Here is a 540,647-nt window from a genome sequence, read left to right as displayed (position 1 = left end):
TAATGCCTTTGAGTGTGATTAGTGACAATGTAGGAGACTCAACATATACTCCTCATCCTTCTCCTTCTCCTCCTCCTCTCTGTCTCTCTCACAACTTTCGCCTTCACGCCCCTCTGATAACAAGGTTATTCATGCCTAGGATAACAAACTAAAGTCGTACTTACACACACACATTTTTACATACGAAACTATAATTTAGCTTCTACAATTATTAATCAGTTGAATGTGGCAAGGAAATAGTCAACCCAAAAAAAATGAAAATAAACCTACAAACTGCAACAGGCAAGACAAAAAACATTCAACTGATTGAAACAGTTCATTAATTATAAGAAGTCTCTGGGTATATGTATTTATTCGGTCTATTCAATGGGACAATTAAGCACATAAGCTGCTTGTCTCTGCGCATTAAACCAGAATAAATCAGATTGACCAACGAAATGGGGTAAGTTTGTGGGGAAGTTTGGGAGAGACCCGACACTGAATGGATAGAACAAAGATCCACCAAGTCCTTTCAACTAAAGAGTGTTGCCTAAATTTGTTTCTGGCTTTTGGCCATTCATTCAAAGTTTGAAGGCTTCTTGGGCTAACCAAGATTTGATTGGATTCCATTTAACCAAGGCTAATGTGCCTCAAATTGGAAAACTAGCAAAACGAAATTCCACATCAGTTATATTCAATAATTTGGTTACTCATCCCCAACAGCTGATTAGAAATTTAAGCTCAAATTTCTCTAATAGTTAACAGTTAATTGAATTTCAACACGAAATAATAATTAAAATAATGAAAGAAAAGCGAGACAAAAAGAGACTAATTATACGACTATATTTAGATATAGAAGTATGAGTAAATAATTGTTAATCCCTTTGTTTTAATTAAAATTTTACCTTTGGTCGATTTCGCTATTTGAAACCCATGGCAAATTGATAGGTATTCACATTACATAGTTTGGTATGCTAATTTGAAATGCAATAAGTTAAATACTAATAAAGTAAATAATTTGCTCTTTTTAATTACAAATAGTTTAAGTGGGGGTGGGGGTGGGGTCACCTCCTGAATCTAAATACTTTACTTTACTTTCGTTTCGGCCTCAAGTTCAAGTAGATTTCAGTCGCACTGAAAGAGGCGTTAGACCAAGAAAACAAATTAACCCATAGAGTTGAAGGTAGACAGACAAATAAGTTAATTACATTTTCAAGTCTGGTTAATTAGTCTGGGTCGACAGCAGAAATAGCAACAAAAACTAACAAACAATCAAACAAACAAACGACTGGACACATCTGCAGTCTGTCTCGTATTTCTGTTTGTGGGTGCAACTAACTAAAGGAGTCGCCGTCTCCACCGTCTCCTTCGTCCTTGCCGTTGGGTGTGAACCACAAAAAGTCGAACATAAATCACCACCTCACTTCAATTGCCATGGACAACAGCAGCGCAGGCATTGAGATGGTTTTTTGCCCCATAATGACCTATGGAGGCCAACTGGCTGGCTGGCCAACTGGCTGACTGGCTGTTTGGCTATTTAGTTAGACATTGACTATCACATTTATTGTTGCCGTTATCACTTTATCCCGAAATTTATAAATGTTTTCTGACTTGACAAATACAAGAAAATGAGAGAAAAAGTATACAATTGATGGCATTGAAGTAATCGATATTTCTGTAAATAATTGAAAGCTTTTGTAGAAATTGTTATTCAATAACTTTGAAGGAGTTGAAGGTTTAATGCAACTGCTGGAAATTCAATTTCAAGCATTAAATCAACTCAAACGATGAGATTTACTTGATTTATCTTGCTAGACATTATTGTTACTAATTGTAAGTGCAACAATGTTCCTTCTCCTTCTCCTCCTCCTCTCTGTCTCTCTCACAACTTTCGCCTTTACGCCCCTCTGATAACAAGGTTATTCATGCCTAGGATAACAAACTAAAGTTGTACTTACACTAGAGCTCTGCATGAATGTATTCATTTCCAACATCATAGTACCGTACAGTAGTTAAGTGTTCTTAAAAATACTGTACTCATTCTCTGCTGTACAGTATATTCGAGTAGCTATACGAACCGAGTACAGTAAAAATGTACCCTTTGTAAGTGAGTACAGTATATGTCACTTTTTTTCATGTTTTTCACCACTGGAACAGTGAATACATTTTGTCATTCATCTGTACAGATGAGTATAATATTTTGAACAACGAAGACATGGTTGCCAAAGAAAATGACGCAAACGCAATAAATGCGAACGTAAGCGTAAGTTTTTTTTCCTGAATTGGAGAAGGAAAAGACTATCGAAGACCTTGAAGCAATTATGATAGATATTCAGCTTATAACTCAAACCGAAAAAAGTTATAACATTATTACATCCAGCCAAGAAATAGATGATATTTTCGCCGATTATGTACACACCCATCCATAATAATAATATTCAATCTATTATAAGTAATGAAATTCGAACATATCAAAATGTATATATTTCATATAACGCAGAGTTTGATGTTCTGAGTTGGTGGAAAAACAACAATCAGCAATTTCCCTTACTTTTTAACATTGCTTGCTCTTTAAAGAAGAGCTTTCTCTGTTGCCAAAAACCTAATTCATTACAAACGCTGTAAAATCGCAACCTCAGATGATAAGGTGAATAGGATTATGTTCTTGCACTCAAATATTTTCTGAAATAAATTTGTAATATTAAAAGTTATATTGGTCAACTTTTCTTGCATATGACATTCTGATTTTTTATTTATTTTCTTTATTTTTATATATTTTTTTTATTTTTTTAAGCAAATAATCTTAACTGACACTAATATAGTGTACAGTAAAAGTCCTGTACAGCAATTTTAATGTACTCATTAACTGCTGTACAACATGGAAGTGAGTGTGAAGTCTAGCTGTCAATCAAAAAAATTTGTACTTGCACCCACTAAAAATTGTACAGAAAAAAGGTGTACACACTTTTTTAGAATGAATGATTCATTTGCCCTTTTGAATGCATTCATGCAGATGTCTAATGCACACACACACACATACATATACAAAATACATGCACACAAACGAACAAAACCATCGAGCCCTCACTGTGTCCTGCATTTTCGTATAACTATTTATTCAATCGTTTTGAAATTTTGATTATATGATGTAATAGATGAAAAACTGTCATTTTACTTCATTTCATAAATATATTTGCACTTTTTCACCGATTTTTCACAAAGGTAAAAAAAAGCTTTACTTTCAATGGCTATCGATGGATTCTCATACTGATCCAAATCCAGATACCTTATCGGTTCCTATGCATCTGATCAATTTTATAAAACCCTCTGCAAGGGTATCTAAAATTGAATAGCAAAAAACTTGATATTCCAGCAAATTATATTCTTGGTCGTCGTCGTCAGAGAAGACAAAAAATAATCGATAAATCTATTTTATATGTAAATAAATACTTGATTATGTTTTGACAGTTCATCATCCTGCCAACGTCGAAGTAGTGCGTCATTGAAGCAATATTAACAACAACTAATTAAATAATAGCATGCAAGCGTGTCGTATACGTAATGTTAGTCACGTATACGACAAGTAATCCGTCGCTTAAGGGTTACCATAGACACAGGCTAGAAAAGAAGAGTTTGAGTTGACATTAACTTAACTGACACACTGTAAAATGACAACTAACTTTAGTTACACTAAAACCTTAAAAGAAACTAAACGATGAATAATATTGAAAATAAAAATCACCTAATGGCATCTCGAAAACCTTTTTTTTTTTTGGTTTTTAATGATATTTATTCTGATTGATGAACGAATCGAAATGCACTGCAATCCCATCATAATCTCTAGCACTTAAATATTTAAAAAACAAAAAAAGAAATTTTCTGGATTAAATTAAAATAATGTGGCATTTGGGCGTTTTATTTTTTTTTTTTTTATTCTTTTTATCTTACCTATGAAATTTGTATTTTTATTTATGTTTTTGTTTTTATCTTTTGTGCATTGTGTTTTGTATGCATTATTAAGAATATTTTTGCTCCGTTGACGTTTTTGCTGATTTTGCTGCAATTGTTTTTAATTGTCACAACAATATAATACGATTTAATTATTTATTTATTTGTGTGTGTGTTTTTTTTTTAAATTTTTTTGTAAATTTTGTTTTTGTCTCAACTTTTAATTTAATTTACAACGCCAAAGAAATTTTGTTTTATTTTAATGGTTGCCATTTAAATATCAATATCGATGATGACATTTTCTACAGGGTATCAGGCAAAAGAAGCCTTAGTTAGTCTGTGTGTTTAGGCTTAATACCCAACTACATACATGTATGTATGTATGTTGATATTTTGTATGTTTGCATAGACGGTTTTTGTCTTTTGTTTGTTTGCTTTACCGAATTAACGCCTGGCTTTGGTGCTCAATAATAATAATGTGGGCCAGAGAGGTGTGTGAGGGGGCGTTAGTTTTGGCCTCGGTGGGCGGTGGGCGGGTTTGTTTGATTGTATGCGTAACCTGGCGTCGCGTGTTTTATGATACAATTAAATGCCCCAGCAGCTCAACGTCTAGATTAATTGCTTGCTCTCTCAAATTACTCATACGACCCGTTGGTCACTACTCCTCTTCTTCACCAAAAACCCAAATCCCACCAAGTACGAGTGCTTAAGCTTGAGATGTTTTATACTCTCTTCTTGTCTTTCCATCTCTCCCTCCACCTCTCTTTCTCTTCATCTCCTTTATCCTTTTCTGTGTCCCAGCCGCTGTTCCATTGTTTCGTGAACTGGTTCCTGGCACTTGTGTCATTTACATTTTACAGTTTTTCTTTTGGGCCAGGTGCCTCTCAGTTTCGGCCAGAGTCTTAGCCGTTTCCATTCGCCTCCTGCTGCTCCTCCTCCAGCTCCAGCTCCAGCTCCCAGCTCCTGCTCTTGGTCGTACTTGTTCTCAGTGGCGTCGGAAGCGTGAGCTCGTAAATTACTTAAATAATGAAAATTACAATATTTACTCTTTTGTTTCGGCTACGATGGCGTGAATTGCCTGAATTTGTGTTCCGGCAAATGCTTCTGTCACCAGAATGAAAATGGTGAAAATTTTCATCGTTTACAGAATGAAAACGGCTATTACTAACGGAACGGAATTGGATAAATTGTTTGATCTAATCTTGATACAGTATGTCAAGGCTCAGGAGGTTGCTCTTTTACAATTTGTTGTCTTTATTTTAATGGGGGGTTTTCAAAGAGAAATTGTTTAAATCTCTTAATGGAACATCAGTTCATTTGCCATTTAAAGTTTACCTTACTGCAAATGTATAATCTATAATATACATATATATAAAACGCGGAGTATATAAGTATAAGTAGATAAATAATGAGTTACATTATGCGCGGCACGCTTTTTGAGATTTAATTAAAGCCCAATTGAAGATGAAATGATCGAGGGGAGAGAGTGGGGGTAGCCAAGGCCTGGCAAAAAGGCGAAGGTTAAGGCCCAATGCTGTGGCTGATGCTGATTGCTTCGCATGTTGGCCAGCGATTTTTCAGACATGAACATGAAACGTGCATGCAGTTGGAATGAGAGTAAGAGAGAGAAGGCATGAGTATTATCGTCATCATCGTCATCATCATTATCATCCTCATCATCGATGAATTGCCGTTTGCCGTTTAATAGGCTACCGATGCCGTACGATAACCTACCAACCACCCGGTAGACTATGGCCGAGAACCACTCGAGTTCCAATTCCATTTTGTTGCTTTTGTTGTTGATGTTTCTGTCTTCGTGCACGTAATTTCCGTTTCCGTTTGAGCGAACGGCAGCCGGTGACACGCGACAGATGTTTGCACATACTTCACACACACGCACTTAAACCCACACCCACACCCACACACACACACACACATACTCATACAAAATAGGTGGACCACATGTAATGGGTAAGCGCGTTACTATGTCATTGACTGGCAGCAAATCGAACCGTAAAGCCTATAACAAGTCTGATTAAACTATATTGAATCAAAGACCTAATATTTTTAAATTGCTTTACACACCTTTTTCTCTTTCCCAATTTCACTCAATTGCTCTTCGTCTTCCCCTCTTCCCCTCTCTGATGTTTATCCCCATGGAAGAATTTCTATAGCGGAAAACTTTCCCTCCCTGCAAGCTGAAGGGAAATTCAAACATCGTTCAGCAGCTACATGAAAGTGTATACAAAGTTCAATTCGATGCCGTTCATGAAATGAAATCATTTAAGAGGATTTAAAATGATATTTCATTTCTCTTTCGCATTAAGCAGTTTTTCCCATTTTTGGGCCAGAGCAAAAGCTTTCGCTTCATTCAAAATGTGGCTAGTCTTACTTAAATTTAGTTAAAATGATTTGAGTACAAATTGAGTTTATTTTTAAGAACTGAGTTTTAACTGACCTAAACTATTGGCATTTTTAAAATCGCTCACACTCTCAACTTTGAAAATATGTATATTTGCCGATTTTCGAAAGGGAACACAATTTTGGATTGAAGCATATATCTTATCTTATCTTATCTGTTATCGTTTTAAGCAAGTCAAAAAAAAGGTAAAAACAAAGGAGCAACAATTTCAAATAAACCTTAATTTCATAGTCAATTTTTGAAGTATTTGCAAAATGCATGTCTTTATTTTCAAGTTAGAATCATATCTTTCAATCGGCATAGAAATCCCGAAAAAAACCTTTATCTTCACGAATCATTTTTGATCAATTCATGTTTTAACTTTCACATTGGATAGTGATCTTTTGAATGTGACCCTAAAAATCTTATTTTGGATTGTACTGGGCATCGAAGAAGAAGGGCAGGGAAACGAAGTTATTTTATGAACCCTTTCAACTTAAGTAGATGCCAATTGCCAGAAGAAGAACATTTAATGGAGAGTAGGTACGAATTGAATCACATTTTCATACCCTTGAAGAGGGTATTATAAAATTGTTTAGATGTTTGGAGAAGTTTTCGAATCCCTGTCGGTTTGACCCTTGAAACAATTTATTGAAGAAATTAATGATTTTAAAATGCCCCACACTCAAAGGGTATATGAGCTTCGGTGCAACCAAAGCAAGCATCTTTCTCGTTTATTATTTTAACTGCTTGTCCAAACTAATTGCACTTTAAGAACAAGAACTAAATACTACAAGACAAGAAAAAAGGTTACAAATATAAACTCAAGCCAGTTGTTCGACTTGTTCGGTTGTTGTAGCAACACAAACTACTGCCACAAGAGCAACAACAACAACAAACAGTTCACAGAACCACATGAACACAGCAAAAAGAACAATAACAATCAAGCAGACACTTTGTCAACAATGTCTGACGAACTGTCAAAAAGCCAGAAAGAAATTGTTGCTTCTGCTCAACACGAGCGAATACAACGCGACTAACTGTTCGGTGTGTCTGCGTCAAGGGACAACAGTAACAACAACAATAACAACAACATATATATATGTAGTATAAGTAACAAACTTTGTTGTGTACTTTAATGTCCCTGGTACCCTGCTTACGCGAGGTCAACACAAGTTGATAAAATTAACCTAACTCAAATTTGTCACCAATTTCGCAATTCAATTTCGTTTTATAACCAAATCCATGTCCATCGTCAACAACAGTGATCCTTCATCTAGGGGAGTCTTGTTTTTTGTTGTTTTTTGTGTTGTGGCCAATTAAGCAAAACTGTCACCAACTGGGCTAAAGTGCATGTGAAGGCAGTCAGAAGTTGAGATAGATCAGAGATCAAATTCGCAAATTGATTTTGGCTACATCAATTACAAATCGAATTTACAAAGTCCAAAGGGATAAAACAAAAAAAGAAAAGAAATACCAAAAAACCCAAACGAAACATTGTACAAAATTTGAAGTTTATGCATTAAACAAAATCATGATAAATGGAAAATGCATAAAATCAAATTAAAAATTATGAATGAAAAATAAAGTGTATAGAAATTTTATGCGCAATATATATATATATACATATATATTTTTAGTGTGATTTATTAGTGTACATGTAAACACACACACACACACACGCACACACACATGCCTGTGAGTTGTTCGTTTTTATATTTTTCTATTTGGAAAAATTGCATACAATACAAAACGCAATTGTCATTCAATCAAACAGTCAGACGCACATGGCCCACATGTGGTTTTTAGCCCTAGGTTAAGGGTGTTTCAGCCACCCACAACCACCCCCCCCCCCCCATGCCACTTTTCTACCCCCTTACTGTTGATGCCTAGAGGCATTTTATTTGCGGCTGCTCAAGCGGCTTTTTACAGGCGTTGAAATTTTATGCAAAAATATTTTAATTGAATTGTCAACGCGATTTTTTTCTCCTTCTAGCACACACACAGAGAAAAAGAGGGTGAGAGGGTGAGGGGAGGGGAACCCATTGTAATTGTTGTTCCCTTTCATCAACCACTCAGTCAGTACTTTGCTCATTTTGTTCATTTTCATTATTTGTTAAGCTTTTAACTTTAATTTAATATTTAAACTCCTTTTGTTGTTTCACTTTTGATGTTGCCATTATATCCCAGGCAACATGAATGCCGTCACTGTGGCCATGCCACCTGTCTGCCATGATGTCACCTGATGAAATATGCATGACAGCATTGGCACCCGCAATCTTATGGCTCCCGGCTCCCACAATTCTCTCTCATCGCTCGCTGCGTTGCCAATAATGACGACCAGCCATGGTAATGACACCGACAATGGGCCAATTATGGACAACCTCAGACCAACACCTCCCCCACCCAAAAGCTCTTCACCTCCTCAACAGTTTGCCAAGGGCTTTCCTCATCTAATTGAAGTAACCACTGAAAGAGGTTTTTCGATTATCGAAAATCGAATCCAAATAATGTCCATATACACATTGGCGAATCTAAGGATATAAAATGGGGGGGGGGGGACTTTGCCATCTTAAAATGAGCAATTGTATTCATAAGTGAATTCTATAGGGGACAAGGTGTCCAACATTTCACAGCCCACTGTTTATTTATAAAAATGTTTGTTTAATTATATATTAAGCAGCTTAAAATTAACAATTAATTGTTAAAAATAATACAACGAAACAAATCTTTAACATTTTTCCCATAAAATTCGATCGACTTTGGCAATTTTGATTTTTCAATCATCGCCTGAAGGTATGCAATACCTACCAAATGAAGAGTTTCGCCTTTAAAATGTTTTTTTTTTCTTTGTGTTTTCTCATTCAATTGGCTTTGTTTATTGACTTGGGTTTCACATGCAACATTTTGTATTTCGTTTTGCTTTATTTTCGTTTGTCTTCTTTCAATCTGGCATGAGAAATATTTCATTTTTTTTGTCTCTGTTAACTCTTCTCATTTCTTTGTATCATCATTTTGATTTTCATTTCCTGCTTTATTTTATTTCCGCTATGCCTACACAATTCGATTTAGCTAAATTTCTTTTTACTCTTTTCCTTGTACACTGAGTGTGTCTGTTTTCTTGTTTGAGTAGTTGAAGAGTTTGTTAAAGATCTTTCGCATCTTTATTAGATTTGATGATTAGATAATTTACAGGTTGAGTGGTCGTTGGCCGTTTAAAGATTTAACAGGGGGAAAGGGTATACAACCTTGGCCAAGACTGTGCCCCTGTGACTCCTGATATTATCAGGCAACCCATAAGATACTAACCGAAGGAAAAACCAAAACAATTTCCTTAAATGCAAATGAATATTTCACACATTCACATTCGCAGGATTTTGCGCCATGCCAAAAAAGTACACCTGCACCTTACATCCATCCTTGTGTATCCTTTCAGCGAATTTCGATTACAGAGCGGATATGGCGGCATTTTGCCATGATAAGTAAACTCTGTAAATGTCGAAGGCGTACTTGCCTTTACTTTACCTTTGCTCCCTTCATCCCTTTCTTCATCGTTTCGTTTCGTTTCGTTTTCTTTTTATTTTTTCATGGCCATTTCAGAGTTCCCTTCCGAATCCGAGTCGAGGCGAGATGCCGACACTTTGTGTTAGCTCAGCGCTTTTCAATTACACAAAACTGCCAAAAAGGTTTATGAATACGCAAACTGAACGATTATACTGAAACCGCAAACTCTAGGGTAGCAGAGGGCATGATGAGTGATTCTAAGATACATAAGATATATATTTAGAAATCTCTATCTATTATCTGTCTGATATACCTGCCTCCTGTTTTATACCATATCTGAATCTCTTTACTTTCTTAGTCTTACCTTCCTATCCTTAATACCTACCCCACATCTATGTTCGGTATAGTTATCTACCCTTTGTTCATCTTCCATTTGCTAACTGTTGATCACTGTCAATTATCTAGGGCCACCCAAGTCGATCTTCTTGTTTCGAGTTTTGGGCGCGTCCCTTTTGATTGTTTGTTTCTCCTGGTTACTCGGTTAAACTGTTGAGCAAACAAACTTTGGCATGAGAAAAAGGGCTATAAGCATGAGAGTTGAAGTTGTTGCCGCTTCTTTTACTTACCACTTTAATTGCACTGAATAATTCTGACTGCTGCTCGAGAGGTGGGTTTAAGGTAGGGGGGGGGGGAGGGGCGGGATGAGGTTTGCCGGTTGTATTTTGTTTTGTTAACGCCACCCGACAAATCTAATATCATCAAATCTTCACGCTAATCTCGGGGCTGCCAGGCAGGTGTCCCAAATTTATATGCAAATAAACAATTACAACAGAATGGAGACAATCGACAGGAGACAGTTGTTGTAGTGGGCGTGGTCGGGACTCAGTTCACCTGGGCTTACCACACAAGCATTGTCATTGCCATTGTCATTTGCCTTGCCTCGCGTTGCGTTGCCTCGTGTTGCGTTGCGTTAAGGCATTTAAGTCGTCTTGTCTTTAATTTGAGGCATAGCAGAAGCCAAATGAGAGTTTAACCATGACGTGCAAATAAAAATAACACTTATAGCATGCGTTACACATACCTACAAAATTATGTAACAAGATGGCTTAGAGGATGAGGAATCAGCTTTGCGGCTCACAAGCTCAGCAACTAAGCGTTGGCGTGTTAAGCCTTCTCGACAATTCATCGGCTTATCCCAATTGCCCAAGTATTTTTAGAGGCAGCCCACTGAGACAGACTATCCCTCTCTCCATCCCTCCCTCTCTACCTCCTCCCCACCATCTACTCTCACCATTTGGAGCGTCTTTGTCTGCTGTTGTAATTAAATTTCATCAGCTTTTCCTTTGTGTTGGCGATTAAATGGCAATTGTTTTTGCTTAGAAGCCCATAGCAACAAACAATAAAAAACAAAACACAAAAAATAAAACAAAAACATAAGCAAAAAATAACCTAAAGATAACGCCGCTTTAATGATTATCCCTCGGATCGTTTATTCGCTGTCATTGCCAAAATGGGATAAATGTTACTAAACCGTGTTAACGCCTCCAGCAAGCAACAAAAGAACCGATTAAAGTCCTAATTGCAATGTTTTCAAAGGGTTACATATGAATTCGATTGGTTCCACTCAAATCCTTTAAAAATTCGACAAAAAATAGTCTGAGTAAATCAAGTCAATCTGTGATTCTGCCAATTTTTTACCGATTTCAAAGTCTTAAATGAGATTTCAAGGGGCAAACAAATCATAAACTGAAAACTGCCTTGTAGGCTAATTGTAAGTTATGAGTTTATCAAAACCAATAAATCGATTCTATTGCATACCTTAACGGGCAAAGCCAAAAACTTTGAGAAGCAACTTTGTACCGATTTAACACCGCCAATATAACTACTGATGTATGCAGAGTTAGGTACTTACATATAGTTTTTACAAATTTACATCTTGTCTTAGTTTAGTTGTTTGCCACAAAAGCTTTTGCTCGGGTGACAACTATAAGTCTGCACTAAATCGCTGTTTTTTTTGGTTTTTGTTTCTCTTTGCCTTTAACATTTCGTTCGCTCGAATGACGAGGTGTTTTGGCTACAAAGGGTATATTAGACTTCTTAACAGTGTTAGCTAATTTAAGATTAATGTTTGATTTGGTAAGATTAAGAGTGATAATGAAATGTAATTCAGTTAAGTATGAATCCCGTTATCAACTAACGTAGAGTATCTTTTTAGTCAGCATCCACTTTGCACTTTCAACGCAATTTTATTTAACAAAATTCAAGCATTCATTTGTGTAGCACCTGGTGTTTATATTCTGTCTGGTTTTTGGTTCTGGTTTTTGGCTTAAATTGTTGTTACATACATATGTATGTACGTACCTTTTCACTGCTTTCGTGTTATGAATTTTTCAATTCCCGGAAAAAAATAGAAAACGAGGAATACAAACATAACAAAACGATGCGAAACCAAAAAGTTCTATGTGACAGTCACATATAGAACAATCCACACATACATACATATGTATGTAGGTACAGTATGTGTGTGTACATGTGTTTTGTTTGTATGTGTATTGTGGCCAAGTTGATGGGCATTTAACAGTTTTTGGAGTACATTTGCAACATGTGTTTGTAGGTGTGTGTGTGTGTGTGTGTGTGTGTATGTAGGGTAACAAGGATAACAGCGTACCTAACATAATTAAACACATTTTGTGTGGATTTACTTGGCTTGGCCTCTTTTTATACATATTTGTACAGTTGGTCCAGCTTGGCCTCCTCTCACTCACTTTTTTGGTCTTTTATTTAAAAGAGTTCTCTTTTACTATTAATGACTTTGTTTAGGCTTTAAATTTGATTATGCATTCATTATTCTATTTCCATTCGAAATGTCATTTAATGTTACAAATTGTTGGATTTTTTTTGGATTTTGCGTTGTGGTCTTTAAATGTTTGAAAACTATTTGAGTGTCAAATTTTCGTATTTCCATATTTTCGATTATCCTTTGTTCACTTTCTCTCATTTGATTCTTGAAATTAGCCTTTGACTTTGGGCCAAAGAGTAAACAGTAACATTAAGCAGTGTTCAAATTGCTGCATACTTTGCGGCTGCACAGTTAAGACTTTTCACCTATTTTGCTTACCACATAAATTAGTTGGCATTGTTGGTTGAGGTTAAAAAGTCAGAAATCGATAAGTGCTTGATCTTTAAAGATTGTGCTAAACTTCCTAAATGAACAAATTAAAAAAATGAATATGAAAACCTGAATTAGAGTTAACCCAAATTGAGACATCTAAAGTATTTCTACTTCATGTCAGGAAATAGGTATTTTGTTTTTTTCTCCTGTTTTGCATTCAAACCCTATGACAAGACCCTTCAAAAGCATCATCAACATCAACCCCAAACTCTATACATTTATGACCTTTATATGATGGAGGTTCGCTTTTTGGTTACATTTTCTCTTCTTTTTTGTTTTGTTTTTGTGTTTTGGTGGGTCTAACTCAATCTCAATTTACATTAACCGTTTGTAATTATTACGGTAATGGAAGAAAAGCAAGGGATGGTTGGTTATGAATTGGATGGGCATATCTGGGGCTAACCTTCTTACTGCCTGCATTCATTTTCCATGCATCATTCATACGCTTACCGTGTTAATTATCCTGAAATGCGGTCTATTAAAATTTCAACAGCCACAGGGACGGTAAGCTGGTACTCTTACCCTCCACTTTCATTACCTTTTGTCCTCACACCCGCACACACACACACACACACACACACACTGAGAAAGAGCCTTGCCAACAGCTTTCAGCTTCCGCCATCTAAAACGTAATTAATGAAAGCACACTTAAATCATTTTTGTGCGTGGACCAACACGTGGACCAACAAAAAAATATATACAATTAGTTAACAAGCACGAGAGAAACAAAGACCAAACAGAGGACCAGAGGACTAACTTCATATCAACTTGACAATGTGTTTGTATACCCTTGCCAAGTTTATGCTAGCTTTTGGTAAACAGCATAGTAAAAAAATAATATTTACCAAGTCAAAGGTCCCCCTTTTAGAGGACCCAAAACAAGGTTATTTTTGGGTCTATTGTGATACTCTCACTGGAGGTTAAAAAAACAATCATTTCTCTTCAAGAAACTCAATCGAAAGACACTTAAAATTTATATTTAATATATAAGTATAGAGATCGATTTTCGACCTGATCTGTGCATATTAACTAACTCTTCGTTTTGGGTATATAACAAGGTTTCCTCTATAAACTCAAGCATGTTTTTACTTAAACATAAATCAAAAATACGTTAATTGTAGTTAATACAAATATAAACATTAGATTTACTCTAATACCTTTTCGTATTAAACTTATCCATTCAATCAGAGACTTTAAAGATATACATATATGTATATATACATGAACATACATATGTCCATCAAGCTTTCTCGAACTTCCCTTTTTGCACATGTCAAAATGTTGTAATATACCCATTCATCTAGGGTATAAATCGGGAAAATTAAATCCCGTTGAATGCGGGAAAAAGGTGACAGGCCACGCGCTAAAACGTTTCAATTTTTCATAAATATTCAAAAAGGTAACAAAACAACAACAGGGACAATCTAAATGTGGGCGGGGCAGGGGCACAAACAGCTGTTTTTTTTTCCTCTGCATTCTTATTTCTCTGTTCTGTTGTGTTCTCTTTTTTTTGGGAGGACTAACAAGGAGCAAGATTTCCCATTCAAATGGTCAGCATAACGAAAGAAAAAGAAAAACGAGAGCAATCTCGAGCTTCGTTATCTTCTTTATATATTTTGTAGGTGTTGTATTACCCTTCCCCTCTAGGCCACCACCACCCCACACCACTCCACCCCAGTCCATGGACTACAAGAAGAGAAGAGCAGCGAAAAAAAAAATGAAATATAAATAAATAAATAAAAAAAAAAAGAGGGAAACTTTTTCGATTTAAGCAATTTTTATACTTCCTAGCATTCATGTAAGCAAGAGAATATTAGCACCACTTTTACTTCCCATTTCGGAAAAAGAGCAAAAGCTAAAACTATTTATGAGAGTTCAACTTAAAGCTAAAAAAACAGATCTACTTTGAATGTCTTTGTTTCTGAAAACATTCAAAGATGGACTACAATCGATAACTAGTCTCTGATTTGAGTGTTCTCTCTACTTAAAATTAGAGGGAACTTTCACGACGTTTGGAATGACCCCCAAAATCAACTGATCTAGCAGTTTGCTAAGAAAACCAAACTTTGGTCTTACTCTATAGAATGGAGTATAAAAATATTCGACTACCTTTCCCTTAAATTTATCTAGAGATATTTGTGTGTGTGTGTACATACATACATACATATAGTATAGCTTTTCTTTTTGCCTTGTCGGAAGCCCAAAAGATGGGGGAAATATGGTGGAAAAGGCTGCTTTGGATTTCGAGGGAGCGACTACAAGAGCGCCCAAAAATTAATGCAAATTTATATCGTGGAAACTTTTCAATTTGTTTTTACTTTTTCTTTCATTTTTTGCTTTCTTTCTTTCAATTTTTTGTTCCTTTTTGGCAAATGTTGCAACGACATCCCTTAGCCGGACATGGCTAGTCTCTTCCCATCCCCTCAATCCTAAGCTAACTAACCAGGCAGTCAGGCAGGCAGGCAACCGACCCATACATACATACATTCTGAACTGGTAAGTATTTCGTATTTTGCTTGCACAATTTGGCCATTTTCGCGCCATAATTAACGTGCCGCCAAATGCCCCGCGGGGCGCCAAATGCCACAGTTGCCGGCTTCGACTTTGGCTGTTGGCTTCCCTCTTCGCATAAATATATAAACATGGTTGCTGCTCACACATACATACATACATACATACAAACACACACACACACATATAGGTATGTAAATAGTAAAGATTCTTTTGGGAAAGAGGAAGGGACCCAAGGACAAGCTACTAGACGGGCACGACAATGAGGTCTATGTTTATGTCTGCCAGACTTTAGCCTGCCAAGTCAAAGAAGTGAGTAGGCTTAGGCCATCATAAACTTGTTTGGAAATAACAAACAAAAGAAGACACCAGAAAAACACAGGAAACAGCACTGTGAAATATTCTTCTAAAGGCTATATACATATTATCCTTGTTTGGCCATATCATTTAGTTTTACAATAAAAAACTAAAATAAGTAAAATAGAGAAAGAAAGAAGAACCAGTTTCTTGTTGTAAACAATTGTTTAACTTAATACTTTAATCAGTGTTTGAGAATCAAACCTAATAATAAAATAAGCTTAATCAGCTTAATTAAAGGCTTAAATGCACCTGCCTATAAGTATGCTATACATATATTTTTCATTATCTGCTATAATTTGCATTTCTGAATTTTCCTGATATTTTCTTTACACAGGATTCAAGAGTTTAACAGTTTTTGGCGACTCCCTGAAATAGTTTTATTTACTCCAACTCTTTGTGTTTTGCAAATGTTTCTCTCAGTGCATTTAGTTAATAGAAAGTGCCACCGCTACTGCTGTATGTATCATTAAAAAAAAAAAAACTTAAGTTCAGACTGGGCCAAATGCCGCAATCAAGTTATTATTAAGTTTTTCTATTTATCCAACATAATTCATAATTTGTTTACAAAGCGTATAATAATATTAACGTCTTGTCCTGCCGCTTCGACTTCATTTTGCACGGCCTGATGGCTGAGGAGACAGCGAGAGGATCCGTTTTTGCCTTGGTTCGGTTTGGTCAGCTAGTTGTTGCCTGTCAACGTGGCCAAGATAATCAGTCCTGGTTGTTGTTGTTGTTGCTGTTGCTGTTGTTCCTGCCAAAGGCACAAAAGTGCGTAGAAGAAGGATGACACCAACAACGAGGAAAGCGATTCGTGGGAACGGAGGTCAGTAATTTTGCAACGGAAAGTTGAAACTTGCTTAAACTGTCTGACCAGACGCCAACTCTGCTGAGGCCTCCATAATCGCATTAGGCAGAAAACGAAAGACTGAGGGTATGCCATTTTTTATATATATGTATATTTCTTTTTTTTTTTTTTTCCTTTTACCCCTCCGCTCTGCTCCTTCTCTACTTCTATTTCTATTTTCTTAAACTTTTTTTGATTGGCCAACTTCCTTACGAAAACTTTTGGTGACCACAAGCGCTCAAGCAACTGATTATCCTTCAGTGTTTTTTTCCTTTTTTTTTCTTTCTTTCATTTTTTTATGCTTGACACTTTTTATACCCTGTTCGTTCTTTTTTTATGATTTTTGTTGTGGTTGTTGTTATTGTTGTTGCTGTTGTTGCCTTGTGCACTCGGTTGAGTTGGTTATGGAAGAGACGAGGCTGAAAATCGCTTTAAATCACAAATAAATAAAATATACATGACTGCCAGGCTCACGAATTGCTCATCAGGAGCAGACTGTCGACAGGAGGCAATGGCAAAGCAGTTACCTCTCCATATCTATCTCTCTCTCTCTCTCTCTCTCTGTCTTTCTCACTGTTTCTCTCTTTGTCTGTTGTTCGGTTTTTTTTTTCTCAGTTTTATGCAAAAGGGAATTAAGTTAATTGAGTAGCGTAAAAAGCGACATCAGCCATCTACGACAAAAGCAAAAACCCATCCCAGACCAAGAAAGTCAAAAGACACCGACTACAGTGGCGTCGGGCGGGATATATAGAGAATTTTCGGAAGGGATTTTGAAAAATCGTCAAACAGGTCAAGCATAGCCAGTGCCGGATTAGCCATTTAGCAGGACCAGCAAATGCTACAGGCCTGTAGCCCATTAAAGCCCACATTGCGTATGCGTAATTTCAAATAGGACTTTTTCCATGCTTGAAGGCATCCTAATGATTTTTTCGCTTAAAAACATAAGTTTAAAACCATTAAAAGCATTCCCCAAGGATCTAGCCAAAACTGATAATGGGATCACATTTATAATAACTGTTTCCCCACCCGCATCAAATTGACTACGCCCATGATTGAATTACATATTTCAGCTACTGTACTGCTTAGTAATTGTGCATAAAAATAAAGCGATTTATATGCGAATATACATATATATGTACATATATTTTTTAATGCTTCATAATTGGGGCATACCCCGAAAAAAGAAAGTTGATGGCAGCTGAAAATGGAATGGTAGATGAAGTACTTGTCTGTTACCAAGTGATATGTTAATGCTTATATCTTGAAAGGATATTCTCAACGTGTTCTTAGTGTGGTTTTCTTTTTAATTTATTGTTTGCATACACACACACACACACACACAAAACAACATTTGACAGTGTTAACAAAAAAATTATCATAAATTCCAGGAAGAAATCTATTCAATTATGAGATGGGGGTAGGTACATACATAGATACATATTTACACGAATAAGCAGTAGGTAATAGCAATCTGATCACAATCAGAGATGATTAATTGAATAGTAACAGTTACGTTACATTACCTTTTCATGAGATTAATGATTTACATTTGCATTTTAATGATGATAAGTTCATGCCAGGGCTGCAGGAATGTCCTTACACACAGCATTTCTCATTGAAATTTTTGTAAACTTTATTTAGTTTCAGTTTAGATGTTTCCTAGATCTGAATACACTGAAGTAGGGGCTTCCAAGTGATATGTCAATGCATTGCTTAGTTAATTGAATGGTTTATTATCTATTGAGGTATGCTTGAAGACTGCATTGGGTTTGAGGTTATGATACTGAAATTTGTAGCCCTGGTAAGAACAAATGAACCGTAATTCGTTTGTCAAATTTTTGAAATGAGGCGTGATGCCAGGGATTAGGGGCAAGAATATTATTTGTATTCATTTTAGGTGGACGAGGACGAGGAATTCATTAAGGTCTTGGGAATGGTGCGTGACCATTGTTCATTAAAATTGAAAAATGTCACTTTAATGAATTTATTTACGACACTTAACACAAGTGAAAACAAACAGAGAAAAATGATGTTCATTAACATAAACCATTTTGTTCTTTCACTTATTTTTTTTTTTTATTCCTCTCTTGCATCCCCGTTTTTCTTTTGGCCATTATTATGGTTGAGCAAACTTCCATCTCGCCTAACACACACACACACACAGAACCCACAGGGCCCACAGTTCAGTTCAGTCGAGGCTATTGTCATTAGCATTTCGACTGTTGGTTCTTGAGTTAGAGCCGCTCTGTGTAGTTGATGAGTCAATATGTCAAGAAGTCATTCGGTCCGGTCATCTTGCGAATGAATATTGATTCATTTGTTTAGCATTTGGTAAATGTTGGCATATTTTTACCAAACACGTAACGCTAAAGATGTTGAAATATGCAGTAAAGTAATATATGTAATTTATTAATAAACATTAAATTAAGTAAGTATCGTATATTTCTCACCTTTCGCTTTTGATTTATTTAACAGTTTAACATACTTAACGAGATAAAGAAATCACCAGGGAACACGAATTGATCCCTTTATGTTCTTCATTTAAAGTTTACTTTACATATAATACCACAGAATTAAGAAGGAATTAAGGAGGAATATAAACCTCGTTATAGATAGAAAATCTTTTAAAAATCTTTTCCATCTTTCATTTTGATCTCTCAACAGCCCGCTAACAGACCTTTCAAATGTTAAACCTACCTTACACTGTTAATCCACTGTTAATGCACTGTAAACTTTGTTTGAAATTGTTGGCAAACATTTTTACATTTTCTTGATAACCGATTAAATGTATTAACTTAAGTTAAATAAAAATGATTGTTATTATAATAATTACATCAGGGTTGTTGATATTTTTGATATATGTATATATAGTTGTTGATTTATTTCCTATCAAAACTATTAAAAGCTTTTGTCAGATGGAATGAAAATGGGAATGGGAAAATGAATTAGTCAATAGAAGGCAAGTGAAAATCAGATTTGAACAAAACATTGATTTGAGAAAACGTTCTTACAGTGATTTATTGTTCGTCAGTTAGCACAAGCAAAAGGATAAATTCTAGGTGGCAGCAGGTGTTTAAGTGAATTCCATGGGTCACCACAAACCGAATTGTAAATTTAGTTTATTCATTGACTCGAGGTGGAGGATGAGATTGGTAGAATTGAGTATCAGTATCGGTCTATTCAGATCCACAACCACAAGTAATTACATTTGACTAGTTGTTGCTTCTGTTGGCCCTTTTCAAACACACACACACACACACACACACTCCCACCAAAGCAGAGGTCATTGTGGCTTAGTTTGTCCATGTGCTATATGTAGGTAGGTGGTTTAGCAGTTAGGTAGTTCTTCCACCTCGTCTTTACCTCTGTTACCCACTATTTGACTTGGCTAATTCAATTGCTTAAGCACAAGTAATGAAGCACAATGAACTGTATTTGCGGCCAGGGAGTAGTTTACTTGCCGCGCTCTGTTCCGCACCAGTAACCGAATCGCCACTTTCATTCTTTGCTTAATGCTTCAAGTCACGTGTTTGATACGTTTGGACTCCTATGGTTAATTTTCACCCATCGAGTCTACAATCAACAATGGGACCGATGCCATGGCAGGAGGCAGAACGCAGAACGCAGAAGGAGAACCTATAGCCTCGACTTCTACCTTTGGACATTTGTTTGCGTAGCCATACAAGGTTTCTTCATTGTTGAATGCCTTAGGAATTAGGACTTTGATTCAGCCGCTCTCCCTTTCTCTCATTTTGGTCGCTCTCCCGCTCCCGCTCTGTCTATCGCCTTTGTTTGATAGCCATTGAAAGCAACATCATGCATTATGGGTTTCTGCTCTAATAGAGTCAATTTTGCAATTGCAAATGAAGATGAGCAGCATTTGAAGTAAAAATATCAAAGAAGCTAACATCGGCTATGCCGAAGTTGGCAATAATAATTTTACATTTTCAAAATTTGTTTTCTGCAACTCAATTCATCCATATACAAGGAAAACAATTTGACTCTTTATACTATTTGTTTTGTTCTTATTCTTTCCTCATTCCCAAAGCAAAGCAACGCACGCATACACATACAGTTTTTGTAGCGTTGCGTCTGTGTGTGTATGCATGTACTCGCTGCCGGCAGAGCTGGGAGCAGAGCCGATTACTATATTGACTGTAACTTGTGTTATATATTTCCGATCACATTCAAATTTTGGGATCTGGGGTTTTATATCCAATATTATCACATATGCAAATTTCATAGCGATACTCTAATTTTTATGAAAAATTTTCTTCTAGAGCTATATGATATAGTGGTCCGACTCTGATAAATTTCATACTTGATCTGCTCCAGATAATAAAAAGCACAGAAAAAAAATTTCACCTCGATAGCTCTTAAGATGGCTGAGTAAAACGCATACGGACAGACGGACATGGCTATATCAACTTAGCTTCTCATGCTGATCAAGAATATATATACTTTATGGGGTCGGAAACGTCTCCTTCTGTGCGTTACAAACATCTGACCAATTTTATAATACTCTCTGCAAGGGTATAAAAATGATTAGTTCTATTTAATTATTATTAGCAGGATAAAATAAGATCAACTCGAAAGCATTATGTTTTATAGCATCCAACATAGCGAGTTAGCAAACTATTTCTAACTATTGAAGTTTTATTTTATTAATTCGGATGTACAAATTTCCTATGTATACACCATATATATAATATATATATATATATACATATATATACCTAATATATAAATCTACAGATTTGTGTTTTTATACTTCATTCTTTTTTTTTTTTGGCAGTTTTCAATTATAATTTTTTGGTCCTTACAATGGAAATTTGATGTTCGCGAATTTCGAGTTCACGGAATTTGAATTTTAAAATTTTGTAAAAAAAAAAAAAGAAAAACTCAAAAAATCCTAAAAAAAAAAATCATATATAAGGAACACTTCTGGCGAGGTAGTTTTGGCGATTGCTGTTACATATCTGAGAGAAAGATATATATAATTTATTTTTATACGTCAAGGCTGGCACGATGTCGCTTTGCCGGTGGCTGCTGTGTATCCAGTTCATCATCTTGATATCGGTCCAAATATTCAAAGAGCCAGCGACCAAAATCATTCATATAGGCATCAACCTGTTGAATGCCATTTATATTGGTTACTGCTGGCGGGGGACACGAACTTACTCCACAAATGTGTTGAACAAAGTATTCAGAATGGAAAATGGCCACGATTATATCTTGGATAAGAACATCCAAACGTAAGGCCAATTTTGCAAATGATTCTGCAAATTGTTTCAACACAATGTATGTTTTACTGGTAAATACACCTATCAATTCGACAGAGATGGCAATTTAATGATTAAATGATTTAGAAAGAGAGAGGGATATGTAGCTGATTTACTCACTAGGCCGCTCTTTGCGTGATACAATAAAGTATTTCTTCAATATATACTGAGCCTGATCGCTAAAGTTAACCTGACGTTCATGTAGCAATAGGAACAGCAAACGCATATCATCGTCACTAACATCTAGGGCATCCTGAGTGGATTCATTAGCCTCATTTTCACTATACTGATGGATTATGAAATTGGTTATATCTTCGGCAGATAGTTCACCCATATAAATGGGAAGTCCGAATATTCTAAAAATGAATAAAATAAACATAATTGTAATAGTTGAAATGAGATTGATTGATCCGTGATTGATCTTACGGGCAAAAATTAGCAAATGTTGTTGTCTGATTTGCTGAATGTTCTGGCTGCCAGTACGTCCAGACAGCTGCCTCTAGCAACTGTTCACCACTTATTTGAGGCACAGGCACCACCCCATTCTCAATGCACTTCTGGAGCTCTTCGCTTTGGTCACGCGACAAGCATGTCCAATCGCCAGCATAGTAGACACCACGTTGAGCCATCAGTAGGGGGCTAGCGGTTATCCAATTATATCGCGTGGGCAGAGCATTAAAGGATGGCTGCTGTCCACCGCTATGGGGGCCGATAAACCGTGGTGCTAGCTGACCCACACATGTTAACAAAAGATTGGCCAAAGAGCTGTCCGTGGAAATAATGCACAGGGCAATTGGTTGTCGCATCTCATCCTTGTCGATGGAGGCCAGGCTGGCCAAAAGGGCCATCTTCAGGTACACAAAAGAATCCATGGGCACAATCTTCTGGCAAAGTTGCGCACTTAATGCATAGACAAAGGCATAATCCGAATTATTCGAGCATATTAAATTGTACAATTTTGAGATGCTTTCTGGCATTAATCTGAGGTCCGGACTGGATGATTTCGTTGATTTAGCGCCAAAGAGCTGATGACTTGTCTGCCGATGATGATTTGAATTTGGTGAATGTGATTGTGGTGCCCTGCTGGTGGTGGTACCGACGCCTTCTCTTCTATTAATAGTGCCTGCGTTTTGGGTGTTGGTCACGTCGATTATTATTTCGCCTTGGTCGATTGTTGTTATATTTGTCATGAACTCCATTTCCTCTGCCTCCGGTGCGTCTTGTGCCTCCTGTGCCTCTGGTGTTGCCGTCTCCCCCTCCAGAGTCATGGTTCGGTCCATGTCCAACAGTTGGCGTGTATATTGGAGGTCCCGGTGCTGGGTAGGTATGCTCTCCTCCCCCTCCTGCTGCTGATTCTCCTCCGCCGACCATTGGTGGTGGCTGATATTGAGGCTGTTGGTTATTGACGGCGACGGGCGTGTATATTGGAGGTCCCGGTGCTGGATAGGTATGCTCTCCTCCCCCTCCTGCTGCTGCTGCTTCTCCTCCGCCCACCATTGGTGGCGGCTGATATTGAGGCTGTTGGTTATTGACGACGACGGGCGTGTATATTGGAGGTCCCGGTGCTGGGTAGGTATGCTCTCCTCCCCCTCCTGCTGCTGCTGCTTCTCCTCCGCCGACCATTGGTGGTGGCTGATATTGAGGCTGTTGGTTATTGACGGCGACGGGCACGTAATACTTGAAGGTAGTGGGCTGATATTGGTCCATTGGTCCGGCGCCTCCGATGACTGCGCCGTTTGTGGGATAGTACACACCTCCCGGATTGAGGATTGCTCCGGGGGGCGGACTGTACCCACCCCAGTACTGGGGAGGCTGGCTAGCCGAAAAACCGACTGGGCAACATTGCTATTTTGCTGTTGCATCGGAATGGCCAAGTGCGGTGCATTCCATACGAGATTATTATTGTTGGATTGAAGTGACTGCTGATTGATCAAATCCTGGCTGCTCTGGTCAGGCAAATACGGACCCTGCACAGCCAGTGGAACTGGAACCACTGGTTCCATGTAATAGTTCATTGTGGGATCATTTGGCGTGGGCAGTAATCCAGGCGGCAAAACGAATTGAGTCGGTTGCGGTGGTTGATAGGGGACAACCTGCTGATCAGGCATAAAAGCACCCACTTCCGCCTGAGCAGACGTTGAAGGGGGAATCTCAATGAATGGGTCATTTGGTGTGGGCAATAATCCAGGTGCAACTAGTTCGAAAAGTGTGTCCGGCCTTAGGGAGCGCGTGAAACGTTGGCGACTACGTCGATCCTAAAGGGTACACAAAAAATGAAACGTTCCCAAGATTTTAAAATGTTTTACAATACTTACACCAATCCTGATCATTTGATCACTTGGCCCTGGCTGTTGCGGCATCATGGCTTCAACATGGGGTGGAACTGTAGCTAGCAAATCAGGCTCACGATAACCCAAAGTTGGACGGAATTCCATGGCATTTGAGTTAAGTCGACTACGTGAGACATCCACCGTAATGGGTGGTGCCCTCGGTGCCCTCGGTGCTGTGGCATTTCTGGCAGGCCGTTGATTTGTGTACTGACTATGCCCATGACCAGGTCTGGACGATTTGAGACCGGAGGACCGACCAGCCCTTCCATTAGGCTCGCTTTGAACTGGCGTCTGATTATTCCAATTACGCTGACTACGACGATTACGTCGTTTGTTTTGATCAAAATTAGCCCTTGTTGTTCTCGTCATTCCGCACTGTTTATTGCCCACCGGAGGACGAGCTGCAACATTTTGAGTTGGCAGCGATATTGGAATTACTTGACTGTTTGTGGAATGGCTAGTTGTCGGCTCATTTCCATCGCCACGAGCCTTTTCATTGGTCTTCTCCTCCTGATCTTGCTTCTTTTTTGCCTCCTTTTGCTGCTCTTTGGCATGACTCATTTCACGCACAGATTTTAACCATTCACCAACCTCCTGATGCTTCGCAGTGCTTGTCGGCGGAATAGCAGAAGGTAGAAAATTTCCCAGCACTGGTGCACTTACGTGCCGACCACGACCACCACGTGTACGGGACGAAGACCCCGGCATCGATGGTGAATTGGATGACTGAGCATTGCTGGTGCTTGCTCCCGGATCGTTTCTATAACCGCTGCCATCATTTACTTTATGCTTCTTGACCTTAGCACCACCAATGGTCGGAAACTCTTCCATATTTGGGGCATAGCTAGCATTGCTAGGTGCTGCCCTAGTCTCAATTTTGTCAGAATCCGAACGCCACACATTGCTTGTCCTAGCCATTGTCCTCATGGAGTTAACGGCAACTCCGGCACCAGCCTCAGGTGGCGCCGAGGCGGTTACAGCATCGACTGATTCCGCTTGGCTTAGGTAAGCATTGCTGGGCGTCATTACAGGTGTAACACTGCTCAGGTAAGAGATGGAAGTAGCGGCTACATAGGAAGTAGCTTCATTTTCATTGGTATTTTCCGAGGATTGCTGAGTTGTCCTGGGGGATGAAAGAAAAAGAATATCTTTATAATATCGGTTACACAGGAAAGGATAATTCTTCTCCTTGACAGTTGGGAATACATTTTGTTGACATATAAAGAATAAAGAGTTTTAGGGAAACTCTCTCTTTTAATATAAAACTCACTCGGTCTTTGGGTGCGAAGTGGATTGACTTGGGGATTCACGTTGCGAGCGATTCTTTTTCTTTGGCTTATGCTGGGACTGCGTTTGCTGTTGAGACGTCGATTGCGGCTGCTGTAGCGACAGATTTGGTTGTTCTCTTAGCTGCTGTTGCTGTTGTTGCTGCTGCTGCTGCTGTTGCTGCTGTTGCTGCTGCTGCTGATCTGTTCCCTCTTCACCACCATTAAGAAAGTCATTCAGTTGTATGGGATTGCGCCGCCGGGACCGACCTAGACTCTTCTTAGGTGGCATATTTCAAAATTAAATGCCGCTGATGATGCCGTAAAATAGCCACTAAGAAGATAATCTGCCCCCAATTTCAAGTCCAGATCGTACGTATGATCTAAGAAGGCAAAGGATAAGGAAAACTTTGCAATTATCTGTTATCCTGTGTATATGTACCTCTTGCACGAGCCAATATAGCACGATGAATGCAACCAGAAGTTCGCGGTGACTGCACGCTGGATATAGAGAGAACTGCTAGCAGGCGATAGGATTCAAGGACTCGCAATTTTTGATACTCGCTCATAGGCCGGCTACAGTTAGAACATAAAGGAGCTGCAAAATTCAGTTACAGAAAATTAACGAAAAAATTATGACAAGGATAATTCTCCTGTCAGGTTTAACCAAATAATTTTGTTAGCAATTTGTGTTGTTAGTTAGCCTTTATTACCTTTATTACCATGAATTCATTTATATCCTTGTTATATGTATATTCACTTATTATGCTTTTTATGTTTTTATGCAATTTGAATAAAACTCTTGACTACAACTGAACTCTGATTAATGATTATTTTGCCCTTTACTTGAACTTAAAGTAAATGACACAGCCAACTTGATCCCTGCACCAAAAAAGGAATTTCAATATTAAATTTAACTAAAAATTTTGTGAACTGCTCGATGTTGTTGATGAAATCGAAATGAAATGAAATGAGACGAAATTCCATGAGTATGACTTTTCCCCTATTTCAATTTCTATTGTCTAAATGTCATTAAGTAGGCCTTGGATTACAGTTTTTTAGTAGGCCGGTAAGCAAGTGTCAAAAAAGAAAGAAAAGTAAATTTAGTTAGTAGGCTAAAACGAAATGTCAGATTAGTATTTTGTATAGTATAGGTTATTAGCTTAGTTGCTGCGTGTGTGTGTGTTAACCTACCATCCGTGGAGCTGGTCTGTAGTGCATTGCGTAGGCAACCACTACCACAGAACCATATTGTTTGTAGGCTACAAGAAACAATAAAAACATTCAGGAAATTAACTTCGATTTGGCCAAAGTTGATATGTGCAGTTATGGATGACTTAAGACTTAATCGTATTAGGTATAAAACTCTCTTTTAACAATAATTAAATTGCCTTCAATAAATTATTTCATTTGGGTTAATATTAAACACTCTTCGTCTACTTATCTGTTTAATTCCATGAAATTATAGTACTTTTACTTGTTGTACATGGAAGCTGAAGAGGATTTGGCATAATGGTTCGATCAGGCACCAAAGATGGACGGATAGACAATAAGCAGACAAAACTCTATATTATACCCTCTCGGCAAGAGGATAAACTTGAAATTCCTGTTGGAACACACATCTCTCTCCTGATTTAGATGATACTTACACAAGCGTCTCCGGTGGCGTATAGGCCGAGAGTATGCCCTGAATAAAGGACAAACCCAAGGGGAAGGATTGCTGACCGGGATCAAAGAGCAAATTTGGATGGAATTGAAGTCCCACTAAACGCCATTGGGCATGCAATTGACCAATATCCACTGGCTTGTGGCCAAGCAGACGCAATTGTTGCCGCACCAGACCAAATGCGGCGTATTTCACAGCCTCTGCGAACTGAATGGGCTCCCGTATGACCAGTTTCAGCAGTTGCGGTGCACGCTTTGCCAAATCTCCTACGACAAAATCCAGACGAAGTTGCAGTGGTGCTAGCAAATCCTCCGGACGTTTAGTATCCTGATAATGAGCCACGAATTTTTGTACGCAACCCTCGATCAGTTTTAGCAAATGAGTGTTCCGGCAAAATTGTTCCACAATCTTGTGTACATGGAATCTAAAGCATATACATATATGCACACATATGTATGTGTGCGAGTGTGTGTCAGTGTGTGTGTGTTTGTGTGCATGTGTCTTCTGTCTCTCTAATTTCATTTAATTTAATTCTAGCTGCAACTACTACTACTTACTGACTATGGCCTTGATGCAAAGTCTCGTCTTCTTGAATGGCGCTCAAATTATTCACGTTGTTCCCTGTTGATTGCTGATTATCTGCATTCACATTGAACATCTTATGTGACGGATACCGCTCTGTGAATGAACTGGACTTATATATTCCACACCATTTACAGTAAATAAGAACAAAATTATTGAGAAAAGCTGACAACACACTGAAATGAAATTTCAAAAAAAAAAAAAAGCACTAGGACTTTGGCATTTTGAACGACTGGTCACACTGCGGCTCATCAAATGCACTGCACAGTGGGGTCAAGCAAGCTGCCTATCAAACTTTTAGAGAAAATGCAAAAATACCATATTCGACTCGAAAAAATTAACTTTGAAAAGGTTAACCAAGAAATGAAGATTTTAATTTAAGCTTACAAAGGCATCACAAGTTATTCAGAACCATATTGTTTGTAGGCTACAAGAAACAATAAAAACATCCAGGAAATTAACTTCGATTTGGTCAAAGTTGATATGTGCGCAGTTATGGATGACTTAAGACTTAATCGTATTAGGTATAAAACTTTCGTTTAACAACAATTAAATTGCCTTCAATAAATTATTTAATTTGGGGTAATATTAAACACTCTTCGTCTACTAATCTGTTTATTCCATTAAATTATAATACTTTTCAATCGATCACACATATTCAAAATGTTTGCGCGATTTAGTGCTGCGTTATCGAATTCAAAAATATTTCAGTAATCTCCCCAATGAGGTTAGGTTCAAGATTAAGTCGGCGTCTCGCAAAAACTTTCAAAATTATCAAATTAGATTATTACTCGACAAGAGCTCAGTGATTAAACTTATTATTTTTGTGAAAGTTTACACAAATTTCTTATGATGAACACTGAGCAACAATGTGGCGACCTTTTCGGCCCATTTTAGTTGATATTTAAATATATAACTTCAAATGAACCCGAAACACAAACACATTACAAATTATTTATTATCTCTATGAACAAACTAATTTGTTAATTTATATACACTTGGGGGTTGGATGAGTTGGATTTTTATCATGTTTTATTTATTTTTTTGTGTTACTTTACACATAAAGTACACACGTTTAGCATAGTAAAAAAAAAACCCACATAGAAAAATGTTTGCCTTTTCTCTTTGTTGTGTTTTGTTTAACGGTTGGATTTGGCCACACGCTCCAATTCGTCCTTCTTCTTGATGGCATAGGAGTTGGAAGAGCCCTACGAAATATAAAGAAAATGTAAATTGGTTAATATTATATGTTCCATAGAAATATACCTCAAATTCAAATAAGTTTAGTACTTTTGTTCATTTACGTTTCTCGTGTGCCTTGTCAGATAAAAGGACACAAAGCACAAGGATAATAAAAGAAGAAAATTTATCTAGTCCAAAAGCGAGTCTATCTTATTAGGCAATGATCATAAGATAGAATTAGATTGGACTCGAAAGAACTATCAAACGGAACTAAACCAAACTTTATTCAAATTATTTGTTCATTTACGTTTCTCGTGTGCCATGTCAGATGAAAGGACACAAAGCACAAGGATAATAAAAGAAGAAATTCGTATGGTCCAAAAGCGAGTCTATCTTATTAGGTTTAAATTCATAAGATAGAATTAGATTGGACTCGAAAGAACTATTTAACACTGAACTCCTAAACAAAACTATTTTCAAATTATTTGTTCATTTACGTTTCTCGTGTGCCATGTCAGAGAGAAGGACACAAAGCACAAGGATAATAAAAGAAAATTTGTCTAGTCCAAAAGCGAGTCTATCTTAATAGGCAATAATCATAAGATAGAATTAGATTGGACTTTCTATTCCATAATAATTACATAACGAACACGTTTTCTAATGTGGCTTTGCTGAATATCTCTGAATATTAAGAGATAAACTCATTTTAAAAAACAAAAAATTCTGGGCTTCAATCTGATCTACAAGCGAGGCGCAGTCATCAATGATTGGCATTAGAGTAGACCTTGGATTTCAATGACAAAATTATGGATCATCTCTCACCTTGGCAGCGTTAATCAACTCATCGGCCAAGCACTCGGCAATGGTCTTGATGTTCCTGAAGGCAGCCTCACGAGCTCCAGTGCACAACAGCCAGATAGCCTGGAAAAAACCATAGAAATGAGATAATTAGAATTATATTATTTAACTGCATCATGGAATATTAAACTTTTTTTGTGTTAGATTTGTCTCTTCAGTTCATACGCCAAATGTCGGTTATGTACACATTTAAAACGCTACGGATATACGATAGAATTTTATTCTAGCCAAGCTTTATAAGCAAGCAGTCTCTTTCAAGTTGAATTGGAACCACAAGCCATTGCTGCTGGCGCATAGGACACATGTAATGTAGGTGGTTGGTTTCAGTCATTATTTACCTGGTTAACGCGACGCAATGGCGACACATCCACAGCCTGACGACGGACAGTACCAGCACGACCAATACGTGTGGAGTCCTCACGTGGTCCCGAGTTGATGATGGCGCTCACAAGGATCTAGAATAGGACAATAGAGCATAATGAAAATAATTAGTTTATGCATTACATTAACAAGGTGTACGTACTACTGACAAACTATAGTAATAGTTTAAGTATCTAGAAAATGTTGCTTTAAGTTCCAAGAGAGCAAGAGGAGATATTATTTATTATAATCCTCAGGCACTAGGATAATTAAAGCATCTCTTTTATTTAAGTCCAATTTATAAATATGCCTAGTTGCGATATGGACATAAAAATCGACTGGCATTGAGGTGGACTGACTTGACGCTGATCATATGGTTCATATTTCTCTTTTTCTTTTTATAACTTTGTTGATTTTTGAACTTTATTAAGGTTATATCTTCGAGACGATATCCTTAAGAGGAGTAGTTTATCAGTTTGTTGTAGTCCATTTAGAATACTACAACAATTTATTGATTTATGAAAATCTCATTGCTATAGTTTTAGTGATGGACGTAATCAATTGAATTTACAATAGTTTTCATGTGGTTTTAAGTTCCAAGAGAGCAGGAAGAGGAGGCTTATAATCTTCAGGCACTAGGATAATATTAAAACCCTTTCAGAGGCTATTCTCAGTCCATTCTTTAAAAGATTATGCCCAGTTGGTTACAGATTGAACCCTAACTGGCATTGAGGTGGACTGACTACGACTATTTGGTGTTCTTCTCTCTTCTCATGATGATTTTGTTGATTTTTGAACTTTATTAAGGTTATATCTTCGAGACGATATCCTTAAGAGGAGTAGTTTATCAGTTTGTTGTAGTCCATTTAGAATACTACAACAATTTATTGATTTATGAAAATCTCATTGCTATAGTTTTAGTGATGGACGTAATCAATTGAATTTACAATAGTTTTCATGTGGTTTTAAGTTCCAAGAGAGCAGGAAGAGGAGGCTTATAATCTTCAGGCACTAGGATAATATTAAAACCCTTTCAGAGGCTATTCTCAGTCCATTCTTTAAAAGATTATGCCCAGTTGGTTACAGATTGCTACCCTAATGGCCCATGAGGTGGACTGATCCTACAGACTCATTGGTTTTTCATGCTATGATGACTGTTACCAAATTGATAGGTTAAAGAGTAGGAGATCTGGGGTCCATTAGACGATATCTTAACCCTGGCAGAGGATTTCTCGGCCAGTCAGCAAAATGTAATGATTTCAAACGAGGTGCTTGACAATGCGGCAGGCCATCAGCTTCTTGCCATTGTTGCGTCCCTTTCATACATCAGGGGAGCAGGTCCAGGCGCGCTCCCACAATGGGGGCACTGGGGCCTTGCGGAAACGCTTGGCAGCATACCGACCAGCCGAATGGGGCAAATAACGTGCGAATTTCTCTTTCACCGAAATGTAATCCTGCAGAGAAATGTCGTTGACGGTGACATCATCGCATGACCAGCGGCCGAACAATTTAATTTCGGGCAACTCAGTGGTGGCCACCACATTTGTTTCCAAAATGGTATCAGCACTCTCGGTTTCCAAGGGTGCGGCGGCTGCCGGCTCCTCGAAATTCTCCACAGCGGATTCAGCTACGTCGGTCATGCTGTAAGCAAAAAGTTGTTATTAAAAAGAGATTACAAGTGTAAAGAAATCCACACTATGGTGAGGAATTGAGCGCAACCATGCTTAACGTTTCACTACAATGTTTATACACATTTTGGCCAGACTTAATTCGTTGTGGACATAACAAAACACGGAACAAAAAAAAAATATTTTGGCGGGGAGGCAAAATAACTACGAGAGCGCAGTTTCCTTTTAACACGTGTAACACACAAGAAAAAAAAGATGGAAAAATATAAGAAAGTGTTTTCCCAATTATTTGGCGACCTATCATCTTCGTCTTTAACCTCAACTCGCGTGTATTTACACGCCAAACACATACATTTTTCTCAATTATTTGAACTGGCAATATGCTGTATTTCTTGAGATTTTCATTTAGCCATCACCCACTTGTATTATTGTATTCACTAAAAGTGTATTTCACTCGTATTTCTTTTTAAAATTCTTACATTTTTCACAGATGCAATTGGAGACACGATGTCAGCGCAAAGGCGAACGCCTGAAAAAGAACATGTTATCACATAGTGTTTGGCAACGTTGAAATATGACATTTCCTGTTGTAAGAAACAGGGTTGATTAACAAAGTAAAATAGTGACTCGAGGTGAAATTTAACACTTATCGAGCAAACTGTGATTGTGACTCTTGGGTAATCGATAACACTGTTATCGATATCGCCATATGCGCTTCAGAGAAGAAGAAACAAAAAGACAACAACAAGAAACATTTCACAACACAAAACACAAAACAATTATTTGTCATAGGTTGATAAGTTAGAAACGCGTCAAAACGCAATACAAATTCTTGGCCTTTCTTAGAAAATCAAAAATGTTCTCAATATTTGGTAAACGAAAACCAGCCGAAACACCAACAGAGGAGGCTATACAAGGACCAACAGAGCCACCAAAGGCAAATAGTGGCGATGAATTTGTATTTGTGGAACGCAAATCGGATACGGATCCTCAACCCAATACATCTGCAACAACTGGTGGCGGAATGATGTACCCGCCAATGCCGCCATCGGTCTATGGAGCCAGTGCCTTGCCATACCCACCAACAATAGGAGCAGCGGGATCAAAACAATCACCTACATCAATGGGTGGTGGTAGCAGTGGACCAGTTCATTATCTACAGGATGTACCCTTCGAATTGTCACCCCAATTAGCCAGCAAGGATAGTCTGAATGGCACACAAATGCAGGTGGATAGCATATTGGCTCTATTGACCCGTCAAATATCTGTGGATGAGCTCGCCGAGGAGTATACATTTGCCCTGGAACGATCCGTTCAAAATGATTGTTATTAAGCGAACAAATTAGATTTGACATTATAATTGTTATTAATAGAATTAAATAAAATTTAATTTATGATATGTTAACCAATATTGACTAACAGAAATGAACACAATAACAGCATTCTAGGCATTATTTCTAGTATATACAAAGTGCGTGTTTCAAGGTCATTTAGTTGGCCATGAAATTTTCATATAGAATTGACTCCCAACCTTAGATTCTCCACATTATTCGATATTCAGAAACTGTTCGACGTTCATAAGCTCAACATCCAAAAAATTTCAAGTGCCACAGTTCAGTTAATATACATTTAAAAATATTTAAAAAAAAAACATCTAGACGAAAATTGTTAAGTTATTTTTTTTTTCTTTTGGAACAAATTATAAAAATTCAAAAGCGACAAAAATGGCCAGTTCCAATGTATCCGACTGGGATGAGCCGTTGCCGACATCCACCACGGAGGAGGCCGAAGAGGAGGAAGATCCCGATTATTGCAGTCCAGAGAATCGTAAGCGGAGGAGGGAGGAGAACATGGCCAAGCTGCAATCATACGTAAACCGCATGGCCTATCAGCCGGCCATGCCGCCCAAGGCCAAGCCGTATGATGTGTCCCTGGCCAAGCCCAAGCTGCATACTCTCATGGACAACTACAAGCAATTCAAGAATGTCTACGATCCCAAGTTGCGGGCAAAGCGGATCAAGCGAATGTTGGGCAAATACAATGCCATTACCACCGAGTAAGTTCAAACCAAAGAAGGGGTCAGTGGACAGTCATGGTAAGAGAACTTGTATCCGTTTCCCCTTGTAGACAGCTCGAGCAGATCCTAAAGAGCAACAAGAACAAGGAGCGGCGCAAAGAGGATTTTCTTAAACGCAAACAGGAGCTCTACTACGATATGCTGACTAAACTGGAGCGTCAGTGCCGCACCCAGTACTTAAATGTGCTGATCAAGAAATTTGCAAAATTCATTGCCCATTTGGCAACCACAATGCGGATTCCCCCCCAACTGGTGGATCCCTATGCCCGCATGCAGCGTGGCATATTCTGTAATATACTGCTGGCCATTGGAGTCCAGCCGACATCGCAATCTGCCATCTATTATACCAGCCAGGATGCCATCGAGTATGATGTGTGCCATCGATTGGCTCACGCCTTGCTCAGTTTGATCATTAAGGCCTTGGATTCGGCTGCCACGCGTGATCCGAATGATTTGGTTAAGCCCGCCGACATGGACTTTGAGATGGATAACTATATCAAGGATCGCCTAATGTGCGCAGCCGAGAAGAAAATGATGAACGAGCGACGACGCAAAAGACAGTCAACCACATCGACCATCAATTTCGGGGCATTCGAGAAGTGTTCGCGCCAGGAATGCGATTAGTCTCCCCCTCATTTGGGCGCTTTAGTTAATGTTTAGTTTAATTTTGGTATACATGTGTATGAATGTGTTTGTCTTATCATTCCCCTCCCCCTCCACATTTGAGTGTTAGTCTTCCCAACGGAATAAAACTATTATCATAACTCTTTACTTTCCACAAATCGATTATTGAAGGAAAGCAAGGACACAGCTAGGATCTACCATTTCGGTCTTTATCACGGTTCAAGCTTTAGGCACAGCCATTGCTCTGGTATCTCAAAACTGTCTGGAGGCTTCGGCGTATATGTTTCACAATATGGCACATGCCAGGACATTTCATCCTCCCGCAAATGATGGGCGGTAAGGCGGAACCTAATTGGCTCTTTCACCACAATCTGACCCGTTTGGGTTTGTGCAACAAGCGAGTGTTGATGTTCCTGCTGCCAGCGACGAAAGATTGGCTTTAAATCAGGTCCCAGTAAATGAGCATGCGAGCGCATTAGATCGCGCGAGAAGAAATCCGTATCCTGGCCACTTTTCAATGTGGCATACAGCAGAAAGGGATCGTCATGCGAGCTGAGACACAAAGGGAGGTGGGCAATTAAACGGAAAAATTGGTAACACCATTTTGAGAACTTACAGATTTTGGGCTAAAAACAGACTGGCATTGGCCTGAATGTAGTGCATGGCCGATTTGGACCATTGACGCATATGCTGTCGCCCCAAGACCAGGACACGTTTGCGCCTCTCACGAAAATATCGCACCACATTGGCCACCAATTGGGCCAACTGGGCAGGTGACTTTTTGGTGCCCATCGAATAGGCCACATTGAGGCCATCGATAACACAATCATATGGCAATGTTCTCTCAACATAGGCCTTAAAGCGTTCCACCTCTTCGGGTGTGGATTTCTGAAAGACATCGTGCCGGATGAGAACCTTTTCGAGAAATGATTCTCTTAGCTGCTGAAACTGTTCATCGCTGATGGCCACCGGCTGCAAATGTTGATGGCAATGCAAACACTTGCCCAGCCTATTCACCTGACTGGATTTGCCCCTCGTAAGGCTCTTTAGACGTTCGGCCACTTGAGCACTGACAAGAATTTCATGTTGCTCCAGGAATCGCATCAGACGTAGGAGTTTCTTTTGGCTTGTTCTGTGTTGCAGCAATGACAAATAGACCTCACATTTGGGTAGTTTGTGGGCCAAGGCCATTTCCTCCATTAGCTGCCAACCCAGCTCCTCAGACTTGCGATCCGGAACAGAGAAAGCCTTTGCCGCCAGGGCACTATAAGCCGATGAAGTGGGAGTTTGGGTAGTCAGTTTCATTTGTTCTAGCAGGGGTATACCACGTTGCCAATCATTTGTAGTGGCCACCAGACCGCATATCACGTTCTCACAGGTTGTGGCATCTAAAATCTCATGTTCCTGCTGCAGCGTTTGACAAATATCCAAAATCTCCTTTTGCTCCTCATCACTGAGCGGCGGACGTGCATGATGTGCAGCATTGTAGACTCGCAACAGTCGTCCCAATGTGGCTCTGTTTGGCGTACAGCCCTCACTCTTCAGATGGGCTACGTAACTCTTGGCCAGAAGCAATTGATCTGGACCACTGCATACACCCATAATGACGGCGTCTACATTGTGAGTGGTTATGTGCCTGTAGCCTTCAATTAAAGAGCTTCGCACATTCTGCCACTCAGTGGAGCTTAGCTCGTCCCGCTGCTCAAAATACTTGGCCTTTATTTGCTCCAGCTGATCCGAAGGCGCGACTGCCACTTTGGTGTGTCGCTTGTGCTGGCTGGCCATCAGTCTGTGTGGCTGTGCAACTGTGATGTAGCAGCCAGATAGCTTTCCTAGGCATTGCAAAATACGCAAATTGTACATGGCTTAAAAATTAAATAACTAACAAACGACCGTTAACCAGTTGCTGCCGGCAAGCAGCAACATTAGTGTGACCAGATATCTATGACAAGTGCTGCAAAAACTATCGGCTAATCATATTTTTAGCTCTGTTCTTTTAGAAAAAGTTAGAAATTAGTCTTGCAAAATAAAGTTCGGTTTTATCTATATACATATATCAAAAACATCCAATTAATTCCGCTATTGTATCGATAACAGTAGCTATTATACCATTATAAGACCGTCTGGTTGTTGTCCCTGCTATTATTGTTGCCGCTACTGTTGCTGTTTTCATAGATGCCGCTGTTGGCACAGATGGCGCTGTTTTTTGTTGGCGATGTAGGCGCCATTGTTGCTGATGGCGCTGTTTTCTAAAATCTGCTCGCTCTCCTTATGGCCCTCAAACGCCAAGGTTGCATGTTCGACTCTATCGTCGGAGTTTGACTCTATTGCTCGATTCCGACCATTTCTCACGATTTTTACTCTCTTTTGCATAAACAGCGCTCTTTTGTTGGATGTTGCATCGAGCTGCGACATCGAGTTGCGAACCCCCCAATATTTTTACTAATTTGTTATAAATTAATTGTTCATACATTTCACAGTTAAAAACGTTTTCGCCTCCGCGTTTTTTTCATTATTTGCCGCTAGACATTCAATACAAACGGTCGCGAGAATCGCGATTTTATAGCCACCGCGTGTGAGTGAGAGAGAGAGCGAGCGAACGAGCGTGTTAGCGTGTGAGCAAGCGAGCGAGCGAAAACAGGAAAAATAAGAAAATAGCAAAAATAAAATAATAGTAGAAAACAAATTTAAATTTATAAAGCGAATCTAAAATTTGTATCGTGTTTGTGTTGCTTTTTTTTGTTTTTGTTGTTTCTTCTAGTCTCTCTCTCTCTCTCTCCGCCATTCATCATCATTATTATTATTTTGTAATTTTGATTGTTGTTGGCGGCATTTTTTGTGTTGTTTATTCTTGAATTTCTTTTTCTCCCCCCCCTTCACACACACAATTGTCGTGCAGGTATGTAGGTTTTTAGCATTTTATTTAAAAAAGAAACACAAAAAAGCAATTTTTTCATTTTTCTCTCTTTCTCTCTCTCTCTCTTCTGTCTCGCCATTGTCATTTTATGTGTGTTTGTGTGTGTGTTGTGTGTGGCTTGGTGTGTGTTTGGTGTGGTTGTGGCAGCTGCCATCAAAACTCAACTACAATTTCAAACTCAACTCGACTCGAATTTGAAACTCAAGTTTGTTTTTTTTTCTCTTCTTATTGTTCCGGTTTTGGTTGTTGTTGCGTTTTTTCTTCTTAGTTTTCTAAAAATCCATACGTTACATATGTAGGCTTTATACGATTTTTAAAAATTTTATTTATATATGTATACATATATAAAAAGAAGAAATTTTTTTTTGCCTCGCCGTTTTGTGTGCTGCCATGTGTATGTTTGTGTTGGTGGTGTGTGTGTGTGTCCGCTTGTGACTGTATGTGTATGTGTGTGTGTGTAGCATGCTGTTTCAGTATGTGTGTGCCTCTCTTTAATGTTTATGTGTGAGTGTGTTTGTGTGTAAGCGCTTGGTAGTTGTATTAGTGCGTGCGAAAGACCGACACGGACCAAAAAGAACCCGACTGTGTGTATGACTGTGAACTGGCTGAGAGTACAATTCAAAAAAAAAAAAAAAACGAAAAGAAAAAAAGCTGAAAAAAGAAGCGAAAAAATAGCATAAAATTGCAAAAATCAAATGCGAAATGCGATTATCGAATTGACTAACAGGAACTGACCAGTAGCAGCAGCAAGAACAACAACAACAACCGCAATTGTAGTAACCGTAATTAATCGAAGCCAATCGAAAAAGCAGTGTGTACGTGTGTGTGTGTGTGTTGGTGTGTGTTTGTGTGCATGCATATGTAATCGTAACTGTAAAGCTAATTGTGTGCTCTTCTTCTTATACTTCTTGTTCTTTCTTTTGCTCTTGTTTCCATTTTCAGGCCAAGAGAAATTCACCGGCACCCGCAGAAGCAGCAGGAGCAAAATCAGAAAAGGATTAGTTCGATTTCGATATAAAGTTATATAGCCAAGGCTAAGCAAAGGCCAGGGCAATTGCTGCCCGTCACTCCCATACCATACCAACATCAATACCAATACCAATAGCGTACTAATAATCGTCACCCAACCTCCACGAGATCTACCACTATCATCCCGATTTTGGCAATATGTCCAACGGCAAGGCAACTGTCTCGTTCTTCGAGAATGGCAGCACCACACAATTCGAATACTGTTACAAAATGTATCCTCAGGTCCTTAAACTTAAGGCCGAGAAACGCTGCAAGAAGCCCCAAGAGCTAATACGTTTAGATCATTGGTATCAAAATGATTTACCCGGCCTGATCAAGGCACGGGGGAAGGATGCCCATCTGTTATACGATGAATTGGTCCAGACCATGAAATGGAAACAGTCGCGTGGCAAATTTTATCCGCAACTTTCGTATTTGGTTAAAGTAAATACACCGCGCGCTGTTGTCCAAGAGACGAAAAAGGCCTTCCGCAAGTTGCCCAATCTGGAGCAGGCCATTACAGCTTTATCCAATCTCAAGGGTGTCGGCACCACAATGGCGTCTGCACTGTTGGCGGCAGCTGCCCCCCATTTGGCACCATTTATGGCCGACGAATGCCTAATGGCCATACCAGAGATCGAGGGCATCGATTATACCACCAAGGAGTACCTCAATTTTGTGCAGCACATCCAGGCCACTGTGGAACGGCTGAATGCCGAGGTTGGCGGCGATACGCCACATTGGTCATCACATCGCGTTGAGTTGGCCTTGTGGGCGCACTATGTGGCCAATGATCTAAGTCCAGAGCTATTGGATGACATGCCGCCGCCTGGCACCGGTGTCAATTCAAATGCCGGAGCAGCAATCAGCACAAATGGCAGCAACAATAAGATCAGCGATGGCGACGATACCAATGATGGTGTAGCCGTTGATCTAGACGACGAAAGTCTAGGAGCAGGTAAAACAAATTGTTGTCTCTGGCAATCTGGTCAGTTCTATATATGTAATTTCTTTCACTATCTCTATAGGTGGTCGCCACACTGCCGCAGAATCGGAAACAGACAACGAGAATACCAATCCGGCCCCCTTGTTGCCCAATATTAACAATTCGGGCGTGGCCAAAATGAATAACACATCAGCAACAACTGCCGTGGGAGCTGCTCTACAGGATGGTGACTCCAACTTTGTGTCGAATGATTCCACCTCACAGGAGCCAATCATTGATGATAATGATGGGACCACACAGACCACGGCCACTACCACATCAACGGAAGATGGCGAACCAACAGCCATTGGCATTGGTGGCAATGATGGCACGCCGCTGGCATCCGATTCGGAAAGCAATCTCGAGGCACCACTGAAGAGCAACAATCGCTTGCAGTCCCAGCAGACAGCCGCCGCAGCAGCGGCAGCAGTCGCCACACACAACAACAACAGCAGCAGCAAACAGCAACCGCAGGTCATCAACAATGGACAAGCAGCAGCAGCAGCACCGCCAGTATCGACACCAGCAGCAGCGGCGGCGGCTTCTTTAACTACTCCTGCTCAGGCACCAAAATCAGCAGCAGCTGCCAATGGTAATGGCAATGGTGTCCTTGGCAATGATGTGGACGATGACGATGATGACGAAGACGATGAGGAGGACGAAGACGATGAAGAAGAGTTGGACGAGGAGGACGAAGACAATGACGATGAGCTAGAGGCTGATGAGAGCAACAGCAGCAGTGGCATTTTGCGCGACAGCAGCAAGCTGCAGCAATTGCAGTCAACAGCGGCAGCAGCAGCTGCTGGTGGAGAAACGGCGCCCGCCATTGGACAGAAGCGAGCAGCCCTGCATTGCGATGGAGGAGCCATCGGTGGTAGTGATGGTAGTGTTGGTGGTGGTGGAGGCGGTGACACCAAGTCGCCGGATCTAAAGAAACTGCGCAGCGAATGAGTTGGAATTGGAATTAAAGATCAGGCAGAAGTATATATCTGGTGGAAAGACATATGTATGTAGTGCAGCAGTCGACAATGGCGTCGACGACGACGACGATGATGATGATGATGATGATGATGATGATGATGATGATGATGATGATGATGATGATGATGATGATGATGATGATGATGATTATAAAAGAGAACAAGAAGTAGATGCTGAAACAGAAGATTAAGCAAAAAGAGAATCAGAAGACGAAGACATAGAGCAAGCAACATTACCTACACTTTACCACAAACAACATTCAAGAAATTTTACTATTAAGCAACTAATTATACATACATATAATATATTATATATATATATATACAACAAAAAACATATAACACATCCCACAACACACACACACCCACACACAAACATACACGCATACACGCAGAACCCATGCAAATGATGAAAAGCTTGGAAAGAGCCCACTCAATCCAATAGATGACTATGTGGATATAATATATAAATACAGTATGCAAAAGGATAATGAAATTAGAATCGATAAACGATTGCAATTTGCAGGTATTTTTCCAATTTTCCCTGTGCATCCTACCCACCCACCACTCCTCATTACAGCAACCTCCTTCCTCCCACGCCCCTTTTCCACCACGTGCCGAGAGTTCAGAATGCAGCGTTAACATTTAAATATGAAACGAGACGCAAATACATAAAAATAGTAACTAAAAAGCAAATGCAAAAACAAAACAAACAAAAAAAAAAAGAAGAAAACAAAACGATATTTTTACACAAGTCAAAATGAACATTTAAATATAAAGAAAATGAAAATTTACAAATGCCGCAGTTGCCCCCACTCTACATACAAAATAATGAAGAAGAAAAACAATGGATGGAGACAAAACAAAAAAAAAAAAAAACAAACAAACAATAATTATAATAAACACAAAATAAAGAAGTAATTTATATAAGTATTTAAATTTAACAATAAATCAAAACTTGTCGCATATAACATATAAAACCGACGCGCGCTCTCTCTCTCTCTCTCTCCCCCCCTCCGCACAAAACCAAACACTCGCACACCCACACACTTACACATACACACACACACAGAACATTGAAAAATCCAAAACTCATTTCAAACACTTAAGCAAATTTTTTTGTGGTCGTAATTATAATAATATAATTTATAATTTATATATGTACAACTACATTTTTTTTTAATGCCTATACATATACTGAATTTTTTCTAATTTATACAATTAATCATTTTTCATTTCAAACGAAAAAAGAATCTTAATTTAAAAAATCACCTTGGCTTAGCTTTTAGATTGATTTTCGTCTGAAGTCAATCTAGTTTCTAGACAAAAAACAAAACCAACAACAAAACACCATCTCAAAATTATAATCATTTTTTATTAAAAAGAGAAAAAATATATAGCATAAGTCAAAAAAAAAAAAAAAAACGAAAAAATAAACAAAATGAAAAAATAAATTGTGAAATATTTGGAGTATGAAAGTCCGTTAGGCAGTGTGACCGTTTACCCCCCCCCCCCCCACTTGGATAAAACCTACTATAATACCGTTCGTTTGACTATAAGTTACAAAGTGGTGCGCATACGGAAATAAAGCGTAACTCTGTATTTCTTTTGTCAGTTTTGTCTGGCCTCAGAAGAATAATTGCCATATATGTAGGTCTAGTTTTTGATATGCCTGAATGGTAATTCGATTTACAGATGGAAAATTCGTATATCGCTTGCATTACTAATTCTCCTGGTGTCATACCAGCGCTAGTGATGGGACTACGAACGATAACAAATAATCGAATAGCTGCAATAATTGAAAAACAAAACAAGAACTAGAACCAGCCTATAAGCCCTTATCGCATAACGAAGGCCCAGTTCGCATTGAAGTAAATTAAAATTGCAATCACATACATATAGACACGCACACGCAATACAAACAAATACATACAGAAATTCGTAAGATATGGAAATGTCCACGTAGCGTAGGATATGTGTGGCATATGTTATTAGCTCCTCTCTAGCCAACAACAACAATAATAACAACATCAACAACAACCATATAGCAACAACAATAACAATTAATGTGGGAAGGCGAAACGAAGAGCCGCAATCTCGAGCCGTGTACCGTAAAATTTTACATTCAATTATATTATACAAATAAATTTACGCCCATTTGGCAATTTTTTTTTTTGTCATTCACAATTTAATTGCTAATTTAGTCGTGAAATGTTCCATTGCAGCCAGCTGCCCACCCGCTCCGCCCCGCACTACTACAACTAAGTGCGTGAGATGATGTGTAGCTGTAAGCCAGCAGCAGGAGCAAAGCCAAAGCTGTGACTATGCAACAACAGGATAACATCAACAACAACAACAACAACAAGAACAGTAGAGGCAAAACAAAAAAAAGATACATTCGTGGCACACTTCAAAATTTAACTTCTGGATAACTAACTAAGCTAAAAACGCAACAATTTTGACCAAAAGGCCGTGAATGAGCGTGTGGAGCGGCAGTGAGCAGTTATCCTTATTGAAATTGAATTGAAAGGGATTACAAATTCGGACTGGGTGGAAGGAGAGGCTGGGTCAGAGGCAGTGGCAGAGGCAGCACCAATTTTTGGGCAATGTTGCTGGTGCGTCAACTGTTTGGCTCATCGGCAAACTCATGGGCGCGAGCTCTTATCATCTTTGTGCTGGCCTGGGTGGTGCTCGTCTATGTGTTTGTTACCAAATTGACAAATTCTCAAAATCAATTGGCCACCAGTGAGAATGAGATAAATGCTCGTCGGATAAATCATGCTCTGCAATTGCTGGAGCATACCAAGCAACGGAATGAGGAACTCAAACAGTTGATAGACGAGTTAATGAGGTAAATAAAAGAACATTACCAACATATGTATATACATACATACATAATACCTCCCATAGAAGGGAAACTCTAGGGATTAGGCACACTCTGAAACACACACTCAAGTAACAAGCCACAATCAGAGGTCTCCCCTTGCCCATACATTCATTCCTTTATTTATATGTTGATTAGGTGTCGCCTCGACTCGGCTTATTGTGCTTATTTCTTTTCTTCTTCTCGTTTCGTTTCTTTCAGCGAACAGCTTGACAAACAAAGCGCCCTGAAATTGGTACAAAGACTGCAAGAGAATGATGCACAAAATCCAAAGCTTAATCCTGGTGAGGGGGAACCATTCGGCATAAATGCGGCCCCGGCGGTTAACCACAATTGGGATGACCTTCAATTAATGGAAGTTGGCGGCGGTGGTGGCGGATCACGAGGGATTGCCAGTGAAGCTAATGTGGGCTCAGCATCTGGTGGTGATGGTAATAGCATTCCCGGTGCCAATGCCGCTGCTGGCATTGAGCCCACATTGGAATACGAGTTCACTCGTCGTCGCATTCAAACGAATATTGCCGAAATTTGGAATTATTTTAGCAGCGAGTTGGGTAAAATACGTAAACAGGTGTCCCAAGGCAGCGGTGCTGCCAATGGTAATGCCGATTTAGAAGAGCAAATCAACCAGGTGCTGGTGCAGGGTGCCGAGCACAAACGCTCACTACTAAGTGATATGGATCGATTACGGCAAACGGATGGCTATGAGGCATGGCGCCACAAGGAGGCCAAAGAGCTAAGCGATCTGGTGCAACGTAGATTGAATTATCTGCAAAATCCCAGTGATTGCCAGAATGCTAGGAAATTGGTGTGCAAGCTAAACAAGGTAAGCAGCACACCACAAATTAATTACATATGATAAAAAACACTGAAATACTCTCTATCCATAGGGCTGTGGCTATGGCTGTCAGCTGCATCATGTGGTCTACTGCTTCATTGTGGCCTATGCTACCGAGAGGACTTTGATTTTGAAATCTCGCGGTTGGCGCTATCACAAAGGCGGCTGGGAGGAGGTTTTTCTACCAGTCTCGAATACCTGTCATGATGCCGGCTCCACCAATGCCTACAATTGGCCCGGCAAGCCGAATACCCAAGTCCTGGTATTGCCCATTATTGATTCGTTGATGCCACGTCCGCCTTATCTTCCACTGGCCGTGCCTGAAGATTTGGCACCGCGTCTAAAGCGTCTACATGGGGATCCCATTGTCTGGTGGGTTGGGCAATTTCTAAAATATTTATTGAGGCCGCAGACACCGACACGGGACTTTCTTACGACTGGTATGCGTAATCTTGGCTGGGAGCATCCGATAGTTGGGTAAGTCAATCGAAAATAATTGAATTCATTTGGAATATAGATGTATATTTCTTTTTTGGGCACTAGGGTACATGTGCGACGCACGGACAAGGTCGGTACCGAGGCCGCATTCCATAGCATCGAGGAGTATATGACGCATGTGGAGGACTATTATCGCACATTGGAGATCAATGGGACTGCTGTAGTGCGGCGCATCTTTCTGGCCTCGGATGACGCCCGTGTGATTGAGGAGGCACGCAAAAAGTATCCACAATATCAAATCGTTGGCGATGCCGAAGTAGCGCGCATGGCAGCCGTATCCACTCGATATACTGATACCGCTCTAAACGGTATCATTCTTGACATTCATTTGCTCTCGCTGTCGGACTATCTGGTCTGCACATTCTCATCGCAAGTATGCCGCGTTGCGTATGAGATTATGCAAACCATGTATCCGGATGCCTCGCATCGTTTTAAATCGCTCGATGACATCTACTATTATGGCGGCCAGAATGCGCACAATCGTCGCGTGGTTATTGCCCACAAGCCGCGCACCCATGAGGATCTTCAACTGAAGGTGGGCGATCTTGTCTCTGTGGCCGGCAATCATTGGGATGGCAATTCCAAGGGCAAGAACACCCGCACCAATCTGGGTGGCTTGTTCCCATCATTTAAGGTGGAAGAGAAGGTCGACACTGCCAAATTGCCGCTGTATAATGAAATCTAAAATCTACAAAATTTCGAATCACATTCGATACAAATTTTTCAATTGCATCTCTTTTATAATGTATGGCGCATGTCTATGTAGGTCCACATAATATGGCATACATTATCTTTTGTCACTTGTCGAACAAACAATAACGAATCTCCATATCTTTAAGCCAATCGATATTACAAATCTCTCGGAAACACACTGACTTCTTTCTCTCTCATCAACGTTCCTGTTGGATTCAATTGTTGCACTCCTAAGAATTCTAATTTTGATACTGATTCTGTTGTTTGCATTTTATACAACTCTTTTAATTTTAATATTTAAGTGGAAAGCCGAAGAAATTATGTTGTCAAAAGGAAAATATATAACTACATATATATATATATAAATTAAACATAGTAATGCAATTATGTAGTAGGTTCAATAAGCGCAATATAGTTTATCCTCTGTAAAATAGACACAAAGAAAAAGCCTACACATAAATCAAATTAATTTTGATCAATCAATAGAGAAAGTAATAATAATTAAATAGAAATGTTTTAAAAAAAATGCACATTGTTTTAATTATTTCAAAGTGACTTATTTATAAGCTCAAATCCATCGGAATCGCTCCCTACCTTATTCTTATTTTGCGTAGCTTCCTGACGGATCGACTTTTCTACGTAGCTCTGAACGACAATGAATCATCCAAACGACCTATACTTGCTGGCGTCCCTCAGGGCTCTGTTTTAGGGCCAATCCTCTTCATACCTAAACCTCCAAACTGTGAGCTATCCATGTTCGCAGATGATACAGCCATCTATTGTGCTAATGCCCAGTATGCTGACATTAAATTTTCTCTTCAAACAGCACTTAACATACTAGAATCTTACTACCACAAATGGAAAATAAAAGTCAATTCAATCAAAACCAACGCTATATTCTTCACCAAAAAAAGAAAACCCTGTTTTCTGCCCAATGACTCCTTAAATATTTGCAACTACCCGATTCAATGGGTAGATTCAGTACGCTACTTGGGAATTACGTTTGATAAAAAGCTCACATTCGAAATCCACATTGGACTTACAATTAACAAAATTAATAAATTAATTTGTCTTCTATACCCAATAATAAACCGAAAGTCTAAGCTATCAACCCACAACAAATTAATCATCTTTAAAAATATTTTCATGCCCATTTTACTGTTTGGTTCTTCCACTTGGGGCACCTGTGCTGCTACGCACATCGGTAAATTGCAGGTGTGCGAAAATAAGCTCCTAAAACTCTTGTTAGACCTACCAATACTTCACCAGAACAGCTAGACTCTACGAATCGACAGGTCTTAAAACTGGCAAACAATAAATAATACTGATTTAGGTGATTTAGTGTCACCTCTCTTAAATAATCTCCATGATTGTTTAAGGGCTTCACCAACATTTCACATTGCAATCGTTGTTAGTTGTAGAACTAAGCCGCTAAATTGAAGTTAGCTTCCTTTAGTATCTGGATCATAGAAATAAGATAGTCTAAGATATCATTAAAGGTTTTTCTTTCCATTTTCCTTTATACAAAACATATCAATTATTGTACAAGCCTTTAGTCGAACAGACATTTGAAAGTCACAGATGAAAAGCCTATGCCTAAAAACACTGTTATCCTTACTTAATCATTAGCTTTAATGAAACATTTATATTACTGGCAATAAAGCACACAATGAATGAATGACAAATTAAGCGATATACACAAAAACTAATTCTTTAAGGATTCCAGTCCCTAGGGATTTCTTGAAAACATTTTCATTTGATCACTGAAACGAATTCTCTGATATTTTCCTGGAAAACAAGAAGATCACTCCGAGGGGCAAATGTTTACCCGAATTGCTAATATTTAGCTTAACATTAATAGCGATCTTTTTTTCAGATCAGGAGGACTTTGAGGATTTAATCAGTGGTATTAATTGCACTGCTTAACTTGTCAATAAAAAACCCGCCCAAAACGAACCTTTTTTAGCTAAGAGTTTGTCATCTGTCCAATAAATTCGAATAGTTTTTCGACTTCCTGACTTATAGTCTCAAAATTCTTTGAAATTTTTGGCAAAAAACAAAAAGTTGTTCTTGAATTCATTAGAAATTCTATAAATAAAAGTTGTTTTTGTATCAGAATCAAAATATAGATAACAAAAAGTTTGTTAATTAGCTTTGTTTCCATCAAAACTATACAAATTTATATTGTTCATTATCGAAAACAGTTTTCAAGTCAAATGAAAACAGGAAATTATTTCAAATGGATGAACTATTCATTTATCAATTCAATAATTGAGGTTTTTTTACTTTACATTTACTTGGATTTCGTTATTTTCAAATTGAATTTTATAATAGAAGTCTATAATTCACCTAATTTCGAAATTGAAACATTATTTACACTTGACAAATGATGAAAGATATATACTGTAAGATATGTGTATATTGTTTGTTCAAATTTGAAATTAGCATTTGTGTGTGTTTTTCTGCTTCTTCTTCTTCTCCCTGAATTTGAGGGTCAAGAACCATATCGAATCGTTTTATGGCCGACGGTGAAAGTTCGATGCGTTTTGCACTGCGATGAGATGATGAGTCAACCAACAGTTTGGAGTAATAACAAATTCACACAAGTCCGTCCACAGGGCACAGGAATTCCAAGACAAACCAAAAAATAAAAAAAATAAAAAAATTCCCAAAAAAAAAACAGAAAATAAACCACAACAACGGGCGCCACCACCAAAAAGTTAAAAAAAAAAAAAACAAAAAATGAGGAACGTGATAAGCTGCCAACAACAATTAAACAGGCAGCAGCAACAACAACAACAACAACAATATTAATAATAATACCAATAATATGTATATATATGTATGTAAATAAATAAATTAAATCCACATACATATAATTAAGTACTCAATGAACCGCAGGGAAGTTGGAGCAACAATAATAAAATCACTGAACAAATTGTTGGGCCAGTTGCGAACTTTGAATACCCTTTAAATGTTGTGCAAATTCATTTGTGGGTAAATGTTACAATTCACAACAAGATGTTGCCAAATTTTATATGTACATAGGAAAATGTTGCCAATATTCATAATAATTTGTTGATATCAACTTCATTGTGGGGAAACTTCATAGAAACGTCTTGAAACTAAAAACGTTGCCAAACCACAAAGATGTATATCGATAGGAAACTTTTTAGAAAGATGTTGCTAAATTTGACATACAAATGTTGCCAAACTTTATAGGAAGATGTTCCAATAGGTTCATAGGAAAATGATATCAAACTTCATACAAATTTGTTGCTAATCTACACGTATGTACATACAGAAAGGTGATTCTAAACATTTGTGTTGACCGAAACGAATGTTGCATAAATTTCATACAAAATGTTGCCAAACAACTAAACATTTAATTGTTGCCAAAGTACATAGGAATATGTTGATATCCAACTTCATAAAATGATGAATGATGTTATAAAACCTAATGGAAATATGTTGTCAAAATTGTTGTTAAACTTTATAAGAAGTTTCACGATAAAGAAAGGTGTTGCTAACCCACGTATACAAAGAGATGATTCTACGTATCAAATGTTGGTAAAATATGTTGATACCAATGCTATTTAATTTAAATAAATAAATCAATTTTTTAAATACAAATGTTGCCAAACTAGAAGAGTTTAATACCAAATTGCTTAGAAAGATGTAGATAAACTTTAAAAAAAGATGTTGCTAAGATATATGTGACTGTAAATTTCAAATGTTGCGCCAATACATGGAAACAAGTTGATACCAACCTCTATAAATCGATGTAGCTAAATTTTTGTTGCCAAACTTCTTACGAAAATGTTGATAAACTTTTTAGAGAGTTGTTGTGAACTTCAATAAACAAAGATGTAGACAAGCTTCATAAAAAATTCTTGCAAACTCTTATATGTATATATAGAAGGATGATTGTAAATTTCAAATGTAAATGTTGCCAACGTATATGGAAATAAGTTGATACCGAAAAGAGGCTGCCAATCTATATAGAGGTAAGTTTCCAAACTAAATTCGCAAAGTGAATGGACCATTGTTGAAAGAGTATACTAAAAAGTGACCAAACAGGCAGCTGCTATGAGAACCAGAACCGGCGGAAATCTCTCTCTCCTTCTCTCTCTCTCTCTCTCTCTCTCTGTGGGAGTGTGAGTGCGTAATGGAAGGAAAGGAGCATATGTATGTATGTGTATGGACAAGGTCAAATCGCTGACAACTCATCTCGATAAGCCGTCCAGCGGGCTTTGGGGCTTTGTGATAAGACAAAAATTACTGTCACTGGTGGCGATCATATAAAACATTTGCATTCGAGCTGAAGCCACATCATTTACGGATCTACAGTCCAACAGTTGACACATTATCGAAAAACCACAAATCCAGCAAGATGTCGTCCACCATTAACATTTGCCTGATCCTTGCCTGCGCCGGTCTATTCATGCTTGGCTCGATTAGATCCACGGAGGCTGCCATCGCCCGTGCCGATTTCAGTAATCCCAGTGAGTAGTCCCATTCACACCGTATCCAGTTTCCATATTAATCATCTCCCCTCCCCCACCCTCTTAGCATATCCCGGCAAATGTGTATTGGACTTGAATACAGTTATGTCGCCGGGACAAACCGGCAAGGCGCCCAATCATCCATGTGCCGGGGTCTCCTGCATGGATGGCGGTCATGTGGAGTTCCGTACTTGTGCGGCTGTTGCCCCGCCAAAGGGTTGCAAGCTACGTGACTTTGTCAATACCAATCGCCCATATCCGGAATGCTGTGAGCGTTCCCACGATTGTAGCCAGCACATTTGAATCTTTGATTGATCTATAGTTGGATCATCTTGTTATTTCTTATCTTACATATGTGTGCGTTTTGTTTTTTTTTCGTTTTTTTTATATTTTTTATTTTATTTATTGTGTTTATACTACAACATAACAATTAAAATGTAAAACGCCTAGCAAATACAATTAAATAATTTAATAAAATCATTAACAGAAAATAAAAATACATATGTTGTTGTGTTTCTTTTTTTGTTGTTGTTGTTGTTGTTGTTTTTTGTATAGCTATGTTTGTATGTGGAGGTTGTGGGGGTGTATGTGTGTGTGTGTCTGTGTGTGTGTGTGTGGATGGATGGGATGTAGTTTACTATTTACTTTTGCTGCTATTGGTAATGATTTTGTTGTTGATTTTGTTTATTTCGTTTCGTTTTTTTAGCTTTTACCTATCTTTATTTTCTTCTCTTTTTATAATAATACTCTACACATAATAGCGAATTGGCCTTGTTTATAACCTTTATTGCAGGGACTCTCGAAAATGAATGGGAATCCGTTTAATTGCGTTTGATGTCGCCTTTTTGGAATAAGTCAAGGGCATGGGGGATACGGAAGAGATATGTGTGTGTGTGTGTTTATAGCTCTAGGAACAATGGGCAACATTTAGCCCTATTAGCATTTATTAGTTATAACCATAAACTTGACACAACAATCTACTGCACTTCGAAAGCCAATAAACTTATTTGTAAATGTATAGAAAATCCAACAAGGGCGTAGGCAAGATTCAAATTAGTTAGCAATTATTAAACTTAATTTAATACATTTTAATTTCAATTCCTAAGAAAGCAAGAAAAAAACCAAATAGAGCCTCATCTTTATATCAATTGAATGAAATAGATTATTAAAAACCTAAGATTAACAAAATTCAATGAATTTCTAAAGAAAAATATATAAATTTCAATGCTCAAAGCATGAAAATCCACTGACTACGCCGTTGGAATCGTAAGCGAAAACAATTCACATTTAGTTCTATATGTGGATATGTGGTAAGGACATTTTAGAATGGCAAATATTGAATGTGATCTGATTAGATTAGGTTTTCTTTCATTTTTTCCAAGTTTTTCATTGGTATAAAATGCAATTGAAATTAAATCTTGGTAAAGTATAAGGTTTAAGCCTTTTACTAGGTGACTTTTTTCAACATTATCTAACGCATTTAAACGGTGGTTTCCATATAGTAGTACAGTGAAACCTCGATATAACGAACTTCGTTATAACGAAAAACCCAATATAACGAATTTTTTGTTAAGTCCCTTGAAAGGACTAAGGTTTTACATTTCAGTACCTATAGCGAATCAATAGATATAACGAATAATTTTGCGATCCCCCTCAGATTCGTTATATCGAGGTTTCACTGTATATTAAAAAAACAACTCAAGCAATTTCAAAAAGTGTTTTACAAATATTGGGATAAAATATACATATACATATAAATATGTATAGATCTATGTATGTATGTAGATGTTTGTATGTATTTACATAATATATGTATGCATAGTTACCGTTAGCATTGCTTATGTTTTTCGTTTGTTTAAATTCAATTTTTTAAACTACATTCTACACTAAAATGGGATAGAATAATAAGAAAATCCAACAAAAATAAAATAAAAACTAAGCGAAAATCGAAAAAAGAAAGAAATTATGAATAGTTTAACACTATAAACAAAAGGCTAGTGATTCGAACTAAAACGATTTGACAATAGCAAAACACAAAAGGAAAGGAAAGGTTATAGAAATTATGAATTTGGTGTTTTGTCTTCAAGTGTGTGTGTGTGTGTGTATGGGTGTGTGTGTGTGTGTAGGTGTGTTGTTGTTTCACTATGCATAGCTAAATTTATAGTTTTGTTTCAATTTGCAATTTTGCTAATTTTAATCCATTCGTTTCATTGCATTTGCATTCCATAAGAAGAATTCTATCGACTGAGATTGTTAATATAGAGCGCATGAAGTTCAGTGCGCGGAGTATTCTCAAAGAGGGCGGCACGATTTTGGCCCTCGCCCTTCTTAACCCAATGCCCATAGACACGGAAGGCACAGCCATCGATCACCTGCGAAAGATCAAATCAGATATTAGACATTTTCAAAGTGTGTATTGTATTGTATTGGAGGAGGAGGAGGACAAAACTCACCTTGCGCAGCACTTTCACACGATATGGATCCCGTATGGCCTCCTCCACATGGAGCGGTTCGGCTGTAAAGCGCAGGCGTCGTATTCTAATCATTGCACGTATCACTAATATGGCAAATTGGAACTTTTTCCGCGCATTGAAGCGACTCTGTTTGCGCAGCTGTTGTAAAAATTGTAAAGACAAACAAACAAGAAAAATCCACAAACAAGAACGGAGAGAGACAGAGAGAGAGGGAGAGAGAAAAGAAAAACGTATTAATTTTAATATGATTGCACCTCTTAATACACATTTTGGGAGTGGGAGGACGTGTTGGGATAGACGACAATGCCAAATACAAATAAGATATATAGTGGGATTAATTATTATTTTGTTTGGATATTAGTGCACGACGCTTTCTATGTAGGACCGTAGCGGAGTGGTCGGTGCTTGATTTGTTATACAATTAAGTTAATGGTTAGTACTTTAATTTAAAAGAGTCACAAGTCATTTTAAGGCTATGGGTTACAAGATCTCTCTTTGTTATATATGTTTAGATGGATCGCTTAATGAGTTGTGAGTTGTGAGCTGATGAATAGCAAAGCAAAGCAACTAACTAGCAAAAATATCAAAAACAAAAAACATAACACAAAAAACAAAATAATAATGTGTTTGGATTAGGTAAGTGGGCGATGATCTAAAGGTAAGTTCTTTGTTTTGTTCAGTTTTTCTTTTGCTAAGCGCGGCTGCTAAATTTTGAAAAGAAATTTTCACTCGAAAAAGTTTTCGCCTTTTGTGTATGTGTGTGTGTGTGTGTTTTGGTTAGAAGGAATGCAAAAAAAATTGCATTTTGCAAATCGTTTGCAGCTAAACTATATAATAATACACGATCTATATACACCTGGCCCGAGTGACGGATTCATTTCTCCTGCCAATACCGTGATTTTACCTATGAATTTTGTTATCCAATAACGTTTTTTCTTCCTAAATGACCAATTTGCTCCCCAAAAAGGTCACATTTAGTCCTTGAAACTTTCTTTAATACTCATTTGATTGGTAAATTGGCTAACTTCTTTCATTTAGCACGTTCTCACTAAACCTCAAACTTACAAGTTTCAATTTATTAATTTTGCATTACATAATTCTCGTTTTTTATGACATCATGATATACAAGAATAGATTTAGTTTATATTTTGGGGGATTTCGATTAAAAATTAAGTTCAATGAGGCTCAGTTGTCAATGAACTAAGTATGAGGACTGCAGGACTCCCGCCGCTGGATCCGTCCATGATGATTCATAGTAACAACTGATCTGATCTGATCTTAAGATCTTAAAATCAATGCTATGTAAGATTTGCTGGAACAGCTGGAAATGGAAATTTTACTAATCAAAAATTAACTTTAGCCTCTTTGGAACTGTCTTGGGAGACATTTAAAACGGATAAGAGAGTTGAGAAAAAGTTTCCTAGATACCTAAATGAGGGCCAGGTGTATATCTATATATATATATATATTTATCGGTATTACAGCATGAACCGAGCCGAGCGTAAAGAATATATCAACTAGGCAATCAAAATGCAGGCACAGTTTTTGTTGTTGTTGTTGTTTTAGTACAAACCACACTTTTTTTGTTTAGTTCAAGTCCAGGTATACATTAGAATTTCGTTAGCCGACTTAATCGTTCGATAACTGCGCGCTCTGGGAATAATCGATCCGATCTGCAATTCTCCTGCATTCCGTTATTAAATTTTTCTTTTTTTTTTCGATGTGTAGATGGATAGATATAGTGACATATATCTGGGCCATTATTATAATGTGGTTGTTGTTGTAGTTGTTGTTACATTTAATTACACACAATACAAAAAAAAGATATACAAACAGAATGAGGAGCAGGAGGAGGAGGAGGAGTAAGAGGAGGAGGGTGTAGGTGAAGGAATTATGACGGCGTGTACATTTATATGTTTTTGTTTTTTTGTTTTTGTGTATTTTGTTGGTTTTTATATGCGTATACTTATGTGGCTAACTGTAGAATGAATATATCTCTACATACAATTAGCAATATGTTTTGAATTTATATGTATTTGCATTTTCTTTTGGTTTACTCACAATGGAGTCTCCACAACACAGACTCTGACAGAGAGAGAGAGAGATATATATATATAGAGAGAGAGAGAGAGAGAGAAAGAGAGAACAAGAACGAGAACGAGAGAACAATGACACACAAAACAAAATTATGTGTTTTTTTTTGTTGTTTTTCATATGTTTTTAAAGGATTTGAAGGGCATTTAGTAAACAAAACAATTATAATAAATAAATTCAAAAATAAAAAATTAAAAAGCAAATACAAATTACATGCAAATGATTAAAGTGAGGTAAGTGGGGGGGTGGTTTAAAGGGGAGATTTGTAGGGACCATTGATAAGCAAAGGACTAACTATGTGATTTGTTTAATACACAGATTCAACTACTTTATAAGCATACAGTTAACTCTTTGTGTGTGTGTGTGTGTGTGTGTGCGGAGGTGTGTGTGTGTGTTTTTCCATTTTACCCAAAGAAATTTGTAATATATATAAAATAATTATAAAGGTGCATATAAAATACAAAATACATTTGTGTTTTATTCTTAAAAAGATAGAAAATAAAAGAAAATAGTTTATAAAACTAAATAAAAATAATAATACAAAAAAAAAAAAAACCATAATCATCTAAGAATAATAATAATAATCAAGAACAAGAATTACAATGCATAAAATAAAACTATCAAATTAAAAGAAAAATACATATATGTATATAAAGCTAACTATATGAATATGGATATAATGGATCTTGATGATAATGATAGATCAATCCATTATCAAAGGACTTGAAGCAAAGAAACAATTCAAAAACTTCTCTTTTAATTTCAAAAAATAAATAAATGAATCTTTGCCTAAAGTCATTTGATATTTCAGTTGATTGATTGGCCAACAATATTAACCATCAACCATTACCAAGACTTCCACCAAAAAGAGATGAGCTAAAAGTATTTGTCCCATAGACAAGTGGGTCGCAAGGGCAGTGGGTGGTGGGGGGGTGCATGTATACAATGGAATGTAATGGCAAGAAAATTTGATATATATCTATATAGTTTTTTTGGTGTTTGGGTGCATCGCGCGCGCGTTCTACTACATATATAGAAAAAAGCATTAAAATTATTAATCGACAAAAAAAAAAAAAAAAACTAAGACAGAAAGGCAGTTGAAATAAATGTGTGTCGAAGAAATTATAATATTAATATAGTGGATAAAGCAAAATCAATGGAAAAACCTGCCTGCACGGATTCATATAATAAATGCTTGGCAGCAGCATTCTCAGAATTCAGATCTTGATCTTGATCATCATCCTCATCAATGCGAACATCATTGAGATGATGTCGATCACGCGAGATGTGGTGGTCATCGTCATCATCATTATTATCATCGTGATTATCATTTGCAGCTGGTTGTTGTTGCTGCTGATAATAGACCGTGGCGGTTAAGGTCTTAAAGGAGGCGGAACTATTGCCACCTGGACACTGGACACCACTGGTTGAGGCGGAGGCGTAGGCGGAGGCGGAGGCATCGTCATCACGTAATCGATTCGATGAATACGAACTCTGCGGTGCACTATAATATATATAGGATGAACTGCAGGGATTTGGGCCAATATTCTTATTGTGATTGCTGTTGTTGTTCGTGTTTATATTGTTGCTACTAATCTGATTATATCGAAAAGCTGACGAACTTTGTCCATATGCACCAGGACTCGTACAATTGAATTGATTGTGTTGTTGTTGATGTTGTTGTTGATGATGCTGGTGGTTCTGGTAGTTGTTTTGGTGGTGCTGTTGCTGATATCTGCTATAGGCAGATGTGGGCACATGACCCATTAGAACCTAATCGTGTTTTCCATTTTTTTTTGTGTGTGTTAGGCAAATTTTGTTTCGATTTTGTAGAGAGAAGGAGAGGCGCGCAGTTGAAAATTAAGAAATTTCAATAATTAACAATAAATAAATAATGAAAAAACTATAAGAAACAAATACATAAAAGCAAAGTCATTTTCTTAAACTAAATTTAAAAAAAAAAACCAAAATAAACCAGGAATTTAGATTTTGAATCTTACTTTCATTGGTTCAGTCCAAGGATGGAAACTTTTCTTCTCCATAAATAACAAGTTGAATGGACTTTCTTATATTAAAAATGACTCTTCTATATGCTCAAAAACTGATTTATATGAAATACAATTACAAAATGTTCAATCAGAAGGAGTAATCGAAAAATAATTCGTAATATGATCAAAAGTTTTATAATATACAGAAGAATCCTGACGTTTCTTCAGTTTATTCCAAGTTCTTCTTGACAAATCATGAAATGATCTTTAAATTTTGCCAACTTGCAAACAATATTGTATAAAGTTTAAAGATAATCTTATATTTTCTCTGTTTTAGCAACATAATGGATAAATATTTGACCAAAACATAATTGAATTTTGCGTACAAATTAGATCCTAGCTCAAAGTCTCTATTATAAATTTCAAAACTTGACAAAAGTTATCTTTATATTATAGATTTTTATATCTAGTCAAGTGGATACTTTATAGCGAAAGTTTCTGAAACCCTTAGAAGATTCACAATTTAAATTCTGGTTTTTGTGCTTTTGTTTGTCCAACATAATAAAATACTTAAGTAAAATAACTAATTGAACTGTGGTGTAAGGTTTAATCTAAAATAAACTACAAAACAATTTGTTTTTAAAAATAATTAAATTTAGTTGTTGTTTTATATCCTTTTTGGCATCTTATATGCACCTTTTTTTATGGTTTTGCTTTTTGGTTAGGTCTTAAACGGTTTCTATACAGTACTTGCTGAAAGTTTATGCACACACATGCATTTGAAATTCGACTTAAGAGGGGAGGAGAACGAGAACGAGAACGAGGCAGGCATGCACACTTTTGTAGGTGGTGGGCTGTGGTGGGTACGTGAATGGTGGGTTTCGTTTTGCAAGTAACAGGACCGCCAGAAGGACGAAAAGAAAACAGTAGAATGACAGAGACAGAGAGAGAGAGAGAGAGAAAGGAGACAGGGTATAAGGGCAGTTATTTATGAGTAGTTAATTCGTGGCACAGGACACAAAAGACAACAATAACAATTCAAAGGATCAGCGCATCAATCGGGCAACGAGCAAATTTTGTTTTTTTTTTCTTTGGTAAAACGACAAACAAAAATATAACAAAACAAAAAGTAAATAAAAAAAAATCAAGTTAAATAGCATTATTGTAAGTAAGAACGTAACAATTTTAGTGTTTTTTTTTTTTTTTTTGGCAAATGAAATGGACGCAGGTATCAATCACTTAGAAATATATATATAGAGAGAGAGAGAGAGAGGGAGAGGGACAGGTAGTGTGTGAGAGAGACAGAGGGGGAAAAGGACTAACAATGTTTGGTTTGGAGCTTGGAATTGGATTAGGAAACAAATGGCGGGAAAAGAGACGATGCGATATGCAAATAAACACAATTTTTTTTTGATATTTTGATTCGATTGGTTTGTTGATTTGGATTGTTAAATATTTAATTGATTGATTGATTTTTGGGTTAGTCCAGAAAAGTTTCGTTACCAGGGCGATTTCAGTGATGCGACTCATTCTTCTAGACTTGGTCGATAGGCTGCGCTTGAGGCCATCAATATTTTGCTCGAACAACTTTTGATCAGACAAGATCGAAGAAGAACATCGTTCAATATCGAGATGATATCGATTTTTCAATTAATCGGGGGTCAACAAAATTTTGGGTACAAATTTCGTGTTTTAATTTTTCGTGTGTGTGTGAGAATTTGTTTTTTGTTTGTCGTAAAATTAACATAGGTTTTTTTGGTTTTTGTTTTTATGTAAGAAAAGAAGAGAGAGGGAGAGAGAGAGAAAAGTAAGAGTATGTAAAAATAATCAAAATAAATAAATAATAATACTTATACGTAAATAACAATAATAAAATTAAGTACAAAAAGGAAACCAAACCAATTAAATAATAGTAAATAATTATTTCTAGCTTAAAACAAAAACCTGTCACATTTAATAACTAATTTAAAGAAATATCGTTTAACTGCTTGAACTGATTAATAAGGATATAATTTGCTTAAAACTATATACACATGGAGAAAAGTATATAGAAAGCACTGAAATTTGATCCTAGCAAAAATCATGCGGTGCGCATTTGATTTTAAATTTTGTCTTTGTATATAGTCTAGTTATATTAGATATATAGTTAAAATCGGTGCACTTTGATATGGTGTCTATAATACATAAGTGTGCTCTTTTTGAGGGCTTTTTTGTGTGTGTTGGAAGAAGTATAGAAAAAGTAGATAATACTACGAAATATTTATATATATGTAAATAATGTAAGCTGATATAACATTTTTTGTTTTGTTGTTCTTGTCACTATAACTAAACAGATAATCCATTTTATTTTTGTGGTTGTTGTGTGTGACAGCTGCTGCTTATAGTTTTCCTTTTTAACCCAATTGAAATGATTTGAATCACTTACCATTTGATTAAAGAATGGATGTCTTAATACTTCCTTAACGGTTATACGTTGCGCAGGATCAACGACTAGACATTTGCGTATCAGATCTTTGGGATCCTCTAAAGTTAATGAAATTCAAATGAAATCAATGAAAATTTCCTTCTTGATAATATGTAAAGTATTATCACCTGAAATATCAGCCCATTCTGGTGAAGTAAAACTATATTTGCCCTCCATGATATTGCGTAGCATAACCATTTGTTTTCGATGCCAAAATGGAGGACAGCCAACAAGTAATGTGAACATAATGACACCGCAGGCCCAGCTAAAAGACAAAAAGGAGATAAAAGTTGAGCCCCAGATATACAAGATATATACTTACATATCGACTTCCTGTGAATATCCTGGCGAACCTTCAAACATATTGCATTTAAGCGTTTCTGGAGCCAAGTAACCAGGCGTTCCGCACAAATCTAAAGAAATGACAAACAAATTTTGAATACAATCTTAACTTGCCCTGAACTTGTTTTACCTGTAAGTTTTTCGCCCTCTTGCAATTGTCTAGCAAAACCAAAATCGGTTATCTTTACATTATGATTCTCATCCAGCAATATATTTTCTGGCTTTAGATCACGATGCACAATATTTTTGGCGTGTATATATTCGACACCCTCGAATATCTGTCGCATTATGGTGCGTGTTTTCTTCTCGGATAGCGTTACCACCGATGTTAGATAATCAAAGAGTTCACCCTTGGGGCACAGCTCAAAGACGAGAAATACAAATGCATCTGATTCGAAGACATCTTGCAGATCGACTGAAAAAGCAAAACACACATTATCAATTATTAGCAGATTAAAGTTAATTGCAACCTACTTATATAGGGATGGCCCATCACTTGGCGTAATATTGAGATTTCTTGTCTAGTGGCTTCTAGCATATGATATGGATTCGTCTCACCGGCCTCTGTGGTGGCCCCCAAATCGATGATTTTGGCAGCAAACTCTTTGCCAGTTTCCTTTTCGATGCATCGTCGCACCGTTGAGCTGATGCCTCTACAAGATGGGAAAGCAATGGGTAAACAAGAGATAAATGGGAATTAGTTGAATAATCATCGTGATGAAATTTAGTTGCAAACTAACATGCATGCACTTTTGTGCAGTTTATCTTAATTAGGCCCTAAATACTGTCTTGTTTATTACATTTACAAAAGAGCAAATAAAACCAAAAACAAATCCAACCATCATTCTGTATACTCCGTGTTTGTGTGTGTGTGTGTGTGCTTAGTCACCCTATCTTCATCATCATGATCATCATCATTCTCATTCACGATCATTAGCAACAATCCCCTACCAACCATCAAGTTCAAGTCAAGGTGGAACTCTGTATCTCTCGCCCTCTGTGGGGTGCAAAATTTATGAAATTTCCCCTGGCGCCCCAAATTGTCAATGCCTGCATAAAGAACCCCAATATCCACAATATGAATATTATACCTCAAGTCTTAACTCACACGCTCTGCAGCTGCATGTGAGGAGGAGAAGAAGAGACCGCGGCCACAAAGCAAAGCCAAGTCAAGCCAAGCCAATCCAATTCAAGCCAACAACTTTGAGTCATAATCAAGCAATTTGCAAGCATTGAAAAACAAAGTTTAACACAAAAAACAAAACAAAAATAATAATAATTAAGTAAACGAAACGAGTATAGAACTGCCAAGTTTGCATTTAAAAAAATATCACACCATAAAATGAACAACAAAAAAATAAAAGGCTTCAATATCTATTTCGCAAAAAAAGTAAAAAGAAAAACAACTCGGGGACCCACACAAAAACTACAGAGCTCATTTATAGGGCCCTCTATATTGTGTTGAAAAACTTGAAAACTGGACTCATAGTTGTTTTGAAAAACATTTTTAGTTTTTAGAACTAAAACCTTTTGGTAGTAAACTATCTTTAAAACTAAAAAAGAAAACTTGATATAAATCAGACAATAGATTCGATATAGTACTATCAATGAGATGCCAATAACAAAATTATCAGTTTATAACGGAGGGGTTGGGTTTTTGCTCGTTTGGAAAAATTTCAAATGTAATTTTCTATTACTGAAAATCGTTTTTCCAAAAAAAAGACGTTCGCTCATTCGAAATATTGGAGTTTTAAATAATTTTCCACTTCTTTTTCAGACTTAACGTTGAATTGATGGGTGTTTGGAGTAATCGTAAGTTTCTATATATCCTCATACTGCATCGAATCCCCCCAAATGATGTCCTATATTCGTCGATAAATAAACTAAATTATATAATCAAACGAAAAAACCCTTTTAGAAGTTGAAAAGTTTTCGTATAAATGCAGGCGACATAATATATTGATAGATAAGTTAGTTTTTAAGAGCTATTCACAATTAAAGCTGAATTTGGTTCTTATACTTATTAATAGTTATCCTCATTTCATAGATAAAAAAAAAACTATTGATTAATGTTTGCCATTTTGAAGCTTATTCAATTTCATCATAGTCCAATGCTATTAAATCAGTTTTGTATTGAAGTTTGCTAGGAAGGAAATCATCCTCCAGTGATTTATCTCATATATGTTTAAGCTTATTATTATTATTATTGTTATTGTTGTCTCTTACCTGCCCAAAATCTCTTTGGGCTCATATTTAGCATAGAAGCCCTTGGCAGCATCCTTATCAGGGAGCAGATCATCTTCCTCATCCTTGGCCATTAGGTCTAGTGAAATTTTGACGGCGTTCTAACACTCAGCGCCACAGAGTGCGCTTTAAGGACGAGCGAGTTAGGGAGAGGGAGAGAGAGAAGGAAGATAAGGGATTAGGGCCACTTCTTCACTTTAGCTGCGGCTGCTGCTCTTTTAGTTGGTTGCTTGGTGGTCGCCCAATGCCTTGGCGAGTGTGCGCTATTTTTAACAATCCAAAAAAAAATAATAATAAAAAAAAAAAACACTGAAAATATCAAGCGACGAGACAGCAGCAGCAGTAGCGGCGGTAGCAGCACGACCAATTTGAATCTAAATCGAAATCGGAATCACAGAATCTCAGTGACTTGACTGTGTTCGCTGCGATGGTAAATTTCCTTTTAATTACCAAGTATTGCTGTTCGTTGTTGTTGTTGCTGTGTTGTCGGCGTTGGCGTTTGCCGGTGCTGTGCAGCCAAAGCTGGTGCTGGCGTTGGTATCGATTAACTTTAACTGCTCCTCTCTTGATCGTTCTCTCTCTCTCTTTTTTTGTTTTTCGCTATCTCGCTCTCACTCGGACTCTCTGTCTCAGCTGTTCGTTTCCAGAGCCTATGAGCCTATGATGCCTTCTGTGAGTGTGGCTGCGACTGTTGATTTAATTAATAACGAATGCCAACTACAACAAATCGATTGAAATAAGCAAAGAAATACATATATATAAAAAAAATGTACATATATATATATTTGATTTTTTTTCAGATTTTAATGAATGATTACACAACTACTATCTATGCACATTTACACTCTGTGGGCATTCGGTTTTTTTTTTTATTTAAACAGTTTTGTTTTGATCGTTTTTCTTTTTATTCATCCTCTACTGCTGCTGATACTGTTATAGACTATTGTTGTTGTTGTTGTTGTTGTTGCTGGTGCTGCTGCTTGCCCTGCCGATGAGCCGCGACATTTGCTTGCGTGTTATTATCGTTATTATCGTGCAGCTTTGTCGCTTTGCAATGCGTATTATTGTTGGGGAGTTTTGGGGCCAAAACACACGGCACACATGCAGACATTTGGTCTCCCATTTACACACACACATACAAAAATAATTCTCCTTTTGCTTCTTCTCCTTCACCTCCTTTTATAGAGCACTGGCACACTCTCACACACACACACACACACAATCAAACGTAGAGTCACACCGATACGAGCACACACCAACACAACGCGCGCCCCATTGAAGCGGGTACATTTCAATGTCAACTAAGGTTAAAAAGTAATACAGTTTTTGGCGGAGTTTTGTATTTAACAACAGGACATACTTTAGCACGACCACACGACAGGCTTGACGCATGCATTAGCGCCTGTGGCATTACTCCGAGTGTTTGTAATCTTGATATTAAATTGCTACAAAAAGAATCCACTGCATGTATTTTGGGGACACAATCACAAAACTAACCGAAATGCACACACAAATACACACAGATACCCGCACACGGACGAGAATAGACAACACAGAGGCAGGTCTGTTATCGATAGCGTGAATGCATGAAACGATTGATGTATCGATTGGTGGTTAAACTGCACAAAACAGTGCTGCCAACTTGTTTGAAGCGATTATTTTTAAGCGGAACAATAAAATTTGAAGCAATCGAAATTGAAATGTCTAAAAACTTTCCCAAATGTCTAAAAGTGCAAGACATTAACTTATTTCAATATTTATATTCTCTTGAATGCACCGATTGCTGCAAAATAAAGCTAGATTGTCAACATTGCATATAATTAATTTTTCTTTGGATAATTTTCCCCACAGAAAAACTTCTTATATTTTGTTTCATAACTAAATTTATTATTTTTTATTTTTTGTTTCCCACCAAAATATGGGTGGCAGTCAATCCATAAATGTTTATCCGTTTTGCCATGTATCCCTGGCATTTTATCGATTACAATACTGTTATAAATTGCGTTGCTTTCAAATGTTTAATTTAATTTGCAGCAGCAAACGAAAAATGCGCACAGAAATTGAATTTAAAACGTCAATTATGATCATTCAGAATCTGAGCATATATGTTTGTATGTATATATATGTATATTGGGCATATTTGTATAAAGTAATTATTTTGTTAACGGCATACAATTTGTAAATTTTCTTTTCATTTAATAATTGCTAAATCATGTAAAATATATATATATATGTATATAAATTCATATATATAATTATGAGGCAAATGTTTTAATATTTTACTTTCATTCCACAACTAATGGGCGGTGGGGGAGTGCCATTGCTGATTGGATTGGATGGGATGGTGTGAGGAGATTGGGGAGAGGCAATTGGTGTGTCCAAGTCGCATCAGGGCAGTTAGGGGGAAACATAAATTGTTGTATTCTTATTTTTTAGGATTTTTCACTTTATTTTGTTTAATATTTAATCCTCCGACCGAGTTAAATATGGTGGCTCAACCTCTCGATGTTTACAGTATTTAATTTTTCATTCCTTAACTACTAAATACTAATACACAATAAGAAGAAAAAAAATAATAATAATAATAATAAACGGGGAGAGAAAACAAAAATGGAATACATAGGTATAATGCTGAGCGAGAATTTTAAATGGATCTCGAAATGGATTTTACAGTGCCATATATCTCTATATATATATATATATATATGTATATTAATATTATGTAGATACATTAATACATAATACAATAAAATATTATAATATTATTTAATTGAAAAACAAAAAAAAAAAAAAATGCGATTGTATCTTTTATACCAAATATGTATACATATATATATATATGCATATATATGTAAATCGTTCTTACAAATACCACTTATGTTTAATATCTCTATATATATATATATACGTATGTATTTTTATGTATCTGCCAGATTTAAATTTTATATAACTGAAATTGATATTTCACCTAAGCGCACGGTTTTCATGGGGTTTCCACGGTTTTTCTCTGTGTGTGTGTGTGTGTGTGTGTGTGTGTGTGTATGGGAGTGGAAGTTGTGTTGCGGGGGGCAGCAAGTAGACGGGGCACGGCCCTTGTCCGTTGTCGTAATTTGTTTAATATAATAAATCTGTCTTTTTTGTGCCCTCACTGTACACAATCCCACCGCTGGCCGGTAGATAATCTTCATGAGCATCTTCCCCCTCATCCATTTCACCACCGTTGCCGCTGCCGCTGCCGCCCGATTCCCCATTTCCCCCCTGGCCGTTGCCACTACCATTGTCAGCATCCCTGATGAGACCAGCGCCAATTCCCAATATGCTGCCGTTTCCATTATAGGCTTTGCCGGCATTTCCATTGGTCGATGCCGCCGCCGCCGATGGCTTCCCTCCTCCTCCTCCTGCCGATGGACTGCCTCCGTTGCTGCTGTTGTTGCTGTTGCTGCTGGCACTGCTGTTGCTGTTGCTATTACTACTGCCACTGTCCGGTAGAGTATAACGCGTCACTCCCAACTGGAACAGGCTATCCATTGGCGATCCCTTCATTGGCGTATAGAAGCCCAGCGCTGTTGAGCCTGCAAAATGGTATCCAAGAGATTAGTATCAGCAAATTTTCCATTTAAAACTTTTCAAAAATAGTTTTATAAGTAGGACACGGAACAAAGTGTCCCAAAAAGTCTCAAATAATTTACGAGTGGTAAGTATTTGTAGTAATAGTAGTAGTATATTTAAATGTGGTTAAGTACAAGAATTTGTTAGTTGAACCAATTAGGCACATTTCTTGGCAATGATTTGGTTGATGATTCGATTGATTGGGGAATAAATTTATTGGCAATGGAATGAGTTTAGAAATGGAAATTAACAGGAACTGGTGCAGTTTTTTTTTTTTTTTATTGAAAAATTTGCAATTGTGTATTGTTAGTTCCTCCAAAAGGTGACATGTTGATAAACATATATAATACATGTCTATATAGAATCATATTTAGTTTTAGTTCTTAGAATATGTACTAAATATCGTTTTGTTGTCCTTTTATAGCTACAAATATATCCATGTCCTCAAACAAATTGATCTTTTGGCTATATAAACAAATTTGAACATTAAAAACATAAATCATCACTGAAAATTCTTATTAATCTCTTCAAAAATTGAGTTTCTTTTTTTGATTTCTTTTAACTAGTTAGTTTTGTCGTTAGATCAATGTTTTTGCATATGGGTTTTAATTAATTTCAAAATGTTTTCGACTTTTGCCGGCTTTAAACTTGAAAATTCTTCTCTTTCACACACTCCTCATACAATTTACAAATACAAATGCAATTGATTTCGTATCGATAAAGTAATAACTAGTTTTAACTACAACAATGCAGTTATTAACTTGTCTTTGTTGTGTCTAGAGAGAGAGAAAAGAGAACGAACGAGTTGGATTGGTTTGATTAAGTTGAAAACATCAGCCACTTGAAGTAGCTTCCGGTATATAGCCATTGCGCAAACCGGCAATAATCATGTTTGTATATAGACAAAGCCAATCAGTGTAATAGTTAATTGGAATGGACAGTTTCTTCTTCAATGTCAATGTTAGTATAATTGCTAATCTGGCCCTGAAATTCCCTGAAATACTTGAGAACGAAACGACAGTTTTCGAGACAATTTAAGATGGTAAGATCGATTCATGTATATATTTAGTATATCAACATGTCATTTGGGGGTATTAGTAGGTGAAAGATGTTGTTTGTTGTTGTTGTTGTTTTCATCTAATGTTATTAATTGATGTTTTTTTTTTTAGTTTTTGTTTTTGGGTTAGTTACCTTAAGAAGAAGTAATATAAATTGACGATTAGTTTTTGTTTGGTTGTTAGACTTCGTTGATTATGATTGGTTGGCAAATCTGAGTGCATTCTAAATTGGTTAGAGGTGTGGGCTGGTTTTTTTTTTTTATTTCTTTCTTGTTTTGTTATGATTTGTAATGGCTTTTAGTTTTGATTTATAGATTGTTATAATTCTTTTTTGTTTACTTTTCTCTCTATATATATTTTTCGATATCGTTTTAGTTTAATTGGGTTGTTCATGGTTCATCGGGGTGGTTGTTGCTGGCTGTCTTTGCCTTTCAGTTTTTATTTTACTCATTTATTGGTTTAGATTTTTGTATTATATATATATATATATAGGCTACATATATATATATATGTATATAGACATACACACATACATATACATATACACACACATATATATATGTATTGATATTTTGTTACATTTAAATAATATCTGCAAAAGAAATTAGTATAAAAAAAAGAGAACACAAAGAATACAAAAAAAGTTGAAATGAAAACCATTTTTTTGCGCTGTTTGTTTTTTAATACTGTTTTTTGTTTTTTTTTTCTTTTGTTTTTTAGAATTAGAATTAGACAAGGAAGAGTGAGTGAGTGAGAGAGAGAGAGAGAGCGAGTAAGAGCAAGAGTTGATGGTGGAGTGATGATGGGAGAGAGGCCGGGCGTGGGGGGAAATTGCACTACACATACAAACAAACAAACACACAACCAACAACAACAACAACAACAAAAGCAATTGGTTAACGTAACAGACAAACACAAATAATAATAATAATAAAAATAAAACTAAAACAAAAACAACACAAAAAGCCAACACAAAGAAAAAGCACAATTGGAATTCAATACATGGCACCAAATGCCATACACTTCCCCCCGTCCAGCCACCATCTCGTCTACAAACGAGCCGATTCTCCACCACTTTTAGATGGGTTAGCAAGTGATGGTTGAGTGGTGGGGGTGGGGATGGTGGTGGGTGGCTGCTGCATACCAAATACTTAATACTACTTAACAATGCATTCGGAATTCGTCATTTGTTTTGTAGAGAGAGACGTCATCCTCGTAATAATTGTGAATGGAATAGGGAATAGACAAGCCCCAGCTAGATGACTAGGTCGGGATTATTGGTTGTTTTATTGACTGACTGGCATACCGAAAAGACATTAAGAAAAGTGTTACAAAACCAGGCCACAGAGTGGGTCACACAGGGGAGACAGAGAGCGGTAAGAGGGGGGGTTGAAAGTTATGCCATAATAAACAAAAAAAAACCAATTACTTTCGCTTTAATCGGTTCATTCTCCTTTGCATTGTTATCGATAGGATCCTATAACAATTAATCGATTAAGTCGAGATCTAAATGAATTTACCATCGATTTTGAATGATCTTTTCTATGGATTAACGATCAATAAACTATTTAAAGCAACTAATCAACTTTCAATCATTTCTAATCAATATACAAGGCAAGGCATTTCCAATAAATGTTTTTCTGAGGGAGAGATACTGTTTCCCTGGGGTTTGACGGTGAGGGGTGATTTGTCAGTGTAATTTAATACCCATCAACTATTAGCTTAAACACAAAGACTGTGATCTAGAGCTGGGAATCCATCGATGGTTGCTCCACTCGATATTTTTTCCATCGATGGAAAAAACCATCGATACTATCGATGGTACCATCGAATATTTAAACGAGTTATTCAACATATATATTTTGGTGTCGTTTTTCAATATTACACAGTTTCAAATATTCATATGTCTATAATCATCTATACGAATTATCTAGCGTATAATTTAACTATAAGTTAGCCCTTTATAAATTAATTCAACCAAAAATATATTAAAAAGACTTAAGCTTGTAATTTCTGAAATATTCTTAAATAAAAAAACAAAATGTATAGTTTCAAGATAAAAACAAAAGAGTGACGTCCTAAGTCCAAAAAACGAAAACTAAAAACTCTTTAAGCACAACAAAACAATGGGCGATTTCCAAACTTACTGCTAATAAGAGGTTCTTATTTTAAAAAAAAAAAAAAAAAAAAAAACCTTACAAAAACTTGTCCATTTTACAAGAGGAACTGCCAGGGTTAAATAGGTACTTTGATAGAATTAAAGTACGTAGACCTGTATGTAAAGAAAGGCAGAAAAAACAATACATTGCAATTTACTTACACCCATGTTGGACCCAAAAAGAAATTCGATATATCGACATCGAAAAATTTCCATCGATTTATCGCACTCCATCGGTTCCATCGATAATATCGATGGTGCCATCGATGGTTTTCCCAGCTCTACTGTGATCACTAATCATTGAGCAGATTACAAGCAAAATACAAGTGTAGGGAGGTAGGTGAAGGGGGTTAAGATGGATTTGTCATTTCCCAAATGTTATTTGTATTATTAGAAAGCAAAAGCAGAAGCCCAATATAGAGTTTAAGCCAGGCCAGGGGTAGGGGTTCGGGGTTGGAGGGGACGACTCCCATATGGTGTTTAGGACTTTAGCCTTTAAATGGGTTTTTATCAATATATAGTGTATGTAAAATTAAGATATATCGCCATATGCCTACGTTTTCGTGTAGGAGGAGATTGACTTTTGGTGGATTTTGTTTGGTTTGATTTGGAGCTTGTCTCAGACATAGTAGAGCGTATTGCCTGGTATGCGGGCCTGAAGCAGGGCTGTGGAGGCGTTGGGTAGAGCTAGCGACGTTGAGGAACGCATTGTCGGTAGACTGGGACGTCGTCGATTGTTGCTGCTGCTGCTGCTGCTGGTGGTGCAGGTGGTGCTGCTTTTCTTGTTGCTGCTGTTGCTGTGGCTTCGAGCTGTAGCTGTAGATGTGGAGATGATGGTGTTGGTGGTGGTGATGGTTGTGGTATTGGTAGTGGTGGTGGTATTGGTAGTGGTGGTGGTGGTGTTGTTGTTGGGTGGATTATATTTACTCTGCGCATGATGTACTGCTGGCTGTCGTTGATTCAGTTGATGAGAATGATGAGAAGTCGGATGAAGATTATGCATGGAGCTAAATGAGGCTGCTTTTCGTGGCTGTGGCTTGGGTGGTGGCGGTGCCGGTGCCGGTGACGATGATAAAGTCTGTGGCTCATTTTGCAAAAAGCAAGCATATTGCGGCTTAAGTAAAACCGATGATCGCCTCACTCTACGTTGGAGCAGCAGCGGCTCTGGCTCTGGTGCATTTCCGATTTGGTCGCTTCGGGATATTGCTGATGGTTGCCGCCGACGTTGCGGCGATTGCTGTTGGATTATCTCTTCTATTGGCTCTGGCTGATGAGGATGAGAACGTTGTTGTTGTTGTTCCTGTGGCTGTTCCTCCTGTGACTGTTGCAAGATTAAACCCTTCTCTAAATTTGGGTAATCTGCAAATATGCGTTAGGCAGAATTGAAAGCCTTTGCCTTTTGGTACTTGGATTGATTGGTTGGGTGGGTGGTTTGTTGGTTGGTTGGTTGGTTGGGTGAAGGGGGGGGGGAGGTAAGTTTTGTGATGTGGTAGAACTGAGAAATTTGTTGCTTTTGTGGTTTGCTGTGCTAAAGCTGACCAGCTGCACCCACCTGATGAGCTGAGTTAATTTGCGAAATTGTTTGCCAAGGACTTTGAGCTTGGGTGACGGCCATTGGCAGCAGCCTTGGCCCAGGCCCAAGATCCTGGCCCTGATCATGGTTGGGACTGAGGCTGAGTTCGAGGAGTTCAAGACTGAGACAGAGGCGGAGACAGAGGCGAAGTCAGAGACGGAGACAGAGACGAAGCTAGTAGGGTCAGCTATTTGCTGTGCTGAGGCTGTTACCTTGACTCTATTATCTGCATCTGTAAAGTATATAAACTTTTCGAGTTATCATTGCTTTCGGTTTTTTTTTTTTGGTTTTGTTTGTGAGGGGATGGTTTTGGTTGATCCAGGGCAGGGTCGGAGGAGGGATTTTCATTTCTGGCTAAGGTTTCCCCCAATATACATCCTGCCGTCTAAGAACGTTTACTTCCTTTGGTTTAGTTCTCTGATCTAAGTCTATTTTATTGTAAATCTCTTGTATGTGAGTATGTGTGTGTGTGTGTGTGCGCATGGTAGTGCCATATGTGATATCAGTATGTGTGTGTGGTAGTGCCCCCCAGTCTATATAAAAGTGTTAAACTAAAACAACAACAAGATTATGAATATGAAATGAATAGTGAAAGAGATACAAACAAAACTTTAATAACAAAAAAAAAACACAGCAGAACTTTTTTTTTTTTAACTAATTAATTTAAAAACTAAGGACAGAGACAGACAAACGAATAGTAGTTGGATAAAGTTATATATATATGTATATATAGGATAGACAGACAGACACACAGATAGTGATTGATAGAAAGAAAGATCAAGAGAGACAGAGATAGAGAGAGAAAGAGAGAGAGAGAGTGACAGATAGGCGGCAGGCAATCAGGCAGGCAGGCAATCAGGCAAGAGAGAGCAAGCCACATTCCATTTTCTTTTTTTTGATTTACTATATCTTTTTTTTTTCATTGTTCATGCCACAAATAAATAGTTTGTTTTATATTAATCGGGGGACTTGGGCTTTCCCCGATTTGTTTGTTGGGTTATATAGATATATATATATAGTATATAAGTTTGTAGTATTTGGTATTGAAATACTTACCTAATGGTAAATTTCCCAACATATTGCTAGTTGCCACCGACGACGACGACAACGATGATGACGTTGTTGTTGATGATGATGATGATGATGTTGTCGTTGATGTTGGAAGCTCAATTATCTCATCGACAGTGACATGATGATGATGTTGTTGTTGTTGCTGCTGATGCTCCAACAATTGCATCTGTTCGGCCAATAGCAATTGATGATATTTATTGACATTGCCAAATGGATCGGCATACGGTGGGTCATCAATGGTTAACGATGCCTCGGAGGGATATTCAAATGTTGATGTTAATGTATCGTTAAATTGTACACGGAACTGGGGAATAAGAAAATATGAAAAGTTTAAAGTATTAGGTATATACAAACAGCATTCCTTTTTCCACTTTTATTTCCCGTCGACATTTTGCCTGACCTCAATAAAAATGACCTTATACAACAAATTCGACGTTTCGGTTTATAAAAAAGGATGTGATAAATTTCTTTCTCAAAATGATTCAGAACTTTCCGTTTCCGCAAAATGAACATCATAAACATAGAGGTCAGTCAGTCAGTCATATCTCCCCCCCTGCTGCTCCCTGTTTGCCTCACCCCCTTGTTACTTTCTTCTTTCTTATTAGTCATAATCATTTTTAACCCCCTTGAAACAAAGCAACAAAAAAAAACACATAAATTGACGAATAGAATGATTCATTTACAGATTGTGTTTATTGGGGGATGACTTTAGTAAATTTGTATGAATTTAAAAATTCATTGAACAATGAATACAACAACAATAATACAACACAATAAAATGTCTACCTACTAAAATGTGAAAAAAAATAAAACAAATACTATATCTATCTTTTCATATCTGTCACATTGATGAAACGCACCCAAAACAAAATCCCAAATAAACCAAATATAATGCATTTTGATTAATAGTTTCAGTTACCAAAAATAAATAAGCGATAAGCATTATACACACACACATACATATACATACTCTTTTTATATACTACCCAGAGGAGGAGTAAGGGACTACGAGGGGGTGGAGGAGGAGGTGGAGGAAAAGTTATCTTCCACTGGCATTTTGACTTTGATCTAACTAAATGTTTCGACAACAACGAGGAGAGCATCTAGATTTTCTTTTTTTTCCTTTCCCCATTCTTATTTGTTGTTGTTGTTGTTCTGTTTCAGTATCGAACATTTTCATTACAATTGCCGACCGCCTACATAGAGGCCGCCGATTGAATACATATACATACTATATCTGTATCTATATGTATGTATATGAAATTGTAATCTTATCTTATCCTTTTGAAACGAAACAGAACAAAAAAAAAAAAAAATAGAACTCTCGCTATCTGCATTTTGCCCCGAGAGCCGGGATAGTGAAATATTTTTATTGCGGCAACACGACTATGTGGTTAGTCATAGAATCCAATACCCTATATCAAGGATGGCCACGTAGTGGCTCTTTTGGCTCCCGTGGCTCTTTACCGGCAGAGGCTGGGCAGAGAAAAAGGTCACTTTTGCGAGTCGACGCACACAAAAATTTGTGTGCCTCGAGTTTTATGACGGGTCAAAATGACGGTCGGGACAAGTCCCGAATTTTGCGGGGAGGGGGAAAAAGGAACGCGATCTCGAGCACTCATCAAAAACAACCCTTATTTTTACTTGTCCCTCACTCCCTCTGCCAACAAGTTGCGAGCTCGAGATCGCGACCTTTTTCCCCCTCCCCGTAAAATTCGGGACTTGTCCGTCTCTCTGCCCACAAGTTCGACGACGATCGCTCGCTCGACCCAAAAAAGGTCGTTTTATGACCCGTCATAAAACTCGAGGCACACAAATTTTTGTGTGCGTCGACTCGCAAAAGTGACCTTTTTCTCTGCCCAGCCTCTGCCGGTAAAGAGCCGGCTCCCAAGTTAAATTTCCGTGGCCACCCTTGCCCTATATACTAGCTATACATACATATATATGTATATATGGTTGACCAATCTATAATGATCTTTGGCATAGTTTTTAGTTCACTTACCGATGCATCTTTGGTTTTTTGGCGTATGCTGGACTTGCCATCAATCACAATATTTGCATTCTCGAACTCCACATCACATGGCGATGGTGGACACATCGAGTAGTCATCGTAGTCGGTATCGGTGGATGTCTCCACTGATAAATCGCCCAGCAACACAAAGCCCGGTTCATTTGGCTGTAAAACGAAAGTGAATTATTATTAAAGAAAGGATTGCAATTTATGTTTAAAAGGGATGGGCTCAAGTATGGATGACATATGGGTCGAAACTGGACACTGAGTCACTTCATTAAGTGGCCCAATTTTTGAGCTCTCTTTCCCCTCCCCAACGGCATGTCCAACCATATGCCCAGAGTCAGATAATAAAGTTCAAACCCAGATAAAAAAACAAAAAAACGACCAGAATTCAACACGAAAGAAGAAAAAAATTGACAAAAATTGAGTTCACTGTCAGAGAGAGAGAAAGAGGTAGAGAGATAAAATATACATTCAGAGAGATAGGGAGAGAGATCGGCAAACGGGTTTTCCAACAACTGGTGGGATCTGTCTGTGGGAGAAATAGAGAGAGAGAGAGAGAGAGAGAGGAGCTTGGATTTTGCTTTGTCTTCTCAATTAACATTGCTGCAAAAAAAAGATTGAAACAGCTGTGCGCACCAGCCCAAAACTTAAAAAAAAAAAAAAATAAAGAACGATCCGGCCGGGCCGGTCCCGGCATGGTTTGGAATCTCTCTCTCTTTCTCTCTCAACGATAACCACATTGCCACCACAACAGTCCAGTTGAGCTCGCTCCTCCCAAGACACTCTCAGAAGTCTCATATCTCTGGCCTAGGCAGCAGCAGCAGCAGGAAGCAAAAAGAAAAAAAAAACCAAATGAAAAATATCTTCTCTCACCCTTTCTCCCTCGCCTCGCCTCGCTCTCTTTTTCTCTGATTCGTCTTTCTTTTGTGGCACAAAAAACTGGTTTCTTCTTCTTTTTGAACTTTTCTTTGCTATCAAACAGAAAAGAACGCAACAGACGGACAGAAGGACGGACAATGTGGAGGTAGGCGGCTATAGGAGGCGAGGGGCATGGGCATGGGCAGAGACTGCAGGGAATGGATGGCGGACAAAGGTTGCATCTTCAAGCTTTTAAACACAACAACAACAACAACAACAAATACAAAGAAAGAAGCATCTTGCGAGCAGATGCAGATACATTATATTGTACATATGTTGGTTGTTGGATATATGTATATGTACATATAGTATAAAAGTAAATATGTACATATATATAGTCGAGGCAAAGTTTGATCGAAATGTTATTTCAATGATAATTGAGAAGACGACGCCATCGTTTCAGTATTTACTTAGTTACTATATACATATTATTATTATTATTATTATTATTACTAAACCAACTATTGAGGTCGTTGAGAATCTGAATCAGAATCTGAATGAGAAAAAAAAAAAATACACACAAAGAGAATGAGAGATAAACTTGGCATGTGGTGGCGAACTAAGGAAACAAAGGAGCGAAAGAAAAAAAAATGCTTTGGAGTTGAAAACGGAACAACTTTTTCTTGGAGTTGGAGTTGGGTGGGTTCATCATTATTCCAATAATTCCAGAGCCAAGGTAGCAGCAGTCAGCCAGGGAGTCAGTCAGTCTTTTGTTTCATTGTTAAGATTGTTCAATGTAGTTATTTATCTCATTGTTTAACTCTCAACTCTCTTGCATTTCTTTGTTGAGTTTTTAAACACATTTACTAATTAAATCAATTGAAAATATGTGAGTGCATCTAAATTTAGTAGCATTTCAAAGAGTTCTCCAAATGTTTTTTTTCAATTGAATATGATTCTCTTCTAATTTTGACATCTAATCTAATGATAATCTAATCCTTAACTATGTAACAAATAACATTTGTTTGCTCGACTCTTTTGCACCTGATATTAGAATTGTTTATTATATATTTTTGAAACTATTTCACTGTTTATATAGTGGAATCCCAAGAATTTCGATAGTTGTTATTGAGCTGGATCAATGGATCTCATTTCAAAACGGCAGAGTAACTAAAAAGCGACTCTAATATTCTTTATAAATGCATATGTGTGTGTGTGTGTGTTTGTGTGTACTTTAAGTATGTTTATAGACAATCTTAGTAAACAATTTTGGCGTTCTTTATATGTATATACATATATAATTTTTTACTTTGCCTTGCCTTGTTGAACTTTCGAAATGCGCATGATCGCGCTGTTGTCATTCTTTCTCCCTCTCTCTTACTAACATTTTCAGTTTTGGCCCCCTCTCTCTGTCTCACACTCTCCACCAAATGTGTTGGAGCTTTGTTTCATATTTTGTTTATATATGGCAAACTGCTGCCGAATGACACCGAAAAAGTATTAACAAAAAGAAGAAGAAAACAAAAAAATAGAATGAAAGAAAAAGAAAATATGAACTATAATAACGAGCAAAACCAACAACAACAACAACAATAATAATAATAATAACAACAACTTTGATGATATTGAGGCTGCCGCTAGAGAGTTTTAGGTATTTTTTCTTTACATCGTTGTTGTTGTTGTTATTGTTTTATACTCTACAAATCGAGAATAATTCATCAGTAGACTAAAAAGGGTTTATAACAAACATTTCCAAATCAACCGCAAATCCTTTAGTCCTCTGACTAATACCTAGTGACTATGGTTTGAACTTGAATCGGAAACTGTTAATCTTTGGCTTTATGCAAAAAAGGGTATTACCTAGCCGGAGTAACCGTATTTTGTGTGGTCTTAACGTTTGGAATTTTTCGTTTTTTTTTTTTCTACAAATGCGACAATAACAACAATGCGAATTATATTATTATTATCAAGAAAATGTAATTATTCATGACGGGGGGATTTAATGGCAGCATGAATAATACGGCCATGGCCAGGGCCATACTCTACATATACATATACATAGATATATCCGAGGAGTTCTAGACATCTTATTCCCTTTGAAATTTATATAAATTTTCTAGTATTTTCACTCACCTTTGGCAGTTCCCGTTTACGGCGATAGATCACAACATCGCTTTCTATATAGTCCGGCACTTCTTTGGTGCTCTTGGAGAAATTGAATACCATTGAGGTGTTATTATCGCCGGAAATGGCGCCTCCATGATGGCTACCCGTATTTGAGTTTGAGGTCTGCGGCTGTCGTAGCTTGCGCAATGCCCAAATGGGTGAGGCATTGGTCGCATCCGTTTCGGAGGCATTATTATCCTTGGTATTTATCACGGTGTCAAGACTAGTTGTGGTTGTTGCACTTCTTGCGGAGGCAACTGCGCCGGCAGCGGCGGCGCCATCGGCAGCCAAAGCTCCCGATTTCTTCATCTCATTAATACGATTCTTTTCAATTTCACGACTGGTTAGCGGAATGTTGGACGTGGACGTGGATGATGTGGTATTGGTATTGTTAAACAGCGGTCTTATGACTCCAATTTGTTTGGTAGTGCTTGGGGTGCTGCTACTTAATGTTGGCTCGCCAATTGTTTTGCGTGTTGAGGCACTGCTTATGGATGATGAGCTGCTGCTGCTGTTGCTGCTGGTAACGTGCGCATTCTCGTTCACAGCTGCGGCAAATGAACGCTGAGATCCGCCGCCACCACCACCACCACCACCACCGCTGCCGCCGCCGACGACAATTCCTTCCGCAATTGCGATCGTTGGAGGCTTATGCTTATCGCCTGCCGCGCCCATATTATCGTCGCCGTTACCGCCGTCGCCTTCATCATTATGGTTGTTGTCGTTGTCGTTGCCGCCATCGTCGTCGTCGTCGGCGTCGTGGTCGTCGTAGTCATCGTTGTTGCCGTCGTTGTCCACGATGTTGTTGTCGTCTTTGCCCTCTTTGTTGTTGGCGACATTCTCATTCTCATTCCCGTCGTTGTCGTTGTTTGCCTCGCTCTTCTCAGTCTCTCGCTCTTCAGTCAGCTGGCAGCGTCCCAGCATTTTCGACAAAGCCGAAACAGGCGAATCGATTGCTCCATTATTGCCTCCTCCGATCATCATTTGTCGTGGTATAACATCCGGAGGATGCGACAATGTGTTACCACCCCCGGGCACTAGCTGTTGTTGTTTTGGTGTCGAACTGGCAAATCCAATTATTGTCGGATCCCTTTTGCCCAATATGTTTGGACTACCAATGGCTGTGGGGGTGACACTACCACTTCCACTGGTTGATGATTTCTGCTCCTTTATGATCGATTTGTAGGTGGCCACCTTACTGGCAACTCCACCCACTCCATTCGAACGGTGTGCAGCTCGCGGACGACGATTGGCACTGGCCTCAAACATTTTCAATGTCTGCTTAACCAAATCCGGTGGTGGACGCTCTGTGTCATCTATTATGGAGGTCAAACGTTTGGGTGGAGCGGTATCGGTGCCGCTGTGCAAACGCTCGCGGGCATTATGGATCTTATCTTCGATGGTAACGCAGGTAGAGTTGGTCGTTGATGTTGCTGATGGCGAGGTGGTGGGCGAAATGGGTGTCATCGCTGTTCGTTGAGTGTTCCATGGTGATTTCTCGCAGAGCAATGCCTCCACCGAACGGGCACGTTTCATTACCTCATTGCCACGTTTGATATGCCTTGATCGTGTGGCTCCTGCTCCCACCACATGATCTTCCGTTTTCATTGTGGTGATTTTATTGTTGGTGGCCCCACCAGTGGTTGCTCCCAGGCTAACTGGACGTTGAATACCCTTTATATAGCCGCTTGTGATGGTGGTGTTGCTGTTAGTGGTGGTGGTGGTCATGACCGGTTTAGCTCCCAGTATTGGTGGCGCTGTCGATTTGGTGGTTACTGTTGTCATCACTGTAACCGGCACAACCACCACTTCCTCCTCATCGTCATCGCGATCCAGTAATGTATTTAGACTGGTGGAACGCTGTAATCGTTGCTTTTGATTCTGCTGATGGGATTCACGTAGTGCCAAACTAAGATAACGACAACGCAATTTGGATACAATTCCCGGCCCATAGCTCAAATCCTCATCCAACTCGGAGGGGGGTGGCTTCTCCACATCCATGCCTATGTTGTTGTTGCTGTTGTTGTTGCTGTTGCTGCTGCAGCTGGTGCTTGTGGTGCTCTTTAGATGGTGACGATGTTGGCCATTTTGTTTTGTTGTCTTTTTCATTTCTTGCATGGCTACCATTGTCGTTTTTACCGTTACTTTGGTGGGCGACAATTGTTGCTGCTGCTTCTGCTGTTGTTGTTGTTTTATAAATTTATTACTCTGCAATTTATCGGATATGATTTTAGTTTTACAATTCTTATTATTATCAATTAACGCCAGCAATTCTTTTGTATTATTGCTGCCGCCTTCAGCATCGAAAATGATCTGATCTCTCGCCGTAAATTCGTGCCCTCTCGCCGTTAATTGTTCGCCCTCTCTCGCCGTAAATTGTTTGCTTCGGCTCGAATATTCATTTTGGCTCGGCGAATTCAGTTGGCTCGGCGAAGTTTCAGTGCCAGTTTCAACTTCACCACGCAAGCCGCTGTTGCCGCTGTTATTCACCACAACGTCATGCTCACGCTCTCTCTCTTCTCGCTCTCTTTCATGTTTTTGCTCTCTGAGATCCATATTTAGAATCTGCGGCTCTGTTGTTGTTGTTGTTGTTGTGTTAAACAAACTTGATCGCTGCTTTGGTATGGGCAATGGTATGGTTGTTGTTGCTGTTGTTTCAGCTGAATTTGAAAAGGCCATCATCGCTTGCTGCTGGGTATGATGACCTCCAATAAGAGATTTCTCAGACTTTTCCTCTGTAGTCGTTTGTGTTTGGCTTACATTTTTCTTTGCCAACAGATTTGACTGTTGTTGTTGTTGTTGTTGCTGCTCCGTTGCTATTAAGTCTGTGAAATGAAAATGCCAACCAACAATAACAATCAAATTCAAAAAGAAAACAAACAAGGAGAGTGGGTGGGTGGGTGCGAGTAATCCAACCCAACTTTAAAATTCGAATATTAATTATTTGATCGCCAAATATGTAACTGGATATGGCAGCGCCATTAATTTGAACTACGATTACATAGAAGCAGGTTGGTAATCGATATCAACTAAACAGCTGCCTGCCATGGAATGGGCTGTTCTGAAAAAGGCCACCAAAACTAAACAGAAATTAATTTCAACTAGTTGCCAATTAGTATCATTATGATTTCCACTTTAAATCTGTCAAATAGTTTTGAAAACTTATATTTAAACTTGCCAAACTTAACGGAAATCAGAACAGCCCTAAGGAAAACGTTGTGCCAGTTGTTGGCCAATTAACAGAATGAAAAACAAGCACAACAACAACAACAACAAAAACCAATTAAACAACACAGCTTTGCCAATGTGGCAGAAATAATTGATTATGTGTCATGGGCAAAGTTGTTGTTGTTGTTGTTCTTGTTGTTATGTAAGACTGTTTCTCTAATCAAGACTCAAGATTCAGCAAAACTCACCTGCAGCTGCTGATCCAGCTCCAGCTCCGGCAGTGGTTTCCATTAAAAAAGCCCCACAACTGCCAGCAGCCCCAGTTATTGTCGTATCAATATCAATAGCAGCGGCGGCGGCGGCAGCACCTGATGTCGTTGCCATTGTCGTCATGCAGGTGGTGTTGGCTGTGGGCGAGGCCTGCTGGGCTGCCTGAGTGCGAGCCACATTAGTTTTTCGTCGCTGTATTAAATCCTTTTTCCATTGCGGCATATCCGGCAGGAAACCAGTCGCCGCCGCCGCCGCCGATGTGGGCGATGTCATGTTGTTATCTAAACCAAATGCAGCATCAGCTGCTAAATGCAATGTGGGTCGCTTGACGGGCTCCATTCTTGTCAACTGCAATTGACATTATGCGGATTTTACAGGGCTTAATTATAAAATATTAAATCAATTTTATTTTATGCTGAGAGTAGAGGAAAAATTCCCGTTGTCTTGACCCATAGGGACTGACTGTTAGACTGGGAAAACCTGCAAGAATTTTTGACTGTGGAATGCTGACCAATGCAAAAGCGGCCCAAAGTTGGCGGAGCAGTCAAGAAAACTTGGTGAAAAAGGGCGGCCGGCCATAAGCCAAATTTTGAATCGTTTCGTTTCCAAAATATAAAACTTTTAATTTCGAAAAATTGTATTAATTTAATACAAGTATAACATTTAAAATAAAAACATTAAGTGTTAACTGCATAGAATTAGTCGCTTTTGGAAAATTTCATGAAATATGTTATTGTAGGGCATACAAAAGCCGACTTGCCGGCTTAATTGGCATTCCACCTTTTTTTTCTCTCTCTCTCTTAATTGGATTAACGGTTGTTGTTTCTGTTTAAAATGAAAAAGAAAGCAAAGAAACCCCATACATAGGCATCAATACACGCACACACACACATATATTATGCATAATTATGCTAAATACATGTATGTATATATATAAATGCCAATACATAGATAATCTGGTCAAACAAAATCGAAATTTCCTATATGCCCTATCAGTCTAAGCCTCTGTTTTGTTGTTGTTTTCATTCTATTTGCCAGTTGGAAGCACTACACACATGCATACATACATATATGCAAATTCTTAAAATTACATCTATGTATATGTATGTATATACATTATGTCTGTATTGTGTGTATGTGCCAAGGGGGTGCCTGCCGCCGCCACCGCTGCCAATGAACAACGGTACAAAAAAGGGGGCTGCAAAATGCAGACGAAGCATAAAATAAACACAACCCAACGCTTTATCGATTTTTTGATTGTATATGTATGAAAAGCTGACAAAACATTTCAAAATGAGTCTCTTAAGTGAAACACGTAGACACACACACACACACACACACACACACACACAGATAGATTAACAAAGACTAAAATGTATGCAGAATTCTTGTTGGCAAAACGTGAATATCAAAAATCAAATTTCCATGTCTGACATAGAAATGCCTGGAAGCGTAACATTTGACAACAAAAAAAAACACACACACAAGAACTAAACACCAAACTAGACGAAAATGCTGTACCGGATCGGGGGTGAGGGGAAGGGAGTAGTCGTTAGCTATCAGGCTGGACTTGGGTCTGTTTATTTACACAGGAAAACACATAAACATTTCACTCTTGTTCTTGTTGTTGTTGCTATTCGTTTTGATGTTTTCTTCTTACATTTTTCTTGGTTACTCGCTCTTTCTCTTGCTAAGTTAGGTTTTTATGTTTTTCTATGCATATATTTGGGGACTCGAAGGGTATTTATACAAATATTTAAACATACACGCACATTCACTTTACTAATTATTTGGTATATAAATCTAAATGGAAATGGTCCATCTGCAAGCCGAAAAAATAAATAAAAAACTAAGCCTAGAGATGGAAATAACATCGACGGTTTTGTATTTTCATAAACATCGATGTTTGGCCAGCTCTATGGAGCACAGTACCAACATCGAGCAAAGGAGTCGAACTCCGACAAAGGAGTCGAACATCGAACAAAAGCCGCTTTTACGCTGATTTTATCGAAGGCCAGCTCTGTGGGTTTATCGTTCATGGTTATGCAAATCGATTATTTTCTATACGCTTACTTTATCGATAATATATTAAGCTGACAATCGATATTTCTAAATTTAAAAAGAAACGACACTTTAATATTTGAAAATATAACGGAAAATATTTTACTCTAAATGTTTTGAAAAATATTCGAACTTTTTAAAAAAATTCATTTGCAGAAAAATTAACAAAGACTTTCCACCAATTTTTGATCTTTTAATTAAAAGTTCGGTTTTTATTAGTGTATAGTTATCAGTATTAGTATTTAGTGGTACATAAAACTATTTTTTTTTTATTTAAAATAATATTAATGACAGTATTTATAAATTTATTGATGTTCATTTTAGTTTTTTGGGTGTTATCAGGACATAAAGTTAATTTACAATTTAATGTATGTATATAGTTATATAATATGTGTATGAAATATATATGTAAAATGTTTGTTTCAGTCTTTGTTTTTTATTTATTTTTTTTGTTTTGTTTTTGTGGTTTTCTGTTTTCGTTTTCTTAAATATTAACGGAAAGGAAAAAAAAGAAAAAAAAATCAATTAAACTAAGTTGATTCTCTCATTTTCTTGTTTTTTTTTTTTTTTGTTTGCTTTTCAAGCACTTTTTTGTTGAGAAGGAAATGATTGTGTGTGTGTGTGGATGTGTGTGTATGTTGGGAATGTTAATTGGGATAATTCATTCGCCTAAAATGGTGCCTGCATCCTGTTCCAGCCGTTCTTCACGTTCCTGACGTTCCTCATGTGCCGCCTGCAGCTCGACAAATATGTCAATGAGATTATTGATCCCAATCAGATAGCCATCCTCATGATTCCCCACCTTCCAGGCTGAATAATGATCAATATTATGTTCCGGAGGCAGAGCCACTGTCTTGGCAAAATCAATTAGCCAGATACTAGCATGTGCATGATCATGGACAAAGAGCAGCGAACTGCCGATTACCTCATGGGTTTGAAAGAATTCGGATAGGGCCAATGTGGCGCGAATTGCCCGCAGGCGTTGAATATAGCGAGGCTATATAGAAGATAAAGTTGATTATTCATAATATGAAAGTTGAAAGTGTATTTTATTAACTACTTACCAGTATATGTGGCTGACCACTGAGAAATTCATTAAAGGCCAATTTAATTTGTTCACGTGACTTGGTAGTTTTGAAATCTTTGGAACTGGTGCCATCGCTTTTCTTAATGCCCTGCAGAGAAAGAGAAAGACAGATAAATCAGTAGAGATTCTTTATTGGTTTAAATATGAAGCGGATCTGCCCCTCCCTAAAAGTATGCAAAGGAATCGAATTTCCCTAATATCCATGTGAACAAACAACATTTATAGTCAAACTAAGTTATTTGCATACTTTAGGGGACAGTTCCCTCTCCATATATATGTATGTACCTCAATCCGAAATCCAAGTGTTGCAGTACTCGATATCGTTTCACGCCAGACCATATAACGCGGTTTGGTCACCGCCTTGGCTGCATGTTCTTCAGCATTTGGTGCTTGTGGATCAATTTGTATCATCTTATCGTACATATCTTTTCGTAACTTTGGCTTCTCCTTGGCCTTGGATAGTTCTTCCTCTAAATACGTACGCACACCGATTTTGCAGTCCATTACGCAAGGTTGAACATAATCGCTCAATAGATCCTGTAACTGCAAATAGACTAGACCAAAAAACCACACAGACCAGACAATATGATAATAATAATCTCGAGCTGTGTAGAGAAACTCACGTTCACCATCTTCACTTGTCACCTGACCTTTGTAGACAGGAACATAGGGTCGCAGGACATCCTGCATAAGCACCTGAAAGCATTCTTCCTCCTTGGGGCAGAGTTTCTTGAGAACAGTACCAGGTTCGGGTCCAGCTTTGAAATTGCCCTGATGACCGGCCAATTGGACCCAAGGATAACGTTGTTTCTTATACGTCTGAAAGAACGGTGTCCATTGCACAATATTACGTATTTTACGCCAACCGGAACTCTGCAAAAGAATAAATAATTTTAGAAACTTATCATTAAGCATTCAAAGGAATTCTGTTTAAAGTTTAATCTTATATTTATCATGTGTGAAATTTTGACATTGTGCCCCCTTCCCCCTCCCGATCTGTACCTTCTTTGTACCACTCGCAGATGTTGAGGCATTCGCTGCCGATGTTGAGGACGAATTAGTTGTTGAATTTGCTGCCGATGTGGACACATCTGAATCCCATTCAGAACTCAAATCATCACTGCTCGCATAACCATAATCCCTTGGCATGGGCACTTCGAGCAACGATTTCGAGTATTGTATATAACCGGGACATAAACTCTGTCCCAAAGGCGAATGCGATCGCCTCAGGAATATGGGTGATTGCGGCGATGCCAATGGTTGTGACAGTTTCCTATGACCCACCGCTGGGTGGCCAATATGTTCGCCCGAATTCGCTGTTATGCTTATCGTTGGCATTGACAGTTTCTTTTCGGCTCTTTGCCTGATGCCATGAGCCTGGGCAAAGGCCAGACTACATTTACGTGGCTGCATATTATTGCCGGAGAGTTTGCGACGAAAGATTTTCTTAACATTTGTGGCACTCGATGTACCGGAGGCAACTTCTGCTTCACTTCCAGCATCTTCGCTATCTTCATTGGAGGCTGTGGTTGGTTTTGTTCCTTTGTTTTTTATTCCACTGCCAGCATCACTATCCAAGCCATCGTCGTTATTGACATCATCATCATCCTCATCCTCATCATCATCGTCGTCGTCATCATCGAAATGTAGTTTGGCTATATCTTCGGGTGGTACATCCGGAAAATGTAACAATTTGACAGTAACTTTTTTACCCGCCTCATTATAATACACTTCTTTGGCGCTCATTCTATCGAAATCTTCGTAGATGCGAACTTGTGGCGATGGCGGCGGAGTTGGCGGTGTTTGTCCAGATGCCGATGCAAGAGCTGCAATTGCTGGTTGCACGTTCAAAGCAGCAGGCCGTCCTTGATTCTGACCTGAAGGCGTTGACTGCTTTTGCTGCTGCTGTTGTTGTTGCTGCTGCTGCTGCTGCTTAAAGGCACGCACGGACATTTTACACGACATGTGGCAATGGGCGTTCTAGTGCACATTAGAGAGAGAGATACACATAACAGCTAGAACTAGACCTAAAGGTATACACTGACTGCCGCTGCCGCCGCCGACGACCTGTGATTGTGTCTATTATAAACACACACACACACACACACACACACACACACACACCCACCGAGAGCGACAGAGAGACAGAGAGGTGAAAAGAAAAAAGGGAGAGGAGAGGAAGAGAGATAGATTGTAGAAAAAAGAAAATGTGTATAAACGAATTCAATATACCCGTTGCTCAGTATAAATATTGTTCTAGAATCATTTTGAGAAAATTTGGGAGTTGTGAGACACAATATTTTGCTCCTATATATCTCATATTTAATGTTTTCATGTTTATAATGCTTAATTACTGAATAAATTATACAAAATTTATACATTTTTCACAATTTGGAATACTTTTTTGTGTGGATTCCTCAAATTTTAAGTTTTTATGACGCCACAAAGTATGCTACAGAGAAAGTGCTGGCTGGGAATTTGATTGTTATAAAAATTTATCTCAAATAAAAATTAAACTCAATTTATGAATCTTGATGCAAGAACTGCCCAAATTTCCACATATAAATTATCTTTAACGAACAATAACTTTGGTGTAAGCCTAATATAACCTTTGAGGTTTCTAAGTAACGGGTATATATAGAAAAAGAGTCAGCTAGGGCCAACGGAGAGGTGGAGGAAAAGACAGAGAAGACATCTTGATGAAGCTGTTGCTGTTGCTGCTGCTGCTGCTGCTGCAGTGATTGGTGATTGTTGATTGCTGATTGATTTCTACGCATTTGCCAAAACCTGAACCTGTTCGCACCTAAATCGCTCGTTGGCAACGATGCCTGCTGCTAGCCATAAGGATATGGATATGGATACCCTTTAATCGTATTTGTAGTTGGCAATGATATATGTATGTATGGGTTTCAGTCCGGAAGTGAGAAGATAATCTCACTTAAAGAATAAAAAAATGAACTACAACGAATTACATGACGTATACGCCGTGTCAAACGAGCAATTGGTAATTCCACATAACGTATACGCCATGTTTGTTTGTCCATTGTCGATGATTAACAATAATCGCTAAGTATTGTGTATCCGAAATGGTCCATAACTAATGGGCTATACTAATACTATATATTAAATAATAACGTATACGCCATGTGTCTGTCTATCAGTTATCGAGATTTCGTTTTGTTTATGTCCAGGGTACGACTCGATTGATATATGTGAGTATATGAAAATCCAAGTCTTTGGCATTCTGTGCGCTATTCCTCGCGCCGATCGTCGATCAGACACATCAATCAAAATTGATTAAATTTATAATGCATACGATGTATCTCTTTATGTACATACATATGTACATCCATACATCTGTATGTACATATGTATCTGCCATGTAGCAACAAACTGAAAACTTAAAGTAGACATTTGTTTTTTTTTTGGTAGAAGTTGCGCGTGTTGGCATCTTGGCACCTCCATCTGAGGCTACTACTTACTACCACGTCTAGAAGCCAGTCCAGTCCGGACCAGACCAGGGCTGAACGAAGCGTTTTCAGACTCGGCGCAAGGCAAAAGCCATAAAAACAACAAGAACAACAACAAAACACATTATGATAATAATGGAAATGGCAACGGCTATCCAGTTACGAAAAGCAACAACAACAACAACAACAAATGAATTCGAATCTTTCTCTCTCTCTCACTCTCTCTCTCTCGCACGCTATATATACTGAAATTTCTTTCAAAACCATTTGACGTCATTAGCAAAAGCTGCTTCTGCCGACGTCGCGTCGTCGGCGACGTTGTCGATAACAAGTAACCGAATAACAACAAGAACAACTCAAACACCTCGAAACCTTGATACGCCAGCCGCGACGTTGACGCTGACGTTGACGTTGACGTTACAAGCATATTCCATGGTCCCATTTAGGGTAACCGTAACCGTAACCGCATGCTCAGTACACTAAATATTCGCCAGACCTTCGTTTTCATATCTTTTTCGAGTTATTTTTGGGTTTATGGTTTTTTTTTTGTTTTTTTGGTTCTTGTTTTCTGCGATCGATATCGTTGATGGAATGAAAACGATAAAAGTTGTGAACAAGCAAGATTGATCGTTTTTTGTTTGAAATGTTTGGCTAATTGGAAAGAAAGTTGCAAATGTGGTTCCTTTTCGTTCAAGTCCGATTAGAATTCAAAACAAAACATAAAATTATAAACAGTGTTGTAAAATATCTGAAGAGTCGCAGGATATGAGTGAAGGAAAGAGGAATTTAGAATATTTAGCATCTTTTTTTTCAATCTGTTTATTCATTAGAGCAGTCTTGGATTTTGAATTGTTGGAAGAATAGAATAGAAAGCAGTGTTGGAAAACGCTTAACAACTAGGATTTTGAAAGCGGTTTTTTGAGGTTTACAGTGTTGGAAAGCCGTCTAATGATCACCAAGAATTTCATTTTGAATTTCGAAAAGTGTTTTCTAGATTCACGCAAACTTAGCTTGATCTTTGTCAAATTTCTCGCCTAGACCGGTCGGTACTATAGCTTTTGGGCAAACATCGAAACGTCCTTGGAGCAAAGCTGATAGCTGATAGCATTATTCATTCAGAAAATTGGCGTTTTAGTTGAATAATCTTGAGCAATGTACTATATATACAAATATGTACATATAAGTAAGAGCATGATTTATCTCTGTCTGCTATAAATAACATTTAAGTGAGACAAGAAGAAGAGCACGATTTTATTTTCACAATTCGCGATTATCACCTAAATAATTGCAAAAATTGATGTTAAGTCTGACATTGGATCACCGGCACTGAGCAATTATTACAAACAGACAAAGAGGTTTGCGTATTTAGCTACTATTTTTTGTTTGTTTTTCTTTTCTTTGTGAAACTTTGCAAGATTTTGTTTTGTTCCCCCAAAAACAAAAGCAAAAATACTATACTAGCAGGCAGCAAAATGACTTTCAACTTGCAATTTTCACTGGGCATATTTATAGTAACGTTTAATGGGTAACTTACAAAATTTCTGGTTCATGTAAACACGAAATATTTGTTTCTGCCTGTGAGTAAATAATGCGACAACAAACAACAAATAGTTACATCGACTGCAACTTTTGTTGTTGCGTAAACTAAACAAAATACCTTAACATTTATCCTAAATATTTATACCCTTGCAAAAAGGGTATATTCATTTTGGTCAGAAAAAGGTCGCATAGAAGGAAGCATTTCCGACCATATAAAGTATATATATTCTTGATCAGCACGACGAGACGAGTTCAAATAGCCATGTCCCTCCGTCCGTTCGTCCGTCTGTCCGTCCGTCTGGATCAACGCAAACTCCTCCTAGACCGTAAGAGCTACAGTAGACTTGTATATACTGCAGGGGTTGTGTATCTCGGATTCAGCCGGATCGGACCACTATATCATATAGCTCCCATACAAACGCCAAAGTCACGAACAGTGACTTTTCTCAATAACTTCGTTATTTTCTTAGCTATTGTCGTGAAATTGGTGAGTTAATTACAGATATAAACGACTATGCCAAGTTTGATTAAGATCGGGTTACTATATCATATAGCTCCCATAGGAACGATCGTTCGAAAACAGTGACTTTTGTCAATAACTTCGTTACTTTTGACGCGATTGCTTTCAAATTAAAAAGTTTTTAGTTTAATATATCCGTTAATGACTGTGCCGAATTTGATAAAGATCGGGTGACTATATCATATAGCTCCCATAGGAACGATCTTTCAAAAACAGTGACTTTTGTCAATAACTCCGTTACTTTTGACGCGATTACTTTCAAATTAAACATTTGTTAGTTTAATCTATCTGTTAATGACTGTGCCAAATTTGATCAAGATCGGGTGACTATATCATATAGCTCCCATAGGAACGATCGGTGAAAAACAGTGACTTTGAACAAAGAATATCTTCGTTATGTCCTATGCTAAGATTGTAGGCCGTTCCTTCTCAAACATTAGCATTTTTAGCTTAAACGTTTTTCCAGTTTAATGGCTAGAGGTAAGGAAATAGTTACCAAAAAAGTTGCAACGGTATACAAACTTTGACGCGGTCGAAGTTAGCCCCGGCCCTTTGTTTTTTTTTCATTTTAATAAATTAAAATTATATTTTTCACTTCAATCAAGTATAAAATATGAATATGAGGTTTTACAACTCAACTACAATTATGTAAAGAAAACTCAAAAAACAATAAGATAAAGTACAACAAAAAAAAAAAACTAGAATATTTTATTGTTGACAAAATCTAACAATAATTTGAAAAACATTGAGTTGAAAAACACTTTTGAAAGGCATTATCGAACATAAAGTCTGAAATCTTTTACAATTTCAACTAAGTTTTAAGACTATAAAGCATTGTCAAGTTCAGAAAACTAAAATTAAAAACTCCCTGTTTACATAAATCTATTTAACAACAATAAAGTAATGTTGTTTAAAAGTTTATTCAAAGTTAAAAATCGTTTAAAAACTTGTCTTTTTTTTCAGGAATGAATTGAGAAAACATTCTTCTATGAATCCCTGACGATTTCATAGTATTCATAGGTCCATTTGGTGTGGATTTATGTCTAGAATATAGTGTTGGAAAACGGTTTCTAATGCAAATTTCTTGAAACTTTCTGCTAAACATATTCTATTATTGGCTAAATGTCAGGAGTTTAGTGCTGGCTAACGTTTTAATCTAAAAATCAAAAGTAAAAAGGTGCCAAAAAATAAAGTCGGAATACTTTTAAGGATATGCCAATTAAGGAAACTTTCTTCTACTGACTATTCTATATTGAATCGCATTTAATCTGTCATTATGTCTAGAAATTTTTGTTATCTAATGCAAAATCAAGGCAAAGTTTACAGAAACGACTTTCATGGCAAACAGAACTCTTTCTCTCTGTATCTAGTAGATCAAGATTATATATATACATACATATATGGGACTATGGGTGTATAGCCATGTCAAGATTTCGATAGGGTATAGCAATTCTATTGTATTATATGAAACGACGTCGACAATGGCGATAACACAACTCGATATAAGGTATAGGTACATATATAGTTATGGGGATATATGTATATATAAATGGTTTACTAGGTGCCGCAACGCATTACAATATTATTCACACACTCGCACACACACAGACACACACACACTCTGTCTCTTTTTAACAAAGGTTTTGTTGTTGCCATAATATATATGTGTATATATACATTTTTTTTAACTACCGAAAGCCTTAAATTAATAAAGTAAACATTTTTTTTTTCTATTTTGGTTGCTATTGACGCACAGAATGGTTTGGGTTCACTTGGTTTTGGATCGTTTTTGGGGGCGGTGGATACCAACTAATGAGAAAAAGAGACATTCTAAAGAGAGACAGGGAGAGAGAGGAGAGTGCTGAGGGATTTAGCTTATTGTACGGCGGATGTTATTGAACGATCGACGCCAATTACAGCAGAAACAGCAGCAACAGCAACAGCTGGATGAAGAGAGAAAGGGAGAACTTGTGGGAGGAGATGTTGCGGGGGAAGTGCCATTTTTGGCTGACTTAAATGAGCTTCAATTGCCGAAAATTGTTGTATAAAAAAAAAAACGTTTCTCTGTTCATTCCGATCGACCTGCCCGTTTGTCCATCTTCAATTATATAATTTAGATGCGTTGGTTGGAGAGTCATTTAGTGTGACTTGGGGGCGAGGGGGCGAAAAAAGTGGGGTGTGACCTCCCCTGCCATCCCCTCACCGCTCCACCCCACACACACACACGCACACACACATACACTGGGAGTCTGAGAGTTCTCGACCCATTGACGTCGTTGTCGTTCAGCAAAAATTTGTTGCTAGTGTTGTTGTTGTTGTTATTATTATTGTTATTGTTGTTGTTGTTGGATGTGTAAATGTTTACATAAACTTGAATAAATTTTGGGTGTAAAGTATGTATACATATATATAATGTTTATGTATATTTTGTGTTGTTGTTCTTGGCTTTCGGCTCTTTGGTTTTTTATTTTGTGTCTCTATGCGTTTTGCTTTTGGCGCGTGCTAAGACAGTTAACGCTTTTTACATTAGCCGCAGCAGCAGCAGCAGCAACAATAACAATTTGCCCCCTTACCCCTAACCATTTGCCACTTTCCACTTGCCACATGCAACAAGTTAAATGATAATAAAATACATACACAACTTTATGACAAGCGAAAAATGTCATTAAACAAAACGAAAAAAAAAAAAAAAATAATAATAATAATACAAAACGAAAACAAAAACACAAATTAAAATCAATTTTCGGTAATTTTGTATCGTCGTTTTGGAATTTTTTGGAATTTTGCTGGCTTGGTTAGTCGATTGGTTTGCTGCTTTGGTTTGGTTATTTGGTTGACGCGTTTCACAGTGATGGTTTCTCCGCCGTACCGCCGAGACAGACAAGACAGACAGACAGACGGACAGACAGACAGACAGACAGGCTAACTGACTGACTGACTAACAGACACAATTGGTGGGGCGCTCTCGTTTCTCTCCACGCAGCCAGACCGAAACCGCACGCGATCGCTGCAAAAGCTCAACTGGTTGAGAGACTGACTCTGCGCTGAAGCGATGAGCACCACCAGCAGCAGCAGCAACAGCAACAGCAACAGCAGCAGTAGCAACAACAGCAGCAGAAAAAAATTTCCGTACTTTTGATACCCAAAAGCAACGACTTTGCCGATATCCTCTAAATGACAAGCCCATAGACAGACTAAAGCGAGGAAACGACTAAAACCCCCTCCGAAATGTTGCTATAGACTTTGAAGTGCCTTCTAGAATCTAGATCCTTAAATGTGTAAGCTTTAGGGAAAACTTTGCCCTCTAAAGTATGCAATAAGCAGTCCAAATATCAGCTATTAGAAAAACATAAAGAAATTTTAGTTTGTAAAAATACCAAACGAAGCTATTAACTAAATTTGCTAGCTCTAGTTAATATATTCTCTGAGATCTAGAACGACATGGATCGTATGCTCTGTCTGAATGATGATCGAAAATATATAAACTTTATAAGGAGATGTTTTCTTATGTCTGTTCCCAAACATTTTGTTCTTAAAAGAAGTTTCCTCATTCAGATAGTTGAGTTTAATTTCTTATTTTCCTTTCTCATTCCTACCTCATTTATTGGATATACATATACCCTATTCAATGCCTTATATAGGGTATACAACAGCTGGAAGCAGCAACGGCGGCAAATGTAAAGTGTATAAAGTCCTAACTAATTACGAGGGTTTCCAATTGAGTTTCAAACCCTTAGAACAAGGGCATATATCATTTTTGAATAGATATAAAATCCATAAGTAAACTTGAATTTACTTTTTAAAAGCATAAACTTTTAATTCCATACTATTATTAAAACATGATTAAATCACATAAAATATATGTGTATATATCCAAAATTAACGAAAGAATTTTAAAGCTTGAAATATTGTTAAGTATTATATAAAAAGGCAATCGGGAATACAGAATGCCCCAAAAACTTTTAAATGGAAAATGTCATTCAATCAAAAGCATCATAAATTTTAGAAAAAAAAAAAAATCTAAGCAAAATAATTAACCAAAAATCATTACATCAGATTCATAAGATGGAAACAGAATATTGTTAACTATCCAAAACAAAGTTTTTGATCAATGAAAAGTTGAAAAATCGAAATTCTGTACAAACATGAAATTTTAGTTACTTAATGATGGAGATTTCGAAAAGCAGAAAGCCCTGAAAAATTGGTCAGTAATTTCATAAATATAAGTTAAGAACCAGCTTCAGCTTGGCCAAAATAAAAACCAGACTTTATTTAAGCTACATTTTACAGGGTTATCCTATAACTCAAGTAGCAACCCATTAATTAATGAGGGAATGACGCGAAAATAGCTAATATTGAGACTGATAACACAAACAGCAATGACAGCCATGGAGATACGCCACGGAATCGCACATACAAACACACACACACACACACACACACAGGCATAGACACAAAGACCAGGCATATGGACTTTATATATATGGAATAGTTAGACAACGCCAATAGAATTTCCAATGTGAGGGAGTGCCATGCCATGTGGTGTGTGTGTCTGTGTGTGTGAAAGTGTGGAGGAGTGGGTAGTGGGAGTGGGAGTGGGTAGCAAATAATGATGCTCATTAAAAATTGAAACGCCTAGCCCCTAAAATATATATCGTTATCACATTGATCCTTGAAGAAAATTCCATTAAAAGAATGATGAGTTCGACGAGAAAGTGCCATTACTTTCACTTACGATCAACGATCCAATCCGTGCCGCAACGAGTTGATCTTCTCTTCTCTTTCAAGCTACTCTCTAGCATTCGCTCTCTCTCTCTCTCTGGTGTAGTGACGTCAATGGCGATCGCGTAGCAGCAGCAGCATTAACAGCAGCAACAGCTTTTTGGACCGGTCCATAAGTCCAAAATACTCGTAATTCAATATGACTGACGCCAACGCTAAGCTGTAGCCTGTGCCTCAGTCGCACAACCTTAAGTCTCCCTTGAAATTTTAAAACGATCGGCGCAAAAGCAAGTGAACTTTTACGATTTTCTTATTTTGTTTTTTAAATTTTGTTGTCACTTTTTTTAAGTGGCAAAAGCTTTGTTTTGCTGATCGTTTAGCCAAGTTAACAACCCCAAAGAAGCTTTGTTAGACAACCGTTATTTATTTAAGCTTTGAACGATCACGGACGAAAATTTCTCTTTCTTCATTCGGGGACTTACAAGTTTGTTCTTTTTTTCAAGTTACTAGACATATCTAGAGATGATCCCTAACAATGATCACAATTATAGAGCAAAAAAGAATAGAACATGTTCAGTTTTTTGCTTTCTTACTCATGAGCCAGGAGGAGGAGGAGGAGGATGAGTCACCTTATTTGTCACTACCCAGGACTCAATCAAAACAGAATGAAATTCCCTGAAAGACACCAACTTAAGGGGTTACATCTAGTTAGAATTTTCAAAAAATCGAAATCGTAATGTACATGTATTTAAGTATACACTCTAAAAATTTCAATCCGACGATTATTTTTGAAGTTACACGCATAAATGTAACGACGCGTCAGTGCATTTTAAAATGCTTTTAAAACTTTAACCTTGTCTTTCTCAAAACTGTGTTTTGAAAGTCGGTGACCAAGATTTCTCAGAAACGGCTGAACCGATTCATCTTAAATTTTTACACAGGCTTCTAAACTATATTTTCTAGTACTTAATCGAAGCTTTTTTATTACCGATAAAAATTGTCTTTTTTATACACAATTTAACGCCAAAATTATGGCAAAAAATAGATTTTATTTTTGAGAATCCGCCATTTTGTCAAAAAATTTGTTTTTTCTTATTCCTTCGATTAATTACAAGATTATACATTACTTTAACGAAATCCGTTTGGTTTTTTTTATTTCAGATAGTCCACTTTCAGAGATTTAGTGGTCACCGTAAAATGCCTTCTCTAAAAGGGGTTCCAGGAGATCTGCTGTAGCAGCTTTAAAAACTGTTATTTTGACAAATAAAAAATTTTTAAATACTCTTCATAGTTACCATAATATATGTATAAATGCTTAAAATAATAAATTTAGAAGTTTTCTCTGGAAAAAATTTTGAAAAACCTCATTTTTGAGAGCTTCTAACTAGATGTAACCCCTTAAAGATCTGTCTCGAAACTAGTGTAGATTTAAATGCCTTTAGATTCGATTCTGGCGTTGGATGGATCAACAAACGATTAATATGAACAACTCCAATCTATCTATATAATTGAAATAATTATAATCATAAAGCTTAGAAATTTAGGCTTATCGTTAAACCTAAGTAGTTAAAAATAAGACATCACTCATACGCAGTGTTGACTATTAAATTTCATCATTTTCGTAGGCAATTTATTCGTATTGCAAGATTGCAATTTACGTCTTTAAGAATAACCAATTCTATTCTTTTTCTGCCAAGTGTCTTGATTAATTTCATAAATTAATTCGACAAATTACGTTGAATTGATTTAAATGACCATCTTACCTTCTTTTTGGCCGCCTCAGCCTCGGCCCCGCTGACCACATAAAGATCAACAATGCCCAAAAGGCAATCATCGCAGCGGCAAACATCCTCGCCAAAGGCCAGCGAACCGAGGCTACTTGTCGAATCCAGCGAATCAGTACGACGCAGGCGACTCGTGGCGCTATTAACACCCAGCCCACCACCCACTGGCGGTGGGGCACCAATTAAGCTTGAATTGTTTTGAATCGAGGTGCTTGGATCGTTTGAGGAGCCGGCTCCTGAGGCTGAGGCTGAGGCAGAAGCAGAAGCAGAGACAGAGCCCGTGCCGGCTGCTGCAGCTGCAGCAGCTGCCTCTATTTTTCTAGCCAATAGCTGTTCCATTAGCGTACGCGGACGCGATGAGGATGGAAACAATGCCATCGCTTCGTCTCTTTAACTTTCGTATTGTAATCAATTAAAGTTTTTTGCCTAAGTCTTTCGTATGAGTAGTAGGCTTAAGGCTTGAGTCATAGAATCAAACTGAATTCCATTATATTTACCTGGAAGCAGAAAGAAAAATTAAGTTCAATTAAGTTCAAAAGTTTAATTGTGTTGTTAAAACTAAGATCTCGTTTACTTAATATTAAATTTAACTAAAAAGTCTCAACGTTGTTAATAAAATTAAATAAGCAAAACTTGCTGAAAACCTGGAATCAACTATCAAACCAGTCGTTGTTGTTGTTGCACATTGTACGTCATCATATCAACACATTTATGGGCACATAAAAGTCAAATAATAGATCCAAAAGATACATTTTGCCATAGAGCTCTCCTAACTCCTAACTCCCAACTTCCACTCCAAGTAGGCCTGGAGTGTAGTTGTTGTTGTTGCTGTTGCTGTTGTTGTTGTCTCTTGTCGTTGGCCAAATGATTTATATGCTTTGTTAGCTGTTGTTGTTTCTCTATACACACACATGCACAACCTATACACACCTCTATACTCTAGCCAAATGGATATCCCAGTTATGGGTCATAGTCAAGATTATTCAAAATATCCAACATAAAATCCTAGAAATTTCAATTTCAGATGAAATATACACAGAGCAGAGAAACTAGCCAAAAATTTCATTTGAAAAACTTCTTTGAATTTTCGAAATCCAGCACAGAGAAACTAGAAAAACAATTTGAATTGCAAAGTTCTAGCCAACAATTAATTTAGAAAACTTTTCCCCAAAGAATCTTTAATTCTGGGAATAAATTCCTTCTTTAATTCAGATCTTTGTACTTTTGAAATGGTTTTTATCCATATTTCATCATAAATTTGTTCATAATGAAAGGAGTTACATAAGAAGATATATTTCAAAAGAAATTATATTTCGTATTTCTAAAGTTGTTTTGAAGTTATTAATTACTTTTTAGTAATCTCATAGTAATCTCATCTCTCTTATTTCTAAACATGTAAATAAAATATTTCAGCTGATCAGACATAAACTCTGTAAATAAATCAATAAGCTAGCTTTAAGCTAAATATAATAATATGGAAATAAAGCAATGAAAAAATCTAAATCTAATCTCATAGCACAAATATTATTATTATTATTATTTGGAGAGTTGGCTTTAATATAGCACAAATAATCCATTTATTTTTAATCAAAAATAGTGAATTTGAGAAAAAATAGTTGCCATTATTTGAAATGCAACAAGTTCATAGAAATTATCCCTCCGATTGATCCTCTAGATCTAATCAGTAAGAAGATCAGTTGTAATTGGCTATAATCGTGTGGAATCGCAAACACTTTTTTGCGTTAAGTATCAAACTATCGTAGAAACATCTTTTAGTTCTGAAAAACTAGATATAAATCAGACTAATACTTAGAATTTCTATAAAATCAAAAAACTAGGTCTTAATTCTGAGACGATTTCTGTTCCTAAATCGATAGACGATGTCGACAAAGGCTCCTTATATATAGTGACAAGAGTATAAGCAATTCGTTTTGGAGTTTGGGCAAAATATACATACATATATAAACTGATATATATGTATATATATATATATATATATTTGACTTCATTTGAACTCCTTGTTGTTGGAGTTTTTCCAACTGTTTTGTACTTTTATGGTCGCGCGTTCGTCTTATCAATAATTTATGTCAGATTATACCGTTATGTCACAATAAATTAAAGTTGGCAACTTATTTTCCAGGCTCAAACTCCAACTCCAACTCCAACTCCAACTTGGTTTTTAGTCTCTGTGTCTCAGGCTCACTCTCAACGTCTTTCGCATTTCGCATTGGCTTGTTTTTATTATGGCCAAATCTGTCAGTTTAGTGGCACATTTGTTGGAAAATGCTCATGCCTCGGGGTATGAGCTTGGGGGGGGGAGTGCTGTGCTGTAGACTTGGCTCAATTTCACTCTTAACAATTTTCAATTAACTTGTTGCCCAATTTGATTTATGAAGATCGCTTCATTCACAGCCTCCCACCATCCATGTCAAAGTTTATCATAAAGAGTCAGTCCGGTTGAATAGCGAATGAGATTCAGAGGAGTTATTACTTTCCACCTAGTTGGTGGCTAGCTGGCTAGCTTGGGCGTTGATTAATGGTGGCGGCACTTGGGCTTCCATTTAGCTTCCAAGCTCCTACCTCCACCTGGTTCACGTCTTGGCCGGCTAGCCTAGGACTGGACTGGACTGGGCCACTCCATAAATGTTTTTTACGTTTTTCATTTCCTTCTTTAACTTTAACTGCCAGTTGCAACTGCCACAACTGCCATATGCTATTTATGGCAGCTGTTTTGACCAGTGGCCATTGGCCAGTTCAGTGATCAGTGTCCAGTTTTGTGGTTTTTGTCTAGGGTCAAAATGAATCGTTTATGCGGCGGTACTTTTCTATGTAGTTAACATTTCCCATACTTTCAAATACAAACGGGAAATGAAAAATATCAAATCGATATTTATATGTACATATATTCAATTAAGTATTACTATTTATTAATATAATTTATTTGACTCGCCTTTCATTAAGATAGATATAAGACAAAAGATCTATAAGACAAAGAGCTTAGATCAGCACTTGGAATAGAAAATTGAAAAAAATCCGTCTCTTTTTTTAACCTATTCCTATTCAACTATCTCATTTGCTTACTTAAATAAGCCCATGATCACTTTATCGCCGCTAATGGCCAGCTAATCTTAGTGATAACTTGGCTAATTTTATTTAAATTTTTATAAAATTTGGTATGCCAATAGATATTGTTAACAAATATTAGTGTAAGAAATTTAATAACCATACTTTGAGATTTCTTGCTTTAATATACTACTTTAAAAGTCTGGGTTATGGTTTAAGCAAGTTATGACACAAAAAGCATTTAGATAACGAAGAAGTTGTCAGTTCACAATTATATTAATTAATAATTGGTAAAATTTCTTAAACAAATTTAATCAATTTATATATATATAAAGTTATTTGTAGAACTGGTTCAATTAACGCCTTAATGACAATGTTTAGGCACACTCTAAGGTACATAAATATGGATTTAATAACTTTTTAATTATCAAAATAATGATTTATACTATTCGCTATTCACAATTTATATGATATCTACATAGATCATGATACAATATGTAACATTAACTAACGATTGTCCAAGTATTAATACATAATTATATTATTGTTTTAATTTGTAGAAGATATACAAAGTCGTTTTACAGTTACTTCTACTCAAATACTATATCAAGTTTTATATAGAGCCTCATTTCGATGACGAAAAAAAGTTCTCCTTTGGGGATTTGCGCTATAAATCAGTCAACTTTTTTAAAGAGAATCAAATGAATAAGGCGAAAATTATAAGAAATCAAACAAATGTTCAATTCAAACACGTAAAATAAATAAAAATCTTAGGCACGAACATGTTTTTTGTATTGAATTTTGTCTGATTTTTCAGATACATAATGGGTCTCTCGCGTTCCTCTGTATATATAAGAGTAGAAAAATGTATTTTGCCCCCAAAGTTGGCTTAAAGCTTTTCTATTCTATATATTACAGTAGAAATAATTAGCTTTTCTTCTGCTATTCTATGGCAAAATAAACAAATATTTTCCAATCAAATAGATCAATTTAAGATGCCAACAATTTGATTATCTTTGCTGGTTTTGTTTATTTAAAGAGCTCAAATAACAACAAACAATTCAAAATGTTTATATACAAATGTGGCAAATATTTTTATCTAAAGTATTTGAGGTAGAAAAAAAAGCGACAACAACAAAAAAGGCAACCGCAAAAGTAACTTCAAAATACTTGTATTAATTAAAAGGCGGCAACAACAAAAACAAAATAACAACAACGACATTTTTACACTCACACTACTTTCCTGGGAAATTGTTTTTTTTTTTTGGAAAGTATTTCGATTTCAACATTGGTTTAAAAAATCATTGAGAAATGTATCTAAGCACACACACACACACACACATACGCATGCAGAGGAAAAGAGCAGAAAAAAACAGAAAAAAAAACAGAATCGCGACAACAAAACGACGTTCATTCGATACGTACGATATTTCTTGGCTAGTTGTTGACTTTGGAACGGCGCAAAAGCAACTGAAAAGCTTCAATTTTAAGATACGCCGCCGCTGCCACTAGAAACGCAACGCAACAGCAGCGGCGCAGCAGCGACGCGACGCCAGCGAACAAAGATGCGGAAACCGGGCCCAGTTGTGCGTCGTCGATAGTCGTCGATTTTTTGCTTATACCCTGCATCAATTGATGTGGGGGAGTATACAGATAGAAGGACATTAGAGCCAAGACAACTGAAATTTGTCTCTAGGAACCATTCAATGTTAGAGCCTAAGCTTGTCAGGTAAATTTTCTTTTATAACAATTGATGTAACGCTTTAAAAATTTGTGTATATAACTACCTACTAAATATATATTAGTCTATAAAATTTCACGAAATTTGAAATGAAAATGGCCAAGTTATACAAACAATTGAATTGAAAGTGCTCGTGTCACATTTACTAAGAAATTCAAAATTCATCTACAGGGTAAACCAAAGCCGGCGCAATAATTAAGTCCTTTTTTTTACGATCTGAACTTCTTTCAACGACGCTTCGCTGGGTTTTTGTAGGATTCACATTTGCGGATTGGGCCGCGAGAGCTTATCTCTACGACAACTGGCTGACTGATTGAAACAAATAACAAGAAATTGAGAAATGTCATGTTGCCTGAGATCCTAGCGTTGGGTCTCTTGGCCACTTGGCAACTTGGCTAATTGCACTAGCAAATTGCTGATTGATTTGCATATATGCAAATGCATCCTAATCTCCTTCTTGATGCCGTGCGACACAACCTCAACTTGAGGTTGACTCTCTTTATGACTCTGTGAGGCTGTCACAATATTTGCTTTTTCTCATATTAATTGACCACTTGAGTATCTGAGAAGAAGAAAAAAAAAAGAAAACAAACACATAACAAAAACCAAAACAAAAATCCCAACAAAAAGTTGAGTGTTTTATGTAGTCAGCCAGATGGTTATGTCTTGATAAGAGTAGCCACTTTTTGGGGCCTTTGCAGAGAAAAAGGCAACCCGCATTGGCTCATATGTATTATGGAGTACGAAATGGAAATACGAGTATATCTATCATAGATATCGCGCCGCATGCAAAAGACAGGCCCATACACACACACACACACACGGAGAGAGAGAGAAACATTGAACAACTTTACTTTAATTTCTGTAATCTCATATTTAGATTATCCTGCTACAAAAATCTATACATATGTGGGTATATTTTCACTGTAGTTCACAGTCATAGAAGGGCAAGCTTCACTGTCCTATGTTATATGAGAATGTTGCTAGCAACCCACTCTCAATTTTGTCGTTTTTAGTTTTAGTTGTCTTTATACCCTGTAATAGGAGTATTAAGTGAAGGCTATATACACTTCAATTTTCTTTTAACTAAACTAAAATACAAATTGCGATAAGAAGTTTAAGTTGAACATAGAAATTCTCACAAATGATAGTAATTAATTGTCTTCTTTAGCAGGATTAGAAGAATTAGTAAGTTTAGTTTAAATTGAAATGAATATTCTTCATTTCAAACTTCCACTTTAAGTAGAATTTAAAGAATTAGTAACTTTAGTTTAAGTTGAAATGGATGAACTGAACATTTAATATGTTTTTCTTGCGATTTTATGATCTAATCATGTCACATCTATTTCAAATCCAACCTTTTTTAGACATTCATTTGGAAAGATTTAGTAGAAACGAAAATCATTCAAATTAGTCTACAGGAACTTTAAATACAACACTTTGCCATTTTGTTTAGAGCCATTAAGTTTTACGTATAACCGATGCTTGAACAAGTTGAGAATTATAACTCAACGAAGCGAAGAAAGCTAAATAGAATCTTAATATATGTTATGGAAAGTTTTAACTCTAATGAGTATACTAAGCAAAGAGTTGGAAATTTTTGCAATAAAATTATTGCATATTTGATAAGTTTTGTTCTTCTTCTTGGTAGTTGTTTAGTGTTTTGGGTGTTGCATGTCGCATGTCGTTTCCTGTGCACCAGCGACGTGCAACATAACCTTTAAGGCAATCACCACAGGCCACAATCCTCTCGAGCAGCCAAGGAAATGCAAGAACAGAAGCAACAGTTGCCAATTGCCATTTGCCAGTTGCCAGTTGCCAGTTGCTTGGTTGGTTAAGGGGGCTTTTGGGCGGAGTTGTGTAGGTGAAGTAACATGGATGACAAATACGTTGGCACGCAATTCCCCCATTCCAATTCCCCATGCGACACGATTGCAAAAAGAAAGAAGAAAAACAGAAAAAAGCAGATTCAATTCGCGACAGCAACGAAAAAAAAAATAAAACGTGCAACATGGATAACGAGGCAAAAGCAACAACTTGTTTGGTTTTTTCTCTTCTTTTTTTTTTTTTTTGTTTGCTCTGTTTACTTAGTAGATCCCAAAATACATTTGAGTAGCAAATTAAAATGAGAGTTAGATTTGCAGAAATTTAAAGAAAGTATATTTTAAAATTAATTAATATAATTTGTGGTTGAGGCTGTTTGATATGAAAGCAAATGTGGAATTTATGAAGATTTACTCATTGATTAAATAAGAAAGATATGATGCAAATCAATCGAAGAAATTTGAAAGGTCAAAAAGGATGTTTAAAATATGTATACATTTAGGCAAAGAAATTTTTTGAAATTTATTTTGGATTCTAAACAATTTTGATCCTATTTTATTTGAAGAAAATTGTGAGAATTCGTTTTTGCAAAGATTGAACATTGAAAAGCAAAAGAAAATAGGAAAAGATTTGGCGTTTCTTTTTTCAACCGGAACAACTAAACACTAAACACCTCTTTTAATGCTTAAGAAACTTAAAGACAATTTGGTTAAATCTGTTTTTAAGGATTCTAAACGTCTCAAGGACAAACTAGACAAACTTTGAGATTTTTGTTTAACAAATATAAAATAAAAGACAAATGAGATCCACATTAGACAATTTTCGAAATTAGGCTTTCTTTCTTCTTCTATATTCGTTTTTCTTTCGAGAACTTCCCATAATTTTCAACTTTCTTGTTGGATTCTAAATTCGTATTCCCATTCTGTTCACAACATTTTGTCTATATAGAACATATCTGGCTTATATCTTCTTCTTCCTGAAGATTAATGTGTCGTGTTTTTTTGTATCTTTTACCATGAATTGCAATGTTACTCGAGATTAGCAAATCCCAAGAAATCCAATTAACCGAATGATATATGAATGTATCATTCAAAAAGTATGTGTATACATACGTATGTATGTGTGTGTGTGTGTGTGTATGTTTGCTAAGGCTGAAGACGTAGACAAACTTTCGACACGTAGAGACAACACCGTTTACAAATAGCGCAACACATTGGTTATTTATTCTGTAATTTCCACTGGCTTTTGCTGTGTGTGTTGTTGTTGCTGTTGTTGTTGACTGCAATGGCGCCGTCATGTAATTTACTTTGACGATCATACCGCTCAGCCCTGGTCTCGTTTGTTGCTGCTGCTGCTGCTGCCGCTTGATGGGCCCTGCTGACGTCAACGGAAGTTATCGTTCGTTAGTTCGCTCGAGGCCGGCGCGCCGCCGTCTCAACCAAAGTGGCAGACGGAACGGTATAGAACCCCCCCCAAGTCCGTACACCCCCCTATAAACATCCATCCCTCCCGCTCCCACTCCTCCCTCTCTAACACTCATTCATTCAGCTAAATTCGATTTCGCGCCCTCAATCCCCCTCATATAGACAAAATCTAGATCCCCAAAGCGGAATGAGAATGCTGGTTGTATGTGTGTGTGTGTGTGTGTGTGTGTGTGTGTGTGTGTATGTGTGTGTTGATTAGATATGACAAACGAGCAACAGATCGACCAACTGCCTGACAGACTGACTATTCTCCATGACTGACAATCACTGACGGCTATTGGGCGACTGACGGATGTGCACGACTATGTCATAAAAAACAACAACAACAACAACATCAGCAACAACAACAACCACATCAGCAACAACAACACAAAACAATAGCAGACACCATCCAATAATAATGTTAGGTGTTATATGTGGCTGATCATCAACATCCATCAGCGGTTTCTGCGGTTCTGCGGTTCTGCCCTCTGGCTACGTCAGTAATACAACAACAAAACAATAACAATAAACAAACAAAATTTGTTACGCTTAGCCGAAGGCGTTAAAGAATTAAATGCCATGACCGATCAATGGAAATATTATTAAACCAACTACATACATGACGAATTGAAAACAACATTCAAAATAATAAGAATAATAATTCCCCTCCCTTCTAAAGCAAAAAATTCAGCTTATTATTAGACTAAAAGATATTTTTTCTTCATTCCATTTGAAATATAACTTAACTAGATGCAGTTAAAGTTTAATTTTAATATCGAAGGGTATAGAAAAAGTTTTTTAGTTTTCATTTTAGAATAAAGCATCAGCACAATGAGACACACAAGTCTAGATTAACGTCATATCCTTCTAGAGCCTTAAAGTTATAGTCTTGAAATCGATTGTATAATTCTCCGAAATGCTGATTCAAGTGGATCAAACAAATATATAATGGAAAAGTATATGCAGATGAAAATATGTCAGGCATTTAAAAATTTCAAAACGACCAAAACACATCACCAAAAATTGTAAAGACTTGATTTAAAGTTCGAAAAATTTTAATGCCCCAAAAACTCAATACGATAAAAGCTAAAATTTGAGAAAACTATTATCCAGAAGAAGACTTAGATATTGGAAAATATAAAAAAAAAAAAAACAATTTATAAAAATTCTGAAATGCCTTTGAAATTTTTAACTCTGCGAATCTATAACTTTGCTAAATTTAAAAATGTTATCCCATTTGAATAGTTTTAGATTCTATTTTAATTTTAGTCACGCAAATGAGAAATTTATCATGTAAACGAGGACAAAAATTGTCAAGGAACAGCAAAATTTTCCAATAAACCATAAATTCAAGAAGCTTTAGTTTAGTCAATTTTTGGAGTATTTAAAAAATTCATGGCATTCAAATCTTGAGAACTAAATTTTTTGTCATTTTTGAAAAATCAGATCGAAATGAATTTTTCCAAATATCCAAGCTCTTAGTGCTATTTTAAAATATCCTAAATTGTGATTTCATTGAGGTATAACATTTTGAAAGTTGTTAAAAACTGGAGTTTGACCAAAAAAAAGTTGTTTGAAAAATTCGAAAAATTGTTCATATTCAATTCTGATCTGAATCTGCGATTTTTATGAGCAAGATTATAGAGTAAACCGGACTAGGGTATACAAAAGTTCAGGTTAGCCTTCTCTTGTGTGTGTGTGTTTGTTTTCTCAAAACATCAAATTGGGGTTTTTTCCCCACTGTACATTTCTAAGGTTAAGTAGGCTTATAAATTGTTTTGTTTTTTGTTGTTGTTTTGTTGTTGTTTCTCAAGCTCCTATAGCGATTTATCATTAAAAATATTTGCGGATCGGTTTCTTGGAGGAGTTGAGAGAAACAAAGAGCAAAGGCGTCCAGTGACGTCAACAAAGATTTCTGTTTTTTTTTTTTTTATCTTGGTTAAAACGAAAAAAATAAAAATAAAGCCCACACGAAACACAAAAAAAAAAAAAAAAACTGAAAATGCAAAAACTCACTCCAACTTAAGGCCCAAAAGGCCCCCGCCAACTACATCTGTGTGGAATGTGTGGAAAGAATCGAGCAAACAGCCAACTCAACGCGACTCGACTTGGTGACAAGTTGGATAAACAAAGTGACACAAGAGAGGCGATGACGATGGGGCGAGGATGCCAGATGATTAGGATGATGGCCCATAACAATTCCATGAAATGGTCAAACTGAGAAAACTCACTAAAAAATTCCAACAAATTCATTTAATTCTTAGTAATTCGAGTTTCCGTTTAATTGGGCACAAAAAAACAAAACAAAAAAAAATTAATAAAAAATTTCCCCTAGAAGCCTTTGTTAGGCTATAATACATTATGAAACTGCCATTAATGACGTGGGTAGAATCTTTACAAGCAATATATATATACATATATATAAACTTATCTGGCTTTAATGTAATTTACAAAGCAAAACAAATGCAGAGAGATACGAGTTAGGTTAGAGGTTTCATGACTAAATAGATATAGTGCCCGATCTCTGGAGTGGATAATTAAGAACTTTGTAATCAATTTACAGGAGCAGGAAAAAATCTGTTGATTTATTTGTTAGTATCTATTTTAATTCGGTCCTGAAAGGATTAAATCTTTTTATAATTAAAGTTCTTTTGTCAAGTGTTTTTTTTTTTTGTTTTTCAATTTCCCGCAAAACTTTTTAAGTATAAGCTAATTAAATTGACGATTTTTCTCATTAGTTAGTTACCAGATAATGATAACAAAAGAAGCAATTTTTGTTTTTGGAAAGTGGAGGGAGGCAGAAAATCTATATATTTATACGATTCCAGTTGGTTCTATCTCTTACTATGGGTTTCTGGCATAAAAATGCCATAGATAAACCCCTTTGCCAGATAAGCCTTTAACATTATAATACCTACATACATATACATATACATATATATATATATGTATATATGTACATACGTAGGAACTAAATAAAAGGTTGATAAATATTTGTATGACTTTATTGTTATTATTTTTGTTGCTTTTGTATTTCGTTCACTTTTCTTCTTCATAAAAATTTCTAGGGTCAACAGGTATATAAGTATATATACTAATGTGTGTAGGTATGTATAGGTTGTATATATGTATGTATGTATGTGTGTGTGTGTGTTTTTTTTTCTTATTTTCTTTTTGTTGGTTTTATCTATATATGTATGTATGTATATATGCTTGATATCTGTATATCTTGGAACTAGTCTAGGAAAAAAAAAAAACCATGCTATCAACAAGAAGTTGTTTTATATATGCTTTTTGTTTTTGTTTTTCTTTTTTTTTTCTACTTTTATCAGCACTTTAAGCGCACAATTTCAACATCCTAAAAAAAAAAAAACAACGGAACCCCATTTTATGTGTATGTGTGTGAGAGAGAGATAAGATAAAAGCCAAATTAATTAACAGCCTTCGAGGCAACACACACACACAAACAGACACAACTCTCGTACAGTGAAAACTCTGTTGGCTAGAACTAGGAGGGGCAAAGGATAGAGGTTTTCTTTGAAAAAAAAATACATACTAAACGAATAATAGTTAATAATTATAATAATAATAATAATAATACATTAACAATAGTGTGAAAAAAAGTCACGCTATGTTTTCGGTTTTGTGTTTTTTTTTTTTTTTTGGTTCTTGTTTTTTGTTTTTTATCTATACTATATACTATAAATTGAGATTTCCGTTAATTGTGACGCCATCAGAATTTCCCTCTCCATGGCTGGTGCTGCCTACCTTCTTCTTCTGCTGTTGTTGTTGTTGTTGCTGCTGCTGCTGTTGTTGTTGCTGCTGCTGCTGCTGCTGCTTTTGCTGGAAGCCTTCTTGATCGCATAGTTGAGTGGCTGCCAGCAATTCGCTTAGCTGCCTTTGATTCAGCTCCTGTTCCCCGTGCCTAATGCATTCCACCTCAACATCGGCATCGACATCATCATCATCATCGTCGTCATCCTCCTCTTCATCATCCTCCTCCTCCGCACTGCTGCTGCCGCTGCCACTTTGTGTTGTACTCGATGATTTGCGACCAGCTAATGCCACTCTCACACCATTCACAATACATTCGCCGCCATCTAAGGCCGATATGGTGGAGCCGCAATAATAAAGATTACTACAACTGCTGGCCGCACTGACATCCGATATTTGGCCTTCATCTTTGCCCATGCCACCGACGACAGCACTGCCAGTAGCACTGGCACCTGCCTCCAGGGAACAGCGACGTTGTCCCTTGGCTCTTTGCAGGCGAAAGTATTCCATTTCCTCCATGCTAATGCCACAGGCAGTAATGTCGTCTGAATAATCCGATACAACAACGGACGGAGTGCGTACATAACGTACCCCAGCCAGGCCACCCAAATCGCTGAGGCAGCTTTGTGTGGATTCGCGACGTGAGGACGATCCTCCGGTAACTGGTGCTGGGACCATGCGTTCCTCCAGCAACACTTTGGTGGGTATACCGGCCGCTGCTTGTGTGGTGCTGGTGGGTGATGTCAATGGTGAGTCTGGCAATGCGGTGGGTTCGGCCAATGGCAGTAGAGCTGGTCGTAATGGTAAGTCTGTCACTGTCAGTGTCATGCGACGCTGTGTGGGTGGTGGTGGAGTCACCTCCATGGCGGCATCATCGACTTCCAGGCCCAGGGCTGAATCGCTGCTGGAGCAGCGTGTTACTTTTGGTTTGTTGTTGTTGTTGTTACGTCTTTGCCCTGTGCCGGTTATGGCCTCCTCATTGTCGCTGCTATAGGGACTCAGGCCACTCAATGGCATTCCCTCATCCGCTGTCATAATGCGTTTCTCTTCCAATTTGGTTGTCTCAATTTTTTGCTCCTTCGCCGACATTTCCTGTTGTTGTTTCTCCTTAACAATCATGGCTTGAAATTTATTTATCAATTCTTTAATATTCTGTTCCGGTTTCGAGTGCTTTCTCTCTCTCTTCGGTTTGATTTTCTCTGTACGATGATTCTCTTCAGGTTGTGTCTCTTCTTCGTCTTCTTCGCGATAAATATCCTTAAAGAAGTCTTTGCGCAATTGCCGCCTTTGCCGTTGCAGTTGTTGTAGCTGCAGTTTTCTCTTCTCCTCGGCGTCTCCTCTTTGTCTGCTAGTCGTCGGGCTTGTCTGTTTCGCTGTTCTCTGATAACTAAAATCCATTTGCTCTGCCAGCTTGAATTTATTTTCATTGTCGTTGACTGCTGCTGCTGTTGCTGCTGCTGTTGACGTAGACTTTAGCGTCGCTGTTATCTTTGCCATGTTAGTAGTAGCAGCAGCCGCTAGAGCGGCAGAGGCAGAGGCAGAGGCAGCTGCGTTGGCAGAGTCGGCGGCGTCAGAGCGGACGGGGGCGGCATTTACGCGATCGCGGCACGCACTCATCGTTGTTGTAAACTCGGTTTTGGTTTTTTGCGATCGTCGCGCACACTCACTCACACACACACATACAGACACACAGCCACACGCATAGACACAGACACGCACACACATGCAGAGACGAGTAACGCGCACTTTCACATATTTTCCTTTTTTTTTTTGATTTTTTTCTCTTTTCTTTTTTCTTGTTAAAATTTTTGTATTACTTTGGTTTTATTTTATTTTATTTTCGATGGCGGCGGCTGCTGCTGCTGCTGCTAACGCCACCTGCCGCTGTCGTTGCTAAACTGTTTTGTTGTTGGCCTCTCGGTTTTGGGGATGGCTACTGGCTCCTATTGAATTTGGAATTGGAATTACTTTTTGTAGGTGCGGTGCGGTGCGGTGCGGTGGGGTAGGAGCAGCCGAGGGGATGTTGTGGGTGACACTCTCGCTCTCTCTTCCTCTCTCTCTCTGTTGTGTGTGTTTGTGTTTGTCGGAATTGTGATCTTGAAACGTTGACGCAATGTGCAATGATCCCTCATGTACATACATGCACAGACATGCACACACACACACACAGTATGCCAGTGTGATAGTGAGGTATGGGTAACGGTCTGTAACGGTTTTTTTTTTCTCATACATATATCGTTTGTTGTTGTTTGCTGCCGCTCCAATTGCTTTGCTAGTTGCTTTTATTTTCTTAACTTTAATTGCATTTAAGCACAAGCACATACACATATACACACACACACACACACTAACACGATCCTCAGAGACTAACTAACTAGCTGACTGACTGACTGACTGGCCGACTGAATGAATATTTCTATACTAAACTAACTTACAATGGGCTAAAAGCCAACGTCAATCCCCCTTTTTTTTATTGTTACAGCCCATTTTTTAGTTTATTATCCGTAGAATTTGTATACGTATACGTAATATGTGGCTACATATGTAAATATTGCTCATACGACGTGATGGCACTCACGTTCAAAGTAATTGGCCTAGGGTCTCGACAAAAACGGCAGAAAAAAACAACAACAAGAAAATCTGCCAGAGCGAAAATTAAAGTCACACGTTTGTCTTCTTTGATTTTGTCTTGAATTTAACAATTAATATTTCTCCAATTTTCTAAAAAAAAAAAAGGTGTCTAAAAATAACCATGACAATTCTTCTTCATTTTGGATCTTTATGACATGAGCATGACTTTTCTTTTAGATAGATTTTGATAATGGATTTATTTTAAATGATGAAATTGTACATATACGTAGTTTTAGAATGATATTTTCAATATTTAAACGAAACCTTTGTCTTGAGCTTGCTCATCTAGCTAAAGAATTCAGTGAATCATTTACACTTGTGTGGCCCATTGTGACCAAGAAACGGGGTATCGCGGGGGACGTCTCTCCCTCTCTCTTTCTGTGACGTCAGTGCATGAGCATGACGCGCAGTTTGTCAGAGAAAAACGACAACCATGACAACAAAACGACGCAGACGCAACAGCACCGAGTCCAGAGACCTGAGGGATCAACAAAGCAACAGAAACGATCACAAAGGGTGGAGTGGGGAGGTGGGCAAGGGTGCCGGCACACCTAGAGTGATCACTCATACAACCTGTGGGCGTCGTCGTCGTCGTCGTCAACGCACAAGTTGACAGCAAAATTGCCAACGGTATAAATAACAAGCAACAATTAAAAAATACAACAACAATAAATGAACAAAAATAAATGCAATTTTTTTTGTGAGAATGACGTATGGAAGCAGCTTACAATTTCCCCTCCCCCACCCCATACTATTGGCTAGCTGTAGAATCTATGTACATTTAGTTGCGAAATAAAAACCACTTTGGGCTAAACACACCTGCGATCGAAATCGATATATATGTATATACATATACATACATACATACCTTGTAAGTGTGTGTTGAGTACATGTGTGTGTGTGTGTGAGTTTATGGGCAATTACGTCAATACATTTTGATGAGAAGAAGTAAAAAAAAAAAAAACTAAAATAATAAGTACAATTTTAAAAGCAAGGTTTATAAACAATGAAACCTTCGAATACCCTGTAACTGAAGTGAAATGAATGAAACTTTGAAATACTCTTCAAATATATTGATCAACCACAACAAAATATTTACGTTTCTTTTCTATTTCAAAATATTTTTAAAGACAATAAAAGTTTATTTCTTTTTTTTTTAAAAAAAAGGTCAATTCTTGTCTAAGATAAGATAACTTTCAGATTTGTAAGAAGTAAACAAAATTTATTTATGATGAATTTATCTGTAATAGTCCATCGTTAAGATTTTGGTTGGGTTTGTTTCCATTTAATAGCTTCAGAACTCAAAAGTAAAGTGATTTTCCTTTTTATTTTTCTATCATTTCGAAATTGAACAAAAATCATCTAAAATATTGAAAATGCAAAATTTCCATTTGAAATGAACTACTTATGCTTAATACCCCATCAAGTGATAGTGTATATTGGAAGCAACAGCTTAAACTGAAGGATATCGCTACGATTGACAATAACGTTCTCATTCTCACACTCTTAAGGCTCTCTCCAGCTCTCCCGCTCCACCGCTCTCACACTCTCTTTAACCGCTTGCTGCGTGCGCTTTTGTCCCAGTGACCGAAATAGCCCAACCAGCAACTGGTTGAATAAACTTTCAAAGCTTTGGCTGGGGGACGTGGGGGTGTGTGACGCGGGGGGGTCTATAAAGCTCATAAGCGGCTATTTCAATGCCTGTTAAGGTCAAAATGGAGTGATATTATAGTCAAGGGGAGGAACAATTAATAAGAATAATAAATGACACCTCTGCGCCCCCCGCTCTCTCTCTCTCTCTGTATGAACTTTAACTTCAGAATGGTCAAAGTCAGCGTGAGCCTTCACGCATGCGCATGCCGCCATGCAAGTGTGTATGAGTGTGCGTATGTGTCTGTGTGGAATTAAAATAAATTATTGTAAATTACATTTGATTTTCCTTCTTTTTTTTCTAATTTATGTATTTATTTCTGCGTTTCTAGTGTTTTTTTTGTTTTTTTTTTTTCTTCTTTTATTATTATTCTTTTTTGTTGTCGTTTTTTGGTTTTTTAATTTTTAATTTTGAAAACTGGTAATCCGATCCGTTTTAGGTGAAAAATAAAAGGTTTTCGCCGCGTATCGCCACAAACGACTCAAGCAACTGAAACTGACTGAAACTGAAACTGAAGCTCTCCTCTCTGTCTCTCAGAAGGAGGCTTGGCCGTTGTCGGTTGTTTAGTTTTTCGTTGCATGTTTGTTGGTTTTGTTGTTGTTGTTGTTGTTGTTGTTGCTGTTTCTTAAAAGTCTACGCAGAACAGCACCTGTCACTGGCTGTTGCTTCTGTTCTGCTTGGCAAATAGCAAAAGCTTCTACACTGAGAGAAATGCAATTTCATAAAAAAACCAAGTCGATGCATATGACTTAAAGCTAAGAAAAATGTCGGAATCAAGGAACATTTCAAGCCCTTTTCAGCTCTCAATAAAGAAACAATAAATGATTCAAATTTGTTTCTAAAATGGTTTAGTTTTAACATTTAGTTTAATAGTCATTAACTTTTGATTCTTAAAGTGTTTTAATTTAATAACTTTAATATTTTGATAGTTTTTATAATAGATATTTGCTTAAGTATTAATGCATTGAGTTGAGTTATATACAAAATTTTACTCTTTCTCTCTCTTTCTTTTCACTTCTCCAAAGATAGATCGCCATTTTGATATTTTTTTAGAATTTTAGAATCTATTACGAAATAGTAAATCCGGTTGTGAAAGTGTCTTCTTTAGGTTCTTAACGCTGATGCGACGACGATCGGCTGTGCATCTATATAGATGAGGAGGAGTACATGGATAAGGTAATAGGACGGGTATATACATACATTTATATAGATACATATATATAGTTATGAATAAAGCAATATAAATTGTAAATATGACAGGTACAAAGATCGTTAAGGGATCAATAATTAATCGAGACGACGACGACGACGACGACGACGACGACGTAGACGACCATGTAGAAGCTTTGGGAAGGGATGTGGGAATTTGATGCTGGACTGTAGGGGGTTGGGCGGATTGCAGTGGCAGGAACCATCACCATCTTGGTTATCGTTTTGTTTTCGATCCAACTTACTCAAATATCCGACTCTTGTACTCGATCATGATCCTAACACAATCGGCAAGGGTTTCACCTTCTCTTAGGAGTTGTTGTAAATCCTGCATATGAGCACCTTGGGGAACAGTATGAAAAATTGATGGTGATATCGATATGGCTAATGTTTCCGAATTGATCTGTTGCAATGGAACCTTTGTGAGCCTAAGAAAAATGGAAAGAATATATATTAATGAAGAGTGATGGTGATAAATTAGATTACCAAGACTAGTCTAGCTTAATCATTTTAACTATTATATAAATTACCGATTAAAATGACCAAATATATATTCCATGGTATCCCGATTAGTTTCTGGTAAAGATCTTATCAGTCTTTTCAGTATATCCAATTTAAGAGAGAATTCCGTAAGCACTATAAAGAAACAAGAAAATCTTTAAAGATCCCTCAAGACAGACAGACAGAGAGAGAGAGAGAGAGAGAGAGAGAGAAATAGAGTGAGAAAGAGAGGCTCATACTTACACCATTGATTGGGATTACCTATAAAGGTTTTCGCCTCGTTCACACTAATCAAAGGACTCTTGATCTCACGTAGAAACAGCTTCAGGACACCAGTTAATGTGTGTATATCAACTTTGGAATGATGCAGCGACTCATAGTCATTGGCATCGATATTGAAGCGTAATGTTTGTATTTTATTATAGTCCCCACATTGGCGATAGATGCCAACGATCGGTTCTGTGGACTGGCGATATTGCTGTTCGATCAGGTCACAACATTCGACGACAATGCGTGGCACGGTTTTGTGTTGATCGTGCTTTAGTACCAATTCCAATTCGGTGTCGAAGCATGGCTCATCAAAGAATATATGCTGCTCTCTCAATGTCTCCACCGAGGGACGGGATTTCCACCAATTCGACAGATTCATCCAGGCAGGCAAGCGTGAAACTCCACCACCACCGCTGGCTCCACTCCCACTACCGCCGCCGCCACCACCACCACCGATTCGTTTACCACCACCTTGCTTGCCCTCCGCAGCAGCAGCCTTACGATCCCTGGTCTCCTGCAGTTGCAGAAGATCATTCACCTGACGCGTCAATTCCGTAACTTTCACTTCCAGATCATGGTTATAGCTGGTCTGGACCTGCAGATCCTGCTCCAATGTATGCATACGCTGTTTGAGATCATGCCAACGCTTGGAACATGCCGCACAACATTCACGCGTTCGCCCACTAAGACTGGCACGAGCTGCTGCCGGACTAGCCGTTCCGGCTGAACTGGAATTGGAATCCAAACTGGTATTCGACACTAATGCCATGGGTTCGTCGGCGAAGAGGCGTGTTAGATCCTTTGTACTGCTACTTTTCAGCAAGGCCAGTTTATTGGGCTTCCTTCGTAGCTCCCTGAGTAAGACCACCGCCTCCGGACGACCGGCATCAAGTGTGATGGCACCACCATTGAGGGAACTCTGCGATCTTGCGTACACATGGGCGGATGAGTTATTTGCCAACGATGCCGATGATGGGGTGCGATCTCGAAAGCAATTCATTAGCGATTTATTTGGCTGTCTTCGCTCATGGACCACAAAAGCGGCAGCGCCCAAGATCATGTGTGACGAGTCTGGAGTTCCAGGCGTTACTGGCATGGTTACAGCGTTTGATGAGCTTCTATCGCTTCTTCTCGATTGACTGACCTCGAGGTCTTATCTTTTTCAATACGTTTGCATTTAATTCTCCCCTCCAAGTTGCCCCTTTGTGGCAGTTGACCAGCTTCTTCTCTTGCCTCTTTCCCCACACACAGAAAATGACGTCAGCTCGTTGTTGTAGTTGTTGTTATTTCTCTTTCAGCTGCGCCACTTCCTTCTTATCGCCACCGTAACCCCATAGCACTATAAGGAAAAATATAAAAATAATTTTTTGATCATATAATAATTTAGTTTTTTTTTCTTTGCAAATAAACACTAAATACTCTAGAAAATTCATTTTTCGCCAACTCGTTTCCTTTTTCATTTTGTTTATTTCAATAAAATTGTATTAAAATTTAGAAAGCTTTTTTAAAAATTTAAACAAAAAAAAAAAATTAGTTAAAGAAAACCATAAAAAAAAAACAAAATAATTGAAATTAAGTGCCATAAAAAAAACATTTTTCAACATTTTGGACCAAAATATTTTTAACAATATCAAACTCAATCTAACAGATTTCCATCACAAAAAGTATATATTAAATTTCTAATATAAAAAATATTCGTAAAATAATCTACAAAAACTACAATAAATTAAATGACTTTTCAGTTACAATAGAAAATCAACTATTAATTTGGCACTTAACTACTTCATTTAGTTGAGAAAATTGCTCAATAATTTTAACAATGATTGTCCACAGAGACCCACTGTATCCACTGTACCCACCTAGGGCCCCATTTCCTCTTTATTCAGTGTGACAAGTGCCAATTTCCGTTTTGACTTATATGACTCTCGTTTCTTGGAATGTTCTTTTGCTCTCTATCCTTCTGGTTTTGCTGCTGGTTCTGCACCACCTTTGTTTCCTCTTCTTTGCTGCTTTGTGGCTTCTTTTCTCTTCTTTTATATTATATTATATATTGTGGTTTTTCATTTGTTATTGTTTTGTGTAAAATATTTCAAGTATTTTTGCATTTATGACGCAGTTTGCTGACTCTTCCCAGCCAGCTCCAATTTCAACTGACTAAACGAGACTGTGAGGGGGAAAATACAATACAGACACAGATATCGTACAATAATTCCACTTTAACTCTTTCAATTCTTCTTATCAAATTCGGTTTGGCCCAGCGTCGCTGGCGGCAGAGGCAGAGGCAGCGCCCATTGATAAGATAAGAAAACAAAAACAAAATGTTTTATAAATAAAACTATGTTAAAAAAAAAAAAAAAACTATAACTTAATTGCCGATAAAGGCAATTTCAATTCTGGATATTCAACAATAGATTCAAGTTAATTTAAAAGGGCTAAAAATATTAACAATAATAGTTGGAAGAACTATTTGACGAAAATATTTTCCAGGTTTTTTTATTTAATGAATTTGAAATTGTTTTATAAATGTTTTTCATATTGAAAAGAAACTTTGCCAAGATCAAAATAAATTCAAATAAAGGTCTATTTAGACTCAGCATCAGTCCTTTGCTTGCTCTTTGTATGTGGCGGAACCGGCCTCTTTCACTGTGGTACCATGCGATTTCATATGCCCACTAAGACCCGCATATTGGGCAAAACCTTTGCAGCATATTTTACATATATAGCGCTTCTTCTGAGCATGTATCTCCTTATGTTGTCGCAGATATTTGGAGCTGGTGAATGTCTTTTGGCATACATCACACACTTTGTCCCGTACATTCAAATGGGCCTTGATGTGATCATTAAGGACGGCCTGCTCGAAGAAGCTTTTGCCACAAATGTGACACTTGCCGCATGGCCTTTGCTCGTGCCGCCGCTTGTGGCGGGCAAAATAGGAGAGCGAACGAAAACGACTGCCACAGATGTGGCAACAATATGGCTTCTCGCCGGTATGTTGGCGACGATGGGTATGAAGATCCGAATTGCAGGCGAAATGCTTGCCACAATCCTGACAAATCACTTGCTGTTGCTCATCAGTCTGATCCAGATGCTGCCGTCTCATGTGTAAACTGCAGCTGCTCATGCGGGCAAATTGCCGGGTACAGAAAGGACAATCAAATGGCAATGTGCCATTATGATTGGCCAAATGGATTTTGTAGGCATCGACGCTATTAATAATTTGCTGGCATTGCCAACATTTGAAGGGGGCCAAGTGCTGGTCCAGGAATTTTAAATGATCGTAGTAGGCATAAGTGGAAATTTCCTGTTCATTATTTGGATAATCCTTGCAATTTTTAGGCATTAGGCGTTTCTTTTTTTCCCTCTGATAGTTTTTGCGTAGACGATAGATGAAACGTTCCAGTTGGCAGGGTTGAAAATTAATTTTCAATTCATTTGTGCATAGATTCAGGAGCTGCTCTTTGGCCTCCTGACGGACATGTCTCAAACGGCAGGACATATCCTGCATATCCCAAATGCCTTTACATCTCTCATACAATTCTATAAAAGTCAAATGTTCCTTGTGATTCAAAACCGGCACGGGTAAGCCTTTTGAAAGGAAACTCAGTCTTTCAAAGTACCAGGTGCTGGTACTTGATGTTGCTCCTGAAGAATTATCTTTATCCTTTTCCCGACGACATTTTTCCTTATTGTAAAGATGTCGTAACTTTTTGACATGTTGCACCATTTCCCGACTTTTGAGTTGCAAATCAAATTTTGCATTTAAATGATTACAGATCCTTTCACAGCTCTCAGTGCGACCTTTGTGATTGCGAAAGGAGAACTTTTGCAAGTCCCAGAGATGACGCTCCTGCTCCAATTGTTCAATAAGGGAAAGCATAATGGGATGACCATCAATTAGCCAGAATTGAGAGAAATCTGTTGATACCTGAAAACAAAAACTATCGTTACAAACATTGAATTTTGTGTCCACATAAAACCTACGGATGTGGAATCCCCTAGAGCATCTCTTGAAGAGCAGGAGGAGGCGGATGTAAAACTTTCATTATCGCTGATTATCGGCCAGGCCAATTCAGTTTCTTGCTCAATTTCTTCTCTTGGTGTTTGCCTGTCCTCTTTCGTCTCCTTCTCGTCCTCTGGCAATTGAGATACCAATACAAGCTCCTCTTCCGCTTTTACTTTTTTCATATCCACTTGCAACTCGGCCACTTTCTCTTTCTGTAGGTCTTGTTGTGATTCCATTTTAAGTCCACTTCTACTTGGATCAGGCACCTGAAGGACTTCTCTTTGTGTCTTTGTCTCATATTTTACTCGTTCTTCTGGTCTATCGTTGTCTAGCCAATTTGTAAATATCTCTCCGTGCTTCGTCTCCAAATGAAATTTGAAATCTTTAAATGTTGTTGAAGGTTTCTCCGGCTGATCCTTGCAGTAAATGCATTTAAACCCATAGAGACGATTGCGGGTTTTTGATTTATTTAGCCAGACAACTTCACCACATTGTTGATATATTAATGGCGGCATTAATTCAATTCAAATCTATAAGTAATTATACTAATTATAAACAATAACAAACTTTGCATTCCAATTCGCAAAAAATGGTGTGACCAGCTTTTCTACACATGTAGATAACAAATTACAACTGCTTAAGTAGAGAGCTACAATTTAATTAAATTATGGAAACGTTTTAAAATTTAAGCGAATTTAAACTTTGGTTTTAATAAAACACTGTGCCAATCCATTAATGAACACCTTTAAGTGTACATTAAAGAATAAACAAATAAATTTAAATTTTATGGCTAAATTTAGCAGTAAAAACTAGCTAGTTTGTTATCGGTTTGTGTTATCGATTTGATTTTGTTGTGACGCCGCCGCTTTAAATTTGTTTTTGTAAATTTAAAAAAACAAAACTGTATTGCCTTTGTTTCGTTTATGCCTTAGCTGTTAAACAAAATCAAAAGAGAACAACTATTAAACAAACAAAGAGAGATAGGGACAAGATGGCGGCAGATCCACGCTTTAAGTTATTCCGAGCTGTGGACCCGAGTCAGGTGAATGTGCCTATTGACGATAGATTCAGCAAATTGACATTGTCCTCGAATAAGAAAAAGAAACTGATACAGCAACAACAGGACCATCAGGATAAAGAGAAGGAGCCAAGGATGGTCCAGTCGCTCACACCCAGTGCTCAGCGCCAGCTGGATATGGAGGCAGATAATTCGCAAGTGGATCTCAATGGATCCGATTATATGGACGCACTTCATTTCAGTGGCGATGACATTGGATGCACTCCAAATCAAGTGGTGGACGCTCTTAGCGAAAATGTGACAAATTTGACGATGAAATCCACTGAGATGGTTTCCATATGTATATCCTCCACCACCGAAGAGAGGGATGAAGTGGACGACAACGACGACGACAGTGTCACTGTGGAAGATGATGAGGATGAACGGTCTTGCATAACAATCTCAGACTCAAGTGATGACGATCAGCCCAAAGAGGAAGTTATGGCTGTGAGTGAACAAGAGCCGGAACAGAGGCGGGAACAGGAACCGCAAGCCGCAATGCTCTCCGCTGACAAAGTTAAACGCATTGAAGCCTTCTTAAGAGACGTCTCCATGGAGCGCCATGAGAGGGCTGAAAGGGGCCATGAGACTTCCACGGCCTCTCCCTTGTCCTCAGGTAATAAACATAGTCGCTTGGCCAATGCCGAAACCGAATCAATGAGCCTAAGCCAAGCGGAGGAAGAAGCAAACTGGACGAATCCTTCCTCACCCCCAAATCTGGGTCCAGCTAATGATACTGTGATGGATACATTCTGCTCGGCAGATCTTCGTGAATTGGAAAAAAGCAAAAAATTGGCCGACAATGATACGGAAATAAATACCATCTGTTCCGAGGAGGACGAGGCGGCGGCGGAGGAGAAGGAGAAGTCGCAGCATCGTGAAAGTAGTCGACGCTTGGCCAGTAATGACACAATAGAGAATACTCTATGCTCTAATGAAGATGAGGAAAGAGACATAACCATACCAGAGACCGCCTCCTCGTCCAGCGAAGATGAAGTTGAATCGCCACGGAAGGAGCAATCTAGCGAGGATTTGGTTGCTCAACCATCCATTCAAGTCAGCAGTATTAATATATCCGCCAAGATTAATATAAAGATCCATATACCCCGAATGGGTAGCAGTTGCTCAAGTGATGAAGAAGAATCTGATGAGCTGGCCAAGCGCTCAACATCCTCCAGTGATGCGGAGATTCAGAAAGAAAACCAAGGCCAAATCGCACCGGCAACTGTTCAAACCCCATTGCTAGTGGACGATGCCTCCGAGGATGAGCGATTCCTCAGTCAGGCGGAGAAACTACTGAACGAGCTGTACGGCCAAGCGTGGCAGACACCGGACATTATACGTACCCTGAAACGTAGCAGCAACAGTGGAGGAAAAGCAACTCCTCCCAAGTCTCAAGCCACGAAACCCAATCGTCGACAACAACAACCTCTCACCGAGTGCAAGCCACGTCAGCCAAGGGCTAAAACGAAGCCTTCCAGCAGGCACATGGATGAAAGTGCCTTGGGTGACTTTAGTATATGTAAGTTGGAAAGATTTTTACAGAAAGGTATATTCAAATCATTTTGTACTCTATAGTTAAGCGAGCTTTGCGTCCGACTGACAACCAAAAGACGCCCCTCAACTCCACACGCTTGCCCAACAATGCGAGGGCTGTGCAAACGGAAAGACCCCAACGTCAACGTCCTCGGACAAAACATTTGGATGAGACACGCTGGCGGGCATTGGTTGACTCGGATACAAGTAGTGTAGATGCCTCCGATGATGACGACGCCGACGTCACGGGCAGCAGTTCACCTTCTGGTTCCTCGCGCTCCTCCTCGACAAGCTCCAAATCGAATGAGGTTACATATTTGGATCTGTCGCAGCGAGAAGTTCAAGTGGTGGGCACTGATAATAAGGATTTACCAGGTACCCCCTGGTCACATACATATATTAAATGCCAACTAATGTTAATCACACTCCTTTGGTTTTTTTTGTAGCTCCCCGACGCCTTGATGATATCTTACGTTCCTGCCGGCCCAGCATTAAGGCTAAATTACCTCCCACACCGAATCCAAATCCAAATCCTTCAACTGAAGCGAAAACTTTGCCACCAAGTCGACGACAGTTGTTCACACCGAATGTGGGCTATGAGGATGAGGCACAGGCCATTGAAATAGTCGACAGGGCCATAGAGTTGGATATGCTGGATGAGTTGGAGAATGACCATTTGCCAGGGACGCCAGTGCATAAGCGTTTGCAGCAGATTAAGAAACAATTGGCCAAGGACAATGCGACACCTAAAATACCGCCCAAGTCGACGCCAAAAGTGACACCCAAAGCCACAGCAAAAGCGACACCCAAAGCTACACCAAAAGAGGTAGCTAAAGTCATGCCGCCACCCACTTCGTCGGCGCGAAAGAAAATCATGGACTCCGCACACGGAGAAAGGAAATATAGTTTCCTGAAATCCCTTGAAGGGCAAATACCGCGACATTTAAGCGATAACGAAGCCTTCTTCTATAGAGAGAACTTCAACAAGAATAAGGAGCAATTGGCTGATTATCTATATAAACTGTTCAATGCCAACATATTCAATGGGGAACTAAATGTACCCATCACCTGGTCGAAACTGCTAAGGAACACTGCCGGCAGATGCAAGAACAAACGGAAATTGAATCAACGCTCTAGCACCATAGAGTTGAGTCAAAAGGTCTTAACCAGCGCCGATCGTTTGCGTTGCACTCTCATCCATGAGCTGTGCCATGCAGCCGCTTGGGTCTTCAATGGTGAGGGTGGCCACGGACGTGTTTGGAAAATGTGGGCAAAGCGAGCCACCGATAAGTTTCCAGAATTGCCAGCCATACAAGTTTGCCATAGCTATGCCATTGAATTCAAATACACATACAAATGCCAGAATTGTGATGCCGCGTAAGTAGAAATTTCCAACCATCCCCCCCCTCCCCCCCACCCCAACTATTTAACTCTCTGGCCCCTTTCGACCCTCTTACAGTTCCCATGCCCATTCTCGGTCGCGTAAAGTGGAGCATTTGCGTTGTCGCCTCTGTCATGGACCGATCACATTGTTGCTCAATAAAAAGGACAAATCGGGCAATATTGTATCCACGCCAGCGGGTGAGGCCAAAGGCTTCGCCAAATATGTCAAGGAGAATTTCCAGAAATTTAAACGTCCAGACTTGACAGCTGCCGAGGTAATGCGTCTATTGAGTGTGGAATATGGCAAGCAGAAGAACAAGGGCGGCCGACAGGACGATGGAGACATTGCCAAGCAGGTGGAGACTTTAAATTTAAGCGATAGTGACGAAGAAAACTAAATATCTCATCTATCTACATATATATTTTTATATATCTTTTGTTGGTTTTCTGAAAAATGTTGTATACTGAATTTCTTGTAGTTATGTTACAAAACGTTTATTTGAATAAGTAGGTATGCATATTAAATTTAAATGCCAAGAAACTAAGTTTCATAAATTTAATAAAAATAATGTTGCCTAGGACAATGCAAAAGTTCTCCACGAATTCTGTTTTAAGACCAAATCAAAGTATGTAACTAACAAATATTTGAATCCCAAAATGTCAATCTGATCAATCATCGGCAAGAGATTGGTGAAGAATTTCCAACCAATTCTCAAGATTTGAAGAAATTAGTGCAAAGAGTGTGATATAAAGTTTTGTTTTTTCATTCATTATTATTATTCATAGCTAAGTTGTATAATATTATAAATCAGATTTCATTCTTTAACCGTTAAACGTGGGAATTACTTGGCGAGACAAACGAATATAATCAAATGAAATAAAAGGGATTACTTTATCTTTTTTTTTTTTTTACGGCAGATACTAAGTATACATAGGATATACATACATAGACATATCATATATACATATGGGTGAACACACACACACACACAGCAGTATACTTGTGTGTGTGTGTGTTTGTATATATGAATATGCATTTAATAAGAGATATATATATATATAAGTAGATTTAATTCTAAACGATTTCATATTTCTCAACAATCAAAATCGATTCGCTGGAATACTTGACAGATGCCTCGCCATCCACTTGAACCACATCCAGAGCATTGATACCAGCATAAGTGGTTTTCGATACAAATGAAACTTGCAAGGGGAAAAAGTCGCCGGGTATGGAGGCATTGCAACTGAATTCCATTGAGCCAAGCTTGTTGGCTGCATCAATGATGGGAATTTGCCATTGGAGTACATGTTTGCGTGCATCGAAATTGAATGTGCCATCATATTCACCCACTGTCGGTTGCACATTCATACTGGAAAACGGGAGAGAAATATTTTTCACAAGTATCAATGAATTTTGATGACTCGTACTCACGGTAAGGGTATGAGAATGGTCACATCTTGCAATTCCAGATGTGATGCCTCCAATTCATATTCAATATTCACATCGCAACCGCCTTCACCATTATCCGATGGCCAGCAATTGACTAGGTAAATGAAATAGAAAGAGACAGTGATAGAGTTTAGATGCGAAATCGTTGTTTTGTTTTGTTTTAATCTTCAACTTACTGGTCAAAGGAATGGCCGCTTCATCCTGGGAAACAAACCTCCACTTTAATACACCGACATCGGTATTAAGTGGAAACGGTTTGGCCAAATTCTTCAAGCCAATTATGGAGCGTGTCTTGAAGAGCTCTTTGTCGACATTGGGATGTGTCTGCAGCTGCAATCCCTGAGTGTCGTTGTTGGACAATTTTAGAAGAATGCGTCCCAAACTCTCATCGGTAATGCGTAGGGTGAGCAAGCCAGAGTTTTCAAATTGCTGGACACCACCATCACGACCCAGACGTACCACCAGTTTATCCTCAATCTTCAAATGGACACTAAACCAAACAAATAAGCGTCATTAGCGTCAGAAACTGTGTGTGTGTGTCCTTACCTCTCTCTGTGGATATCAGCAGAAATAGCAGCAGCTTTGGCCACAGCGCTGGAACTGGCTGAACCGGCACCACCACCGGCACCGCTAGCTGCTGGCGTTAGATTGGCAATTTTCTCACCCTCACTCTTTAGTTGATCCACAAAGCTGTCCACATCCTTGGATTTACCACCCAATTTAAGGGCATTGCGAGAAGCGGGTTTCCTATATTAAATGAAAGTTTGTTTAGTCAAGCTAATGGATCGCAGCAAATTGAGATTACTTACTGGGCAGATGCCTTGCTAGCCACGGGCTTCATATCCAACTCAATTGAAGGAGCACCTCCACCACCTCCTATGCCGCCACCGCCGCTGCTTGAGCTGATGCCACTGCTGCCAAAACTATCGGAACTGAAGCCACCCGAACGTCCGCCCATTGAGGCAGAGGGTCCTCCCCTCTTGCTGGCCTCCATGCGTTGGCGTTGCAATTCTTTGGCCTTCTCGCGCATCTTTTGGCGTGCTTCACGCTCTTGCGTCTGTCGTACAGCCTGATAGACCTTCTCCTCATGCGAATCCATTTCCACGAAAGTCTTTATCTGAGCCAAATTCACACTTTCCCTGTAGCCCAAGGCGACAATTTCATCAAAGGCAAAAATTAAATTGAAAGCATTTTCCACAATTTCCTTTTCGTCCAGCGAATGGCTATATTCGGGTATCTAAAAGAACGAGAAAACCGGCAATTACAAAGAATCGTTGGCAAGTCTTTGTCGACTCACCACTTTCGAGAACAGACGCAGTGTCTCCAGATCCTCGAGAATATTACTGGCCTTTGTGGTTATCAGCAGCATATATAACTTCTCCATGGGCTGATAGACATAGCGGACAGAGTCCGTTTCCACATACGTATGCTGTTTTCCAGCTGTCATCAGTTTGGGGAATGCCGCCAAGAGACCCTCAATGCGTGCCTTCGTCATATCCACAAACTGACGTGACAATATAACTACAAGAATGCAATGTGTATACGTGTGTGTTTGGGTGGTGTGCCGGAGATTAGAAGAACTTGTCTCGTTGTTTTCAACTTACCTTTGCCATTTTTTGTGCAAACCGTCGCAGCAATGAGTACCTGTAATTTGTGATCGAAATCAAAAATTGTCCGTCTTTTAAAGTGTTTGTGCGTTCGCTTACCATTTTGCTGTTCTGGGTTTCTCAGCCGGTATCAAAATATACGAAATTAATTGAAAACAATTGTGTTTTTCCTTATTAATCAATTGTGGGGCCTAGCTGACGTGTCTTGCACTGCTGGAAACAAAATCGATAATATTTCGATGTTGCCAACCTATCGTAATCGACCTTATCGGAGCAAAGTTATCGTAATCGACATTATCAGAGCAAAGCTATCGGCTATCGGTGGAACTTACATTTTTGGTATTTTTTGGTTAGCTTTGGTCACACTAATTTTGGGGTTTGTTTTGATTTTGTGGACTTGCAATCTTTTGTCTTTGTTAAATAAATTAAAAGATTTGTTGAATTCAATTAATTGTGTTTTCTCATGGAGCAGCAGCTAGAAAAAGTTCTCACTGAAATGTAAGTATTGCCAGCATTACAAATGAAATGACTTGATTGAAACAACTTCCTTTTGGTTTTATGTTGCAGAGTCTCCCAGCCAGACACGGTGGGTGCTCTAGTGACGAATCGTCAGGGCTTGTGCTTAGCGGGTAAGTGTGACATGGAATACTCGTGTTGGATTCATACTAACTTGCTTGTTTGCCTTTTAGCCAAGGGTAAAATAAATCCAAATGTATCTGGCATTGGTATGGCCATTTCGGAGCAGGTGGCCCAATTGGAACCAAATAACCCAAAACCTGCAACCATTTGTCTATATAGTGGGAATAAGTAAGTCGCTTCTTCAAACCATTCAATTATTATCAATTTAATGGTTAATACTATTTTCATACAGACGCTGCATCATTCAAAAGAATCATGATCTGACGGGCGTAATCTTTAAACAAATACCAGGAGCCTCAATCTCTGCATCGGCAATGCAGTGATCCATGTCATCATTATCTTCGTTACATACATACATATATCTTCCAGCAGGCGAGAACACAGCTTTCGGGGGTATCTCCATTGAGCTGGAGATGCCCTCACATACATATATATATATATATTTAGATTTGCCATAGTTTTGTTTTACTTTTTTTGGTCTTTATATTGCTTTGTTTGTTAAATTGTGTACAGTTTATCCATTATTTCAATTTTTCTAGTGTTTAAGCTTATCTTAATTAGGTAACAGAGAAGTGGAGTAACAAAGTGATCAAAAAGCCTATATAAAGAAAAAAAGAAAAGAAAAAAGCAAAACAAAACGAAACACTATTATCAATTAAAGTAGAAAAAAGTAACCTAAAACCATTTTACGTTGAACTTGGTCTCCCTACGATCCATACTTTAATTACTCAACCAAAGCGCCGACTCTGAGTCTTGGTTGTAGCTTCGATCGTGCAGCAGGCGCAGGCGTCTTATTTATTTTCCGGGTTAACTTTGCGCGCACTCAGCCGTCTCCCAAAAACACTCCCAACTCAAGGAAATGCCAAGAGCCACCTACATACATTGGCTGAACGAAGAAACATGCAACATGCAACAAGCAACAAGGTAACAAATTGCTATAAATTCCACACCACAGACACAAGTCATTAAAAACGTGTGTGTGTGTGTGTGTGTTTTTTCTTCTCTCTTTTTTTATTTATTTGCCTTTGAAAGTTGTATGACAACAAATTGAATTTTTGGTTAAATATTTTTTTGGTAAAGAGAAAATCCTATCCTACCAGCCGTTTGGGGTTTGGGTTAAAAAAGGTCATTGTAATCACAACATTTTGAAATATTTGATTTAGTTTAGCGGGTTGTGTTCGAAATATTTTAGAACATGTCCTAAGATCAATTGGAATTTTATTTTGATCAGTGCCAAAATGTTTCAAGTGTTTCTTTTTGAGTATTTAAATTCATTTAATGAAGGTAAATTTATTTTTTAACAACAAGTTTCATTTGACAATATGGAATATGAAAGCCAAAGAGCTTAAATTTTTTTTCTTTGTAATGGATTTTCGTTTATTCTCGATGGGGAACAAAACTTCTAGATGACTCCCCTAGACAATTTTCCATACAAACCAAATATACATTTTTATCCCTAAACCAGCATTTTGACTATCGATCTGTGTGAATTGATGCAGTGTCCTTGCTGGAAAACGCTTTTCCCCTTAATGCGATGAGTTTCTGTTAAATCCCACAAAAGTCAACATCATAAATATGTATATTGATTAACAATTCGATTTTGAATTCGATACAGATTCAAACATGGCATTACGTAATCGGTGTAGGCTGGCACATTCAAGTCCAAAAATATACAAAATAAAAAAAAACAAAATTTATTACATGACTCAGAGAGGAAAAAGATTTCTCCAGAGTCTAGACAAAGAAGTTTATTGCCCTGAAAATGGCTCAAATTTAGCTCATATGCCAATTTCTTATCAAATGCGAGATATTTGTGCACGTTGCATATACTTATAGCCAGACCTATATATGTATGTATATGTAGGTAAACTGGTGAGCCAACAGCCTTGAACTTTCACCATAAGCCACCACCCACACATGCCATGGTAATGCCAGCCCACGTGGCTATCTCTCTGTCTGTCTCTGTGGATATTGTCCGTCGGCGTCGGCGTCGGCACATGCAAGTCAAATATGAAGTACAATAAACACACACAAAAAACAAAAATGATGACTTTAAAAAAACAACAAAGTTGATAAAACAAAACTGAAAATTGGCAGCCAAGGTGCGTTTGTTTAGCCGAACGATGAACGACGCATGGAAAGCCTTCAACTTGAATTAACGTTCAGTTGAAGTTCGCCATGGAGTAGGAGGTGGAGGAGGAGGAGAAGCATCAGGGGGAGTGACTAGACTCTTGCCATCGAAGAACTGGCCTAGAGGAAAAGCCATGAAAAAGCGGTGAAAACCAGTAGAACCAAACACACCAAATGACAACATGTTTAACACAGCTCGTGGCCACAACAAAATGACATGTAGTTGGTATGTACGAACAAATGAACGCTTAACGATGTTGTCCAAAGACGCCTTTCCCTTTTTTTCTTCTTTTTTTTTTTCTTTTTCTCTTTTTGGTCGATCAAAAAAGCGAAAGTGAGACCAAGACTTGGTGCCTGCTGCTGCTGCTGCTGCTGCTGTTGATGACGATAATGAATGCTGATAATTATGATGGTTTCCCATCCACCATACCCCCAAATTCACTCCCCACCCCACCCCACCCCACTCTCTTTCATCGAGCCATTGCCTTGCCAGTCAGACAGTCAGTCAGACAGACAGACAGCTGTAGCCCTGATAGTTTTGATCTTGGCTTTATCGAGGTTGGAACTGCATACATATGTTTCAAATTTTCAATTTTTCCCCTGTAACAGCTTTGCAAATGTTTAACCAACCAACCAAAAAAAAAGAAACCTAAGTAACCCGGAAGTGCTAAAGTGCTCGAAAGTTCTAATCGTGCGTAAGTGCCTACAAAAAGTAAACAACTAAATAACTGGAGGATAAAGTACCTACATATTTGAAATTTTTCACAATTTACCATAAATTGTCACTTTGATTTTCGACTCAAAGAAATTAAAGCTTGAAAATTTTGGTAATTTTTAAGAAAAATAGAAAAGAAATATCATGTTAATAATAGTTTATCTAAAGACCAAGAATCAACTACATAAGAAATGTATTAGTAAAAAAGTTTAGCGGCTGATTAATCTGTAAAGGATATTTTTAGGGTCGCCAAAAATTGATGTATATAATGTAATTACTTTTTGATAACCATGGAAAGACGTGTCGATATATCAATAGAATTTACTAAATGAGATAAAGTATGAAAATTGACTGAATCAGATTACCATAACATGAACTAAGATATATTTTATAATATTGAAATAAATTAGTAATAGTCTTTCTGCGTTTAATCAAGGAAACTTTATAAAAGATGCAAATATTTTCAGTATTTTTCTATTAACCAAAGTCCTCAATTCTATTCCATCAATCTCTTGATGGAATGAATTCAAAACATTAGCCTAAATAAGTATAGCTAAGAATTTGAATTAGTTTAATTTGATTTGAGTTGCTATCTACTTGAAATTTCGATTCTATGGTTATAAACGCTTGACCGGGAGTGTATTCATGGACAAAGAAAACAAAAATCTAAATATAGAAGTGTAAAGTTTTGAGCGCTCAATGTAAAAAACAAAAAAAGGCTCATCCAACTTCCTTCTACAATTAAAATGTAAAACTAAGGCAAGACTCGTAAATATAGCCAAACAGTTGAGTCGGACTTTAACCTTTTGTATATATGTATGTATATTCCACTTGGTATGAATGTACAGTGAAAGTAATTGAAATGGAAATGAAATCAAGAGACAACTTCAACCAATGCAATTTCATCTCTGTTCTCTGGATTAACGCTTTTGAGACAATCATCTTATATATTATATTATATATATATCGTATATAATAAACGAAATGTTCGTGTTTGTCACATTTGTGCGAGAAGTAACATCAATTGTTTTAATTGTGGCAGACATGGGTGGTTTCGTGGTTAAGTGGGTTGAGGTGGGTTGAGGTGGGTGCTGGTTTGGGGTAGGATGATCATGCTGAGATGAATTAGCCCGATTGTATTATGTACGTTGTGTATGTGTCTATATAATCAGCCAAACGTGGCTAAATTTATATCACGAAACTATATACAACATACATGTGAATATATATATATATAGGGATTACTATTAACTCAATCTACATTTAAACTACGTCGTCAAATTCAAGTTTCATGTTTAAATTTTTTTTTTTTGATGAACAATATATTTTAAATAATTACATGATTCATAAATTAACCGAAACTTTTGTGTTTATTAACCAAATATGGCTGAAAGCTGTCTGAATCATCATCATCATCATCATCGATTTATATATACAATGTATATGGCTAAAGAAAAGAAGTCGCCTGTCGTCATCATCACAATATACGAAACAGATGTACTACTCTACTCCTCGTACTACTAAGTATATACTATAACCTACTACATATATATATATAAATGTATGTGTACATTCATGTGCCACATGGCTTTGTTTGGCGTCATTCATGGCCAAAATCAGTGAAAGAAAAATGCACTGCAAATGCGCCAAGTTCTATGTGAGAACGTGTTTATTTTGTTCATTCAGAAAAACGTAAAACTCAAAAACTTGCATCAAAAATGCTTCAATCACATATATACTTACATATATACATATCTACATATATATGTAGTCACATTTGTGATGTCATTTGATTTCAAAGACAATAATCAACAAACAAATGACATAATCCATTTGGCCATAAAATTTGTAAGCCTTTTATAAATTTATTTATTTACTTTGACGTAACTCAGCATAACTCTATAATTTTTAAATAGTTTTTCATATAAACTTTTAAACCAAATAAAAGACTTTATGAATATTCAAAAAGTAATTCAGCAACCTTTTGTTAGAGTTCTGAGACTATTTGTTCCTTAGTTAATCCTAATTTATACCAAGGAAGCATTTCTTTTCAAACTCATCTAGAGTGGCGTCTCAGATCTAGAAAGGGGCGGGAGGGTATTATTTTCCGATTTATTTTACGGTTCTAGCAATACTTGAAACTTAAGCTTCATGATTCAAACTCCTTTTCCTTTTCCCATTCGAAAAATATCAATCATAACTAGAAAAATATATACAATTTGTTTGAAAATCAGAACAATTTGGGGGATGATTGTGACTTACATATTCTCATTTAGAAACTGACGAGATTCGTTGTAATGCCAGTTTTTAGTCAATGAGATATATATATATATATGGTAAGAAGTTCGTTTGGGCTAAGATTAAAAGACATTCGTATTGGAGATGCTTTCTAGGATTCCCGGGTTCATGTCCATAGATACAAGTTATCCAATATCCATAGCGTTTTCCTCGGCTGTTCTCAAGCACTCAATTTATGTTTTTATTTTAAAAGAAAACTAAATCTTAGACCTATTAAAAGAATAAAGAATACTTCGTAAGGACCTTCAGTTAAGTATTTGTTGTATGGGCAGGGACCACTTTAAGAATCCTTGTCAATATTTGAAATGAGCTTCATTTGGTTTTTATTTGACCATTGCGAGAATGTTGTTGTTTTATCTTCTTTTTTAGTAAGGAGATTCACAAAAAGTGAACTCTGTGGATTCTCTGTAAGGCCTTCACTCCATTTAGTTGTGATTCCCAAGTAGTTTTAGTACAGTCTAGGGATGATAGGAAGAGATTTAAAATAGGTTTTCCTGTATCATGAATGGATCCAGGAGGGACGCACCCCGAATTATCCATATTTCAAATCTTTAACTCATACATTGTCTTTAAGCCCAAATTCTTCAGAATATATGTATATTAGCTGCTTCTCCACCCAGAATGAAAAATACAATTTATGTTTTACTTTTTCGTTTTCAAATAATTCAATATTTCTGTTTTATTTTCTCATCATATCATTTGCAGGATCATTATTTTTCATTTCTTGTTTTCTCGTTGCCATTTCATCTATACATATGTCTGTTCAGATATGCATATAGAAGAGAATACATTATTCGTCATCTTAAAATTTGTGTTGTGTTTGTTTTGTGTGTGTGTGTGTGTGTGTAGGTGATCGATCTGGTTGATGTTTTAATGTTATTTTGCTGCTAGGAACATTGCAAACAAAAAAAATTAAAACATTATAAACATTCATGTACATTTCTTATAATCAAAGAATATTAGCTTAGTTTTACTAACTAAAAGAACTTCTTGTTATATGGAAATACGAGTGTGTGTGTGTGTGTGTGTGTGCGTGTGTTCCAATTGAAACAAAATGGATGTGAATAAATAAAATTAAACAAACAAACAGAAAAGAAATTAATAATAATAAAATAAAAATCAAAGAAAATTAAATTAAATTTCTATATACCTATGTATAAGTAGTGTATATAAAGTAGTTTAATATTGTTTTAAACTTTTAATTTCTCTTATTTTTATCAATCGTTTTTTTGTTTTTATCATTTTTCGTTCATGAGATGCTGCTACAATTCGTAAATATATATATATATATATCTTTTTTTCTTAAAAAAAACATTTAATGGAGTGATAAAATTGTATTTTCTTTGTATGTGTGTGGGTGTGTTTGGTGTGTTTGTGTGTGTGTGAGAAAGTGAACAAAAAACATCACAGCTAAAACTTCAGTACATTTCTTTTTGTGTGGGGATACAAAAAAAACCAAAAAAAAAAAAAAAAATTAAATTAATTAATTATACCTAGAAAAGGAAAGAAAAAAAAAACTTTATATAACTTAAAGTATAGATGGATATAATATTATATTATTTATATATGTAGGTATATATATATAAAAAAAAAATTATTTCTCAAAATTTTTTGTCATTTCTTATTTGGGTGTCGTATTTGGGTTTTCTTCCTTTTTTGGGATATACAATCGCGTTTTTGTTTCTAGTATATCTATTCATATATATATACATATATATAGATATTTATATATATATATATATCATCTGCTTTTCTCTACTAACAAAGAGCATTTATACCCAAAGAGATTTCATTTTGTTTATATATATATGTTATATATATGTATTTAATTGAAAGTGTGACAAAAAACAAAAAGTGGCTAGGGAAAGGGGGATGACCCTCTTGAGTGAGGGTGAGGGGAAGAGTTTTCAAATTTCTTTGCGTTTAAATGCTCTTTGGTCCTATTAAATACTATTTGCTGTGCTCCAGCCACTTTTCCCCATTTTTGAACGACCAACTTTTTGAAACTAGGTTAAAACATAGATAGAATTTCGAATTAGATTTAGCGAAAGGCAAAAGAAAAGTAGAGAGATTTTGGGGGGAGAAAGTGAGGGAGTGCTGGGAACACAGCTGAGATTTAAAAACATTATAAACTAAAAGTACTTTCGCTGGCGTCCATCCCTTTTCATTTCAATCGTTAGTTAACCCCCCGCGGTTCATTCAATGTCGTCATCCCGTCCCTAGTGTGTCCCTACGCACTGAGAAAAGAAAACTACCCCCGCCCACTACACCGAGAGAGAGAGAAAAAAAAAGTTAACGATGAATTAAAACAAGATGAAACTCTACTACTACTACTACTCCTACTACTACCTAGATCTAGCTAACTAACTAACTATTAACTAGTCCTCCCAACTCCAATTGGGATCGAGCAGTTCGCGCCGCACACGCCAGAGCATCAGCTCCATGCAGGCACGAGAGTCCTCGAAGCTGCTGTGTCCCGTCGTCCCGTCGCCGCACTGTATCTCACGTTTTAGATGCATTTTGGTTAAATGACGTAGAGCGCGACGGTACGGGAACCCACTGGCATGAGGAAATGTTATTGACGTATCGATTAACGTATTGTGAACTATACGCAATGCACGCAAATCATTGTCCAGGCCGTGTCCAATCAGTATGGTATCGGCCGAGATTATTTCGAGCAGATCACGTTGCACTTGAGCCAAACTCTTGGCCTCGAGCAGATCCTGTTCGGTGATGCCCGAGTAGCGTGTGTTGAAGTCAACAATCGGACAATCGGGCTGCACGAACTGCTCATAGATCAACTGACCGTTAAGGGCCACCAGCGAGACTTTGGTGACATCCAGACCACGGGCCGTATAGCTCATTTCACAGTCGAGGGCATAGACCGAGGGATTGTCGAGGGAATCGGACATGGCACTCCCGTGATGCGAACGATGTGTGGTGCGTACAAAATCGTGATAGGGTCCATTGACACCGACCACCGAGCCGGCCCACACGTGATAGTCATTCTGACAGCAACCCATTGCCAATTCAGTGGCCATTTGGCAGCAACTCCAACGTCCGGCATAGTGTTGATATTTGCCCTCGTGATAGCAGCATTCTTCCTGGGTTATATATTCGCCGGTTTGTTCGTCGACCAAAAAGTGATGGGCGCATCGGGTGCACTGTTTCGCCAGGGATGTGGTGCCTGCTTGCTGTTGGTCTTCCTCGGATACATCCTCTTCTTCTACTTCCTCGCCACCTGAAAATGATGATGATGATGATGAAGTGACGTCGGAAGTACAGAAATCAAGCTCTAGATCTCCCGTACATTCGCTTCCACTCCATTCGCCAGCCGATGAGTTCTCCGAGTCCAAATTGCGAGGCGAGCTATTACCCGAATCACTTGACAAAGACGTCGAGAACGAGGATGACGATGCTCCATTGTCCATGCTCATCATGCCAGGGCCTGTTGCTGCTGCTGTTGTTGTTGTTGTTGTTGTTAGACCATCGTGGCAATTGATAACCGTCACGGGCAACTGCTTAGTAGCAGCCAATTCCACATGATGATTCATACCCACATGAGGCGGCAGACACTTGAAAATCTCGATGGCACCTTCGTGGACAACACTCTCGACGGGAAACCCATAGACCCGGAGCAAGTGATGTCCGATAATATGACGACGCAACTGCTGCATGACCAGGGCATGGGCATCATTCATTTCCATTTCCATTTGCTCGAACTGTTGCAACGGCGGAACATGAAAGTTCAAGTTGCTTGCTGCAAACTCCGGCCAATCCAATAGAGATTGCTGTTGCTGCTGCTGATGCTGATGCAATTGCATTTGGTGATGGTGATGAAGATGTTGCAGCTGCTGCTGTTTGCCAGGCTTGCCAGGTGAGTTGGTTGGCGAACTCAAAGCAGAGGATGAGCAACTGCTGTTGCCACTGCTGCTGCTGCTGTTCATCTGATGAAGACTTTTGTTGGCCAAATTGTTGCCGTTTTTCTTCTTCTGTTGATGCGAACGCTGCTTATGTTGTTGCTGTTGTGGCTGCTGCTGCTGCGGCTGCTGCTGATTGTTCACCTGACGCCATTTGTTACCATTGCCATTACCAGATCCTGCACCTGTTGCTCCTGTGGCTTTCGATTTATTTACTTGCTGCGTTTGTTGCTGTTGCTGCTGCGGATTCTTACCAGGTTTTGCTGGCGGCTTCGATTGACGTTTTGCTCGTGACTTTTTATTATTATTGGCATTGTTGTTGGTGCTGTGATTGGCAGTGCCGCCATCAGCCTTTGATCTATTCAAATGTTCGCGACTAGAATCGAGATCCTCACTGCTTGTAGTCACCTCACTGCTGGTGCTATTACGATGTCCCGGATTGTGGGTCACAAGGAATTTCTCTGCAATAGAAGAAAAATGTTTAATATGCAAATTTAAGACAAAGTTAGAGGGATGGTTTAGTTTTAACGACAAAAAAAGTTTCAGCTGTTTGTTTACCATTATTCCTCTGTATGTTAGGGATGTGCAGACATCGATAAAATTACTACTGCTAATCGATACTTTCAAATGTTCATTTTAACCCTTTCAAGCTTGACAATTGAGAAATGAATAAATTAGATTTCATTTGGTTTTTGTATTTACTAAAATTGATTTGACGTCAGAATTTTTGCAAATAAACTGATAATTCATATTACCAGGTATAATATACACACACACACACACACACTCACAGATGTGTATGCATGTATGTTTGAGTGTGCGTGTGCGCGTTTTGTTATCAAAGCGATCACATCAGCATACGCCACGTGCTTTTTTCAAGTTGCTTTATTATTTGATCGTGTGTGCGTATTTAATTTAGGAACACAAAAAAGGCTACGCATGAGTGGAAATGTTGCGACGCAAAGTGATGACAAAGGCAGACCGTCAGCCCGCCAGATCGACTGATCGGCCAACAACAAACCGACCGACCGACTCTGACAACATGTGCTGCTAATTTTTGGTGTACGAGAACCCGATGACAACCTGTTGGCCACGCCTTAAGAGCATGTGTTATCAGCGGCATTACAATTATTTATTTTTGTTTCTTACTACTACTTATTATTTATATTCGTGTTGATGTTATTATTATTACTGTTGTTGTTGTTGTTGGTTATATTATTTTAAGCTCGTTTTGCGGCTTCCGCATTTAGCACTCATCTCGATGAGGTTTCCCGTTTGTGGAAAGAAAAAGAAAAAAGTGCTCGAGGTTGTAGATAATCCCTTTTATATATGCATATGATCCCACTAATACTTCCTTGCACTAGGCAGAGAGATAACAACGTCATTCCGGGACAAATTGGTGGTGCGGTGGTGCAATTTTCTAGTTGTATGCAAAATCAATCATATCGATTGACAGTTTTCTCGAGAGTTTGTTGACATGTTCGGGCAAACTGAAGGACATTACGTGATTTGACTAGATCATGATGATGTCTATATACAATACATACATTTGCCCCCCACCACATCCGTTGTTTTACCCCCTTCTTCGACATCATCATCATCATCGTCGTCAGCATTTGCTTCTCATTGATACATAAATCAGGTGAGTTTGGCAATTATTGTTTACATATATAATTATATGTTTAGCACGTACATACATATGTTTGTTTGTATATATATACAGTGTGAATATATGTATATGTATGCATATGAAACGTAACATTTGATTAGATAAGGCAACTTATTTCAAATAGAGAAATGAGAGTAAGCCAGAGAGAGAGACTGACTGAAGGCACTTCCTTCTACCGTTCTCTGTTGTACTTTAGCACGCGCCAAAATTGCCCAATAACCTTGAATAATCATCCAAAAGACTATCAAAAAATTTATGTTCAACTGATTAGGACATAAACATAACAATAAAAACTGGTCAAAACTAACTAACTGATCATCTAACTTTATACTAGAGTTGAACAAATTGTCTCCCTCCCCTCTCTCCCTTTGTTTAAGTGGGGGCGGGTCACTTATGGTTAAAGTAAATTAACTAATTTCACCTTACTGACATTAACTAACTAACTACTAGTTAAACATTGAACGAATGTGCTGATAAGCATTTTCCGACTACTGTTGGACCCAAAAAAACACAAAAAAAATACATAAAAACTTGTTCCCTACATTGTTAATGAAATTGAACCTAAAGTGTGCTCGCTCTCTATGATAAGTGCCGACTAAATATATAGTATACGACCTTGAATAAAAACACCACAAAAAAAAAAATAGATTAAAAATTCCCATAAATGTGAAAACTTTTCCATTTTATCACTCAATTATGATGGAAAAATCAAAGGATTCTATGGATGAATATGTGGAATACTATATACATATGGGCTGAAAATTTTCTAAATAACGTTAAACTGAACAACTATATGTATATTATATATCAGATTTTCATTTTGCATGCTATTTAGATGATTTAATTTGCTAAATTAGCTCGACGAGCACGCAATAGTCAATATTATATATATATAAAACAAAAAGCAAGTAAATAATGGAGGAAAAAAAAAAAACAGTTTTAACATTTTGATGATCGACTAACTGATTACTCCCATTAAATGTGTTGCTAATTGTCTAGACACTAGACGAAAAACAGAATCAAATACAAATACAAAAAAAAGTTAAGACTCTCTTTTTTTCTATGCCAACATTTTGGGTTACCAGGTGGAGGAGCTGGCGATAAGATGTGGCCAGAAAGCGTGGTATATATATATATATATATATGTACATATAGTATTTGAAATTGAATTTGTTTTTTTTTCATTTGCGGTTACCTACGGCAACAATGGACTGTGACTGGGGATGGGAAATGGACTGGGGACAGGCGACAGTGATTGCGCATTGCCCCAAAAACGAAAACGAAACTTTGTATGGTTGTTGTCAAGTGGAAAGTGATTCCTAATCAGCTATAAACTACAACTGAAACCAAAAAACTCGACTATCTACTATATTCAAAACGTGTGAAACACAACATTGAAAAGAGTTAAGAAAACTACTTGAAATCATGACATTGATGACCCATAAGAGAAGAAATTGTTTCTGAATGAAATTAAACGGATTTCAGGATTACGATTAAGTTGACATATTTGCTTAAGAGTGCCTCAATCGCACATATCGATACTTTATAAAATCATTGACACTGACCATTTTTTAAACCATTTCGAAGTTAATTTATGTTAAAAAGTTTCATTTCTTTATTCCCAACTTAAATGAAATTCATATTTTTCAACGGGCAATAATTTTATGACAATCGATTAAAAACTCAGGAGCATAGTTCTGAAAATGTATTCCGAATAGAAGATCTTCCTTTTGTCGTCTTGAAGTCACACACCTATCAATTTGATCCATCCATTTTGAACCATCTTCTTGATTACCAAATGACTAAAATGCTTAAGACAAGACTCGAAAATGACTTAAATACACAAAGTTTAAAGCCAACGCTGTGTTCGATTGAAAATATGATTTTAAAAGGACTCGAAATTGAGAAAAAAGGAAGACAATATTCTCATTAATGATCAAAAATTTCATAAAATTCTCTGTGAGTCTGATGTGAAGAGTTTATTGAGTACTTCTCTAACTATAAAAAGATTTTCTTTAAGTTTTGCCAGCTTTTAAACAAAATATTGATTCTGAACATGAGAGTTATTCTCTATATTTCAGACAAATAATGGAGATCAGAGGCTTATAGAAATTTGGGTGAGGATTATAATTTTCTATCTAGTCAAATTTATTGGAAATTCAAAACGAAATGAGACCTTGGTTTTTGATTTATTTTCATTCTCCTCTACCAAATTTTCGAAAACAATCTTTGTAAGTTGTAAGAATATGAGAGAAGAGAATACAATTTTTCTATAAGGTTTACGATTTCAACTCGAGTTTCCTCTACACGAAGACCACAAGCTCACGTACTACAAGGTACATAGATATTTTATGTATCTACGTGACTGAAACCAACAAAAAATACGACGAAAAAACAGTAGAAAAAAAAACATCAACCATTTGCCATAGATAGACCTGCTAACTACACTTATGGCCATAGAGACTTGCTTTTAATGTAAACTAATATTAGTTTTGGATTTCAGTTTCAGTAGTTTGTAGTTTCAAAATATGCAAAATATGGCCCATTGAGGTCAGGCTTAGAGATTTTTAATAAGCAACTCGCGCCAAAAAAAAAAAAACAGAAAAACAAAAAATTATTAAAAAAAAAAAATATGAGCCATAAAAAAAATAAAACAAAACGTTGGCAATACATTTATATTTTGTTTTTAAACCACAATAATACGTTTTTTTGTGTGTGTGTGTTTTTAGCTTTTTAAGGGTAGTTACATCATATGATATGCATATACATATATATATACACAACAAAGTAGATAGCTAATTCAGTTTAACTAAACTAAAATTAAGTACACACACGCTAACCAATTTATCTAATCATTGAAAGTGGGGGCACTAGATAATAGATATAGATGCATATACTATATAGACAACCGACTTGGATTCCATATACTACTATGCGACCTAATTTTGGCATTTCCATTCATAGAAATTTGAAATTGATATCAGATGATTGACCATCTAAGTATATACTAAAGCTAATCTGTTGGGAGAATGATTAGGCACTTCAAGGTTTGTTTTATAGATCTTCCCCCTTCTTCCCCGCCCCCTCCGCTCTTTGTTTTTTCAATTAACGTTTCTTATGGACACCTTGTAATTAAGTCTCGCCAGTTAGATAATTGTTTTAGCTCGATGGTATGGCGGCAGCAGCTGCGCCAAGTATTTATTTCACTCCATATCCAGAGATGGAAGCCGTTGGTGGAGTATTGAGGCATTTGGTTCATTATTCACGCCCCGCTTGGAATCTCGGTGGGGGGAAACTTGAACTCATTACGCTTTTTGCCCATTTATGATCTAACGGAGGCACTTGCCAATTTAAGATTCCCGCTGCTCTGAAGGCATTATTAACCCATTAAAAGTGAGGCAAGTGGAACAATCATCATCATCATCATCATGGCATAGAGCGGATGAATGATGATTATGATGAGAGACACAACTCATCATCATCATCTTATCGCGATATCAAGGTTAACTTGTTTGAGCCGAGCCAATGGCCACTTAGCCAATAGACAATCAACAGCGCAGCAGGTGATCCAACCTCGTAAAGAAATTAAGATCAATATTTTGCCGTACTGTAAAAAGATGTCAAAAACGTACTCAAAGATAGTCAAAAACTACTTGAGTAAGTAAAGTACTTTTGAATGACTTACAAATCAAGTAGCAATCAATTTATATAAACTGCTCTCGCTTGGTTTTTCCTCAAAAGAAGAAAACCACAACGTTTTGTTTCCCTGTGTTTCCCTTTTTGCAATCATGATTTTCAAGTGCTAATCAATAATGATACAAAACTTGTTATGTAATGATCATGTTAAGAGGGCAAAACGATTAAGGAAGACAACAACGGCTATCAGTATCAGTAATAATAGTTCATAGTGAGTGAAATGTGAAACAAAATACACACCTGATACCATCATAATCACACTGCCCCCCACCCCCTCACCCTTCCCTTACAACCACCAGCACCACCACCACCACCACCACCACCACAAGGTGGTTCGAAGCGCCACCTTTGAGAGAAATGAGAAATCTCGAAAGCTAATCAGTTTTTTTTGTTTTGTTTTGGCTTTTGCTATTGCGTCTTAGCTTATTTCGAGACTCTATAAATACGAGCATATATAATATACATATGTAGGGTGAAATGTACAGTGAAAACTCTCTAAATGAACACTTAAATCCAAAACAATTGTCTCCAAATTGTTGCCAATTATTGTCTCTTCAAGTGAGTTTTTACTGTACCCGAAAAACGCATAGTGCTGCTGCTGCTGCTGCTGCTGGAGTGACGGATTGATCATCTGTTTGGTGAATGTTGCCAAAAACTAAAAACTTGCATAAGGCGGGCATAAAAACTAAACCAAAAACAACAAACTATAAACAAAAACATCTCTCTCTATATATATACATATGTCTGTATACATATATGTATGTATGTATATATGTCTGGTTGTTCAGATTAACTTGTAAGAGTTTCAAATTTTGGCTAATGATATTCATTTCACTTTTAATCGACCCTTTTTTGTGTTTTTATATTATTCTCGTGAGAGCCTTATGAATGTTTAATGGTCAACGAAAGCGAAATCAAATCAACAAATGATGAAAGAGAAGAGAAGAGGGAGGAGGAGAAGGCAAAATACATAATTCTTGCATACATCTGTGAAACTATTTTTATATTCCCCCCTACAACTACAACAACAACTACTACTACTATATATATATATTATTCTCAGTACGTCGAGTGTGACTACTTTCATTAGGTTTAAGCGAAGATTTCCTGCAATTTTCTTATTTAGCACAAACTGAAAATAGTTTTGGTTTTAAGGTCGATCTTTCTTTCATCCCTCCCTTCCCCCCTCTCCACCCCCCTCCTCCTCTTTGGCTTGAATATAAGTACTATATAGATATATGGAACAAGTACATACACTTAAGGTATATAAATAAAAAAAAATCCAAAGCGAATAAAATGCACTTGAAAATTGATTTAAGCTTTTTTTTTTGGTTCTGTATTTTTAGTGCCCCCCACAACTACACACACACACACACACTCAAACACACACAGTATCTGATACTTAAATTGAATTGTTACTACTTAAAGATAAAAGTGTAAAGATAATTCTAATTACTTGGACATGAGAAGGGCAAAATGAAAAAAAACTGCGTCTTCCAGTTGACTATTTTCCTATTGCTCGTATCTATATCTCAATCATATCACACACACATTTTTATCTCCATTCCATTTGTTGTTGTTGTGGTTGTTGGGGAAATCAAAACTTTTAAGTATGTATGTGTGTGTGTGTGTGTGTGTGTAAATCTCCCCAAGTCGCTTCTTCTTCTGCCTTTATACTCAGTTGTTTTAAAAGGCCTTTTGTGGTGTGTATTTACGTATTGGTATAATATGAATGAATCATATTATTATTATATTTCGCACGCTGTTTCATCGAATTGCTTGGAATTTCATGAGAAAGCCAAGTCAAAGCAAAGTCGCGCAATCGCTTAAATGGGGCAATGAAAAGCAACAACGGGAAGAATGAATATCATGAATCACACCAAACACCAAAAATGAGTGTGATTTAAACTCATTAAATAAGCCTTCCAACCACACTAACTTTGGGCCCTAATTAAGTGAGCATTGAAGTTCTAGTTTTGGCTTCAAGGATCTAATTGGATCTCAAATTGATTTCTATTCTCTTGGACTTACCTTCGATGCATGAAGAAGATGTCACTGACGATGATGTGACGAAATGATGACCGAAATTGGTCTTCAACCAGGACGCCGGCTGTGATGTGGATTTCGTATCCGCGCTGCGTTTCTGTTGCTGATCCTGTTGTTGCTGACGCTTATTGTAGCGACTTTTGCGGCTCGATGGATTCTTGTATGCTCCATTTGTCCCATTTGTGGTCATGATATCCGCTGCTGTGGCGGCTCCTCCTGCTCCTGCTCCGGCTAGGTTACCATTTCCATTATTACACCCCAAATTATATTTTTGTGGGTAACGTTTGTTGTTGTTTTGATTGTTGCTGTTGCGTCGTTGCATATTGTCATCTGAAGCGAAGAAGAGTTAGAGAGATACATAATTAGATAAACAGTCATTTTAACTTCTCTTCCTCTCTCTCTCTCTCTCTGTCCTTACAAACTTACAAATTTTATATAAATAAAGTTGCATGAAATCTTCAAGATACAAATGCATTTCGTCAAAGACATAAAGACAATTGTTTGTTGTGTGTGTTCAAAAAACAAATACTAATTTACTATGTAAAAGTGTTCACTTGACTGTTTTCTTGTTGTTTGTTTTTGCTGTTGTGACTGACTGCACCTGCGGTTGAAAGCAAACTAAATGACGCCGCGATTAGTCCGCCCGCCATTATAAAAACGCAAGCAGAAAGACGCCCCAAGAAAGCAAGAAAGCAAGACAACAGAAAGAAAAAAAAAAAAAATTAAATAAAATAAAAATACAAAAACACCGAAGAAAAAAAAAAACCCAGTCATACACAATTCATATACAATTTCTGTGGCGGGGTGCTAGCTACTACGTTGATATTGATGACGACATAGTGAATCACCCCGCTGATAAGTGAGGTGGTGGGGAGACTTTGACTACATATGTGCACACACACACACACACACACACACACATACACACATTACGTATACGTAGTGGTATAGTCGTCGCTGCTATCGTATCGTCGGTCCGTCGTTCCATTCCATTTCAATTCGTTTTGTTCGTGTTTTCTGATGATCAAGCCTAGGCCAAAGCCCAAGATACTGGGCAAGTCCAAATACACACACACTCACAACACACACACACACACACTTACACTCACTCTTGTGTGCATGGTTCTCTCTTGTTTTACCCAGGCTCAAACCACGTGCTCCAACTACTCTCTTGCGCTCTCTCTCTCTCTGTTATTTCCCACTCTTTGTCTTCCTATTTAGATTAGATTTTCCATTTCAATGATAAAAACACGTAGGTATAACACACACACACACACACACACACCAAGGCATTGTGGGTTACTCATGTGACAAATGGTTAAACCAATTACGTTTCGAATTGCCAAGGGAAAGAGTTGATCCTTTATGTTATCGAAATGTTGATCCCCCCCCTGTTATCGAAAGGATAGATCCTTATTAAAATGTCATCAAAATGTCATCAACTTTCGTCCGAAAAACAAGAAAAAGACGAACAAATTAAAGTCAAAATAAATGTAAATCACATCAAAAAAAAAAATAAATAAATAAATAAATAAAAGGCAGTGAACGAAACGCACATACACTTACACACACACACACACGTCAATGATGACTACGATAAACAGGTACCTGCTCGTGCCTAGCGCCAAAAAAAAAGCGAATCCAACCCCATGTCTCCTCCTCCTTCTCCTTCTCCTTCTTACCGCCTGCCCAAAAAGTCACATGGAACGACAAGACGCGCGCGCGCGCACGTTAGAGGGAGACAGTGAATCGTATATCCATGCCACGCCTCATATATATTTGAGGCGTAAATGTGTTGTATTAGGCAGGCTATAAAGCCATATGATTTATGAGTAAAAAGCAAATGATCGAGCCAGGGAGAGGGTGAGAGAGAGAGAGAGAGAGAGAACCGCAGAGGGAGGGGGAGATCAGAAAGCCTGAATGGAATTGCGTAGCCAATAAACCAGTTCCCCAATCAATGTGTGCTTTGAAATGCAAAATAACTACACACACGAAAAATAATATCAACTGATTGACAATACCAAAACGAGATCGAAATCGTACATACACCTATACACACACACACACGCACACATATATAGTACATAGTTGAAAGGGCACACGAGTTCAAACAAAACGGCACGTGTGCAAAGTGTTTCCATCCCTCTGCCCCTCTCCTCCCTCTCCACTGCCGATGTCACAGTGCCAAAACGGAAATGCAATGACCGATCGACTAATTCTAATTGTGGCACCAACATCATCATGATCACACACACACACACACAGAGAGAGAGAGAGAGAGAGACACACAAATGTATAGCAAAAGAGCGCGCCCAAAAGTTGAATGAATTCCGACGAACCAACAGCGATCCACATGAGAAAGAAAAGATCACCAACATCATCATCATCATCACTAAGGAAGCGGGCAGAATGCAGAGCACGAACAACAACGCACACAACGACAACAAATGCCATAAAATGTATAGTGAACAAGAAGAAGAAGAAGAAGAAGCGCTCCCCCCTAAAGGCAAAATAAGAAGAGAAAAAAATGCGATCATTAAGCAAAATGGCACAGAAAAAACAAAACAAAAAAATACCCCAAGCGACAGCAAAACATTCCACACAACTTTACCGACCTGGCAATACCCTTCTTTGCGGCTCAGCAGAGAGATGAATGAATGAGGATTTCTACAGGATCAAGAAAAGCTATACTGAAAGTGGGGTCGCCCCATTATATTCGGATATAACGAATATACTGCCCCCCTCCACAAAATGTCGCCTAGGGGTAATACTGAACCTGAAATATTAATTACATTTCATACAAAATATAGTAATATTTCAATTATCCGCTTTAAAGCTCGTATACTCAATATCAATATGCGTATACTTAATATTAAAATGGGTTTTAAAAATCTGTTTTTTCGTCTGATTTTGAAAGTTTAAGCTTAAAACTTATATAAGAAATGTAATCAAATAACTGCAAACTTGAAGATAATAGTATATTCTGCTTCTAACTGAAGGACAAGATGATGTATTATTGGGAACTGAAAATAATTCTTTAGAAATTTGCAGTTACTTCTCACTAAAAAACAGAAGATATAATTAATTATTTACTAATTATAAGACCAAAAGTATAATGTATTCTTGGGAGTTGTAGCACCAATAGAGTATTGTAAGGGCATATATAAATTCCGAAGCTCAACTTGAGGCTTGCATGGCAACAACGAGAGAAAAATTGAGAACGCATGCGCAAAAGTTTTTGCCGGCTGGTCATACAATACAGATAAAGAGACAAAGGCAGAGGCAAAAAAGCAGAATGATGATGATTATACACCCTTTGAGAAGATATTTCCTTAACCCCTCCCTCCCAGAGAGAGAGAGAGAGAGACTGACAACATCTGTTATTTTCCTTTCTTACGTATAGAGAAATAAATCGAGGGGTTCAGTGCAAATTGAAGACAGTTCAGTTTAAAATATTTAAAATAAGTAAGACATTTTTGTTAGTATAGTTGAAACTGATTAGAACCGGAAATGTTAAAGTTCTCAGAGTTACTTACTTTACCTTAAATGTACCTTATGTTTGTGTGTGTGTGTGTGTGTGTCTGTGTGCGGTCATAAAAATAAATCCAGTAGAAAATTAAGCCATTCGCATTCAATTACGTGCTTCAGCGCACACACAGAAGCCAAAAAGCAAAGGCAAAAGCAAAGCCAAAGCACACTCAGAGGCTAAATTAGATTGATGTAAGACCCACTCTATATACACGTACTCTTACGGCTGGAGATGAGAAACAGGAAGACTACAATGTGATGACAACAATAAATACACACACACACACACACACACGAGCATACATATGTATGTATGTGGCCCGCCATGTGATTGAAAAACTTTGTTTAGGATCCAGTCAATCTCTGACGACATTTGGCAATTATTTGTTTTCCTGTTATGCTCAATTGACTGACGATCGAGAGACCCAGGCCCGTCCCGGTCCGTCCCGGCCCGATCCGATCCGACCCGGCCCCGTTTTCCGATTTCACAAAAAACGTTTATTTTTTTAGGTGCGTCGTTGTTACGTTAATCAAATCACTTCCGAGGTAGAAAGAGAAGTGCCCCTCTCCCCTCACTCTCTGTCTGTCTATCTCTCTCTCCCTCACAAGCGGAAGTATTTATATTTTGGTTAAGGTTTTCTTATCAATTCACAATTTATGAGATAAGAAAGAAAAACAGGAAAAAGGTTCTTCTACTTCTTCTACCCAATGAGACAAAAAGGCAAATCAGTGAAAAGAAAAGAAAAACGCAAACGCAATGTGCGTCATTGTGTGTGAAATATTAATAATATTATTCTCATTCCCATTCCCATTCTCAGACCCAAAAGACCCCAACAAAAACATTGGCAATTGTTATTAATTGGAAACATTATGGAACTTTGTGTTTACACCCACAGCGAAGCAAAACAAATATATAAAAATAAACTAATATGCATCTATTTTAACGCAAAACGCACACCCCCTCTTACCCCCTCTCCCCCTCTCCTCTCCTCATCCTTTAAACATTTTGTTTATTAAGTATTTTTCGTTTTGTGAACGATGCTAAGCAGGCAAAAAAAAACAGAAAAAACAAACAGAAAGAAAAGTCCGCGCCTTCTCCCATCCGCGTGCTAGCTGTCAGAATTCTATGATGCTGACATTATTCTGACAATGCGAAAATTAACAATAACAATAACCCACCACAATAACCAACAACAACAACAAATTGTCGTAATAATAATAATAAGAACTAAAAATAATAATAATAATCTTGTGAACCGAAAGGCTTGACACTTGTCAAAACAAATCATTTTCTTTTCTTTTTTGCCTCTCTCGAATTGTTCGACAAAAAAAAAATAAAAATTGCAACTAAATTTAATTGAAAAGAAGCTGTGAGAAATAAAATACAAAATCAAATACATATGTATGTGTGTATGTGTGTGTGTGTGTATATGAAAGATTCTTTCGTGGCAGATGAAAATCTAAAAGTGTAAACTTGCTAATTTGTTTAGATTTTTGATTTCAAATTTTTCCCCTAACTAGACTAGTTTTTTTTTAAATTTTTGGATTTATTTACAATGTTGACACAATTCACTTTTGAATAGAAACTAGAGATAATAGTTCCACCTGATGGCCTAGAGGAACATGTCCAGTAAAATGACTAATACGTTTCTTGTTTACGCCAAAAACTACAAAAAATACCAGTCCCAAGGTTACTCATCTTTCTTGGCATTAACTAACTAGAGAGAGAGAGAGAGAGATACTATCTATGGCATTTTTTTATTATTTGATTTATTTGCCCAAGCAATTAGGCAAGAAACCCTTTTTGAAGCAACGAGAAAAGTTTTTCACTTTCCAAAGAAAGAAAACTCTTGAAAGTGCATTTCAGAAATGAATTTTCATTGAATTGAATGAAATTTGTTTTAGATTTTGTTTGTTTTTTGGTGGTGGGGGGGATATATAGTTGGGCAGATCGCTTCTTAATATAGAATTGTTCTTGTTGATGATGTCATTTCCTCCTGTGTCTATCGTCATGATAATCAAAGTGTGGGCAGGATGAGGGGGGGATGATATGGTGCTCCTCCGGTCAAGTACTTGATTCTTCTCTTTCACTATCTCTACGCCTCATTGACCCACCACCACCACCACCACCCGCACCCAGACTCATGTTGGCCTCTTTCTCTTACAATTTGTTTGTCGCCCACTGTTGTTCATTTTGCGGTCGCTGATGGCATTCCAATTGCAAATATCAAAATCAAAATACAACTCTGTGCATATATATCTTTTGGGGTATATATATTCAGTGTGTGTGTGTGTGTGTGTGTGTGTATTTGATTGGGTGGGCGCGCTGACTTGTTGATTTGGTGTGAATGAGTAAATATTTCAATTATTCAGTCTTTACCCTTCTCTTTCTAGCGTTTTTTTTTTCTGGCTTGAATTCCTTTTGATTTGTCTTGTATAACACACAATAGAATTGCCTCTCTCTCTCTCTCTTTTTCTCGCCATCTCTCCCTCTCTCTTTCCCTCTTTATTAATAATTTACTTCCGCCCATGAAAAGAAAGCCAATCTTATATATTTGTATGATGTTGTTACCTTAGCTTTATTTTACCTTTGCCATGCCTTAACTTGCCACTGGCTCACCTCACTTACTTTCTCACTATGATCATCATCATCATTATTATCATGATCATGATCATCATCGTCGTCAACGTCATGTAATTTCTTCTCTTTGAGCTTCCTCTTCAGGTGTTTTTTTTTGTATTTTTTTTTGGTTGTTGCTTGTGGCGTGTTTTGCCTTTTTTTTTCTTTCTTCTATTTGGTTTGGTCTTCTATAAGGCCTTTCACTCAATCTGAGCTGATTTACTTGACTTCTTCTTCTTCTTCTCTATATCCCCTCACTCCTATCTCTTTCTCTCTCTCTCTCTCTCTCTCTCTTTCTCTAGCTCTTTCTCTTCTCTCTCTCTCTCTCTTTTGTTATTTTATTCCCAATGTTATTTACTTATATTTTTTACAAGTGCAATTGAGGTTACTTTCTATTTAAAAATTAAATCAAGAAAAAAAGCCAAAAAATACATATACAAATATATATATATATATATATAAAATGTATATATCCATGTGTGTGTGTGTATATGTTTGTAAGTGTCTGTGCAAGTTGCCAATGGTAGAAAAGCTACGTGCAAAATATCAAGTCAAGTTATATGTTCAGATATTTGGCTTACAAAAAAAAACGTTTCAAGATCAAAGGTTTTTACCAGATTAGCTTTTAGATTTAATAAGTTATTAAGCAGTTTTCGAAGATAGTTGCATATGCGTTTTCATCCGAGTTTTAGAGCCTTTGAAAATCATTTTAAACCGCTCGAATTTTCTATTACATTACATTAAACTTGATGGACAGAATAAACTATCACAAGGACATTTTGGTCCTAGCTTGTCATCTCAAACAAAACTAGAATAAAACTTAATATATGGAGATTTGTCAATTTTAGACCCTTAGAATTTGCTAAGTCTGACTGCTCAGACTGTATTTTAGCTATTTAGAAAATAAATCTCAATTTCATATCAACACAAAAATTTACAAAACTTCTAAATAAATAAAAAGAATTATGAACTATAGAAAGAATTAAAGGATGGCTTTGAATCTAGTAAGTCCTCTCTCAATCAATTTCATAACGATATAAATTTTACAATCGAAGAAAATTCCTCAAGCGTTTTCCCATCTTTGATTTGCTTGTGCGGGATTATGACAAAGTCATTTCTCATTATGACAAGTTAATGTGTCACGTTTCATAAAACCATTTGAATTATGTAAAATATATATATATATATAGAGCGGAATCCGACAAACATTCGACGTAGGCAGGCGGCAGCACGCTTAACCCGATATAATTCATCATCATCATTAGCAACAAGAAAAAAAAATGTATCGAATCAATCGCCGCTTATAGCGAAAAGAAATAGAAATTGATATGGATTGCCAATTTGATATATTATATAGAAAAGTGACAAGAAGTTTGCCTTCTGTCACAATTCTTCAGTTGCGTTTGTCTTTAGTTTAGTTTAGTTTAGTTTGGTTTTTCTTTTTGTGTCAGTGGCCAAAAGGCAAAGGCAGAGGCAGCTGCCGGCATGCATCAAAATTTGCCATCAATTTCTCTAGACTTGACTTGCCCTTGTTCTACTATATAGAGAAGGAGATCTTTGCTGGCCGAGAAAGAAAGCAACAACAAAAGATATATATTAGTTTTGTTCTGATTCTGATTTTGTTTACTGTTTTTCATTTAGCCGTGTGTGTGTGTGTGTGTGTGTGTTGTCTTGTTGTTTATTTTTATAAATTGTGCTCTCATTTGTATTACTTTGATTACTTTTTTGCTGCCGCCTGCCACAAGAGCCAAAGTCAGAGCAGATCAGAGAAAAAAGGCAAAGCAAAGGCAAAGGCAGAGGCAAAGCAAAAGCCAAAAGGCAAGGCAAATAAATCATTCGAGGTTTGCGGTTGTGTTGATATTATGTGTTAAAAATAATACATATAAATGACAACAATATACATATATATACCATCTCACTAGCATATATATAATTATATATATATTTAGTATTTATGTAGATATATTATTTACCCTCTACCCTCTATATCCATCCCACACACACATTATATATTATTATAATTATAATTATAATCATCATCATTTGAGAAAACATATGAATGAAAACATATGAAAATCTATGAAAGTGAGAGAGAGTGACACAAGGGGGAGGAGGGGGAGCGTTGACCGAGAAGAGAAGTCAACATATTGGCCAAGATCGTTTGAGAGCATTTTGTCAAAAGTAATTTTCACTAGGCCAAACACACAAAACGCGAAATTCAAACCAAATGGCCATGGGACGGATATATGTCTTAAGCAATTGCCAATTGAAATGCAGAAGCATTTGATTGTTCAAATGTCTCAAAAAAAAAAAAACTATCTCTATCTCTCTCCCTCTCTATCGCTTGATCTCTATTTTTATTCGCTTTCATTTGCTGCTCTCTACACCTGTGTAGGTAATGGTATTTACTATCAGCTAAATCTTTCTCTAATTTCTTTACTTTGGCTATGCAAATTTCGCCTGAGAATCTTGTGAGAACTGAAAATCGTTAACTTACGATTATCTAACCATTTAAAATTTCATTTCATTTTCTGTTGTGTCATTTGGCAAATAAGTTTTTTTTTTTTTTTTTTTTTTGTTGTTGTGTCTAATCTTTTCAAACAAAATCACATATGGTGAAATTTCAGACAGATGTTACTCGAACAACATAGAAAAAAAAAAAAAACAATTCCAAAATCAAAACTAAAAAAAATCAAATTATTCCATTTCATTTATCAGCTAAATGGTGTCTCTACTACCAATTCCGTCGCACTTTTTTTTTTTAGTTGACTTTGGGGTTAAGGTTCTTTGGGACATGGGAAATGTCGTCGTTTAGATGTCGATTAGATAAGCAGCAACATGAATCTCGCTTTGGTCAAAATGCTTATTGCAAAGGATTCTCATAAAAACAGTGGCGTATTCACAGGGGGCGCGCTCCTATCCTTAGATTTGTGACTTTCAATCTTTTCTTCTACCATTTTTCACCTTTTTATGCATCTTATAACCTTATAATACGGCCTCGGATAGAACCTTAGCCATTTTCAATATTGATCTATACTAAGAGACATTATTTTCAATAGAAACGATCGTCTTTACTTTGCTTTATTCCTCACAGTAATCAAGCACTGACCTTTTTATATAGCTTACAACTTGGCCCATTTCAATTTGATTCTTAAGAAATTTGTTGTAAAGTTAGATATTGATCTATATTTAAGAGATCCCACTTTTTGTAAGAATAACCAACAAATTGAACACATTTTGTAGTATGTAAACGATATAGCTCTTTCTTTTCTTCCTTCTAGACTTTCGTCCATGCTTTTGATCTGATTACATAATAATAAACTGTTATGCGGAGGGGAGGTGGGTTTGGCTATCATCATATGATTTTGATTATTAGTTGTGATTTTAAGTGATATCAGAGAAAAAACGACACAAAAAACAAACATGTTCTTATCGTTTTGTGTGTTGGTGCCATGCTTTGTTGTTGTTGTTGTTGTTTTTTTTATTTTATTCGTTTTTCTATTTACTTAATTTATTTGAACTCTTATGCTAATTTCTTGGCATTTAGTTTCGGTTTGCCGTATTAGATAGATAGAACCCAACAGCAGCAGGCCAGTGATACGAAGTGGTAGGTAATGAAAATTATCAGAAATAATTTAGAAATCACGCCCATGATCATGCGAACGGGGGGAGAAGGTCGTGTGTGTCGTGACATAATCGCAACCGCCGGGGCCAAGCCACAAAAGATTCATAAATAACATGCTTTTGTTGTTGTTGCTATTTCTTTTTTTCCAGTGTTTTGTGTGTGTGTGCCTCAAGTCAAAAAGTGAAAAGTCAAAGAAATTCAAAATCAGCGAAAAAAAAAAACAATATCCACGAAAAAGAAAAAAAATGTATAAACATACGTGACATAAGAAAGGTCGGTCGATCGGTCGCTCGATCGAGCGAACCCCGTCGAGTCACATTTCCAGTTTATATATTTTTTGTTGCTTCTTTCTGACTGCGATGATGATGGCGATGATGATGATGGCCAAGTCCAAAGCCAAAGCGAAAGTTTTTCTTTCTTTTCGGTTGGGTTTCGAACTTCTTATTTAACAACTTCGTTTTCACTTTGCTGTGGCTGTTGTTTTTGTTTTTTTCTTTCTGTTTTTTGTTGAAACGTGAGGCAATTCAAAATATCATATGTATATATATTTATAAACACACACATACACATAGATAGATAGACAAAAAAAAAAATACTTAAATGATGAATGGAAGCAACTTGAAAAAGTGATTAAAACTATTTTAGGCTATATGTCTAGCCAAAAATGTATGATAATTATGATTTTGAAATGAATGATGAATAATACGTTTAAATCTATATATATATATATATATATATATATATATATTCTATAGCACTGAGAGAAACATTTCTCGCTTATATGTCATATATAATAATAATAGCTATTAATTAAATGCAAGTGCAAACATTTCAAATAAAACGATAGCAATCTGTATTAACCACAGTAATTGATGTCCTTAGAAAGCATGTAGTATATATATATATATATATATATATATGTATATATATATATGTGATGCGATTAAATTTTAGATAGGGCCTTACCATGAGGTGATAATTGAAAATTTTTGAGTGAAATTGCTTAAGCAACTTTATTTACTTGTTTAACACTCGACTTGTGTATGTGTCTGTGTGTGTGTGTGTCTCACTTTCTTTGCCAAGTTAAAACCGAGAGTCAACCCGACACACGAAGAGGAAGCAGAAGAAGAAGAAGAAGAATAAGTGTCTAAGGTGCATGGAGATGAAGTAAAGTGACCTTAAAAACCAGCAAAACTTTCATTTCAATTTTGGGAAACACCTACACACTAAGAGAGAGAGAGAGAGAGAGAGAGAGAGAGAGACACCCACATTTGCCTCTATCTCTCTCACTCTCTATGGGATGGCTTTTGCTGTTATGTAAGTATTATTTCCTAATTAGGTGTGACCAATTTGCCAACAACAACAACAACTTGCAGTTGAAAATTGTATCTATCGTTGCTTTAGAAGCAGATTTTTTGTTTTTAGAGATTTGTCAAGGGCCCTCTTAAACACAATGAAAGAAGGGAGTGGGAGGGAGAGAGGTGGCGAGTAGGAGCAGAGAAAAGTTTCTACGTTTTACTTTTTTATATACCCTCTCTTCTCTCTCTCTCCCCTTTTGATTAGCTCCCATTTTGAATGAGGGTATACACTGTAATGAAAGTGCTTCGATTTCGATCTCCAGAAACGATTCGAACTATTCGAACTAGAACCAATTTCCGCTCTCAAAATGATCTGTAGATCTGCCCACATATTAAGGGAAAATTTAAAATGTTATTCTCTATTTTATTCTCACTCATTGTATACAAATGTATATGTAGGGTATCTCTCAAGTTGCATCATGAGATTTTACGAAATCGTTTTTTTTTTGAGTTTTTTTTCTATTTTGTTTTATTTTTCACACATTTTGAAAATTAAGGCTAATTGACAGTTTCAACAACTTCAACACTTTTACTCTTTGTCAACAACGAGAGCAAGTGAGGGGGGGGGCCAAGTAAAAGAGGAGGTAGAGAAGAGGGGAGGGGAGGGTAGGAGATTGCAAACATTTTATCCCCAAAATGTTTATGTATAAAATTAAATGCTCATAAATTGTCTTGGCTTAAATGATTAGAGAATTTATTTATTTCATTTAAAGATTTTGATGTAGAAGAACAACACTAACAACAACAACAACAACAACAACATTTTGATTAAATTGCTTCGTTTTTTTGGCGTTTTGTTTATGCTAACTAATTCATAGCATTTAAATGGAAGAATTTCCTATATGCGGAAAATCAAATGGAGAATTTTATAGTTATTTGCTTGCATAATCCACTGCAAATCCAATTAAAATCAATTCTTTTTTAGTGACTTTCAAGTCGAAAAGCCGGTTGAACAAACCCAAATTCAAGTGCAGGTTTTTTATTTTGTTTTCTTTGGTTTGTTATCAAAGTGAGCGCTGATTAAATGATTTTCACTTGGCGAATAGAAAGATTAATGGGTTTCGGTTACGATTATGAGGGGGCCCAGTCGACAGTAGACAGACCTTTCTCAATGAAAAAGAAAGTAAACCACACTAAGAAAATAAAACGAAACAACATCAACAAATATATAAAAAGAAGCAAAGTGACTTGACGTGCTAAATTTATGAACATTTATTTAGTTAATAGATAAAAACCACACACACACACACTAAAAGAAACTTGAATTTGGGGTTCCTCAAGTGGTGGAGAAAGAGGTGATGAGGGGATCTCACTGTACTTCATTCAATTCATTTTTCTGCCAAATTCAAATAGGCCATCAAACAACTTAAGAATCAGTCAAGCAGCAAAGCAATCTAAATCGAAATGTGAATCTTAATAACCTTAAGATAGGTCAGGTATATATAACACACACACACACACACACACACATACACGCACATTCCCAGTTGCCCATTTCCATTCCCATCTAATTCCCGCGGGCTTTAGTCAAACAAGTTTCTTAGCGTTTTTAAACGTTTTGTTGACATATAAATTTTTTAGTTTAGCTATTTTTAAATGAGCTAACGCCTCCTCCTCCATCTTCTTCTCCTTCTATTAGTATCAAAAATTCATTCAAATTCCAAAAAAGAAACGTCTACGTCAAATATGTATATAAGGGGAAGGGGGGGGCGAGGGGGTGGGAGGCGACAAGAGGCCTTGGGAAAGACCGACTCGATGACGAAGTTTAAACAGAACGGCCAAGTTAAATGCACCTGTTAAAACTCATTTTTGTCTATAGAAACAAAAGCCCAAAAAAAGAATTATTAAAAAACGTTTTATTTAAAATTTCTGCACGCGCTTTGTATTAAACAAAAAAAAAAATAATAATAAATATACACGGTTTAACCGCAATTTTCATAAATTTTTCTGTTTCTGGGTAATGCCCCTATTTGAGATGGTTAACAACAATCTTATTTAGACCAGGCCAAAAAGAAAAAATAGAAATGTGGATTAGGTTAAATTTTGACAAGTGTTGATAATAGATTGAAATTATTATTCCAAACTAGGACATGACATCAATCTTAAAAGAAGAATGTAACTAAATTTGATATACAAATTTTTTAGTTAACCACACACACACACACAAAATAAAAGGAAACTAAATAAGTCATTATTTGCCACAGGAATTTTAAAATTTCGCTTAAAAAATTCAATTTAAGCTTACAATTAGTCAGAGCTTCTTCCAATGTATGTGGTAAGAGTTTCTTAAAATAAAACATGCTTTAACAAAGTGATTTGCGTGGTTTCGTCTTAACTCAAGTCTGAGTCATGTGTCACTTACTTTTGCCTTTGGCCAGGCCACTGGCCACTTGTAGAAATCCGTATACGGCTATAACCACACAGGGTAAGGCTATAACACTGAAGGATATATAATCCATGTGCTCGAAATAATTTGAAATTTGCTCCATTTTTGGGAATTTATGTTTTAGGATTATTATTTGAAATTTTATTATTTTTTTTTGGGCACTTTTTTTAACACTTTTTTTTTTTCTTTTTTGACTTTCTTGGTTTTGGTATTTTGTATATTTATTGTATATTTTATTTTATATATTTTTTGTCGTTTTTCGTTGTGTGTACGTGTGTGTGTGTGTGTTTATTGTTTTTGTTTTTTGTTTTTCCTTCTCTGGCCTCAAATTTAATGGGACAATGTTGTGGGGAAACGTTGTCGGCTTAGTTTGAGAAATTTCTGTGGTCTTTGACTTAATGACGTTGTTGTTGTTGTTGTTGCTGTTGTTTCAATAATATCCTTTGGCTTGTAAAGCGTTTGGCTGATATAGCCTTGTTGCCTTTTGACTTCCTGATGCAGTTGCAGTTGCAGTTGTTGTAATTTTTGTTGTTGTTGTAGCACAATTAACGCCATTGTTTTGCCTTGCAAATCTGGCGTAACTGATTTGCATGGGATTTTACTAGCCGCCGACCACACACACACAACAGCCAAAGTAAAATATATGCTTTTCTTTTCTATTTCTCTTTTTTTTCAAGTTGGTTAATTTTGTACTTATTTTTTGGTTCACAAAGGTTTCACTAAAAAAATTTTGTGCAACAAAAAAAACAGAGAAAAACGAATTGAAACCGAAAAATAATAAACGATACGCGCGAAAGTCGAACACACGGCAGAGACACAAAAAAAAAAATTGTTTAATTAATAAAAGAAAATATAGCGCACAATTTTCTTATTGCCTGCGTTTGTAACGACGGCGGGATGTTGACTGAAATTTTGAACCAACTTGACAAGCTCAATATGAATGAAGGGGAGAAACGACAACGCCAACGACGACGACAACAACGACGCACAGTGGTTGGGTTTGTATGGAGCGCGCGGCCAAAAGTACTTCTAGAGGAGATAAAAATCTGAAACTTTTTCCGAAATTCAATAAAAATAACATAAATAAAAAACATAAAAAAAATTGATCAAATTCAACCTCCTTCAAAAGTTACACCCACTACAGTGGTCGCGCTTGTATAGAGCGAGTGACAAAAAATTGTTGTTATGGAGATATCATTTTGAAATGTTTTCCAAATTTGTATAAAAAAATAATAAGTAATAAAAGATGTCTCAAGTCATACATATTCCTTGCCACCCTCCTTCACCCCTATAACAATAGGGGCGTAGCAATTCTACGACGTTTTGTTCTATTAGAAGACTCCATAAAATCTATTTTCGGCCGACCAGTTTCTTTGGGTGTTGAATGGGACATCTTGTGGGCACAGCGCAAAGAAATCCTCTCCTTTTCATTCAGCCAAACACCTTGATATTTAATCACTGAACATTTCTTGCGATCGTACTTTCCCCAAAAAGTTGCTATTCTTTTACATATGTACGTAATTCGTTTCGAGACAACATCCAGGTCGGTAACGTAGCCTTTTATTTCAATTTCTTTGTTTACCATTTCAATGATTATCTTTAGTTTTGCAGCATTCGTTCCTTTTTCTTTGCACCAACGATCGAAGATAAACATGCGTACAAAAACACACTTATAAAAATTGTCTGCCAAATTCAAAATAAATATAGTTAATAAATAAATTCGCAAACTGAAACATAACCACAAACAACGAAGACAGAACGAAAAACAACAGCACAGTTCGACAAACAGATGTTTTGCAGCGCAAAACTGACCTTGAATAATGTAAGACGTCGTTGGTTTTTTTACGTTAGTTCAGACATCCGCCAATATCCGCAGCTAAACTAACGCATTTATTACCGTAAAGGTCAGACAAATACGATGACATATAACTCCGTTGTGGTATTTTATGTCATCACAACTAAAAGTCTAACTAAACATAAAAAAGACATTCACAAAACACTTAAAAAAGATTAAAACAAATAAATTAATTACACAACAACATTTTAATTAGTTGGCTAATTATTAATATCAGAATTTAAAGTAAATACCTTCAACTTCAAAATTCATGTTAGACAATTAAATTTGGTACACTCAATATGACGTGCGACCTGTTTGAAGTGCAACTTTAAATGCGTAAAAAGCTTACTGAGCGCTACAGCTGCGCGAAAACGAACACGTGTTCATGATTTCAATGCTATTTTTAGAATGTCCCGTTGCAAATCCAAATAAAATCGGGTTGCCATTCAGTAGTTTGGACATTTATTAGACAATATGATTACATTTTGTCAACATATTTTGTGATTTATTTTTTGACTTTTGGCCTATGGGCGCAACCACTGTGCGACGCCGATGCCGACGACGACGACGATGGGATCGTTTCCATAGTATAATGGGGCGAAAGCACTCTGAGAGAGCACTGAGAGTAATGGAGAGCATTAAAAATGCCGGCAAAGCTCTTAAGTTTACTTTGTTGTATGGTTGTGTGTGTGGGGGAGGGGGAGGGGGAGGGGGACACGATCGGCAAGCACGTGAGAATGCTTGCATTGGTCTCTCTCTCCTCCACCACCATGTGGTTCATTTGTGCTAACAACAACAAAAACTATCAAAATTCTAAGTTAATAAGTAGCAAAATTTTGCCTAAAAGAATGTATTTCCTGGTTGAGAATAAGATTGTAAATTTTGATGGATTAAAGTACATATAGTTTGAACTTTGAAGTTCAAACTGAAATTAAGATATTGCTTAAACTGGTCACACTAGCGAGAGAGAGAGAGAGAGCGAGAAAGAGAGAGTTCGCAAGAGACATCTATCTAAGAGTAAGTATAAGAGTAAAGAGCTTTTGACTTGGAACGATTAATATGTAGTTTTGATTTTTGCAAATCATGATCTCTTAGCAATGCTTATAAGCTAATTAACCAATAATTCGCTCCATCAAAGTGCTAAACATTGGCTTACTTTCAATTAACAAAAAAAAAAAAAAAGAAAAAAGAGATTAGAAAAGAAAAGCACAAACAATGACGTCAAATATAATGGTCAAAAAAACATCATACGCATATAGATTGAGATACATAAATAATGAATCCCAGAGTAATGAGAATTTCCCACAATTTGGTTTAACCTTTCAACTTCTAACGGACACGTCAGTGTTGAACAGAAAAAAAAAGGCTTCAACAACGAATTGATTTCTTATTCCTTTTTGGTTTATTGACCCATGTCAGAGATATACATACATATACATATATATGTAGATAAAAAAGCCATTAACCTTCTACACGTGTCCCTGTATGTCCTTGCTTAACCCGATAAAGAAACATAACATTTCATCAGGCCTAAAGGACGGGGCTTTTGGCCATGGTTGATTGTTGTTGTCTGTTGTCTGATGAAATAAACTCTATACACACACACACACACACACACACGCAGAGAAATATATCTCTCTGAGGTTCAATGAATCTAAGTGAGTGACTCCATTATAGCTCACTCCCCCCCATTCTACACCACCACCACACACTCACACTCATACACACACTTCCAGCCATGGCTCGTTTTTATTGATTTTGTATGTGTGTGTGTTTGTGTGTCTCATCATCATCTGACTGGGGACAAGTGATTCCTTGGCCAATGAACTCACTTAAATAAAAGGACATCTGTTGAGTAAATTTATGTACATATTGCCCATTTAATTGTTCAGATCAGAAAAGCAAAAACAACAACAACAACAAAATGTATTTGTATAACAAGTTTTATTTGTTTTCTTTTTGGTGGTGGGAGGCTTGGGGGTGGTGTTGGGTTGGTTGGCTTGGGAAAGGGGGGAAAGGGGGGTTTTATATCTAAATCGAGTTCATGCTGTTGCTCTTGTCTTAATGCGCAATTTCGTGATATTCTTAATGTATGGCCATAAAATATTGACAAATATTTTTTAACAACCATTTGTTGTTTTTTTTGCTGCTGTGTTTTTTTGTTGACAAAAGTCAAAAATCAAATCTTCAATATGAACCTTTTAGAATTCTCTTTAATTGCAAATTGTTTTTTCATAAATTTTAGCCAAAACAAGTCAACAAAAACAAAAACGAGACAAATAAGTAATATATTAGAGGCATATTTTAGATGCTATTTAACCACATTCAGTTCAGTTGTCCCAATATTAAATCCTAGTTATGGGTTTATCCCCCACCTCCCCCCCCCCCCACCCTACTTAGCCATCGAAGAAAAAGAGCTTTGATATATTGAAAAACTTTTAACGATTTATTATTGCACCCAAAGCAAAGCAAATGATATCGTCAAAATAAGTCAATATAGGAAGAACAAAATATAAAAAAAAAGCTTATCGGTGAAGCGAACCATTTTTTCTATTGAAAGCATTTTCATTAGAAAGCCATAGAGAGAGAGAGACAGAGAGAGAGAGATACCGAAAAAAGAGAGGGTGAAATTCGTGTGTTTGTTCGTTTCTTTTTGATAATTTAGAAACATTTTCATTTTTTTTTTGGCTTTTTTGCAGGTGCTTGAACTGCAATTTCTTTGAATGACAGCAAATTTCCTGCAAACAGCTGGCACGTGGCCAGAGACAGAGACGCAGACGCAATTGCAGACAAAGTCGTTGACAAGAGAGAGAGAGAGAGAGAGAGCGGGGGGAGGTGGAAAAGTCAGTACCCCAGGTGTTGTTCTAGGGGTCGTTTCGCATCGCATCGTATCGCATTTTAGAGTTCGCGCTCGTGTTTGCCTGCTGTTGGCTTTCGGTTGATTGAACCTTTCCCTTTTTTGAGGCTGGTCTGGTCTACTGCTGCTGCTTGGGACTGACCTTCGTTTTGCTCTCTCTCCCTCATCACCAATTGCACAATGCAAATTGTTGGGGTAGGGCAATGACAATGACAACAGGCAGCAGCAGCAGCAGCAGCAGCAGAGCAAATAACGCACCATAAATGCGCTTCACATAAAGAAAAAAAAAAAATAATAATTATGAACATGTTTATACATTTTTGCTCTTGTCATTCAATTTGCATCTAGAGATCTCTCATGGTCAGAAGAAGGAGGAAAAGGGGCAGCAACAGCAATAGCAACAACAACAAAAAGAAATTAACGTTTTATATTTACTTACTTCCTTCATTGTTATCGACGTTGTTGTTGTTGTTGCTGCTCTTCTTTGTTCATCAGGAAGTAATAAATAAAAGAATTACACATACACATGCATACATATATGTATATGTATGTGTGTAATTGAACAAATATATTTATCTGCCACCTGCTTCAACTCCTCGTTTTCGACAAGAAGGAAATGGAGGTACGGGGCTTGAGAAGGGTTAAACGAGACAACTGTCAGAAAGAGAGTTCCTTATGTCATATGATCGGAAGAGTTTGTTTATTTAATTAAATTGAAATCAAAAATAAATATAAATATATACATTATATCGATCGACATTTCCCTTTTCCTCCCCTCCTATCAACCTTTTGTGCAGTGCACATGTGGCGTATGAGTAATATTTTATTCTTATTGTCTTTAAAAGCTATAAAAAATTAACTGCTTAGACGTCTTTGAAATTGTCCATTAAAAAAGCCAATATTTAATCATTGTTAAGATTAAAAGACATTCAAATAACTTTGTCTATATAAAGACAAAATAGAGAACAGCAAATGAAAACTTTGACAACTTCTTTTAACATGTTTTTAGAATGAGAATGAATAATAATAAATAGAGGGTAATAAAACGAAAAGTATGTAGAGTTAATGTCAATACACGGCGGATAATGATGATGATGATAATAGGTGGCTCACGATGCGTATACGTAATCTAGAGAACAAATGCCCTCAAATGTCCCTTTTTTTTCAATAGATTCTACACATTTTCTGCCTATTATCAGTAACAAATGATCAAGGAAATTACAAATTACTTGACGCACAACGTATTTTCAATGCAATAGAATTTTCGCAATAGAATTTCCTAGTGCAATTTGTTTTTGAAGGCCACAGAAAGAAAACAAACAAACAGACACACAAATCGCATTGAAGCTTTACCAAAAGCTTTCTTTATATTTCTCAATAAACAATATGCACACACGCACACACACACATCAACACACACACACATATATGCATGTGTATATGTATGTGTTTTTAGTGCTTTCGCAAATTGAATTCTACTGCGTCTTTAAGTGCATTGAACCTATTGTTTATTTAATTTTTGCCGCACAGTTCATTTCGACATGGTTTTTTTTTTTTTTTGTTGATTGAGTATAGAATAGGGTGTGGGGTAGGGTAGGGTAGGGTAGGGTAGGGTAGGCGGTATTGAGGTAGGGTGCAGTAGGCAGGGAGGGGGGCAAATTGGTAAGGCGCTAAGCGAAAACTGCTGATACAGTTAAAGAAAAGAGCCAGAAAAGAGATGGTATATTATGGTACAGAGGTGGAGGGAGGGAGGAGGGGGGCGGACTAATGCCAATGCCATTGCCAAATTTCTCTTTCAACACACACACACACACAAGAACAAACAATATATAACCTCGAAAACAAACGTCAGGCCGCACGCTGGGGCTAACATGAAGTTCATTGCCGTGCCTTAACCTCAGAGCAGAAGCAGCAGCAACAACAACAACAACAACAACAACAACAACAACAACAACAACAACAACAACAACAACAACAACAACAACCGTGTTGAGTGCGTTCATTTGTTCATTCGCCTGTTTTTCAGTCTTTGTTGTTTTAAATATTGCCGGCGCATTTAATAATTGTTGTTGTTGATGTTGTTGCACTTTGGGGACCTACTTAAATACAAGAATATACATATATATATATACATCCTATATATATATACATATATCTTTTATCCTTGGCCAGTACACCACAGTGGTTGAGAATACAACAAAACCATTGAGAGTGAGAGTGAGCCAGAGAGAGAGAGAGAGAGAGAGAGAGAGTGAGAGTAAGAGTGAGAAACATTTACAAGTTAAGATAAGCGATTTCTTTAGAATACACTTTGTTCATTTTTTTTTATTTTGATTCTTTTTAGGGCCGCATAAAAAACAAAAAGTTTACTAACTTCCCCCCTCTCTCTCTCTCTTTCTTTGCTTATGATATGATCTCGTCTGTTCTCAAAATGTTTTTTCTTTAATTCTGCTATATAGAGATATGGTACTCAAATATTTTTATTCTATGAAAATGCCTAACAAAATTTCACTTGAAAACAATTTCAAATTTTTAGCTAGAATTTGCAAAATTTATGAAATTATCTTTTCGCCCAAATAATATTATGAGGCGGCAAATGTTTTGTTTGTTCAAGAAAACTAAAATGCAAAGTTAACAATAATCTGCAAAGTATATTATGAATGGATATACATACACACATATGTGTATATGTGTGTATGTATATGATTTACAACAATTTATGTGCCATAAAATCTGTTTGTCAAATTGGGAGCCTTTTTAACTGAAACATCTTGTCAAAAAAGGCCAAATAGAGCGAGATTAAAGAGCAGAAAAATGGTTTGTACTCTCATGTTTTGGCTTTCTGTATTGCCAATTACAAGGTATTCAAGTCTTTTGGTATGCAGATTATATAATAAGGATGCATTTCATGTAATACAGTGGAATGGAAGCTCAATTTATAAAGTAGGAGTCCATTTTTAAATCAATTATTGAAAAATATTAGTAGTCGCACTGGTAATTTATGAATTCATTAAACTAAGTCTATGTATTGAACTCAAAATGTGCATTACAAGACAGAAGAGACCATTTTCAGCAATTATTGAGCACATTGCAACCACTGTGCATGAATGTGTCAATCAGCTGATTTGCACTTAAAACGTGCAATGCGTTTAAGGGGTGATTAAAGCAAAACGACAAAACAAAACAGAAGAAACAAAAGTAAAACAAGAAGATGGAATATAAAAATAATTGAAAGAAAAAAAAGAAAACTCACATGATGTTGTTGCAATTGCATTTCCAGTTGTTGTTGTTGTTGTTGCTGATGTTGCATGGGATTTATTCTCATAATTGTTCGTTGTCGTCATGTTCGTTATTGATGGTAAATAATTGGGATCATTTGACCATGATCGACGTGAATTTGAATTGTAAAACATTTTGGAGTGTTGACGTCCTTGATTGTTGCCTTTATGCTGTTTGTATTGTTGTTCTTGGTCCTGCTCTGGCTTGCGTTTCTTGCGTCCCATGTTGTTGTTGTTGTTGTTGTTGTTAGTGGTGTCCTGCAACATTTTGGAACACAATCACTTTTTCAGTTTTCACTTTTAGTTTAGTTTTTGTTTTTCTTACACTAACAAAACGCACTAATTCTGTGACGTCACAAAATAATTTACGCAGCACTCGAGACTTTTTTAAGGTTTTTTTTTTTTCAGGACGAAACAAGAATTTAGAATTTCTCCACTTTTGAAGTTTGTTTTTATGATGTTTTTGGCTTTTGTTTACATCAGTCAAGTCAAAACAAAAACAAAAAAAAAAAAACACAAAAAATAAAATAAATATATTTCTATATTTATAGAAATGTATTCAGATGTACTGTTATGTAGAAACGAAATTTGTGTAATGAACAACAACTGCCCTTAAAGTGACATGTTGATTTTTGCCATCCAAAACTAGCTAACTTGATCGAACTAACTGATTTGACAGACTAAAGCCATAAAACACAAAGCACATTTCACATTTCGAAAACCGAAAACAAAAAAAAATTAAAATAAACAGAATATATCGTGTCTTTGTTTGTTATTTCGTTGTTTCGTTTTTGTTGTTATTTTTCTTCTTCTTTTCGTTTTTTGTCATTATTAATTGAAATTTTTGAATTTGTTTTTCTTCTGTTTTTGTTGGGCCCCCACACACCGTTAATGATTGAAGCTCAAAATGAACTAACAAATGCGCTGCTGCTGCAGCAGAATGCGGCGATGGCGGCAGAGACAGAAGCAGAGGCAGAGGCAGAGCGACGTCTGCGGCTGTTTACGGTCAACTGTTGCTGCTGCTGCTCTCTGTCTCTGTCTCTCTCTCTCTGTCTCTGCATCTGAGAATATTGCAAGTAGCCTTCTTTGTGCATAATTCCAAGATTATCAAGAAGCAAAAGAGTTCAGTTCTGCGCAGAGAAAGCGAAAGCGAGAGAGCCCATAGAATTCTCTCATAGCGAACAAAGAAAAAGTCAAACAAAGTGGACCATTCTCCCACCTTTCCTTTCGCTCTTTCCCTTTGTCATCCTCAGCGAATTGCGACTAAAACAGAACGAGTGTCGTCATGTGCTTGCTCATGGATATAACTAGAGATATCTTTTAGAAGCTTCGCAAGCTACAAGTGGTAGACAGAGAGAGAGAGAGAGAGAGAGAGCCGCATTGTGGGCGACAAAGAAAGAAGTACTACACTAGAGTTGAGGGCATATTTCATAAGCTTTGGCTTCCTTGCAGCACAGTGGTATCAAACTAGTTGGAAATTGTTTAACCAAAAGAAAATAATCTGTTGGAAATTCTTAAGCAGTTTTCACACTCACCCAATTCACACTTGGAAAATATTTACGTAAATTCCTTACCAAAAATTCAACTTCACTCGAAGGCTTCGAAAAGTCAACTGGCTTAAATCGTTGCTTAGCCTGAATAGGTAGGCAGGACGAGTAGGCAGGCAGGTCGGCAGGCAGGCAGGATGGGCCGACAGGCAAGAAACCAAACACTGAAACCGATTAAAAACACATTGCATTCTTTTTCAACGATAAGGCCAAATGACATTGCTGGCTACCTGGCCAAAAGCCGTCGCGACAAGCAACCGCATGTCATTCCCATCATAATAATCATAATGTAATAAAATTCTTGTTTTACCTGAACAATTTGTTTACATGTCTTCTTTTTTGCCTGCCCAAGGACCACTGTGTGTGTGTCTCTCTCTCTCTCTCTCTATCTCTCTGTCTCTGTTTGTGTGTGTGCGTGTGTGTTTTGAAAGAAGCAGAAGCTTTCTCTATTTGCCAAAGCTTTCGATTGAAACTTGGCTGACTTGAGAATAAGATGATTCTCTATGTCTCTGATAAGCCTGTTTTGCACTCTTTCTGTTTTGTGCTGGAAATTCTAAACAATATGAATAAGTATGTCCGTTGTCCGATGGCCAAGAGCACGTACGATCGACAAAAACAAAACAGAAGAAGGCCACGAGCAACGTCTTTGGCCAGATACTGAAACAAGAACACACAAAACCGCTAAAGGCAAAAAAAAAAAAAAGAGTCTAAAGAAATGAAAACATTTTGCAAAAGGTTAATGCGTTTCAGTCAAAGAAAGATATGATAATGTTCCTCCCACACACACACACACACACACACACTCGCACTCTGCTTCCCTCTTGTCAACAACAAAAAAGACAATTAGGACACACGCAAAGTGGAGTAAGACAAACACACACACACACACACACACACACACACACACACACACAATGCAAATAAATATCTTTCTTTATTTTTGCGCTGAGAGCAAAAAAAAATGTGTCATTGTGTCATGTTTGACTTGTTTTTTTTTTGTTTTTGTATATATGTATTTGTTTATATTTTGTTTCGCTATCAATTGGCAGTAAGAGAGAGGGAATAAGCTTAAATTATTGTCCCTCACCACATTTAGCAAAAACAGAGAAAGGTAAGCCCAGGCCATGAGAATAAATTATAAAAATAAGTTTAGAGATATTTTTTTTTTTACATCCCACCAATTGACATTTAATGACATTTCGATTTTCGATATTTGTAATCGAATTGTAGACATCTCTAATAGAGTTCTGCATGAAAGCATTTTGATCTTTATTCAATTGCCATGCGAAATTTTCAAATATAATGACTTAGATAAATTAGTATGAAAACAAAAGTTAAAAGTACAAGCCTATAATAAATATTTATTAAAATATTTTGTTCGTCTACGAAACACAATGGTAGAAACGAATCAAAATGTGTCCCCAAAATGTTGCCTATAAGCAACACTGAATAAAAATTCAACAAATTGTATCAATTTCGGGTAATTCAATATGTTTATATAATTGCCTTAAACTAGAAATATGCTGAATCCCTGGTCACTTCCAGGTTCTGGGAACTTTATAGCACCCTAGCGCCCCCACCAGCCAACGGTCAACTCTGGACTTATGGAAAAACGTTTATATGCATAACTCGACTGTTTTTTGTCCGATTTTGATCAAATTTGGCATTTTGCTGGATATTAGTATCAAATTTAAGTGTGCCAAATTTGATTGCACAGGGTAGAAAATTACGGGAGATAATCGAGTTTTTTCAAATTACGGGGGCGGAAAAGGGCGGGGCAAAATTTTAATACATACAAAATGTGTGCATTTACTAAGTGAATATACATCCCAAATATGATGTCTCTAGCTGGAATAGTTTTTGAGATAAACGCTTTTTTTTAAATCGCATGAGCGGAAAGGGGCGTGGCAAAAATTTGAAATAAACTTAATCACTCTACGTACTACACGAGTCTACATACCAAATTTGGTAGCTCTAGCTCTTACAGTCTCCGAGATTTAGGTGTTCATACGGACAGACGGACAGACGGACGGACGGACGGACGGACGGACGGACGGACGGACAGACGGAAATGGCTAGATCGACTCGGATGTTGATCCTGATCAAAAATATATATACTTTATGGGGTCGGAAAAGCTTCCTTCTGCCTGTTACATACATTTGGGCGACTTTAATGTACCATTTCACCCTATGGGTGTATGGTATAAAAACAATACAAGAAACAAGTAAAACCAAAGGAGAAAATCACAGCAAAAATAATAGTAACAACAATAGCACAAGTAAAAGTAACAACAATAGCACAAGCAACAATACCAACAGAAAACAGAAAATAACAAAGGCAATAGTAACAACAACAACAACAACAACAACATCAGTAAATCTACCAATAGTGGCAATGAAATTGGAACAACACCAACTCCAACTTTGTGGCAAGAATAGTAGCAGCAGAATCAAAACTCATTTTATCTTCTATATATCTTTATACTCAAAAACCGTGCTTCTTTTTTAAGGATCAAATTTATTTTATAATTGAGAGCATAATGTATGCATTCGAAGACTTTCTACCATTGATCAAAAGGGACACCTGGACTCGGCTGGAACATTAAATTCCAATTTGGCATTGCTTCATACGTAGGATTAAAGGAATATACTTCGAGAGGAGAGGAGAGGAGAAGAAACCATATTGAATTTCCTACTGATGTAAATTTAAAGTAAACAATTTGTCCCCCACCTGTCGTTCTATCTTTTACAAGTGGGCTTCAAGGGGTTGCAATTGATAGGGGTTTGTTTTTATTTTTAATTAATTGAATTTAGTTCAAGTTTAATGCATCTTTTGCGCATCGGATCTTTTGGCTACTACTGCCTTGCAGTCTTGGCTACTCGAAAAGACTTGACACATTGACATAAGTAGGCAATTGTTTTGTATGTATACCTAAAGTAAAGTAAACCACTTGAGTTTTGACACAATTCATAATGGGGATATCGATTATCAATATCTATATCTATCGTAAGAGAAAGCAATGTAGGGCAACGATTCAGTAATACGCTGTCTTCTTTGTAAAATTTTCTAGTATATGTACTTAAAGCTTAAGAGGAATAGACAAGAACAGATATAGATAGATTGTCTGAATGATGTGATTGAAATTATATATGAAAAATCAAAGTCGAAAATATTAAATTACAAACTATTTGAAATGAAACCTCTTCACAATTCGTTGTTAAGTTCAAGAAACTATTAAGAAATTCATTGCTTAGTGGGTTTATCCCTCTTACTATATACCCTATATTAAGTAAGTCGCATTGGAGAAGTTAATGTGAGACGTAGTCATGTTAGAAGGGTTCAGGGTATGAATTGTTTAAACAAAAATAAAGTAGTGCAAGTGTCTTATTGTTTACTAACTATACATATATGACTATATATACGTCTCGAAGATTAAGTTTAGTGGAAATATCTGTATTAAATTTTAAAAACCTTTCAATTGAAAATCAATTCATTAGCAATTATAATAAAAAAAAAACAGATTAGATCTACTTTGTAGCTAGTTGATTGGCAATCAATATAATCAATTTCATTAAGTTTAAGAGATTAACAGACTTTGGCCAAGTGAAGATCCAAAGATCATTGAACTTTTTTGTTTGATGAACTAATTTTGGGTACATTTAGGCAAATTTTTTGCTGTTCTCTCTCTCTCTCTCTCTTTTCTGTTATTGCTATCTTTCTCTATGCCATGAGACGTCTGTTTGTTTTGTTTGATTAAAAACGCGGTTTTTAATGTGGTCAAATGGCCAGTGGTCAGTTAAAGTCACATATATGTATATATATATATATATATATATAACAGGTAGCTCAATTATATCGTATTTTATCACGTTTGCATTGTCTCTATAGAAATGACCAATAATAAATATTATAAAATGTATTGTCCTCTTTTGGCATATCTGCACGAATTACCCGGTTACCCTCAACTATAATGATGATGCAATCGGCTAGAATAGCCAGATATATTCAATTTATGTTTATGATTTCTGCTTAGTTTATTTAGTTTTAAATTAAACTCGTTACTAAATTAACAAATTGTATGTTATGAAGATTGGTCTAATTTTGTTCCTACATCTAGTATATATGTATCTAGCCTATATATTAATGATATCGCCAGATGGTTGTAGTTCAAAATAAAATGAAGTAAGTAAGTCGTCTCGCCGACTTAGGTATACCATACACCAGGTATGTCTATTAAATTCGCACTCGCTCTCACAAAAACAAACGAGAACTCTAGCGCCGCCACTAGCTTACGGCCAACTCCGTCCCTAGTAAAACTCGTTTATACGTAGGGGAGAGTGGGGCTAATCGGCCCCATATATCCTGATCGTATCCTCTCATATGAGCACTTAAATGAAAGGTTAATTCATTGTCGAACTATTGTTCAAAGATACGTTTCGATATAATTTACCGTTACAAAGCTGTAGCGGTTTTTTCGTACATACCCCAAATTGGCGTTGTCAAAAATAGCGGGGCAATGTGGCGCATCGTTGTTTTTCCAAGTTTTTTATATAAAAAAAAGCGATTTAAAAAAAATGAAGTAAGTAAGTCGTCTCGCCGACTTAGGTATACCATACACCAGTAAAGCAAATATTTCAACTTTATTAAACAAATGCATTTTCACATGCTTCTTACAAGCATATCTTAGTATCTCGCTCACTCAATCATACGAGCACCCTAGCGCCCCCACCAGCCAACGGCCAACTCCGGCCTTATGGAAAAACGTTTATATGCATAACTCGACTGTTTTTTGTCCGATTTTGATCAAATTTAGTATTTTATAGATATTAGTATTAAATTTAAGTGTGCCAAATTTGATTGCATAAGGTAAAAAAATACGGGAGATAATCAAGTTTTTCAAATTACGGGGGCGGAAAAGAGCGTGGCAAAGTTTTTATGCATACAAAATGTGTGCATTTACTAAGCGAATATACATACCAAATATGGTGTCTCTAGCTGGAATAGTTTTTGAGATAAACGCTTTTTTTAAATTGCGGGGGCGGGAAGGGGCGTGGCAAAAATTTGAAATAAACTTGATCACTCTACATACTACACGAGTCTACATACCAAATTTGGTGGCTCTAGCTCTTACAGTCTCCGAGATCTAGGTGTTCATACGGACAGACGGACAGACGGACGGACGGACGGACGGACGGACGGACGGACAGACGGACATGGCTAGATCGACTCGGTTGTTGATCCTGATCAAGAATATATATACTTTGTGGGGTCGGAGATGCTTCCTTCTGCCTGTTACATACATTTTGGCGACTTTAATATACCATTTCACCCTATGGGTGTATGGTATAAAAACGAAGTGCACAGCATCCGTTAATACATGTCGGAACCTACGAATTGGATACGTCTAAGTTTATGATCCAAATATAGCCTACCAAAATGCGATCTTAGGACACTTATCACTTTTTGGATCGTGCTATTATATTTCAAGATAATTTGACTGCGCCGATTAGCCCCACTCTCCCCTATGTATATCTTCCATGTTTCGAGTCCGATTTTAATAAAATTTGGTAGGTTAGGTAATAGGTAGATATCAATAGGGCTATTTAGTGTGCTGAAATTGGGTTTGATAGTCCAAAAATTGAGGCAGGCAATCAAATTATGAAGGTGAAAGTAGGCGGGGCTATGGTGGCTCCATCTCTTATAGTCTTCGAGATCTTTATCCGTATTCATATGGACGGACAGACGGACATGGCTAGATCGATTCGGCTGTTGATGGGGTCGGAAAAGCTTCCTTCTGCCTGTTACATACATTTTGCCGACTTTAATATACCATTTCCCCAGTATGAGTGTATGGCATAAAAAAGTTAACTGGAACATTGTTGATTTAGTGCTTACAATTAGATGTGAGTGGAGGGTGTCGGGAATTGGTGTCAAATTTGCGTGACTTTTGAGTGGCGCACCTGTGATACAGAGTATCTCAAAGTCGAATGATGTAATCCAATGGAATTTCATTGAATGGCAACATTGTTTGCTTTTTTCTCTTATCTCTGTTCGTATATACTCTTTCTTTTTGCTTACCACACAGTTTTGAATGTTAGTCTATGAAAATTCTATGTACATATATGAAATTTTGCAAGGGTATATGAATTTCGGTAATAAGTCAATTAAATTCTTTGATTTAGAAGCTAATCTGCATATAGTTTACACATATTGATTGGGATACACTCAGAGAAATTGCTAGAAGAATGTATGTGCCATATCTCTACTTACTTTTACTCTCATCCCACAACTTATGCAAACAGCACAAGGGATAATCAGGCTTTACTATTATTAGTACCTAACTATATTATGCAGGATTATACAAAATGAACTAAAACAAAGTTTTTTTTTTTTTTAAATTAAACCAGTTGGGAATCACAATGGAACTTGAAACGGTGTGAAATGGTGATGTTTAAATGTTCTCCCCTTTTTTTTTTTTTTTGGTGAGTGCAATTCGCTTAGGGGTAAGTCGTTAAATGAGATGCGATCAACATATATTATCAATTAAATGAAGGCACCTGATAAGCGCCCCTCTAGTCAAGGAACCACGTGCAGCATCTGCAGCAGCACATTTTATAATCAATTTACGAATTCCAGACAAGTTGTGATATGAATAAGGTGCAGCAGTCTGTAACCCAGAATAACCAGGGATGCATTCAACTCGAAACAATAGAATTGAAGTGAGTGAAACTAACTTTTCAAGACTAAAGACTAAAGAGACTTGTGACTGGCACATAAGTGCAGAGAATATGGGTAGACACTTGAGGGCAGACAATAGACAAACGGGAGCAGTGTCTATGTGTGTTTTAGACTTAGCCATATCAATAATATATATAATGTATGTATGCGCATTAGATGTCTTGCCAGATAGGACCCAACCTAGAACTCATACCGATTTCTTTCCCTAATATATATTTAATAAAGTTGCTCGTCTTGCTGGCCACACAGTCTCGCTAGAGCAAACGCTGTTGCAACACAGCCATAATGAAACTAACGGAGGATCAGACGGAGACCAATGGCCAGACAAATGAGGGCCATAATTGTGATTTGCCACCAAAGTATCTCAACGAGGATTTCTTCAAGGCCGCCCTCGAGGATGGACTAAGGGATATGCGTGTGGATATTAAGAAAATCATATTTGCCGAATCGAGCGGCGGCGGCGGGGAAAACTATTGCAGTAAAATCTATCGGGCCAGGGCCCTATATCGTAGCAGTAAACGGCAATTGGATGAGGAATTGGCCTTGATTGTGAAGAGTATTGCCATCACGCCGGCCACACAATTTCTAGAAGAATTGGCTGTTTATTTGCGTGAGAAAATCTTCTATTTCGATGTGCTTGGCAAATTGCAAGTCCTGATTGGTGATGGCACGAAATTTGGTGCAAAATGTTTCTATACGACACGACAACCCATACAAACGATTGTATTCGATGATCTAACACAATATGGCTATAAATTGGCCAATCGTCAGAGTGGCCTGAATGAGGAACATTGTGTGATTATATTAAAGAAATTGGGTAAATTTCATGCCAGTTCCATGATACTGGCCGAAAAGGTAATTATACAATTCTCTCCCTCTCCCTCTCACTGATTTGATTCGATCTCTCTCTCTCGCTCTCTCTCTCTCTTTCTCTGTAGGAGCCCAGTGTGCGAGAACATTTCACTAGCGGCATGCTGGATGAGAACTATATAAGAACCAATGAAAGATTCATTAATTTCATGACACTGCAGTTGCGTACATTGGCCAATCTGGTGGCCAAATGGACAGATGATGATTATGAGCAGTTGGCCAAGAAATTGCATCGCCATTGTGACAATCTAAAAGAGAATTTGGTAATGACAGGACGTCCACAGGCCAATGAGCTGACTGTTCTGAATCATGGTGACCTTTGGGTTAATAATTTCATGTACAAATATGAGAATCAACAGCCGATTGATGCAATTTTTGTAAGTACAATCAAAACAACTGAAAATGAAACTGAACTGAAACTGAAACTGAATTCTGATTTTAGGTTGATTTTCAAAACAGTTTCTTTGGCAGTCCCGGCTGTGATATCAACTTCTTTCTCAATAGCAGCGTTCAATTGGATATATTGATCCATCGACGGGAGTTCCTTATCGAAACGTATTATCAATCATTGCGCGAGAGTTTAGAATCGATGCACTCGCGTTTGATACCCAGCTATAAGGATATACAAAATGAAATCCGGGCACGTGAGCTATATGGCTTCTTCTCATCATATGCCTTCTTGCCCATGGTCACAATGAGGAAGGAGGATTCGTATGACATTAGCATTGAGGCCCTAACCGATCAGGAATTTGCCATTAAAAAGGTTCAATTGATGTTCACATCGAATCCACGTACCACAGATACTTTGCGTTATGCCCTAAAACGATTCGATCAATTGGGTATTTTTGACTAAAATGAGTACTACTCTTACTTAGTTTTGCTTGGTTTTTGTTTGTTTTTTTTTTTTTTGATTTTTTTTTTTTGTTAGACTGTTAAGAATAATAAACGAAATATGCTTATCATGAAATGAATTTATTACTAGTCACAAATAAATAGCATCGAATTTCGATTAGAATTCGATTAAAATTCCCAAGTGGAAAGCCATTTAAGGCCATACATGGTAGAATTTTTCTCATTGGCCAATGGACCACTCATGCCATAGGCCAGAGGGGAGAATACTAGAAAACTGTAGCCAATTACTGAAAGCATTAGACCCATTAATATATGTTGCAGATATTTGGGTAGATTTTTGATAATATAATCAAACATAACACCTAAAAAGAAAAAAAAACAAATGTTTAAACACTCAACAAACAAGAGAGAGAGTGAGTTTGCTTACCCGTCAGCATGGAGTTGAAAATCAAGGCAGGAAAATAATGATGAAAATAAAGAACTCTACCCATTGCCCAGAATGGTAGATAATGCAGAATCCAGCCAATAAATAGCCAAGCAGCTGCCTGTAATGACATGACACTTGACTTTTCCTTTGATCCTGTTGAAGAATCCCTTGGATCTGTTGATGTTAACAAAGTTTGGCCAGCTCTACGTTGCTCTACAATGGCATTCCATAGGAAGACTATCATAAAGAGTACCAAGAAGATGAGATTACTCCACCATATAATGGGATTGCCCAATAAATAGATGCGATAACTATTGCCCGAAAAGAATTGACCCTGAGAAAAGAGAAAAACAATATAATAATCTCTCGTTGATATAAGTAAGTGTGAGTTTACCCTATAATTGATGGGCCATTGCCAGGGTCGACTGGTTATTTCGCCCTCTTTGGGTTTTAGTCCGGCGTTGCCTTGCAGCATTACGGCATGGGACTCAAAGAAACGTGCTATAAATCCCGGAGCATACATGCTAAAGTTCACATTGGGCACTTGAGAAAGGAAAGAAATATGATTATCAATTTTTATCAAAAATGATGATGATGTCAAGTGTCTTACATAGTTTATGCTGATTATCCTCGACATTCCATTGAGCCATTTTGTCGCGTATATTTGGATTACAGGACACTTCCTGCTGTTCGAAACCCCATTTTGGCAATTGTTTGCCACTCGAGGTTAGAGCACAGTTTTGTAAATAATGTATAAACATTAAACGTGAGGTAACCGTGTGTATGGAATCGTTGACTTTGCCACCAACCGTGACCACACGCCACACATCGTTGACATCGCCAATGCCCAGCTAGAAGATCAGGAGTACAAACTATAAATACCTATGAGCAAAGTGGATGGCATGGCAACTACATACCTCACCATAGCCGGTGACCTGAAGATGCTTCTTGGTCATGGGTGCCGATTCGCTGTGAGAATGAAGATTTCGTCGGGTAACCGCATGCTCGAGCCGTATTAGATCGCCATGACGCAACAATTGGAGCTTTCCGTTTGGTGTCTCTTGTTTGTTGTATGGCTTAATGAGCCATTTGTTGTTATCATCCTTGTGTGTATAGGTGGTAATCTGGAATATCAAAACAATATATATCATTGATTGGACACATTGTTAGTTATATTCCTCTCATTATTTACCTGTTGCTGCCTGGCTCCAGCTCCCTTGGGATAGAGATGAAAATGTGAGTGCAAATAACCGCCGCCAGTTTTGTGATTTTTAATTGTAACCACCGCTCCATAGGCCACATCTCGGGGCATGCTGGCATTATACAGCGAATTGCCAATTAAACGCGATTGAAATGCCGAACTGTAGAAACCATCACCATTTCCACTGCGATTCAGCACTTGCAGATGTATGTAGAAGAATATCACGTACAGGAGAATGGGCCACAGAATCAAAGTGAGAGCACGACAGGCAATCTGTTTGACAGTCTCGACAATCGGTTGACGTAGATCACCCAGAATTAGCCATAACTCTGTGGCTGTATGCAGACCCACCAATAGAACCACAAAGAGACCCACAAATTTCACACTAATCGTACAGGAGAGCATGGTGCCCGTAATAAACAACCAGAGCCACCATCTCAATGTATAAGATTGGCCCGATGCAGTGGTTTTTGATATCTTCACCATGCCCCAAACCGAACCCATCATAAAGAATAGAAGAATGGGATCCAAAAGTATATATTGATTCAAAGTCAAAATGCCAACATCTGATGGGATACAAAACGAGGGTTAGATGAAGTGAAAATGTTTTTCTTAGCTTACCAAAAATCAAATAGGCAGCCGATAATAAAGCAGCCTCATGAGATCTGGTCAAATCGTAGACAGTATCGAAGCCCATGGGCATTATCAAAGCACCCAGAGTGGTACAAAACTGCAAGAAGGATTCGGATTTTTAATCAACCATCATCGAATAATATATATGTACATATGTATATGGCTTACATATCGCATGCCCTGATAACGTGTCTCATTGTATTTATCGCCAGGTTTCTCAAAGGGAAATGTGCCATTATAGCCAGTTAAATAGCCAGACAGACCGATAAGCATCTAAGAAAAGATTAAAAAAGGTTTAAAAATCAAAGTATTTGGGTGTGTTTTTTGTTTTCTGTTTGTTTTAAAAAACCTATTCTCACCTTACCCAATGGTGGATGTACATCGAAAAAGAATGTACGATTTATATACCAACTGCCCATTTTGCCAAAGTGCGTCTCATCCCAACTGCAATGAGATGAGATTCCAGATTCCAGATTCCAGAGATAATAATAAATGGAATTTCCATATATGGAATGCATTTCCTTACCAAATGTGATCGGGTTCGGTTACCTTGTAGAAACGTGTGGCAAATGTAATTGTAAATACTAAAACCAAAAGACACCACCAGCGCCTGCATAAAGAGAGAGAGAGAGAGAGTTCTCAAGTTCGTTGCCTGAGTCTTTTGTTTTTGTTTTCAGTTTTCTTTACCAAGAGTTGTTCTCATCCTCCCCCGCCTTTGTTATTGTCGTCGTCGGTGCCTTGATATTGGCTTTGTCAGTTGTCTTAACTTTTTCCGACTTTGTTTGACTTTTTACCATACTAGCCGTCATTTTGTTTTATTGGGAAAATTAATTTAAAATCAAAAGAAAAATAAAAATCAAATACAAATAACAGAACTGCACATTTTCTTTTGCTGCCAACGTCAACAGAAAAACCAAAGCAAATGGAGAATGCTTTCTCTTTCGGCCTTTTGGCATTCTTAGATATCTTACAAACAATCCTAAACCGGTTCCATATTGGCTTTTGCTGGCAACAGCTGCTTATGGCCAAGCTTAAAAGACGATACATATATAAACCAGTTCAAAGTTATCGATAAGACTCTGAGAGTTCAGTTTCGTGGCATACTCTAAGGGGTCTTAGGGAAATTTATTCATATTGATTTATTCTATTCACCACGACGTTTTGCTTGAAAGCTAAATTACTTGCATACTTTTAGGCATTCTTTTTAATTGTTGTTTGGCAAACTGAAACTCAAGTTTTCACTCACTTTTGGGCTGAAAATTTACTAAGTCGAACATGTAAACTAAACAACTCTATAGCATACTTGCAGGCAATCAAAAAATATTCAAATTGAAAAAGAATTATAATGAATAAGGCAAAGAAATTGAATTACCCGAAAGAACAAAACTTTTTGCAACACTATAGAGTTAATAATTGAATGATTTGAGTTTTTATTAAACTATCAAAACTTATGAGTTTCTTTTTTAAAATAAATATACATTAAACAATTTCGATTTCTGTTATATATCATATCTTTATTAATGTTTTTTTTTTTTTCTTGTTTTTCTTGCTCGTTTTTGTCCAAATCATCGATCAAAACTCTTATGCATCTGCCATAAGCTTAAGTTTTAGTTTTTACCTTTTATATTTTCCAATACGAATGACAATACTGAAAAAGTTACAATCTCTGGAAATACTTTGCCCCTTAAAGTATGCAGTATTCAGTTTATTCACAAATGTATAACTTTGTAACTTAAAAAGTGATCGAGAAACAATATTTCCTTCGAGTTTTTTTTACTTTTGAACTTTATGGAATACTTAAGGGGGCAAAGTTCTTCACATTTCACGCCGACAAAAAGTAAAGCTATTTACTCGTTTGACAAATTTATTTTACAAACTCAATTTTAATTCACTCACATTGCAAATTGTCATAAAATTATTCAATCATCTGACTTTTTGCCTTAAAAATGTCGACAAAAATCATTTTTAATCCAACTTGAGTATAATTTTTAGAATGACAAACAGTCGATGATTGATGGACTTTATGTCAAAATATGATTGATTGGTCTTTTCGTTTGGATATAAATTGCTAGAGTCTCTCCCCAAATTATAAATCTGTGGATTAAAGCCCATTCCATATCTTCATCTGGCGGATTCTATGTATAATAAGTTGATTTATTTATATATATTTTTTAGATGTATATTCTGGCATTATTAGCTTGGCTTATATATTATCTATATGTAATAGTTAACGCTAAGATCAGTGTTTGTTAATTGGGATTGCTTGATCCTATGGTGGGCTCTCTCTCTCTCTCTCTCTCTCTCTACTTATGCATGTGTTCTCTTTCTTCTACTCGATTCTCTCCTCCCTCAAACTTAGTTGTAATATCATACTTATGGCTGTATATAGGCACCAAATTTTTTAATGTTTTCAATCTTTAACAAATTTCAATTGCATCCCTCCATATATAAACTGATCAACTGATCTATATATGTATATATAAACTTATGATCATTGTATATATATATTTAAGTAGTTATATCATGTATAAATGGTACATTTTAAAGCCAGCCATTTTGTATAGTTTGTCTTAATTGTCGGCTTATAAACTGCTTGTGATCGTCTTGAATATTATATGTAGGTAATATATAAGTATACAGTTATAGTTGGTTTTCAAGTAGGTAATTATGTAGTTAACTTTAATTTCTAGCTTATAAACTATCTTTGAACTATCACATACAAGTTCACTAGTAAACAAAATGGAGAGATGATAACTAAATAAAAGGACGACAAAAACAGAAAAGAAAAAAAAAAAACAAAAAAAGTTTGACAAAATAAACATAAAATAATTATCTGGTTTTGGTCCAGAATTTAAACGCACTTCGTTGGTGTTTTACAATTATTCAAAAAAAAAAAAAAAAGAAGGAAATTCAAACTTACTAACAATAAGACAAAATCTATTCATATGAATATAATATAAATTTAGCTATAAATTTTTTTCTTTTTTTTCGAAATGTCTATGAAACTTGGCTGAGTTCTAATACATTTTCTGGATTATAAACGAATTGTAAATGATATTGTAAACATTTGCCAGCAATTCGAGTTTTTCATAGGGCCGGAAAAACAAAAAAGGAAAACTCGATTTACAATTACAAGTTTAATCTATGTACTGCTTATATACATATACATATGCAATTATTTTGGTATATTTTGTTGTTGTGTTGTTGTTGTTGTTGTGATTGTGGTAGTTGAAAACAGAAACAAAAGTTATAAATATATAAAGCTTAGGCTTGAATTGATTCGTTTTGGCGATAATGAAATACTTTTTACAATAGACTGATCTTTGTTTGAAAATTTGTTTTCGAATTATTATACTTTATGTTGGCTTATCCAAAGAAAAAACTAAATGTTATAAGGCCATGTGAAAACAGATTTTTGACAGAATATCAAATAGTGAGTTATGATCTCGAGAATTTACTTCAATTTGATAATTTGTGGTTTGGCTTAGTTTTCTCTCTAGATATGGCACTATTAAATTGTGTGTTCTCTTTTTTTTTGTTTTTGTACAACAAAGAATCAGTCTTATATATATGTATGTAGGTACTATGAAAATCCTATAAAGAACAACTTGAGTTTTATGTTTTTGAATCTCTTGAAACTGTACAAACGACAAGTTGTTTAGTTTAGTTTAGTTTACTTTGTGTTGATTTTACTTGATGAAATGTCTAAAATATCACAATACCCCACATAACTTTTTGGAGGCTGTATTGTAAGAAGTATTATTTATATGGTTAGCAAGAGGATCGTCTGTCTACCTTCAATATATGTATGTATGTATGTATATACCTATAAAATACATGCATATATATAGTGTACATAAATCTACATTATAATCCTCTCACAATGCAGCTGCATTTCAATTTAAAGTTTGACATTCTGCTGAGTTGCTGTCGCTGTCGTCGATTCCTGAGTGGGAACTTGGGCGGCATCTGCGGTACGTCGACGAGATTGAATATATTCGACCAGATACTCAATGCCCCAGGCGAAGGCACACATCAAAATGCAGATGCTTTGCGTGTGTATGCAAATTGGATAACTGTCCGTCACATCACGTATAAGACCTGACAAGAAGAAGAATAACGATGACAAATTATAGAGTAAAGAAATAAAACTGCCTCACACTTACCAATTAGTGGGCCAAATGAGATCACAAATAAAGCCTTGCCCACCAGATGCCAGCCAAAGGCCGAGGGTAGCTTCTCCAATGAGCAATATTCGGATACGGTCAATGTGAAATTACTCAAAGCTGATCCACGGAAGAAACCGCAAATGGATAACCATATCATAAGTTGGGTCCAATCTGTTTGCTCGGCCATGACTAAAAAACGCAAATGGTAAATATTAGTTTATACTAGCTACACTCCAAGTCACTTCAATAGAACAACTATCTTCTCAATACTCAACAATACTCACTTGATCGTGTGATGGCCACAAAAATGATGGAGACAAGGAAAACGGTACGCTTCTTGATTGTGGTCCTGTCGAATATCGGTGGCAGGACAATACGTGCCGCAATATCCGTAATGGCCGTTATCGAGAGGCAAAAGGCAACATCGGATTTCTTATAGCCAAGGTTAGCGAAAAAGAATGGCGTGACCATTTTGAAGTTCATCTCAGCCACATAGAAAATGGACAGGCCGAAGAGTAGATTGAGAAACATTTTATCCTTCAGCATGGCAATGTCGAGAAGATCGGCAAAACGACGCCAGAATCCTGGCTTCTTGGCCTTCTTCTGCTTGGAGTTTTCCTCCTCCTGTTTGTCCAGTTCGGTGGTGGTGGGTTTCATTTTAATGAAGCTATCCCTATGCCCGCCCAGGACAATGCTTCCGGTGGCAGTGCCCACACGACGCAGCTCTCGATCATTCTGCTCGAACTCGTCGTCACCTGTATTGAGATGCACCTGCAGAATGGATCCAGTGAAATCCATGTACGATAGATTCGATGTAACCGAAGCCTTGCGGCAACGCAACTGTGTGGCATTGATCTCCGCCTGCGAGGGATATCCATCACTATTACCTCCAGCCCCATGGGCGGCACTCTGAACGCCGGCCAGCGACATGATGCGAGGGAAAGTGGGTCGCTTGGGTATGCCCAATCTGGAGCCGTTCATCGTATTCATGGCCATTTCCGAGTAGTTCTTACGCATCGAGTGTTTGTGAAAGAGCAATGTGTTCATCTCGGGCAATGCATCCTCCTCCACAGTAGCCGCCGTGGTGGTGCCATCCTCCTTGATCACCTTAAACTCGGGTGCAATCGAAGCTGGTGCCCCACCGACTGTCAGTTGCGGTTGCGGCGTGGGCAGGGCCGATATGCACATCAACTCCTCGTCGTCAAACTCCTCCTTCATGTGCCACTTGACCGGTTGCAGCAACACCGATCCAACAGTGGCATTCAATGCCACACCGGCCAGCAGTAGGACGGCACCGCTGAAATCGTACGCCTCAAGGAGCACTCGGACCAGCTGCGGCATTATCAGCATTCCCATGGCCGTGCCAGCCATGGACAAACCCACCGCCTGGCCACGTTTATGCTTGAAGTAATGATTGAGAGCCACAAAAGCTGCCGATGTCGACAATCCCACGCCAATGCCATTGATAACCGAATATGTGCTTAGAATATGGGCCATGCTGGTGGCCGGCGACGTAAGAGCCAGTCCCAGTCCGCAGAGCATTGATCCAGCAATGGCCACCTTACGGTACGAGAACTCCTTCAGCAGCGGACCCACAAATAGGCCCGAGAAATTCATGCACACGTCCAAAGCACTGATGATGATGGCTGCTCCAGTTGTGCCCACATTCAATTCCTTCAATGTGTCACCGAAAAGTAATCCAAACGATGGCTCAATAGATCGAGTGGCCAGCTGCAAAAAAAAAAAACACAAAAAAGGTTAACCCAAAAGAAAGAACTTTTTTTACAACAATCTAGATCGAAAGATGTTTGAAATGAGTTTTTCAATGGCAAATGCTTTGAATTAACTATAGATGGGAAAACTTTCAATATCAACTACATATGTATTTGGGAAACTCAACAATAAGATCCTTGAACTAAAATGTCGATCCTACAGAGGAAATCTTTATACATTTGGCTCCAAAAATTTTAATTTCAAATGATGAGGAAGAAAGATATAGTAAATTGTGTATTATGAACAAATGTAATTTCAGTTTTGTGTTTATATTATTTATGACGAATTTTTGTGTTTTGTTTTTTCGGGTGTTAAACGTTTTTGGCAGAGCTAATTCTATCATTTTCATATTGCCCTCATAAATTTTTTTTTGGTAATTTCTGTGCGGGCAAAAGAAATTAAAAACATTGTGTACCGGACATTCAAATGCATATATGTACAAATGTATATATGTAGTGGTTATATACTAAATATTGCAGATAAATCGCCAGTATATGTACGTCATTGTATTATGGGGAAATTCTTATCAAGTATTACGTAGTAATGCGGGTGCGATTACTACTCAATGTACTTGTATATATATATATGTATGTACTTTGGGTGTATCAATCCAATCAATGCACTTCAAATGATCAGTTTTGTCATGTGGAGAAGAGGGAAACTTCCATTATCATGCATTGGGCTTATGATTGATTATATGGCCAAGGTACATACATACATACATAGGTAGATTTTAAGACATTGAAGAATCGCACACACACACACACATTGAGGGGGAGGGGTGGGGGGCTGGAGTCGAGTGTGTTGTCGAACATGGTCAATGATATGTAGGTATTATTAATTTGTCATTGTTTGATTACCGCGTACAATACGCACTCAAGTGTAATACACGACGATCTTTGGAAAAGAGGGTACTCAAAGAATCGGTCAATTTCTAGTTACTTCGACTAACTATCTTTACTCAGCAATGATTATGTCATCCAAGGCAGACGCTTCGAGGAAATTTACAATATATTGAATCGAGGTTTTCTTTTGTTGATTTGATTTGCAGAGCCTTTGATTATGTTTAATATTGTTTGCAGATCCATTTGGTCTCTATACAATTCGTTTATGGGGCGTTTTATTTGAAAGCATTTATTGCTCTGATAATTGAATTATCGTCAATTGAAATTAAAAGAGTCAGTCAATCAATCAATCAGTCAATCAGTTCGCTAGTCACGTGGACATTTAATGCTGCAATTGAATGAATTGGCCATTCAGTGATTTTGTTTTTTGTTTTTGTCAAATGATCAATCTGTAATCCGTTGGTAATAAACCAAATTCGTTTACTCTTTTCTAGTTATTTATTTGTTTTTCCACTTTTCACATGTTTCCCCACTAACATTAAGTGTAATGTTTAAATAAATCTTCTTTATACATCGGTTTTTTTTTTTTAGCGAATAACAGCAAAAATTTTAAACAAAGTTGAAGATCGTGTGCCACCCAGCAACGCTCTAAATCAACTTTTGATTTATATGAAGGTATACATATACATATATATATGTAAATATATTTCAATTTCTATTTATTCGTCTCACACCCAAGTACATTTAAGCCACATTTTGGTTGTGTTGGCCAGGGTAATGGCAATTGGCTGCTGTTTTTTTTCACTCTATGCGAAATTTGTGCAAATTAGTGACTTTGATTATTTTTAAACCTTCTGTGCAATATTTTCAAATTCAATTCACATGTTGCCTGGTTTGCCGCATCTGACGTGACAACAAAATCGCCAAAGCGATCAGAATATATATACAAGTGTGTTGATACCTAAGTATATAATGTAAACGAGTTGTGGTTAAATAATTTACCTACTTTGAAATGAGTTGTCATACTGTTTACTTTTTTAAAGTATTAGATTCATGAAAAGATCTGGTTTGAGTCATAATTCTATATAGAAAATGCTAAAAAAATTTCCATAAATTGGGGAGAGGAAAAGCGAGGGAAGAATTAGTCAGTTAGTAGTAAACGTTGTGTAAAATTGGCTAAACAAATTTACAGATTGTTGTGAATTATTTAATTTTACATGAGAAACTTTTAGAGAACGAGGGCGGTTCGAAAAATATATGTTTATTTGTAAAGATCAAATGAAAATCAATAGACATACTTCCTACTGAACACTGGGATCATTATTTTGATCAGAAATCACCTTAGAAGTCACCTTAATGAGTTCATTTCAAACCCTTTGATTATTTTTTACACCTTATTAAAAGAAGACTTGAAAGTTACTTATTTATATGCCTAAACTCTTTGTTTCATTAAGTGGAAAACACAAAATGAAAGACTAATCTTGGAAAAGTATCCTCCATCCTCTATTTAAATCCAAGTAAAAATCACTTCAAATCACTTTAATATATATATATCTGGTATATAGTTTTTCGTGTTTTTTTGTTCTAGACCCAATTAATTTCTTTATTGTTTGTTTGTTTGCTTTATTTTTCGTTTTTGTGTTTTTGGCAAATCTTTTATATCATATCAATGATCAATTCATTATAATTGTAGCTGTAAATGCTTTTTGATAAGAATGGAGCACGCGTTGGGCTCGGGAACTTTTAATACACATATGTACATATATGTATGTACATATATATGTATGTATATGTATACCTAAGTATATCCGATAAGTATTTCTATGGGATTTTTATAGTTGTTGTTGTTGTTCTTTTGTTTGTTGCTTGTTTTGATCAAAATATTTAAGAACTAGTCTTAACCACATTAAATTTTTAAGTCATCAATACAGGTGTGTTCTCGTGTGTGTGTGTGTGTGTGTGTGTGCGGCCTAAATTATTTATCATGGAATTTCTAATGTAGTTAACTGATGGCCTTATCGATTTTAATACGATGACGCTTGGCCGTCAGCACGCAGAATATGATAATGAATGGAATTGATGACGTTGCCAGTGAATTGTCACGAAGCATTATAAGGAAGAAAAAAAGAAAGTAAAGAGTAAGGCCAAAGAATGAAATGAACGTCATGACGGTCAACGCCAACAATGATGGCCGTAAATCAAATAAAAAAAAAAAATGAAATGAAGTTCATTGTCAGAAGCGCATATTTTTAATTTTCTTATTCTCAAACGACTTTTGTTGCCTATTGATTTTCCATTAACTTTTGCGTGGCATTTTTAATGTCTTCAACATTGTATTTTATATCCTTCTTTAAGACTTTCTCATATGTAGGTTTCTCTATGTGTGTGTGTGTGTGTGTGTGTGTGTGCCACTGCGTGTTCATGTTATCGAAACTTCTCAGAGAGAAACTGTCAAATAGCTAAACGTAATTGCCCATGCAATTTCAAGGGGGAAAAACATTGAAGTCTTATCTTGGACAAAAGGCAGTTGCAGCTCTTCGTATGTAGTTTAATCCTTGATTTGTCTATGGCATTCTGTCAGTTCCAAAAGAAACTTACATAACATTTTGAAAATTCATCGAACCAATTAACTTTTTATCAGCGTTTTGGAAGAATTTTGACTCCACAAATGAAACCTTAAGACCACTGAAGAACATTTGTAGTCACTTTATTAGTTTAACTGTATTTTTTTCAATTAAACTTTTTGAATTCACAATTTACTCTTCATTTTTATGCATTTTACACTAATTCTCAATTTGATTGATAGAGTAATTTGATTACAGAAACTAAGCCTTTTTATTTGCGAAAAGTGGTCTAGGCTTCTGTTGAGTTTTTTACTTAGCTAATTTTGTTTTGATTTTTGATTTTTTCTTAAAAAAGAGAGATACATATATGATTTACAAACAAATTTTTTAAATGACTTTTTCATCTTTAATACTTGCTATTAGTAAAGACATCTTTTAATCCTTTTTAGAAACGAATTGAAATTGGGTCCAAGCAAAGTCAAATCTAATAATCAAATATATAAATTTGACACCAATTAAGTGTAAAATTCCTCAGACTTTTGATTTCGGATGGAAGATTCAAGAATAAATCAAAGAAGATTGCTCTATTTGCAAGAGACCAAAAGGAAAAAGTAAATGGTTTTTGGATTTTATTCATTAATCTTTATAACATTTGAAGTTTGTATATGATTATCAAGGACATAACCAGAAAAGGGCAGAAGAGGGCATTAAATTTTCTACATATTTAGGAGTTTATTTCATTTAAGATGAATTTTGGTTAAAGTTTTGTTTCGAATCCTTGATGTTTATTGAAATTTGTTGCATTTGTTTATGATTCAAATTTTGTATATATATTAAATTCAATGGCAGAAAACTGAAAGCTTTCCAAGTGAAGTTCGATGTGTTTTTTTTTCAATGTATATTGAGGGTTTAATTTACATATTTATTAGAATTATTATTTGTTTTTTTTGGGGTGATTGTGCCTTATAAATGTCTCCTTTTTTGGGTACATTGTCTCAATTCATTTAATTCGGTTTTTTCTTCATATTAATTTGCGTTAATTAAGCAATGCGTATTTATTTCATTTTAAATTTTTGTTTTATTTTGTTTTGCTCTCTTTTCATTGTCATTATTGTTGCTGTTTGCTGTTGTTCCTGTTGTTGTTGTTGTTGTTGTTGCTACTGAGCCCAATAATTGAAGCAATTAACTGTGAAGTACATTTCACTCTCCTGCCTGCCAAACAAATCAATTAAAAAAAACAAAATGTATCTACATACATTGCTATTAAACAGAAGCCAAAAGCAAAAAAACAAAACAAAAAAAGAAAACTGAAACTGAACGTAACTCGAACTCAATTGAACCAAAGTATGGTGGGAGTGGGGGGGGAATGGGTGTGGGTTCCATTTTGGGGGCAATCGGTTATCGGTGGACGGGATTGGGGATTGGGGAATGGGGATCGTCATCGGGATCGGAGGCACTCTCACTCGCATTCGCCTTGCGCATGATCACAATCATGTGATTTATCCAACAGATACCCATCCAGCTGTTTGTTGTTGTTATTGTTGTCGTTGTTGTTGTTGTTGCTGCTGTTGTTGTCAATACATAATTACGGGTTGCCAGCGAAAACAAGCAAACCAGTCCCATGAGATGCTCTGCATGTGGCCAGAGACAAAGACCAAAGACCAAACTGAGAGAGACCAAAGCCAATAACTTGCAACAAGAGTCACGTGATCTCCACACATCAGCTGATGCTCTTTAAGCATACAATTGTGTGTGTTTGTGTGTGTGTGTGTGTGTTTGATACATACATACATACAAAAAGCATGTGGTTACAAAAAACAAAACCTGATTTAGTTATACTTGCTGTTCCCCACTCCTCCTCCTCCAATCCCACCAGATGGAGGCCTTGTTGGTCATTGTCAATGTTGGTTGTCACACACACACACACACACATTTAAACTCTGTTTGTGTGTGTGCGAGTGTACATCGACTCTTGACATTGATTTAAACTTGCATTTACTGTGGCAGTTGCAAGAAAATTGAAAGACAATTCGATCTTTCGATACCCCCTAAGCCCAAAAGGCATAAAAACGAAATCAAATTTTTCTTGGCTTTATGTGTAAACTATTAAAAATTGACATATATTTTTTTGCATGATATAGATTTATTTGCTTACTTTCCATTTCTTCAATTAATATCAACAAATTATCTTTGATTTTTATAGAATAAACATTTCTGCATTTTGCTTTTCATAGTTCCTTTTCATTTCCACTTGACTTTTCTTTGACATTTTATGGAAATTAACTTCCGTGGTTTTGTCTTTGTATTTAAATTTGAAAAGGAAATCAGAATTGTTATACCCAATTCGAATAAACGAATAAAAAGGGCATACATTCATAATTGTTCATTCGATTTCATTTCATTCCCAGGCGGAACCTAAAATCTTTTGACGTGAATATCCTATATACTACATATACATACATACATATATCAACTATATAAAATAGCAGTAGCGGATCTTAGACAAGTTTATAGTTTATGGAAGAGAAATTCAAGCCGAGTTAAGAGGTAAAATTTTGTTCTGGGGTCAAGATTTTTCCCTCATTTTGTTTTACGTCATTTTTTATTTTGTTACCCCCAAATTCCAACGCTAAATACTCTATATACATGTATGTATGTAATCTGTATACTCTTCTTTAGTAGTAGTTCATTCCATTTATCTAAGCTTTTTATCTAATTGTTATAAAATTAAATCCCCCAAAAAGAATTTCCATTTATTATATGTAGTACAAATTTCAAAGATTATGCAATTATTATTACTTTACATATATATCATATATGTTTACATATGTGCATATAATTTCTTTTCCTATTTCACTCTGTAATTTTTCTCAATTATTTTGCTTTTGAATTTGTTTGGATATGTCAGACCTTATTGCTCGTTGGGACACGTGCTTGGATTTACATTTAACTGCAATGGATGGACTTACATATATATATATATATATACATATATAGTCGGGTATATATCTTTTTTGTTTTGTATGCTTGCCGATTGACTAGTTATAGTCGTGGTGTCTGGCGCGTGCGTTTTAGATTAGCGCCAATTTAAAATCAATATATCGAAAGAACGTTAAAAGCATTTCTATTTACGAGTATTATTGAGTATTGTTGTTGTTGTTGTTGTTGTTGCTACTGCTGTCATTATTATTGTTAGATTCTTGTTGCAAATCACACCATTTGCTACTGATCAGAATAGAAGGGGCTCTAAAAACCTTTTATTGTTAACTTTCAAAAAACAACAACAACAACAAACGAAACTCGTGTCATATAGCAACAAGCTCTTCTTCTCTTTTATCTTTTCCAACTAATATTAAAAGGCATTTTAATCTGATGGTTCAGTTTGTAGACGACATATGAAAAATGAGATGACTAAGCATATTGAGCTTATGGATCTTAATCTCAATTTTCTGAGTAACTCGAATTCATTTTCGATCATATTCAAAAAGTTTCCATTTTCATTTCAGCTAGAATTTCCATTACAGTGAAACTTCATATTGTCCCAAAGATCAATCAGTCAATAATGTCCAAAGAAAATCATTTCATTTTCTAGGAGAGTTGGCTAAAAAAAATCTCATTTTGTTATAGATCATTTAAAATATGGTTCATATGTATATAATACATTATCGATCGATCGTTTCTACTGGAGTGTTTAAGCAAAAGGTCTGATCAAGAAAATATATACCTACATACATATATAGTAAATAACTCACTCTAAACTCATGACCCTGATCAAGAATACATATGTATATATGTATGATGTATGTTTAATAATAATCTAAAATATCTTTCAGTTGTCTGACACTGTTTCGTTTAAAGTAGTTAATTTTTATTTCATTTTTTTTATACCCTTGCAAAAAGGGTATATTAATTTTGGTCAGAAGTGTGCAACGCATAGAAGGAAGCATTTCTGACCATATAAAGTATATATATTCTTGATCAGCATGACGAGACGAGTTCATATAGCCATGTCCGTCCGTCCGTCCGTCCGTCCGTCCGTCTGTCCGTCTGTCCGTCCGTCTGGATCAACGCAAACTCCTCCTAGACCGTTAGAGCTACAGAGTTGAAATTTTGCATGAAGGCTTGTATATACTGCAGGCGTTGTATATCTCGGATTCAGCCGGATCGGACCACTATATCATATAGCTCCCATACAAATGGCAAAGTCACGAACAGTGACTTTTCTCAATATCTTCGTTATTTTCTGAGCTATTGTCGTGAAATTTAATATTGGTGAGTTAATTACACATATAAACGACTATGCCAAATTTGATCAAGATCGGGTGACTATATCATATAGCTCCCATAGGAACGATCGGTCGAAAACAGTGACTTTTGTCAATAACTTCGTTATTTTTAAAGTGATTGCTTTCAAATTAAATATTTGTTAGTTTTATATATCTATTAATGTCTGTGCCGAATTTGATAAAGATCGGGTAACTATATCATATAGCTCCCATAGGAACGATCGGTGGAAAACAGTGACTTTGATCAATATCGTCGTTATTTGCTATGCTAAGATTGTAGGCCGTTCTTTCGGAAACAGCTTTTTTAGATAAAACGTTTTTCCACTTTAATGGCTATAGGTAAGGAAAGAGTTACCAAAAAAATTGCAAGGGTATACAAACTTTGACGCGGTCGAAGTTAGCCCCGGCCCTCTGGTTTTTTTTTTTTTTTGACACTTCATTTGCCAATTATCTGTGAAAACGGTGATAATATGAGTGGCAAATGACGTCATTAATTAAATGAAAACACACAGACGCAAAAAATATTGTTAAAAAGGTGTTACCAAGAGGCGCCAAGTAACAAATAACAAATTTATGACAGGAAGTGAAAATTGAGAATTTTTAGCTGGATTTTGACCACATTTCGATACAGACCTTATGCTCTCTATCATGTGGAAAACAGAAATGTTATTCTCTTAACTGTGGTCAACTCGACGTCACTTGAACCACTTGAAATGGCCATTGGCTCTGTGTGTGTGTGTGTGTGTGTGTGTGTGTGTAGGATGATTTCTATTTTATGGATTTGCTAAACAATTGTTTCATTTAATAACAGCAGCGGATAGCGTTGCCAGATATGTTTTTTGTGTGTGTGTTTTGTTTTTTTTGTCGTTTGTCGTTTGTCGCCCCGAGCATGCGATGTCTGAATGTCACCAATACACCGAGGCCCCCCCAACGCTCATGGTGCCCCCCTTAAACCAACCGTGTGCTCAAGTTCGTGACAGGGTACGGATTTTTCACGCCCGCCTTACATGGCAGAGATTCTGGACATCATCAGTGCCCGAGATGGTCGTCGGTCGTCTAATCAAAATCTTTTATGAAGAGACAATGTGCTAAATAATTATCTCCGTCTCTTAGTCACTCTCTCTCTCTCTCTCTCTCTCTCCCTCTCCCTCTCCCTCTTTGGGTCTAATTGTCTCTATTAATTGCTGATCTATGATTGAAAAAAAACATAGGTAAGTGGTTAAATGGGTGAGCAGGTGTTTATTATCTTATAAGCCCTGCCTTCCTAGCCATGACTGTTTTCTTTTTTTTTCATTTTTGACAATCTAAAGTCTTGACTCTAGACATTGCGGCAAAGTGTTAATCGCACCTCTACTGACCGGCAAATTGATAATGATAAGAACAATAAGTAAAATCAATGAAGGCGCATTTCATTTCATTTCATTTCCCCATATGTTTTTGTGTGTCTGTGTGTGTGTGTGTGCCTTGTCTAGCCATGCCAGGCCAAATTGGCACAACGTCAAGGAAGGTGAAATGACAATTCTTCAAATAGAAACTAATAAAACTCAAATATCAAACAACAGACAGACCACATCAGTTCACTGAGTTTCTATATTATATAGACACACACACACACACACACACACATAGAGATGTCTATGTAAATGCGAGGTGTGTTCAGTTGAAGTTCAGTAGTTTTCGATCACATCTCGCCATAGTCAACTCGGCCGACTCGACGACAGTTCCAACAAAATCAACAACCGAATGTGAACGAGAATCGAAACAGAAGCTGATCAAAGTCCAATCAAAGTGTTTAGACTATTCTCTGTTCCCCAACACAAACACACACACACACACAGACACTTACATATATATATATATATATATATATATATTGGAGACATCAAATGAAAAATTGCCGTTCATTAGATAAAAAAAAAACAAAACCAGAAGACAAGGCAAAAAAAAAATATAAATTTTTTTAGTCTTGTCTAGACCCAAAGTACCTATTCGAATCAATTGGAAAAACAAACAAACTAAAGCAAAGCGATGAGATGAAAAATGTTAAATGAAAATCAGGAAAGAGATTCATGAATTAGTTGGACAATCTTCAAGATTTTTGAGTAGATTTTTCCTGTTTCCTGTGTGTTCTTTTTACTGAAAACAGGAGGAAAGATCTTCGGAATGGTGATTTTTCATTCATAATGAATCTCTCAGTGACAGTGACAGATCCTCGGGAGGACTAATGAGGGAAATTGTCTTCACCAATTTTCTTTACCTACAAAACTGGTCAAATTTGGATATTTGGATCCAAGTACGAATGTTCGATTTCACTCCCAGTGAGCAAGATTCGCCACTGTCTCTGTCATGTCAGCCAAAGTGTTTCAAATTTGCAAGCACATAAACTGCTTATTTCGTAAATTCACTTCAAAGGACAAAGAAATGTGTGGGTTGCTTGTTTGCCATTATTTGTTCAGAAGAGTCATGAAGGTACTTTAAGGAGTTGAGTTACCTTACTCCGAAATTGAATTCTATGTTTTTCTCAGTGACCGATCTAACTCATCATCTTGGCGCAAGGAAATTGAACATTTTGAGGGAAAATCGTTAGCTGTATTTCAAAATTCAACCAGTTTTAGAGCTAGAATCATGGTTTTTGGGATTCACCCCTCGAGGATCCGCCACTAGTACTTAAAATTGGTTGGCTTATTTAGTTTGAGAGAAGAATGTGAACAAAATTGAAGAAAATCTAACACAATCTTATATAAAGACTGTCAATTTCTAATGAAAATTATGTCCCTCTAAGAAGGCCCGCGTTTAATATGGAATTTCTTTGTCAAGTTAAGAAAATTGGCCAACAAACAAATTGGGTAAAAATCTCTCAGGGTCATTATTTTTCAATCTTTTGAACCATACCAGATAATTGTCTAAATTCCCTTTCAAACTAAAGTTATGGACTTGTGTCAGAAATCTATCTAAACCTAAATCTATTTTGCCCTAAATTCATTGTTCTTATATGACTAAAATCTTGTTTATAATTAACTCTTTAGTTTGTGTTGTTTTTGGGTTCTCTTTAGGGCTTAGATTATCTATAGCCTTAACTCGTAATCACAAGTAGTTTGTATGTATTGGAGTTTGTTTTTCAACCTTATTTTCTATTGTTTAATAATGTGCAAAAATGCTTTTAATGTGTTAAGGTTCAAGTGCTAATTTGCCTCGTAAATGATTTAAAAGCGATTAGAAGTGTTTCAAAGATAACGAAACACACACACACACACACACACACACACACACGCACAACTAAAACTAAGAAAATGTATTGAGTTTCTCCCAAAACGATCATATAATCGACTGATTGGCATATCACCAACTAAACTATATACATATATATATATGTATATAGGTATATATAGTTGGAATTCATTTGGGTTTTAAACATTCATCATTATTTAATGATAATGCATGATTTTATTTTGCACATATGAAAAAATTATAAATCATACTTATTTGTCAGGCAACCTTAACATCAATTAAATTTTACAGCCATTCTAAATTTTCATTTCGGCCACATTAAAAGTGTCGATGAAATGCTTGAGATTTCAAAAGCTTTTTCATGTTGTTGTTGTTGTTGTTGTCGTTTAGTCGTTTCGTTAGTATGACTTTTGGTTAATTGTAACCGACAACCCAAAAAACAAAAAAACAAACAAAAAAAAAAAAAGAAGAAACTAAGGAAAACAAATCTTATCTTAGCCCCATACATAAATTCATTTGTATTTATGTTCTAACAATAATAATAATAATAATAATAATAATGCAGTTGTCAAATCAATTGATTAGACTTCATTCCTGTGTGTGTGTGTGTGTGTGTGCTATTTGGCTTCCTATTTCAAGTCAATAACTTGAAAGCGAAAACATCTTGCAATAAAAAAAAAACCAAAACCAGCTACAAAAGTTGTTAAATTTCTAGGTACCTAGATATATATTTATATATATACCTATTTGTTGTTTTTGGTTGAATCCACTTGAAAATTGGTTTCAATACCCACACAGAATTGCATTAGTCATATGGAAAAGTCTTAATGTTTCTGTGAAATATGTCCAACAGATGTTTGTGGTCAGTTGCCTTTCCTATTAGCCATATAAATGAATATATTAAGAATCTAGATATATATTTAGCCTACAAAGAAACTAACTTTAAGGCCTACTAAATAATTTAGTTGCATTTTTATTAGAACAATTTGTGTTCTACACGATCTCTCATAATGTGTCGCATTATCTATTTATATTTACATATACAGTGAAACCTCGATATAACGAATCTGAGGGGGATCGCAAAATTATTCGTTATATCTATTGATTCGCTATAGGTACTGAAATGTAAAACCTTAGTCCTTTCAAGGGACTTAACAAAAAATTCGTTATATTGGGTTTTTCGTTATAACGAAGTTCGTTATATCGAGGTTTCACTGTATTTGCATATTTAAGAGTAAGTAAAAATGATTTGCAAATTAAGTCCAAAGTAGGCCGTTGTTCCGCCTGCTTCTGATTTGCTTCTGCGTGTGCGTGCGTACGAACGACTAGGGAATACCCTTTGCAGTTTGGAGAACTAAAAAAAAAATCTACATGCCCCGGGTGAGGCTCGAACTCACGACCTTAAGATTATGAGACTTACGCGCTGCCAACTGCGCCACCGAGGCCTTGTGACGGTGCAATATATATATATTCCCATATCTTGTGATTATATATAGAACAAATTTTAGAATTGTTATCTCTGCAGGGCAGGTACAACCTCTGAATGAATTTAAGAGAAATCTCATCTTTATGCCTCTGGCAAGGATATACAGTGAAAACTCTGCTTGGCAAAAGCCCAAAGGGTCTGTTTGCACTGTACTTGGAATATATAGGGAAACTATAGATCTAGATCTCTAAGAATCTATCATTGAGTAATTGTAAGTAGACCGCTTCATATACATAGATGGCTTAAAAAGGTTGACATACCACAAGTTAATATGCTTACACGATACAATATATCTTTTTGTAGCTATATAGAAGTATACATATATATAGCCACCTACGAGTATGTGCAAACATCTGGCTGGAATGTGGCCAACAAGTGTCTGGCAAACCTTCTCGAAATATTGTATTCACAATTATTGATTGTAAGGATAGCCCTGAGAGAGTTTTCCCTTTATAAGAAAGATCAATTGATTGATATATATATATATATACATACATAGGTATACATAGGCACACACAATTAATCTGTCATGTGTTGCTGTTGTCGTCAGGTAAGATAAATTCACCAAAAACATTGTGTGTTTGTGTGTGTGTGTGTGTGTGTGTTCAATGAAATGTATCACAAAAACCCATCAAGAGAGTGAACACTGTGAAAACTCAGTTCAAGTGATCACGCATCATGTGCGTGACCAAAAAGAAAAATGGCCTCGAGATCACATCCAGATCAAATCATGAACGAGAACGATCCACTCTACTCCACTTTACTTAACAATTGAGTTTCCTTCTTTTGTGAATATAGTCTGCTATATATATATATGTATTGCCAAGTAAAGTAAAGTTCTCTCATTGCACTCATAAAAACACAGAGAGAGAGAAAGAGAGAGAGAGAGAGAGAAGAAGGTCAATGCATTTGCTGTCTATGTGTGGCAATTTGGCATTTGTCCAAAAAAAAAAAAAAATAGAAAAAAAATCTTGTAATTTGTATACTACTACTCCAAGTCTAACTACTAACTAAACCTAGCATGTTTATGTATATGGCTAAAAAAAAATCTCGAAATTCTTTATACAGTTCGCTGAACTTGACCAAAAACTGGCCATAGAATTATTTATTTTCATCTATTCTGAGCACACAAATTGTATATAAACAAAAAATTAGAGACATGTTCATATATTTACGATATTACTTATTTACTACTCACTCAACAAATCTAATATACAAATTCGTCAGCACATTTAACCTTATCGCAACTTTATGATGAGCTCCCCGGGCACAGTATAGCGAGCGAGCGAGGGGGGGGCAGGCAATGTGAGGAAGAGGCTCCAACTAAAAGCCCTGCCAACCTCTGGCCCCTCCTTTTACCTATCCTATATGTATATGTTTCCATGTGTGCGTGTGTGTGGCCATATAAACTAACTACTACTAGCTGAGAGAGGAACTAACCTATCCTAAGTAGAAATTCATTGAAATTTCGTATAGAAATACATAAACATACGAATTCAACATTCATTAGAGTGTAGGATCTCTCTCTCTCTCTCTCTCTCTCTCTGTCAATTTCTTTTGGAATGTACAAGAAATATTTCATTAATAATTGTGCTTGTATTAGGGGGATGTGGGGGTGGTGAGGGGGGTGGCTTTATGACACTTACATTGACCAGGCTTACACCGAAGCAGGCAACCCAACCCCAACCGCCATCGGGGGCAACTTTTCTGGGTTGTTTTGTAGTCATTTTGTAGTTTCCTTTTTGTTTTTTTTTTTTTGGTGTCTAGTTTGTGTTGTTGTTGTTGTTGTTGTTGTGGGTGTTCTTCTTATCCTCCTTCTCTCTCTCTCTCTCTCTCTGTCACTCTTTCGTTTACACTCTGTCTTTCTCTGTTTCACTTTTTACGTTTTCCTTAATTTTGTTTCTTTTATGTTTTTTTTCTTTCGGTTTTTGGTTGACTATATATACATATATAGATATACAAAAGTTTAGTAAGATATGGCAATATATATATATAGATACATATATATATCGCCTGCGTTTCCTTTGTTAAATTCTGAATTTGTTTTCTTGTTTTGTTTTTTTGCTGTTTTTACTTTGTCGTTCTTATTTCTGTTTTTTTTTTCTTTCGTTTTTTGCACAACAATAAAAAAAAAAAACTAAAACTTGAACATAAAAAAAAGTGAAATAACAAATTCTACACGTGGGACACCTTGTTTTTTGCCTTGTTTCTTTTCAAGTGCCAAGGTTTTGCGTTTTTTCTTTTTCTCTCTGCTTTAGTTATTTATTTATTTTTTTTGTTGGATTTGGTATATATATTTAATTTCACTTGTTATGTCAACTGGGAATTTTTTAAATATATTTTATTTTTTATTTTTATTTTTTTTTTTTTTTGCTATTATTGTTTGAGCAGTTTTCTCCGGTTATTTGGCTTTACTATATATATATATATATATTTAGATTATATTATTGCTTTTTGTTTTTATTATCGAATTGCTTTTTGTTTGTTTAAATTGCACTTGATTTTCGTTATATATTTGTTGTTGTTGTTGTTGTTGTCTTTGTCTTATCGCAGCTCTGCATTCATTTTTTTTTTGTTTTGTTTTTTCTTTAATATTTTCTAGTCGATTGGTAAATATGTAACTCTTGTTTTCTCTCTCATGCGGATCGACGACAAAAAAAAAAATAGATAAAAAAAATTTACTTCAGATCAATTTTTGTGCACCAAGACCAAGTTGATGGAAATTCGACTAGTCTAGTCTAGACTACCGAAATTTTTCATTTCGACCCGGCCCGATTCGTTCGCCTTGTTTCCGTTTGGTAGATTTATTTTCCAGCTGTTTTTCGCTGGGGCGGGGGGGACGATTTGTTTTCTGTTGTGTTGGCCTATTCTTCGCCGTTCTCCCCCAAGAATCAATCTTTCTTGCTCTCTCTCCCTCTCTTTCTGTCTCTGTCGCACACTCTCCTGTCTATCGGTTGCTCTTTCTCTGTCTGGCCAGTCTGTTGTTCTCAACGTTTTCTTGCCGTTTGCTAGCGTGGTCGCTTCGCGCACCGCTATTTATTACAAAGTGCTGAGGAGGGGGGCGTGTTGTTGGACGGGGGGTGTGGTGGCCGGTCTATGTTGGTTTTGGGGGGGGGCGGCAACAGCGGTTGTATTTTCTTTATTATTTTTTTTTTTTTTAGTATTTATTTCATCGCTTTTTTTCTTTTGGTTTATTTCGTTTGTTTGTTGCTTTCAGTTCGATGAGCTATGCGCGACTGTTCAATCGATACTAACTGGCCGGCCTGGCCTGGTCTGGCTGGCTGGCTGGCTGGCTGGCTGGCTGGCTGGCTGGCTGGCTGGCTGACTGGCTGGCTGGCTGGCTGGCTGGCTGTCTGGCTGGCTGGCTTTGGCTTGAATATGACTGCGATTGCGATAGCAGCGCTGCTAGCGTCCCTTAGCAGACCTTGTCTGTGTGTGTGGGAGAGAGAGACAACGTACTGCAGAGAGTTAGCGGGAGAGCGAAAGTTGTGAGCGTTAGAGAGCTCCAGTCTGGAGGCTCTTGAAGATCACATTCTAATATTGCTAACGTTGAGAGCTAGAGGGTGAGAGAGTAAGAGAGAGAGAGTGAGAGACAATATTCCTTTCTTCTCTCTCGCCTCTTGCCAAATGTCCAAGTCCCAGAAATACAATGTGTTTCGCTCCTTTGTTTTAGTTCATTCTTTGTCTGCATGTTGCAACTTGCAGTGTCATCTAGCCCCCTCATCTCCTCCCCCCATTTACTCCTCCCCCCATCAATGCGTTGGTCTTCTTTGCATTGTTCAATTTGGCCTTAGCCTTAGGTTCGGTTGCAGTTGCGCAAATGCAGCCCCTTTTTCTCTCTCTCTCAGTACTGTTCTCTTCTCTTTTGTGAGTATGTGTTAACTTGTTGCTCAATTGAGTAGAGAGAGACAGAGGGAGAGAACTACCAAAGCGGAGAGTTCTTTGTTTTCACATATACGAGCACAAATGTATATATGTACATATGTATGTATATATGTATGTATATAGGAGAGATTTGAACAGATGTTAAATGGCTAAGGAATACTTTTGGCTTGAATCTTTCAGATCCAATGACTATCTCTAGCTCAAGGTAAACAAACCCTTACACCATACTGACTCATAAGGTTGGTTGGGGGCTTAAAGTTGGAGGGTACCAACCAACCCCCCCCAAAAAAAGAAAACCCATTATCATCCCTATCACAGGGGCGTGTCGCATTCAAAAGAATTCAATAATGGGTAAACGCACGCAAAAGTCTAAATGATTCGATTTATGTACAAGTCCTTACGCATTTACAGGGCTGGATTTCTTGAGATCGCAGGTCCCTAAAACTTTAAAGAGCTGTAATTCTCAACTAGTTCACGTAATGGAGAAGGAGAGATGTTATGTGACCTTGAGTCTGTTCATGTGGAAATAATCTCCTTAAATGTTCGAAATCCACCCCTGTATACACATATGTCTACACACATTGGTTAAACATGTCGTTTTGCTCTGTTATGTCTCTGTTCCTGTTTGCTTGCCATTGTTTTTGTTGCTCTACTTGTTGCTGAGCTTGTGACGGCATATGGTTAACGAATACTACACTCCAGCCCCAACCCCCTCACCGCCCCAACCTACCTCACCACCTCCCAATCATTTGACATACATACATACTTACGTATTATAATACATACTCTTATGTGTATGTATATATATGTATGTAGATATTTGCTTTTGTTTTTTTGCCTTTTTGAGGAATTGACAATTTGAAGGAGGCGTTGAGAGTGGCGTCACTGTCATCAGGGTGGTGCTTGGTGGTTGGTGGTTACGTCCACCGAGTGTTTTGTCACTGTCTCTAACGTTTGAAATGAATTATGGGGCACTTTATGCCCTCATCAGTCTTTGGCTACGTAACACAAATTTTGTCATAACGATCATCATGTCGAATATATTTACTTGTACATACAAATTAGCAATATAACGGTTAACGCAGAATAACCAAATTTAGTGTTTTAGAATTGACTATAAATTATATATGTACACATAGAACCTTTGTTTAGTATAGTCAGTGATTGGGAACAGACATTCTTTTAGAATCGTACAAGTCCTTCTCTGCATTGGAATTGGCAATTGTGGAACTAGTTAATTAGAGGAACTAACTATTCTGGAACTAGTGTCGTTTTCTTAGGATTTCCTCAATGCATTTCCAAATTCTTGAGCTTATTGTAATGGGTCTTCCTTATAGGGAGATACTGAGAGATTATACCATATATATACATATATAACATGACATATCCTATTTGGCTTTTTGTTAAATTTCAAAGTTGACTTAGTCAATTAACTGACAAACTGAATGCCCATACATACACACATACTGTATATGTATGTATGTATGTGTATATTGTATCTGTCAATTTTCGTTTTTTGTTGTTAATCATAAATATTATGGTAGATAGTTATTATCGTTGTGTTTATATATGTACCTACTATATAAATGAGTCTGTCAATGGATGAATGAACTATGATTGAAAAAAAGGAAATTAAAATAACAAATAAAGCAACGTGTCTGTCATTTTGATAAGATGATGTCATTTTATGCATCAAAGTGAAGTTTCTTATTGTAATAACAAGGATTGGGGAATCAAAAGCTGGTTGAGGGAAAAGACCAGAGACCGGGGCTAACTTCGACCGCGTCAAAGTTTGTATACCCTTGCAACTTTTTTGGTAACTTTTTCCTTACCTCTAGCCATAGAAGTGGAAATAACGCAGATATTGATCAAAATCACTGTTTTCCACCGATCGTTCCTATGGGAGCTATATGATTTAGTTACCCGATCTTTATCAAATTCGGCACAGTCATTAACGGATATATTAAACTAACAAATGTTTAATTTGAAAGTAATCGCGTTAAAAGTAACGAAGTTATTGAGAAAAGTCACTGTTTTCGACCGATCCTTCCTATGGGAGCTATATGATACAGTTACCCGATCTCGATCAAATTTGGCAGAGTCACTTATTAGTATAATAAACTCATCAATATTAAATTTCACGACAATAGCTCAGAAAAAAACGAAGTTATTGAGAAAAGTCAATGTTCGTGACTTTGCGGTTTGTATGGGAGCTATATGATATAGTGGTCCGATCCGGCTGAATCCGAGATATACAACCCCTGCAGTATATACAAGTCTACTGTAGCTCTTACGGTCTAGGAGGAGTTTGCGTTGATCCAGACGGACGGACGGACGGACGGACGGACTTGGCTATTTGAACTCGTCTCGTCGTGCTGATCAAGAATATATATACTTTATATGGTCGGAGATGCTTCCTTCTATGCGTTGCACATTTGTGACCAAAATTAATATACCCTTTTTGCAAGGGTATAAAAAAGAGAGAGCGAAAGAGAGGACAACAGGATTGTCCACCTGCATTGATTTGAACCCTGAATATCCTTACTTATGTATGTATGTATCCTTTTCATAGCCATTAGCTGTTCAAATATACTTATTATTATAAATTTCGCTACAAAACCTAATCAAATTGCGTATATGTTTATTTTTAGAGCTGGACTTAAGAATGCAGCAACGTCAGAGGTCTTCTAAACAAAAAGTAATATCGGGTTTTATTACGTATTCGATATCTGGTTTTGAATTTTTGTGAAATTGTTTCTTATTTTTTGTCTTTTACCTAATGATTTGTGTCGTAAATATTCCTTAATAACAAAAGTTAAATTTTTTCATTTCAAGTACATTGAACTCAACTTAATTTGTTTGTTTGTATTGAAAATTTATTGACTTTTGGTTGACTTTAATTCAGGCGAAAAGTTTCAATATTATAATATTTAACATTTGACATTAAACAAATCTAAACTAAACCAATGAACGCGGTTTAATGTAAAAGGTAATACCGATCGATGCAAAATGCTTACTATCAGGTGTCTGATTCTGATTAGAATATTGGTAATCTTACGACCCTATATATAATGATATTCTATTTTTGTTTGATTTTTTAGATTGATAATCCATTCAGCTCGTGAAATGCACGTGCATTTGTTTCCATAATTCTTTTCTAGGGCATTAGATCAGTATTTTTTCGATGATATGATAAGAAAATACATATAAATTGAATTGAATTTGATTTGTTTAGATTTGACGCTAAGGAAGGTTAAGAGAAACTCTATGAGAATTAAAAAAAAAGTGTTGAAAATGAAACTTTTCTAAACTCTCTTTTTGGTCAAGTTTACTAATATTTTTGGAAGCTATTTGAAATAATTAATAGAAAATACTTTTTTATTTTGCTAATTTTTAGCAAATGGTCATGTGTCATTTATTGTTAAATGAACTGTCAATTGCAATTTAATGTACAAAAAAAAAAAAACAACCGCTTGGCGGCATTTCTTTATTAAGCCATTTGTGATATATTAAATAATTTTTTTTTTACACAAATATATTTTTTTTTCTGGTAAGAAAGTGTAGAACCGTTCTCCGTGTTCGATATAAATTTGTGAATTGAATTTGTTTGCTTGATGGATGTTGGCACAGAGCCTCGGTGGCGCAGTTGGCAGCGCGTAAGTCTCATAATCTTAAGGTCGTGAGTTCGAGCCTCACCCGGGGCATGTAGATTTTTTTGGTTCACTTTTCTACAGACTTTATTTTGCTTTTACGGAGAGAGCCATAAAGTGGTGAAAGGCTTTTAATGCATCGTTTGCTTTGCTGGTCGAGAACATGTTTGAAGTTAATGAAACCTTCATCCTGATACCTTCCTCTTGTGTATTCCTCTGGGAGAGTGTTTAATCTTATGGGAGGATTCCGTGAATCAATATGAAGGGAGTTTAACAGTGTTTTACCTTACATTACCTTTTGGAAACTTCTTTGAAATCGGTAATATAATTTTTAAAGTAATACGCTACGCTTAGGTAAAGGGGGTTAAGTCGTTAGAAGTGAAGAAGTCAAAAATCTTCTACAATTACGTGACGTAGTTCGAACGACCTCTCACTTTAGATTCAGCTTTTTCCCTTTGAACGTCCTTTTCAGCTTTTTCCCATTAAACGTCCTTTTCAGCTTTTTTTTAGGACCTTACACTTGCTGTCGAAGTTGTCTTATCTTAAAAATAGCCACAGTTTCAATTTTAAATGCCTTTTCAAATAATTTTAATTTTGTTCCACTCAAAACATTGTTAACATTTAACATTAAACTGCAACTAATCGCAAGAACTCAGAATGTTGCATTTATTTAAAGAAAAATCACACAAGCCTAAAAGTAGGCAACACTTTTTCAAATGTATTTCTTTAGTACGCCAAGCTTAAGGCAACGGCTAAGGCAAATGTTAAATGATTCATCCTTGCGGACTAGTAATACATATGTATATATAATCCTAAAGGAGACAGGATAATACAGTATTATGACTAATTTCTGTCGCAAGCATCAAGGAAGAGAGAAGAGGCTTTAGAAAGATCTCTTATAGAATACAATTGAGACCACAAAGTCAAAGAATTTATAAAACTTATAATCAAACCCCCAAAAGACATATAATTTAACATTTTGAAAACAATTTAGTGTGATGAATAAAACGATCTAATAAAATAAGCCACTTGCTAAGTAGATTGTAATTGCAATTTCTCTTATGAAAATCATTTTGTGATCACTTGAAACAAAGTACAAAACATTTTCGTATACTTCGGACTATTTGTTGATAATAATATTTATTACAATATTATCGTCATATCGTATTTGTTCTGCTCGATTGCTCGCTTGCTGGACACACCCACTTTCTTTTGCTCTTTGCACCGTTGCCCAAAATCCAATTAGCACATTAAATTGATTGCTTATCAACAAATTATTGTTCGCAAACAACAATTATAAGTACGTATATACACTACTTACGACCTAATCTAGGTTTAAGGCGACTAAAGGTCTTGCTAAATAAGAAAACATACAAGTATGTATGTACCTACCTATATATTTTTGAATATTTTTAAAACTAATACAAATACAAATTGAAATGACAAGAGAATTAAAATGAATTAGAATTTAATTGGATTTAAAAATTTCAACTGCGAATGACTAAACACAAAATTACTTAATCTCTGTTATTATGATATTCGTCATTATCATTATCGCAAAAAATTATTATATAAACTTAAATGGACAATGAACGCGAAAAATTTCCATTATATGTCAACTCCCCTTCCCTCCCTTACCACTCCCGCCCACACTCTATCGGTATCTTCTTGTTTCTTAAACGTTTGCGTACCAAGAAGTTTTAATGCGTCATAGTAATATTTTCCGGCATGACGATAGTTTAACTTGGTCTGACCCTTTTCGGACAGCTTGTCAATGTCTAAGGATTAGGCCAACTTTTTGGCCGATAAGGCAAAACAGGCGACATTGTGTCGCGGAAATGTCGACAAAACAAATCTTCCAATGTTTATAGTAGATTCTAGTCGAGTCTGGCCATACCCTGCTGAAAAACTATTGACTTATACATACATACATATGTACATACATATGTATATGAATTGTATTGTATGAACATATCATGAGCAAATCTTAGAAATCTCACGTTTGATTTCACAAGATTTCTCATATCTGACGAAATTTGTCAACTTGTTTTTCAATTCAAACTCACATTTTGGAGCAATAACTCTATACTAGATGAAATCTTCATAGATGAAGGTTACAGATAGAACTGTAACTACTTTCGATTACTTAATTTATTTCAAGCGTTTGCATATGATTACTTTTGGGGTCCCCCCGCCCCCCGCTCATTATTATGCGTACAAGGAAATGGAAGTGGGAAATGAATGCAGTTAATGCCACTGTGCCGCCATCATCAGCCAGATGACCAAATCAAATTCTAATCAACTTTCCGTATTCTAATGTATTTATGAGTATTTGTATTTTAGCTTTCCATTCTCATTTACTATGAAACACATGCAAACAATCTATATATATATATATATATATATATGCATATGTATGTATAGGTGTTATATATGTATGCTGATAATCAGATCAGCGATATACAACAAAACTCAAATATGAAGGTAACCAATTCTTATCAACAAATACCAAATATATGTATATAAATTACGTTAACATACACTTGGGGCCAAGTTAATAAGACTTTTGCCAAGCAAGTTTCATGATTAAGAGATTTATTCTTGAGGTAAATGAGTTTTAGCTTTAGAATATTTTAATAGGAAATAAGTTATTTTAATCCAAAATTTTACATGATTTGGGTGAAGAAACAAGAAGTGATGAATCCTTAAATCCTTCTTAAAGAAACAAATGAATAGAATATCTATTTACAATTTCAGATACAAAAGATTTCCGTATTCTTCTTTTGTATATTGTTTATGTCAAAGGAAAACAAACTATTATCCCAAAACGTTTAGCACAAATAATTTAGTCATGATGGAGACAAAAATTAAGGATGTTTGTTTCCCAATAAATGAAACCTTCTCTAAAGGGTTTAGATAAAGGCAACAATATTAATGACTATATAATTGTCCAAAGACCAAAATCCAAAGAAATTTACTTGAGATATAAGAAAACCGCACTTATTGTTAGACATCAAATTGGTGGCCTAATGACTTTAAATGTTTTTTCACTACAAAGCAGACGCCTTGAGGGATAGATTTCTAATTAGGGTTTATTAGACCAAAGGTTTTCAGATTGGATCCATAAGTTGAGAAGTTAATATCCGGAGAAACGTTGCCCCCTAAAGTATGCTATAGCTGTGCTAAAAAGTCGCTTTTCAATGAAAACAAAAAAAAAAAACACGAAGCAAAAATGGCTTATAGGTAATTAGAAGATTACAAGGCTTAAAAATTTATAAATTTGTTAAAAACAATTAATACTTTTCCAACCTATTGCATAGTTTAGGGGGCATAGCTTCCCCATTCACACCTCTAGGTCCCCATTTGCCAGTTTCAGAGATAAAATGTTTGTTTTGAGGATCCCTTGAGGATTCAAAATCTTTAAGAATCAGTTTTACAGAGACATATGTCTGTATGTATGTATGTATGTGTGTAGTCTTAAGGCTAACACCTATTAATTTGGCCACATGTGTTGTATGTGTAGTGGTTGGCGAGTTGGAGAGGGGGGAAAGTATGGACAATGCACATACATATGTGTGTTTCAAATAAATATCACACACATATACACACATATAAACATGAAGAGCGTTCATAGAATGTAAATGTATATGTATATGTATATGTATATGTATATGTGTGTGCCTTGTGTTTGGTGTTTAATACTATAATTCACAAAATTGTTCAGTTCAGTTCGCGCCAGTGAACGTTACGGAGAAGTCGAAGTCGCCGTCCTCCTCGCCGTCGTCGTCGTCGTCGCTGTTGTTGTTGTTGTCGCTGTCACTGCCGTCTCCGTTATTTGTTGTTATTATTTCCTTCATATACAAATATATATATATATATGTATATGCATATATCTGCCATATATATATGCATTTGAATATATGTATATTTCAATTTTCGTTTTGTTTTGGTTTATTTATTTTTATTTATATTTATTTTATTTTTGTATTTTTACTTGTGTTTTTTTTTGTTTAAACTTTGCCCAGACGCCGATACGATGCGGTCGCATTAGCAACATAAAATTTACAACAACAAATACAAAGAAAGAAGCAGAAACAAAAACAAAAACAACAAACTTATGTACGCCTCCAACACTAAATGTATTTACCTACTATATCTATGTATTTATCTATGTTCTATCTATATATATACATATACATATACATATGTATCTAAAAGTGTGTGCCAGTGTCTCAATATTTGCATATAAGTTTTACGTCCAATTAACACAAAAAATGAACTAGTTGTAGCTTTTATTTTAGATAACTAAACTAGCTCTTTGTATACATATGTATCTAGGTCTATGTAGAAAGAAAATTTGATGAATTTAATGGGGAAATATCAGGTGCAAACGTTACGCCATGCGACTTGTCTTTAAGCCATCAATCAAAGTCGTTTCAGTTAGATTACATATCCTCTATAAACATATAGACATATATATATATATACCCATATATGAATATTACATATGAATAGCCTAAAAGGGGTAGCACGCGCTTTAAGATCCCATGCGTTCTATTGTCTATACAGTGAGCAAGAGAATTATATATCCAAGTGAATGTAAATATTATAAAACACTTAACAGTGCGGGCAACTGGCAAACCCTCTCACCCTCTCTCTCTCTCTCTTCGTCTCTTTCTCTTTCCCACTCTTTCTATAATTATACAAATGTTTGTTTTGTAGCTTAAATGCCTTAAACTTAATAATATATGTACTTGGCGGTGGCTGTTGATCATGCAATTAAGTTTTTATTTTTTATCATGCCCACAATAAAACTTTAAGTGAATGGGAATGGGAATGGGAAATGTTGCCCCTTCTAGGAAACAGGTGTAGGATCATTCACGTGTTTGGCTTTATTTTTGGTTACCACATGAGTTTTTTTTTTTTTTTTTTTGATTGATGACCCACCTCCCTTCTCCGTGTCAATAGTTTTTTGCCAGACACTGTATATTTATGTATGAAGAGAGTTGAGGAAACATACGTCTGGCTAAACAATTAAACAACAACTTGTTAGAATTGATATTCGAGTAGCTAGTTAATTGTGCAGAACGACCTTTAGTACAAAACGATCAGTTTATATAGAGTACAATGTATCATAAAATTGTTATACCCAAGTATATATGTATCTCAAATAAAGCGAATTATACCGCCTCTGCCATGATGATGATGATGTTGATATTGATGACGGGGTGGGAAGTTGACGCGTTGGCCAAACTCTGTCGAGCTGTCGAGTTGTCGAACCTTATCATCCCATTTCCAATTCGCAGGCAATTCCAGTGTCACTTCAGTTTAGTTGTGTGTGATGTGCCATAAAATAATAACATACTGTTGGCTAAAGTCAATGATAAGACCCATGTCCACATGGTAAATTCTATAACGAACCGATTTACACCTACCGATTCGATGCCGCCTGCTGTGCCGCCTGAGACTTGACTTTTGGTTTTCGTAAGATATCGGTAACCGTATCCCCAGGGCGACAATATAATTGCCCGATATCAGCGTGGAATGAAGAGAATTTTGTTGGTTGTCGCCGGGCTGTGGTCTTTTGGTCTTATCACATGGCATGACATGCTGATGATTACTTTTATGCACATTAATAACAATTTGCCAATAACCCTGAACGATTCTATGCCCTGAGCTGCCCAGGGCCCTCAGTCTGATATCTTAGCCATTGATATCGTTCCTTCGTTAGTCATTATCGGCCCAATTTTGTGGTTGTTATACAAGTTCCTTTCATTGGGAAGCTTCTTGTTTTTGTTTTTGTTGCCCAGCCCAAAAACTCGATACAAAATGCCGCACATATTTAGCACCTAAATACTATACGATAGTCTCTCCCTCTCTCTCTCTCTCTCTCTTTCTCACTCGTTGTCTCTCTTTCTCTCTCTCGCTATACACACTTCGGACAACGGTGATAACAATGCAATCAACTGACGAACATTCAGACAGTCGGCGACTCAATGATCGCATTGACGTGTGCGTGGTGTATATTTTTATATAAGGGTGTTACTTTATTTTTCTTTCCATTTTTTGCAGTCACGTTTACAGGCTACCAAAAATATCTTTGAAACACAAAAAAAAAAAAAAAACAAAACACCAAAGAAACAACAAATTCGAAGCCAAAAACGTACATACACATATGTAGTATAAGAAAGTGTGTGGAGCGATTCATTTACGCGTATTCCGATCAGTCGAGATCGAAGCGTTCGCTATATTGTTTCGCGACTCACCGCCAAAAATATCTTTCCCATCGTTTTAAAGTGAATTCGTTGACAAAAAACAAAAGAGTTCAATTAACTTTAAGTTTACAACTACAAATGTCTATAAGAAATTGCAACACAGATTTTGTGAGTTTTTCCAAAAAAGAAAGAAAATCCAGCCAAGAATAAGTGAAATCTACTTAAAAACAAGAGTGAAAACTAGAAATTGTGAAAAAAAAGCATTTCCAGAAACTCAATTGTTTTCAATTCGCAATAATTTGTTTTAGTTTGAATTAGTTTGTTTTTGCGAATCGATTGTTTATTAAAGTTTATTGATTTTAAGCCCCATTATGGGTCTTTGCCCAGCTCTCTGAGGGGAGATCATTTGTAATATTTACATTTCGATACCTGCTTCATATGGGCATATCAGCTAAAATGTCAAGCAAGACCAAAAGTTATGTTATATAAAAACAGTCAAATTGAACTATTCTATGCAATGAATGTTTTCTTCTTGTTCTGTTCTTTCTTATCTGTAGGGGAGCTTTTGTATGGAATGAAAAGTTCTCTGAACGTCGCTCCCATCCATAATCAATGCAAAAGTCAGAGGGCCAGGCGTTACCAAACGTTGTATACCCTTACCAAAGTGCGTTTAAGACTTTCTACAAAGTCAAATTTCTATGTCAGAGGCAAAACAAGTTTTTCCTGACCAAAATCTTTTTACTGGCCATTAGGAAAAGTTGGTGAAACTTTATGATACAATTGCCTGATATTAATGAAATTTACTACAATTATTTATTAGTGTAATAAACTTAAAATTTAAAAATTTTATGAGAATCGCAGCGGAAATAACAAAGTTATTGAACTAAAAAAGACAAACGCACATGAAGTCACCTCGTTCTATATTTCAATAATATAATTATGTGATGGAATATGATTTCTTTTATGCGTTGCATATTTCATACCATATCTTATATACTCCTTTCAGCAAAGAGTATGATGCAAAGACGATTTGCTGTAAATTTTCTATTTGCTTTTGTCGAGCACTCAAAGTTCCGTTCGATATGAACGAAGATAATTAGTTATCATCAATGTGTTATAAATTATGCAAACATAGTTTTCGTTTGACTAATAGTTTGAATAAAAACAAACAGCATTAGTAAAAAAGTTTATCCATTCGAATTAATTTTCCACTTTTTTTTTGGTTTAAAGGTGACGAGAAAATTTGAATTTGAGTTGTTAGTGACAATTTAAGGCACGCCAAAATAAACATAAGCCAAAAATGGATTAAAAGAAAAACAAACAAATCGATTTTTAAATAGATGCGGCTATATATGTATGTATATAAATATATATAATAGAGATCTGCATCAATGACAAAATTGGCATAAACAATTTGTAAAATATCTTGAAAGTGAATAAAAAACTAGTTTGAATGAATGAATGAATTGAGCTTGACATTCATTCAATTCAAATCTTTTCTTTATTAAGTTTATGGTGAATGGATTCATGTCTATTACGAAAGTAATATAATTTATCAAATGGGTTACAATAAAACATTTTCAAAAAAACACTTTGCCAAATTTGACAAAAAATATTTTAAATATATGATTTAAGTTTTTAACCATTTGAAAAATCATCCAGGAACAAATTTCAAAGCACATTTAACTTTTTGACTTGACGGAAAAGCCCATAAAGTAGGCCGATTAGCTGCTAATCTAAGTGAATTACTTTAGCTTAAGTTCTTAACAATTCAGTTTATAATTAGCAAACAAAAATATTACTTTACCAGTTTCAATGATCAAATAATACAACCATTCAAAAATAGCTCCAAATTCAATTAGTAGCTTGGTTTTAAAAGGGGGGAAAGAAGAAGTTTCAATCAAATTTACAAATTTACATTAGGATAGTAAATTTTGAAATTCGTATAACGTTTTATAACTTTAATTTGAATTCTGAACTAAGCTAATTAAAATTTTTTTTTGATCAATTGCAGAATCTATATATATATACTTGCCATTCTAAGTACAATAATAATAATAATAATAACTAATCATTCGGTGACCAACTAATCCAGCCATATGCCAAAATGACTGATAACGGTAATAGTAACAATAACAATAATAACAATTACAACAATGAAGTATCCAGACGGTTGAAACAACAACCCGAGGAACAGCAAACAGAGAAGAGCCTTCACCTGAATCTGCAGAAACAACAACAACAACAACCACCACCCCAGCCAAAGAATGGCGAAAGCCATCCATATCCATATCCAGCCTCAGCCCAATCCGAGTCGCATCCTGTGAAGAAGAAACGGCGAGACAAAAGCGATTTGGGCGATGATTTTGTGCCTCCCGACGGTGGTTGGGGTTGGCTGGTGGCCGTTGCCAGTGGTATTAATATTGTAAGTGGACTTAAGGGGGGGCAGGGGCATCCTCTGACTGTTTTCCTTTCCCAACTATTGGCTTGTCATCCAAACTGGCATGTTTGATATGAGTTAATTATCAGCCATGTGTAAAATTTAACAAGTGAACACACGAAAGAAACCAAATTCAAAGGAAAAAAGTGTGATAATTCCCAAAAAAAAAGAGTATTCACGCTTTTGAAATAGTCAGGGGATCTCTTTGAACACTCATTGTCTAAATTGATTGGGTTTAATTCTGATGATTCTGCTTACAGCTCGTAACATTCGCCTTGGCTCAACAATTTGGCATTCTGTTCAGAGAAAGAATGGAAAATTTGGGCATTAGCAATCCACAGATGACCACAATTATCAATACACAGATTGCAGTGTCTGCCTTTACAGGTGAGGTACAGATTGATTGAGAGAGAGAGAGCTGATCGGTAAATATTTTGCAGGTTTACTCAATGGACCACTCTTTCGACGATACACATATCGTGCTGTGGCCCTTGTCGGATCATTGCTGACATTTTTGGGTCTATTCTGGATGGTGTTTGCCGAATCATTTGCCATTTACATACTGAGCTTTTCGCTCATGTATGGCTTTGGACGTGGCTTGACTGTTTCGGCCTCCTCGCTGGCCGTCAACACGTACTTCAAGGTGAAGAGACGCACAGCCACCGCCTATCAGTTTGGTGTGGCCGGTTTGGGCCCAATTGTCTGCCCCTTTTTGGCCACCTTTCTGATATTCGAGTTTGGAGTGGTGGGCACGACATTGCTCTTTGCTGGCGCTTCGCTCCATACAATTGCCTGTTCGCTGATCTATCAGCCTGTCAAGTGGCATGTGGCTAAGCGACCCAAGGATGTTGAGATGCTGCAGCAAAAAAGTGCATCCGATCTGCAATCCAAAGATGCTGCTGCTAATGGTGATTACGATGATGATGGGGATGATGATGACGATGATGATATTATTCCGCATGTTGTGGAGCCAGAGACACCAGTTCTCCCACGAGCCAATGATGGTTGGTTCGGGTCACGTGCCTCACTCAATAGCAGCGGTACACGCAATCGTTTGAACACGTGGGACAAGACCGAGAACGGTCATGTGGAGCTGAAGCGTCTGAATAGCCGAGATTCGGCAGGAGCCCGACAACAGCGCAGCATTTCCATTAGCCACAGCATCAAGGAGGAGCCTCATGATAGCGAATCGGAGGAGCCATTGAAACTGGCATCGGAACCAGTTTTGACCCTGAAGGAGCAAAAGGAATTGGAAGATGAAATCGAAAGGCAGCGACGCAAAAAATTACCCTTCTACATGAAAATTGTAATATTCTTCGATCTGGATCTATTGAAGGACTTCACCTATGTTAACTTGGCCTTTGGCATTACGCTGATCAATTTTGTTGAAATCAATTTCGCCATTCTGACACCCTTCATTCTGCACGATCTTGGCTTTGACAAGTCTCAGACTGCTTTGGCCATGGGGACGCTTGGCTTCTTCGATTTGGTCATACGGTTTTTGATCCCATTGATTAGCACCAAGATTATATTGAGCAATCGAACGTTCTTTGTGGTGGGCATCCTTGGTATGTGTGTGGGACGAGTTTTCCTCTCGATGACAACCAACTTTTATGCTCTGATGGCCATCTTCCTGTGGCTGGGACTGAACAAAGCCTTCCGCACGGTGTTTTGGTCCTTGATAATCCCGGGATATGTTCCGTTGAAGCGTTTACCGGCCGCAGCTGGACTCCAGTTGCTCATGTCTGGCATCTTTTCGATGGCCTTTGGACCTGTTATCGGTGAGTAGCATTGCTCGTAGCATTATTATTATTATTTCGTTCGAATGGATCTCGTTTTGTACTAACCACCACCTTCATTCCCTTCATACCTTCAACCTTATCCTGCTGCCCCCCGTATACACCTCTTCCCGCCCAACCATCCATTTAGGTCTGGTGAGGGACAACTCCAGCTATTCGGTGACCCTCAACTGTCTCAATGCCCTCTGCGTTCTGGCCATTGCCGGTTGGTATTTGGAGGATTGTATTCGTGGTCGTAATCGGAAAGCTCCGGCAATCACTGGCCCCACCACCACCACCACCACCACCACCAAGGAAGTGACTCCAACCCACAAGTGAAGTCCTTCATCACTTTCACTGGGCGGCTTGTCTAGTCGTACTCCTCAATGTCGTCTCTTTTCATCTGCTATATACATCCCCACACACCACACCCCACATCCCACACCCCTAGACCCAGTCCCATTTTCAGACCCACCAGCACCACCCTAACCCCCCCTTTACTCATCCAATTAAACGTCTAGTGTAGCAAAATACTTTTTGTTGTTCAATTTGTTATTACTATTATTATTCCCTCTTCTTTTTTTTTTGTAATTTTTTTTATCCAATTTTTTTTTTTTTTTCTTGCTTGTACGTCTAGTAAATTTAAATGCCTGTACAGTTTGTATATAATAATTAAATTTAGCAAATTGTTTGTTGTGAATTATTAATAAATGTTATTAATAATAGATAAGTTGACCAAAACTAAACCAAATACCAAAAAAATCTTCTTTTCAATTAATAAATTTAGTGGGAAAAATTTTTGATTTCTTAGCGGGTAAGTAAATTTTAGATCGTTTGACTTTAAATTTTATTTGTTAGTAAAAACAATAATTATTATATTATTAATTAAGTAAATAAACATCGCATTTTATCTTTATGAATTATTATATTAAGCAACAATTTTGATTTTGTGCTGTTAATCTGAAAATAAATATAAATTAAAAGAGATTTCATTTAAATAAAAAACACATAATTTAGAAAAGAAAAAAAATGTATTTAGTTTTCTAGAGGTCTGGACTTAACTTGGGCCATGACGAAATTTGTATACCCTTGCAAGTTTTTTTTGTTACTCTTTTCATACTTCCAAAAATTTAAAACGAACAAACATTTTATCTAACAAGTCAAAATCTTTGGCTAGAAGTTATCCGATTTTTATGAAATTTGTCGGAATTATATATTATTATGTGCGTAAGTTAATTACGAAGTTTGGAAATAATCGCATTATTTTTCGACCGATCGTTTCTAAGAAAACTATATGATATAGTCATGTAATCTTGATGAAACTTTGCACTTTCATTAGCATGTATATTAAACTGAGAAATATTAATTTGTATGATAATCCCATTGAAAATAACCAAGTTATTGTTTCAAGTCACTAGTTTAGTATTATATAGTAGGCCGATCTTAATGAAATTTAGCACAACTGTTGTTATGCATATCAGACCGACAAATATTAATTTTTATAAGAATATTTTAGAAAATAATGATAAAACTCACTATTAGTGATTAAATCGTTCCTATTTGAGCTGTAATATAGAGTCCGATCAATATCAATATATATTTGAAGATGCTCATATGCGGTCTAGGAGGACTTTGTGTTGATCCGTCGTCTCGTCGTGCTGATCAAGAATATATATAGATCATAAGGTCGGAAATGCTTGGCTCCCTGCCTTCCGAGGGTATACAATTAGGTAAATAAATTTGTTCTCATAGTTCCAAATAGTTTTTAAAGTTTTCAAAATGCATTTCAGAAGCTGAAAACATTAGAATTAAAGGTTTATAGAGTTGCTGATTGTGTTTTGTTGGGGCAAGTTAACGTCAAGCTTTTCAGTTAAAGATAGTCATTAGAAATTCTGACTAATTGAGTATACTCGTACGAGTATTTTTGCTTACTCTTCATTGTGTGTGCGCGCCTTCATTCATTTCTCGTTTGACTCAAATCAGAATCAGAAATGGCAAGTCATGCCGGCATGTCGGCCCATCAACTGGCCAATGTGTCATGCAATCCAATTGCTGGTAATTGGATAGCATGCGTCTTGCCAAAGGGATGGCCCGACTGGCGGTGGGGAGGGGAGGGTTATCCGAAGTTCTACGCAGAGTACCACAACTGGTAATGTTGTGAAATTTGCTTTGTATGGGCCCCTCCCCCTCCTCCCCTACCAGTCGACAAGCAATGAACCAACACGAGGCGTAAACCACACGGCACGCTGTCTGTATCTGCTGCTGCTGCTGCTGCTGCTGGGCTCAACTTTGACTGATTAATGAAATGTTTGCCAACTCCGCAATGTTTGGTTATCATTGCCAAGTGGGGAAGAGAGAGATTGGGCAAGAGATCAAGTAACCGGTTGCCCTCAACTCAGGCAACAGAATTTTTTGGTCCATAAACTAACCGCAAATATTCCACACACACACACACATGCCAAACGAAGATGTTGGCTAAAACACAAATCGGAAATTGTTTTTCGAAATTCTTTAAATTGCAAAAAAAAAGTTCAAGGTGCAAAAACACCGCAAAAACCCATTAAGTGCTGAATGTTGATAACAAGATTACAAAGTCCCAAATTCCTAACCAAAATTCAATTGAAAATTGCTTTCAATTAGAATATATTTTTTCATTTGGATAAACTTTGCCCTTTAGAGACAAGAGTCTCCTGTCAATCCTGATTAGAAATTTGATCGTCATGATATTGTGAGCAACCTCCACCCCCATTTTTTTCGTCAGTTTTTATTAGGTTTTATCATGACTTTGGTTTTTATGGCACACGCTAATAAATTGGTGTGAGTCAAGTGTACCGAGGCTTCTCCAAAAAACCAAAAATCACCGTGCACAAGAAACTAAAGCACGGTGAGTGACTTCTTGACTGGAGGTAAGAGGGTCTCTGGAATTGGATGACACATTTCACCGGAGGTTGTAAATATTTGTAGAACTAACCACGACTAAATCATCTTGCTTGATAACAGTTCCTTGTTAGTCGGTGAATTGTTAAATCCACATGGCACTATTTGCATATATGTATACATATATATACCCATATATATGTACATATGTACATATGCAATGCGGAACAGATGAGACCACATTTCAATTAAAAAAAAAAAGAAAAAGCAAAACAAAATGCCACGCAATTTGCCATTAAATAAAATGTATATACAAAATGCCAGAGTACACATACACGGAGAGAGATAGATAAAGACAAAAAAGAGGGAGAGAGAAATAGAAGTGTACATATAGCAAATTCCCTTATCAAATTATATTGATTTGAAGTGCTACAAATTGTTTGCGTTGTCGTACAAAAAACTAAAAAAACCAACTTGTATTCTGACTGTCGAAACATTGTTAAATGATTGACTTCATTCTCCGGGTATTCGACTAGTATAAAGTGATCTTTTTGTTTGAAACGTTGCTACAATGGTTATGCAATTCTCAACCAATTAGAGAGACGAAACAAAAGGTAACACAAAAACAAAAATAAGACATCGATTTACAAACAATTTGTCATTCGACAATTTTTTCTCTCATTCAAATCAAATCCCTTTGGAAAATCTATAGAAATGTTTTTTAGAGTTTCCCCATGAAGAATGTGAACTAAGTTAACTAAGAGGAAATCTTCAGAATTGCCAAGACCAATAAAAATAAACCGAAATAAGCTAAAATCAAAGACCAGAGTACACTAATCAAATAGATTTTGATTAACTGAATTTATATATGTTTACCAAATGCACAAATTTGATCTGATTTGGAATAGGACCTATTTTTGAAGCTACTTATATATATAGCATTAATATTTTACTCTTTAATCAATGAACATTATTTGAAAGTATGACATTTATTTTTTAAAAAACATTAAATTAAACAAAATATTTTTATTTGTCACTGAGAAAAATGATCTTATATCTTGCTTATTTATATGTTTTGTTTTACATTTTTTGAATTGACAGTTTTAATTGACAAATATTGTTGATTATTTGATGATTTTTTAGAGTTTCTCATAAAGAATTGGTCTAGTTCAGTATACAAATATGGTAAATACATTTATATTGTAACATTAATATTAATTTTCCTTTGATTTCCTTTGATTTGGTAGAAAGTAAAACAGATAAAAATAATCCAATTAACCCATTTTTGGCCTTCTTTTGACTGTTTTCAAACAGCAAATATAAACATTTTTCAAAAACTTTTACAATATTTGTAGTGAATATGCAAAAATGAAGCTGGTCCTACTAGATTTTAATAGGTAAGTTAGCTACAGTGACTTAAGTTTGAACTATATCAAAGTTCTGAGATATGGAAAATTTGTATAATGAAAAGACTTTAAGTTAATTTTTTAGCTTGTTGTAAACTCAATAAAATGAAAGATTTATAATTTAAATGCATTAAACGAAATCGTAAAAGAGGCACGTGGGAATACATAATTTTTTTTTTTTTTTTTTGAATTTAATTTCCATTGTATTCTAAGCCTACCTTTTTGAATACGATTAGCCATGCTTAACTAAATTAAGGCAAACTTTTCCTATAATTTGAATAGGAGACGCTTTAACATATTTTCTGATTCTAAAAAGTTCCATAATTATTATTTGATCCAACCAATCAATTCGCATGTTTAGTTTGCTTTATGTCTAGTTGAGTGATTCAAAAATGGATTCAAGAAATTTACTTCAAAATGATGAAATTAAAATACCAATGAACAGATTCTTGAGCATCAAGTAAACAAATGGCAAATAGGAACAAAGTTCGTTCACACACTTTGCATTTGGCTGATTTTTTCTTTCTATACTATGGCAATATTATCATACATTTGCGTATTAAGTGAGATGCATTCAAATGACGATTTCGAGTGATGTGATGTGATGATGAAAAGTGTTTCAAAAATATTGTTGATTTCTTTGCCCACCTCTGTGGAAGAGAGAGTGGGTGGAGTGGCGGGGGTCTCCCCCTCTCTCTAACCATTTAGTTCTTATGGGGTACTAAAAACATCAAAGACAAATTAAAGCAAATAGCACGCCAAAAGATATCAGAACAAGCCCCAAAGCATAAAGGCGAAAGAAAAAAAATTGCTTCTATCTCTATTGACACACACACACACACACACACACTCCTCTATATATGTGTATATATATATATATATATCTATATCTGAATACCAACCAAAATCCCCCCGCTAGTCAGTAAAATTTTTGCCATATCATTTAGTTGGAAAATGAATTTATTTTCTATTATTATTTAGTATCATGGTGAAATTTATGATTAAATATTTGATTTGTTTGTGTTTGTGTGTGTGAGTGTGAGTGTGTGTGTGAGTGTGGGTTCCTACCAATACACGCAACATATATAATTGTAGCGTATGATTATCATTAACTTTACGATTTTATTTATACATTTTTTTTTGTTGCTTTCCTTCTTTACTTTGCATTTATATTTGCTGTGAATATATTAATTATTTGTGGCAACAAGATAGAGAAGGCAATATATTGGCCTCTCTGGGCTTGGAAACCGTTGCCAACCGCAACCACCTGTTGAACGAGAGGTGAGTGTGGGGAGGTGGAGATGGTGTTGCTGCTTTGACAACGTCATAATGTTACTCTTTGAGTTGACACTGATCCGATGAAGTGAGAGGAGCAGAAGAGAGATAGAGAGAGAGAGAGAGCAACACCAGAGACTAAGAGCATGTGTTTGGTGGGAGGGGGGGCTGGTGGGGGGGTTTAAACCTGAACGATGCGCAGAGAGTAACTTGTCGGCACAGTGGGCTTGAGAGAAGCTTGGTTTAGACAAATGGAACTAACCATTCATTCGCTTATTTGCCCCAACTGAAACAGGTATAGAACATTTTCCTTTGAACAGATGGTTGGATTTAACAACAGCAACAACAACAACAACAGGAACAGCAACAAAATTACCTGCCAATCAACTAATCAATTCGTCAACTTGAGGTTTGAGGTTTGAGGTTTTTACTAACCAATTAGTTGTAATAGTCTCGCATATGTTTGTTTCGACCTTTGAACTTGACCGTGAACCAACAACAGTTGGTAGAAGTCTCTCTCGATCGATCGATCGTCACGATGATATGAGCATGTTGGCCTATACCACTGGGTCTCACTGTCCCACTGTGCACAGTGCGTTTGAACTGCGAATAGCCACTTCCGCCATGGAGTTGCTTGGTCATTTCTGTGCTAATTGGCATGTCTAAATGGCCAGACTCTTGATTTCGATTGCTCCCTGATTGTAAATAGTGCATTCTGGTCCTCCCTTCGAGTGTGGTCTGGTGTGGTCTTGCTCTGACTTGGCGTCTGGTCTGGTCTGTTTTGGCCTGGTCTGGGTTCTAAGTCTTACGCATCAGCATTAGGTTTTAGCAACAGGCGGCAGAATATGCCTTTTCTCCAACTCTTCTCCAACTGTCTCTGTCTGTCTCCCACACTTGCCACTTACTCACTCTCTTTCTCTCTCTCTCTCCGGCTGTCTCTCTAACCTGCTTGCTCTCTCTCTCTCTCTAGCTCTGTCTCTGTCATCCTCTCAGCGCTTCAACATAGAGATAACAAACATGCTATAAAGCAGACCCAATACGCCAGCTGGCAAGTAAGTCGACTGTTGAACGCGTAAGAGTCAACAACAGGTCACGGAAGGAAAAAAAAGCAAAAGCAAAAACAAACAACAACAAACGCGACGTACACGAATAAGAGAGCGAGTGTGAGAGAGAGCGAGTGAATTATTTTTTGTTTTTTGTTTCTGCCAATTGCATTAGAAAATACAATATTTTTGTGTGTGAAAACAAAAAAAAAGCGGCGAAAATAGCCAACAGCTGAGTGTCAACGTCATTTCACTTCATTCCGGCCGGGCCTTGGCATTGACATTGACATTGACAGTGTGTAGGAGGTGTCTGTCTGTCTCTGTGTGTGTGTAATAATTAATGTTAATATTAGTGTTTGATTTAGTGCATTTAATTGCCCCGTTTATTTATGAAATTCAATTCTGTGATTAAGTAAAAACTATTCTTTTACAAAACTCAAGTACTTACCCTGTGATACAAAAAAAGGAGCAAAAAGGCCAAAAGGACAGCAACAGTTAGCAGCAGTAAGTAATGAATGTGCGGCGACACGCCCACCCATCGAACAACCAAACGCCCACTCCACAATGAAGCATGCGCCCTGTTTCCTGGCATGATCCCAAAAATAAACCTTTTGGCGGGACATTCCATACGAATTTCATTTCTAGTCGTAATTACTATTTACTATCCCCCAGCATTCGTATTTTTTTTTAACTGAATCTTTGTTGGCATTTATGGGTGTACATATATATACATATATCGTCTAGAATATATATGTATATTGACTGGCGTTTATTCCATTCGGCAGATTTAAGTTGATTGCGTGCTGATTATTATTATCGTCACAATCGCAATGAACTATTCTAAAGTGCTCGATGGAGGGTGAGGGTGAGGATGAGGGTGAGGTTGAGGGTGGAGTTGTGTAATCATTGAAAATGCGGTACAAAGATTAGTTTTGTTTCCCCTTCTCCTCATCCTCCTTCACCTACAACTCTTTTTGAGCATACCATGCAATTAATTATCGTGAACTGAACTGAACTGAGCTATGTACCTGTCTTTAATTTTTTGTAAAAGTCCAACTCAATTTCGATTTCATTACTTTTGCCATAATTTAATTACTTCTATCTTTAATTCACAAGTGATCGTTTCCCTAATTTCTCATGGCATCATTATGAATCAGTCGAAAAATACCACAAAAAAATGAACTTGTCATGCTGATCAAAAAAAAAAAATATAATTCGATTCGAATCTTTACACGTCAGACGTGACTTGAAATTTAAATATTTCAAATTGAAGTGTATTAAGTCTTTCTAAACGAGTAAGAACATTTGATGAATTGTATCCTTGACGGGAATATATGTACCTTTAAGATAAAAAATTTCCCAAGGATCAATATTAAACAGTTCTATTTAAACAAATTTTTAAACATTAACTTTTTTGGGCTTCCAGGTGTATAATTAATTAATATCATACTACAAAAGTATTAAATTTAAGTATATATTTTTAATTTCCATTTTATATATATTTTCAAGATGATTTGAATGATGTCAAATGCTCAAATATTTATAATTAGGAGTATAAATACTCATTGAAATATAAACAGAAATATAGAAGACAAACGACAGTCAAAAACCAACTTGAAAAATGTATTGATTTATTTAACAAAGGACAAAAAGTCTTTGAGACAAACTTCAAATAAATATTTTGCCTGTTCTTGTTTCTGAATCGTTTTCCCAATTTGCCAAAGAATTTTTTCCCTGCACTTAAACTGGAGAGTTTCATTATTTATAAACTTTCTGCTAAGTAGAAAATACATGTATAGTATTAACTCCTTACTTATAATATTAATAATCACAGAATCAAATGTGTATAATAATAATCGTATTGAATCCTTTTTTGACTTACAACTGTTTTAGTTACGACTTTTTGTTTTGAAATAAGAAAATGAAAATGGCAATATTTTTGAGGTTTTTTAAACAACTGAGAGAACTAATTGATCTCGATTTCAAGAAATTCATTCAAAATCGATAAAGGAAATAGAATCCAAACAAAAGTATCTACTTATGGTAAAACTTCTTTCAATTTTTTGTTTATGATTATTTCTTTTGCTTTCTTTTCTTTCTTTTTTGAGCGTTGGCCATTCTCAGTTACAAGTGGCCAAGTAATGTAAATTTTGAAAACCATTTGAAAACAATTACCAAAAAAGAAAAATCTTGTTACTGCTAATTCAGTTGGACTTGAGATATAGTGTGAATGGATATGGGAGAGAGAAATGCATATATGTGGTTTACTTTGCTCGAGTATTTAATTTTTAGGTACCTACTCGATTCTTTTTGGTTTTTATTCATTTGCTTATTCATTTCACAGAAACACTTAAGACCTACAAACACACACACACACTCAGATTCACAACTCAGAAACTTGGGGTAAGAGTGAAATTTAAGTACGTGAGTTTATTCAAAATAAGAATTACTTAAAAACGCACAAAAAATGCAGGCAATGTACTTATACTTATACTTACAGCTTATGAGCTGTCATGGGCATCGGAATTAGGATTGGCTCTAATAGTGGAGGGATAGGGATAGGGAGAGGGAGAGGGAGGCGAGAGATTGACATTGCAGGCATACTTAGTTCCACACACATGTGAGAATGTGCCGACTGTTGGGATTATTTTGTGGCCAGGGTAATAACAATAATCGAAATGCATCTAAAAATAAAAAATAGGAGACGAAACATGTTTTCATTTTGTTCATTTTTGTTTTCTTTCTCTATGTTCTCTTACAATCTGCGGCGGCATAATGTTTCAAAAAAGGCATTGACTCTAATTTACATTCAAATAAATCTAGGTACAGAAACACAGACAACAAATAGATAACAATTCGTTGTAGTCTTCTTCTGTGTAGTTTAAGCCAAGCATGACGAGAACCTCAGTACCAATGACCCCAGCAATTTGTTTACAGAATAAAACCAAAAAAAAAAAATAAAAAACAGTGGTTAAAATGAAACCGTGTGGAACGCTAAAAATTACACAATCAACAATGAATTTTTTGTCTGGTTAAAGAATCCTCAAAACTAAAGGATAATATTTGAATAGACGTTTTTCGTATTTCTCGTAGTTCTCTTCCTTGTTTCCCTCTCTCTCTCTCTCTCTCTCTCTCTCTCTCTCTGTCTGTGTGTGTGTCTCTCTTTCTTCTTGTCAATTCATGTCTCCACACAAATATTTCCTATTGAACGCAAATCAATTACGTTCTATATCGTTAATTGTATCTATAGACTTTAATCAATTCTCATTGACACAATTAAATTGTCGCTACATATTGTTGCAGTATACGTTTATATGAAATAAAATGATCAGCGGCGCCGGCACTTCACACATATATATATATATATACATATATATATACATATATATATAGATGTATATAGTGTAACTATGTAACATGTGCTTCGTACACATTAATCTCCATTCAATTGGCCAGACCTTATACATTTTGAACTGATGACAACTGCTTTTGAGTTTTTTTTATAGTCCATTTATCCAATATCGATATATATGTATATATATAGTGTCTCGATATTGTTTTCTTCTATTCGAGCTCTGAATGAACTGACTTCCTGTTATTTGCTTTGCATTTTCTCTACTCTAACTATTCTTGATCAGCATGACATTCATTTATAAACCTTAATTTGATATTTTAAACATTGGAATTTTCCCCAAGTTCAATCAAGATGGAACAACTTTAACATTATCAATCTAAAGTAAAGACACTTATATCAGTTAATTTCAGTAAGAAATATTACCCTGCGGAATTCAAGGATCGTGGGGGGGAGGAAGGGAAATGAGGCAAAATCTAAGAAACTGTTAACACTTGGATTTCCAAGGCCAAATTTACCCTATCAATCAATCATAACAAACTAATATACATATGTAGGCAAAAGAAGGCGTGGCAAGGACAAGCAAATTTCGAGTAGAAACTTGATGGCTATAACTCTGAGAATCTCCATTATCCAAGTGTTTATACAGACGGACAAATCGATTGGTTGCCAATCAAAAGTCAAAAAGATAGAAACGATTTTAACTCAACTATTTGCAAACTTTCAAAAGCTTATGTCATAAGATTATTACTTTATTTCACTGCTAATTTAAATTTAGTAATTACAGTTAGTTTTTGAATATTAATACACTTAAGTTACACTTATGTAATATCGCTTAGTTAGAAAACAGAAAATCAGATACAGATCTGAAAAAAAAACAGTTAAAGTTCAAATAAAGATAAAGTATTCCTAACTATTAGATTATAAACATAATTATTTTTTAGGAGAGAGATTGACTAAGTGATGGACCCAAAACAAATCAAAAAGGAATGTTACTTCAATATTATCAAAATTTCAAAATAAAATAGGCAGACAAATAATTGTTAAAGAGATTAAGTGATTATTTTTTATCTGCTTAGATTTTTTTTTCATTTTTCTTCAACAAAAAGATTTGTGCAATTTCAATTGAGTTAAAAAGCTTTAAGCAAGGCCTTCTAAAGAACAACCTTTGGCTATTTATGTCAGTCGACGATGCCTTGAAATGTGAAGAAGAAGAGTCAATTGTATCTATGAGATACATTCTTGTCACACTTGTTCGATATTAGCTCTGTGGCACCTGTACTACACCTTGTTTGCCGCATTCATGTTATGTACGCGAGAACTTGAGTTACAAGTGTTTTTTCCATTTTCCATTTATTTGCCTTTTGGCTCCAACTGGCACACACCGCGGCAGTCGTGATGGTGGTGGCGTCGTCGGCGGCGGCATTGATAAGAGGCCCCAAAGATGATAGATAGTAGATAGATAGATAGGGAGTGAACTAACTAATCGATAGCACGCAATATACATTCAAACAAACATTTGTAGGCATTGTGTGAATGCGATTCTAACAGACTTAGTTATTCACCTGATAACACTTTTGCCCCCCTCCGGGAAAAGGGATAAACTAATCCCCCCATAGTAGATGTCGTCTCTTCTTCATCCTATGAATGAGTCATTCATTCTTGATTATTGTTACTTTAAATTTTCCATCCAATTGTAAAGTTCATTAACAAAACGAAATCAGTTGCTTTCCATTATCAATACAGTGTATTATGTATTTGAAGCACTTTGCCCGGGAATCAACTAAGCAAAAAAAAAAAAGCAACGATGACGCGTTCTGTTTGTTTTACTAAATTAAATGTCCACGCTGCATGATTTGCAAAAAACAAAAACTCAAATAGAAAAAAAAAAAGAAAAGACAAAAAATAAAAAAAAACACCCAACAATTACTAAGCCAACAAAGTGGCTTGAAAACCGGTATAATTTGCCACTGACAAAGACAACGAGGGAGAGGCAGAGAGAGAGAGAGAGGGAGAAGAACGATGAGAGTGTGTGTGCGTGTGTGTGTGTGTGTGGGGGGGGGGGGGAAAAAGGGGACTTATATTTAAAACATGTTGAACTATATTTAAACATTTTTAAGCGAAAGTTTTACGCCATGTTGATCGATGTGCTGGCTCTCTGGCTGAGTGGCTAAACTCCGGATGCAAAGTGCCTTCAATGTCAACTCCTTCGTCTCCGCCCCACCCACCTCCCTCTCATACTCACATCAGACTGAAATCTGGTGGGGGGAGGGGGGGGGACTGCAGAGACTAGGGTGTAAATTTATGGCACGCTTCGATTGAGTTCAATGGTAAAACCGACAGCAGACAACAAACAGCAAGAGACAAGAGACACACACACATACTCTGAATTTTTATGAAGACGTTCATAGGAATTGGTTTCTTCTTCTTCTTCTTCATCATATGGTATAGGGTTGTGGGGACTTGTCTACGCATTATCGCCGCATAAATAATGACTATTGAATGGAGGTCGATCTTTGCCTGCCGCCATTCCATTCACGGCATTCCATTTTTTGCATCATTTTCTACAATCTCTCTTTTCGGAGGGAGCTCCTTCACTTCTTTCATAGAGTGTCTCAAAGTACCCTCATCTGACTATTGAATCTGTGTGGGTTTTCTCTGATCGTTTTTGTCTTTTCAACTTTACAATTCGCTCACTTTACGACTTTTAATAATTTCTGCCTTATTATAGCTAAAAGGGTATACAAGACCTTTGAATGAAATTTCTTGCATATTTTATTTGTTGTTCTCTTTGGAAATCAAGTGAATTAAGTGAGAATATGCCAAAGATACTAATATTAGAGATAACTTTGATTGCCCTTGTAAAGGACATAGATAGATAGTCTACTTGGATTTCTCAGCGAATAGGCCCTGCTTGGGCTAGAGCCGCACCCGCCTAAGGCTAATTGTAAGTGATTTCATTTTGTTGCCGGTTTTCCTTGCATTCAACAACAATTTAACTATCAGCACACCTTGTTTTATATAGAAATCTCATCGACTTCGTGCCATGCATATTAAATTGCCTATAAAGATAAACACAAATCGCCAAAGAACAAGAAAAGGAAGAAAAAAAAAACGTCACAATCTATGTATAATAGACACAAGGGACATGCCCAGTAAAATGCCTATTTCACACATATCCGAAGTTGGGAATACCCTTTATCATACATACTCCATGTGTCTCTAACACTTTTCTTTCCATCTTCATTGCAGCACACAACACACAATGGAAAAGTCAAATTTAACAGAAAAAAATCAAGCCAGTGTCTATAAAGACACCACCAAACCAAAGAAGCCAAAACGTCGGGACAAAAGCGATTTGGGACCCGATTTTGTGGCTCCAGATGGCGGTTGGGGCTGGGTTGTTTGTGTGGCAGCAGGAATGAGTAATGTGAGTTAAGACAACCCCCACAAGCAAAAAGCAACAAGAAAAATGAAAAGTTATCATTGCCTTTTCCGGTTTAGTTCTGCCTGTTCCCGGCACTACAGCAATATGGTTTGATATACAGAGATCGGATGCAAGGACTTGGATTCAGTCCCAAAGAGACCACATCCATTGTCAATGTGGTGATGGCCGTATCCTCGCTAGTGGGTGAGTGTTAATAACAAAATTTGGAAGACTACAAATTTGCTAAACTTATGGACGGACACTTTTTGCAGGCATTGTAAATGGGGCAATGTTCCGGAGGTTCACCTTTCGTCAGGTGGCTCTGACTGGCACCTCTTTGGCTTGTGTCGGCATCTTTGCCTCGGCCTTTTGCACAACCTTTGTCCAGTATTGTATCTTTCTGTCATGCATCTATGGCATTGGCCTGGGTCTGTCCATGGCGGCCACATCTCTGGCCGTGAACACATACTTCAAGCAGAAACGTCGTCGTGCCACTGGCTTTACGTGGACAATAACCGGCCTGGGACCGATCATCTTCCCCCATGTGTCGACCCTGTTGATGAGCTACTATGGCTCATTCGTCAGCATTCTGGTGTATTCGGGCATTTGCATGAATGCAATACTCTGCGCCATGATGTTGCAGCCGGTGCTGTGGCATGTGGCCAAGAAGCCCAAGACTGCGATCCCGGCCACGAATGAGGAGAAGGAGCCTCAGTCAGAGCTTTTGGAGGCAAACGGCAATCTGCTGGCCCCAAACACCGATCCTCTGGCTGACTATGAGTGCAAATATTGTCAGTATCAGAAGCGAGGCAAACGCGGCATCTTCTCGTCCCAGTATCTGTTCAATGTCGACGATCCCGAGAGGCCGGGCTATGAGATCACAGAGCCGGGAACACCCATGCTGGCCCGGGCCAACGATGGTTGGTTTGGCTCCAAAATGTCCCTGACCTCAGAACATGCCAATGGAGCTCGCTATCGCAGTAGGCAGGCCTTGATGCGTCAACTCTCGACCACGGGGCGGAGTCGTGAGAATCTGGATAGATTGGAGGCCAACGGTCATCGCGGTGGCGATGATGTGGAAACGCCAGGCCAGACATCGTTGTATAAGCCAAATTACTTTAATCGCGAACGCGAAGACATGGAGCGTTATGCCAGCAAGATGAGTGTCTATTCGAAATCTGGACACGATCAGGAGCTGCTGCGTTGCACCTGCGCCGAGGATAAGGTCTTGCTGCAAAAATCCGCCGAAGCCCTGAAACAGGAGCGTCTCGAATTGGAGGCTGCCGAGCAGGCCGAAGAGGAGGCCAAGAGCCGCATGACCTTCTGCCAGAAGGTCAACAAATTCTTCGATCTCGATTTGGTGCAGGATCTAACATTTGTCAATCTCGCCGTTGGCATGAGTGTGATGATGTTTGGCGAAATGAACTTCTCGGTGCTAACGCCTTTCATTTTGAATAGCTTTGGCTATACCGATCCACAAATTTCGCTGGCCATGTCACTGCTAGCTGCTATGGACATCTCTGTGCGTTTCCTGGCCCCGCTGGCCCTCGAGAAGGTGAAACTGGACAATCGAGTGCTCTTCGCCTTTGGCATTATGTGCATTGCTGTGGGTCGTGTCATTGTCACCCTCACCAGTTCCTACAATGTCATTTTGGCTGTTTTTATCATGATTGGTTTTGGCAAAGGATTCCGCACCATATTCTCGCCCCTGATTATACCCAGCTATGTGCCATTGAAACGTTTGCCAGCCGCCTCGGGTCTCCAGTTGATCTTTAACACCATGTTTTCGCTAGTTATGGGTCCCGTCTTGGGTAAGTTCCACAGCCTTTTTGGTCATCACAAGAGCAGCGAATTAATCAAAGATCTTCGATTCGTTCTTTTTTTTTAGGTATTCTCACTAATGCCTACGGCTATACGGCAACCATCCATGCCATTAATACTTTGACTGCAGTGGCCCTGCTACTTTGGCTCCTCGAATCGGTTGTTCGCCGCATGCTGGGCAAACCCTCTACAGGATTGGGCGCGTAATCCCCTGTCAGGACTAACTGGTCCACCATGAATAATTGAGCTTCTTAAACATACTTATTTAGACAGTCTGAGATGAAACAGCAGGCTTTGCGAGATTAAAATCAGGCCATATCTGAGAAAGAAAGAAAGAAAGAGAGAGAGAGAGAGTTAAATATTCCTTGAGCATCAGCAACTTGGCTAAGCTCGTACTTAAAGGTACTCTGGATGTGTAATCTTAAATAAATTTCTATGTATATTAAATTAAGTTTTTTTTTTTGGTGAAATTTCATTTTACACCTTGTATGATAAATTAGTATTGTAATTAAATGTATTTAGGTATTAAACACAACTTAATAATGAGCTAAATTTGTTTACTTTGTTTGAATTTGGGTATTCAAAGATTTAAAGTTAAGTTTTCCAACTAATAACTGATGGAGGACTCTAAAGGACAGGCTAAAGAAGTTTCTAAAAACTCAGTTAGCAGCGAGCACGAGGGATAAAAGGATATCTGGAACAACTATCTGGTATATTCAGATTAACTGAAGTCAATAAATTGGCCAAAATCATACATGATTAACAACATCTAATCGTTTAGTCAAAATTATTACTCATCCGCCATGTAGGCTCGATTTCAGCAAGACATTTTAACGAGTATTTCACTTCTCTTTAAGAAATGTTTCCAATATCCAATCTCGAAACTAGAAAACGGTAAATGGCTAATCAGTCTCGATTAGCCTGAGAATTTGTAGATAATCGAAAAATGTTCTATTCTGTTTACAGAATTTGTGTAATTCAGCTAATCTTGTTGGGGGCGCACGCTGTTAGATTTCAACGACAACGTGGTTGTTGCTCTTGTTGCCATATTATTCACATACATATGTACATACATATGTAGGTATATAGAAAGTACATATACTTATACTATAGTTGACCAAAAGCAGTCGCAGTCGCAGTCGCAATCGCCAATCTCCCGGCCCATAAGTTTTTAGTTGGTCTTCGTTGAGAGAGCCGCATGGGCTGTAGGAGCTCGCTCTAACTAGTTGGTCATCGGTTTGGCATCGCGTTTAGTTTGTCTAACTATTGTTTTAGTCGTCTAAATTAGTTCACTCGTAAGTTACGTCTTGAACTTGAAATATTTGCATCATTTTTATCGTGGTTATCAATTGTGTTAAAAACAAAAAAAAAATATATATAAAAAATACATAAATAGCTGCTGCAATTAAAATGTCAAAGCCAAAGTACTACACTTGAAATTTTCTTTTTTTTTTCTGTTTTTGTTTTGTTTTCTATTTCAGAAATCTGTTGCCAAGTTTTGCATGCAGCGAAAGCAAACAGATTAAAACAGTGAACAAAAAAATAATGCAAATTTATCCGTTTCCTTTATGCTCTCGATCTCTGTTATGCATTTCATTCAAGTGATTTGTTATCGGAAAGATGTTGACTTTATATACCCCAAATATACACTCACAGTTACACACAAGCCACACACACACACACACACACACACACTTGTAAGTATGTATACCAATAACAACTTCTATATAGACAAGTTTGAATAATATTCATGATATTCTCCATTTAACCACTTGTATTAGCCAAATTGTGATCTTAATCAGTGGGAAACCTTTTATAAAGGGAATAACCAAGTCAATCGCTATCTTATCGATGCTATCGATGGATTAATTTCTCACTATCTTGATATATAGAGATATTTGTGCTACAATTATTATCGACTAATTGAAGTTAAGTGAGTGAGTTGATAGATGGTGAGCCACAATCAAACATAATCAATTTCGTGATTTGTGCATTCCATCCTCTTGGAAATCGCCTTTAGACCACAAATTGTGCTTGGCCCTTTAGAATGGTCTAGTTAGTAGAGTGCCTACTGTTGAGGCGAAGTGTTTGGCTTACAAATCGGAAGAAAGTGAGTAAGAAATAATGTTTTTCGTTATTGAAGTCAAAGTAATCCTTATACACGTGATCTTAAGAAGAGCCTGGTGATTTGAATATTCTGGAAAAGACTCTTTCCTCTCTTCTCATAGCAAATCAACTAAATTAGTGACTAAAAGTTTTCCAATCAAGCACAATCTTTGTATACATGCTAATAAATCTTATAAACAATTCAATTAAAGTTTTGGAGGATTTGTTGCCATGCTAAGGAATATATAGAAATTGACATAGAGCCGGGTTGGTTGGTTATCTTTTTTGCGACAACATGTCGTATGTGTAATATTTTGAAAAAACATTCAGTTTCTTTTGGTTTTGTTTATGCCGTTTTCTTTTTAGTATCATATATCAACAAAGCGGAATCTCTATTTGTCACATGTGTACGTACTGATAAGACGAATTAGCCAATATTTTTGTTTTATTGCCAAAATTGCCTAACAGTTAAACATGACACAAAAAATGGGCTTGCTCTCAAAAAGTAAACCAATAAACATTTATATTTAGTTACATACAAATAAATAGAATACTTGCATTCGATAAAAAAAAACAAATCATTTTTCAAGTTTTTGATTCAGTTCAATTTCATTTCAGTTAATTTCATTTTGAAATATAAATATTTAAGCGTAGTTTTAATATACAAATTTATAAATTCTTCAGTGGAAGTATATGGGAATTAGAGTCTTTCACTTTTTATAAAAATACCCAAGGCAATAAATCAATAGAAGTATAACAAAATCGAGATTCATTTATTAATTTTCGTTTAATTGTTTCTAATAAAGTTCATCACATTGTCGTTATGAACAAAAAAAACAAATCGTCATATATTGTGTGACTTCCATACTGATAAGCAAACTGGGCTAGACCAGAAATCACGTTTCTCTGAACAAAGGAAAACAGTCAACAATAATAGAAATAAGAAATTGCTAGCAGATTACCTAAATCATGCAAAAATGTTGTATCATTTAAATATACTAATAATAATAATCTGAAATGCGCGAGATATAAAAAGATTTCCCTAAACCATAACTTACTTAACTCATATAGATTTGAACTCCATTTCAGAAGCATTTTTGAATGAATTTAAATTCATTTTCTTTAAATTCATTTCTCTTAGAATTGAGTTATTAGCTTATAATTTTAATTTAAAGTGGTTTTAAAGTCAACTTTGCAAATTGAGGTTCACATGTGGAAAATATTAAATTTGTATGCCTAGAAGTATGCAGCAAAAAGATTTGTGTAACCTGCTTGTTGGTTGTTTGGGCAAAATTTATTAACATGCTAAATTTCAAAAGAAATCTATTAGAGAATGTAGGTTGATTTTTGGCGACCTTTTTGCCGAATTTTTCGATTGACTTTCGATAAGGAAAAATAAGTGTTTCATATTATATAATTATAAGCTACCAATCAAATGCCGTATATTTTCTGTGGACTAAATTTTGATTAGAAAACAAATATATTTTTAATGAAAAACCTGAAATCTGTCTTTACTATATAAGAAATTTGCTAATTTCAGTTTCGTAACGCGGCTACTTTGAATTTTTGAGTCAACATACGCAGATATCGACAAAAATTGTAAGTACTACAGTGAGTACTAAACTAGGAGACTGACAACTGAAAGCTTTTATTACAGAACTATGGATGAATCGAAGAAGAAGGTCTATCAGGATACAACTCGTCCTTTGACTAGCAAAGTCCGTTTGCGTTACTACAACAGGAAGAACAAAAGTGATTTGGGCTCGAATTTTGTGGCTCCTGATGGTGGCTGGGCGTGGGTCGTTTGTGTTGCGGCCGGCATTTCCAATGTAGGTAAAAATGATTAGAAATAAAATATTATTAATTATTTTTTTCAACTAATCGTTTTTCCTACGAACAGTTATCGATTTTTCCGTGTCTGCAGCAGTTTGGCTTTCTGTTCAAAGACCGACTGAGTGAGGTGAACTTGAGCAACTCACAGATTACGTCCATTGTGAATACACATTCGGCCATCTCGGCCTGTACGGGTCTCCTGAATGGTCCAATGTTCCGTAGATTCACGTTTCGTCAGGTGGGCATGACGGGGTCACTACTAATATCAAGTGGCATTGCCCTAACTGCCTTTTGTAACACCTTCTTGGGCTTTATGGTCACCTATGCTATGCTCTTTGGTAAGATCAGAGCATGAACTTAAGTGCATGATGTATTTAAATTCTCCTGTTTTCAGGCTTCGGCATGGGCATCAGTGTGTCATCTTCATCGCTAGCCATAAATACGTATTTTCAGAAGAAGCGACGTAAAGCAGCCGGCTTCTCGTGGACCATAACTGGACTGGGACCGATATTTCTGCCCCATTTGGTCACACATCTGCTTAGCATCTATGGTGTCCAGGCGACTGTCTTATTGTTTGCGGCCATCTCGTTGCATTCTTTTGTCTGCGCCTTAATCTATCAGCCCGTGCGGTATCATGTGAGTGCCCAAAGTGGGGAAGAACAACCAGAACAATTGCTTGAGGATCAGCCAGGGGCTTTGTGTGCCCACTGTGGCATGCAACGCAAACACGAACCTGGCGGCATCTTCTCCAGTCAGTATCTCTATCAGGATGACGATGCCCAACGTCCCGGCTTTGAGATTACCGAGCCGGGCACTCCAATGCTTTCGCGAGCCAATGATGGCTGGTTTGGTTCGCGTCAGTCTTTAGCCTCTAGTCGTCTGCGTTTTCGCACTGTTTCGAGTGGCAAGGATTTGGAGCATACTCCACTGGACGAGGAGCAACAGCATCCAACAGAAGAGTTTCTGCGACCAAACAACTTTCGAAGGGAACGTCAAGAGTCGCTGACCTGTTGCAAGTGCTCAGCACTCCATGAACTGACTAGGCCACAAATGGAAACGAATAATAATCAAGAAAAGTTCCAGCAGGAAGTGGAAAAAGAAAGGGAGATTAGTTTTCTCCAAAAGGTCATTACATTCTTCGATTTGGATCTCCTGAAAGATTTCACATATGTGAATCTTGTCGCCGGTCTGACAATTATCAATTTTGCTGAACTTAACTTCTCCATTCTAATGCCCTTCATACTGGCTGACTTTGGTTTCGATACATCGCAAATTACCCTATCCATATCCCTGCTGGCTGGCCTTGATATATGCATGAGATTCCTGGTGCCATTTTTCACCGAGAAGATACCATGGGACAATCGTGTCTTCTTTCTAATTGGCGTCATTGGCTTGGCTTTGGGACGCACAGTTGTTGCCTGCACAAGATCGTATAATGTGATCCTTGGTTGCTTTGCCTGGATTGGCATTTGCAAGGGAGTTCGCACAATATTTTGGCCTTTGATCATCCCAGGACATGTGCCACTGGTTCGATTACCAGGTGCGTCGGGTCTGCAATTACTCATCTCTGGTCTGTTTACCCTATTCTGTGGACCATTTGTAGGTGAGGGTCATCAAAATTACCATCTACCAAATAATATTTTCTCTATATATGTGTGCTTCGCCGATTTCTAGGTATGGTGCGTGATCGTTATGACTATTCGGTGACATTGCACTGTCTCGATGCTTTATCCTTTATAGCGGCCACATGCTGGATCCTGGAGGCTCTTATACGTAGAAGACGTCAGAGAAAAGATGTAGTAGAAGACTCAAATTCATGAATTCACTATGATCCATACTGTTTTTTTTCTTCTGTCTTCTCTCCCCTATAGATGTAAATAAATGTAGATATAAATATATAAAAATGTTCAAATGATTGTCTTATACATATATAGATATTCAGTGTTTTAGCTGCTCTTCACTTTGATCGAGTTAGGTTTTTGTAAAATTGTTGCATAATTTTAGGCAAATTACTTTTACACTATATTCAAATTTATCTACACTCGTTTCTACATATGTAATTATGCATATAATTTATTGTTTTTTTTTTTTATTTGTTGCTTGTTTATTTATGCACTCTTAGAAATTAGAATACATTAAAGTGACTTTGTTTATTTTTTCCTATTTAAGTATTTGTAATATTTGGACAAATCGAAAATTTACATTTTACGAACAGAAAAAAAAAACAAAAATAAAAAAAAAAAAATACAAATAAACATTAAAAATTGGCCAAATGGAATTGATTAATTTTACTTAGTTACTTCGCTCTTTGTATTTCGCTATCCTTCTTTCACTCTCATTACACACACATTTGTCTCATAAAGCTAAAAAATGCACAAATACTCTTAAACATATACATATACCAAATAGCGGTCAAAAGAGGGATGAGGTGGAGGGGGAAGGGAGGGTTCCTTATGAAATACGGGTTTCCATTAGATTCGCAGACTTAGTTTTTAATCATTGATTATGTTATGGTTTCATCTTGGATCCATAATCCGTAATCCATATTCATGCGTCCTTCTTCGACTTCTTTGTGGGAAAAGTGTGCCAGGGGCAGGGGCGGGGAGTGTTGGGGGAAGAGTGGGGGGAAATATATATTACAATAGGCAGTTGGTAGATGATCATCCAGTGTCGGCGCCAGTGATCGCTAAACGATGATCTTCTATCTAGGCGAAGGCGATATTGTTGGCTTTGCTGTCGGCTGCTTTAGGGCGGATACAAGAGGCGCCGGCGTCACTATATTTATCACCTAAATGTGCATATGTGTGGTTGTGGGTGTGGGTGTGGATGTAATTGGGTGTTCAATGTGATATAATGTGTCGTGTGGATGATGAATGAAGAAAACAAAATCTCGATTACATGTCAGAACGAGAAACATGTCGCATTAGCATTACTTTGGAATTGCCATCAATAATCTCCACTGGCTCAGCGGGAACATAGGACGATAGACCCATCAGTCCAAATATATCCGGTGTATAATTATGCAGCTGGGAGGATGTTGTCGGCATGGCAGCTGAGAATGAAAATTTCAAAACATATTTTAAACTCAAAGGCTACAAGTTGACCTCTCAAAGAGAAATTATGTAAAACAGTTTCAAAAATCATTCAAATTTACCCAGTGATAAGTTTTTCTTTAATTTGATACAGATTTAGTGTGTTTTGGAATTTTTGCCCCTAAAGTATGCAATAGACAATTAAACAGAACTTTTTGAGATGTCTTTCTCTTCTGCCTAGATCGGCCTTTGCTTAACTGAGAGGACAACTGCTTCCTTTATGCTTTAGTTTCTATTGAAATGACTTTTCGCCTTAAACTTAATTAGATATCAATCGATTTTACCTGCTCCTGGTGTAGGACGCATACGTGAGAATCTGGGCGCTGGCGTTTGATATACTGGCCGAGGTGCCGATGCCGAGGCGGATGCCTCGTGATGGTCCTCCGCCTCGGACACATGATGATAACGCGCCTGATGTCGTGCCGGAGGCTGCGGCGTCACTACATACACCTTCTCGTTGGTTTGCGGCAGGATGGCCACCTTAGCCTGCTTCCACAACTCCATGGGAGCAGGTGTGGTTCGATCATAGAGAGGGGTTACCCCATCCTGGCTGGTCAAACGCAATGAACTGGAGGTCGTGGGAGCGGATGTGGAGGGGGCGGACGTTGTAGTGCTTTTCGAACGATCCTGATGATGGGCAGCAGCATAATAGTCGAATTGCAGATGATTATCATCGACTGGATGAAACCGCTTCGGCAGCTTCTCGCCGAGAATATGCAAGTGCTCCAGATTGTTAATCGATGTGGACAGATCGCCTGCAACCGGTGAGGTGGCCGGCAAGCTGGAGGCCAATTCGAAGCCACCGCCCCGTGTTGTCTTCGATTGTCTTATCAGCTGGGATGTGACCGGCGGTGCTGGAGTCGTTGTCGTGGTGGTCAGATACTCACTGGGTATGTGCTTGGAACGACCCCGAATGGTGGGAGTGCTGGGACGATGAGACAGTGAATTGTATTCTTGCTCCGTCCAGCCGTCAATGTTGTGCTGCAATCGGGAGATGTCCACTCCGATATTCAGGCCATTCGGTCGTCGTTTGGTGCCATCTCGTTCTCGCTTGAGTAGTTCCCTCAGATTGGTGGCCAGAATCTTTGTTAGATATTTGGTGGTGCGACGTGTGGGCAGTGTCGGCGGTGTAACCGAAGCTGCTGTCAGTTTGGATTCCTGTTGCTCCTGCGGATCAACATCATTCACCTTGGTCCAGGGCTCAAAGGGTCGTGGTTTCTGTTTGGTCGTATACGGTATGATCACCTGTTGTGGACTGGAGTACGCATTGGGTGGCAAAGGTGGCGACATTCCTGCAAATTGTCCACTGGCATCAATGGCACCATAGGTGGAGGTGGGAGTGGGTACCTCCGTGGCCACCTCACTGGCCACTGTGGGAGCCACTTGACTCAGGCGAAAGTTAAGCTCGGCTGGATCGCGGGTAAAGGGTCGTGCCTCCCCTGCCAGGCGGGCATGTTTAATGGGCGAGTCCAGCAGACGTTTGGGTGTTTCTCTATCCCGATGATGATGATGATGATGAAGGTTGATGAATGGCGCTGGAGATGGCTCTGTGGTTGTGGTGTAAGGAAGTGAAGTCTCTGATTCTTGCTCTTGTTCCTGCTGCTCCTGCTCAATGTATTGCTCTGCATAGTAAAGTTGTTGCTCCTGCTCCTGCTGCAATTGCTGTTGGGATGAGGCAGCTGGATAATTATCCGCCGGTGGCATTACGGTCGTTGTCTGGCTATCGGCAAAGTGTCCCAGCTCTGTGAGCAGTCGCGATGCTGGCAAATGTTGATGAACAGATCCACTGGCCAAGTCCTCTAGCTGATAACGCACTGTGCTGATGGTTTCATCGTTCTCCCCACCAGCACCTCCATCATCCTCATTCGTTTCTTGTGGCCTGTGATTACTGGGCACCGAACTGGCTCCCAAATCTATGGCATGGGACTGGACAAAAGTGGCAGGATACTCTACAGAGGTGACAAAGTCAGTCAATTGATGACTCTTGATAATTTCAAAGCCATTGTCCACTTGAGTGGGATTGGCATAGGGCCGATGTGTAGATCCTGGCAGTGTCGTCGAGACAGCTGGCACGGGTCGCAGCTCTGACTGGGCAGCTAGATTCTCCAAGGGTTGCTGTTGACTATTGACATTGGGTTGGAAAATTGGTCTAAATGGTTGGGCACTATAAAGTGGTGGAATCGCCACATGGCTAAGTGCTGGATTAGGCCCTGCCATGGGCAGAAATACACTCTGTGAGGGTGGAGGACGAAACTGTACGGCACGCTGACGATACTGAGAAGAAGCCTGTGCCAGAGGACCCTTCCAGTTGGCCAAGTCATTGGTCGAATGCAGCTGCTGCTGCTGCTGTTGACCCACCATAGGCACCCAGGGATACTTGTTGCATAGGCCACATGGTTTGCCACCAGCATTGAAATTAGTCACTGGCTTGGGATAGGCATAACTCGTAGAGCTGGGACTCAACTGTTGATCTCGCAGCGACGGTGACTGCGCTTGTGCTGATGACTGACCCCCACCACCAGCCAGTCCAAACCAACGGGCCACTCGTGTCATGAATCCCGTCTCTGGAGGCAATACAGCAACAGCTGCCCCTCCTCCTCCCCCACTCTCAGCATTGGTTGTATAACCGGAGTGACGTAGTCGTTGAGCTGTAGGCAAGGGCGGCGGCACCAAATGCTCCGCTGGTTGCGATGGTAAGGAAGATGCGGATGCTGCTGTTGATGTGGTTAGTAGCAAAGCCAAGGCTAGGCTGGACAGGATCAGCCTCACGCTCAGGCCAGACGCCAAGCTGCTGCTGCTCCAAATTGCCTGGTAACAAAAAAAAAAAAACAAAAGGATGATTAACATTAAAATTCTTAATTGTTTTTATATATTTGTGAAAGATGTGAAATGGGGAAAATGTGCCCCCCAAAGTAGGCAACAGGCTGCGGAAATGACTTTAGAATTAGCTCATAAACTAAAAAAAAAATAAAGTGAGAAGTCAAGTGAAAGTTAATCTTATTTATTATTATTACGCTATTTTATTCATATAAAATGCATGTCATATTTTAACAATTTGTTGTTATTCAATTGTTTGGAAATTTCAAAAATTTAATTTTAATTGAGCATTCATCTAAAATGAATTTGAACGAAAAACCAAAACAATAATCATATCAGATTCTTTGGAATTTTGTTGTCTTATTTTGATAATGGCAATTTAATTGAAATCTAATCGAAAACTGTCCTCCTTGATTAGCTGGCACCAAAAAAAAAAAACAAAAGCAAAATACAAACAATTGGCCAGAGCGAGATGGCCTATACTATATGTATATAAGATGAGTTGTTAAATGTTCCATGTAGAAAATTCAGAGTTCCATTTGGCTGGCCAAATGGTATAACATATCAACATAGCACGATTTAGTCATTCATGTGGCCACTTGAAAACAAATTGAATTTTTCAACCAATTCTATGGCTACTTGAAGAAACTTCCTCAGATTAAAAGTAAATTAACGGCCAACCACCAATTGACGCTCATGAAAATGGTTAGATAATTTAAAACGTAATAGTGTCTGTGTGTGTGTGTGTGTGTGTGTGGCGCTAAATTTCATTAATAACTCTTTCGATTCTTGCAGGTCAACAACTTTTATTTGATACAACTAGAATACGTGGAAGGTCAAGCTATGACTTTGTTCTATATACATAGATAACTTACTCAATATAATTATATTATATATAATTGCATCATTTCATGGGTTCAATATATTCATTGACTTTTCATTTTGTGGAATTTAAACTCACAATCAGTCAAAAACCCAAATTAAAATTCTCATATGTATAAGTATATTTTTAAGTATTTGTTCAAATATTCCAAATATAGAACATTTCGATTAGAACTTATTGAAATTGACTTTAATTTATAAGTAAGACTTATTTCCAAGAAAGTTTAACAATAGTTTTTACTTACAAATTTGGTCACTTGCTTTTATAAATAGTGAAATAGTTCAAACCTTTTTGTTTGCCAGCTCAAGGTAATGAATAAAACAGAAGATATTATTGCTTCTTTGGCTTATTTCGATCTCTTTTGACTGTGTTTTGTCCGACGTGGAGTTCTCGAGCCGAGGCAAACAAAACGGTTGAAAACTATCAAACAACTATTGAAACAATTGATTTTGAACTTATAAATATAGTGCATATTTCATATATTTGATATGTTTAAATAATTTCTTTATTATATATGGTAAAGTTGTTGCCAACTTTCTCCCTTGTTGCTGCTGCCAGGGTGTTGGCAGGGTCAATATGTAAAAATTGTAAATTGTTAATTAACCAAACCGAATAAGTAGCCAGACATTAGCAGTAGCAATTGCCATGCCATGAATAATTTTGTTTTTTCATTCGCATTGCAACCGCAAAATGCAAAAATGCGAAAATGCATTGCGCCGGATGCATATTCTCATAATGGACTCTCTCAAATGCACAAATGCCCATGCACAATATGTGGACTCATCGAATGGCCATCGAATTTGCCATTATTCACGCTTAATTTATTGCCATAGATTTGGTTAGATATTGACCTATCAGCGAGCGAGCAAAACCAAAAACGATAAAGGAAATATTCAATAGGCTAAACCAGAAAGAAATTTATACACAAGTCGCTGAGTCTCTCAAATCAGGGATAAGTTAACATATATCAATTGTTCAATTATCCACAATATAAAACAAGGGCGAAAAACCATTAAATAGAAGATAAAACTGGAGAGTGAATTAGTTAGATGAATGGGCAAGTTGGACATAGCTTGATAATGGCTTTAATAAATTGTAAATTGATCTTAATTAAGTCAACTTATCTTAAACTATCTAAAAGCAAATGGCAGAAAGATATTCCAAATTCGCAAATTCTTTTTTTGAGTATGAGAAAAATGGATTTCAATAAGGATTACTTGCAAATTGAAAGAAATTGACAGAAACGAATAAGAAAGAAAGTATATGATATACAGTTCAAGTTGTCTCCCAACATATAGTCACCTTTTAGAGCTAATAGGATAAGCTTATAAATTTTTTAACAATACGAATAATCGTTATAATAAAGTTAGACATAATGTCATCAACTGAAGAGTTGACCGAAATATGATCATTTAAATGAAAGACCATGAGATTTTTTTTTTAAATATATAAATTTAAATTGGTATTCTTAGTTGTAAAAAATGTGTCTCATCAGTAGACAGAGGAGAACTTAGTTGCATGTTTGAAAACTATGTATATATAGAAATGAAAAACAATGAACTTGCTTTGGCTTTCCCATCATTTTGGAGTTGGTCGGATGGAAATGGGTAGCTGGAGGGCGGGGTGGGGTGGCGGGGGGGTGAGGGCAAACGTTATTCAATTAAGCCAGACCGACAACTGTTTGCTACTACTGAAACAAAAGCAGTTGAGCTCAGTCGATGCCATGACGACGGGAGTCGGATAGTCACTCTCCCACTCTTCCACCTAGGCCTCCAACCACATGGTATACATTGAAATTTTCAAAGGAAAGTGAAATTCTACAACTGTTGATGCTGTTGTTGTTGTTGTTGTCGGGCACAGCTGATGGATGAGCCTGCGACTGGATTGGCCACTCTGCTGGTCTATGCTGAGATCTAGCAAATTGCAATGCCAACATTTGACGTCAGAGTCTTTTCGGGGGGCAAACAAGTTTTGTGGATTCGTTTCGTGTCGATAATAAGCCAACAACTCGCTGTATCATACATGTGTGTGTGTGGGTGTACTGGAAAACCAACTTCAATTCTCCAGCCAACGCCTTGAAGGTGACAAGGGCAAGACCAAGAGCAAGGGAAGAGATGTTGACTAAAGCCCAAAAGTGCACGCGATCTAACAGTAGGCATGGGAACATTTTGAGAGTCATACTTTAACCGCAATTCGCAATTGTTGTTGTTGTTGCTGCTGTTGATGACAACCTCAAACTAGAGGGCTTCCACATGTGTAGGTATACCAACATATATTAGACTTTTATATACCAATATGAGAAGCTCTATTCACAAGCTCCGCATCATCTTCGTCGTCTCTTTCCTCTACAATTGCGGCTTCAAAAAGTGAAATTGTCGATAAAAATGAGAAAGAAAATGTGAAAAATTGCCGAGATGGGATATCAAAAAAAAAAAGACAACCCCATAACTGTCACATAGTGGCGGCACTAGGTCTTCAAAATGCAACAACATCGACGCCGACGACGACGACGAAGACGAAGACGACAACTTCATTTGAAATATTGTTTCACATTACGCGCCTGCATTTCGCTACCATCAAGAAATTAATTATGCAAATTTACTCATATTGCATGCGGTTATTACAAAAACGTTGAAAACAACTAAAAAAAGAAAAAATAATAACTCTCAAATAAAAGTATTTGCAGGTATATGTAGTCTCTCTCCTTGAGCAGCATCCAGAGACATTTTCAGTGTACTGAACGAGCTCGAACCAAGATTTCCATTAGATTATATCTTGGATCCAATGTTAGAAGTCAACTTAAGGTTGTACAAATAAGTCAACTAATTAAAGGTGTTGACTTTTATATTTTCATCTATCCATATACTTTCATCTTAAAGAAAAAGATAGCTCTCTCTGTTAAGTCTCATAAATACATTTACTCCTTAGTCTATCAGGTTTTGGGTCATCATATTGACTCTCTGAGGAATCCATTAACTATCAATCACAGGATATCAATTAGGATAGGTATTAAGCTGACTAAACGAACTGGAGACAACGAACATCAGGCAACATCTTCCACCAGAAGATAAACATTCTATACATAAAGGACTCACATTGGGGCCAAGGATTGCACACAATTCAATGCAACATTCATTTAATCAATTGCCTTACTGTGGCTCTACTTCGAACTCTGTTTGACTCGACTCTAATTCTATATATTTTCTAAAAAATGACCATTCTACTTGAACTTTTAAGTGCATAGGCCAATCTACAGCTGTGAATTCACGTAAATAATTTTTAAAATGTCAACAAATTCAAAGACTGATTCATAATTCTTTCATAAGTTGCCTTAAAAGTCAAGTTATTTGTGATTAAAGATCAAAGAAATCGAAGGAGTTGAAGATTTCATTTTATGGTCTTTTAAATTGCCTTCATCTAGTTATAATTTTCAACTAGTTTTGGCATTAAAGTAGCATTTACAATTCTAGAGTGATCTGACTGAAATTTGCCGTTTAAAAAAGAGCTAATGCCTATTTTAACAAAGTTTTTAGCAATTGAAAGATACTATAATTATTTAGAATGTTAACAAGGTTGAAATTTGTTAATCTGTTTATTAATAGAAGCTATAATATTAAAACCGAATGTAAGTTCAAAAATAATATTTAGTTATTGTTTCTACTCTATGTCATATATATATCTACTTATATACCGCTATGTATATAATTATATATATATATATTTGTCACTTTCGCTTCCTTTCACAGATCTGTTACTCATACTCATACGAAACGAAAATGAAAATGAAAAAAAAAGACCTTTTCTTCCGTAGTTTTGCTGCCCCAGAAACTGCAAATGGAAATGAGAAATGTTTGTTTAGTGTGTTGTTGAGGCCCCAATGCATTGGAAGGTGTGGACGGCAGCTTTTCCGAATAATGAGATGGCATAAAATTGGCAAAGGGCTTCACAAAGTAAATACTTAATGTCTGATAAACTAGAGTCTGTACTTATGTTATGTCTTTTGGATATATATAATTAAGAATGAGTTGCTGAATGAAAATTCCAATTTGTATATCAAGAATTTCAAGTGGAAGGTTGACCAAAGATTGATCAATGTTGTCTTTTTGTGTGTGTTTCCCATGTTGCATGGTACATCTAACAATGAGCAATTGTCCGTCCGGGGTTTGGGTTAAAAACTGCTGACCTGTCACGAAAATCCACTCGTATGTGGCAAATTTATGAAGCTGCTTAATTTGATTAGTTGTGCTCACTGGTTTGGCCTTATCCAAGAAGGCCTTCCCCAAAAACAGACAGACAGAAATGAAGAAGAAACCGAAAAAAAAAAAGATATTTGCGAAATTGTTGTCATGCAATTTGAGCGATGAGCAATGTGAATTTGGATAGACACTTATGTATGTTTTATTTGATGGTGGATGGAGGGGCTTCCCCTTGCACAATGCGGAATCAAGTCAGAGTCAGAGCACTGTGACAGCATGCGAATAGTTTGGGGAGCAATTAACAAGTTTTTCTATCATTTGTCGCGTAATCCGACATCATTATAAACAAATTAATGCATTGTTGCATTGCAATCAAGTCAATGGCACACTCGAATCGAATCGAGTCGAGTCGAGTCGGAGCCCAAAAACCACCAACTAGCAAAGTCCATCTTGAACGATCTATCATCGAATGAGCCATCTCATTATATTAACTCTATCCATATTACACACACACACACACAGACATATAGCCAATATAGTCAACATCATATTTGCATAATCGATGAGGCAATTGACGCGGTTTTCCATCCATCTATCCAGCATTCCATCCCATTCCCGGAAGACCAAAAAATATGAAAACCTTTATCACTTATTCGTTAGCTATTTGTGGGTTTTTCCACTACTTATGTATATGTGTGTGTGTGTAGGTTCATGCTGGGGATCAATTACTATGCCAGCTCTCATATCACTTTAACTTTACTTTAATCCCACATCAACAACAACTTTACTGAACAAAAGGGAAATTTTCAAAACTGTTTTCTTTAAAATCAGTTCTGTATGATCATTGAGAAGAATTTAGAAGAATTGAAAGTGTTTCAAAAACTTATGAAAAAAACTTAAACTTCATCTCTTCCTTAATGAGCCAAATGAAAAATCTTGGCACAATGTCATTTTGCCTACTGAAATTTATTATTTTGGATGGCCCAAAGTAATAATTAAAACTTCTCAAAGAAAGAAAAATCCAGAACAATTCAATTTTTTTTAGATTAGAGTCTTTTTTCTGTGGTATTGTAAGTTTTTCCAGTCGTGTGTTTAACCACAAAAACTCAAAGTAGCCAAAAGTAAAGTACAAATCAAATTCACTTTCGAAATATGAATACCAATTGAAGTTCATTTAGATTGTAGATATATAAAAACTCTCTTTCGGAATTTAAACAAAGCATCAAATATAATCAATTAATTACTTGGGGTCACAGTGTGACTTGATAATAATGATAATGAATGATAATAATTCTCGCGGAGCAACTCCCTCGCATTACATTACATTTCAATACAATAAACGCAAAATACACATAGAAAAAACGACAAAGTAGCAGAAGAAAGACAAAAAACGAGATAAAAAAAAAAAAATACAGATATTAAAATCTCACCATAATAATAGTTCCCAAGATTGGTAACATAATCGGCCACATTGTGGACTCTTATTGTTGTTGTTGTTGTTGTTGTTCCCTTTGCCCCTTCCCTGGTGCCTGGTGACTGGTGCCTGGTGACTTAGCGATCCAGTCACCTAAAGGCAATGGCAAGGCAAAATCCAACTTCAAGTTGAAACTTTAGCAATTGCTGGGACCCGTGTGGAACAATAAAAAGAAAAGCGAGCGAAAGAAATAGAAATTAAAATAACTACGCCGACGAACAGCAGAAGAAGAAGAAGAAGACGACAACGACCAAGTAGAAGACGACAAAGAGAAGACGCTCAGCCAGCAACAACAACTGCAAAAAGAAAAAACTTGAAAAAAAAGTGAAAATTTGTCCGTGTCCAAAAATTATGCGCTTTTCACACGCGCGCAACACCAGACCAGACCAGGCCAGACCAGATCTAAGCCAAGTTGAGCCAACTTGAGGGAGGCACTGGAGTGGCATCCATCCACATCCATTTCCATCGCCTCTGCTCTGCTCTGCTCTTGCCTTGCGTGTGATTGTCGCCCGAGTTTAAAGCCGCGGGAGTTTTTTCTTCATCAAGCCCCCAAAGAGATGATGAACGTGAGCTTGACTTTGTTTGGAAAACTTTTTTGCACATGGAACCGGTCGGACTGTCTCTCGGTCGGTCGGTGGGTCGATCGACCCTGGCTTTGAGTCTTCCAAAAAATGTGTGTGTGTGTGTGTGTGTGTGTGTGTGTGTGTGTTTACTTGCCTTACTTTCGCCCATTGCCATGAGGATTTGTGGCAGGATTTACTTAGTCAAGCATTCCATCTAATTTGCTCTAAATATTTCATTTTCCATCAGCCTTTAGCTATTCGTTTTAATTGAGTTCGAGCTTCTTCATCAATATTTCACAATCTAAGTCGTAGTGGTCATTGGCCAGGCTTAGATCACGTTCTTCGGACCCAGTTTACTCAACAAATTGATTTAGAAACAAAAATTCGAGTTATGAAATTTACCTTTAGTTTTTTCAGGTTTGTAGCTTAAAATCAATGAAGGAACAACGAGAATGAAGACTAAGTTGAAGAATCGCAAAAGTTAAGATTTTTTCTCTTTAATTTCAAAAAATTGTTTAGATATGTAATATTGCCGCTTTATTCAAATTTAAGTTGGCTGAGAGGCATGGCTCATAATCTTTTCCTAATTGTATGTAGGAGGGCTTAAAAATCTCTATTAGATATCAAAAGTTGAAGGTTGCCAATATCTTTTATTTTAATGGTATGGGGGTGAAGAGTGGAAATGGTAGGAAAGGAGTGAGAGGGATCTAGAGAGAAAAAGAGATCTAGAGGAAGAAGTAAAATATTGCTTTATATAGTAATTTTACCTTCTTGTCGGCAAGGGTTTTGAGGAAAATTTTCCACCTCAATAGCCGAATCCCCACACCAAAATTATTATAAGCTAAATTCGTTAATGTTAGTATAGTAAATAATAAACAAAAGATTAATTTAGTAGTGCTCAAATCTTTTGGTTATGGCTTTAAATTGGTTTTGTGGCTAATGATCTAAGTGTTAAGTGGATTCTTAGTGAACCTCCTATACCCTGTAATCCTTTAGAGTGTTCTTTTGCTCCACTTAAAGCATATAAACTTATGCACATTGCATCTATTTCAAAGTGCGCTCAATAAGGTTGATTTATTTCTAATTGATATGTCATATAATTCTCAATATTTTCCAATCACACCGAATATGGAAATACACTGGGCCAATTACCTCATTTTAAGGGCACATGTGGGTAGCGTGATGGCTTTTTGTTAGGAAAGTTCGGATCAAAAGTAAAAGTGGTTGCTGTTTTTCATTGCCATTGTTGTTGTTGTTGTAGTTGTTGGAGTTGTAGTTTTTCATGGGGTATTTTCTTTTGAGGGTCAAAGCGAAAATGGCAATAGAAAACAAAAACAACAAAAGCAAAAAGCGTCGCTTCTTTTAGTTAAGAGCGAGAAGTCACACACACTCTCTCTCTCTCTCTCTATCCCACTCTCTCGGCCGGCCAACACTTTTTAACCCGTCTTTCCCACTAACACCTAACTGAAGCAACCCCTCCCTCCCTTCAACCAACACGCATGCCCTCCTCTATGCGGTAATTAAGATTGTGCGCGTTGCTCTAAGTGAGGCCAATTAAGTTACGTTTTTGTTGTTGTTGTTGTTGTTTCTTTTGGGCCAGAAGCGCATGGGGCATGGAGCAACTACTACTAAGTGGTAGTAGGCTTAAACTGAAACTGAAACTAAAACATTTTTTTTTGTTTTTTTTTTTGGGACTTTTAACGGCAGTCGTTTATTTATTTATTTATGTATTATCTCTCTTTGCTGAATGCGTTTTTCCACTAGCTAAAGTTTAAGTTGAAACTGAAACTGAAACTGAAAGTTATGCAAGTTCTGCTTTAGACCAAACGAACAAATGAAAAGAAAAAGAAGAAAAACACAACGAAGGAAACAGTCGGAAACAGACGGACAGAAACAATCCGCATTTTATTTGCTTTTCTTTCTTCTTACTACCTTTGAGGTCGTCAGTGGTGGGAAAACTTTTGTCGGACAACTGAGACAACAACTGAGCCCTCAATTATGAAAGCCAAATCCAAATGTCTCTTCCAGTCCAACATCGAGAGTCACATATATATGTATATGCATATATAAATGCCTGACACTCTTCGCAAGTTGTTAAAATTTAAGTGAAATTGCAACTGATTATTCATTGTGTCTAAGTGTGTCTGTGTGTGTGTTCCTCTCAGTGTGCCTCAGTTTCATTTATTTCGTTGGTCCATAAAACAAGGCATAATAGGATGGGAAAGACAAAGACAGAGAGCCGCCAATCTGAGAGCTGGCGAGCTGCGTAATATTTTAATTAAATATAATTCAACGTGACTGAGAAGCGATTAGAGCCACATAAAGGCAGTTAGTGTATTATTTTTTTATGTTTGAATCTCTTTTTCATCTTTCTCTTTTGTCATTAATAATATCAAATATTCGCCTTAATTGGTCTTGCCACATGCCACCACACCGGGCGTATACGTAATCTCTCAAGGCATAAGTAAGACAAAGAATCACAAGAAATGTTGCAACTAAAAATTGCATTCAAATCAAGTTAAGTCAATAGAGATTCATTATCTTTAGTAGTTTTCAGCTAATTACCAACTAAGTTAGTAGGCATAATTTCCATACACTAACTAAAATGACCAAAAATGTTTTTCGCAAAAAGGTAGAGAGAGATATTTTTAGGTATTACTATGCCTATACCTTTACTATAGCCACCTGTAAATAGGATTCTTGGTTACAAATTAGTTTTACTTTATATCTTCTAAAAGTTATATCCAATCCAAACGACTCTGAAGACTCAGCTAAGTCAAATGTAACATGTAGGGCAACAAATTTTCAATAGAAGTCTGAACATAACTTTGCCTTTGGTCTGTTTGAAATTGTTTTCAGACTTTTTTGTAAATTTCCTCTTTTACATCCATTAAATATATTTCCAATGAAATCTATTTGAACCGAGCAAGTTTTTACATTCTTATTGAAAGTAAGTCATTCAAATGACGTCATCATATCTCTCTAATCGTTGAGTAGTTGAACCAAGTTGAGATTATAACTAACATTTGGAAAGACTAGAGAGAATCGATTTAGTTGAAATGGTTCTTAAATGGAGATTAACTTTTAAGTCGAATGGATTTTGTTTTGTTACTGGACAGAGTTGGCTGCTTTCCTTTTCGATGCACATAGTCTTTAGCAATTACATGAATTATCGCATCAACACCACGGTTATCCCACCACCGCACCCCCCTCTCACTCTCACTCTCTCTTTCTCTCTCTCTCTCTGTTTCTCTGTGTCTGTCTCTGTCTTTGCACCTGACTCGCTTTTTAGGCGTCAGTCAATTAAAGTGCCGTCATCAAAAGAGATTATATAATTGTGTGTGAGTATGCGTGTGTGTGTGAGTGTGTGTGTGTGTGTGCATCTGCCGGGATGAGCATTAAACAGTCGATGACACCTTGAGGTTAATGCCCACCTATGGCCTAGTAATTGGTCACTCTCACAATTAGATTCAAAGTTAGAAATGGATAGATTCAAAAAGGGGTTAAGCTAAATGCTTGGGTGGCTGGCCGAATGAATGAATGAATGAATAAAACCCAAGCAATTCGAAGGTGAATGAATATGAGTTTTCACAATTACACAATCATACAAAAATAATAATAATAATAATAACAATAATAATGCCTAGGCCATCGGATACTAAAGACAATACAATTTCTGCAAAATTTCCACTTTTGTATTTTGGTCATTTTTTGGGTTTTGGTTTTGGGGTTTGGTTTTTATGATACATTTACGAGTATGTGTGTGTGTGTGTGTGTGTATATTGGTATGCATAACCCATACAATTGAAATTGAAATTGAAATGCACTCAACGCACCTGTTACGCATGTTAAGCCGCCCAATTCGAAAACAAAAGGTAATAACAAATGCCATACAAAGAAACCGAAAAACCGAAACAAACCAACCAAAATACAAATGTAGTGCAATACATATTTAAACATAATTTTTATTTTTATTTTGGTATTTTCTGTTTTTTTTCCCCCTCAAACTTCATTTGCTGGCAAGTTATGTAACTCACAATGGCATCGATCTCCAAAAATGAATTCCAAACTGAATTCAATTGAATGGTGGATGGGAATGAGTCTTTTGGTAATTGTTAAACAAGTCGACAAACAAAACCTGTGATTAGCAGGCGTACAAAAGTTAATCAGCTGATTTATTGATTTATCGATTAACCATCCATTTAGACAATGAATTGCAATCCTTTCGAGTTGAGCGAGGCGAATCGGAAAAAGGTTTCAAGTTTTTGCCAAATCTGCTTACAATGCATCTTAAAAATTGTGAGAAACTTCAATTTAGATTATTTTCCATGGGAGTCTATGAATTATGGATTCTATATACATAAATGACATTAATTCTATTCAAATTTAAACGAATTCACAGGTAGAGAAACCTTTAAATGTCTCCTTTAATAGCCATTTTTATACTATTGCAGAGAGTATAATAATTTCAGTCAGAAGTTTGTAATGCCAAGAAGGAGATGTTTCCGACCTCAACAATTATATTCACATGTTCTTGATCATGTGGATAAGACGAGACCATATAGCCATGTCAGTCTGTGTATATTAACTTCCCACCCTCAATTAGATAGCTACTAAATTGAAATTTGGTATTTAAGTTGTTTATTGCCCAATTAGATCGAACCATTTTAATAATACTTAGTTGTCATAAAAATCACCAATCAAAAAGCTTACATTTTGAGCCATATCTCAGAAATAATATAGAACAATCTTATTAACATAGGCTTAGGCTTGAAATTTTACCATAATATAGAAAAATCGTATGTACAAAATATTTGGAAAGCGAAACTTATTGAGGGAACTTATTGAAGGTAATAAAGATTTTAAAGTGGGAAACGCTCGAAGGGTATATAAACTTCGACATAGCAATTAGCTTCTTTTTCGTTTCTTCTTATACAGTGGAGTCTCGGATAAAGAACACCGTGGAAAACAAACATTTAGCTTAACGAACCGCCTAAGAAATTTCAAATTCAAGTAAGTAACTTATTCTTTTTTGCAGTTCTAACAATTGATACTCATAAATAAACAACAAAAATAATTTTGCTTATAGATATCGTCAATCTGTTTCAGTTCACGATCCCAAATATATGTACATACTCAGAAGCCCTTTGCGTGAAAAAGTAAGAGACGGCAGATCATTGTGCCTTCTTTATAAAAAATACAAATTTTATCTTATCTTAAGTTGATTTTAATCAAACCAGAGGGCAGGAGTTAACTTCGACCGCGACAAAGTTTTTTATACCCTTGCAACTTTTTTGGTAACTCTTTCCTTACCTATAGCCATCAAAGTGGAAGAACGTTTTATCTAAAAAGTCTTATGTTTGCGAAAGAACGGTCTACAATCTTAGGATATTCAAAGTCACTGTTTTCCACCGATTATTCCTATGGGAGCTATATGATATAGTTACCCGATCTTGATCAAATTTGGCATAGTCGTTTATATGTATAATAGAGACTCACAAATATTAAATTTCACGCCAATAGCTCAGAAAATAACGAAGTTATTGAGAAAAGTCACTGTTCGTGACTTTGTCATTGGTATGGGAGCTATATGATATAGTGGTTCGATCCTGCTGAGTCCGATATATACCCCTGCAGTATATACAAGCCTATGTGCAAAATTTAAATTCTGTAGTTCTAACGGTCTAGGAGGAGTTTGCGTTGACCCAGACGGACGGACGGACGGACGGACGCACGGACGGACGGACGCACGGACGGACGGACAAAATGTCTAAAGCTATGTAGACAACATTAGGATGATCAACTCAAAACTATAAACTATCACACTTAAATAGGATGAGAAAAGGAAAAAAATTCTTGTCCAAAAAACTTTTTGGGAGGATTTCAAAGTGAACGATTTGAAAGAGAAGCAAGAGTAGAAATCAATTCCTTTGTTGGTAAACAGGATCATACGTATGTACATATGTATATAAATTTTATACTTCTTTATAGGTTTTTTCCTCTTTCGTCACTTACCATTTTCACTCTCTGTGCAATAAATGCATAAAAGAATTTCCTAGAACTGGAAAAAACTCAAATGCGTCGACAATACAGAAGATGATGACGAGGATGCTGAAGATGATGATGATGAGGTTTTAGTGCTGTCGACTCTTAATCCTGGAGTGCAGGTAAACAGGATGCACAGCTGTTGTGATTCCAATGAATTTCAGAAAACAAAACAAACACCAAATAAATAGAACTAAATGCAATGGAAAGACTAAAACTTGTTGCACTCGAACAAAAATGAAAATAAATTACACACAAAATCTGTTGAATGCTTCTTCACTTTGCATTTGCCAAGAAAATAAACGGAAAAAATTGGTTATTTTTATTTTTCAATCTTTATCTTTTCTTTTTTTATTTTTTGCGGCATTAGATGATGCACTTTATATCAACTCGATTCCGATCTCCGATAACTCGACTCTAACAACCGCTCGAAAAACAAACTGCACATGCGCAAAGGCGCACACAAACTGAGTTGCTGGGCAGGCGAAAATGCGGCAGGTAGGCAGCAGCGGCAAAAACCCACACAGACAGAGAGAGAGAGGGACAGCGAGAGAGAGAGAGAGCGAGTGAGAGACAGAGAGAAATTGAGAGTAGTTAGTAGTAGTTGCTGTTGTTGTTTTAGTCGTTTTAGTTAGACGATCGTGATCTCAACTTCGACTTTGGCTTGCTACGTGAATGCTTGCTGGCGGCATCTGCTCAAAAGGCAAACATGCAAATTTCTTGCAAATATCCCCGCCAAGAGAAACAACAACCCAATCAAACAAGCTGGGAATCGTCGGCACATTATCTAAAAACCATTTAGAAATAGGTAAAGATGTGGCGCAAAATTCAAATTCGGAAGTCAATATTTTCTAGAGTTACTCTTAGGGCAACTAATTAGCAGTCAAATGTTAAAATTTAAAGCATACTTCAGGGGGCAAATGCCAAAGTGACTCAATATATTGATTTAAGGCTTTCATCTTCAAATCAAAGCTTCCTGAAGAGCTGCTTCTTACTTAATTTATTTGGTTTTTTATTTCGAATTCCTAAGATATGGGGCATGGCCATTACAACTTTGGATTCTTTATTAAAGTCTGCTGATGATAGAACTTGGGGGTTCTTGAAATATATATACAGACAACCTGCTCACCAGACGCATGTTTTTCAATATTTTGAATAGTTCAAATATAGCTTAATAAGTGAGAAAGTTTTGTTTAAAAAATACTTCATAGAGTGTCCCGAAAATCATCGAAAATTTTAATACTTTTTCATTATTAAAGCAGCTTTGACAGGGTTCAATGCAATACAAGGATCCTTTTCTTTGTGATTCTCTACCTTGGCAGTTAATGTCCTTAAAAAGGACTCATGATCAATTGTAAGGTAAGGTTCCCTCATTTCTTCTGGGATTACAAGTCAATTTTCATAATTTTCATCTACTCCCAACTTTAAAAAAGATCCTGACTTTAAAATTAGTTCATACAAATCCCTTAAAACAATCTAACAATTCAAAAAAAAAAGGAAATTTGCTACTTTGACCCTAAAGTATGCAACAAACAGTTTTAAAATTCGCTTCTTGAAATATATAAAAACAATTTTAAATATGGTGTGGGTAAACTTAAACTTACAAGGAACACAGAGTCTTATATGTTCCAGCCTATTGCATACCTTAAAGGGCAAAGTTCCCCCATTCCATAGCCCAATCTGTTTGTATATTTGTGTCAACTTAAGATGTTACACAACGTTTTTAAATACAAACCTGGCAGATTTTTAATAGTTATTATTATATATATATATATGTATAATTAGTTATGCCCATTCCTATGTAATCTTAATGGCCACGATGGTCGCATCGTTTCGTTTCCTCTGTTTCCATTGCTTCATTCCTTCATCGTCTGTTATCCATATTATCTCATTAGCGGCGAGATATTCGCCCTTACTCTTTTCCCTTACCCTTAGCCTTACCCATTCCATCTCATTCATCTTGGCCATAATAATTGTACAACAAATGCTGATCTTGGTTGACATCTCCCCCAAACCCCGATCCCCTCCTAACCAGACAGCAGTTATTAAAAATACAAACGTGTTAACTTGCCAATTATATAAGAAGCATAAATCTGGTAACATTCAAATGGAGATACAATTGTATCTGGCCATTAATCTCATGGAAGATTTCTTGTCGAATTGTAATATCTTTGCATGGAGGGCACCCCAGAGAGTCAGAGAATGGTGTGGGGGAATGGCGGGGAAACGGAAACACAAACAGCGCAAACATAGACTAACTGTTGAAATGAGATGCAAATCGAGATAAATGATATTTATATACAAGTATTACGTAGGGTCACAGGTGGGGCGAGTTGGTGGGGGGGTGTGGGCAAAATAATGCTCGCACGTCCCAAAACATATGCCCGGAATGGAATGGATCCAGGGCAGAGGTTTTTTCATCGTCTGTCGAGGGTTTTTGGACGTGTCTGGACTGCCAGCTAGCTAAAATGAGTTTTACCCCGAGCACTATCTAGTCGTTGGCTCGTTGGCTGGTTGGGTTTAATTGTCGCAGCAGTTGAAACGATTTTAACGAGTTACGCGCATGCGCAATTGTCCAACCAAGCGATGTTCCCATTTCACTCCTCCAACTGCCCCAAACCAGAGCCACACTAGAGCCAACTGGAGGAGCATGCTCGCTCTCTCTCTCTCTCTCTCTCTCTATCTCCATCTCTATCGCTATCTCTACTCAACGTTTTTCAACTGTCGAGCATTTTACTTGGACTTTATTTTTTATGCAACTTATTTGCAAAAGTGACTTTCACTCATTTGAGAATTCATTGAATTGTGGCCACCGTGCCAATGTGATTTACTTGCATATTTATCCCCCAAATAGCACCACCATCCGTCCCACCTCATCCCACGAACAGTCGCACCACAATTGATCGCATAATTTTCGCTTAGTTAATGCTTTTTGCCGTAACCATGCGGAAGACCATTACCAGCATTTAGAGTGTAAAATGGAGGAGGCGAAGGAGGAGCTGCAGGTGACCAAAGTGCAGATAAGAGGGAAATTTAGTTATTTCGTATATTTATTAAAACATCATTAAAGAATTGTTGCGTTTCCAATCAATGGCCATAGATAAAGACGGCGTCAATCATAGGCCTTTCAGAATTGTCTCCTTCCAGATAAGATTTCCCCACTTTGATTAACCGATATCATCCAAATTGCTTTTTTGTAATTGACCAAATTTTCCCATTTATTGTTAAGCAACAAAAAATATAAGTATAAATATTAATATAAGTATATTTGTCTGTGTGTTTCTTTTCTTCTAGATGCATATCAATTAAATTAAGGTTTTAGTCACTTGAACAAAAACAAAAAAAAACAAAAAACAAAAAAAAAAACATCTTTAGGTGGTTATTGGCTGCTCCCCAATTGTTGGCCCACTTCAGGTCCTTATGCCTTGGTGCAATCATAGCCCTTGATACAATAGTTGCATGCGGGATTAAACTGCATGCCCTGGGGGCAATCGAAGTTATAGGGCTTCAAATAATCACCCTTGTCCTGGCAGTAGACATACTGAGAGCAGTTGCCACTCTTGGGCAGGAAGCCGTTGGTTGCGCATATATCATCATCTGATTGTTCAGTGGTTTTGGTCACCGCATCGGATGCAGTGGAGGATGAGTCAGGTGCATCGGTAACAACGGAGGAGGAGGAGCTATCGTCATCTTTGGTTACAGCAGAGGTGGAGCTACTCTCGCCATTCTTGGTGGAACTGGTGTCATCATCCTCGGTCACAGCAGAGGTGGAGCTACTCTCGCCATTCTTGGTGGAACTGGTGTCATCATCCTCGGTCACAGCAGAGGTGGAACTACTCTCGCCATCCTTGGTGGAACTGGTGCCATCATCTGTTACTGCCGTTGTGGAGCTACTTTCTGTATTCTCAGTTGTTGAGCTCTCAGCGGCTTTAGTGGTGGATGATTCAGTTGATTCCACTGTCGAAGTGCTTTCATCCAGATTGGTGGGCGGTATGGTGGGATTCTCAATGTTGCCATCGTCACGTTCCTCCGGAGAAATAATCTCCTCCGCTGGCAATGGCAATTGCTCCACACACTTGCCAAGCTGAGCACTGAAAACCAATCCCGTCTGGCATTGCAAATATCTTACGGAGTAGCCACCAGTGGGCATCTCATCGCAGGCATAAAACTCGGATGTATTGTCCACTAGAGCAAAGAATCCAGCGCCGGTGCAAGGATTATCCGTATTCGCATGAATCTTCTCAATATGGACGACAAGAAGGCATATGGCGATGCCAAGTGGTAATTTTAGGAAACTGATCATATTTAGTTTCGGTTTCGGTTCGATTCCGTTTCGATTCGTTGCGTTACGCTCCGGTTTCAGAAATTGTTGCGATAAACTAACTGATCGCACCCTTTGAGGGGTTCTTTTATAGCCAGTCAATTGATTGGGCTCTAACCAATCGCAGACTGATGATACGATGACAATGATGATGATCACGATGATGATAAAGAGACAATGTATGGTGTGACTAACTAGGAACTAAAATAACCCGAATCGCGTCTTGGTGTCGGTAGTATTCCATTCGTTTTAGAGCACTATTCTGTTAAGACCTCTTATCTTGTCTTTATTTATGCAAACCAACAAAAAAAAAAATAAGAAGGAAAAAACACATTTATAGCTTAATTAAAGTAGGCCAAAAACACCAACATAGATTGCAATTACTCTGAAAGATAACTCTGAGCGATATTTGATGACATTTCTATAGAGTTATCGCTCTGCTTAGGCTTCCTTGGATTCCTCGGCACTCTCCACAGATGGCTCTTTCTCGGCCTTGGCCTTCTTTTTGGCCTCTTCCTTGGCCGCCTTTTTGGCTGCCTTTTCCAGCAGCTTCTGTTGCTTGCGTGCCAGTTTCTCTTGATTCTTTAGGGCCTTCTTACGCAGTTTTTCCTCCGCTTTGTATAGCTTCAATTCCTGCTTAATGGCAGCCAAATCACTTGCCTCCAATGCCTCCTGTCCAGGTACAAGTTGGGTCCAATCATAGCGCCAGCAGCCGCCAATCAAAGGCTCGAAGCGTTGTCCCGTTGAGCAGCGAACAATGAACTTGTGGAAGCCGCCCAACAGACTAGGCAAACAATTGTAATAGAAGGTATCGTCGCTGCCAGCAAAACGTCCCACGGCCAGACACTCGAATGCTTCACTCTGGCAAGAGGATAAATCTCGCACGCAACGTCCATATACTGGCGAGAAGACGGTCAAGTCGGGGCAAGCTGATTCCACTAACTCCAATTGACCAAGCTGGGCATTCAATAGACAACTATGATAGCGGCTGCAATCTCCGCTGATGTGAACAAAGTGGCCAGCCGATTGGCATTCAAATGTTGGCGCCGGAATGGTTGTGGTTTCCACTTGCTCTGTTGTTGGGCTGTCGCTGGTGCTGCTGCTGCTGCTGCTACTGTCGACCGTTGTGGTAATATCCGTAGACTCTTCGGTTGCAGCTGGAGTGGTTTCCGAGTCAGCTGTTGTGGTGGTTGAGCTCTCGTCCGGAACTGAAGTCGAATCTTGCTCCTGGTTGTTGTCTGAGGTAGTGATTTCTGACTCTTCGGTTGTTGTTTGTTCCTCGGCGGGTGCATTGGTTCCTTCGGTGGAAATTTCCGTTGACAATGGTGCCTCAGTTGTTGTTGTTTCTGGCTCCACATCGGTTTGACCTTCAGTGGTTTGCTCTTGATCCGCAATAGTTGTCAATATGGTCGTATCCCAGCCGCTACCCTCAGCAACTGTTGTTGTTGTTGTATCGATCAAGGCATCTGCTTGGGCCACCTCTGCCTCGGGTCTTACAATAGCACTGAACGCCATTGCACCCCACGACTGGGTCAGCAACTGCAAATTATTAATCCGGTATCACAATGATGCACAATTTGCTCCATCTCGAATCTTGAGTACTTACCAATGCTGCACATAGCAGCAAGACCGATGTGGCCGTTGATACCTTTCCACGTCTGCTTGTTGTTGTTGTTGTTGCCATTGCTCCTGTTCTTCTAGCTGTTGTTCTTCTTGTTGTGGTTGTGGTTGTAATTGTGGTTGTCGTTGTCATCGTTGCCTGGGGCTAACGTTGTCGGTCGATCGTTGTATGAGCTGTTGACACCGCCAATGCTTGGTTATATAGCAAAAAACGAAATCTCATCGCCGGATGCTGCCTTCTTATCAGATTGCTACTGCTCTCCACTTCTATATCTCCGTTGATATCCCCCGTCACAGCTGTATATAGTGCAAATAAAAATGTGTTTTCTTCATGTCTTGGCCATATTGCAAAATAAAGTTGTAAACCAATAAAGTCACCTATGACTTACTATCCGCGGATGTGAAACGGAAGTCTGTAAAGATAACAAATTGAGAGAGTGAGAGAGAATATTCTATTCCTAACCGGAGATAACATGCTAAATTTGATGAGTTCAAGCAGACGGAATAGACAAGGACACAGTTTTTAGGTGGGAGGAGACACGGGACATATTTTTTAATTAGGTGTTAACTAAAAATCCGCTCATTTACTACCAAACTTATTTTATTTTTATCTTATTTTAGTTACTCCCCCCTCTAAAAAAAAAAAATAACTATGACGCATTAGGTGAGATAAAACGTTAGCTAGAGCACCTCAGAGCAGGTGCTTTATGATTACATATGTACATAGCACCCACATTTGAATATGGAAAAGAGTTAAATGGAATTCTAGAATTTAGACGAACATAAACAGACAATTCCAGTTAGGAATGTTCATTTTGAGCATCATTTATGACATTCATAAAAGAGTCAGCATAGTTTTCTAGAAGAAAGTATCTCTAAGATAGAAATATTATTCAATTACCATCAGAAATGAGTATAGATTATAGTTAAAGTTAATATAAAAACACATAAGTCTGTAGATCTCTACAAACTTGAAGGACAGGAGGATCTTTCATAAGATACAAACAAAAGTTTGTTGTTAATTTTTATTAATTATAAACAATTAAAAACCCCTTTGTATTTCATATAGAAACTCTTTGAAAAGTAGTTTAAAAACTAAGCTTAAGTGCCAGAGAGCTTTGATGGAAATAGGAAAAATACATACATTGGTAGGCGGAAATAATGTAGATCTTGATCTAAAAACAGATTTTGTTGGCTAGTGCATTCTAGAGTTCATGCAAAAGAGATAAACTAAGAATAATCCCCACAGATGATTGTCATATGTCTAATCATTTAGCTCTGGCACCTGGCTACAAGCTCCTCCTGCTCCAAAGTTACTATAAAAATAATCCTCTGTTGACGACTCTCATTCTGCTCCATCTTCGTCTGATTGTTGTGGTTGTGGTCTCTGCCCGCAACAAGCACACATATATAGGGATAGATTCAGATACAGATAAATGCAACTTGTGTGTGGGTGTCTGTGTGTGTGTGTGTGTGTGTGTGTGTGTTAGATATCAACAATGTGATAAGCGCTGATTATTATCAGAGTCAGAATGTGTTTTTCGCCATTATCTAAACAGGCTTTGGTTTGGTTTTGGGTTTGGCTGAATGATGAATGCCAGCCAGACCAGACGGACCGCATACAAAATCCAAACGTAAAGCAAGCTAATACGGATCATCAAGACAAGACAAAGACCCAGTGACGTAGCAAGCAACAGAGGAACAGAGCAGATTACGAGATAATGACAACAGCAACTCCGACTCTTGCTCCAGCTCCAGCTCTAGGTCCACCTCCTGGTCCTGTACGTCGAGCCACAGCCCGTGCCACAGCTGGCGTGCAACGACGGCGAGTGGTCAAGAAGCACATACAACAGAAGTACATGCTCTGCGGGTTTGCCATACACGTAATATGCATATATACATAGATTCTCTCGCAAATTCTCTCTTCTCTCTTAATCTCTGCTCTCTCTTTCACTCTCACTCTCTGTCTTTCTGTTTGTTGCACGATTTTTCTTCTTGCAGGCTTTCCTCGCCACTCCCGCTTATCTGTATGGCAACATTGTGGAATCCGATAAGGAGCTGGTGCTAAGAATTTGGCCAGCAATTGTCTATCAGGCCACAGGTGAACTATGCCGTTCCATAATGGAGCATCTGGATACAGAGTATAGAGGACGAGATAGAGAGACAACGCAGTATAGAAAAGTCTTTCTAATGGCCACACTGATCGCCTGCCTGTGCCTCATGATAAGCGGTATACTCTTCTCATCCGCCTGGGTGATAGTCACCACAACCACCCAAGTGGTGGCCATTGTCTTTTATGGATGCTTTGCGGGTAATGCGTCTACAGTCCTAATTGATAAAGAACAATTTTTTAAACTGATTTCTCGTTTGTCGTTTTGCTAGGCATCGGTTCCAGCCTGTATCTATGGAAAACTCACGTCATCCTCGAAGCTGTCCGTCCACGTGAAGACAAATACGTCCGCAAGACAATCCATTTGTGCGGCGAGGCATTTTGCCAATTATTTCTATCATTTGTATTTACCAGTTTGCGTACCCTATATGGCACGGCTCAATCCATTGTGTTGATGTCGGCATTGCTCGTGAATCTCATACCTCTAAGCTTGATCATAACAAAGCATCGCGAGGATGCATTCACCACCAAGCGAATATCGGTGATTAAAGCGGAGACGGGACTGGGCTTTGGTAATCTGCCGCTGCGGACAACCTTAGCTGCCAACTTTGTGGCCGATCAACTGGATGGGCTGGATAGCCTCACCTGGCGGAATCCATCAACGGAGGCCGCCAATAGTTCTGCTGCCGTTGCCGCTGCTGTCGTCGACACCCACAGCAATTACATGCTGGCCACGGATGAGGCCTATGTAACATATGTTAATCCCAATGGTGTGGAAATCATGGAGATTATTCCCGAAGAGGACGAAACGGTGTCCATGATGCGTTCCAGCAGTGCCACCATTGACAACTATGGCATTTCTATATCACAATCACAGATGTCACAGTCCCACAAATCTCTCTCCAATGGCCGATTGTATCCGCTCAATCCTCTCAACCCGACTGGCACGGGAAATTCGTCGCCATTGCCCGAAGATTATCCCAATTTGGTGAGCCATCGTCAACGTCATCGTCGCCATCGTCATCGAACTCTAACATGTTGCTAAAATGTTCCCCCCGTAGTTGCGCATACGTCGAATGTCACGTGCCGTGACATCTCATCTGTGGTGGAATATGCTGGACAAGATCGCTATGCCGCTGCAGCAGGCACTGTTTGTGCCACAACTGTATCCGACGACGCTTGTCCTCTCCGCCGACATTTTCAGCTATGTGATGTGCCTAACCGTGTTGCCCGGTCTCGCTGTAAGCCATCATGCTCTGAAGAATGCCGAAATTCCGTTTCTGTTCTCGCTGCTGGCCTTTCCCTGGATGTGTTTCTCCCTGATGACGCCACGCTTCGGGACGAGCCTCTACAAGCACAAGCTCCAGTGGCACACAATGGGGAGTCTATGCAAATGCCTAGCCCTGATCTGTAAGTTTGAAAGGCGATTAGTTGGATGCCAAAAGCAAAAAATTAATCATATTTCATTCCAGTCATAAGCTTCTCCACATCTAAATTGCTATTGAGTGTCTCAGCTGTTCTCCTGGGCTTCGGCCAGGTTGTCACTTTATTCCTGCAGGAACTTGTGCTTCAAATGGGAATGACACGAGCCAATTGGACAGCTATCCGGCGGCCCGTGCACTTTACCAACGGTCTTCTGGTATTGGTTTGGGGCGCTCTTGCCCATTGGGTGGTGGTGCGTTATTCCTTTCAGGCCACCGTGGGATTAGCTGGCGCTTTGTACGGTCTGACCACACTGTTCTGGAATTTTCTGTTTTTCTGTTGCCAAAGCAAAGAGTGAAATTTTAAATCGTTGGTGATATTAATTACTTTAGTCAGGTCTATATGTGTGAATTTTTTCTCTGTAAGACATAAATTAATCATTTCGAAAGGAATTTAAGCATGTTGTACAAGGTTAATAAATGTATTTGCCATCGCTTATTAGGTACATACTTATATACAAACATATCTATGTACATACATACATAATATTTTAAATTTTGAAAAACAAGCACAAAATATGCCCGCATATGTAACTGTAGGCGGAACGATGGAACTGAAATGCATCTCATCATTTCCCTTAGATATATCGCATTTTTCCAATAATTATACTAAATATGTAGCAAAACTACTAATTAAGATAGAAATTACTTTGGTTTTAGTTTTAAACCTTGCAAATATAAACAAATTAAGCATGTGTTTATTTGTTTTTGTTTCTTTTTCAAACAGCTCAAAAAAATAACTGCTTTTGGACTAGTGATGGGAATAATCGATACATTTTAAAACATGTGTACACACTCCACCACATGCATAGTTATCGATAACTGTTGTAAAGTTTATTGCAGTTCTTTTTAAACAGTCTTTTCAAGTTATTCCCTCGAAGAAGAAGCCATTTCAATTAATACTTCGGTAAGTGAATAAGTTTTTATTTATATAAATACTATAGCATTTTATACATATACTAGATGCATACAATAAAAAAGAAAACTTCGTTAGTCAGTTGCTTTATTTTGTTATTGTGAACATGCAACGTGCGTTCATGAGGCAGAGTTCTTGGAATAACTGTTTTCGTTTAGTTTTCACTGGAAATTGTTCCAATTTGTCAAGGTTTTTGGTTTTTTATAGTTTTTTACATTTTTCGCGCTTTTTTGGCAAAGCATTGCCAATTTATAAACAACAGTACACAAAATGATTACATTTGTGTATTGCTGTTTATTTATCGTACCGGATAGCAACGTTGAAATAATGAAATAATATTGTAAGTTCCAGTTAATTTTGTTGAAAAGTTATAAGTTATAAATATTCCTAATTGATAGTGTTGTTTTCCCAGCGGGAAGACGAATAACGTTCTCTTTACCTGTAGCATTGCATACAAATGTATCTACATTTTCACTTGTTGCATGAACGACCTATGTATGTATGTGTTCTATGTAATCTATTAGTAATGTTTTAAAAATAAGAAAGTGTAATTTGTTAATTGTGCATTTATAACTGTCGCCTCGATCGATTTTTGTTAAATATTTTGCAAAAACAATTTATCAAAGTATATCGTTATGTTGTCCCATCTCTAATGCGCGCATTGCAGGAAGACAAAAATTGTAGTTTTTGGTTTCAAAGAACTTCAGTATTTTCGCGTGCAAGATGAAACGGCCAAAGGAGGATGACAAGGATAGTGCCACAATGAATCTTAATTCCATAACCATGAGCATGAGTGGCAATGGAAACGACGTGGGCCTGGTCACATCGGCAGTTCGAACAACAGGACGCGTTAAGGTAAAGTCAAAAATGAAAACAAAGTAGGCTCAAGCTATTTAACTCAACAAATCGATTTCGAATTTTGCTGTTGACAGAAACCCAAGCAAGTGTACGATCCGTCTGACAATTATATATCACGTGTAGCACGTAATTCACTGCCGGCTCCAGTAACAAGTTCTATTGCTGGACAAGGAACAGGAACGGCAATTACTGGCCTTGGAGCGTTAATTGGCAGCGCATTAGCTTCGACTCCCACAACCCCAGTGGCTATTGGCCGTGGTCCAGGAGGCGGCAACAGTGGAAGTCGTGAAGCTCTCTCGTCCAGTGGCGGGGAAGTATCGCCAGCTCTGACAGAAGACCAGCAACAGCAACGTAATATGGATACCTGTGTGAAGTGCAGCAAAAGTGAACCCAAACGTGGCTCGGGTCACAAAAGCAATTTTATTACCTGCAAATCCTGCATGCAAAAATGTGAGTGCATACATTCTCTTGATGACCTGCTGGTCATTGTTCAAATTTATTTTTATATGATCTCATAAACGACAAATTAACCATTTTTATAGGTCATTTTGCCTGCCTGCCGCTCAATTTTGAGAATTTGACCATGGCACGCAAGAAATACAAGTGCGAGAAGTGCCGCTACTGTTCGTACTGCAACAGTAAAGGGAAGGAAATACTAATCATTCTATGTTCCAGCTGTGTCGATGGCTACCACTTTGAATGCCATAATCCGCCGCTTAATGCCTCTATTCTGGATGATCGCGAATGGAAATGCCATAAATGCGATACCAATGCATATGCCATGGTAGATCAGCAGCAGCCACAACAGCTGCCGCATCGCCCGGAAGTGCGCAAAGCCATTGCTGGTCGCAGGAAACGTATACAATCTCAATTGCCGCAAGAGAGGCAGCCATCGAAATTTGTACGGGCCAAGAGCGAAGAGCGCGTCCCGAGTCATAATTCCGATCCAATCAAGATTTTGTCACAGTCATCTGTTGTTGTGGCAGACGATGAAGAGATAATAAGTGAGCAACAGCAGCAGCAGCTGGCGGAGGACGTAAAGGAGGAACAACCCGTCGACTCCGCCGCCGCAGCCGCCGACGACGATGCTGCCATATGCACATCTCCTCAACTAACTCCGCCGCCTTCATGCTCATCGCCTGGGAAATTGACACTTATTTGCACACAGACAAACAATGTCCAGGAGATCACTACTTCCTCCTCTTCTGTGTCTCCTGTGGCTCACTTTCAATATCAACACATTTCCAAATGGTCTGTGGATCAGGTTGTTGAATTTGTGGCCAAACACTACCCCATCGAGGCGAAGGTGCTCCGCTATCAGGATATCGATGGTGCTTCGTTGCTGCTACTTACTCGCAAGGATGTCATCAAAAGTTTTGGCCTTAAATTGGGTCCATCGTTGCGTCTCTATGAGCTAATCGCTGGATTACAGAATAGCGCCGACGATGTGACTATTGGGTGGCTGGACTAGTCTATAAGCATTTTTTTAGATTTTAACTTTTATATATATATATATACATACATATAAATACTACATATATATGACTCCCCTAAGTTTTATTTGAAGTGTTGTAATCTTTACTTTCATGCAGAATTATCATTATTATTTTTTTTTTTCTTAATCTTAAATCTCGTTCTGTCTGTCGACTCTCATGGAATATAATAAATGTTTAAGTTTAGCTCTTTGCAACGTTAATTGGTTGTTTCTACGTAGTTTATGAGTTTTACTATAAACCCTTTATCGAAAGTTCATTGTGCTCATCTTTCAGATGGTTGATCTTTTAATTCTCTTTAAGATAAAAGAAGAGGAGTAAGAAAAGTTGGTGGGTTTAGCATCCTAATATCAACTTGATTTAGACATTTAAGATATCATATAGTTTCATTTTTGTTGTTGATAATTTCTTTTTATTCACAAACAATGACACAAAAAAGAAAGAGAAACAAAGGCCCACAGATTTGAGATTTCTTTTTTGTCGGGCAATTGGATTATATAGTTACAACATAATAACTAGGAATGCGGCCAAATTCCCGAAAAAAACCGATCAATATATAATTTCTATATATATATATAATTACAATTAATTATAAACATTTGTGTTTGTGTTGTTGTTGTTGTTGGGGTCGATGGAAGGAAGTTGGGGGGGCGGGAGGGTGCGAGTGAGGGGTGCAGCGACAATCGAATACTGTTGATAAATTGTTTTCGGCACTTGGGCGAGTTTTGGTTTTTGTTTGTTTCTTTTAGACGCGCGGCAGTAGCTTCTCCTCAGCCGAACTATTCGAAAGGGATGCAGACATTGGTTTCGATCCCGAACGGGCTGGATCATAGCCATACAGGAATATGGACGCAATGACTAAGGCTGCTCCGGCACTAAATTGGAGAGTGAGATTAAAATCGAATATGTAAATGGAGGCCACACACGAGATGATAATGGCCAGGGATGTGGCAAAGCCTTTAAGTATATTATCCGCATATTTGACCACAACGGCCACAATGAGTCCACCGCCAGCTTGGAGCAGGACGAGATATATCACAAATAGATCGTAGCCATGGAAAAATCCCTGGTCGTAGATGCGACTGCCGTCGTTCAGGAAACATGTGATTAAGCCAAATGGAATGCTAAGCAAACTCAATTGCACATTACGAATCCACACTGAGATCTCATCGGCCGATTTTAAAATCTTTTCGAAATAAATACCAGCAAATCCAGATAAGAAGCAAGCACCCAATGCGGCCCACAGACCAAGCATACGATTCTGTACAGGACCAGCTAAGGCTGCCGCATCCGGTGCTGCTAATCCACTTGCTGCTTTCGCCGCCGACGAGGCACTCGTTGTCGCCGCAGTTCCTGCCCCACTGCCATCGGTTTGAGCCAGTTGAACCAGCACAATGCCCATTACCAGCAGGACCAAAGCTCCCCATTGCGTTTGGAGTAGTCTGCGACGCAGGATAACCACCGCAAACATGGCCGTGGTTAGAATCTTCAATTGATATGTCACCTGGTACGTTGCCGCATCCAAATGCGAGGCCGACACATATAGCAAATTGTTCTGTACTATATAGACCAGCGATGGCACGCACACCTTCAGCGTGTCCATGGGATTCGCGATGATCGACTTGTGCAGTGATCTAACAAACTTTTGCGCATCTTTACCCTCCTCATTGAAGACCAGAATCAGGCAAGTGATTAGTTTGGCAAATTCGGCCATCAATACAGCTGCAATGAAATCGAAAGGAAACCAATCAATCAATTGGAAACTACATAGATAAGACAGCATAAGGCAAGATTAAGCAATTTAGGCCATCTGCATGATTCATTTTTAATCAAATTTGACCATAGCTTATCAGTGATAAGAAGTTCTTAGGATTGAATCGGACAAATCTCTAATCATGAGTTCTGTATGATCTCCCCTAGATTATATTAGAGATGTTTGTAGTAATTTTATACCTCTAATGGAGATTGACTTAAGATTAAACTTGTTTTGGCCATTAAAGAGATACGTAAACTTTATATAGTGGAACTAGAAAAACCCAAAATCTCGTGATTCACTTCTGAGAAATGCAATTATTGAAAATTGCAAAGAGTTAACATAAAAATAAATTTTGCTGCGCATACAAAACAGTCGGAGAATTCTAAATTTAAATTTTAGCGTTTCTCCATTCGAGTGTGCTGATATGGTTGGGTCTGTCGCTGATGATGATGGAATGAGGAGGGAAAATTTAGTGCCTAGGAAGTGGGTTTCTTATCAATTTCCTCAACCTCTTAAAGTCATACTGCTTGTGCGTTGTCGTAAATTGTGCCAACAATACACATGTATATATAGTATATAGAAAGATAGATATATGCATACATTGGTATGTACAGACATAAGTATAAGCACGTATTTTTGCCAAATGGGTATTTTACGGCCTTGGCATTTAACTTACCCGTCGAACTGAGAAAGATGTCACCCGGCCTGGTCCGGGCATAACGCATGCTAAGGCCCAAGATCGCATTCTGTAGTGTTAGTGTTAGGAGACTAATGTACTTAAGCGTATTGGCGTTCACTGGACGATTTCGAAACCGGTAACGATAATAAACGGGAGCAGGCAGTAGTGGCATGTCAATGCCAATTGAGAGTTAAAGATCATCTAAAGTTATGTTTTATACTCACTATGTATATTCATTGTACTTTTCTTATTTGTTGTGGCTCTTTGGGGGAGGGAGTTAGAGTTGTGTGCACCTGTGTGCGTGCGTGCGTGCGTGTGTGTGTGTGGTTTTGAGTGGGTAAACAAATAAGTTTTGTTGTCAAAGAAGTTGAGCAAAATGCTAGAAAAACACCTGTTATTAGATAAATAAATAAAAACCGAGTCAAAGTCGAGATGGATGAGGCTTACTACCAAGTTTACTTCAACCGTAACAGCTAGTTCTCAGCCGTCCGCCGTGTGATTTGGTTCTTGTTGGCAATTTATATGCGTTGGCGGCCGACTCAAGTTCTCTGAAGAAGACACGTAAACAACAATCTGAAGCTTCATGACTCTCTCTCCCAATGAGAGTGGGGTCGGAAAGTCTGCATACTATTGCTGTTGTTGTTGTTGTTGGTGGTGGTGGCATTGTTATCGATAGCCGGCAAAATTCGGCGATGAGGCAAATACAAAACAGCTGAATAAACTCATGCATACAAAATTTACAAAATAAATAACTACATACATATATATTATAAAATTTAGTTTTAGTTACTAAATATATATTTGCTTATTAAACAAATCTAAGCTCTCATTAGCAGAAAATATCCTTAATTATAGAAAACTTATTTACATACATGGGCCATGTAAAATACATACATAAAAAACGATAACCAAGAAATGTGTTACTAAACTATCGATAACGTCTACTCGAATAGCAGGCCTCGGCTAATATTATTAAGATTTTGTGAAAATTGTGAAAGCATAAAAGATGAAAGAACAGCCGCTTAAAGAAGTTACCCAATTAATCCATGCCATCAAAGTGGGGTAAGATCAGATTAGGCAAGCGAAAAGTAAATGCAATTATCATTTAACCCATTGTATACCAATCCTTTCCAGAATGGTGGAGGGCTCCTATAGCATAACCAACAAGACTTTGGACATATTCAAGTATATTATCATGAGCAAGAGTTGGGAGAATGCGGAGTGAGTTTATATTCAACTGTTGGGCCATCAACCAAGCCAACTTAATCCATAAATTCCCAATCCCAGTGCCCTTATGCAGATAGTACGTGCCCAATGCCGAATACTACAAGCTGCCCTGCCCCAAGAGACAGTCACCGCCAACATTGCCCGACGCATCTTGAAATTGATCCGCGAGGAATTCGACCTCCTACATGCAAAGGTCCAGCACTTTGCGGATGATTCGCAGGCTTCGCTTTCGCTGCACAAGCTCGTCACCCAGACTAGTGAGACCAATATATGCGTGGATTATTCTCTGCCACAGAAAGGACTGCGTGAAGCACTGCTAGATCATTTGCAGGAGGTGGAAACGGAGCTGGAAACGAGTTCGGAAAATGTCTGTGTCCAGGCCGAAGAGCATATACACTCCTCAGAGATAATACTCACATTGGGCCACTCACGAAGTGTGGAAAATTTTCTGAAAAGAGCCATCAAGAAGCGCCAGTTCCTAACCATTATTGTGGCTGAATGTGCTCCGGCATGCAGGGTAAGAAATCCGTCTACATATAGCCGATAAATCGTAACTATATTTCTCCCCATTTGTATCCCGTAGGGTCACAATCTTGCCGCCAGTTTAGCCAATGAAAAGAAAGTGGAACTCATTGTTATACCCGATGCGGCAATTTTCGCCATGATGTCCCGTGTTAACAAGGTGATAATCGGTACACACAGTGTCCTAGCCAATGGTGGTCTTCGGGCAGCCTGTGGAGCATATACAGTTGGTCTGGCAGCCAAACACTATTCCGTGCCCGTCATTGTCTTGGCCCCCATGTATAAACTGAGTCCACTCCATCTATGCGAACAGGATGCCTTCAATATGGTGGGCTGTGCCGAGGATGTGATAGATTACGATTCATTGGCTGCTCGTGAGGCAAAAGTCTACAGTCCCATGTTTGATTATGTGCCTCCCGAATTGGTCACCCTGTTCATATCAAATAAGTGAGTACAGATTAGATCAGATAGACAAAAACAATACAAAAAAATCAAAAAGATAATGGATATCATATAATAATTTCATTCAAATTTATTCTACCCTTTCAGCGGTGGTCATGCCCCATCTTATGTGTACCGCCTGCTCACCGAATTGTATCATCCAGAGGATTTGGAAATCTAGTGTAAAAATGCTTTTGTCTTTATTTTGGTTTGGTTTCTTCTGCTTTTGTTTGCAACAAATAAAAAGTTGAAATCAATTGGCTAATCAAAATTATTAAATGTGCCTTGTCTAGAATTTTAAATGGATTGTTATACTACTTCTCACTCGGACTAATATTTGTAGTAAATGCCAGTAATCAGCAAAAGGTTTTGCTTTATCATTTTATGTTTAGGATCATCTCAATTTGTATTTTATTTCATTTGTGAAAAAGGTACGGCGATTTATTGGTTATTGTACAATCCTTTTTTGTTCAAAAGTGCTGTGACTTGATTTGAATTGTTTGAATGCTCTCGCTTATTTTATATTCTCTAGGAGTTGAACGAAATCGGCCAAACTATCGGCATAATAGTCAGGCTGTGACTCTTTCGGAGCCTTCCACATGTCCTCTTTGGTTAGACAACCGCTAAGGACCAAAAGGGATTGGAAACCACACGATTTGCCAAACTGTATATCCTGCACCAACATGTCACCCACAAAGATGCAACGCTCGGGATTTTGGATGTTAAACATTTCCCGGAACATATCACCCAGAATGGGCGATGGTTTGCCCAGGAAAGTGGCCTCCCTTTGGGTATAACGTTTCACATGCTCGAGAAAATCAAAGAAACCGGCCACATTAAGATTCTCGGCGAGTGGCATTATCACGTCACTGCCTCCAGCAATTAATTGACAGTCATCGTTATTTTGCAAATGACGAATGGCCTTGGCTAGCTCCACATAGCTGAGATCCAGGTGAATGTCGAAGAGAACAGCGCCCACTGGCTTGTCGATGCTAAGATTATCCACCAGTGATGCAGCAGTCAAATGATCCTTTATTTGCTATAAACAACAAATAGAAATCAGTGACGGACAAAAAGGATTTATTTCGGAATTTTCCACCCACCAGCGATTCGTAGTCTATGCCACGCTTACGCAACGTTTCATTGGCCTCAAGCGACATTAGCGAGTAAACCCGCTCTCCCGGCTTATGCTTATTGAGATAACGTACCATCGTCTTAACCGGATGCACTACATCATCATCAATGTTTATGCCCTTAGCTCCTATATGCTCGAATTTCTCCATATACTGCTCATCGGTGCGAAAACTATTGTTCGATACAAACTTGATGCCTTTGCCGGCTTTCTTTAAAGCATTAATAGCCTCGCCAGTTCCGGGTATCCAACCAACTAGCAGCCAGACCACACCATCACAATCGCTGATTATCAAATCGAAGGAATCAATGAATTCACGTTGCTCCTTTCGGGACAACTCCAAGATGTGACGCGGTGGAGCCATGGCAGAAGCTATCAAGCAAATGACAAGCAAGTCGGAGCACGGATTTCGCTTTCCAAAACCCAACCGTATTGTGTGGTGCGAGTCGGGTGGATGCTGACTGCGCGCGCACTGAAATTTAATAGCAGACTGACCTTCAACGTCACATTGACAATGGATTGCTTCCCGGTTAGCCGTGGCCGCAGCCGTAGCCATAGCCGTACGCTTCCAGCTGTTGCTTTACGTTTATTACATGCATTTAACTATTTCTAAAGCCTAGACTAGATAACTAGATAAGATTTCATATGTAAATAGGTACATTGTCGAATGGCACATGCTGTTGCCATTCGATTATATGTTGTTTTTGTTGCTATTCGCATTAGCATTTTGTTTTTTATCTCAATTCTGGTTCTGGTTCCTAAAAAGGGAAAACTCGCTTAATAACAATTAGCGCCTTTTTTTGAACTTCAGTTAAAGTGCTGCCAACTGGTTGCAAAATAATTACTGCTAACGGTTATCGTGACGTGAATGAGCAACGTTTCAATCACAGAAGATAGCCCCCCAAAAAAGAATATTACGTATACGCATGGTATGCCTATGCGATTTCGAAAATTCGTATATTGCATTTCATTTTCAAACAAAAAATCTAGTCTATTAGTGAAATAAATTCACTCTTGAGACATTCGCTTTTGTGTCATCAATGACGTCACGCCGAGGCAATGCGCCATCTGTAAAGCTTTTGACCTATGACTGCGACTGTGACTGTGACTGTGACAGAGGCAGTGACATCTAATATATATATGTATATATATATATATGTATCCTGAGTATGTAGCATGTAGTCATTCGCTCGCGATTCGCGCTTGAGTACGGTCGTGTCTTTTGCGTGAAATCGGAGAAACAAAAAGGAACCAAAAGATAACATCTCACGCAGACATACAAAGAGAGCTTCAGGGAGCGAGAGAGAAAGAGAGTGTGTTTGTGTGTGTGTGACAGAGAGCGAGCGCCACATACAGCCCATAAAAGTATGCAACAACAAAGCACGAGAGCTGAGGCAACCTTTTGGCAATAATAAACAAAACCACAAGAATTCGCAGCGAAAATGTGAGGCCTACAACAATTAGGACGAACAAAATTGTTATTTTTTTACACATTAAACCAAAAAAAGAAAAAACCCACAAAAAAAAAAAACATAAAACCGATCCGAAAAACAAAGGAAAAAGCCCCCAAACAATACAACGAATATAACAAAAACAACAACAACAACAACCAAAAATACAACATTTTTGATACCAATAAAAATTTCTTACTATTTAATACGAGAGAAAAAGAAAGAGAGAGAGAGAGAGAAATAGAAGGAGAGGTGTGGATAGAAAAGGAAAGAGATAAGTAGAGGAAAGTTCGATAAAATGTCATAAATAAAAAGCAAGACGAAAGAAAGTCGAAAAAAGAAACGTAATTATTTTTACTAGAAAGAAAGAAGAAGAAGAAGGTAAAGAAAAGCCAATAACAGAAGCAAATCGTAAAGAAGAAACGCAAACGCAAAGAGCAACAACAAGCAGCAGCTGGCGGCCAGGCATTGGTTTGGGTGCGTAGTCACCCTCTCTCATCCCTCCCTCCCTCCGTCCGTCTAGGCTCTCCATCGCCATCCATCTTCACTCCCCCCACTACCAGCATCATCATCGCCACCACCATCAGCATTCGGCGCCCTCAACATGAACATGCTACACAGTTTCAGCGGTGGCGGAGGAGCTGGCAACGCAACGGGCCAAGATGCCAACAGTGGTAAGTGGGCAAAAGGGAAAAACTTTTGTTATAAACCCCCCAATCCCCCAGCCAACCCACCACCCCCTTAACCCTCACACCCTTACTCTTCGGGACCGCCAAATTCCAACATTTCCTTCAATCTCTTCTCTTTTTGGCAACAACAACAACAACAATTACACATATGTATGTTAGATATATTTCTGCGTGTGTGTGTGTGTGTGTGTGCAGTTATAACTGTCCATGTGTTGGTGTGCGTGTTGTTGTTGATGCGTAGAAGGTGCGAAAGTGAAATGATTTAGACTCGTTTCTTTGCAAATGAAGAGAGAGAGACGAAACAAAAACTTTACTTAATACAGTGAATACACAATAAACGAGATTTTGAAATATATTTAGACATAAACTATCCTAAAAGATATTCAAAACAAACTTTAACAAACATTTTTTGTTGTTCTTAGGTAACAATTAAAACATCGAATTAAATGCAAATGCCAAATTACAATTAGAAAGCCCTAAAAAGTATGCTATACCAATGTGTTTTGCTTATAGAAAATGAACAGTCCGAGTGCATTTCAACGACAATTATTTATACGAGATTTTCTTTTAATTGGCTCTTATTTGTGTGTTAGAGAGAGGTCAAAAAGCAATTAAAAACAGACATCCGGTTCATGGTTCATGAGGTTTATTCCATTTTCCTCCCTACTTCCTGCTGTCCATTGCAATGCCGCGCACATTATTAATAAGACCCTTGAACTTGACAGACTGTGAGACTAAGACAGCTCGGTCCCGGGATCCAGAACTTGTGTCTAAGTGCGCCAGCATTGGCAGGTGGGTCCCTCTTCAGTTCAATGGTCAAGGTTAGCTAGCTAAGTGAGCCATGGTAGCTGAGTGTCCACTAATTGCCATCGATTCTTTGTGCATACAAAGAACACTGGCCATCAGTTGGCCTTGCTTCCCCAACGGCACAAAATGATGCAGCCAATTAAATTACATATACGCGTACAAACAATATATATGAAATGCAAAAGTTCATGCAGCTTAAGCTGATTACCCGGTTGCCCCCCATCTAAGACATTTGAAGTGAGCTGGAGTAGGCGTCATAGCAGTTGTAAATGAACCCCATATCGGTTGGGCCCAATAAATTGCACCTTCCCTTAACATATATATTATTTAATGGGATTTTATGCGATTAGATGGCAATATAGATTTGTTTTACAGTTGATTTTGCAATTATTTCAAAATTTTATGTCGACTCTTTTGTCGTTTAAAATTAAAAAGTTAAGTTAAGTTCTTAAGCAAGTAAGTTTCACCAAGAAAGAGGTTTGCCCCAAACAGGAATAGTTGGTGCCAAGCTTGGACTACTTATGTGAGGTATGTCTAAGAATCCAATTCCAATTGAGTTCTCTTAACTGAGAATGGTATAGAGCGTTTGCTGCTTAAACTCTTATATGCAGTCCTCGCTAGATGAGTTGTCCAAGTGGCCCAGTCAACAGGCAACTGAACAATGAGGAGTCGGATGCGAATCCCAGATATAGTCGTCGTCTAAGCCAAAGGTTATATCCTATATCCTATACTGATAATAAGAATAATAATTATTATAATAAAATCCCTTTATTTGACAAAAAGAATTAAAGGGTTTATTTCTACAACATCTTAAATTTAGAGAATCGTTTTACTATCTAACTAAATTGTATGTGTTGGAATAAGAAATGTTGCATACGCTATAACTTTCCCTATAGCACACACATAGAGAGTGTGTGCGTATACCTATACATGTATATGTATGCTCCCATCGTTCTGTTGTATGTATACTATACATACATATATACATACATACTTATATAAATTGTATGTGTTCTTTTGTGTGTTGGGTAGCAAACATATGTTTGAGCCTCGCTTCCATTTACAATATGGTCGGCAATTGGGTTTGGGTTGGGTTGGGTTTACTTGGGTTTGGTTCGTTTGACTGGGTGGCAGAGAGTTAACTGACAGCAAATTAAAGGAACACGCAGCAACTTTTGTTGCTCTTCATGCTATCTCATTCCATCAGTTTGGTTTTGTGGGTAAGGGAAGAGAGCATTCATTATAGCTGTTTCTTGCTGCTTCCTTCTCCCTTGCACTCCCACTACTTTCGATTACTCGAACTCACTGGCTCGCCGGCTCTTGCTCTGTTGAGGCCCTGTCATCAGCTGTTTTATGTTATTCAGGGTCAAGAGTGTTAGAGCGCTTTGCCAAGGCAGTTGAGGGCATTTTCTACTCCTCCACTCCACTCGAATCCAATCCACACTGTTGGTCACTTTTTGTTGGTTGAACGAATGGATGGTTGGATGGTTGGATGGATGGTTGGATGGATGGATGGATGGATGGTTGGATACACATTGTTAAGACTTGCAAAACTTAAGTTTTTTCTTTCAGGTTTTCATTTTTTTGCGCGTCTGGGAATTAAAATTGATTTACGTATGTATTCTTTTTCTTTCTTTTGTTTCTCTCTTTTATTCTTTTCCCGATTATATTATTTTCGTTTTTACATTCCATACTAAAAAGTTATCGCTCCTGCAAATTGCTGTAATATCGACTTATTTGCACCGATTTCGGCTCTTGATGTCATTCGAATTGTTTTATTCCCCATGGTCCATAAACTAATGAGCTATATATACATTTATTTATTCATGTGTATTTTTCTGGTTTCTTGATGACTTTGATTTCGAAAATGAAACTTGTTGTCCGGAATAATAATTCGATAAGGTCAATTCGAAGTTTAGTTGCGAATGAGATATATCAGATGACATTTAAGGAATGAGGACCAATATATACATACATATATCCTGAAGCAACTTGAAAGTGCATTTTGTGACATTTTGTTGCATACTTCTGGGGGGTGACCTTTTCCTCAAATCGCTTTTTTGAATTTGGATTAAGGACAACATTTTTGGAGATAGAAACTATAGAGCGATCAATTCGAGAAGAACCAAATTTGACCGCAATTTCATGTTATTTCTTATTAATTTTGTGGGTTTCTCTGGCGGGCGGGGGTGGGGGGGAGAAAGCATTTTAAATGTCTGTGCCATCGATTCAAAAAACTAAGAGGCCAAATGGGAGGGCCAGAAGCATTGTTGGGTCATGTCACGTAGCGGCGTAAATCCTTTATTTCCATTCTAATTAGACGAGCGGATCCAGTTCCCTTCGCCTTGCTCCTCGTTGGCTCGGAGCCATGTCTCCATCCATCGATGTCATATCCCATTAACATATTTGTAAATGTATACACACACACACACACACACACAGACAGACATACACATACATTATGTATGTATAACAATGCCAAAGGCAGACACTTTTTGGTGGTGGGTAGAATGAGAAGGGGATGAGGGAAGGTCAGTGCAAAATTGACAGCGATGACAAAATGATTGACATCGGTCTGTAGAAACGCAATCCCAGCTAAGAGAAAAGAACAAGCAGAACAAACGAACACGAAAATAAAGGTACTGAAGGTTATTCTCTACTGGCATCCGCACCCGTATCCGCACCCGCATCCGACATTTAGCAATGCAATCAATCAAAGCTACCTATATAGGTCCTGGGGGGGGGGGGGGGGCAGCTTGTAGCCCTATTTTGTAGCTGGTTGTTATTATTAATCAAAATGATGCCCACATTTTCATTTGGCCCCCTTTTTGTCTTATTTCCATATCTCCTTCTTCTTGTTGCTTGTTGAGCAGAGACGGAGCTTAAGGAGCGGCTGATTGCGAGTGTAAAGAAGGAGGTCAAACAACTAATGGAGGAGGCGGTGACCAAGAAATATGTGCACGAGGAGAGCAGCTCCGTGACCTCGCTATGCGGCGCTGTCGAGGCTTGTCTTAGCCACGGCTTGCGGCGCCGTGCTCTTGGCCTGTTCAAGACCTCATCGACCACGGCCCTGATACAGAAGATAGCCAAGATTTGCCCCGAGGCCGACTATGTGAGTCGACGTCTCCTCGAACTGGAATTGGCCCAGGAGAGTCATGCGGTCAGTGGCAAGCGTTCATCGTCCAGCAGTGATAGCATCATAAAGCCCAAACTATTGAGCAAAGCTGGGAGCTGTAGCAGCAATTCGGTTAGCCACATCAACACGGCCAGTGGATTTGGCAGTGGTGCTGGTGGTGGAGTCGGTGGTGTTGGAGGTGGCGGTTCGCCAACAACGAATGCCGCCGCATTGGGTAAATACTTGTGGATACGCTTGGCCCTCTACGAGAAACGTTTGGCCAAAATAATCGAACATTTGGTTAACAATGCGAGCAATTATTATGATCGCGAGGCGCTGGTCGCCGATGCGGATTATGGTTCCATATTGAGCTCCTTGCTGGTGGGTCCATGTGCTCTGGAATTTACCCGTGCCAAAACTGCCGACCATTATTGGTCTGATCCGTGTGCCGATGAGCTGGTAAGTAGCATTGCTTGCCTCTACGTAGTTTTCTCTCTAATTTGTGTCCATTCCTTTTTTTATTCGCTGTGCAGGTTCAACGTCATCGCATTAGTTCCGGGAATCGAACACCGCCCACCTGCCATCGGCCCATTATTAATTTCAAGAGAAGCCTGCACACCAGCTCCGAGGATACGAGCAGCGGTGGCAGTTTCAAGGCCTGCTCGCCGGCGAGCGTGGCCAAGGATTATGTGGAATCGTTGCATCAGAATTCCCGAACAACTCTCCTATATGGCAAGAATAATGTTCTCGTTTTGCCCAAGGATGTGGCTGAGCCAATGCCGGGTTATTTGAGTCTACATCAGAGTATCCAATCGTTGACAATTAAATGGACACCGAATCAGCTAATGAATGGCTACAATGATGGACCAGCCACCAGTAATGGTGGTGGTGGTGGTGGTGGTGGTGGTGCCACAGGAGGAGCATCCACTGGAGTCGGAGCTGCCAGTGGTGATAGCAATGGATGCGGCAGTGGCAGCAACGGCAGCACCGATAAAAGTTTCTATTGGGGCTATGCCCTGAACATAAATGTCGATGAGATTGTCTATGTCCATTGCCATCAGAATCGTGGCGGGGATACGGGTGGCATTATAATTTTAGTGGGTCAAGATGGTGTCCAAAGGCCGCCCATACATTTTCCCGAGGGTGGTCATTTGCAGGCGTTTTTAAGTTGCCTGGAAACGGGTCTGTTGCCTCATGGCCAACTGGATCCACCGCTGTGGTCACAGCGTGGCATTGGCAAGATGTTTCCCTGGCCCAAGAGTGTGCGTCGACACATTCTGCCCTCGGTGATGGAATCGTCATCGATGATGAGCAACGAAACAACAGAGACGCCCATCGATTATGTCTTCCGTGTGGTCAGCAAGAGCCAACACGAGGAATTCTGTGAGTGAATCGAATGATTCCCCATCCCATCTCCTCCCCTACAATTATAAACTCTTTTGTTCTTTGCAGTGGCCACTCATCCCATCTTAGAGCTGGGCCGATCGAGCCCCAGACGTAAGCATTTGGGCAGTTGTTCCACAACTGGCAGCAGCGATTGCTCCAGCAAGAGTCTGTCCATCGATCAGAGCTCCAACAATGAGACGCCATTGATACAGGCCAGTCAAACGGCCAGCATTGAGCTTGTCTGCTCCACCATGCGGCGTCAAATAATCTCGAGAGCTTTCTATGGCTGGTTGGCCTATTGCCGTCATTTGTCGACAGTGAGGACTCATTTGTCTGGCTTGGTCCATGGACGGATCATGCCTGATTGTAAGTGCAATGAGAGAAAAGAAAAAGTTGATTCATTGACCAAACTATTCATTATGTTTCTGCAGTGGCCGCCGATGAGGAGGGTCTCACCCAAAAGAAATGGCTGGACATGCATCAGGATGGCGTTGTGTCTGGTGAAGTGGAGATCTATAGACTCGTTTACTTTGGCGGGGTTCAGGCTGAATTGCGTAAAGAGGTGTGGCCCTATCTGTTGGGCCACTATGCCTTCGGGTCCACACCGGAGGAGCGGCAGAAGCAGGATGAGACCTGCAAGCACTACTATGAGACAACCATGAGTGAATGGCTGGCGGTAGAGGCAATTGTACGGCAGAGGGAGAAAGAGAAGACAGCTCTAGCTGTTGCCAAATTGAGTGCTGAGCAATCTCGTTTGACTTTGGCCAATTCGAATGGCAAGACGGAAAAACCCATGGGCAATGGATGTAATGATGGAGGAGGAGGAAAAGGAGATTCTGCTGGCCAGGAGCAACGACTCGATCAAGAGCATATTGGAGGGGAGGCTGATATTAATGATGATGTATTCGATGACAACGATTTCTCTGATATATCCGATCCGGGGGATGAGGATTTTGACGAAGATAAAGTAATGGAAAAGGAGGAGGAAGAACAGAAGGGTCAGGAGGAGGAGGAACAGAAGCAATCACAATCGACTCATGAACTGTGCGAACAAGTGGTTCTTGAATTCCAAAATATTGATGATATGGAACCATTGCGTTTGCAGGAGAATTGTTTTGCCGATTCCGAGACTGAAGCTGAAGCTGAGACCGATCTTGGACTCACGCTGGACGGCAGCGGCAATATCCTAATGCTAAGTATCAAGAGTTCACCCTCAACTAGCAGCTATGAGACTGTGGGTAATGAATTTGTCGACATGGTGGAGGGCAAGGAGGTGGAATTGAATAAATTTCACAGTGCCGACGATATCAGAGCGCAGCAGACGGAGGAGGAGGAGGAAGAAGAGGATGAGGAGGAGGAGGAGGCAGAGGATGATGGTGAGGAGGAGGAGGAACTAGAAGAACATCTAGCATCCACATCTGTGATTATCACTGAGGCTGCCTCCCTGGATGCACTCGATATGCAGTGTAACAATGATGATGATCCCACCGAGGAGTTTACCTCGCGTAAGACTAGTCTAATGTCGCCCCTGAATGAGGACATAACGGTAGTTGCCGCCTCCCTCGATGCACTCCAAGAGCCGAAATCCTCGTGCGTCTCACCGGCCAGCTCCAATGGCGGTGTCTACAGTGTCGAATTGCTGGAACAATTTGGCCTCAATTTGCATCGCATCGAGAAGGATGTGCAGCGTTGTGATCGCAATTATTGGTATTTTGCCAACGAGAATCTCGACAAGCTGCGAAACGTCATCTCCACCTATGTGTGGGAGCATCTGGATGTGGGTTATATGCAGGGCATGTGTGATCTCGTTGCCCCCCTCCTAGTCATCTTCGATGATGAGGCAATGAGCTACAGTTGCTTCTGTAAGCTCATGGAGCGTATGATTGAGAATTTTCCCAGTGGTGGTGCCATGGATATGCATTTTGCCAATATGCGGTGAGTCCCACTCCCACTCCCACTCCCTCTGCTAACACGGGTCGTATGAGTAATAATTCCTTTTTCAGCTCTCTAATACAAATTCTCGACTCGGAAATGTATGATCTGATGGACTCGAATGGCGATTATACGCATTTCTATTTCTGCTATCGCTGGTTCCTATTGGACTTTAAGCGCGAATTGGTCTACGATGATGTCTTTGCCACCTGGGAGGTAATTTGGGCAGCCAAACACATAGCCTCGGCCAATTTTGTTCTATTCCTGGCATTGGCTCTATTGGAAACCTATCGCGATATAATTCTATCGAATAGCATGGACTTTACCGATGTCATTAAGTTTTTCAATGGTGAGTTTCGATTGACAAATCAACTAACTATATAATTTTTAATTTCCTTTTGATTCATTTCAGAAATGGCCGAACGTCATAATGCCCAATCGATTTTGCAATTGTCACGTAGTTTGGTTCTGCAATTGCAGACAATAATTGAAAATAAATAGAAGAACACAAAAATATTAGATTCCTGTCGTAGAGTTTTGTAGAAGATAAAGGACTTCCTTATCAGTATTTAAAACAGAAACCAAAAAAGTAGTTGAGCACTGCAGTTTGTTTTTTTACTTTTCCTTTTTGTTTGTGTTTGATGCAAAGACGAATGATGAAATTAGTTACTAAATATATAAATATATATACATATATACAAGACATATATCTATTTTGTTACCCCTAGGGTAGAAGGGTATATACAACATATTAGATCGGTCCATGTCGATATACACACTACAACAACAAAAGAAAAAAAAAACACATACATGCAAATATATGTAGTTATAGCCGAATTATATAGAGATATCTAAGAAGCAAAACAACAACAAAAAAATATATTAACAACAACAAATTGAGTTATGAATTGTATTGGATTAAACTATTTGGTAGGAACTAACTATGGTTGTTTTTTATGTTCGTTTTATTTGCTGTTTATTAATTGTCTTTCATTTCGTATAAATCGGCTGGGATAAAATTCTTTCGCATAATGAAATGTAGTGACCTGAAAAGTTAAGAAATGAACAAGAAACAATGAACACACAAAACAAAGAAAAAAAAACAATGTAAAAGTCATTAAAATATTTATACTTTTTGTATTAGATAAAGTATATACATATATACAAATATATATATATATATATATATATATATATTGATATTGATATGGCAATGCATGCTGTGCGGGTTTCATATATAAATTCAATTTGAATTTGAAACTCTAAAAACTGTTTTCACAAAAAAGAAAAACGAAACAAATGTTGTTAAATGTTACGTTATGGCGATAAACGATATTAAAAGTTGAATATATATACACACACACACACAACATAGACACACTCACACACACACACACACACACACACATATATATATATACATATATAAATATACATTGAATTCAGGTTCATCCTGATATTTATAACGAAATTTATACCCATATACATATATATACATATATATATATATAGATTTATAACAAATGAAATGTGTTATTTATGTATTGTTATAATCAAGAAGCAAAAAACCACAACAACAACAACTAAAAAAACGAAAACAACAAACAAACAATTATTTCCGCCGATATCCAAAATGGAGTAAATACACACACAAACGAACACACACACACACACACATATACATATATATAGATATATACATACATATATAGTATCAGGCAAAATATATTTTGCTTTCTTGTTTTGTTTGATTTTGGCATTTGGAAAATAACTCCCTCCAAAAAAAAAACGGAGATTGTAATCCTAAGTTATATGCAAGTAGCACGCTTTTTGTGTATAGAAACCTTAATGTGATTACTTGTTGCGTACACAAACGTATATATACATACACACATACACACATACATGCATACATACATACATACATACATACATATATATATACATATATACATATAGTTATATATCTACATGCATACATACATATTTATGGGAAAACTAAAAACAAAAAAACCAAAAACGAAAAAGCATTAAAAGAAGAAAACCAAAAATAAAAACAAAATATGTGAATTATGCAAAATGTTTACAAGAAAAATAACAACAACTCTCTCTTCTTTCTAATTTTTGTTGTGGGGCTTAAAACAAAATATCAAAAAATATATATATATAGACCTACTTATATTTAGTCTATTGGCTGGCTAAGAACATTTTTCAAGTCGTCAAAACTTTTTGAATTTTGTGCTTAAAACTCTTTCTAAGCACTTAATAAGAGAAGGTAATAAGAAGATTTACTTGTTATACAAAAATTATTTAGGATTAAATACTGTTTAAGTTTTATTCACATATAATCGAAAATCTTAAAAAAATTAATTCTAACCAAATTAATAGGTAGACGATAGGTAAACAACCCGATCCAAAATGGGTTAAAAATCTTTATCTTCTTTTGTTCGGGTTTCCAGGGCTGTAAAATGGGGAACTTTGGCGCTCAAAAGTATGCAATAGGCTGGGAAAAGTACATTTTTTGTGGGAAATTGCTTTGATGACTTTCTAAAAATTCTTTATTTTTGATTTTGGAGCTTAAGATATAGCTAATTAACAGATGAAGCGATGTAATTTTCAAGTGAAAACGTTTCAGAACATCAAAAAGAGAGTTTTAATGTATTATATTAGAGCTTCCAAAAGGATGATAAAACTCACATTAACCAACACTGTGGCATTACAACACAGGTACACTTACATATTGTGGGCACTGTAATGGGAGGAGGTGGGAGGAACTCCCAAAGATTACGAAGCAGAGCGAAAAACCTGAATCAGATATTTGGTATACACGAAAGCAAAGTGTGCAGGTTAGGCAACGAAAAAAGGAATTGGCGAGACGTTAAGCATGGCAGGGTGGCTTGTGAGGGAAGGGGGGGGGGGGGGGGGGGGGGGGGGGGGTGGGAGAGGAGGTTTTTGGCGTACCAAGTTCCGTGTCATTTGCCGTGCGCAAACTCCGATATGATACTGGAGCAACAACCATAACAACAACAACAAAAAAAAGAAGCATATTTACACACTACAAATGTGGCTACCAAATTGGGGCACTCTGTGGATAAGGCAAGGGCGGTAGGTGACAGAGCGGGGGTGGGCAGTCGGCAAGTTGCTTGTTGCTTGTGGCAACGACGTCAGCATAGATGATAACGGTTTATGCCAGAACGAGATGCCACTATCCAAAGGGCCAAACGCGAAAAGCTTCCGAAATGTGCTTCAGGATGGACGTATAAGGGACCGAATGCGAGGGAGGGTGGGCAACGGGGGAGGGGGCTGTGGGGGAAGCGTAACTTGCCTCGTGCAGAGTCTTTGTTGTGTCGTTGGTGTCGACACATCCATCGTATGCTTTCAGTTATATTTGGGAGCTTGTTGCGAGCAGATCGCCCGCTTTCCCGCATTTTTTTTTTCGGTTAATTCATTCATTTGCCCTTACTTGTGTTGTATAGTGTAGAAATCAAATTAAATCCACAGAAAGAGAAACAATAATGAAGTAAGACGAGTGTATTCGAGAGAAAAGTATTCAAAAACCCATTCAAAAATCAAAACATTTCTTGCATTTTGGAGTTTTTGGAACCAAAAACCGAGGCAACCGCCAATGATGCTTTGGTCCCTGCTCTCTGCTCCCCAATGATGCCAAATTATTCATAAAGAACGCCAAAAGCAACTAGTGAGAAGGAGCAGCAACGGGACACGCGAAAGTGAAAGCAAATAGCAAAGAGAACGAAACAAAACGCGCGCGCGTGTGTGATTGTGTGTGTGTGTGTGTGTGTGTGTGTGTGTGTGTGTAAGAAGAAGAAGTACCAAAACGAACAAAAAAACAAAAAGAAAGGAAAAGAACAAAAACGTGTAGGGAAAGAGAAAAGGCAGAAAAGTAAAAGTTGAAATGAAAATGGTGCAAACCACTGCAGGTAAGTTGGACACACAGCATCACCGCCTCCCCCCCCCTCCCACTCACTCACTCCTCCTACTCCCCCTCTCCCCCCCCCGCCATTCTTACTCTAACTTTCGGCACTAATGCCCGTACGTCAGCAATTCTGTAGAACGCATTCAGGCATGGCCAAAGGCTCGCAACTTTTCTGCGTATTTCGGGATTTTACACACACACACACACACACACACACACACACTTGGGGAATTTGCTTCAACAAAAGCTTTATGGAAATATTATTTATGTATGAGAGAGTGTGCCTATCTATGAGTGTGTCAGTGTGTGTGTGTGTGTGTGTGTGTAAGCGTGCTTGTTTTCGACAGCTAAAAACATTCATGTTGCACTTCACGTTCATCCTAGTCATAGACGTGCCTCGAAAAAAAAAGAGAATAGAAAACACTTTCCGGTTAATCTCTTAACGATTTCTGTCATCTCCATTCAAGGAGAATAGAAAAAAAAGAAAGCCATAGGAAAACTAAGGAAATCCTAGAGCTTAATCAGCTTTAAACTTTATCCTTTACTCTTCTGATTGTCCTTTATATGCATCACATATATGTATGTATAAGTACACTGACAGTCAAGGACAGCAATAATGAGCAGGACACTCTCCATGAGTATAAAAAGCATCATCGTCATTATCATTGAGATTTATTTTCCCCACCAAAATAACAACTTCATTCCTTTCGAGTTCTTGATTATGGCCAAAAGTTGATGGCCCAATCCTGATCAGTGAGCCAATGTCCCATGGCTATGGCTTCTAAAAAAGACCGGCTAAAAACGTAAGAAGTTTTATGAATGAAATTGACAGCATAAATCCTGGATACGATACGATTGTGGGCGTTTGTTTATATTTTTTCTTGCCTCCGTGGGCTTACATCAGACACCCACCACATACAAAATATATCATAATGAGTGTAATGAGAATGATGAAAAAGATGAGAGAGTCTCGTGACGGAGTTAGTTGCATTAACTTACTTACTAAAAGACAAATTAAACGTTGCAAGTTAGTAGACAAACACATATTCATACATATACATATATGTACATACATGTGTATCTATGCAATGACCCACCGACTTAACGACTTACCATCCCATGTTGACAGTTAAACTGAAAGCACAGAAAACAAAAGTACACACAGACACACACACACACACACAAGATTTTATGATAGCGCATAAAGCATTTCTTACGACTTGCAGGCACTTTAAAAGTCAAATGACAATGAAGAGATACCCTTTCAGACAGTCTCGTCAGCCTTTTAACATAGGCCTGAAAAATTTAGACCAAAAAAAACCTGAGTAGGCTTTTCTAATGGTTTATGATTCCGAAACTAAAGTCAAACTCTTCAGATTAAAGCTGGTTCAGGGTAGAAAAGAAGTTTTCTCGAAACCGCCGAACTGCCAAGGGCTACCCTCGAGTCAAGTCTTATGCTCAGTTAATGGGCGCGAGAGATAGAGAATGCTGACTAGCCGAGCACACTAAAGAGAGAGATCTTCTCTAGCTCTCTCTTCTTACTCAAAAGCCGGCCACGAAGAGCATCGGTCGTGCACACAGCTTAAGCCGAGGGATTGCCGAAATGACCAAGAATTTTGCTCTCTGATCTCATCGGCAATGCGAACGAATGCAAATAAGAGCCGAACCATTACCGAAGAGTTAACCAAGTGTTAAGTCTCATCAAAAATAAAATCGAACTCCCAATAATACGAGTTGAAAAATAATGAAAATCTTGCAATACAAAGTCAAAGAGTATATAACCCTACATCACATTTTTGCTCTCAAAATTCATAAGGATGTGTGCGTGTGTGTGTGCGTGTGTGTGTGCGTGTGCGTGTGCATTCTGGACATTTTGGACGTTGACGTATGACTTTGTTTCATTTTTTGTTTGACAATCATTTTTTGTGTTGCTTTTTAACACGTGTTTTGTTGTTGTTGCTGTTGTTTTTTGTTTCTCTGCAGCATTTCATAAAAATTGTGAGTGAAAATGTGGGCTTAGTGTCAGCAACATAGCCGTTATCCTGCCATATGTGTGCGTGTCCTGTCAACACCATTAACATCAACATTAACAGACACACACACACTAAGCAACCCAGGGAGTCAGTCGGCTAGTCAGTTAGTCAGTTAGTCAGAGAGATGCTTTCAAAATTAAAAATCCACTGTCTGGCCATCATTAATTTTACGTACCCTCGGTTCCTTTCCTATCTTTTGCCGTGTCAGTCTGTCTTAGGCTTTTGTTCTGTCAATGGCAATCTCTGGCCGGGACATGACGCCCACAAATTCTATCCCAACTGACCCTTAAATATATATATATATATGTATACTTTTTTACTTTCTTTTCAAAGTTTGTTCATCAAAGACACACAAAAAGAAGGGAAAGACAGCAAACAGTTTCCCAAACGTTAATGAGCCGGTTAAAGCAGTTGTAGGACAGAACATAATCACTAGCCAAAAAGCCAAAGTCTTTGATGAGGCTGATTTGATTATCCTTGAAGAAAACTTTATGTCTATGTATGTATGTATGTATGTATGTGTCTGGCCACAATTGAATACCGTCAAAAGAAATGGAGAACAAGCATTTGACACTGAAGTAACTACAAATCCTACTTTGGTTTCTTTAATCCTGAATCCTGTAGCTGTTGCAATTAAAATCCCTCTCTCCCCTCTGTTACAGTTCTTATGAACTTTCTTAATCACCATTGCTATGGTTCCCCATAGCTAAGCCCTGGCCACCATTTACCACTTACCATTCATCTAACATCTCTTCATATATTTTTATTGTGCAATTGCAATTGGAATCCTTGCAGAATCGCATAGCAAATGGCAAAGGAAACATTTGAACTTTTGCCAGAGAGTTGAGTTAAGTTGAGTTGAGTTGAGGATTAAAGGAATGCTGCAAATGTTTGCATAAAATATTTTGCCTTGCACTACTTGTGGGTAGTGGGTAGTGAGACTGAAGCCACAGTAGGACCTCGTAAGACACAAATTTAGCTAATTTAAGGCACAGAACTAGGAGTATTTGAATGCGTGCATTAGGAGGCTTCACTGTTAATACTCACACACACAATTGCATTTCCGTTGCACAACTGTGACTTTGATTTTTAGTTGGCAAAACGAACGAAACGAAGAGAATTTTTAATTAAGCTGAGCAAACACAAACAATTTAATTTGAATTGCATTAAAGGCAAAAATGTCAGAGTGCAGAGCTACAGACATACATACACTTATACATACAGCAAATGGTAAATAGTTTGGAGAAATGGTTGGGGGTGGGGGTGGGCATGGTGCGATGTGGGCGATTATACGAATTGGTAATCATTCCATCAGTCGTTGTTCATGCTGTCGCATATCGATTGCTATTTATTCATCTCTGACCTTTTCAAAATGATTTCTGGTTTCTGATTTCTCTGATTTATCACACTGATTTAAGACCTTGCTGAAATTGCCCGCTAAAAATAAAAATCAGTTTGCGAATTGGAGTTCGATATCATTTTGTAATTAATTTATAGTCTACTTATTGGAGCTACAACGTTTTTTTTCATGGCTGATTTTGGATATGTATAAACTGATTATCCTTAAAATGGTTTTATGGATGTTGGATTCTCCTTTTTTGAGCCTACTTATCTGGTCTTTCGAGGTCAAGCCTTGAAAAGACCATCTTGAGAGTTGCTTATCTATCTAAAGAGGAAGAATTATCATGACATTCGCAAAGGATTCTTCAAGGAATACAGTAAATTTAGTAATATTGTGTTCATCTAATGCCAACAGATCTTTAGTCCAGAGCTTACATCTCCTCACGTTCGAAATGTCTAGATATATGACTAACTTGCGGAGACTCAAAACATTCTCCTGGTTGCTACGGTCCTCAAAGCTGTCTTCGGCAATCAAACGTTTCATATATGTGGCAATGTTGGAGTGCGGTTAAACGGTTGCATCACTAGTGCCCCACAATTTGCCTAGAACTTTCCACTGACTTTGGCCACGATGCAGAAACATTATTAACATTTTCCAAATGCCAAAGCACTTTCATGTTAAGCCAATGCTTAGAAGTTTCTCTCAGTATGAGTTGGATTTAGTTGACATTTATCTGAGAGACCAAGAGAAACTTTAAAAGGAGAAACTCTCTGGTCTGAACAAGAAGCTTGACCAAAGAGTTTTTAAACACGATAGTCATTCAAATGGGCTCACGAACATTGCACATTTAGATCTTCGCAAGGGTGAGAATTTGCCCTGTCAAAGAATTGGCGTTTTGGATTGAAAACAGTGAATACTTTTGCAGCCCACTGCATACTTTAAGGGGTAAATTCCTTTCATTGTATGGTAAAACTTTCATAACATCGACAGCCGTTCGGCTCACACGCATTAATGGTGCTTAACTTGTTTGTCTCCGGGGTATATGATTGTAAATAGGGCAAGGGCCCTACATAATTTAAATTAGCATAGCCCAGATAAGTAGGCTACACAAATATGTTCAAGTCAGTTCTTTGACTAAAGCACAAAATGCTTTGAAATTTTGCAATCATAAGTTTATCTATACAGTAATATAGTTTGAAGTATTCAACAAAACTAAAATGATCATCACATTCATTCAGGGAAACATCAACGTCAAATGATCTACGGATATAAGCCCAAATAAGTAGGCTACGTAAACTTTCCTACAGATAAGCAAGCTTTTCGTCAAAATTTCTTTCTAAAATGCTTAAATGAATATGTGATAAATATATATTAATGAATATAGGACCAAGTAAGTCGACTTCAGTTATCAATTTTGAGTTGGATATCACTTGGAATTATGTACATACATATATAGCCAGCCATATCACATGACAATAATGTTTATAACATTTTGATAACATTTTCATGTAAATTATCAAAAGTTATTTTATACAAAGCTAATGAGATTCCAAGGACAGAAGAAAACAAATATATCTAATGTATACTTTATGTACGTGTATGAAGTTTGTTTTTGTTGAAACATTTTTCTTTTTCGGAGGGTTGTGTGGTGACTGGGAAAGAACCGGAGGGGGAGTCGAGTGGGTCGCAAACTTTGTCTGCGGCTAAGCACAGTGCACAATACATAAAACATTAGCGCTGTAATTAATGTAGGGGAAACCAAACAAACAGAAGAAAGAAAAAAAAAAACGATATAAACCTCGTATACATATGGTTGTTATCTCAATGCGGGTTTTTACCCTACTCGCTGATAGCAAAAACGCAAAAACGGAAAACCTAAAACAAAAGCCAATAACAAAATGGACCCAAAAAAAAAAAAAAAGAGAGAAAAAAGGGGACATTTTGTATCTATTCTATCATGAATAGCTTAATACATACCAAACACAAAATATCAGTGGCGGATTTTTCATTCTCGAGGGGGAGGGTGGGTGAAGGATCATTCGAAATTCTAAACTTGAGATTGCAATAAAGTTTCTGCCCTTGCATCTCCTCTCTCTCTCTCTCTTTCTCTGTAGTTGCTCCACTGGCATGTTTGATTAAAAATAATTCTTAGATTGCGGAAATCCAGCTGTTAGCTGCACGCCCAAACACACACACACACAAAGCCAATCGTCCTGACATTCAAGGGTCAGGACACAATTTCGAAAATGCCAAGCATTGTCCACACAGATTTTTGTGTATATTTTTTCCTTGTCTTTTTTTTTTTTTGCTTAAGCAAAAAATAGACATTTTTGTGGTATATTTTAAAACCTTCTTCTACATCTTTTACACTCCCCTCCTCCCCTTTACCGTGTGTGTGTGTGTGTGTGTGTGTCATTTCATACTCTTGCCATTAAGGATATATGACGCAAATAATGCCTTCTTATATAACTTGATATATCCATGAAATTGAATTATTTAATGAATTGATTTATTTATTTTCAATAGAATTTTGTCAGAGTTCTTCATTTTCTTCATCGTTTCCCATGGAAACGATCGCTGGCAAAAAAAAGGCTAATTTCAAAAAAGGGTATACAAACTTGGTCCATTTCGCGTCTTCTCTCCCTTTCTCTTTCTCTCTGTCTCTGTCTGGGTGTGTGTGTGTGTGTGTGTGTGTGGGTTTATTTTTAATTAAAGTCTCCGACGGGGCAATCATCAATTTTCCATTTGGGTTGCCTAATGAATTTACGGGTTCTTACCTCAACAGGGGAGCTCGCTTAAAACGTTAACTGAAATAGAATTGAAATTGATTTTGGTTAGGCGAGTTTAACTTCTTTTTCTTCCTCTTTATTTGTACCTGCTGCGCGGTGAAGGGCAAAAAGGGAATCGTATGGACGGGTATGGTTTAAATTCTTCAAAGATTTAATTTGATTTGATTTTAATGGCTCAAAGTCATTTGTGTCCCAAAGAGTTTTCCATAACTCTTGGCCAAATCCTGGGCTCTCATTTGGAGCTCAATCAGGGACAAAGCTAAGTGTTTAATTAATAAACTAATTCACTCGATCGGCGAAGGATTCCTCAAAGCCTTCTTCAGTCTTAAAACCCAAGTTGGACCCATCCAGGCGAGGTTTTATATACATATATGTACATAAATGTTGGATGAATTTTCTTATAAATTTCATTACATTCTCGTTGTAGTTAACCTTGAAAAAAGTAACTTATACCCTTTCACTCTTGGCGACTTTCGTTGACCTACGATCTCTCTCTCTCTCTCTCTCTCTCTCTCTCTCTCTTTATGACAATGCCCTTTTGGGATTGAACTAACGTTAGCCTTCAAGGTCGAAGGCATTGTTGAGCAACATTAAGAGCCAACATGCCTGGCTTTGAGCAACGAGCTTCTTACTCTGGTTCCCAATGGGCCAAGTTAATTTTCCAGTGCCAGTGCCAGTGCCAGTGCCAATGTCATTATAATGACAAAGTGATATACAGAGAATAAGTGGAAAGGACGAAAGTTTAAGAAGTGCGAGACAACAATTATCTCTCTCTCTGTGTGTGTGTAATGTTTACTTTCATTTGCAGCATCAACAAAGGGCAAAGAACAAACAAATAGACAAACAAGACAAACAAACAAACAGACAAACTTTGCCCTCTCTCTCTCTCTATCTCTCTCTCTGGCACCTGTATGAGTGAAATTAAAATATTAAAACTTTTTTCCTCATTTTCTTCAGGGGGAGTTGGGTGCTCGGGTGTTTTTTCTTTTTTTTTTGCTGTATTTTGCACTTTGGGGCTTCCTGTTGTAAGCAATTTCTCAGGCTTCTCCACATCCATTTATATGATAATTACTGCAATAGCAGCAATTAAATTCTTCACCCCACTCCAAAACCCTTCTCAACTAGCCAGCTGCCTGCAAGGACGAGAGTGTCTCTCTGTGTGTGTGTGTGTGTGTGTGTGTGGGGAATGCATGTGGCGACCATTAATGGTCGTCGTCATCGTTGTCGCCAACTATATCGCCGTCGTCGTCGTCGTCGTCGTCGTCGTCGTCAGTCAGCGTCCCAGACATCCGCACATTATTGTTTGCCATTGTTACATAGTTGAAAATGCCGTCCATTTGGCCACATGTGAAGACCCCAAGGGGTCTAGAGTAAACCACCAACAACTTCTCCTACAACATTCTAGTAGTTCCAAGTTCCAACATTGATACAAGGGACAAAAAATAACTTTAAGGATAAAAATGACCAACATTTCATCTTACTTGGTTGAGTCGGTGATCAATTTGTCAATGGTGAAAGCCCATTTCCATTTTTACTCTGTCTGGACTTGTGCATTGGCAAGGGTAAGACTCATATCTCACTATGCCAGGACATTTGTCACCATCTGATGTCCTTGTCCACGCGAACGTTATCGTTGCCATTGCCTCCAGGATCCTGAAGAAAATGGAAAACAATTAATGAAAATTAAATTATACTTGGCCGGAAGCCATCATGAATTTTGAGTGCAAATGCCATTAGCATTTGCCCACTCCAACCCTCCAACCCGCCTCCTGCGGAACTTGATGTGAAACTTTCCATGAGACAAGAAACTCTTAATCTCTTAAAGATTAAAGCGTCCCCAAGTTAACAATTTGCCAACCATTTCATATTCGTGCAGTGCATCTTCTTTGGGGTCTTTTTTGGGGTGACGACCCAAAGAAGGAAAACGTAATTTCATGGCGCATTGATGATGGCGAGGTGTGGTCAGCGTTGGATTTTGGGTCTATGTTTCTGGGGTGTGGCGGCGACTGTCAACACATGTTGGCCATATTGAATTTCCAGTATTAAGAAGGTGAAATGTACTGGGGAATGGGATTGTAGATTGTGAATTGTGGTTGTGTGTGTGTGGGGGGGGAGGACATTGTAAATTGTGTGATTTCATTTGCTTGGTGCCTTTTGGGGCCCCGCGGGTCATCTGACATTTATGGAGATTCACAGCTGTTGCTTGAAATGATGGCATTCTTTTGGCTATTACAGATGGCAGCATGGACTACAAGGAGCGACTGATAGCGAGCGTTAAGAAGGAGGTTAAACAGCTTATGGAGGAGGCGGTGACCAAGAAATATGTACACGAGGAGAGCAGCTCGGTGACCTCGCTGTGCGGTGCTGTTGAGGCATGTCTCAGTCAAGGATTACGACGCCGGGCATTGGGTCTATTTAAGACCTCATCGACTACGGCATTACTGCACAAGATAGCTAAAATGTGCCCTGAAGCGGAGCACATAAGCAAAATGGTACAACAAATCGAGGCAAATGATCCGAATAAGCGTTCCTCATCGAGCAGTGAAAGCTTCAATAGGCCACCCATGCTGAAGAAGAGCAGTAGCAATTCCATGTCTACTAGCTCCGCCACCACGGGAGTGGGAACGGGGGCGACAGTAACCACTACATCCACTACATCGGTCTCAATTAGTGCCAGCAATTCGAGTTTATCCTTGGCTGGCATGAAGTAAGTAAACCATTTTTCATATCTCCAACTCAATCTTAAATCTCAATTTTGTCCCATATAGATATCTGTGGATACGTCTGGCTCTTTATGAGAAGCGTCTGACCAAGATCATTGAGTATCTGGTGAGCAATGCCAGCAGCTATTATGATCGCGACTCATTGGTGGCCGATCCCGATTATGGTTCCATATTGAGCTCCCTGCTAGTGGGTCCTTGTGCTCTGGAATTCACACGTGCCAAGACGGCCGATCATTATTGGACAGATCCACATGCGGATGAGTTGGTGCAACGTCATCGCATTAGCTCCTGTCGCCGCTCCTCTTCGACCTGCTCCCGACCGCCGATAATCAATTTTAAGCGCAGTCTCAACACCAGCTCCGATGAGGCCAGCAGCTGTTCGTTCAAATCAATGGCCTCGGTATCGGTGGCCAAGGATTATGTCGAGTCACTGCATCAGAATGCCAAGGCCACTCTGCTCTATGGCAAGAATAATGTACATGTTCTGCCCAAAGATGTGGCCGAGCCAATGCCGGGTTATTTGAGTCTGCATCAGCACATACAAACCTTGACAATCAAATGGACTCCGAATCAATTGATGAACGGTTACAACGAATCCCAACAGCAGCAGCAGCAGCAGCAGCAGCACCAGCAGCAATCCCAGCAATCCCAGGAGGAGCTGGATGACATCGATAAGGATGCATTTTGGGCATATGCCCTCAATATCAATGTCGATGACATTGTCTATGTGCATTGCCATCAAAGTCGGGGCGAGGACAGCGGCGGAACGGTCATCTTGGTGGGTCAGGATGGTGTCCAAAGGCCACCCATACATTTTCCCGAAGGTGGCCACATGCAGCAGTTCTTGAGTTGCCTGGAGACGGGTCTGTTGCCACATGGCCAACTGGACCCACCGCTGTGGTCACAGCGTGGCATTGGCAAGATGTTCCTTTGGCCAAAGAGTATGCGGCGACGCATATTGCCATCGGTTATGGAATCCGTGGACGAGACACCCATCGATTATGTCTTTCGCATTGTGAGCAAGAGTCGTCACGAGGAATTTGGTGAGTTTAAACAACTGAGTAAGTGAACAAGTGAGTAAAGTGCGTGAAGTGCGTTAAGAGTGATAAGTATTTGGAGTCAGTGGAGTAGAGTGTGAAGTGAAAGTGAGTGTGTAACTGATCTAGCCTGTGAACAAGTGAGTGTTGAGTGAGCAAATGATTAAAAGTGAATGATTAAAAGTGAACAAATGAGTAAATGGTCAATTCAACTCCATTCTAATCACTGAGTTTCCACTTCCATTTGCAGCTGCCACCCATTCCATACTCGATTTCGTGCGCAGCACTCCGCGTCGCGCTCAACTGAGCAGCTGTTCGACAACTGGCAGCAGTGACTGTTCGAACAAGAGCCTCTCGATCGATCAATATCCCTTGGAGTCGCCGCATTTGCTGCAACAGCAGCATGCCCAGAACACTAGCATCGAGATGGTCTGCTCTACCATGCGTCGCCAGATAATATCGCGAGCCTTTTACGGCTGGTTGGCCTATTGTCGTCATCTATCCACAGTGCGTACCCACTTGTCGGGCCTGGTGCACGGCCGTATCACACCAGAAAGTGAGTAGACAGAGTCTCCTTCCGATAAAATCATAAAACCTCTTTTTCTCTCCGGTTTGCAGTGAAAGCCGATGAGGAGGGCCTGACCAAAGAGCGCTGGCTCCAATTGAATGCGAATGGGATTTTGGAAAATGCTACCGAATTCTATCGCCTGGTTTACTTTGGCGGTGTCCAGCCGGAGTTGCGTCAAGAGGTGTGGCCCTATCTGTTGGGCCACTATGCCTTCGGTTCGACCGCCGAGGAGCGCCAGAAGCAGGATGAGACCTGCAAGCACTACTACGAGACAACCATGAGTGAATGGCTGGCAGTGGATGCCATTGTCCAGCAGAGGGAAAAGGAGAAAACAGCCAGGGCAGTGGCCAAACTCAGTTCGGGCAGTAATAGTGGCAATGAGAGAACTGTACGAGCAGCGGATGTCGATGGCATTGGCAGTGGGCCAGGTGGGGAACTGGAGAATGAAGTATTTGAGGATATATCGGATATATCAGATCCCGGAGATCTTGAATTCGACGATGAGCAGCAACAGCAACAGCAACAACAGAAACAACAACAAAAGGAACTGCTAGCGCAGCAGCAACAACAGGAGAATCCAATTAGCTCAATGCATTTGAGTGTGAAGCCCATCCCCAGAGCCATGAAAACGAGCACAGATTCGGGTCATGTGGACGAGGGTGAAGGTTTGGATGATTTGGATCTGGATGAGGAGACGCAACCGCCTCCCCTACCCAGGCAGCAGGACAAGGAACAGCCACCCAGTTGCTCAACATCGTCATCCTATGAGACAGTGGGCGGAGGATTACCGGGTGCACCTCCAGTTGCCAGTATCTTGAGTCCCGAATATCTAAGTGCAGATGATTTGCCATCTCAGTTGGCCGAAGACGACAACGAGACCGAAACTGAGGCCAAAGTCGTCATCATAACCAATGCCTCTGTGGACTTGGCCACCAATTGGGTTGATCGTGGTCCTAAAGCGCCATCGACAAGTGACCAAATATTGCCTCCTCTCGCCGAACAACCTCCAGCCGAGGGAGGCAATCTGGATGCACCCAAATCAGCTTGCGCCTCACCAGCTAGCTCCAATGGTGGTGTCTATAGTGTAAGTACTTGGAGAACTCATTCACGTTCGTCATTTGACCTCTGTGTCTCTCTCTCTCTTTCTCTCTCTCTCTCTCTCTCTCTCTGTGTCGTAGAGCGAACTGTTGGAACAATTTGGCCTCAATTTGCATCGCATCGAGAAGGATGTGCAGCGTTGTGATCGCAATTATTGGTATTTTGCCAACGAGAATCTCGACAAGCTGCGAAACGTCATCTCCACCTATGTGTGGGAGCATCTGGATGTGGGTTATATGCAGGGCATGTGTGATCTCGTTGCCCCCCTCCTAGTCATCTTCGATGATGAGGCAATGAGCTACAGTTGCTTCTGTAAGCTCATGGAGCGTATGATTGAGAATTTTCCCAGTGGTGGTGCCATGGATATGCATTTTGCCAATATGCGGTGAGTCCCACTCCCACTCCCACTCCCTCTGCTAACACGGGTCGTATGAGTAATAATTCCTTTTTCAGCTCTCTAATACAAATTCTCGACTCGGAAATGTATGATCTGATGGACTCGAATGGCGATTATACGCATTTCTATTTCTGCTATCGCTGGTTCCTATTGGACTTTAAGCGCGAATTGGTCTACGATGATGTCTTTGCCACCTGGGAGGTAATTTGGGCAGCCAAACACATAGCCTCGGCCAATTTTGTTCTATTCCTGGCATTGGCTCTATTGGAAACCTATCGCGATATAATTCTATCGAATAGCATGGACTTTACCGATGTCATTAAGTTTTTCAATGGTGAGTTTCGATTGACAAATCTAACTAACTAACTATATAATTTGTAATTTCCTTTTGATTCATTTCAGAAATGGCCGAACGTCATAATGCCCAGGCCGTGTTACAATTGGCAAGGAGTTTGGTGCTGCAATTGCAAATGATCATAGAAAATAAATAGACAATGGACAATTTTGATTTGCCAAATGAAGCAGAATGAAATGATAAGGAGGAATAGTTAAAATAAAACACAAAGCATACAATAAATAGTAAAATAGTTACATTTATTCAATATCTTCGTTAAATATATATATATATACATATATCTATATCAATGTATGTATGTAAGTGTGTTCTATAAATGTTTCAACACATTTCCCCTTTTTTATTATTCTTTACTGAAATCAAAAATGTGAACCAGGCATATCCGCCATTTGAAACCGAAACAGGGCCCGACCATGCCAAAGACTCTACACGAAAAATGTATTTATCTATTAAATTCTATAATATCCCCCCTAAAACAAAAACTATTTTACTCTACTCTATAATAATAATAATATTAATAATAATAATAATGGTAATGTGTGCTAAGATTTTTTGTGCAATATTATATAGAAAATTTGTTTATCAAATGTCATGATATATATCTCTATACACATATATGTATATGTAAATATCTATACTTAAATATGAAAGCTCAAAAACCTAATCTTGCATTGAGTATACAATCAGCAAAATCAACAATAAGTCAAGTGTACCCGTACTATACATGAATATATATCTATATATTACAAGAGAAACAAAAGTAAATGTTCAATTTTCATTTAAATGTATTTTATTTTTATATGCATATATATTGTGATCTGATCTCTCTCTTCACACCGAGTATAAATGTTGTGGAAATCCACATATTATCTATTACTACTACTTACTATATATATATATACATACATACACCTATATACATATATATGACTTTGTAAATGTACCTAAAAATGATTAAGTTGAAACTAAACGAGGAAGAAGAAGAATGTCTGCTTTTAATTTTGAAAATCAAATTGTAATAACTAACTTAATACTAAGTGGTCAATCAATATCTGAATTATGTATAGTGAAACCCAATTACAAGAATTTTCGATCGATCACATTTTCGTTGAGAAGAGAAGCGAAGCGAGTACCGAAAATCAATCCAAAATAAATATGATTATACTATATATATAGTATATATGTATATATATATACATATATACAAAAATACATACCATATACAATAAAAAATCAAAATAAATGAAATAATTCCAATTGCTACCCTCGTTGGATCTGCTGATCCATACTTATCTTTCTACTATATGTATATACTATATGCATACGCATTATCGTACGATAAGCCTGACCTTCCTATTGATCTATATATAGTGCAAAAAATTATATATTTATTTGGTTGCTGGAGGTTGCCAAGCAATTGCTGCATTTGTTATCAATCGATTCAATATGAGTGTTACGAGGGAAGGACGAAAACAACGCCACAATTGAATGGAGAGAGAGAGCGAGAGAGAGAGAGAGTGAGATTAGGCCGCTTATCGCTGCGTTTTGTTTTCACTTTTTCAATGTCAGGTGAGATAAATCGGAATTCCCTACGACTTCTATATAAGACACTGTCAGCTGTTGCATCGCCCAAGTCATTTGCCAAGATGTCGCCATCACGTTTAGCCAGCATTTTGGGTCTTACCAACAGCGATGACAACGATGACAAGAATTGGCTAGAACAGGCCGTTGCCACAAATAGGCGGAGAGGATGTGAGTACAAGAAAACAGCAAAAGAAACTCCGCTTCTAAGGATCAAGCAACTTTGGAGTTATTTTTGTCATGTGTAACCAAGTGAAAAGTCTAGTGAAATTATCAAGTCATTGTGTTCATTTTGGCCATATACAAATAACGTCATATTTGTTTTTATTCCCATGTGAAATCAGGCCATATTTCCGTTGCGGAAGTGGGGCAAGAGATAATCGACGCATAGCCGTGTTTCCATCTCTCTCTCTTATCTATATAAAACTTATCAAACTAAAGTCAATATCTAGTTGGGTACCAAAAAATCATTTCTACTATTTACATTAGTTCAGGATCAGATGAAGGGCGTAGTCAGGTTTGATCTTGACGGGAAACGAGGGAAACTGATCCAATTTCCCTTCAAAATGTTGAGCTAGATCCGCTACTGCATTTTAGCACTCATATCAGTTGAAATATGTATAATAAATCAATTGAATTTCTTAACAGTAGTTAATAAATTCTTAAAAGATTACTTAAAAAGATAATTAGAAATAATGTTGCGATTGTCGAACGACTTTAATGGTTTAGTTAATACTAAAAGGGGAAACCAATTGCCCCCAAATTGAGAATTATAACTTTATAGCTTTTTCCTAAGCATTAATTCTTATATATACAGTAGATCCTTGCAGAGAAGAAAACGTTTCTGATTCCACAACCTATTTATATTATTGATCAGCGTAAGAAACCGAATTGATCTAAAGGGAAACAGCCATTAAAAAGCTTTCTTTATTGGGAAATATCTTAGTAGAATTATCGAAAAATCTTATTAAATTCAGAAACTTCGTATAAAAAATAGAAAAAAACTTCAAGAAATGCAAAAAGATTTAGAAAACGAAGCTTTTTCAAGGACATTTATTGCAAGAATTAACGTTTCTGAAGGGTATATGAACTTCGGTGCAGACAAAGTATCCTTTTTACTCATTTTTTTTCTTAATTAATTGAAGTTAGCATTAACTTGATGAGTGTTAAGAATTCGCGAGTGTCTACTGTATATACAATTAATATCAAACTGAAGCTTTTAAAAAGCTCTCTGATAAGCCAAAGCACGTTCTCTCTTTCTCTCTCTCTCTCTCTTGCTCCCTAACTCTCACGCTTGCTATTGAGAAAGAGAGAGAGAGAGAAGGAGAGAGCTTTAAAGTTTAACGTGATCTTTGGACTGAATCTGAACTTGTTGTTTATGTTCCAATTTTCGCCAGTTCCCCAGAGACAGAAGACAACCAGCACAACCAGCACAACCAGCACGTTAAGCATGTCGACAGCAGCTCCCGGTCCAGGACCAGCTCCGGCTCCAAGTCCTGTGCATTACTACTACGACTTGATGTCACAGCCCTCGAGGGCTTTGTTTATCATCTTCCGCTTAAGTGGCATGCCATTCCAGGATTGTGTGGTCGCTTTAAGAAACGGTATGAAACTTTATCCCTATAATCTGAAAGCATTATGCTAATCTTATCGATCGATCAATGTTGACTTTCGTACCAGGTGAACACTTGACCGATGAGTACAAAACGAACATAAATCGCTTCCAGCGTGTTCCCTGCATCAATGACAATGGCTACAAGCTGGCCGAGAGTGTGGCCATTCTAAGATATTTGAGTGCCAAGGGCAAGATACCCGAGCATCTGTATCCCAAATACTTTGTGGATCAGGCTCGGGTCGATGAGTTCCTCGAATGGCAGCACATGACCCTGAGAATAACCTGTGCCCTCTACTTTCGCACTGTTTGGCTGGAGCCCTTACTGACGGGTCGCACGCCGAAAGAGGATAAGATTGAGAAGCTGCGCATGCAAATGGAACTCAATCTGGATGTCATTGAGGATGTGTGGCTACAGAATAGTGACTTCGTGTCAGGATCCACCCTAACAGCGGCTGATATATTCGCTGCTTGTGAAATTGAACAGACACGTAAGTGGCCCTCCTCCAATAGCAAATTGATCCATGTGAAGTCATACGATTCCCCCACCCGCCCCCTTTTTCCAGGCATGGCCGACTATGATGTCCGCATCAAGTATCCCAAGATACGGGCCTGGCTGAAACGTGTCCGCCAAACGTGCAATCCGCATTATGATGTTGCCCACGAGTTTGTCTACAAGATCTCGGGAACGGGACCACAAGCCAAACTCTAATTGTTTAGTTATTAACAAACTTTCCTTTATATATATATATATATACATATATAATTTACTCTCTAGATATTTATATGCATATAGATTAACGCCAATAACTTTGATTGGGTTGAATGTTGATTGTTTTCTTTTTTTTTTGTACATTTCTATTTATGTTTTTATTTTTCATTTTTTGTTTTTGTTTTTATTGTATCGTCTCATAACATAATCATGTTGCATGTGTTCTTGTTGTTTGTTTAATTTTATTATCATTATTATTATTATTATTTTGTTGCGCCAAGAAAAGAAATACAAATTTATATAAAAAAAAAAAAACATAACTACCTAAAGTCTAACAAAATATATTTGATAATAATATTATAATTACACATATATGCATACATATATATGTATGTATGTATGTATATAGTAGCAACGTTACGCGCTTGGGTGTTATACTTTTCCATTCTCTTTCACATATTCCTTTTTGCAATAACAAAACATTCACAATTTAAAAAATATATATAGGCAGGGGGGAATAGTTAATAATAATAATAATAATAATAATAGTGTTAAGTGGAAAGGGCGGGTCTGAGCTGGGCTGATACAATAGTTTAAATAATAATAATAATAATAATAATCATGAAAAATAATTTGAAAAAATAATAATTATTATTAAATATATAGATATATATATATATACAAAGAAGATTTCTATACAATTAGGGGCGGGGAGGCGTGTGTGTCTGTGTGTGTTTTTAATTCTATATATGTACTTACAACTACAAGCTACAAGTTTTGCTTAATTATCGATTCTTCTGTTTTTTTTGCTCCTTTTTCTTTCTTTGTTTGTTTGTTAAACAAAAAGAAATCAAAAAAAAACAAAAAAAAGGAATACAAACACAATTGTACACAAAAATATACATATTACAACTGTATAGGGTACAAATGTTATTATATAATTTGTCAATGATTATATGTTTGAACGAAATGTCTAAGTTTTGTGTTATTATTCATCTGGTTTGTTTGTTTCTTTTTCTTGTTTGTCGCCTGCCACGCCCAAATTTACATCCTAAATGACAATTGGGAGGAGAGAAGCGCCCAACCCCTAGCACCGATTTTTGTTTGTTGATCAGTGTTTTTATAAACAGAACAGACACAAAATTATCAATATTAGACATAATTTAAATAAAAAAAAAAAAAGAAATATATATCAGTTTATCCTTTCCTTTTTTTTTTTTAAAGCAAGCAATTAAGGCACCAAAACTGTTGCATACAATTTATAATTTCGTTTCGTTTACAAAAATGCAGGTACATATATACATATACCTACAAAGATACAATAATATAATTGAATATATCGTGGAACAGAAAGAAAACAATCTATATAGACCCAATAACTAAACACTAAAAGGCGACAGACAAACAATCAGATCAGATTTTGGTTTACATATACATTGAGGGGTTGCATTTTGCATATTTTTATATATATATATATATATATCTGATGTATTTCATTTACAAATATATAAAGGGATATTATATCGTTCTTTGTATTAAGTGTATACGCTTCACAAAATAGTTACGCCTATTTCTTTGTTACTCTTTCTCTCTCTCTCTCTCTCCCTCTCTCTATCTCCCGCTCTCTCTCTCTATGTCTCTCTTTGATCCTTTTTTTGTTTCCCCTGGCATGTATAGATTTTCGTTTTTTCATTTTCTTTAGCTTTGCGTTGGAAGTTAATTAAAATAAATACTTTTTCCTGAATATAATTACTTTGTATATAAATAAATATATGTGTGTATATGTATATATATATATATATCGGTATATATATTATGTATGTATTGTATGTTTGCTCGCTATAAACTCATTTGAAAGTTGTGTCTTTAACAGATTTTGTGCTACTTTAGAACAAATTTTGGTTAAATTTGTTCAAATTTGTTGTTATACATATTGATTTCATCAATTTGGAGAAATTTTGAAATGAACATAGAATGAGAATGAATATATCCGAAAATTATTCACCTTGTTAGAACTTTCTCAATGTGAAGGAGATCTTTCTTTTGGGTTTTCTATACACTTTTCTCATCATGATGAAGAAATGTTAGGTAGGGGAGGGGAGGGGGCAGCTGGTGCCAATCTTAGTATCTAATTTGCAATACATTCGGATTCCAAAATTCATGGACAAACCAACAACAATATACATACATTAAATTCATCATTTATGAAATACTTTTTTGTTGTCTAATCATGTGATCCAATCACTTGAGTCGAAAAAACCTCAATTTAGTTTTTGGGGAATTACAAGGAAAGGGCACAAATAATGTAGATATACTCGATGCATGCTGATGATTGTTAGATATATCAATACAGTTTTTCCTCTCTCTCTCTCTCTCTGTCAATCTCTCTCCCTCTCTTTCTTTGTTTCTATCCTTCCCTCTTTCTCTTTAATACTATTCTAAGTATTCTAATTTTTTCTTTTCTAGTTTTCATATTTCTCTAGATTTGTTTTTTGTTTTTAATAGCGCCCTCGATTGATATTCTTAATACGTATGCCCACCTCCAAGACCTGGTCATTGGCTGTGGTAGTGGTTACTACATTGCTGCTGCTGCTGCTGCTACTGCTGGTGGTGCCGCCGCCGCTGCCAACACTGCCCACAGATGATGAGCCACCTGCCGATCCGTTGGAGGTGCCATTGCCATTGCTGCCATCGCTTTGGGGTGAATTATTGTTATTGCTGACATTGGAGGAACTGCAGGCGGAAGGTGAGCCCACATTCCCATCACTAGAGCCACCTGCTCCCGCCACACTGCCCGATCCATTGAGACGCCGCATTACGGTGGTTGTCGTTGTGGTGGTGGTCGTTGTTTCCGCCGCCGCCGGCCCATTGGCACCACCTTGCTTCAACAGTTGTTGCTGGTGGTGGCGATTGTGGTGATTGTAGTTAATGGCAGCGGCCAGGTGATGATCACGATCGTGTCCGGCCGCTAATCTCTGACAATTGTTGGCCGAATAATCATGGGGTCCGCCTACCGTATGCCTTCGCTTGATGGATCGATTCTGCTTGTTTTGAATCTGACGTTTCTTGGTCAGATTCATGTCAGTCTTTTCGTCCTTTGTCAGGCCGCTGGTAGGCAGGGAAGTGGAAGTGCAGGCGGAATTTGATGGCGAGCAGCAAGTTGTGGCTGCTGCTGCTGCTGCTGCTGTTGTTGGGGCCGCTGCTGATGTGGCGGACATGTGCCTATTGTGGCTGGATGAGGAGTAGTTGCGACAATTGAAGCTGGCACTTCGAAAGAGTCGATGATGATCCCGATCCCGACGCTTTTTATTGTAGCGCTCGAGAAAAAACGGCGACGGCGATGGACGATCGGCGACCAGCAAAAGTTTCTCTTTAGGATCGCTTGTCGTGGATCCTTCAGAATCATCATCAGAAGCGGCACCACCTCCACCTCCTCCTCCTCCTCCACCGCCGCCTCCTCCTCCTCCTCCTCCTCCATTGCCACCTCCACCACTTCCTCTGCTGGTAAATCTCAAATGTAGATTCTTGCTGCTGTACGAATTGGAAATGGTTACTGTGGAAGCTGAAATGGATGCAGATGCGGAGGCTGAACTACGTTGCTGATTGGAGGCGCTAGCGGTGGGTGTAGCCGCTCCACTTGCCGGCGCTGTGGAGCTGCCCTGGTGTATGGGCACAGTAGCCGAATGCTGAAGTTTGTGTGCCGCCTTAATGAGGCTAGCGGGTAATTGAAGTGGTGCCACAATTGGTTTCACCATACAGCCTTGGGCTCCTCCCACACCTCCTGCCAAGGCTCCTGCAGATGTCTTTTCATCCAGCATATTGGTGGCTGTGCAAGAGCGACTCAAGAGCATGGAGTGCGGTGCATCCAGGGGATGAAATTGATGGAATAGACGCTCGGGCGACTCATCCGCATAGGGAATGTTCTCAGAGTGCAAGTGTAGAGGTTGGCCAAGTGTATGCCGACGATTCTTTGGATATTCTGGTGAGCCATTCTCATCATTCGATTCGGAGCCGCTGCGTAAATTTCTCAGCTTACTGTCCAGGGTGTCAGTGATCGTGGTCAATGACATTGAGCCTGAAAAAACAAAACAAACAAAATCAATTAAAGTTGAACGAATGGTCCAATGGAATTTCTTTGGGATTTACCCGTATCACTTAGTCGACTGCTTGAGTCATCATCGGTTAGAAGGATCGAGATATCTACACTGGTTCTTTGCTGTGGCTGTTGTTCCACAGAATCTACACTGGCCGAATCCTTTTCATCCAGACTGGCCTTGCGCATGGGTTGTTTCTTGCTCGATCCTGCCACCCCCAGGCCACTGCGTGTGGTCGTCTTTAGGGTGGTCGACTTGCTTGTCGTATTATTGGTGGACGATGACGATGAGGCGGATGAGCTAAATTTGGTAGTGGTCTTGCTGGAGCTGCTGCTTGTTGTGCTGCTGGCCGAAACCTTGGTATAGTCCAAGGACTGAAGAGGGAAATTGCATTTATTGAGATGCCAAATGGAGGTCAAGAGAATCACTGTTCACTTACCAATACACTTTCGCCGGAATATGTGTCCGAGTTGACTGCACTACGTTTGCCATGTGTCCGTCTTCTCAACTGGGGTATGAAGCGCGAGGCGCGTGTCTCCCTTTCCGTTATCCTCTCGATCTTGGAGAGATTATGCAATAGCATATTTGTCTGATCCTCTTGCAATTGTGCTGGCTGTGCGGGACTGGCACTAGCCGCAGCACCAGCCACCTCAGACACATCTGGCAAGGAGCCGCCCTCAAAGAAGTATTCATACTAGAAAGCATTAGGAAAGCAAAATTATTGATATCTCCAATCCGAATCTGTTGGCATTGTACGTACCTGTGTTACCAGAAGCTCAACAATACGACACTGATGCTTCATATCCTTGACAGCCGTTTCCAAGGTATCGTTCGGTGTCCTTATGATCGATGGGCCAAAGATGATGGCCAAATTTTTAGGCTCCATGCGATTCACCTCACAATTGTCACTGACCCGACACAGATGTCGTATCAAATGTTTCATTGTCTCATACGGATGACGCGGCAACGACTCGACAATCTCACGCAACAGCACAATCCTCTCCAGACCGAACTTCTTGTCCGCCTCAATGAAATTGATGTAGAAACTGGCCGGCATCAGAGCATCCGGCAGGCTGCGTATGAAAAGTTTTAGCAAACTGCTAACCACATTCACATCCTCCCATCGCACATCGTTGGCACAGCTCTCAAATTGGAAATCTTTTGTGTTGACCAATTCCGAGAGTTCGGATATCGCTGCCTTATTCCCGGGAATGCGATAAATACCAACAACGCCCAGTCCCTTTGTCTCCACAATATTGGTGCACACCTCCACGAGATGGGGTAGATATGGATTCAATTTGGACATGGGACAACTACGCAACGGCTGTCCAATAGAACCACAACTACTGCCTGCCTTTACCGTGCACGGTGAGGTAAGTTCGCCGCCGCTGCTGCCATGAGCTACACCGCCGCCCCCGCCACCACGTCGAAAGAGTAAATCCTTCCAATTCTTCGATTTGGGGGAACCCAAATCCTTGTCGGGTAGATGCTTGTGGGATGAGGACTTGCGGGCCTTCATTATGGGTGATATGGAATCACTGGTGGCTGCCACCAAAGCTGCAGCAGCTGGCAGAACCTCCATGCCACCCGAATGTGAGCTCAAGGGAGAGCTATCTGCGCCAGCTCCACCAACTCCGGCTGCCGACTCGTCCAAATAGCTTGCGGTGGCTGCTGTCTTTTGCGGTTCGGCCAACTGTTTGCCAGCCGGCGGTGTCTCTTGCGTCTCAAAATTGAGGCTATCCTTCCACTGGAGTAAACCAAACAGACGTTTCATCTCGGTGCTGCTCTTTGTCTTGAACAGAATCTCTGTATAGGGACCACAAGTGGTTGTGTTGGTGGTGCTGCAGCTGCTACTACTTCCGGTGGTTGCCGTCGTATTGCTTGCAATTGACTCGGCCGGACCACCACTATAATTGGCCATTTTATCTGGCCCATCATCCAGATTGAGCTCATTGCCCAGGGTGGCCAAATGGGCATTGCCTGAACTGGGTTTGGATTGCATGCGAATAAGAAATTTCTTTTTATCCAATGACTCATCAAAGAATTTGAAATTTCTTATGTCAAGCTCGACGACCTAAACATAACAGAGAGATAATAATTAATCATTTCTCGCATCGCATCAATAATGGATCACTTACATTATGCTCCGATTTGGTGTGACGTCCAGAATAGATGCGTAACAAATCCCCCTTAATCTCGAGTTTGACCTGGCGCCACGAACGATATTCAGACATGCGCTGGAAAATGGAAAAGAAGTCAATAAGTTACTCCATATCTCAAGGTACAAGGCGATTTGTGCTTACCTTGCCATTGATACATGACGATTTGATCTCGATTTCCGTTTCAAAGGCCTCCAATTCATTTGGTATATACTTGCCGCCATTTAGTTCAGCATCAATATGAATGCTAGATAGAAAGAAGAACGTACATATTTATGAATTATCTGAAGGATTAAAAGAGACTTGATTTTACCTGCTGCGTAAGTCACTGCTCATGGAGGCACGTCGACTATTCCCATGGGCCGAGAGACGCACATCCTCCAGACCATTGGGCGTCTCAATGAATTCATGGCCACCGCCAGTGCTGCCACAACCAGGAATTACATCATAAATAGGTGGATCTGGATGCTCCTCAACCAATGCCTTTGTCTTTGCTGGCTCTATGACAGTCGCTGCGGTAGAAGGAACTGGAGCAGGAGCAATAACAGAGGGAACAGATGAAGATGATGCTGCTGCTGTTGATGCCTCTGGATTTGTTGTTGTTGTGCTCGAGACTGCTGTTGTTGTTGTTGTGTCAGCATTAAAGTCTGCTTCATTATTGGTGGCTCGTAGATACGAAATCCTACGCATAGGTTTACTCTCATCAAAGGAGCTGGATGTCAGAGGTTTATAGCGACGCACCACATTGCCAGTGGCCGTTGATGTTGTAATTGTTGTATCCACCACCGCAGCAGTTCGCGATTGCAGCAATTCACCTCCCAAATCTTCACTTTGTTCTGGCAAAGAGCTAAACTCTAAAAGAGAAAGAGCAAAGAAACGTTTAAGATGCATTTCGTTGTTGTTGTTGTGGTTGTTGGTAGCTTACTGCTTGCCAAGGATGCTGGTTCAATGGTGGCTTTAGCCAATGTCGCCTTATGCAATTCCATACGGCTGCTGGTTTGCCCATCTGTGACTGTATTGGATTGCTGTTGCATTTGATGCTGATGCTGATATCTTGAATGGACTTGATGCAATGGATGCTGTTGCAGTGATTCATAGAGAACACTTTGTTTCTTTACAGTCGATGACATTGTAGCTGCTGCTGTTCCCCCTCCTGTTGTTGTTGCTGTTGTTGTTGCATCTAATGCACTATTCGTATTGATGGACAATGGCTTAAAGGGATCAAAACCCTTGGACATATGTGAAACCAATTTACGTTCAAATCTAAAAGTAAAAGTTATTGAGCAAGTTCGAATGGGGGAGAGAGAGGAGAAACCCTTCTCTGTACTTACACTTTGTTGGTTACGCCCGTCTCCTGCAATGTGGTCTCAAAATAATCCAAATCTTTGGCATAATTTTGGCCAACTGTCTGACGATGTTGTGATGCTGATGCCAATGTGGATGAGCCCTGTACAGGAGCCGAGGATCTTTGAACAAGTTTACCTCCAGCATAGTACATATCGTAACCGGCAAGAACAACCTGTTGTTGTTGTTGTTGTTGTTGCTGATGCTTAAGAATTGCTGCTTGCTGCAGTTGCTGCTGTTGGCGTCCTCGTGGCGGTAGCGCCGGTTGTGCTGGAAATTGATTGTGTACTGTTGAAGTTGTAGGAAAGAAATGTTGTTGTTGTTGTTGCTGGTGTTGCTGCTGTTGCTGCTGTTGCTGCTGTTGCTGTTGATTGCCTGGTGATCCGTTACTGGGTACTGGCGATTTGAGGAATTCCTCTTTCTGTTTAATCGATTCGCGTAAACGAATCATTAGGTCACTATTTTCACCTCCACTCAATCCACCAGCATTTGCCACATACAAGGCCTGTTGATTCAACTGTTGTTGTTGTTGTTGTTGTTGTTGCTGTTGCTGTTGCTGCTGTTGCAACTTTGGTTGGCGTATTGTGGGCGTGGTAGTTGGCGTTGGCGTTGGCGTCGTTGTTCTCGGCGTTGTAGAACTAGCTAATACTGTTAAGTTCGGCGGCTGATTGGCACTGCAAACGGTAAGAAAGAAAAAAATTGTGAAAATGAATATCCAATTTGTCTCATCTGTGTGCAGTTAGTTAGCCAAGTTTATTAGTTTAGTTAGTAGGGGTTACCTCTGCCTAAAATCGGATATTTTGTAGCTTCCACTGTTCCCGAAGCAGTGTAGCAAAGCATTCAACAATTGTGCGGCCACTAAAAACACAAGCAACAATTTTTGTTTTTCGTTTTGTTTTTTGCCATTTCAATTTGGGAGTTTTTGATTAAGAGAAATGTGGTCTGAAGGCGAGGGAGGGGAAAGTGGGGGAAAGGCATGCCATGTGATGGAGGGGCAGGGGAGAGAGGTAAACCCCACCCATAACATAAATTCTTGCAAAAAAATTATGATCATTCTCTCTTTTCTCTGCCTCTGCCTGCTGCTTTGTATGTCCCTTTTTTTTCTTTCTTCATTTCCTTTTCATTTTCATTTTCCTTTTTTTTTTTTTTCTTTGTTTTCTTTCTATGTATTTCCTTTTCCTGCATTTTTCTTTGTTAGACATTTCCTTAATATATCATTTACACTTTTTGCTTTATTCTACTGTTTCCCTTGTGTTCCCCTCTAGAATTTTTGCCTTTTACTTTCTTTCTTGATGTACTTAATATGAAAACATATATATTAATCGGCAACATATATAAATATATGTATAGTAAATCGTGATTATTATTATCATTATCGTCATTATCATTGACAACGCCAACGACGACGACGACGACGATGACAAACATTAGCCATGATCACACAATTGGAATTCAACCAAATAAAGAAACTCAATGGCTGACCGGATTGGATTCGATTCGATTGGATTGGATTGGTTTGGTTTGGCTTGGATTGCGTTGACTTGACTTGACTTGGAGGTCTCGGTCCCAGTCCCAGCGATGTGAGTGTGACATTTTGGCGCGTGCCATCAGCAGCAGCAGCAACGGCAGCAAATCCAATCAACGTCATCCATCGGCGGGGCGGTGTCGGTGTCGGTGTGTCTGACATCTTGTTACGCATGCGCAATGTGTGCCCATATTTTGCAAATTTTTGTCACGATCACTCTTTCCCTCCCTCTGCCTCTCCCTCTTCCTGTTCCTCTCCCACTTCCATGTTATGGAGGGGCTACGTAATTTGATGAAATTTTTCAACTATAATTTGTATAATAATGATATCCATATCTATGGCTCCTCTTTCACCTCCTCCCCGCCCCACTCATTCACTCCTCCACCCACTTCTATCCTCCGTCACTCCTCCTCCTTCTTTTTTTTTTTGGCTTTCGTTGAAAAACTTTGCAATTTTTGACTTAAAGTCAAACGGATTATAAATTTGTGATTTTTGATTTTTCCTTCCGTGCGACTATCCAGACAAAATGCAACTAACTGGGCTTGTTTAAGCCTTTATGGACTTTAGCAGGAATGTTGACAAAAAAAAAAAAATATTCGTCGTCTAAAATGTGCCGAGTGGCGACGATGACGGGCCGCCCCGCCCGCCCCCAGTCAGTCTCGACGCAGCCCTACAGCTGGCTTTCAATTGAGGGGGAGGAGATTGAAGGGAGGATTATACACAGGTGTTTCTAGGCCAAGATACACACACACACATACACACACACGCACACACGACACGAACGCACAGATGGATTGCATTGGATTGGATTGATTCTATGCTATTCGGTTTGATTCTGTTCTGTTTTGTTCTACTGTGCTTTACTTTCTCCACATAGATATTTTTGTGTGTGTGTGTGTATGTGTGAGTGTGTGTGTAGGTGTTCCATAAATAGAAATCAAAGTTAAACTTTGTTTACACTTAATTTTTGTTTGTACTTACTGTAGAAGAACAGTTCCGTGCAAAATAAAATAAACCTTTTTGTCGCCATTCTGCCCGCTGCACGCACAGTGACACAAAATTCAAGTGAAAATTGCTCTCAAATGAATGCATTATTCATGTGTAAAGTAAACACACACACACACACACACACAGACACATGAATTGGTTAAAAACTTTTGCAAGTAATGCAATATGTCTTATAAACATGAAATAATTACAATTCAAAAGGCCTTCAGCAATCCTCTCATGAGGGAGCAAGAGAGAGAGAGACAGATTAGAGAGAGAACGACTATATTAAAGGGTTAGTTGAGGGTTAGTTGATTCTCATGAGAGATATAGCAATCCATCATAGACTTAATATTCTATAACTATCATCTCAAGAGAGCTTAAACAAGAAAATTCGCCTACAACGAGAAAATGAAATGATAATTTCTCATCATTTCGATAGCCGCTTTATCGATACAAATTTATCAAGTGTTAATCGCAGTTTTTGGACAAGACTAGGCACTAGATCTTCAATTTAAGTTTTACTTTAACTTCAATTTAATGTGCAAGGAACTAAATCCAATAAAATATGTTATCTTTATCATATAAAACATTCGAAAACTTAATCGCAAAATTCTCTCAAAGCTATTGGACTAGGTAGTTATTATGACCAGGTGCTAAATTTAGATTATGAATACGATAAATGCTTTAAAACTTATGAGGTTTACTTGATCGTCTTGGAGATTTCAAAACAAAAAACAAAAAGGGAACAAATACAGGTTGAATCATCGATTAAATATTCAAACCTACCTAGCGATATCATAGAATACTCTTAAGTTTCCCTTAAGTTTCTTCTTAGAAGTAAGTTGTACGAAATAATGTACCGGAAGTTACTTTGTAAATGAGTTTTATTACTTTTCAACCACTGTGCATTAGTGAATGACGTCCCTTCCGCTGTCTTTATAGTTAAATGTTGGCTCCTGCGATTGAAATTTACTTGCATATGAATAGAGTTTTCACACAACAACCGCAGCAAGACCAAAACCACTCACTACTAACCCAAAGCAGTGGCAGCCCTTCCACTTCCACTTGTCATACCTAATGACCATGACATGACCATACCCACTCAGACACACACACACACAGACACACATACATCTATGTATATGTATACTAAAGGTGGTGAGAGGTGGCCACATCTAGTCGGAGGGTTAGCACTCAACAATTTTCCATCAAAAAGCGAGCGAATGAGCGAGCAACAAATTAGATTTTGCACACAGCGAAAGGCAGACAAAGTAATTCAATTTGATGTAACACAAAGATGTCAAAGGATGCCTTTACACTCACATACACACACTCACACACACACACACATGAATATTAAGCAAATGGAGAAGGTAAAAGGCATTAACAGAAAGAGAGAGAGAGAGAGTGCGAACTGCGGTAAGGTCAAATCTACAGATAGTAAATTAATTTAGCTATGCGACAAAATTGAATGCATGTGGCAATGCTGCTAAAAAAAAAAGTTTTGCATTACGAAAAGGACACACATTTTGTATGTGCGCGTGTATGCGTGTGTGTAAGTAAGTAACCAATAAAATTGGTTTAAAACTATCGAAAGACAAAGGCTATAGTGTATGGACTATGTATAATCAAATAATGGCAACAAATGTAACAGCAAATACAAAAAGGCCAAAGTAAATTAGGTTATAATTCTCAAAAGGTTTAAGCTCGACAATGCTTTTCGCTTCAAATATTCAGAATTGGCAATGCAAAAAAATGTATTAATTTGCAACTTGTTTCTACATACATATGTTATATGTTTATTATTTACACGTTCTCTGCATTATTATTATATCCCTTGCCTAATTTTGGGGGCACAGTAGTGTAGTAAATAAATTATTCATGTTAACAACAACAGCAACAACAACAGCAACAAAGGCTTTTAGCTCTAATATTATCTAATAGATAATCGAACAATGCTTTAGCTTTTTGGTATGGTATAAAAGCGACAAATATCAAATATATATACTATATCTTGACGCTTCCATTGACGTGAGCACAAGTGACTAGATTGAACTCTGCAGGGGCTTCAATTCGTTTCGATTCGATTTGCGCTGATTTGTTGCTTATCGATAAAAGCGGCAACTGAATGAGCTCTATCTATCTATCTATCTATCTATCTATGGGTCCTATCACATATGTACATACATACCTATCTCTAGCTATCTATATAATGTGTGTGTGTGTGTGTGTGTGTGTGTGTATTGGCATGTATGTAAATGATTTCTCTGTTGGCTGGATTGTGTGGAATTTCGCGCTTTTATTGTCTGCCTATAATTGTTGTTACTGTATGTGAATCTATATCTCTTTTACCCCCCTCTCTCACTCTCTCTCTCTCTGTGCCTTTCATGCTCTATCTCTTTCTTTCTGGCACTTGTTGTTTTTTGTTAATGTTTATCATTGTCTATTTTGCGTTGTGCCAAAATCTTTCAACTCTTTTATGTATTATATAGAAATCCAAAACGGTTTGACACATTTTTTGTTCGGTTTTGTTTAATCACGGCCCCTCCCCCTTTTAACACTTGCCATTTCGAAATCAATGATGCATATACATACGTATTTCTATATATGTATATCGATTTTGTTTTCTATAGTATTACACTTTGATGAAAGCCAAATTAAATTTAAATTGCAATTCAATACAATAATTGAATTCGTATGGTTCAGGTTTTTTTTTTTTTTTGCTTCCCATTCTCTTCCTCCTCCAGGCTACTTTTTTTTTTATTTTAAGGGATGAGTGAATATGAGTGAGAGTGCATAATGCATCCTAGTTGGAAGTGGTGTATGAAAGGGTTAAGGTAAAAGTGTTCCTTCATTACGTATACGCAGTGTTAGTCTCGCAGGCAATGAACGAAAGTCCTTAGCATCAAAGATTATTATTATTTCTTCTCTTTTGAAGGACATGTAACTAATAAAGGACACGCAAAATTGGTGGAGGCTTTCGATCTTTGATACATTTGGCAAATAAAAAACCTGTTATACGTTAGGCTAATTGCTGTCTGTTAGAAATTCTTGTTGATCGATGGCGTTTGGGTGGTTGGGTGGTATTTTTTGGGTGGTGCCGTTCACTACTTTCATCTTTAGCGGCATTTCAACTTCTTTTTCTTATCAAACGTTTTTGTGTGCCAAGTGTTCAAGGTCTATCTCTCTCTCTCTCTCTCTCTCTTTCTCTGTCTGTGTTGTGTGTGTCTTAATTTTGGTAGCAAAAGTGTTTTTTGCCAATTTGTTTTTACGTTTTTATCTCACTCACCTAGTCTGTGGTGCTATTATCATTGAAATGTATGAAAATGGAAAACGAGATGTTCATATTCATAAATCATATTAGTTATCGATAACTGAAGGGGGTGTACAAGAGGGGGGAGGGGTGCGCGACACTTGATAATGTTGATTTTTTGGACCAACAACAAAAACAACAATAGGCCACAAAGGGAATAACAAGTTTCAACACTTATAACGGGTCACAACACCGAAAACCAAAATAACAAAAATTAAATAACAAAATATATGTACATATATATATATATATATATATTTATATAAACAACAACAAACAAACAATTTTGTTATTGTTGTTTTCTGGTTTCTTCGTTTTTTTCGGTTTTTGGTTTTTTACGAGCATATATTCCGCGAAATCTGCGCGCTTCGCTCGCCAATGGCAACTAAACTAAAGTACAACCCAAAGTCCGGGCGACTAAACTAAAATCCAGCAACAACAATAACAAAATAAATAAATAAATAAAAAAAAAGAAGCGGGTGGGGGTAGGGTAGGGCAGGCAAGAGAAGAGGTTAGGGGAGCACAACAGAAAAAAAGAAAAAAAAAAAAAATACGAAAAAAAGAGAAAAATTGGCTTTGTATGCCATGTATGAAATTCATATTAAGCTCGCGCAACTGAACTGACAACACAACCGACAGACAGACAGATAGACAGAGAGACAGACCGACAGACAGACAACCCAGAGCCCAGGCAATTGAAAGAGCCTCCATTGAAACAGGGTGAGAGAAGAAGAAGGTGGGAGATGATGATTGGGGGCAGTCAAGAGGGGGGAAGGGGAAAAGACCATGGCGAGGAGCAAATCATCGAACAATGTTCGCTCTTCCCTTTTTTTTTTATTTTTACAAAATAAAAGACACCAAGGAGGCAAAAGAAAGACACAAAGAGTGTGTGAGTGTGTGTGTGTGTGGCGGGGGGAGGGAACGAGGTGAAAAGGTTTGGAAAATGATATAATAAAATATATGTATACATAGCGAAATAGAAGAAGAAGCTTGAGTTTTGGCCCACACATACTTGAATATGGGCAGAAACACGATGTGGCAACGAATCACTATCAGTCACCAACGACTGACCAAATAATTACCCCCGCCTTCTTGTCAGCCCTCTTCTTTTTCCACCCAATCTAACCAACCAACCACCCCCACACACACACACACACGTACAGAGAGTGTCACCCCACGTCAATTGCCAATACCTCAGATATAAGTAAGTAGTTAAATATTTTGATATAAACTGGTTCTGGTTCAACTAGTTCTAAAGCAAAAACAATTGAGATAAAGGAAAACCAAAACAAAAAGTCCTTTAAGTCCTTTAAGGATGGAATTGAAGTGATCTGAAAGTGATAAATGGTCTGTCAAAGAGATTACTTAATCCGAAATTGGTTAACTTAAGCTGCTTCAAAAGATCAAAAAAGAACTATATTTATATCCATATTCTAGACTATTGAATTTCGAAAATACTTTTTGTAATTTATTTCAACTAGAAGACTTTCCAACAGAATATTCTTGTGCCACAACACAATGTTGAGGTGGATGGTACTTGGGGGTGTGGGCTGTTTTTCTCTTTGTTTTGCTTTATGAATTGGTTCAGGTTTCGCCACTCATCAATCAAATCAGTCAAAATTTCAGCTAGCAACAAGGATATTAATGTCACATATCTGCATTAGGATTACTATATATTTTATGAGATGGTAAACTTTGCATTTAGGCTCAAGTAGCCAATAAATTGAAAAGTAAGCGAGATGAATGACAAGAAGATGAAGATCATTTATGGTATAATTTTAGTTCAACAAATTCTCAACGTCATGGGGCGACGCCATGTCTGAGAGTTAATATATTTTATTCTATAGATATTTTCCTCTTCTATATGAGTGTGTGTGTGTGCGTGTGTGTGTGTGTATCTGTTGTTGGCATATTCCATCAGAGGGAATGAATTGCCATTCACTCATTCATTCACTTACTCATCCACCAAAAGTGAGTTCACTGTTCACATCAAGTGCTCTGTTATTTTTTCTGTTTTTTCTACTCTATCAAAAATTATAGTGGCAAATGGGTTTGAGTCATTTAAAATTTAATGTCTTTTAGTATATGCAAAACACCTTTCTCTAGGGTATTAAAATTTAGTTACTATTACTTAGTGAAGCGTATTTAAAAGTCGTTGCTAACTGTTAAAGTATTTTGCTTATTTCCTTTATGAAATTGTTGTTATTTTTTCGTTTTTATTTATTTATTTATTTTGATTATTTTAATTTTTTTCTTTTTCTTTTTTTTTTTTTTGCTATAGAAAAATTCAATTAAATCCGTCTTAATCATTCAACAATGGAACTCGAGCGTTAACAGTGTAAATGGAGACTCTATAGACATTGTGTGTATTCACCCAGTAGCTGAATATATATGTGTATATATAATGCTTTTTAAATAGTTCAACAATCAATTTGATTTTACATACAAATTGTATCTATTATATAGGATAGAATGTGTATATAGAAACTATAACAGAGATATGTATATGTATCTATATCGTTTTGTGTATTCGAATAGTCAGTTATAAAGCCCTAGCGAATTAAATTAATCAATTGATTGCGGTCAATGGTTCAATCGGTTGATCTAGGATTTCATAAGACCAATTGAAGTTAAGAATGAGTTGATTAAGTTTACAAGAAACTCTGATAAGAATAGTCCGAGTTTACTTTAGCACTTTAGATTGGGAATTTTTGAAAGCGAAAAATCTCCAACTTCCTCTGTCCCATGGTTGTGTAATAATTGTTCTTGTAAGTAGTTCTTCCACGTAATTTGAATTGATAACACGACGAACGTGACAAAAAACAAAAGAAATTATCGGCCCTGTCCAATTGTCCAATGTTTGTTTGTATATGAATCACAAATATTGAAATGTACACACAAGTTATTAAGAATAATAATACCTTTTGAATTAAATAGGAATTTTGCATTTTGATATTTTCTAGATAAACAAAAATTCCAATTTCCAATGAAAAATTTACATTAAAAGAATGTTTTTAAAGACAAGTATATAAAAATGATGAGGAATATAGAAATGAATTCAATTTATATAGAAGATTTATTAAATTTTATATACCCTCTATAAAAAGAATGACTGAATGGATATACTTAAAACTTTATTTCTGTGATCCTTTTTCTGTGAACTCTTTATTAATGGAAATGCAAATGCGTTTTTGTTATAGAGTATTTGATAGTCGTTGCCTTGCAATTTATTCTTTTGGTTTATAGGATGTACGACAAGTCATCATCATCATCATAAATAAATTAATGGCGGTAAGATAAATATGTCTGGCGAATCTAAAAACTTTTCGCACTAAACAATTATGATTTTTGTGGGAGAGCAAAGAGGGCCAGTAGAAATATGTTAATGTCTAATGTGTACAGGGTCACAAAATAGGAAACTGGGAAAGTTTAGTCGAACAGCTGAACTGCTCTGGAAAACATTTCTGAATCAAAATTTTGTTGGATTTCTGTTTTTCATACGAAATTTCTTTAGTCTTTTGGAGACATTGCTTAAGATGGATAAAAAACGAACCCTACGAATGATGAGAGCACTGTTTATGGTGATATATAATGATCGTTTTTGCTGGAACGTCGTCAAGAGTTATGGCATGTTCTTTGCGGCTGTGGGATTATCTAAATCGCTTCAAGGATTTGAGCTAATACCGACCACTGGATTTGAGCTATTACCTGGCACTGGATTCTAAACACAAAGCTGCATGAACCGGAAATAGATGATAGATTGGTAATCGACTGGCTGTATGGACTAATATTAACAAATGCAAGACAGACAATAAACATACTTTTCCAACACTACAATGTCTAATTTACTTTACAATGTGTTTCCCAACACTGGCAGTTTGTTTTAAATGGCATAAAATTTGATTTATTTTAGATAAAAAGTCAAGGAAAATGCATTTTGATTGCACACTGTTGACTGAGGCTATGTGAATGTAAGGAGGTGGACAGATAGATAGAGATTTAGAGAGAGAGCAAGACAGAGCTAGAGTGGGCAGCACAACCTGCTGCTTTGTCTGGCTAGACAGCCTGCCAGCCTGCCTGACTGCTATTCAGCTAATAAACTTAGCCCTGACTCTCGTCTCTGACGTCAATGGCCAGACCAGACCAGACCAGACCAGACCAGACCAGACCAGGTGATTGGACTTACCGCATAAAGCCGGTGGAGACGAGCTGCTGATGCTGCAAATGTTGCTGCTGCAAATGTTGCTGATGCAAATGATGGTGATGCTGCCGCAGACCAGCATGGGCCATGTCACCAAAATCAATGCTACTGCTGCCACCCGAACCGGCAAGGGATGGATGACGTTGCTGTTGACTGATTGATCCTCCACTGGCATTACTTGTTATGCTGCCAGACCGACTGCCTCCACCTCCACCTCCACCATGAACGATAGCAGTAGCAGTTGGGGCATGATCATGTGGCGAGGCAGCAACAACAGCAGTGGGATATGAGATCAACTGTTGCTGCTGTGGAAATGTTGAGGATATTATGTGACTGGCGGCTACCGAACCATTGACCATAAGGGATGGTGAATGTGAATGCCGATTCGATTCTGGTGTATGGGCAATGCTTGTATAGTGCTATTATAGAGCGAGCGAGAGAGAGAGAGAGAGAGAAACAATAAATGATTAGTTTTTGAATGCCTTTTGACCATTGTCCTGTCCTGTCTGTCTTACCATTTGAAGTACATCGCATTCCTTGGGCACAACGTGCAGCGTAAGCACCGCTGGCGTCTGTTTAATCATCGATACAATTGTGCTATAGGCAATGCCAGCTATGGGCGTACTATTCACCATCAGCACACGATCGCCCGTCTGGAGATTGGCATAGTGTGCCGGTCCGTTCGCTTGCACCTCTTTGATGAAAATGGTCTCCATCGCTTTCACTTGGTATGATGGCTGCTGTTGCTGTTGCTGCTGCTGCGGCGATGTTGGTGACGTTGGATCCATGCCTCCGCCGCTGACGCTGCCGTTGCTGTTGCCACCGCCTGATGCCGCTTCCTACACAACAACAGCAAAAAAAATATAAAAAAAAAAAAGACAACAACAAAACGTGTTAAAACGTGAAACAATCTTAAGCCAAGGAGAGACTACTTCAAGCTTCCAGAGACAGAGAGAGAGTGAGAGAGAGAGAGGGGGTTGGAGAGAGGGATACGTATACAAGAGACTTTCAGAGAAAGAGTGCAAGCGAGAGGGAGAGAGCTTTTAATAAAAGTGAAATGAATAAAACGCAAATGAGTGCAAAAAAAAAAAAAGAAGACAGAAGTGGTTGTTGTTATTGTTGTTGTTGTTGTTGTTGTTATTGGCATAAACCACAATTTGCATACTCTTCTCTCCACATTCATATTTGTGTGAGGCATAGGAGAAAAGTGATTTATCAAGATGTGAATATACTCATCAAAGTAACTTAAATATAAATAGGAAAATATCCTTAAAAAGGCAGACACAACACACCGAAATTTCAATACTCTTTAATTAGAGAGAAAGGTATTAGAGACGAAGGGCAAAGAATATTGCCATTAATATATTTGCGACTAATTTAAATTTCGAGTATTTTAGGTACTTTTGAATAATAAGTGTGTTTCAATGTCTGTGATTACTCTCTCGGGTAAAAAGGGTATAAAAAGAAAGCACATAATCCAACGACAATTTGAATAAACAGCGCGTGCCCCGCTCTGCTGCTGTTACGAAACAGCGCTGCCAAATGAGCCAGAGGCAGCGGCAGCGGCTGAGACAGAGACAGAGACAGAGCCGCCTGCTGTCTGATGACTAATTGTGGATTGACCGGTGCGCAGGCGCACGCTCTGCTTTTCCTTCATGCCATGCCATCCTCTCTTCAACTCCCTTTCACCTCCTCCCCCTACTGCTGCCCCCCTCCTTTCCCCACCTCTTTTATATACACTCACCTGTGTCCAAGCAGCAGCAGCAGCAGCATTAACAGCGACTGCGGCAGCAGCGGCTGCATCATCTTCCGGTGGATAGGCAATAAAATGACGTAGCGTAAAACCGAAACCCTGATTCGGACGCCTTCGTATTACAACCAACTTCGGTTGGATGGATGAGGCGGCAATTGCCGCATTATTGGCAGCCGCTGCTGCAGCAGCTGCTGTGCTTGGCGTCGCTGCTGTTGCCGTTGCCGTTGCTGTTGCTGTTGCCACTGCTGCTGCTGCTGTTGTTGCTGAATTTGAGTTTTGTAACATTTTGCTGTTTCTCCTTTTCGCTTCTTTTTCTGCTGTTGTTGTTGTTGTTGTTGTTTGGTTGTTGTTTCGGTTGGTGCCCAAGTAGTTCGTTTGGTCGGTCGATCGGTTTGGGGCTAACTTTTTCTGCTGTTGCACTTGCCAGTTACGTTGCAGTTGCAGTTGATGGTTTTTTTTGTTGTTGTTGTTGTTGTGTTTTTATCTTCTTTTTGTAGGGCGGGAAGCGGAGAGCCTGGCGCTGGTGGGTCGGGGGGTGGGTGGGTTTTTCTATGAATTGCTTTTGATGCTTAGGCGGTGAACCTGTTGGTAGTTGTTGTTGTTGTCGTTACTGTTGTTGTTGTTGTTGTTGTTGGCTATGTAATAGATTTTTTTCTTTCGTTTTGTTGGCACCCTCATTTGTAATCCTTAAAGGAATTGCGCGTTTCGATGCGGCATTACTATCTCCGTCTCTCTCTCTCTTTCTCGCTCTTGTTGTATTTTAGTTTTTAGTGGCAAATGTTATTTAATTAAAGTCTCCATCAATGTTGTTGATGTTGCCTGCCACAAGAATGGGGCGGCGCCAGGAGGCCCATCCCAAAGTACGTATCATCATGGTCGGAATGATGTATTAAATTGTGCGCCAATATCTGCAAAAAAAACAAACACAAAATTTGAATTATTTATAAAGATGTATTTGTAATCGCACGATCAACAGAAACATATAGAATACGAAAGTTTCCGATATCAATTATTCAAAAATTTTAATCATAAAGATTTCTCTTCTTTCTTTATTTCCAATAAAAGAGACTAAAGTGTATTTAGGTTCTTTATTGCTCAGAAATATGTATATGTATATAATAATTTTGATGACATTTTAATTATCCAACTCCAGTAAGCCAGTTAATCGGGATTTTCATTACCACAAACCTTTTTATTGGACTTTGGAATGTAATTTACGTTAGAGAGATAAAAAAAATGCTGAGAATTCTCCGACTTTTTTGGGCATTGAGCGAATTTTAACAAGTATATGGATGACCTTGATGATTCTTTGTTCTCATCTCTCATCATATTGGTTGACCTTCATTGTTTCCTGTCATTGACACTAGCCTGTTGCAAAAAAAAAAGAAAAAAAGTATATTAACCCTTCCCTCCTATTTCAACTTTTTCCCTCTTTTATATTATTTTTTATTACTAGACAATTTAATGTTTGTGTTGTCTCTCTCTCTCTCTCTCTGTTACTCTTTGTGTTTTTTTTTTTGGGTCATAAACGTTGAGAAGCCGTCACTGCCACATTATATAATCCATCCGTTTGGGATGTAACTTCAATTCCATGTACAGTTAAGTGCTTTTAACTAACCAAACTAACAAAAGACCACAAAAACCTACAAATTCGTTAACATTTGTGAGTTCAACGACTTGAAGTTACCCTAAAAATGACTTCCTTTTGACCAATTTGAAACAATGATCATCTATTAAATCATATTTTTTGTCTTCTATATCATCAAAGAGTGGGTGAGTATATGTATTTTTAATGGGTCTCTATTCAATGGGTCTTGGGTGTAACCTTTTTGCCACCCAAATCAAATGGCATACACGGTAAAGAAAGCTTAAAGACAAAAACCTTTTTTACAGCTTTAATTACAACAATGCACATGACCATAAAAGAGAAAGAAACTCACACTAAAAACAAAAAAAAAAAAAAAACAAAACAAAAAACCCAAAAATAACATAATGTGTGTAAGTGTGTGGGACTATGTATGTGTGGACATTGACCGTCAAAAATTATATATGAACATACATACATATGTATGTATGTATATGTTTGTTGGCCGAAACGTGTAATAAGCCTCGTCGTATTTAGTATATGGGAGGGTTACACCCCTCTATCCCACCTCCCAATAACAGTTAACCATAGTTGAAAACAGCTGTAAACTAAAAAAATCCCAAAAATTATGGTTTGCCCAATAAACTTCGGGCTTTGGGATTTATAACTGATAAGATATCTCTCAGGTGATGAGCTAACTTTCATCCTACCCCAAAAACGAAGTTTTACCCGAAGAGCTGTTTTAATAAAACTTAATGAAGGTATCGATCTGTTAATCAGCCCTCTTAGAGCCCACTTAGAGATAGACAAATTAAATCAGATGCAATGAATTTGAATTTAGAATAAGATTGAACTGAAACTATTGTTAACCCTAGCACTGGACACTGTGGCTGGACCTATTTTAATTCGGTCCCAAAAGGATTAACGATATAGAATCCTAGAACTGTAAAAAAGATTTGTATATTTTTAAAAGAAAGATCAATTTCTGCCAATGCAATCTCTCACACTCTCTCTCTCTCTCTCTTTCTCTCTCTTAATGAGTTGGCTGCTGTTTTCTGAATAATTAATTATCTAGTCCAAATGGGACTAAGTTTCAATTGGCCTTTTCTGTGGATTCTCTATAAAGTTCACTCAGTCTGCCAATTGAACTTATACCGTTAAGTTGTCTGTTTTTCCAGTTGTTTTGCACTTGCCTCCTCCTCCTCTTTTCCTCCCTTACTCCATTCCACTCATCTGCCCCCTTCCCCCTTTATAATAAATAAGTCAAAGGCCTCTTTTGCTATAATTGCAAGTTATGTAAATTCTATAAGAAGAGAAGACAACCAGAGTGAGAGAGCCTGAAATTAAGATTTTGTTTTCATATTATTATTATTTTGGTTGTATACCCTGCAGTGCTCTTTTTGTGCATAAACGTTTTATGTGGATAAAATATTGTTAAATTAATTTTGCATTTTTCTACCATCAATAAAATATGATCATAGATTTGATAAAGGGTATAAGCAAGTTGATGCTAAGATAATTTTCAATTTCAATTTTTTTTTCGTCTACTTTTGGGGCAGGTCAATCCTATCATCTACTCCCCCTTAACAACCCCCCATCCAACAGTTCTAGTATTTGCCTCGTTCCTTTCACACTCTCTCGCTCTCTCTCTATCACACTCTTCGCCCGCTGTGCTGTGATCAAGTGTACGGGAGAGGCCTTGGTTATGCTCACGTTCCACCTCCTCCCCATCACGCTCTTTCTCTCTCTCTCCCTCTCTCTAACCCTTGCCGCCCCCCTGCTCAATTCTGCTAAACCAATTTTTATATCAGCTACGCGCGCGTACAATATCATTTTCGTTTTTTCTTGTTCAGTTTTGTTTTGGTTTTGTTTACTTATAAAATTCAATGTTTATTCTCTTGGTTGTCATGCGTCTGTCTTTGTATTCACTTTTCCTGCCCCAGGCCCCCTTTTGATCAACATATGTATGTATGTACATGCATACATATCTATACCATTTAAATATGTTTGTATGTGTATCTACACCCTGTATCTGTACTGTACATGTTTCATTCTGCCTGTATCTGGCCATGGCTTTAAACAGTTACTTGATGGTCGCTTTGCGGGGCAGTGGGTGTGGGTTGGGGGTGAGGTAAACTTTCCAGGATAAGCATTTTAAAGGGGGAACATATATTTCTCTACTAACAAAATCTTCAATTGTTTATATAACAATAAGTACAAATTCAAAAGAAGATACAACTTGAATTTTTCTTTTCAATATCGATGAATTGCACTACTTTATCGAAAAATTTACGATTATAAGTTTATATTTAATAACCTGTATTTCTTGTAGGAATGACTGAATAGGCGAGGAAAGAGAAGGAAAAGGAATTGGTTTTAACCAGTGCAGGATTAAGATATCTCCGGGGTATTACTTACTTAATCAAGCTAAATGAAATTGATAACAAATTGGCAGAATTACAGGCTTAAAAGTTCGAAGTTTTTGATTTTAGCCAATTTTAAGATTTTTTTTCAGATTTGTAGATTTATTCTAAATGCTTTAGGCAAGTAATTTTCATTACTTAATTTCCTTTTGTAATTTCTTTAGCTAAAATATGCTTTAAAATGCGTAAATTGAAACTTCTGAGGGGATGATGCGGGTTTCATAATTTCCTACTCCTGTTTAAGTGGCTAATCCGGCACTGGTTTTGACCATTCCTTCAGGAGGTACCAAAAAAAAAAAAAAAGAGAAAATGAAAAAAGACACAAGAGAAGTGGGGAAAAAGGGGAGCAAGAGTAGCGTCAACACGCATGCCCCACCTCCAGAAAGAAAAGAAGAAAAAAAATTAAGAAAACGAAACAGCAAAACAGAAAAAAAGGTTCGCTAAATGAGGTCAAGGTAGTCTCTCTCTCTCGCTCTGGCTCTCTTGACTCATTGTGTTAACATATACACACACACACATGCAAATGTACGTACAATTTGTGTGTGTTTGTGTGTGCTTTAGTATTTATGTTTGTATTTAGTCAAAAAGAAGTTTTCTACTTCATTTATCGATTTGGCGTCAAAAACTAGATTAATTTGGCGAAAATATTTCCTTTTGTTTTTGTATAATCTTTGCTGCTGCTGCTGCATTTTGTGCCCCTTTCTTCTTCATCATCATTTTCTTCCCTCCAACATGGAATAAACAATTCCAAAATAAACGAAAATGGAGTACATTTGGCTGACTTTGCGTTGTCGTCACTTGGCAACAAGTTGAATGGCATCCAACACAGGCGGCAGGCTCCTTAAGAGAGACACGACACGATCTCTCTCCCTCAATCTTACTCTCTTGCCATCAAGAGAGTGAGAGTGACTGAGGGAGAGGGAGAGATTGTTTGAGTTGTCGATTGGTCGGCTAATTGGGGCCCAATTCTTTGATGTCCCTCCATTTGTTTGTTTGCACATCATTTTTTTATTGTACATATATGTTTTTAATGTTCTTTTTTCCGATTGGGTAAAGAAACCTTCTTGTCGATAACTAGAAATTCCTTACCCGCCTCTCAAATAGGTTAGTTGGGTTAGGTAGAACACGAATATTAGAAAGTGTTTCAATTAGAGGTTCTTTTTGAAAACATTAGGCCTTGTGGACAGGACATTTGGATTCTCAATCAAAACTTCCTGGCCCCGGCGCTCGTCTCTGCTCTTGAAAATTAATACATATGTACCTATACCTATATATATAGAATCTTTATCATTTGTATATGTAACATAGTGATATGTAATCCTTTATATCTTTTCACACACTCAAATGCAATGTTTTTTTTTTTTGCAAGTTCTTTTTCGTATGCATGAACTTATTTACTCATGAATATAATTACTTAATTCTGTCACTTTTTTTTATCTATCGATTCTCCAGAAAGTTAAAAGTCGATAAAAGATAACAATGACAAAACAATAAGTTATAAATGAAAGAAAAACAACAACAATTACCTCAGTTCGCTGTAACGACGTTTATAAAATTTTCGATCATGTCATTATTTAAATAACAAATGAAGGGTTTAGAACAATTTAGAATTAGAAGGTGGAAATATACATATGTACATAGGTGAAAAAGACGAGTTATAAAATGTTAAACTAATTCAAGGGATTTCTTATAACAATTATTTTTGATCCTTCAACTTGAAAAATCACATGATCAGCTATAGGAAATTGCAAACCAATTAAGATTCGCTTAAGAATCAGGAAACTGATGGAAAGGGTCATTCAGACATTTGAAACTTAATGTAGAGCAATATACGTGTGTGTGTGTGTGTGTGTGTTATCTTGGAGGGGGAGGAGAAACATTCCTGTGTTGGTGGTATTAAGATCCCTAATCTTATCTCTCTCATTCGAATACATATATACTATATAAAGACATCTATATGTTATTGCGGATGGTCAACAAAAATAGGTTCGTTAGTTTTTTTCCCACTTTGTGTAAGAAGTTTTGTTTTTTTATTTTTTTTTTAGATTTTTTGGTACCATCCGGCAAATGCTTTTTCATGTGATTTTATTTTGTTCATAAATTGACTTTGTTTCGTTCAACCAATTAAGTTGTTATCGTGCATTAAAAACACAAAGAAGAACAAAAAAAAAATTAAGTATACGCCAGTCAATAAACCTTGCCAACTGATTCGATTCGATTTCATATGATATGCGCCGATTCATGTCGTGTTTTTTTCGTTTCATTACCTTTTCAATTCATGTTGGACATTATCTGTTTTATTTACATTTCCCTCCCTCCTTCTCTCAGTTTACAATTACAACAAGAGGAGTTATAATCACTTTTGATCATTTAAAACTATGGAAATCTAAATGATCACATGGATCTATATATATCTGTTGTCAGAATTGTATTTGAGATATGTTTCGGAGAATCGTTTGCCTTTAAATGTCGATTGTGTCTTTTAATTCCTGATATTTTCTCACTAATGTAAGCCTACGACTTTGTTGAACGGTAACGATAATTAAGTGCAAAAAAAAAATGAAGTCGACATTCGCTCTTTTCCAATGAAAACACTTTTCCCATAAATTATATTTAAAAGTGATCTAAGAATAGGCAAACAAATTAGCCAGTCATTAAATTCAACTCTCTGGCAGAGCCTTTTAGTAAGAAATTTTGTTCGATTGGCCAACACTGGCTTTCAAATCTCGTTCATAGCGTCATCTAAGTGTTTATTTTATCTTAGATTTGCCCCCCACAAAATACAAATTTATAACCAAGTAAAGTTCCAGTCCTTTGACTTTTGCAACACTGGGGAAAAGAAAGTAATTCAAATGCCACGTCTACTAAGCCATTGTTCTCCAAAATAAACGGTAGTCCCAAGTCGTTGCGTCATTTAGCTTGGATAATTTTTACGACTATGTGATCCCTAGCGTAATTATAGAAGTTTTATTAGTATTTTGGACAATCTTATTTGTTTCTGTGTGTGTGTGTGTGTGTGTGTGTGTGTGTGTGTGTGTGTTTTGGTCTTGTTTTTTATATTTCTGCTTTCATATTTGCTCTCTTTTGCTCACTGTCGTTCTCTAGTTAAACACATGTGTTTGACTCTAAGTAGATATAGTTGGTTTTTGTTTTTATAATTATTAAGCAGATATTATTAATTTTATATACAATACAAATACATATACATCATACGAGGGCTACCCTGAACATTTCACGATCGAGAGACAGACAGCAACCACTTAGAGGTCGTTTTTTGCGCACATCAATATGTGGTTTTTTTCACGTACATCACTTTCTCTCTCTCTCTTTCTCTCTGTCTCTCTTTCTACCTAGAAGTAATCGCAAATATATATAAACAGATACGGTATATGTTCATTCCACCCAATGTCAGCGTAGACACAACGTATCATCGATTGATTTTCAATCCGAATTATGATCAAGATCAAGAGAAGTAAAAACTTGGTTGCCTAGTATAATGCTTTATCCTTTCCTTATCAGGAGTCTTGAGTTGTCCTTAATGGAAGTTTCTGTGTCTTCCTGTAATTAGATGCGTCACTTGACTCTTTATAATTTTTCCACCATATTTTAGCTACTTCCTTCATCTCCTCTCTCCCTTTTTGCCACTCTATCGCTTTTTCAATTCAATCAAACAATAAACAGGATTATCAATAACTTAAAACGGTTTTAGAATATCATTAACAGGATTTGCGCAGTCTTAGGACTCGGTGGTGTTCGGTCTGTCAAAGTGGGTGGTGGGTCGTTTATGCCCTTAGACAGAGGTACAGTTACTCCCATATGTATGTTCATAAGGGATGGGGGCGTGTTTGGAGCCAAGCACCAACCACCCCCCTCTCTTTCTGACCCTCTCTCTCTTTTTCCCTTCTTGCACTTTAAAATCCATTTATGAATGAACCTCAGCCGGGGGTATGGCGAGGGGTGGAGCGCATGTTGGGGGTAAATTTGCCTTCTTTTTGTTTCAGTTTCGTCACAGGGTTGCTAGACACATGTAAATATGCATATGGGGGTGCGCGACGTGGGGTGGGTGTTCATTTCTTGCCTCATTTTATGAAGGGAGGCAAGTTGAAGCTTTTTTTTTTAATATTGACTGTTAATATGCAACAGACTTTTCGGGTGGACAAGAGGGTGATGGAGAAGGGGTTGTTGTACACATAATGAGACGACCCTCCTCTCCTTTGCTTTGTTTTTAACCATATTACATTTAATCGGGGAGTACAGTCAGCAAGGAGCAATATGCTTTTCCTTTCTTTCGCTCTGCACTTAGCACGTTGCAATTCAATTTGGCCAAGCGAAGCTCAGGAAGGGCGCTGAAAGCACACACACACACGCATACTGAAAACGACTGAGACTGAGGCAGCTAGTTGAAAATTTCTACACCCTTCTTGCAGAGAAAGAATCGGCATATCGATTTTGTTCCCCTGCAAACCGGTTAAACCTGTAAACATATATATCTTCATGTCTTCCAATTGTTCAAATTAGGCCAAGAGAGTGTCCAGCACACTTTCAGCCTATTTCAAAGGATGTAAATATTTGTAATTTTGTATTAATTCAACCTAAGGGATCCCTGTCGACGGAATCGAAAGGAATATCCTAGCCGAGAACCAAATTTTATCACTTAAGCTTCTGAAATTGCTAAATGAATGCATTGCTGTTGACATTCAAGTCATTCAGTCGCATTATGACTAAACACACCCAATTCTATGAATAGTCAAAGCTCTTTAAACGACTCATACTCGAATGAAAAAGTTACCAATTTAGAATACTTTGAGTTTTGGAAATGATTCATTCATTCATTGGATTTCAATAGTTCAAAGTTACTCTAAATTGATTCAAATAAGTACTCATTCAAATAGTCCACGAAAAAGTAAATGTTTTATGCTCGAACATGAACTCAAAAGTAATCGTTCCATTCCATTCGTTTTATCAGAACTTGTTGTTATCTTTTTAGAGAACTTCCTCTGGCTTGGCCAGTTGCCATTTCCGATTCCTATTCCATCAGTAAAATAGGTCTTTATGTACGAGAAACTTGTTCCAAAAGAGATTTGCTTGAATTTCTTTTGGCTTTGCTGGAGCTTCAGGGTCCATCACAAGATGCTTATTCAGATACCCTGCACACACGATGGGCATGATGATGAGGCAGCTAAATGGAACTGTCCCATCAGAAAAATCATGCAATTTCACTTGGAAAGGGTATAGAAAGTGTGGCATGGTCGCCTCTTACAGAGAGGAGCACAGCAGGAGGAGAAGGAGGAAAAGCTAGCCAGATCTTGGTCCCCTGTTGTGTGTATGTGTGTGTGTGTGTGTGTGTCGGTTTTTTTTCCTCTTTCTTTTACTTTGCACATTCAAACAGTTCAAGGACCAGACCAGAGCCGACCAGAGAGCAGGCCTCGAAAACAGGCCACAAACCGGCTCCGGCTTTGACTTTGAGCAAAAAAAAAAGTAAGTAAAGTAAAGAATTGCATTCAACGAGGACGCAGGCGCACACACACACACACACGCACGCACACACAGGGAGAGAAGATGCATAAAGAGAAGCTGTAACTTTTGTTGTTGTCTCGCATCCTCCGCAGAAGTTAGGCCAAGTCGTTACATTGTGTCAGAGACGGAAATTGCGCCAAATCAGAGACTTGACTCCATTTCCATTTGGTGTTGGAGACACACGCAGAGAGAGAGAGAGAGAGAGAGAGAGAGAGAGAGAGAGCGAAAGAGTCTCAACGCCGACTCCAAGTGCAATTGGCAAAAGCTGTTTTTTTTTTGTTCCTTTTCTTATCTATTGATTCATTTTCAAACAATTTCCTGTACCCCTTCAGATGCAGCTGCAGCATCTAAAACTAACATTGATGAGGCCATAAGGACTGTCTTAAAGGGGAGGGGGAGGAGGAGGAGCAGGAGGAACTCTAGCTAATGCAATTTCAAACCAACATCCTGAAGAAGAAGAATAAATCTATTTCCGAGCCAAGACAAAGTTAAGTTTCCCTGTCCCCTTTTGCTTGGCTTGGTTAGTTACATCTGACACCTCACTGTACAGTGGGTGCAAATGCAACCTGCTGACCGGAAGAATAAAAACAGAAACAGAAACAGCAACAGGAAACTAAAACTAGAGATTCTACCTACATACCTTTCGCTTTGGGTTATCAACTTGACAGAATGTTGTGATTATCTAGGATGATTGTGAGAGAGAGCACACGTGTATGCCCCCGCCTCCGGCCGTCTCTCCAACCCTCCCCACAGAACAAGTCAGAATATCGATCGGCCAGATTGTCAAGTAGCTGTCAGTTGAATAGAGACGCGAGTTCAGTGTGAGGACGACGATTAGGAGGATGAGGGGACATGACGTGCAAGTGCATTCATTACAAAAGCTCCTAAAGGAGCTCAAGACATGCATCATCATCATCATCATCATCATTATCGTCACCGTCAAGAGGTGAGTGAGAATTTTCACCGCTTCGCCCACTAGTCAAAAGGCAACAGAAGCAGCAGATGCGATAAATGAAAGGGCGGAGTCAGAGCCAGGACTGGATTTACACGTAAATGCCAAGATAGCTGGCAAATTAACTCTAAATTTATCCAACCATTTGAAAAAGTAATTACCAGATTATCAATAATTATCGATATCAATAGTTAATTCGATCAATTGTGCCGTTCGAACAGTCAAAATGTAAATGTATTCGAGTGTTAAAGAGAGATAGCTTCAACTGGGAACTAAAATTAGCTTTTTTGATCTTGTTATTGGAATTAGTTAAGATTCGTATCAAATCGTTAAAGGTCTATCGATAATTGATATATTTACTCACTACTTTTGTCTCACTTTTAAGTTTTGAAGTACCCATTTTCATTTTTTGCTAATTACTTTTTCTACTTAATTTGATTCGCATTTCTTGAACATTTTTTTTTAGTTTTTTTGCGATAACTTGAGGTAGCGGGTAGAGGGTAGAGCTAGGGCAGGGTAGGGTAGGTAACATTGCGATTCTCGTGTATTTTCATTGTGTGTTTTGGCGGAACGAGTACACACACACACACACACACAAGTGTGTGCAAATGACAACAACTCAGAACTTTGCTTGAGGGCCGGAAATGTGGCAACAATAACAATCAAACACTTGCACTTGGCATACGTACCACACAGATAACACACACACACACACACACACACACACACACACACATAGAGACAGAGACAGATGCGGCAAAAATATGTAAAATATTTCTGTACTATTTCTATCTTGCGAGAGCCGTTGGAAAAGATTTCCCCTCTTGGTTCAAGAGCATCGACCGCGACGACCTAAAGGATACATAACTATCGAAGATTAGGACAAGGGAGAGGGAGCGAAAAGACAGTCTCACCTAAGGGGAGGACGAAATGTCCTACCAATTTGACAGGTTGATTTCTTCCCCATTGATAGGATTCTAGTTTCTATCATTTCTCATGTTTAAATTTAAAACGAAAAAAAAGTATTAGATGAGGTCAGATAATCAAAAGTCAGAATAATCAATCAGAGTGAGCACAAGAAGCAGGCGGCGGGTGGAGAGAGAGGCAGAGGTAAAACCAAATTGAAACCAATTAGTTTTCATCCTTTTCTTACAATTAGATAATTTCGCAGAGAATTACAATTGCTCAATTTAATTTGATATCGACAATTACCAACCACAATATATATATGTATATGTATGTATATATATATATACATATGTATATATGTATATTTATATGTACGGCAATGGAAGCTAATAACGGAGAGTCGTAATCGAAATCACGATTTTTCTTCTATTTTTTTTTTGGTTTTTTGTTTTGGTCAAACACGCAAGTAGCAGAGGGTAAAACAGAAATAGAGAGAAGGAGAGATAGAGAGAGACCCAGCAAACAAAAACAAAATTACATAAAACCTTGGGACAGCAAACACCTCGACCAATGGATTGTGGGTGGGTAGCGGGGAGAGATTGACTCCCCTTGTCATACCCTTTCCTGTGAATGGGCTATATGCATTTAGACCAAGAAGGAATCAACGCAATAAAATTAGGTCAAAAAAAGACTCTACAAATGAAAATATATAAAACTGACCACCAGAGATCGATGAAGACTTAAATTAGCATAAGAGTATCAAAAAACTACTCCACACAAGAAGAGAGAGAGAGAGAGAGAGACTCTGGTTTTGTTTTTTGGTAAGGCAACGAACTTTGCCTAGTTGCTGGATTAACCTTCTTTTTTATTACAATATTTTTTTTCTTGTTGTTGTTTTGGTTTTTGCTTTTGCTTGGAAATTAAATGAATTACAATTACTGCACCCAAAATGAAAAGAAGAAAAACGTGAAACGACTGCTAATGAAGAAGAAGTTAAGGAGAAGCACGACGAAGAGTAGAATATGCAGATGATGTTGATGATGACGATGGGAGGGGATGGTGTTGGGGGGAGGAGGGGGATAGCAACAAGAAGATCGGCGACTTCTTTTTTTTTCAAGATCACAAATTTTTGCAGCTGAATGAACAAAATAAATGGATATCAAACACAAGAAGAAGAGAATCAATATTTTCCATGATCAATCTTATCAATTGGCAAATTCCCATGAACACAGTCACCGACAAAAGTTTTCCAAGTAAACAAATTAACACAATTAATATTTATTGAGATAAAACTTAAAATCATAATGAAGGACACTATATAATCCTAGCATCTCGTTCTGTATTCTGTCTCTCTCTCTCTCTCTCTCTCTCTAGCATTTAGAAGGTCATTTAACTAAATTGTTGTGAAAATTTTATTTACTCTCATCTTTATGTTAGACAGTGTAAAGCCCAAGTCAGAAATACATTGATATTTTTTGCCTTCTTCCCCCCATTTCCCACTCCCTCCCATTCTACGTTTGCCGTAAAAGGTTTTGTCACCTGAGTTACCACAATTCAATTCATTAATATTCTCCCTATGAACAAAAAAAACAAAAACAGTTTTATGGAATTGTGTTTAAATGTCGTGATATTTCGTCATAGTAAATTCTATAGAATGGGATGGATGAATGAAATAACAAACAATCGTTTTCACTACTTAGCATTAATTACTTTAATTATAGTTTAATTAGTGTTAACGTCACCAAACACTATACAACAAATAATTAATCAGCACGACCTTGAACAAGAGGCCAGAGAGAGAATATTACACAACTCCTTGAGTCATCAAAGGGCTCTTTGAATACCCTTTCTTTTTATCTTTTAGGCGCACTTTAAGCAAACTTCTGCAGGAGAAAAAGTCAAATCTCTAAGCTTAGTAGGCAGTGCTTGTCAAACCCTGTGTTCATCTAAAACTGTTGCAAATGAATTGCCGCATGATTAATTACTGCACACACACACACCACCACCACCACCTGATCTGTGCACCACCTCCCACTCCTTCCATAATACCCGCACCCCCTCCTCTAAACTCCAGCAACGAAAACTTTCGCTGTTTATTGCACACACACACACACACACATAGGAGCTTGGAGAGCGAGAGTAAAATAAATTAGAGAGCACGCGACAGAGAGAGAGAGAGAACTTACCCAAAAGGAAACGGCAAGTGGCAAATTGTTGTAATTGATGAATTGAAGTCAGATTTCTTGATAAAATAAGTTAGAAAGGGACAGAACGGTACAGAAAGAGAGATAGAGAGAGAGAGAGAGCGAGCGAGTAAATTGTGTGCTCAAATTCCTTTTTGTTGAAAGTTGAGGAAACTAAAGATCCTTTTTACTACTTGGATGTCATCAAAACTTATAAAATCCGCTCCTGTTATTACAGTTATTATTTACTACAACTGTTTCGTTGTGTTTTGTTTCAAGTAATGTGTCATTGAAAAAAATTTCAAAAAAATTAAAATATTAACTATTATTTAACTTAATGTGTGTCAATTAAATTGTTGTTCTTGTTATTGATATTGTTGTTTGCTATTTGTGTTGTTGCTGTCTCTATTGTTGTTGTTGTCGGCATTTAATTGGCGGCGGCGGCGGCAGCAGCACCAGCAGCGTTGAGTAAAAAAATGCAAAAACCAACAGCAACAACAACATCACGTATAAGAAGTAAGAACAAACACACCACAATAGCAGCAACAATGAATGTCATTAAAGAAAAAAATAAACACAAAAAAAAAGAATTTGCTTTCGCTTTTTTATGGTTTTAATTCAATATTTCTTATAATTCTGAGTTACTTTTTTTTTTGTTGCTTTTCACTTTTTTTTCGTGTATGTTTTGGACGCACTTTATATCCACCATTCGCATTTAGTTTCCTCTATCCGTTCACTCTCCTTTCTCCTGCAGCACGATTTTTTCCTTTTTCTTTTCTTTTTTTTTTTGTGTGTTGTTTTTGTGTTTCACAGTAAAAAATCACGAATAAAAAATAAAACAATTACATATAGCGACACCGATCACGCACATGCTACACTTCGATTCAATTTCATTCGAAACGACTTTATCAATAGAATTGCAATTAATTGATAAATATTCTATTTCTATTTTATGTTTCACTTTTCGACTCTTTTTTTTTTCTCGTCGTCGTAGTCGTCGCTTAGTTATCGTTGAAGTCGTGTGCAGGGTATTTGCCTTATGCCGTTGCGGTCACACTACTGCATTTATAATATGGGGTTGGCCATCCATAAATAGGGGGCAGCTCGCAGCAAGCGCTACACATTTGTGTAGAAACAGTTATCTACATTGTAGATAACGATAAATAGCAGTCACAGTGAACAAAATGGCAAATATTTAAAAAACAAACTGAATATACGTTAATGCTAAATTCATTAAGCATCAAAGAATTATTATATAAAAATGGAGAAAGGGCTGCCGCTTCTTAGAGTTTATTTTGATTCTTATAAATAAATCAGCTTTGGTGTTTTGAAGTACAAATGTGCCTGACCTTATGACACGGCATATATTGGGTGCGAGATATCTCATAGAAGTAGATCTAATAGATTTACAATTAAAGCGCTTTCTTCGGAATTTGGAAAATGTTTTTAAGAAATAAAAACAAATTTTAAAATACATACATTGTGGCACATTAATGTGTTATATTTTGAAACTAGATTCGCAATGTGCCCAATAATTTTTAAATTTGCGCCTTTTTAAATAAGTTAAAATTGATTTCTTCATCGATTGATATAATACATAGATACATTAAACATTATCAGTTATTCGCTTAATGTAACCTAACTTTTATTATTTTAATGTCAATAATATGTGTCAATTAATGCGCCAAACAATGTGATCTCCGATATCGTATCATATGGCTGTCAACAGTTGTCGTGACGTGTGCAGGTCTCCCAAATAATTTCAATGTGTGTTTGCGCAAAGGAAAAGAAACTCACAAAAACGAAACACACATTAAAACAAATCAACAAAAAAAAAAAGACACGAAACGAAACGCAAGAAATACGAATCACAGATAGACAGATAGATAGAGAGGGAGAGACATAGAGAGAGAGAAAATCGAAAAGATTGTGGCAATTCCCCATTCCCAGCCAATAACAGATATCCAGGGCAAATAATAACAACAAAATAAAAGAGCACACACACACACACACAAACGCATACACAGACTGACAAACACATAAAAGTTTCTTTCACTAAATTAAAAGTAAAAAAAGAAGAAAAATCAAAAATTATCTATCAACCATTCTCCCATCCCTCACCCATCGACAACGACGAAGACGACGACGACAACTCTGCGCTTCCAGGCCCAAGTCATTTGCTATCAGTAATTGAATATATGTACATATATATAGAAAAAAATATATACACAAGATCTAGACGAGGCTTATCTGTATTGGGAGGGCTTCCCCGGACCTTGAGAGCATGCTGCATTGAGTAAGGTCGGAGAGTAGAGGATTGGATTGGACTGGATTTGATTGGATCATGATGTCTTCATCGTCATCATCGTCGACAGCAGCCACAACACAGACGCAAACCAATGCAGAGGAGGAGAACCTGTTGCGTGGCCTCAATAAGTTGAGGACAGAAGATAAGCTAACCGATGTCACTCTTCTCGTGGAGGATCATCGGTTTAAGGTGAGTTGTCATCCACGATTTCACCATTTGGTTTGCTATATCCTCCTACTCCTTCTCCTCCTCATCTTGTGTCAAGGCCCATCGCGTGGTATTGGCGGCCAGTAGTGATTACTTTTGCGCCATGTTTGCGGACAGTGCCATGATCGAATCACGTAAAGATGAGATTACCCTCTATGGGATTACGGCCCGTGCAATGTCTGCCATTATTGATTATATATACACATCGATGTTGGATCTAAATGTCGACAACATTGAAGAGATTCTGGCAGCAGCCACACATGTCCAGGTGAAGGAGGTCATCGAGCGTTGCACCTTCTTCCTGGAGCATAAGATTTGCATGGATAATTGCTTGGCCATTGCCGGCATGGCTGATATCTATGGCCAGATGGCATTAACGGAGCGTGCCTATCGTTTTATGTGCGCCCATTTCAAGGAGTTTGCAGCCACAACGGATTTCCGTGATCTCAAGGTGGAGCAATTGCGTTTTATACTATCGAGTAACTATCCCATCGATGTCACCGAGCAGGAGCTAATGCGTTTGGTCTGCAGCTATGGCATGGAACAGCAACTGGAGGAATCAGTGCTGCAGGAGCTCTTCCATTTGATACAATGGCCACATATAAGCTATAACACATGGCTGGATGAGCTGCAGCAAATGAATTTCGCCCTGGAGGAGGGCAAACAGTTGCCATTGCCAGCGGATTATTATCAGTTAATCAATGGTTTGCTCAAGCGTCAACAAATGCGTCAAAAGATGCGCCGTGAGCAGACGGAGAAGCCATTGCAAGGCCCATTGAATATGCGGGGCATGGAGTTGAGTCTCCTGAAGATCGGTGGTTTCGAATGGAAGGGTTTGACCAATGAAATAATGTGCTTCTCGCCAAGTAAAATGAAGTGGTATGAATTGACCTCCATACCTCATATAGATCAATGTAAGCTCTCATGTGATTGGATTTCTCTTGAAGATTGGTTTTCTAAGAATATTTCTTGTATTGATTATAGGTAACTTTGGCACTGCCGTCCTTAATAACGAGCTCTTCATTGTGGGCGGTGCCTATGATGTGTGTCTCAAGGAGTATATCCATCCATTTGGGTTTCGCTATTGCCCGTTGAGGGACTCCTGGGTAACCATAGCACCCATTCAATTGGATCGCTGTCGTTTCTCATTGAATGCCGTGGGCAATAAGCATCTTTATGCTGTCGGCGGCATTGTCGAGCACGATGACAATTCGGAGGAGGCACTGCGTCGTATCTCGAATGTGGAACGCTATGATATAGATACAAATGTCTGGACATATATGCCAAGTCTTCAGGAGAATCGTAGTCAGCATGCTGGAGTTGTTATTGGCGATAAATTGTATATATCAGGTGGGAGATCTTTATCTATGTATAATGAGTTTATTGTTTTTACTGATTTTCTGGCATGCTGCAGGCGGCATCTATATGGCAACCATTCTATCGAGCACCTGGTGCTTCGATACAAAAACGGAACTGTGGCAGGAGCTGGCTCCGATGCCAACGCCGTGCTGTGATCATGTATTGGTGGCCATTGATAATCGTATTTATGCCTGCGGTGGTTGGCATGAGAATCTCACCGAATCCCGTTGCCTTGTCCAGCATATCTATGCCTATGACGTGAAGGCCAATACATGGAGTGTGGAAACTAAAATACCAGCTCCTAAATTCTATTCCGGTGTCACTGTGATGCGTCGCACTATATTCTTTGTGGGTGGGCTCGATTCGACCGAATCGATTGATCGTGCCAGCTCCGAGACAATGGCCTATGACTTGGATAGCAAGAATTGGTGGCATCGCAAAGACTCATGGGATACGCCCAACGATGTATGGGAATCGACATGTGCTGCCATTTATGTGCCCACTGTTGACTCATGACTCGAGAGAGAGAGAGGCAACAACAAGTAGATTATGAATCTCCCACAACTGCTCCGTCTCACCGATCATCATGATCATGCTCGTCATCGTCGTCGTCGTCGTCGCAATCGTCCTCATCATTTGCTACTTGGTCCTCAACGAATTTAGTATCCGAATTTTAGTTTGTAAAACGTTTAGCTTAAATTTCATCCCAGACGCAAAACTATTTATATACTATATACATACATATATATACAAACATTCATTATGTACATACATAGAGAGATATTTGTTAAGATGAATGGAGTCTATTTTTTTTTTGATAATGATAAAAAATTTGTTGTAAACTGTCCTTGCAAATAATAAAAAGCCTTAGGCAGAGTCTCTTCTGCCCTTTGATTAAATCCTTTCTAGACTTTTTTACAATTTACATAAATTAAAGTTTTGTTTTCATAATTTTCATATATATTTTTTGGTAATGATTTTTCTTATGTTGCTACGTTTAGTTTTCTTTTGCTTTAATCGTCTAAGGTTTTAATATATAAACCTATTTAAAGTACGTCCACAATTGTTAAAACTTAAAATATATAATATTAATGTCTGCAACTTAAAACACACTATACAAAAAAAAAAAAATAGAGAGAGAAAATGAAGAGAAAACAATTTAAACAAACAAAAGGCAAACGTGGACAAGTAAATAGAATGAACGGAACAACAAAGTGACTTAAAAACTAAACTAAGCACAGTTTTCTTTTATAGATACAGTTTATATATATATATATACATATACGTATATATATATTTTAAAATTACACAAATACAGTTTATAGAGGAGCCAAAATCGTCGCTTCGAAACTACGTGTTGGTATGCGGGGCTATAAAGACCCAACCATCATTCTCCACAGAGTCCACAGCACCACCACCACTTGGTGGTGCTGCTGCTGCTCCTCCTCCCACTCCACCAACTCCGTCTACTGAGGGACGCATGGACGGCGGTTGATTTAATAGCTGACGTGAGGCTGGTGGCAGCTTTTCCCATTGCTGCTGAAGATTATTGTACAAACTTTGCAGGCCCTCCTATGGGATGATGGAAAGTATTGTGGATTAATATTAAGTTGTAATAACAATTCATAATGTTAAAAAGGCTTAAAATTGCATTTGAAACTTTATGTGTTTGAGTTTAAATCTTTAAATTTGAGTCAATGTGAAAATAAGCTATAATTTCTAATATAAAATAATTCTCTGAAATGGCAAAACAATCAAAATAAACCAACTACAACGATTTGCCCTTAATATAGAGACTTGTGTATAGGACAAGCTATAATCATAGCTAAAGACTTGGATTTCGACTAAAGTTAAATTTATACTAAAGTTAAACCAAATCACAAATTAATTAATTTATATATTATTTAATTCATTTACCTTATCTTTAATTTTACGTAAGAGATCCTGTTTCTGTTCCCTTTCCGTACGATCCATTTGCAAGATAAGTTTCTCTTTGAAGTCCTGAGCATAATACAGATTCGTATCGACACTTAAATACTCTTTGGCCATATGCCGATGCGCTCTATAGATGGCTTGTGATTCTGGATTATTTGGTATGGGCGGTTCGGGCTGCAATTCGGGATCTAAGATCTCGGCCAATGATTGCTCAGTGCCATCGTTCTCATCTGTATCGACGTCGGCACAGTCCATGTCAGCAGATCGACGACCGTTGCCGTCGTTATCATCCACCACATTGTTGCTGGTAACAGGCAACTGACTAATTAGCAATCCGTTCGTATGTTGCTGCTGGTGATGATGATGGGAAGGAGGATGATGATGATGTTGCTGGTTAGAGGTAGATGATCCATTATTACTATTATTATTATTGGCCAAATCGGTGGCCGTCATTATCACGGGTTTCGCATCCGTCACAGTGAGTTGTTCGCGGCCATCGCTTTTAGCTAGAAGAGAGAACGAAAAAGGATATGAAGCGATATGCAAACAATAAGCAAAAGGATACGGTTGAAGAAGGAAGGATCGTTGCAAGGAATAACCTACTATATATTATCCAGCAACTTTGAATATCGCTTGTTTGATTGGTCGTGGTAATCATGGTCCGAGTGTCGCACATTTTTTTTTTTGGTTCTTATTTTTTATTGATCGTTAATATTCATTTAAAATATATATTTTGGATTACTATCTCTCTCTCTGTCTCTCTCTCTCTGTGAGTTTTTCCCTAAGGCAATGACGTGTTTCGCTTGTTGATTTTCCACGAAAATCCAAACATGCGTTGGGTGGTGGGTGGTGGGCGGTGGGAGGTGTGTGTGTGTTAGGAATGAAGGAAAAATGAAAACAAAATACAAACAAAACGCGTTTTTTCCCAGTTCTTTTCCTATTTCTCTTTCTTTTCTTGGTTTTTTACAGCATCAGGATATACATATGCATATATGTAGATTTCTTTGTTGATTTCTCATAGTTGTTTATTATAAAGTCATATCCAAAGATTGATTAATAACGCTTTGGACAGGATGACTTGACGAACTTTGGCACGGTGCGTGGTTTTTGGCTTTGATTTTGGTGGTGACTCGGCGTTTCAATAACAACATATCGAGAAACGAGGCAAGGCAGAGCACGGCACGGCACTCTCTACGTACGTACGTACAATGGCCAACAGAAAACAACAAAATGTATTAAACGAAAACACACAAAATACGGCGGAGGCACCACAACGACGGCACTCGAAGGCAGACTGAGCGAATTTCAATGATGATGATGTTGAGATGATGCGAAGATCGCTCCTCAGTGTGTTTGTATGTGTGTGTGTGTTTGTGTTCCTCGGTGCCGCGAGGAAGAAGAAGAAGCAAGTTAGATCGCCTCAGCCGATGGTAAAAGTAATTACTTTTGAATATATGTATTTACTCATATTCAGTCATAAAAGTAATTGATTCATCAATTATTATGCCACACACACACACACACACCTACACACATACATATGTATATGGAATGCATCATTTTTCAGTTTTTCTATTCGCTTTTTCATTTCACATTACACAAAATGAAAAATCGGCATGATTAATACAATCGGAACGTTTTGTGATTGGGAAATCTCGATGCTTGGCGGCTTCTTCTTTTTGGTTCTTTAAGTCAACACGGGGCACGAGGCAGGAGGCACGGGGCACGGGGCACGGCCACGGAACATGGGCCGCAAAGTGCTCCCTATAATCGTTCTCTCTCTCCCTCTCTCTCTTTTTACGCTCTCTCTGATTTTCGTAATTACTCGAGGGTCTTTACATGAGTTTTGGAGATTATTTTAATAGATTTAAATGCGCCTTTTTGTTTAATAATTTATCATTCTTAAGTTGTTGGTTCTTCTTCTATCAATATTTCACTGGATCTACTCTCGGAACTCATTCCATGAATGCAAATCGGACCAGAATTAGGTGACAATACCTTTAATTGCTTCTTCTATTAATACTTCCCAGTATCTCCTCTCTGACGTAGATCAACATCCATTCACGAATCCAAATTAAGTGAATGATTGAAGTTGATTCCTAATCTTGTTAAGATCGAAGTTAATTACTTAACTTGATTCTTTTTTTACTTCATCTATATCTATTTAAATTGGCCTAAAATTCAGTAATTAGATTGAAGTTGATTCTCGATTTCTGACCTAGATCCACATCCATTCATGAATCCAAATTGGCGCAGAAATAAGTATTGTGATCATTGATTTAAGAGCTATAATTCTAAGTCTATATACTATCTAAGACATAGATTTAGTAATTATTTATCATATATTAGAAAAGTCATTCAAGTCGCCTCGTTTAGAAAGATTCACGTACATACATATGTATAGTCTTTAGAAAAGGAAGAAAACTTTCATACACTTATTCACGATTTCTCTCGTTCTCTCTCTTACTCTCTCTCTGTTTCTCTATATATTTTTTTAATGATCTATATATAAGTTGATGCATATAGACGAAATCAAAATAAAAGTGAGATTATTGCCGAATGAGTCACATTTCGCGGGCAGTTGATGTTGTTGTTGATGATGATGGTGGGGGATAGGGGAATGAGTAGAGTATGGTATTGAATCGGATCGGATCGGATCGGTCATCGTCGTCATGTGTGCGTTTGTTGTTTATGCTGTAAGGCGGCAGGCGGCAAGCAGCGTCAGCGTCGGAGCATGCCTTGCGGCCATAAATCTGAACCGAAATTGCCAAGAGGCGAGGATGGCTAGCTGGCTAACTATAGCCAACAAACAAGAAACAACACAAAAATGCGAAATTTACAAATTATTTAATTGTGCAGCAAAATGTGCAACTATTTGAACATCATTGCATTGCTCTATATATACCTATATATATATATATACATCTATATATACGAGACACTAAAATGTTTTGCATTTAGCAAACTAAGCTGAGGCCAAAGAATGATTAATTCAAACTATAATCATATAATTGCTAAGGTGAGTAAAATTCCATTTAAATTTCACATTGAAAGATAAAATAAACACAAGGATAGAAAAAGGATCATAACAATTTGAAGATAGAGAAAGGGAGAGAGAGCATTAACATTTCGACTATTTTCACTAGGAATAATAATTGTATACACAATTTGCATTCTACACTTAACTAAAGAGAGAGAGACAGAGAGAGAGGGAGAGAAGAAGAGAGCCGTAAACGAAAGCAAAAGATAATAATGCAAAATTGCTGATTCTCTTTGCGAAAAATGGAAAATATTTCCTAAATCCAATGCTATACATCTCTATTAAAGATAATTCAGACATTAACAAGTTAATACACCAACTAAATGATGCGCTTGGTCCAACTGAAGAACCTTCTCTTGATTTCTCTTACCATGAGCGCTGCTGCTGCTTTCACTGCGACTCAAATCGAAGCCATTCTATATAGAGAGAAAGAAAAGAGTAAATACATTTTCTCGAAATTTTGTGATTTAGACCTACCGCTGTCACATCCAATGTTAGTTGCTCCATGGGTATGGAGGCCATTTGTATCATGCCATTTCGTATTGTTTCTAAACGTTGTGTGGCTTCTACAGATGCGGTTAGATTGAAACTGTCATTGGGGCTTCGTTCAGATTGGCTATCCTCCTCGGGTATGGCATCCCAGCGATTGCTACTCATATGGAAGAGTGCTCCACCATTAGCAGCGGCAGCATCAAATTGTCCTGAATTGGTTGGTGTACGATCTGTTATGGATGTTGAGGTATTTGTGGTTGTTGAGCTAGTTGTTGTCGTTGTTGTTGTTGCTGTTAAATTTGCATTTATATGGGATAGATTTGTTGGAGTTAACTGAGTGGCTGAGGCCACCAAACTCAGATCACTAGAACTCAAACTATCATTCTGAGCACCGACAGTGCCATCGCTCTCTTTGGTTACAATCTGGAAAAAAAAACCATTTATATGAGGATTAGCCTGATCAATCAACAATAGATTTATCTCTGGTCAAACCTGTTGATTCACAAATGTATATTCTAATGCCTTATCGGCACCTTGATAGTCTTTGACAATCTCATTCATAACGCCCACAATATATTTCATGGATGGACGCTCTTCTGGAGCTGTTTTCCAGCCATCGATCATCAGGTCTTCAATGTGTTTGGGGCATGTGGTTAATAAGGGTGGTCGTTCGCCTATAAAAGTAACAAAAACCGAAATGAAATGAATCAAATAATGCAATTAAGAAGTAAACTATACTTAAAACTAAATTAACTAGTCTACATTTCACAGAATAATTTCTGTAGTCACTTACTAATAGACAATGGAGTTTGTTAGGATAGTTGGTTAAGGGAATTAGAATTTATAATATTGTAGATAAGAAACTTGATATGCAATGTCGTCAACTTTTTTCTATTTATTTTCTTTTCTATTAATGCCAAAAAGCCGTTAATTCTTTACGGTAAAAGATAATGTATCAATTTCTAGACCTAAACAAAATAATAAGAGTTAGGACAAGCTTCTAATAACCTATGAACAGAAAAACTATTCAATTTGCAGTTTTGTTTATGCATTTTTCTTTGTTTGATTACAAATACTTTATTTATATAGAGAAGAAAGTGTTGAATTGATTTATGCTTGAGAATCGGAGATATAGTGCAGTTAAATATCGGGCCTAATTTGTTTGCTTGTTCAAGTAAAACGAACCTAAACAAAGCGAAAACTATTGGTTTTGCTTACATTTTCGTTTGATTTTTGTAAAAAAATAAACAAGGTAATTTTGTAAATGTGGAAATTCCTCTCTGAAGACAATTTGATATAAACTGATTCTCTTAAAAATATCTAGGCATAATACTTTCTTTGAGGCTTCTTTGGGCGAGTTATAGCTTTTACCTTCCACACAAGCTTTATTCCTTAATACTTCATTAAGTATAGTTTAACTCAAGACTTGGATTGCAGGTAGTAGAATTTGTATTAACTTTGACTTTAAACCTGCTTCTGTCTAAGTCAAAATCAAGAGAGTTTCAGTAAACTAGTAACAAAAGAGATTCCACTCAATTTCAGTAAACAATTTAAAATTTGTCTATGGAAATGTCAATGTAAATTCCTGTTTCCTGTTCTCATACAATTATAATTTCTCTGGCAGTCATTTCCTTTCATAGAGGAAAATCTAAATTAAACTTAATCCAGAGATTTCTGTGTTTACCTTTATAGATTTTCCATTGTATGGTGTAAGCATTGTCAATGTCCTTGAATGGCTGCTTACGCGACAAGACTTCCCAGAGGACAATGGCCCAACTGAATATATCGCACTTTTCTGTATATTTGGAGCCAGCGAAGACCTTTTGAGGATGACAAAATGGAAAGATATAGAGCGAGAGAGCGACAGAGAGGATGAGGAGGAGAGTTACCTCGGGTGCCATCCAGGCGGCGCTGCCACGATTGTTGGTCATCATGGTGTTCTTATCGGCCACAGTGCCAAAATCACAAATTTTCAGATTGCGTCCCTTGTTGGTGAGTAGCAGATTTAAGGGTTTGACATCACGATGAATCAATGGTTTGGGCGTCATGGCATGCAAATAGTCTAGGCCCTGTAATAAAACCGTGCACGTGAATGCGATGGAATTTTATGGCAAGAGAGACGACATTACCAAAGCGCACTGACGGGCCCAGCTCATGGCGTGGGCCAAGGAGTAGGCCGGCTGGACCTTGCCATGCAGAAAATTGTGTAGAGATCCACCCTCGGCGTATTCCATAATAAGATAGGTGGATTGGTGCCACGATGAGATGCCGTGCAGAGCAATAATATTCGGATGTTTGACGCGCGACAGCTGTTTGACCTCCTTTTCGATATCCTTCTGCTCGGCGCTGGCAAAGAATTCCTTGACGGCAACAAGCTGATTTCGCCAAACGGCCTTGCAGACAACACCATAGGATCCATGGCCGACTTTCTGGAAAAACCCCAAGGGAATTGGTTAGAGTATTTGCAAGGGGATTGCTAATTCAATGGGATATCACCTCGGCCAGTGTTATCTCTTCAAAATCCACATATGTAGCCTGGTGCAAGGCATCCAAGGAGGACGTGGAGGATGATGATAAGGCGGCGGAGGAGGAGGAGGAGGAGGCGGCGGCCATGTTAAAGTGCTGAGTGTGCCCACTCCTCGATTGCGTTTCTGTCTAATATCAGATTGAGGGCAATCGATCGGGAGGATGACAGGTGACCGCAGCTGGAGACGCAGACACTGGCGTTTGGTTCAATTTTGATTATTATTCCCCTTCTCGGTACGACGCCAGTACGCACATCCTCAATTTCAGTATCAATTTCAGTGTTGCCACACAACAGAATTGTCTCTTTTATCTATAAGTGTGGCAGCACTGACACTACCGATAATCGATTATTTTTGCGAAAAATCGATATGGGAATTGTTATGCATTAATTAATAGACGAAGCAGATATTAGTTTGATTTGATTTATATTAGTTATTCTTATTAAAACTGAGCAGACAGCTAAGCTAGTAAATCCAAATGGTTAGAGAAATTGATTTCCGAAAGTCTTATGCCCGTTTGACACTGCACTTGAAGAAGGCGCCAGAATTGAAACAATTGCAAAACTATCTGCAGGTCTTTAGAAGGCTGGCATTTTGTATATCTTTTTGGCCTTCTTTGTTGCATGCGATTATAATTTTGGTTTGTTTATATATATACGTTAGTTTTTAAGTGTTGTGTCACATGGTCGCAGCGTATTATTCATGCCAATGGCGTCTCTGGCGGTGGCTAATGGAAACTGCATGGGCGCCACCGGCATGCGCGGTCGATAAGCGCTATTTGAATTGCCTAGCGCCGTAACTGCTGAATTGGGGCGATTTCGACTTTTCGCTAAGTCTCTGTCGGTCAAGGGCAATTGTGTTCTCCAACGTTGTCTTGCCAAGCTGGTAATGCTGGCACCATTGAATTGGTGCTGTAGTCCTCTGGCTTGTTCCAATTGGAATGGATTTGCTTGTGCATTGGCCCGCTGCTCCATGGACCTTCGGGCCGTATTTAAATTGCCCTGCAGCATGCGCTGCTCGGCGGTCGCTATGGCCGCATCAAAGACATTGGCAAAGCCGAGGCAAGAACAGGCAAGAGATCTGTACCTTGGCGTCGGTGGTGGAGCCCGCACTTCGGGTGCCTCGATGAACACGGGCGTGCATATGGATTTAGCCGGCGGAGATGCTAATAGTGGCGGTAGTCCGTGCGTTGGTGGTGCCGCTGGCGGTTGACTTCCTCCTCCCAACCATGCATCCCTATGGAAGGGCGGTAATGCTAATGCCTCCAGTTCAGCTGGCAGTGCTTCTCCTCCAACGTTATCTCTGCCCATAAATTCAACAATTTTTAATGATTTTGATCCATAACTCAACTCGACGGTGGCTCCCGACTGCTTGGGCCTCCTCATCTCATACGGCCTATGTCTGACGGCTACGCTTGAATATTGGCTCGCACTTGGAGCTTTGGCTCGCCAATTGCCGTTTGGAAATTGATACATTATTTAAATAAATTGGAATATTAGAGTACGCGAAAAAATGTATGTATGTGTCCAACAAAAACGGAAAAACAATAAGGAAACAGTGACATTAAATGCTTTAGGTGTTCCATTCGAAAGCATCTATATGGCAAATGCAGGGCCGACTTTGTCATAAGAGGGGCCCAACGAAAAAGAAAAAATAAATAAATTTAAGAACACATTTGCATTATCTCTTCAGAATTTTTCGAAAATATTCTTAAAAGTATTCACGGTTCCTCCGAGCTGATCTCGGTCAGCTGTTTTTCTAGATCTGGACCTGGATATAGATATAACATATACCTATATGGTATTATGTATATTCCAATATCGTCTTCAACTATCTCAAATACCGGACTAGATATACATTTTTAAAAGGATTTCCTCCTCGTCTTGGTCCTGGTTCTTTCGTATTTGGTCAGGACACCCAAGTTTTCCGATTTTCGTGACCCATCCGATTTGTTTTCTCTCTGATACTTCCATCACTTGAAATCGAATTCAATAACCACAAAAACTTGGATCAATGTTGGCCATGTTTCTATTAAATAAATTTTCATATTGACCTACCAGTTTAGTTGACTCCGAAACGTCTGTCTGGAAATATTTCGTAACAGATTTTAATTCACTGCTAGCTTCAAAAAGTGTGAAAAACATTTTATTATTTTTTGGATTGAATTCGAGGTAAGGCCTTGGCCTGGTAGTTCAGTATAAGAAAGACATACAGAGATCTTAAAAGAGGGATTAATCACCTTGGGTTACTGGTAAGTGGTCAAAAGTGCACATCAACACAACACGCCCATTTACGCCCATTAAACGCCCCCGATTTGGTATTTAGATGCAGTAATCTTTGAGATTGATCCAATTATCGAGCCAAAAATAACTTTAACCTATAGGGAATTAAATTTTGAGTATCATTTATCATGCAATCACCGCCGTCATGGGCTTCCGTAGTGGCCCATGGTATAATTGGAAAGACCAATGATGGTGGATCACCAGAAGTTGTTCCACCAAACACTCATGTTACCAATGGCAATGGCAGCACCAAAAATCACAGCGCCAGGAAGAATAACAAAAAACTCAGCTCACCCAATAACAATCGTGGCAACAATCGTGGCAACAATCGTGGGAACAATCGTACCAACAGCAACACCAAGAATAATAATCACAACAACAACAACAATAACCACAACCACAACAATTTGGTAGTTGCCAATCAACAATTTATTGAAGAGCCTATGAAAAAGTCAACTGAGCAGCCAAAAATGTTGCCAACTTCTCCATCAATTCCTATTCAAATTCCAACTGCTAATGATGGGGTATGTAGACTTCCAGAGAAGATAAGTTCGTTTTTCTCATTCTTCTATTGAATAGATCTTACAGAATTATCAGACCATTGAGGGACCCACTCATCTCAATAGACCAGTTCGCATTTATCAGCCGAAACAACAGAAACCATTGATCCCCAAACGCAGTCGTAGGGTGCGAGCAAAGGCCCAGGCAGTCAATTTAGATGGAGATCCCGAAGAGATATTAAAATTGGGCAACAGTGAATTGCCCGAATCGGTAAGACAATTACAGTTTCTTGGACCGCCCACGGAGTTTGGAATGGAGTTGGAGTTGGAGCAGGCGAAGAAGAAGAAGGTGGTGGTGGTGGAGACCGAGCAATTGTCCCCACAAACCGATTATATACAGCCAGATGGTCATGTAAATTCCACCATTTACAACAATTCGAATCTCTTTCAATCGAATTTGAGTCCTATAACCAATTCGAATACCACCGACAATCCTGGCAATCCGAATCTTGATGCTAAGCCACAAATGGGCAATTTGATGCCAATTTATTATCCCAAAAACCACAAACCATATGTGCCGATGCAGATGCCCATGGCAATGCCGGTGCCCTTGCAGCACTCATCTCCAAAGCCTCAGGCAACTCAACCAATTTTGGGAATGAATGATCATTCATTCGGCTCAACTACTTACTCATCGAACGGCACTATTAGTTCCTCGGCTGAGACTAGTGGCATAGGGAATCAAACGGATAATGAGTTCTATGAACTATTCCAATCTCCCGATGTAACTGACGAACTAAACTTGGACTCCCTGAACCAAGAATTCGATGAACTGGAACTGGAGATAAGAGCTGCCATAGAAAAAGGGGTTCCAATCAAGTGTGGAACCGAAGATGATGATGCCAGTGAGGGATGTGAACGCTTTTGTCGCTTCTCGCCACGTTTACTTGATGATGATTATTCCACTTATAGCAATAATAACAAGACCTTTTGGTCAGACTATGAGCAACCCATACCATATCCACCATTGGCTATATCCCGTCAAGTGTGGGATCCCTTGGGTCCAAATCGACGTGTCTCGGATCCAAGCAATTCGATTCGTAAGTGTGCAGTTTCTCTTTCTCCTTCACTAGTCACTTCATATAAATGTTCTTGTTCCCATCATAAAAGCTCCCCCACCGCCGGGTTTTGAGCACTGTGAGCCATCATATAATTGCCGTAGTCTAACGCCTCATACCTCCTTTTTTGGCGGTAAACGTTCATTGTCCACGCGATCTCGCCAATTGATGGGTGAACAGGTGGCAGTTGTGCCCCATAGTGATTATCCGACTCCGGTGCCGATGAATCCACCAGAACGCGATCTACGAGAGCAGCAGCATTTTATAGGTGAGTCAATACGACCTGTGGTAATATCCTTACCATTTATTTCAGAGGCAAAGAGAGAGAGAGAGTCTCTTAAAGGCTCGCCTTTTTATTATTTATTGCTTGTAGATCTAAAAGAAAAGTCCTTTAGGACCTGGTAAATTTTATATCATAAACATAACTTCAAATCTAGATCAGATTTTACCATATTCAATAGAACAAGAGATCAATTGGTCTAATCCCTTCTCGTTTTATAGCCGCATATGACACACATTTGACCTGCCAATTGGCTGAATTGACTGTGACCAATGGATCAACTGGAGATGGCTATTATGTTTGCCCCGTTGGTATGGCTTTGTTGCCCAAATTGATGGATTCGATGGATGAACCTGAAGTGAAGCCGCCAACTTGCAATTATTCATATGATGAACTTTTGCAACGCAGCAAGAAGCCGAAGCATCATAGTAACGGATCCAATAAATATATACCATTTCATTTGGAATGTAATGAAAAGAAGGAAGAACAAAACGGAGGAGGTATAGCAGCAGCAGCAGGAGGAAAGGGGGTGGCACCCCCGAATCCAATTAAAATGCCATTATTATCTATCCAGCCGGAAGGGCAGGCCCAAGAGGTGCCAAAAGTGGATACCATATCGGATGAGAATATTGCCTACTGGAATCTATTGGACACAATTAAAAAACAAAATGTGCAGATGCAACTTCAGGAATTGCAGAAATCGATGGAGGCTCCTCAGCCTCCCCCAATTATCCATACGGAAAACGAATTTGATGGACACAATGCAATGGTATCCCAAACAAATCGTACCTATTGGCAACTCTTGGAGCGCATCAATTATCTTAGACAACAGAATCAGCAGACAGAAGCCATGTTGAAGGCCCAACAGGAAGAGATGAAGAAAAATCAAAGCTTCCTTTTGAACAATGGATCGGCTCAGATGCAGCAGAGTTTCACTGGGAAACCCATTGGCTTGATGGCCGGACTATTGCAACTAACTGGACACCACGATATGATGATGGTTAATGGCGGTGGTTCAGTTGGTGGTGGTCATGGTGGTGGTCATGGTGTTGGTGTTGGTGTTGGTGGTGGCTATCCGATACCAAATCCTAGCGATATTGGTCGACACTCCCAGATCACTCTCGATGACAAGCGTGTCTATAATGAATCTGAGCTCTGGAATCTAATGAAATGGGGCAAGGATCAGCGCGATACTCAAGAACCAGATCAAGACCAAAATGACTTCAATAATAATCGGTGGTAATTAAGTCTACCTGTATATTGAGCATATTTTGGCCACGAATCGAAGTTCAGGAATTTTCTTTAACGTCCTTCTTTTTTTTTATTCGAGGTTTTCAATGCTTTTGTTATCTATACATATATATACACATACATATATACACACATCATGGAACCCTTATATATATGTATGAACAAAAGCATTTAGAATATATTTTTACCGTAAAACTGTAATTCAATTCAATCGTATTATTTATTACTTTTTATTGTGAAGGACCAATCGAACGAAGAGAGTTTTGCTCAAAGCAATCTAAAGACTACCCAAGAATCGATTTGATTCTAAAAGATATCTCTAAAGAAAACTGGGATTGATTTTTGCATGAAAAGCTCTTAAAAACTTTTGGGGAACTTCTCTAAAAACTGGAATTTAGATAATAATTTTCTTTAGGTTAATGTGAAATATTAAAGTTTAACTTTGTAAGCAAAGTTTGTAAAGACTTAAGCAGCATATTTCTGTGCTACATTTGTTTTTGATCTTATTGAAATTTGGGAATATGATGTCTCACAGTAAAAAATAACTCATTAGTAAATGTCATAAAGATACTTCAAATCCTTTATCGAATTTTCTTCTTGGAGAGGTGTAAAAGTTTTTCATAGATATTTGTCTAGATTTCGACCTTATTGAAGTTAATCAAAAATTTGTTTGAGCAGGCTTCAGGTCAATCTTACTGATTTATTTGTAAGACTTTAAATCATAGGCAGCACAAAAGGTGAGCAGGTTGTCTGTATAGCTATTTCAAGAACCACCAAGTTCTATCATCAGCAGACTTCGCTAAAGAATCCACAATTGTAATGGCCATACCATATCTTCAACACTAAAACTAGTTGGGAATTACATTGCCAACTAAATGAAGCGAAAAAAGAACGGCAAAGCTTGCAACTGCAGATTCCACCTTTTTTGTGTGCATACCCATGGGCGCCAGCTGAATTAGTGTAAAGGGCTTCGCCTTAACCAACTAATCGTCGCGCCCAAATATTTTGTAATAGTATATTGTACTATATGCAAAAAAGAGGGTTTTTTACAGCAAGTGTAAAACGGCGGGCCTTCCGTTTTTGGTATTTGTCTAGATTTCGACCTTATTGAAGTTAATCAAAAATTTGTTTGAGCAGGCTTCAGGTCAATCTTCTTTAGCGAAGTCTGCTGATGATAGAACTTGGTGGTTCTTGAAATAGCTATACAGACAACCTGCTCACCTTTTGTGCTGCCTATGATTTAAAGTCTTACAAATAAATCAGTAAGATTGACCTGAAGCCTGCTCAAACAAATTTTTGTTTTTCATAGATGATTTTTCGGTAGTGCAATTAAAATAAAAGCATAAATACGCAAAGAAATTGTTTCTTAAAGGTAACTTGAGTTCGTTTTTATTTAATTACACACACACAGAAACTCCTACTCCAATCTCTCACACACACTCACACACACTTAGAAAGGGCATTTGAAGCGTACATAAATGAAAATGAAATAAATTAAAATAAGTGTCGAAGCAAAGGCAAAAGCAAAAAAGGACTAAAAAGGATGCCAAATCGCAAGGTGGAGGGAGAGTGAAAGAGAAGGACAGCAGTCGAAGGAGACATATGCGACGCATAAGATTACTTCCCACACACACTCACATGTGTGTGTGTGTGTGTGTGTACGTAAATCGCTTGGGTCGACGCTCTAATGTACATGCATTTGTAAAGTTCGAGTATCCTTTGCCTTTTATTTTTTGCTTTTTGTTTTTTCTACTTCAACTCGAAGAAAAAGAGCCAAACAGCAAAACAAAATAGTTGAGAGTCAATGTGTGTGTGTGTGTGTGTGTGTGTGTGTGTGTGTGTCTATGACAGTGGTGACCGGGTGAGGGGCTAAGGATTCGGACTTTGGGTCGTCCGTGGCCAAAGCCAAAGGCAAAGACAAATTCATGTTGCATTTGTAGCTTAAGGATATTATTGTAGCATCCTTTGTGCTCGATGCTTTTTGTTTCAACTTTTTGCATACTTTTATTTCGCATTCAAGTCACCACCCACCACCCACCCCCGCCCCTTCATTCTCCCCCACCAACTCCCACCACAATGCTTTGTTTTTAAAAAGGAAATGAGAAGAAAACCAAGAGAAAAAGAAAATCTCTCACAACAGCAAAAACGAAAAAAAAGAAGAAGAATTGTATGAATGTTAGGATCAAAGTAATGTTGCCCAATGCTCTTTGTATGTGGGCACTGTGGGAACTCTGTCCATAAGCGACTACAAAAATTCCACATGCAGCTACTTCAAAATCATTTGAATATGCTCACTCGAAACTACAATAAATCGAAAAGTGATGTGACAATAAAATTTAATGCGATCACTAAAGAGGCGGATCTAACAATATGAAATGATCGTCTGTTTGCCCCCCAAAAGTATGCAATAGTCAATTAAAGAAACAAATAAGGAATTTTTGATGAGTCTTATCAATAAAATTTGATTCTTCATGGCAAATTTTAACTACTAACTGAAACTAATTAACTTATAACTATCTAAAGAAGGTTCTATATATTGATCAAACAATCCATTTTTCTTTATCCTTTTGCATACTTTAGGGGTATGTTGTCTTAGTTAATGAACAAATTATTGTAGATCTTTACGTCATATTGCCGAAACTCTTCTGTTTAAAAAGAAAACGGTTTCCAAATATTTTGAAAGGAAAGCTCAATTATCTGGACACATTTTGAAAACAAATGATTCGATATTTTATGTATATAAGTATATTATTATTATTATTTATTATTAATTATTATACAAAATAATATAATAACTAACGGGCTAAGAGTGCTAGCTGCTAAGGCCATCGACTCGAGTATATAAGTATATTTCTTTTAAATTGTACATAATAGGTTAAAGGTATCTAAGTTTAGCAATCAAGTAAGTAATTCATCTATTTTGAGATAGTTATTAATTTAAACATGATCTAGGGCTATGAAATGAGTGAACCTTGCCCACTGAAGTATGCAACAAAAATACATAAGTCAAGAAATGAGCTTTTTGAAAAATATTAAGAAATTTTTAAATGTCCTGTGTTAAAAACTTTTCAAGTTACAGATCACTACTTTTCCAGTCTATAAGGGGCAAACTTTAAGGGACAAATTTGTCCCATTTCACGTATCGGTTATCAAATCGTCTTATACCTATATATCAAATCTGTATATATCTGTGGTTTGATTTAACTTTCCCTTCTATAGGAATGCCTACTGTAAGTCTATCTCTTGGCAAAGTTCTTGAGCCCGTTTGCACAGTGTATGCAGAATGGCCAAAAAGGATTCGACACACACACACACACACACACAAACACATACACATACATACATGTATGCATAATGCATGTGGGCATGTAAATGCAAAATAACCCGTATGCCGGCCAGGACCTCTTCCACATCCTTATTTTTTGCTTCTTTTTTGTGTTCTGTGTGAGAGAAATGTGCGAGTTTTAGATTTATTTGTAGTTAAGCATCCAGCACAAAGGGGTAGAGAGGCGGGAGGGGGATGATGATGATGGTGGGGGTAAAATGAAAGAAGGAACTTTTATTTTAATTTTAATGTGGGCGCAATGCCCCGCCTTTACCTCTGCCTTCATCTACATAGACATACGCCTTGACAAAAAAAAAAGGGGAAAAGTTTCATTTTGGGTTTGGTTTTTTCTTCTTTGTTGGGTCCATCTCCATGAAGTGAAGATGGAGGCACGAGCAGGTGCGGATGCTGATAGAGAGTGTGTGTGAGAGAGAGAGAGAGTGGGAATCAAGTCCGAGTTACATTAATGGGCTTGCCGCACTTTTACAAATTGGCTCAATTGCAAGTTTATGCGCCACCTACCACCCGGGTTGTTAAAACTAATGCCGCCATATGTGACCAGGCTCGTTATATCGCCTCACCACTTCACTTGACTTTCCACTCGTCTCTCGACTTGTCGATGTCGATTCCGTTTCCAATGACCATGTGTGCCCCATTGTTACCAAAAAGATGGCAGGGGGGAGCGCAGGGTATCATGGCAAAGAGACAAAGAAAAAAAAAACAAAATTGTATTACACCTCCAAATAACCCAGGGAACAGCAAGGACATGAACATTAAGCGAGTCCTTATTGGTAGCCAAGCACAACCGACAGTGACACCACTCCATCTCCCTCTCTCTCTCTCTCTCTATGTGTGTGTGTGTGACAAGTGATGCGTGTTTTGTTGCGGCCTGTGTCCTTCTTAAGTGATGTCCCTTTTTTTATGGGTTCTGGCCATTTTTTTCATGCTTAATTGAATGGGTCAGGAGGAAATGTTCAATACAATTTTTTTTCTCTTCCTTCTGCCCGCCTGCCTGCGTCTGCCCCCTTTTGGAATTTGCCAATGTGGTTATTGAATATCGAGCACGTTTTGGACCTTTTCCTATTTTTTTTTTTTTGCGTCTGTTCTTTGTAGTCTTTTTTACACATTTTGTTTGCTATTTTTTGTTGTTTTTTTTTGAGCAGAAGAAGTCATTATTAACGTTATCTGTCTCACTCACTTACTCACTCACTTAGTCTCACTTATTATTATGCTTATCCTTACGGTTATTGCCGTTACCATTCCAACTCCAACATCCTGTCCTGTGTGTCCTGTGGCCATTAAAACAAATATGGATCTTAACTATGCCCTGCACGCATCACGAAACTTGACACTTCCAATGTCTCTTCTTCTTCTTTTCTGGCAATGGACTTCCTCTTTTTTTATGGGTTTCATTTTCTTTCCTTTTTATGTTCGATTTGGTTCGATTAAGGGGGGGAAAACGACAAGTTACTGTTCATTTCTTTTCCTTTTTTTTTTTTTAAGTCAAAAGCAAGTAACAGAAATTATTTATGGATATTTGTAGTAGGTGATATTATTTATTTTGACATTCTCATAGCTACATGACTATGAATATATATTTATTTTTTTTTTTAAGGGCTTTTTTTGGGCTGTAACTTTCAGAGTCTAGTTTAGATTTCATCGAAGAAATTCTTCGACATCTTCAAAAAATTTGTCGGCGTAAACCAGTTGGGAATTACAACTAAATGGTGTTTAAATCGAATGCCATATCTAATTGTAAGTATATATCAACCACAGAGCAAACCATTTTTGTGTATATTATAATATATAAGCCGATCTAAGGCTTTTAGATGGCACAACAATTTTGCCAAAGATTTTTTCAATCAAATAATGAAATTTTAAAAGATCCTGTGGCTCAAAAAATGGTTCGAGAAGCAAACATTGTTAATAGATAAGTTTCATATTATAGAGCATATGAAAAGTTATGAATTTGTCGCAAAACCACGAATACATTTGAAGCCTAATGCATACTTTTAGGAGCAAAATTTCCCTTTGAAGCCTAATGCATACTTCAAGAGGCAAAGTTTCCCATTAACCCACCTACCTAGATAATCACGACGTTTAAATATTTAGTATTAAGACAAATTGCACAGCGGCCACAAGTTTTGCGCCTATTTGACTCATAGAATTAAGATGATTCGATTGCAGGGTATATTTGATCTATAACATTTTCTTTTCTGGCTAGTAGCTATTAAAAATATTTAGCACCCCATTGCTGGTTCTTTATTTTAGTCACCCTTCAAAGTGAAATATCATAAAATAATAGAAAAAATAAACTAAAAACGAATACCAAAAGACATAACGAAGTGTTGCTACACTACCCATTGATATTTATTTGACAGGAAGCAATTTCGTCTACCAAAAACTACAACTTTTAAGCCGATGAGAGAGATTTTATATAATAACTCTTGAAAGTTTAGACTAATAATAACCCCCACTAGGCAATCGGAGCTCATTCAGTTTGAAGTTGCCCAACGTGGAGTACAAAGAAATTGGACTACATCAAGTGAGGGTAGATAAATGCTTCGTTTTGCCTCTTTATTTTTTTGCACAACTCTATAAAAAAATAGCAGACTCACATCTGATCTAGAAAAACAAATCATAAAACGCGGATTACAGCTCCCATGTGTGTTGTCTCGCCTGTCGTTTAGCACTTGGACTTACTTTATGCCTTATGACCAAAACGTGAGGGGTTGATATAAGAACAACAACAACAACAACAGGATATGTGAAAATGCTTTACAGGGTGGAGGTCGAAAGGAATAAAAAAATGTTTAACAAATTGAGATGTTGTTTTGTGATTTTTAAAAATTAAAGCATACTTTTGGGTTTTCAAATTTGAAAAAGTGCCAAAAAAAACAACCACTTTAAATGGACTCCTTATCGCTGTCAAGGTCAAGTACACTTCTTGCCACTTAAATAGGCACACTCTGTATTTAGATATTGATCGATCAGCGTGACGACCTTACCCGATAGTAGCCAGATTTCTGGGAATATAACATATATTCTTAACCAATCTGAAATTGTAATCGCAACTTTAAAACAAGGCCCCATTTGCTTTCAGCATCAATATCCAGTTATTTGGCGAATTAGGCGTATCTTAGATCTCAACGGCCATGAGTGTGAGAGCTTGAAGATTGAAATTCGAAAGCAAAGTTCATATTCTTCTAATTTAAGTATTTTTATTAAATAACCCCAAGAAATTGGAATTAAAAATGGCCTAGCTATGAGTAAAAATGAATTTTTCTACAGAATTTTTAGCTCGAGGTATGCTTAAAGTGGTGAGTGAGATGACATTGAAATGAGAGAAAATTGAAAATCCACTACCTATCTAAAGAAAGGGAGGGAAGAGGGTAGGAAATATCAACCTACAATGTGAAATACTTAACCTCAAGAGGGAAAAAGTTAATGCCAGCACTTGATATAGGAATATCTTGACATTTATGACTAACTGGCTGAATGGTTGACTTACTGACTGACTAAATGAATGAAACTTCCACATAACATTACATATATTTGTCTTTGTTTGAAGTGTGTGTGCGTGTGTGTGTGTGTGTGTGAGCAATGGTGTACTTTCACACACTTGAAGTGCTAGTGACAAGGGTATTTGACATAAATTCGCGTAGTTTTTGCTCAGTTTTGACACATGTCACTCTAAAACGGATCTCTCTGCTTCCCTCTTTTGGGTACTTGGACCCATACGCGTGACAAATGACTTGGCCCCTGGTGTTTATTTTTATCCTCAGCGGAGCTTAAACAAAATGTCCAACCCAGACACACACACACACACATGGACACATGGAGACATGGAGACATATATGCCTCAAGCTAATAAATAATAAACAATCCTTTCGGCCTACCTGTCCTGGGGTAGGACCCATCCACTTTCCTTAGCCTTGTTGGATCCTTGTTGTTGTATCCTCCTGTTTGTTGTTTTTTCTTTTATTCATTGTTGTTGTTGTTGTTGTGTTCCATCGTGTCGCTCTCTGAGTCTGAGGTTGAGGTTGACAAATGTGTCAGAATGCAAATCCGCAACAATTAAAAGAAAAATCAACACAAAAGCTGACAGCGAACCGAAGCAGAGGAAAAAGCGGCAGCAACAGCGACAGCTTCAACTTCAGCATCAGCCTTTCTACTTTTTTTCTACCTGTCACCCCTCACCCCTCCACCATCATCTCGCATCACCTTCATTTGCTGCTTGTTGGATTTCTTCGCTTGTCGTTTTACCCACTTGGCGTTTATATTTACACAAAATCTTTTGCCAGCAAAGGGATATTTTTCCATTGTTGCTTGAGTCCAGTTTCTGTCAGTAGAGAAAAGGCTTCATAATTGTCACCATTCAACATTTGTTTTTATTTTGTTGTTCGGGGGTGGCTTCACATGGGCCGCGCTTCGCGGTGTTCCATTCTGGGTAGGTAAAACGAATGGACACTTGAACGCCTTTTGTTTCTAACTACTTCTTGCACTTGAGCAACAGAAAATCGTTTATTTATTTACTCTTCTCGCGCCTCTGGCACTCACTCTCTATTTTTTTTTTTTAATTGGCACTTTCTTAGCATTGCGTAATGACCACATTTGAAAGGAAACTGTGGTCCTGCCATCGATTTGGCCTAATGATAAGCATACAAAGCAATCTTCACTTTCTGCAGGCGAATTCACAAAGGTTTTTCGAGAATTCACTGAATAACTTCTGGCGCTCTATGGGAAATTTAGATTTATATTACAAATATGGAGTTTTGTAACTTAAATGCACTCGCATTTATAATTCACAACTGGTTTAAGCGAGTAGTAGTAGCAGGAGCTCTCGACCTAGAGATGCTTTAGCTCTAATATAATCTCGTTTAGACATTGCACTTAAGAAAGTTAACAATTATTTTGAAATTAGCTTCAGTTTATTTCTGTTATAAGTTTGTCAAGCAGAAAGCTAAAACTAAAATTAAAAGAAATTTATAAAAAGAACTTCATCTTTTATATTGCAGAAGGACTTCTGCAATCTGGCCGAGAGTGAATGATCAGCAGAACAAGAGAAGTGAACATTGACCATATAAAGAATGTTAGGGGATATGAGATGGTAGCAGAATGAGGTAGGTCTTGAGGTGTTTTGATTTGATTTTCTGTTGTCCAGAGGGCTGATGGCTGATGGGTTCAAGATGAATCTTTGTCGGCTCAACGATCTCTGCGTTCGATGTTAGGCGGTTAGCATCTGACACAATTTTCAGGGTTTTGTTCTAGAAACGTTGAATCGTAGTCTAGACCTAACCGAGGTGCCCCTTAATTTCAAGTACTAGTTGTAAAATCTTACTTTACGTTAGGATTCGCTATTGATTATATATCTATTTATCGTCATGACTCTCCAAAGTAAAGGACACATTTTAAGTTCCACTTATTTCTGCAGCTTTGTATACTAAAATAATTTGTAACTCTTGCAGATATGAAGTCGATGGCTCTAAAAGTTGCAGATTATTTTACAAGTTGTTTAGTAATTACTAACTAATTTAAGTTTTAGGTTTTGAACTGAAAGCGAATCTTAAATGAACAAATTCGGTGGGAGGCAAAAATGTTACAAGGACAAATAATTAAGTATATTATAGTATAAAGACTAACGAATCTATTCAAGTTTATGCAATACTAATATAAGTTGATTGTAGTTGATTTAGAATACTTTGATGGATATTAATAAAATAAGTACCTACCTACATACATACATACTGTAAAATAAAAGATGGATATAGAACAGCTTGCAATACTTTCAAAGTCAACGAAATCTGATGAGATTGAATAAGTTATGACAATAATATTATCATCTAGATTCTAGACAATATATTTATGGTATCTTTTTAATGATTTTTAGTGTGATGTGATTTCTAATTGAATTAGTAAAGATTTTGATTGGTGTTTTTACCTGTAAATGTAAGTAATTTATATTTCGATTTAAGAACTTAACAGAAATTGCTTATACGTTGCTCATTGGTTGCTCTTAGAATGGGACAGAGAACACTTTTGGTTGGCCAGAATGTGTTCTGTATTTGTTTTCTTTTTCGTTCTCTCTTTCGTTCTTTATTTTTTGCCATCCTTTTTTTTTGCTCGGGTTGATATAGTAATCGACCACAGGCGTATAATAATTCTTGTGGTTTCATAATTCAAACCACACACACACACACACACAGACGCACAGCAAGGGCATAGGCATAGGCGCACACCCGTTCAATGTTCGAGGTATGCGCAACCGCCAAACAAATTTAGACAGAGGGGAGAACTGAGAACCACCACCAAAAGCGATATCATCTCACCTCGACTTGCTTGTTGTGTTTTAGCTAGTGTAAACCGCAAAATGGAGTAGGAGTAAAGGGACTAGATGTGCGATTGCGACTGGGGGTGGGGTGTGAGGGTGGGTGGGTGGGTGTGTTATGGGAAAGGAGGGTTGAATCCTAATCCTTGCCCACTCTACAACGTCAAAAAAGAAACGCGAGAAAACTCCGCCTGCACCAAGAAGTATTTTCTTCTATATTCTTTCGCAATTTTTTGGTTCCTTCCACTCACTCAAGGAACAAGGCGATAAGGCAAGACGGTCGGTGGGTGGGTGGGTGGTTCGGTGGGTGCTTGGGTACTTGGGTACTTGGGTGGTTTAGGTTCCTCCTATAGACTATAATATGTACATACATATGTATATAGGTATATGTATATATTTTTTTGGCCGCAAATGGCAGCCGCAAGATTTCATCTCTCTCCTTCTTTCTCTCGCTCGCTATCTCCTTCTTTCTTCAGCTCTGTCACTCTTTCGCTCTAGCTATTCCACTCTAACTCTGCTGTCGCTGCTGCTGGGTCTAAGTCTATCTCTCTTGCTCTCTGGTTAGCTAGAGGTCTAGCCGCAAAAGCCGCGTTGGTTTCATTTTTTCCGTTTTTCCATGTCTTCGTTGCGTTTTTTTTTCCCTTCTTCCTTCTCTTCGGTTTACTTTTTTTTTGAGATTTTTTCCTTGAGTCAATTCCAAGATGGAAGCTGTTTTGGGGGTTGCGCCAAATTCAACTCAAAAAATTTGCCTTAGACACGTTTTTATTTTTCTTCCATTTCCATCAGCCGCCGCCGCCACCGCCGACGCTGCTTCAGTCGTCGTCGTCGTCGTCGTCGTCGTCGTTGTCGTCTTCCATCCATCCAAGAATGAGCATAAGGTGCGAGCACCCTCAAAAAATTGAGCGATTTTTTTTCCCATCTTGGCCTTCCTCTCGTTCTCTCTCTTTCTCTCTTTCGGGAGCGCTCTCTGTCTGGTCTCTGCCATGAAGAAGCTGGAACTTTGGATTGCCTTTGGTTTGGGTTTGGGTTTGAGTTTGGGGTTAGGCCAGGCCAAAACCAAAACCATACCAGACCAAGCCAGACCAGACCAGACCAGACCAAGACCAGACCAACTTGAAGACATCGTTGCGGCCGTCGTTTCTGGGCCGCTTGTGGTGTAGTTGACGTTTTCTGGTTTCGGTTTCGGTTTTGGGCTCTGCCAGCGTTGACGCTGCCGCTGCTGCTGCTGCTGGCGCTGACTCTGCTGCTGTTGGAGTAAAGTTGGGCAAAAAAAAAAAAAAGAAGAAAAACCGAAGAAACCACTGCTACTGGTTCTCGCGGTAAATGTTAAGCCAAGGAAAAAAGAATTTTATAGCCAGCCAAATAACAACACGAAGGCGGGGAAAAGCTTCGCCATTCAGCCAGCATCTTATGCTCGTCCTTCTTACCCATCTCCAACAACCTCTTCTTCTTCTTCTTCGGTTTTCCCTCTGATTATGATGAGGTGGCAGGCGGCAGACGGCAGAAGGCTTCGTCGTTGCCGTCGTCGTCGTCGTCGTCGTCGCTGCCGGCGTCGACATTGCCATCGTTGCCAACCGCTCGTAGTGGTCGCGTTCATGGTTACCGCAAAAAAATAGTTTAATATCTCCGTGTCGTTTGATTCGATCGCCAGGGTCCAGGCCTCCAGACCGACCCCACTCACACCCTTTCGAAATAAAACACAAATCAACAAAGTTTATTCTTCTAATTCAAGTGCGTATGTCGATCCGCGTCCATCGCAGTTTATGTGTGTGTGTTTTTGTGTGTGAGTGCATGTGTGTGTGTGTGTAAAATATTTGAAATAAAATATCCCAATTATTATAAAAAATGTTTTTTTGAAAGTGGCCTCTGCTTTAATTTTGTGATACTAAAGAAAAAGAAGAGAAATATCTAACGATTCAAGTGCTAAAAGTGTTATTTTTGCTGTCATCTGCCATCAATCAGTCAATCGTTGAAATGTAAGTCTATCGAAAGATCTATCATTCGAGTGTCGCAAATCAATGGAATTTAATTGGATTTATTTGAAGTTTTGAGTTCAAAGCAAATTCTTAGCCTCAGCGAAAGTGATCAATAAATGTAGCATACTTATCAGCTGCATCCAAAGTTTTGGAGATCGCTCATCTTAAGAGATGGGAAATGAGTAAGAAAGAGGTTATTGAGAGAAAGTTGGAATAGAACCTTATTTAAACTCATCCAAAAGTCAATTTCTACAATCCCCAAGGATTATTTTTGAAATAAAAGGAAGTCAAAACTTTGTGTGGGTTTCCCAATGTATAATTTCAGAAATTTTGCAATTTGCATTTCTTATTTAAAACATTCCAAAAATGACAAACAGAGCCTCAAGTAAATCGCAGCATATTTAAAGAAGATGTAAAAATATATACCTTTAGGTCAGTTATTAGGGAATAAAAAACTGTTAGTCGTTTTTCTTTATTATTCAAATGGTCAGTGGGTGATCTAGAGCTGTAAAATGGGGAAATTTTGCCCTCCAAACTATGTAATTAGCAGTTCAAGAATTAGTTTTTAATATCTACTGTAGTTAAAAAGTAATTCTCAAAGCAAAAATTGCTTATAAACCATTTAAAAGTTGCAAGGAATACGAAAAGTTATAAATTTCTTAAAAACAATAAAAACCTTTCCAACCAATTGCCTATTTAAGGGGGCAAAGTTTTCTTTATTTCAAAGATTCTATGACTCAAAACTGAATTAATAGTTTCTTTCAATTATGGTGGTTACTTTATTATGGTTATTTCAATGGTTTATTGTGACAGTTTTTCATCAAAGTTTTCATCTTCTCGAAGAAGGCTGATTTTTCTTTAGTTTTTTTAGATATTCTATTTTTTTTTTTGGAACTTTCTTAGAATTATTTCTATCCGTTTGGTTGCTTTGTCCAGGAAACCGATCTTGATTCAATGTTTAATGTATTTTTTTTCTCGCATTTTGCCAATATTTCAATTTGCAATTCAAAGCTTATTTAGGTGAAATATTTCAAATTTGTTACTAAATATGTTTTACAATATTTTAAAGTTATTGTTAACCAAAGCTCACACAGCTCAGAGTTATTGTTGTTGTTGTTGTTCTCTTTCGGTTTACTACATCATAGGACACACTTCATAAAAAGACCCTAAAAAATCCTTGAAAAATGGCATTATTGTCCTTTTTAAGCATTCTTTTTTGGAGTCTGATGTCAACGATCGGTAATGGTTTGAACTGTTACCTTGATCGTGCCACAGATCATGCTCTTGTAATCAAATTGTGTGTGTGTGTGTGTGTGTATGTCTATAGGATGTAGCACATGTGTGTTCAGGGTGCACACTTGTCGCTCAGCTCAAACCAAAATATATATGTATATATAGAATCATTTTGCATCCGAATTTTGCCCCAATTGTTGTGTCTCCTGTCTGTGGCCACATATGTCGCCACATAGTCGAAACAACAACAAAAAAAAAATTTATATAAAAAAAAGAGAGAATTTAAATGAAAAAAAAAAGAAAACAACAAACAAACAAACAAACGGAAGTTGTAGAAAAACGAGTACATATAGCCGGCAGTTTGCTGATATACATATACATACATATATATACATATATATATATATGGATATGCACAAATAGTTGACTGAATAAATGATTTTTTATTTATATTTCAGGTGTGTATGGATGATGGAAATAAATGTGCGTGTGTGTGTGTGTGTGTGTGTGCGTGTGTCTGTACATATTTCTGACAATTTTTTCTTCATTGTTTTTTTGGGTGGCCAATACATACAAACAAACAGATGGCAACAGCTGGTCGATTCGATTATATTTTTTATTTAAATACGTTTTTTTACTCTTTCACTCGTTTTGTTTTTTTCCATTTTTCGCATCTTAGTTAATCAGCTGTAATCCATCGTTAATTCTTCACCCCCCTCTATAGCCATCCAAACACTCATTATGGTTATGATTTTTTAATATTTAATTGAGCTGCTCTCACCGAGTCCAACTTAAATGCAATTTGTACGCAAAGGTGTGCGGTTCAGAATCCAAAATTCCCATCAACCCATCATCAGTTGGTCGAGTTAAAGTGCAATAATAATAGTAATAATGAAAATAAGCTAGTGAAAACTCTTAGATAATTGAATTAGTTAAACGTGCAAGTTAATTGTGTTTTATGTTGTTCTCTAAAAAAAGTAAACTTCATAATGTTCAAAATTGTTGATAAGTGATCGTCTTCTGTGTGTATTTTGTTAGCCAGGTTAACTAGTTTCTATTATTGTTCATGTAAGTTTATGTGTTTATCAATTGCCTAAAAAGAGCATCCACTTAACATTGGTAAATTTCTCTTGATAATAATATGATGAAGCTTATCTACTCTATGCATTTTAGCCTGAACGAATGTAATTTGCAGCTTTAATGGAAGTTTTATGTCAATTACAGCTTAGCGGTTGCTTGGAATTTTTGATTTTAGTGTGCTGATCCTTAAAGTATGCCTCGGATATACAAAGATAATTACAAAAAATCATCAAAGAAGTAAGATAAGATTACCTAAAATATCTCTTTTGAGGTAAAAGTCTTTCAATGCTTTCTTATGTTGTAAGAATAAACTTGATTGATAATATAAATTAATGTTGTAAAATGGCAAGATAATGCAAATCGTCTTAAAAGCTTCAAAGGTTATTAACTAAATCATCAAAAGTCAAGTCCCAAATTAGAATAAAGCACAGATTCAGAATCAGAACACTAAATTTGGTAAACAACATTAGTAAAACTGAAATATAGTTACTTAAATTCAAGTGTCTATTTGTAATCTGTATATTACAATCAACTCTGCACTGCATACTTTAAGGGATAAAGTTCCCAAAGATCCGTCTATGAATCTATAAAGGCAATTTCTGCATCATTTTGAACTATTAAAGTTCGAAGGTTACCCATTGAATACACCGATATATATCGCTAATAGTTATACGATTTCAAATTGTTAGTATTTAATTATTTTAGAACAAGTTTCATTAGTGAAGAAAAACAATTTTTTGTTAAAAGTCTTTTTCAATCTATATAGATAGAAAAATATAAGTTTTCGAGGCGAACCATTTATCATATCAGAATTTAAATTGACTAAAAAACTTAATAAAATTTCAAATATAATTAATACCATTTTGTCAAAGTATTTATAAATTTTTTTTCCGATCTTTTGTATTCCAATTAAAGATGATCGTATCGGTAAAAGTGTAAAACTTGATGCAAAATATTGTGAATAGAAATCGTCGAAAGATTTCATTTGCATAGATAGAGTGTTGCAATAATGCACATATCTGCTGAGGTCAGTTCGACCACCTCCAATCAACAGCAGCAGCATCAGCAGCAGCAGCAACAGCACAATCCATCAGCAACAGCAACAGCAGCAGCAGCGACAACAACAACAACAAGCACAACGCCGATCACGACGGGCAGCAATACAAAGCGACGCAATGCAGAGACAAATAACAACAACAACAACAATAATAATAATAACAATAATAATAATAACTCGAATGCAAAAACAAAACCCGTGGACACTAGTCCATATTTAACACCCGAAAATCTAATAGAGCGCACTGTCGATGTCCTTTTAGCCGAACATCCCGGCGAGCTAGTGAAAACAGGATCACCTCATGTGGTAAGTGCAAGTTTCTTTCAACTATTTTGCAACTAATTTGCAACTATTCTGACTTCCATTTCCAATTTGATAGGTCTGCACGACATTGCCCACACATTGGCGCTCGAACAAGACCCTGCCGATTGCCTTTAAAGTGCTTGCCCTGGGCGAGGTCATGGACGGGACCATTGTGACCATACGAGCGGGCAACGATGAGAACTTTTGCGGTGAATTACGCAATTGCACGGCCGTGATGAAGAATCAGGTGGCCAAGTTCAATGATTTGCGTTTTGTGGGCCGAAGTGGCAGAGGTAAGTGAGAGCAAAAGTTTTCATCAAGAATAAGTTTTTTCTTTTCTGTATGAACATGAAATATTCTCAAGAAATCGTGGTAGGTCTTTAAATTAAAGTAATCATTGTAGACAAAACTTGTCTGTAGCTCTCTCAAATTCACAAATGACCCAACAACTTTATATAAAAATCAGAATTTCTATTGTTGTTTTTTTTTTTTTTTTCTTTGGTCTACAACTTCTTGAAAGCGTATTTTGAGTGTATTTATAATTTGAAGGATTTTAGAAAATGTTGCAGCTAAACATTGAGAACTTTTGTTCAAATGCACCTGTAGAAATATAGACAAATGTTGATTGGAAGTCAAAAAGAATCAGAGGTTCTCATAAAAAACCCCACACGTACTAGTCTAGTGACCCCCATTGTATGTTGAGGTTTTGGGTCTATTGGATTACAATATCAAATACTTGAGTTTAGAATGCCAAACATATTCATTAACACAATATTACAACATACAAAATTGGTTTCTCTGTTTATACACTATTCAAGTATTTTCTAGTAAGGAAATAGTTTTCAAATTTACTTTATAGTTCACTCTATAAATAAGATTTGGATATAATCTCTATTCTCTGATGACATAAATTACCTTGTCAGTCATTAACAAATCTCAATTCTTTATTGTTTATTGGGGGTAATAGATGATCGCCAAATAGTACTTAGTACGATTCCTCTTTAACTTATCATTTGCGGGATACACTTTCTTCCCTACCCCGTCCTCATCGTGATTGAAAGGTCCTTTGATATACTATTACCCATAAGAAAATGTAGCCGATAAGTAACATGAAAGATCCGACATTAAAAAGTTATTTCTCTTGTGGTTAATAGTTTTTTGGCAACATTTTTTATTGATATGAAACCTAATTAATATTGACCTCAACCCTCAAACAAAGGGTAAGGCAAGTAAGGCAGCTACTTTGAGTTAGCTATAGAGAAGCACTTTTGGTTTTCCGGACTTACCTCAAAGAATATGCAACTTTTAGTGGTCAATGCGTCTGTCTCTGTCACAGGACATTGAAAATTAAATTGATTGCTTCGCGTTTAGCCTGACATGTCACAGTTGCAGGTCGAGACGAACTCTCCAACTAACATCATCGTCATCATTCTCATTGTCATCGTCATCATCTTCATCATTATTGTTCCCCTTCAATGGCCTGAAGATTCGAAGCGGTGCCAAGCGATGACATCGTCAACGTTATCTTAGCATATTGCCCAGACATAGACTTCGTTTTCCTTCTCAATTTTTTGTTGTTTTCTTTTTTTTTTTTTTTGGGTAGATGTTTTTTCTTTCCTTTTGGGTTCTGCTCAAGCAAGAAATAAGATAAGTAGTCTGTAGTTAATTTTTATATGTCTATACTGAAGGGCGAGTGGGAGGGGGATGGGGAGGGGCAGGAGGTGGCGTCTTGACAGTTGTCAATTTCGCGTTGGCAGTTTGTACTTCTTTTGGGCTTGGCCTTTGCTACTTGGGCCTCCCCCCCCTCCTCAGCGCTGCCCTTCTTCTCGTCGTGGCGTCATGGCGTTATTGCTGTTCATTTCGTCAATTTATCACGAACGCAATTTAAAAATCAAATCGAGGGTGACAGACAACATACTGTGATAGAATTTTTTTTTTTTCCTCACCCATGATTGCTACCATGAGTGCAAGGGCACTTGGCGGGAGGAGGTACTGGGATCCAAATTAAATCAGCGTAACTGTTTATTCAAATCCCCAAACATGGCTAACAACAAGGGCGACGGACGACGGACGACGACTAGAGGCAACTTTTACTTTTTTTTTTTGCTCTCTCTCGTCAAGATATTTTTCTTTTTCATTTTCTTTCGTCAATTTTTTTGTTTTTTTTTTTCTTTCTTTCCTTTGCATTTCTGGTCAAAGGTTCAAATGGCGGCGGGGATGACGAGAAGAGGAGGGGGTGAGTGGGGTGGGTGGGGGTGGTGGGCATGGTCTATCCATGTTTAAGTGCGCGCTTTGCCGCGGCATTTGACAATTTGCTCATTAAGTTTGTCTGGACCCACCCCTGCCTCTGATTTTTTTTCTTTCTGTTTTTTCTTTTTTGGGGTTCAAGCGAGACCGTTCACCCCCATTCCCGCCTCCCCATCGACCGTCGACCTCTCCAGCCTCTTTCTCCACCCTCTTTCTCTCTCTTTTGCTACGCATCTCAACTTCCTTTCGTCATTCATTCTTGTTGGCATTTTTAAACGTTTCAAGTGGCAAATAATTCCTTGGGATTTACTTTCAAATCTTTTTTTAAACATTTGATTATGGGACAACAACAACAAGAACAACAACAGCAGCAGCAAAGGGACCTTTTTTCTTCTTCTTTTTTCTTCTGAAATTTCCTTTCATTTTCTCCCTACTAATTACCGTTTGAAAAAGGCGTTATCCAACAACAACAAGAACAAAATTTCTATTCGACAAATTTGTTATTCCTTTCCTCTCCTCCTCTTCTACCCCCCTTGATCAACAACTTTCTATCCGGTTACAGGTCTTTTTTTTTTCTTTTTGCCCATTTTGTTTTAAAAGGATTACATGGGTCAAGTGCCTCAACCCAATTTTTGCTTTTCTGTTATATTTGCTTAATTTCAATTAGTAAACAAATTCCAAATCCATTGTAATAGAGGCAACCAAAAAAAAAAAAAAAAAGCACAGAAAAAATTGTAATTTGTTGTTTTTTCTGCCATTTACAACTAATGCTACTTGCAGTTGTCAAGACTGCAGACTCAAACATATATACTCCACCCCACCCCACCCTTCAGAATATTTGCCATTCCCAACTCCTCTCGATAAGCTGTAATGTGCAAAGGGAATGAGTTCAATTCACAGAATCCGAGGGTTGACTATACATGTGACCTTTGAAGTAGGTTCCTTTCATTCGAATCTAAGGAACCTTTTTCTTATAATCTTCAAAATTTCAAATTGATTGAAAAATTTACACATTGAGGCTTTCAAATGAAACTTTGAATGAGTTAACATGGAGCTAATAGAATCAGATATAACTAAAATAAATCATAGATCTGGTGGCCAATTGCCAACTAAATGGATATTAAAAAGATTTTATAGATTGAATTTTTTATTTACATATGCTTGAGGCAACCCTCGTTGATGTTTTAGGATTTGTTGTTGATTTATTTTTTTGTTGTATTTTAAAAGTTGTAATTTTAATGATATGGGGGTCCTCGGCTCGTATGCGTAATGCGAACGCAATTAGATAAAATGGCGGCATCAGCAGCTGCAATAGATGCAACTGCAACCTGGAATCTGGAACTGCAGTTTGCATTGAAGCGGAAACTGCATAATCCACACACTCATCTGCACACACACACACACACACACACGCTGACACACTCACATACATACATACATACCCACACACTCATATATCCAAATGGGAAATGCATTTGGTCGTTGTCTACTAATGAATTACAATCACTTGGATGTGAGGCATTCAAGGAGGGAAAGGAATATCTGCCCAGCACATGTAATTATTGCCACCACACACCACTCACCCCCTCACCCCTCCATCCACACCCACACTCACTCTTGGCTTTATATTGTACAGAATGTAAATGAGTTGGACACCCCACTGCCTCACCCCACCCCACCCCAAACCCTTCCAACTCTTTGCATTGCATTGATGTGTAAGCACTTTGAAGTGCATTACCAAAGCTGATGCTGATTCTGCTGCTGCTGCTGCTGCCGGACGGAAGGTTCTAAGCCTTCTTCATCTTCTGTTGTTATTGTTGTTGCTACTGAATTTACGATAATATGTTAATTAACTGCTCGTGATTATCGTCGCACAATTCGAGAAGTACTATAAGTAAGTAGGAAACGCATTGAGGGAGAGGAAGAGAGAACGTGATGAGTTTTAGGAATGCTCTCAGACTGAATGCGTACGATTATTTATTAAAAGTTCATTTTAATTGAATCATTGAGATGTCTATGACTTTTTGAATAGCCACCAAACAATTTCGCAAATAGCCTCTCACCTCCCTCCAAGTCACAACCAAAATAATACTCCCTGCCATTGTCAAACAGAGACACAAGATACTCCTAGAAATCCCTGGAGAATAAATGTATATAGCTTAGAGTTGAAATTTATTTTATGCTTATTCAATTTCTAACAATGAAAGGATCTGCACAGAGTCTTGTATAGTGATTCGTCTTCCTTCGTTTGGATATATCTAAACTTTAGGCAAAATTTAAATCAATATTGAATATGTAAAGTAACTAAGGTGCGCGAAATAAGTAAGTGGGACACTACATTACTATCTATACTAACTAGACCGATAAAGATATTAAAATAAAATAAATTTATCTTTAAACTTCTTAAATTTATAAATATATTTCAGCCCATTAAAATAGAAAAAAGCTTCGGGCAAAATTAGAAAAAAATCGAACAAAATATTTTCAAACGAAATAAGTAACTGGGAGAAATTGTTAATTTGTTTCCTAATTTTAAAATGAAAAATAAAAACCAACTGAAACAACTTTAAACGATTGAATAGCCCTCTACTCTGTTTCTTACCAATTGCAGTATACGAGCTGCCTTTTTATTAAGCGTGTTTTGGAGCATTTGGATGTCCAATTTGTCCGATTCTTGAAAAATGGCTTCTTATAAGCCCTTTATTTTTGAATATTGCTTTCCGTGGGTCTAAAGCCGTTAAATCAATATGCCTAAAAGATTTTTTATCGGATTTGATGACAGCCAAGCAATCTGTTCATTTACTTATTTTGCTCGCAAAACTCAACATTGGCTTCTAAAAATTAATGTATTTGGATAAACCTGTGAAACTTTTTCACAAATTTTTGGTCATCGCTGAAGAACAATACAACCAAAATATAGAAGGAAGAGAAAAAACGAAAAACTGCATATTTTGGACAAAATAATGTGATGAGTCTTTGTCCCACTTACTTATTGCGCGCACCTTATTCTTACATATATTTAATACAAAATGATTAGTAAAGGGAAAATGAAACTATAAAATGTTGATTTGTCTCTCTCTCTCTCTCAAGGCAAGTTTTTGTAAGTTGTAGCAATTTCCATCACGATGGCATACAAGGGGGGAGGGGGAGAGGAGGGTTGGATTATCCACCATATCTACCCTGTCTTGGATAATGCTTAAATAAGTAGAAAATGGGCTTGGAAATCTGTCAAATGTCAGTGCCAGCAGCAGCAGCAGCAGCAGCAGCATTAGCCAACCTGACATTTGGGCTCATTAAAAAACGAACTTCTCTACCCAACAATGTTTATTTTCCCCATCCCCCCCCCCTCCGGGTTACCAGCCATTCATGGTGCCATTCTTGGCTGTAGTTGACACCTGGGCGAAAAAAGTTTCTCTGTATGGGTGTGGGTGTGTGTATATGAGTTGAGTTCAGTTGAGTTGAAGCGGGTGACAACAAAATGGCGGCCAAGCTGGGCCTCTCTTAGCCTTGGTGTTTATCACATTGCTGCTATTAATTAAGCTTAACGAGGTTACCGTTCGCAACCACACCCAACTAGCAACTGGCAACTGGCAACTGGCAACCTGGGAACCAGGGAACTGGTGACTGGCAGCAGCTAAAAGAGCAACAACAACACCATCTTTAGGCCTCAACCAAATCCCCAGGCAAGTCGGCAAACTTCATAATGAAATTTCGCCTTCATCTCATTAAAAGTCTTAGGTATAATTTTTTTCTCTCTGTTGTTGCCCGTGAAGTAGATTGAAGGAATGTTGAATAGGAAAAGCAAGCAAAGGAAAGGATTGGGTTGGGTCGGGTTGGGTTTCCATTGGGTGGCACTGGCATTGACGTTAGCTTTTGCCAAAAAACTTGACTTGCCGCGACGTAGCGCATATTTAAATATTTAATGACATTTAATGTAAGCCGGAAGCTTTAAGATGAAACTCATAATAGCAATTTTTATGGAATTGAAATGGTTTTCAAGAAACATTTAAATCATTTAATATAAGAACCAACTAAAGTTGTTGCAAACAAACAATAACTTACAAATACAAAAAAATGTCTTGGGAATGCAATGTAAGGACCTGACGCGCGTCCTTCTGTTCCACATTTCCCCATACTTTTGTCACATTGCCCTTGGCCATACGGACGACTGCCGAGCACAAAGCATCCTCCCCTACACAGGATGTCAAAAGCCAAATATGTTCTATTCAATTTAAACGATATGATGAAATCAGGGCAGACAATGTGGCTAGTTCTATAAATTTTTATGCTCTGCTGGATATGAATTAACTTTGACTTTGAAATAAATATCGACTGTCTATAGCGGCATCTATTCCGAGTACAGGGTTAGCTTCGATTAGCTTTAGTAAGTATCTATATTAAACGAACAATTAGCATAATAAATCAAAGAAAATTAGCAGGTCGTTTAATTGTCGTCTTTGAGTTTGGTTAGCTGAAGGGAGAGGTGAGATATGAAACCCAATCCAATCCAATTTCATTCATCAAAATTTCAAGTAATTTTCAATCAAATTTTAATCATAAATAAGTTTAGTTATATTTGATATGAAATAAATGTTGTTTAATCATTTGCTAATTAAAATCGAATATTTATTGTATAATTTGGTTTTTCTATGACGTCGGGGTCACCAGCATTTATGTACAGTTTTACCTGATTTGTTTTTTTTTTTTTTTGTAGCTGCTTAGCCAAATTCAACCAATTTATTTATTTGCAGCTTATTTATTTGTTTGTCTGTTTGCTCATAATGCTTGTTTGCCAAGCTTCTGGCTCATGGTTTGTTGCCCTTTAAATTCCTTGTCGCCAAAGAGACAGGAGTGACAGTGACAGATAGAGAAAGAGAGAGAGAGAGAGAGAGAGAGGGAGAGCAAAAGAGATTGAGTCAAAGGCGGCTAAAGCGCTGCAAATATTTACCGAAGGACAAGTATGCGCAATTAAAATTTGATTTAATACAAAAGTACAAACACACACCCACACACAAACACACACACACACACGTACACCCACACAGACACACATACATACAAAATACATATGTTTGTCTGTGCATTTTGTGTGTGTTTACAGTTGGCATACAAGTATCCAATTTCAGAAATTACTTGCGCATCATCAGCTGAAAATTCCTTGAGTATTGAATGGAATTTAATTGAAGTCACGATTTTCACAAATTCAAGCAATTCACATCGACAGAGAGAGAGAGAGAGAAAGAGGCATAGAGTAAGACAGAACACACACACACACACTCATGAGATTATACATAAATAAATCAGATAACACATTAACACTTCTTCCATCTTCTTCTTTCTCCTTTTTGCATTTTAACATCCAAGTCAATTCCTTTCTTCATTTCGCTTCTTTTGATGTTGAATTTTTAATTTTCATTAACATTTGCAGCCTTCACAAAGGCAACTAAATCTATGTGTGTGTGTGTGTGTGTGTGGGTGGAGAGGTGGTGGATATGAGTGAGGGTTGTTAATGTCCTTCACACAAATCCACACTCCCACACACACACACACACACACTCAAAATTAGTATTTGCTGTGTGCCTAATTGTTATTTGTATAATGAAATGTCATAGCCTTTTTGTTTCCCGCATTATCCTCATACTCGTGATCATCATCACCGATGGGTAAATAGAATAGCTTAAAATCTTTAGCTTGTTGCATCACTTGATTGTCCAATGAAAGTCCTAGAAATGCAGGTCCAGTAACCCAGTCCTGCCAAAGAATCGAATAGTGAAAAGATTTCATAAGGAACTTATGGACTCTGGCTTAGATTTCTTTACAATTTGTTTGTCTTTTAAAAATTGTTAGCTCTGGACTATACCCAATCTTATATATAGAGAAAAATGACTGAAAATTTGTATAAAATACGTTTTGTGTTTCAAAAGTTTTCAACTTTTCATTGTCAAATTTTTATCTTGCAAACTATTTTAATGTCTATTCTTAAATTTATTTGATTTCGATTTGTTTTTTCACTTCAAATATTTAAGTTTTTCATGTTGTAAAGGAAAGGAGTTGTTTACAGTCTATGCAAAAAGAATTCTTCTTAACAATGTCAGACTCCCTTAGTCTTATTGTTAATTGTTTTTGATTGAGATATGTTTTTGGTTATCTCAAGAGCTTAAAATTTGAAATATTTGAAAAGAAATGAATTATCTACAGTCCATGCTAAGACTTTTCTGCCTAACAAAGCTAAAATCTCTTAGTCAATGTTCATCTTTAGTTCTATAAACAATATATTTTTAATGATTTTTTATGTAGAAAAACAAATTCCAACTTACTTTTAAAAGGGAACGTAGTTTATATTCAAATTTAAATCTGAAACATTTAGTTCTTTACTAGCCCTCTAGCCACTTGCTACTCTTGTATTGCTTTGCTGCATAAAAATTATGATCAGAATTTATAGATTTTCTATGACCCATCGCCCAAAACGAATGCTGCCTCGTTCTATGGACTGTTGCTATGGCCAGAACCAAACAACCGTGACTGACTGGCTGGCTGGCTGTGCGACTATAGCAAAGGAGCGGAATGTTCAGAAATTCGTGAGAATTAACCCATCCCATCTCCCCCAACCTGTGCCAACTGCCCTGCCGTCTGTTCAGTATCAGTGTTTACTGCTAGCGAAACTGAATTGGACCAGTCAGTCGACTGGACTAGTCGAGCCGAAATGCCGACACCCAAAAAAGCAGGGATTGCCACAATGAATGGAATGAATGAATAAATGAACGGCATTGCGAAACACGGAACCTCGAAACTACATAGATTGGCATTGGGATTGGGACTGCTACAGTGCATATTGTTTGGCTCCAAAATGCAATATTAAGTAGGATGCGGCCAACATTCTTTCATCCCCCGCGATCCCCAGCCGTCATTGTTCTTCACTTTCCCCCTTCCAGCTAAGTCATACATATGGAATATACATACATATTTCCCATATATCTGGCATTTATTTTTGGGGGTGTGAATACAAAATTCATAAGCCAAACATTTTGAATGCCAAAATACTTGAGTAACTTTTAAGTTAATCAGCTGCGGCCCCAAAAAAACACAAAACCGACCCAAAAGGTGGCATGCAAGATAAGGAACTTTCCCTTTTGCACCCTCTTGCCTCTCGCGGGGTGATCTGGCATGGGGGATGTCTGGCAGAGCCAAACAATAGACTTAGAGACCATTTCACAGAGCATTAAAATAGATCAAATATTATTTAGTTAGTTTTGTCAAGGCCTCAAAAAAGAAAAATAAAAACAAATTTTGTTCTATATAAATTAATAATGAAAATAAGAAGGAAAAAAAAAGCAATACAAAACAACACAAACAAACAAAGTTCTTGGATTAATATTAAATTAAACGAAGCATGTAAAAAAAAAAAAAACAAATGTTTTGGGGGGCGGGGTGGGGGGCAAAAAGTCGGTAATCATTAGGACAAAAGGCAGCAACAATCAGCACTCCATTCCAAAGTTAACCATTCGCCCCATTTTGCCTTGGCCTCGCAATGAAAAATATTGTAACGGCTGCAGCATCCACAAGGCGAAGATGATCATGATGATGATGGTGGGGAGAGGAGGTGAGAAGGGGGGGGGGAAGAAAAACCCCAGAAACCTACACAAGAAAACAAATGAACATAAACAGGCGAAACGAACCAAGAAAACCAACAAAATGAAATGAAACTTTTTTAATTATGCGCCCTCAGAAGCAGCAGCAATAGCGGTGGGTGAAGGACTCTCGGAGGGGGGTGTGGAACGGAAAGTGTGAAAGAAGAAGAGATTGCTCACAAAGTGGCTAAGACAAAGGCAAAGTCCTTGCCGTCATTTCTCGTCCTCTTTTCACGGGTTTGGCAAATGAGCAAAAATTGCAAAATAAATCTGAAGACCAGGAACCAGGAACACCATCCCCCCCAACCTCCACCTCCAACTTCACCATTTCTGGCGTTTTCGCCATTTCACTTCAACCAGTCACCCGCCCACCCGCTAAATAGTCGAGGGCGTGGCAACAAAGCGGCGACAAAGAACTTTGCTTGCTAATAAGATGAAAAACCATTAAAAGTCGACACAAGTCTTGCGCGTCCATTGCAAGTGGAGAAGCCCAACAACAACAACAACAACAACAACAACAACAACAACAACAACAACAACAAACCGATGGAAAAGGCGAGTGTGAGAGGAGCAGTTGGAGGTGGCCGTGGAGTCAAGTCGGGTTAAAATGTTGTCATTTTCGCAACAAAGCAGAAATTATCACCACTTTGCAAAAGGGGACGTCGACAAGGACGACAACGACGACGACGACGACAAAGTCCTGCACCCTTTTTGTAAAAAGGACCAACTTGGTGCCTCCCAATAGATGTAAGTGTATGTGCGTACACTCTTTCCCCCTCCCTCTTTTGCTGTGTGTGTGTGAGTATGTGCATTTGTACAGTAAAATCCTTAAGTGCGTTTTACAGTTTTTTGAGCCAAATTGCTTTTAAAAGCTCTAAAGATCCCATTACCCGCTGGTAATGTGCTGTTAACTAACTGTTATTTGTGTGTATGGCAAAATATTGATACATTTTGAATTAACAATCGATAACAATAATCGATAAAATGTAGTTTTTAGAATATCCTGATAATTGTCAATGAATAAATGATTATTTTGTGGAGTATATATTAAAATCAATAAATCAAATATAAACTTGCCAGAAATTTTCTTTTAATCTATATATACATATATATCTAACACAGATAATTTGAGATCTTTGTTATCTAATCAGTTAAAATGCATTTAAGAAATTGTTTTAACCCTCTAACGCTCCTGAGTTTTTTATCGATTGTCATAAAATTATGTAACAAACAGTTGGCCCAAACTATTTTGAAAAATTTGAATTTCATTAAAGTTGGGAATAAACAATTGAAACTTTTTAACATAAATTAACTTCAAAATGGTTTAAAAAATGGTCAGTATCAATGATTTTATAAAGTATCGATATGTGTCTTGAGACACTCTTGGGCATTAGAGGGTTAATATTCGATTTCTATCCATATTTCTCAAAAATTATCTAAAATCAATTACAAATAAGTTTGGAATCTTAACTTAAACCATTTTCGGTCGTTAATTGACTTTTTGAAGAGTAAATTTTTATAAATTTTGGGAAATTGTTTCTATGTTTTTACAGTAAAGTTTGTTGTATTAGTTTTTAGTAAGTGAGATTAGTAAATTGTACTAACCTAAGATTTGTATGCAGATTTTTTTTAACTATTTAATGTTGTCATACGTTCATCTCGGGTTTCACTGTATATACATAAAAATGTTTATATATTGCCTCTATGCATATGCATATATATGGGTGTGTGTGTGTGTGTGTATGAGTGTGTTTTCCACCCAACAGGCGCTAAGTGATTTTAAAACAAAGTTTTTCAAACGTTTAACCTTACGCAAATACACATACAACAACAAGAACAATAACAAGAAAAGCAAAAATTTGTTTCATTTGTAAAGGCTGGCAACATTTTCGCCTGCATTTTAACTTTCGACAACGCTGATAATGAAGGAGAAGACCCAGAACACAGTACAGAACAGGAACAGAAACAGAAACAAAACAGGACAAGGGTTCATTTTTGCTTAGGCAATTTAATGGCTTCACATAACTTGGGGGTAGAGTTTGGCCCAAAATGCCTTCTGGCCTGGAAACTGGAGATGGTAACTGGGAACTGTTGCTGTTGCCGTTGCTGTTAATGTCGTTAGTAGGCAGGCATGGCGCCATAATTATAATTTGACATAAGACAAGAAGTCTGAGGTTGACAACAAAATGACATTTTAAATACACACACACACACATACAGAGAGAGAGAGAGAGAGAGAGAGAGAAGCAAAGGGGCACAAGCAGCAAGTGTGACAATGAATTGGTCACGAAAGACCAAAAGCAACCCCCATAAGGTAGCAAAATTTTGAATACTCACACCAACATAAGTGAAGTGAATTTCCGGCTCCATCTTTTGCTGCTCTAACAAGGATGTGGGTGTATTTAGACACTTAACAGATCATAATTTTAACACTTTGCCTTAATGCCAAAGAAATTCACTTAATGCTAAGGGAAATTCATGTCACAGACAGATAGACAGACACGACAATCAACAATTTCCATGACAGGGCAAAGGCTTAACACCTGCTGGGGTAACAAAATAGCAATAACAACAACACGTACAAAATGTTCATGCTGTCTTCATCTATAATAATTTATATATGTAGATCTAACTACATGACTTAACCAAATTAATTATATTGAGTAGGTAACAAAATTGAACGATTCCTTTCAGTGAGTGAGTGAAAAGGGTCACAAACCTGACTCACTCACTTGTTTATTCAGTGAATCAGCGACTCAATGACTCAGTTGTTCATTCCTTTAATCATTGCAATCTTTGGACTTTGGTTTGATACCTCAGTATAGACTAATTGAACAAGTCCGTACTTCAATTGAACAAGTGAGTCAATGATTGAGCAAATTGAGTAAATTAACTTATTCACTTATTAAAGAGTGAACCAGTGAAATTGTTCATCAAAATGTCTCAATACTATTATTAACAAAAGTTCACGAAATTCAAGATCAACTTAATTATTCGAACAATGCGGGACATTTTTATAGGTAAATGTTATTCAAGTGGGTAGTTTACCTTACTTAAGCAATGATTTATCAAATTTTTTTTTGGACAAATAAATTAAAATAAATTTGTCTCTTTAATCTATTTCCAAATTATTTCTATTAACATCTTTTAATAAGCTTGGTCGAGTAGCTCTCATTTTACCTTCGCTAAAAGGACTTTTCAAAGGACTCTTACTCTACATTGTATAAAAATAAACGAAAAGTGTTATTAGAATCTCCAAAGTCTAGATTTCAACATATTATGTTTTTTTTTTAATAGATTCTTTAAAGTCGAGTATGATTTAGTTTTTCTTTTTGCATACTCACAGACTTATAGAATGAATAGAAATGTTGTCTTATCACTTTTGAAGTCCCTACAAATTGTTGCGGGGCCACAGACAGGAGAAAAAGGTGGGGGGGGGGGGGGGGTCCAACGATTTATATGCTCGAATGGGGCCCCACCATTCGGACTGCCTCTCTGCCTCCTACAGACCGCAATCAACAAATAAATTTGTTATATTGTCCTATAGAATGGCTCCTTGCTTTATTGTATTGTTTTGTCTGGATGTTTAAAATGCGATAAATTAAATTAAATAGCTACGTTCTTTTTGCTTTCGTTTTTTTGGTTTTTTGGTTTTGTTTTGTTCTCTTACTTTTATTTAGCTACTTACAGATTATGTGACATTTATTGTTCACGCTTAAATCTTGAAAATTGCAATTTACAGGCTAGGCGAGAAATAGAGAATGAGCAAGTAATGGAGAGAGAGAGAGAGTGAGAGAGAGCGAGGAGGAGGGAATGAGGAGAGGGAGATTGTTTTGTGTGAATCACTTTTTGGTCCAAGGGGGCGGCGAGTTCTTATCAGCCTGGGGCTCTAAGCTCCAAGGACATTGTTTGCCAAGTGAAAGACGACGATGTCGAGAATTATGTCCTTGTCGCCATCTTTTTCAGAGCTCAGCTATTTTTTTTGTTTTTGTTTTTTGTTTTTTTTCGGGTGTATTTTGTATTTTTTTTTCGCTTTCGCCTGCCGCCGCACAGTTGTCTCGAGTTTCCGTTTTAATAAACGTCGATTCCGGCTTCCTGTTTGGCAGCTCATTCTGTTGCCTTAACGCAACGCCCTGGTCCCGCCCCCGTCCCCCATCCTTTGTGGATATTTTCTCTGCCCATTCATCCACCCCCCACACGGCCTCCCCCCCCACACGGCCTCCCCCCCCCCCCCCTGACAGCACCCCACTGGTAATTGCAGGGCGGGTCGTCTTCGATGTTGTCGGCGTCTGTGTCTTCATTTATTGGCAATATAATTTTTGACTTTGCTGGGAAAATTTAATTTCCTTCTGCTTCGTTTTTTTTGCTCGTTACACTCTCTTTACTCTCCCATGTTTTGGCTGGGCTTTTCTTTTGTCCCAAGGCATGTGAGAAAGTTACAATTTATGTTTATTAAACCAACGATGACTGAGAAAGATTCGCGACCAAAAAAAGAGTGAGAGAGAGGAGTAAAAACATTAAATAAACATTTGAATATTTATGGCCAGAAAGATAATATAAAAGATTTACATATTGAAGGAGTTAAACGAGACAAGAGAAAGGGAGAGGACTGAAAGAGAATTTGATGAGAGTAGAGTAGGAGAGAAAACGGAGAGAAAAGGAGAAACATGTATGTAGATGATGTTTAAGTAATTCTACAAGGCTTTTTCACAGTGACAACATTTCTGGATCTAATGACTTAACCTAGATGGAAGATGGAAGCTTTCCTTTACAAAACTTTCAATTAATATCTCTCTAATGTTGAAAATTAGTTTTCCATATCATAAATAAATCTCATTTCTTTTTTGTATATTTTATTGCAGGTAAAAGTTTTACACTCACCATTGTGATCTCAACGAATCCCATACAAATAGCCACCTATACGAAGGCCATTAAGGTAACTGTCGATGGGCCACGTGAGCCACGCTCCAAGGTTCGTCATCAGGGTTTTCATCCGTTCGCATTTGGGCCACAGCGCTTTGGACCGGATCCACTTATGGCTGGATTACCCTTTAAGTTGCCAGGTATTTAACTAATGTACACACACACACACACATACATGTTGAAGGAAAAACCTTTAAAACCCCCAAACATTAGCAAGAACTCGGTTAAGTTCAGCTCAGCTCAATTCAGTGCCGTGGGGATAACCGATGGAAGGAGAAGCGAAACTAAGCGGCTTTTAGCTAAATGGCCTCAAGGGCTTGTTTCTTGTTTTGTGCTCGTTAGGACCAAATCATATCAATGTCAGACCTAAATTTAGCAAAATAGAGAGAGAGAGAGAGAGAGAGCGAACGAGAGCGAACGAGAGAGAGGGGTGAAAAAGGACATGGCAGGTGAGCTTAATGTTGTCTATTTTGTCCGCGGGGCGGTAACGCGAAATTAGCTGTAAATAAATATACCTATTAATGGGGTTACGCCAAAAAAACACACAAAAACCAACAGCAACAACAACAAAGAAAGAGTTCAACATCGAACTTGATACCAATTGCAAGGGCATTAGGGTATCAATATACCCAAATAATCTGCAGATAAGCTAGAAAAGTGGCTGAAACAACGAAATAAGGGAAAACATTTATTTGCCTTTTTGACATACAAATTGCTGATTAAACCTTTCATTCCAATTGGCTGAAATTAATATGAATTAAACTTTCGGGTTTCCGGTTTCTTTTGGGTTGTTCTATGCTTATGTTTCTCATGTGAATTCAATTTGTATTAGAATAAATGGCACTAATTGTAAGAACTAGTACTTCAAAATGTTAAAAGATAAGTTACATATCATATAAACATATGATAGATACATAAACATTCAATATTCTTTATCATTTGTATCATTTACTTTATGCTTTTCAGCGATGGTATGAAATAGTCTGTTAATGTTAAACGTTAAAGTCATCTCTATTGACAGAAAGTTCTAAAGATCCATATCCGACTTCCTAAGTCCGCCCCCTATTAGTATTCTCACAAAAACAGTTTTGACCTTTTGCCCTTACGATCAAAATGTATATAATTTATTGATCTTACTGAAACTTTTCTATATACGTTTTTGAATAGTGAGATTGACTTCTCCGAGCTGTTGAGCCTGTTGAACATTTAACTATAAATTGCTTACAATTTCGAACTGCTTTACTCACTATGCCCTATATGAAACTATTTTTAACATGAGCTTTGACTATAATAGATTTTGCCACATTATCTGTTCAGTTTTTATGTAAGAACTGCAGTCCTGCTCCTCCCCCCACTCTTTTATTAGTTTAATCATTGTTTATATATGTTCAAAGGTTGAGCTGGGCCACAGAATATTTACTAAGGGTCATTCGTAACATCTTCCGACCTTGATGTCATATCTTTCTATGATTCATTCAATATTTAAGCAATATTTTCTTATTTATTTTAAGCTTTTTTCTTTCTTTCTTAAAGTTTAAAGTTTATTGTCATTTAGCACAGTTTGTGAACATTTTCAACTACACTCAGTTTAATAAATTAGTTTAGTTTACTCTACCGATTTTTAGTCATTAGTTAGGTGATCGAATTTCTTGGTTATTTATTGATTAATGTTAACAAACAATTGTTTTTTGGTTAATAATTTCATATTAAATTTTGTTTTGTATTGCATGTAAAAGAATTTACTTTTACTTTGACGTCAATATCGAGCGCCCTTCGCAATGGAGGGCAAAAAAGGGCCCCGGGGCTCATAAATTTCATAGAGAAATTGTTAAATTTTAATAAAATCAAAGCGTATCAAACGCGATTTGTTCACCAGGCGACGTTTCATCCGTTTCTCCTCGTTGCTGTTGTTGTTGTTGTTTTTGTCCTTTCTCGACAGACATATCCTTTTTTTTTTTTTTTTGGCATCGTTATCCTTGTTCGCAGTCTGGTTATATCGCGTGTTTATTGTTGCAACAGTCGCGGCGACAACGACGGCGACGGCTCTTTAAAATAATTTAAGGCAACGCCTGCTGCTGCTGTTGCTGTTGCTGCTTCTGCTACATATGGATGAGGAGCTGGTTTTGGGCAAAAAAGGGGGTGGCAGATGGCATGAGATGAGTAGAAGATGTGATGAAATTCAGCGGGGTTGGTTGAAAATGAAAACTTCTCGCCGTCGATTCACTCGATGCGCATTTCTCGGAAACGACAACAGCGACGACGTCGACGTTGACGACATTTTTGTGTGTGACTCGTTAAAGGATTAAAATCATTTTAATGGATTTTTCAAGCTGTTGTTTTGTTGTATAATTGTTGCCTGTCTATCTTCGTTGCTGCTTCTGTCCTGCCCAGCAGGAGCAGGGCTCTGCGCTGTCTTTTCATAAATAGGGCACAAACACAAATGCAGAGCGAGCGAGATAGAAACGTTTGAGGAAAGGACTAAGGGTGAGGGATGGAGAATCGCTTGTCTGCCTGCTCATTTGTCATCATCTTTATGCTAATGGCTTGAGGTGTTAATGAAGCAGGCAACTGAAACTGCCTCAAAACGGGCTAAGGTTGGGGGGGTGGCTGTGGTATGGATTCAGCGATGTGGAGTCGAAGGAGCATTTGGGAAATGCTGTCATACAGACACCAAATACTTTTTGGTCTTCCCAAAAATGAGACTTGGTGAAAGTTAAATGCCCAAAACGATTGCAAGAGATTCCCACCAAACAATTCATTTAAATTTGCTAAAGTGAAAGTATTTCTTATATCAGTCTTGGACTTCAGATCGTAGCCTAAACTTAAGTCCACAAAAGGAAAAGGATTTTTGAATTTATTTATGTTGATGAAAAGATTCAGAATTTGTTTTCACTAAAATCATTGTCTAAACATTTCACAGGGCTTCAATTTAAGAAGTAATCCACAATATATTCAAATTTGACCAAATTGGTAACTCGCAGTTATAGAATTTCCTTTTTAAGGCTACTAGTCAATATCAAAAGTATTGAAATCTGAAATATTACAATTTCCATTTCTATTTTCGAATTTGTTGAAAGATTATAAAGATCTTTAATCATTCAAGAAATAAATACAAGGAAAAATTCTTTGAAATCTTCTCGAAATTTATTTCTTCTTTAATTTATTTTCTAAGTGATAGAACATAACTTTTCGAGTTATATAAAATATGAAACATTGAAAAATTGAATACTTTTTCATTCATTGAACTGAATTACTCATTTCATTGATAGCTAAACTGAATACAAGTGAATTATGATCGAATATGATTACTTAAAAATGTGGGAAAACTCGGAGTTTTCGAATTTTATCGCTTTGATTTCTAAAAATTCATTGACCTAGTATGAGGATAAATAACCTTTTTCTCCTTGAATATGAATGTTCATTTGGAGTAAGCGAAGTTTTGAATACAATCATGAAACTCTCTATATATATCCATCATTATATCTAAGTGTAATTTCTTTTATTCACAAAAGAAATCTTGTGCATAGTATATGAAAGTTGTTTGGAACCCTTAGCTAAATGAGCTAACGAAAAATTTCGAATTTAACCAAATGTGGTGCAATCAGTGTGTGTGTGTTGGGTGCTTACTTTGATCTTTGCCTTTGACATGTCAGCGAGGGAGACAGAATAAGCACACGCCAAAGAGAGAGAGAGAGAGAAAGTTATATGGGGGAAAAAAGGGTTTTAAATAAATAATCTTAAATAAAAAAATACTAGAGCTCAGCAGGAAGACCCAAGACAAATGCTGCTGAAAAATTAATTCAAGCAGAAAATTCATTTACAACATTAAAACACACACACACACACAGACGCCCACACATAGGAGCGTAATTACACACGTGTGTGTGTGTATGTGTGTGTGTGAGTGTGTTCGCCTTCCTTTATATGGGTTTTATGACATAAATTACATCAAGCGCAAAATTTTAATATAATTTTCACTAAAAACGCAACGCGAAACTTTCTTCTTTACTTTTTTTTTTTTTCGTTTTGTAGTTAGTTGACTCCTTTCCCTGCTAAAGGCACTTCGAAATGGAAGTGGGGAGTGGTGAGTGGGGGGTCGGGGCGGTCGTGTGTGTGTGTGTGTGTGTATGTGTGTGAAACAGGATATCCGCTGCGGAAGCTACAAATTTTCCACTTTTCACTCATAGCCAAGGCAGGCAGGAAGGCAAGGGCAGGCGGCAAGGCACCTTTTGCTAAAGTCTGTGGGGTCGTCCATGGAGTCCCGTGGAAAGGCGTGTCACTAATGTGCTCTGCTCTCTCTGCCATATTATATTTATTTCGTTACATCTTTCTCGTTCTTGTTCTTATTCTCGTCCTCAGCTAGTTGTAGTGCCGTGTACACACACACATACAAACTAGACTAGCCTTTTTGGTCCTTTTTAATCATTTGGCCAGAACTTTCTCCAGCACACACACACACACACACATACATGCATTGAGTAACAAAGTTCTTTTAGTTTTTTAATGCAATATTTACTTAAACATTTTTAATTTTAGTATCATTCTTGTCGCTTTGGCGCAAAAAGTTGACCCATCTGAAGCCATAACACAAATTTTTTCCTGTGACTCTTTTCAGGGAAATTTTTGGAAATTATTTGTTAACTTATAGAAATCATTGCCAATCAGAATACTCATACAATTTGTAGTCTTAAACTCAGAGACATTCAACATTGAATAAAGATTTCGAGAAGATAATCCAAGTATTTGGTAAATTAAAATTGTAAACTGATTATTTTTTTTAGCCAGTTATTATATAGATATAAAGTTGATGACTTGACTTCTAATTGGGCACATTTTTGTCTGATTTTGAAAGAAGTAGTAGAGCTATATGCTATACATATATGTATCATCAGCATGAGAAGCCATGTCTATATAGGCATATCCTTTTGACAGTCTGTTAATCGGTCCGATTTCATGGTGAGGTTTATAATTGGGCCTAAGCTTCTGTACAATTACCCAAGTAATTAAAATGTTTGTCATCTCTGTCCAAAGCAGTACAACTGGATGGTTAATAGTAGACCTGCCCATGAAAAGTTGAGACGTTTAAATTAAAATTTAAACCAAATCACTTTAATGATAAGATTTAGAGTAAGTTTTATTTCGAGTGAGTGTAGTTTACTTTCTATTCCATGTATCTTCTGGGGCTAAATGGTATATTAAAGTCGCCAAAATGTTTGTGGCAGGCAAATGAAAGCATTTTCCAACGGTAATTGTCTCTCTCTCTCTCTCTCTCTTTTTTTATTTCCATATTGAAAGTTTTTAAGTTCTGTTCGCCTGTGAGTTAATTGATTTTGTTTGGCGTTGATGATAATCTTATCGTTAATATTATTATTAAGTTAGTTCAAGTTCAATTGCATTTGCATGTCGTTAGCATTCTTTCAAGTCATCGTTTTCACTTTGACAACAAAGCGAAAAAGGGGGGAGAGAGAGAGAAAGGGAGAAAAAAGGGTTAAAGTGTGGCGCATTTTAAACAAGTTAATAAACTTGCTTTTACTCCCTTTTTGCAGTTTATTTATTTTTTATCCTCTTTTTTTTTTCTTTTCTTCTTCTTTTAGCGAAAGAGATGATTTAGTACATATAATCAAACATGCAGACAGACAGACAAATTTGCACAGTCACAGACAGTTGGCCCTGAGGGCGGGCCAAAAAGAAACGTATGCCGTCGGTTAGGTGGGGAAGACGGGGGAGAGGGGGAACTTGTAGGCCAACAGCTCAATTTTGTGCGAAAGTAAGAACGAAAATGTATTTTAAAGTCAGCCCTGAAGTGCGTGTGCGCCTTTGAGGCGTGGCGAGGCGAGGCGGGGCGAGGCGAGTTGACTCAAGTCCTTCCATCTCATCAAAAGTCCCCAGCATTTAACCCACCTCTCTCTTCTCATCTCTTCTCTTCTCCTCTGGCTACGCCACTTGCCTTCAGGATGCTGCTGCTGTTGAAAAGTTTCTCGTTTTCAGTTGTCGGTTGTCGGTTGGTTTGGTCGCCCCCCAAGGACATATTACAGCATTGATTCAATTTCATGTCAATTTACGTGTCAATGCGACACTAATACACCCGAAGGGGAAGGATCCGGGTAAGGGTCTGTGTGTCTGAGCCTCATACCCATGAGTTCATGTCCAGGTCACGCAGGGAGCAACAACAGTTTTGTTTTTTTTTTGTCTTCTTTAATATTTTCCCTTTGCAGAGGGAGTGTAGGGCAAAAGGTGTGCATTTAAAATTATTTATAACATTTGCGAAAATATGTTTGCCAACAACACAAGAATGCTGTCTGGGTTCAGCCCCCACTCCACTCCACTCCACTCCCGCCCCTCACGCATTCTGTCATTTCTTTTTTTTTTCTCTTTTTCTTTTCGTCTTCTTCCTGCCTTCTTACTGTAATAACTTGCGGCCTGTTATGCCTTGGCCTTTTGGCATGTGTGTGTGTGTGTGTGTGTGTGTGAGTCCTGCCACCGTCGTCATACCACTTCCCACACTCTCTTTCCACTTGCTGGCATGTGTTGACAACACTTGTGTAACGGTAAATTTGTGCGTATTGTGCGTGCTGCTGTGTGGGGGGGGGGGGGGGGGGGAGAAGGGAGAGGGAAGCACAGGCAAACCAAACTCCTGTCAGCCTCCCTCTCATGGGGGGTGGAGGCGGCGGTAAGGCTATAACAAATTTGCCAAAACAATTTGCAAATCTACAACAAATACATGTAAATACTGATATGGCACACACACGCCGACACACACACGCACACAGAGGAATGGTAAGTGGGTGGGTGGGTTGGATTGGTTTGGGTTTGGGTTTGGTTTCGTTTGGTTTCGTTTGGTTTGCCTGATTGTACGGATTTGTTTCACCTGTTACCGGCTGTCTGCTAAATGATTGGCTGGCAAAATAACATCTGGCTTGAAGTCTCTATTAACTGCCATTTGGGCTGTAAAAGTTTTCTATTAAGACATTTTATCAGGGGTTGCCAGGCGACAGCAGTAAAATGTCTTACAAATAACTTAACAGCCAATTCTGAAATCGATTAAGAAACGTTTCCAATAATTGACTTTAATAATCTCAACTGGTCGCATATGATAAAAACTAATTAATTGAAATAACTTCCTTTAATTAGTTTCATAATATTTCAAGTAAAATTAATTTGACGTCCATTGCAGATTAAAACTAAACCTACCTACATATATATAAAAGGCTTAAAAGTTTAGCTTTACTTTTAGTAAATTTCACTTAAGATTTGTGAATTTCTAATAATTATTTTGCAGTGACTCGAGAAAACAAACAGAAAACAAGAAAATTGAAATGAAAATGAAAAATTTTTCTAACAAGTTTGTTAAGATCAGCACAAACACAAAATTAAAAAACAAAAAAAAAAAAAACAAAACGTATGACCAAAAAAAAAAATAAACCTGATAAAGCGAAAACCAACAAAATTTTCGTTATATTTGGGAAAACATCCGTTGAGCATCCGCGCTGAAATGTAGGCAACAGAAATGAACTTCAGCCGCTGCTGCCGCTAATGTTTCTGCTGCTGCTTCTGCCAGCTTGTCGGATGTGTTTTGTGTGTGTCGTAGTGTCGTGTTGGAAGCAGCGCAGGCGTCAAGCTCTCTCTCGCTTTCTCTGGCTCTTGGCACTTGGTGTCTCTCTTTCGCTTTTGTTGAGTTTGAGCTTGGAAATTGAGTGAGTTTTTCTTGTCGCCTGATTCCCCTGATTCGCTGACCGAGTTCAGTATGTCTCCCCCTGCCGCCCCCCCACACCTACTTGTGCCTTGTGGTGAATTAGAAGCCCACTTGGGCAATGACTTTGCCTCTGCTTTTTTTTTTCTCATTTTTGTGTGTGTTTTTTTTTTCGTTCGTATTATTTTTCCAAGGCAACGTCTTGTGGTGAGAAATTGTTGCGCGTTGTTGAGTTTTTCTTTCTTTTTATTTCGTGGCGCCCGTGCGCCTTTCGTTTTCATTGCCCATTGCCCACAGAGAGAGAGAGAGAGAGACACAGTGTGAGAGCGAGAGAGAGAGAGAGAGTGAGTCAGAGAGGTGGGGCAATTGAGTGAGGCTTGGTCGAGAGACTTGCTGTGACTTGGATGGGGTTTTGGGTGGGGGGGAGGTGATGCCGTCCCATAATGCGGGGGCGTTCCAGGCTTAAATTGAATTGCCGTCGGTGAAACGTTAGCGAGACGCATTTGCAATTTGCCGTCGGCAGCTTAAGCAAGTGCTTAACCCGCTGAAAAAAGGCGCCAGATAAGGTCCTAGAAAACCCAAAAAAAAAAAATAATTTAGTTTTATTTATAATTATTATATATGCATTTTTATTGCATGGATTTCGCTTAGTTTGTCGTCGATTCAAAAATATGTTTCCAATACAAGCTGCACATGGCTTTCTCCTCCCATCAAAAAAGGAAAAAAAGGAAAAAAGTAAACATAGCAAAACCAAAAAAAGAAAAAGTAAAAAAAAAACACAAGAGCAACAAAATGTTGTTGTTAGACTCTCATGAAAGCTTTTTGTGGCGCACCAATAGCACCGCGTTATGCTCCGCCACACTCATACACACACACAAACACATAGAGAGCACTCGCTTTGGCTGTGGAATAGAGGGGATGGGGGGGGGATAGGGGTGGCACCTGGCCCAAATGGGAATTTTCATTTATATTCGTATATGTATGTGTATGTGTATGTGTAAGGAAAAGCGTCGAGAACGACGACGAATGCCGTTAAAGAAACCAAACCCCAAACCCGAAACGGTACGAGACGAGACGTCCTTAACCATTCCACACCTCCTGCTCCCCGCAAAAAGTGACACCAAACGTGGCTAACCCTTTATCGCACATAGGGTTTCCCTTACAGGACCGCATATTAAGGTTTGCCCATTGCCCACACACACACACACACATAGGGAGAGACAGAGAGAGAGGGAGTTACAGATACAGTTACAATGGCTACATACATATGCATATATTTTGGGGTATATACAACAAGCTATATATATATATATATATATATATATATATAGTTTCGTTTAGGTTAGCCAAAATCGACGTGATGTTATATTATATATGGAAACACAGAAAATTTTGCTCAATGTTGTCGCACTGTCGCTCAATGGCATTCCAAGGCGAACGGCGAAAGGAGGAAGGAATCATTTTGGCAGGCTTTAAGTAGCACTCGAACATCGTGGGCGGGCTCTCCAGCCATTTCGCTGAGCTCCCTCAATGTGTCATGTGAGTCAGTGTGTCTGTGTGTGTGTGTGTGTGTCCATAGTTTCTGTGGCCTGTTATAGCTGCCATTTTGTATGTGTGTGTGTGTGTGTATGTCGGGAGGGTATCGGGAGGGTATCGGGAGGATTCCTTACCATATTATCATGTACATATATACAAGTATGTAAAATACTTATATATGTATATATGTATATTGGTTTCAGAATGGGAATGGAAAACAGAATGGTCATCGTATAGTTTTTCGTGGTGGCTAAAAAGAAGCAAAACCAAAGCAATCTAAGAAAGGGAATTAAATAACATTAAGTAAAAGTCGATATACATAGGAAGAAAACGTTTGGTCTTATGTCTTATACTTAGTCACTTTGATTAAAAATAAAACAATTCTTAACAGAAAAAACATTATTTTTCACAAATTTAAAACTATTACTTTACATACTTTACAGGACCTTTCTAGAAACCCTTAAATACAGCTTGAGACAGCTTAATCCAAAATATGATAAAGTTTGGAATATGAAAATTTAGATAAAATTCATAAATTTGTAGTTGTTAGATATGTTTTTCTTTGTTCTTGAACTGAAATTTCCAAGTCAAATTGATTCAAGCTATAATTTTCTCCTTTTTCTTTTTGAAAATCCCGTATTTCAAACATGAAGAATATATAACTAGAAAAAATCTTATTGTACTTATAGGTTTTATTGACTATAATGCTTAGGATCGTCTAATGTTGTATGTGAATGCTGGAATGACCCTGTTCTCTATGCTGGAATAACCCTGTTCTCTAACCCTAACTTTCCATAGTTACTCCAGTTTATATTTCTGTTATGATCTAAGCACATAGTCTATTATTTAACGTTTTGTTTTATTTCAATACTAGATAGGAACAAAAATAAAAGAAAACTTAAGAATTTCATTCATAAAAGAAACAAGTTTAGGCAAGTTGCGGTTCTTGTTTAAGGGCAGCGAATCAGGGGTTACTTTTCCCCTCAAAGTATGGAAAAAAAACGTGCTTATAATTTTGAACAACTTTACAACATTTCAAATTTCTTAATCTTGGGTCATGCACACAAAAAAGGTGGAATCTGCAGTTGCAAGCTTTGCCGTTCTTTTTTCGTTTCATTTAGTTGGCAATGTAATTCCCAACTAGTTTTAGCGTTGAAGATATGGTATGGCCATTACAATTGTTGATTCTTTAGCGAAGTCTGCTGATGATAGAACTTGGTGGTTCTTGCAATAGCTATACAGACAACTTGCTCACCTTTTGTGCTGCCTATGATTTAAAATCTTACAAATAAATCAGTAAGATTGACCTGAAGCCCCGCTCAAACAAATTTTTTGATTAACTTCAATAAGGTCGAAATCTAGACAAATTTCTTAATCTTACTAATTGTCTACTATCAATGTTTGCCTCGATAATTATAGTTTTATGCCGAGGATATTCCATTCATTCTTCTATTCATTCTTGAACTACATATTGCATACCTTAGGGGGTAAAGTTTGCCCAAATCACAGTCCTAGATCTGCCACTGTAAGACCCTTTTTGAGATGTCATTTCCTATAATAAGTTTTTCTTTTTAATACATACGAGTATAAAGGAAGTGAAAATGAAAATGATATGAAGTTGATTGAAATTCACCTAAAAGCAGAATTTATTATGTTCATTTTGGCAATTGTTAATTGTTAAGTGTGCATTAACATTTGTAGCAATTTCGCTTGTGTCTTTGACCCAGTTTATATTGTAGCGATACCGATATATATATATATATATATAGTGGGTGTTTGTGTGTGTGTGCGTATGTGTAATGCAGCCATGCCAATCATATGAAATAGAGGGCACAATAAGATGTCGATGAAAATGACGATGGAGATGACGATGGCTTTAGCTCCTTCTTCTTGGTTGGTTGGTTGGGTTCGTTGGTTGGGTTGGTGTCACATTTTCGGTAAAATTTTGGTTAACAAACTTTGTGAACCAAAACTTGGCCAAGTATTTTGGCCTCAAGTGTGTGTGCGAATGAGATGGCTGTTGGCGGTGTGAGTAAGTCACTGCCAGAGAGTGTTTATATGAGAAAGAGAAAGCGAGCGAGAAAGCGAGAGAGAGGCAGAGAAAGAGAGAGAAAGATAGATAGAGTGAGAGAGTGTAAGAGACTTAGAGAGAAACGAAGAGGTTTGAACAAAGACTGAGTGAGAGACAGAGACCGAGCGAGTGAGACTTAGAGGCAAGATATAGTATATATATATATATATATATATGTATGGGGAGTGAACGTGCGAGCGAGCGAGCAAGCAAATGCATGTGAGCGAATTCTGTGAGTAGTATGTCTGGAAGTTTGCCTTTTGCCTTGGCATTTTCTTAGACTCAGTCTTAGCGGCCAGGTTACCATTCTACCGACATACTTGCCTCCCTGCCCCTAGACCCTGTCTCCTAACAACTGCGCTCCTCCTTCGCAACGCAGCGTCAGCGTCGCCGTTAGCAGCAACCGCTTAGTATGTGCGACTGCGGCCTGAAATCCTCGAGTCCTGCTGCTGCAATCCCTCCCAGTGAGTGCACCACAAGATGTGGGCTGCCACTTGATGGCGGCCAAACATGGTCACCGAGCAGCAGCAGCAACCAAACAGAGACAGCAACAGCCGAGAGAATGAGCAAGAGAATGAGCAAGAACAAGTGGTCATGGAGAGGGCGGAGGCGCAGAGGTCGGAGGGCCGCTATGCTATATAGGGTCCTGGGCAAAGAGAGGATATAATTTTAATGAATTTATTTAGAGGAGTTTCGAAGAAGCTGTGTTGCTACCTCCTGAAGGTGGAGCCAAACCAACGGAGATAAACCAAACCTAAAGGGAGGAGCAGCAGCCCATTCATACATAAGGGAGCAAGTATCTTTTTGGGCTGCGGGTGGGGGGGTATTAGGTGGCGGCCAAAGTTGTTTTGCAGCAACCAAAATGTGCGGCAACGTTTTTGGTCTCGCACAGTGGGCTATATGTGGTCGAATGACGACGACGACGACGACGACGACGTCGACAGCGACAGAGACGACGACGGCGACTCTGGCGACTCTTGGCCGTCGGCTGCAGTAGCATTTTGGGGCGATGCCTTTTTGCAAACAAAAAGCCAAATATGAGATAGAACTGAAGACACAGGAGGGGAGGGGGGCTTGTGGAGGTTTGTGGTAGGTGTTTTGGTTTTTTGTTTAGGCCTGGCATTGGACTTGAACCGGCGGTTAACCTTGAATAAATACAATTGTTGTGAAACCTAAACTAAAGCTCGATATGTTTTTTTGGATTACTCTCTCTCTTGGCAGGTTTTGCACATCATTTGGTGGGCATGCATAGCCATTTACATGCACCCGATTGGCGTGCCCATATGGCATTAGGTGGCCGCCCCGGCGGCTTTCCCACTGGACACTTTTTTACCCATCATCCGGGCACAGCGGCAGCATCAGCATTTCCCACAGCCAGCAGTCTAAGAACTTTGACAGGTAATCAACCAGCTGAAGCCACTTGCAAATATATATATCTACATAACTATCATTCCTTGTCCGCAGATGTTTCGCAGGAGCAACAACAACAGCAGCAGCATCAACACTTGGCCACAGTGGGTCCGGCACACAGCACCACCAGTCCGGAGGGTTCACCCACTGCCACGCCAACCACCACCACAACCACGAGCAGCGCTTTTGTTCAACCAAACTCTGGATCTAGTTTGGGCTTGGGCTTGGGTGTGGGTGTTGTCGGCTTGGGAGCTGGCTCGCCGACAGTTTTAACCAGCTTGAGCAGCCAAGATGATAACAATAATCATAATATCGATGATGCCGGCTTCGAAAGTGATTCGATTTCGGTCACTGGGTCGCCAAGAAAGAGTCTCAGCTCGCTGACCCAAGAGGATGAAGAGGCCGATGCAGATGGAGATGGAACGGAGGCCGAATCGACATTACTTGGCCATCAGACAGAGTTCTCAAGCGGTTCGGGTGGTGCCTTTACAGCGCTAATACAGCGTAGTAAAAACCACACAGATCTGTTTGGTGGTTTCTCAGCCAATGGATCTGCAAGTGGTGCGGCTGGTGGTGGTGGTGGTGCAGGCAATCCCTTCCCGTCGAGTACACCGCATACGCCCACATTTAATCCCGCATTGGCAGCCCAATTGTTTCTCCAGAGTCCTGCCCTGCTGCCCCAGTCGAGTCAATGGTTATATAGTCAACTCTATGGATCCTACACCGATCATTTGCCATGGCTAAGAAGTGCAGCAGCTGCGGCGGCTGCTTCTTCCTCCTCTTCGGCCTCCTCCAGTCAGCAGCAGCCATTGACAACCACGCTGACCACAGTCCCAGCGGCATCGACACCCGCTGGTGCTTCTGGTGGCGCCGTTGCTGTTGCCTCCGATCTCATTAAACGTTGCGTCACCCTCATCACACACAATCCCCCAGATGTTGAGAACTCGAATCCGAATGCAGCTGCCTCGCCACCGGTCAGCTCCACGCGACGATCTCCCTCACCTGTGGAGACCATCGATCTGGATGATGTTAGCACCACCTCCCGATCCGCTTCAGTGTCGGGCTCAAGTGGCGGTGGTCCTGGCAGTGGCGGCGGACCCATTAGGACGCGCACCCCCAAGCCCACAGCGGATGTTTGGCGTCCCTACTAGCGGCTGGCCGCCGCCCTGTTGGGCACTTGTCTGGCCAAACAGCCGGAGGATGTAGCTGGTGGGCAGTAACTGGAGGGTTTGGGTGGGGGCGGAACACACTTGAATAATATATAATATTTCCAACTTTGGTGTACGAATGTTGTGGCAAACAGAGGAATTTTCTCATCCATTCCCTCAGTCCATGTTGACTGAAGTTCATTAAGGATCTGCTAGAATATATAGATCAAATATATAAAACCATATATCTACGTTATGTACACTCTGATGCCAATTTCTAATATCAAATACAATTTATTGCAAATGTCAATAAATATTCCAAAACATTTCATGAATTTGAAATTACAAAATTCTCATTCGATCTTTTAAAGATAATTTTCTACTAGAGTAAAATCTATTCATTCTCAATTTTTGCTTTGCCACAACAAATTGAAAAACATTCAAAATAAAAACAAATTAGTCAAACGAAACCCTCAATTTAATATACTTACATATATATATACCTAATATTAATAAACTTTTTTTTTTTTATTAATAACTCTAGTCCAAAGTGGCTCACATATCGAATTTAAATCAATTAGCAAGGCCCACAACAACAACAACAAAAATTCAACAGAATATTTAATATATAAGAGAATATATATATAGTAACGAGATCTATATAGAGTTATTCCATTAACGAATATATATATATAAAAAAAGATATCAATATCTGTGTAAATTGAACATATTTTGATCCAATTCCGAAAAAAGAAAATTTAAAATTAGATCATCTACTCGTAAGAGAAAAAGTAAATACAGAAAAAAATTTTTTTTTTGTTTTTGGTAATAATATTTTAAAATTTATTGAAACTAATTGTAAGTTCAAAGTAAACCGATTTGTAAATAAGTAAAAAGAAAACAAAAACAAAAACAATATCTGAATGCATACATATATATGTATAGAGTAGAGTGCCAGAAAGTTTCGTTAATAAAAATTTCGCAACTTAAAAACAAATGAAAATTCTCTCGAATTGTAAAGTTACATTCAGTCCACTCACACACACACATACACACCAATACACTTATGCTCTAAAATGCTATAAAAAAGGGTGATTCCTTGCGGGAGATCTTAGCAGATTTAAGTTACATATATAGAAAACTTTTGGCAAGGAAATCATATGAAAGATCTGTAAATGGTTTTTATAAACTGTTTATTTTTGTTAATTTATTGGATTACTTTTAAATAATTTGAAATGGAAAAGTTTATATTAGTTTACATAAATCTTTTAAAATGTGAACAATTTCCAATTTGCATTTAAACAACAAGTTTTTAGGATTTTTGAAATTGGAAAAAATCATTAAGAAGTCTTATTTACATAGTGATGTAAAGGATAAGGATCAGAAGTATATGAGTACTTTTGAGTACAAGTTTTTAGGATTTTTGAAATTGGAAAGGATCATTAAGAAGTCCTTTTTACATAGTGATGTAAAGGATAATGATCAGAATTATATGAGTATATACTATATGCAATAAATGTATGTAGATTCATTTCTTCATACAAGTTAGTCCCGCATAAAATTTTAGAAGAAGGCAAAGTAAATGAAAGATAGCCAAGATAGAGAAAGAGAGAGATGAGGGAGAGAGGGAGAGAGAGAGAGAGAGGAGGTAAGGGTAAGGGATTTGGATAATCAGCGCCGCCAAGAAAAGCTTTTAAGAAAATTAATTCGCATTTTCTTTTGCCTCCCATTCTACCAGTTTTAGCAGCAGCTTCTCCCCCGCTCATTTATTCTTTCTTTATCTTTTAAAGGGGTTAAATTTATTGCTCGAGAGAGAAACAAACACACAAAAAAAAAGCAGCCAAGTTTAAATAAATGGTCAAAACTTGAAAGCGGATAAGAGAGATGGCAAAATGTACAAAAACAGAAAATACGAAAAAAAACAGATGCTAACCAAACCAAGTTTCTCTTTCTGACTGGTTTTCTTTTTCCATTTTGTTTTTTCTTTATTTCTGGGAATTTTGCCAAGCACTTTAGCAGCTTATTTAAGTCGAAGGGGAATAATGAATGAGTGTTTAAGCTCATATTAAATAAGGTTGAACAAGAATTAAGCATACAAGACAAAAAAAAAAAAACAAGAAAAATAAGAGTCCTTGAGTTACTACTAATGTTGCATGTCGATGGATAATTAGTAAATTAATTTTGGGACTTTGTTTTTCGTAAGACGTTCCCGTTAGAGAGAGAGAAAACTTACTGTAGAGAAAACTGTATTCAAACGATTTGTATCAGAAAAAAACTATGATTTAGGTTGATTAGTAAGGGTAATTAACTAGGTGAACTGATCACAGAAAAATGATATTCAATGATTCAATAAACTACTAGTTGATGATTAGTTACAACTGCTACAAGTGATGCTCTTCTAAGATCTAAGACCAATCTCCTTAGCCTAACTGGAAACATGGATATATTAGTTAGTTGATGGCACTAAGATGCCTCAGAGAATAGATATTGCAATATACCATTATCTTTTATATCTCGAATAAAGCTGGTTATTAAAATTTACTTTTCCATTTGTTACAAGATCTAAACAAATTAATTAAGTAATTAATGACCTCATGTAAATATTGATACATTTTGGAAACTTTCTTCAGCTGATGTACTTATAATTCCCAACTGATTGTAGCATTGTGAGAGCGTAGTGAGATGCCAGTCGAAATCGAATTCAAAGCTAATGAAGTTAACGAAATTATTCTATCCTAAGTTAAGCTATTTAATTTTCATTTATTTTGATATGGTTTTGAATTCAAGTTGGCATACTTTTGTTTAGAGAATTTAAGTCAACTTTTCATATTACTTTTTGGATAAGAAATATTGAAATGACAATGAAAAGTGGGCATAAATTAATCTAGCGTAGCAACGGAGTTAACAACATTTGGCCTTTATGAGATGGAACTGACAAATCATGGTCATTAGACACGTATCCTTTACACATACTCATGCCATTTGCTATATGCACACACAGACACACTCATATATATATATATATATATATGTGACTTTGCTAAGAAAGGGAGATGGCGGTGGGTGGATGGAAATGCTGTCATTAAAATACAAAATTAACATAGTAAAATGTGAATTGTGACCTGGAGAAGGTTTAAAATGTATAACATCAAAAGTGGAGAGAACATATACTTTTGGGGTTGAATTGTCCTGCCTCTTGTCCTTCGTGTCCTGCCACCTTTTGTGTGACACCAGTGGCTGATGCTGCTGGTCAATGGCATGACGGCAATGTCCCATCTAAAATTTGATTGCAGACGCCGAAGATGTTGTCCAGGACAACAGATTTCTGCCTGAAATGATGACAGGCATTCACAAACTTAAGAAAAGGCGACACAACCAAATAGACTGTTGCCCACGACAACAGTACAGTACAAGAGCAAAGGATCAAGGAGCAAATGGAAAGCCTAGCTAAAAAGTTTCCTATACAGTTTTGAGGTTGAACAGGTTGATGAACGAAATGAAAGCCAAGTGGAAGAGAAAGCGTTGCTCAAGCGTTAAATAGAAAATTTTATAGTCCTGCATGTGTCCTGTGTTTCCTGGCAACCAGCTTATTAACTTTTCTCAGTGCTTATATAGTATGTATGTATGTATGTATGTATGTGTGTGTGTTTCTGGAGACTTTCTCGCTTCTATTGATTCTTTCTTGGCCTCTGACTCTCTCCTTCTCTCGTTATGCTTATGCTTAGTCCTCTTTCTACACGTGTTTCTCAATGACGCGTTTTCATTTCAATAAGTGGGCTTTCAATTAACATTTTCTCATCTCCTTGTTCGCAAGTTCCGTATGCAATTTGACTTTATGTCATTATCAACGCCGAAGAAACTTTTGGGGCTCGCATTTACCATACGTTTGCGCTGCTAATTATGCCATCATTAGGAAAATGGATAGAGAGACGCACACACACACACACACACATACACTCCAACACAACCACACACACGCAGACAAAAGCAATAAATTTGACTTGACTTGAGTTGACTTCGAAGTGTTATGTGCTGATGTGAGTAGGGGAAAATCCTCTTCCCTACTTGGCATTGCAAATTGTTATGCAGTCGGCAAGAGGCGTGTGACATCTCAACACTTCTCACATCCTTTTGGCATCCTTCGACCCCTTTCGAAGCTTCTGCAATATCAAATCATTTGGCGTGCTAATTGCTTTGCTTATTATTAATAAATTGCTCTTGGTTTGTCGTTGACATGTCTGGAGAAAGGCGCAAGGCTCAAGGCGAATGGAATGGCATATCTATTGAAATATTATGAAACACACAGATTTCTGGATTGCTCTGATTAGGCATTGAGTGACTGAAATTCAAGTAAGTTAACTTTAACATATAAAGATCCTTCGATTTTTACATCAGACTTTAATTTGGCCTTGGTCTTTTATAAGGAAAACAGCTTATTAGGAGCTAGTCTGGATGATGAGAGTCTTAACCTTAATGACTGTCATTATCAGTTTCTTGATTATTATGTGCTTAAATTTTAAATGCAAATTCAACTCAATTTCTTCATTGTGAGTGATTACAATTCAGTTCTATGACTGACTCTTGCACTCTGGTATTATTTTTTTCGTTCGTATTTTCTATTTCTAGGTCTAGTCAGCGTTTCGGCATTTTCTAGAAGCCAAAAATAAACAAGCAAACTGTGCAAACGGGCGACGGGAACCACAAAACATTTTGTTGGACAGCCAACGGCCAACGGCAAAGGATACCAACAACAACAACAACAACAACAACAAGAAAAATGAACAAAAAAAAAAAAGAAACTCCATCGTAGCCCGTAACATGACAGGTGCCGCCAACTCTTCCCCAGTATTGTTTCAGCCTGTTTCCTCTTGTCTCTCACCCATCACCGTCGCGAGTCGCGCTTTGTCACAGGAACTGTTAATAATGTGTAGAGCTTTGCCCAGGCACAGGCCATGCCACAGCCAGAGGCACAGGAACAGGAACAAAATCAGCGTCATTGGCGCACCTACAACATGCGATGTTGCGGTCAGGCGACAACTTCGTGTTGAGCCCAGAAATAGCGAGATATAGAGAGAGAGAGAACGAGCAGGAGAGGAGAGTGCGGGGGCAGAGTGGAAAGTCGATCCCTGTCGGTGGGGTGAGGTGAGGTGGGGCGAATAAAATGCACGAAAGAACAATAACAACAAAATAAAAACGCCGAAAGGTCCTTGCTGGACAAGTGACAAGCGACTCTCCCGCTGATTCTGCGTTAGTGGCATGTAATTTTCACGGGTTTTTCGCCAAATACGACAAAATGGGACGAAAACTAAACAAGCAATTGCTGAGGGTAATGTGAAATACCATTGGATTGTTCTCTAACTATAACGAAGCAGATAATACACTTTCTAAATGCCTTCTAATCGTATAACAAAAACCAAAGTGGGAGTGATTTTTTTGGGGTTTCTAATTCAATTAAGCACTAATTTTAATCTCGATAGGGCGAAAAGACAAGGCGATCTTAAGCATCTTTTCTGTTCTTTTCATGTTCATATCTATTAGAAAGGAAAAGTCTTATTCTTTACAAAGTCCTATTAAAGCTAACCTTTTGTTGCTATTTAAATCATTCACTTAGGAAAATGGTAGGTGGGAAAAAGGGAGGCAATGGCTTACAAAATAAGTGATAAGACCTGAAGATCTGTAGTGCTTAGGTTAGGTCTAATGCTAAGCTAACACTTAAGATAGTATGATATCACTGATGAAACTAAGAAAACTGTGACTAAGTTAAGATCAAATTACCTAACTAGAAAGTTCATTCTCATGTGACTGAAATCCATAATTTGATACTTTGCCGATACGCGTCTAGTTTTAAACAAAGGCTGCCTACGATTTCTGCATGTGACACGGCAACAAAATGATGCAGCAAATGCTGTTAAGGACAAAAGGATGGCCGAAACAAGTCGGCCGAGTGGTGTGGGTGTGGGTGTGGGTGTGGGTGTGGGTGTGGGTGTGTGTAGGGGGTGACTGGTGTTAGTTCTGGCTTTTTAGCGCCTCCAATGCTCAACTAAAATTATGCAATGCCACGCCCATTCTCGTATGTCAATAGACTGGGTCTCCCTCTGTTAACCTTTCCCGTTCGCCAGCTCTGGTTCCGATTCCTATTTCTATTCCCTGCTACGGTTGTGCATTATAGCATGCAATTTTTTCGCCTTTCCCTTTCCATCTCTCGATCTCTCTGCGTGCGCGTGTGTGTGTCATTTAATGAACGCGAAAACAAGTAGAGAGGAGGGAGTTTAGAGAGAAGGGGATTGGCAGGGGGTGCTGCAAATGGTGGGTGGGCAACAATTCACGTTGCCCCTGGTGCCAACAATGCAACTCAACGCTTTACAATTTTCATAGGCATTCCATGCATTTTGGTCAGTTTGATGTGGGTTTTCATTTCTGAATGTCGTTGCCCTGTTTACAGGAGGGCAAAAACAAAAAAAAAAAACACAACCAAAACGAAAACGAAAAAGAAATACAAAAATCAGAAAATACGAAAAGCGAAAGAGAGAAAGAGAAAAAACATTGGGAAAATTCAAAGTTCTATAGCGCATAGTTCGCTATCAACGGCAACAAATACCGCTGTTTCCTCTCTACTCGATTCACATTATTTCGTCGGATGGTCCAACTAAGCCCCCCACTCCCACTTGGCCCACATGGCCTTCAATTGTCGCCGTAGTCATCGTCGTTGCCAACAATAATGAGTTCGTAATTTGATGCCGCTGCAGAAAAGTGTTTGCCGGCCAGGCAAAAATACCAAAGGAGAGAAACAAACACCCACCGCGGAGAGAGAAAAAGTCGAAAAGGGGTCAGTTGCATGGTTCTTTGGTTTATTTTGGCAACGTTCTCCCCCCCTATCCCCTTCCCATGTGTGATTTATCAATGTCCGTTCATCGTCATCCATCTATTGCCGGTTTTAACTAGCCCTCGCTTGGCTATGTCAGTGCCATATGTTTCCTTCTATTATTTCTTAAACATCAAAGAAGCTAAATCTTCTATACAAATGCCATTCACTTGTAATATATATATATATACAATATGTAGAAAATGATTAGATTTTCTTAAAGATGTTAATGAATTTTACTTCAATTGCTCACTTACACTTATTTAATCATGTGATCTTCTCAAATAAGTTGGAATTTAAATTTAGAATGTTTCCCTAATAAAGTCTATAATAGATGTCTCTTCAAAAACGGTCAAAATACAGTCAGAGGAACAATTGATGCCAAAAATTCTGAAGATCCCTTGGCAAAGCCTATCTTATCCATTTTTCTAGCGTCAACCGGTTGGGAATCACAAAGCTATGAACTTTGACAAAGAAAAGTTACACTTTAGGCTGTAACATTCTTAAGAAACAAAAAATATCCACTAAGTTCTTATGTTTACTTATTCTAGGCAATCTAACATGCCTAACGTATGTTAGAAATTTGTCATAAAGATTAAAATGTGTTTTTTTTTGGCGCACTTATCAGATATTCCCTTCATCTATATCGGTGATGTAAGCGTTTAACATAAGTTCTTGGTCCTGCATTTGATTAAGTCAACTTCTCATTTGTTTTTTGTATTTTTTTTTAGCTAGCCACTGAATATCTTTTCTATCGATGTGAGGAAATCTTAAGAACAAACTCAGCGCCAAAATGAATTATTTATTTGGATTTATTTGAGGCCAAGTAAAACAAATGACCCAACAACAAGAAAAAGTAGAAAAAAACAACACACACACACACACACAAGAACAAACAAAAACAAAAAAAAAATCAAGAAAAGGTCGAGCCAAATCAAGAGACAGAGAGGGAGAGAGAGAACAAAAGGAAAAGTGGCATTAATAAATAAACAGCTCAAACACAAAGCATATTAGGCTAAGCTACTTGCTATTTCCGTTACACGTCCGGAAGGCAAGTCTTGGCTATAAAAATGCGGAAGCTGATTAGCCGCTAACCCACACCCACACCTTCTTCCAGCCCCCGTACTTATCCTCTTTAGCTCCAACCACCCATCAGATTGGCAGTGCCCCCCCAAGGCGCAAAAAAAAAAAAAAGAGAAGAGAAAAAAATGAACTCTCTACCCCGGCAGTCTATACTCGGAGTCAGAGTCTGTTTCAATCCCAGATCCGGGTCGCTTTGGTCCACAGGGTTGGTTCACTTGGCCCGAATTTTATGAGGCACGAAAATTTACAACGCCTTCGACTGGGGCGGGGTCATCTTGACAACAACAAGCAACTTTAGGACAGGACAACTGAACTTGCCAAGTCTCATAATCGAAATTGGTCACAGGTGGCCATGGTCTTCTTTTCCTGCATCGTTTTTTTGTTAGAGGAAATTGACCAATGTGGGGCTTATTGAAATTAAATGTGCCTGGCCAGCATAGCAGATAATACCCCATTTAAGGCGTGTTTAGTTAAGTTGAGTTTGATTTGGGTTATATCATCCCCACCGCCTCGTCCTTGCTTGTTGTTATTATCCTTAGCATATTCCCACTGCGGGTAATTTATTGTGAAACTCAAGTTATACCCACTAAAATACTGATGATGCTAACGAGGGAATGAAACGCAGCCAAGGGCCACAAAGTGTCCTCCACTGGTCGAGCGAAAGTAAAAAAGAAATAGCTATGCGTGTGTCGTCTGGACTCCTTTCTTATTCTTATAGGTAAGGCCCAGTGTCCTTAATTTTTAATCAACTCCAATGACAGGTGGTCATTATGCTCTCCAAAAGGGGCCAGCTTTTGTGACAGACAGTTCTTTAGTTTTTGTTATGTCCAGAACCTTTGTCACAAACCTTTTGCATTTAGAAAATGGTCAAGTTCACATTTTCTTTTCAGTTTTCAATCTTGACATAAATTTACACACAAGGAGTTGAGGATTATTGCTCATCAAAGTCAACCGTTATACCCTTTAATCGATTGTCTCTAAAGATATTTTCGAATATAAGAAGAACAAGGGATTAAAATAGTCAGGAGGTTGATATATAAATTAAAACTATTAATGGATCAATGAGTTGAAAACTTATTCATTTGTTAAAGAAATCAACTTTTCAAAGGATAACAAAAGCTTTTGAAATTCCTTTTGCACAATAAAGCTTTAATCATAGATCGAGCAAATGAATAGGGAAAGAGTATGGAAAATAGATAAATAAATACATAATTCATGGAGCCACACGATGTTTGCTCTTAAGATTAGAACTTGGCCAGCCAAGTGACGTTGACATATTTTTGTTGTTGTTGTTGGCCAATTGTGTGAATTATGTGCCAAGTTGTGCTTGTTTGGCATATCAACGAATTCTTGGCCATCCATCCCCCTATAGAAATCCAATTGCAATCGCGGCCAGTGACCAATTGAAGTAAAATTAATCAAAATCCCCAAGAAACGCAAAGAGTGAGGGGGGAAACACATGAAACGTAAACGGGGTGGAGGAAATTTGATTTATGTGCGAGCAAATAATTTGGACATAAAGGTAACAAATACTTTGATAATCATAAATCACAACAAACAAACAGAAGATGCGGGGTACAACCGCACATTGGACCGTAAGAAAGATAAATGATATTAAATAAAAGAAATAGTAGTCGTAGTCGTAGTCGAGTCGAAAAGCCTAGCCTAGTCTTGCATACAAAAAACTACACACCGCCGCCCCATGCTGATGGGTGTGAAAAACATTTCATTTCATGGCCATGGACGAGAGGCACCAACAAATTGTCTATTGAATGATTAAAGGCTCAAAACAACAAGGACAACCTACAACAAAGACAATGGAGATGGGCTCGTGAGGAATCGTGTAAAATCTTTCAACCTAGAACTAATAAAGGACTCTCTATTTGTGTGTGTGTGTGTGTGTGTACCTTCTCTAAAGTCTCACATCTCGGACTGTTCGGCCTTTTGTCTTTGACTTGCCTTGGCTTTCATTTTGTATTCGCGAACGTACATCATAAATCATCAAGGTCTCGGTCTCGGCCTCCGTGTCGGCCTCGGTGTCAGTTTCTCGACCTCTAGACCTCGAGAGAAGGCAAGCGCACCCAACAACATATGAATTAGAAATTGTTACAAGTCTTCACCATGGCCTGGAGATAGAATCGGATGAGGGGGAGGGGCTATGTCGGGTTCTGCTGTCAACGGCATTGTCGCTTTCAGGACGTGTTGACGTGCATGAAATTCTTACGGTAAAGGATTTCATTTCATTTCATTTTGTCTTTTCTGTTTCATTTGCTTTCATTTTACTCTCTTCTCTGCCGCACGGCTAAATCAGGTCTACTATTTCTCCTAAATGCCCGGAAGTCTCAACCCCAATGTGAATCTCTCCCTTTTTTTTTCGTCCTTTGTTGGTTGGGCATTAACTCACGTACAACTTACAACTCACGCCGCGGCATCTATATTCAACATTTTAGGTATTTCCATTTTGGATGTATTTCAACATGTTTTCCGACCATATAAAGTAAGTACTCAACGTGTTAAGGCCAACTGAAGGCGACTGACTAAACTTCAAATTCTTAAAGTGGTAAGAACTTGCTTCAAAGGTTAACAGTTTACAAGAAATTGCTGGCAATATTGTTTAAATAAGATAAATTCACAACAAAATCCAAGGAATCTTTAAGGTTTATAAAAGAAAAATACTGCACTTAAATGTTTTACTCCATAAACTTTTATATGATGGTGACTTGATTCTTAATCAACGTTCTTAGACTTCTTCTTTGCTTATTTACTTGTAATTCACAACTAGTTTTAGGTTTGCCGTAGAATTTCAAAAAGAAATTCGAAAGTATATTAAAAGAATAATTTATTCAATTGCCATAACTAGTTTAGAGGCATTATTTTCTTGTGAGACGTTTAATTTTGTTAACTTCAATGGCTTTAATATCAAAAATATGTGATTTTATTTTTTTGTGTCACAATTTCCTCTAGCGTAAATTCAATTTGGTTTTTTTTATTGTTTTTTTTTTTTGTTTAAATCGATGCCATGCAATGGCCACAATCCCACTTCCACTTCCGCACGAGCAGCAGCGGCGACGGCATCAATACATACATACATATGCTACATATATATGTAGCTTCATATATGTATATAAATATGTATATTTTGTAGGAAAAAAGGGTTAAAACAATAGCAAAATGTAACCAGAAAGCGTCAGAAGGTAAAGGAAAAGGAAAGAGGAAGTTAAAGTGAGATAGATAGATGGGTAGAGGGAGAAGTAGAAAACAAAAAACACAATTCTTTATATGTTGTATGGTATTATATGCTTGCAACGCTTTTAACGGCCCATTCAGCTGTTGTTGCTTCGCCATCCGCTGCCATGTTGTTCACCAAATCATTATTACAACAACAAACAGCAGCAGCAGCAGCAGCAACAACAACAATGAGCACTAAGCACACTTGCTGGGCATTTTAGAGTCCTTAGTCCTTCTGCCATGCCTTGCCGCCCCATTTGCTCGACATTTTTCAACCCAGAAGACGGCAAACAGGCAAAGCGACGACACAGTGGCAATGTCAGCGGGTAGGAGGAACATTGAATCCTTTCGTTCATAAATCAAGTCCTTGGTTTAATTAAATCTTGTGTTGGCGGTAAAAACCTCCAAGCCGAAACAAAGAAGCACAGAAGCAGCAGCAGCAACAGCAACAACAAGAATAACCAACAAACACAAAAACAAAAAGTAGAAAATAGCAGAATAAAAAAAACGAAGCAGAATAAATAAAAAGGCGAAGCGCCTCTGGGCTCTGGGCCAAAAATATAATAGGAGAAAGGCGATGTCAAATATTTGCATAGCTGCAGGCAAAGAAGCGATTCTCCCTGGCTGCTGGTCTCCTTCCTGGTCCTTGGGACCATTGTCGACTCGTCACGTTTTAAATGTCCTCGCGGTTGTTCTTTTGATATTCACGTTTTTCCAACTCCATTTCCTTTTTGTTCGGTCGGTTTTTGTGCGCTTGTTTCCATGTTTGTTCACTTTGGCTATTGTCCTATTTAATGATATTAAGCAAAGGACCTTAGCTCGAGGAAAGCTTAAAAAACTGCCATAATCTAGGACAAACATATTGGGCTCTATTAAATAAACTGATCACTGACTTGTATTCAATCCATTACAGCTTACATTATGAAACTGAATGTCTAAACTATTGATTGGAATACATTCCTTTCTTCTTTTCTTTCTTCTTTCCTTTCTTCTTTCCTTTCTTCTTTCCATTCTTCTTTTTGTTCTTATATTTGAAATGCTTAAATTTATCCAGAAATTCAATTTTTTAACTCCATCTCAAATATATCACGAATTAGGATTCATTTTTTGTTCTCGTAGTGCCAAGAGGGATATCTCAAGATTGTGTGCTGTCATTCAAGGACATTGGCGAATCGAAGCTGCTATCTCATTCAAAAATATTACATTTAATGATGACAAACATCAAACTTAAATCTCTAAGCCACAGAATAGGAAATGTACATCTAGTAAGTAAATCTAGTCGATTACACTAATCTTTGTTTGTGAGCTATACACCTCGAGTTAATTAATGAAATGTTACTTTTAAGAATTATCTTTCAGATTTTAATTTAAAGTCAACTTTTATTAATCTTTCAATTTTTGGAAATTTCATGAAAAGCACACAAACTAATTTCGTTTTGATAGCTCTTAGTAATTTAGTTAGAATCACTCTAGAAAAATACTCTTTCCGTTAAATATGTTAAGATCAACTCTAGATAGAGGTATTATCTTTGAATATTTCTTGTCACTTGGAAAAATTAAGTTAAGTAAGGTTTAGCTAAGAAACTGAAAGAATGAAAATAACTATAGGAAATAGTTTTTAATGGAACAATCTTAATTGAAGTTTCTTCTAGACGAGTAAAAATTGCAGTCAAGTTCATTTTAGATGAGATGAGTTTTATTGTCGACTAGTCTACTTTCAGCATTCCAACTCAAGCACACTGTTTCCATTAAAAAACAAGATAACATATAAAAAAAATAAAAAAAAAATAAGAAAGAAAGGAAAACCAGGCAACACACACACACACACACACGAGAAAAAGAGCTTTTCCATGTGCAAAATAAAAAAAAAGAAGAAAAAAAATTAATAGTTTGGGAAGCTAAAACGAATCGCCTTTCAAGTCGCTAACCGCCGACAATGTGTTCCGACTGGAATGATGTTGCCCAGAGTGAAGATGGATAACAGCAGAACAGCTAAAAAAGAGGATGGAGAAAACTTTGCTGGGACCGCATGATGCGACGATGACGCTGTCTCGGCTTTACTTTGGAGCTGTGACATTAGTTTAACGCCAAAATCCATTAAAAATCCATACTAATATATGTCAGGGGGCAAAAAACAGGGAACACGGCTCCTGCCACAGTGCATAATGAGTGACGATGACGAAGTGGTTAAGGTGGTTGTCTCCTTTTGCCTGAGAGAGGGAGAGGGTGGAGCACCATGTCAGACATCAACTGACGACTTAAAATAAGATACTACACACACACATACACACACACACACACATGCTGAGAGCTAAAAGCTTTCTTTGCAGTTTTCCCAATTTACCTTTTGGCTTAAAAGTGTCATTTTTCAAAGTTGTTCACTGGAAACTATGTACTTAATACACTGAAATGTTAACGAAGCTCTTTAAACTTGAAATTTCTAGGATTTCTAGGATATATACTTTTTGGTGGACTATTTTTGTTTTACTGTCAGCGATTTTGCTGTTTTTCCTTTATTCGCTTTTGCCTTTTTTTGTTTCTTATTGATTTTATGATTTTAATAAACATTCGTGGCATATTCGCCCAGTTGATGGAATTTTTTAATAGATTTCAGTCAGTGAAAAGTCAGTCAGTCGGTGGAAATCAGCGAAATTAAATGCCCTCCAGTGAAAAAAAAAAAATAAAAACGAAACGAAACCAAAGCTAAAAGAGCAGTCGAGAGCAATTAAAATGGTGGCCATTTCTCAGACCAGAAAAGACTTTAAAAAATCCCAAAAAGTTCAAAATACTAATGAATTATCCTTTATTAGGATAATGTATGATGTGGTTCTCTGAAGAGTTTTCGCCTCTCAACAACCACCAAGATTCTAGTTACAGTGAGAACAAGAATCAAATAGATGGCGAATGGGACGGGGGGAACGGCGAGCAGGAGTCAAAAAGTCCAAAAAAGGTTCGCAGACTTTTGTAAACAATTTCTAGCCACATGCCAATGCCATAAAGGGTATATGCACTTATGCATTCATCGCAACACGCCAGAGAGATTAATATATTTTAAATATTTCTGATGGAGTGACTTATTCTGATAATTTGTCCAAGTTTTATACTGAATGACAACATATTTTTTTGAGTAAGTAAACAATGTCATGTTGAGGAGATATCAATTAATATAAATATCCTATCCGCTAGCCACTTGGATAGGATATGGACTTAAATATCAACAAAATCATCCCAGAGGCAAAAGTTATAAAAAATAAACACAAAACGCGTGTCAAAGTTTCCCAATTACAGTTGAAAGTGGTCCCATTCAACTGCCTAGCAGTGTATAAGCATAAAATTGTTCGATGGTTAGGGTATTGGCTATTCCTTATGGCAAGTATTCAACAGATTCTCCAATCTGTCTTGTTTTGTAATGGAGCTTTTCAAGTGGCTGCAAAACACCAAATGGATGGGGAAAGTCCTGGGCGAAAGGGACCTGTAAACTGGGAAGCTGTTGGCAATTTATGAAAAGAGCCAAATTAATCAGACTAATAACGAAAACACGCCGCCAACAACGAAAAGGAGTTTCCCCATTCCCAAATAGACAACAAAACGCAAAAAGAAGAAAAAAAATTATTTTCAGAGAAGAGCAAAAAATCAAGAACAAGAAATGGCCTAAGGGAAAAATCATTGCAACAACGATAAACAGACAGACAAGGACAGAGAGAGAGAGAGAGAAAGAGAGATCCCTGGAAAAACTTATGCAAAAGTTTTCTTAATGAAATGATTTACGATGGCAATACTCAAAATTAGCAAAAACTGAGCTGAGGTTGTGGTAAACAGGCCGAGGGGTTAACTTGTGAGAGGGGGTTGGCGGTGGGGGGATGAAAACTTTTTACTGTTTCGTCAGCCTAGCTAAAGATGATCTAGCAAAAGTGTGTGTGGATGGAAACTTTATCGTGAATTCCATAAGCCATAAGCCAAAAAAAAAAAAAAAAAAATATCTTGCAATGAAGTTAATGAAAAATATGCCGGACTAGAATTCGCCTTGTCTTGACTATTTCATATTTGTGGCCTCTCTTCCTGTCTCCCTCTCTCGCTCTCGCTCTCTTTCTCACTCTAACCCAATTAGTGCATAGTCCAATTTGTGGCAAGCAACTAAAACAACAAAATAACAAAAACCAAAAACAAAAATTCTAAAATAAAAAGCAAACTAAAACTTCGTGCATAACAAATCTAACGAAAACTGTAGAAAATTTTGTTCAAAATAATATTAATAAACTAAACGCTGTCATGACAACATATCCCAGTCATCAAGCAACTGCCAAGAGCCAAAAGCAGGCAGCCAGCAACAGATTGTGGCCAAGACATTTGTACATTAACAATCAAAAATCTATAAGGTTCGATGATGACAGAAATGTACACAAATATATATATATATGAATAAAAATACACTGTACAAAAAATATTGAGGTTAATTGAAATGACTTTATTTCGAAAACTGAAATCTGGCACAAACTAATAGATATAACCCTATATATCGCCTATGTATAACACTAAATCACATTTTGAACATCTGCAACACTGAATAATTACAGCTCTCCCCATAAAAAAAATATTTTTTTATGACCTATTGTTTGTATTATTAAGGTTTTTCATAGATTGGATTATTATTAAAAGGATCTTTCTCGTTCGTTCTTTCAACTTCCCGATATCGAGCCTGAAAAATTCTTAAAAGTTTTAATTCAATAAAAGAATGAAGTTTACCTTTTGTTTATGGAAGAAATTTGGCTTAAAGGACATATGTATTTGTCCTTTGCCGCATTTCTAACAGCTTTTCTTTAGATAATTTCAAGAAAACTAAAGTAAAATAACAACAATTTCTTGCTGTGTGTGTGTCCCGTGTATGAATTTGACATTTTGGCTAACAAACGATACGCTTTTCATCGTTATTTTTTGTGTGTTTCTCCCTCTCTCTCTTTCTCTGTCTCTCTCTCTCTCTCTCTCTCGTATTTGATTGTCTTGCCAAATATTGCAAATGGATTTATTAAAATAGTTCGCTTGAGAGAAATCTGTTGACAGTTGGATGGTCAATCAATCAAACATAAGTAAAATACAACCGAAAGCAAAACAGAAAATTTGCATAAAACTTTGATGATGAATTAATTTACAGACAAAGTAAACCACATTTACCAGTCGAAAGTAAATTACAAATCGAAACATGTAACTAACAAAAACATAGAGAGAGAGAGAAAGGGGACAATTTGTATGATATTTGAATGATAATTTTGAAAATTTTCGAAAGAGCCAGTTTAGAATGATGACAGACAATCTTACAATAAAATCTTACAACCAAAATTCATCCAAATCGGTGATTCGCATACCTGGAGTTCCCCTTGTTAGTTTTCAGATGTGGGTCAACTAGAGAACGAAATGCTCAAACTGAAGGCTAAGTGGCATTTGATTTGGATATATGTAGATTATCTGTCTGATTTACGATATGCTTTATTTTTTTGGCTGATTCCTAATACGCACCTTGTTGGTTTCGGTTTTCCTTCTTGGGGTAAATCTGAAACTTTTGTGTGGCATAAACTTACCTTTTCTATGTATTTTGAGGCTAACCGTTAAATAATTAAACCAAGTTGGCCAAAAAACCAAAAATCTTAATGAAAAACTCCCCAAAAATTTTGAGAGAGGAAAATACACACATACAGATAAACATAAATATACATATATATATATAAATTTCACCACTTCTAGAAGAGTTTTTGGGCATATCTTATTTGCCCCTCAACCACCAACCAGCCCAGTTAGCATTATGCAACCCACCCCACACACAAACACACACACACACACCTAGTCCACACATACATATAGCCATCTCGTTTACACTCAGCATTATCCGTAGCATCGATGCCGAACATTTTCTTGAATAAATGTTGCGGTTAACCGCAACTTATAATTGGTCGAAATGCCTTACGCTTGGCTGAAGTCTACGCACTTACCCTTAACATGAGTCTTAGTGTGTGTGTCTCTTTCTCTCTCTCACACACACACACACACACGCATAGACCTTAGAAAGAATTATGCCTGACTAGATTGATTGGTTCAGTCAATCTAAAATGATTATCAAATCAAACTTATTGAAATTATTAAACGAAGAAAACTCAAGAAAAATTCAAGTACAATAAAAGCTTTGCTTGTGGCGCCATCTATTGCTGTAAACGGAAACAGTCTAGTAGCAGAAAAAAAAAAGAATCAGAATTAATGCACAAAGCTAACAAGTAAGCAAAAAAAAAAAGGGGGGACGAAAAAAAGTTTAACGTCTTCGACTTGGACTTGAAAAAGAAGCGCGAACGCGTTACCCTTCGTCCATGTCCTTGACGAGGGGTTTACGGCGCAGAAGTCTAGTGCGCAGACTCACACACACAGACACACACACACGCACGCACACGTCTTGAGCAAGGACTTGTTGAAAGCAAGAAGTTACCCTGAAGTTTCTTGGCCATGTCTTGAGACGTTTACTTTTAGAGTTTTTCTTTTTCCCGACTGGAAAGCTTTTTTTTATTTATTCGAAAAATTGAATTTAGCGTACAATTGGCTTCTTAACTCTTCGTTTCGGATATTCCATTGACGACACTAGATGGCGCCACATGTATTAAAATGCAATAATGCAGCAATAGCAATAACAATAACAATAATAACAACAACAACAGCAACTCCAGCAATAGCCAAAGAGCCAACAAATGACTAATGAAAACTAATGAATAATGTAATCATTTTCCATTTTCTAATTTTGATATTTTAATTAAAATGATTTGCAACTCGCGAAAAACCGCAAAACGTTTTCAAATCATTTCGGACGCGACGTGGCCGCCAAAAATGTTATTCAAATCATATCATACATTAAATATACATATCTACATTTATATACACACACACACACACACACGCACGCACACACAATTTTGGGGAAATGATCGCATTTAGTTTTATGTCAAAAAAAAAAAAAAAACCAGAGAAAAAAGTTTGAACAAAAATAAAAACAAAACATGGCCAAAACAATATTTGTTTTTGGTCTCCCTTTTGTGTGGCTTTAGCCATTGGCACTGGCACTTTTTGCTGCTTTTATGTCCACACTTCCTTTTAGCTCCTCTTTCCTTCTACATATTGTCTCCCTAGTTCTTCAACGCCTCCTCCCTCCCTCCCTCTCTCACGCACTTCCTCTCTGTGTGTGATTTTTTTTTTATGGGTAAATAAATAGTTGAATGTTTGAATTTATTTATTTTGATTTTGAATTTTGGTTTTCATTTTCATTCTCTTTTTAGTTTTTCGTTTTTTTTCGTTTATACCCTTTATAGCCATTGCTTAAATTGGCATATCTGGGATCTAATGTTAATACTTCAAACGATTATATAGACAGCGACTTTGGTTTGACAATTGATTCCTAACTTTTTGATTCGTTCTTCTTCTCATTTGAGTAATCTCTTTATTCGATTTCTATTTCACTTTCCTTTCCTGTTCGTTTTCTTCTTTGATTTTGAATGCGACTTTTGTAGCTTTCTCTTTGCTTACTAATCTAAAACATGGATCATTTTACAGAGTATCTAATGGTCTATATCTTGCTTAAAGTTTTTAGCCGGGCTTTTAATGAATATAATTATTATTTGCATGATGCAAAATGCATTTTATTAAATATGAAATATGATTTTATTTTTGTTGCCAATTGAATGACAGAGACAACAACAACAACAACAACAATTATAATAAAAGCCAATTCAATATGAATAATCATTTTGCAAACATTTTGAACAAGCGCAAACAACAACAACAACAACAACAACAGCAAAAAAGGCAACCAAAAATTTAGTGAAATTTGTTCAAATCAAATCTACTTAACATCAATCAGAGCAATCTAACTACATTTCAGATGAGCATTAGAGTTTCCACAGAACAAAAAATTGTATTCTCTTTAACTAAATTTTGCAAGCCAAAACGAAGAATTTTCGTATCAACAGTGCAGGTCATTCAAATAAGTCAAATTAAGATTCATTTTAGAGTTGATCAAAGAAGTTGAAATCGATTGACAAATGAAGAGAGAGTAGAGATTGTAAATTGCTATGTGATTTCGTTTCGTTCGTTGGTTTTTTTTTTATCGCTGGTTTTCCACCATAATATTTAAATCTGAACGCATTTGAAATCGGATTTTCGCATATATAGTTGTATGAATGTGCACCTACATGGATATGTTGGCCACAAATTCTACCCAGCAGGCAATCAGTTTGCAGTTTTTCCTCTAAAACATGAGTATCGCGTGCAGCAGCAGCAGCAGCAGAAGGAGGGGGAGGAGATAATGGTGGGGGGACTGAGTGGAAAAGTGTCGCATCAATTGGTGGAAAGGGGACAATGGAATGGACCCTGGACATGGACATGGGCATATATGTATGTAGCAGAGAACTGTCAGGCGCAAATCAAACTCAACTCTTAACGATTGGAGCACGTTTTCAATATGGTTTGTTAGTGTGGCCACTGCGAAGCGGCATTGACGCCCACCGTTGTCGGGTCAGGATAGAGATGAAGTGATTGGTAGGCAGGGGAAATTTTTGGTTTGTTTTCCGTTTTGAGAGGCCGCCGTCGCCGCCATGGCCCGAAAATGCCCGAATATTGATTTGAATCAATTAATTCGTGCGGTTGTCGCTGGAATTACTCCCTCGAATCTAATTAATTTTAATGCACGACTACACACACACAGACACACACGCACACACACACACACACGCTCATACGCACACACACACAACTCAGAGACACAAACACAAACAGGAGGCGACACTTTGGGCAACATTTTAGGCCATGGCTGCTGCAATGCACGAAAATTTCTATTGAAGTCGAATTATGCAATTTGCTACTAAATTGATTGCATTTGCACAGCTGCCTGACTAGAGCGATATACTAAACATATACATACATACACAAACACACACACACACACACACACAGAGTCCATAAGGGAACACACAAAAATAGACAGAGGCAGACAAGGGGTGAGCGAAAGAGAGAGAGAGAGAGAGGGAGATGCGGGGGTAGAAACAGACTAGACACAAGTGTTCGAAGCTCTTTAAATTTGCCTTTTAAAAATTTATATCTATAAATAGTTTATTCAAAAAAACAACAAATCACATCATTCAATGCAAAGATTTTGTGGCAATCCTCAAAAGCAAATTTCATGTGGTAAAAAAATAACACACACAACAATTTTGAGGTATAAGTTAAGATCAAATATGACTTTTTATTGATTTTGGATTCTTTTGAAACTTTAAATACCAATTTTATTCAAGAATCAAACAAACAAGTAGGGAAATTAAAGAATTTGGAGCACAAACTCTATCTAGATCCATCTAGATCTAGATCTAGATCTTAGTCTAGGACAATACGACTCATTTTGATGAACAAGTTCACTGGATAGAATAAGTTAATTTAATCAGTAGCTCACATACTGACGCATTTAATCAGTTGACTTACTAACTTACTAGTTCAGTTGACTCACCGACTCACTTGTTCGCCGACACAATCGTTCATTCTGTACAGACTTTATTGTTTTCAGAGGTCCTGATCAGTTCATAGACTCTTGGGAAAAGAATTTATTAACAGTGATTAAGGCATTTTCTTGTCAATTCAATTATTATAAAATTATGAAATCAATCAATGAAACAATGAACAAGTGAGTTGGTGAGCTATTGAGTCAGTGAACAAGAGAGCCACTGAGTGAAGAAGTGATTGAGTGAGTCACAAGAGAACTCAACACTATTAGATAACGTATTCACATAGGTTAAGCCCTTGAACTATTATGATTCGTTTCAGACTTTCATCCATCATGCGACATGTGAAAATTTTCCGCTATTGCAGATGACAAACGTTTGACAATTGTCGAACGAATGACCAGCTGTGGCATAATCTGGACTGCAAATACATGGGTTTGTTTGTTCTTCCTTTTACAGGACATATTTCAGTCCTACATATGCACATACATAGATACATGCATAGGTAAAACATTAGTAGGAGGCAGATTGAAGTTATCAATGCCTAAAGATGCAGCAAAATCTCTGTGAAAGAAATCAGATCAATGAAAAATTTATCTGAGAATAAAAATTAATTTATAGGTAATAGATATTTAATGTTTTGGCCATAAATAGAGAACAATTTTCGTTGAATCTTTGTAGATTTAACCATTGTTTTTAATCATTTGTCGAACTTTTCAGCTGAAAAGTAGGCAATAGTTTTGCAGGGTTTTTGTTTTTTAATTTATTCATTGAACGACTGATTTTATTTCTTTTTGGCATACCTTGTATTCCTTTTCGTTTGGCTTTTTAAGCCCAAAAGCCAATGCAGCAAAAGAGAGAGAGAGGACTGCTGGACTGGGATCTCTGTCAAAGCGCGAATGCCAAAAATGCAACGCCAGCCCAAAAAGGAAGTGTAGAAAAACAATGTAAAACCGCAAAGAAGAATGTTTTCCATACTCCATACCTTTATTTGCGTGTGCTTGCATGTTTTGTGTGTGTGTGTGTGTGTGTGTGTTTGGAAAAGGTGCAAAAATTTAACAGCCGTTAAATATTTTGCAGATTTACATTCATTTATTCCAAAAAGCAAAAAGCAAGAGCTGAACACCAATGTGAAAGACAGAGATCGGAGGTCGGAGGTCGTCGGAGTGCATAACATAAAAATCACTGCATTATTTTTATGGTCATACCAAGTTCTCATTTCAGTTTGCCTTTTTTTCGCTCACTTTTTTTGGTTGTTGTTTGTGTTCTCTTTTGTATATTGTTCTTGCGGTATTATGTACATATATACATATAATTGAAAAGTTTTTGTTATTTCACAAATTTTTGTTTTCTTTGTTTTAACGGCCAAAAATAAAGAAAGAAAATTTGGAGTGAGAACTCTGCTAATTAAATGTATCCTGGCCCTGTCCTTCCGGTGAGTGATTGAGAGGGTGGGGGGCAAAGTATGATGCGGGGGCGGAGGACTCACTGCTCTAATTGGTATTGTAATCAAATATACACTCTCTTTACTCCACTTCACTCCACTTCACACACATTCATGCATAATTGAGACATGACGAAAGTTTTAATGGGGGCAAAAGCAAATGAAGCGAGCTAAAAAGATTATTGCCGTTATGAGTGAGACAAATATGTGTGGATATACACATGTGTGTGTTTGTGTGTATAGGTGTGTGGGAGTGTAAAAAACGAAAGGAGTACGCTAAGCGAGGGTTGTCTCAAAAGTATTAATTACTTTAAGAATCAAAAGGCTGAGAGTGATGATCTTTCAATGATCTGATCATGAATGAAAAAGGTCTCCTCCATTCAAATGAAGTTCAATAGTTCAATAGTCTACAAAGGATATCTGAATTGCTAGATATATGTAAGTCCATATTGACTTTACACAGATTCAAGTTTGAAGTTGCCATTGTTTGCCAATGAAACTGAAATTTATCTTAAATAATACTCACTAATATCATATAACGACTCGAGTAACCCTTTTTGGAACATAAGGAGGCACTTTAAACTTTTATGACGATTTCCCATGTTGCTGATGATGACGACAAAGACGAAGATGAAGATGAAGAGGTCGAGAAGCGGCTTGTTTGCTTTATCACCTTAATTAAGGCCCTCAAAAAGGGCAAACAGCTAATAAGAAAAATGAATTTTATTGTAAGACAAACAAGCAACAGGAGCTCAGTGAGGAATATGCAACAACCAAGAGTACTCACTCACTCAAAGGGCTCGACTTTTACACTCATTCTACCCCCACCCCGTCCATTCATCTAACCAACCCGCCCACCCACTCAAACACACACGCACAGTCATTCATTCGTTGGTGTTGCCAAGGGATTTTGGGCTTTGGTTCACATCCTCACATTCATCTATAGAACGTGTTAATATGCCAGGCACGAAGGAGGAAACGGAAAGAATGTTTTAAAGAAGGACTAAATCAGCGTCTCAAGTGGTTTCCTCTCTGGTTCTCCCTTTCCACCCATTCCATTTAATTCGCTTAGCTACATTTTCGAGTATCTCATATGTGCTCGGGGTTTGAAATTTTAGTAATGAGTAGAATTTTTAATTATTTGCATACCTACTTTAGACGCAGAAAGAGAGAGAGAGAGAGAAAAAAAGAAAGAGAGGGAGTGGAAGGAGGTTGGACGAAGACTCTGTTAATTTGCAATGCGAAACATCTTCAGGACGCAATAATTAAAAGTCTGTCCCGTCAATAATGGTGAGTGGATGTTTGGGAGTTGGGAATTTCTAATTTAGATTCTCCACCATTAAGTCTATAGATTCGTATACTTTCTCTCTTTCTCATTCTCCCTCTCTCTCTCTCTCTCTCATGCCCACGTTATTTTGCTTGGCTACCTGGTTTGCGGTTATCGCTCCTCCATTTATTTGTATATATATATATATATCCTGTGGCGTCCATCTATTGTGTGTGTGCTCCGCCGTGTCAATTCCAATTCTCCATTCTCCATCTTTACTTTCTCTCTCATTCTCTGGCAAATTTGTTACGCTTCGCCGGTGGAGCTTCTTGCTTTTGGCATCGTCGTTGTCATCGTCGTCGTCCTGGTTGCTAGTCCATTCAATGTGAATATATGTATTTTTATGGACTTTATCTCCATCCCCTTTTAGTCTGGCTGCTGCTGCTGCTGCCACTGCCGGTTTGCAGCTTAATTGGATGCCACAATGTGAAATAAATTGAGCAGAAAATTACACGTAGCCCGTCGATGCTACCCAATATCCCAATATGCCACCCTTACCCTCACCCTTACCCTCACCGCCACCGCCACCAATATACCGCAGTCAAGTTATATACGTCTAGAAGCTAGTCGGGGCTATAATTTTACCTTTTTGCCAACATTCACGATTCCTGATTGTCCCCGATTGTGTCGTTAAAAGTGTAAACATATCGCTCTGCTTCTACTTTTTCATTATTACACTTCTTTTGGCTTGTTATCTTTTATGGACTTTCAGTAAGATTAAAAACTACAGAACTTCTTCCTTATAGAACTCAATTTAGCTTAAATCAGCTAAGGCTAATGACACTTATTAAGGTGTTTGTTTATGGAGTTCGGGAGGGTTTAGATTACTATTAACCGTCTACTTAAACCTAGTTGAGTCAAAGGATTCAAAAAGATTGAAATTCGAAGTCTTGAAAGCGTTAACTATAGATTATCCCAGAAAATTTCTTGAAAACAAAACTATTCCCAATTAGAAACCTATCGAGGGAAATCGTCCTTTTTGTCAACACTTTTCTTTACTAGATTTCAAAGAATCTCTCTTTCAATGTGGCGTCCGAAAGCGCCATCGATATTTTCTTTATCAGTACCGGGTCCAAAATTACTCTTCTTAACGACACCGAAGCCACCAGAAGCACGTCTGTACGTCCTCATTGATCTTAGAGGCACCGATCACCGAGACCGGAAGCGGGAGAATGCTTTATGGTAAAGGTCACAATTTCTCTTTTCCAAATCCTCGTTTGGTCAGATTCCATTAGTAATGTCTCCATGCGAACTGCTCCTTAATGCTAGGCATGGAAATACTTTTGAGGTCTTCCTTGTAAAGTTAATCCTGCTTGTTTAAGTCGTTTAAAGGATTCTTTTTCTATGGATGATCTGAGACGATTTCCTAAACTATTCCATAGCCATTCAAGATCCAAAGCAAAAAATGCATTTTATTTTACCTACAAATTTATTCAAATTCCAAGAAATAATAACTACAGTTCAGGTATTCATTAAATTTTTTGGTTTTTTATTATAGTTTTATTTAATATGTTATTGAATTTTAATGTTTTGTTTAAATCTTTTATCATTTTTTCTCTTCGTGTTGTGTTTGTTGCATTTTTATATCTATGTATATAGAGAATTTTTTTTTGTTTTTGGAAAGTTTTCTTTTCTTCATGTTTTTGTGTGATGAAATGAAAACAAAAAGTTTTGCTTGCAATTATTTGAATCTGAATAGAAAGAAAACTCTGTGTGGATTTGAGATTATATCTATATATGTATATGTTGGATCTTTTTGCTAATTATACATAGACTTTTGCCATTTGTTGGTATACATCAATTTTATTTTGTTATTTTTTTGTTGTTCTCTTTTTGTTTTAGTTTAAAGAATGTGCTACATTTGGACATTTTGTTTTATTAATATTTTTTTCGTGTATTTCCTTTTGGTTTTTGTTTTTTAATTGCTTTCTAAAAACTATGACCAGCTTGTTTTCTTCTCTTCTCTGATTAATTTTTCGTTTAACGTCTTTTGTTTCGAGTGCTAAATTTGCTGAGAAAATTTATTATATTTAATTTCTCACTTAGTGGCTAGTTAAAAAAAAAAAATAACACACAGACACATACAATTATCGCTTTTCGGATAGTTATTATAAACTGACTGATATAATAGGTATGTATATATATATGTATAGTATTTGTATTTTGTTTTTATTAATTTGTTACTGTGGTTTTTAGTTTAGATTTAGTTTTAGTTTAGCTTACATTGCACATTGTTTTTGTTTTTTTCATTTTGTTTGCATAGTTTTTAGGTTGATGATCTTTATTTTCAATTTTTTTTTGTTGCATTCTTTTTTATGTTTTATACACATTTAAAATACACGTACACGCATATCGAAGCACATGAAATGAACAGTAAACAAATTCACGAACATGGATTACGGGTTTAGGAACTCATATACATCGGCTCATCCCCAGATATTTTCCCCCCTCCCCCTACACCTCCCCCAAATTGACCCCCTAGCAACTCTTATCATACAAACTAAAAGAAAGAAACCAAATAATGAAAAAAACCAACAGAATAAATCAAATTTGAGTATTTCTTATATGTTCATTGTTTTTTTTTGTTTTTCGTTTTCTTTTGTTTTTTTCTTTTTAGCACTAATTTAAAAACTTTTATTTTATATTCGATTTCTTTTTTGGTTACTACGTCTTATGGATCGGGCATACCATGGGCCTGCCTGGGTCTGCTATTTCTACATATAAGACAGATTGAAGGAGATAGAAAGAGTTAGAGAGATAGAGAGAGATAGAGAGAGAGAGCGATTGGAGGAAAAGCAGACCCAATGCCTTTTTAATATTAAGTTATCATTTTTTTTCTCTTTTAACTTTATTTTATTAAAAATGAGTGTGTGTTTTGAGTTTTTCGTTTTGGGCAAATATTTAAAATAATGTACAAGGAAATTTTTCATATACTCAGATTAAATCTTCGATTTCCTGAAATTAGTTAAAGAGTTTTTGTCTGATCATATACTTAGTTTATGTAGCAAGTACAGACTTATCAATGACATTTGCCCAACGTTTTGTTGTTTTTGTCTGTTTTGTTTTTGGTTTGTTTTACAATTTGCTAAGTATTTAGTTTTTCTTATTTAGCTAACTTCTATTACACGAACTGGCAACAAATTCTACTAAAAAAAAAGAAGAGATATCTATATAATATGTACATTCAAGACTCAATCATTGATTGCTCACCCCTCCCCCCTCCCCCACCCACAACACTTTCGTTTGCTTGCCTATGATTATATACAAAAAGTCATCCAAAATGGAGAATGACATTGGGTTTTCTGTGTTAATAGTCGCCGAAAATTTGGTGATGCTCCTCCACCTCCTCACACTATAGAACCGCAGAGCCGCACCACAAAACCTGACCTCAATATGGCCTCCAAACGCTGCCCCCATTATCAGTGGGATTGTGGTGGCCGCGATGGGCAGCTAAGGCGGCCACCTGTCGATTTGTCACATTGCCATCTTCGATATTGCGCACCGACGCCCCACAATTGCCAATTAAAGTGAGATCCCCCGGATGGGTGAGTCCGCCACCGCCGGCTGCTGACATAATGTTGTGATGATGCTGCTGATGGCGCACCACCCCCACGCCCACATTGCTAATGTGATCCATGACACTCTGCAGCTCGGCCCCATGAACCGAGGAGTTCGGCGAATGGGCCGCAGCATGGGCCGGGGCCAGAGTGTGCGAATGGAAACCGTGAGCCGATTGATTGGCAGCCGTGTAAAGTTGCGAATAGAGGAGACTGGCAGGAAGAACGGGATAGAGGGAGCCACCACCATTGGTGCTGCCATGTTGAACATTGCCTCCGCCGGCACCACTGCCTCCTCCGCCGCCACCGCCACCGCCGCCGCCTCCACCACCACCGCCGCCAACGCCGCCACCACCACCACTCACATAGGCCGATGAAGCGGAAACATGCTGAGACACATGAGCTTGGAAATTTTGATTGGATCCCACCAGCATGGAGGCCACACCGCCAGCTCCAACTGCCCCCGAGCCGGGTGATGAGATCCCACTGCCAGTGCCAGCAGTGCCACCGCCAGTTGCCCCACTGCCGCCATTAGCTGCCCCAGTGCCACTGCCACCCAAATTTGGTGTGTTTGTCGATAGGAGATCCTCCTGCACCGGTGACTCGGCCTGCGATGAATCGCTCAAGCTTCGTGGACCATTCTGACTGGAATGCACATTGTAATCATTGTTGCTGGCATTTGTGTGATATCGTGGCACTAGAATTGAATTGGTGGCCCCGCCACCGCCGCCACTGCCACCAGTGCCCGCAGTGCCACCGCCAGTCACACTGCCCGCTGTGGCGCCGCCAGCACTTGCTCCATTCACCGTCGACGAGATGGATGTCTGCCCAGTGGCACCCAGGAGACTGTGATGGGTCATCTGACCACTGGTTGAGCCCACCAAACTGCTCAAATGCTGATCCAAATCACTGGCTGTCGAATCGGGTAACACTGCAAAGAGAATGAATCGAAACCAGGCAGAAACGTGTTAGATATCCATCCATCCCAAGACTTGGACTTTACCACTAAACTACTCCTTGAGTACAGAGAGAGAGAGAGAGCAAATATGTTTACTTACTTGGCACACAATCACGATTGGTGGCACCGCCAAAATCTTGATTGTTACTCTGATCATTTGATGAGCAGGTAAAACCCAATGCCGGATTATTAAACTGTGCCGATGTTGGGGTAGTACACGATGACAATCCACTGCTGGCCAAATAGGGTGAATAGGCCGATGCCGCTGAGCCATAGCCCCAATGTGTATTGCTGGCACCTGAAATGGAGAGCATATCATCATTTCATATAGTTTTTGGTAGTTAAGGGAAACTCAAACTCAAAGTGAAGAGAAAACAAAACATCAACCAAAAACCAGAGAGATTGCGGCTCATCTGTGTCTATGTATGAGGGGGGGTGTGTGTGGGGGGGGGGGGGGGGGGGGGGGGGGGAGGCTAAGAGGGACTAGGATCAGAATCAGGACCAGAAATCTCGACCCGGACCCATGCACAGATAATTAGGCTTAATTAATAGCCCATTCGGAAATTATTAATTAGTTTTTATAGGCGACGGCGGCGCATTTTCGTAGCCGGATATTGATTTTGTGGTGGCTTTATTAATGCTATTGGCTTAAATGTTTCTACCTCCATTAATTACGTGGCTTTTTGTGTACAATTTTATGTTGTTGTTGTTGTTGCTGTTGTTGTGAATGTTGGCTGTTGCTGCTGTTGTGGGTTTTGGGATGAATTCTGGTTACTAGCAAACTGGACTGAACTGCCATGAGTCTGGAGTTTGGGTCTGGGTTTGGGTCTGGCTCTGGCTCTGGCTCTGGGTCTGGTCTGCTTGTTTGTTGTCACACTGATTGACTTTATTTGCTCACATATTTTTTGGTAGATCTGAATTATTAACAACCAAATTGTGCCGCAAAACAAGAGTAATGGAACAAAGTATTAGAGTGGCCAAAGGGATTCTAAACATTGCAAAAAGTTTACGTTTTGAAAATAAAATTGAAATATGTATCCAAACATTTTGCCACTAAAATATATACATACAATCATTTTTTCTGTTTGCCATTTGATATTTTTGTTTCATTTCTCTCTCTCTCTCTCTCTATCCCTCTCTCTCTCTGGGCATTTACATATATTTGATTTTACATTTTCGAAATTTTAATAAAATATATGCCAGTAATTAAGTCAAGCAGCGACTGTCAATAAAATTTTGTTAATAAATAATTCAGGTTATTTTGCCTTTTTGCATATTTACAATTAATTTATGGGGTAATCAGTATCAACAGACGCTTTCAGTAATCATTATTTACTTGTGACCAGCTATTTTATATGTACATAGATACTCATATGTACATACATATACATACTTATGTAAAATGTATCAATGTGTGCGGTTGAGCGCCTTAATGGATCGAAAATATATGACAATATTGATGCATTCGAAATACTCACGAAAAAGCAATGTATTTGAAAATCTCCTCAAGAAATTTTGTTTTTGGTTTTTGAATTTAATTACTTTTAATCTCCTGCTTGTTAAATGGAGCCAATTGAACAGCAATTGAGAGAGACAAAGTGGAGTTGTGGACAATTTCAAACCAGCCAAAGTTCTCATTTTACTAACTCTTTCAAACATGACGTTTTAATTGGAGACCAATAACTCTTTTTTCATTACCAAGTGGGTTAATTGCTAACTATTTGTCTCTTTGTTTATCAAACTTGGGACATTTTCTTCATACAGTTTCCATGAAGCGCTAATGGTAAGCTAACTCCGATAAAAAACTACTGTAGCAGATCTCAATCGTTATCGATTTACTCTGTGTGTTATCGAGATTTGGTTTCATCACTACAAGTCCTTTACAAGTTCACTTTACGATTAAAATAATCAACAACGAGCTCATTTCCCGATCATAAATGACTACTATGTCAGGAGAAAATGGTTTCCTAGCCATAACTCAGTTCGGTTTTACACTTTAGACAAAATTATATAAGAGTATGAGAAGCTGAGTCGATATTGCCATGTCCGTCTGTTCATCGGTGCGTATGAATATAAAGTATGAAAATCTTCCAGATCGGACCACTTTAAGGCCATACGAAGAATCAGTGAAGCAATTGGAGTATCCATAAAAAATTTAGTAGTGACATAATTTTTACAGTTAAACATTATATTCCCAAGTTTCTTAACTGAGCGAGTGGTTCATGCTGAACAAACAAACAAAGATACTCCTTGAAAATGGTAGGAAGCAAAGAGATACTATGAAGACACATTGAAGAGAATACGTTTATAATTCAAACTGAGATACTAAGCCTAATTTCTTTCACTTCTATTCACTTTGGCTTAACTAAATGGAAAGCGTGGAATGATGGATATTAAATCATTTTGAATCTCTATATCAATTTGATTGAGATATGGAGAACTGTTGAGCCAAGTATGCAATTGAAGAACTCTTTAATTGCAACAAATATTTCGTATTATTATTCATTTAATTTTTGCAATTCTGCAAATTTTACTTAATTTAATTGCAGACGTTCGCTTCATTTGAATGTTTGCCAATTTTTTTTTTTTTTTGTTTTTATTTATTTCACCCTTCTCATAATAATAATAACTCAATTTTATTTATGCATATCCACTATATATATATATGTAGATATGTACAATTGTACAGTACAATTTATATGTAGATTTATATATCTATAGATTTTCAATTGTCGTTTATTTTTTTCTTTATTTTTTTTTTTATGTTGTATTTTGTTATTGGATTTTATTTATGCCTGGGGCAACTATTTCTGCCCGAGGCTTTTGTTTTTGTTCTTGTAATGCAATTAATTGTCAATTTAAATTGAAACATCAAATTTAATATAAATGCATTTTAAAATGTACAATTAAATTTATTTCAACTAGACAACAAATATGAGAGAAATAAAAACAATAAAAAAAAAAGAGAAAAAAGAATTTGCACACTTGGCCACACAATTAATTATTGATTTTAAATAGCAAAATTGACACTCGTAAGGTGGAAAAAAAAGAAAAGTCAGGCCGCAAAACGGAATTTGTTTTAAACGACTAGAATATACCCCTCAATGCAGCATTCAAATTTACGAAATAGAAACAAATTTGGGACATTTAGAAGACAAGAATAAAATGTGGAAGAGTTTGAAAACATTTCTTGTCAAATGTTTGTGAAATTCGACTTTGCTTCCTCTTACCCCTCATTAAAGAACCAAAAAACATTTGAAACCATCATTTAAATATCATTTTTAAGTTATCCTTACAACTTTAATTTGAATTCTTCTATAATGGGAAAATTTATTGAAGGATTCATTCAACTTAAGTTGAAGTTTTGTTGAGTTCATAAGTATGAAGAATCGTAGTGGGTGAACCTATTCTGGGTCTATGAGCCTGTTAGTGAAAAAGGAAGTACAGCTCTAATTGAGAAGCATCAATTCTGGAAGGCAATTTCCACTCATAAATCTGTATCAATATAATAAATGAAAGTCCTTTCTTCTAGTCTTGGATTGAACTCATTACTGAGAGAGACTACTGAGACCATAGTGTTTGGATGTCTAGATTTGACCAGCTTCATAGGTAAAATCATTTCCCCACTGTTTCTTCTCTCTGTGGATAACTAGAGACGTAATCTCTAATTTTGATATCGTTTGTCACAAATTCGTTGGGCTTAGTTTTAATTAATAATGTCAATATGAATTATAATTTTTGATGGGTTTCCAATTAACATCTATATATTAAATTCATGCAATCTTTGATTGTCTGTTTTTTTTTTGTGTCTGGTGGCATAACTTGATAGTGTTTTATTTTATTTAAATATGTGTATGTGTGTGTGTGTTTTTTATTTAATAGCATGGCGCGAGTGTGTTTTCTTTTTTTATTATTATTATTGTATTGTTTTTGTTGAACTTTGACCGACGTTTATTTGTTTGTATAGTAAACTTTCGGTTAAATAAAGTGGCCAATAGTTTAACAGCCAACAACAAAAGCAACAACAAAGCCACTTAGCATGAAAATCCTTTATGGCAAGGTGACCCGCAATTTTACCGCATTCAAATGGTCAACACCAAAAACAACAACAACAACAACAACACGAACAAGCGACAAACTAAAAAATCGACCAACAAACAAAAAAAAAAAACAAAAAACCACGTATAAATGGCAGTGGTTGAAAAGGAAGGGCCAGGGAAGGAGTCAGTGGCTAAAGGGTAGAAAATTTGAAAGTTGTTTTTGTATTGTTTATGCTCATTAACCAATATATGCACACACACACACACACACGCACATAAAATGACTAAATCAAAAAAAAAAGTGTTGCCTACTTTTTTGGGCTTTAAAGCCCACAGCAAGTCTTTAATTAAACGTTTTGCAGCTTAATAGACAACAAAAAAAATGAACAAACTTAAACAAAAAAATGTATACATATATAAAAATTGCAAGTGCATATTGTGGAATAAATACTTACTCTGACAATTGCCAATTGGTGGCATACGAAAACCAGATAATGGATCCGTCGAGAAGTGAAATGGTCGCTGGCCAAAGGCGAAATGGAATTGTTGTTGCTGTCCTAAAAGGGATAACACTAAGTTTTTTTCAGTTTTAATTATCTGTTCTTAGCTTAAAAAGGTTTTTCTTTTCACAGTGTGTCAGTGTGTGTGGGTGTGTGTGTGTGTGTGTGTGTGTCTTTATAGATTTTTGTATAAGAACATGCAAAAATGCTGAACTATTCAAATCTTGGGAAACATTAACCCTCGCTTAAGTATTGAAAGTGAAATGACAATGGACAAAAGTTTTGCCAACTTATACACACACACACACACACACGCACAAAAACTAAATGCCGCCTCCCACTTCCTCTATGTACCTATATATGTATGTATATATGTATAAACCCCTTTTGCAGTTACAGTTTTACGGCTTGGATTGTATTCATTATAAAATAATAACCTTTTGTCTGTTGTTGTCGAACCCCACGTCTGAATTTTCCATTTATGCAATATGCATGTGTGTGCGTTCCCTTTCTATCTGTCTCTCTCTCTCTATCACTCTCACTCTGTGTATGTGTGTATTTATCAATCACTCTATCTCTTTCTGTCTGGCATTTTGGGTTATAAATCATTTCATGGATTGAAAAACCAGATTACACACAGACAACAACTTGCTAAAAGTTGGCAAAAACTGAAATCGTTTACTCTTACTGTTGTCCTCTTGTTCTTGTTCATTGTCCTTCTATTGCCTACACTTTTGCCACTGTTTTACAGTCTTAAACATATGCAAAGTAAAATATATTTGCATGCTTATAAATATGTATGTGCACACACACAACTACATACAAATATGTATTTCAATGTAGGAAGAGGCTTGACTAATGAATATTCCTGCTCAAGATTTCGACTAGAGATTAGCTAGAGATGGCCCAAAGACAATTGACAAAAAACTTTTCATTCAATTACGGATGAGAAATATTATCAGAGACAATAAAACTTGAAGAAATTATTTTCTTGAAAAACATAACGAATTTTTTTAATATTCATTGAATAAAATGTTTTTGAAATTTGTAAAAATTTATGTATATATTCAGTTGTTATAAATTTATGGAAACTTAAAAAAAAAAGGAACCCAATCAATAAATGAGTTCGACTACTACAAAATTAAATTAGCTTCTGGAAACTTTTAATTTTAATTAGCAAATATTAATGTTTTTAGAATTAAAATCTTGACCAATTGACATAGATATTATTTTGTTTAGTTAAACTAACTTGGACTTGCGATTTGCCATCTCTAGTCGTCTATTAATATACGAGAAGCTAAGCTTTAATAGTTTTTCTGTCTGATGTTCTATTACACAGAAGTCCTTTCTCTCTATGTGCAGTTGTATATAAACGTATGTGTGTGTGTGTGTGTGTAAAGGACAATTCATCTATTTGGCAACTAATAAATTGCTTTGCATTGTCCTGCAAATGAAATACAATGCCAAAAACTCATTCTATAGCACTTTGCTTGATTCTGCTACTCACACAATTTAACAACTGGTGAATTGAATACTTGCGAATATGTTTTTTTTGTTTTTTTTTTGTTGTGTTTTTGTGTTTTTCGTTATTGTTGTTTGGAATTGGCTTAGGGTTAAGTGGCAACTTACTGGTCTTGGAGCGTGGCTCCCGTGGCCCATCGACAGTCACTTTGATCGCCTTATTGTAGGTGGCTATATGCGGTGGATTCGTTGATACGGTGATGGTTAAGGTAAAGCTTTTCCCTGCAAACATGACAACAAGAAGAAGAAGAACAACAACAACAATAATAATAAATGTTAAACAATTTTATGACAATTATTACCATAAATGTCTAGCAGTCACGCAAGGAGGAAGGAATTGTCACATCATAAAAATAAACAATATAAAACTAATCATAAAACGGAATGAAAGTAATAGATGTGACTAGTAGACTAGTTAGTGCCTGTGTAAAATTGCAGCTGCTACATATCGAAAGGAAATCAATAATCAGAAACTAGGAGAAAATGTCAACTAGATTGACTCGAAAGATCCGTGTGATCATGAATATTTTGCTTTTTGCCACAAACTTATCTATTTTCTTTGTCTCTCCACCAAATCAGCGGAATATTAGGGGAGTTAGATGGCAAAGAATTGCGTAACAATGAACTTCACTTGAGGAAAATGAACACTAAAAGTGTTTTCCCACTCCACTCCCCCCCACCGCACACACACACACACACTTCTCATATCTTGACATTTGAAGAAAAAAGAAGCTGGCAAATGCCACTTGAGTATAAGTCTCAACTGCAAACATAGCTCAAGTTTTTTCCTGGCTCTTTTTTGTCTCCGTTGGGTTTTGTTTCTTTTAAACGAGCTGTGGGAGGGGAGTGGAGTGGGAGTGGGGAGTGGTATCCCAATTCAGTGGAGTGTGCACAGGAACATATGTAAGTCTTTGGTAACCTTCTAACGTTAAGCAACTCCAACTGAATGAAAGCCGCCCCTTGTCAGATCCGCCCGCTCGCTGTCGGCGGTTTATTTTGTATGTGCCGAAATGATTTACGCTTTGTTTGTCAACTTAAAAAGCAAACTGAAACTGAAGAGGATGGAAGGACACGTGGAAACGATTGTGCGAGTTGGCATCGTGTGCGGGTGGTCAGGGGGAAAAAACTCCTTAAGACACACATATATTACACATACGACGCGTTGTCATAGACAAAAAATGGCAAACCGGACGGAAAAAGGGACGCAAGGCAGCAAAATGCTTTTTAATTGAATCGAAAGAAAAGTTGTCTCCCATTCTATCTGTCTCTCTGTCTCTCCCCCACTTTATCCTGGCAACACTTGACAATGACAAAGAAAAAAAAAAGGGGGCGTGACTAAAACCGTAAGGCGTAACAAGTTAATTAAAAGAAAACTGCGGCACAAATGAAATAAATCTTCACTTAAGCAAAAACCATATGTGTGTGAGTGTGTGTCTGGGAGTCTGTGTGTGTGTGTCTGTGTGTGAGTGTGTAGCTATGGGTGTTAAGGGTTCGGCAAAGTCTTGAACGACTAGGCATGCCAACAGCAGATGAATTTAGTTTAAATTATAATTAATTCCCTTTATTTAATGGCAAGGCATAAAACTAGAATATAAATTCAATTAAATTTACGCAAAACTTAAAGAATGAAAATTTATACAAAATGAAAATTAACATGTGTCGGAAGACATTTTAAATGAAAAGCCTGTCGACAAACAACTGGCAAATCCTCATGGCAAATCCGTGTCAATTTACGCCCAGAAAGCAGGCATCATAAATCAATTTGTTGTATGTGTGAAATGAGGGGACGGGGAACGGGGAACGGGGGACAATGGCGGCTAATGCAAAGCAAAACATGGCAAACACGTGTCAAATGTTTTTGCCCCATCTGCCATGGGGGGAGCACGAGGATGAATGGGGGTGAATGCATGTGGTGTGGGGGGGTGGGGAGGGGGCACGATTAAGTTCTTCTTCTCTTCCTTTCTATGCCTGTCAATTTTTGTGGCTGGCCTCGCTTTCACTTTCTTAATCTAACCATTTAATTGTTTTTCGTGGCTTCAAAAATTCAAAACGTTTTGCAATTAAATTCCATGTACATAAGTAATCCCAGACGATTTCCACTTTTCGATTCAAACAAATATTTGAGCAAATTTGACTGGTGTGAAAGTTTATGGAAAATTAATCACAAAGAAAAGCCAAGAGAAATTAAATATACTTAACAATCTGTCGAGACTAAGCCTGAAAACTTTGTCTGAAGACTCGTTTAAACTGCATTTTGTACCTCTCAGAATTAAAACTCAAACAATTTCGAAAATTGCCCTTTATTGGCTTAGCCTTACCTTGTACAAATATCTCAACTTAATTTCATTTAATACTCAACAATTTAATATCACAATCTACTTTTTCCTCAGCTGAGATCATGATCGCTGCTCTGACTACTACATCAGCTGATCTGCCTAATAAGATTTGACAGTGTTGGTTAATTAAATTGCATTTTTCATTACGAGTAACTTGTTTTTAAAACGACATGAATTGCTAGTAAAAACTATTAATGAGCGTAAATGAGTTTTCAATATTCGAAAGGCCTTGCCACGTAATTCAATTTGAGTTGAGAATAGTGTTGGGCAACGACACCTCACCTTCAATTAAGCACAGTGCTGGATAATGTCTAATAATTTGGTTTTATTCATCAGAATAGATCAGAATAGGTTTTATTCATAGAATCAGAAAGAAATCATTCTTAGGCCTTGCCACGTAATTCAATTTGAGTTGAGAATAGTGTTGGGCAACGACACCTCACCTTTAATTAAGCACAGTGCTGGACAATGTCTAATAATTTGGTTTTATTCATCAGAATAGATCAGAATAGGTTTTATTCATAGAATCAGAAAGAAATCATTCTTAGGCCTTGCCACGTAATCAATTTGAGTTGAGAATAGTGTTGGGCAACGACACCTCACCTTCAATTAAGCACAGTGCTGGACAATGTCTAATAATGTGGTTTTATTCTGATTTCTTAGGAAAGAAATCTACTTATAATCTGATGTAAATAATAATGAACTTCGGCCATGTCTCACCTCTTATATTTCATCTGTAATAAATATTGGCCTGAATGGAGTTGGCCTGTTGCTTTTTGGCCCCTTTAGAAATCAGGAAACAGAACAAACAAAAAAAGGGCCAAAATAGCAAATTGTGCAGAATTTTGGCATTTCAACTAGCAAGAGGAGTGGTCAACTCCCAACCCTCAATTCAGTTTGAGTGCCGAGTCTTTTCATCCATTTGTGTCCTTTTCACAGCTCCCTCACCAACAAAAAAAAAAGAGGTGTCAGTTGACTGGGAAAACTTTTTCCCTTTCGTATAAATATATGTATATTTGTTGTATTTTTTTCTCCTTCTTTTCTTTGTTGCCTTTTTAACGCCTCCTTTTTGACACTTGCTTGCTTGCCTTTTGTCGCTGGCTGTCTTTGTCGTTTGTCTTACTTGGCGTTTTTTTTTTTTTTCGTTTCGACGTTTATTTTGTGTCTTTTGAAAAAAAGAGGGGAGCAAAGGAATTGGCTGTTTGTCTTGGAGTTCATTTTGTGGCTGCCCTTTTTTCTCTGTGTGTGTGTGTGTTCAAATGGGGGGAGAAATATAAACCTCTAACTGGAGTTAGGGCAAAGAAGGCGGTTAACTTCTAAGCTCCCGCCTGTTCTCGATTATGGCTATATGTGTGTGTGTGAGTGTGTGAGTGTGTGTGTGTGTACGCGTTCGATTTAAGGGAAGAGTAAAGGTTAGTGGGTTAGATGGTGGGGGGGAGGGAGATATATTGACGCCGCGACAAGCTGTCGTAACAGGCAGCAACTGGCACTGCTTTTGTGTCCCCTCCCCCCACCACTCTAAAATGTGCGTGCATGTGCATGGCACTTTGCTAATTAAAAGTGTAGCCTAACACAGGGCGCCGGGGCCCAAATAAATCGATGCCCTGGGTAATTAAATTGCCCGACAGAGCACCGACGCCCTGTTAAATGCAGGCCCTGAATGCCCTCATGCATTTTGTTATTGTAATTAGCAAACAAAATGGCGGCTGCCATCGTCATCGTCATGACTCTGTCTCTCTGTGTGTGTGTGTGCGTGTATATCGCATATACGCAACGTGGTATGCAACATGCAATGTGTGCGGGTGCTGCATATGATCTGCATCAAGCCACAGCAGCACCAGCCACCCTAGAGACTCTCATCCAGTCTGCCATTATTATGCAATACTATAAAGCGCCATCACTTGAACTCCATCAACGTTTGAAACTTTTAAATTAACATGACAAACTACATGCACGGAATTAAGGTTATTTCCTTATTTTTTTTTTGCATGAAGCTTGATTTGAAATCCATATCCGTCAAAGGCAACAATGCAAACAATGCAAAATAAAACTGATAACAAAAGTGAAAAAACAAAAAACACAAAAAAAACAAAAAGAAACAAAAACATGCTACAGGGACATGGAGAAACATGTCTGTTTTGCTTGACGTCGCGTCTCGGACTAAATGAATGGACAAATTTACAATTAAACGCCTCGAATGCGAATGAGAGAGATAGATGAGGACACAAACACTTCCACTTTGGCATGCCAAATGATGACAATGGATGAATCTCGTGTGTGCGGGTCGTTTCAAGCCTCGAGCCGCTGACCAGAGCAGACCTTTTTGTCTTTCTGCCTTCGTGCCCCCTTGGCTGGCTGGCCTGTTGAGGCTTTGGTTTTTGCGGTTCTACCGCAGCGGATGCGTATGCCTTGACCCCCCGCCCTCCCCCGTTGGAGAGGTAGAGAGTAAAATTGGAGTACATACTCCATTAGTGTTTGTAGGTGGCAAAGGACGAAATTGGATTGATGTTTGATGTTTTCTTGTTTTTATTCTTTTTGTGGAATTATTCCACATTGGTTATTGTTTGTGATTTTTGCCTGAAAGATGGCGCATATGAAAAACTTTGAAACCAAAGAAGTGATGTCTTAACTTTGTTCCATTTGAGGATGCCTGGAGGTCTGTCCTGATGAACTGCCTGACAATTTGTGCAGTGCTTAACAAGCGGTTAAATGGATACAAAGGATTTTTGTAAAAAGAAAAAAAAAGGAAAAGCGAAAACAGTAAAAAGATGACAGCCATGCGAAAAGTGCACGAATACAAAAGCGAGTCGGGTAAAACAGAGCAGAGGCCCGGAAACAAAAAAGCAGCAACGGGGAAAGAGTAACAAAACTTTTGCCACTCAGCGGAATGACGAACGGAACTGGCGATAATTGAACAAATTGTTTCAAGTGTGCAGCCGAAACACGAGCTCGGTCGGGGGCGGACAAGGAACTCTTTAAGTGCTGGCTGACAAGAGCTAATAAGAAGTAACCGACCAAGCACTTGAAGTGAAAACTTTTTGACCTTCACACTCCATAAAATAAATAAAAAACTGAACAAAACAAGCAAATAAATTCATTAAATTAGGAACTATATATGTTGGTGGGCTATTTAAATAACACATTTCTCCAACAGATCTCGATATACTTAATTGAATTCTAGGCGATTTTCATTAATGTTTATCGATTCAAAGTTTCTTGGGCTAACAATCAAACAACCATTCGATGGAAATTTATATAACACAAGACTCAAGATCTAGATCCATAACGAAAAGAAGTAATACGCAATTATCGCTATCATCTATCGATTTATCGATAGTATTAACTTGTCATTCCATCAAGATGAGGAGTTACCGCCTCACTTTGAGCTAGAGCTTTGGACTTACCTCGACCACTTCGTCCGACAAATCGCAGATCATTGAATTTGGCCACTTGATTCTTCATAACGGCGGTACAGTTGCGCAGCTCGGCGCAATAGTTCTCATCGTTGCCCGCTCGCACGGTGACCATGGTGCCATCCATTATGTCGCCGAGTGAGACAACCTTGAAGGCCACCGGTAGTGTTTTATTGGAACGCCAATGCGGCGGCAGGACTGTGCAAACGAATAGGGGACTGCTGGTCCGTATCAGTTCGCCGGGATGTTCGGTAAGGAAATCGCCCAGTGTCCTTTCGGCCAAAATGTCTGATGTCATTTTTGTGTAGGCTTCGTTTAGCAGTTGGGCGGGTGTGGGTGGTGTGTTTTGTTCTGTGTTGTTATTATTGTTATTGTTGTTGTTGTTGTTGCTGGAGCTGCTGTTGTTATTGTTGTTGTTGTTGGAGCCATTTGTGTTGCTTGTGTTATTGTTGTTGCTATTGTTGCTGCTTGTATTGTTGTTGTTGTTATTGTTGTTTGCATTATTGTTGACCGTCGATGACGTCGTGTTGCTTGTTGTTGTAGTTAAATGCATTTTGTGGCTGTTGTTGTTGTTGTTGTAGTAATTGCTATTGCCGCTGTAGAGATTATGTTGTTGTTGTTGTTGTTGTTGATGCTGCAGATGTTGCTGATGCTGTAAGTGTTGTTGTTGCTGATGTTGATGATGTTGCTGATGCTGATGGTGTTGTTGTTGTTGTTGTTGTTGTTGCTGGTGTTGTTGTTGTTGTTGTTGTTGTTGCTCAAACTGCTCCAGTTGCCCTTGAGCGTGAGCGTTGACTTTTTTTAAGCGCACAATTTTGTCTTTGTATTTAAACAATTTGCACAACAAAAAAAGTGTTTCAATATTTATTTAATGTCAATCCGTCTCGTTTCAGAGCCTATAAAAAAAAGAGTATTCATTAAGTTGTTTAATAAGTAATCAAATTGTATAGAAAATTTATCATTTATCAAGTTATGAGGTTTTTCTTTGAATCTGAAGCAAAATTTGAGCCGAAAAGACTCTGATTAAGTCAATTAAGTCAATTGCTACTTGATTTTAGTAATCTCCAAACTTTCGTTTAAAAGTCAAGTTAAAAATTCCCATTACTGCATAGATCAAAAAAAGTATACTTTGTTTTTTTTTTGGCATTATTTATATATTGAGTTCTGAATAATTTTAAATTTTGAGAGGTGAAGTTATGAAAAACAATTGCTTATTTCAAGATTGAATTAAAAGGAGTCCACACAAAGTGTCCAGAAAATGTTGCCTATGGTCAGGAGCGATTTCACTTGCCTAAAATGGCTTGAAGTAAAAAAAGAATATCAAAAGACAATCAAAAAACAAATTGATTTTCTTTCTTTTCCATAATTAAGTAATACTTAGAACTAAGTGGTTGATTTTGGTCAGTTTATGGTATGTCTAGCTTGAAAAAACCCTTGCAACATGTCATACGCCCAGTTTTAGTGTCTTTAAATCACAGCACCCATAAAAAGGGATGGCATGTTACGTGGCGGTGTGTTTGTGTGTGGACACCCACCATAAACACAAATCAATTGTCAACCATTTGGCCTCAGTATAGTCTCGATGTTAGGCCTCTCTCTCTGGTCCTCTTCGACTCGGGTGCAAAACGGAACGCAATTTGCGTTGCACTTTTCAATTTCCTGCAAAGGACTTCACTGAATGTTCTGGCCTGGCTGGATGGCTGGATGGCTGACTGGTTGAATGCCAGGCAACACTATCCATAAACGTAACGAAACGCATCTACTCGACATTCGTATCTGCATCTGCATACGCATCCGCGCCGCATCTCGTACCCGAAAAACCAGTGTCAAAATGATTGTGGACTCACGGGTGAGAATTTGTGGTTTGATACTTGCATATTTTGTCACTTGTTCAACGGGACGAGCGAGCATACATACATACAGAGCAAAACACACACGCACGCAGAGAGACAGAGAGAGAGATACAGAGAGCACATAGATTGACCGCATCCGTTGACCTTGTGCGGGGTTTGGGTTTTGGTTTTGATTGTCATGTAACAACTTTAAAAAATTTCGTAGAAAAATCTTTTGTAACTGCCCTCCGCACCCCCTCAATCATAGCCAACATCCAGCTGTTCTCTCTCTCTCTCTATCTCTCTCTCTCCAGGACTTCCTCCAACTTCTGCCCGCAGTTGACCGATAAAAATTACTTAAAAATGCCACAGCTCATGGGTTGACTTTTGGCCAACACAACGCGGGGGCCCACGAACAAAATGGAACACAAAAAACGACAAAAAAAAAAGAGAACAACTGAAAATGGACTACAAGGAAATCGCGGAAAAAATCCAACGGAAGCCAAACGTGTCGCCGCGAGGGCACAAAAAAAAAAAGAAGAACAAAAAACAGACATAAAAACAAAAAACAAAAAAAACAAGGCAAGTAGGAAAAACTCGAAAAACACCAGACAAAGGGAGTGGTAGGGAGACAGAGACAGAGAGATGGGAAAAGAGACCCTGCTGGATATCGTTGTCGTACGTCGCCATTTGCCTTTCATTTTGCGTTGTGTTTGGCGGCCAGCCTTTTATTGTAAATTTACTTTATAAAGGTTATTAACGGGATTCCAAAGACATGGGGAAGAGAGTGTGTCTGTAGTGGACGTAACGAAATGTGTCAAATGTGTCAGGGGTCGGGTGTTAAATGGGTAGCCCTCCAATTTCTAACTCCTAACTTAACCTTTAGTTAACATCTTTCACTATTTTTGTTTAAGCTCTGCTTAAGCTACTTATTTACGTTACGTTAACTTGTATTTTACCTTAGTCACGTTTGATTGAAGTAATGTTGAATTCTCTTTTGTTTTTGATCTCGCATTTAGCACAAATTAAGAAATTGCTGTCATTTTGTCACTTTGAGCAAAGAAAAGGTCTTAAACACTTCTTTGGCCAAAAAGGGCGCCATAATCCGCGCTTGCCATCGCCCTGCACCCATTGTTGGGATATCGAGAAGGAGGAGCAGCAGGAGGACAACAGGAGGATGTGTCATTTGGAGCAACGTCACGCGCGGTTTGTCACCTCGTTCCATCTCATTCCTTGATGCCTGCTGGAACTGACTAACAGTTTATTTTTTTGTTGCCTTTTTCCTCAATTTTTGATTTTTCCTTTCTTTCGGTTTTGTGTTTTTTTTTTGCGTTTTGCGTTTTGCCAGACTGCTGGCTGGAGGCTAAATCAAAATTCATGGTTGACGGTGACGACGGTATCAATAGCCGTGGTGCTGGGTTACACGCAAGTTTAACCCTTTGATGACCCAACCATTCGTTCCCTTTCCCGTTGCCCATTGCCCCACATCCCCTCCAATTTCGAGGATTCGTTTATACACCCACCGCACACATGTACAACATGTAAATTGTTTCAATTTGCGGCATTTGCCGTAAAGCTGCGCAATTTTCGACATGCCATGGATACACACACACACACACACACACACACACACACAGATGGACACACTCACACATAGTCAGCTCAGTTCAGATCAACTTCTACCACTCTCCCTGACCTTGTCCGTCCCTTTTGGCATTTTTTTTTCTAGCCTCTCTCGTTTTTATCGTTCTTTCTTTCTCATAGTTAGTTGGGCCATGTCCAGCTGTTGGCGCTCCCAGCCAAAAAGGGATAAAAACCCGTGAAATGCCATATGTCCGTACATACATATGTATATAAAATACTAAACTTGTTAAATGCTTATATATATATGTAAATCTTTGTGTGTGTGTGTGTGTGTGTGTTTGTGTGGGTGTCGCTGCTGTCGTCTCCGTTGGTTCAACTGTGGAAAACTGGCTACTGGACTGCCGCTACTTTGATGTAGTTAAATTTTAATTGGACTTTGGGTTTTTGTTCCCAGTCTGTGGTATTTCATTTATGCCCATGAAACAACAACAACAACAACACCAACGATGTCAAGTCACACACACACATGTAAGAATAAGTGTGTGGGTGTGTGTGTGCGAGTTGTTATTAAGGTATTTCATATATTAAATGAACCGATTTCGGGTTAAACAAGTTCACCCTTCGTCGTGTAAAAGAAAATATTTTAAACAACAAATTTTTTAAGAAATTTCTAAAATTTAAAAACAAAAATTCAACTCATCGTTGATTTAAATACAGTGATTTAGAATAACTTGTCAAAGATGCAAGAATTTCACTAAGAGCCAATTCACTTTAGCTTCGTTGAGAGCTGTAAGTGGTTTGATATTTCATGTAAGATATAGCTCGGTTTTTTTTGTGGCAAATTTTAATTTACATTTTTAGCAAAAGGAAACTTTCCCTAAGAGCCCTAAAGCAGTTAGTCTTTGCTTTCATTTTTCTTTTGCTACCTTTTTTTGCCCACTTCGAATCCTGAAAATCTACTACTAGAGATAACATAATTTGATTCAAATCCAAAATATTATTGAAAGTTTCGTCAAAGGAGGAGAAACTGTATGGTCGAAATTGTCAGGACATTCATAAATATCCTTTATCTTACTGTTTAGAGATTCATGTAAATATTTAGACATTTCTTGAAACTGGCTCATCCAATTTTCATAATTTCCATTAACCAACGTAACCATTTTTTCCCCATCCCAAAAGCTGAATTCGAATTATCATCTTCATTCAAAATTCAATGTTTGAAAATGTTTTTAAACTGAAATAGGACTGGGATACTAATTACAATTGGAAAGCCAACCAAGAAGACTTTAAAACGAATAGTGAAAAGTGATTTTCCATTGATTCCAAATTCTGATTCTTGTTTTCCAAAATCACTTTCTCCTTTTCATTCAATCCATCTAACCATTTATCAATCTATTTATCTTAACCCCACCACACACATTGTGAAATTGTATTTATTTTTGGTTTTCATTCTGTTTTTGTTTTTGGTTTTATGACAAAATAAAAATATGTAAACAAAACAGAGGCAGATGCATAAATTGACTAACTGACGCATGTGTGTGTGTGTGCGTGTGCGTGTGTATTATCAAGTGCATTTTGTTGTTTTATGAAATTTAATTGCCATAAACAAAAACAAAAGCAGAAGCCGTAGCCGTAGCTAAAGGCAAAGGCAAAGAAACATTTTGCTGCATTCTTATTTATAAAGACATAAAACCCAGGACAGACGCAAGGCAAAAAGGTCATAAAAAAATATGATCCATGATGGTTATGTGGGGTGTGGGGGGTGGGGGCCAGCAGCATATCAAAGGCGGCTAAAAACACATTGGGTGGTCGCCCCCCCAAATCAATTTCAACTGCCTGGAGCTCCGCCTTTAGCTTGGTCGAGCATAAATTGCATAAATATAGTTCAGAGTTGAGTCTTTAACCCTTTGACTGCAATTGACAATGTGTCAGGCAGCTAGGAATAAAAGGAAGGAGTCCTATGTATAAATACACCATTCCGCCAGTCAAATGTTTCACATGTTGCAGGTGGGTGCAACACAGAGACAGCAACAGCGACAGAGAATGCGACTTTGGAATGGAAAGAGAGTGTTGAGCAATCAACAGCAATTTGGCATAGCCAAATGGGGCCAAATCTATGGGTTGGGGGGCTGGAGGGCATGGGGTGGTGGCGGAGACTTAAGGGGACAACCGTGTCAAAACAATGTACGCACTAGAAGTCATTTAATTTGTTAAACTCGGTGATTCCGACAAACTCCTTGGCACACAGACACACCCAGACAGACAGACAGAGAGACATGTCCTGCAAGTATCAGGAAATGAGAATTGGAAATGGGAGTGGCTGAATGGGATGATGATATTCAAGTTATGCAGACATTGGTGATAACACAACAACACTAATCAACAGAAACAAGAGCAAATACATTGAAAAACTCTGCGAAAAAGCCTAAATATAGAGGAAATCTAAGAAATCTTACAAAGAGTTAAGTAGTATGAAATGGGCAAAGATATACAAGGGACAAGGGATAAAAACAATATTTGCATTGAACATACTCAAAAACCAGTCTATTCTTCAACTCCAGCTAGAGAAAGGCTCAATAAAGAATTGTGGATTGATTATTATTCAAAAGACATCACAAACAAGTTAAATCCAATGAAATCTAGTCTTGAATTTTCAGCTATTCGATTCGATTTATTGAATTGTATTTTGCTGAACAGTGTTTTAGTGTGAAGGTGACAGATACGCAGACAGACAGATGATTAGGAAAATGGTTGCGAGGAATGAAGAGAAAACACTGGACGACGTCTTCAAGGGTTGCATGTGTCTGCGGTTGTGTTCAATGATGATGATGACGATGACGATGATGATGATGATGGGGGGAAAATTTTTGGGGAAGGTATGGAGGGTATATTGCAGTTGCCGTTTGCATGGTTGCAGAGGCTTTGCATCATTTAAACATTGAACGACTCCCCATCGAGGGGTTGACAATTGAGATGCCATACCGAGCCCGGAAATGCAAATTATGTTATGTGTCAAGTAACCGGAAAATGCATTTTAATTGCCGCTTAAAATGCCCTCTTACAATACAAATTCATTGCACTCCAATTCCAATCCCAATCCCAATCCACTTGTCGTTTCCAATCGATGGCTAATAAACCGAATAACAAATTTACCCAAAAAATACACAAAATCCAAACAGAAGCGAACAAAAAAATTAACAACAATAAGTAAAAAGGCAAAAGACATAAAAGTAGTAACCAGAAAAACCAGAACACCAAAAACCCCAAATGGCTAACCAGTAAAACCAAATGAAACCAAACCGAAAGCCGACTTCATCAACAACATCAAGAGAAAGACAGAGAGAGAGAGAGAGAGACAGGAGAGACAGAGAGGCAGAACATTTTTAGGCTATAGTTGCATTTGCACTTCCAGCACTTGCAGTTGCAGCTGCTCAAAATGCAATTTTTCACTTTATGAGGGGTAGGGGGTATGAGGTAGGGATGGGCGGTGTGGACAAGAGTTTGGGCAAAGTCCTGTGTAAAATCCAATCAAGCCTCAAAAATGTTGAACGCCTGCTTCTGTTCCTGTTGCTTAAAAGCAAAAGCCAAAGCCAACTGCGGGCAGAGGCAAAGCAAACAAACAAGGACACAAACACACACACACACACACACACACACACACACACACACTAAGATACAGATATAGCACTCTAGTTTAGAATAGAGTAGGACATTTGGTAGAAGCAAACAGGCTGCAATCTGGACTTATTACGCCACTTAAAGCCTAAAAATAACAACAAGCTACCAGATATGAGTTAAATGCAATTTAACAACACTATGAAGAAATTGCAACAGAGTTCGGATTACCACAAATTGACAAATACCCTACACTACCAATGTTGACAGCAAGCCATAGGAGTCCTATAAGAGAGTGAAACCAAAGTCAATTCAACGTTTCCGATTCATAATTATCGTTAACGATATTTAAGGGGACTTTTTATAGTTTTATGGTGTGTAAGAAAGATCTTAAGCTATAAGAAGTTGTAAGTGGAAAAGCTTAAAAGGAGAAAGCTTAATAACTATAATGACTTATATTAACTGCTATCGACATATTGACGATATCCGATATATCAAACGATTTCCCTAAATAATATTAAATGCTTCAGATTACCTATAGAAGACATTTATGAGAATTTATCAAAGGTGTGAGAAGAAGAGATCTTCAATACATAATGATCGATAAATAACTAACAAGATCTTTAACAAGAAATCTCAATTCTTAAACGACAATCAATCTGCTGTTAAACGAATTGAATTGCATATTTCACCATTCGAGGGACGAGGCGCACCGCCTTTGGAAAAGCGAAAGCAAATCACTAAACCAAACTGAGAACACACGCATGTTCATTTCTGGCAAGATAATTCAATGCTGCGTTCCAGTCAACCTCATTGGGGCCTTAAATGTCGTCACATTGTCGCCTCGAAGGCAACAGTATGGCATGGAGTATATGGTATCAAGATGGTAGGTGACGGAGGAGATGGAGGAGTGATACAAACGGACACACACTTCGTCGTGTCCATTGTCGTTTGTCGTTTCTTTGTCCGTTTATCAAATGGCCAACGCGTTGGCTTGCCGTTGGTCAACGTCGGCTAAGTGACAAGCAAAACCGCGAATTGACCAGAGAAAGTCCAACTCCAACTACAGCAGGCAACAGCAACAGCAGCACCGACTCCATTTGCCATTTACCATTGCTGTTGCCGTTGCAGTTGCAACAGTCTACTGGCTAGAGGAGGACATGCAACAAGGATGAGAATGAGCACAAGATGCGTGACCCTCCTCCGGTTCATATGGGCAACAGAAACGAAACGAAACGGGCGGGCTTGGGGATGAAGGAGATTGCCATTGTTTTGGCCGAAAGTTGACCGAAAACTTGGCATTGTTGGTTGCTCGCTTTTTGGTTTTTCTGACCAGCACACACACACACACACACACACACCCAAAGACACACACATACACAGTTCAGACACGCACAGAGTGCAGAGGCCGAGGCCGAGGCACACGCGCCGAAAATGCATCATGAGGATGCATCCTTCTCTACTTTCTCCCTCTCTCTCTCTGTGTTTCTGTCTCTGTCTCCTTTCCCTTACTCACTATCTTTGATTGCAGTTTGCAAATGTTGCTTTTGTTGGTTTTTTGTTGAGTGTGTGTGCGTATGTGTGGGTTTTTTTTTACTGCTACGTGTTACTGCATCAATTTATGGTTGATTTCGGGTATCTCTTTGTCCTCCACCTTTCGCTTTGCTTCTCTGGTCTGTTGATTCCTGACTATCCACTGCTCTGCTGGTCGACTGCTCCTGGGAAATGTTCTCGGCATGCCGGAAATAAGTTTGCTGTCCGCAAAGTTAGTTGATTTAGGCATTAAAGCCTGACCCATTCAGTGTGGAACAGTGTGGTATGGGTAGCCTTCATCTAAACAATGTATGGCTCAATTTGCTGTTAGATGCGGGAGCAAATGCTGTTAATTTTCTCTTGAGCTTTCGACCACCAATCACCGTATCACACTGCGGCATTACCAGAGTAAAAGATAAATGGGATTGTGGTTAAATTTTCCCAAGGAGTCCTCAGTTTGTATAGCTTAAGCAGCAGCTGCACTTGAAAAATGTAGCAATATGAGAGAATATAATTGAATTCTGATATAAATACTTGAACCTATTGAATGGAAAGAACTTTGCTTCAAAACATTTCTGTTTCTTTTTTTTTGGTTTAATTAAATCAAGAAATGAAAGAAGGAAATCGAAAGTTGATTTATCGTTAAAGCATTTTCAAATACATGATTTCTACAGAACTTTAAAAGTGTAGCATAACTATCTCTAATCCAATTTTTTTGACCTTTCATGGTATATTCACATACCCGGAGATAGTGCTATGAAATATGTGGAAGTTAGACCCTCAAAGTATGCAATAGACTGAAAAAGTGATCATTATTTTATATGCCTTTAATTTTCAATTTCTTAGATTTGCCACTGATATTAAAATGGCTTTAAAGATTAATAATTGGATAAATTACCGCAAAGAAAACTGATCATTTGGATCAGATTAATAGATTAATCTGGAAGATTTAATGTTATTTATTGAATTAAAATAAATTTAAATGGGTCGAAGGTTAAATATTAACCGAAAGCCAAACCAATAAATATTTTTCACAAACTATTTTTTTTTTACTTTTGCTTTTAAATTGAAAATGTTAGAAAAGATTTTGCCCAATCAAACTTGAGTTTGTTTAGCTCACAAAAAGCTAAATTAAAGTTTTGGATATAAGCCGGCTTTTGGCCAATAAATTGTAGGCAACTCAAAAGCCGACTTCAGCAGGCTTTGCGGAGAGTCCTCGAAATGCAATAGTCATTCCAAAACTAGTTGAGAATTACAACTACATATATGAAGAATACAATGAATGTAAAAGCTTTTAAAAGTCAGATTTTCCGATTTTACATCAACTCATGTGTTTTACAGTTAATTAAAGTTATTTTATCTCATTTCCAAAAACCGATTCACAAGATTAACTTTATTTTTTAAAAATCTATTATTATATTGGGAATATTGTGAAATTTCAGTTGTTTACTTTTTAAAAAACTGTTGTGAATTAAAGTTCATCTTTATTTTGAAATCACTTGTTTTTCACAAAACATATATTAATTTATTATTGAATTAGTTTTGATTTTAATCCTTTTTTTTTTAGAATTTTTTCGTTGGTTTTTGTTTTAGGTTTTTGAATGCACTTGACACTTGCGGGCACAAAAATAAGCTTTAGCTGGTTAAAAAAGTCGCGAAGAACTATTTTCACTTGGCACACGAGTGTTTAAAGGGGAAGCAAACATTTCATTGGATGCCAATTGAGAGAAAGATCCACACACACACACACAGATACCCACAGTCACACAGACAACTGTACATACACATACACATATGTGAGTCTTGTCTTTTACTTTTCCAAATTTTTGTTTTCCTTTTTTTTTTCTATGTGTGAATTATTTTTGTATATTTTTTTGTTTGTTTTTTTTTTTTTTGAAAATTAAATTTACACTCGCAACACTCGAGTCGAGTTAAATGTGTTCGGTGAGTGAGTGTGTGTGTGAGTGTGAGTGTGTGCGTTTTCGAGTTCCACTCAAAATGTTAACAGCAATGCGCCGTTGCAGGCTCTCAATTAGCAGCACGTAGCAAGGGTTGGTTGATTGCCCCGTTGGAGCCCGAAACATAGTCTCCAATATGACTCTCTTTACCCCCCTCCCACAAACACACACACACACATCCATATATATATATTTTTTGAGCTCCGCCCCCTTCCACAAAATGCAGACGCATTGCCACTTCTATGGTCAGTTTTATTTTTGCTATTATTATTGTAATTTTGTTCTGTGTTGTGTTTTTATTTTTGGGAGAATTGAATTGTGGGGGTTAGTTGAGAGGGGAAAGGTGTGTGTTTGTTGCTGGTTTTGGCTGCTTGTTGCACAGATTTGTTGTTGCTGCATTTTTGTGTGCAATTTTTAGTTCAATTATTTTTACACACCCCGCACAAAAACAAAAACGACAACAACAAACAAAAAACTAGGTAAAATTTGTTGCCATTTGAAAATTTCCGGCCCAGGAGAGAAAGAATATGTTCATGTATTTTTCATGCCTACGAGTGTGCCGATATGTGTGTGTGTGTGTGTGTGTGTGTGTGTGTGTGTGTGTGGGTATGCGTGTTGCTGCAACAAAGTGGCAAGTGCAGATTTGAAGTTATTACGAAAAACTAACCAACATTTTGTGGGTTTGAAGTTGTGTGGAATAATATTGGTAGACCTGAAAAGCCTTTGGCTATGTTGCACTTGTTGTTATGCTCATGTATTCCACGTTTGCGTGTGTGCATTTTTTTCCCCTCACCCTGTCTCTTTCTGTTTATTTCTCACCTGAGAAATATATGATAAAATTGTAGGCAAATTTATATATTTCTATTAATTGAAATCAAAAAGAAATGCAAGAAATTGTAAATTGTTGTTCCGTATGAAATGCATTTGCCCATCTTAATAGGTAATCAATCAATTGAAAATGTAATTTAGTCGAAATATTAACCTTCTTGTTTTTTAAGGGCGGCTTGAACATAATCGATCTATTAACAATATGGAACAATTTGGGACTGAATTGTATTGCGAAAATTAAGAATTATATTTGATTGAATACTAACTAAACTTTATTCAAGTTTTAGATACACAATTTACTCAAATAAATTATTCTTGTCAAAATACATGTGAATTATAACAAACAAAATTCGTGTTCTACTACTAATACATTTACAATTAAGTAGTTAGATACTTACAATAAGAATAATTCACAATAATTCACTCAGTAGAAATTTAAATATATACAAAATCATTCCCTACAATACTTAAGGTCAGTCTTATATCATTCCTGGCCATATATTATTACTGCACACAGGCAGATGTCAAAAAAAAATTATTCTGTAAAATTTTTCAGCTTGTATCTTGATTATCTATGTAAGTTTTTGTATTGGTTTCACGAGAGATAAGCTCATCTATCGTCTAAAGATTTGCCATTATATGCAGAGATTAGTTTGATATGAATACCAGTTGCCTGTTTCACTGATTACCTCAGACTTTCTCTTAATTGGCATGACTTTAGAATTTATTTTCATTCTTAATTTGTATATTTGTTCAACATCTACATTATTTTTGTACCTTTCGCAAACTATTGTGTTTATTTATATCAGAGAACATATTTTGAAACAGCTTTTTTAAAAATAAACTTTAAGGGTTTTTCAATTTAAAAATTTTGATTTTCTTTAATAAATCTTTAAGAAAGTGTCAATGAAATCAAGCAATTTGTTTTTCCAAATTTGAATGCAGAATATGCAAAATAATTTCTAGATTAAAGCATATACTTTAAAATTATTATTAATTAAATTTGCAGAAAGTTTTCTAAAGTTGCAAATAGATTAATGATTATTTTCTTTTGTGTCTTTGTCGATCTTCTTGCCTCGAAGTAAATAGACAAAGTGTAGTAACGAAATTCCTTAAAGACAATCTCCAATGAATTAGCAAATAGATTTTGAAAAATCAAAGGCAAAGCCAGAGTGAAAAACTTGGAAATCAAAGGCAAAGCCAGAGTAAAAAACTTGGAAAATATTGATAAAGATGTTTTTATAAGAAGCTATAAGCAAAACTGAATTTTTAACTCTGGAAAGTTCTTGATTTTTAAAAATCTTTTGGAGCGTAACATTTATTTATAGAGACTAGACTAAGAAACAGGACATTTTATTTTACACAAAAAATTTTGTACAAAAAATTTTGGAAAACCTAATTGTTTTTCTGTTTCGATTGTGACTCCCTTGAAATTTGGTTCAAAACATTTAAGCCAGCTCAAGAAGAAGAACATTTCAAGGAAAACAAAAAAAGGTAAACAAGTTGTCGGTTTGGCTATTACAAGAATCACTAAGATCTCGACCATTCAATATCTTTCAGTGCTAATTTTAAACTCATGGTGAGGTTAATTAAGAGGTTAATTAATTAATAGTGTTTTGGTTATTTCGTTGGAATGATCATTGAGTAGAGACTTATAAAGTTTTCGTTTTATATTCCACTAAAGAGTTATTAATTAAATGTAACAAGAATCATCTAACTTTGATTATTTTCCCACAATTATCTTAGTAAAAGTTATTTTTCAATGCGATTAATTTAAACAAATTGAAGTTAATCAAAGTGCTTATCTTTCCATTTTCTTCTCGTTGCGGCAAATCAACAAAGGGTATGGGAAAATTATAACAACAACAAGAACAACAACAAGTAATGAAATGAAAATGGTGAAAACCACCAAACACACACGCAAACAAATGCAACAACAAGAAAGCAGGAAAACAACAACAAAAACAAACAGAAAAAAACTCAACCGGCCTGCATTTTGTATGTGGATATGCATGTGGAAAAAAACACAAACAAAAAAAAAAAAATTACGAAACCAAAAATCAGCAACCAAATATGTGGTTGCAGCCAACAAAAGGCCCAAACAGACAACAACAGCAGCCCCTTTGGGTTTGAGTGGCTTTTGGGGTTCGGTGCTCTGGGGGTTTGGCGGGCGGGCGGTAGGTCGGACAGGCGTCATTCTGGGTGGGCAGGTGAGTTGTTTGGCGGTTACTTTTTGTTGTCGAACTGGGCAGAATGCAACTCTGCAATAATAAACATGCGAGGAAACGCGTGTCCCCAGGAATGAACAAATTTTCGCAATTCTTTTTTTTTTTGTTTTGTTCTCCTGAACAATAAACGAAGCTGAAGCTGATGATGATGATGGGGATGGGGATGGGGAATGGGCAGGGGAATGGGGATGATGATAATGGCGATGACGTTGCAACAAGGCTGACATTGGGGGCAGCAGCTGTACAAACGGCAATGGACAACAAACCAAAGGAGCAGCAGCAACATCAGGAGCTGGAGCTGAAGCAGGACGCGTTTGGTCAGTCGGATGGTTTCCTGATTGTCGACCAAAAAGAACATGAAAAATCAATAAAAGCAACAGCAACAACCAAAAGAATAAAACGCATCATCATCATCATCATCATCAGCAGCAACAACAACAATCATACAGAAAACACATGCAAATGAAAAGCGAAAAAATAAATGGACAGATAAAAACGCAAGAAAAAGCAGCAAAAAACTAAAGAAAAAAAGAAAAAAAAACAAGAGCAAAAATCCTGCAACGGCGGCAGCGGCAGCGGCAGCGGCAACAAACTTGTTGACAATTTACCATGTGAACTCCAACTTGGCCAACATGGACCTGTGACTGTGCCTCGGACCGGAGGACCGTCTCCTTCCTTCCTTCCTGGCTTCCTTCCTTGCTTCATTTCGTTTCGTTTCGTTGCCACCCGGCAACCCGGCCTACCTTTTTTGCCTTCAGTTTGCTGCCTGCTGCCATCAGGCAGGCTTCTTGCTCCTTTTTGGGGTTTTGCATTTTGAGGCCAACATTGAGGCCACGAACTGAGGTGGGAGAGAGGATGGCAAAGTGACGTTAATGCCAAGGGTGAGACAATTGCTGCATGATGGGAGAACCTTGATGATTGGGGGTGGCCGTTGTTACTGTTATTCATGTTGTTGTTGTTGTTGTTGATGTTACTGCTGATTTTTTTGTTTTCGGCCTTTATTTGTTTGGCCTGGTCTGAACTGAACTGAACTGAGCTGAACTGAGCTGACGTTTTCGGTATGCGTGTGAATTTATGACGCTGGTTAAGTTTCCCCTCAATTTTACGAAAGGCAAAACTGATGAAATGGAATAAAACTTCAATCACTTTCTCTCCATTGAATTCAACGCTTTGCCTGTTCATCTTCAAGAGATTGAAAGCATTTGTTAGGCGGTTTGTGTAGATCTTTATCTAATTCTTCAAGGTAAAACTATTAATCGCTTAAAGAATTTGTTGGACTTTTTGTTATGGTGCTCTCGATCTAAGAGTTTGTGATATTATATTTTTTAATCATAACTATTAACATTCTCCAAGTTATTAAAGCAAAAGCCAAGACTCATCATAATGAGCCACAATTTTAGCTGATTTTAGTTTAACTAAACTCGAATAACATCGACATTGCAATTCACAGATCTTAAGATAAAAATAAATGAATCATTTTGTGAGTGAACATTAACAGAAGCGGATGGGTTTAGCTTGCCCTAACTAAAACTATAATTTTCTTTGCCTCGAAGAAGCTTTTGCAATATTACTCATACCACACGTTGTACAAATAATTAACTTAAATAGTAAGATTCACCATTTAAGAGTCTGACAACATTTCAGGGGCCCACGCGTCGTATGCGTAATATTTGAAAAGCTTTTTTTAAACTCTTCTGGTGCCAAGCAAAACCCTTCTTCTTGATTGAAATTCTTTCTCTTTACAGGCTATGGGCCTGGTCGATAACATCTTCTTCACTTGACTTGCACAATCACACTCACTCGCTTACACACTTTACACCACACTCACTCAATCACTGGGTGCACATTTTCTGGTTTTTATTATTTTTGTGTATGTGTGTGTGTGTGTGAGTCTGTTTTTTTTTTTCTCGACTTCGGTTTCGGTTGATTTTGGGGCCATTTTATGGTTACGCCTCTGTTTGGCAATTTTTCAACAGCTTGTTAACATTTTGTCGCCTATCAATGCGAAAGTGAATGGGAATGCATTGCAACCAATCTGATTGCATGTGAAGGAGAAGCGCATGAGGGTGAGTTTAACTTCAGGTAAGCCTTCTTAGCGTGGTGCAACGAGTGGAGTGGAGTGGAGTGGAGTGGGTGAGTGGGAGCGGATGGGAATGGACGGGAGTGGGGGGCTGGGTGTTCAACTGGGCAATGCGTTAATGAAGTGTTGCTTGAGAGCTCATTATGCATTTTGCTCACGTTTTTTAATTTTTAATTGCATTTGGTGTGTCCTGAGAGAGCGTGAGAGCATGATAGAGGCATGGCTAACGTTTGTGTCCTTTCATTAAACGCGTCGCTGTTGTTGGGCAAGCGATTAAAATGACCGCCGAGCAGCAAATCGAATTAATTTTTGTAACGTGCAAAATGGCAGAAAACTTTTTTACTGTCCAGACCAAACGCGGCGCTGCTCGCTTCTCTGTCTGGGCGTGGACTGGGATTCAAGCACATTAAATCCTTTTTTGCCGCAGGACACATTTAAGTTGCTGATTAAGCGTATGTCCTTTGCGTTGCTCTTCTCCTATTATGATGCTGATGCTGATCATGATGATACACACACACACATATATATACATATATGTACATACACGCCTATGTATTTCATTGGCATTATTATACATTATGTACTTAAAGGAACATAAAGATGTAATGACCCGAATCCAGAGTACTGTGCTTGGTTGCACACCTGCAACACATCGCCAACATCGGCAACAGAGGCAACAGCGGCAGCTTAATAAACTACAAACAGTGAGGCGTTTTGCGGCTAGGTTGTGCTGGTAGTGGGCGTGGTCTGAAACCTGGCTCTCTCTTTTTAAATGCTTTTAATTGAAACAAAAACAACAAGAACAACAAAAATAAAAAAAGGCAGGAAAAAAAGAACGAATCGCAGCCAGCCACCAGCAGGCAGCAGCAGTAGGAATATTTTTTAATGAATATTGAGGATTAAAGGCATTTTGCGGATTTTCATTGAATTATGCCCCCCACCACCACCACCACCAGCCGTCATTTGTTGCCCCTCACACTGACACACACACACACACATGTCGCGACTCGGTTGCGGTCTGATTGTGCAGGATCTACTGGATCCGTTGGCAACTCGTTGTTCGAATATTTCTTTGTCGCCCGGCGATGATTTATTAAGTCATTAGCACTTGTGCGGCTCACGACCCACGTAGGATATGTATGTACACAGGATGTGTATATGCAGCATCGTTTCAGCCTTCCCCTTCCCCTCCCCCCTGACTATCTCTACCTCTCGCTCTCCTTTGGTTGCACATACAACTTGTAATTCTTATTAATTGTGTTGCTGTTGCAGGACAACGAAACATTCTCTATACAGATGTTGTGGGCAATTTTAAAAGGCAAGCTTCATTAAAGTTGATCCCAAAATTGGCAGCAGCCAAAGATTACAGATCACCCATCCATCTAAAACAAATTAATTTTGAATGAAAGGATTCTAAACCTAAGCAGCATTATGGCTTACATTTCAATTAATCTCTTCTTGTGCTTTGAAAGTAAAATAAGCACTTTTCTGATGCTGTATCACTGCTTGATAAAAGATCGAGTAAGACATAGTTTAAGACTAATTTGTACACGAGATAGGAGTAAGATATGCTTAAGACTTATACATATTATTACAGTATTTTTCTTCAATTTTCTCGCATTGTCATGACCATCATATAGTTGATGTCGCAAGAAAAAGATAGAGAAACGATCTCACTTTTGCTTTCACTTTATCTTGAAGATCCATTTTGAAAATAATGAAAAAATTTACTTTACACTTTCTTCCAATAACGACATTTGGTTTGTGCACTAAAAAAGAGGATTGTATGGAAATGAAATATACAAAATGAACAACTCTTTTGGGTTGTATTAAGTTGTTTTGAATCAAAATTTATGTTAAAATTTTGTCAGGCGAAGGATTTTTTTCTACACTATTTCAAATTCCTTTTTCCTTTCAAAAATGTTTGCACCAAAACCTTAAAAATTGTCTAATTAGCAATAATATAATAAAATTGTTTTAATAACATAGTTTCAATTGCATCTACAGTTCAGTTTACTCGAGATATTTGGCAGCTAGCAAACTATTGGGTAAACAAAAAGTATACAGATCGGCGGTAATTTCATTGAAATCTTTCTTAAGTTTACGGATTTAAGTGTTTCACTTTTATTTTTGGACCTCAACGTTTCGATATCTATTCCAAGGATTAGTTCGGCTAAGTTTTCTCTTGTGGAATGTGGTCTCAATGTTATTTTAAAGCATTGAATAGGAACTCCTGGGAGAAGGAAAATAATCCAATTCATTTTTGGTCCTTCAAACCGGATATATTCTTAAATGTTTTCCACAGAGTGTGGATGCGTTTTGGTTTGGTTTTAAGCAATACTTAACATGTGATTCTTAATGACTCAATTTTGTTTTGTGTGTTGTTTCGAATACTTTTTTAGTGCATTTGATTTGGTCTAGCCAGTTCAGATGAACACGATGTTTAATTTTAAACAGAATGGTTTAATTGTTTTGAACTTTTCATAAAATTTCAGCCAAGACTAAAGGTTTCTTTACCAGATTAACTTTACGTTAGTTGATGCTTTTTATAGTTAATTAATGAAACTTTGAATTTAATGTGAAATTTTTGAGTTTCTGTATTTTTAAAGGGTTTTTTCTCTTCTTTTGTCATAATTAAAATTGGTTGCCTATTTAATGCAAACAAAATGAGAGATAATGCAGCAGAGGAGGAAAGTATAAGAGATGTCAGGAGGAGAATGGCGAGAAGGAGGCGTGGAGAGGTGGTATTGTGAAGAATTGAGTTGCTAAAGGGGTTGTTGCTGGCAATTATTGTTGCATTGTGTTGCTGCTGTTGCTGATGTTGTTGCCGTTGCTGCTGTTGTTGTCTTCGTCTGGTTTGTTTTTGTGTGCAAATGCAACTTTTATCGATTTAAATTAAAAACGCATTGCTGCAAATTGTAAAAATTATTGTGCGTCTGTTTGTGTCTCTCTCTATCTCGCTCTCTCTCTCTCTCTCTTTCTGTGTGTGTGTGTGTGTTTGTGTGCCAGGAAACGCCAGCACATTAAGTTTGTAGGCTGCTGCTGCTGTTCCTACTAGCCATGCCACTGGTGATGGTTATGGTGGTCCTGTGGCCGGGACGCCGCCATGTCCATGTCCATGTCATTGGCCGGAGCAATGCGGAAAATCGCATTTTCTCATTTGGCTTCTGTCATGCAAAAATATCAAAAGCGCGTTGCGAAAATCTCGTTTATTTTTCACACGCATTTCTCATTGCCGTCCCCTATATGCTCCCGTCTGCTGCTCCTCCTCCTCCTCATCCTTCGCTTCCACCATTCCCTTGTTTGCCCGTATGTACAAACGCCCACCCATGGGACAAGTCGCTTTCCTCCCCTCCCCACGCCATCCCACCCATTTCCTTTCTCTCCTTTAGAAGTAAAATAAAAGGAAATTGGCAACTCAAAAAGTAAAAAATATATATTCAAGAAAGAAAAATTCAAAAATCTGTCAAATAATCTCAAGAAAGTATAAGAAGAAAACTTGTTAGTACGTTATGGACTTGCTTTTGATAATATAACAACTAAAAGGTTAAATACTTATACTTGAAAATTGATTTCTTAGAACCATTTCGATATGCCTAACAAAAGGCCTAAATTGGCCTAAACGAGAGCCAACTTTGTTAACTATGACATAAATGGCAGCAAAAATAACAAATACTAAATACTGTTTGCAATGTACATATATAAATTAAATTAAATTAAATTTAGTATTATATAATGCGACCGTCAACTGTCGCCTGACATTAGTCGCTGCAAAATCAATAGCAACAAAAGCAAATATCAAATTCAATACAGTACGAATGTGATATACCCATTAAGTAGTTGGCCAAACCAATAGCATTGCTATGCCATATTAGTAGAGTTAAAAAGGCAAAAACTATTAGTTAACCAACAAAAAAAAGAAGAGGAAACGGCAAGTGAATTATTTCTGTGTCTTATTCTACTCCAATCTCGAAATATTCTATTAAAAAAGGCCAAATTAGTTGAAATATCGAACCACCTGAACTGCACTGAATTGAACAATAATAAAATCAAGTTATTAAAATTTGAGTTTCTCTTGGAAAATTTTTAAATTTTGCCTTCTGCTATGTTTTCGCTTACGAAATAAAATTTTCAAAATATTGCGACGGCTATTTACGGAATAAGAAAATTATGCCCGATGTCTTGATATAAAATGACTCTGTGGCTTTAGATAAATGCATTTGTAAGTATGTATATGTAAAAGGTAAAAAAAGGCGAAGAATTTGTATGAAGAAAAAAGTGTTGCCTACATTTCAGCGCCGGCTGCAATTTGTTTTGTATTTTGATTTGACTGCACTTATACACACACACACACACACACACATACACACGAGTGTATTTAAATTTTATAAGTGTGTGTGTGTGCTTGTGTGCGTATTTGTGTGCTTATTTGTGTATATATGTATGTGTTTTTTTTGCTCTCTTTTGTGGTCAACGAGTTGGTTGACCACTTTCAAATACACAGCCTTCTTTTTTGCCACACCTACGCTCCTCAACACACCCACACACACACACACAGAAAATGCTTGAGTTGACGTCTACTTTTTTGTATTTGTTACTGCTTTTTGTTGCTCATTTAAAGCATTTAACACTCGCCAGACCTGAGCGATATTTATTGGTATATATTTTTTTTTTTCGTTCTTTCTTCTTTTTTTTTTGTATATTTATTTTATTTGTTTGTTGATTTTTGTCTTTTTTTTTATTTGTTGGTTTTAATTTTTTCTGCTTCTTTTTTTCTCCATGCATATATATTTCTTGTTTTTTTTTTTAGTTGTTGTCCCGTTTGGTTAACCGTTGAATTATCAATTTCGTGGTAGAACTTGCGGCACACATAAGTGCGGTTCACCGAGTTGAATTGAGTCGAGTTGAGCTGAGTTTTTCCAAGGTATCATATAAACATATATGACACAGACACACACACGCACTCACATACATAGACAGTGGTTATTGCTGTTGTTTTTGCTGCTATTTGTCCGCACGAAATAAATATGTTAAATTTTTGATTAATTGCATTAAGAAACAATAAAATATCAACATGTTCAATGACTGATTTTCATTTCAAGTGGCTCATTTAAATATTATGGTTACAGTTCAGTTTTTGTTCTTATCTCTGTATGTGTGTGTGTGTGTGTGTGTGTGTTAGTAATTTTCATTTTTTTAATCCGAATGTTTCATATTTAAAAGGTTATCAATCTAATTTCATCTGCACAGCAAGTCCAATTTTGTGTTGTTAGTCATTCTTTTAGTTATCCATATGCCATTTGATGACGTCTACGTGCTAATATGGAGACATTTGGTCACCATATGGCAGAAAACTCATAACCAATTAATTTAAAACCAAAAGTCCGCAGCATACATTTCAAAAAACCAAATATATTCTTTATAAAGCAAATAGTTCTTATATAAAAAGAGAGACAAAGAAGGATCAAAAGAAATTATAAGCCATATTTGTTATATTCCTGCAACATCAAGGCTTTCCCAATTGAGGCAGGAACTTAAATGAAGAAACCAGAAATCTACAAAGTAGCAGTAATTGCCCCAAACAACGCAATTTCTTTTTATATATTTCCATTAAAATTGCAAATTTCGGTGTAGTATTTAACGAATCTTAAAAAGTTGAAGTAAACCACAAGTGTATTTTAAAAGTATTTCAAATCTATTACAACAAAATTTAATAAGTATGAGTTTTAGAAAACTGATTTGATTTTTAAGAGACACTCTAAACTCATTACAAAAGTAATAATTTTAAGTAAGTAGAAGCAAATGAATGAACTTGACTGACTTTTTGAACCACTTGTTTTCTACTATTTGAGTTGGAACTACTTCTTTTCAGTATTGTTCTCACTACATCGGGGTTTGAGCCTGAAGCTTACAAGTGCTTAAGTAAGTATCCAGTGATCTGATTGCAGTTTTAAATCTATTGGATTATAAAAGCTTACTGAATTCATTCCCTTCGTCCATCCTTTTTAGTATAAAAATCATTAATATGCCTTTAAAACCATAAAGAAATTGTATATTCTAACTGCATAAACAACAAGCCATGAACTAATTTTCAGAATTATGAACTCCCACTGAGTAATTTCTATAAAAAACCCACCCAAAAATGCATTTACTGTGCCTAGCCAGATATAAGAATTAAATTAAGCATCCTGGTTTATTTTTGGTGATCTAAGAAAGATATGGAATGGCATCCCGAGAAGTTTGAAACTTTCAATTTTTATTGTTAATACTAACAATAAATCACAAGTACTTGGTGGCCCTTTCATTTGAATTTCATTAGACAAACTACTCAATGGAATAATTTGAATCTCACTTACCTTTCTCAAATACTCTAAGCGTGTCGTTTGTCTTGAGACACTTGAGTTTTGTTTTTTCTTCTCTTACAAATTTTCTTTGATTTTTGATGTAGTTTGATTTGGTAACTTAATTTTCATATTGCACACAACAACAAAACTGTTAGAGAAAGCTCTCTAATGGCTTATAGATCGATCTATATTTTGGATTTTCTTTATAGATAATTGATTCTTATCTCCAAGTATGAGCTAAACACCATTTTTAACACGTTTTGAGAATAGAAAAAAAATTCGAAATATATATATATGCATAAATAATTTGCATATGTTTTATAAGCGCGATGTCACACGATTTTTATATATGTATATAAATTTACGAGAAGAGGATATTTGGAATAATAAACAAATCTCGTTACGTAAACGGAAACACGGCCGGCGAGTTAGTGGTCAGAATGCAGAGTGACACAACAACATTTCGTTATAGCCTATGAACACCAGATGTCTGATGTTTGGATGCTGCCTGCTGGCTGCTGCTTGCTGCCTGTCGTTGTTGTTGTTCTTCTTCTTGTTGGAGGATGCTGCCCAAAATGCATTCGTGTTTTGGGGCACGAAGCGTCGGCCCATGGACTATAGCCAGAGTTCGTATCTCGTATTTGAGCGCGCGCTTTATGCACTTGCACTTTAAATGTGTGTGGGTGTGTGTGTGTGTGTGTATGTGTGTGTGTGGGGGAATGCCGAGCAAATCAAAAGCAACGACGACTACGTAAAGACGAAGGCACGTACAAGTACGAAATGTTGACGAAACTTTACGAATTGATACGACGAACGAAACACGACGGGACAAAATACACTGATTTACAATTACAGTTACAGGTTACACAAGTAGTTGTAGCAATAGTCGTAGTCGTAGTCGTAGTAGTTGTAGTAGTTGGACTCTGTTGTTCCGTTGTTCCGTTATACTGTTGCCTGGCCTTATGAACCGGTTAACGGCACAATTGCAAATGATAACAACACTAGCAACCACGCAAGCACGCAACACACACTCACACACACACACACACACACACATGAACGCCAACGCCAACGCCAGCCAACAGCAGCAACGGCAACGGCAACTGAAAAATTTTTTCGAAATTTTCACACAAAAAACGTTTTCAAATTTCAAAGTAAAGGCATCGTTGAGGCAGCGAGTCAGGTCGACGTCGCTCAATGACGACGCGTCGTCTCGTTCGTCTCTCATATGTGTACGCAACGCACACACACACACACACACACACACACACACACACACATACATATATATATATATATAGAGGAGAGGCTCATATGTCTGTTTCTCTGTTTTGTAAATAACTCAAAAGCCTCACAAATTGAGTGCAAAAAAGGATTTTTGAGCACAAACATTTTTTAGGCAACAATTAAAACTTGACTAAACCAATTCCCCCCCCTACCCATCTCCCATCCCACCCCCATTCCCTAGTCATTTATTACCCCTTTTGGGTCAGTTTTGAGTGGGTTAACTCCCCCGCTTGACCAGCACACACACACACACAAAGCGAGAGATATAGAGGAGCAACAACCCCTCTCCATCTCATTTGCTCACTCTCCGTTTTTTGGGTTTTTCTGAAAATTTTCACTCATCCACAAAAATCAGGTTTTATTTTCCTACACAAAATACATAAATTTTGCATCATTATCTGCGGCATAGAAAAGCAACAACCCTAGTTAAGAACCGAGTTAAAGAGCGGTGGGTAGAGGAAGGGGTGTGTGTGTGTGTGTGTGTGTGTGTGTGTGTGTATGGGGAGATGGTGTGATGGAGTTTGTGGGGTTCGGTTGCTGCTGCTGCCTGCTGCCTGCTGCTGCTGCTGCTGGTGAACGGTAAATGAAGCGAGATGGCTATATTTATGTGCGGGCTTTTTGGTTGCTCTCTGAGCACATGAGCGAAATGTTCTGCTTCTGCTTCTGCTTCTGATTCTGCCGCCTGCTCATTATCATAAACAACAAATGCAACATTTTACATAATATACCAAGATTTCTCTTTACTACATGCATGCGAACACACACATATACAGATACAATATACAACATACTTATGTACATTAACATATATACATATATACATATATATATAACTCAACTTGTGTGTGTGTGTGCGTGTGTAGGGGTGTTGAGTGTAGTTTTCCTGCAAAATGTTCATACATATATAAAATGGGATTTTAAACTATTTGGTGGGGGAGAATGGGAATGGTGGGGAGGGGAGGGATGGGGTCGGCAGAAACTATCGCAGTCAGAGTCGCCGCCATTTTGCTCTACCATTTGCGGATAGCACAAAAGTTTACCACCCACCCAACCCCCAATCCTCCCTCCCACCCCAACATCCCAAAAGGTTCACTCATTGCTCGATAGTTTTTGCGGCGGGGGCGAACGCGTAGAAGCTTACGCATTAGTGTCTAACTGTAAATTAGTAGCGAATAAGCATAAGAGAAACAGAGACAGTGAATGAGAGTTAGAGAGAGAGAGACACATAGTGTTTGAAGAGCCATAGAGTGAGTAAGAAGGAAAACCGAGACTGTACTTGCTGCCAGCGGGCAGAGCATATTGAACAAGCCAACGAGTTGATTTCTATTTAAATTGATTTACTTATTTCTTAAGATAAGACACAGCAAAAATACATAGAGCCAACAGTGGTACGAAAACTATTGAACACACATTCGCATTTTTCGCAATTATCCATTATCGATCGTTTAGGTCTGATCTTAGACTCTCTTTCTTGATCTAAACATCTCTTTTAACTTTCGCTCAGCCACTATCATGATCCATCTTTCACTTCTATATATAATCAACTTTTTCCTTACTCACTCATACTTACTTTTCTAATGAATCATGATCATAAGTATATATTTTCCACCTCAACTCACATATTTTTGCTTTCTCTAACTTTACTTGTTCTACTTCTTTTTGAGTTAAGAACTGGATTAAATTGGTAATACATACATATATGTATCTAAGACCTTTCATAGAGTTTTCAATGTTGAGATAAAGACATGATCTTGACTTCCAGAAGTTGTATTCCATTTCTTGCCATCTTCACTGCTCCAGGATACTCTCTTCTCTGGGTTTCCTTCAAAACGGTTATTTTGTGCTCACTCACATTGCTCAATCTCAAATTTCTCATAGATCAGAGATACATATCAACAGGATATTAACGATATAGATTAATCAATGTTGAGAAATTCATAAGACATTCAAAATTGTTCAATTGTAACCACTATGCCTTGTTGTCTATATGTGTATGTGGCAGATCTCACTTTCTCTCTCTCTTGGGGGTTTATATCTTCACATTTGGTTGTGTGTCTGTGTATGGGGATAACTTGAAGACCAGGCGACCAGGAGGACAAAATCATCAGCATTATCCTTACAACAAAAAACCGACTTTGCCACTTTTTCTACTCTGATACGGGTTAAAAGAGGATGGAGGGGCGTGGGGAGTACTGGGTTCTAAAGGGCCATTTGTGACGGGATGGACATTTCTCATTTGCAATTGTATATGTTTCGCATATGTGTATATGTATGTGTGTGTGTGTGTGTGTGTGGTGGTTTGTGGACGTGAGTGTTTGTGTGTAATTTCTTATTTGCAACTGTGTTAATGATTAGAAAAAAGAATCCCTTTCACATACACCAGAACTCGGATTGGAACTCATCCTCTTAGTGTACTCCCGGTCTATGCATATGTGAGTGTGTGTGTGTGTGTGTGTATCTACTTCCTGGCAATTAATGCGTGTGCAACATGCGCGTTTTAATTTAACGCAACGCGAGTCCTGTGCATCCCTCTCAACCTTTCTCTTTCATTACCCCTCCCCACAATTCTTTTCTTCTACCCGTTCATTTTCCTTAAAACTTTTTGTTGCTTTTTTGCCGTAATTTTAAATGGTTTTCCAGACACAGACACACACACTCACACACACACACACATACACACACACACGATGAACTGCGCTTGGTCCCAGGCCCGAAGAAGGAAAACTAAACCAACCAGTTTGGCAAGTTCTAAAAGGTTGTTGCATGAGCTGGCCAAACGTTGTGTGGAATTGTCGAGAGTTTGAGTTTTTGCGTTGTGCGTGCGCGAAAATGCGTGGAAAGTTGAAAGTTGAAGCTGAAAGGACCATAGAACCATACAACCATAGCCGTAGCCGTTGCCGTAGCCATAGCCCGTGCCCCAACGAGTTTCAGGTGGTGCATGCATGCCATGTAGCAAGGGTACGAGTGCGGGTCCAGGTTAATGACGAACCAAAGAGTAAGCACGGTTAGAGAACAGAGCGGGAGGCAGGGTGAGGGGGAACCGTTCTAGTCCCGGGGCCGCTTATGCAAATGAAAATGCAGCGTGCAGATTTTGCATGAAGCATTTTGCTAAACAAAAGTAAACCAATGCACATGCAACGCGCATTTTGCCCAGGCCATGTCCAAGGAACATTGCAAAAAGGAGGAGTAGGTGGCAGCAGCAGATATTAGTAGGTGATCTAGTCTGACCTGAATGACGCTTCCACCTACCAACCAAAGAGAGAAAGGGTCAAAATTCCATCAATTCCATTGAAACTTCATATTTCCGTTTCAAACATGAAAATTAAGCCAACAAGTTTTCATAAACTGAATGACCATAGATAAGTTAATCAAGTAGAATGTCTCTAAGACTTCAGTCAGTTCAGTTCAGTCATTATCCTATATGAAATATTTGCTTGGGCTTTATTTTAGTATCAAAGATCTTCTTGTCTTGGGCACTTTTCCGCACACATCTGATACGAAGAAGCATATGTGTGTGAGCGACCTCCCAACGCGTTAAATGCCTCACTTTATGCAGCTTGTTTACATCTTGTGTGCCACGTGCCACCGACGACAAAAAGGCAATAAAAAACCCAACCGTAGCAACAACAGCAACAAAAGAAACCAAAAACCGAATCCGAATCAGAACAGAACCAAAACGGCGGCGGCAGCCTCGGCGAAGCACTCCACTGCACTCGACTCCATCTTCACTCCTTCTTTGGCAAATAGTGCACTCAGATTGAGAGAAGAAAAGAAAACAAATAAAATATTTGCACTCAGAAAATTGCTTTGCTTTGTTTTTGCAACGAATAGAGTAGTCAGAGTAAAAAACAGAACTAACTAAAACTGAGTTAGAATGAATTACATGAAAGAATCGATGAAGAAATAAAGTAAGAAAAGTTAATAAATTATTAGTTAGTTGTATAGATTTCTATTTGACAGCTGTCTTTTAAGTGGAAACTGCAATAAGCAGTTCAGTACTTCAAAATGTTTGCAACTCGACAACCCTGGCCATCACATTTTGTGCACTCAACTTTGCTCAGCATTACAACCTCTGAGAGTCGCGTTCGTTCGCTTCGTTCTCACTCACTCAATGTGCAGTCGCCACAAAAGGATGAGCAGCAGGCGGAGCCGTTGCTTTTCTAGTTTATTTCTGTGTGTCCGGGATTTTTGTTGGTTTGCTTTTTGTTTTTTTTTTGGATTTTAATGGCAGAGAAAAATGCGCAGCACCCAACCGAATCCGCTGATTGGAGGCTATGACGAGGGCGTCCACCCCCTTGGTTGGAGACCTCTTCCTTTTATAGTTTTTTCCTTTTTTCTAGGATGAGTCGAACTCCCACACACAAACACACACACACGAACTGTGCAAGGCCCATCTACATCTCCTCTTCTCATCTTCATCATGCTGCACTTTGTGGCCGTGTGCCACTGGCTGACTTTGGTGGTGTCGGCGGTGATGCTTCGCCTATATCCCAACCACCCGCCGACTCCTTCGTCACCCGCTGGGCATACTTGTGGGTGACAAAATTTGCATTAACAGGCATCGCGGGTATTATAGTATTTGGCATGTAAGTATGTATGTCATGTAATACATTCTATATCTAGATCACGCGATCCATAAACAATCCCTAAGCTTAGAATATTGTTCCCACCAATCGTACAGATCTTTTCAACCACCAAATACAAACTCATCGGGGTCACCTTATGTTTTGTAAGTCACAACTTGAGAGTTACAAGAAGAATTTGAAAATGATCTTATGTCCTTAATAAATTTATTAAGCTTAGGAATTGCTTATATAATCTCTACAGATGTTCTTAGCGCAATTAAAACCACTTGAAATTAAAAATTGATTATCAGTTAACCAGAATTAAATATCAAAATCATCGGGGTCACCTTTTCAATTTTAATTTGCAAATTTTCATATTACAAATTTGTTGAGCTTGACTTCAATTTATGTTTTCTATATAGGATATCTTTAAGTCGTTGCCATGTTAATGCAATTTTTTGGGTCGTCACCTTCCGCCATTTTCTGTGTGCTCTACTAACCTTCTACCAACCCCGTCAACTGCCAATGGCCCCTAACCTCGTTGTCGCCCCCGCCCCCGCCCCCGCCTCATCACTCTTGAGCATTGTGCCCACAAGCTAACCAATGCATTTTCGCCTTTTCTAGTTGTTTACTTCAATTTTTTGTTCTTTCTTTTGCCATTGCCATTTATTTTCTGGTAGGGAACATGCGCACAATTTTTTGCCTCCTACCTCTGGCACCCAACAACAACGACAACTACAACAAAATTGCAAAAAAAAAAGCAAGAAAAACCAAAAAAAAAAAACAAAAAAAAAAATGAGCAGGAGCAGCGACGCCGTCGAGCATCGTCATCGTTGAGAGGAGCAGAAGAGACAAGAAAATAAATGCAATGCAATGAAAATTGCGAAAAATAGAAAAACGAAAGTTTTGCGTGCTTCCCATTTGCTGTTGGCTCTAAGTGGTGACCCCCATGCCATGCCCCTAACCTCGCTCCTCAGAGATGCGGGGTGCCTCTGCGTGGCTGTGGTTGGCTGTCTCGGCTCTTTTCCGAGACAGACGACGGTGGCGGGGGATGCAAAGATGAGCATCTACCAGAAGCAAAAGAAAAAGCGAAATAAACCAAAAGAGAAAAAAAACAACAAAAACAAAAACAAAATAGAACCCAGAGACTGTAAGAACAAGAGAGTGAGAGAAAGAGAGAAAGAGAGAGAGAGATAGCAACAAATATAGAACCGACAAAAATGTATAGAAAGGGGCGTGCCAGTGGGGCCCTGGACCCTGTGTGTATTTAGTATGGCATTAATTAGTTATGGCAGACGATTTGAGGTTGCGTCTTCCCCCATCTTCCCTGCGTCTTGGTGCTGAAAGCTTTTTACTGTTGGTGGTCGGTTAGGTGGGGGCAGGGAGTGGGAGGGGCTGTTCTTGGGTGGGGTTTTTTTTGTTTTGGGGCTGGCTGGGAATACAAGTGTGTAAACAAAAGATGCCAAATGAGAAATCTCTCTTTTTGCTGGTGAAAGTTTTTTCCTTCCATCTCTTATTTATTTATGACCAAATGCAAAAGCAAATGGAAAAACAAAACACAAAAAGAACGGCAACAATTTTTAAAAGTATTTGCACACTGAAAGATAATTAAAAATATATATGCACATATCTAAATGTATACTAAATATGTATATCTAAAAGCATATCAGTTCTAAGGTCTAGAGACTTTGATTTACTAGCAAATCTAGGGCTAAGGGGTGAAGTTAACCCTGGAGACTGGGAAAGTATAAGTTGTTTTACAAAAAATTCGAACTTTTCGTGTGAAAATAGTTTTATCTATTTCAAAAGGTAATTTCTTGAAGAATTGAATTCCATTGCATACTTTAGGGGACAAAGCTCCCCCAATTTCACGGCCCAAGATCAGCCGCTGTATAATATATTGGTTACTTATCGAAGTGTGGCAAAGTTTGAGCTCATTTTGGAATATCTATTTACTTCGAAATTCTGGTCTACAGTTTGGCTCTTCAAATTTCCTGCTGAAGGCATTGAGAATTCTTCATTCAGAATGAGAAACTTTTACCTCAGAAGCAAGAAGAAGCAAAAGAATATTTAAAGGATTTCCTTTGATAAATGCTTTTTGAGAGATTTGATTTGTCTCTCTCTCTCTTTCTCTCTCTCTCTATTCATATAAGGATTGCCTTTCAAGTCAGTTGTCTATATCCAAAATATAAGTGTAAATGTTTTGAATTTTGATTGTCCAAGCAAATATTTAAAAACTTATTTCAATAGTTTTGAAGTATTTTGCTGTGCATATATTGTCTTCTTGTTTATCATTTCTTGTGTGTGTGTGGGGGGGGGGTTTCGGCAAGGAATTTGTTATTATTAAAATGTGAAGAAAAATATTTTTTAATTAAATATTTATTTGAAATTTCTTTAGACACAAACTAGCATTAAAATGGTCGAGCCAAAAAATGGGGGTAAGAGCTAAAGATGAGTGAGTATGGGTAAAGGGTTAAGAGGGTGCCGGGGGGTTTGGGTCACTCACACTTGAACGACTTTCAATTAGTTGAGCCGCAGCAATGAGATGCTACCCCAACACCCACCCACCCATCCACTTAGTTCTCAGTCTTTTCTCTTTATCTTCTGTCTAATTTCTGCACTTTATTTGCTCGTTTATTTATTTAAAAGGCAATAAATTCAGGGCAAGTTTTATGCGCAAATATCTGAAAATTAAATGAGCATTGCCTTTGGTCCAGCTGGTCAGTGAAACCTTTGCCACCATTAATACCCTAACCATCAACTACTACTACTACTAATACTACACACACACACACACACACACACTGGCACACACACTTGATGCCGCACCTTTTGAGGGAGTTAAAGTCAAATGATGAAAAGCTATAGAGCTCAAAATGAAAGTCCAGCAAGCTTTCAACCCTTTAAAAAAGGACCACGAACCGCAGTCAAAAGAGCTAAAGAAGATGAGCTGGACTGGACTGAACTGAATGTGTGTGTTTGTGTTGGTGCAGGAGGAGGAGGAGGAGTAGGTGGGGGAGGGGGGGGATGTAGAGTGGGGTGCGTCTGCCCCTTTTTTACTTGACCATTCCGTTCATTATCAACACCAAAAACTAAACAAAATTATTCGCCTTTGCCGGAAGTTGGCAATAAATTAGTTGGGTTTACCCCTTTCCACCCCCACCCCCTCCCGGCACACATTTGCTGTTCCACGATATGAGTAAAAGACTGAGAGAAGACCTTGTCCAGACATGCCGCCATAAAGCATTCATAAATCCCAAAGTAAACTAAGAGTAAACCCAAACGACGGCACGGCACGAAAAACTCATGGACTCAGACAGGGAGGCAAGCAAAAGAAAGAGAAAGAAAGAGACTGGGCATGTGTGTGAGGGGAGATGAGGGAGACGAAGGTCCACGCAGACTCTTGTGTAACATGCGGTGGCCTTTATTCATTCATCCGTTCATTCATTTGAACCACCTCCCACCCAAAAGTGCCCACATACACATACACATACACTTGCACATCCATTTCTCGAGTCCAGTTACTACCCACATAGTTTCACTTTTGTTTTCGTTTGAGCTCCTCTCACCTCGCCTTGCCTTGCCTTGGCCATCCACATTTCGGCAATACGCCTTTTTGGGCACACTTTGCATATGGGGGAGACTTACAACAACTAAAGGGTCAGCAAGTGCAGTCAACAGAGCGCCGAGCGGTGGCGAGTCCCGGCCTTATATCCTTTGTCCCAATGTCCACTTCGTTAGTTGTATTAGTGGCTGGCCAACTCAATAAGAGAGAAAGAGAGAGATGTGCGAAGGGTACTTGGGGGGGTTGGTCGAAAGGTGACGCTGATGTTCATGCTGAAATGCCATCATATTTACTTTCTCATCCCTTTCAAAAAAAGATTCCCAAGATATTTTTGGCATACTACATTTTTACTTTGATTTCATTTACAATAAATTGATCTCAGCCTAAAATTATGCAATGAATATGTTAGATGTCTGAGCTAATAGCAAGTGCCTACAAGTTAGGCTACCTTTTTTTTGTCTTTTGTTGTGTGGTTCCGATTCCGGTTCCCTGAACTTGTAACAAATATTTGAGTTCTAGTATTCAACAAAATTTATTTTAAATAGGCGATACAGAATATCTTCTGTAAGTCTTTCCCCAGTTGATGCCAATAGTAAAGAAACGTAAATGTTAAATCTATTGAAAAGGTTATGAGAAGCCTTCTTACATCATAATAAGAAAATTGAATGGAAATATAAGCAAACACTAATTGCAGGTGCCTAATTACTTATTTTAAACAAGTTTCTAACCCAATTACTTTCCATTCGATGGAGTTCATGATAACTGTCAAGTCGAACAGTATTTCATCTTATGTTTTATGCATTGTGGAATTTTACTATTATCCTAAGCATCTTGTTTCTTTCCACATGTGTAGCTTGAATTATAAATAAATTCTTTCTGCAGTATAAATCCTAATGAAAAGCTGAAGAATTAATAACAAATTGATAAGACTTTAAGAACTCTGACAGCAGCATTCTAGAAACTTACTTAGTCAAAACTCTTTTCTAATGTACAAACTGTGCCCTTATTTTGTTACAATGTGCTATATATATATATATATCTCACAGTTTGTATAATCCCAATTATTTGTCCTTTGTGTCTACTACTTCAATCTTAAGACCATTATCTCTCTGAGAATAGTTTTTCATCTATTATTTGGCTTAAAAAGTTTTTGGCTCTCGCATCATCCTTTTTACATGTAGACACATATCAATCTGATGTTTCTCAAGATGAAGAATTTTACCCACTTCACACCCACCAAAAAGCAGACAAAAACATAATTAATGAGCTAACAAACACACACACACATACACACACATACACTTTGCCTGTATCCTGGCAACTTTCACCCTCATATGTCGGTCAAAATCAGCAAAAAAAAAACGACAACAAAAACCTTATTTTAAATTGCATAGATTAAAACCAAGAGCATAGTTTAGCTCCAAGAAACAGTGTGAAACGGGATGGAGATGGGGAGGGGCAGGGGGTCCTATGTGGATAGTGGGTTGTATGTAGGGGGGTGGGGGACAATGAGTGACAGGACAGGACGCATCGCGCGCATCGCTGTCACTTTTGACAAATTATAAACGTCATTGCCAGCGACTTTGATGTGTTGGTTGGTTGGCTTGGCTTGGTTTGGTTTGGTTTGCTTTCGTTTCGTTTTTTAGGCAAGTAAAAGGCATCGGAATGGGGGGCGCTGTTGAGCGGGAGGGGAAGATGGCGGCGTCGTATGTTGTACACAAGTTTATCCAACTGATTAATGCGATAGTTTCGCCCAAAAGCCTCTCTTCAGCTTGCGGCTGAAAATTAATTAAACGCAAAAGTTGTTTCGCAAGATACAAAACAAAATGACAGAGGGTAAAGAAAGAAATCCATTTCATTGCCATGGCCCAAAGAATCCAAGACTAGGCACATCCTGTTGAAATAATAATCCTCATTCGGTGTTTTTTTCCAAGTAATTCTTCTAGCATTGGGCACCAATTGCAATTGTAACAACTGCTCGGCAGATCCTTTTTTGTTTCTTCTCTTCTCTTTTTTTTTTTTTGTGGATCCTGTCCAAACATTCAACCCTCCTAAGGGCATCAAATTTAATAACAGTAATAAAGTTATAAAGAAAGCAAAAGAAGAAGCAGCAGCAGCAGCAGCAGCAGGATCAGCACGGGTCGTAGATCGTCGAGAATGTCGAGGCGCAGGCGTATAATAAATCAATTAACAGTCGATCAATGGGCAACAAGAACAACAAATACGGCAAACGGGCAATGGCAACTGCTGCAGCAGGATTATGAGGGGAGCAAAACGATCATCTCATCTCGGCTTGGCTCGTCTCATATTTATTGTTTACAGTTCCGGCTGGACGACCGCGTGCAAAGGATATGCCGACTCGCGAATGAGCCGTGACCTCTGCCTTTCCCCAGCTCCCCCGCACTCTCACACACAAGCAAAGTACAAAAGGAACATTGAATATAAAACTATATTGGATATATAAAACATGATGATAAAAATGTGTTGCCCGCGGGGGCACAGGAAATGGCACGCGGCACATGTCTTACGTACAATTAACGCATCTTTGGCATCGGCATCGGCTTACTCCTTTTTTTTTTGTTGCTACAATATACTAAATATTATTTTACGGAATTCTTCTCTTTCCCCTTCCTCTCCCCTACAAGCAGCAACTGGCGCATATCCAGCATTTGGCACCCACACACGAAGTGAGGTCAATAGGGACCTCACGTGTCCTTACAACCGATTGCAGCGCGTGTCCCAGTCTTTCTTTCATGGCATGGCAAGTTAAGTTTATATTGTTAGCTGCTAAGAACTTTTGCTTAAAGTACTTAAAATACTTACCTAGAATCGTTTTTTTTTTTTCAAATACTTGCTATAAACTTAAGTCCAATTAAAGCCGTTTTAAGTGCTTTAAGATTGGAAGGAAATTAAATATTTAATTTCGTTTAATTTATTGCCAAACATGTCATGGTTTGGGTGCTAAGAAATGGCTTAGGATGTTTTTAGATGAGTTTAAAAGACTTTTGATAGTAATGGATATTATAAGTAAGATAATAGTTTAGAATCAGTTTACTTACAGTTAACTTAAGATACATTTGAGACATTAAACGGGAAAAGAAATGGACAAAAATTTGGCTGGGATCAAAGGCAACTTCTGTGGCTCACAATTAATACTTAAGGTCAATGTAAAGTGTAAAAAATGACAAAAGTAAAGGACATGGATTGAAGTGTAACCAATACAGGAGCTCAGGGCGGAAGAATGCTTAAATGCAATGTGAAATTGTAATTGTCAAGTTGACACAAGAAGAAGGACAGTGAATGTAAAACGTAGATCCGTTTCCGAAACATCTTTTGACAAATGAAGTTCAAGTGGGTATACTCTTTACCCACTTTAATTTTCTTCTTCTTTGGTTGGGTGGCTGCGTCTGGGTGTGTGTGTGTGTGAGTGTGTGTGTGGTCGGTTGGTCGGCGGAAGGTTTTCACTACGTTTGATCTGTTTGTTGTTGCATTCAAGTGGCCACTTGACAGGAGGTTTGAATTGAATTGGTTCGGATCGCCGCCAAGCTGTCTGGGCAGCAGCTGAGAAAATTGTCTACGGGTTCTCCCCACACACACACACACACACACACACACACACACACACACATACATACATGGGTATTTTGCTTCCGGACCATCGGCGGTCAACCAGGACAACACACACCGCACCACCCACTTGACCAAAATATGTCCTCTTTCTAGGCGGCAGCATCAACGGAACTTTGCATATCGAATAACAAACAAAATGTGTCCAAAAAAACAAAATGTTAAATGTCAGGACATGAAAAATTATTAATGATCTGTTGGTTTAGTTTTAATGTGTTTTATTTTTCTTCTTTCTTTTTTATTTTTGTTTATTTTCAAGACTGCTGATGGATATGGATATGGAAAGTAATCAAAGTGAGAAAAACATTTTCAGGATAGTCAAATGATCTTTTTTTTTTTTCAACCATAAATAATGGCTACCGAATGAGAGTAAAGTTCAAAGATATTCAATTTCCAAATGTGGCTTAAAATTTCTAGATGTAAATGTTTTCTTGTTGATCAAAAACCTCTTTTTAAGTAAAAAGTCAATAGACATAAAGTATTTTCAGTTAGGTCTCCTGAAAAAACTAATATGCAGAGAGTGTGGGGGTTCCCACAGATTTATTATATTGAGATTTCACTGTATAATTGAGAGGTCCCTTTCATTATCAATAGAACAACCAATTAGGTAATTGTCTTAGAGTTGTCGACAAATAAAAATATTGAATTCAAAAGTAAGTTTTCTACGTCTTTTCCTTACATTTAATCTCTTTAGTATAATAGAGTAAAGGTAAGTCGATGGCCTTAGCAGCTAGCACTCTTAACCCGTTAGTTATTATATTAGTTTGTATAATAATTAATAATAAATAATAATAATAATAGAGTAATATAATTTAATGTAATTTTTTTGAGATTCCTTTGTAAAATTTGAAATACTTGTAGAATTTTTGAGTGGGAAATGCTAATTTTCTTGTATCACCCAAGAGCGAAATTCAATCTATTCGAGATATGAGTAGAATCGAATCAAACCACTTGAGAAATAAACTTACATCCTTTTGTATATTTCCACAGTATACACCTTGCCTTTTGCCTTTTTTTGTTGTTGTTACTTTGCGTTGCAAGGCATCAAAAACTGAGAGTGCATCTTTTCTCTTTGGTTGCCGTCTTCTGCCCAACAATATCGGCATAATGAGCAGACAAAGCAGCGCACTTTGTTGCTATTATTGCTGTTCGAAACATGTGTAACAATTCATTAAATTGTTTTACACACAGACAGATACATATGTCCATGCGTGTGTGTGTGTGCGTGTGTGTGTGTGTATGCTAAATACAAAGAAGGGTTCACAAAAGAAAATTAATGCGTGCTTTTCGCAAATGTGCAAAAAATAAAAGAAGAAAGGCAACAAAAAATCAGTAGCAGCAACAACGGTAACCCATCCTTGGCGTCTGGACAAGAATGGGGTTTTAAGGGATTGGGGATTGATAATGGGGTTGAGGTTGAAGTTGGACTGCCTTAATGGATGGATGGAAGGCAGCGCGAGTGGCATTAAAAAGCCAATCCCTGCTGTTGCTTCGTTTTGCTTCTTTTGGTTTTTCACCGTGTTGCAAGGGTCTCTACGTTTATTTAATGAGCCAGCCAGCCAGCCAGTCAGCCAGCCATTCAGCCATCGAACACACACACTTAAGCACACTCACTCTCACACTCACAAACACACATCTCATTTTAAAAGTTACTAAAGTATGTGCCCTTTATGTTGTTGTAAATAAATCGATTGTAAATTCAACCAGCAACAACAACAACAACAATAACAACATGAACATATCCTTTACTTTATTGCACAAAAAAAAGAAAGAGTAAAGAATACAGAATATCCTTGATGCTTGATTCCTTTGACAATGGAACACGCTTTAAGAATTTTTGTACTTCTAAAATTTATATTTACAATCAAAAAAATAAAATGTGATTTATATTTAGTGGAAAAGCAATTCAATTTCTTAGTTTTTCACATATTATTAAAGTTCAGTCAATGCTTAGATCAATTTATTTTCAATCTGATTAATTTTTAGTAGTGGTGGGAAGTGATTTTGTTTAATCTTCAACTAAGAAACCTTTTAGAAAGAACCGTTTTTCATTTCATTTGCAAAAGTTTATAAACTTCTACAAATGTTTCGACATAATTCATAGATCAGAATGAAAATCTATGTAATCTATCTATATAAACAATAATTTTTATCGAATATTTCGATGGTATCTGATTAAGGGGGGAGCCTGCTTTAGGAGGCTCAAAAAATCGAATTTTTTTTATTGCTTAAATCTGTTCCTAATATATCTAAGAATATGTCTGTCAATTTTGCAAAGACAATTCGAATTATTTTCGAAGATACAGCACTAAAAGCAGTCGGGCGTTCGGTAAACTTTAAAGCGCGTTCTCTCGAGTTTTCATTTTTGGGATTGGCGGGCAAAATTACAAAAAAAGTATTCAACCAATCGTAAAAAACCAAAGCTTATTAGATTTAGTATTTTATTACCTTCTCTGTGAACCTGAAAAGTTCTTTAAAAAAAAAATTCTAAACTTTTTTTTTTGGTAAATTGAAGTTAGAAAAAATCTAATCTAAATCAAATCTAAAAAAACTTTGATTTTCGCGTTTTTTCGGGTTTTGTTAGGTTCACATAGAAGAAGGACTAATTTTAATTAATTAATTATCCATTTGTTTTTTTGTCTCAGACAAAAATTGCGATGAAAGAAGATGAAAGTGGGCTGTATTTCGATATTTTAAATTTTAAAAAATGTTTTTTGTAAGTTTAAATATGTAATAAAATGATGCAAAAATTTCATTACATTTGCTTGTTTTTTTCTATCCTAAAAAAAAAAAACGAAAAACTGGCTTTTTTAGGCCTCCTAAAGCAGGCTCCACCCTTAAGGATTAGATACCGTCTATCAATCATATTCCTCTTTTTTCTTAACCAAATCACAGGAAATTAAGTAAACAGAATATGAAAATATAAACCAAACCGGAATATATCTTTGACAAAAGCGTCCCAAATACATAACCTCCCATTCCCCTCCCAGTTCCCGCCAACCTCAAAGCCAATGCCAAGAAATTTCTTAGACCGAATGAGGGGAAAATTAAAAATGGGGGCTGAAGTGAGCTGAAGTGAGCTGAAGTGTGCCGAAACAGTGAAACAAGCAACCCTTTCGCTTTTTAAGCGTCATGGCGCCAAAGCTTTTCGCCATTTTTAAAATAATGCCCACCAGATGGCGCTGGCCAAAAAGTTTTGTAAGCCAATTGGGTGACTCGAAACAAACAGACACACACAAACACAAACACACACACACACATAAACTTTAAAGTCTCTGGGCCCCCCATATGAAAAGCGGCTGCATTGGGTGGTTCCTCCCACCCAATCCAAGGACTAACAAATACAATAAACCAATTGTTAAACATTCAATACAAATTTAAACAATAGGAGACTTGGGATTAAATGAAAATCCTTGGATGGTTGAATTGAATTGAATTGATTATTTTTTTAAAACCGTTTAGTGCTTCAACACTTGCATGCCAGATGGCGCCACAAAGCTCCCATGGGGGTCATGAGGAACGGGTTGCACGGGTTGAGAGGCTCTGGCTCGGCCAAAGAAGTAAGTACAGAGACAACACTTGAAGGAAATTTCATATGAAAATTAATCAAGTGTTGTCTTCTACTAAAATTCAAGTGTTTATATAGAGAAATCAAAAGACCATTTGATAAAAAGAGAGATTTTTTATTTGGGTGACAGATCTGTGCTTGGTCCTTCATGAAGATCGACTTGACTCTCGAGTTGGATGATAAGGATTCTAAATAATATTCCAATGTTTAAATAGTCCTCATCGTGTTTAGGAAAAACGAAAGTATTTATTTGATAGCCTAATCTAAATCGATACGATCTTAGTTACTTACTGATTTCATAATGAAAAACCTATTTTAAGTGTGACCAAAACTACATATCACAAGTAAATAGAGTGACCAAGTTAGTGGGTAAGAGTGAGGGGGCAAAAACAACAACAACAACAGCAACAACAATTGTAATGTTTATAACCGAAAGCCACACAAATCCAACTTAATCAGACAATGAACCGCACCACAAAGTATGTGGCCCCAAAATGAACCAAAATGGAGGTGTGTGTGTGTGTGTGTGTGTATGTTGGAGTGTGTATGGGTGCGGGTTGGGTGAAAGAAACAAATACATATATGTAGTGGGAAGGGGATGCGTGCAAAATTTTGTGGATTGCAAAACGTATAAAGTTGAGGGGCATAAACGTTATTGGGGAGGGGGGTTCAACTACTACCACTCACCCGCTCACCCACTCACCCACGCACTTTTCCGTTGTGCTACTCGTCGTGTTCGTTTGGCTTGACGGCCGGTAAAGCAGGCCGGTTAGTCGGCCAACCAACCAGCCGGCTTACTGAACCGGAAATTGGAGGTGTGCGGCAAAACACGACGTGACGTGACATTTCCTCTTCGTCAAAATGTCAAAATGTGCGCGAACGAGCGCCCTGCGCGACATGGCAAGGCAAAAGCAAACAAATAATGAAGGGCCAGTAAATGCAATAACAACAACAACAACACCAACTACAACTACTACTAGTAAAGCCTTCTCTGGCTTGTTTTAATGAGTCAACAAGGCGGCAAACTTAATGGATTGAAAAACCATTGAAAACAAACTCTCAATTACGAAACAAAGTGAAGGTGAAATTTGTAAAATATAATTAAATAAATATAATTTCGTATACTATTCGATATGATTAATAGTTTGGCATTATCTTTTTGCAAAATCGATTGTTCTCTTAGACCAAAAAGGGAAGAGGGCAATGTTTTTTCTAGTTCCTTTAATTCCCAACCAGTTTACGAGTAAATTATGATCTCATTATGATCTATCATGGTTATAATGGAGCGTCTTTTGAAAAGTCACGAGGAGAACATAATAAGCTTATCATCAAATAGTTTATCAATTTTCATAGACCCGAGTAAAAGCACGATGATAAGTTTACATAAATCTATTTCTCGAATAGGGACTTGTAGAATGAATTGAATTAAAGATTGTTTAGCCTTTTAATGAAATACATAATGTTTAGTTCGTCTTCTATTATTTTACAATTTTCTAAGGAAAAACGCAATATATATTGCTTTCCCCCCGCCCCACCTATCATTGGCGATTCGAGTAACGCCATTTTGCTTGATTATTATGATTATTGTTTGGTCTGTAAGCAGCTAATTGTGGGTTGGCCACGCCCTTCTGCGCGCCTATATATATGGGTACCCGAAAAAGGTGGAGTGCGCTATGATACGCTTGGTTAGGCCGCCTTCTACTTAAGAAGCCAAAACCTGAGTCGATCGTTGAGTTGGCGTTTCTTGGCATTGTTCCAAGTCAATGACCACCAGCAAGTTTGGTCAACCGCAACGAGGGAATTGTGGATGCAGGGAGGCGGGGAGGAGGGGAACAGGGAAGAAGGGAGAAATTGATTAGGCGAGGTGAGTGAAATTATTGCTTATTCTTGTTGCAGTTGCACGTTTAGCAGCTTGACGCCTCGCTCTCTATCTCTCTCTCTCTCTCTCTCTCTTTTCTTCAGTGGTTGGGGAGCAGTGGATTGGAGAGGGGGTTAGAGACGGGGGAAACCCTTTTTATTGTACATTTGTTGAGCGACAACATAATTACATAATTAGGCACTTGGTCATTGGCATGAACAGATGACACCGACTCTTTTATTTCTCTTCAACGTCGAAGCAAACAAGCTACAAAGGCAGCGAAAGAGATGGAGAAAACAAAGACCTGATCCTGTGAACATTATTCAGTCTATAGGATGGCATGGCAATCTCTTGGGGACACTTTTCTCCTTCGGTCGGCTTCTATTTCTCCCACTGTCTCTCGCTCCCTTTCTCTTTTTTGGCTGTAAGCGGCTTAAAGGCGACTCGGAAGTGCATAATGCATCATCTTGCATAGCTCAAGGAATCAAAAGCAAACAAAAAGGACAATGCAGCTAACCGTGCGCAAGCGGATCAATGTCCTGCCTGAAATGATGAGATAACGGCGGCAAAAAGGACACGCCGAACACGCTGATGGGAACCTGTGGCAATCTGTGTCCTCAAAAGATTGATTACTTAGCCGATTAGCCGTTGCGTTAGCTGCGGGGCGATTAGTTCCCATTCACTTGGCGTTCCTTCCCATCAATGACTGCATGAATGAATGAACCAAGGTTGGGCAGGTCCAAAGGACATTTACTCCTGCTCGTTTGGTATCTTTTTCGCACAGGTGCCGGCAAAAGATCTGAGAGGCATTTCGTTTAGGCCGCTTAAACTGCTTAAGGGACACTAATCCTGCCACAGTCAGGAATAACAAGCCCCCAGGAGCAGCAAGACTCGCAAAACAAAAAACAACAATATAAAGTAAACCCCAACCAAACACTCCCCCCTCTCCATGGTAGTCTACCCGTCTTTAAGGAGCTTCACTCAACCCTTTACAAGGCGTAAATTGTGATGAAAATCGCTGAAGCGCCATTTAACCGCGGCGGCCATTAAGCAACCTTCTTCCTACTGCTCCTGCCCCAGCCGCCGGTCCACACACAATCCCCAATGCCCAAAAGCTTGGTCCTTTTTTGCTGTTTGTATGTTTCTTAGGCCGCCGAAGCACTTTATCAACATTTCCGGCGTAAAGCATTTTATAGCCGCGCCGCCTCGGCAAATTGAAAGAAAAGTTTTAATTATTTTTAATTTTCCTGATTAGTACTTTTGCATCTGAACACACCCCACCACCCACCCACCCACCACTCACTGCCACACCGCATCTACTCCCCTTTCTTTCGTTTAACAGGGCTGTGTTAATTAAGCCTAACAATAGTGGGCGGCTTTCTTTTCAAACCAAAGATGCCAATGGGATGGAGGTTTTTGGGTTTTGGGGGGGTTGCGCGGTTGGTGGGTTTGTGTGAGGGTAGGGAAAGGGATGGGGGGTGATAATGATAATTTTCGCACTTTCTGTTCCTGCTCTTGACACAAGTTAATGAGTTTCTCTCCCAAAGCGCTCTATTGGGCGCAGTTTATGTCTCTCCCTCTCACTCCCACTCCCTCCCCCACTCCCACTCCTTGGGGCCTGTGCGGCTAACCCTCAGAGAAGGGAAGAGAAAAAAAATTAAAAATACAAAACGCTTTCATAGACCAGAAAGTGAATTTCTCCTCTTGCTCTTGTTCTTTCTATACAGTTTTCAGTTTTCAGTTTTCTTGGGCAATTTTTTAATTGTTTCTTTATGCTAAGTGACACATTTTGAGGCGGACTGAAGGAGGCTGACAGAAGTCGTCGGAAGGGAGAGGGGGGCATGACGACTGGCAGATGGAAATTGGTGTGTGTGTGGGTTGGGGGGCGGTGGGTGGAACTGTGTAGATGGCGTTAGGGCTCATTAATAAAACTTCAGTATGTACCTGGCTGAACGCCGCCCTCAATGCCTTCTCATTGCATAAATCAGCAGCTGCTTAAAGCCTTTTTTTGTGTTTTTGCTCCTCCCTTGGATAACATGATGATGACTTGGCCCATTTATCAGAAGAGAAGTAAAACCAGAGAGATTGAGAGACAAATTAGATGACTTAACTGAAAGGGGATTTATGCAGTCTGCTAGATACATATGTCTAGAGTAAAGTGTAACCCTTTTGCATAGACATCTACAACTTGAAATGTGAAATATGTTTATTTTAAAAACGTTTTCCTGTAAACTATTCACTGAAAAACTAATTCGAGTTCATACAATGTCATCCATAGGAATTAAAGTTATATGTGTCTGTCTATTGAACTTATCAGAAATACGACAAGATTTCAATCATAATTACTCAATTGATAAATTGAAACACTTAACCTTTGGATCCGCCACCGTCTCCATGCACATACAGACAATGAACTTTATACTTACCTATATAATATATCGATACATATATAGCCATTGATATATATATATATATATATATATATAAACTATACGTAAAGTATTTTGGCATGACCACACAAAACCGCCCATCTGTGTGAGTCCGCAAAATAAAATACAATATTAAAATGAAAATAAAGAGCAAAAACAAAAACCAACAGCAAAAAATAAATAAATAACGAATTGTGCCGAATGTGTTATACCCTTTAGCAAAACAATAAAAATATTGCTTTGAAAGAACTTAAGTTCCATAAATAAATCGAGAATGAGTTTAAGTCAATTTCTTTATTTTTCTGCTTGGGATACTTTAACCATGTTGTGCGTCTATAATATACAATTTCAACCTAGACATGCAGGGTATAGGAAAAAGCAAAACAAAAATGAACAATAACGAATACAACCGAATAAAAACCGAACATAAAGCGCTGAGCCAAAACCACCAAATAAACTTTGTCATTTTGCGAGACCGAAATTATTTACTCAAGATTTATGCGTTAGACAGATTGTGATTATATATATACATATATATATGTATATTGATGTGCACAGGGACGGTCTATGAAAAGTTCATCAAATTAATAGGATAGATGAAAGAAGACTCTGAAATTTGAGTTATATAAAGTATCAGACAATATAGTTTATGGTTATAACTGTGGGAAATATAAAATATATAGGATAAAACAACTTGAATTTGGAGCCAAAGAAGACGAATCCAAAGAAAGTCAAAACTTTTCCTCATATTCTCAATGACATCAAGCCATCAAGTTCTATTGCAAAAGAAGGTTCTCTAACATCTAAAACTGCTTGAGAATTACAATCAAACAAAATGAAAAAACAAGTTGGGCTCATGGCTCATGGTAAAAATCCTCTCCTCTAAAAGTTAGTTCGCTCCTGTGTATTCTCGTTTTCGTATTTATATTATATATTTGATATTTATTTAGTTGCTTTTGTGAAATGATTTATAAATGGTGGCCGCTTTTTTGGGGTCAGCCGCAAATATACAAAATTGAATGGGAATTGATAATAATAATGAATAAATTTATTTTGAGAATGTGTTTTGCCAATTCCCACGCCCAAGTTCCTGATGCCTTGGTCATTTTTTCTGCGTTTGTTCTGTGTTTTTTTTTTTGTCTACTATTGAGTCTGATTTACTTTAAATTGAGTTTGACTTTTGGTTAAATGTTTTGTAAACATTTTTCCAAAAACATGTCAATGGGCTTGACCCACACAACTAAAACCGAATCAATTGTTAACAATTGACCAGAGACCAGAGAAATGAAAACAAAACAAAAATTTAAGAAATAGTTGCCGATGCCGCATTGTCTGGCCGCAGGAGTTTTCCCAACTCTCTCTCTCTGTCTCCCTCACACAGACTGTCTGCCATATCGTTTGAAAATTGACTTGTTACAATTTTTTGTTTTGGTGTCAAAGAGTCTGCAGTTGAATTGTTGTTACTACGTCCCTTTCCCTTATTTCTCGGGAATCACACCTTTTTCATTGGAGGTCAGCAGCAGGTTGACAGTTGGTGGAGAGCGGTGGAAAGAAAGCGGTAACAACTACTAATTTATTGTGTGGCGGCAACTCCCTCAGAACCTTTTACTTTCCCTTCATCCATATCGGGCGTGCAACAAATTGACATGGAACAATTGAATTGAAAATAAATGACTACAAAAAACATAATGAAAAACTAAAACAAACTACCGACGGCACAAAAAATAATAATTTCAGTTCAGAAATGGTCAGCAATTTATTTGGAAATTCTCCTGATGATGATCATATTCTTTGAAAACAAACTGAATTGAATTGGAAATGTTAGTATTTCCTCCTATACATATCGAAAATCAAAGTTTTCTAAAGATGCAGTATCCGGCTCAAAGCCCAGATCTAAATCCGATCGAAAATCATGGGCTTTGCTACGATAATCCGCCCAGGACAATGGACGAACTTTGGAGTCGAGTCCAAACGGAATGGAGAACTCTATCGCACGGATTGATAGAAAAATTGGACAAGAGTATGCCACAGCCAAACCCCTTTGCACTAAATATTGTAAAAATTGCTTAATCTATAAGTTTTGTTATACGAGCAAAAGTGGATACTTGCTCATTTTTATTTTTTTTATGGATAGTTCAAGCTAAGGAGGGGAAAAAGGATTAAATTTCTTTGTTTTTTGTTTTATATATTGTTAGTGGATTTTTGTTAAAAATTTGGAATCGATTAATGCATTTTTGTGGGTTTTACAGCCATTCAAAGCCGCAGTATCAAAACATGTGCTCGCCTCTGTATATAGAAGACTCTGAAATGTTAGTTATATACAGCACAAGAGGATAGGTATGTATATATACCTATTATATTCCCAGTTTGACTTACAAAGAGAATGAGTTTCTGAATTTAAATATAATCTAAGGGAAAATAAATACAAATTTTACATTTTTCTTGAACTACTTAGATTAAATTGTTACGGGTAAAGTCTTCTTTTGTCCTCTGTCCATTTTTGGAAATTGTGGAAAACAGAATCTGAACTCAATTGATATTAGTTTGTTTATACTAAGAACAATCTAACGCGAGGTATTTTGGCGTCAAAAATAGTCAAATTCTAATCAGCGATACTGCTGAAAATTTTGTTCTTTTTTTTCATATGCCTAAAAATGAAATGTGATCCAAAAAAGGGTTTATTCTTGAAATTTTATTAAACATTTTTGAGGGAAATATGAAAATTTGATCAGTTATATGTAAATCGTCGTATGCCCTTCTCAGATTCGCCACTATTGAAGCACTCAACGATTTTCATTTTGGAACATAGCAAATCCGCTTTAAAAATCCAAGAAACATGCGATTTATCTGTGAGTAGTAAAAGTTATCGACTAATCACGAACAAGCCTAATGACACGGATCGTTCGTAGTTTTGAAGTGTTTTGGGCGTTTTGCGCTCACTTCAGCCCTAGAATGGCGGCTCTCCCCCCTCTAGTTGCCGCCTAAGTTCAGTGTTAAAAAGAGAAGCAACAAAAAAAGGTAGAGAAGGGCGCGTTTACAAATATTTGTCGTTGCATCCGTTGGCATCAGCAGCCAAAAAAAAAAATAATAAATAAAAGGACATTAATTTCCAGAGTGTCTGTGTGTGTGTGTGTATTTTATAACATAATTCTCAGTAGCATGCTGACAAAAGGATAACATTGCATTTGTTTGTCAGGCCAAAAACTGTCACAGCCGAGAAAGGATCGGCACGGCATTTTCATTCATTTCATTTCATCTCATTTCATTTATTTTTTTTTTTCCTTTTTGTTTTTCATTGATCCCGAGCAAGGACAATGGATGCATTCGAATGGAAGGAAAATGTTGACAAGGCGAACGAGAACGATTTTTCACCAAATGCTCTACAATATTTGGCATTTTTAGGATATTTTATAGCGACAGTAAGGATCAGAAGTCAAAGAGCGAGAGCTAAATGCGCCGAGAGTGGCTAAAGGGAGAGCAAGAGGGAGATAGATGGCGAATGTGTCCTATTTTTGTGGAGAGGGATTCCACACACACACACACACACACACACGCACACCGTTTTGTACATGATCAGCCCCCTTTTGTTTGTCTCGTTGTTGTCATCATCAGCAGCGCCCAGTTGAGTTGAGTTGAGTTGTCAGACAATGCGGAGACCAAGACGCAGACCAAGACATCTTCTTCCAGCCCGTCTGGCCGTTCGTCCTGCGCATCGTTTCATTGTCCTTATTGCTTTTGTCACATTTACCGGTGCTTTGTGTAATCCTCGCCCTTCTCAAAGTCAATGGATATTTCTATATAAATCGCTTACAGTTGCATCTTCCCCGCTGCTGTTTGCTGTTTCTTCTTGATTCCCTTTTCTTTTTTTTTTATTTTGATTTGTTATTTTTATTTATTTACGACGTCATCAGCCTCCAGGCTGATGTTTTAATTTACGTAGAGTTTTGTGTTGGGTTGTTTTCCTCTCCTTCTCCTTTTATTCTTCTTTTTTTTATTTTGTAATTTTATTGAGTCGAGACAGATCACTCAACTAGCTCGTAAAAAATATAAAAAGAAACACTGAAACGAGTCGATAAAATGTTGTCAGTATTTATCAATTGAATGTCCTTGTTCAATTGATGGAAATGATAGTTTTTCTTTGCTGGTTAATGGGGGGAGGCGGTCAGGGAAGGGGGCGGTCAAGTCCAATCTTGAATTAGATGTTCCTGACTAAGTCCCCCCAAAATGTTGTTTTGCCGTCGGTCGAATGATAGTTTAGATTATTTCTAATTTGCCTCTCATTAACTTAACTAAGTTACTGTTATTTTGATAATAATGAATTCCTTTAAGCCTAAAGATACTTTAGTTATTTTATTGTTCAACGATTTCCACCTCTTAAAAAAAATATTGTTTGCGATTGCCTTTTACCAAGTATTTTACTCATTAAAATGTTGTTCTTTTTTTGGAAAAACGGGGAAATGTGAAAATAACTTGCTAAACAATCACTTAAATGGTGAGTTTGTCTAAGTATAAAAAAATGTTTGTAGGAACTGTTAAATTTTATGTAAATTTCGTTGGAGAACATAAGATAATTATACAAAAAAGTTATATACATAAATTGAACAAATGCTTAGACTTATTATTTTCTATTCAAAGCAAAAACCCCTTAAGAGTATTTAAGTATGACATTTAGAACAACTTATTTGTTTAAACCTTTTGCTTGCCGCCTCTCGAGCTCAATGGCTTAAAAACAAAAAGTTTTTAAAGTTTTTGGCTTTCTAATATATTTGAATCTCCTTCGGGGATCTTCTTCAGGCGATATGTACATACGTCTGTATTGTCCCTCCTAAAATTGTGAAGTGGAAATCGTCAATAATTTGTTTTTTCTATGCAAAATGGACTTTTGGAGAAATTTTGTTGAAGATCTAACGATTAAAAATTGAAATAAATTGTATTCACTATTTTCCATGTAACATTTTCATTTTTTTGGTTTGAGTTCTTTATTTACGAACTGGAATATGGACTTTCAAAAAAAAATTATGTTAAAGATCTAAATTACTAAATTACTTACTAGGACAATTACTTAATTGTCTGACTAAATTGACGGGAAATAAGATTGGAAAGTCGCTCTAGAAGCAAATTACCTATAGACTCTTCGAAATTGAGAACTTTGATCAATTTTATACTAATATATTATATTAAATTTAGAATATTCCTAGGATTAGGATTAGGATTACTGGACATAAAAGATAAATCGCCGATGAAAATGCATTTTAAATATATGTCTATAACAATTCCACAAGGACTAACATTATTATATAATGTCCTGCAAATTGAATTTAAAGTTTAAGTTAGTTTTTGATGACGATCTGCCTCCCCCTTCTTATCCAATGTACTTCTCTGGCAGACTAAGCCATATTCCATTTGGTGCTCATTATTAATGGACAGTTGTCGACTGCCTTCGCCTTCCTGCCTATTATTATCGACACACACACACACACACACACACAGTCAGACAGACACACGCGTGCTCTCGCTCGGCCACAGTCGTTCCATTCGTCCGCTGGAACATGATGACATACAGCAGCAGCACAAGAGCACAACCACCATAGGTGGAGAGGGAGAGGCAGAAGACACAGAAAAAAGGGCATGCACCACCATGAGGCATGAGGCATGAGGCAGCTTGTGATATTTGGCTGGCTGGCTGCTGTTGTTGTTGTTGTTACTGATCATCATCATCGTCATCATCTGCGGCAGGCCCAACCAAAAACGCGCGGCATGCACACAAACACACACACACACACGGACACGGACACGGACACGGATACGGAAACGAACCGAACGATAAGTCCATGTAAAAACGCAGCATGAGAAGAGGGCACGGTGAGAGGAACGGTGGTTTATGCTTGTTAGCAACGAGTATTATGGTGTGTGAGAGAGCGAGAGAGGGTCGGGGGTCGTCGTGGTTCGACTCAAGTGCCCCGGCAACAATAACAACAACAACAACAACAACAACAGGGGAGAGAGAGCGCATATTCCTTAAATTATTTATGTATTTTTTTTCCCCCGTCTTTTGTATTTTTGGGGTTGGGGTGCGCGCAGATCAAAATGGCGTCGCCGTCTGTGGGCTGTTACGAAAATACAAGAGCATTATGGTAGGGCGGGAAAAGGGGAGGGGTAAGCGCAACGGCAAAGGGAAGGGGATATTAGAAATGGGAATGGGAATGGGAACGGCAACAATCTGCGGGTTGCATTCCGCACCACTCGTCCTTGGCCAAAATGGGTTGCGATATTCACTTTCAACTTTTGATTTATCCTATTTCATTGTTGTCCTTATCCGCGGCGAGTGTTTTTCGTTGAGTGTCTGTGTGTGTGTGTGTGTGTGTGTGTGTGTGAGGTGGTACTTACCCTAAGGGGTGGGTGAGAGAAGCTTTCACATGGTTGATGCATGGGAATATAACCGTTACATTCGCTACACATTTACCTTTATCCTTGTTAAACATCGTCGAAATGACCGCTTCAATATCATTTTTCCTATATGTAATGGTCATATGTTAACTAGTAAATACAACCGCCTATCGGTTAATGAGTGGAGACCTACTCAAACTATAACAACTATTGCTCTCGAGTTCGAGCCCAGACGTAGGTGGCCTTTTCCACCGTTTTCAAGGAAGCAATATTTATATAATTTGCTCACAAATAGTTGGTTACATTCATTATAATTTAATTAGTAAATAGATAATTAAATACTCTATTATACTAACTCGTTATTCACAAAAGAATGTCAAATATATTCCCAATACATTCACCTATATAAGCTTCTTTTTGTAAAATTTACAAACAGAATCTTTCGTTTTTAATCGTTCCTTTATCAAGAACTATCTTTGTAAAAACAATCTTAATTACTTATACTTGTGAATAGAATATCATTGAAATGGAGTTAAAATATGAACGTCATTTAACTTTATTCTATAGATAATACAAAGCTTAATTCAATTCGACTAAAATCATTTAATTTATTTCATTATCTGGCTTATTACCATTTTACTCAACAGTTTTTTCTGCTGAAATTATCGCCATCACAGAAGCCCTCAATGTTTTTAAACACAAGCCCGGCAAATATGCCATATACACCGACTCCCTCTCAACCATAGACGCAATAGGAAACATCAACAACTCATCCTACTATGCATCCTTCATCCGAAACATCCTCACCAAAAACCAACCAAAATTTAAAATCATCTGGATCCCCGGCCATGTAGGCATTAAGGGTAACGAGTTAGCCGACCTTGCTGCGAAAGATGCTACCCTTCTTCCACTCATCCTAACCCCAAATCATAACTTTCAAGACATAAACAAATATTTAAAAAACTCCCTCAAAACACTTAGAAGAAACACAATACGCAACACATTAAACTGGTACCAAACTCTTGACCCGCAGGAATACAAAGCCCCAATAAACACGTCAAGATCCCAACAAATTAAAATCACTAGACTTAGACTTGGCCACACCAACATCATCCACCAACACTACCTCGACCTAACATTAAACTCTTCATGTCCATTCTGCAATAATACGAAAATAACATATCCTAAACGAATGTCAATCCCAAAAAAATCTCTTATAAAAATATATTCAAAAATCTTGACCCAATTCAACTCCTTTCCCTACCAACTCCAAAAAAAGTAAATATTATCCTTAAGTTCCTCACCCAAACAAAAATTGCAAACCAAATATAACCACAACAAGAGAGTCGAAGGCCTCAGCAGCCAGCACTCTATAATTTAGTTAGCTATATAATTTTACATTATAAGTTAACTGTACATAAATAAATAAAATAAATTTCATTCTTAATAAGATATCAACGTATTGTTTGAATATTCAATTAGAGCTAAGACTATAGACTTATTTTAGGAGTTTTCTTTCCAGATATTAATACATAGAAATAATATATGGTAATGAATGATTGTTTGGGTTTGGGGGAACAAGTATAAGAAGGAAATAACCCCATGAAAAGTAAACACTTAACGCGCAATATTTAAATACTATTTCATTTTTGAAAGAGTTCTTTATTTCCAGTATTATTCTTAGCCTAAAGCCAAGTGCAAGTGCTTAAGCTGTTAGATTTTGTCGATGCCTTTGGAAAAAGAAGAGAAAAAAAAAGAGTTGTAAGCTTAGAAGCTACTTACAAGTATCTCAATAAAGAACAAGCCGCCGCAACCGCCACATCCACTCAGGCAATTTTCTCCATCCGCTTATAAAGAAGAAAGGGAAAGGAAAAGAATGCGAGACGGAGACGGGGGGGGGGGAAAAGTGTCTTGGTTTCATTTGCTTCTTTTCTGGTTAACGATAAATCGAAGCGTCAAACGGCAATGCGAGACAAAATAATCAGAAATCAATACAATCTGCGTAATATGTTTTACGCGCCTTTTCTTTCAGCTCTGCTTTAGAGTTTGAGCCATTTTTCCAAGCAATTGAGTTTGATGATGCCACATGTCGTACTATACCACCCAATAATCTCCCCCAGACCCACTTCGATATATGTACACCCACACTCAGCTCCACCACCTCATCATCATGGGGTATGGGTAAGGGTAAGGGTACGGGTATCGGGGGCGAGTGCCTTGAGGCCATGACGTGACTTTCTGTTGGGCCTTTGGTGTCTGGGTGCGCCTGACGATAATCAAAAATCAGGCACACAGACACACAACAGAATGGATTCATGTAATAGTTGAATTGAATTGCCATAGAGAAAGCACCAACCCCTCCTCCCCCCCCTAACACTGACAGCAAAATGAGGGGGGTGTGTAGCTCACCTCCTGCTCCTGCTCCAGCTCCTGCTCCGACTCTTGTCCTTCTCCATCCCGTGTTGACTTTATTGGCCTCATTGCAAAAGGCGATGAACACACGCATACATTGGGAGATTTCTCTCTCTTCCCCTCCTCCTCCTCTTCCTTCCCACACCGTTCCACATGTCTCTTGCCACTGAATGACATGCTTTGACACTGCCCCGCCCCCCTGATGTACCCTGCTTTCTCTGCTTTTCCATGGGTCCTTCTCCATGGCACATGGCATCATTACATGGCCACGTCGCACGCAAAATTGTGCGAAATTTGGTGAGCCGCGTGTGGCAAGTCGTGTGGCGTATTCAATTCGCAAACTTTTTAGGCCATACAAAGGCACAGCCAAGGATACTTTTTGATCCTGCCCTCTGCTCTCCTCTCTTCTCGTCTGTCCCTTCCATTCCCACCATTGCAGTTTTTGGTTCCCTTACGCTTTTTATCAAAGGGTGTCTGCTATAAGAGACTTGTATGTATGTACAAAGGGCAAAACGAGGGTTATTAGAATTGAGCCACATTCATTTGGTAAGAGTTTGCCAGAGACAGAGGCAGAGACAGAGACAGACCAAGCGAATTGAGAGTATGAGAGATTTAAACGAAATCTCAAAGGAATTGCAAAAAATGAGAAACTTTAATTTGTCTAACCATTTCGAGTGTTCATCTGTAAGGGGAAACCAAATGGAATACATTTCGAGAGGCAACATAAAAGTAATCTATCACAAATAGAATTTAAAAATTGTTCAATTTCCAAAGAGATTTCGTTTCATTCAGGTCAGATGATCGTTCTTTTCGTAGTTAATTATTCCGAATCCTCAACCTTAAATCAACCATATAAGTCTCTGGACATTGAAAGATTGAATGCATTTTTACAACTATTACTTTATTTGTTTTTCAAATGCATAAAATGTGTATTTTCATAAAAGTTTTGAAGGAATTTGTCTTGGAACAGAATTAGCAGAATTAGCAAATGCTAATGGCACTTTCATTTGGGGATCTGTCTAAGGAGTTTCATAATACAGTCTGAGAGAAATGTATGAAAATTCTAAAAGCTATAACCTTGCCAAATTTTAATCGATTTTCGAAAATCTCATTCTAATGCTTAGCAATTCACTTTTTTAATGAAACACTTTTTTTCAAAAACGAAAATTTTTGCCATTTTTCACAAAAAAATTGTGATTTATTTGTATCAAATTTTGTTTTCAAAAATCGGCTTAAAATTATTCATTTCAAATATAATATCTATAATAAAATATAATAAATTTCGATATTGGTTATAAATTGGGCAAAGAGTGATCAAAAATTTATTTAAAGAAAATTCTAAAAAATGTTATTATCATTATCATTGAGAGTCTGTGAATTTGCTTGCTTTTGCCCGATTCTCATTCAATTTCTAACTTTCAGATTAAAAAGTGATCGCCCAATTTGTCCTAAGACCCCGATATATATTTATATTAATCAATCATCAGTTTAGTTTATGTAGACAAAATTGCCATATTTTAAAGTAATTTGAAAGTTTAATTTGTTAAACTTCTTTTCAATAATAATTACAATATAAAAAGAACAAACTTCAGTTATCAAAATTGAATGAATATCTTCTTTGTTTTTTAAATTAGTCGAGACTTTTCTCGATCTTCTTGAGAAACTTTTAAGTAGCTGACGATTTGTTGAAATTCGTTTTTTTGTTTTGTGTGTGTTTTTTTTTTGACTCGCTCAATTGAATTTGTTTATTTGCTTTAAGCAATTTGTTATTTAATTATGCCATAGTTGTTTTTGTTGTTGTTGTTCTTGGATGTTTGTTGAATTTGCATTTACGGTTTTTTCATTTTCCCATTTTCCGTTTTGCCTGGCCAGATGAGTGAGAGAGAGAGCGAGTCGGGGGGTGGCTCAAAGGGGGGAACGGGAGAGAGACCATAAAAACAGGCGGGTCATAAAAATGTCTACCATAAAAAAAGAGAAAAAAGAACAAACGCATATTCCTGGCTATTGGCTAGAATCATATCATATATATATATACATATATATGCACATATATGGATAAACAGATCGGATTGTAGATCCAATGGCGCCCTTGTGCGCTTCTTCGGACATGACCAGAATACAAAGAGAAGAGGAAAAACAAAACCAAACAAATATTTTTCGCCGGGCGATTTCATTTGGATTTTGAACAAATTCCAATATGGTTGTTTATCAGCCTATGAGGGAATTTTATGATCCCACAGTGAGGTGGGGGAGGATAGATATAGTGGAGGATAAGGGCGCATCTCTGTGTTGAATTTCTCACGCAAAATGCAACAAAACTGCAGTTTATTATCAGAAAAGTGGCGCCAATGGGTTAAACAAGTTTCTTATGTATATTTTCTTTGTAAGTTTTATGTTTTGGCGGTCCTCTGTCTCTTTCTCTCTCACACACTTGTTGTACTTGTTGTTTACAATTGAATAGAATAACTTGGATCATAATCCAGATGCTAATGAGAATAATGATGATGATGATGATAATGATGATTTGGGGGATAGTAAGGGGGATGATGCTGCTGCTGCTGCAGCTGCCTGGCTACAAGGGAGCTAAGATTTATGAGCATTTAAACAAATTTGATGAGATTTTCTTCTCAAGAGTTTTTGGATAAGAAGACTTTTGCCCACGTAAAAGATGCCATAAATCTTTACCAGCTGTGTGAAGCGCCCACGAAACATTTACCCCTCTCTCAGTCTTTTAACCAAGCTATTTCCCATACATGTAGATTATACACAAATACGTACGTATTTATATATACGTATCTATAGATATCAGCAGTTGCAGTAGTTTTGTCAAACTGCTTAAGTGGAGGATTTTTCCCTTTGGCAAAAAAAAAACGAAAGACACAAAACTCACACACACGCACATGCAAAAGAAAATCGAAAGTAAGTGAGTAAAAGAGAAATCATTTTCATCCGGAAAGATGTCTTTAAATTGAGAACGCGTGGCATATATATATATATATATATCCATTCCATTGCTCTTACCGCACTTCGTTTCGTTTGCTGGTTTATATATACGGAGAATACATCTCTCTATATCACGTATGCCCTTTGTGTTTATTTATTTTTACAGTCGAAAAGCACAGGCAGCCATTTATATTTACCTCACTGCCAACCATCTCCTCCCCCTTCTTGGCTTCCTCCTACTAACCATGTCTCACTTTGTTGTTGGCGGCAACGTCTGATTGAAATTCGCGGATAACCTGAAATGGATTTTTCCTCTCCACAATTGCTTTTTGGTGGCAATTTTAGTCATTCACTTTGTGTGCGAGTGAGCCAAAGAAGCAAGGATATAAGCAAGGATATAAAAAGTATAAGATTGAGCTGCTTCGTGGTGGTTTATTTTATAGCTTATCCAAACAGATGCAATCTCTTTTCCACTGCACAAGCGAAAATCTAAAGTTAGTTCTATAATATGGTTAACTTAAATATCCACAAGTAGATGGCCTTTAAACTTGTAACGTTTGTGTGTAGAAGGACCCGCTAGATATCGGTCTATGTGGAAATATGTCCACTGGCTGAACCTATCTCAACTTTGCTCATATTGTTATCAACTACGCCTTAAAGGTTCTCCCTGGTATTATGACTTTTCTCTTCTTTGCGATAGAGTTTGAAGGACTTTTGAACTCCGTTTTTGGTTTAAGACAAAATTTATTAATTTTAATAGTTTATAGCTTATTAAATGTTCAAAATCAATTTGTTATTATTGAGTATTAAGTTCTAAACAAGTTCGAAAAGTAATTTTCAAGTAAACATAACTTTAATTCTGTTCCCATTCCCAAAATTTGTTGGCTGTTTCATCACCTAATCAATTTGCAAACAACAAATGTTAACAGGAAAATCAATTTGTAAGTAGACCCAAAACAAACACACACACACACACACACACACAGCACCAAAATGAGAACTCTGGAAAACGGAATCCCCAAAAAAATTCTCCGCTGCCGTCTTAATGGTAGAGCGATCCGGAGTCCCAAAAAATCCTGCGAAACCTTAAAGCACTGCCAATTTATTTGTGAATTTATAGCACACACATACACACGCAGAAGCTGAGATTAGTTCCCTAGTGTGTGTGTGTGTGTGTGAGAGAGAGATTTTTATGAGCATTTGGGAAAAGTAGCGAGGTGTGGATAAAAGTAGAGCCCCTTTTCTGTCCTTCTGCCCGACGGTCCTGAGGCCAAAGCGCGAAATTGCGAAATTAAATTTGCAGTTATTGCGCAACCATGGAGAATTGGTTACAGTTTTTGTCTGTGTGTGTGTGTGTGTATGAGTGTGAGTGTGTAACGGTATCGGTAATTGGCAAAAATACTACAACAACAGGACTCCAAGGAGTAGAGAAATGAGCCCATCCTGGCCCATCCCAAAACATTGAGATACTCTTAACGACTTCTATTCTAGGCAGCTGCTACGCATCCCTCTCACTTGGTTTAACTTTTATCGTTTGCATTTGCATTCAAATGAGAAATCTGGTTAACCGAACAAAAAAAAAAATAACCCCCACAACAGACTAGAACGACCGACTATCTTGTTGGCCAGGGACAATAAAGAGAAAATTGCAATTGCAAAATTGCTTAAAATTACTCTAAAATCCCTCATTAAATGATGCCCAGGAGGGAAAAACACAGCAAACTGCCTTTACATGCATTAATTCGTATGGAGAAAGTATTTGTCTACTTTCTAGCTAAAGAAAGTAGATAAAACTTGTTCAATTCGATCGGTTGAGAAATTTTATACTCATTCGTGGTAAGAAGCTCATCGAAATTTGTTTTTTCTTTTTGTTTTGCAACATTTTGTCTTTCATCACAGCCGAAAAGAAAATTTTAGTCAACTTAGATTCGCATCATTTAACATTGAGCAACGAGGAGAGTGGATTACACACATGATGGAGCAAAAGAAGACGAAAACTCGGAGTACACACAGACACGAAGAAAATTCTTAAGCGTAATCGAAACCCGTCAAAATGGCAAGCGAAACAATGCCAAAAAAATACCCAAAGGAAGGACCTTCAACACACACACACACACACACCCTGGGTCTCTCATATGTGCCCATTAGATAGAGATCAGCTGCTGGGTATAGATCTCATGGATCTACTTTATGTGATCTGACAGATTATTATTAGCGTAACATTAACGTCAAATTACGCATCTATTTTGCGCACTTTATCTCTCTCTTCCCTGTTTCCTTTCCCCTCACCACTCTTTCCATTGCCATCATTTTTTTTTTTCGGCGGCAACACTTCAAAAATAAAACATAAAGGAACAGAAATCAGCGAAGAGATAGGCACATGTGTGTGCCTACACCTTCGCCTCTGACAAGGCCTTAGATTGGGTCAGGGGATTTATGTGAAAGATTTTCATTTTTCGTTTAGTTTTCTTTGCCGGACGCTGGATAATCTTTTGTTATTGCATCAGGTGAAGCAAGGGTCAGGCCTCACATGAGCGGGAAATCTTGTTTAGATTTAGATATGTGTTTTTCGAGTAGAAGATATGTGGAAATAATCATTGGCCAAGGATTTGGTAGACCGATTTGCTCTACTTTGTCTTATAATCTAAATGGAAATTACAATTCCTTCCATTGTTTCCCCCTCTTACGAATCAACTAAGTAACGATTAACTAATTGTACGACTAACAAATACTTGAGGATCATATGAACTCTTTCACTATTCGAATATGTCCTTGACTACTTTTTTTTTTGTTGGTCGTAAAGTCAAACCCCTACAAATATGAAGTCAAAACCTGGTGAGTGGCATGTAAAAACCCCGATGAGACATTAAAAAGAACTTAGTCAAGCCAATGTCAAAACTTCCAAGAAGCCCAACAAAAAACAAAAAACCAAAAAAATGAAACAACACCATAAAAAAAAAGGATAACATTTTTCTAGTCTGCACTAGAAACCTACAAACCTAAATAGAACTAGAAATAGATCGCCAAGTAAAGGTTCTACAAAAACACACAAAAAAATAAGAAGAAAATAAAACGAAACGAGTTGAGAAACAAAGAGACAAAGGCAAAAAAATCATGGCATAAAACACATTTCCCGGTAGAGGACCAAAGTCCAGAGAGTCCTTTTTGGGTAGGTAGTATGCATTTTTTCTTCTTCTCTTTTTGCTGAAGGGGTTAAAAAATAGAGAAATGAAAGGAGAAGCGGAAAAAAATGAAAATCGGCATATCATAAAACCATAAATCCATAAAACAATAAAAATCGATTCGAACACTAAACACTAAAAATGTGGAACGAGAACACACACACACACACACAAAAAAAAACACACACACAGACAGACAGAGATACACATTTACACAGTATTTAAGGGTTAAAAAAAAGGGATATAAGCAAAATCTAAGCATTTTTTTAGGTCAATCTTTGTAATTTCATTTATGACTTGTTCTTTTTGTTTTTATGTTTTTCTGGTCAGCGAATGGGTTAATTTTCACCCACGATATATATTTTTTTCTCGTTTTGGCACAAAAAAATATTCAAAGGAAACTGAATGTTTTTTTTTGAGAAAAACTGACAAAAATTTGTGTGCGTGGGTTTTTGTTTTTAAAGTTTTGTAGTTTCTTCATTTTTTGTAGTTTTTGTTTTGTTTCGAGTTTTGACTGCTGCGGCCTAAAAATCGAGCCGATGACGACGCGACTTTTTAACATAAAGGCGCAATTAACATTAACCCTTTTGTGCCGGAGACCTTCTTCTTCCAAGAGATGATGCCGACAAGGCCCAATAAAACTGTCGCATAAGTCAACCACCGGTTCGGTTTCGCCCATCAAAAACTGGAACAATGGAACAAATTTTAAGTTGGTATTTTCGTTGTTTTTCTCTTTTCTTTTTCCACATTTTCATTTTTTTACATATTAATAATAATTTGTTTTTTTTGTTTTTTCTTTTCTTGAACCTGCTGTTGCTGTTGACTATCTCTTCTTATCCTCCATGTTTGGTGTTGCTTTAATTTCTCAATTAATTTTTTTCTCATGCCAAAGGAAAGGGAAGATCGAAAGAGGGAGCGACATTTTTATGAGGCCTAACAAATTTGTACAAATTGCTGTGGTATTTGTCGGTGGTCGAGTTGGCCAGCTTCTCTCCAACCCTCTCGCTCTCCCTCTCGCTGTCCCTCTCTGGCATTCTCACACCATATGTTTTGGCCAGAGTTTACACATCTAATTTGGGCTCAGAGACTGAGGCGAACTGGCTATGCTCTAATTAAGTTATTACCATGAGAAGAAAATCTTTCAATTAATATCCATGCATCCCAAATTAACAATTCTTCAAGGAATCATGTTTCATTGTTGGGCTCTTGTGTCGGAAACATTAAGCAAAAGGATGAAACGTAGCGGTGCCACAAGTGTTAAATGGTTTTTCTATATACACTTCCTAGGTCTACAACCTACGGTGCGGATGTGGTAGGATGGTAGGAAGGACGGACGGATGGATGGATGGGGGGCACTCAATCAGCTTGTTGTCGTGTTGGTCATGTCTAAGCCAAAGCTGAAGCTAAAGCCCCATGCTGACCAACATTTGGCCACAAGCCCACACAAGCCCATAATAATGCAGTTGCAACAGTCGAAAAGTGCAACCATTGTCCAGGAAGAAGTAGCAGACGATGGCAACTTGAATAGATGGACTTCCACCCATCTCTTAGGTATGTCCTGGCACGTCATGCCACAGAGAACAAAATGTAAACACACGCACACACACACACACACACACACACAGGGAGACAAAGCAAGGACCAAAATCTACAGTATTTGGATCTGGGAGGGACCAAATTACACTAATCCATTCCAAGTACTTGCACAGTTTAAAACGTTTTTGCATGAAATTTAGTTAAACAGTTATTCTAACGTCTTAATTCCATTTCTAGATAATTGATTGGGCCGAGCCTCTAGACCTTGGGATTCAAAATGTTTCGTTTCTTGTCTGATACCTTGATTGTTGATTCTGTTATACGATTGGCCCTTTTTATACCATACACCCATAGGGTGAAATGGTATATTAAAGTCGCCAAAATGTATGTAACAGGCAGAAGGAAGCATCTCCGACCCCACAAAGTATATATATTCTTGATCAGGATCAAAAACCGAGTCGATCTAGCCATGTCCGTCTGTCCGTCCGTCCGTCCGTATGAACACCTAGATCTCGGAGACTATAAGAGCTAGAGCCACCAAATTTGGTATGCAGTCTCGTGTAGTATGTACGCTTATCGAGTTTGTTTCAAATTTTTGCCACGCCCCCTTCCGCCCCCAGAATTTACATAAAACTGTTTTTCTTAAAAAGTATAGCAGATAGAAACATCAAATTTGGTTTATATACTCGTTTAGTTAGCGCGCAGAAAATAATTGTTCCAACTTTTTGCCACGCCCCCTTCCGCCCACGGAATTTACATAACTCTGATTTTCTTAAAAACTATGAAAGCTACCGACATTAAATTTGGTATGTAAGTTAGCTTAATAGACGCGCAGATATTGACTATTTAAAAATTTTGCCACGCCCATTTCCGCCCCCGAAAATTAAACAAAACTGATTTTCTCGAAAACTAACAAAGCTAAAGTCACCAAATTTAGTATGTATATTGGCATAGTATGCGCGCAGAATACATATATTTTAATATGTTGCCACGCCCACTTCCGCCTCCATAATTTAGAAAAAACCGATTAGCTCTTGCTATTTTTTGACCATCGCGATCAAATTTGGCAGACTAGTAAATCTTATTTATTTCTATCAAACTACCAAATTTGATTGAAATCGGACTAGAAACATACAAAATATACGTATGAACGTATTTTGCTACGCGATCCATAAGGGCAGAATTGGTCGTTGGCTAGTGGCGGCGCTAGAGTGCTCGTGTGTTTGTAGAGTGAGCGAGATAGCAAATTGTATGAGGCATGTTAAAACAATTTAGTAGACATACATTTGGTTTTCGAAATTTTAAATATTTGTTTCACCTGGTGTATGGTATACCCAAGTCGGCGAGACGACTTACTTACTTCATTGTTTTTTGTTTTTGTTTTTTTTTCGAAAAATTAAATGTCCATGGTAAATAATTTGTTGACGTTTGCTTAATTAAGCCGGCACGTTAATGCAGCTGTCTCTCGACCTCAGCACCTCGTTGACGGTGGCGACTTTATTTAATAAAATCAATTTCATATCATAAATTTTAAAATGCCAACCACCCAGCCAGCCAGTCAGCCAGTTCAGTGAGTGAGTGTATAAATGCGTACGCCCACCTCACGCCCACATCACACCCACTCACCCACTCACCCACTCGTCCACTTGGTGGTTATGTCAGGAGCAGCGCTTTCTGGTCGGGTGCCACATATTAATTCCAGTTTCGCACTCTGTTTCGGAGATGGGAGGGTACACACGGGTGAAATGAAAGCTGGAGCCAGACCCAGGACATACCGTAAATAGTTGCTGCAGGACGTCGTTGCACATTCTCTACCCCCCCCCCCCCCCCCCCGATCCCCGATCCCCCCGCTGCTTTCGCCTGCTCCTCTTGGGTTGCATTTATTAATAATTATAATGTCTGCGCTTGTCGTGCCACGGTCGCCATGTTGCAGACGCCAGCGAGAGGAGGAGAACGGAACTGAGTTTTCGTTTGGGCCAACGGGCTACCGGGCTCCGGGCTCCGGGCTACGGGTCACAGTTGTGCGAGTACGGGGAGTTTCGGCATTCGGAGGTTTTTGGCATTCATAAATCGCAGCTCATTTTGGTGTGGCCACGGAATGCACACGCATAATTATTTTCAGCATGCACTTGGTTTTTCCACTGCGTTTTCTAGGTGAGGTGAAGTGAGAGGAGTAGAGGCCGTGGAATGGACTATTCACATAGTGTGATTATGAAATATTCTCCAAAAATACTTGGAATAGAGAAACCTCTGGCTAACATTTGAAGCAGACATGGACCAACATTTGAATCCTTTTCTATTGAAATTTAATAATATGTTTTGATTTCGATATTTCTCAAAACTGAAAGTGATGAATTTACACAAATCTAATACACTAACCATGTATAATTTAGCAAAATACTCTTTAACCTCTTTGAACTATTTGCCCATTAGTTATTATACCCTTGCAAAAAGGGTATATTAATTTTGGTCAAAAGTGTGCAACGCATAGAAGGAATCATTTCCGACCATATAAAGAATATATATTCTTGATCAGCACGACGAGACGAGTTCAAATAGCCATGTCCGTCCGTCCGTCTGGATCAACGCAAACTCCTCCTAGACCGTTGGAGCTACAGAAATTTTGCATGTAGGCTTGTATATACTGCAGGGGTCGTATATCTTGGATTCATCCGGATCGGATCACTATATCATATAGCTCCCATACAAACGACAAAGTCACTAACAGTGACTAACACATATAAACGACTATGCCAAATTTGATCAAGATCGGGTTACTAAACCATATAGCTCCCATAGGAACGATCGGTGGAAAACAGTGACTTTGATCAATATCTTGGCCGTTCTTTCGGAAACATTAGCCCTTTTAGCTTAAACGTTTTTCCACTTTGATGGCAATAGGTAAGGAAAGCAATAGGTAAAAGTTGGAAGGGTATACAAACTTTGACGCGGTCGAAGTTAGCCTCGGCCCTCTGGTTTTTAGTTTATTTTTAAATATTAATACAAATAGCCAACTTAATGAATGGTAACCCAATTGCGTCTTTTATCCTACTTAAGCATGGCAAACCACCTGCTCAGATTCCCAGACCTGACCAAAGAGAGAAACCAAATTGTCAACATGGGTTGCAGGGAGTGGGATGAAAACCATATGCTCCATCCATCTACCCATCCATCCATCCATCCATCCATCCATCCAGATTCAGAACCGAGGGAGGTGCGTGACAATAATTAAAAGATTTCCAATGTCAACAGCATAAATGGAATCAAAACAAAGTCGTCGCAGCCGTAAACTAAATAGCAACAGTAAATCCCCGAGATGGTAAGCCTCCCACTGCACCGCCGTGACTTGTTCTTCCTTCTCGTTCCCCACAATCTCATTGTTGTCCCTTGTACGCGGCATGAAATGTGCAATTGTTGTGTGTGTGTGTGTTTGTTTGTTTATTTGTTTATTGAGACGGCTTTGATTTGCACTGAGCTGATTTTGATGCCTTCATCAGAGAGATAGAGATGTGGATGATGAAGTTGTGAGAGGGGGGTTGAAAGGAATGGTAAGGGAGGGGAAGGGAAGGGAAGGGAGTGTAGCGACAAGTGCCGCGCGTACGTATTGTATGTGCATATTTACAGAGTCATTGTATGCATAAGCAACGCCGATTATTGACACATCACCAATCCCGCCCTCACACACACACACACACACACACACACACACATTCACACTAAGCAATCCAAATCCCAAAACCAAACACTTGCGCAAGACAAATGCAAATCGTCGCATGTCAACGTGTGTCTTCGGAGTCCCAAACCCAAACCCAAACTCAAACCCATCCCAATCCAATTGAAGCAACCCTTGCTATGCGGTCGTGCGTGAAATTTAATCAAAGCAAGTCTCTCTGACTCCAACCCCTCCACCCACGACCTCATCATTCAACAATTCCACTTTGTATGCAAGTGTGTGTGTGTGTGTGTGTGTGTGCCATCAATGTGGCCAACAGTTTTTGGTGTCTCAGGGTCCCGGAAATGTTGCACATTTGTAACTGTAACTGTAGTCAGTCCATCTTTTTACAAAACTCTCAAGCAGGAGTTGGAGATGCAATTTTCAAGAAAAGTCTTTTGGCCCTAAACACTGACTAGCAAATACCCTCTCTGTGTCTCTCTCTCTCTCTCTCTCTTAAAAAACTATGGAGGAGTAGTAGTAGAGCTATGACGTTTCTTCAATCTTCCGATTTGTTTCTTTAGTCTATGCCAAAGCTAAGATGCTCTGTGCCATGTGTGTATGGAAGAAACGTGAAAGTTTTCCCCACACACACACACACACATACAAAGAAAAGTGCTAATTTCTGTCAATTTATTGTAAACGGAGTTTCCGATTTCCTGCACTTGACAAAAGGTTCCCAACAACAATGTGTCTCTTAGTCTGTCTACAGCAATTTGTTGCAACAATTGAGTTACGGACACAAGACACACACACACACACATACACACACAGCTAGAGAGACAGACAATAACACATTTCACTTGAAGATTTCAATTCAATATTATTTGGCGCGCAACCTGCAAGTGAATGAGTGTGCAGCCCTAGTCAACTGGTGGCCCCCCAGTAGGTAGGTAGAAACTGTCGTCCCTGGTCGATGATAAGCAAGAAACGAAATGAAAGCATACGGGGGCACGTTTATTTATAGAACAAACCGCTCTCTCAGTCGCTCTCTCTTGCGGGTCTTGGACTCTCTTCTGCTTCGTATGTTTGTCACGTGGAGCGTGCGGCATTCTTCGCCGCTTTTTGTCGCCTATCGGTGCTTCGCTTTTAATAATCACATTTAGTTTGCGGTCTACTTTGTGTGCCCCTTCGATGGGGGCCACAGTGGGGCAATGCAAAAAAAACAAATAGATTCGTTTTCTGTTGTAAAAAAAATAAGTGAACATGTGATGACGTATATATCTATGTATACGCATTACGTATACGACAAATGAACACTTTATAAATTACAAAGTTGTTTCTTTTTGGTAAAGCATATTTAATTAATTTAAAGATATTATTTTAACTCTCTGCGGAATCACTTGCTGCTCGGTCCCACTGTGCTGTCAATGATTTTTCAATTCTTTGCTTTTCTCTTTTGCTCTTTCTTTGTTTGCTTCTTGTGCTGTTTTTTGCCCGAGACCGGGTCTTGGCAGATCTTTTAGCGCTGACGTTGCGTCGCTGCCCCCAAAATGGACCCCGCAAAACACTTTTGCGGTTAATCACAATGACGAAGGCGTCAGCAGTGGTGGTGGCGGCGGCGGCGGCGACGACGACGAAGGAGAAGACAGACAAAGCATCGACGCGTCGCGTCTTGTGCCGCAGTCGAAGAAATGCGGGGGAGTTGGAGCGGAAGGAACGGTACTGCAAAACCTGCGGTTGCTGCGGCCTGTCAATATCGTTGGTTCTGCTTTTTGCGCTGCAGCCCTGCAAAAAGTTGTCTATACCCTTACCAAAAGAAAAGTCTCTCCATTCTCTTGTCATCACATGAGTTCAATGCCAAGAGAAAGTTGCTTCTCCTCTCTGTTTTGACAATTTCGCAGAGTATTCACAGTTGTCTAACATAATGGCAATTAAATTGGTAGAGTATTAACATTTCGACTTTAGGACTTGTAATATTTTCATACATTTATATATCATATTCATGCATGTGTGTGTGTGAGTGTGTGTATGTATGTGGTTTATATGAGTTTTTGTTTTTCTACTTAGTTTTTTGTTGATAATCACCGGCAGAGAGCTTTGCCAACGTTCTCGCCAACGCAAACAACAGCAGCTGCAGTCGACGTCGACGTCGTCGTCGGTGGGTACATTGCTTCGGTCTGTTGTGGAGCTCTGTGGTTGAAGCCAGTTGGCGTGCGTTTTTCATACGGTTCTGCTGCTGCTGCTGCTGTTACTGCTACTATTACCACGCTCGCCTCTCTCTCTCACTCTCTATCTCCGTCTCTCTCCTTTTCCCTTCTTTTCTTGTCGTCATCATCATCTGTTTCGCGTTTTGTTTTGGATGTGCGTTGCCGCACAAAACTATAAAAGAAAACAACAAAAAAAACACACACAAATTTTAAAACAACAAACAAAAAACAAGAAAAACATTTTAATTAATCCCTCTAATTGTGATATAATTTAAGTAGATTTTATTCTGATGTGGCTCTAATATACATATACATATATAACCGCGAAGTCTCATCACACACACCCACACCCACACACGCACACAGACATGGCTTACTCCACCAACATATTGCTGGGTATTGTCACCATATTGACGGCTGTGTTCATTTGGTCGCGTCGCACCTACGTTTATTGGCAACGTCGCCGGGTGAAATTCGTTCAGCCCATTCCGTTGCTGGGTAATCTGAAGAAGGTACTCAAGTTGGAGGAGTCGTTTGCCCTGCAGCTTCGTCGCTTCTATTTCGATCGGCGATTTCAGAGAGAGCCAGTTATTGGTATATATTTGTTTCATCAGCCGGCACTATTAATACGCGATTTGGAATTGGTGCGAACCGTCTTAATTGAGGATTTTGTCAGCTTCTCGAATCGATTTGCCAAATGCGATTTGCGGCACGATAAAATGGGTGCATTGAATTTATTTTTTGCCAAACAGGCGGAATGGCGTGAGATACGCACCAGACTCTCGCCCGCATTCACGGAGGCCAAGATCAAGCAAATGTTTTCGCTAATGGAGGAGGTGAGTGAGTCAGTCAGTGGGTGAGTGAGTGAGTCTGACAATCGATCAGAGAAGCGCAAAAGTCAAGCCCCCCCGCACACACACGCACACACACTCGAAAGCATGCATAAACAAAAACAATATTCATACATACAAAATTTGTATTGACACTGGTCAACACAAAATGAGAAACGAGCCAACACTTGTGGCCCATGTGGGTGTGCTTTGGCATTCTTATATACATATAATTCTCTTTTGATCTCAAAGTGCAATTTGCTCTCATTAATAACTCCCACTCTCTTTCTCTCTCTCTCCTACTCTCTCTCTCTATCTCTCTTTATGGGTATCTCCTGCAGATTGGCTGCGATCTGGAATGGTACTTAAAACGTTTAATGCGCAGCTTACGTCGTGACGACTCAACCTCTGATCGTAGTGGAGCCATTGTTAGCATCAAGGATATCTGTGATCTTTACAACACTGACATGATAGCCAGCATTGCCTTCGGCTTGAGATCGTACAGTCTGCGGAACACACAATCGGAAATCGGTTCACATTGCCAGGATATCTTTCGTCCCAACATGCGACGAATTATTGACTTTTTTGTGATATTCTATTTGCCCAAATTGGTGCCGCTGCTGCGCTCGAAACTCTTCACCGAATCCCATTCGGAGTTCCTGCGCCGTGTGATCCAATTGGTCATCGAGGAGCGTGAACGTGGCGGCATTTTACGCAATGATCTCATCGAAATGCTTTTAACATTGAAAAAGGAGGCTGATCTGCAGCAGGATAAATCGCATTTCACCCATCATCAGGATTTTCTAGCCGCCCAAGCGGCCAGCTTCGAGGTGGCTGGCATTGAGACATGCTCATCCAGTATGTCCTTTGCCCTATTCGAGTTGGCCAAACAACCCTTGATGCAGGCACGCCTGCGCCGCGAGATACGCGAAGCGTTTCGCCTCCAAAGCGACGATGGCAGCGAATCCCTAAGCTACGAGCGCATTGCCAGCATGGAGTATCTGCGCATGGTTGTCGAGGAGACACTGAGAAAGTATCCCATTGTCCCGTTGCTAGAGCGGGAATGTACACCGACAAGTAAGAAACGATTTTACTCTCTGCGTCCGCATGCCGAGTGCTATGCCAGGCGGGGTATGCCCATATACATATCCAATTTGGCCATACATCACGATCCTAAGGTGAGTTAAGTTCTTTCCATTAGGTCTTTCCACTCATTCCATTCCATTCCATTACATTTCAGTATTGGCCCGATCCGGAGCGTTTTGATCCAGAACGTTTCACTGCATTGAATAAGTCTCATCAAGTGCCAATGTCATATCTGCCATATGGTGCGGGACCGCATAATTGTATTGGAATGCAGATCGGACAATTGCAGATCAAATTGGGACTTATATACTTTCTACGACAGCATCAAGTCGAATTGTGCGATCAGACAGTGGAGCAAATTAGCTTCGATCCAAAGTTCGCTTTACTTGCCAGCGAGCATAGCATTTACCTCAAAATTGTTGACTGTTACGATCTATAGCATATACACACACACACACACACATACATACATAGCTTATCCAAATCAAATCATCTTTGTTATATACATCATCTGGATTCAGCATATACATATTAATTGTAAATACTTTTGGCACGCTATCAACACACACACACACACACACACATAATGAAAAGAGAAAACACAAGAAAAAAAAAATAAATTTTGCTATGTTCTTTTTAAACATATGAAATGCAGTCGATATAAACAAACATTTTTTTTTTTAAGTATATACCTATATTTTTTTTCTTTTTTTCTAATATTGAACATATATTTTTATCGTATTTTGAAGTGACCCAAAAACCAGAAAATTGAACACAATTGTTGATAGCTCTTATCAGTCTAAAGGCAAGGCCTTTGCCCAGTGGCCTGATCGGGCGCAATATCAAACATACTACCAAATCTACGTCATCCATCCGCCTGGCTGTTAATGGGCCCGTCACTCACCCATTCATTAGTTATTAGCAAATATCAAAGTTTAGCACACAGTAGTAGTCGAGACTAACTAGTCGGTCGGTAATGCCAATTTGAAAACCGGAAAAAAAAAACAAAACAATCATTAGAAATTGCTAACGTTTTATGCAGTTAATTATTGTTAGTGTGTAGTTTTTTTTTTTATTTTATATACTCATTATATTTAAACAATTTATTTACTAAAATCGAATATTTTCTCGGGGTTATGATGAAGCGACCTGTTTGTCTTAAAGTAGACAGAATTAGCCATATAAGGTGGGGCAAGGTGTTCGTATCAGCTTAGACTTAATACTTAAAATAAATCATTTATAAGATGTGAGTTTTAACCATCAAAAGAATCAATTAACTTTCTCTAGAAGGTCTTGAAATCCGTTTTATTGAAACATAATCCCATATTACATATGTGAATGAGACGATAGATAGTTAATTGGGGATTCCATTTGTTTGATTAAGAAAACAGAATAGAACTTCTTAAGGATCTCAAATAATTTGTAGTTTAAAGCATTTTAAAAGGATCCGATGAACCTGTTTTGCAGTATAGCATTTAAAGGATCTCCCTTTGTGATATTATCATATGGGTCGTCCTTTAAGACATATAACAAATTGTTTCTTATGACTAGGCGACATTAAACGAACTATTGAAAGCAAATGGTATCAATTATTAAACATCACATATTCAAACCAAAGGATTAGCAGGTCTGGCTCTCTCACTTTTGGGATTTTGAGTTGAGTTTACGGCGTCGACAGGCGGGTTATGCAAATGCTCACACCCAAGGCACAAAGAAGGCCGCTGATTTTGTTGCTGCTGCTGTTTTCCTGGTCGTGATTTCCTAGGAAAGGGAAACGCACACAAATGCAATCCAACTCTTTCTCGGGATCTTTTGTTAGTTTTTACTTTTTCCTTTTATTATTTTCTCTATTTACTGTTTCTCTGTTTTATTAGACCGCGAAAAATCAACAGTGGCCAGTGGCTAGCGGCTAGTGGCCAACGGCCAACGGCCATCACGGTGGTCTGCAGGATCGGGCTAGGACCTTATGCCGCTTATGCCGGTTGCCGCCGCCTCCCAAAAAGGGTTTACAACGGGGTGCGCAATGTCATAAAAAGGAAAAACCGTTGCCTATGTGCTATATGTAAATGGAAATGGTGTGCGTGTGTGCGTGTGTGCGTGTGTGTGTGTGTTTGGGTGTGTGTATATATGGGCACACACAAAATAAAAATTTGTCTTATTCATGTGAATGGAAAGAACGAAAGAGTTGGGCTGGTTAACCTTCTAGGAATCACTTGCTGGCCCTGGGGCTAATTTACATAAACCTACGCAAACACCAGAAAATTAAATAAAAGGATGAGCGGTAAAAGACAGAGAGAAAGAGAGTTAGAGAGAGAGAGAGAAGAGCAGCTGTTGTTGTTGTTGTTGTCGTCGTCCACATGGCATTAGGGCACCTAATTAGACCCTGGTCAGGCCAAGAATCACAATGTACGTATATGGACATAGATACAGTTAATCAATAAAGTATACCTACAAAAAGTTGGTTCATTTGACTATATTAAGCCTAAACTACGACAACTAAATCGAAGCAATATTTCATTTCCATTAATACCGATTTTGTAGCCAACTTATTGCTTGTCGATGGATAAATTGCGCTCACTGTTATAGGCCGGTTTGCATGTGAATGCTCCCACGCGACGCACGTGTTGTAGGTTGCACTTGTTCTTCAATTTTACTCCCCCTCCTCCCTCTCCACCGGCTTAGCCTTTAACTCCATCTGCAAGTTTGTGTCCGTCAGTTGCTGTTGTTTCGGTTCACCATGACCAACGCCAACAATTACTAAGTATAGGCCCGAAACGAACCAAACCGACCGCCGCAATTCTATTGTCTTCGTTCGTCGTCGATTTCCTGGGCCCCTTTTTTTTTGGGTTTTTGTTTTTTTATTTTGTGTTTTTATTGCTCATTTCCCACATGTTGTCGACGCCGGCGACGACGATGCAATGACACTCCTACTCCTACTACTACCTACTATTACTACTACTACAGCTACAACTACTTCTTCACCATCGCCAACTCCATCTCCTCTGGGGTCTCCTTCTCATCCACAGCTTGGACACATAAACGTTTCTTCCTTCAGCTTCACGCGGTGTGCATTCATTTTAATGAGCCCAAATTGCTGTTGCACCAAGTTCAATCATCCATCCACCATCCACTATCCACAATACACATGTCAAATGGTTAAGCGGAAGTAGACAGTTGGTATCCCATCCCATCCCATCCCATCCCATTCCACGTTACAAACTAATTAAGGTTGTCAAACGAAATATTTCAATTGCCGTAAAAGATTATGAATGTTATAATGCTCGTTCACGTAGACAAAACAGCAAGAAGACGTCATTTTTTGGCTAATGAACCATGGCCTATAGTAATTTTTTGTAAACAGTTGTTCCAAGAAACATTTCGTATGAGAACCGGCTCTTAAGGATATCATAAAATTGTAACTGACACTAAATATTTTGTAAACTTCAAAAATAAATTGATTATAATTGGTATTTTTTTGGATGATAACCAAGTTTATTCCTGGCCTACTTGAAGCAGTATTCTATTAGGTAGTATGCAATCAGTTAATAGTTAAGAAATTCTTAACTGAAAACAATATCAACATTAGACTCGATTCGAAGTCGAGGAAACTTTTTAAATTTGGGTGTTGTGAGACACTTTTAATTAATAAAATTGAAATATTGTATGGAAACTGTTTATATTTTAGGTGATTAGGCAAAATCCCAGAAGCCTTTGTACATAAATCTAAAGCAATTATAATAATTAATCTAGTTAAAAAAATATGAAAAGATTAGGGCACAATTTCGTTAAAAAAACGTAAGAAAACATTCTTTAAACATTCCAAAATACTGATCAGGAGTATTTCGAAAAAGGACTTGAAAACCCTGAAAAATTCTCTTCTATTTGTGAAAGAATTCAATTGAAAGTAATCGAAATTTGTAACTGTTTGGTCCCAAATTCGAGAACAAAATCAATTGCCTACATATTTTTAATTTGCAACAAAGTAAAATTAATTACCATTTTTTTTTTGTTTAGTTTTGCCTTTGCGTTTTTCGCTTTTCATGTGGGCGCCGCCACACACTTTGATCTCTGTTCTGAAAGTTTTTACGACTGACAGACAGACAGAGGGACAGAGAGACACTGAGACTGAGGAACGATGAGACAATTTCGCACATTATGCATATCTTCGGCTGTTCATCTATATGCAATCTCTTTGCTGCTCATCCTCCATCTCAGATATGTATACATATATACATAAGGTAAGGTAAACAGACTGTAGAAAAGCATGAATGAATCCATCCATTCATCTAAACATATACATATATATATGTATGTATATCGATGCATCCATCCGAGCCTCTGACATAATAAGTAAAAACTGCAACAAAGATCTCGTTTGATTCGCATCTTCTGTTAATGTACTTAGGACGGTTTTTGTCTCTCTCTCTCTCGTGGTTGTTGGGTGTGCGGGGGGAGGTCCATGTAAATGTAATTCAAGTAGCCGACTTCGCTTACATCTCTCAGTATCTGTATCTAGGTTTTTATCGCATCTTAGTTATCTGTGCGGCACAATCAGTGGCATTAATATGCATTGCACTTCCTGCTCGTCTCTCTTTTCTCGTCAGTTTTGTTCCGTTTCATTTTGTGAGTGTTTCGTGTTACGTTGTAAGGTTGAATCGGTTACCTGCCTCCAGTCTGTGCCCTGCGTGTGTATCCGTGTCCTTAGTGTGCGTTCGGGGAGTTACATCACCACTCACCACTCACCGTCATCATCGTCAAATGAGGACTCCCAAAGGAAGTTCCAATTTGCTATGACAATGATCCATGAGCCCTGATTTGCTCATCAAGTGGTCCTCCTTTTTGGCCTCTATTGAGCCTGAGTCCAACCCTCAATCTAGTAAGTTCCTTGAGCAACTAAAAATCATGTTTTCCATTTACTTTCCTGTACTTTCACTGCCTGCGAGAGGTGATACCAAAGCTTTCAAAATTTCAATTATATATTGTTGTTATATATTTTTAAAAGTACATACCATAGAGAATCACAAGAGGAATGGTTTAAACAGATAAGAGGATATAGAATTCAGTTTGATAACTAGAAGGTCGAAGCGAACGAATCGGATATTCGTTATACGATAAATTACCATCAGCATTTGGACTACAAATATTTTAACCTCACAGTGTTAAACAAGACCATTGAAGCCTCATTTGAAATGACTTTATATATATTGCACAACTCTTGGAGTGACTCTCGCTCGTTTCTATAGATAAGTTCTTGCTTTGCCTTTGTAGTGGGCAAGTTGCTGCCTTCTTCCCTTGCCAACCTCATTGTCATCCTCATCATGATGAACTTCAAGTTCCAGGAGCTTGATGACTTTGTGCGAGCCAAATTGTCTGTTTACATTAAATGCATAAATTATGCAGTCGAAATTATTTATTTATTTATTTGTTCGGCTTTTTTATATTCGTTTTCCATCTCTCTCCCTCTCTCTCTCTCTCTCTTTCTGTGCGCTTTCGTTTTTCTTATTTTCCTTTACTTTTTTCTTTGTGCTGATGGCTTTGAAGTGAAGTAGCGCCAGGCCAGGCAAATGCATAAAATATGTCAGGAGTTCTCGTTTCCATTACCATTTTCATTTTCATTTTATATGCAGCGATTTTCCCGTGAATTTCATGGTTGTCCATTTATGTATGATGATGACGATGAAGTTGTCTCTGCTTAGCTCGTATCATTGTTTTGCCTCATTTGAGCTAAAGTGTCAATCTGCCATATAATTTCCCGCAATCTAAGGGTGAGAAGGGAATCAAAAATATCGATATATTTTCATATCAAAGTTGGCATTGATTTCCACACAAATTTGGACTTTTCAATCTAGTTGGCCTGGTCGATTCGATTTTGGTCAATGTACCTGGAACGCAAACCCATGTTTCATCAGTTCAGTTCAAATCAACAGCCAGTTCGGAATAAAATTCTATTTTATTTTCAAAAACATATAAATTTAAAGGATTATTCCTGCGTGAACACCTAGTGCTAAATTACAAGTTTTTTTTAAATTTTTTAAGTTTATATAGTGTGTGGTCGAGTTAAAAGTGTCAGAAATGCTAAAGAAGAGTATAACTTGTATGAATACAAAAACAACGTTCATGCTGCGCCAGTTAATGGGGTTAAGAACCGGTAAGTAATATGCGGAACATCCTCAAGGATGTGGACTAGTAAGTAATATATATAAGACCCAAGGGTTTCCAAAACAATAGGGGGGCGTGAAATGCAGTTTTCTGATTTTCCCCATTCTCTAATTCCTGATTTTGCAGAGACATCCACAGCATTGAAGTTCCTGCCTTTTTATCCTTACCCCGGCCCCAATAGTCTGAAGTTTCGCTACATAACAGAGCCCCAGTTCGCGATATGTAAACAATTTTCTCAACACCAGTTAACTCAGAGGGCCTCGATCGCTAACTGTTCCGAAAGATTTGGAGTGCGCAACCCGACGTATGTGCCTTTCCTAAGGTATATAGGAGAAGATGATGAGGGGCGCAATACCGGTCCTCTTACCGTTGAGGAGAGAAACGAGGCGAATTATGAGAAGAGAATAAAAGCGAACAGACTTTGGGAGGCCGAGCAAAAGCAGCAGGCGAAGCAGCAGGCGAAGCAGCAGGCGAAGCAGCAGGCGAAGCGGCAGGCCAAGCAGCAGCCCCACAAGCAGCTAGACGAGCAGCCCTACAAGCAACCCCACAAGCAACCCCAGCAGTACCATCGGCACAACGAACAACATCAACAGAGGAACGCTCAGCATCGTCAACGCCAGGACCACCAGCAGCACCATCACCAGCTTCACCATCGAAAGAAGGATGAACGGTACGTGTTTCCCCAAGAAATCCAGGCGAAGGCTGTAAAACAATTGAAGCCAAAGCCTGAATCCCAGTTACGTCGCAGAAAGCAAGTGGACCTTTCACTGGATAGGAACACACATCGTCCTATCAATACAGAACCGATTGCATTCCACGGCCAAGGACGCGGGGTAAATATCAAAGAGAGACTGCTGGATTTGATGGAAAAGCAAGACGTGAAACTTGATGAACTACTTATTGGGAACCGAACCAGTAAATATAATGGTAGAAGCTCTTCATCGCCTAGAGTACTTCCCTCTGACTTGGGTAAATATCAATTCGAATCCGACTTGCGTTACAGACCCCAGAGGTGCCAGCTGCGCAGGCGGTCCTCAAGCCACATGCGGCCTGAATTTCATTACCCGGCCTATACTCCAACGAATGCACACTCGGATAATGCTGATGTGCAGGCTCAAAGACAACGGACCGAACGTAGGCGTCGAAATTCTCGGGAGAATTCAGTCATAGCCTTGCATCGTGCTCGTGCTGCAAAATTGGACAACTTGCAAACGCACCTGGGATCAGCTAAGGAATCTGCCGTCAATCGGATTCGCAACGAACAAAAGCTAATGCAGACTCCGCATAATCCGCATAGTTCTCAGATCAAGTACCGTGCCCGCAGGAACCGAGCGTTTTAGGCTCTGACTATGAACAAGACTACTGGAGCGAGACTACCCGACCTTAACCTGATGATGAGTTGATAAAATGGACTTAAACCGCGATACTTCTTATTGGCTGTCCTAATGCAGCTAATGCAGATTCCGCATCATCCGCATGGTTCTCCGATCAAGTGCAGTGCCCGCAGGAACCGAGCGTTTTAGGCTCTGACTATGAACAAGACTACTGGAGCGAGACTACCCGACCTGAACCTGATGACCATTGATGATGATGAAATGGACTTAAACGGCAATACTTTTTGTTGGCTGTCCTAATGCAGCTAATGCAGATTCCGCATCATCCGCATGGTTCTCCGATCAAGTACAGTGCCCGCAGGAACCGAGCGTTTTAGGCTCTGACTATAAACAAGATTACTGGAGCGAGACTACCCGACCTGAAGCTGATGATGAGTTGATAAAATGGACCTTAACCGCAATACTTTTTGTTGGCTGTCCTAATGCAGATTCCGCATCATCCGCATGGTTCTCCGATCAAGTACAGTGCCCGCAGGAACCGAGCGTTTTAGGCCCTGACTATGAACAAGATTACTGGAGCGAGACTACCCGACCTGAAGCTGATGATGAGTTGATAAAATGGACCTTAACCGCAATACTTTTTGTTGGCTGTCCTAATGCAGCTAATGCAGATTCCGCATCATCCGCATGGTTCTCCGATCAAGTACAGTGCCCGCAGGAACCGAGCGTTTTAGGCTCTGCCTATGAACAAGACTACTGGAGCGAGACTACCCGACCTGAACCTGATGATGAGTTGATAAAATGGACTTAAGTCGCGATACTTTTTGTTGGCTGTCCTAATGCAGCTAATGCAGATTCCGCATCATCCGCATGGTTCTCCGATCAAGTACAGTGCCCGCAGGAACCGAGCGTTTTAGGCTCTGACTATGAACAAGATTACTGGAGCGAGACTACCCGACCTGAACCTGATGATGAGTTGATAAAATGGACTTAAGCCGCGATACTTCTTATTGGCTGTCCTAATGCAGCTAATGCAGATTCCGCATCATCCGCATGGTTCTCCGATCAAGTACAGTGCCCGCAGGAACCGAGCGTTTTAGGCTCTCACTATGAACAAGACTACTGGAGCGAGACTACCCGACCTGAACCTGATGATGAGTTGATAAAATGGACCTTAACCGCGATACTTGTTGGCTGTCCTAATGCAGCTAATGCAGATTTCGCATCATCCGCATGGTTCTCCGATCAAGTACAGTGCCCGCAGGAACCGAGCGTTTTAGGCTCTGACTATGAACAAGACTACTGGAGCGAGACTACCCGACCTGGACCTGATGATGAGTTGATAAAATGGACCTTAACCGCGATACTTCTTGTTGGCTGTCCTAATGCAGCTAATGCACAGTGCTACCTTGCAGCGAGACTACCCGGCATGAACCTGATGGACTTAAACCACAACACTTTTTTTTGGCTGTCCTAATGCATCTAATGCAGATTCCGCATCATCCTCATGGTTCTCCGATCAAGTACAGTGCCCGCAGGAACCGAGCGTTTTAGGCTCTGACTATGAACAAGACTACTGGAGCGAGACTACCCGACCTTAACCTGATGATGAGTTGATAAAATGGACCTTAACCGCAATACTTTTTGTTGGCTGTCCTAATGCAGATTCCGCATCATCCGCATGGTTCTCCGATCAAGTACAGTGCCCGCAGGAACCGAGCGTTTTAGGCTCTGACTATGAACAAGATTACTGGAGCGAGACTACCCGACCTGAACCTGATGATGAGTTGATAAAATGGACTTAAACCGCGATACTTCTTGTTGGCTGTCCTAATGCAGCTAATGCAGATTCCGCATCATCCGCATGGTTCTCCGATAAAGTACAGTGCCCGCAGGAACCGAGCGTTTTAGGCTCTGACTATGAACAAGATTACTGGAGCGAGACTACCCGACCTGAACCTGATGATGAGTTGATAAAATGGACTTAAGTCGCGATACTTTTTGTTGGCTGTCCTAATGCAGCTAATGCAGATTCCGCATCATCCGCATGGTTCTCCGATCAAGTAAAGTGCCCGCAGGAACCGAGCGAAGCGAGACTACCCGGCATGAACCTGATGGACTTAAACCACAATACTTTTTTTTGGCTGTCCACAAATTTGTATGGACTTTTTGGATATAACTTTTCGCACTTTTTGATTTCACTTTTGGCGATTAATGTTTGGTTACCTTATTACGGCTCCGCTCTCTTAGATAGAGAGGCTATATAAATGATTTGACGAACGTTTTGATACATTAACGCAACTGCTTTCGTTAATGAAAAAATAAATTTGTTCAAATAGATTGAAACTTACCTTTTTGTTATCTATTAAATTGGGCCATTGTGAAGAGAATGGAATCCAGGAGATTTCGCAAAGGGTCATTAAAAGTCATTCAATTAACCATTTAGTTTGGTCAAAGACTAAGAAAACTTGTCTAGGCAATCATAAACAGATTTTGTCCAAAGAATGGTTTGACTAAAAATTGCTCAATTTTATAATTCTTAAACCAGTAAAACACAATTTAGAGAGGCAAATCCAAACCCTGTTTTTAGCTCAGGTTTTACTCGTAGTCATTTCTATTTAACTTCTTATCCACTATTTTGCCCCTTCCCCCCCTTAAACGCTTCTTTTGTGGCATGAAAATATATTAACCCATTAGTTCGTTACAGAAAATTTTTTGTAGTTTTTTTTTGCTTAAAAAAAAACAAAAGTCATCCACCAATGATTGAGATGTACAAAAGAAAAAGTAAGTTTGTTAAAAGAAATTAAAGGGTGGTGGAGGGGTGGTGAGGGGTGTTTTCTGAGGTGAGAAAGGTGAAGAAAAACATGTTATATAGTATATATGTATATGTATCCATTTAGGGTTCGCGGTCTGGATTAGGTGAAGCCTCTTCATCATCTGGTTCGACCAAGAATAGTTTAGAGAGACGCTTGGAAAGAGCAGAGGCTTGGACCTTATTATCATCCAACTGGGCCAAAGATGTGGATGAGGCAAAGCATTTAATTTTGCCTCCAAACAAATTTGTGGCAGTTGCCGTTGCAGATGGTTGCAGAGCTTTTCTGGCCGGCATCTTGCAAACCGTTGACTTTAGTTTGGCATTCTTATACAATTGACGTGCCGACTGCTCCAAAGTACTCATTGATTTGCCATACTTGATGTTAGCCATTTGCCACTCGTTGCGTGGCATCTGGGAGCTCTGATTCAAGCCGATCAAATAGCTAACAGCGGTTGGTATACGTGCCCCATTCTTTAGTTTCATGGGCATGTTGCCATTGTTGCCGTTGTTCATGCCATTTGCCACATGATCCTTCCGTGACTGCTGCTGCAACTGTTGCTGCTGTTTCTTTGCCCTGTTGTCTGATGTAAATGATATTGCTAATGCTCTTGATGGTTTTAAATAGCCACAAATGTGCTCTGACAAATAAAAAACAAGAGTAACATGAAAAAGATAAATTTCAGGATACTAAATCCTGTGACTTACTTTTCTGCATTTGCTGTGTAAGATGCAAAATATTCTTTTGCAACTCCCAATGACGCTGCATGATGATGACGAGGATGACGAGGATCGGTTTGTGAGCTTCAAATTGTCGTCCAACACTTTGAATTTCGTGACAAGCTGCTTAGTTTTTGGTTGACCAAACTTTTAGCACTTAATTAGCTCGCTCGTTTTCTATATCATCAAAGTAAAAAAAAATTAACTGAAATTTTTTTTCTATTATTATGTCGCGCACGGTTGAGAGCCTAAAATTGAATGAGAAAACTAGAAATTCTCGTAGCTAAATGAATGAAATAAAATTATGACAGTTTTGTGAGCGACTACTTTGTTTGCAAAGCAAAATATATGTAAGTGAAAAGAATATTCTATCGGAACTAATATCTATCTCTCTCTCTCTCTCTCTCTCTATCGCTCTCTTTCTCTGTTTCACTCCCCTTCTTTTTGTGCTTTCTATGATCATAATCGACATAATCTTGATCCAAATCACTGGCATCAATGTCAGGTATATCTATATCACACCCGCTAAATCAGGCACACACACACACACACACACACAGAGAGAAAGGCACAAACAATGTGCGATCTAACTCGAGCTACTGTCGCTTCTTGACATGTCAAATAATCCAGAAAATGCGCGCCATCTGACCTTGTTAAGAACTCGATTGGAATATGTGAGTGGCAGTAGCAACCCTTATCCCAGAGACCCGGACCCGGACGCAGACGCAGACGCAGGGGAGGGGTGAGTACAAGAGTGAGAGATCGTCGAAGTCGGAGCCATATAATTAGTGTAATTACCTCAACAGCCTACTAAATTTGAGAAAAATGCAAACAAAAATTAAGAAATCACAACATTTATATCCCTCCCCCCACCCCCTATGTTGTGTGTGTGTGTGTGTGTGTGTGTGTGTGAACAATCGAACAATCCACAAGGGGAAATTCACCAGGTCACCAGGACCCAGAATCCAGAATCCAGAATCCAGGACCCTTTTCATTTTCAGTTTTGTTTTTTTCTTTTTCCTACTATTTTGGCAAACAATTGAATCGGCATCAATGGATCGGGCATCTAATGACAGGGTGGATGGCGAAAAATTTTCGTTTTAATTTCAGTGCCAACTTCTGTTCACTCGCCTCGCCTCGCCTCGACTCGTTTTGTCGTCGTCTCTTCTGTTCTCGTAAATTGAATCTTTTGCAGTTGCTGTCATTGTGTGTCAGCACACACACACAGACAGAGACAGAGATAGAGAAGAGCCAAGAGGGACAGGGATAGGGACAGAGTGAGAGTGAGTGAGATAAAGTGGAGAATCGCAGGACCGTTATAAATTACAACAGCCCATACACACTTCCACTTCCTTTTCAGCCTTGTTCCTTAGTCCTCGTGCCATCTCTTTCGCCCAGTGCTAATTATGACAAGACGACAATGATAAGTCAAAAAAATGCATAATTAACCATTCCGGCTAAGAGTGGCAGACCACACGGAGCCTCGCTCTCCCCTCCCTCTCTCTACTCTTTCACAACTTTATTTTTTGCTATATCATGCCATTTACAAGGAATTCTCGTTTGACGGCAAAGAAAAAAGGACTACTGAGACGACTCAATCGAATAATTAACGCTCCTTAATGACCAAAAGGCAAACGGGATCAAAAGGCCCAAACAAACCATTCAACTTCCTTCATATAAACAGTAAATATTGTTGCAAGCAATCTATTCAACTATTCCTATCCTTGGACAAAAACTAACGGAACGCAAATGTCCTGACAAAAGTATTTGCAAATTATAAAAAAAAAACTGCAAATGAAGGTTATAGAATTGAAAAGTTTATCAAAGTTTCAAAAATATTACAAGTTTATACTATTTGGTTATGTATTTGCTTAGGGGGGGAAACAAGGAAACAAGGGGAGACTACACCTCTGAAAGTAAAATGGGATATCCAAGGACAATTTTACACTTCAAATGCCTAAATTCTCTCACACTGATTTTGCTTTTCTTAATTCCGGTGATTTTTTCCCAAAAACAAGCGGTTCAAAATATATAAAATTATTTGAATCCAAATTAATTTAAGTAAAGTTTAAGTTTAATCAAAACATGAAATGGAACTTATTTTAGTCGACTTCAGCAGACCTTGCACATTGATTTTATTACCGAACTCTTTTAAAATTGAAATATTTGAGAGGTGAAAATTTATGTGAGAACCGAATTGAGATTATCTATACATTACAATAGGCAAAAAAAAAACCGTAATACAAAAAACCGTGTATATTTTTGTATTAATAGGTTTTCCAAATATATTTGCATCAGTTTTGATTAATTTTTTTCATTAAAAAAAACCAAAATTTATACAATTTGATCATTCTTTGGAGCGGGGGCTAGGAACTCACCGAAGACAGTGTGTTTCTTTTCGAAAGTACTCAGAATTTCTCAAAATTGACCCGACCTAGAATGCATACAGGAAACTGCATCTTTGAATCTGGATTATCTTTCATTTTGATATGAAAAAAGGATATTTTTATTACCAAATTAATTGTTTCACTACAAATTTCTATTCGTAGAGGACATTTTAAATCACGACCTTTTGATTTTTATTTGAAATATTAACTTGTTTCTATATAATGTAGATATATACTTCTATATATTTATCATTTGTGGAATTTTTGGTAATTTTCTTTCGCGTTTTTCTTTGTTTCAGCAGGTGATATTAGATATTTTCTCAAGAGTTTTAAGCCATCAGGACTTTAAGCATTTTCCAAGTAAGCAAAATGAGCAGGAATATATTTTTGTTTTACTTTTTTATTGGTCACAAATTCATACAGACTTGACTTGAAGTTGGAACTCTTATGTCTCTCTCTTTTTTCCATGTCAGTTTTGTGTAATTTGTTTGTTTGTTTTTTTACGATTGTCCCTCTCGGTTACGTCAACTGGTGCGAGGTGAGATTGTAAAAACTTTTCTTACAAAAAATGCAAACCTAAAAACCTAAAAAACTGCACTTCAAGGCTAACCATAACCAAGGCATTTTTATTTTTTGTTGGTTTTTTGTTGGGTTTACGATGCGAAATGATTTACGATTTGCCCGATTGCATTTTGCGTAATCTTCTGCGAATTTGCGTCATTTTTTAGATATTTTTTAATGCATTGTGCCTGTTTTTTTTTTTTTTTGGTTTTTATGACGCGTGGGTGAGTTTGTTACCTTTCTTTTTTGGTTTAGTAGTTTTTTGGCTAGTTTTTTAGACCGACCGCGACACGCGAAGGATGCGTGCGCGAATCGTTTGTGAGTAGTTCCATTTGGTTTTTGGTGTGACATGGTTTGGTTTGCTTCGTGGAAAGGTTGACAAGAACCTAGAAAAAAGAGAGAGAAACAGGAACAAAAAAAAAAAACAACAATTTTATGGCTTACGCAATTTGAGACGTAGTGCAAAAATGCAGGCAGCTGCCTTCTGTCCCGACTGACTGACTGACTGACTGCCTGCTTGATGAAAAAATATTCGCATTGATTTCTCTTCCTCGTCAGGTTTTTGTGTTGTTTTCTCTAGCACTCCAAATGGCTTCCGGGGTGGCCGGCTGCTGGCTGCTGGGTTGCCTCTCATCCATTGACTTTTTGTGTCAAATTGAGTTATTCAAATGTCAAACGGAGTTGGCTCTCGCAACACTCACACATGGGCATATTTTGTTGGGACTCGCTCTCCTCTCCTCTGGTCGATTTGTCGATTTTGTTCAATTGATATCCTGTTGCGTTTGTTTCTACCAAAATATTTACCTTATTCATAACTGAAGTGTCTGCAATAGAGTGAGCAAAAATGCGTTTTCATTGACTGGCTGAGTGAGTCTTCACGCTTCACCGCCTGCCGGGGGTAAATAAGTCAGTCAGCCAGTCAGCCAGCCAGCCAGCCAGTGAGTAAGTAAGTAACCCGCAGCGGATGCACTGCACCCCACGTGGCCATTGCTGATTATGTTCTCAACTTGCACTTGCTCTGCCTCTTTGGGTCTTCTTTACTCTACTCTTCCTCCCTCCCTCTCAATTACTCATAAAGCAAAAGCAAAATTCTGCACTAATTGTTGTCATCAGGCGGCAATCTGCGTGGGTCCTTCCAGGCATCAAGTCAAAAGAAATGATTTTCCATTTTTGGTTTTTGTGTGTTTGGCTCACTTTGTTTTTGTTCCATTCTGGTTTAACTGAAGGGCTGCCACCTGGGTGGATATTGTTCCAAACTAAGAGTTCCTTTTTAACCAACTGAACTATTCACTCTATTTGGGTGGCATTTGTTAAAAAGGACTTGCAAATAATAATGATGTCATGACAACATACCAAACACACACACACACACACACACACACACACATAGAAAATACACCCACAAATAGGAGAAGAGAACAATTAAAATAGCCAAGTGGCAATATTCCAACCAAGTATATCGATGCTCTATCATCATTATGAAGTCATCGGTCAAGTTGTCGGTCGGTGCCAGAACAAACAAATTTGGAATTAAGGAATAATTCGATATGCAAGTCAGTCAGATCCATTTTAGATCCCTAAAGACTCCATTAAGAACTAATAATTTGAACACTATACTTTACTATACCGACTGCTAATATCTTTAAGACTTGGTTACTTCAATGTTTCTTATAGAGAATTCTATTCAGATTTCATTTCATTCTTCCTTTTCACATTTTGTTCATTAAAAAGCATTTTAATAACTAAACATTATATTTATCGTTTCGATTCCATCATTTCAATTAAAGAGAAAACTTTTCATCGTGCTTTTTTCCGTGACCTTGCAACCCTTTTTCGTTGCCGATTGTCATTCTCTCTTTCTTTCTGGAATTTTGATTATGGCAGATGGATTGGAAGAAAAGTTAGAAGAACTTAGCTGGAAAGTCGATAGTGAGAAAGATTTAGAATTCATTAAAAATATAATTTCGGAGGAATCGAATGGAATGCCAGTCGATGAAGAAGTTTATAGCTTAACGTTGGATTTTTGTTATAGTAAGTGAAAGAATTTTTTTTGTGTGAAAAAAAAAAGAAAAGACTTGCCAATAAATTTTGTCGACTCATCGCTTAGCCAAGACCCGTGATTTGTTAGTGAATGCCAAGTTAATTGCCGATCACAGTGAGCATTATAAAACCGAATTGAAGCATTTCATCATGTCTCAAAAAGGAAAGAGTAGTAAGTCGATTGATGAGTCTGATGCCTTGATGGCTATCAATCGGACAAGAGCTTGTGTGAATAGTATGCCTATATTGGTGCCATTCATGGAGAATGAATTGTACTTGCCATCGTGGCGACATTGCCAAGTTGCGCCTCGACCCGACCTCTCGTCAATAGATACACCAGGATCCGATGACGATATAGATCCCAGTGGGTTGCTTAAAATGTTCCCGGAAGGCTATGAAGGCGATGACGATGATGATGAGTTTGGCTTACACAGAGCCTCAGTAATGGGCCTACCGGAGGGATTAGACTCGTCTTCGGGCAGCGACTATGACAGCGACTTTGGAGTGGATAAAGCAAGAAAGATATCCAGTGAGATGCCAACTTCACCCAAGAAATCCAAACTGGAGAGTCCAAATAAGGGCAAAGTAAATTCACCACCACCACCACCACCGGCTCCGCCATCGATTCCAACACCTGTTCCGGCACCCGCACCGGCCTCTGAACCACAACCACCATCAACGGCGGCACCACCACCCCCACCAGCACCAGCTCCAGCACCACCACCCCCACCACCAGCAGCACCACTTTCTCGCGCTGCAGCCCTAGCAGCCGCAAATCGTTCAAGATTGTCAGCAGCCACAGCCTCGGCATTGGAAATGGCCCTGGCCCCACTCGATAAGAGGGCCAAAATACAAATAGACGATATTCTGCCCTACTCAGCACCGGCTAACAAACCGAAAGGCAAACAAAGTGCCAGCAAATCTGCCAAGTCGAAGTCATCATCGTCACCCAACTCGAAGAAGACTAAGTCCAAGGAGTCGGGACCGAATGCTGGCGATGAGAAATCAACGAAATCCAAATCAACCAAGAACGATAAGCCCAACGATGCAAAGAAAACAGGCTCAACTCCATTCAAGGAGAAATCCAAGCCGGTGACTCCAGTTAAACCCAATCGCGAGGCTAGTCCAAGTAACATGGATGATGTCAATCCGGATGAAGTGCATATTCCTGTTTTAGTCTCATCATCATCATCTGGGGTAAATTCGAATTTGCCACCATCTGGGCTAAATATAAATTTGCCAAAAATAAATATCATACAGAATTTTAAGCGTGATCTAAACGCTAAACCTCGTCGCAGACGCTAGTCGTTCCCATGAAATGGAAATGAAATTATATGAAACAATAAATAAATCAGTTTAGTTCTGATATATATCAGAATATTCATACATCTATAGAGTTGACTAATGTCTGTGTGTGTGTGTGTGTGTGTGTGTGTTTGTTTGTATGGGTATATCTAAAAATCAAACAGATAAATTGCTGGCATTTCGGGTGGCAGGGGCCACGTGTAACCCGAAGCTAAATCCCAGGATTCACATGACGTTCAACCCTTTTTTTTCCTCCATTCGATCCAACCTAAAGTCCAGGATATGGGCAAATAAATTGGCGTTATTAAACGCCGAGTGAAACGGTTTAGCTCAAAATTGATTATTGACCAGAAATAAAAAAATGTCTCGCAATTGCAAAAGGGCGTTTTATGAGCGATTTGGGTTCTTAATGTGGTTGCACCTTGGTCCTTGGAATCCTTTCGCCACAACAAAACTTTCGACGAGGCGAGACATCCAAAAATAAAAAACAAAGCCCAATGCTTTAATTTCCTTTTATTCTTTTCGGTTTTTCTTTTTTTTTTTGGTCTTGCATTAATGATGAGAATTTGTCGCTCAAGCCTTTTACACCAGAATCCAGAAAAATTGCCAAAAATTTCACACACAGCATCCCTTTTTTTAAGGCAGGATCTATGTAACTAGGCAGGAGTCCTTGAGCCTTCTGTCTTGCATAATTTAACAAAGTTTCAAGTTTTCTTACTTAACGCCCCGCATAATTAATTTCAATTTGTGACAACACTCACGATTTCTGTGTGAAGTAAGGTGTGTGTGTGGGTATGTGTGTGTGTGTGTGGAGAGTGTTGCACAGTGGTTGAAAATTTCACACAATTAAAGTAGAAAATGTCTTTAATGTGTTACAACTTTTTGTTAATTCATTTGAATTTCCATTCAGATTTCCTTTGAATATGTAAAATTTTAATATTTATCAAGTTTAGTTTGTGTGTTTTTGTTAGTGTCTGTGTGTGTGTGTGTGTTTTGCATCATTCGGGTTGGAAAAGTGAAAATCAAGGATCAAGGCGCGTCCAAAGTCAGCTAATTAAAACTAAACCCTTTCGCCCTAGTCGCGCCCACTCAGCTATTTCGCCCCTGGGTTTCAAGGGAAAGACATTGCCAACGCCCACATAAGCACACAGGCGGTGGCCTTTGGACTTGGGACCTGAAGTTGGAACTGGATTCTGGGCCTGATCTTGCTCATGTCCAAGGCAACTGGGCTTAGGCGCAAATGTTAATTACCAACTTTGGTGAGCGGAACCAAAGTAAGCCACACTTTCCGGAAAGTCACACACACACACAGACACAAAACACGGAGTAAAAATTTTCGCGAAGTCACAGGCGAAAAGTCAAAGGATTAAGGGACTGAATCCTATTTAGATGGGCCAGAGAGAGATGCAACTAGATCAGATTAAGACGATCGAAGTGAAAGGGGTGTCGCTTGTTTTCAAAATAAACAAATTGCAAATGCACACGGATGCGCAGGCGCAAAAAGGGCGTTGACGCCCACAACGAGAGGACGATAGGACGGCAGAACGTTTAAACTGGCCAAGACTGAAGGACCAAAAGACGTGCGTGCCGTTGTCCTTGTGAGCAACCGCGGGAGCTGCCTTAATTGCCTGCAACTAATTATAAATAGAGGGCCGACAAAAAGGAGTGCACTGCACCGCAGTGACTGGGATAAAAGGAGTGAAAGGGCTGCTGCCGCCGTTTACCGGTTAAAGGAACCGAACCGAAACGAACCGAAATGAAATGAACTGAACCTCAGGCAAATAAAATGCCGCGCATTGCTGCACTACTACTGTTTGTCCTTGCCGCGATTGTCGTCATTGTTGTTTGCAATTGTCATTTTATAGATGATGCCATTGTTTCTCGCTACGCTTTCGGCACAGAAACTAAAGCCGCCCGCCGCACCCGTAAAACTCGGCCGGATTAGTGGGCATGAAAATTGTTAGCGTTTCGTGTGCATGGTGCATGGTTAAGGAAAGGATTAAAACGAAATTAGAAGGGCAAGAAGAACAAGCGAATGATCTCAGGTACTCATCCATCCATCCATCCATCCCATGATATACACAAGATGCAGAGTATCGTCCTGAGAATTTTGCATATTATTTCGAGCATATTTATCGATCATGTTTTTTGTATTCGTTGCAATTATTACCAATCTTTGGTTAACGCGTTTTGTCTTTAATCATTTGGTGTTTTTTTATGGCTCAACTTTTTTGGGCAAATCTTACAATTAGTCAAATGAACCTTTATTTGTTTCTATCAACACAATCCAAATTGCGTTTTGCTGTGAACTGTTAAGAGACTTCTTAACGCCTTCAAGTCATCCCATCATCGTCATCATTCACATCATTATCGTCTCGCCAGGATTGGTAGGCATTCTCAAGTGGCCACTTGGCTTTGGCACTTCATGTAAATCTGCACAAATCGCTCGACAAATTTGCCATAAATCCAAATCATTTGCCCAGATTCTCATTTCGCAAACGTCAAATGCACATTAACGGCCAACACAAACATGATGATGGAATGATGGTGATGGAGTGACGGAGGTGGGGGGGGAGAAGAGGTCGAAACTATTGACGGGGGATGACAGAGGATGCAGGATACTACCAGCAGGCATACGATAGATAGATAGAGAGAGAGAGAGGCAGACAATCAGGGGCAACCGTGCGAATTGCAAAATTGAAAATATGACAAATCAAACGGGTCTCCTCTCATTTCGGACAGGGGTCGATCTGATGTGTCCTTTGTCCGGCTGCTGCTGCTGCTGCTGCTACTGGTGCTGCTTAGGGCGCTCTTCCTGTCCATGTCCGTGTCCATGTCCCGGCTTGGCCTAGGCCTGGCCTTGCCTGTCCTGTCCTGTTCTGTCCAGTACAGTCCGATGTGTATGTCTGTCTGTCTTTCTGTCTGCCTGCCAATATTGTCAATGAAGTTTGACAGGCTCTGAGGCGATGAGGTGGCACATTCATCCGTTCATCCGCTCATCCATCCATCCATCTCCATGACCATCCAAACAACAACAATAACAACAACAACAGCAACAATTGAACATATTTTGCTGACATTTTAATTAATTTGACACTCGTCCGCACGTTTTTGGGTTTCGTTGGGTATTACGAGGATTTTGCCTGATTTTGCCAATGCGAGAGGATGTGAGCCATAGAAACAGAGTGGCAACATTTAATAAAACTTAATCACAAAATTAAATGGCAAAAAGAGAACAAAAAAACAAAAAAAAAAACACAGACACACCGAAAACCCAAAACCAAAAAAAGGAAAACCAAATTGACCAGCAATATTGATTAAATCTGCATTTTCCTGGCCCCATCCTAATAAACCACTTGAAATCTCTATAGATCAGATGGATAAACATTTCAATACTTCTGAAGGACTCTTCGAGTTCTAGATACAAGGCTTAGATGGGAATAAAAAGAAGTTTGGCTCAATTACTTAATTTGGCTTTGGCTCAAATTCAAAATTCTGAGCTGAGGTTTCCTGAGACTCCTCCATTTCCATGCTAAGCAAGTCTCGGATTGTTACTTTAATCACATAGTTTTCCATTGAAGGAAAATCAAATAAAAAAGTAAAGTCAAGGCTATCAAGCCGCATTTCTCTCAAGTCAAGGACGCATATGAAAGTCATTTTCCAAGGAAACAAGGATAAAAACTACAAGCAAAGAAAAAAGAAAAGGGATATTTGTATGGAAGTAAATGCAACTCTTCTATCATTTGACTTTTTGCAGGGGTTTTTCTTTTTTTTTATGTTTGCCGTTTTATTTGCCTTTTATTTTTCTTGTTTTTTGTATATTTCTGTCAAGCGTTTCCTCCTTGTTTGCTTATATAACGTTGCGTTTTGTTAAACAAACCATAAAAATTTGCAAAAAAAAAACACGAAAGAAAAGAAAAGAAGACGCGGGTGTTGTAGCTTGTCATGCTTGAGCGAATCCTTTCTTCCTTTCTGGCCGTTGTGCGCTGTCCTTTTATTCTTACTTCTTTGCTGCCTTGGAGTGTCGAGTTGAGTCGAGTTGAGTTTGAGAAATGCATGGGAAAAGGGCGCGCGAGAGGCGGCGTGTGTTAACCCTTGTTTAGCCCAAAAAGGGCTTCCTATTCCTCCCGCCACTCCTTCCCTCTCTGTGTCTATGTCTGTGTGTTTTAACGTTTTACACTGAATGCGCCATAAAAACGTCAACGGAATTCGCAATCGCAATCGCAATCACCTTTTGTGGAAATGCAAACAAATGACAGCAGCAAGGACATTGCTGACAAAGCCAAACGCGAAAATGTCAGCAAACACACACACACACACACACACAACATTCAAGTTGAGCACTTGCAGCCGGAAAGGATTATTTTTCCACTAAACAAAAACCAAAAAACGAATGAATGAAGGAAACCAGGAGAACCAGCACAAAGGGTGGTAAAATAAACAACACGAAACACATCCTTACAATATGAAAACACTTCTCCATGCCCTTAGTCCTTCCCCATTCCCTTTCCAGCCCCTTTCATATAATCATCCTTAGACATGAGGCATAATATTTGCCTCAACCATTGTCTGAGGTTCGAGTTGAGTTGGAGCTTGACGAATGCATTCGGAGTCTCTAACCTGGCCATGCCCCCTACTACCCCCCTACTACCCCCCACACCGCCCACGAATGTTAAAAATGATTTGCAATTTATTTTCCTGGCATGACATATGGGAAAAGGGTTAGTGGCCAAATGCCTTCCATTTCCTTGTACTAATATGTTGGCATAATATTTTCGGAAAGGGGGGGGGGGACTTCATTCAATTTGGCCTAATCAAATTTATTACCAACAATTGGGAAATCTAACAAAACAAAATGTACATAGGTATATATATATAATTTTCTCATATCATATCATATCATATCATATCGATACCAACAGGCAAGAGAATAATTTTGATAATTTATTTTGTTATAGATTTTCAAAGATTTTCCATGAAATTTTAGTAGGCTCTTTTATGGATTATAATACGATTTATTTAGGTAAATCAAAGCATTTTTAAACTTGATGGAATGATGCAACAATTCCTTTTTTTACCTCTGATACTGGCCAATTATCCTGCTCAATAACCCGATTTCATTCATTAGAATGATGATATTGACAAAAATTCCCTTCCACAATTAACAAATTTCTAAAAATTCTGCCACTACTGACCATTTTCAGTTAGCCCATTTGTCATTTCACTTACATTTTGTTCTTGTCTTAACTTAATCTTTCTGAAATCAGTTAGTTGGCTGTCTCTTTAACTTGATCTGCCTTTGCCGCTGATTTGCTCTTCATTTGTTCCAACTTTGTTCTCCAAGCTAAAAATATATTACATTTAATTAAGAAAACTCAGAAGCGGAAAGCAGAGATTGGTCCATGGTAAAGATAATAAAATAGACTCAGCAAATTAGCATGAGGAAGGGTTGAAAATTGAATCAAAAACTTTGACATATTGCAAATAAACGGCAGGTGGCCAAGAACTTATGGGTAAATACCAAAAAAAACAAAAACAAGGACTCCTTCCATAGCAAAAAATATATGTATCTATGACTAGTTTACAATATTTTGCCCCAGTTTCAGGTTCGGCTTAGGGACTGGCCAGGGCAGGGCAGGGAAATTTCGAGGACCTAGAGGTACTCCATCGTAGGATCATAAACCACCACCCGCCTAAATTAGTTTGAAATTTTTCAAATTTGCTCTCTTTTTAGAGAATTTCGACAAATTGCCTCGTTGTATTTTTATTAGGCCACAAAAAAAAGAATCCTCAGAGTCTTCGTCTCCTTAAAATGCCATGGGTCGATCCTGTGTGTGTGTGTGTGTGTGTGTGTGCATTACATAAGCATCCTCATTTGTTTGTGCTATTTTTACAATCTCTTAGGTAATTTTTAGGGCAATTTTTTGTTTGTTTCGCGCCTTGAATGAAAAAAGAACGAAAAAAAATGCAAATTATTATGCAAGTCCTTGTCACAGTTTACAGTGTTCCAGGAATTTTCTATTACGTTTTCACTGTGTGCATTTGCAATGTTGTTTTTTTTTTTCTTGTTTTTTTCTATGTAGACCAATTTGTAGGTCAAAAGATTTATGACCAGCAGCCTCTGATCTAGATCTAAATAATTTTTATGATTTTTTTTACAACAGATTTCGCTGTTGTTTTTTTTTTTTTTTGTTTTCCTTCAAATTTCCATAGATTCCTTGAGCCATTTATTGGGAATTAGCCATTGTTGCGACGCTTTTTGGTCTAAAAAAGAAGCAAAGAAAGAAAAACAAAAAAATAGAACAAAAAAGAAGACGAAAAAACTGCACTAAAAATTGGTCAAAAAACTGGATCAACATTTTTATTAGTCCCTTGGGTAGTCCTTTGCGGGTTCCAGATATTCATTGTTTATTCGGTTTTCTTTTTTGCGGTTTCGAAAAGAACAAAAAACGAACGATGAACGACGAGCACAAGGAATAAACTAATTTTCTTTTGAAGGAAAAGCCCACGAAATTGCATAAAAAAATGCAATTTTTTGCATGTCAATTATTATTTTCTTGGCATTGAGATTTCGTCATTTAATTTAGATACTTTTTTTATCCCTAATATCCAAGGGATTAAGAGATATGTTCATGATAAACATTATTTTTATGCAAGATCATATTGAACTTTCATCATCAGATTCTTTATCGCACTAAGTTGAATTCAAAAATTACAAATGCAAGTGTTAATATATGTTTTAAGTTCCAGCTAAGTTGCTTCCAGCTTCCATTTTTCCTTTTTTCATAAATGGAAAATACAAGTAAATAGCGAAAAAACTCAGGCAATATTCTTCACAAGATTTTGGGGTTTTGGGGTAAATAAGTTTCCATAGAGAATATAAAAATCTGTGTCATCAAAGGTCTGAGTTTTGGTCTGCTCTAATGAGTATTAACAGAGATATTGATATCACGGTGGAAGACGTTATCGACAGATTCGCTCAAAAACAGAGGAAAATCGATTTGAGATTTCGTACATTTATGTTTTTCAACAGTTTTTTATGCTCCAGAATTATCAATAAATTGATCAATACTTATTCAATACAATATGATTTCAACTGTTTTTTCCACAAACAATTATTTACATGTAAATATTGTTTAGTTACTTATTAAAAATGTTTTATCCATAATTAAACTTAGTATAAACTACAATGGAAAATCGTACGTCAAATTTTATCTTGAGATGCTCATATATGTATACACTCAATAAAATTAAATTTTTATATTCTATACAGCATTTCAATATACAACACCCTATATATTACACATTATCTAAGTGATATCTCATATTTAAAATTTTGGTCAATATCTTTGATCCTAAAACATGTTGAACTAGTGGCGGTGAGACTCGAACGTCTCCTCAATAATTTTGAAAATAGATGTTTGTATTCAACGTATCCTCATATAAATATCCTAGCATAATTTCTAGTTTTAGTCGTAAGTTTTATCTAAATGTATATTCAAGGGGTTTTTTTAATAAATTATCTCCACAACTTATCTCATAATATATGTATTATCGTTAAGCATCAATGTCTAGCAAATTATTATATATTTAAGTAGAAAATGCCAATGCAGCGTGAACTCTTAACCCTTAGAATTATACTCACACATATCAAATGTAAATATCAATAAGTATTAATGAATAAATGAATGAATGAATTTTCCTTTTTGATATATGTAGATCATAAAATTCAAAGTGTTTATTACTTTAATTTATTACTGTTATCTAAAATTTGAAGAAAGTTATTAACTTAATTGTAATGAAGTGTTTAAAACGATTGAAAATAATTTTCAAATATTTATACTTATTAAATGATGATTAAATTGTCGACCATTTAAATTGGCTAAAAGAGAATTAAGCATTTTGGCTTGGGCCAAGTCAATATTTTTTTAGCGGTTGACAACGTTGACAAACTTTAACGAGCGTATGTGCGTATGTGTGTGTGTGTGTGTGTGTGTGTGTGTTGGCCTCCGTGTTGACCAATAACCAACCACGGTTAACCAGACAAAAGGCCACAAAAATGCCACGAAAATCTCAAACTAAAATGCACACAAACAACAACAACAACAACAAGAACAACACAGACTAACCGACCGACGGACCGACCGACAGTACAAACGAACGAACGACCGAATGCCCTACCCCCCCTTACTGCCTTCCCCCTCACCAGAATATCTGCCACCCACACAGAAAACCGTAACAAAAATGATAAAAAAAAGAAATCAAATGAGACAGAGCGAGAGAGCAAGTGAGAGAGAGAGAAAGTACTGGGCAATTATGCATATGAGTTGACAACTTCCAGGCAGGCAATTCGTGGTGAGGTGGTTTGTGGTGAGCGGTGCGGAGGAGACGAGCGGCAAGGGGGGGGGGGATAACGAGAGATGCCAAGTGTCAATAATGGCGTTGAAAAACTCTTGAACGGAGGCCCCAGCTCCTCCCTTCGTTTTCTCTCTCACGTGTTCGCTCTCTCTCTCTCTCTCTCTCCTTCTCTCTCTCGCTTTCACCCTGTCACTCTTCAACTCTCTCACTCATTTTGCCTGCCTGCTTGCTTTCTCTGTTCAACTCATTCATCGATATGCTCGTTCCCTTTCTTTGGCCAAAAATACAAACCGACAAACCGCGTTTTGATTTGCAACCCTTAACAAAAAAAACAACAAAAAAAAAATACAACAACAACCTTCTAAGAAACTTAACCAGCAAAAAGTGGGTGGAAATTTTGGTCTGTTTCCCCGCTAACCCGCTAAGCCCATCCCAACCCTCCCAGAAAGCCCTTCTCGAGTCGCTCTCGAATGTTGGTAACCCTCCAAACCAAACCAAACCAAACCAAACCAACCGACCGAACGACCAACCATCCACATACACCAAAGCCAAAACTAGTTTTGTGGCAGCGTCGTGTGGCCGCAGCTGCCGCAACCCTCTAACAACACACTGTTGTTAGCCTCCCCCCGCCATACCACCCCCCGCCACACCAAGCCACCAAGCCACCAACCCATTATCAACCATTTCTCTAGACTTCTCTAGCCCCCCCCTCCATCCATCACTCCTTTCCTTTCACCACTTCACCTACAGTTGAAAATGGGGTGGTTCCATTTTGCAACAAAATGTAAAAATTTCCAAGAGTCTCTCGCTCTCTCTCTCTCTCTCTCTCTCTCTCTGATTTCCAGGCCATGTGAGGAGATGTGAGCGTAAAAAAGTGATTTCTTTTTTTTGTTCAGACCAGAGCAACAACAAAAACCAAAAGAGTTGTCATGGTGCTGGTTAAACAAAAAAAAAAGCGTATAGGAGGAACCACCCAGTGGCTCACAAAGGGGGTTTGATATCATAGATAATCTTACCTTATTCCAAAAAATTCCAAAATTATTTCAATAAAATCGAATCTTAAAAAAAGCTGTAAAAAATTATAATTTTGTAAAAGTTTTATTCAGAAAAAACTCAGTTGGCTCTGTTATTTTGAACTTTGTTTTTTTGCTTACTCTTTTTCGATTAATTTTTCAAAATTAGATTTTCGTAATCAAATTTTTCATATATTCGATATTTAAAGGCATTTAATTTTCATTGACTTGTAGTTTCTTAGTTTGTTTATTTTAAGGAAATTTACTTACAAATTTCTTAATGATAAAAAGTATTTAACAATAATTTATACATAATATGTCTTTATAAGATAATGAAAAGCAGAATATTTGTCCAATCATTTGATAGATTTTTCGCATTTCATTCGCAGGACCCCATTTGGGTCCTGGGACGCCGCTGCTCCTTGTTGACTTACTGCAAGAGCAAACAAGCAATGAAGAGAAAAGGTAAGCTAAACGGAAAAAACAAAAAAAAAAAATGGCAAAATTCGGTTCTCCATCAAAAATGCATTCCATATGCCACCCACATTTGCTTGCCCCACCAAAATTTACTTCTAGTCGTTTTTCTTTTCATTTTCCCCTACAGGCTCCCCTACACACACACACACACACACTCTCACGAACATTCACAGAATTAAGGCATATCAGTTTTGACATCATAAAGAAATTTTCCATTTTGTAATGCATTTTATTTCGGTAGTTCAAAAATGGCGAATAAATTATATGAAATTTGATATTTGAGCGGTTTGCGTGTGTGTGTGTGTGTGTGTGTGTGTTGGTGTGTGTGCATCATGAAACTGGTTCCTGGTTCCTGTTTCCCGGTCTCTGTCAGTTTATCAATTCTTAGATTCTGTTTACTGTTTGTTGCTCTTGTCGAAGGGCAATCGCATTAAGGGCGCATTGCCAGGGCGGGCTTAACGGATTTTCAGCTTTAATCTTTTTCCACATTATCTCTTGCATGTTTTTTCAAGAGCTTGTTTTTTTTTTGGACAAGGAATCTCCTACTCTTTGTGTTTTAGACACATTTTGTATCTGTATCTTGCAGTTAATGCCAAAAAAGTTGTCGTAGATTGGTACAAATTGCTTATATTTCAGGTTTCCTTTTTCAATTTATTTCTAGTGAGATCATTTCCGAATTACATTATCTAAGATTATTGAAAAATTGGGTAGAAAATTGATACAAGTTGAGACTTTTTATTATATCATATATTTTATTATAAAAGAATTTGCAAAACGGAAATTTGTATAACTTAACAAAAAAATATATTTTTGAATTAAAACCTTTTAAGAAATTTATTTCAAAATTACAATCATTTCATTTGTTACCTTTGGAGGATATTCATTTTGTCTAAGAAGAAACCAATGTAAATATTTTAAAATACCCAAATTTCCGATAGTTTTTTCAACGGTTTTTCAAAATATTTAGCATACTTTATATTTTATAATTAGTCTTGATTCTTCCTTTGAAATATTCATCATAGTTTTTCAGATCATTTTTGGACAATAATTTAGTTCAGCTTAGTTATTAATAAATTTGTTCAATATATTTTCCCAACAATGTGATCATTTCTTGATGCGATCGATCATTTTGGAAGTCAATAAACAGCAATAACAAAAACAAACAAATTTGTAGAATTTTCATTGCCATAAATCAAAAATTGTAAAATGGAAAATGTGTCTTTTTATTTTGTTGTGTTGATTTTTCTGTTTTGTATTTTCTCTTCGTGTATAGGAAAGGCATACATTAGTTTCAGTGGTTCGAAACAATCATTAAGGATTTCAGCAGCTGCCTGCCCCCTCCCCAACCATACGCCCTTTCCCCTCCATGGGAATGGCTCTTGCCATGCGATCGTAAAACACCTGAGAAACACTCTATAAACAACTTCCAGCAACAATACGGGAAAAAAAGAAGTAGAAAAGACCGACCAACGACCGACGAAAGAAGAGGATAAAAAATGGCACGAGCATAAATATAAGAATTGACATACTCGAAAAATCCAAATGTAGGGGAGAGCCAGAGGAGAGCGTGGTCGGCCATCTGCTGGCTAAGAGGAGTGAGTAAAGTGGTGTGGGAGTGAGAGAAAGGGGGTTGGGCACACACACACACAGTCACACAATATTGTGGGAGTGTCACCAGCGTGAAAACAGAAAAAAAGGAAAATGAAAACTCACCACACCACACCAACCCCCAAACAATAATAAAACCAAGGAAAAGAAATACAAACAAAAAAAAAAAAACTCAAACAATATTCCATTGGAAGTGGTGAGCATATTTTTTCACTCAGTGAGAGAGATGAGAGATAGACAGAGAGAATGGGAGTGTGAGAGCCAGGGAAACGGGAAAGAGGAGATCCTGCTGTTGCGTCAACGTTGGCGTTGGCGTTGGCGTCGGCGTTGGCGTCGACGTAGATGGCAGCTGGCAGCGCCAACCAAAACAACAAACCACAATTCACTTACTCAAAGGTCTTCTTCGTGGCAGTTGCCTGTGGTTGCATTTCCCCTGAGCGCATTATTATTTCCCATTTTCAAACTGGAATTGCTGCCCCCCTCCCCCACCCAAACATAAAGAAAACTGTAGAAAGTTGTCTGCTTCTTTCCTCAAGAAGAAGGCGGAGCTACACACACAGAGAGAGAGAGAGAGAGAGAGAGAGAGAGACACGATCAGTGCACGCTTGGCTAACCACAATTCTATTTATATGTGTGTGTGTATACGTGCCACAAATACAACAACAACATCATTTCATCCCCCATCATTGCCCTTGTGTCCGATCAATCGATCGTTCGGTCGATCTGTCGTTCGTTGGTCTTGTTCGTTCATTGGCTCGTGCGTTTTGTGTGGTTGCTGATCGGCGGTTGGCTAATCTGTTCCTCCGCCCCTTTCCCCCTTGCCTTTGCACACACACACACACATATGTAAAAGTGATCGAGTGGATCTTTAGTCTCCATTGACAAAAGTTGATAAAGAACTCTTCTAGTTGGATCAAAAATCTCTTGATTAACTTTTTTAATGCGCAATTCTGAGATCAGAATTTCGAAGAGGGTATTAAACTCATCTATTCATGAATATATATAGTCATTTAATGACTTAACCGTCCAATGATCGAGAGACAGAGAGATCGGTAGCATTTCAGTTGGTAGGTAGTAAAAACTTGTGCATTTACCAAATTTTTATTAGCTGCAATTAAAGTGCAATCAAAAACTTTATATTTGCGATTGGCGATGGGTGGACAAAAAGCGTATTCACCCACATTTAGGACACACAAAAATATTCGTACATACATATATTGTGGGTAAAACAAAATGGGATTTTCTACCTGTTTTTATGATCGTTTTGCGGGCCAGAGGCGGCTAATCGCCCAAAATATTTGGCGGGGCGTATTGGTTAATCCCCGAGATTGACTTTTATAAGTAAAGGATTAAGTGAAAGTGCTGCACGGACTACCTGAAATCAATAAAAATTCTGGATACGATTTGGGGGAATGTAAGTGTCACAAAAAAATAACGAAAAACGGTCATAAAAAAAAGAAATATTCGCCTATGAAAATGAGCTACCGCCTGCCGATCTCCATGTCCTTGGTACAGCTGCATTTTCAAATATATATTCCTCAGGATAAACAGGTAAATTGTGCATGTTGTGCGTGTGTGTGTGTGTGTATTCGCGTGCTACGCATAGCTTCTGTACTGGCTGGATCAGCGGGCGTTGAATGAGAACCAAACCGAACCGAACTGAACTGAACTGAAACGAACCGAGCCGCGCAATTGCCGAGAAACGCGACAGGATACGCCGCGCGTACGAGCCGCCGGAGAGCAATTTGTTGTACGTTCTTGTATGGGATTCATTGGAAAACGCTCTAACCTGTGACAACACCGACAAGAATAACAACAAACAGACCCAGTACCAGTCCATCCATCCATCCATCCATCCATCCATCCATCCAAGGCACCCTCACAGCAAGAGGGCGCGCGCGTTTTGGCTGCTTTTATTGGAAAGTGTGCGTGTATTTTCCCATATTTCCATCTTAGCTCCCTGCTCCTTGATGATATCCTATAGCGGCGGCTTCTGCTTCTGATTCTGTTACCTTATCTCCTCCTTTGCCCCTTGCTGTGAGGCGCGTTCTCGCGCACGGCCTTTTTTCTGGTTGGCTCTGTCCATCACCATGCCTTGCCTTGCCTTCCTTTCCTTTCTCTCACCCCCCACCTAACCCCTTGCTAAGCAATTGACACGACGAATTCATCGTCATCGTCGTCGTCGTCGTCTCCATCGTCGTAGTCGTCGTTGTCCTTGTCGTTTAGTTCATGTCTGTGGCCAAGTTGTTACCCCTCATTGTGGTTGCCCTGTCAAGGCATTTTTCGCCTCCATCGTCTATGTGCGGATTGGCCTCGTTTTGACTTGTGTTTTTTGGTTTTTTTTGGGGTGCTCCGCAAGGATAACATGGCAGGAGAAAATTGGACAGTGGGCAGAAGTCTTAAATTATCATTCGTTCGATCGTAGGATTCTTAAATTTGCCATTCTCAAGGACTTATCGTCTTTGGTTATCCTTGTGTGCTGAGCTACTAATTGAGTCCTCATGATATCCTATCGGTTGGACGCCACTGACCACTGACAGTTCATGGGGACAGTTTATGGACTGGATGGACATTCTTACCTGCCGTGCTAAGGATGCGTTCAGATGGATAAATGGCTGCCTGGTCGCCCGCCCGTTGTTCCGCTCCCTAGGAACACGCGCTCACGATTGGAACTGTTGCGCTTGCCACATTGAAAACCCAAGGAACAAGGAACAACAAAATTTTGTCCATGCCCATGCCCATGCCCATTTTGGATGTGCGTAAAGAAAGCAAATTTTCCAGAGCTGCGACCTCCCGTTGCGGGGGTTAGTGGGCCAGAAAGAGATAGCTCGATGGAGTGAATTTTTCTTAGTGGTTTGTTTTGTCTTCATTTTCATTTTTTTCTGCTGCGCTCCTTTCCAATGCGCGCTCCCAGTGAGAGAGCGAAAGAGAAAGCGAGAAAGAGCATAAAAGTAAGCAAGAGCAAGAGAGATGGGGAGAGAAACAGAGAGAGAGAGAGAGAGAGCGCGGCTGGCTCTCTGGTTTGAATTTTTTGTTCAGTTTTTCCTTGTTTTTTTATGCTCAGTGTATATTTTTTTATGCGGCCGCGCGCCCCTTTTGGCCACAATCGACTTCCCTCACACATACCGCAATGGGAAAAATGGGAAAATTTTTCTGCTGTTGCTGCTGCTGCTGCGGCGGCGGCGGTGGCTGCTGCTGCTGCTGCTGACGTCGCCGACGTCGTTGCCTTCGTCCAACTCTGGGTTCTGGTTCTGGTTCTGGCTCTGCCTCTGTGGTTGTTGTTGTGGCGGCAATGGTGGTTGCTGCCTGCTACCTGCACCCTTAGGTACGAAAACAAGGGAAGCAACAACAACAGCAACAACGCTGAAGAAGGAAGAACAAAACAAAAAAAAAAAGGAAAAGAAGCAAAAAAAAAACACATAGCATAGCATATAATAAAATAAAAACCAAAAGAGCCAACCGAACGAAGGCAGGATGTGTGCGAGTGAGCGAGTAAGTGAACGAGCGGGCGGGCACCAAGCGGGCAAGCGAGTATGCGAGTGAGCGAGAAGGAAGGCCAGAGTGAGTGAGAGAGAGAAGAGAAGACCCCTGTGACGACCGCGCGCTGGCCTAGCGACGACAGCGACGACGTTGACGTTGACGACGTTGGCAATTCTACTTTAAATACTGGCAACGATCGCAGCAGAGAATCAGTTCACTCAGCGACTTTAACGTGTCGAGAACGGCGTACAGAAACGCATCTCTCTCTATATATATATTTACATCTACACACTCACACACACACACACCCATACATACACTTATACACGCACATCGAATAGTATATCGAGTAACGAGAACGAGATACAATTACAACACACATTGATTAAAACGAGATTTTGCGCGACGTGAAAAATCCGTGTAACATAAACCCAATACCACTACATGTATCTATCAAAATTGTAGAATTTTTTGCAAGTGTTGCCACAAGTGTGTGCAAAGCGTGGCACGGCATTGCCAGCTCGCACAACAAAACCCCAGAAAAGCAAAACAAAGAATTAAAGTGATAAGTGACGACGAAGAAGGATTATACACCGATAACACCGATAATTGAAATATTGGATAGTCTAAGCGGTTGCAAAAATGCATTTGCCTGCCGGACCCACTATGGTGGTTACCAATACCACAACAGCAACAACAACACAAGCAACAGCAGCAGCAGCAGCGGCAGCAGCAGCGGTTGCCAATACGCAGGTTCTACAGGCTGCTGCAGCAGCTGCAGCGGCTGTGGCAGCAGCCAATGTATCATCCGCCTCCACAACGGCCAGCAGTACGGGTAGCTCAACACCGGATAATATTAACAACAGCAGCAACAACAACAACAACAACAACAACAACAACAGTCATAGCAACAACAACAACAGTAGTAATAACAACAACAACAACACAAACTCCTCCTCCACATCATCATCATCCGCCTCATCATCGTCCGCATCATCGTCATCAGCCAAAATGCCCAGCTCAATGACCGATATGTTTGCCAGCCTACACGAGATGCTCCAAGAATATCACGGAGAATTGGCCCAAACGGGCTCACCATCCATCCTGTGCAGCGCCTTGCCCAACCATTGGCGCTCAAATAAATCCCTGCCGGGTGCCTTCAAGGTGATTGCATTGGACGATGTGCCCGATGGCACCCTCGTGTCCATTAAATGCGGCAACGATGAGAACTATTGCGGCGAGTTGAGGAACTGCACGACAACAATGAAGAATCAAGTGGCCAAATTCAATGATCTGCGCTTCGTCGGACGTTCGGGACGAGGCAAATCCTTCACACTGACCATCACAATTGCCACATATCCGGTGCAAATAGCCAGCTACAGCAAGGCCATTAAGGTCACGGTCGATGGGCCACGGGAGCCAAGAAGTAAGCAAAGTGAGTTTTTTAGTTTCAATTTATGTTTTTAGTTTTTCCCCCCACCAACCAACCACCCACCCATTTGAATTGAAAATTTAAGTTAAAAATTGATTTAAACTAATTCGTATTCTTCGTTTTGTTTTGCTTTTTCTAGGCTATGGCTATCCACATCCCGGAGCCTTTAATCCCTTCATGCTCAATCCCGCCTGGCTAGATGCAGCCTACATGACGTACGGCTATGCGGATTACTTCCGCCATCAGGCAGCCGCTGCTGCTGTCCATCATCCGGCTTTGGCGAAAACATCGCCTGGCGGTGGTGCCCCGCCACCAAGCGGAGGCGGTGGTGCAGCACCAACACCACCAGACTATCATCATGTATCGCAACTGACGCCACCACCAGCCGGAGCACCATCCAACCAACCAGCAACTGGCTCGGCCACGGCTTTGGCCAGCACACCGCAGCAACCTCAGCACCACCATCCGGCGGCGTCCAGTGGCATGATGCCATCGCCACCGCCTGGTGCCGCTGCCGTTCCTGTGCCCGCCACTGCCGCCGCTGCCGCTGCTGCTGCCATGGCCATGCCACAGTTCCCCTTCAATCATGTGGCCGCCGCTGCTGCAGCAGCTGCTGCTGCCTCGGCCCAGCAACAGAAATCGACGCCTCATGCCTTCCATCCATACAATTTTGCCGCCGCTGCCGGTCTGCGGGCGCGAAATGCCGCCGCGGCTGCTCTCCATCAGCAACACCAGCAGCAGACGAGTCCAGTCTCATCGCGTCCCTCGTCCTCATCGCCGACGCAACTGCCACACCATCAGCATCATTCGCATCATCCGCATCATCATTCGCATTCGCATTCGCATCATCATCATCATCATCACCATCAACAAGTCCTGCTCAAGTTGAATACATCGATTGAGACAAGCTCCATACACGAGCAATCCGCCTCGGATGCCGATTCGGATGATGAGCAAATCGATGTGGTCAAATCGGAATACGATCTGGACAAGTCCATCGATTCGACACGCAGTTCGCCCACCCAACAAATCTCCATGCCGTTGCGTATGCGTTGCGATTTGAAGGCTCCATCGTCCCTGAAGCCCCTGCTCCATGAATCCACATCGACATCGCCCACAGCTGGCCTCCTTCAAACGTCACCAGAGACCACCAGCCTAACGACGGCGGCCACCAAGCTCAAGAGTGCCGCTGTCCAGCAGAAGACCGTATGGAGGCCTTATTAGATACCCTTCCCCACACACCCCTCCCTCCACACAAACTCAAATGGAATTTTCTTCAAATTTTTTTTTTTTTTTTTTTTTTTGGGCGCAGAGCGAAAAGTAATATTGTGATATAGTCATATAAGTTTAACTAGAAACGATGCCTCCGGCCGGCAAACGGAGGAGATATCTCTATCTAGGTGCTAAACGGGCTCCCTTGATGTTTTATGCTCGATTCATAAAATCCTGCGCTGAGTTTCGTCCCTCACCCACACACACACACACACACACACACACACACAAATGCCACACAGATGATTTCACCTGATCGCCATTGCGATCGATCCTTGCGAAAACCATCAATGTCTGGTTGTCCACACACACAAAAAGGAAAAAAAAAACCAAACAAAACACACACATTTCACTTTTAATTTTTTTTTTTTCATCCTTTACCCTTTTATCATTTTACTTCATCGATTATTCATTTCCATTTGCAATTATTTTTATTATTATTATAATTTTTTTTTTTTTTTGTAAATCGAATTTAGGTATTGATAGTATTTAAGTATTTTTTGTCTAGATCTAAGCGAAAGAAGATACATTTTTTGTCTAGAGTTAAGTTTTAGCGCGAAAGAAAATAATAACACAAACGAATTTCCAAAAACAAAAAAAGAAAAAGAAAAGAAAAAACCAAAAAATTGCGACAAAAAAAACCAAAAAACAACAAATACACACAAAAGAAAATTTATAGAAAAAAAATCAACTTTATGCTTCTTTTTGGGTTGGGCCGAATGGGTGAATGTTCAAAATGATTTTCTTACAGCTTCCAAATATATTCAAAGTTTAGTTTTTCCATTCGACAGGATATGCTGTAAAGGACTTAATTCTTTGATTCAACTAGGAAATATTCATTTCAAAAATAACATTATGAAACTTTGGAAATCATTTGAGTAAATTTTTGAGAAATTCATCAAATAATTTTACAGAAAAACGTCGACATTGCATTTTAAAAGGATATAGAACGCTGATCCGTCCACTAAACACTAAAGAGTTCCGTTTTATGTTTTTGTTATGGGAAATTTGTTTTTTTTTGCTTATCAGCTCTTTCATTAAGCTAAAAATTACCCGCAATAAAATGTGAGAAATCCCACAATTTAATTATCAACTTGAAACTAGCCAAATAAGTGACAAATTCAGTCGTACTTGATGGTGAGATAAACCTCACTCTACTAATATTGATCACCCATTGGCATTATCTATCGAGTGTCTCGGACTTCTCAGCGAGTTGTTCAATTCCATTCAATTCTTCTCCCCCCCCTTTGTTTTTATTCTTATCTATTTCTTTGACTCACTTGAATATTTGCGGTTAATTCGATAGGAGTGGAGTGGAGAGGCAGGAAAAACCCAATATCAGCAGCTGGGGGGGAAAATGTGTGTAGTGGGTAAAACGAAATATATCAAAAATTTTGATTGACGTCTCAACTAAATAGGTAAATGAATATTAACCTCAAGTGTTGGCACGAGGGTTAATTGAGAATATATTACTTAAAGCGACTAATTTTTTAATTCTATATCGAGTCCTTAATTTTATTGAAGAAACTGTCGCCTTGGATGTTGTTCAACTTGTTAAACTGTTGGAAAATGCCCACAGTGTTGTTTTTCTCCTTAGTTTTCCACATTATGTATCGTTATATGGTTTTTGGTTCCACTCTACTTGGTGGTCTGCAAATTGAAGGTCAACCAACCAAAAGCGTACAAATTGCCATCAATTAATACGCCTAACGAGGAGTTAATTCCTGCCGAGTTTCAGCTCTCTATCTCAGACTTTGAGTCTGACTTGAACAATTGTTACATTAATTGGCATGGCTAACTCAATTTTCTAACCCAACCGCAGGACATTTGGCATTTGACAAAAAAACAAAAAAAAAAGGAACAGATAAAGATAAAGAAAACGTACATGGGAAATCATTTAGTATGCTGGGCAAGGTGTTGACCAACTTTCAAGGACATTTGCACTTCAACCACATGACAATTAGTCATGGTCGAGATATCTCAAGATATACTAAAACCTAAAATCGAGGTCTCTAATTCTAACCATCAGGGCCAATTGATGTTGCCTCAAGAATCAACGTCTCAATCAACTTTCCCACTGCCGACGGCCATAGAAATATTTTGACTTGAATAATTATTACAGAAATCAAAGAGTTGAGAGTTCTAAATAATTTCAATAGATTCCTTTGGGATTTTCTAGCATAAAGTGAGAAAAGTGAACTAGAGATTAATTAATCACACAGATAAGCAGTTAAAATGCTTAAGAGAAGTTCTTTTAAAGGTTTTTGTTAGGAATAATTCAAATTATTCCCAAGTTATTATTCCGCGCTTTGAGAACAATAAAATTGTAAAACAAAAGTTTCAATCACTGAAAGGTTAATTCATTCATTTTCCCAATAATTCTATTGACTTTGCCAAATTTGAATAGATTTTCAAAAGTAGGAAATATCTCTTTTTAATGCTTTTTAATCGAAATATAATTCGAATTGGAATCATGCAAATTATCAAGTTAATATAATTTATATTTTCAAGTAACTCAACAAATATCGATGAAGAACAAAATATTCCAATAAACTCCTATTTCATGAAGCTCTAATTTAGTTTAGGTTTTTTTGAGTTTTTGACAAAATTTTTGTCTCTATTTTTAAGTTTTTGAATTTGCATTGAAATTTCGGAAAGAATAATTTTGGCCAATTCTTGGACTGGCATTAATTATTTCAAATATCATTTTAACATATACGAAGTAACAATTTAATTGAATAATAACTTTTTTAAATTAGTTGGAAATTGGCCAAAACAGAGGACAGAGTGATCGCTATTCACACTGGTTTTTAAATGTTTGATCAAAATGACCCTCGAAAATCGAATCGGATCTAATCGAATCGACTCCAAAATGATTTCAACTGATTTTCTAGGAGGAGCTTTTTCAATTCAGTTGGGATAAATGATGGAAGGGAACGTGGAGTAATACCGTAATGTAACCGCTATTCGGTTTCGGTTATTTATGTGTCGAAAAGACGAAATGTCGCCAGAATCTCTGGCCACTTGTGCCCTGCCCCGCCCTCCTCGGCCAACTAGTCATCCACTTTATGCAATTTTTCGTTTAATCAATGGAAAATTTACATTTTCGCAATGTGTTTTACACTTTTCTGATGGTGTTGTTGTTGTTTTTCTTATTGTATTCGTTCTCTGTTGTGTTGTTTGGTGTAGGATTTTTTTATTGCAGCTTTGCAGCTCTTCGAAGTTGTTCAAGTTGTTTTCCCTTGTTCATGTAGCTGTTGTTGTTGTTGCTGATGATGTTTTTCCGTTGTTGCATTCACGTTGGGCGCCTCTGCCTCTGTCTCTTTTGTGAAATGCGGCGCGTGGAAAACTATTTGACTATTTGGCATTGGTTGTTCTTGTTCTTGTTGTTGTTGTTCGTCCACCGCCGCGACTGAGGTTGACTATGTGATTGCAGGAGTTGGATGATGAAGGATAAAAGAGTGTGAGTTGGGGCTGTGGAAATGCCAAAACAAAAAAACCCCAAAAAATGCCTATACACACACCGATTCAGTTGGGTGGAGAGGAAAACAGACAACAGAACAGAATAAGAGAAATGAGCTGAAAATATAAAAATGGCCCTACCATGGAAAATGGGAAATGGTTGGCCAGAAATTACAAAGAGCTTGTGGGACATGTAGATGAGTGGAGGGGTAGGGGCAGGGGCAGGGGCACATTTACCTCATACCTCATGCCACGTAACACGTACCCACATACCCCTACCGCATTGCCCGCCCTCAATACAAATTACAAACGAAATGAGCGAGTTCCATCTGAATTTTTCGTTGTTTTCGTCGATTTTATATACTCTACCATTTTGGCCAACAGAGTTCATTCACTATAATAACTGAAAATCAAAATGTAAAAGAGAAAGAGCCAAGTACGTTAAGCTACAACCCTTTTGAGGGTATAGAAAATTCATTTTAGCCAAGTGGTTTCACGTCTTTTTGATTCTTATCCCTTTTGTTGATGCCCAAATGAATTGCAATCGCTTTTTTGTTGTCATCTCGCTAAGAAATACCGCGCAAAAAGTACAAAATGTACAAAAAGGTGCAAAAGATAAAAACGATTAATATTAAAGGGGAAGTTGAGGCTAACCAATTGGATATGGAATGAAATCAAAATGAAAAACTTCCATTCTCACAGAAATAAAAATCTTACTCAATGGAGTTTTCAAATAATTCAATTGATATTCTCTTTGATGTGGCAATACCAGTTCAAGACGATTAAAAAATGAGCAAAGTAAATATTGAAAGCATTTCAATTAACCCATTCAACTATGAACCTTAAACTATTATACAAACCTAATATTGCTAATAGTCTCTAGAATAGAGTTTCCAAAACTAAAATGGTATGAGATTGAATGAGACCCCATTGTGGCCCCATTTTAGCCTAGATTGAATCTGTTGTCAATATGAAGGATCAAGGAAACTTTATTTTGTGTTTTATTCTTTTTTGGAGTGGTAAATTAGTTTGGTACATCTTATGACCTAAGTCTTATGGGTTATAAGGTAAACTTAAACATTACAAGGACACTCTCAAAAGAGAATAAAATTGAGTTCACAGGGTATTAACATCGTTTATATGTACTTTATGTTTTCGGCGATATTTTGTTAATTTGTGAATTTTTTTGGTTGTTTAATTTGCTGCTAATGAAATGCGCTGTGCGACGCTGATTGCATGTGGCCTAAAGTACCTTTCCCTCCCCTCTCTCGCTCGCACCATCCCACGATCTATGTGTATCTAAGTATGGTCTATGACCATAGTAGGCAAAGTGAATTTTTAACATCCATTGACCGGGCATTGTCACGCAAGCAAAGTCAATTGCCTGGGCAAACTTTAAATGTGAGGTTTTCCCGTAGAATTACACTTTAAGTGCCAATGTTGGCAATTTGTTTATTGTCACCCTATCGATTGCCAAAGAAGTAGATGAAGTTCAAACTGAGAGGTTCCAATGGTTTCGCGGTTAACCCCCAGTAAAGGCAGATGGTCCCCATTCCCCAAGTGTCTCCCGCTCTCTCTCTTCCTTCTCGACAATCTGCTTTCTAATGCTCTTAACAGAGAAAAATACTCTAAAGCTCTAGCCAATTAGTATCTTGTATCTTTTGGTGTTAGGTGCTTGTAGCTTGCTTGATGGATAGGCTTGGCCCGTTGGTAGGTAGCCAACATAATCCCTGAAAGCTGCTGAGATTTCTTCCTACATATACATAGGTAGTTAGGGACTTGAGGTGTAGCCATGGTGTGTCTGTGTGTGTGTGTGTGTGTGTGCTGAGGGGGAGCGGTATCTGACAGAAATTGACTTGTAAAACGTTAAAGTCTCCCACTTAATTTGTCAAATTAAAATTGTTTGGCAAAAAATAATTCACGCTAATTAAATGTCATTCAATTTAATGTTTTTTTTTTTGCCCAACTGTCAACTGGGCAAAAAGAAAGGGATACTCGATTGTTTTTTGCTATGGTTTTGGGGTTGTAGAGCTGATCGAGCTGTTTGTTTGTGCAATTCATTAAGGATATATGAGTATATAATGACCTGATTGGCCAACTTTCCTTTAGTTGAATTCCAACAATGACAAATCGCAAATCTCTCTGAATTTCACTCCTCTCCTCTTGTCTCTATAAACTAAGAAAATATTTGACATAATTTAGGGGGCAAAAGGATTTTTTTGTTGTTTTTCCTCTTTACTAAGAAATTGTGTGGGTAGTGCTTAGATAGAACCCTTTTTTTCCTGTGGAAGGGGAAGGGAAAGGGGAAGGGGATTGGTCTTTGTTTATTGTAAGCTTTGAGTTTTTGTCAAACGCTTGATTGACTCCATGAATGAATGGGATATACGTATTGGGGATGATGACGATGATGATGATGATGATGATGATGTTGGTGGGGATTTTGTGTTGAACCTCTTCTTGTGGTCGTTGTTGACGCATAACCGCATTTAATTTTATTGAATTTATTAAGTGATTAAAAAGTTGTCAATATCAACGAGTCATTGTTTGAGTTGGATTGCCAACGGGCGGCGTTTTGTTGTTTGCATTTGTTAGCCATATTGTTGTGCTCTGGCTGGCTGGCTGGCACTGTGTCCGTACAGGGCTTTAATCCGTGCTGTGGTTGCTGCACGCCAACAGCGAAAAAAAAAAAAACACTGACAATCATGTGTGTGTGAGTGTGTGTATGTATGCTTGTGTGTGGGTGAGATCCGATTTTCAATATTTTGCAACAAGCAAAAATTTATTAATACGCCAACTTTTGTGTCGCTGAGTGGAAAAATGGGTGGTGTATATGTGTGTGTGTGTGTATCTGTGTGTGGCCTTTGTGGTTACTGTGGATTATGCGGTTACCACACTTGTTGCGTTCTCCCTCTATCTCTTCCTCTTCTGCTATTACCTTTCACTGGCCATTTGCCTGATACCTGGCATGGCCATCTAGCCCAAAAACATTTCACCCAATGACCTTGACTAGAGCTAAAACTTTATGAAATGTCTGATAAGTTTATGATAAAGCAAAGTCATAGGCCTATATATAAGCCTAATATATTTAACTAAACTCAGACAAAAATTGTGAAAGTCATGGCATGGACAAAAGTTTAATATTGAGTTAAGTTGGGTAAGGTTAGGAAAAAAGACTGCTTAACATTCTCGACCAGTTTATATTTCTAAGGGCCATGCCGAATGCCGAATCCATTGCCAACCATCATGTGAATTCCTCCATCTAATGGCAGCTGAAGTCTCCTCCTCTCTCTCTCTCTCTCTCTCACTCTCTGGCTCGTTGTCTACATCTTTCCCAGCATTCGGCAGTCGGTTCGCTGATAAAATTTTGGCCAATTCGTTAAAACCCATGAAGCCATTGTTTAACAAACCAATTAGCAATCAAAATGAACTAACACGTCGAGTGTCTGTCCGGGAGACTTCTAGAGTCGTCGTTGTCGTTGTCGTTGTCTGAAAACAGTTTCCTCTGTTGACATGTCGACGAGGAATTATGGCAGTCATCAGAATCAGAATCAGAATCAGAATGGTGGTGGAGTGAACTTTTGGTGGGGTAGTAGGTAGTAGTAGGAAAGCAACCGTTCCCCATTCACAGTCAACATCACCGCACCCAAAAAGCGAGCTACGTTAAGAGTTAAATTTTCAGAATTCACAATTCGAAAGATGGCACAACCACCAGGCAGGGGTGGGGGGTGGGGGAATGGGTTAAACTGTAGCTAGTATATAGTATATGTGTGTCGTTTCAGAGAGGGAGCCTGAGGGGGGAGGGC

General features: G+C 38.0%; 48 protein-coding genes, 4 long non-coding RNA genes and 8 other non-coding genes across 88 annotated transcripts; 28 read left to right on the top strand and 32 right to left on the bottom strand.

The window, feature by feature from the left end:
- Positions 1-21,672: 21,672 nt before the first annotated feature.
- LOC26528834 (mediator of RNA polymerase II transcription subunit 15) lies at positions 21,673-25,888 on the bottom strand. Its single transcript, XM_015178622.3, has 5 exons — positions 25,602-25,888; positions 24,317-25,454; positions 22,428-24,256; positions 22,122-22,357; positions 21,673-22,043 (listed from the first exon to the last, which is right to left on the bottom strand). Exons 1-5 carry the CDS (start codon positions 25,886-25,888, stop codon positions 21,727-21,729), a joined length of 3,807 nt encoding a protein of 1,268 aa, XP_015034108.2. The 3' UTR covers positions 21,673-21,726.
- Positions 25,867-28,029, bottom strand: LOC6641163. The gene is made up of 5 exons (XM_015178616.3): positions 27,820-28,029; positions 27,246-27,686; positions 26,791-26,858; positions 26,039-26,194; positions 25,867-25,979 (listed from the first exon to the last, which is right to left on the bottom strand). Exons 1-5 carry the CDS (start codon positions 27,918-27,920, stop codon positions 25,867-25,869), a joined length of 879 nt encoding a protein of 292 aa, XP_015034102.1. The 5' UTR covers positions 27,921-28,029.
- LOC124460515 lies at positions 27,930-28,454 on the top strand. Its single transcript, XR_006954428.1, has 2 exons — positions 27,930-27,980; positions 28,051-28,454. It is a non-coding gene; the product is annotated as an uncharacterized LOC124460515 (long non-coding RNA).
- Positions 28,455-28,858: 404 nt separating this feature from the next.
- On the bottom strand, positions 28,859-32,426 carry LOC6641270 (40S ribosomal protein S5a). Its single transcript, XM_047011473.1, is given in 6 exon segments — positions 28,859-29,052; positions 29,849-29,947; positions 30,223-30,339; positions 31,461-31,511; positions 31,513-31,885; positions 32,352-32,426. Coding segments are annotated over 5 exon segments (708 nt in total). The 5' UTR covers position 31,885; positions 32,352-32,426; the 3' UTR covers positions 28,859-28,983.
- On the bottom strand, positions 29,135-29,279 carry LOC6641162. Its single transcript, XR_049706.2, has one exon. It is a non-coding gene; the product is annotated as a small nucleolar RNA psi28S-1192 (small nucleolar RNA).
- On the bottom strand, positions 29,320-29,464 carry LOC6641161. The gene has a single exon (XR_049705.2). It is a non-coding gene; the product is annotated as a small nucleolar RNA psi28S-1192 (small nucleolar RNA).
- On the bottom strand, positions 29,510-29,651 carry LOC6641160. The gene has a single exon (XR_049704.2). It is a non-coding gene; the product is annotated as a small nucleolar RNA psi28S-1192 (small nucleolar RNA).
- LOC6641159 lies at positions 30,027-30,182 on the bottom strand. The gene has a single exon (XR_049703.2). It is a non-coding gene; the product is annotated as a small nucleolar RNA psi28S-2876 (small nucleolar RNA).
- On the bottom strand, positions 30,642-30,806 carry LOC6641157. Its single transcript, XR_049701.2, has one exon. It is a non-coding gene; the product is annotated as a small nucleolar RNA psi18S-1854 (small nucleolar RNA).
- Positions 31,018-31,182, bottom strand: LOC6641155. The gene has a single exon (XR_049699.2). It is a non-coding gene; the product is annotated as a small nucleolar RNA psi18S-1854 (small nucleolar RNA).
- Positions 32,427-32,602: 176 nt separating the features above from the next.
- On the top strand, positions 32,603-33,277 carry LOC6641269. Its single transcript, XM_002064238.4, has one exon. The coding sequence runs from the start codon at positions 32,729-32,731 to the stop codon at positions 33,203-33,205; it is 477 nt and encodes a 158-aa protein (XP_002064274.1). The 5' UTR covers positions 32,603-32,728; the 3' UTR covers positions 33,206-33,277.
- A 138-nt stretch (positions 33,278-33,415) lies between these two features.
- LOC6641268 lies at positions 33,416-34,720 on the top strand. Its single transcript, XM_002064237.4, has 2 exons — positions 33,416-33,928; positions 34,000-34,720. The coding sequence occupies exons 1-2, from the start codon at positions 33,597-33,599 to the stop codon at positions 34,571-34,573; spliced, it is 906 nt and encodes a 301-aa protein (XP_002064273.1). The 5' UTR covers positions 33,416-33,596; the 3' UTR covers positions 34,574-34,720.
- On the bottom strand, positions 34,703-36,524 carry LOC6641267 (mitochondrial ribonuclease P catalytic subunit). The gene is made up of 2 exons (XM_002064236.4): positions 35,190-36,524; positions 34,703-35,125 (listed from the first exon to the last, which is right to left on the bottom strand). The coding sequence occupies exons 1-2, from the start codon at positions 36,434-36,436 to the stop codon at positions 34,786-34,788; spliced, it is 1,587 nt and encodes a 528-aa protein (XP_002064272.1). The 5' UTR covers positions 36,437-36,524; the 3' UTR covers positions 34,703-34,785.
- A 417-nt stretch (positions 36,525-36,941) lies between these two features.
- On the top strand, positions 36,942-40,534 carry LOC6641224 (protein Tube). Of its 4 annotated transcripts, none has more exons than XM_047011470.1 (3): positions 36,942-37,188; positions 38,433-39,456; positions 39,527-40,534. In XM_047011470.1, the coding sequence occupies exons 2-3, from the start codon at positions 38,658-38,660 to the stop codon at positions 40,432-40,434; spliced, it is 1,707 nt and encodes a 568-aa protein (XP_046867426.1). In that variant the 5' UTR covers positions 36,942-37,188; positions 38,433-38,657; the 3' UTR covers positions 40,435-40,534. The 4 variants fall into 4 exon arrangements, with proteins under 4 accessions (XP_046867426.1, XP_002064271.1, XP_023030952.1 ...); XM_002064235.4 differs by lacking the exon at positions 36,942-37,188 and adding an exon at positions 37,438-37,472; XM_023175184.2 differs by lacking the exon at positions 36,942-37,188 and adding an exon at positions 37,638-37,695.
- Positions 40,535-42,216: 1,682 nt separating this feature from the next.
- Positions 42,217-45,902, top strand: LOC6641223 (alpha-(1,6)-fucosyltransferase). 3 transcript variants are annotated; one of them, XM_047011468.1, is made up of 5 exons: positions 42,217-42,334; positions 42,689-43,314; positions 43,549-44,173; positions 44,238-44,662; positions 44,729-45,902. In XM_047011468.1, exons 2-5 carry the CDS (start codon positions 43,070-43,072, stop codon positions 45,366-45,368), a joined length of 1,935 nt encoding a protein of 644 aa, XP_046867424.1. In that variant the 5' UTR covers positions 42,217-42,334; positions 42,689-43,069; the 3' UTR covers positions 45,369-45,902. The 3 variants fall into 3 exon arrangements, with proteins under 3 accessions (XP_046867424.1, XP_002064270.1, XP_046867423.1); XM_002064234.4 differs by having other exon boundaries at positions 42,217-42,569; XM_047011467.1 differs by having other exon boundaries at positions 42,217-42,574.
- A 3,856-nt stretch (positions 45,903-49,758) lies between these two features.
- On the top strand, positions 49,759-50,322 carry LOC6641222. Its single transcript, XM_002064233.3, has 2 exons — positions 49,759-49,881; positions 49,949-50,322. The coding sequence occupies exons 1-2, from the start codon at positions 49,770-49,772 to the stop codon at positions 50,182-50,184; spliced, it is 348 nt and encodes a 115-aa protein (XP_002064269.1). The 5' UTR covers positions 49,759-49,769; the 3' UTR covers positions 50,185-50,322.
- A 1,690-nt stretch (positions 50,323-52,012) lies between these two features.
- On the bottom strand, positions 52,013-63,033 carry LOC6641221 (phosphorylase b kinase gamma catalytic chain, skeletal muscle/heart isoform). 4 transcript variants are annotated; one of them, XM_023175180.2, is made up of 11 exons: positions 62,848-63,033; positions 61,938-62,204; positions 61,470-61,613; positions 59,718-59,896; positions 59,374-59,658; positions 59,224-59,314; positions 59,030-59,166; positions 58,863-58,960; positions 55,620-56,222; positions 52,335-52,493; positions 52,013-52,253 (listed from the first exon to the last, which is right to left on the bottom strand). In XM_023175180.2, exons 3-11 carry the CDS (start codon positions 61,559-61,561, stop codon positions 52,119-52,121), a joined length of 1,779 nt encoding a protein of 592 aa, XP_023030948.1. In that variant the 5' UTR covers positions 61,562-61,613; positions 61,938-62,204; positions 62,848-63,033; the 3' UTR covers positions 52,013-52,118. The 4 variants fall into 4 exon arrangements, with proteins under 4 accessions (XP_023030948.1, XP_015034101.1, XP_023030950.1 ...); XM_015178615.3 differs by lacking the exon at positions 55,620-56,222 and adding an exon at positions 57,941-58,024 and having other exon boundaries at positions 62,848-63,027; XM_023175182.2 differs by lacking the exon at positions 55,620-56,222 and having other exon boundaries at positions 62,848-63,028.
- A 1,271-nt stretch (positions 63,034-64,304) lies between these two features.
- LOC6641220 (serine-rich adhesin for platelets) lies at positions 64,305-81,278 on the bottom strand. Of its 4 annotated transcripts, none has more exons than XM_023175169.2 (7): positions 81,096-81,277; positions 79,414-79,783; positions 75,965-78,822; positions 72,959-73,132; positions 70,942-71,260; positions 69,240-69,671; positions 66,718-66,746 (listed from the first exon to the last, which is right to left on the bottom strand). In XM_023175169.2, exons 2-7 carry the CDS (start codon positions 79,772-79,774, stop codon positions 66,736-66,738), a joined length of 4,155 nt encoding a protein of 1,384 aa, XP_023030937.1. In that variant the 5' UTR covers positions 79,775-79,783; positions 81,096-81,277; the 3' UTR covers positions 66,718-66,735. The 4 variants fall into 4 exon arrangements, 3 of the variants coding, with proteins under 3 accessions (XP_046867422.1, XP_023030937.1, XP_046867421.1); XR_006954427.1 differs by having other exon boundaries at positions 66,732-66,746; positions 68,870-69,671; positions 81,096-81,278; XM_047011466.1 differs by lacking the exons at positions 66,718-66,746; positions 69,240-69,671 and adding an exon at positions 64,305-65,059 and having other exon boundaries at positions 81,096-81,275.
- Positions 81,279-82,067: 789 nt separating this feature from the next.
- On the bottom strand, positions 82,068-95,041 carry LOC6641318 (inositol-trisphosphate 3-kinase A). Of its 3 annotated transcripts, XM_047011469.1 has the most exons (6): positions 90,750-90,814; positions 83,586-84,662; positions 83,207-83,456; positions 82,869-83,137; positions 82,561-82,671; positions 82,068-82,493 (listed from the first exon to the last, which is right to left on the bottom strand). In XM_047011469.1, exons 2-6 carry the CDS (start codon positions 84,546-84,548, stop codon positions 82,158-82,160), a joined length of 1,929 nt encoding a protein of 642 aa, XP_046867425.1. In that variant the 5' UTR covers positions 84,549-84,662; positions 90,750-90,814; the 3' UTR covers positions 82,068-82,157. The 3 variants fall into 3 exon arrangements, with proteins under 3 accessions (XP_046867425.1, XP_002064266.2, XP_023030945.1); XM_002064230.4 differs by lacking the exons at positions 83,586-84,662; positions 90,750-90,814 and adding an exon at positions 94,598-95,041; XM_023175177.2 differs by lacking the exon at positions 90,750-90,814 and having other exon boundaries at positions 83,586-84,715.
- An 11,303-nt stretch (positions 95,042-106,344) lies between these two features.
- Positions 106,345-108,145, bottom strand: LOC6641316 (PH and SEC7 domain-containing protein). The gene has a single exon (XM_002064228.4). The coding sequence runs from the start codon at positions 108,101-108,103 to the stop codon at positions 106,412-106,414; it is 1,692 nt and encodes a 563-aa protein (XP_002064264.3). The 5' UTR covers positions 108,104-108,145; the 3' UTR covers positions 106,345-106,411.
- Positions 108,146-111,666: 3,521 nt separating this feature from the next.
- On the bottom strand, positions 111,667-114,904 carry LOC6641315. Its single transcript, XM_023175233.2, has 5 exons — positions 114,608-114,904; positions 112,722-114,087; positions 112,508-112,613; positions 112,223-112,405; positions 111,667-111,913 (listed from the first exon to the last, which is right to left on the bottom strand). Exons 2-5 carry the CDS (start codon positions 113,842-113,844, stop codon positions 111,826-111,828), a joined length of 1,500 nt encoding a protein of 499 aa, XP_023031001.1. The 5' UTR covers positions 113,845-114,087; positions 114,608-114,904; the 3' UTR covers positions 111,667-111,825.
- A 262-nt stretch (positions 114,905-115,166) lies between these two features.
- Positions 115,167-117,345, bottom strand: LOC6641314 (zinc finger protein 845). The gene is made up of 2 exons (XM_002064226.3): positions 116,730-117,345; positions 115,167-116,673 (listed from the first exon to the last, which is right to left on the bottom strand). Exons 1-2 carry the CDS (start codon positions 117,264-117,266, stop codon positions 115,345-115,347), a joined length of 1,866 nt encoding a protein of 621 aa, XP_002064262.2. The 5' UTR covers positions 117,267-117,345; the 3' UTR covers positions 115,167-115,344.
- A 354-nt stretch (positions 117,346-117,699) lies between these two features.
- Positions 117,700-121,676, top strand: LOC6641313. Its single transcript, XM_002064225.4, has 4 exons — positions 117,700-119,330; positions 119,387-119,719; positions 119,791-120,721; positions 120,804-121,676. The coding sequence occupies exons 1-4, from the start codon at positions 117,743-117,745 to the stop codon at positions 121,123-121,125; spliced, it is 3,174 nt and encodes a 1,057-aa protein (XP_002064261.3). The 5' UTR covers positions 117,700-117,742; the 3' UTR covers positions 121,126-121,676.
- LOC6641461 (coatomer subunit delta) lies at positions 121,481-124,015 on the bottom strand. The gene is made up of 8 exons (XM_002064224.4): positions 123,884-124,015; positions 123,782-123,821; positions 123,475-123,698; positions 122,987-123,414; positions 122,724-122,924; positions 122,354-122,667; positions 122,160-122,271; positions 121,481-122,097 (listed from the first exon to the last, which is right to left on the bottom strand). The coding sequence occupies exons 1-8, from the start codon at positions 123,884-123,886 to the stop codon at positions 121,803-121,805; spliced, it is 1,617 nt and encodes a 538-aa protein (XP_002064260.2). The 5' UTR covers positions 123,887-124,015; the 3' UTR covers positions 121,481-121,802.
- Positions 124,016-124,140: 125 nt separating this feature from the next.
- Positions 124,141-124,880, top strand: LOC6641460. The gene is made up of 4 exons (XM_002064223.4): positions 124,141-124,282; positions 124,352-124,413; positions 124,474-124,591; positions 124,656-124,880. The coding sequence occupies exons 1-4, from the start codon at positions 124,248-124,250 to the stop codon at positions 124,744-124,746; spliced, it is 306 nt and encodes a 101-aa protein (XP_002064259.1). The 5' UTR covers positions 124,141-124,247; the 3' UTR covers positions 124,747-124,880.
- Positions 124,881-125,979: 1,099 nt separating this feature from the next.
- On the top strand, positions 125,980-127,619 carry LOC124460462. The gene is made up of 2 exons (XR_006954361.1): positions 125,980-126,779; positions 126,883-127,619. It is a non-coding gene; the product is annotated as an uncharacterized LOC124460462 (long non-coding RNA).
- Positions 127,620-129,219: 1,600 nt separating this feature from the next.
- LOC124460461 lies at positions 129,220-130,624 on the bottom strand. Its single transcript, XR_006954360.1, has 3 exons — positions 130,093-130,624; positions 129,531-130,024; positions 129,220-129,468 (listed from the first exon to the last, which is right to left on the bottom strand). It is a non-coding gene; the product is annotated as an uncharacterized LOC124460461 (long non-coding RNA).
- Positions 130,625-131,123: 499 nt separating this feature from the next.
- LOC6641459 (protein kinase 4) lies at positions 131,124-163,952 on the bottom strand. Of its 6 annotated transcripts, none has more exons than XM_023175148.2 (4): positions 162,362-162,678; positions 140,883-141,227; positions 132,877-133,947; positions 131,124-132,807 (listed from the first exon to the last, which is right to left on the bottom strand). In XM_023175148.2, the coding sequence occupies exons 1-4, from the start codon at positions 162,651-162,653 to the stop codon at positions 131,945-131,947; spliced, it is 2,571 nt and encodes an 856-aa protein (XP_023030916.2). In that variant the 5' UTR covers positions 162,654-162,678; the 3' UTR covers positions 131,124-131,944. The 6 variants fall into 6 exon arrangements, with proteins under 6 accessions (XP_023030916.2, XP_046867118.1, XP_046867116.1 ...); XM_047011162.1 differs by adding an exon at positions 163,922-163,952 and having other exon boundaries at positions 131,125-133,947; positions 162,362-162,644; XM_047011160.1 differs by adding an exon at positions 162,712-162,854 and having other exon boundaries at positions 131,125-133,947; positions 162,362-162,644.
- Positions 163,953-170,909: 6,957 nt separating this feature from the next.
- Positions 170,910-172,509, top strand: LOC6641458. The gene is made up of 3 exons (XM_002064221.4): positions 170,910-171,527; positions 171,611-171,919; positions 171,985-172,509. The coding sequence occupies exons 1-3, from the start codon at positions 170,958-170,960 to the stop codon at positions 172,393-172,395; spliced, it is 1,290 nt and encodes a 429-aa protein (XP_002064257.1). The 5' UTR covers positions 170,910-170,957; the 3' UTR covers positions 172,396-172,509.
- On the bottom strand, positions 172,499-175,470 carry LOC6641457 (protein O-mannosyl-transferase 2). The gene is made up of 11 exons (XM_023175366.2): positions 175,343-175,470; positions 175,182-175,265; positions 175,015-175,099; positions 174,824-174,928; positions 174,644-174,752; positions 174,014-174,588; positions 173,739-173,945; positions 173,432-173,672; positions 173,216-173,364; positions 172,822-173,155; positions 172,499-172,756 (listed from the first exon to the last, which is right to left on the bottom strand). Exons 1-11 carry the CDS (start codon positions 175,462-175,464, stop codon positions 172,563-172,565), a joined length of 2,205 nt encoding a protein of 734 aa, XP_023031134.1. The 5' UTR covers positions 175,465-175,470; the 3' UTR covers positions 172,499-172,562.
- Positions 175,471-177,870: 2,400 nt separating this feature from the next.
- Positions 177,871-194,776, bottom strand: LOC6641301. The gene is made up of 4 exons (XM_002064219.4): positions 194,653-194,776; positions 179,109-180,555; positions 178,822-179,013; positions 177,871-178,756 (listed from the first exon to the last, which is right to left on the bottom strand). Exons 1-4 carry the CDS (start codon positions 194,731-194,733, stop codon positions 178,557-178,559), a joined length of 1,920 nt encoding a protein of 639 aa, XP_002064255.1. The 5' UTR covers positions 194,734-194,776; the 3' UTR covers positions 177,871-178,556.
- Trnam-cau lies at positions 192,893-192,965 on the bottom strand. The gene has a single exon. It is a non-coding gene; the product is annotated as a tRNA-Met (tRNA).
- Positions 194,777-200,373: 5,597 nt separating the features above from the next.
- Positions 200,374-201,060, bottom strand: LOC124460497. The gene is made up of 2 exons (XR_006954404.1): positions 200,837-201,060; positions 200,374-200,774 (listed from the first exon to the last, which is right to left on the bottom strand). It is a non-coding gene; the product is annotated as an uncharacterized LOC124460497 (long non-coding RNA).
- Trnam-cau lies at positions 200,523-200,595 on the top strand. The gene has a single exon. It is a non-coding gene; the product is annotated as a tRNA-Met (tRNA).
- Positions 201,061-208,775: 7,715 nt separating the features above from the next.
- LOC6641299 (monocarboxylate transporter 7) lies at positions 208,776-211,736 on the top strand. Its single transcript, XM_002064218.4, has 4 exons — positions 208,776-209,181; positions 209,457-209,583; positions 209,637-210,977; positions 211,126-211,736. The coding sequence occupies exons 1-4, from the start codon at positions 208,864-208,866 to the stop codon at positions 211,311-211,313; spliced, it is 1,974 nt and encodes a 657-aa protein (XP_002064254.1). The 5' UTR covers positions 208,776-208,863; the 3' UTR covers positions 211,314-211,736.
- A 6,001-nt stretch (positions 211,737-217,737) lies between these two features.
- Positions 217,738-226,721, top strand: LOC6641298. The gene is made up of 5 exons (XM_002064217.4): positions 217,738-218,079; positions 224,180-224,357; positions 224,432-224,558; positions 224,627-226,165; positions 226,243-226,721. Exons 2-5 carry the CDS (start codon positions 224,193-224,195, stop codon positions 226,380-226,382), a joined length of 1,971 nt encoding a protein of 656 aa, XP_002064253.1. The 5' UTR covers positions 217,738-218,079; positions 224,180-224,192; the 3' UTR covers positions 226,383-226,721.
- A 643-nt stretch (positions 226,722-227,364) lies between these two features.
- On the top strand, positions 227,365-232,021 carry LOC6641297. 3 transcript variants are annotated; one of them, XM_002064216.3, is made up of 6 exons: positions 227,365-227,470; positions 229,822-229,880; positions 229,939-230,110; positions 230,182-230,452; positions 230,509-231,717; positions 231,789-232,021. In XM_002064216.3, exons 3-6 carry the CDS (start codon positions 229,943-229,945, stop codon positions 231,932-231,934), a joined length of 1,794 nt encoding a protein of 597 aa, XP_002064252.1. In that variant the 5' UTR covers positions 227,365-227,470; positions 229,822-229,880; positions 229,939-229,942; the 3' UTR covers positions 231,935-232,021. The 3 variants fall into 3 exon arrangements, with proteins under 3 accessions (XP_002064252.1, XP_023030996.1, XP_023030998.1); XM_023175228.2 differs by lacking the exon at positions 227,365-227,470 and adding an exon at positions 227,838-227,872; XM_023175230.2 differs by lacking the exon at positions 227,365-227,470 and adding an exon at positions 228,202-228,285.
- Positions 232,022-232,378: 357 nt separating this feature from the next.
- LOC6641296 lies at positions 232,379-249,526 on the bottom strand. The gene is made up of 4 exons (XM_047011295.1): positions 249,155-249,526; positions 233,491-236,014; positions 233,048-233,166; positions 232,379-232,902 (listed from the first exon to the last, which is right to left on the bottom strand). Exons 1-4 carry the CDS (start codon positions 249,155-249,157, stop codon positions 232,816-232,818), a joined length of 2,733 nt encoding a protein of 910 aa, XP_046867251.1. The 5' UTR covers positions 249,158-249,526; the 3' UTR covers positions 232,379-232,815.
- Positions 249,527-252,602: 3,076 nt separating this feature from the next.
- LOC6641499 (serine-rich adhesin for platelets) lies at positions 252,603-253,487 on the bottom strand. The gene has a single exon (XM_002064214.3). The coding sequence runs from the start codon at positions 253,485-253,487 to the stop codon at positions 252,603-252,605; it is 885 nt and encodes a 294-aa protein (XP_002064250.1).
- Positions 253,488-253,765: 278 nt separating this feature from the next.
- On the bottom strand, positions 253,766-255,299 carry LOC6641498 (location of vulva defective 1). Its single transcript, XM_002064213.4, has 2 exons — positions 255,112-255,299; positions 253,766-255,044 (listed from the first exon to the last, which is right to left on the bottom strand). Exons 1-2 carry the CDS (start codon positions 255,256-255,258, stop codon positions 253,947-253,949), a joined length of 1,245 nt encoding a protein of 414 aa, XP_002064249.1. The 5' UTR covers positions 255,259-255,299; the 3' UTR covers positions 253,766-253,946.
- A 1,414-nt stretch (positions 255,300-256,713) lies between these two features.
- On the top strand, positions 256,714-259,155 carry LOC6641497. The gene is made up of 5 exons (XM_002064212.3): positions 256,714-257,008; positions 257,127-257,436; positions 257,508-258,223; positions 258,297-258,645; positions 258,708-259,155. The coding sequence occupies exons 1-5, from the start codon at positions 256,847-256,849 to the stop codon at positions 259,013-259,015; spliced, it is 1,845 nt and encodes a 614-aa protein (XP_002064248.1). The 5' UTR covers positions 256,714-256,846; the 3' UTR covers positions 259,016-259,155.
- Positions 259,156-259,579: 424 nt separating this feature from the next.
- Positions 259,580-262,186, top strand: LOC6641496 (supporter of activation of yellow protein). Of its 2 annotated transcripts, XM_047011426.1 has the most exons (4): positions 259,580-259,623; positions 260,300-260,487; positions 260,565-260,940; positions 261,033-262,186. In XM_047011426.1, the coding sequence occupies exons 2-4, from the start codon at positions 260,356-260,358 to the stop codon at positions 261,959-261,961; spliced, it is 1,437 nt and encodes a 478-aa protein (XP_046867382.1). In that variant the 5' UTR covers positions 259,580-259,623; positions 260,300-260,355; the 3' UTR covers positions 261,962-262,186. The 2 variants fall into 2 exon arrangements, with proteins under 2 accessions (XP_046867382.1, XP_002064247.1); XM_002064211.3 differs by lacking the exon at positions 259,580-259,623 and having other exon boundaries at positions 260,272-260,487.
- Positions 262,187-262,367: 181 nt separating this feature from the next.
- LOC6641495 (UDP-N-acetylglucosamine transporter) lies at positions 262,368-265,043 on the bottom strand. Of its 5 annotated transcripts, none has more exons than XM_023175304.2 (4): positions 264,866-265,043; positions 264,643-264,809; positions 264,416-264,535; positions 262,368-263,705 (listed from the first exon to the last, which is right to left on the bottom strand). In XM_023175304.2, the coding sequence occupies exons 2-4, from the start codon at positions 264,653-264,655 to the stop codon at positions 262,729-262,731; spliced, it is 1,110 nt and encodes a 369-aa protein (XP_023031072.1). In that variant the 5' UTR covers positions 264,656-264,809; positions 264,866-265,043; the 3' UTR covers positions 262,368-262,728. The 5 variants fall into 5 exon arrangements, with proteins under 5 accessions (XP_023031072.1, XP_015034099.1, XP_023031073.1 ...); XM_015178613.3 differs by having other exon boundaries at positions 264,643-264,797; XM_023175305.2 differs by having other exon boundaries at positions 264,869-265,043.
- Positions 265,044-265,340: 297 nt separating this feature from the next.
- Positions 265,341-266,910, top strand: LOC6641494 (translation initiation factor eIF-2B subunit beta). The gene is made up of 5 exons (XM_002064209.4): positions 265,341-265,480; positions 265,553-265,639; positions 265,706-266,162; positions 266,229-266,614; positions 266,717-266,910. Exons 1-5 carry the CDS (start codon positions 265,425-265,427, stop codon positions 266,787-266,789), a joined length of 1,059 nt encoding a protein of 352 aa, XP_002064245.1. The 5' UTR covers positions 265,341-265,424; the 3' UTR covers positions 266,790-266,910.
- Positions 266,785-268,257, bottom strand: LOC6641439 (glycerol-3-phosphate phosphatase). The gene is made up of 2 exons (XM_002064208.4): positions 267,712-268,257; positions 266,785-267,647 (listed from the first exon to the last, which is right to left on the bottom strand). Exons 1-2 carry the CDS (start codon positions 268,102-268,104, stop codon positions 267,123-267,125), a joined length of 918 nt encoding a protein of 305 aa, XP_002064244.1. The 5' UTR covers positions 268,105-268,257; the 3' UTR covers positions 266,785-267,122.
- Positions 268,258-269,334: 1,077 nt separating this feature from the next.
- LOC6641438 (small G protein signaling modulator 2) lies at positions 269,335-277,718 on the top strand. The gene is made up of 7 exons (XM_023175302.2): positions 269,335-269,865; positions 273,561-274,261; positions 274,336-275,185; positions 275,255-275,554; positions 275,620-277,123; positions 277,192-277,469; positions 277,533-277,718. Exons 1-7 carry the CDS (start codon positions 269,796-269,798, stop codon positions 277,619-277,621), a joined length of 3,792 nt encoding a protein of 1,263 aa, XP_023031070.1. The 5' UTR covers positions 269,335-269,795; the 3' UTR covers positions 277,622-277,718.
- A 2,896-nt stretch (positions 277,719-280,614) lies between these two features.
- LOC6641437 (small G protein signaling modulator 1) lies at positions 280,615-293,648 on the top strand. 2 transcript variants are annotated; one of them, XM_023175303.2, is made up of 8 exons: positions 280,615-280,640; positions 289,454-289,925; positions 289,987-290,984; positions 291,229-291,534; positions 291,597-292,630; positions 292,725-293,029; positions 293,098-293,375; positions 293,444-293,648. In XM_023175303.2, exons 2-8 carry the CDS (start codon positions 289,462-289,464, stop codon positions 293,530-293,532), a joined length of 3,474 nt encoding a protein of 1,157 aa, XP_023031071.1. In that variant the 5' UTR covers positions 280,615-280,640; positions 289,454-289,461; the 3' UTR covers positions 293,533-293,648. The 2 variants fall into 2 exon arrangements, with proteins under 2 accessions (XP_023031071.1, XP_002064242.2); XM_002064206.4 differs by lacking the exon at positions 280,615-280,640 and adding an exon at positions 280,995-281,058.
- Positions 293,649-295,042: 1,394 nt separating this feature from the next.
- On the top strand, positions 295,043-297,573 carry LOC6641436 (glutathione S-transferase theta-1). Its single transcript, XM_002064205.4, has 4 exons — positions 295,043-295,148; positions 296,375-296,581; positions 296,658-297,080; positions 297,156-297,573. Exons 1-4 carry the CDS (start codon positions 295,043-295,045, stop codon positions 297,299-297,301), a joined length of 882 nt encoding a protein of 293 aa, XP_002064241.4. The 3' UTR covers positions 297,302-297,573.
- A 1,512-nt stretch (positions 297,574-299,085) lies between these two features.
- LOC6641218 (serine-rich adhesin for platelets) lies at positions 299,086-331,053 on the bottom strand. The gene is made up of 13 exons (XM_023175395.2): positions 330,945-331,053; positions 316,672-317,588; positions 315,443-315,766; positions 314,913-315,346; positions 304,886-305,572; positions 304,480-304,817; positions 303,868-304,408; positions 303,699-303,801; positions 303,534-303,632; positions 302,156-303,469; positions 301,835-302,089; positions 301,448-301,769; positions 299,086-301,376 (listed from the first exon to the last, which is right to left on the bottom strand). Exons 2-13 carry the CDS (start codon positions 316,963-316,965, stop codon positions 299,800-299,802), a joined length of 6,288 nt encoding a protein of 2,095 aa, XP_023031163.1. The 5' UTR covers positions 316,966-317,588; positions 330,945-331,053; the 3' UTR covers positions 299,086-299,799.
- On the top strand, positions 314,116-314,557 carry LOC6641219. Its single transcript, XM_002064203.4, has one exon. It carries the CDS (start codon positions 314,119-314,121, stop codon positions 314,449-314,451), a length of 333 nt encoding a protein of 110 aa, XP_002064239.2. The 5' UTR covers positions 314,116-314,118; the 3' UTR covers positions 314,452-314,557.
- Positions 331,054-332,007: 954 nt separating the features above from the next.
- LOC6641217 (kelch-like protein 13) lies at positions 332,008-335,022 on the top strand. Its single transcript, XM_002064201.4, has 4 exons — positions 332,008-332,746; positions 332,823-333,678; positions 333,749-334,114; positions 334,179-335,022. Exons 1-4 carry the CDS (start codon positions 332,594-332,596, stop codon positions 334,637-334,639), a joined length of 1,836 nt encoding a protein of 611 aa, XP_002064237.1. The 5' UTR covers positions 332,008-332,593; the 3' UTR covers positions 334,640-335,022.
- A 62-nt stretch (positions 335,023-335,084) lies between these two features.
- LOC6641216 (mitogen-activated protein kinase kinase kinase 7) lies at positions 335,085-342,410 on the bottom strand. Its single transcript, XM_023175238.2, has 9 exons — positions 342,087-342,410; positions 341,720-342,019; positions 341,480-341,659; positions 341,275-341,410; positions 340,083-340,264; positions 339,576-340,013; positions 339,469-339,514; positions 336,041-336,564; positions 335,085-335,695 (listed from the first exon to the last, which is right to left on the bottom strand). The coding sequence occupies exons 1-9, from the start codon at positions 342,201-342,203 to the stop codon at positions 335,474-335,476; spliced, it is 2,145 nt and encodes a 714-aa protein (XP_023031006.1). The 5' UTR covers positions 342,204-342,410; the 3' UTR covers positions 335,085-335,473.
- A 1,758-nt stretch (positions 342,411-344,168) lies between these two features.
- LOC6641337 lies at positions 344,169-347,747 on the top strand. 2 transcript variants are annotated; one of them, XM_023175253.2, is made up of 5 exons: positions 344,169-344,366; positions 344,441-344,921; positions 344,986-345,997; positions 346,068-346,283; positions 346,517-347,747. In XM_023175253.2, exons 2-5 carry the CDS (start codon positions 344,526-344,528, stop codon positions 347,536-347,538), a joined length of 2,646 nt encoding a protein of 881 aa, XP_023031021.1. In that variant the 5' UTR covers positions 344,169-344,366; positions 344,441-344,525; the 3' UTR covers positions 347,539-347,747. The 2 variants fall into 2 exon arrangements, with proteins under 2 accessions (XP_023031021.1, XP_023031020.1); XM_023175252.2 differs by having other exon boundaries at positions 344,170-344,366; positions 344,977-345,997.
- Positions 347,748-362,468: 14,721 nt separating this feature from the next.
- Positions 362,469-391,504, top strand: LOC6641336 (mucin-5AC). Its single transcript, XM_047011192.1, has 5 exons — positions 362,469-362,851; positions 362,925-363,141; positions 377,586-377,786; positions 390,165-390,341; positions 390,408-391,504. The coding sequence occupies exons 1-5, from the start codon at positions 362,498-362,500 to the stop codon at positions 391,502-391,504; spliced, it is 2,046 nt and encodes a 681-aa protein (XP_046867148.1). The 5' UTR covers positions 362,469-362,497.
- A 26,700-nt stretch (positions 391,505-418,204) lies between these two features.
- On the bottom strand, positions 418,205-431,899 carry LOC6641334 (protein lozenge). Its single transcript, XM_047011296.1, has 5 exons — positions 431,277-431,899; positions 425,645-425,758; positions 423,971-424,087; positions 419,576-419,773; positions 418,205-419,448 (listed from the first exon to the last, which is right to left on the bottom strand). Exons 1-5 carry the CDS (start codon positions 431,836-431,838, stop codon positions 418,349-418,351), a joined length of 2,091 nt encoding a protein of 696 aa, XP_046867252.1. The 5' UTR covers positions 431,839-431,899; the 3' UTR covers positions 418,205-418,348.
- A 64,818-nt stretch (positions 431,900-496,717) lies between these two features.
- Positions 496,718-499,089, top strand: LOC6641332 (probable cytochrome P450 6v1). Its single transcript, XM_002064193.4, has 3 exons — positions 496,718-497,344; positions 497,680-498,516; positions 498,579-499,089. Exons 1-3 carry the CDS (start codon positions 496,877-496,879, stop codon positions 498,861-498,863), a joined length of 1,590 nt encoding a protein of 529 aa, XP_002064229.2. The 5' UTR covers positions 496,718-496,876; the 3' UTR covers positions 498,864-499,089.
- A 5,236-nt stretch (positions 499,090-504,325) lies between these two features.
- Positions 504,326-508,263, top strand: LOC111518487 (developmental regulatory protein wetA-like). Its single transcript, XM_023175339.2, has 2 exons — positions 504,326-504,572; positions 504,710-508,263. The coding sequence occupies exons 1-2, from the start codon at positions 504,497-504,499 to the stop codon at positions 505,921-505,923; spliced, it is 1,290 nt and encodes a 429-aa protein (XP_023031107.1). The 5' UTR covers positions 504,326-504,496; the 3' UTR covers positions 505,924-508,263.
- Positions 508,264-508,582: 319 nt separating this feature from the next.
- On the bottom strand, positions 508,583-509,745 carry LOC6641331. Its single transcript, XM_002064192.3, has 2 exons — positions 509,438-509,745; positions 508,583-509,370 (listed from the first exon to the last, which is right to left on the bottom strand). Exons 1-2 carry the CDS (start codon positions 509,496-509,498, stop codon positions 508,814-508,816), a joined length of 618 nt encoding a protein of 205 aa, XP_002064228.1. The 5' UTR covers positions 509,499-509,745; the 3' UTR covers positions 508,583-508,813.
- Positions 509,746-514,266: 4,521 nt separating this feature from the next.
- Positions 514,267-515,823, top strand: LOC6641266 (protein enabled homolog). Its single transcript, XM_023175322.2, has 2 exons — positions 514,267-514,428; positions 514,505-515,823. Exons 1-2 carry the CDS (start codon positions 514,275-514,277, stop codon positions 515,740-515,742), a joined length of 1,392 nt encoding a protein of 463 aa, XP_023031090.2. The 5' UTR covers positions 514,267-514,274; the 3' UTR covers positions 515,743-515,823.
- A 15,059-nt stretch (positions 515,824-530,882) lies between these two features.
- LOC6641265 (segmentation protein Runt) lies at positions 530,883-533,816 on the top strand. 2 transcript variants are annotated; one of them, XM_047011249.1, is made up of 2 exons: positions 530,883-532,104; positions 532,250-533,816. In XM_047011249.1, the coding sequence occupies exons 1-2, from the start codon at positions 531,321-531,323 to the stop codon at positions 533,332-533,334; spliced, it is 1,869 nt and encodes a 622-aa protein (XP_046867205.1). In that variant the 5' UTR covers positions 530,883-531,320; the 3' UTR covers positions 533,335-533,816. The 2 variants fall into 2 exon arrangements, with proteins under 2 accessions (XP_046867205.1, XP_046867204.1); XM_047011248.1 differs by having other exon boundaries at positions 530,883-532,113.
- Positions 533,817-540,647: the final 6,831 nt, after the last annotated feature.

Source organism: Drosophila willistoni (genome assembly GCF_018902025.1).
Source record: "Drosophila willistoni isolate 14030-0811.24 chromosome XL unlocalized genomic scaffold, UCI_dwil_1.1 Seg141, whole genome shotgun sequence".
Taxonomy (NCBI): Eukaryota; Metazoa; Arthropoda; class Insecta; order Diptera; family Drosophilidae; genus Drosophila; species Drosophila willistoni.
The sequence above is the reverse complement of the archived record's forward strand: the minus strand, read 5'-3'. Positions and strand labels throughout refer to the sequence as shown.

Excerpts from the sequence above, each read along its gene's own strand:
- LOC6641457 (XM_023175366.2), bottom strand. The coding sequence starts at position 175,464 with ATGACGGCTAGTATGGTAAAAAGTCAAACAAAGTCGGAAAAAGTTAAG. Across the intron at positions 174,589-174,643 it reads GGCTGCCTATTTGATTTTTG|ATGTTGGCATTTTGACTTTG; the intron begins GTAAGCTAAGAA and ends GTATCCCATCAG. Across the intron at positions 173,365-173,431 it reads GGATAATCAGCATAAACTAT|TGCCCAATGTGAACTTTAGC; the intron begins GTAAGACACTTG and ends TCCTTTCTCAAG.
- LOC6641163 (XM_015178616.3), bottom strand. The coding sequence starts at position 27,920 with ATGTTCAATGTGAATGCAGATAATCAGCAATCAACAGGGAACAACGTG. Across the intron at positions 27,687-27,819 it reads TTGCATCAAGGCCATAGTCA|ATTCCATGTACACAAGATTG; the intron begins GTAAGTAGTAGT and ends TATATGCTTTAG. Across the intron at positions 25,980-26,038 it reads TATATTGGCTCGTGCAAGAG|ATCATACGTACGATCTGGAC; the intron begins GTACATATACAC and ends TTGCCTTCTTAG.
- LOC6641297 (XM_002064216.3), top strand. The coding sequence starts at position 229,943 with ATGGATGAATCGAAGAAGAAGGTCTATCAGGATACAACTCGTCCTTTG. Across the intron at positions 230,453-230,508 it reads CACCTATGCTATGCTCTTTG|GCTTCGGCATGGGCATCAGT; the intron begins GTAAGATCAGAG and ends TCCTGTTTTCAG. Across the intron at positions 231,718-231,788 it reads ATTCTGTGGACCATTTGTAG|GTATGGTGCGTGATCGTTAT; the intron begins GTGAGGGTCATC and ends GCCGATTTCTAG.
- LOC6641497 (XM_002064212.3), top strand. The coding sequence starts at position 256,847 with ATGACAACAGCAACTCCGACTCTTGCTCCAGCTCCAGCTCTAGGTCCA. Across the intron at positions 257,437-257,507 it reads CTTTTATGGATGCTTTGCGG|GCATCGGTTCCAGCCTGTAT; the intron begins GTAATGCGTCTA and ends TCGTTTTGCTAG. Across the intron at positions 258,646-258,707 it reads CAAATGCCTAGCCCTGATCT|TCATAAGCTTCTCCACATCT; the intron begins GTAAGTTTGAAA and ends ATTTCATTCCAG.
- LOC6641222 (XM_002064233.3), top strand. The coding sequence starts at position 49,770 with ATGTCGTCCACCATTAACATTTGCCTGATCCTTGCCTGCGCCGGTCTA. Across the intron at positions 49,882-49,948 it reads TGCCGATTTCAGTAATCCCA|CATATCCCGGCAAATGTGTA; the intron begins GTGAGTAGTCCC and ends CCACCCTCTTAG.
- LOC111518487 (XM_023175339.2), top strand. The coding sequence starts at position 504,497 with ATGCTAAAGAAGAGTATAACTTGTATGAATACAAAAACAACGTTCATG. Across the intron at positions 504,573-504,709 it reads GTTAATGGGGTTAAGAACCG|AGACATCCACAGCATTGAAG; the intron begins GTAAGTAATATG and ends CTGATTTTGCAG.
- LOC6641496 (XM_047011426.1), top strand. The coding sequence starts at position 260,356 with ATGAAACGGCCAAAGGAGGATGACAAGGATAGTGCCACAATGAATCTT. Across the intron at positions 260,488-260,564 it reads GAACAACAGGACGCGTTAAG|AAACCCAAGCAAGTGTACGA; the intron begins GTAAAGTCAAAA and ends TGCTGTTGACAG. Across the intron at positions 260,941-261,032 it reads CAAATCCTGCATGCAAAAAT|GTCATTTTGCCTGCCTGCCG; the intron begins GTGAGTGCATAC and ends CCATTTTTATAG.
- LOC6641498 (XM_002064213.4), bottom strand. The coding sequence starts at position 255,258 with ATGACAACGACAACCACAATTACAACCACAACCACAACAAGAAGAACA. Across the intron at positions 255,045-255,111 it reads TGCTGCTATGTGCAGCATTG|TTGCTGACCCAGTCGTGGGG; the intron begins GTAAGTACTCAA and ends AATAATTTGCAG.
- LOC6641332 (XM_002064193.4), top strand. The coding sequence starts at position 496,877 with ATGGCTTACTCCACCAACATATTGCTGGGTATTGTCACCATATTGACG. Across the intron at positions 497,345-497,679 it reads TGTTTTCGCTAATGGAGGAG|ATTGGCTGCGATCTGGAATG; the intron begins GTGAGTGAGTCA and ends TATCTCCTGCAG. Across the intron at positions 498,517-498,578 it reads CCATACATCACGATCCTAAG|TATTGGCCCGATCCGGAGCG; the intron begins GTGAGTTAAGTT and ends ATTACATTTCAG.
- LOC6641224 (XM_047011470.1), top strand. The coding sequence starts at position 38,658 with ATGTCCAACGGCAAGGCAACTGTCTCGTTCTTCGAGAATGGCAGCACC. Across the intron at positions 39,457-39,526 it reads CGACGAAAGTCTAGGAGCAG|GTGGTCGCCACACTGCCGCA; the intron begins GTAAAACAAATT and ends CTATCTCTATAG.
- LOC6641267 (XM_002064236.4), bottom strand. The coding sequence starts at position 36,436 with ATGTACAATTTGCGTATTTTGCAATGCCTAGGAAAGCTATCTGGCTGC. Across the intron at positions 35,126-35,189 it reads CTGTTTTTAGCCCAAAATCT|CTCGCATGACGATCCCTTTC; the intron begins GTAAGTTCTCAA and ends TTTGTGTCTCAG.
- LOC6641218 (XM_023175395.2), bottom strand. The coding sequence starts at position 316,965 with ATGTTACAAAACTCAAATTCAGCAACAACAGCAGCAGCAGCAGTGGCA. Across the intron at positions 315,767-316,671 it reads CTGCTGCTGCTTGGACACAG|GAAGCGGCATCAGGCGGTGG; the intron begins GTGAGTGTATAT and ends GTTGTTGTGTAG. Across the intron at positions 303,802-303,867 it reads AGCAGTGACTTACGCAGCAG|CATTCATATTGATGCTGAAC; the intron begins GTAAAATCAAGT and ends CTTTCTATCTAG.
- LOC6641458 (XM_002064221.4), top strand. The coding sequence starts at position 170,958 with ATGAAACTAACGGAGGATCAGACGGAGACCAATGGCCAGACAAATGAG. Across the intron at positions 171,528-171,610 it reads CCATGATACTGGCCGAAAAG|GAGCCCAGTGTGCGAGAACA; the intron begins GTAATTATACAA and ends CTTTCTCTGTAG. Across the intron at positions 171,920-171,984 it reads AGCCGATTGATGCAATTTTT|GTTGATTTTCAAAACAGTTT; the intron begins GTAAGTACAATC and ends TTCTGATTTTAG.
- LOC6641460 (XM_002064223.4), top strand. The coding sequence starts at position 124,248 with ATGGAGCAGCAGCTAGAAAAAGTTCTCACTGAAAT. Across the intron at positions 124,414-124,473 it reads TCAGGGCTTGTGCTTAGCGG|CCAAGGGTAAAATAAATCCA; the intron begins GTAAGTGTGACA and ends TTTGCCTTTTAG. Across the intron at positions 124,592-124,655 it reads TGTCTATATAGTGGGAATAA|ACGCTGCATCATTCAAAAGA; the intron begins GTAAGTCGCTTC and ends ATTTTCATACAG.
- LOC6641439 (XM_002064208.4), bottom strand. The coding sequence starts at position 268,104 with ATGGCTCCACCGCGTCACATCTTGGAGTTGTCCCGAAAGGAGCAACGT. Across the intron at positions 267,648-267,711 it reads GCATAGACTACGAATCGCTG|CAAATAAAGGATCATTTGAC; the intron begins GTGGGTGGAAAA and ends TGTTGTTTATAG.
- LOC6641336 (XM_047011192.1), top strand. The coding sequence starts at position 362,498 with ATGCACATATCTGCTGAGGTCAGTTCGACCACCTCCAATCAACAGCAG. Across the intron at positions 363,142-377,585 it reads TGTGGGCCGAAGTGGCAGAG|GTAAAAGTTTTACACTCACC; the intron begins GTAAGTGAGAGC and ends ATTTTATTGCAG. Across the intron at positions 390,342-390,407 it reads CAGTCTAAGAACTTTGACAG|ATGTTTCGCAGGAGCAACAA; the intron begins GTAATCAACCAG and ends CCTTGTCCGCAG.
- LOC6641459 (XM_047011159.1), bottom strand. The coding sequence starts at position 162,653 with ATGTTGCAGGACACCACTAACAACAACAACAACAACAACAACATGGGA. Across the intron at positions 141,228-162,361 it reads TGCAATTGCAACAACATCAT|ATGACAATATGCAACGACGC; the intron begins GTGAGTTTTCTT and ends TCTTCGCTTCAG. Across the intron at positions 133,948-140,882 it reads ATCTTCTTCATGCATCGAAG|AGAAATTCCTTGTGACCCAC; the intron begins GTAAGTCCAAGA and ends CTTCTATTGCAG.
- LOC26528834 (XM_015178622.3), bottom strand. The coding sequence starts at position 25,888 with ATGCCACCTAAGAAGAGTCTAGGTCGGTCCCGGCGGCGCAATCCCATA. Across the intron at positions 24,257-24,316 it reads ATCAAATGATCAGGATTGGT|GATCGACGTAGTCGCCAACG; the intron begins GTAAGTATTGTA and ends TGTACCCTTTAG. Across the intron at positions 22,358-22,427 it reads ACATTTGCTAATTTTTGCCC|AATATTCGGACTTCCCATTT; the intron begins GTAAGATCAATC and ends ATTCATTTTTAG.
- LOC6641268 (XM_002064237.4), top strand. The coding sequence starts at position 33,597 with ATGGCCAGTTCCAATGTATCCGACTGGGATGAGCCGTTGCCGACATCC. Across the intron at positions 33,929-33,999 it reads TACAATGCCATTACCACCGA|ACAGCTCGAGCAGATCCTAA; the intron begins GTAAGTTCAAAC and ends TTCCCCTTGTAG.
- LOC6641315 (XM_023175233.2), bottom strand. The coding sequence starts at position 113,844 with ATGCCAGTAACGCCTGGAACTCCAGACTCGTCACACATGATCTTGGGC. Across the intron at positions 112,614-112,721 it reads AGGTAATCCCAATCAATGGT|TGCTTACGGAATTCTCTCTT; the intron begins GTAAGTATGAGC and ends GTTTCTTTATAG. Across the intron at positions 112,406-112,507 it reads ATATTTGGTCATTTTAATCG|GCTCACAAAGGTTCCATTGC; the intron begins GTAATTTATATA and ends CATTTTTCTTAG.
- LOC6641269 (XM_002064238.4), top strand. The coding sequence starts at position 32,729 with ATGTTCTCAATATTTGGTAAACGAAAACCAGCCGAAACACCAACAGAG.
- LOC6641316 (XM_002064228.4), bottom strand. The coding sequence starts at position 108,103 with ATGAGTGCGTGCCGCGATCGCGTAAATGCCGCCCCCGTCCGCTCTGAC.
- LOC6641223 (XM_047011468.1), top strand. The coding sequence starts at position 43,070 with ATGTTGCTGGTGCGTCAACTGTTTGGCTCATCGGCAAACTCATGGGCG. Across the intron at positions 43,315-43,548 it reads TTGATAGACGAGTTAATGAG|CGAACAGCTTGACAAACAAA; the intron begins GTAAATAAAAGA and ends CGTTTCTTTCAG. Across the intron at positions 44,663-44,728 it reads TGGGAGCATCCGATAGTTGG|GGTACATGTGCGACGCACGG; the intron begins GTAAGTCAATCG and ends TTTGGGCACTAG.
- LOC6641334 (XM_047011296.1), bottom strand. The coding sequence starts at position 431,838 with ATGCATTTAACTACAACAACAAGCAACACGACGTCATCGACGGTCAAC. Across the intron at positions 424,088-425,644 it reads GGAGCCACGCTCCAAGACCA|TGTTATCCCTTTTAGGACAG; the intron begins GTAAGTTGCCAC and ends AAAAAAACTTAG. Across the intron at positions 419,449-419,575 it reads CAATCGTGATTGTGTGCCAA|TGTTACCCGATTCGACAGCC; the intron begins GTAAGTAAACAT and ends TTCTCTTTGCAG.
- LOC6641266 (XM_023175322.2), top strand. The coding sequence starts at position 514,275 with ATGGCAGATGGATTGGAAGAAAAGTTAGAAGAACTTAGCTGGAAAGTC. Across the intron at positions 514,429-514,504 it reads AACGTTGGATTTTTGTTATA|CCAAGACCCGTGATTTGTTA; the intron begins GTAAGTGAAAGA and ends CTCATCGCTTAG.
- LOC6641436 (XM_002064205.4), top strand. The coding sequence starts at position 295,043 with ATGTCGCCATCACGTTTAGCCAGCATTTTGGGTCTTACCAACAGCGAT. Across the intron at positions 295,149-296,374 it reads CACAAATAGGCGGAGAGGAT|TTCCCCAGAGACAGAAGACA; the intron begins GTGAGTACAAGA and ends AATTTTCGCCAG. Across the intron at positions 297,081-297,155 it reads TTGTGAAATTGAACAGACAC|GCATGGCCGACTATGATGTC; the intron begins GTAAGTGGCCCT and ends CCCTTTTTCCAG.
- LOC6641495 (XM_002064210.4), bottom strand. The coding sequence starts at position 264,590 with ATGCCACTACTGCCTGCTCCCGTTTATTATCGTTACCGGTTTCGAAAT. Across the intron at positions 263,706-264,415 it reads CATCTTTCTCAGTTCGACGG|CTGTATTGATGGCCGAATTT; the intron begins GTAAGTTAAATG and ends ATTTCATTGCAG.
- LOC6641217 (XM_002064201.4), top strand. The coding sequence starts at position 332,594 with ATGATGTCTTCATCGTCATCATCGTCGACAGCAGCCACAACACAGACG. Across the intron at positions 333,679-333,748 it reads CATACCTCATATAGATCAAT|GTAACTTTGGCACTGCCGTC; the intron begins GTAAGCTCTCAT and ends TATTGATTATAG. Across the intron at positions 334,115-334,178 it reads CGATAAATTGTATATATCAG|GCGGCATCTATATGGCAACC; the intron begins GTGGGAGATCTT and ends GGCATGCTGCAG.
- LOC6641313 (XM_002064225.4), top strand. The coding sequence starts at position 117,743 with ATGGCGGCAGATCCACGCTTTAAGTTATTCCGAGCTGTGGACCCGAGT. Across the intron at positions 119,331-119,386 it reads CTTGGGTGACTTTAGTATAT|TTAAGCGAGCTTTGCGTCCG; the intron begins GTAAGTTGGAAA and ends TGTACTCTATAG. Across the intron at positions 120,722-120,803 it reads TGCCAGAATTGTGATGCCGC|TTCCCATGCCCATTCTCGGT; the intron begins GTAAGTAGAAAT and ends ACCCTCTTACAG.
- LOC6641494 (XM_002064209.4), top strand. The coding sequence starts at position 265,425 with ATGAAAGAACAGCCGCTTAAAGAAGTTACCCAATTAATCCATGCCATC. Across the intron at positions 265,481-265,552 it reads ATCCATGCCATCAAAGTGGG|AATGGTGGAGGGCTCCTATA; the intron begins GTAAGATCAGAT and ends AATCCTTTCCAG. Across the intron at positions 265,640-265,705 it reads AAGAGTTGGGAGAATGCGGA|TGCCCTTATGCAGATAGTAC; the intron begins GTGAGTTTATAT and ends TCCCAATCCCAG.
- LOC6641331 (XM_002064192.3), bottom strand. The coding sequence starts at position 509,498 with ATGCAGCGTCATTGGGAGTTGCAAAAGAATATTTTGCATCTTACACAG. Across the intron at positions 509,371-509,437 it reads TACACAGCAAATGCAGAAAA|AGCACATTTGTGGCTATTTA; the intron begins GTAAGTCACAGG and ends TTTATTTGTCAG.
- LOC6641216 (XM_023175238.2), bottom strand. The coding sequence starts at position 342,203 with ATGGCCGCCGCCTCCTCCTCCTCCTCCTCCGCCGCCTTATCATCATCC. Across the intron at positions 341,660-341,719 it reads GGGCCCGTCAGTGCGCTTTG|GGCCTAGACTATTTGCATGC; the intron begins GTAATGTCGTCT and ends GTTTTATTACAG. Across the intron at positions 335,696-336,040 it reads TACGTAAAATTAAAGATAAG|GAGGGCCTGCAAAGTTTGTA; the intron begins GTAAATGAATTA and ends ATCATCCCATAG.
- LOC6641219 (XM_002064203.4), top strand. The coding sequence starts at position 314,119 with ATGTGTACAGGGTCACAAAATAGGAAACTGGGAAAGTTTAGTCGAACA.
- LOC6641299 (XM_002064218.4), top strand. The coding sequence starts at position 208,864 with ATGACTGATAACGGTAATAGTAACAATAACAATAATAACAATTACAAC. Across the intron at positions 209,584-209,636 it reads TGCAGTGTCTGCCTTTACAG|GTTTACTCAATGGACCACTC; the intron begins GTGAGGTACAGA and ends AATATTTTGCAG. Across the intron at positions 210,978-211,125 it reads GGCCTTTGGACCTGTTATCG|GTCTGGTGAGGGACAACTCC; the intron begins GTGAGTAGCATT and ends CCATCCATTTAG.
- LOC6641301 (XM_002064219.4), bottom strand. The coding sequence starts at position 194,733 with ATGACTACAAAACAACCCAGAAAAGTTGCCCCCGATGGCGGTTGGGGT. Across the intron at positions 180,556-194,652 it reads TCGGTGTAAGCCTGGTCAAT|CTGGCCACTCGATCTATTGA; the intron begins GTAAGTGTCATA and ends TTTTTTTTGCAG. Across the intron at positions 178,757-178,821 it reads CTCATTTGGCCCACTAATTG|GTCTTATACGTGATGTGACG; the intron begins GTAAGTGTGAGG and ends TCTTCTTGTCAG.
- LOC6641337 (XM_023175252.2), top strand. The coding sequence starts at position 344,526 with ATGCAATCACCGCCGTCATGGGCTTCCGTAGTGGCCCATGGTATAATT. Across the intron at positions 344,922-344,976 it reads TTCCAACTGCTAATGATGGG|ATCTTACAGAATTATCAGAC; the intron begins GTATGTAGACTT and ends TCTATTGAATAG. Across the intron at positions 346,284-346,516 it reads AGAGCAGCAGCATTTTATAG|CCGCATATGACACACATTTG; the intron begins GTGAGTCAATAC and ends CTCGTTTTATAG.
- LOC6641265 (XM_047011248.1), top strand. The coding sequence starts at position 531,321 with ATGCATTTGCCTGCCGGACCCACTATGGTGGTTACCAATACCACAACA. Across the intron at positions 532,114-532,249 it reads GGAGCCAAGAAGTAAGCAAA|GCTATGGCTATCCACATCCC; the intron begins GTGAGTTTTTTA and ends TGCTTTTTCTAG.
- LOC6641438 (XM_023175302.2), top strand. The coding sequence starts at position 269,796 with ATGAACATGCTACACAGTTTCAGCGGTGGCGGAGGAGCTGGCAACGCA. Across the intron at positions 275,186-275,254 it reads GAGCCAACACGAGGAATTCT|TGGCCACTCATCCCATCTTA; the intron begins GTGAGTGAATCG and ends TGTTCTTTGCAG. Across the intron at positions 275,555-275,619 it reads TGGACGGATCATGCCTGATT|TGGCCGCCGATGAGGAGGGT; the intron begins GTAAGTGCAATG and ends ATGTTTCTGCAG.
- LOC6641298 (XM_002064217.4), top strand. The coding sequence starts at position 224,193 with ATGGAAAAGTCAAATTTAACAGAAAAAAATCAAGCCAGTGTCTATAAA. Across the intron at positions 224,358-224,431 it reads TGGCAGCAGGAATGAGTAAT|TTCTGCCTGTTCCCGGCACT; the intron begins GTGAGTTAAGAC and ends TTTCCGGTTTAG. Across the intron at positions 224,559-224,626 it reads GGCCGTATCCTCGCTAGTGG|GCATTGTAAATGGGGCAATG; the intron begins GTGAGTGTTAAT and ends CACTTTTTGCAG.
- LOC6641314 (XM_002064226.3), bottom strand. The coding sequence starts at position 117,266 with ATGCCGCCATTAATATATCAACAATGTGGTGAAGTTGTCTGGCTAAAT. Across the intron at positions 116,674-116,729 it reads CTCTAGGGGATTCCACATCC|GTATCAACAGATTTCTCTCA; the intron begins GTAGGTTTTATG and ends TTTTGTTTTCAG.
- LOC6641318 (XM_047011469.1), bottom strand. The coding sequence starts at position 84,548 with ATGTCGTGTAAAATGTCCGTGCGTGCCTTTAAGCAGCAGCAGCAGCAG. Across the intron at positions 83,138-83,206 it reads GACAAGTGAAGATGGTGAAC|TCTATTTGCAGTTACAGGAT; the intron begins GTGAGTTTCTCT and ends TTTTTGGTCTAG. Across the intron at positions 82,672-82,868 it reads CACTTGGATTTCGGATTGAG|GGCATTAAGAAAAGCGATGG; the intron begins GTACATACATAT and ends CTTTCTCTGCAG.
- LOC6641437 (XM_002064206.4), top strand. The coding sequence starts at position 281,034 with ATGAAAATGGTGCAAACCACTGCAG. Across the intron at positions 293,030-293,097 it reads ATGCATTTTGCCAATATGCG|CTCTCTAATACAAATTCTCG; the intron begins GTGAGTCCCACT and ends TTCCTTTTTCAG. Across the intron at positions 293,376-293,443 it reads TGTCATTAAGTTTTTCAATG|AAATGGCCGAACGTCATAAT; the intron begins GTGAGTTTCGAT and ends GATTCATTTCAG.
- LOC6641461 (XM_002064224.4), bottom strand. Across the intron at positions 123,415-123,474 it reads TGCGTCTGTTCTCGAAAGTG|ATACCCGAATATAGCCATTC; the intron begins GTGAGTCGACAA and ends TCGTTCTTTTAG. Across the intron at positions 122,925-122,986 it reads GCTAGCAAGGCATCTGCCCA|GAAACCCGCTTCTCGCAATG; the intron begins GTAAGTAATCTC and ends CATTTAATATAG.
- LOC6641220 (XM_047011465.1), bottom strand. The coding sequence starts at position 79,774 with ATGGAGCCCGTCAAGCGACCCACATTGCATTTAGCAGCTGATGCTGCA. Across the intron at positions 78,823-79,413 it reads AGCTGGATCAGCAGCTGCAG|ACTTAATAGCAACGGAGCAG; the intron begins GTGAGTTTTGCT and ends TTCATTTCACAG. Across the intron at positions 71,261-72,958 it reads AAAAAACCAAAGATGCATCG|TTCCGTGTACAATTTAACGA; the intron begins GTAAGTGAACTA and ends CTTATTCCCCAG.
- LOC6641296 (XM_047011295.1), bottom strand. Across the intron at positions 233,167-233,490 it reads GCGTCCTACACCAGGAGCAG|CTGCCATGCCGACAACATCC; the intron begins GTAAAATCGATT and ends TTTCATTCTCAG. Across the intron at positions 232,903-233,047 it reads TTATTGATGGCAATTCCAAA|GTGATAAATATAGTGACGCC; the intron begins GTAATGCTAATG and ends ATGCACATTTAG.
- LOC6641221 (XM_023175180.2), bottom strand. The coding sequence starts at position 61,561 with ATGGCCAAGGATGAGGAAGATGATCTGCTCCCTGATAAGGATGCTGCC. Across the intron at positions 58,961-59,029 it reads AGAATGGGCTGATATTTCAG|AGGATCCCAAAGATCTGATA; the intron begins GTGATAATACTT and ends CATTAACTTTAG. Across the intron at positions 52,494-55,619 it reads TATTATATGAATCCGTGCAG|CTGCGCAAACAGAGTCGCTT; the intron begins GCAGGTTTTTCC and ends TTTTTACAACAG.
- LOC6641499 (XM_002064214.3), bottom strand. The coding sequence starts at position 253,487 with ATGATCAGTTTCCTAAAATTACCACTTGGCATCGCCATATGCCTTCTT.